The following is a 535,013-nucleotide window of genomic DNA, read 5'->3' on the forward strand; positions in this document are numbered from 1 at the left end:
GTTCCGACCCGAGGTTCTGCGGACCCCAGGATTTGGGCAGGCCAAAGATTCCAGGACCAGAGGGCGAATCTGCAGGGGGGAATCTGGGGGGAAGAGAGCTGCTCACAGGCTGTCGGGATGGGAGAGGGTAGAGTCCTGGCTGGGTCCATTTCACTTAACACCTCTCAAGTGTCCGCGCTTCTAAATCGGTCCCTTTAAAAGTCATCAGTACGATGTTGTGAGAGAGTGTTAGCGCCATTTAAAAATTGTTTCACTGCATGACAAGAGAAGTAACGCTGGTCCTACAAAGTGAAAAATCGCACAAGTATAAATCTGAGAGAAGTTCCCCATAACCCACCCTCACATCCCCAGTCATGTGAACTGTGTTCAGTTTTTTTTTTTTTTTCCTTTGTTATACACAAATATTACTTTGTTATATTTCCATTTTCCACTTAGGGGACACTCAGGCTGGGAGAAGAAAAAAAAAAGTGCTGTCAGATGTCCTACAGCAGTGTTTCTCAAATTTTAATGTGGGGGTGGATTCTGATCCAGATCCCGTAGGTCTGGGGCGGGGCCTGAGAATCTCCAAGTTAAAAGAGCTTCCAAAAAGAGGCTGATGCTTCCGGTGGCTGTACCTCCACCTGACTGGAAAGTGGCCATCCTTGAACCTGGACTTTTTTCCTTCTACTCAGGGTCAGTTTTTCAAGCAGTGTCGTGACACTTGTAGTTTTCAGCAATACTCCAGTGTGTTGAAGGAATACGTTGAGATTGCAAGTTAGATGATAAAATACATAGCATCATCCATGGATTTGGTGATTTTCTTTTTCTCCCAGGGTTATAGACATTGATGAGAAACATGCAGTCCGCACCAGTAAGAAAGAAACCAAGGGAAAGAATTCTCATTTGGACCCTGCTGGCAGTTTCTGAATAGTGAAGTGGAAAAGCTGGATCTCTGTGTTTAGTGTGGCTCTGAGGTCTAGAAAGTGGGATTACAACATCCATTTTGTCTAATTGCTTTTACTTCTCTCCTTTATCTGGCTGCTACAGCCCCATGACCTTCACTAGTTAACTGCTTCACCAGAGTGAAAGGATTCCCTTGATGTCCATAGGATTACTTGTTTTGAACTGACCTTTAAAAAGATGTCACTGACTAGGTTTTACAATGCATCATTGAGGTCACTGGACAGTGTTCTTTAATCACTCTTGGTGGCATTTGCTGTTTGTGGTAGAGGCTTTCTTTTCATTGCTGTAATCAATTAACGCATTTCTTTGATAGTACATGGGGTGGAATATAATTGGCCTTTGTTCAGAAAAGCATGTGCCAGGAATCCTCCATTAGTATATTTATTAAGCAGCTCACAGGTTCTCAGATAATGAGTAAGAAACACATTCTTTTCAACAAAGGTGTGTGGGCTTGTCAGTTTCACAGGGTGGGCTAGTGTCAACAGGGGGATAATCTTCAAACCAAACTGGTTTTGAGAAACCGGGGGAAGCTCATCATACACCATAAATGGGAAATCAGTGCTTGCTTTGGGTGTAAGCTTCTTTTAGGAGCCACCCACCACCACCTCCCCCTGCAGCCGACTGAGAGGCTGTTGATAAAATGCTACAGCTGAGGCCTACGAGAAGCTGTGGAGGAGTGTGGATCAGCTTCTTTGGGCAAAAGCAAAGTCTGGCAGAGCCACTCCTTATTGGTTAATTTTAGTATCAAAAATTTTGGAGGTCGGAATTAAAAACCACCTCCTAGAATGTCAGAGTTGGCGGACCATGCATATTATTTAGGGGCTAAATTTAACAGGGGGGCTGAGAACTACAAAAGTTTAAAACAAGTACAGTTTAAGGCAAGGTTTCTCAACCTTGGCTCTACTGACAGCCAAGCAATTCTTTGTTGTGGGGGCTTGTTCTGTCCATTCAACAACGTTTAGCAGCATCTCTGGTTACTGCCCACTAGATGCCAGTGACAACCCCATCCTCACACACACACACACACACACACACACCCGCCAGATTTTGCCCATGTGCCCTGGGGGCAAACTTGCCCTGGATTGAGAACTGCTGCTGGTTTAGGGCAACCTTTCATTAATTGCTGAAGTCAGGCAAGTACTAGCAGCCCACAACCCCTGCTAGCTGGAGAATGACCTAGGGAATGCAGCACAGTCAGAGAATGGTGTTAAATTGGAAAGCTGAGACAGCACACTCATAAACGTGAATACAAGCTTAGGAAGGTGAGTGTTGGGTCTGGCAGGCCGTCTGAGAAAACTAGCTAGTTTTTCTGACCTGGATGAGATACTAACTCAACAGTCGCAGAACCAGCTGACTGTTCATAAACATGATTCCTTGGGGACAGGTGGATTGGTCATTTTGCAAATGATCCTTTTTTTTTTTAAATATTTAGTTTGGGGAGAGCACAAATTGGGGAGGGGCAGAGAGAGAGGGGGACAGAGGATCCCGAAACAAACTCTGTGCTGACAGGCTGAGCCCCATGTGGGGCTCGAACTCACGAAATGTGAGATCATGACCTGAGCCCATTTCAGACTTGCAACCCCACTGAGCCACCCAGGTGCCCCTGCAAATGATCCTTATGGCCTCCACCATCTTTGCCATCCCCCTTTCCTCTTACAGTCAGGTTTGGCACTTACTCACCAAAAGTGATCCCAAGCCTAACTGCAATGCTACGTCCACTATCACCCTGATTTTGGCTTTTGTCCTCACGGTCTCTTCTATCGGATTGTGCCAGATGATAATGTGTGCCCTGTTGAGAGCTAGTACTCTGTGCGAAGCATTGTGCTCACTACTTGACCTTCATTTTTTCATTAACCCTCACAGCACATCACAAAGTACTTGTGTGTGTTGTTGGCTCCAGTTTACAAGTGAAGAAACTGAGGTTTACAGAGATTCTGTAAGTTATCAAAACAGCAGTCAAGAATATAGACAGAAGGATTCCACAACCCTCACACTTAACCTCTGTGACAACTATGTGGTTTCCTGCATAACTCTTAACTCAGGAGTTACTACCTTACAAATGATGTAGAAAATCACTCCATGCCTTCAACATGACTCACCTGCCTCTTCCCTCCGTCAACCCTCAGCTTCCCCAGGCTTTAGATAATTTGTGTGTTCGGTATTAGAGAAGGCAAAAAAGTCAAGATTTTTTGCTTTTTTTGGCAGCAGCTTCCCTAGGCTTAACTACTTACATTCTACTAGCTGAAATAGTTCCATACATACAATTTAATTAATAAACCTTTTTTTTAAACCAACCAGAAGTACTACCAGAGAGTAGTAAGCTGTATTAGTCACAGATGAACAGGTGTGACGCATCTCAAGCAGATTGCTCGCCTCCTAACATAGCCAATGTCAGCCCTTCTAGGGCCTGGGGCGTTTCATTTGGCCTTGGGCAGGAAGAAGAATAGGTAATTTTTTATCCTAGAGACTTGAAAATTTGGCTAAGTCAAGATGAGCTACCACAGTGGGGGGCATTGGCTAGAGAACAGGGGGAGTTGTGAAAAAGCTTCTTACAAATTTGTGCAAGACTCTGGTGCTGCACAGTGGTGAGCCCTCCTTTCCTGTCCCTTCAGATGGGACTAGCTTGTACAGCACCATGTATATTCCCATGTATAACATTCATCACACTTGGAATGCCTTAATTTCCCCAATAGTTAATTAATTCGTAGCTTCTGTACGCTAAGAAGGTGCTGTCATGGCACTGGGGTGACAGGGGTGAACCAGATGGGCAATGGTGCCCAGCTGAGTCCTCGTTCCACGGTGCAGAAAACCAAGTATCAATAAACAAATAAGTGACCGACACCATGATGGTATGTTGGAAGTTCTCTACAGCAGAGCTGATCAAAGTGTGGTCAGAGGCGTGGCATCACCTGGAGACCTGCTGAAACTACAGGAGCTCAGGCTTCCTCCTGGATGTACTGAGTTAGAATCTGCATTTTAACAGTGTCCCCAAGTGGTATGTATGCACCTAAAGTTTGAGAAGCCCTGCTATAAACACTATGCAACAAGCTGTTGTGCTAGAGAGAAATTAGAGTAGCCCATTCCAAATAGGGAAGTCTGATGAGAGGAGAAATGGGAGTTGTTTGAAGGGCGAGAATGAGCTGGCAATAGTCAGCGGAGAACATTCCAGGCAGAAGCAGCAGAAAGTGCAGAGATCCAGAGGGAGTCAAGCACTTGGTTTAAGTTAGAGCTTGCCTAGGACCTAAAACAGGGTGAGAAAGGGGAAGGATAGCATTGAGTAAGGGTAGAGAAGCGGGTAGAATCCAAACATCCAGGGCTGGCAGGCCACACAGCAGACTAAAGGGTTTCAAATGACCTGAGAGTGCCGGGTGGCATGGGTAGGTTTTGGTAGCAGAGGGGCACAGCTTGATCAATGTCCACCTCCCCACCCCCATTCTATTCTAGAGCAGGGCTACCGTATCCATCTTCTTTCCCACATATTTAACACTTAGTAGAGACTTAAAAATGCTGAACAAACTGCTCCCTCTTGCTACTCGATGTAAGTTTCTGCTTCTAAAATCCTAGGCACAGATTGGTGCTACCATACAAGGTATTTGTATCACATTATGAATTAAATAGACTTCTGTGGCCTGTCATCATTTAGAACATCATTCCCATAACAAAATCTATCCTGAATTTTGAACTCCCACAGAAAGAGCTGGATCATTATCTGGTTGTGAACTGAGTGGCTTTTTTTAACAGAAAAGGTCTGTGTGTCTGTGTGTATGTGTGTGTGACAAATGTGATTCAAAACACTTGTGACATTGTAGACATTTGGAGCTAGAAGGGAGCTTCTCTTTTATCCCACAAATACTGCTCCCTGTCATGTAGAGAGCATAGAAGACAAGACATATGAAAAAGGACACAGGATCTAGCTCTTACCTTAGTGAGTTCACAGGGCCCCAATGTTGCCAGCTGGATGAACTCACCATTTAGTTTTCATACTAAAACAAATGTATTAAGTATCATATCCAATGCAAACTACACGGTATCAAAAGGGGACATGAAAGCTCAAACAAATTAGATGGCTTTCTTTTAAAAACATTTTTTTATTAATGTTTCTTTATATTTGAGGGGGGAGGGGCAAGGGTGGGGGGGAGACAGAATCCAAAGCAGACTCCAGGCTCTGAGCCATCAGCACAGAGCCTGATGTGGGGCTCAAACTCAAGAGTCATGAGATCATGACCTGAGCCAAAGCCAGATGCTTAACTGACTGAGTCATCCAGGTACCCCTAGATGACTTTCTAAATACATACGATGAAACGTACAGTTGCAGATGCTTGGTTATCCTTACAACCTAGTACCACAGAGAAAGGATTGGATCAAATGTCAGGAGGTGAGTGTTAACTCTGGTTCATTGAGTGACCTAGGGTTAAAGTCTGTGATTTCATATAAATGTGTATGTGGATGTGTATGTATATGCAATTCAGTGAGGGTAAGCAAACTCCAAATTCTCTAAGATCTAACACTAAAGAATGTGTTTCTTACTCTTGTCCAGTATAGATATCCATGTGGTCATTGGGTACCCTCGTTCCTTCCACCTACTGGCTTTCCCCTACTTTAAGGCCTCTCCTCAGACCTGCCTCCATTCAGTGGATGGGGAGAAGAGAAGGGAAGGGAAGGTGTCCATGGAAGGTGTGTGTAGGCAGGACTGGGAATGCTTCCTTCCACCCACAGCCTCCCGGCTGTAATTCAGCCACAGGGCCACAATGACAGCAGGGGATTGTGGGGAGTGTGATCGACCTATGTTCTCAGGTAGGACAAGAATTAGGTTTTGTGTGCATCTAGCCTATCTATGCACGAATGTGTGTGTATGTATACACACACTTATGGGCATAAAAACACAGGTGTATATACACACATACATTTATAAGTGCAGGAGAAAAAAAGATTAAGTTTAGCTGAGGAAAACAGAATATCAAAATAACCATGAAGTCTGTAAGCAAAAAAATCTTTTTGTCCCTGAAGTAAAAAAGTCGTATTTATATCTAGTAGCACAAAGCTGATACCCTGGCTTCCAGGTCATCGAAGACTTAGGATTCTTTAATCTCCCTATTGTCAGTAGGGCCTGGCCTCCCTGCTCACTTTGTGGACCAAGATGTCCACTGCAGAGCCAATCGGTCCAAGAGGAAAAGTGAAGGAAAGAGGGAAAGACCAAAAATTACCCCCCTCCTAATTTAGCCTTCTTTAGGACCTTTCTCAGAATCCTGTCCAAGTACTTTCTCTTACGTTTCAGCAACAATCCCTACATGCAAAGAAGATTTGTGAAATAAAGTCTTTCATAAGGTGTATGAATACACTGCTTTCCGGTGTATATTGTGAGATATCATTTCCCATCCACTAGGATGGCTAATGTCAAAAAAAACGGACAATAACAAGTATAGATGAAGATATGGAGGAATTGGGACTCTCATACACTGCTTGTGGCTTTGTAAAATGGAACAGCCACTCTGGAAAATTTGGCAGTTATGCAGAATGTTACACACTGGGTGACCAGATGACCCAGCAGTTCCACTCCTAGCTATATAACCAAGAGAACTTAAAATATACACTTGCATGTGAATGTTTATGGCAGCATTATTCATGACAGTCATAAAGTTTAAGCATCCCAAGTATCCATCAACTGATGAATGTGTAAGAAAAACTAATATATAGTGGAATATCAGTCACCATAAAAAGGAACGAAGTACAGATTCATGCTATAATATGGGTTACATTGAAAACGTTATTCTGAGCGAAAGAAGCCAAACACAAAAGACTACATAATTGTGTGATTCTATTTATATAGAATCTATAGAGACACAAATCAGATTAGTGCTTGTCAGAAGCTGAGAGGAGGAGAAATGGGGTGGATATGGGATTTCTTTTTGAGGTGATGAAAATCTTCTAAAATTAATCATACAGATGGTTACATAACTTTGTGAATGTATTAAAAGCCACTGAATTGTATACTTTAAAAGGGTGAATTTTGGGGCCCCTGGTTAGTTCAGTCAGTTAAGTGTCTAGCTCTTGATTTTGGCTGAGGTCATGATTTCACAGTCCGTGAGTTTGAGGTCCACATCGGGCTTTGGGCTGATAGTGCAGAGCCTGCTTGGGATTCTCTCTCTCTCTCATTCTCTCTCTCTCTCTCTCTCTCTCTCTCTCCTTCTCTCTGTGCCCCCACTTTGTGCTTTCTCTCAAAATAAATAAATAAACTTAAAAAAACCAAAACGGTGAATTTCACGGGATGTGAAATGTATCTCATATACCGAGTATTCAATAAAGCTGTCATAAAAATACAAAAATATTAATAGCGTTCAGTTAATAAGGAATGGATATTAGATACACAGGGAGCACTCTGCATGTGTCTATATACATGCATAAGCTTTTTTTTTTTCAAAATTATATTTATGAAAAAATGTTTTTTAAGTTTATTTTTGAGAGAGAGACAGACAGACAGACAGAGCATGGGCAGAGGAGGGACAGAGAGAGAGGGAAACACAGAATCCAAAGCAGGCTCCAAGCTCTGAGCTGTCAGCACAGAGCCCAACACAGGCTGGAACTCATGAACCAGGCTGAACTCATGCGATCATGACCCAAGCTGAAGTTGAACGCTTAACCAGTTGAGACACCCAGGCTCCCCTCAAAATTACATTTATTAAGCTATTATCTATATCTATTAAACTTGTATCTATTAAACTATTTTCTCATCTATGCCAAAAACTGTGTTTTAAGAAAATTATTGATTCGAATTGCATTAGAACTTGTTTTACCATCAAGTTTCTGAAAGTCAATTCAAAGTGACTCAGGCATTTAAAAAAAAATAATAATAATAAGACAAGGCCACATCAATGAAAAGTCCAGGAGGTAGAAATGGCTTCAGGCATCTGAATCCAGGTGCTAACATGAATGTGTTAAGAATCTGCTCTACTATCCCCTGGACTGGCTTCCTTCTTAGGCAGGCGCTCCCCACGTGATTAGACAGAAAACCCTTGCAACCCAGATTTGCATAGCATGAGCTTATCAACCCCAGCAGAGAGAACATTCTCTTTCTAGTAGTTCCAATACATTTCCCAGGCATGACTCTTGGGCTGCCTTAGGTCATTTGTCCATTCCTGAACCAGAGAGTGGGGACAAACTCACCCAGACCACAAGAAATGAAGGCAGGGGAGGTAGCAGTTCCCCAAAGGATGCAGGAATGGGCAAAAATACATGCCCACTAGAGTCTTATTACAGAAGCCATCACTCATCTTAGGGTGGAGGGAGAAACACTGTCTGTAAAATATATGCATAACCATTGTCTAGGGATGAATTTCAAAACAGCCAATCAGCTCACCTAACCATTATCAGTTTTACCCTCCCCGACTTGAAGCAATCGCCTGTGAAGGGAAAACACATACACATAATTATGGCCATTCAATAAATTCAAAACGGCTCCATGCAACAATGGACCCTCCTCCTTCAGCTAAATCACATGAAGGTACAGTTTCTAAAGTCGAATTTAAGCTTTTAAAGTTTAAAAGACACCTGTCGTGTATATCAGTGCTGGATCCCCAAGACCTATGACAGTGTTTGGCTCACATTTGGACGCTCACAAAATACGTTGACTGTCTATGTAACTTACTCAAATATTTGTTGGTCCAGAAACATTTTGCAGGTTTCTAAATTCTCAGAGACTCTTGATTATTCCTAGCAGGAACGAAAAGAATGTGATCTGAAGAGCGAATCCTTTGATCACATGGAACCCCCATTAAAAATAAGATGACTCAGTCATCACAGGGGTATCGGAGGGTAAAAATAAATCATAAAAAGGAATATTCATAAATGAAAACCAGAATCCCAACCCTCGCTAATAAACATGACATTTTCAATTTGCAAAATCTGTTTTTCCAATATTTAAGTTTCACTTTACAGTGTCTTCTTTAAAATAAGCAAGCTCTTTAACCTCCTTGCAGGTCAGGCCTGTGATCTAGGAACTCATTAATTGTAATTTTTCTCCTGGCACCTTCTCCATCACTCTCATTTACTCTGTCTGTAAAATGATGATAATAATAATCTGTGCTCACCTAACATTCGGTAATAATTGCTAATTAACTAATTTTTATATGTAGAAACCTGTGAAGACTTTACACAGGTGCTAAGTTATTATTTTAGGCTTGGTGGGGAGGGGGGAGAAGATCCGACTTTCTGTTTGCAAGTGTGATGGCTCACACTCTAATGCTGTCCACTCCATGAGGATACAGTATTATAAACTGCTTTCATGTATCATCCACTGCTGATTGATTTGACAAACAAAACCCTGCAGTGTGATATCACTTTCTCTTGTCACCTTGGGTCTCAAATAGTCAGAGCTGTGCTCAGCGTGTCATCTATCGGGGCCTTTTTACAGCAAAACATAACCACTGCAACACTGGCGTCAACAGAGTCTGAGTTCAAATGATGTCGAGTTACAATTCTCGAACTAGTGATTTCCAGAGTGCCCCTTCCTCATCTAACATAGAACACACAGTTCGTTTTCATTTACATACTATTTGATTGTATTAAAATAAAAAAGAGAGTTGCCCATGCCCTCTTTAAAAAGGAGAGAGAGATAGATGCTCATTGTTTAGGGGTTTTTCCCTTGCTTTTCCTTTTTATCATTTTTACAACAAAAGAATAACTTCTTTTCATCTGGGAGGGCTTCAGGCAGAACATTTTTGAGATGTCAGCCAACCGAGAGAAACGTGACATTACCGTTCTTTGAAATCTTGTCTTGAAACTGTGGTTTTGGTACCCAGATCAACCCGGCATTTGGCAATGAAAAAGCTAAAACAAAACATTACTGAAAATAGTCCTACAATGGTATGGTGTTCCTAGGATAATCGTTTGTTATATTTTAACAAACGAAGGTCACTCAAACCTTTCGATCTATTTTCATTGCTGCACAGGAACAGACATGAAACATTTCACAAAGCTGGCCACGAGCTACTTGTTACAGGCGCAAAAAGCAATCATGGAAAAACCTTCAGCAATGGTAACATTTTTCTCTACAGGTAAAATGGAAAATGTGTCCAAACGCGGGCATACTCTCTGTAATTTTGGCAAATAGCACACTCAGTCTTGACAGTATACACAAAGCCTTAGAAGTTGAATCCAAAAAGATGAAAGAACTCGGAGGACAGTGAGTCAGTTTGTCATTGGTGGGAATCTCTGCAGTAACTTATAATTTATCCACGGGTTGTGTAAGCTTAAAGATGAAGATAAAGCCGCACTCAGAGAGCTCGCCGAGGGGTCTTTAAGTTCTGGGAAGTAAGTGAAATTGTGTTTCTGACTTCTGTAATACATGTTTTGATTTTGTTACTTCCAGAGGGCAGTAATTGACTAGCAAAGACAGGGACTACCCAGTTTGTAAACAGAATTGCCAGTGATAGTCCAAGAATTGCACACAACTCCAGGGACAGCAGCCCCCCTTATCTGAGGGGATACATTCCAAGACCCCCTCTCCCCCTGGGGGATGCCTGAAACCATGGGTAGCTCTAAACCATGGATAGACTGTGGGTTTTTTTTCCCTATACGTACATACCTATGACAAAATTAAATTTATAAATTAGGCACAGCCAGAGATTAACGATAACTAATAATAAAATAGAACAATTATAACAATATACTGTCATAAAAGTTATGGGAATGTGGTCTCTCTCTCCCTCAAAATATCTACTTGGACTCACCCTTCTTTTTTTTTTTTTTTCCTCATTAAAAAAAATGTTTATTTACTTTTGAGAGAGAGAGAGAGAGACAGAGACAGAGCATGAGCAGGGGAAGGGCAGAGAGAGAGGGAGACACAGTATTCAAAGCAGGCTCCAGGCTCTGAGCTGGCAGCACAGAGCCCGACTCAGGGCCCACGAACTACAAGATCACGACCCGAGCAGAAGTCGGACACATGACTGACTGAGCCACCCAGGCACCCCTAGCCTCACCCTTCTTGTGACCTGAGATGATCAAATGTCTGTGGATGCCGTAAAGTGAGGTGAACAACGTAGGCACGGTGATGTAGCGTCAGGCTACCGCTGACCTTCTGACCATGCACCACAAGGAGGCTCACCTGCTTCCATGACCTTGGGTAACAGAAACCACAGAAAGCGAAACTGCAGGTAAGGGCGGGGTGGTGGGGGTGACTATCATAACAAAAACTTAGGAACGCCTTTTGGGAAAAGTCAAAAGAAGTTCCACACTTCGCCCTTTATTTGGGAATGGTAGAGTTTCTTCTTCATGCCAAAACCCCCACACATGGACTTCTGACCTTTTTGTTTTGTGGCAGTCGATAAAAATGAATTGAATTAAATAACATATACATATACACTTAATAGTAACACTGACCCTAAGTCGGTGAATAACACCATTCTACTCATTAGAAGGAATTTCATCAAAGAAACAATACAAGTAATTGTGCTCCGTCTTGGGTCTTGGCAAATGTTCTCTGTAAAGAACCAGATAGTAAATATTGCCGGCACTGTGGGCCATGTCGTCTCTGTCACAAGTATTCAGCTGTAACGTTGTAGCACAAAAAAGCAGCTGTAGAAAATATGTAAATGAATGGCCGTGGCTGGATTCCAATAAAACTCTATTTTCCAAAGGGTTGGATTTCGCATGCAGGCCTTAGTTTGCCAACGCCTCTCACGTATGAATGCCCTGCCATTTGGGCAAGACAAAAATCAGCTCAACTCAAACCCATTAAGACCATCAGAGTGAGACAGAGAGATGTGGACTTTATACTAAATAGATGTTCAATTCATGTTGATACTTTGAACGAAGGGAACAGTGGAATATTATAAACTTGGGAATCAGAAAAACCTACATTCAATACCGCTTATTGGCTGTATGACCTTTGCAAGTTACTTACCTCAGTTTCTTCATCTGTGAAAGGGAGATGTTATTAGTGCCTGTTTCACAGGGTAGATGCAGATTTGAATGGCATACCGCTGAAATCAGGAAGCCTATGGAAAGTGCGTGGCACAACGCCAGGCGTTTCCTGCGCGAGACAACATTAGGACTGAATTAATGACCATAAGGGGGGGTCAGCATTCTAGTGGAATTGCATTGTCTATGTTTCCTGAAGTTATCATCTACAAACCAGGCCCAGATTCTCTGCCCTAGACACCTGCAATTCGAGGACCCAAATGCCTTTGTATGCAGACTCTGAATATGGAGTGATGGACTAATACCCAAAAGGAGTTTTGCTGACACATGTCACCAGAAAGGAATTAGAGGAAGAAAAGTCCGTATCAGAGCTACCTGTGAATCATCACTCTCTTGGAGTTATTTATTATTCTGCGAATTAACCAGTGAGTCCCCACAACAATTTAACCAACCCAAGACACAAATGAACATCACAAGAATGTGAGGTCTTGTCTCTATAAAAAAAAAAAAAAAAAAAAAAAAAAAAAAATGGTGGCAATGGTCATTAAGGCAATCCCTTGAAAGCAAACAGCTGGATGGCACTGTCTTTCAAGGATAAATGTGTCCACAGGGCTAAGTGTAAAAACCAAAGTATCTTTGCCACAGCCCTGTGGCGAGAATAACAGTGAAGATGCCTTCATTACCGGATGCGCATTTCAAACAAACCAGGGAGACACTTGTTCCTCCTTTGTTCACAGGGATGAGAGACAGAAACTAGAGAGATATTTTATTGAAGAAAGCATAAGGTCAAGTCTTATTCTCCCCTCTATATCCCCCAGATTGAGCACAGTCCTGGGTATACAATAGCCGGTCAATAAATGCCCAGGACACTCTGGACTGACAGAAGAGAAGGTGCAGTGGCTTTCTCAGGCTTCCAACGGCACGGACACACGGGGCTGGAGCAGTGTACTATTCAAAGCCCTTGTGCTGCACTGTGGGGCATATTGGAGACAGTAACCGATTGCATCATATTATATGCTTGGCATAATTATACTGCAGGCTTTTGTCTCCTTTGGTGCCAGTCAGTCTCAAAACACATGCCGCTTCCTCGCTTTGCTTATGTAAAGTGCTGGGGTTGCCCACTTGTTACAATTGGGATTTGTGAACTCTGTGTCCACGGTCTGAGTCACCGCAGCCTGGAGGCTCATGCTTGGGAGAACGGGGATGGCTTTTCCCCAGAGAAGATGGTCAACAATGGGCATTTCTGTCCGGGAAGAAAAAGAGGAAAGTGGCAGACACGGACTGCTTGGGGCCAGATCAGATGGAAACTGTTGATCAAGTTCACCTTTCATTTTTTAAAACATTAATAATCAAGCTGCTTTCCCCCCTCAGTTTTAAAAAGGGAACTCGATCTGAGGAGAGTTACAGGCTCTCCCCTCTAAATCTCCCTCCCATCCATTTACTTCAAGTCTTTGCCACCCTCCTCATCCAAGCCACCAACTCCCTTACCTGGACGATTGCAATAGTTTCCAAAGTTGTCCCTCTACATCCCAGCACACCCCTTTCCATTTCCACATCACTGCCAGAGTGATCTTTTTAAGATGGAAAAATGGTTCTGAACCACTGCTGCTTATAACCATTCAACAGTTTCCCGTTTCTTTTAAGAGAAAGAATTGTAACTCTATACCTCACTTCTCAGGCTGGGCATGATCTCACCCTGCCTCTCTTGCCAGCCTCGTTTTGTGCTTCTCTCTTAGTTCTGTGCTGCAGCAAATGCAGGCTTTCCCAATTGTCCCTTGGTATCCATTTTCCCTTGTGTTTACAGAGAAAGAGAAAAAAAAGCTGGGTTTCCCCAGGGCCCATGACTACCCAGCCAAGAGCTACTTTTCTAGTTTTTCTGAGTTCTGGAGAGTAGAACAGAAGGAGAAGTGATATTGTCCCTCAAAAGGAAATAAGCCTGCTCCCCGTATCCTTGCTTTCCCCTCCTACTGGTCAACAAGCAGGCTAAGCACATAGGACCAGGGGAGGGTCCAAAGGATATCCCATAGGCCATCTCCAGCCTATCATGATCATGTCAGTAAATTATGGTTGGAACATAGCCACATCCATGGACTTAGGCATTGTCCATGGCTGCTTTCACACCACAATGTCAGAGTTGAGAAGCAACAGAGACCATACGAGCTGCAAAGACAAAATATTGCCAGTCTGGTCCTCTACAGAGAAGTTTGCCAACCTGTGCCCGAGGGGTACAGAGCAACAAGACAGAAGGGGCCCGGGTTCATGGCCTTATGGAGCTGACATATCAGCTGACTCAGTCCATTTGGGCTGATAAATATAAAAAATAAATCTGTCCTGTTGCAACTTTGGTATCTGGGGCTTCTGTTGGAGAGGCCTTCAACCTGAGCATTACTGAGGTTTTGGGTAGGAGAATTCTTTGTTTTCGGAGGCTGTGTTGTGCGTCGTAGGATGTTAAACAGCAGTCCTGGAATGTACTCACTAGATGCCAGTAGCATCCATTGCCCAAGTTGTGACAACTATGAATATCTCCAGACATTGCCAAATCTCTCTTGGTGGATAGAAATTACTTCTAGCTGAGAAGCATCCTGTTAGAGCAACTTCACCAGCTATGCTAAGCATCTCTCTCTCCTCAAACCTTCCAGAACCCCTCCCCCACTGCCAGGAACTCCCCCCACTGCTCTCCCTAGCAGAAATGCTGTGATCCACTTCTCCTCTGGTTATCTCTCACGTAACTTTCACGTGTCAGCTTCAACATCACTTCCTCACAACCCTCCACTGATCCTCCCACTAAAGAATGCTCTGAAAGTCACCTGTAGTGTCCCTAGGCAACGATATTGTGATTATTGATATATTGTTTGTCATTCATAGACACACATAATAAATAAGTGGTTCTTAACTGGCTTACTCACGGGACATTGTAATTTTGTGGGAACAGCAGAGGACCAGTAACTGTAGAGGAGGCAAACCTGAGTCTTGCCATGGTTCTGCCTGGGGGCACTGGGTCCATATTGCTGGTTATAGAATAAGGAAGAAGCAGCCAGGGAGAAATGGGGTCTCTGTACTTCCCAGCTCTAGAATTCCCATAAACCAAGGGACCTGCCTTCCTTCCGTAGCAGCCAAAACATCTGCTAAAGTTAGTGCATTTCTGTATTTCAGAGCAACATATGGATTTCTACTTTGCCTTTGGTTGTGAAATCACTTGCATTTTAACCCTGTCCTTTTCGGCCTGTGAAGCTGTATGTGATATGATTTATTAACCCTGCACTATACTCTTTTAAGTTAAAGATAATCCCTACAATCACATCTTAAATTCACATGCAGATAAATATGTGCCCCCTACATTCTCCAGCCCCTCCATTTATCCTAATTGAGAGGCTAAACCTTCAGATAGATCTAGATGCTTCCTTAGCACAAGCCGTTAAGAGATGTGTGTGGCCTACCTAAGTCCTTTATATTTTTCTCTCTGTTCAGTTAGAGTTTGTCTTCTCTCTCAATCCCTCTCTTTAGACTTCTGCACTTTCAAACCCAGAATCTTTTTCTCAAGATCCTTAGCATTCTGTAAGTGAACTTATATACTGTTGAAAATAAGGGCACTCTCTTCATCCTCTCTTAGAAGAACATACACACTAGTCGTGTGCAAATGTGCATGTAATGGTTGCAAGAGATATTTGACCACCATACCAAAGGCATGTCTTTTGTAGCAGATCTGGCTTTAAGATTGAGTTCCACCAGTTATTAGGATGCCAGTACGTCTGTGAACAGTTGTATAAGCTCTGAACCTTGGTTTCCTCATCTTTTAAATGGGTCTAGTATTGCTTACCTGAAGGTATGCAGGATTAAGGAACACAGTGCCTTGCACATAGCAGGTGTTCAAAGAATATTCTTTCTTTCTTTCTTTCTTTCTTGAGAGTTGGGGAGGGGGTAGATGGAGAAAGAGAGAGAGAGAGAGAAGTAGGCTCCACACTCGGTGCAAAGCCTGACATAGAGTTGAATCCCACGACCTGGGGATTGTGACCTGAGGGGAAACCAAGAGCCGGACGCTCAACCAACTGAGCCACCCAGGTGCCCCAGAATATAAGCTATTTCTATGATCCATCCATTCCGTCTTTACCAGAATCCCTGAGACAGGTCACAGACCTTCAGATAACCAGCTGATTCATGGAACGGACAGTGACTATGCTCTGCTAACCAGACCATACGGGACTTCACCACTTTACCTTGATCCAAATATCTGAGGGACCCCCAGCATTGTAAGGGAGCCCCTGACAGACATTGTAAGACACTTCTAAGAGCACATGAGGTAAGCAATACCCTTGCATCTTGACACTTGCACATCTGTAACGTGTCACTGTATGCATGCATGAACAAGCACATGTATGCAAACTCATGCCTGTGCTAATATAGACACAAAAATACCACCTGCACACCCTCCACTGAACCTTTGTATCTTGCTCGAGAAATCTTCAGGCTTGCCTCTCTCTCTCCCCTCTCCTCTTCTCTGAAGGTTGTGTAGGGTCATGGATATATGGATGGAAGGTGTACATAATGGCTAAGAAAAAGCCACAGAATAAGGAGAGGGCAGGACAAATTGTGGATTACATCAGAGTGAGGATGAGCTGGGAAGATAGGAATATGAAAAAAGTGTCATATTTTTTAATATTTTGAGAGAGAGAGGGAGCAGGAGAGAGGGGCAGAGGGAGAGGACAGAATCCCAAACAAGCTCCACCCTCAGTGTGGAGCCTGACACAGGGCTCCATCCCACAACCTGGGGAAAACGACCTGAGGTGAAATCAAGAGTCAGATGCTGAACCAATTGAGCTACCCAGGTGCCCCAAACAAAGTGTCAGGGTATCTCAAGATGTAAATAATCAAACTAAGCAGAACTAAACATTCAGGAATTTTATACTTAGTTGCCATTTACTTGGCACTTACTCTATGACAAAAGTTTAGCAACGAATGTACAAATTATTCACAACAACCCTAACACGGTAGATGCTATTACCTCCGTTTGACAGATGAAGAACTTGAGGCCCAGATTTGCCCAAGACTTCCTGTGGACCTGTGAGTGACAGAGCGGAATTTCTAACTCCTGAGTACTTGATGCCAAACCCTAAATTCACCAGGGGTAGACCAAGGTCCCAAGGATTCCACCCAGTGAGAAGGCTGAAAATCCTTGAGGTAGCAGGCACTAGCACCCACCCCAAATCCATTCTCCCATCCATAACAATATGGCGGAGACATGGCTGCCCAGCCAGGGGCAACACTCGTAGCACCGCTTGCATTGAGATGGACCTTGTCACTCATATTCACTAATGGAGTAGATGCGGCCTGTGTCCCTTCAGAGCCAACATTTTTAAGAGGCAGGGGTGCCTCTTTCATGTTCTTTTTTCCCCTCCCTCTAGCTGGATTCCCGAGGCAACCAACAGTGAAGGATGACTGAACTTGGAGACGGAAGGAATCTGGGTCTCTCAATTACCATGTGGAAGCAAGGGAAGCTACAGGCCACCCTCCCTCAGGACACTTCTGTAAGCTAAGCTAAGCAAGAAAACCACTTGCATTGTGATTATGCCATTATCATTTTTAGGTCTTCCTTGTCACAGCCCTTGTACTGTCTTAACTCCTACAACTTCTTTCTTTGCCGTGAACAACAAAAATTGCCCCTTGTTGGTCTAAGAAGATAAAAAAAAAAAAAGCCCCCCAACAGCATAAGCAAATGTTAAATGAATCCCAGCTCCAGGAAATAAATATCTCCATAATTTGGAGACAAAACTCATTCAAACATCACTTATGAGACACAGCTATTATTTAGAACTATTTAGAACTGTTTATACTCTCTCCTCATCCCTTCCGATAAAGCAAACACAGTGAGATACAGAAAATGTGAATAGATAGCAGACGATGTTCATAATATTTCAAACTCTGAAAGGTGTTCTGACGATTAAAATATCTCAAATTAATAATGGGAGAGGAGAATGAAGTATTTACTTAAAAAAAAAAAATCGTTAACTTCTTTTTCCTCTGGCCTGAAATGGTTTCTCCTCATTTTCTTCAGTCACACTTTATTCAGTGGAGTGTCTGGCTTTCTGAGCCAGCTTGTCTTTTATGAATTTTCCAGGTGGTTTGAAATGCAGAGTAATTAAGTGACTCCTGCAAGGTTGCATACAAAGAGCTGCAGCCTTGAATCTGCAGCCTCCTGTCCTGGCCTCTGGGTTTTCCTCCTCCAGGCACCCCACCCTCCATGCACAAAACCAAGCAGAGATGAGGTCTTTTTTTTTTTTTTGCAGAAACAAGCGTAAAAACCTCCTTTTTAAGCTTCACATTGACGTACTTACTCACCATTGCTAAACTATTGCATGTTAAAAAGTTCGGAAATTCGTATTTGGTATGCCAAATCCCGAAAGCCTAGAGATGAAAAACTACCTTAGTGGGAGTTTGTGCCTGTTGAATATGTCCAGACACCTGGTAATAAACTCTCTGCTTTTCTCTCTGCTCCACACTTCATACTTCGTGCTCTAGCGGAGAAAGGGAAAGTGCATGGAATTAAAATGCAGACATGGCACCCGGTTACAGCCCCCCTGTGGTTCTGGCTTTATGCTTTTGTACAACAGACTCAAACAGAGACAATAGCTAGTACACGAGCCTAATTACTCTGTGTGTGCAAGCCGCAGTCTGGACCTGGGTTTGATTTAGTGCTTTTCAATAGAACTTAGAGAAGACGGTTAAGACTTATTGCCACAATTGCGGTTTCCAAGCTGTCACACCCACACAGAAATGCTGGGTTAGACTCCACTGTTTAAAGCTACAAATATTTCACCTAGGTCCACACCCTTTCCTGCTAAGCTTAGAAATGGGTTTATAAGTTTTGTCTTGTAAACTTCTCTTAAGGTCCTTACATTTAAAGGCTTCTTATTAGGGCCCAGGTCCCTAACCCTGGTAGAATTCTCAGCCATTGACCTTGTTCAGTGGTCAAGGGAAAGCTGTGAAGGTGAATTTGTACAACGTGATGTCACCCTGTTCCTTTAAGAATCCCGAGAGTGACCGTTTCCGTAAACAGCCACCCTCATATCTCTGACTTCTCCTACATCTACCCACTTACATCCTTCCTTTTGAGGGTAGGAATTTGACCTTTTAGTTTTGACCTTTTAATTTTGGGGTCATCCATCAATGGTCCACCCTCATCAGTACCCACAACTACCTTTGACACATATGGCCATCAACTAAAGGTAAGTCAACTTTTTAAAAAAAGTATGTATTTATTTTGCATGGGAGAGGGGCAGAAAGAGAAGGAGAGAATCCTAAACAGGCTCCAAACTCCTCAAGAGTTCATGATCAGAGCCGGTATCAAATGTTGGGCACTCATCTGACTGAGTCAACCATGCACCCCAAGTTAAGTCAACTTTTATGTTGATTGTCTGATGGGACGAATGGAAATATCAGATGTCTATATGAGTCAGTATATTTTAGAGACAGAAGTGATCTCTAAGTATGGCTGTTGCTCTCCCTGGTCCAGCACCAATATCCTCTTCTGAAAGTGGTTCTCTGATCTTTCCTCTGAGGTCTTGTACACCCCCTGTTTTTAGGCCAAGGTATAATGCACATCTCTTGGATTCAGGGATTAGTAGGGGACCCATCTTGGCCAATCAGCATATTCTGGGCATAATGTTGACACATGACCCCAGTGCCATAGACTGAGTGGTTGTGTACCCCCTAGGAAACCATATATGTAATAGTATTAGGAAATAGGGTGTTTGGGAGGCAATTAGGTCATAAGGGCAGAGCCCTCATGAATGGGATTAGTGCCATTATAAAAGAGGCCCCACAGAGCTCCTTTGCCCCTTCCATCATATGAAGTGATAGCAAAAGTGTGGTCATCCAGGAAGTGGGGCCTGCTCAGACACCAAATCTGCTGGGGCCATGATCTTGGACTTTCCAACTCCATAACTGTGAGAAACAATAATTTGTTGTTTATAGGTCACCCAGTGTGTATTATTTTATTGTAGCAGCCCAAATGGACTAAGATACTAAGGTAGTACAATCAGAAGAAATCCATGAAGTTTTCTAGGATTATTTCAATGGATAAGTTCTCTTTAACATAGGCTATGCTAACAGAAGGATGTAAGTCTGGCCCTGTTGGGCACCAAGGAGAGAGAGCTGGTCTAGAATGAAACCAACATGGAGGAAAAGAGATCCAAGAAATAAGGCATGACTGTGTTCTGGTGACACATATGACCTGGATCCATCTGTGCCTGAAAACATACTGATTATTGGCCTTAAGCATGTTTGAACCAATAACTCCTTTTTTTTTTTTTTTTTTTTTTTTTAATTAATACAATTTGACTAGCATTTCTGTCGGGGTGACCAGAAGAGTTGAAAACAAGTTAAAAGAAGGCCAGTGTGACTATATTCAATGATTTTCAACGTGTAAGCTATAGAGTTTTAAGTAATAAAACTAAGATTCACTGGGCTCCTTTCTTTAGTCTTCATCTATTGCCTCATTCGCTCATAAGACTTCAAATATCTTTTGTACTATGTTGTCCAGTTTTGCCTGGGTGCCTCATACTACCTTAGTTATTTCCTGATGCTCAGAGACATGTCAAATGTCACATTTCCAAAATCGAATTCTTGATTGCTCCTCCCAAACACCCTCTTTTCTTGATCACCCTCATGTCAGTAAAGGCCGCCATCTTGTGTTCAGTTTGTCCAAGCCAGAAACTGGAGACAGGACTGTGCTTTCTCCCTGCCCTTCGCCTTGCATGTTCAGGCCATCAGGATGTCCCATCTGTTGTACGTCTTCAATGGGCGTCAAATCAGCACCTTTCCTCCATCTTTGCAACCTCCAGTGTAGCTCGAGGATCATCACCTCTGTCCCGGGTCACCAGAGCGGCATCTATCATCTGATTAGTTCACAGTCACTTTCAAATCCGTGCTCTACGCGACAGCCATCAAAAGTCAATTTAATTGTATCATGCCCTACCTCTGCCCAAGATACTTTGCTTCGCGGTAGACACAGAATTAACACCTCACTGTGGTCTAAAGGGGCTCTGTGTGCTCTGACCTCATCTAGTGTCATTGTGTAGCCACTCAACTACCAATACCCATCCCCACAAAGTTTTTCTTGCTTTCTAGAACACAGACGGGCCACTTCAGGGTAAGCTTGCCGTGATGTTCCTTCTGCCAAGCGTGCTTGCTCTTCCTCGGTTCTTCACGTGCTTTTGAGCTTTCTGTCGTGCGGTTCCCAGCCTGAATATCAGGCCATTCTGTGCAGAGGTCATTCTCCTCTCAAGACTCCATCTGCTTCCTTCATATACTTCCACAATTTGAAAATACTTACTTATTGGTTTACTTACATACTACATGTCTTGCCACTTGACCGAACTCCATACAGGCACATGGTAAGCACCTGATAAATATAAGTGAATGAAAGAAGTCCTGTGAATCCATCTGCAGACAAGCCATTTTCCAGAATCAGAATAAATAACATGTTGCACACACATGGGCTCTTTGTCAAATGTTTGCAGATGCTATAGTGTGTACCAAAACTCAAGTACCTTTACGACGTTAGTGAGTTGATATTGGCTTTTTTCGTTTTTTGTTTTTTTTTTTTTTTTTTTTGGTCTTGAGGTATTTTCTAAATTCATCATTCCTTTACATGAGAATTTCCACCTCCAGACCACCATGCCCTGGTAATTTGTACAAGCTTATTCTCTAGCACTCTCCCATGCTTTTGAAAGTTAAAAATTGATCTTATTAGGGCCTTCATGGTGCAAAGTTCTAATCTGGGTGCTGCTGAAAATGAGGGGATGTGTTCTCAGGAAATAAAACAATGACAAATTTTGTGAGAAAGTATAATAGACCATAAACCTGAATGGAAGCTAAACACTGTTTCAGTGCTAATTCATTCACACCACTCCCCACTACCTTCATCAGGCTGTGTTACTTATTCAAAGATGATTAACAAGAAAAAGGTGTACATGGAGCTTATACATAAAAACTGGAAAAATAAATGGGTGCCTGGGCGGCTCAGTCACTTAAGCATCTGACTTCGGCTCAAGTCTTGGTCTCACTGGGTTGACAGTGCAGAACCTGCTTGGGATTCTCTCTCTCTCTCTCTCTCTCTCTCTCCCTCCCTCCCTCTCTGCCCCTCCTCTGCTCATGCTCTCTTGCTCTCAAAATAAATAAACTGAAAAAAAAAACCCTGAAAAAATAGTATAAACAAGAACTGTATTATATAGATACATATCTTTATGTAAAAAGAATAAGATGAAATATATAAAAGATGACAGAAATAATCTCCAAGGAATTATATATATACGATATAATCTCACTAAGAAAATATTTAAAATAAGAGATATGAAGATTTGAAGTAGAGGTGCTAAGACAACAAAGGGTGATAAGTGGGTTGGGAAAGAAATGAAAGAGAAAAAAAGGCAGAGTGAAATTCATCGTAGACGGAACAAAAAACCCAATCATAACTCCAAACTGATGACTGAAGGGCTGAAGAAATCCTGCTAAATACAATGAAATATAATAAAGATCTAAACATGGTTATAGAAAGGATGATAAGTACGGGAGGTACAACTTATACGGAACCAGAATTGCTGAAGATTAGTAATAAATGCGGTGAAAAAATACATGTAAAGACTCTTGAAATCCATTTCATTTGGAGACAGAAGGGCACACCACATCCTTGAGAAAAGGGATAGATTACCAGGAACAAAAGATACATACAAGGAACAGAAGAATATTAACTGGGAGCAGTTAATGTTATTTCAATTTTTTAAAAGCAAAAAAATTTTGAATGTTTTTCACAAAGAATATTCCTGTTTTTTAAACAAGAAAAATGAGGGGCACCTGGTTGACTCAGTTGATTAAGCATCGGACTTCAGCTCAGGGCACGATCTCATGGTTTGTGAGTTCGAGCCCTGCATTGCGCTCGCTACAAGGAGCTTGCTTCAGATCCTCTGTCTCCCTCTCTCTCTCTGCCCTTCCCCACTGCTGTGGGCTCTCTTTCTCTCTCTCCCCTTCCCCACTGCTGTGGGCTCTCTCTCTCTCTCTGTCTCAAAAACAGATAAACATTAAAAATAAATAAAGAAAATAATTCTATCTTAAAAAGAAAAATGAGGCATTTCAGAAGGGATGATCAAATAAAACCTAACGTGGAAGATGTTTCACAGGGAATGTTTTCTTGCTGTAGGGAACAGAAACTGACTCAAATTGGCTCACAACCTTGCTACTCCTGGTGTGGTCCCTTTGCAGCAACAGTGGCCTCCCCTGGAAGCTTGTAAGAAATGTGGAACCTCAGGCCTTACCCCAGATCTATTGAATCAGAACCTGCAGTTTTAACGAGATTCTCTACTGATTCAGATACACATTATGGTCTGAGAAACACTGGCTTCAATGATGGGAGATTTAGTTTTTGTTGGTGTTCTCAACCTTGGCTATACAGCCAAGCATAAACCCTAAGTAGCTTTAAGCAGTCCTGGCGTGGAGGCTGTACCCCTTACTAGTTAAATGAGAAATTCTGAGGCTTAGTCTACTACATTTTATTTCATTTTTTACCATTCCAGGAGATTCCGCTATGAAGCCATAGTTGAGAACTACTGCACTAGGGGTTGGAAGTAGATGGGACTTCAGGGTTGGTTGATTCCACAATTCGATAGAATGATGGATCCAAGATCTTCTCATCTCTCTGCTTGACCATCTTCAGGGTTGGCTTTTGATTCATAATGTTTCTTCTTTCCTCACAGTCTGCCTCCCTCCCTTCTTCCTTCCTTTCATTTCCTCCATTTTTCTTTAAAAAAAAAATTTTTTTTAATTTTTATTTATTTTTGACAGAAAGACAGAGCATGAGCGGGGGAGGGGCAGAGAGAGAGGGAGACAGAATCTGAAGCAGGCTCCAGACTCCGCACTGTAAGCACAGAGCCTGATGTGGGGCTTGAACCCACAGACCGTGAGATCATGACCTGAGCTGAAGTCAAACGCTCAACCGACTGAGTCACCCAGGTGCCCCATTATTTCCCCCATTTCCCCCTGCTTTTCTGCTTTCCTGTCTTCCTTTTCTTCTTGTACACATAGGGAAATATTGAATATAATTATCACCAAATGTTAAAATGGTTATTTTGGGGAATTTTGAGTGATTTGGGGGTATAATTTTTAAAGTGTGTCTATTAGTTTATGTACCTCAGAATTGGTTTTTTAAATGTGGGTTGGGTATCCATCATTAAAAGTCCTAAGAACCATTGGCTTACCCCAAACATCCTCCTGTCACACGTGAGGAAACTGAGGCCCTAGAGCACAGCACTGAGGGGAGAGGATTGACAACAAGTCCTGGTGCTACTTCGTGCCATCCAGAACCATGAGTAATGCCCACAGTGTGGCTCTATCTCTCACCTCTTGGGATTAAGTGGTTTCAGCACAAAGTGTTGAGAGCACTTTGAGTCTGCCAAGGTAAAGGAGTGGGAGGGATAGCGCAGCACCTAGGGAAGATTTAGCTAAATGACTGGTGCCTCAGAGAGGCATAACTGCTGGGAGATGTTGATGGCGCAACAGGGAATTACACTCAGGTCTCCCCTCCTCCACCCTCCTCACCCACAGCCACCTCTTTGATACTTGGCTCGGGGGTTATCACAGGGCTCCCATTGTTGAGGCTGGTTTGTCAAGAGTTGGCTGGCCACTGCTAATAAATGCATTTCCTCTCCCACTTAACAGCGGACGTGGAGCCAAAGTAAACCAACGGAGCTTCTCCAGAGGATGCTTCAAGGCTACGGCAAATGCTGGCTATTTCAGACAGAGGAACAGGCCAGTGGGAGATGTTTTTGTTTAAGTACCTAAGACAGCCACAAATTCTACCGCAAATATCACCATCGGCTCTGTTTGCACAGACAACCAAATCTCTGAAATCTACCTTTTTAAATGGAGGGTGGGTATCAGGATCTCTTTCCTGGAACACGTTTTCTCAGGTTTTTGCTTTTCTCCTCAGTATTCGTTCTTAGTTCTCAATTTATATGTCCCCTCACCAGCAGGCCTTCTCTGATCTAAAGAGGGTCACGTCCGAAGTTCCCTTTCTTACATCCTGTTTGTTTGCTTGTTTGTTTATTTGTTTAACATCTATTTCTTTTGAGAGAGAGAGAGAGGGAGAGAGAGTGCGCATACGCGTGTGCACACACCCAAGTGGGGAAGGGGCAGAGAGAGAGCAAAAGAGAGAAACCCCAGCAGGCTCCTCACTGTCTGCACAGAGCCGGATGTGGGGCTCGATCCCACAAACTGTGAGAATATGACCTGAGTTGAAATCAAGGGTTGGCTGCTTAATCCACTGAGTCACCCAGGTGTCCTGATCCTTGTTTAGTTTATTCAGAGTGATTATGGACAGTATCATTAGTCTTCCCCCCACCCCATTCATCCTCCTGCTAAAAGGTAAGTTCCATGAGAGCTCACTATGTACCTATAGCCTTTATCCCAGAACCTGAAATATATCAGGTGCTCAATAAATATTTGTAGTGTGGATAAATGATTCAAACGTCTTTCTTTACCCTTGCTCCCAAATAGAGACTATACTTTTTATCTGAGAAGACATCCTATTTACAACTTAATTTTAAATAATGGTCATAGCTCCATCAACAATAAGTTTGTGGCTGGTCACGTCAGTGCTACTACTAAAGATGGGAGAGCATCCAGCTCTGTTAAGTCCTATCAGTGAGACCTGGGGCAAGTTGTTTAGGTCTCTGAGCCTTGGTGTCCTTATCTGTATAATGGGGGTCACGTTCATTGGGAGGATAATATAGAACATACTCTAGAAGCGTTGGGAAAACTCTTTAGAGTTACGCCATGTAGGGGGATTGCTTTCAATATACTGTCTATTAGAAGGTAGAACTTTAAGACGCTGTTGCAACCCCATGGCTTAGGCTCCCTCAGAAGGGAGCCTTAGAGGAGCATTTGTGTGAAAGTGATTCATTAGGCAGTGCATCCAGGGAAAAAGAATGGAAGGGTAGAGTCAAACAAGGATACCATATTATGTACCGTCTTACTGAAGGTGACTCAGTCCCATGGGGGAGTTCTGGACACAGCAAGGCTCCTGCCTCAGTTGTCCCAAATGGGGAGGAAGCCCCATGCCCCTCTCTCAGTGGATAGGAGCTGCCCCCCCCCGGGAGCTGGGGTGCAGGAATTCCCAGGTACATCTACTTCAGGAAAGGAAAGCAGGCTCCAGCAGCCCGAGGGCAGGATAGTATTCCAAGATCTAGTCAGCACAGAAATGGTAAAAGGATTAAGGGGAGAGTAAACAGGGACAGCGCATTCACTAGGAAATTCCTGTCTCAATCACAGACTATTGTCCTTGGCAATAGGGTTCGTGTTATGAGATGAGATTTGGTTTGAGTACACTACCACCTTGTATTCAGGCAGCATTTCTCACTTCTCTTTGAAGTGCTTCTCCACATAACTCATGAGACAGGATAGCTGAGAGCGGGCTTGGTCGGATCACGTGCAAACCATAAAAAAGTACATTTTCAAGGGCAATAGGTTAAATAAAGGAATGAGGTTCACCGGTTTTACAACCATGAGTGGTTTCTATTTTTCAATAAGTCAAACCCTTTAGAAGACATGGCTGAATGGGCAAAAAGCCCTCTCGGGGAAATTTATGCTTTTACAGTTTGATTTTCTTTGGGGTAAGGGGGGAAAATGCAAGCTGTAGTTTAAAACTATTCATTTCAGCATGACCGTGAAAAAAAAAAAAACAAACAAAACTTGCAGTACTTTTGTGACAGAGGATATTTTGTAAAATATGCTGTGAAAGTGTTATTTTGGGATTTGAAGTGTTTTCCATAATCAACTCTATCTAACTGGAAACATACAAGCTTCTTTACAGGACTAATATGGTTTGTCTCCTTTTCCATCCACTAGAATGCTCCAAGTTTACTGTCAACGGCTGACTCGCAGGGATGCCACAGGCCAGGAGCAAGCTGTCACTGTATTAGCCTCTGGCTTGTCCTTGGCATGGAGAAGCCCTTCTCTTTTCCCTCTCTCTACATGGAAGCTTCATGGCTCAGTGGAAAGAGACCAGGTTTGGACACAGGCACAATTCAGCCTAGGTTGGTAAACTCGGGCCAATGTACAAATCCTATGTGTTGCCTTTTTTTGGATCACCCGTGAACTAAGAATAGATTTTGCATGTTTAATTTTTTTTTAAAAGTTTATTTATATTTGAGAGACAGCAAGAGACAGAGCACAAGCAGGCAGAGAAACAGGGAGACACGGAATCCGAAGCAGGCTCCAGGCTCTGGGATGTTAGCACAGAGCCCGATGCGGGGATGGAACTCACGAACCCCAAGATCATCACCTGAGCCGAAGTCAGACGCTTAACTGACTGAGCCACCCGGGGGCCCCTAGATTTTACATGTTTAAATGGTTGAGGGTTACCTGGGTGGCTCAGTCGGTTAAGCATCGGACTTCAGCTCAGGTCGTGATCTCACAGTTTGTGGGTTCGAGCCCCACGTCAGGCTCTGTGCTGACTGCTCGGAACCTGAAGCCTGCTTCAGATTGTGTGTCCCTCTCCCTCTGCCCCTCCCCGCTCACATTCTGTCTCTCTCTCTCAAAAACAAATAAACATTGAAAAATGTTTAAATGGTTGAAAAAAGTCAGAAGAATTGTAATCCAGTCCCATGAAAATTATATGAAATTCAGATTTCAGCATCTATACAGAAGGCTTTATTGAAACCCAGCCATGCCCAGTTGTTATGCTTTGACTGCTTCTGCATGACAAGAGCAGGACACTCAGTTGTGATAGAAATGGCCCACAAAGCCAAAAATATATATTTTCTGGTCCTTTACAGGAAATGCTGGCTAACTCCTGACCCAGGATAATTCACTTCTCTGAGTCTCACCTTCTTCATCTGTAAAACGAGTTAATAATGGGACCTATCTCCCAGGCAGGCGGTTGAGTGAGGCAATATAGTAAGTAGTCAAGAGCACAGACAAGTAGGATTCTAACCCTCGTTCTGCCTCTTACTTAGCAGGTAACTTTAGGCAAGTAACTTAATCTCTCAATGTCTCAGGTTTTGCTTCTGTGAAATGGGGATAATGAAAGCCTTTGCATCCTAGTTGTGAGTTTATTATAGCCACACCATTTGAAAAGGTACTTGGCACTTGGCATTAGGTGTTAGGTAACGTCGGCCGTTGCTACGGTCACAGGGTTGCTGTGAGGAGAAACATGCATGCTCTTAAAAATCAAGAAAGGTGGGGGCGCCTGGGTGGCTCAGTTGGTTAAGCGGCCGACTTCGGCTCAGGTCATGATCTCACGGTCCGTGAGTTCGAGCCCTGCGCCGGGCTCTGTGCTGACAGCTTGGAGCCTGGAGTCCGTTTCGGATTCTGTGTGTCCCTCTCTCTCTGCCCCTCCCCTGTTCATGCTCTGTCTCTCTCTGTCTCAAACATAAATAAACATTAAAAAAAATTAAAAAAAAATCAACAAAGGTGAAATTATGGCCTTTCTTTCAAAATGCTCTGGTAAATGGGTAAAAGGGCAAAGACTCTGGAGCCAGATTCTGTGATTATAAATCCAGGCTTCCTCCCCAACTAGCCCCATGGCCCTAAGTGTGTTGCTTAATCTCCCTGGACTTCAGTTTTATTACCTGGAAAATATGGGTGATAATAATAATGATCACCTCCTTGGATTTTGGTGAAGATTAAATGAATTCGAACATGTGTAAAGCACTTAGAATGGTGGCTGGCCCAAAGGAAGCAAGTATTGCTTTCTAATACCTATTTTAATATTTTTTATTAATTTTTTTAACCTTTATTTATTTTTGAGACAGAGAGACAGAGCATAAACAGGGGAGGGGCAGAGAGAGAGGGAGACACAGAATCTGAAACAGGCTCCAGGCTCTGAGCTGTCAGCACAGAGCCCGACATGGGGCTCGAACTCACGGACCGTGAGATCATGACCTGAGCTGAAGTCGGCCACTCAACCGACTGAGCCACCCAGGTGCCCCTCTAATACCTATTTTAGAATGCTATTAAAATAGATGCATAATCATGAAAAAAAGTTTATTCAACAATTACCTAAAAATCATCTCTCATGGACTAATGATACATACGCACCATGATTTGGGAAACACTGACCTGATGGGTGGTGGAAATTTGGGGAGGGCAGAGGGGAATAGGCAATAGCTCATCTCTGCCCTTTTCCCAGTCAGGATCAGCCTCTCAAAATATCTGCGAGCAGAAGCAGCCATGGGTACCCGTCTCCAGACCCTGACCTCACAGGAAATCCCCATTCACTGCTGCGTCCCACTGGCCCCTGATCACATCTTTCCTGATTATGTAGTCCAGATTGCGAGCCACTTCTCCCGTTCCTCAGCTACTGTCAATGCGGCTTCAACCTCCATCCTGAGGAAGCTTCTCTGGCTCAACTTTTACTATCTCTCAGACACAATCCTGGCCCCGGAGCCTGCCTGCTGGCCAGCAGGAATGGAATTCTGATATTCTGGCTGCATGATATCTGAATACTCTATTTGGGAGGAATCCCAAGATAGGAGCAAAGGCAGACCCACTTCTCACTGCAAAAGCCAAGAGGGTAGGGTGTGTATTCCTTTCCTGCTCCCTGGCAGCATGGTTCATTCAGGACTCTGGAACTGGGTGGAATGACACAAAGGCCCCGGATCAGGTAGCATTCAGACCCCAAGGCAAATGGAGGGAGCCATCAGTGGTGATGGCTCCAGGGTAGTGACAATGGCCCTGATGGGGCACAGTGACTGGATCATTCCTGTGGCTAGAGTTGGCCTTCTGGCTCTTGACTAAGTTGGCTCTCTGCCTTCTTTGATTCATGAGCTATCTGACATCCTTCCAATAAATTTCTTCTCTGAACAGGCTAACCAGAGATGTTTCCATTGTTTGTAACCAGAATTTTGATTTGCACACCAGGGTTGGACAGATGGACCATAATGTATGTTTATACTCAAGGCCTGCTGCACCCTCCATCGTTGAACTGGAATCTCTCCTGAGAGGCTCCCCAGGGAGCACAGTGACCTACATTTCTACTCCGCTTAGTTTTTCAGAATCGTTATTGCCACATTAGTAATTTTTTGCTATTTGCCATGCTTTTCTTGCATTCCACATTCCTTTCTGACCATACTGCATTCATCTGGTTTACAGCATTTTAAAGTGTTGGAAGCCAGAATTAAACCAGCAAGAGTCGGGGCGGGGGGAGGTTTTATTAAAAATATAAGTCAAACTTCTTCAGATGAAGCCAAGTGACAGTATTAGGAAAGAATTCTGTCCAATTTTCTTTATTGAATTTTCAGTGATTTGGTAGCATTGTGTCATCTATTCTAGGCATGGTTTTTAACTTTTAATTTTCACTGTCTTCTTGGATTTTTTAAATTGCATGTGGAAAGCACGTCTCTTTGAGCTCGTGGGGGTAATATTTGGAGACAAAATGAGGATGCGCTTTTGTCTCATGAAATATTGAAACAATATCAAGAATGTATAAAATATACACAGACCGACTTCCTTACACAAAGTAGTCTCTACTACCCATATAGTTCCAAAGAATAGAAGCCAGGGCATTCATTCCAATGTCATCCAATAACTTCGATTTCTTTCTTTCCAATGGTTTCTCCTTTGGGGTATATCGATAGCCCAATTTATGTCCCTTTCCAACAAAGATATTTGTTAAATAATGTTTTGTGAGCCCACCTTCTTCCAGGCACACAGAGACAGGAAGAGAATATGTCTTTTCTTTGTACCTTGGTTCTTCCATATCAAGACTCATTAAGAACAAATCTATAGTCCGTGTCTGATTTATCTTTGTATGACGAGAGCTTATCCCTGTGCCTGGTATACAAAAGGGGCTTAATAAAATTTGCTGAATGAATTAGTAATGCTACTTTCAGACAACTCATGACATAATAGCATAGGTAAATGGGTACAGGTATAAATGCTGCACAAGGAGATAGGAGTTATTAATGGAAATAGAAAATGAACTAGGTTTAGTATATAAGAGAGGAAGGGTATCAGTTTATCAGAGAGGTTGGGACCAATGTCTTACCTTTTTTTTTTTTTTCCATCCCCCATGTAATTCAATCTTCCATCCACTTTCAAGTCCCCCTTCTAAAGTAAATTTATGGAAAGGGGGGATTTCATTGGTGCTCACAGCAGCTGCTGGGTCAGTCCCCATTGACTTCTTTTTGTATTGTCTCATTGTCTCTGTATAGCCTCTCATCTTGTCTTTTCGGAGTGTCATTCTCTCTCACCACCTCTCTCCTAGACTGGATTATTTTTCCTTCCTTCCCCCAATGCACTTTAAACAAAACTGTTATGAAAAACAGTAGACTTTTAATGAGCTTTTGGGTAATCACAGACCATAGCCAGGTATGATTCCAGATTCAGTGTTTGACCTCCCTATAATCTTAACCTCCCTACAATCTTATTGACCACTCTTTACTCCAGGGAATTTTCTTACTGATTATAATAACTCCCTCCTCTACCCAGCAGACACTCAGCTGCTCAGATTCTGGTGGTAAATTTTCCATGAGAAGCAGGTAAGCTCTTCTCCTACTCTTCACTCTTCTCTAAACTTTCCTTTGCATTTCCAAAAGGTCTTGATTGTGCTCTGCTACACAAAGGACCATTGACATTGGGTGTCTAGCCTTAGACTACAAAGAACTGGAAGGAGCTTCACACTTAGAGATCACACATTTACGCAGGAATCCCTTCTCCACTGATCAGAACAAAGAGTACTCAGTGGGAGTGGAGAAACTGTTACACACCCCAGCCCAGTGATAGACATGAATAGGCAATCAAAGGTGTTTAATAGCAGGATAAATGGAATGGGAAGGAGACAGAAAAGGCTGGTGATTAGGGAGGCAAGTTCTTATAGGAGTTAAGCACAGATCAGTACAAGATTTCAAGTTAGTCTTGGCAAGGAAAAGGGAACCATCTTTCCTAGAAACAAGCGAGGGAAGATAGGGACAGCCAAGATCAAAATTAAATGAATCACAGTGTAAATGAATCACATGTTTCCCCTTGATTTCTTCTGTACCAAGATATGAACAGGATAGGGTTGGGAACATTTTCTACTTTGAGATTTGTCCCAGGCCTCCTCTGCTGGGAGTGACACATGTGGCACGTCTAGAGAGTGAACTGTGAACTTGGGGAAATGATCAATCCAGCGGAAACAAAGAGTTTGGAACCCTCCCTGGATATGTGGAAACATCTCTAAATGTGCCTCAGAGAACTATAGGTGGCCTTTCACTGAATTTATAGGCATTATTTCTCTTTCAAAAAATAACAAGTCAGCAAGCCTGGCTCTTATTTCTTCTCTTTGGTTTGTCTGGGACCCCCTTTCTCATCTCGGCCAGTTCCAAGGTTGGCCAGCACAAGGAACAAGATGTAACTGGACTGCAGCCATTGCTTTTATGGTCTGCTACCTCACCAGACTACAGAGATGCACAGAACTTTCCAGCTTTGCACTGAGCAAAGGAAAGGAAAGAGAAACAATAACAAACCATACTTCGCTTTTTTCCCAGGATGTTCTGACTTTGAAAAGGGATTATCTTAGGCTGAAGTAATAAGCAGCGTATCATGGGACGGATATATCAACATTCGCTCTCCCCAGTTTGAAACAAAGTCCAAACTTGTATTTTTATTCCCATCTACCAATGGGAACAATAATAAGCGATGAGTTACTTATCAATTCTCTAAACCTCATAGTTGACATAATTTCATGATTGGAAGTACCTTGGCAGATCACTTAGTTTTACCCCTTTACTGGAATTTGAATCCCTTTACAAAGCACCCACAAAACAGTCGTCTGGCTTACCTGTGCCAACCTCCCGTGTGGAGAACTCATCATCTTTAAAGACAATTTCATTCCTTCCTTTGCCAGATATGACTAATGGAAAGTCCTCATTTATATAGCATCTCAGTCCATCTACCACCAGCCCTATTTCTGTTCTATGAAGGCCAGAATCTTCACTCACCCAGTTGCTCTGGCCACACATCTGAGAGTCATTCTTCACTCTCGTCTGTTTCTTATACTTGCTCTCCAAAATATCAGCCAACACCATCAGATGTACCCTCAAGTTTATGCTGGAATTTATGACTTTTATGTCTTCTTTTGCCTCCCTAGTGTGAGCCCTCATCATTCCCTAGCAGAGGTGACTACAGTAATGTCCTAACTGGTTCCCGTGCTGTCATGTTTGCCTGCCTACATGGCACCCAAGGGGGATGCTCTTTATTTTACCATGTTTCTCTCCTCGTCAAAACTTGCTGACAGCTTCCCAATGGACACACACTGTAGTCACCCAAGGCTTGGCATGACCAGGTCTCTTCCTTTTTCCCTATTCTCCTTCTTTCTCCTTCAGTGACTGCTCTCTACCCACTCCTGGACATCCCTTAAAAACCCAAGTGTTTGTATCTTTTGCTCCCTCTGCCTGGGATGCTCTTTCTTCAACTACCTTGTGGTTGGCTCCTTTGCTTCATGTTGATCTCTGTTCAAGTGTTCACCCTTCAGAGAGGCCTTCTCTGAGCACTCAGTCTCAAATGTCACCACCACTCTTTATCCCCAACTTTGATTATCATCCTACTGTTTATCATCTCCTGACATACTGATCTCCAAAATGTGTTTATTGCCAATAATCCCTAACTAGATTGCAAGCCTCATCAGAGCATGGATTTTGTGTTTATTCACTTTTGTAACCTGACACATTTCAAAAAAACTGTGTCATACAAAGAGTGAATGAATGAAGAATGATAGTCATCTTTATTCTTTCTTCTGAACAACTATCCCCCAGTTATTTAAAGATATTTACTTTTCTTCAAGTCAATCTTTCTCCAGAATAAACAATCCCATTCCGTCAGTGGTCAACACATGGTTTCCAATCCCCTTTCCTCCTGGTTTCCCTTTTCTCTCCTCCATCTAGTCTGCCAACTCTCCTTTCACTGGGGCTGGTGCCCGATAAGTGCAGCAGTTAAGTGTGTATGTTTTGGAATCTGAAAGGTCTCAATGACTTGTTTACCTTACTACTAGTGACTTGTTTACACTGATGCAAGGCACTTGATGTTCTTTGGTAAGAAGTAATAGTAGCTGGTTAAATTAAACAATAAAAACATGAACTTATGAGAATTATATGAACTGGCTAAGATATCTGATAAAAAAAAAAAATCAGGCCCTGAAGAGTCAGAAATAGAAAGAGCTCGGGGACCAAAGCAGTAGGGCTACTTCCTCAGGGTACTAATGTTGGGTGTTCCCAGCCTCATTATTTTCTTGCCTTGTCGTACTCCATTCATGAATCAAGTGCCTGCAACAGATAATGCTGTGGGTTTGGTTTAAATCACATTTCCACCATTTGGCCTGGAATTGGACTGATGTTCAGTAGGACTGTACATAATGGTAGAGAGGAAAGAGAAAGAAAGAAAGAAAGAAAGAAAGAAAGAAAGAAAGATAGAAAAAAAGAAAGGAAGAAAGAAAGAAAGAAGAAAGAAAGAAAAAAAGGAAAGAAAGGAAGGAAGGGAAGGAAAGGAAGGAAGGGAAGAAGGGAAGGAAGGGAAGGAAGGAAGGAAGGAAGGAAGGAAGGAAGGAAGGAAGGAACAGACATTGGGCAGGAGCATGGGTGAATGCCCATTTCACCTTCTAACCTGTTTTCTAATTTGTGAAAGGGGTATAATAAATGATTCCTCATTGGTTATCTGAGGTTTAAATAGAATAATATATATAAAGGGTTTAGCATCGTGCCTGGCACAGAGTAGGTCTACAGCAAGTAGGTCTACCGATTTCATTGGACCCCCAATGAAATTCAATACGCTAGATGTGGTAGAGTAGGATGCCATTTTCCTCATTTCAGACCCTAGTAACAGAGGCAGGAATGGAACACACATTTTCTCCAGCCATGCTAATGACTGACTCTTAACTCCACTTCTTGTCAGCCAAGACCTCTGAGTTGTTTCCATCGGTGCTTCTGTCAGCTCTTAAATCTCCTTCCTCACACTGACACAGCTGACTGTTTGGTCTTTACATTTACTTCATGACACTTAATCCTGTTAGATAATGACCCATCACTGTGTCTCCTCCATAGCCTGGAATCTGGATTCTATCTTCTAACAAAAACTTTTAGCTTTGTGTCATTTGCACATTTGTTACCAGATTAACTGAGATTACAAGAGAAAATGCATATGAAATGCATATCTTTTGCAGATATGAAGCACAACACAAATTAAAGGTGTTATGTTAGTTACCCTTGGGGTCTTCCCAAGCAGTGATGGACACAAATTTCTTAGCACGGTGTCTGTTTTCCACGCATATGCCCAGTTCCTTGTTTTCCAGGTTCAGTTCCACCAGGTGAAATAATGCCCTGCACCTCCCAGAGCAAGCGAATCTAAGTATTTTACAAGCAAGAGTATGTGGGGCTTCCCATTAGCATCAATCTTCTGGATAACTTCAAGGAATTCAAGTTTTAAGCAGACAGCAATCTAGTTCTGAAGCCATATGGGCATATGTTCTCCATCTTTTAAATTTGACCTTGGCTGGCTTCAAAAGCAACAGCCAGTGCTATTTCAGGGCAAATGTAATTTACATTATCTGATTGTCAACAATGCAATATCTCTGCTCTACATGGTCATGGTCATGGAGATAGCTACAATAAAGACTTTATATGAAGAGCTCTACTTAGGGATTTAGAGTAATGCTATTTGCATAACTTCAGCTTCTTCTGTGGAAACCATGCAGAGCAGAAATAGTCTGTGAAGAATGTATTAATGATATATGCCTGCTGGGTACATGTCCTTCACCTTTTTACAAATTTACTTAGATGCCAAATACAACTCCTTAGTACTACTGTTCTTTTGACTGGAATTAAATTCATGCCACCATATTTAAACAAAATAAAGACGTTTTAGTGTACAAAGATGTTATGTACCTATGTGCTTTAAGCCATGGTCAGTACACCTAGGTGCCTAATGTGTAGTCTGAAACCGGCAATATTGTTTAATATTCCTATTTCCTATGCCACTCTAAGTGTTCATGCCTTTCCCATTAGTCGTTCATATTGACATTATGTTTATATCTTTGAGGAAAGTAAATGCTTTTCCTGTCTGGTTCAAAAACATTTTCAGCAGATACCAAGCTCAATGAATTACAGTTTTTTTGCCTTCCAAATCCAAGTATCTTTAAAACATGTTACTAGGCCTTTGAGAAGAGATTAAAGGTCTTTGTTCCCAAAACCAGTCCTGGGTCCTCAAAGGAAAGTGACGATAGCCATAACTGAGCTTTAATGGAATAAGGCAGGAGTGAAAGGCTGAATGCAAGAGGGAGCTTTTCTGGGGAATTCTGACTGGTAGCAGAGACTTTTCTTTCTGTCTTCAAGAATTCTCCACTCGATAGGTATGATCAAGCTACATTTCTGGTATTCTTGAACAATTCCTGAGCCACTGGAGGGTACTCTGGTTTCAATCCTTTTCGAGATAAGGAGTGTTCAGTTGTGACAGCAGACATTTTCAGGATGGAGCACGTATGTTACAGCGCGGCGCCTGGGAGCGAGAGAGGTTTGCTGAATTGTGGCATAGAGGATTCCAGACAAAGGCCTTGGAACGTGAGAGTGTCCCCTGCAGAGAGACGCGAGGAGTTCATCTCAGTCCCCAGCTCTGCTCCACAAACATGCAAGTCTTCTCACAGCTTTTATGCTCTGAATGCTAAGTGGAAAATGTAAACCCGATAATGCTTCTCTCCCATCTATTTATTATTTGTACTTGGATGCATTCTGGCCTCACAAGGCAAGCTCATGATCTTCAGTGTGAGATGCTTTATGTGGGCAATGTTTTTATTTTTCCTCTATACTACTTCTTAAACATCCTGGGGCCAGATTCCATTATTTCATCTTTCTCTTCTGCCTTCACAAAGCAGAGGATTATTCCCATCAACTGTCCTCCTTCCTCTTCTTTATCTCTCACTAGTAAGAACGGATAAAACCTGTATAAGTTTCCCTAGAAGATAAGACCCAAGGGAACCTACAAGGTGAATAGGGAGGTGAAATGATATAATGAATTAAAACAGAACGCAATTTCAATAATGTGGCATCAGGACCTGGCATTTGGGAAGTAGATATCAGCCGGAACTTAACAACAAAGTATGAATGAGAGGAAGGAAAATATACCCTGAGGGGTTACATGGTAAAACTTTGCAACCTCCTTTAGCGGCAGGATCTCAAAAATGTGTTTAAGCTCAGGATAACCTGTGGAATTTGGTGCTGATCATACAATCTTGTGAATGGCCCTTAGATCAGAGATGATTCTTATCTTGGGGCCTGTTCTGTGTCATCCTTTCCGGTTCAGTCCTCCGCGCTGCTGCTGATCATCAGAGCCTTAGGCTGCACTGTGGAATGTCACATATGTTATAACAAACGCCCTTCTATGTGTGGAGGCGCATGCAAAGGGTATATTGTAGCATTAAGGACCCTGCTGTGCAAATCTTGTTTCACATCATGTGTGGGAAAATGATCTGCTTTCGGTTTTGTTGTATGAGATTATTTCACTTTGTTTCCTGTGTATTTGGTTCAATTCCAGAGCCTGATGGCATTTAAAACACACTACACCATGCTACGTTCTAACACATTATGTAGCTAAGGTAGAAGAATGATTAGGGCACTCAGATGCCTCCAGATGAGGGGGAAGATTCCTCCAGAAAACAAATGGGTGAGGAAGAAAAATACCCGAAGCTGCAATTCTCAAATTACTGTGCAAAACATTCACCTTGGACTCACACGTGCACGTGCACACACACACACACACACACGCATGCATACACACATGCATGCACACACACACACACACACAAAATCCTATGCCCCATCCGTGGAGAATCTGATTCCTAAGGGTTGGGTGAGGCTTTCTATATTTTTTAACAAGTTCCTAGGTAATTTGGAGGCAGGTAGTTCATTGACCATACTTTCAGAAATACTTAACTTGGAAAGTACTCCATGGTAAAGGAAAGAACTCACACATGGGAACCCAGCTGGCCTGGGTTTGGCTGCAGTGTTGATTGGTCAAGTTTCTCACTTCTTAAAGCTTTATTTTGTTCCTCTATAGAATCAGTATAATGGTAGCCCCATGAATGGGTATTGGTGATACTACAACACCTAGTACATTATTGGGTATACAACAGAAGATCAATATACATCACAATTCTTTTTCTTCTTCTTCTTCTTTTTTTAAAAATCATGTTTAAGGAGGTGCTAAAGTGACCTAAACACTAGACAAACTCCTGCAAAGCAGGGTGTAGGGCACTAGGGTCAACCAAAGAAAAGGGCTTTAGATAGCGGTAGGTCAACAACTTGTGTGGGCCAGTCCATTCTATTTGCAGCTTCCTTGTTTTTATTCTCTGTGCCATTTTGCTCTTTTCTTAGTCAAAGGTAAACATCACAAAAGCTTGTTTTGTTATTATGAAGTCTATTCCCTTGTGTATCTCCTAGAAAAATATGAAGTGAGATATTTCCATTTTTCTTTGTTTTCCCATGCCAGTATAAGGTGTTACCACTGAGGCTGTTCTAGTATTCCAAAGAGGTACTTGAAGACAGTGACTAGAGTAAGGGAAAAATGCCAGGAAGGTGTGTTCTGAAACTCAAGTACTCTGTAGCGATGGGAGCTATACGCACACTCCGTTTTCCAAAGCAGGATTCAGCACTCCAATGTACAGGTTGCAAAAAAGATAGAACCTATCAGAGAGTTAGTATTGGCAGTGGGGGAGGCATTGCCAGTTGCACAGTTGCACAAGGTCCCATGCTTAGAAGGGTCCCACACTCTTTTAACAATACTCTCCTGGCACCCTCTTGAAATTTTTAATAATTCGGAAAAATGGCACTGCATTTTTCATTTTGCATTGGGCCCCATGTTTTGTAGCTGGTCATGGATGGATAGTAGGAGGGCCACTGTAGTTATCGTTAAGGACACCATCATGGGCATTGAAAACATTGATGTATTCTGATTTATACTCTGAAGTGATTTTTCTTCTCCCGCCGAGTAAGAATAGCTCAGAAAAAAGGGAAAGAAGAATGGAAGCAAAAACAGCAGTAAGAAAGAGGTCATTTTAGTATCTAGGTGAGAGATGATGGTGGATTGGGATAGATTGTGGAAATGGAACGTTCCAGGCCCCAGGAGGAATTTGAGTTGAGATACGTTTGTGGTGGCAGAGCCAATGAGACTGAAATTTAACCAAAAAAAAAATATGCTGATGTTACAAACTTCTGCCATCAACAAGACGGCTTCTTGTGAAATCAGAGGAACCGTGGTGGTGGCTCAGGAACCATGCTGGTGGGAGCAGTCTGTTCTACACAAGATTTTCAGCACTGACCCTGACAGCTTTCGGGTCTGGAGTCTAATGACCAAGCCAAATGAGAGCTCTGCAGAGCGGGTTTTGGGCTGACCCAGGTCTCCCAGCAGCGAATCTCGTGCGTGGGGCAGAGGAAGAGCCTAACTTGCAGCTGTGCCCCCAAGCTGCTGATGACAGCAATTATTGATGGCAGTCCTTTGTCCTCACTTGGTGGCAGTCAATGAATGAAGAGGCGAATGTTGGACTGGATACATCAGTATAAGCTTGTTAAGCAGAAACAGCAGAAGAAAACCACCCAAACACCAGTTAAATGGTTTTTTTGGAGCTCCAGTGTCGTCTAGACTTAGAGGGGGCAGGATTTAAATATTTATAGTGGTTCCTTGTTTACTACATTTTATTTTATTTGGCCTTTGGAAAATATTACAAAGATGAATGTCATGGTTGTTACTGATGATTAAATTCCATAATTAATTTTAAACTCAACATGACCTGCTGCTATTTCTTTAATCTAACTAATGAGACTCCTTGGAATTTACATAACCAATTAATCAACATGACTTTGGGGGAAGATATTAGGGCTGCAAGTCCTCATAGCCACAAAGTCAACAGTCCATTCAAATTTAGAAACCTCAGAGACCCAAGCTTGTTTCATCCCCACCTACATCGACTTTAATCATGTGTATGAAGTGCACTGAGTTACCATTATTTTTCTTTCATTTCTTTAAGTTATTCTGGTTGTGGACCTGAGGATGTCACATGGTCTTCAGATAATGAGCTTCTTTTGTGCTGGCTCCATGACAGGCTTTTGTGTTTCCTCCATTAAAATAGAAAAAGAAAGCTAGGTTGGCTCTTCTTAAATGAAAAACGCTTCTCCAAATCTGTGCCGACACTTTGGGTTAGCAAGTCTACCATACTCTATTGAAATGAAACCGGAACCCTAAAAATGCTCCCTGCCCACTTACTGATTGTTTCCCTTCAGAAATATGGGGCGCCAGGGTGGCTCAGTCGGTTGAGCGTCGACTTCAGCTCAGGTCACGATCTCGCGGTTCGTGAGTTCGAGCCCCGCGTCAGGCTCTGGGCTGATGGCTTGGAGCCTGGAGCCTGCTTCCGATTCTGTGTCTCCCTCTCTCTCTGCCCCTCCCCCGTTCATGCTCTGTCTCTCTCTGTCTCAAAAATAAATAAACATTAAAAAAAAGTTTTTTTTTTTTTTTAAAAGAAATAACTGAAACACAACTTAAAGATTTTCAAATCGCTTCTGCCTTGCACTGTGTTGTGTGGTCCTGGATTTTTGTTTTTGTTCTTGTTTTGCTAATGCAGTATCATCACCAGTTGGTGAAATGAATGTAAAAGAAAGGGTCGAGCAAAAATTCCTTCAAAAACAAGATAACGCAACCAAATGAACTAGTTTGTCATCAGAATGAACCCTTTCAGCCTGTTTTTCATGTGTAAAGCAAAACCAGGACCTCAGAAAGGCAGTGGCCAACAGGCAAATGTATGTGTTTGTTTTAATTTGTGTATTCAATCGTCTTAGAATCCACTTTAAAAATACATAAATATTTTCTTTGGAAATGCAGATACTTCCTGCATTTATGAAGGGAAAAATAAATGAAAGCTCTGTTTGTTTTGCATGACCAGATGTGGGCTGGATACAAGGTGGGGTGGAGCAAAAAAGACTGGGACTGGCTTGGGCCCCCATTCTAGCACCAGCTATGACCTTGGGCAAGTCCCATACTCCCTCCCCAGCCTCACTGTCAAGTGTAAAATATCAATAAAATACTGATGTGAATGCTAAGGCTTCTTCTAACTACACAATGTGTCAATACCAGGAGCCACTTCCTTTTTTCCTTCGTTTTTACATTTTAAATAATTTAATGGATTTGTTTGCACTAATTGGAAACTCAGATCAGTATATTTCCCATATCATTTCACTGTCTCCTCCATTAAAAAAAAAATAAAAAAGAATTCTTTACCCTCTGGTGAACCTCCAAGGCAAAGCAGGATGTCTTTCCAGAGGGATTTAATTAGGGGCTTATTGATTTTCCTCACATTGGTCCATTGTCTCTTCATTTTTTAGTTGTTTATAAACACATAAACTTGCATTTAAGTGTTTACAGGCACAGATCATGTAAACAATTATTGTAGAGTCAAGAAAACATATAATCACAGAATGCGTTGGTTGTTGATACATTTAAAAATATTTGACTTTACTCCTGGAAAAAAAAAAAAGGGGGAAAAAAATGTGAACAGCCCAGGGCGTACATATATTTTATATAAACTAAGATCCAATCTAATCTATGCAGCTATCCACCCATCTTTCTTCCTAGCAGAAAACACTGATGTACGTAGTATAATGGCAACATCTGCTTGTCTTGGGGATCATTTGAACCTCAGTAGTAAAACTGTTAGAGTTGCCATATAATTTCACTTTTTGACTAAGTGATGCTAGTCTCCTCTATCAAGCATTTGTGTTTTTTTGTTTTTTTAAAAAATACTTATTTATTTTTGGGAGACAGAGAGACAGAGTACAAGCAGGGGAGGGGCAGAGAGAGAGGGAGACACAGAATCTGAAGCAGGCTCTAGGCTCCGAGCTGTCAGCACAGAGCCCGACGTGGGGCTCGAACCCACGAAGCAGGAGATCATGACCTGGGCCGAAGTCGAACACCCAACCAACTGAGCCACCCAGGCGCCCCTCCTCTATTAAGCATTAAGGCACAACTATGAAAGGCCCAATGAGCTACATATTTTACAGAGTTAATAGTCTCTTGAATGATTTCTTCCAGTCCTTTACAGATTATCCTTTTTTATTGGTAGTTATATGAATTTCTTTATTTCTTTATTTTTTAATATAATTTATTGTCAAGTTGGCTAACATACAGTGTATACAGTGTGCTCTTGGTTTTGGGGGTAGATTCCCATGACCCATTGCTTACATACAACACCTGGTGCTCATCCCAACAATGCCCTCTTCAATGTCCATCACCCATTTTCCCCTCTCCCCCACCCCCCATCAACCCTCAGTTTGTTCTCTGTATTTCAGTCTTTATGGTTTGCCTGCCTCCCTCCCTCTCTGTTTGTAACTATTTTTTCCCCTTCCCTTTCCCCATGGTCTTCTGTTAAGTTTCTCAAGTTCCACATATGAGTGAAAACATATGATATCTCTTTCTCTGACTGACTTATTTCACTTAGCATAATACCCTCCAGTTCCATTCACGTTACTGCAAATGGCAGGATTTCATTTTTTTCTCATTGCCAAGTAGTATTCCATCCTTTACAGATTATTCTGATACCGCCTTCATATTTCCTTGCAGAGCTGCTGGCATTTTTCTGACTTTAAATGTACTTTTTCTTCAGGAAAAAGAAGTTTCATAGAAATTGACCACTGCAAAATGTTTACCAAAGTACATTTCCCTTGCTTTCTTCTGAATAGATCAAGTTTCACTGGGAATGGGATTTGGGGTCAGCTTTGAAATATATTACTGGAAGATACAACTAAAATATTCATGGACACAAAAAATACATACTGTATGATTCCACATATAGAAGTTTACCTACAGCAGAATTCATGGAAACAGAAAGTAGAATGATGGATGATTGCCAAAGGCTGGGGGCAAGAGAGGTGGGTGGGAATGAGGAGTTAGTATTTAAAGGATACAGAGTTTCAGTTTGGGAAGATGAAGAGCTTTGGAGATGCAAGGTGTGATGGTCACATCACAGTGTGAATGTCATTTAATGCCACAGAGCTATATATTTAAAAATGGTTAAAATGAAAATTTTGGATTATGTATATTTTGTCACAATTAAAAAAACTGAAAAATCTTTCAGAATGTTATGAATCTCTCATTTATTTTTTGGCTATAGCATGTATATATTATTATTCCAGAATGCTGATTTAATTGATCAGGTTGTAAAATACTTAATATTCTAGATGTTCAAGCTGATATTTGGTGAAATTCCTTAGCACACAAAAAAAGAAAAAAAAATTACAGTTTAGATTTTGAATATACTAATACTTTCTTAACAACTTAAAGTATAAGGTAGTAAAGGCAACAAGTGTTGGCATAAGATATATCTCCAGATTTACACTTTCCCACAGAAATACAACTGATGAATGGATAAAGAAGATGTGGTATATAAAGGACCTGAATGTGAGACAGGAAGCCATCAAAACCCTAGAGGAGAAAGCAGGAAAAAACCTCTCTGACCTCAGCCGCAGCAATTTCTTACTTGACACATCTCCAAAGGCAAGGGAATTAAAGGCAAAAATGAACTATTGGGACCTCAAGAACATAAAAATCTTCTGCACTACAAAGGAAACAATCAATAAAACGAAAAGGCAACCAACAGAATGGGAAAAGATATTTGCAAATGACATATCGGACAAAGGGCTAGTATCCAAAATCTATAAAGAACTCACCAAACTCCACACCTGAAAAACAAATAATCCAGTGAAGAAATGGGCAGAAGACATGAATAGACACTTCTCTAAAGAAGACATCCAGATGGCCAACAGGCACATGAAAAGATGTTCAACGTTGCTCCTCATCAGGGAAATGCAAATCAAAACCACACTGAGATACCCCCTCATGCCAGTCAGAGTGGCCAAAATGAACAAATCAGGAGACTATAGATGCTGGAGAGGATGTAGAGAAATGGGAACCCTCTTGCACTGTTGGTGGGAATGCAAACTGGTGCAGCTGCTCTGGAAAACTGTGTGGAGGTTCCTCAAAAAATTAAAAATAGATCTACCCTATGACCCAGCAACAGCACTGCTAGGAATTTACCCAAGGGATACAGGAGTGCTGAATGCATAGGGACGCTTGTACCCCAGTGTTTAGAGCAGCACTTTCAACAGTAGCCAAACTATGGAAAGAGCCTAAATGTCCATCAACTGATGAATGGACAAAGAAATTGTGGTTTATATACACAATGGAATACTACGTGGCAATAAGAAAGAATGAAATACAGCCTTTTGTAGCAACGTGGATGGAAGTGGAGAGTGTTATGCTAAGTGAAATAAGTCATACAGAGAAAGACAGATACCATATGTTTTCACTCTTATGTGGATCCTGAGAAACTTAACAGAAGACCGCGGGGGAGGGGAAAGAAGAAAAAAAGAGAGGGAGGGAGCCAAACCATAAGAGACTCTTAAAAAGTGAGAACAAACTGAGAGTTGATGGGGGGTGGGAGGGAGGGAAGGGTGGGTGAGGGGTATTGAGGAGGGCACCTGTTGGGATGAACACTGGGTGTTGTATGGAAACAAATTTGACAATATATTTCATATTAAAAAAATAAAAAAATAAAAGTATGAAAAGCTGCATACCAAAATAAATATGAAAAAATAGAAGATGTGGTATATATATTCAATGGAATAGTACTCAACGATCACAAAGAATAAAATCTTGCCATTTCCAACGACCTAGATGGAACTAGAGTATATTATGCTAAGCAAAATAAGTCAGCCACAGAAAGACAGATATCATATGATTTCATTCATACGTGGAATTTAAGAAACAGCAGATGAACATAGGGAAAGGGAAGGAAAAATAAGATAAAAACAGAGAGGGAGGCAAACCATAAAATCTCTTAAATACAGAGAACAAACTGAGGGTTGCTGGTGGGGTGTTGGGTGGGGGATGGGCTAAATGGGTGATCGGCATTAAGGAAGGCAGTTGTTGGCATGAGCACTGGGTGTTAGATTTGAATTCTACTCCTGAAACCAATACTACACTATATGTTAAGTAACTTGAATATAAATTAATTAATTAAAAAATAAAAAGAAATATACTGTTAGTCACATATGCAATTCTAAAGTTTCTGGTAGCCACACTTGAAAAAGTAAAAAAAAAAATTAGGTAAAGTTAATTTCAATAAGACATTTTATTTAATCATATGTATCTATATTATTGTCATATCCATGCATAATTAATATGAAAATTATTAATTAGATACATAATCTTTTTTCATTGTAAGTTTTTGAATTGGTGTATATATTAAAATTAAAGCACATCTCAATTAAGGTATTATATTTTTATTGGAAGTTTCTGACTTGTATGTAGATTTCATAAAATTTGCAGTTGAAAAAGTATGTTTTCCTACCTAAGTTGTTCCAGACATATCTATACATTTTTTAATAACTGACTTGAACATCAAAAAAATCATTTTCTTTAATATTTGCATCCACATTGACAAGACCAGTTCATTTCCTTTAGAACTGAGTTGACTTTGAAATAAAAGCATACCAATTTGAGATCTATGTGCATCTAAATTAAATAAATTTGCTGCTCTTTGTCAATTTAGGATTATTAGCATCAAATCCAAAATGGTATAACATAAATGGAAAAGCAACTCTCACTTTTTGTCAACAAAGTATTCCTCAATTTTTTCTTAGTTTTTATAGCCCATTTATATAAGGCTACCAATTACAATAATATTTTATGCAAGTTGATTCATGTTAGAAAATGGGTAAAATCATTACTATTGGTATATGTTATGAGAAATTTACATTTTAACATAAATTCTCATAATTGTTTAACTTTGTCACAAGCTTTTTTGTACATAAAGACTTTTTAAAAATTTTTTAAAATGTTTTCATTTATTCTTGAGAGACAGAGAGAGAGAGAGACAGAGCATGAGTGAGGGAGGGCAGAGAGAGAGGGAAACAGGACCCAAAGCAGGGTCCAGACTCTGAGCTGTCAGCATAGAGCCCAACGCAGGACTTGAACTCACCAACCGTGAGATCATGACCTGAGGTGAAGTCAGACACTTAACCAACTGAGCCACCCAGGCTCCCCTAAATACTTTCTAAAACTTGCTTTAGGTTTATAATCAAATTGAGAAGAAGTTACTGTGATTTCTCATATATCATCTGCCCCAACATATGCATATCAACACCATTCACCACTCACCAGAATGGTACATTTTTTTTTTTTAAACCAAGGATGAACCTATGTTGACACAATAATCATCCACAGCCCATAGTTTACCTGAGCATTCACTCTTGGTTTAGTTTATTCAGTGGGTTTGAACAATGTCCAAATGCAAATAAAAACCACAATGAGATACCATATCATGCCTGTTACAATGGCTATTATACATATAAAAAGAAATAACACGTACAGATGAGGATGTGGAGAAAAGGGAATTCTTGTATACAGTTGGTGAAAATGTAAATTGGTATAGCTACTGTTGAAAACAGTATGAAGTTTACTCAAAAAATAAAAATAGAACTACCATATGATCCAGCAATTTTATTTCTGGGTATTTATCTGAAGGAAACAAAAACAGTGACTTGAAAAGATATATGCACCCCCATGTTGTATCATGTACAACAGCCAATATGTAGAAACAACCTAAGTGTCCATCAGTGTATGAATAGATAAAGAATATGTACACACACACACACACACACACACACACGAATACTATTGAGCCATAAAAAAGAATAAAATCTTGCCATTTGTGACAATATGGATGGACCTTGGGCAGTATGCTAAGTGAAATAAATCAGACAGAGAAAGATAAGTACATATGAGCTCACTAATATATGGAATCTAAAAAACAAACAACAAAACAACAAAAACAAGGTCACAGATTCAGAGAACAGATTGGTGCCTGCTGGTGGGTTCGGGTGGCTGGCGGTAAAACAGGTGAAGAGGGTCAAACGGTACACAAAAACAAGTAAGTCATGGGGATATAATGCACAGCATGATGACTAAAGTTAAAAATACTGTATTGCAGGGGCGCCTGGGCGGCTCAGTCGGTTAAGTGTCCAACTTCGGCTCAGGTCATGATCTCACAGTCCGTGAGTTCGAGCCCCGCGTCGGGCTCTGTGCTGACAGCTCAGAGCCTGAAGCCTGCTTCGGATTCTGTGTCTCCCCGTCTCTGACCCTCCCCCATTCATGCTCTGTCTCTCTTGGTCTCAAAAATAAACAAACATTAAAAAAAAAATTAAAAAAATACTGTATTGCATATTTAGGAGTTGCTAACAGAGTAAATCTTAAAAGTCCTCATCATGAGAAAAACACATTTTTAACACTGTATGGCATTAATTGATCATGAGACTCATTATGGTGATTGTTTCACAAGGTATACGAATAATGAATCATTATGTTATATATCTGAAACAAATATAATGTTATGTCAATTTTATCTCAAAAAATACTACTGTCATCACTAATATAGTTTAATCATAAGTCTTGAAGTCAGATAGCATCAATCCTCCAACTTTGTTCTTTTTCAATATTGTTCTAACTATTCTGGGTCTTTTGCCTCTCCATAGAAACTTTACAATCTATTTGTTAATATTCATAAAATAACTAGTTGGGATTTTCATTGAAATTGAATCTACAGATGAAGCTGAGGATTGACATCCTGACAATATTGAGTTTTCCTATCCATGAACATGGAATATTAATTCATTTCATTAATTTTTGATTTTGTTCATTAGAGTTTTGTAGTTTTTCTCAATTAGCTCTTGTATATATGTTGTTACATTTATAGCTAAGTATTTAATTTTTGGGTACTACTGTAAATGGTATTGTGTTTTTGTTTTCAAATATCACTTGTTCATTGTTGGTATACAGGAAAGCAATTTACTTTTGATTTTTTTTTCCAACGTTTTTATTTATTTTTTTTGGGACAGAGAGAGACAGAGCATGAACGGGGGAGGGGCAGAGAGAGAGGGAGACACAGAATCGGAAACAGGCTCCAGGCTCTGAGCCATCAGCCCAGAGCCTGACGCGGGGCTTGAACTCACGGACTGCGAGATCGTGACCTGGCTGAAGTCGGACGCTTAACCGACTGCGCCACCCAGGCGCCCCAGCAATTTACTTTTGTATATCACCTTTGTATTCTGCAAACATGCTATAACCTCTTATTAGTTCCAGAAGTTTGTTGTTGTTAATTCTTTCAGATTAATTCTACATAGATGATTACACATCTGTAAACAAAGTTTCATGTATTCCTTCCAAATGTGTATACATCTTATTTCTTTTACTTGATTTACTGCATTAAAAAGGATTTCCAGAATAATGCTAAAAAAAAAGTGTTGACAGAGGACTTCCTTTCCTTGTTCCTGATGTTACTGGGAAAACTTCAACTTGCTCACCGTTAAGTATATTATTACCTGTAGGTTTCTAATAGTGTCTTTATCCAGTTGAGAACGTTCCTCTCTATCTCTAGTTTACTGAGAGCTATTATCATGAATGAGTGTTGGATTTTGTCAAATGTTTTTTTCTGCATCATCGATATAATTATGTGTCTTTTCTTCTTCAGTCTGTTGACATGATGGTTACATTAATTGATTTATAAATGTTGAACCAGACTTCATATCTGTGATAAATCCCACTTGATCATGATGCTTTTTATACTTTTTTTTTCGATTTTATTTGGTGATATTTTGCTGAGAATTTTTGCATCTATGTTTATGAGCTATGTTTGTCTGTAGTTTTCTTGTAATGTCTTTGTCTTGTTCTGATATTAATGTGGTGCAGGCCTCATAGAATAAATTTGGGTGTGTTCCCACTGCTTCTTTCTATCCTCTGAAAGAGATTGTAAAGAATTGCTGTAATTCATTCCTTAAATGTTTGACAGAATTCACCAGGGAACTCCTGTGGGTCTGGTCTAAGACGGTATTAGTTATTGATTCAATTTCTTTAATAGATACAGGCATATTTATATAAACTATTCTTGTGTAAGTTTTGGCAGATTATGTCTTTTAAGGGATTGGTTCATTTCATCTAGGTTACCAAACTTGTGGGCATTGAGTTGCTCATAGTACTCCATTATTATTCTTTTAATTTCCATGGGATCAGTGGTGATGCCTCTTATTTCACTTCTGATATTAGTAATTTGTGTCCTCTCTCTATTTTCCTTTGGTAGTCTGGCTAGGGATTTCATCAACTGTACTGATCTTTTCAAAGAGCTAGCTTTGGTTTTGTTGATTTTCTCATTTCTGGTTTTCAATCTGCTCTAGTTTTTATGATTTCTTTTCTTCTACTTACTTTAGATTTAATTTGCTTTTCTTTTTTTCTAGTTTCCTAATTTTTTTTAAATGTTTATTTGAGAGAGGGAGAGAGCGTGAGTGGGGGAGGGGCAGAGAGAGAGGGAGGCACAGAATCTGAAGCAGCCTCCAGGCATTGAGCTGTCAGCACAGACCCAATGTGGGGCTCAAACCCATGGGTCATGAGATCATGACCTGGGCTGAAGTCGGACACTCAACTGACTGAGCCACTTAGGTGTCCCTCTAGTTTTCTAAGGGAGAAACTTAGATTAATGATTTTAGATTTTTTTTCCTTTGTAATATAAGCATTCAGTTGCTATAAATTTTTTCTCTAAGCACTGCTTTTTTTTTGCTAAGTTGTTACTTTAATTTAGTTTAAAACATTTAAAAATTTCTCCTCAGATTTCTTCTTTGATCTATGTGTTATTTAGAAGTATGTTGTTTAATCTCCACATATTTTAGGATTTTCCAGTTATTTTTCTGTTACTGATTTCTAGTTTAAATCCATTGTGCTCTGACAGCAGATATACAATGATTTGTAATCTTTTAAATGTGGTAAGGTGTGATTTATGGCCCAGAATGTGATTTATCTCAGTGGAAGTTCCATGTGGACTTGGGAAAAAATGTGTCTTCTGCTATTGTTGGATAAAGTAATTTATAGATGTCAGTTATATCCAGTTGATACAAATAAGCTTTTAAAACTTCAAATTTAGTTTGTTCACATGTAGTGTGATAGTGGTAAAAAATATAAATCATTCTGGCATTTTTTTTGGTTTTGATCATTGAATATGTGGAAAGGATTCACTTTGTTTCAAGAAAATTTGGAACCATAATTAAATCTTTGTAAAAATTTTCCCTGTCTTAACCAATATGCATTGGCAAAGTACATGACATCATTAAAATCTGTCTTCTATTCTCATCAATAGTGCTATAAAACGGTGATGATTCCTGACATTTACACATATATTGAATAATTTTTAACAATTACACCCATGAAGTAGAACACGTGACTTTTTTTTTTTTTAAGTTTATGTATTTCTTTTAAGAGAGATTGAGAGAGCATGTGGGAGGGGCAGAGAGGGAGAGAGTCAGAGAGAATCCCAAGCAGGCTCGACACTGTCACTGCAGAGCCCGATGTGAGGCTTAAACTCACAAACTGTGAGATCATGACCAGGGCCAAAACTAAGAATCAGATGCTCAACAGACTAAACCACCCCAGCGCCCCAAGCATGTGACTCTTGATCTTTGTTGCGAGGTCTAGGTACTTGTTGGAGGTAGAGTTCATTTAAAAAACATAAACATACAGCTTAAAAAAAATTACACCATATTTTTCATAAAATCTATTGTAGAAACTGAACACACATAATTTCAATATGAATCCTAGAGTGGAGCAAGGCAATAAAGGAATCATCTGTTTTGTTTTGTTTTGTTTTAAAGTTCCATTAACTTTGAGTTTTTAACTGAATATACCTGGAGCATTGTCTGTCATGATAGAAACTAATTTTTCATGTCTAGCTGAAATTCTTCTTTGACAGATATAAAAAGTTGGAAAATATTTGTACATGTTTTATTTGTTTATTTATTTTGGGTTTGATTTTATATTTCTTAGTAAATTTGGAAGTTCTTTACGACAAAACGTACCCACAATACTAATGGGGCTGTGTATCTTATGTCACACAACTCATTTAAAGCGAAAGTAAAGTTCTTACAATGTTTTCAGAGTTTGAATCATTTGATCTTTCATATTGTTAGGAAAATCTGGGATGCTATGGTCAGTTGCTTTCTAGCTTCATTGAAGAAATTCCATTTTTTATATTTTTTTGTCTTTTCCTCATAATTTTCTAGCAAAAGTTTCATAATGGGATTAACTTATTTAACCATGTTGCTCTTTTAAAACTAGTTTTCTATTTTTTTTGTGTGTAAGAATCCAAAGTGTTTACAGCTAGCTAAAATTCTAACCCAGATCCTCTTAAAGAAACATTTAAAATTCACTTCATGGACATTTAATTTGGATTTCACATGACTAATTTCATTGATTCCTTTTTGACTTTTGAGAGGAAACTTCTTACCAATATCATTGAATAGCACTTTGTAATGGGTATTTGCATAATGTATATATAAGTATTAGACTCAATCATTCTCTTTTTTAATGTTTATTTATTTATTTTGAGAGTGAGAGAGAGTGGGAGAGGGCGGCACAGAGAGTAAAGGAGAGACAAAAACCCAAACAGGCTTCACACTGTCAGTGCAGAGCCCAAGGTGGGTCTCAGACCCACAAACTGTGAGAAATCAAGAGTCAGACACTTAACCAACTGAGCCACCCAGGCACCTCTTAGACTCAATCATTCGTAACTGAATGATTAGAGTCTCTGCTCAGAGCTTAATGTGAGAATTTAGAAGCAAATTCAGGCTTCATGGCAAATGTTCCCATCTGGGATTGAGAAGTCTGTTTACTGTTTGTGATCTTAGATAAAAATTACTTACATTTTCTGTGTCTAAAACTATGGAATATAACTGCTAAACAAGAAACTAAAACAGCTCTAAGACCTGGCAACAATCACCGTCTCTATCATCTTCCGTCTCTGCCATCTTCTATTTGCTGCAAATCCCGTTAGTTACTAAATGCCTTTTTCTGTTTTGTTTTTGGTTTTGTTCCCCCCCCCCACCCCCACCAATTCTGCTGCTTTATAACATGGCTTCCATTTGCTGTGGTACCAGTTCTACTCTGCGGCACCTTTGCAGCATTGTTCCAGTTCTTTCTACCAATTCTAACTGGCTCAAGCTTTCCATGTTTCCCAGGTGGAACTCCTAAGAGCAATGACATGACTTGCCAGCCTTTTCATGTTTAGCACATCACTGGCTAGCCTATTGGGCAGCTATCCATCCCTGAGCCAATCAGCTGTGGAAATGAGGTCACTTGGGAGAAGACAGGGCCATGAAGGCAGTAGTGGCTCTGCACAGGGTGGCTGCCTTTAGCGTGGGCAGGCAGGAAGAAATTATTTGACATAAAAAATACCCAAGATTGGCGTACAAGATCACTACAGCTCCTATTCTGACAAGATGTATGCCAAATCATTGGAAAGATACAGAAGAATTTTCTTAGGAAATAGAATGGATTTGTGAAGGAGAATTCTTTATCCCAATAGAAGAAGAAAATAAGGATGCCAGTATTATCAGTGCACCTCAAACTAATGATGTATAAATTCGATGTCCTTCTACCATTTTCCAACCATAGCACAGCTGAATGCCCCGCCCTTCACCTTGGTTCATTGATTCCTTCTCTGGTAGTAAGCTCCTGGCTGGCCTCCCTGCAGCCAACTCTCCGTGTTCTAAGTTAGTCCATGCATGAGAAGAGTATATTATATTTTGCTTAAATATGATGCTTGATTTCCACTTCCCAGAAGTAAGTTGTGACTTCTAATTAATTCCATTTAGAAGTAAATATGGAATACACACTGTGCAAGGTGCTTCAGGAATATAAAAGCACAAACAGGATATCTACTCTGCCCTCAGGGAATGTACAATCTAAAAGAAGTTTTATGAGTTATAACTTATTATCTGTAATGCAAAGGAGAATCTGGTATCTTAATAGAGGTACAGATTAAGAAACTTTTTTATAAGCATTCAAAACGGCTAAAAACAATGTTGTGCTGTGAATATTTAACACCTAACTCTGGGTGCTGTGCTTGGAGGAAACCCAGTTTGTAGTGTTTGCAGATTTCCATAATGCAAATATACCCATTATGGCCAATTTCAAGCTGCCAGTCTGAAATCACTGTTGGGAAGAGACATGTCATGGCCCATCATTACACAGTATTTCCATCATCCAGATAGGATACCTCAAGAACACAGATAGTAACAAACTGTAGTAAAATAATTAGGATGTTTTCAATATAATTTAACCCTAAATTTAAATAATTTGATTTTTAGTAACAGGTGTGTTTAACAACTCACCTAGAAAATTCCTGAAATTTAATGACTGCTAATGTCCTCCAGTACGCTGCTGGTTAAAGGGCTATGAGGAACTTGGATTCTAACTTGGGGAGGGACAGATGGCAAAGAAGCCTCTAAGGTGAGCCTCAAAGCATCTGTAGGGTTTAGCCGCTAGACACGGGAGTGGAGGGGAGAGGCATGTTCCTGAGAGAGGAAATGAGAAGAAGGAATCGAAGAACAAAAAGCTTGAGGCATAACTGGAAAAAAAAAAATGAGTAAACCACTTCTTTAATCCAACTCAGTCACTAACTATTGACCCAACTCAGGGCTAATTCTTGTCTCCAACTCCACCCACTTCAGACCGATGATAGTGATAAAAATAATAAAGGTAATGACAACTAATATCTGTTGGATGACTGCTCGGTGCCAGGTACTGTTCTAACTAAGGAACAAACCTTGTTTCCTTATTTACCATGTTGCTGAGCAGTCACTGTCTTCTCTGGGTGAGGCTACTCCATTCTGCTGCTCACCACGGAACCTGCTGTTCACCCTTGTCTTTCCCACACCACAGTGCAAGCTGTCATGTGTCAGCGAGCTTGTGTAAGGGCTGTATGCAGAGTGAAGAAATCCTCTGGATCCTTGACTCAGAAATGTGAAAACAAAGTAGAGATGACCATATCTTTCTAGAAAGATAGGAAAGAGTATATTTCTTTTAGATGTAAAGAACACTTCTACGGGTTTGATGTGGAAATATCTGTTCTGTTTCATCAATTTATATTCTCTTCACTCCCCACACCCCACCATTGGCATTTGAGTTTGAGGTCCTATTTCTGTGGGCAAGACGGCCCCATCAACAAGGAGTGAAATAAAAATTAGTTTTGTAGCCAAGGACTTGCTGTACTTAGGAAGTCTGCAAATTTACAGTGTATTCAAAACTTTTGAAAGTCAGGTGGAACTTGATATGTATCAAAATAGTTATGAGACAGGGGCTCTCTGTACATGAGTTCTGAGCAGTTAGGATTAAGGGAACAGAAAGAGACTTGGTTTTGTTCCTTTCTGCCAATTTCTCATACACCCTATCTCTTTGGAAGCAGTCCTATTTTTCACAATTTCAGGGTAAGAAATTATAGGAGCATCTCACTGTATTGCCACTTAGATTCCAGGAATGATGGGAAAAAGAAAAAAAAGTGAAACAAAACTAAGATGAATGATATTCCAAATATGGTGAGACCAATAATTCTGTTTTTATTTGGAAATCCATTTATTTTGGTAAAATCCACCTGTTCTCAACTTGGAGGAAATGTCTACTTAGGGAGAAGCAATTTCTATGGCTCAAGTTTAAAATTTGTTTTTAAGGATAGATGAAATGTACAATTGGAAGGGAAGTGAGAGTACACTTGAGGACGTTTATATGGATTACATATCAGACTTCTCACAGAATCATTATTAATTGAGAAATCCTATAGCTTGAGACACCAACCGGAAACAATGTAACTTGCTAATTACAATGGTAAAATGTGTGTGTGTGTGTGCATGCACTCTTATGTGCACGAGCACAAGGAAGGGGAATTAACCAAATGATGGTTTATTTTCTTATATTTGTTATTTGACTTGCTTCTACAAAATACTCAAAAGGCAAATAGTCTTTCTGTTCTCCAATAAGATATGCTGAATTACATCAACATTAACATTGTTTTCACATTAAAGATAAACCCACTCATTTGCTAAGGGTAACATGAGGTATATGGCTTTAGAATAACGACCTCCATCCTTGCCAATAAACAACTTTAGTGAACTCAATTTTCTCTAATTTATAGTCAGCCTGTTTAAATTACTGTTATTTGGCTGGGATTATTTCATAGGGATTTAATTGTGCCTGTAAATCGAATTTCTTTCAAATTCATCTCTTGATTCATTTTATTTCCCTCCCCCATGTCTCATTTTGCATATGCTCCAAAACATATCAATAATTTATGCCACAAAGCCTTGTTTTCTCCTTTGTAACTACACACATGTTCTGCATTGTGTAGTGATGTCAAAGGAAATGTGTACATTGTGAAAAGGTCTTGAATTTTTCATGAACATCGGTTAGGGCCAAATGGCACTTTATAGATCTTGGGGGGAAGAACCAATCTATTTTGTGAAAGGGTTTCAAAACTGAGTAAAAGCAATAATAGAATAAGCACTAACAAAGATAATACTTGCTGAGCATTTTTTTTTTTTTATAATGAACATATCTAAACATTTACACACACTATCTAATCCTTACAACTAAATTGTTAAAAAGGTCTCATGACCTCCATTTTACATATCAGGTAACTGAGGCTTAGACACAGGAAGTCACTGGGTAACATCACACAGGCAGGGAGTAACAGAAGAGGAACTTAAACTCAGGCCTTTCGGACCTCAAAACTCAAGTAGTCTTTTCATGAAATCACTTATGTAACTTTCTCATATGTGGGCCACAATAGTTGAGACAGATTGGTTCTGCTTCAGTTCTAAATCTAAAACTAGAACCTCCAACTCTTCTTCTTTTCTTAAAAAAATTTTTTTTTCATCCTGTCTATCCTACTCTATTCCTGCTGGCTCTCAACTGACCACAAAAATCAAATGAATAAAACCTGATGACATTTGCAGCACAGGGGGAAGGGAATGACGTCAACTACACAGACGTCTGTAGGGCCCAGGCAGTGTGATATCACCCTGAGCTGATCCGGAGTTGATGCAGAATATTCATTCATTATTCATTGAACGCCAAGTATATGCTAGATTAAGGGTCAGCAAACTGTGGCCCATGGGCCAAATATATCCTGGCTTCTGTGTTTGCAAGTAAAGTTTTATTGAAACACAGCCATGTGCATTCATTACATATGATCTATGGCTACTTTTGTGTTACAACAGGGACATTGTATAGCTGTGACAGACACCGTATAGCTTGCAATGATGAAAATACTTGCTTGCCCTATATAGAAACTGCTTGTTAACTCTGTGATAGATAATGATCAAAACAGACACAACCCCTACCTTTATGAAGCTTATTATTTTGTGAGACACATTAATAAAAAATATCATGATATTATTAGAAATTATGATACACACTATGAAAGTGGAGTACAGTAGGTAATAGAATTTACTGGGCTTACATTTGCCATTGGTTCTTGCAATTCAGCCATTTGGGCTTTATTCTTTTACTGTCAAAAGTACTTTTTGAGTGGGATGACAAACGTCTGCTTACTCACTCATTTATTCATTCCTTTAAATCCAGTGAATATATCCTGAGTACCTGCCATGTGCCCGACATTGTATTAGGCTCCAGCACAGAGGACTGAACAAAAGTTGGTTGCCCATTTGTTGAGTCTTTGGCCTTTTTTCTCAGTTGGTTCAGAACTCAGGAAGGGAAGAGTTCTATTTACTGAACCCTCTCAACCTCTCAACAGAGTCCATTGTGAGACCTGGCTCTTTTTGCTCTTGAATTCTCTGAAGTGGCCTACTGTTCTTACAGTCTATCCCCCCTTTGCGATGACAACTAGCTTGACTGGGTTTCAACCTTTCAAAACTTGGAATTTTGTGACTAAGTCAGCTAGATGAGCATTTGGCTTTACAGACTCTGTGGTGGGAGGAAGCAACGGAACGAGGTGCTAGAAATGGCTTTTATGTAGACAAGCATGTCTGTCCCAGTTCTGTTCTTGGCTTCCTATCTTCCTTCTCCATATGTTCTTCTTGTTGATCTGATCTTATCCTTGAAAACTTCAACTACCATTATTCTCCCCGTAGCTTTCAGGACATAGCGCTGTCTCAATTCCTTAGTTCCAGCCGCGGGATGCTCCAGTGGACTTGAATGGCTCATTAGTGCCTCAAACCCAACAGGACACCTCCACTTGTTCTTTACATACTCTCTACATATTCCTCATCTTGACTACACCCTTGGAGGAAAACATGGATCATAGAAACGGCTGAAACCACATGTCACACCCGAGTGAGGAAACAGCTGCAGGCCTAGGGTGGAGGCTACACTGGGAGGAACATCCAGGTGAATTCTGTCTCCCTAAGTCTGGTTCAGTTTTTGATCTTGAGGATGTGTCTTTCCCATCCCTCCTAACTGTGACCTTGGTCTCTCCTCAACTCAGACTTGGTTCTCTAAATCTAAGATCTGAGTTCCTGAACTTGATTTCGTACTTTCTGGTTCTATGTCACCCTCAGCTTAGGAACACTTATTGGATATTCGCTGTTTTATATACGTTACCTATGTTAGTCCTAATACAATCTTGTGAGGAAGGTAGCATTATTATTATCATCTATTCCCAGATGAGGGGGTGAGACACCAACAGGTTTAAGGGACTTGTCCAAGGTTACACAGATGGATGTGGTAGGAACTAGCATTCCAACCAGGTCTGATTGGCTCCAAAGTAATGCCCTAATTCCTTCTTCCTGCTACTGAGAATTGATTTCTGTTCCCTTCATACTTAATGTACTATTTGGGGGTTCTGATCTTGGAACTGACTTTAACATCTATACCAGGGATTAGTAAACATCTTCTGTAAAGGGCCAGACAATAAATATTCTTGGCTTTGCAGGACTTAAGGTCTTTATCACAGCTATTTTAGCTCTGCTGTTGTGGTATGGCCATAAACAATACTTAAATGATGGGGTGTGGCTCTGTTCCGATAAAGCCTTATTTTAGAGGGTGAAATTTGAATTTCATATAATTTTCACATGTCACTAATTACGATTATTCTTTTCAATTTTCAAAAAATATAAAATGATTGTTAGCTTGTGAAACATACAAAAGTAGGCAGTGAGCCACATTAGACCCACAGGCCAGAGCTTGCCAACACCTTTTTCCATATCATGTTATTTGACTTTGGGTTTATGATTTTTCCGAAATCCTTACCCATTAGCTACCACTTATGGGGAACATAGTAGACACCAATGTTCTGGACATTTTTACATGTATTAACTACTGTGTTCTTCACAGCGGGTCTGTGAGGGAGATGCTATTACCATCTCAATTTTACAGATGAAGAAAATGAGCCACAGAGACATGAACCAATTTGCACAAGGTTGTATGAAGCTAGGAAATGGGGGAGTCTAGATTGGAGCCCAGGCAGACCCACTCCATGGCTGACATCTTAAGCACGAAGCTATGCTTCCGTTCTGGTTCCAATGAGATCACGTACCTTAGAGCATTTTAAAAACTATAAAGGATTATATAAATATAAGTTAACAACTATCATAATTATTAGTGTTACATCTTTATCTAGGTTTCTGATGGGTTTGGATAGCAATCAAATTGATGTTAATCAAAACAAAAACACCCAGGCATGCCGTGGGATGATATCTATTTTTCTGTCCATCTTAGCATTACACATTTTTAAGCACTGCATTTCTGCCATGAATAAGTAAGCAATGGAGAAGACTTCTTTTTGTGGGTAGTTTGGTATTTGCTTCAATCTCTCCTGAACTCAGCATTACGTCTCAGTTCTGATTACAACTCAAATGAAGCCGCATGTATGAAAGAAGTTGCATATCAATAAGGGTTGTGATTAAGTGTTGTTTTCTTCCCCCACTCTTATTTCTTTAAGGTTCTTAAATTAGATAGGAGAGACATGACTTAATTATTGAGAATACTTTGGAGCCAAATGGAAAATTATACTACTACTTACTCAGATGCCAGGGTAATTAGAGCCCAATTATTTCTCTCATTTGGCGCTAATGAATGAAGATCAATTAAAAAAATAATGTAACTGTGAATTGCTTTTATTGAGCAGAGAACTCGAAGCAGCTGAAATTGTCTACTCTTTCACTAATTGAAAATACTAAATGAAGGCAACCCAGAATGTGATTGTCTCCATGTAATTTTAGAGCGGTTTGATTTTCAGAAATCATGCAGATGGCCAAATTCTTGTATTAGACTTATTTCCTGGGTACAGCCCGCTGGTCTTTCTTCCATAAGGAAAGTCAAAACATGGCTCACGAAATTCTTATTTCCCTAGTGATAACATCAGGTTTGTTGGCAGGACTTTATTGTTGCTTCTGGGTTGGTCGTGCTTGGGCTAAGATGGAATGTCTGATTTGCTTGGCTATTTTACTTTTCTCCTGATTAGTATATCCATTTCATCAAATGTGTTCTGAAAACAACATTTATTTGTACCAAAATCTGATTGAAAGAGACATCTCCGTGATTAAAAGTTTAGACTCAGCTTATGTGGATATGGACTTACCTGCTAAGAGATAACCTTGGACTTCAGTTTGCCCTTTAACATAATGTTTAAGCAGCATCCACTAAAAAAACAAACAAACAAACAAACAAACAAACAAAAAAAACAAAAAAACAAAACAAAACAAAACAAAAACAAGCTTCTGCTATTCTATTTTACTTATCTTTTTTAATATCTTTATATATTTTTAGCATATATATTTTTTGAGGGGGTGGTATAAGAATTTCAATTCTGCAGGTTTGTTTGTGGTCTGAATATACATTCCCACGAAGGAGTTAGAGGTCAGCCTGAGCCGCTGAGTTCTACAGAGGAAGTTATGGCACCATTTATAACAATGGCATTCTCCCTCCTCCCCACCCCCATGCACACTTCACGCACTCAAATAACCTGCGAGATTCGAGATTCACAAGTTACATTTGTTTACCTCTATTATCTCAAATGCTTTAAGAAACCAATAAGGCAGCTTTTATCCTTAATTTACAAACAAACAAACAAACAAACAAATGAAGCTTCAGAGAGCTTAAAGGGCATCAAAGCATCAAAACCCGGGCTGTTGAGTCCCACTGTGGTCTCCACGAATGGTGACCCTGGAGTTGTGTAGTGTGAAACCTGCCTAGCCAAAGACAGCACCCTGACTTTGACTCCTAATTCGAATGCCTGAAGGAAAATGCAAAAAGAAAACCAAAAGAAAATTCTGAAGTGCATGAGTCAGAATGGAGGCAAACCGTAAAACATTTGCTCTCTTAGCACTTCCCCAATTGAAAAAAAATTGGGTGTGACCAAAGTCTGAATCAGCTTTGGTCATCCGGGCTTTGCTACGTGGCTGAGCAAGTGGAAACTCAGAAGAATAAATCCCCTTTGTCCTGTGACGGAGTCAAAACGTTTACAACGTGTCCCATGTTCGGGTTGTGCAGTTACACTAACAGGGAAGGACTCGGGATGGGGATTCTAAACCCGTTGATCAAGGTTTGGCTTTTGCCTTTCTGGCTCTGAGTTGCTGCGGACTTCCTGGTTAAGTACTCCTCAGCACCGTCAGGAGGTGGGGAGCAGGTGTAAGAGAGAGGTTCAGCCTTCCGGCAACCAGGGGACTCAAATTATTACTGCCAACGGAGGCCATGCATAAGGTTCGGGATTCAAAGCAGACGCCATTTTTCTGTGTCATGTAACTGTCTCTCCCCAACTGTAGTTCACTGTTAACTAACACTTTATTTTTAATAATCCCATTTTCACCTTGTAAATAGTACTGCTATACCTCTCATTGTGGCTTTTGTGTATGTCATATATTAGAAAGATAATTTTGCTAAGTGAATACATTTGAGATATTCCATAATTTTTCCACCGTATTTTGGCACGTTTTCATTAAAAACAGAAGATAGCAAGAGCTTAAAACAGAGCAAATAACTTTTTCGATTTTTTTTCAACTCTGGGAAGCTTTGTTCAGGGTGCTGAGGAGAAAGGAGGGTGCATAAGAAGGGAGCAGACTAACTCTGGGGTCAGAGCACTTGGGATCAATTCCGACTCTTCCACATCCAAGCCTTGGGCAAGGTTCTTCTTTTCACGTTTTAGTTTCCTCATCACCAAAACAGGGACAATTATCACGAACTTCCTCATGGCACTGTTCTGAGAATGAATGGGATCTTATGGGTCAAGGGCTTGGCATAATACCTGCCACATAGTGAGGCTTCCTAAATGTGAGACTTCATTATTTCTCTCTTTAGCTAAGACTAACACATCTATCTGTGGGGAAATTCCAGGTGAGCGGTGCATTTTCCCAAAGGCATGGGGGAAAGTGGCAGAAAAGGGGGGGAGCGGGCTCTGTGGCTGTTGTGGCTGAAAATGGCATTTGGTGAACTCATTCAACAAATGTTTGCCAAGTTTTGCTATGAGGAGAGCTATACAAGGCATGGGAGATACAGGGGTGAACAAGTCTGCCCTCGTGGAGCTTATGAACTAGTGAGGGATACGGATAAACAGATTGTAAAAATAAACATGTAATATGTGTCATAAAGAATGGTGAATCCAGGTAGGGGATGGGGATGATGAGGTTTGTGCATAGCAGGTGTGAGTTGGGGGGGCGTGTTTTAAGAGTGTGGAGAAGGAACTCCTCTCCAATGAGGTAGCATCTGAGCAGAGCCCTGAAGAGAGGGAGGAAGTTACAGCAACAGGGGAGTTGATTTCCACAAAGAGAGGGACTAACAAAGTCCCTGATGCTAGAATCAACTTGGTCTGTTCCAGGGATAAGAGCTCTGAATGCCTAGAGCAGAGGATGTGTGTTGGATGAGGGCACTGGTAGCACATGTAGGTCGATGTAGACCAAGCTAATGACTCTGGGTTTTATCCTGAGTCTGCGGTGGGAAGCTAATGTGTTAGACACAAGAGAGAAAGCACCTGATTTGCATTTTTCCAAGTTTACTTTGCATTCTGAGCACAGGACTGATTCAAGAGGGCAAGAGCGAAAGCAGAGAAGATAGATGGTGGCTCTTGTGGCTGTCTGTAGGAAATGATGGTAGCTGCCATGAAGGGTTGGAGGAGTAGACTGACTGAAGGTACCATGGAAGCACTTGAGGATGTGGTTATGAGGGAGAGAAAACAGTAAAAGATTTATGACTTCAAGGAGCGCCTGGGTGGCTCAGTCGGCAGAATATCCGACTTCAGCTCAGGTCATGATCTCATAGTCTGGTTTGTGATTTTGAGCCCTGCATCAGGCTCATTGGTGTCAGCGCAAAGCCTGCTTTGGATCCTCTGTCCCTCTCTCTCTGCCCTTCCCCCGCTGGCACTCTGTCTCTGTCTCTCTCTCTTTCTCTAAAAAATAGATAATTCTTAAAAAAAAATAGAGATTTACAACTTCAAGATATCTGGCCTGAAGAAATAGATGAACAATTGTATTCTTTACCAGAGGGGGGCAGACTGGGAGACAAGAGGGTGTAGATGATGAAATCAAAACTTCTATTTGAGATGGCGATTCAAATCATGTCAAGTAGAAAGTTGGATATATGAGTGTGAAGTTTAGAGGAGATTTTTGACCTGCTGAAGTTAAGCTGGGAGTCATTAGCTTATAGGTGGTGTTCAAGATTCCATAATAGATCTTAATATTGATTAACTCAAGTGTGAAGGTTTATCATCAGCCTCTTCCCTTGTATACCCAATTGTTGAATCTTAAACTTTATTATGATTGTCCCTATTTCAAAATCATTTAGACAAGTTTATTAAAAATACGATTGCTCAAAGCTATATGTCTTAGACAATTATGCCTCTCTATGTGACTTTTATCCTTTGATTTTATTTTGTGTCATAAATGTACACATATGCCTACTTCTTTTCCTCGGCAGCTCTTCCAGAATTTGAGAAGAGTACTCACAATAATCACAGCTATCAATGTTGAGCACACTCCAAATGCCAGCCCTTAATCCTCACAACAATAAGGGAATGTGGGCAGTGGGGGTGCAGACAGGTGCAAGGTATCTGGTTATCAACCCCGGGAGAAGAAGAAAAGCAACGTTGGTGGCTTTGTATTGACGTGGCTAATTGGAAAGTGTTGTCTTTATCTGAGATATTTCAAAAACTCTACCAAACCCAGTGAATGTGATCCCCTTCTATGACACACGTGTGCACTGATGCTAATTTATTTGGAAATGGTGAGGAGGGTGCAGGAAGTCAGAATAGGGTAGAGATGGCAAGGAATTTCCATCTGTCTCTAGAAACTGACTTGAACGACTTGAACTTGACCTTGAGGCTTGGGCAGGCACAGGTCTATGTTGCTTGTAAGTGACAAAACCTGTACAAACTAGCTTAAGCAAAAAGGGTAAGTAGCAGGTTAAGTGGCTCATGTGGGAGAAGGTGAAGCAATTGACTTTAAACAAGGCTGAATCTAAGTGCTAAAATGAAGTTTCCTACTTTCTGAGACAGGGATTGAGAAGTGGGCCAGTGTCATTGGTGAACAAGAATCAACTTTCCCTTACTAGAAATAGGGTGATGAGCTGATGGAGGGAGGAGAGACAAAACCAACAAATGCCCATCACAGGCAAGATAAGGGAAAGGAAAATGGACATGACTTCAGTGGTTATTTGAAAGGTGAGATTTTGTATTTTTCAATTAGTACTTGAAACAAAACAAAAGAAAACAAAAGAAAACAAAACATAACAACAGGGGCGTGTGGATTCCTCAGTCGGTTAAGCGCCCAACTTAGGCTCAGGTCATGATCTCATGGTTCATGAGTTTGAGCCCCGCGTTGGGCTCTGTGCTGACAGCTTGGAGCCTGGAACCTGCTTCCAATTCTGGGTCTCCCTCTCCCTGTTCCCCTCCCCCGCTTGTACTCTGTGTCTCTTTGTCCCTCTCAAAATAGATAAACATTAAAAAAAGAAAAGAAAAGAAAAGAAAAGAAACGAAACCCAGAACAGTAAGCTCTCAGTAAAAAGGGGCAAATGTGACCAAGAGGCAGACTTAGAAGTTTCTCTATACAGTCAAGGGAAAGGTAAGAATGGTTGCTCAGGACGGCAAAGGGTCTGGCCAGACCACTCTGGCTCTTTAGTGCAATTCTACCGTGTACAACCTATTCAAGAGGCATAGAAACACTGAGGTTTTCCAAAATCCCTGACAAATGTTTAAGCTCCTATCATTTTTGCACTGGTGCTGTTGACAGCTTGGTGCAGGACAAAAAAGGAATGCATCTTGGTCAGCCTGACATGGCTTCAAGTCATAGTGCTGCCATTTGTTAGTCATGTGACACAGGAAAACTTTCTGTACCTCTCCAAGCCTCAGGTTTCTCGTCTGCAAAATGGGAGTGCTAATGGGGTATCCTCAGAGATTTGATAAGGACCCAAAGAAACCTGACATGCACGGTGCCTACGGCAGCGCGTTGCACGAAAGAACCTCTCAAAAAGGTGATGAATCCTCCTCTTCCTCCTCCTCTTTATTAATATTGCTCTTATTTTGGATAAACTGGATTCACAGTGAGTGCTAAAATGCACGTAAAGCTGACTCAGGACGTTTTGTCATCTGCTTATGCTCAAAAGGATTGTGTTTTGTCTAGAAATAACAGTTTTTTTCGAGTGACTAATAGCTTGGCTTTGGGTGCAGGGAGACTAAGCTGTTTTGTCTGGGATCAGGTAATCCTAGTAGTTAACCTCTCTGAGCCTCAGTTTCCCAATAGAATCATTCTCATAGGGTTGTGAAAATAGAGAAGAGCTTGAATCATTGCTCTATTGTGCATATCCTAGTGCCTAGACCTTATAAGATTTTAATAAATACCAGTAACAGTAATAGCACCTATCATTATCTGTAGCAATTTCTGCAAGGCGGCCTTCAGCCTTGTGAAAAGAAGGGTTCTGAGAGAAAGACAGAGTTGTCCCTGGAGGATGATGCAGTTGTCAAATGATGAAGCTTCACCATCCGGATCACCTTAGTCATCCTCGTTAGAGTTGGTTGGAATGTGACACCAGTGTCGATTTGCCTCTGGGTGTCTTTTGAGGATGGAAGTCTTGACTCCATTCTGCCCATGATTTATTTAGAAATGCCTGGGAGCGGAGAAACACAGAACGTCCTGAAAAGTCGACGTGCGCATCTTGTCCCAGGGTGGTTTCGTGATGGTTCATTTGCTGTGTACATGGCTTACCTTGAATTTATAGACTCTCAGAGCACCAGTGAATGCAACAAACTGGCTTTTTGCTACTCTGGATCGTCTAATATAGTTTATAGTGCAACCATAAATTTGGAACCATTTATGGAACCTTATGACTTGCAAACATCTCCCCCAGTTTTATTACTTAGTAAGAAATGGGTGGCGCTCACAATAGTTCTAAAAACTGTAAAAGCGTTTAGAAAATTCAAATGGCCATACAGCGCAGGGTGCAAGCGTTTATCTTTAGTATATTGAAAGCCTAATTTTTTACTAAAACGTCAGCTTGTTTTAAAATACACAAGATGATGGGATTGGAATCTTCACCAAAAGAACTTGTCTTTGCTCTTTCCACTTCAAAAAAGAAAAAAAAAAAAAAAGAAAAAGAAAAAAAAGTTGTGCTATGCCTAGGGAGGAATTTAGCAATTAGATGATTTCTATAAAATAGCAATTGACATATGCCCTATTTTTTTCTACCATCAAAGATGTTTAGTTGGAATAAAAGCTTTCTTCTCCGCAATCTGACATTCTCCCTGAATTTTATCTTACTCTGAAGTCATTATCTTACAATTAGGTCTGAACTTAGGGGTAAAACAACAAGAACATGAACCAGGAACTGCAGAGCAATGGCCTTCCTTGGGTTGGAGCTGTCTGATGCTATCTGGGTTGCACAGCTTTTTATCATCCTGGTGTTTAAAGCGAAAGGTCTCGTTCTGTTGCCTTCCCCCCACCCCATTATTCTTTAAAGTTGAACCTGCTGAGTAGGCTTAGGCCTCTGTGAATCAGGACGAGATATTGTTATCATAAAAATGAATGTGGAGGTCAGACATTTATCTTTGTCCCTGTCTCCCCTGCAGGATTCTGAGAAAGAAAAATTATGGATGAGGTGCTTTTATCTAAGCAAAGTTCAGATGGAGATAAATAGTGTGGGGTTGGGAGCAAACAGAAACAGAACAGAGTGAGGGTGAGTCTTGGGGGAGAAGATTCTGTTCTATTGAGTCCTATAATTGCCCCCAAAGAAGGGGCCCTACAAACACTGTAGTGTGACTCCATCAGGGCACAAAAGCAGTGCGGCATGAGAGATGCGAGAAGGGGCAGATCCCTTTCATGTTGCTCTTGCACTAGAAATTTAAGGGCCCAGGAAGGTACAGGTTAAGTGTGTGGGGGGTTTGAGGTCAGATGGTTTGGTATGAATCTTGCCTATGCCACTTTTCAGCTGTGTATAGGGAAGAAATAGAAATTCTCTAAGCGTCCCAGCTGTCAGATGCAGAAGAACAGTGTTCCATACAACATGCATTATTAAATGTATTACCTAAAGTAATAGAAAGCACAGAACACTGTGCCTGACAGAGGAAGACCCGTGCTTCCTCCCTCCCTTCCTTCCTTCTTTCCTCCTTCCTTCCTTAATCCTTCCCTCCTTCCCTCCCTCCTCCCTTCCCTCCTTCCTTCCTTCCTTCCTTCCTTCCTTCCTTCCTTCCTTCCTTCCGTCATTCATTCACTCAACAAGAAATTATTGAATATTTATAATGTATTAATACTGTTCTTGACACTGCAGATACAGTGATTCACACAACATAGCACTCTTGATCTCATGAATGTTGCTAAAATGTTGACTATTATGATGGTAATAATTAAGGACAACTGAGACTCTAAGAAGTCATGCTGCCAAATACTAAAAGGCCTTGAACTAGAGCAGGGTCTTTAGATTCCTACGCTTCTCTCCCACTGCCCAGACCCTCCACCCCCATCCCATACGATGCTGCTTCTGCTCAGTTTGTCACCTTCAATTTTCTTTGTTCTGATATTGATTTTTTAAGAACAAAATGCATTTTTAAACACAATTTTAGATTTATGAATTGCGAAGATAGTCCAGACAATTGCCATATACCTCACGCTGTCCCCTAAATCCTACAGTAGCATGGTATTTTTGATACAATTAATGACCCAATATTGATACTTAATTCTATTTTCCTTAGGTTTTCTTTTAACCTAATGTTCTTTTAATGTTCCAAGAAACCATCCAAGACACCACATTGCATTTAAGTCATCATATCTCCTTAGCTTCCACTGGGCTCCGTCTGTGTTGCTGACTTTCCTTATTTTTTTTTTAATTTTTTTTTTTAACGTTTATTTATTTTTGAGACAGAGAGAGACAGAGCATGAGCAGGGGAGGGGCAGAGAGAGAGGGAGACACAGAATCTGAAACAGGCTCCAGGCTCTAAGCTGTCAGCACAGAGCCCGATGTGGGGCTTGAACTCACAGACCGCGAGATCATGACCTGAGCCGAAGTCGGACGCTTAACCGACTGAGCCACCCAGGCGCCCCGACTTTCCTTATTTTTTGATGACCTTGACAGTTTTGAGGATTACTGGTTAGGTATTTTGTAGAATGTCCCTCGTTGGGATTTGTCTGATGTTTTCCTCAGGATCAGACTGCCGTTATATATTTTCGAGAGGAAGACTGTGGGGGTACGGTGCCATTTTCATCACATTATATCAAGACTACAAACCACAACATGGCAGTTCGCTGTTGATATTGACCTGGATCTCCTGGATGAGGGAGGTTTTTTCCTCTTTTGAATTCCTTTCCATAAATGCACTCTGGAAGGAAGATATTATGTGTAGCATACACTTAATGGAGTGGGGAGTTACACTCCATCTCCTTGAGAGGGGCATATCTGCAGGAAGTATTTGGAATTCTTTTGCACAGGCTATTTTTTTAATTGCCATTTTTAAAATATATCCAATCACTTACTTATATCAGCATGAATTCATGGATACTTATTTCATACTTTGAGTTGCAATCCAGCACTCCTTTTTCTCATCCATTCTTCCAGCTTTGCTCACTGAGAGCTCTTCCGATCAGCCCCTGTTGTATTTTTGATGTGCCTTCACCAATGTGCTGGTTTTTTGTTGCTGTTGTTTGTTTTTTAGTACTTCTTACTTTCTGGCACTCCAAGGTTCTCTAGGTTTATCTTGTATATTTTCTGTCCCAGTCCTTGAGTCAGCCATTCCTCCAAGAAGCTCGGGCTCCTTTATACTGGAGAATGGTGTTAGAAGCCAGTATCTGGGGGTGACTGCATGGCTCAGTCACTTAAGCCTCCAACTTCGGCTCAGGTCATGATCTTGCGATTTGTGGTTTCGAGCCCCGCGTCAGGCTCTGGGCTGACGGCTCAGAGCCTGGAGTCGGCTTCAGATTCTGTGTCTCCCTCTCTCTCTGCCCCTCCCCTTCTCACGCTCTCTCTCTCTCAAAAATAAAAATAAACATTAAAAAAATTTAAACTGCTAATCTTATTTAAGAGGAATGACATGAAAAAGAAACCGGTGTCTGGGCCCTTGGTGTGCTCATTGCTACTGTGATACTATTGTTTCTATGCATTCCCAGCTGACAGAGCAAGGAAATATATGAGTGTTTACTAATTTCTGTCTATATACATATCTATAATTGTTTCTATATGCAAATTTCTGTATGTAAAGTAAGCCAAACATGAGTTTACAGTAATGTCTCCAACTCTAATCCATTATCACACAGACCATTCTTGCCTCCTCTCTTCTCCTATCTGTAAATTTCCAGTTCAACACTAACAGAAAACTCCCACTATCCACCATCCATTTACTTGTTCAATTCCAGGGTACATGTATTATGGCATCAGAATTATTAACACACACTCCTGTGTAAATCAACTTCATCACTAGCAAAGAGCGATTACGGACATGTTCTCATCTTCTCTTTAAGATTAACTCAACAGATTCTGTACATTTCCAAAGTTAAGTCAGCACCTTTTCCTCCAAACCCCTTTAGAGAGATTGTCTCATACGTGTGTAATACTGTCAGAGGACTTTGTCACATTCCACATTCCATCCTGGGATCTCCAACCTCCCAAATGATTTCTAAAAAATTTTCATACATTATGTTTGGCTCTTTGTACTATAAAGTTTAATGGGTTTTGACAAATATAGTATCATGTATCCACCATTGCAGGATCATACAGAAAAGTTTCACTATCCCATAACTGCCTGAGGCTTCACCCTTTCAACCCTATCCATCCCACCAAGCCCCTGGCAACCACTGGTCTCCTCTCTGTTGCTCCAGTTTTGCCTTTTCCAGAGGATCATTTTGCTGAAGTCATAGAGTATGGACCTTTACAGACTGGTTTCTTTCACTGGGCAATATGCATTTATGATTCATTCTATCCTTCCTTCCTTCCTTCCTTCTTTCCTTCCTTCCTTCTTTCCTTCCTTCTTTCCTTCCTTCCTTCCTTCCTTCCTTCCTTCCTTCCTTCCTTCCTTCCTTCCTCCTCCCTCCATCTCTCTTTCTTTTTGTGGCTTAATAGCTCAAATAGATGCATTTTCCAAAATACATGCATAATTAAAATATATGCATTTAATGCTAATATTCTGTTATATGAGTGCACCACAGTTTATGACTGCATTACCTACTAAAGGACATCTTGGTTGCTTACAGTTTTTTGGCAACTATGAATAACGCTGCTGTAAACATTCACGAACACTTTTTTTTTTTGTGAGAACATAAGTTTTCAAATTGGTCAGCTAAATATCTAGGGGAATGATTACTGAAATTTATGCTAACACTATGTTAAGCTTTCTAAGAAAACACCAAAGTGTTTTCCAAAGTGGCTGTGTTATTTGGCATTTCTACCAGCAAAGAATGGGAGTTCTTGTTGTCCCACATTCTTGCCAGCATTTGGTGTTGTAAATTTAAAATTGTTTTTGCCATTCTAATGGGTGTATAGTGATATCTCATTGTTTTAATTTGTAATTCCCTAATGAATCTTTTCGTATGCTCATTTATCACATATATCTTATTTGCCATGTACATTTTCTTTTGAGAGGTGTCTGTTCAGGTTTTCTGATTTTTTTTTTTTTTATTGAGTTGTTTGGTTTCTTTTTGTTGAATTTTAAGAACACTTGTATATTTTGGATATAAGTTCTTTATCAGATATGCCTTTTGCAAATATTTTCTCCTAGGCTGTGGCTTGGCTTTTGATTTTCTTAATAGTGTCTTTCACAGAGCAGAAGTTTTTAATTTTTATGAAGTCCAACTTACCAATTTTTTTCATAGATCATGCTTTCAGGGTTGTAACTGAAAACTCATTGTCAAACCCAGATCATTACTGATTTTTTCCCTACATTTTGACCTAGAAATTTTATAGCTTTGCATTTACATTTGGCTATAAGATCCATTTTGAGTTAAGTTTTGTGAAAAGCATAAAATCAGCATCTAGATTCTTTTCTTTTTCTCTTTTCGTGTTTTGTTTTTGCACATGGATATCCAGTTGTCCCAGTGTTATTTGTTGAAAAGACTATCCTTTTTGTAATGGATTGCTTATGTGCCTTGGTCAAAGATCAATTGACTATGTTTGTATGAGAATATTTCTGGGCTCTCTATTCTGTTCCACTGATCCATATGCCTATTCTTTCCTTAATACCATGTTTTTTCGTCACTACAGTTTTAGAGTATGTCTTGAAATTTGGTAGCATGTCTTGAGTTTTCAATTTTTTTCTTCAGTATTTTTGTGGATATTCTAGGCCTTTCACCTTCACATATATAACTTAGTATTAGTTTGTTGATATCTAACAAGTTAGTGTGCTAGGCTCTTGATTGGGGTTTTGTTGAACCCCTAGACCAAGATGAGATGAATTGACATTTTAATATTGAGTTTTCTAATCTGTGAAGACAGAATATTTCTCCATTTGTTTATATCTTCTTTAATTTTTTAAAATCAGAATTCTATACTTTTCCACGTATAGGTCCTATACGTATTTTGTCAGGTTTATATCTAATTATTTTATTTTTTGATGCTACCATAAATGGTAATTTTTGAAAAACTTCAAATTCGTATTGTTCACTGCTGGCATATAGGAAAACAACTGACTTTTGTATAAGAAACTTGTATCCTGTAACACTCCTATACTCACTTACTTGCTTCAGGAGGTTTTTTTTAGTTTTGTTTTGTTTTGTCTTTTAATTCTTTGGGGTTTTCAGCATAGATACTTATGTCATCTGTGAACAAAGTCAGTTTTGTTTCTTCCTTCCCAAACTGTATACCTTTTATTTTCCTCATTTTCCTTTCTTATTGCATTAGCTAGGGTTTCTAGTATAATAAGTGAATAAGAGCTGTGAGAAGGGGTATCCTTGCCACCATTTTAATCTTAGAGACAAAGCAACCAATTCTCAACATTAAGGATAAGGTTACCACAGGGGGTTTTGGTAGATGTTCTTTATCCAGTTGAGGAAGTTCCCCTCCAGTCTTTGTTGAGTTTTTATCATGAATGAGTGTTGGATTTTCCAAATGCTCTTTCTGGATAAACTGATATGATCATATGATTCTTTAGTCTAGAGAAGTGGATTATATTGACTGATTTTAGAATGTTGAACCAACCTTGCATACCTGGAATAAATCCCTTTTGGTGATTTCGTTACGTATTTACTTACTTACTTATTTAAACTTATTGCAAGGGAGGGGCAGAGAGAGAATCCCAAGCAGGCTCTGTACTGTCAGTGCAGAGCCCGATGCGGGGCTCGTACCCACAAACTGTGAGATCACAAACTGTGAAATCAAGACCTGAGCTGAGATCAAGAGGCTTATCCAACTGAGCCACCCAGGTGCCTCCCCCCTCAGTAATTTTATATATTGCTGGACCTTATTTGCTATATTTTTAATTGAGGATATTGATCTACAATTTTCCATTGTTGTGATGTCTTGGTCTTTTTTTTTTTTTTTTTTGGTTTTAGAGAAATACTGACATCCTAAAATGAGTTGGTCGATAGTATTTCTGTTTCTATTTTCTGGAAGAGACTGTAGACTATTCGTATCATTTCTTCTTTACATGTTTTGGAGAGTTTATCAGTGAAACCAACTGGGCTTGGTGTTTTTAAAAATTACTTATTAATTCAATTACTATAATAAACATGGACCTATTAAGATTATCTGTTACTCCTCGTGTGAATTTTAGTAGTTTGTGTTTTCATAACCAATTGGTTTATTGCATGTAAATAATTAAATTTATGGGCATAGAGTTGTTCATATATTTCTTGATTATACGTTTAATGCCCATGGTATCAGTAATAATGGTTTTTCTTTCATTTGTGATATTAGTAATTTGTATCTTCTTTCTTTTTCTCTTGGTTTGCATAGTTAGAAGGTTGTCAATTTGATTGATCTTTTCAAAAAACCAGGTTTTGGTTTTGGGGATTCTATTATTTTCCTGTTTTCAATTTCAATGATTTCTCTCATTTTTGTTACTTCTGTTCTTTTTTTCTGCTTCATTTAGGCTTAAATTGTTCCTCTTTCTCTAGTTTCCTGACATGAAAACTTAAATGATTGATCTTAGATTATTCTACTTCTTAATATATGCATTGAATGCCACGAATTTCTCTCTAAGCACAGCCTTCAAAGAACTCCATAAATTTTAATTAGCTGTATTTTCATTTTTTATTTGGCTCAAAATATTTTAAACTTTCTTATGAAACAACTTCTTCTCCTCCTCCTCCTCCGCCCCTGTTCTCTTCCCCTTCCTCTCCCCTCTCCTCCTCTTCCTTCTTCTTCTCATTCTTCTGCACTGCTCCCCCCCCCCCCCTTATTCTTACTAGGTGTTATTTACAAGTGTGTTAGTCTTCAAGTATTTGGGGGTTTTGTTATTTGTTAATTTTGTCATGATCTGAGAACATAAATTTGTTAAGGTTTGGCTTTATGGCTCAGAATGTGGTTTTCCTTGGCAAATCTTTCACAAGATTGAAAAGAATGTGCATTCTGCTTTTGTTGGCTGGAGCATTCTGTAGGTGTCAAGCAGGCTGAGAGTGCTGGTCACATCCACTATATGCCACAAAGTTTCTGCCTGCTTGATCTTCCAATTACCAAAAGAAGGTATTAAAGTCTTTACTCATAATAATTGATTTATTTATCTTTGCAGTGTTATCTTTTTGCCCCTGTTTCACACTGCTGTTAGATGCATACATGTTTATAACTTTTTAGTCTTCTTAGAAAATTGACCTCTTTATCAGCAAAATGCCTCTATTTATCCCTGATAAACTTCTTTTTCCAAAATAAGTTTCAGATTTTTTATGTAGGAGGTGACCCCAAGATCAAGAGTGAGTGAATGAGGAGAGTAAAACAGGGAAGAAACAATACCCAACAGCAGTCATTGAGGCTGTCACTCTTGGAAATGGGACAATGATTGTACTGGAACAGCTGAGATACATGTGGAATGCTTCCCAGAATTATTTACTCCAAAGATGGGAAGCTAGAACATTTATCTATTAGCTCACAACCCTTCTTGGATGAGGGTGGTTCCCGAGGGTATTAACTTCCCCACACTTAGGGGCTGGGCTTGCTGTGGGTCCAGGAGAGTCGAGCCCTGACACAGGAGGTGCTAAGGTAGGGTATGAGGTGTGGCCATGCACTTGAGATGAGTGTCCCTTGACAGCACAAGGAGGGGGGAGCTGTCCACTGAAGCTGTGACTAGAATAGGAAGCAAGCAATGCTAACAGGATACAGAGCAAAACGAGGCATCTGCTGTGATGGGTTTCTACTGCAATCTTTAGCGTGGAAAATTACTGTAAAATACACCAGTGTACTCTCCTACCTGGATAGTGCCAAGGGATGCTATTTACGTCTCCTCACTATGCTGAAAGCCATCTTAAATAAGCATACCAAGTAAAACCAGTATGCTTACTATGGCCTGAAGCTTCACAACAGATTTTTTGGCTGTTCATTTCCACTCAGATGGCTGCTCCTTTGCAGACGGATGCAAATTCTGAAACTTGAACAGGCAGTACACATGCGGGATGAGATGGATTCGTTGCGTGAGCAGTGAGAAATTAGCAGGTCTGTGTCTGAACATCCATTTTTCTCAAATCCTATTCTATCCTTGTATGCCTTTATTTTGCATGCTTCCTCTGCAAATTAAGTGTGGTGAAAGGATATGCTTATCCGAAAGGATCAGTTAGGTGAAATGTGTTCAAATAACTCAGTTGCTGACTGAGGTGTGGGTTACTTGCAATTTCTTATGACGGTAGGCCAGAAGGCAGAAGAAAGAATCACTGTCATAGTCAGTGTAAGTGACTTTCATCACCATGAGAAGCTAGAGGTGCTACTGCATAATGGGGGCAGGGAGAAGTAAACCTGAAACCCAGGGCATTCACTAGGGGTGTCTCTTGCTGTTTCCATACCTCTTGATAATGGTATACAGGAAAGTGCAATAACCAGTCCCACAGTGACAAGGAAACTACAGTAGGTATTTGAGTCCTTACCAGGCAACCATGCCTGGTGAAGTGCTAGCCAAGGGTGAAGGATATACAGAATGGTTGGTGGAAAGAGATCTATTGAATATTAATTCTAGCCTCAGGACTGGCTGCAGCTGTCATTTAGGCGGGTTCACTAGCCCTCTTGGATTAAGTCTTGGCTGAAATTATGGTGTCTGCCACTTTAAAGAAGCTGCGTCATTATTTGAACCGAGAGAGTAAACGCATAGCAGAGTGGTTCAAAGGGTAGATCGGAGCACACGCGTTGTGTGTATCACCTCAGAACTTCTTATCTATTCTTATCACCTCTTATTTTAGCCCATCTGTGATAAGTGGTGGTTCCACTCATACGTCAGCCAGCTTTATTTCGGGGCTTTATTTGACAGTGCTTTATTTTGGGCTTCCAACGCATGTCTCCTGCTTTCTGTTCTAGAATTTCTCTCATGCTGTGGTGTGGGATGCCCTTGGCAATCCATTTGGCACTCATTCAGGCGCAGTGTATGGGGAAATAATTGATCCACAGAGAATAGGAGTCAAAGGTAAATGCTTCCTTCTTCAGTCCTCTGGGGTGGATGGACCTGGGATGCATTTCATTCATCTAGCTTCTTTGAAAGTCCCACAGGATTAAGCATCCAGTTTCGCCTAGTGGTTGTTAGTATTGTCAATAATGCATCCACGTATTTGGTCTCATTCATTTTTCTGTGTTTATTTCTCTATCCTACACTTCCAAATAAGCTGCTTGGACATAAGTTTTTTTTTTTTTTTTTTTTTTTTTAATTTTAAGGGCTGCTTGAGGGGAAATAGAAATAAATCAAAATTAAAAGCAGATTAAGAAGCATAATTTTTACATGGACAGTGAACTTTTTCAGTTTAATGTAACTCAAGAATCAAGCATCCTAGTAATCTTTGTCATTTTGTTTAAATGATCACATGTAATATTAAAATCATTAAGGGTTCTATGCAGATATAATACCAAGACAAGTCTTCTTACCAGACTGTAACACCTAGATAGAATTGTAGAGCCGACGATGAATTGGAAGTTCTGACATCTGAGGAACAAGCACAAATATGTTGCCATTTTTTTTTTAGCCACCGAGAGTGGGGCTGAAGTTGATGTAGTTGGAAGGGAGGGGTGGTTATCATTTCTTAAAGTGCGTTATAAGTTTCCTACTCTTTTGGTCTGTCTCATGTTCTTACCAATGATATTGCAGTTAGGCACTGAAGACGATTCTCACACTTTCTCAAACATCTTTTCATTGTGGATTGAACTTCATTAAAGATACTTCACTACTGATACTGCATTTAAAATGTGCAGTTTTTGGGGGAATATTCATGTTCAAATTTTTATTTATGGGTAACGAAGCACCGTAAACATGGAGGCTTAAAACAAAAACATCATTTGGCTCAGGAATCTGTGGGGTATCATGGGAACATCTTGTCTCCGCTCCACCTAGTATTAGCTGGGGTGGCCCAGAGGCTAGAGTCTGCAGAGGCTCCCACGTCTAGAGTTTAAGCGGGGTGTCAGCTGGGGCTGTGGTGAGAAAGGGAAGTTAGATTCCACATTTTGATGGGTTGTGGGTCAAAGAATTTACAACATGTTTTAAAACCCACAGAGTGTACCTTAAGAGTAACAGATCCCCCTGATTCTTACATAGCTACGACACAATTTTTCATGAGAATTACTTGCTTTACGATGCTTGATCTTATTTTCTAGAGCAATTCTGCAATAGGACTTTCTGTGATGACATAAATGGTCTATATCTGGCTCTGTTCAATATAATAATCACTAGCCAGATGTGGTGATTGAGTGCATGCCATATGGCTGATGAAACTGAGTTTTAAATTTCATTTAATTTTAATTAATTTACATTAAATAGGCGCCTGTGTATAGTGGCTACTATACTGGGCAGCTCAGGTCTAGAACAACAAGTATAAAGAAATAGAGTTCAAATTCCAGCAATGATGTAAGTACTGGGCAGGCTTTCTAGTACAACCCTACAACATTCCAATTACAAGCAAAAGGCTTCCAGGCCTGACTGCATTCAAAGTACAAACGGAGATGATTTGGCCTAGGATGTCCTAGAGAGGAGAAATTTCCCAGCGTGTGGGTGTGGAAAAGCAGAATAATCACTGGTGAGAAGAGTCAGGACAACTCCTCAGGTGGGCAAGATGCTGGAATGGTTTAGACATGCAGGTCCTTGCTCAACAATCCGTCTCTTCACACAGAGACGCTAGCCAACTTCTTTTGGCGTGAAGTGTGGGTGCTCCTTAAGCTTGGATCTCACAGGACGATGACTTCTGAAATTCCTGTGTGTGCCTGTCTTCTGTGCCTGCCTCCCCCAGCCTCTTTGCCCTCCTTACCCTTGTCTTTCATGTTCCTTCCTCTTGAAACTCTGTGATTCCGGAGTCACAATGTTGAAAATGTCATGGCCATCCCATCAAAATAATGAACAACTGTCATCCAAAAAGATTCCTTGATCATCTACTATGTGTAAGGCTCCATGCTGGGTGTGTCAGTAAGAATCAATTTCTGCTCTTGGAATGCTATCATCTGGTTGGTGAGATTTAAGAGAACAGCTACAATTTAAAGAGAGTTTACTACTTGCCAAATATCATGCTAATTTTTTTATAAATATGATCTCATTTATCCTTTAAAAATCCTATGACACAGAGACTTTTTATTCATGCATTATAGATGGAGACACTGACGTCAAGTGAGGTTAAACTAGCTCATTCAAAGTAAACCATCTATTCAGTGGCCTAGTGGATTTGAATCTAGGCTGCGTGAACAGCAAAGAGGACAGGTGGTAACATTTGCTCAACTGTCCCAAAGACATGACAATAGGTTGAAGAAGGAGTTGGTAAGAGGGGCTGTGCGAAAAGTATCTTTTCAGCATTACAACTTGGAAGAAAATATCTTTAGAACAACAACTAGGTAAGTGGGAAGGAATAAGTGGTAAATGAGAGAGGCTTTTTGAGAGTCACAGCCCTTCCATGAAAGGTTGGGTCCTGCCAACTTACTCTACCTGGGAAGGAATGTTATATTCGGTGTGCATGTTTCAACTTACTGAGCTCACTGGAAAGCCTTGAGGAACTGCATTCAAATGCCAGCATAAGCCTCCGTGAGACAATGAACAGATCCATATCACTATGAAATACAATTGGAAGGACTTCGATTAACTCTAGGGAGGGGAAAATATCTCTACAGAGGGCACAGAGAAAGATACAGAATTTGATGGGATGATCCTTTATCTAAAACTAAATATGAGCTAGAGATCAGTTGTTCAAGTCCTGGATTCAGAGACCTGGATTCGAATCCCACCTCTGTCATAGACTAGCTGAGGAACTCTGAACAAGATACTTAACTTCTTTTCATATTCCTTGTTAGAAAAGTAGAGACAATAACAAGGACGTGCTTGCAGGTTAGTTGTGAGGATGAGATGAAATAATTCATGTAAAATGCTCAGTGCCATGCCCGGCACATAATAATGCTCATTACGTGATAGCTGCTGCTGGTTTTAAAAGTCAGTGGAGAAGAGTGTGGCCTCTGGGCCACCAACTACTGGCTGTGAATCTCAGTTCTACATAATAAATATGGGACCCTGTGCAGGCTATATTACGTCTCTGTGCCTTGGTTTCCTTACTTACAAAATGGAGACAAAAATAATCCCTCACCCCTCATACTCATTAAGGTAGCTATTATTTAAAAAAAAAATGAAAAACAAAAAACAGAAAATAAGTACTGACAAGGATCTGGAAAAATTGGAATCCTGGGCTCTGTTTGTTGGGAATGTAAAATGGTGTGGTTACCATGGAAAACAGTACGGGGGTTCCTCAAAAAATAACACAGAGAATTACGATGCGGTTCAGCAATTCTACTTTTTTAAAAAAAATTTATTTTAATGCTTACTTATTTTTGAGAGAGGGAAAAAGACAGAGAATGAGATGGGGGAGGGGCAGAGAGAGAGGGAGACACAGAATCGCAAGCAGGCTCCGGGCTCTGAGCTGTCAGCACAGAGCAGGACGTGGGGCTCGAAGTCACAAACTGCGAGATCATGACCTGAACTGAAGTTGGAGGCTTAACTGACTGAGCCACCCAGGCAGCCCACTACTTTGTTTTTTAAATATTTATTTTTTGAGAGAAAGAGAAAGAAAGAACACGCGCAAGAGGAGGAGGGGCAGAGACAAAGGGGGACAGAGGATCCCAAGTAGGCTCGGTGCTGACAGCAGAGAGCCTGATGTGGGCTCGAACTCATGACCTGAGCCTAAGTCGGATGCTCAACCAACTGAGCCACCCTGAAACAGAGTTTCAGTTTGGGAAGATGAAAAACTTCTGGATATGGATGTTGGTAATGGTTGTACAATAATTTGAATGTACTCAGTGGCAATGAACTGTACATTTAAAAATGGTCCAGATGATTAATTTTGTTATACGTATTTTATCACAGTAAAAAAGAGATAAGGTGTCAACTGTTTATAATATTACCTGGGACTTCATCTAAGGCTCTGCTAGGATGATGATGATGATGATTATCAATATTAGTATTTATTTTATATCTTTGTGCACTAGCCCCAGATAAAGCTATGTAAATTAACATTCACTTTGTTTTCATATGACAAGGATAATGATCAGCCAAGAGTTAAAGAGAAGAAGAACACTCAAACTAACCTACCTGCCAGATTCTTCAGAACACTGATTATTTAATGTCTGAGAAAAATGAATATTAATGACTTTCAACTTCTTTCTTTTATCTTTATGACCAACCCTGTAGCGTCAAAATAAAGAGGATAAAAATACAGTATGATTCAACTGATGGCTTATTTTTTGCAATAAAACATTTTTAAAATTCAGGTGTCTTACTAGTGATGGAATCTTGGAGGAACTTTGGAAACAAACAAACAAAAATGTCATCTCATCATTCGTTAAAAGATTAAGAAAAATCCTGCCAACCACGAGGCTGGAAGAAATCGCTCACATGCTAAAACTAATAATGGTAATTTTCAAATGCCCAAAAGTTGAGCTGTCAACGTCTGGGAAACTGTGTTTTCCCACTGACAGGAATTTCTAACGCTGAGGAGAAAAAGGAAAATAAACGACAGCCTTGTTCAACTTTGCTAATTTTACAAGCTGAGGCTTATTTCTGGGATGTGCCCGAGAACCAGGGTCACTGTGGCTAATGCTCCCAAATGAGACACCACACTCCAGAACTGAACACTTTATACTTATGATTTGTGTTGACTTCTGTGTAACAGTTGAAGAAATGAAGTACAGGCATCACGTGTAAGGCCTCGGGAATAAGACTGGTCCAAATCCTAGGTTGGTCACTTACTAGCTGTGAGATCTTAAACAAATTACTCCTTGTGGCTCAGTTCCCTCACCTCAGAGTAAGGACAGTAACAGCTTCCGCCTCAGTGTTGTTGTGATACTAGATAATACACAGATATTTGATAATTAGATAATAATTAGGCAACAGTTTTGATTATTAAATAATAATTACATAGTAAATTAGGTAAGAATTGATAAGTAATTAGGTAATAAAAATAAGATGATACAGGTAAATGTTCAATAATCATTAATGGTGGTGCTGGTGATGATGATGGTGGTGGGAGTGGTAGTTAAGATAGAGGAACCCAGGAAACTCTCACTCCATTCCAGGGTTGCCACGGGGGGCGTGCTGGGCAGATGATGAACCTTACCTCACCAAGAATGCTTTTAGCAACCAGTGACAGAAAAGCCAATTGAAAGTGGCCTACAAACTATGCGGTGGTATTTGGAGAGAGCATTCTTACTCACACTGGCTGGCTCAGAGCCTCAGCAATCTAAAGGATAGCTTATCTGTGAATCCTTTGGCCCTCCTCTCATTCTGGTTGCCTTTTGGTGACAAGATGGTTACTGTCACCCCACATACCATCTGTAAGTGCAAGAAGGAACAAGGGACAATGGATGGCATCTTCTTCTTTCATTAGGCAAGCAAAAATATGCCCAGAAATTCAAGACTTGTTTTGCTTATAGCCTGGTGGCCCAGAACTCTACCCAAGGCCACTTGTTACTCGGAGGAAGCCTGAGAAAGAAGTATTTAGCCAGCAACATTGCCTCTGTGAACAAACTGAGGTTGTGACAGCAAGGGAGAAGGAGGAAGCAGATGTATTTATGTTGGGTGCACTTGCTTGCCCTCACATTTTCCAGGCAGAAGAGGGGGTGAGACGTTGGATGCTAATGTACAGGATTCTCTCTGAGGATGACGTCAGAAAGACAATAATGACAGCACAGAGCTCAGTTGCAGCAGGTAGCATGCTACAGTCAGTCTCCTGTTGTTCTTCTGTCAGTCTTTCATATGAGCAGTTTGCGATGTAGGTCACACGGCCCAAATCCAGCTGCTGCGCTGTTTTTGTCAGGCCGCTTGCAAAAGGAGTTAAGAATGGTCAAATTTATGTCTGTGAAGTTTTACAAAAACAGATAAACAGGAAGGAAGCCGATGCAACAAAGACCCTAAGTGGCGCACGAAGCCTAAAAATATTTGCTTTCCGGTGTTTATGGAAATGCTTTGCTGCCTCCCATTCTGGTATGTGGATTCCTTGAGAGTCGCATTAACATTCTATCTCTGTATCTCTGTGATGCTGTCCGGCACATAGTAGGTTCTCAGTGAAAGCATGATAAGGAATGACTATAGAAAGAGTGACATGGACAAACAAATACATTGCGTTCCAGTACTTTCTAAAGTGCATTGCGTTTCAGTACTTTCTCAAGTGCTTTTCATTAATAAAGAGTGTCTACACCATTTTACTTAATGCCTGTAATAGCCCTGCCAACGTCCAAGTTCCCTCAGCTAATGACTCCTGCCTAGAATGTAAGTCTGTGAATCCCGAGAACTCTCTCTCTCTCTCTGGCCCTGACAGTATGGAGATGATTACCTGCTTGTAATCATCTCAGTTTCTTATTTCCTTTCTTTACTCTCACACAGTGAGCTCTATGAGACAAGCGCTCCTGTCTGTTTTATCCACTAACTGCTGAGTCCCTGAGTCTGAAAAATTATCTGTCCAATTAATGAGTAGGTGAGTTTGAGCCCTCCCATGTTAGAATATAGGGGGTTAATGTGGCAGTGGTGTTCTTTACTCTCTTTCTGTCAGGGATTGGTTTGAACTGTTTATCTAGTTCCTAAGGAGAGAGTTATTGCTGGGCTGGCTCAACTCTGAATTCACATTTATGACTCAAGCAACTGGGAATTTTGTTCCCTTATTGATTGAAAAATACACATGTGGGCACCAGAGCTCTGTTTTCACTGCATATACAGAGGTATACAGTCCTTTCTTGACATCCTGCAAGACTCTTCTCATATAAATGCCTGCTAGTTAATTCATTAACTCACCCATTATCAAATGATGTTTGAATATCCATGTTGTCAGGCAATGTGCTGGGGTTCATTGGTGGTTCCCGCTCTAGAAGAGCACACGATCTAAGTGGGGAAAGAGATGAAAAAGAAATAAGTTCCAAGTAGTCATATCTATGTGGGCCATGAGGTGACATTTTGAGGTTGAATTTTGTGTGTTTCTTTTGAATGGTACCTTGTGGCATCCACAGAGAGTCAGCTCTCTACTGAAGATGTTAATCAAGTTAAAAGAATTTGGTGAAACAAACCAGCTATCATGTCTCAGAAGTGTCAACCACAGGACATTTTATTGCTTTGCTCATTGGCTTTGTTTTCCTGGTTAGAAACCTATTTAAGATGCTTGCTATCTAAACATAGGCTGTGGGGATGGGGAGAGTGAAATGCTAGGTCTCAGATGTCCTGTGAACCCTTGTCGGTCAGTACCTGCTACTAACAACACTATTAAACTCATGTGAGTTAACATGAGTGGCATCTTCAATTTGTAAAATGAACTTTTTGTTTTGGAATAATTTGGGGATTATAAAACAGTTGCCAGAAAGTGCAGAGAGTTCTTATATATCCTTTATCTAATTTCTACTAACACTAACGTCTTCCATAATTGTGGTACGTTTGTCAAAGCCAGGAAACGAACATTAGCATCACTATGAGTGAAACTCCAGACTGTGTTTATGAAGCTCAGATTTCCTCCTAGTGTCTCACTTCTGTTCCAGAAATGAAAATAGTATTTAGTGTTACTTATTTGGGGGATAAGGAATTATAAATTAGATAGATTTTTTTCCTTTAAAGTCTATTTGTATAAATCTGCATTAAAAACTACTAAAATAGAGTGACTAATTTAAAAATTGCTTAATGTTTATGAGAACTTAATATACGTCAAAATAATTCACAACATTTAACATAGAGACCAACAAAGACAGAAAAATTGTTTAGAAGAATTATAGGCTCAAACTTTGTTTTACAGTAATCATAAAAGAGGTTAAAGCACATGCTAATAAAATAATTCCAGTATAATAGCACATTTGCTTACTAAAACATGCATCTAAAGCACAAGAAACATCCTATGAACACTATTTTAAGTGATAAACATTTATTTAGAAATAAAAATTCTTTCAACTCTGCTGTATGCACCTCTCTTTTCCATAAATTCTCCAACCTTATGTATAATCAGGATTGCTTGTAAAACTGTTTTCCACCTAACGGTCTGAGACTTTTTCTGCTACTTTTAGCCAATAATTAATTTTTATGGGCAAATCAGGGAAACGCTGACAGGCCTGTGACTTCTGAATGGTGTCTCTCTACTGAGTTATATTTAAACTATGCTAATCCTTTGTGGCCATGTCACATCTGTACACGTCAGGTACTTCTGAAAACTGTTCCTTTATGGAAAGAAGTTGCCTTAACCTTACACACACTCCCGTGGTCTGGCTGCTTTCAAAACAGACTGAAAGAGGTTTCCATTCTGTATTTGGCCAGGGTATTAGAAATCGTATTAACATGGAATAGTTCAGACTATGAGAAGGGGTGCACTTGGTAAGGGGAAAGATGTAGGACATCCACTCATTAGGGTTTTTATCTGAGCCATAGGGTAGCCTGGTCTATTTAGTATTTCTCAAGACTAGACAGATAGAATGGAATATTGAGAACCGGGACATTGAAATTAGTAACATTGTAGATATGAACTCTACCGCTTACGAGCCATGTGACCGGAAACCAATTATTAACCTTGTGAACCTCGGTTTACCACTGTGTAAAATAAGAGGAATAGTAACAATGACCTCCTAAGGCTATTGGATAATTATATTGAGAGCATGTAGTACAGAGTCTGGGATGGAGTTACCATCTACAAATGTTAAGTGCCACTACTGCTAGCCTGCGCAATATTAATGCTCTTCCTGGAGAAAAGTATGGGAAGCAGGAGGTTTCAAGAATTTAGGAATGGTTCTTTGGTGCAGTATTTCACGTGGTGTAATATGCAGGAGTTCCCAAACCTATTTGATCAAGGCACCTATTTTCTCTAAGCTGCTTGTGTTAGTTTCCGAGTGCTTCTGTAACCAATTACCACAAACTTAGCAGCTCAAAACAACACAGAATTCTTTTCTTATGGCCCTGGAAGTCATAAATCTATAATGAATCTTGCTAACTTCTGATCAAGTTATATGCAGGGCTACATCCCTTCTGGAGGCTCCAGGGGAGAATCTGTTTCTTTGCATTGTCCACCTGCTTGCTACAGGCTGCTGTCTTCCTTGGCTCATGCTCCCTTTCTTCAACCTCAAAGCCAACAACACAGCAGCCCCAGGCTCTCTCTCCCACTCTCTCTGACCTCTGCTTTCTCTGCCACATCTCCTTGGATTGTGACCCTCTGGCTTTCCTTTTGTGAGCACCCCTGTGATTAGATTAGGCCCATGAAGATAGTCCAAATAATCCCTCCATGGCAAGATCATTAACTTAATCACATCAGCAATATGTATATTTGCCATAAAGGTAACATATTTCAGATTTCAGGGGTTAGGATGTGGACGTCTTTGTGAGACCAGTATCTTGTCTATCACACATGACCTAAGAATTCTAGGATTCTGAGAAAATAGTTAAGAAAAGCCCTGAACCTCATGGTCAACAAGTTGGGGGATGGGAGGCAGGAAGGCAAGGACAGGAGTGTAACTGGGAAATTTCATTTATATTGGTTATAAAATACGGGAGTATACCAGTCAGGGTCCCAAGAGAAAGTGGATGGCAAAACAGGATGGTAGGATAAGCAAAAGAAGCATTAATAAAGTAAAAGTAAAGAGGCTTCAAAGGTGTGTACACGGATAGGGAACCTGCCAGAATAGTTCTAATCTTTCAATCTTTTCTCCCTCCTGCTAGGGCTACGCATTGACATAACCCAGCCACAAAGCCAAAGAACAGGAGAGCTGGGGATGTAGAACAGTGGTTCTCAACCTTGAGCCTGTGTCAAAAACCAAAGGGGCTTCCTGAAACACAGACTTCTGGGGCTTATCCCCAGAATCTCTGATTCAGTAGGTTTTCAGGCGAGTCTGATGCCGCAGTCTGGAATTACACCTTGAGACCACTGACGTTGACCAAACAGGTTAGCCTCCAGGAGCCCAGAGCAGGTGGAGAAGGATGATGAATGGGTCTGAATGGACCAACTGAAGTTATATGCAATAGTAGGCAGTAAAACAACAAATTATGGACCAAATAGTGTTGATTTTAAGTACAATGGGAGTCCTAGCGTGTGGAAAGCTGATGGGCTGGAGGAGTTGAGGAAGGTTTCATGGAGGAGGTGGAATTTTGCTTAGTGAGAAGGTCAACTTTTAGAAACATTTGGAAAAACAGTTAATTGTCTAAGAAAGGGGCAGAGAAATAGGTAGCAGTATCTGGGACTGATGGGAGTGGGAAAAGGGAACCAGTGCAGGTTTTTGAGTAAGGGAATAATGTTATGAATGACCAGGATGAATGGAAGGGAAAGACGGCTCACTTGGTGACACAAGGTAAGAAAGTTGTTAAAATACTTGTATTGTAGAAAAAAAATCCCTACTAAGTTTGAGAACAAGAGACTAGGTTTCTGTTTTAGGCTCTGTTATGAACTAATTAACTAGCTGGATAAGGTTGGTTCAACCATTGAACCACACTAAAGGGAGTGGAATTATTTTATTACAAGAGTGTGTTAACTGCCTGGAGAGAAAAGAGCAAATAGAAGAAACATTTCGAATGCTACCAACATCTACATCTAGGAAACAGCAACATCTGCCAAACAGTGTGTAAACTTTGTCAACTTTTGGTAAGGAAAAACTTCAATTCTTGCTGGTGGTGACTTGTTGCCAACCATGCAAGGATTATTTTTGTGGGGGGAGTAGACGATATACATGATTAATGTGAAATAAAAAAGAAAAAATTTTACATCACTAAAATTAATTTACTTTGCTTAAAAATTTTTTTTTTTCAACGTTTATTCATTTTTGGGACAGAGAGAGACAGAGCATGAACGGGGGAGGGGCAGAGAGAGAGAGGGAGACACAGAATCGGAAACAGGCTCCAGGCTCTGAGCCATCAGCCCAGAGCCCGACGCGGGGCTCGAACTCACGGACCGCGAGATCGTGACCTGGCTGAAGTCGGACGCTTAACCGACTGCGCCACCCAGGCGCCCCTGCTTAAAAAATTTTTTATCCATCCATCCATCCATCCACCCATCATCCATCCACCCACCCACCCACCCATTTATAAATTAATTGCTGCTATAAATGAGAACACCAGACCTTGAAGATTTTGAGAATGTGCCTACTAGTGTATGGTAGCTCTTCTTGAAGAAATCTGCTCTCTGCAAAGTAATAAAGATGGAGCTGACATTCACCATCTGCCCTCACTGAGATAAGGTTTTATGTGTGTTCTAATCATGGTGTCTACACTGTTCAGAAGGGAAAAAAAGAGTATCATTTCCTGGAAACAATTTTAATTTCTGTTCACATACATTAGCTTCTGCTTTGTATTCTATACTTTGATTTGTTGTAATGTTTTGGATACAGAGAACTTAAGTTTATGACAACTTACTTTAAAAAGGTAATCAAGGTTCTGATATATTTCAGAATGACAGAAAGAGAAAGAAAGAAAGAAAGAAAGAAAGAAAGAAAGAAAGAAAGAGAAAGAAGAAAGAAAGAAAGAAAGAAAGAAAGAAAGAAAGAAAGAAAGACATAAAAATGGTACTCTTTCCCCCTAAAATTATTGGCAATGCCAAATTTGGAGAGTATGTGATACTTGCCTTCAATGATATGATCACTAATAGTAATAACTTAACCCTATCTAGTGTTTACCATGTACCAAGTAGATATTTCATAGCCATTCTGTCTTTTAATCATCACAACAATTATATGAAGTAGTTATTATTATTTTGAGAACACAGAAAAAAGAAGAAATAGAAGCTTAGATAGTTAAGTGTTTGCCTGACAATTGCACTGACCTAGGTGTTGATGCTGAGTTGCAAATTCATGTCTGATTTATTTCAATAGACCATGCTTTTTACCATTACATTCTTCTCTTTTAACATTCTCACCCAAACCCCTATTAACTCTCTTTTCTTTCTGTTTTTTATTAATTTTTTTTGATGTGTGGTTTATACTCAAAGCCTCTACCTTTCCTACTATATGTTATCTACTGCTGCATAACAAATTACCCTAAAGCTTAGGTTAAAATAACATTTATTATTTCAGTTTCTGTGGGGCAGGAATTTAGCAGTGCTCAGCTGGGTGCTTCTGTCCTACAGTATCTTATTGCAGCTGGGGCTATAGTCACCTAGAGTTTTGACTGATGCTAGAAGATCCACTTTCAAGATGGCCCACTCATTGACGATTGGTAGGAGGGCTCGGTTCTCCACTGACTCTTTGCGGGAGACCTCACTTCCTCACCACATGGACGTGTCCATAGGGCTTCTTGAGGGTTCTCGTATCACGGCAGCTGGCTACCTCCTAGAGAGAGTGACCTAAGAAAGAGCAAGATAGAAGCCAGAGCCCCTTTTATGACCTACCTTTGGAAGTGACACTCATTATTTCTGCAGTATCCTGTTGGTTACACAGGTCAACCCTATTCAGTGTGGGAAGCTGTGACTGCCAGAGGGAGAGAATACTTGTAGCCTGGCTACATACCTCCTATTTGGGAAGGTGACTACACATTTACCCCTCACTTCTTTCTTAACACTCTGTACTTTATTTTTAACCCCCTTCCCTGGGTTTTAAAATGCTTCTACCCAACAGATATTATAATTTCCTTTCCATTACATTTCAAAGTTTTGCAGGACTGAACCATCCCTTATCATCTCCTCATTTTCGTCTTGGTTTTTCATTCAGATCCAGTGCTTAGCATAGTGCTGGGCACATAGGAAGACGACTTGATAAACACTTTTTACATGAGTGAACACATCCAATGACTATATGCTCAATTTCCTTCTGCCTCTGTGCTTCTGTACTTCTTACTCTTCATTAGTGCTCAGTCACAAGCTGGGCATAATTGGGCCAACTGGGGTGTTTTATTTCTCTAAATTGCACAGAATTGTAAAAATTGAGGCAACATTTAAATTTTTTAAACGTTTTTTCTTTTCTTTCTTTTCTTTTCTTTTTGTTTTTTTTTTTTTTTTTACTTTTTGAGGGGCAGAGAGAGACAGAGCATCAGCAGGGGAGGGACAGAGACAGAGGGAGACACAGAATCAGAAGCAGACTCCAGGCTCTGAGCTGTCAGCACAGAACCCACGGACCGTGAGATCATGACCCGAGCCAAAGACAGACGCGTAACTGATTGAGCCACCCAGGTGCCCCTAGGCAACATTGAAAATTTCGGGGGTTTCTCACAAAAATATGAGTTCCTGCTTTTGGTGAAAACGTTGAGGATGTGGCATGGAAGTAGTTGCTGGAGCCAAACAAGGAGGTCCCCTCTAGAGACAGTAGGTTCTCTTCAGCTCATGATGATTCTCACCATTTCTGCTTCTCCTTCCGACACTGAGACTCCTCCAACTTGCCATTTATTACTGTGCTTATGATGTTATTTTTCTTAGAATGCAGAAATGTCCTTAAAATCCATGTCTCTATAAAAGTGGGAAAATGAAAGACAGCCCAGGTGCTCACATGACTTTTCTTAAACCTCCCTGGTTAAAATAGGCAAGAGTTTGTGACCTGTGTTCTCTGAGCCATGGTTGACGAAAATTATCCCATCAGGTACTCTCCCCAGCACGCCTCCTGGATCCTTATGTTTGATGTCTTTTCTTTCTTATCACCCAAGGCCTGAAATGGAGGGTGAGGTCATTGTTCAACTGCAGGAGAGACTAACTTTTCTATGACTAGGTGGTGAGCAGAAAGTACTACTGACTGCTTTGCCTTCCGGTAAGAACACATCTCTACATACTGGACTCATTTTGTTTTGTTCCAGAAACCCATTTGGCCAAGGCTTTGGTTCTGTTGTTGGAAACTGTTGTCTTATTTCTACTCATTTTCCTATTTAAAACATCCTGGTGTGCTGAAATCAGATTTCAAGCTTCTGTGTGTGGATGTATAAAGTGACCGAAGGATGGGAAGAAAAGAGTATGTTACTCAATAGGCACAGTTGTAGGTAATTGAGGGAAACTTATCTCCACAAAGGCAAATTGAAGTCTATACTGAAGAGAAGGACCAGTTTGTCACCACAGAGGCAGGTGATGGCAAGGGAGACAAACTAATTACAGCTGTATGAGTATCTGTTGTTGACATGAAAGTGAACAGAAATTCAGAAGATCTCCAAGTTTAGTTATTTGAGATATTAGTTAGGAAGTGCTTTTTGCTCTTAAAAACAGAGACCCAACTAAGGGACTCAAATCAATTTTAAAGATCTGTCATTTGCAAGGTCATTGATAATAGTAGTCTAGGGGTGTTATGGAAGCTTTATAGATATGTTGTAGATCCAGCTTTCCCCGTCGTTTTCCTTTGCCAGCTTTGAAGCTTAACTTCCATCTGTAAGTCACAAGTGGCTGTTGGATTTCCAACCATTGTGTCAGCTTACTGAGTAGGAGCCAAGAGAACAGCACAGCAAAAGGGTTCTTCCAGCTGTCCCTGTCCAGTACTTCTGCATATATCTCATTGGTTATTCCTATGTATAAGGGAGCGGAGGGGGGAATGTTTCTTCAGCTAGATTCATTGCTTAGGGTTCTGGTGGTAAGGACCAAAGAATGAATAAATGGAACAAGTTGTGTCAAATCTTTTTTAAGGGAAAGTAAGAAAAGTAATTATTATTTGACAGTTTACTACGTGCTGGGACTGCGCTACAAATGATCTCATTAAATAGTCACACAACCATACGAAATAAGAGGTAGTATGTCATTGCCGTGTTACAGGTGAGGAAACTGAGGCTCAGGGAGGTTAAGTAACTTGACTGAGGTTAAGCTGTAAGTAGTAAATAGTGAGTGGGCCAGCATTTCCAAAAACTGTTGCTTTGTCCTTGGAAATTTATAGGAGATGAGATATCCTTTCTTGAGAATACTGGAGTTTCTCATTTCTCTTAGGGTTATAGAATTCCTGTAGACCAATATGAACTCCTAACCTGAACTCTCCTGCTCTTTTTTATTGAGACTTTTAAGACAATAAAACAACAGTTAAAAGCCTTTGAAGACCACAGGCAAGTGATAAACTATCTAGATTTCCTCCATTCCTGGATGTTTAATTTGCATATTGAGGCTCTACAAATGGATGAGGTTTTTTTCCTTGAAGCTATATATGTACTTTGCTCATGTGAATCAAGATCTTCTTCAGAAGTGAATACTCCTTGATCTTGTTTATGCATTTTGCCACCTCAGGATGAGAAGTGAATTGTACTTATTCTAGTTGAGCCAAGTGTAAATTTTGTCCAACAGATCAGGACAAAATTGTGAACTGTGAATTGCCCAGTATAAAAAAATGACATGTTGTTGTCTTATTAGGCTAGTTCTTTGTTATTTGTAAAATGAAACTCAGCAAATTATGCGTGAGGTTTTCAAAGAAAGTGTATTACTCATAAAGTTCATGATGGGAAATTTGGAAGTCTGGCCAGACTAAGTATAGTGTCATGGGTTTTGTTTTTAGTGGAGAACAAAAGAACGGATTTCCTCAAACTCCGGAGCAAAATAAGTTGCGCCTAGAAGATTGAGCTGTGGATCAAATGTTCAAAGCTTGGATCACATAATATACATCATTGTCATTTCAACCACAATACTAGCAATGAGTTAAAAAAAGATGTATTATTGCTAATTCCTCCAGGGTCTTTTTCAACCTCTTCCAGAAAGAAAATTCAAAGCTTGCTGTGTTAGCATATCTTTTGAGAAGCCTGGATGCCAGTGGGCAAAATACACTAGGACGGAAACTTTCCAGAGGCCGTGAGCATGTTGTTTTTGTTCATTGTATGTCGGCTGCTCTGAGCACACAGTAGGCACTCAAATACTCAAAAAGTAGGTGAAAGAATATCAGATTTCCTAGTTCCTTTTAAAGCCTGAAGACCTACTTAGGATCCTACTTATGGCTTCCAGATCTAGAAACTACCTCTCTGGTCACCTCCCCACTTCTCCCTACCCTTTTGGCCTTTATATACTTTGGTAAAATGAGATGGTCTTCTTGGAAATCACCCTTTGCCTCTTACTCATCAACCCTTACGACTTTTTCTCAGTCCTTTTTCTACCTGGTCTGACACAGCACTCATCAAGTTTGGCTTGACCTTGAAGCTGTCTCCTCTCTTTGTTCCTACAATGCTATACAGTCTTGATTTCCGCCCCCCCCCCCTTTATGACCTCTTCTCTGTCATTCTCTGAATGTTTTTTTTTTTTAAATGTTTATTCATTTTTGAGAGAGTGAGAGACAGAGTGCAAGCAGGGGAGGGATAGAGAGAGAAGGAGACACAGAATCTGAAGCGGGCTCCAGGCTCTGAGCTGTCAGCACAGAGCCCGACACAGGACTCAAACTCATGAACTGTGAGACATGACCTGAGCTGAAGATGGATGCCAAACCAACTGAGCCACCCAGGCGCCCCACTCTTTCATTTTTATATGGAAAGTCTCTCATATTCAATTAGTCACTGAGGTCTCCTCATATCTTTATAAATGCTCTTGTTAGGGATCTTGTCTCTACATTTGTCTTCAAATACTCTTTTCAGTTTATTCCTATCCTGTTTTCTCTGCCCCATACCTTCTATGTTCTCACCTCATACCTCCGTTATTTTGCTGCCTGGAAGACACTGGCACACGTCTAGAGTGTAAGTGATCGCCTCCTCTCCCCTCCTCCAATACACACATGTGCACATGTTCACACACATATACACTCACTGCGATAGTTTTATGTGTCAACCTGACTGGAGCATGTGAGTCCCCAGCTATTTGGTTAAACATTAGTCTGGGGGTATCTATGCTGGTATTTCTGGGTGAGATTAACATGTGAATCAGTAGATGGGTGAAAGCAGTATGCCCTCTCCAAGTGCAGCTGGGTATCATTCAATCCATTGAGAACCTAAAGGGAATAAAAGGTTGAGTGAGAATAAATTCTTTCTCTCTACCAGATGGTCTTTGAGCTGGGATGTCAGTCATCTTCAGCCTTTGGATGTGGACTCAGACTGGAGCTTGCACTATCAGCTCTCTTGGTTCTTAAGCCTTCAGACTTGGACAGGGATTATACCAGGGGATCCTCTGCATTTAGACGTTTTAGTCTTATCAATTGAGCCAATTCTTTATAATCTCTTATCTCCCCCTTTATAATCTCTCCTCCCCCCTTTATAATCTCTCTCCAGAAATATATCCTATTGTATTCTGTTGGTTCTATTTCTCTGGAGAACCCTGACTAACACACTCACACACCCATGCCCCTGCCCACACACATTCACACCACTCACACTCACATATGGAGGTCCTCACTAATGGCTTTTCCAATTCTCAACCCAGTGCCTCACAGGAAAATCTTCAAGGTAGCTCTGACCCACCACCCTCTCCTTCCTTCTTCAAAACCAACCAATCAGAAAGTACTGTTGACAACTTTTTGTGATGCTTTTCAAAGTTGACTTCTTCCACTTACGTTTTAAAATTATTTTAAAAATAGTTTTAGTCTTATCTCAAAGTTGCAAAATAGTATCAAGGATTCCCCTACATCCATCACCCAGCTTCCCCTAATATTAATATCTTGTACAAGAATCATATACTTTTCAAAGGTAAGACATTAACATTAGTACAGTACCATTAACTAAACTACAGGCTTTATTCAAACTACAGTTTCTCCACTAATTGTGACAGTGGCAATGTCCATCGTTATTCTGTGGATAATATGTCTTTTGGGTTTCTCCACTGTAAATTTGCTACTTTTCTCTTTGAAATTAATAAATATCTTAGAGGAAATACTTTGAGACTGTACAAATACACCATGTCTTCTCAGTTTTTTCTTTGCCTACCAGTTTTAATGTTCATTGTTGGGTCTTACAGACTAATTACCGGTGTGGTGTTCTAATGGTGATTTTCTATTTCCCTTACTCTTTTGATCTTTATTCATTCCTTTAATTCCATTTGAAATGACAACTATTAAGAATAGTCACGTTTTTTTGGGGGGCATTTACTCTGCACCTGGTATTGGAATATGAATTTAATATTCACTGTGTCATTTAAAGCCCACAGTAACTCTTTGAATTAGGTGTGGTTATCACCACCTTACAGATTAGCAAAGGGCACCCATAGAGGTGAATAATTTGACCATGGAAAATTGGATGAGGCCAGCATCCCACCCATGTTTGGCTGATCCAATGTCTGTTCTCCCCACCCTTACATAATCCTGCTATTACTTTGGTTTATACGCTCATGTCATGAGACCGTCTGTAGGAGAGTGACCACCGCGACTACCAGGGCCCAGTTTGCTTCCCTATTCCATAATTCTATGAAGTTACCTGTACTCAAGACATTTCAATGGCTCCCATTAAAGATAAGATGAGGTCCGAAATTCCTAACCCACAATGAAGGCATCTGGCAACCCAAACCCAAACCAACCTTCCCTTCCTTCCTTATATCTGTTCTCTACTCCTGTAAATGTCCCCACCACAGTAGCCTGTCAGTTCATGGTGATTTCTATCTCTCTGTCTCTCTCTCTTAAAAAAAAAAGTTTATTGAGAGAGAGAGAGAGAGAGAATCCCAAGCAGGCTTTTCACTGCCAGTATCAAGCTGCATGTGGGGCTCAATCTCACAAACATGTGAGATCACTACCTGAGCCAAGATCAAGGCTCAGACACCCAACCCCTGAGCCACCCAGGTACTCCTTTCCTATCTCTTGTCTTTGCCTTACATTTCAATAGCTCTTTCTCTTTCTCTGTCAGTTAATCCTGCCCATCTCTTAAAGCACACATCCTCTGTGAAGGGGAAGTCCTACTGGCTCTATTTTCTAAACATATCTGGGAGCTGGTTCAATCTGGATGCTTCCACTACTAATCCCCAGGCCCAAGCCTCCATCATCTTATTCCATCATTACTTATTCATGAATGCATTAAGTCAAAGTGCACACAAAAACCAGAAAGTCCTGATGAGACCTGCTCCACCTCCCTGCTTCCCTACCATCACCTCTCCAACCTGGGCTGGCTCTTTCTGTTTTCATCTTTATTAGTTCCACTCCAACTACACTGACCTCTGTGCTGTCACTAGAATATCCCAGGCACACTGAGGGCTTTTGACTTGCCTCATCCCTCTACCAGGAATGCTCTTCCTCCAGTTATTTATACAACTAATTCTCTCAGGTCCTTCAAGTATTCACTCAAATGTCACCTCCTCAGTGACGTCCAACCTGACCTTGAAAAGTATCCAATCTCCCTAATCTTCACCTGCTTTTCCTGTTTCCCCTGTAGTCACAATTGTCTAATAAATGCTATGCTTCTGCTTATGTCTATAGTTCATTGTCTATCTGGAATATAAGCACCAGGCAGGCAGCGATATTTGTATTTTGCTTACTGATGTATCCCAAGCACCAAAGACTGAACCTAGTATACAGAAGATGCTGAGGAAATTTTTGATGAATTATATGAGTATCTCATTCACAATAACCTCTTCCTATGTCATTTCCCCACCCCCACCCCGTCACTCTGTGGTATACCTAATATTGGAACCATTCTTTTGGCATGTATATATGCCTCATTTTGTTTCTTGTTTCACATTACATTCATAGCCATAGATGTCAAGCAGAGTTCAGCAACCTGGTTACATTTCCTTACTGTCTTATTTATCTAGACAACTCTTTCATGCTCATTAAACTTTCATCTTTCCCCAGTGTCGGGGTAGAAGAGAACTCTCATTTCCTATTGGCTCCTAAACATGTGCTGCATCAGTACTCTAGTTCTCAGTGTGCCCTCTGGTTATATGTGGGCAAACCCACTACCTGAGTTCTTTCCTTTTCACCTCCTCAAGCACTTCTCTCCTGGAGGTGAATCTGCTCCTACCTACATAATCCATTTCTCCCTGTCTCTTGGATAGGCTCAGCAAGGGTGAACAATCTCCCGTCTTTAAAAACCCTCCTAAGTCAACAAACCCATTTTCTGCTACTTGCCCATGTCTCTGTTTCTTTTATAAAAAATGCTCATTGGACTCCCTGTCTTTCCTTCCTCAAATACCATTCATTCTTCCCTAATCCATTTCAGTCAGGTTTTTGTCCCTACCCCTTCACTGAAACTGTTCTTGTCCAGGACCTCCATTTTGCCAGATCCAATGGTCAATTCTCAGGATTTGTCTTACTTGATCACTTAGCAACATTGGGCACAGTAGATTATTCCTTCCTTCTTGAAACACTTGACTTAAGGCTCTTCCTTCCTTTCCCATCCTGAAAACGTTGATACTCCAGGATTCAGCCTATGATCCTCATTTCTTCCCTCTCTGCATGTAGGGAGGCTAATGTGGCTTTGGAACCTCTCCAGTGATGATTCCCAAATCTTTATTCCAACATGGACCTCTCCCCTAAGCTCTAGTCTCATATAGCCCTTCAACACCTCCCCTTGGATGTCTCATGGCTGCCCAAAACTTGCCCCAAATAGAACTTTCACTTTTCTCCAACTCAGCAAATGTCAGCCCCATTCACTTAAAAAAAATACAACTATGAGTCATCATTGATTTCTTCCTTTCTTTCACAAGTCAATCCACCAACAACTGCAGTTGTATCTACCTGTGAAATATATCTCAAATCTCATTCCTTTTTGTCTCATTTTTCACCAACATCCTAGTCTAAGTTATCACTGTGCACCCGGATTATTGCAGTATCCTCCCTCTGGCTTCCTTGATTACATTACATCTTCCAATATGGCCTTAAAAATAATATTAGAATATTGCCTCCTGAGCCAAAATCTTTTATTGTCATTTTAGCAAATTGAGAATAAAATCCAAACTTCCTACCATCACTTTTGAGGCTTTACGTGAGCCTTCCTGATACCTCTCTGATCTTGCCATCTGCTATTGTCCCTTTAACTCACTTCAGTCTTGTCACTCTGGACTTGCTCTATCTTGGAAATCTCAAACCTACTCCCGCCTAAGGGCCTTTGTACTTGCTGTTATCTCCACCTGAAATCTTCCTTTGCAAGATCTTCCCATGACTTGCTTATTTCATTCATTTTTCCATGAATGTCTCCTCCTCAGAGAGGCCTTCCCTGACACCCAGTCTAAAGTTACCTCCACCCCATCACCCTCCCTCCTTGTGCTCTGCTTTAATTTTCTTCATAGCACTTGGAACTGAAATCATTTTATAAATTTGTTATTTCCTTGACTGGCTTACTAGGATGGAAACTGTGAGCTTGTGAAACATCTTTGTCTTACTGTGGAATCCCTAGTGGTTAGAACAGCAGGTAACTGAATAACGACTAGTTGAATGAAGAGATATAGTTAATCATTTATTGGAGTGCATATTTGGGCCAGGTGTAGGGCAGAGTGCTATGAATACAGGGATGAATGAGAAAATTCTAGCCCTCAAGGAACTCACTGTCTTATATAGTAGTTCTTGATGTGTCTTCTTTAGACCAGCAGAATCGGCACCAACCACCTGGGAATTTATTAGAAAGGGAAACTCTCAAGCCCTAACTGGAACTAGTGGATCAGCAGCCCCTGGGGGGAGGCAGCAGTCTGTGTGTTAACAAGCCCTCCTTGGAACTCTGATGCCCTGTGGAGTTTGAGGACCACTGCTCTGATGGTGAAGTCAGACTCCAACAGGTGATCGTAATGTATGGGGGCCAGTGCCATTAACAAATGCTGGACATTTTAAAGACATTCTTTGTTAAAGGTAAGACTGCTGCACCAGTACAAATAAATGTCCCCAACATACTTGTCATCCTCCCTTTTCTTATCCTTTCCATTTTTCTTTTTTAATTCTTATTCTTTTTTTTTTTTTTTTTTTTTTTGAGAGAGAGAAACACACTGTGAAGGGGGGAGGAGCAGAGAGAGCGGGAGACCCAGAATCCGAAGCAGGCTCCAGGCTTTGAGCTGTCAGCACAGAACTCGACGCGGAGCTCAAACTCACAAACCGTGAGATCATGACCTGAGCCAAAGTCAGACGCTTAACCGAATGAGCCACCCAGGCACCCCTTCTTTCCATTTTTCTAAACAGAGTGAACTTATATTCCGAACAGAGGGGAAAGAAAAACAAAAAACAAAAATAACACACCAACAGCTGGTCTGAGACCAAGTGAGTTGTAGCCTAGTTTAACCAGTTTTCTAAATCCAGTTAAACGAGGCTATAACTCTGGGGCTGGCCCACGCTCTGTGTTGTTTAAATTACAGAATCTCCAAAGGAATTGGAACAACAGGCCCAGTGTTGCCCTCTGTGAGCCAGCAGAACACCACCTAGACAATAGAAGTCACTCACAAAACAAGGACTTAATACAGTGCTAAGAATGGCAACTTCAGAGGAAAGTGAGTCTTGATCCTAGAAAGCAGGCCAGCAGGCCCCGTTTGGGCCCCTCTCTGTCTACTGACCACCGTTTGAACGTCTCTGCTTGAAGTTTTTGCCTGTTCAGAAGGGCTGTTGCCAGGACAGTTTTTAATGAACACCGGTGGGCATTTCCCTACCACCCTGACAAATACCAATCCGCCTGCGAGGCTCCCTCTGATTGTAGCTACAGATAAGAGAAGATTTCCCGGACATTTCCACCTCATATTTATCCACTGAGCAAAACTTTGAGAGCCAGTTTAATTGGCTTGAATACCTCTCAGACTTGCTATCAGCCGATAAATCAGCAGGAGGCGCTTAGAAAATTAGGTTGGCTTTAATCTTATTTTAAAGCTTGGAGTTGTAGGAAAAAAAAAAAAAAGAAGAAATACAAAAGAGAAAGCATTTGACTAAGTTTTGGTGGAGTGAAATTATTGGCCATTTCAAATGTTCTAGGATGTCGACTGAAGCCCATATGAAAACAGTTAAATGCTATTCCAAGAGAATCCAATATGCTAGGAATATGATAGGGGACAGTGAATGGAAAATTCTGTAATTACTATGTTCGTATTTCATGGTAAAATATATTCAAGATTAACTGTATTCTAATGGAATGGTGCCTGCATCCAAAACATTTGGGGGCCGCTTGGTTGGGTGGGAAGGAGGAATAATTTAATTAGGCCACAGATAGAGTTTTCTTAGAATTCTTGGTCATACATAGCTAGTTTTGAATTTCTTCTTTTACAACTTGGAGCCACTGGTCATGAAACCAGCATTGTTGGGAAATAAACCTGGTCAGAAGCCTTATGCTTTGGGTTCTACACGTGTGGGCCTATCTTTGGTACAGCGGGAGCATGAAAAGACAGGACATTGCTCCCGTGCACAGAGCTTTTCTGTGGGTTTCACAGTCGTACACCGACTTTGGAAACCAGTCAGTTTTTCTGAAAATATACACAACGTTAAACCACAGGCCGGGTTTTCAATATGTTGTAAACATTCTCACAGAGAGAGCAAAAATAGCCCACTTTGATTCATTGCCTGCCAGTGCTTGCTCTCAAGAGTGGCCAAGAGGGGCAGAGAATCGAGAAAAGAAAAAAAAAAAAAAAAAAAAAGAGAGAGAGAGCGAGCCAAAGAGAGGGACAAGAGAGAGAAAGGAGGAGAGGACAAAGGAGAGGGAGGGAATGGGGGAGAGGGAGGGGAGGGAGAGAAAGGGAGAGAGAGTGAAAAGATTCTAAAATAAACCAGCAGCCTCAAGTACCTTAGAATGTTCAACTTCCTAAAAACATCAATTCAAGGGCAAACCTTACTTGCAGGATCCTGGGGTAATAACAAGTCACGGTGGGTGTGTAATGGTACCCGGCAATGGCAGAGTGAATGCCTGCCCGCCTAGCCCCACAACTTTAGAAATTCGCTTGGATTTTGGATTCATGCGGCTATGAGCATTAGAGAGGAAATACTCCTAACGCTCATGCAGAATTGCCAGCGGGGCTCATTGCTACTTATTACAGTGAAGCAATGAGGGGTTTTCCAGGGTTTCCCAATTCTCAATGTATCTTGCACTTAAGAGACAGAAATCACTGGAGTCCACTTACAGATTGTAGAGAGGGGGAAAATACAGGGAGAAATGGTGTTTATGATGTTTATGGTAGGCAGACTTAAAAAAATATTCAAAGGCGGGCACTAGGGTGGCTCAGTCGGTTAAGTGTCTGAGTCTTGATCTCCGCTCAGGTCACGATCTCAGGGTTTTGTGAGTTTGAGCCCCACATCGGACTCTGTGCTGATGGTGCAGAGCCTGCCTAGGATTCTCTCTCTTCTCTCTCTCTGTCCCTCCCTCACGTGAACTGTGTTTCCCCCCTCTCAAAATAAAGAAACAGGGGCGCCTGGGTGGCTCAATCGGTTAAGCGTCCGACTTCAGCTCAGGTCACCATCTCGCGGTCCGTGAGTTGGAGCCCCGCCTCGGGCTCTGGGCTGACAGCTCAGAGCCTGGAGCCTACTTCCGATTCTGTGTCTCCCTCTCTCTCTGCCCCTCCCCCGTTCATGCTCTGTCTCTGTCTCAAAAATAAATAAACGTTAAAAAAAAAAAACATTAAAAAAATTTAAAAAAAGAAAAAATATTCAAAGGAAATAACGCTGATTATGCTAATATTTTAATTTTAAATTTTTCCTTTGGCTTATTTAACAATAGTTTTGTCTTACTCTTCTTTATACTTTTCATTGAAAATTTATGGAGTTTAAGTTGTTTTTTTATAAGGGGATTTTTAACTGAGTTTAAAAAACCTTACTGTCTATTGAATCCCACTCCATATTCCTTTGAGTAGCTCATATCTTTCAAAGGACTTTGCTCCTGAATCTCACAGACTCAATTTTAGAACCAATGTTCACTATTTCAGCCCATCCTATTTGCTCTATTTAATGATATATATGATTCTAGGGTCTTTATTTTTTATTTTTTTAATGTTTATTTATTTTTGAGAGGGACAGAGACAGAGCATGAGTAAAGGAGGGGCAGAGAGAGAGAATCCAAGAGACACAGAGACACAGAATCCAAAGCAGCCTCCAGGCTCTGAGCTGTCAGCACAGAGCCCAACGTGGGGCTCGAACTCACGGACTGTGAGATCATGACCTGAGCTCAAGTCAGACACTTAACTGATGGAGCCACCCACATGCCCCATTTCTAGGGTCTTTATAGACCACCAAGAAAGCCATGCTTTTCTACTTCATCCAGATTCTTGGGTTCAAATCTCAGTGTCACAGTTTAATTGTGTAACTTTAGGCAAGTTATATATTTTCTCTGCAATAGTTTTCCTTACTTGTAAAATGGGGACATAATAACACCTACCAATAGGTTGGTGGTGGAGGTTAAATGAGTTGATATGAATTAAGCACTTATAATAATAGCTACCATGTGGTAAGTGCCAGAGAGATGCTAGTTTTATTCTGAACCAACCATTCATGCATATAACCAATTTTTACTGATCAACCATTCTTGGCCACCCTTTCTCTGACCACAGGGCCTTTGTAGGTATAGTTCTCATTGGAATTGTTTTCTCCTCTTTCCTTGAGTAAACTGTATATCTTTCAGATCTTAGCTCAAATGTCATTTTTTATTGACAGCTTCCCCTGATGCCCCCAGAACAGATCAGATTCTCAATGTCCGGATTTCCTTTCCTTTATAACGTTAATCAGAATTTATAACTATGCATCTGGCTTTTATTATTTAACTATCATGCGTCCCTCACTAGACCATGTACCCCACAAGAACAAGGACTATGCAGGATTTTGTTTACCATTATGTCATCAGTGACATCAGATGACTAATAAGTAACTGTGGTCTGAACCAATGGGTAAGTCTGTCATCACGGTGCTGAGGATTAATGGTGAAAAGATCAACAGTCCCTGCCCTGAAGGAGCTTGCTGTCATTTAGAGGTTGGAGTCCAGTTTGGAATCAACTTCAATTATCTGGGTGAATAAGGAAGAAGGCCAGACCTAACGCAGCGACAATGCACTGGCTCACCGGGCCCAGTGGCTTAATTACCTGCCTTGGGAGCCTCCAGGGCAACTGAGGGCATGGTCCCCAGGGCCAGTGAGCATCTCAGTAGTAAAGCAGAATAATGGGCTTCTTCAGAAAGTTGCACTTGGGAATCTTCAGTTCATCTTTAATCTCTGTCCTCATGTTAGCCTGAACGTCCAAGAAGTTTCTCTCCATTTTTTGTTCCCACATAATTTATCCAGGCTGTCACTGACAGTGCCTCTGCAAAACTTTCTCTCTTCCTGAAAACTAATTTTACATTTTAGTTGTGAATTCAGTGGTATTTGTGATCCTCGGAGGTCTATTCTTTTTGGAATGCGGCCCTACTGTTCTATGTATAACATTTGACTCTGCATCTTTACATCCTGCTTGGTATTCCACTTCAGGCCTACATAATCCATCCACAGTGTAGGGAGGTAATGGAGATTGGAGTCTCAAAACCTAAATCCAGCTCAACCTGTATCTTTATTTCTATTTCCTTTTTTAAACTCATAAGAACAATACGCTTATAGTGATGAACACCACCAACGTGTATTTATTAAGTATTCATGATCTTAGTGGGCTATAGAGTATTGGGCTTTAGGTTATAAGACTTTAGTATCTCTGCCATTAGCTGGCTATATGAACTGGGCTTACTAATTCCTTACTAATTCCTGTGGGAATAAATGCAAAACCTGTATCATTTAAGTGTGAAGTTTAAGTGTGATAATGCATGGGAAGCACTTAGACCCATGCATGTACAGAATCGGAGCACAGTGATGGTAGGAATACAACTGCTGATGCCGATGATAGGTTCCTCAGTTGTGAAGTCCATCATTATTCAACCCAGAAATTTCCTTTAAGGTTATCCAGGACTGATTATGTATCTAGGTATGTGGCCGAGGCAATTCAAATTATCTCCAGAGGATCACATCTTCAACTTAAGTCACATAGAATCCCTACAAACTCTTTTTAAGGACAATGAACAATATACAGTTTAAAATGGACAAGCACATAAAGAAACCAGACACCAAGAGTGAGAACCAGTAGAAACAACAAAAAGCAAAAGCCACACTATCAAGACTTCAGATATCGGACTTGTCAATAAAAGGTCATAAAACATCTATTTTCGAAATAAGTTTGTTCAAATAAATAAAAGGCAAGCTTCAGAATAGCTACAAGCTATTATCCAATGCCAGAAAAGGCAGAGATGAACTCTGAGTATCCTTGTAGCTGAATATTTTTCTTTAGCTCTTCTATCCACCTTGGTCTTCTAATCAACCTGGTCTGCCAATTTCCAATTTTAGGGTCAAAATCTGGCCTTGAACCCTAGTCCTCACACCTGGGGCACTCACTGGTATTTTCCTTCCTTTGAAGAGGTGGGTGATTCCACTTCCTGCACTTCCTGGGCAGAGCTGGAACTCTTCCCATGAAGGGACAGATGTTCTGGGACCTCAGCTTGTCTTAGGGCAGTAGCATATCTCATTCCCTGTCCTCTGTCCACTTTGATTCCTGTTATAGGAAAGAGGCCTCCACATGGTTAAAACAATAAGGAAATTTATTATTTCGCATAACAGAAAATCAAAAGGAAGGCTGGGCTTTAGAGTTGGTTAATTAGTGGTTCAGCAACAATCCCAGATTCTTTGTTTCTGCCTTGCTATCCACACCATGGGCTTCATTCTACAGCTGGTTCCACTCAACATCTCAAGATAGCTGTCAGAGGCAATTAGGACTATGTGTGTGTTTGCTGGAGCCCAGTGAGAGAAAAGCAGACTCTGCCACAAACCACTGGATGAAAGGATTTTCTATGGTCTGATTGGGCCAGCACAGGCCATGTGGCCATATAGTCTAAAAACATTCACTGATTGGCTTAAGTCTGAATTCCTGAACCAATCACTGGCAAGGAGGAATTTACTATGTAAATTGTAAATTATTCATGATTTCCCACAGGGCTGAAACTAGCCCTGTGAGGATATAGAAGGGGTTGTTATTTTCTTCACGATGATTTGGAAAAACAAGTGGATGAGAAGCTAAATGTCTTGCAAAGTATAAGGAGACTATAATACAGTATCATACAATAAGGAACTGTCCTCTTATCTGCGGGACATTTCAAAATATAATAATAGCCTTATGGAGATATAATTCATGTACCATAGAATTCACCTATTTAAAACACTCGATTTTTTTTAGATTATTCAAAGCTGTGCAACTACAATCACAATCAATTTTAGAACACTTTCATCACCCCTCCCCCCCGGCAAATAAATCCCCATAGCAATCACTCAGCCTCCCCCACTGTCCCAACACACACAACACCTTATCTACTTCTGTCTCCAAAGATTTGCCGATTCTGGGCATTTCATAAAAATAGAACAAAACAATACATGGATTTGGTGACTGGCTTCTTTTCACTCCACATAATGTTTTCAAGGTTCATCCGTGTTGTAGCATGCAGTGGTATTTCACTCCTTTAGCCTAAATAATATTCCATTGCATGGATATACCACATTTTGTTCATCTATTCATGAGTTGTTGGACATCTGAGTTATTTCCACTTTGGAGCTGCCATCAATGACTGGGCATTCATGCACTGGCATGGGTTTTTGCATAGACACATGTTTGCATTTCTCCTGGGTATACACCCAGGAATGGAATTGTTTGGTCATACTGGTAACTCTGTGTTTCAAAAAATTTTTTTGATGTTTATTTTTATTTTTGAGAGAGAGAGAGTGCAAGTGGACAAAGGGCTGAGAGAGAGGGGGACGGAGGATCCGAAGCGGGCTCTGCTCTGATAGCAGTGAGCCCAATGTGGGGCTTGAACTCATAAACAGTGAGATCATGACCTGAGTTGAAGCTGGACACTCAACCCACTGAACCACCCAGGTGCCCCTAATGTTTAAAATTTTGAAGAACTGCCAGATTGTTTTCCAAAGCATTTTATATTCTTACCTGATCTGCACATGGAAACATCTGTGTTTCTAATTATTTGAGTGCATTCGATGACCGTGATTTACATATAAACATAAAGCATTGTTTTGCAAAGTATTCCTACCCACTGGATTTTCCAAGAATGCTGGCACTGCATGAAGAGAGGAAATACCTTACTATGCCTTATTTGGAACTTTACTAGGAAATGGTCACCACTTCAGAAAATCACATCACTGACACCCATACTGTTGTATTTGAGTAACCAAGAAATCCCACAACTTATGTCCACCCTACGCCAGTGGTCCTCAACCAGATCTGATTGTGCCCACCACCCACTGGCAATGACTGGAGTCATTTTTGTTTGCTTGGAAAATGGAATGGAGGTGTCACTGGCATCATAGGTAAAGCCCAGGGCATTCCCCACAACAAGTAATTATCTAGCCCCAAAAGTCAATCGTGCCCTGGTGTATTCTCAAATTCATAGTGTACCTTCACTTAAGCACAATCTTTCAACTTTTTATTATGTACTTTTGTGGAGTCAGTCATGCCTGGGCATTTTCTGATCAAAATGCGTATAACTTTAGTATGTGAAACTTCTACCTATCTTTTACACGGCAGTTAGGGAATCATACTGATTTTATAAGATATATATCTCTGGATTTCATTTCATGGTAAATACAGGGGATCCTACAAATTACAGAAACCCACTAGGGAGTCAGTGCTTTGGATCTCTCAGGTTGAACAATGGGAGCTGGGCTGATCTTCCGAGGCCACCAGGCCCTGCAAGGAAAGGGTTGATGCAGAGAGGAACAGGGACTCTCTGAAGAAGGTCAGAAAAGGAGAATACTGGGCAGAGAGTCAACTGTGTCTACTACAGTTAACTGAAGTTTACCAAGATCCTGGTTTTCAATCCCTACCTTGAGTGCCTAAATTACCCTTGGCACCTTTAAATCCCTTTCCTTCCTCCCTTTCTTCCTTCCTTCCTTCCTTCCTTCTATCCTTCCTTGCATCTGTTATCTTTTTCTTCTTTCTTTCTTTCTTTCTTTCTTTCTTTCTTTCTTTCTTTCTTTCTTTCTTTTTCTTTCTTTCCTCCTCTTTCCTTCTCTTTCTTTTCTTTCTTAAACTCCTTTTAGTAGATTCCGTTATTTGCAACCAAAAAAACCAGAAGTAAAATAAAGGCAGGTAGGAAATAACTACAAGTGGGGAACAAATAGTACAGCTTCCTCATAAGCTTAAACAGGGACTGTTATTGATATGATTTAAACCTGTTTTTCCTATTGGGTCTTACCAGCAACAGATGTTGCTGTAGAATGTATCCATCTAAGAATACAACGATAGATGGAGGGTCTTAACTTTCCGACTGAGAATGGTGCAGAACTTGCATGTGGACAGCAGAGACCCCAGAACAAAAGAGCTGTCACGGGAAGAGTAAGAGCTGAAAATATTTCCTGCCCCTGGGAAGTCGGTGCTATGAAACTTTCTTCTACTCAGCAATCAAGAAACACATTTCTTCACTGGTCTGTGAAAAACAAGGTAGTTCTATAGTTGACTAGTTAACCTTTTCTTCGCAGTGTAAAACTTCACTGTGCATAAGGACCTCAGCATGTGTATGCATGTCCACATGCGCCTGTGTTGGTTAAAGTTCAGAGTCTTCCACTCGGCCCCGAGGGGTAACTATCATAGTAGGGCTGGCGTGTACATGGGAACCTATACTTGAAACAAGACGCTTCCCTTTTCCTTTCTCTGCTCCCTTTGATTCAAGCTTTGAGAATCGTCCTGTAGACATAATGATATTGGTCTTTTTTTTTTTTTTTTCTTTTTTCCTGACTGTGGCAAGAGCTGGGAAAGAAAAAGCTGCCAGGGTTTTTCCTGCTGCAGGGAGCTTACTCAGATCTGTCTGTCAGCTCGACTTTCTGGCTGCTTCCAGACGGCCTAAGAAGTTGGCTCTTCTGGAGCTGGCTGACATTCCCTCTGCAGTGGAATTTCCTTTGCTGCAGAACCTGTGGCCTGCATCCTGCTGCGCACAGATTTTCTTGCTGCTCAGTGAGATCTCCTTAAGCCAGCCTCAGCCGAGCAATGGTTGGAAATGGGGTGCACAGGCCTGGCGGGCACACAAAGTGCAGCTTGGGCATCAGGCACGGTTAGGCAATGCAGAGGAAAATGTCTGCTGTCGCCTCTCAAGAGTGTTGGGCCACTGACCATGTCAACTGCCTTGTGAAATGTGCTCTTACGCCCCCATAAAGGAGTATGCTTGATAAAGGCCAGGGTTAGAGAATTTGATGGATGTATTTATATGTGTATCTAACCCCTGATGGGCTGAGGTTTCTGCGATTCCAATGGACTTTGATGTGGAGGAGAAAATACATTTCAGCAAGAAATCTCTGCCGGAGAGAAGGCTTGGGTGCCCTCCCCCACCCTCCAAAGGCTTCTGAACCAGACAGAAAGCAGGTTCCTAGGATATGAAAAGTTGAAGTGCTGAAGAAAACAGTAATTTCAGCTGGGGTTGCTGGTGGGTGTGGAGAGATGACTCAGATTCATGAAAGAGAATCAAAGAAATGCTGGAAAGGAAAAATGTACTTGGTAGCATATGGCTGTTTTGCCTTTTTCTTGCTGCCAACAGGGGCAAAGTCTTTAAGAAAAGGGAACAGAGGCCATACAGGAGTGTTTGGGTAAACTGGAGAGGTAAGTGCTCCTGCCAAGGGCAGAAGTGTCCTTCGGAAGAAGTGTAAACCATCCTGGTAAGAGAAATTTGGTACCATAATGGTGCCCGCTCTTCATGGATAGCAAATATCAGACCTTCAGGTCACTTTCTGCCTAATGCTTGCCTGTGACAGACATTGCCAGTGGATCACAGCATACTTTTTCACTCCAGGCAACCATTAGCAACTGATCAAGGTTAGCATTCAAGATGAGATAGAAGAAGATACTCAAGTATTTGACCAGGGAAGATCTGAGAGAATATCTTAGACTAGATGACGTGCAGGAGCAAGACGCATGTCACAGAATGATTCCAAAGCCTCAGGAATGTGGGGGCATACTCTGTATTTCTTTATTTTCTTAATGTTTGTTTCTTTTCGAGAGAGAGACAGCATGAGCAGGGGAGGAGCAGAGAGTGAGGGGGCCAGAGGATCCAAAGTGGGCTCCGTGCTGACAGCAGAGAGCCCGATGTGGGACTTGATCTCACGAACTGTGAGATCATGCCCTCACCCGAAGTCGGACACTTAACCGACTGAGCCACCCAGGCGCCCCCTGATTTCTTTCTAAAGACTGAAGAACCTTGGACACTTTGTATCAATGATAATTAAAGCAACTATCATTTATCAGACATTTCAACATGCCCTGAGCTATTTTTCGTGTCATTTAATCCTCACTCTAGAGCCATGATGGGCTGAAATTCCCATTTTGTAGATGAGAGAATTGAGGCTTAGCAAAGTTAAGACACTTGCCTGAGGTCACACAGAAGTGTAACTGCAGAGTATCAATTTTAAGCTGCCACTCAAAATCTAGAGGCCGTGGGCCCAAGGACATCTCTCTCAGTCTGAGTGAGCCTGGGGAAATGCAAAGGCATGGCCCAAGAGAGAATTCTGGCCAGCTCCTGCAGATTTGTTTATCTCCTAAATTACCTGCGTAGAGATTTCTGCCTTCTCTCTGGCTATAGAGGGTGGGCTTTGTAGTAAGGAGAAGCATGTAGAAATTGTAAGCTGACACCTCACCCTGGCCATTTCCATGACTTATGAGCATACATCAGACACACAGTTGCTAAACACTCTTGCATGATACTCATTTTCCTCGGATCCCAGCTGCCTGGGAGTTCGGAAAGAAAGCCGGGGCCAGCTCTAGGGTCAGCCGAACGAACAGATGGGGATGAGCAGAGGTGACACACGATCGCTCCTTGGCATCTGCTGGGCCTGTCGCGGCTGCTTTGGCTGGCCGATGCCTTGACCCAGCTAATCCTGTTGGTCATCCTGTGCCGGCTGTGTTGTGTCACTCATCCCAGCCCCTGGGGTAACTTCTGCTCACAGAGGGTTTCTTTCCTTCAGAAAGTCATGCTGGTAGTGTTCTGACTGCTTACTTCAATTTGGGCCTTGGCCTGGCCTTCAGCCAACAAACGTTATGCATGAACTAAAGGAGTATCTAAGACGCCAGACTCTAGGTAGTTTATTGATAACATTAGTCTATTTCCAGGCCCTTCCTTTTCTGGAATTGGCCATCTCCCGCCAACAATGCTTATATACTTACTACGGTTAGCTAGATTTTTAAGAATGTCATGCTGGAAAAAAAAAAAAAAAGGAGAACGCAGGTTTAATTTGGGGAAGTTCTTTGGGTCCATGGCCACTGAGGTCATTCATCATGAATCTACCTCCCTATTAGTTACTGAGCACCTATTATATGCCAATCAACCTTATTAGGAGCACTACCACATCAGCTGTGAAAAAAAGAAACCCAACTTCATTAGTCTCACTGCAGAACTTCTTGTCTACTGAAAAAGTTTGGAAAATATGCTAGTTAGAAACAAATCAGTATAATTATAATGGAGCCAATCTATAAAGGAAAAAAACGTTTCAGGAACTGATATGTGAAGACCCGGAAGCAGGAAAGAGCTTGGTTTTTGCTTTAGGAACTGGAAGGTGGCCACTGGGGCTGAAATGTAGAAGGGCAATGGTGACGGGCAGGAGTTTGGGACAGGTTGGATCACGCAGCATCATGCTAGGGAGCTTAGATTTTGAGTTTCACTGGAACACACTGAAGGGTTTTCATCAGAGAAATGGCATAATCTGGGCAATGTTTTCAAGCAGCTTGTTTTCCTGCATTGTGGAGAATATTTTGGACAGAGTTAGAGAGGAAGAAATAAGACAAATGAAGAGGCTATCACAGTACCTCGGGAACACTAACATGGCTGTAATGGGAATGGAGAAAGGTCAGAGCGCTGTCAAAATTATTCTTTCTGGTCATTTGGGAACAAAATGACAATAGGTTAATGACCTGTGTGACTCATTTTCTCCGTTGTGAGTTTAAAATTTATTTAAAAAATCTATTTAGACATTGTGCTACTAATACTGTATTATCTGAGAGTCATCTAATAACTAAACCCAGGTTTTCTCTGAGAATATCCACTGCAATGCTGTTTTTATAATAGCACAAATTATACCCTCAGTGTCCCAAGTATCCTACTTAGGAACTTGTCTGATATAGACAGATATCCATAATGAAGGAACTGAGTAAATAAGACATATTTAAGATCAATATGGACAATGTGATGCCATATTTTGGATGACATCCGCCAAGAAAAATAAACCTCTCAGATGACATCCAGTCAGATATTGACAATGGTGAACACTGGGTGGGAGAAGTCAGGACAATCTCTTTTCTCTCTCATTTCTATTTTCTGTTTATTCTATTTTATACCAGAGTATCATTTTGTATAACTTTGCGAAGCAATGGATTGGTAGTAATTGTGTTTTTCTATGATTGCTAAACATATTGCTTTAGTCATTGAGCTTTGGCACATGACTAATATGTTCTTTTCCCTTTGATCTGGCTCATAATCTTCATTTGCTTCCTTCTGGAATATCCTCCCTACTCTCTTCCTTGTATCTAAATTTGGTCTTCCATAAACAGGGTGTGACCATATAATTTCTCATGCAAACTGGGATGCTTTCATATATGAAAGGAGCCGATAGTATGTCACAACCCAGCCAAATCAGTACATCTGGTCAACCTCTTATAATCCCTTGCTCATTTGGCATCTCCACCCTATGTGATACTCTCTCTCTGCCATTTTTATCCTTCGTCTTTTGGCAATTGGTAGAAACTTAATTTTTGTTTTATATTTTTTCCATATAGTTATTTATGTCTTTGACTGTTATTGACCATTTCACCTGCCTGTGTCTTCCTTCTTGACTAGACACCAAGCTCAGTGATAAAAGGCACAATATTGTCCACCACGCCTCCCTGACTTCAATACTTAATAAATGCTCAATAAATATTTTCTCTATTTAGTGGTGAAATTATTATATCTTTCCAGGCATATGAAAAAAACATTTACTCAGATCAGAAAGAGAGTTAAAGCAAGTCTTTGGGGAAGGTGCAGCTAGCAGAAACATAGCCAAATCAAGGCAGGTTTCCAGTCTTCCAAGAGTCAGGGAGCCCTATGGAAGTACTCTAACCCAAACTGTGGAAATTGGGAACAAATGCGTTTGGAAACTTCACATGTTTGGGGGCGGGGTCCCTTTACAGGCTTGTAGGCCACATGGCAGTTTCAAGTTTTGGTACATAAGGCTTGGGAGTGAAAGTCAGATGTGATTAAAAATACACATCTTACAGATGTCTGGATGGTGTTCAAATCCCCAAAAGTGTGATAGAAAACCCAGTTGCTTTCCAGATTTTTAGGGCAGGAAAAAAAGGCCATCGTGGCCCCTTTGTCTCTTTATTGAATGGGTATGTTCAAGTGACGTTTTAAATTTGTAGTGTTATCTCAGCTGCTTGTTTACCTTTTTAGCAGTCCTGCTCGCTGCCCCGAAACTGAAAGCAGGGTAATTGGGGGAACATGTGACACGTTCCAGGAGATGAAAAGTTCTCATTATTTTTAGCATATGCTAAGCAAGCCTAGGTAAGTGCAATGCACATATAATTTATGGAAATGAAAAAATATAAAATCCTGGATACTGCCTCCCTGATACCAAAATAGAACACAGTTATTTTCTTTCAGCATTTTCCTATGTTCTCATTTTTAAAAAGAGAATTTAAATTTTATTTATTTGACTTATTTTTTTATAAACACTCTCTAACCACATCCAGCCGTCTGGCTTTGTTTATAATAACCTGTTTACTCATCATCAACTTCAACATACAATCTGAACATCTGTCTCCTTCTACCCCAACATATTTGCTTTCAATCTTCATCTTAGCTTGAACTTGAAGGTCAACGTCTCTTTCTTTGGGGCTCAAAGGAGTTGCAGAGACCCCAGAGACAGTTCCTTGCAGTGGGCCTAAGAGGTATGTTTAATTTTAAATTTCACATCCCACCCCACCCCCCCCGAAAATAAAAAGGGGGAAAAATTGGTCTCTGTTACACAGGGAGAAAACAAAGTGGGAAAGAAAGGCACTTTGTTTTGCCAGACAAAGACAGGCTATCAATTTTCATAAATCTGCATTCCCAAGACAACTGCTCACGTCTGGTAAGAGGTCCATTTCTTTGAACTTACATACCAGAAAGTAGTTTTTTTTCCCCCTTGCCTCAAAAGAATACAGTTAATAATAGTATATGTATAACATAAGTAATTGAACGTAGATAATTTTATTAATTCCAACAATTCTATTTTATAAGGATGGGGTTCCTTGGGGTGGGAAAATGGTCCAGAGCCAAGTAGGCAAGTCCTAAACAAGAGCTTCCATAAATACACCTTCTGGTTTTCTACAAAACATTTTTGGCAATCGTAATACATGTGTGTGTGTGTGTGTGTACATTTATATATCAGTTGGTAATTGCAAGATGGACATTTAATTATCTGAGTGAAACAAGGAGAGTCTGGCACATCTCAAATAGGATCGGCAATCTGTAAAACAACTGTTTTGCATCAGAGACTCAAATAGTAGTAATATTTGCTGGTTTTGTCAATGTAGATGCTGTAAAGTCTTATAACTTTTCTGCTTATTCTTTTCCTTCTTCACCTCCAGTTTTAACTGCTGGACAGCTAACGTTTCTTGCACAAATAAAACCCTAGCCATACATACATATCAACATCAAGCATGCACATGTATAGTATCTGTCAGCCTTAATCCATTTCCAAGTGAAGTTTTATGGCTGGGTCTTTGACACAGACAGGGCTCATGTTACTAAGACTGCCTAATATACATATAGTTCATTAAATAATGAGATCTCATAAATCACTAAGCATAAATAGCATAGATCAGTTGATGCAACACATTGAAAGAGGCCAACACTTGGATTTTAAAAATTGATAACTGCTTCTGTATATGCATAGTATATTCATAGTCCGAGGGTTGTTTTTTAGAGTTGTCCAGACCAGGAATTCTGGCTGATGACCTGAGTCACTTTGTGTGCCCGAGAGACATTTAGCTTCCCCGGCCTCTCTCTTAGAGATATTAATTCAGCAGGATGGGGTAGATCCTGGGGCTGTGTAGTTTTCATGGAGGCTTCAGATAATCCTCATGCTGGGGCGATAGGGGGAATACTACTAGACCCGTGCCGCTCAGAATGTGGTCCCTGGATCAGCAGCATTGGTATTTCCCGGAAGCAGGTTAGAGACACAGAATCTCTGGCCCCACACTAGGCATACCAATTCAGAGTTTGTACTTCAGCAGCATCCCCATGTGATCTGTGTGCGCACTAATGTGCGGGAAGCAGTATAAGCAGCTCAAGACCAGTATAGTGACTACCACTGTCTTTGTTATAAATCCACAGCCCCAAACTCCACTTTATTTTATTATACTTTTTGGCAGTTAAATATATCCTATAATTTCATATTTTGAATCTCAGTTCAGGGAGTATGTTTTCATGATGCTGAACTTACTGGTTGAGTCAATTAGTCTGGTCAAGTGAGTGGTTAATCTTGTGAAGAGAAAAAAAAAATCCCCAAACCATCAGCCCAGACAATTATTCATTATAATGTCAACAAAAATACCTCCTGAGTGATTGAATCATTCCTGTTGCAAAGCCTTGTCCTGATGGGACACTATGTTGGCTTGCCATGACTTAGCAACAGGTTCCACCTTGTATGTCTTCATTGGAGTCATGGTGTGTGGGTTAAAATCCTGAATTTTGGAAAGGAAAAGAGTAGGTTTGAGTCCAGGTTTGTCCACTTATTAGCTGCATATTCTTGGGCATTTTTTTTTCCTCTGTTTGCTCATGTGTTATAAATAATAAGAGGTTGTGCTTCATAGTGCTGCCACATCCTTTCCAAGCTATGAAGTTTAGTTTTTATCATTGGAGGGGCTTTCATAGTTGCTTTTTGTTTTATTTTAAATTCAGATAGAATTCACCTACTGTAGAATTCACCCTTTAAAGTGTGTAGGGAATAGTTTGGGTTTGGGAATGGCTTTGGTAGATTTTGGGGTGGTGTTTTAAGATTTGGGGATGGTGTTTTAAGACCCAGGAAGCTTTATCATCAACAGCCTTATATGTAAATATAAGCAAATTAAGGAGAACTGACTTGATGTCCTTTAATTTATGAGTCTTGATGGCCCTGTTGAAAAAACCCAGGGCATTATCCAGGCATATGTGGTTTGCTTACAATGAATCCTCTGCTTGAACTCTAAAGCTAGTTCTCATATACCTGTGATTTCATTTAATATTTATTACTAAGCTTGCAAGAGCTGTAGGACTTTTGAATAGCATTGGTTTCCTGTGAAAATCAGTTACCGAATGACTGTGCCGAAGGGGGATTAGAATAGGTGGCAAATTATTGTGTAGGTGGCCTTGCTTCCAGCCCAACATTTGAGTTCAGTAATTTCAGATTAAAATGAACTTTCAGGGCAAGGGATAAAGAAGCCACCAGAACCAAAACACATAGCCTGGAGTTTGTTGTGGGGAGAAGGAGCAAAGATGGCTTCTTTGGCGATAGCTTATGTATGCGAAAGAGCTTCACCCCAACTGACTTCTTCACCCAGCCCTCCCAGAGGAGCCTTCCCACTGCTTGGTTTCCTCAATATTTGGTAAGATCCCAGGGCTATTAACTCTGCTAATTATATTCAAGCCAATTCACAAAAAGATATTTGGGGTTTCAAAATCATTTTTCATCCAATAATTTCTTGAAAGAGAAATAAAAAATACAATTGATAAGAGTAACATTTTAAAAACTTAATTAGTAAACTTGTTTTGCGTGTGTGTGTGTGTGTGTGTGTGTGTGTGTGTGTGAATGACTAGCTTCAATGTTGGTAAGGTGCTTTCGATCATTTATTCTTAATCACTGCTCATGGCTGGAGAAAATGATATGATATATTTTAAGCTTTGTCAAAAGTTTGTATTTTCTTGAACATTGTATTTGGACTGGCATTCCTCAGATTGACTATAAAGAAATTACTAACAAAAATTACCTGTACTTAATAGATTTTCTTGTTCCCAAAGAGTTATAGGTTAGTAATTTTGAAACTACTTTCTGTGTAAACTAGAATTAAGCAGACAATAGATTGCAGATAGCAGTAGCAATGTTTCAGATTATTGGAGGAAGGAGTTACAAATACAACGAAGGGTAAGAATTAGAATACATCCTATTCTGTTAAATTGGAACTGGAGGTCTTAACAATTGGAGGTCATAAACCACTCATGATTTTTGATGTGAAAGGTATGGATACAGTTATGGATACAAGTGAAGATGGGTGTGTGTATGTATATTCACATGCACACATGAGTGAATGTGTACAAAACTTTGGGTTTTCCAGCTCTGTGGGTTGAAAGGGACTAGAGGCAATAACACCTTCATAAACACATGCATGCCTATGTCAGTCTCAAAATACCATTTTTCCCCAGAAGGAACTAAGACCCCTTAGAGAAATAGCTGACCCTAGGGGAGAGGCAACAAACAAATAAGAACAAACAAAAACAACACAGACCTGGAACTTCATGTTATGTCTGAAAGTAGGAAGTGCTCAAAGAATTATGGGGACATGCCAAAAGCACACAGGTGCCAGCCAGCTGGAAGGAACCCCCACTAGCTAAATACCTAACACTTTGAGTATCAAAATAGAGATAACAACAGATGATGACCAATTAAATAAAATAGGAAACCATGAGTCCATATGGATATAAATAATTAGTTAGGGAAAAGGGAAGTTTCTCCTTATAGGAGACTGTACCTGATAAACGCAGAAGGAACGATGGAATTAGAAATCCACAGGTATCACAGTATCACAGTAACAATGAATTCAAGCTAACGTAGTCAACAGATACTAAAATAGTGAAAGTATGATGAATAATAGGGTCTTTCCACGGTTTTACAAAATATGAATTAATTACAAAGGGGAAAAAGGTATCTTTACAGTGGAGAAATGTGTCAGATACCACCTTAACCAGGTGATCAAAGTTAGCATCCTGAGTAGTGAGACAAGCCAACAGCAGGGGCCTTATGATACGATACAATGAGAAGAAAACAGTATCACATCTACAGTGTTCCTGCTGCAAATGAGTAACCTGAAACCACTCATGAGAAAATATCCAAGAAATCCAGAGTGAAGAACATGTTACAAAATAATGGGCCTTTATTCTTTAATGATGTCAATATCATGAACGACAAAGAATAGTTGAGGAATTGTTTTAGATTACAGAAAACCAGAGGCTTATGACAATTGAACACAATGTATGATCCAGGATTTTATTTGCTATAAAGATCACTATCAGAACAAATGGAGAAATCTATATAAATTCTACAGATTAGACTATATATCATCAATACAAATTTTATATCTGATTTTCATGTGTGCTCTCCTTAATTTTAGGAAAGATACACTGAAGGATTTAGGGGTGTAGATGTATTATGTCTTCAAGGTGCTCTCAAATGGGAGAGGGAAAGAGGTTGGGAGGGAAGGAGGGAAGGCAGAGGGGAAATGGAGAGAAAGGATTAGAGACAAGAAGGAGAGGGGGAGAGACAGAGGAGGCTGGGAGAGAGAATCAGAAAGCAAATGTGGAGAAATGTTCAAATGTGGAAAATGTAGGTAAAGGCGTATAAGGGATTTTTAAAAATATTTTCCTTCCATCTCATCTGTAAGTTGAAAACTAGGTTGAAATAACAAGTTAAAAAAGATGTATTTTTGGTTGGATAATTTCACTTCTAAGAACATAGGGGTATAAGAGTACAGATAATATTTATGTACAATGTGTTTATCCTAGCATTATTTACAATACAAAATTAGAAATAATGTACATGTAGAATAATAAGAGAATGTATAAATGATTAGACATAAGCATTTAAACATATTATGTAGTTAGTGGAATCAAGTTTTTCAAAGAGATATAATTAAGCGGAAAATGCTATAATAATAATTATAAACTCAATTATGCAAAAAATATATACACCAAAGAAGGGGTATATTAATACGTTGATGGAACCTTTCTTTAAACAGAATAACTAAAGATTACTTGAAATATGTGTTGATTTTCATATTTATTCCTAATTAACATATTTCTAACAAGAAAGAAAAGCATTTTTTCTTATTTTCATAGCTTCTAATTTGAGATTCCGTTTGATTTGAGAAAGGGTGAGGTTTTCAGGAAAAGGATATGCTAGTGAAAAAAAGAAAAAGAAAAAGTATTTCAACTACAAGATTACCTCAAATGTGGGGCACTTTAGAGACCTCAATGTATAAACAATTAGTGTGCTAATTACAAATTGCAACTTGTCAACACTTGGGTGATTTAATTTTTTAATGCACGTATTTCAAAGTAAGGTGATTACATTTACACTTCCTAAAATACACATTTCCTTGTTTCAGACAGACCTTCCCTCTACTGAACACATGCAAATCATGTATCCTTCAAAGATGTGATTTCCAAGGATGGGAGATGGCTTCTGGTAAAATGGCAGATGCTTTCTGTAGAGGATGGAAGAAATCATCACAGGGATGGTAGCTATGATTCTCCCTCATTTAAAGAGCTTGTAAAATGTTGGTAAGAAGGGAAGTTGATTGAAGATCACATAGGAATATTTAAAAAATTCGCTAGTCATAGGTAATTTGAAACCGTAGCAATGGTCGTGGTGAACAACATTGAGGCCATCTTTATCAGGCTGCAACCTTTCTTTGGTAGTAGACACACATACTATTTATTGAGAATTTCTTCTTCAGAGGTGGTGGGTTCAGGTATTTTTTGAAATAACAAAGATTGTGTAGAATGTTCCACATTACTGAAAGAAGATATCAGAAGAGAATTCACAGGAGGAACATTGATTAAGCAAAATTAAAAAGGCCTTGAAGTTGGGTTTTCTCAAAACCAAGGTGGTAAATGAAAGCCAATAATAACAACAATAAGGAACATGTATTGAGCACCTACCATTTGCTTACTCTTGTGCCTTCCTCACTTCCTGTATTGCTAGTATCTAAACTGGACAGCCTTGAAAAGCTCAAAATAAAAATTGTCCTGCAATGACTTGGTAACATCTTTTGTGCTTAGGATCCAAATAACTCATGAAAGATGGCTTGCTTGATTTTGTTTATGGGAGATAGGACTTGAGTTCAAGCAAGAAATCCCGGAAGCTGGGCTTCAGGTGAGCTGGAGGATTTGGCAAAGGCAGGCATGAGGCGATGTTTCCATTAGGGATGATTGGAAAAGAAAGAGGCTGGAAAGGAAATATCCATGTGCTGTTGGATTGCCAAGAAGAACATGACTCACCAATGAGAGATTTGTTATCTGAGACTCTGAGTCCCTTCTTGAAAAGTGATACTTCTCCCGAGGTGGATTGGACTCAGGAAGAATGAGATGTGGGAATCTGGATGGGTTCCATTTCGAGGGGGAGTGATACCAGACTGCACTCTGCTGCCAGTACCTTAGAGGCAAGGTATTGCATTTCCCCTGGACTTTGTTACAGATGTGCAAGCCTGATGGACAAGGAGAAGCACAGGAGACCCACCATTTGGAATGAGCAAATCTTCCAGGGAGCCTTTTCTCATGCCTGCAACTCGTCTTTTTTTTCTTCTCTTCCTCCTCCACATTTTTTCCCACATGTTGAAATCCTGCTTTAGTTTAAAGGTTAACCCACAAATACAGTCGCCACTGAAGAATCTTCCTGATCCACTGAAGAAATGAATTCCCTTCCTGGTGCTTTCATATCACTGTTTATTCTTTTTTGTCAAATCATGTCTTAGGCTGTCATGGCTTGCCTTCTACTCTGGCAATTGGTATAGATGTTGGTCCTCCTTGATATTGTGAAAGTTCTTTGAGGGCAGGGACTAAGACTTATCTTGCTGTCCCTAGACCATCACTCAAGGCCTTGCCCAAATGAAAGATCAGTAAGTATTTATTTGTGAAGTGTAATTAAGTGGTCCATCTGTGTGATATGCATTTACTTAGTGAAGTCTGTGAGAGGGATAAGAGGCACACCATGAGAATAGGGGGACAAGATGCAGTAGGTAACAGATCCAGGAACACCAGAAAGAAAAGTTAGCCAGCTATGTCATTTACCCTCTTTTCTGTGAAATGAATTTACGAGTTGATCTTAAGTCAGTAATGGCACTTAAGGCATTGAGAATTAAGGTTAGGGCAGCACTGTGCTGCTGGAAGAATGCTGGACTGAGACTCACTGTCTGCTCCTCTGACTTTAAGAGGGCATTTGACTTCTATGCACCTTATCCTCCTCACCTGAGAAATAGAGATGAACTACAGTCCCTCCCTTTCCACTGGTTTGTTGTCAAAATTCATGAGGCCACTACGAAAGTGATGTGTAAGCTCAGAGTACTCCTTACCGTTGTTGGATCAGCATCATTGGCATCACCTGGGAGCTGGTTAGCAATGCAGGACCTCAGGCCCCACTGTAGACCTCCTAAATCAGAAGCTACATTTTAACAAAGTCTTCAGGCAGTTTGCATGCCCATGAACTGTTTCAGAAGTACTGCTCTCAAGGGTTGTAGAATATAACATGTGGTTGTTAATAAGGTCTGGTCTGTATGTGTTGGGGAAAATGAACGTGAACTCAATCCTGATGACTGAGCATTGGAAGGGAAGCCAGCTGGTGAGTGGAAGGGTGCTAGCACCCATGGATCATACTGGTGAGCTAGGAAATGAAGGACCTCTTCTGTTGCTTATAAAATGGTGGGCATGCCGATCCCTCAGACATGTGCTCCCTTGATGCCACCTACGCTCAGTACTTCTCCCTGTCCTTTCCTCTCATCAAAACTCATCTGTCCTATGTTCTTCTTTCTCAACAATCCTGGCCACATGAGGGTTAGGTAGTACAAAGTAAGGGTTTAGTGTTAGGTGGTACCTCAGAAAGAGGCGTCATGCGAGAGAACTTCCCAAGATGCCATTTTCATTCCAGGGAGTTAGGGAGGTCATGGAGAATTTGGAGTGTGAAGGAAGACCCAAGGAGCTTATTAAACAACACCATGTTGATAATCATGGTTGTTAATGACCAGGACTCTGTGTATCTCGAAGTGATAGGGCTAGCATAGGACTACTGGATTTGCATACAGGAGGGAAATGAGATACTTAAGGAGAGGTTAGAGGAAGGTTGGAAATGACAATGAAAGCTACTATGCATTAAGCACCTATTCTGTGCTGGGCATTATGCTGGATATTTTGCCTTTACAAATATTATCCCACAACTAACTAAAATTTAAATAAAAAACCAAAAAGATAAAATATTATCCCCTTTCATCCAAACTGTAACTCTATAATCTCTATTTTACAAGCAAAGCAGTTGGGGTTATTAAACACGTACAAGGTCACACAGCTCATGGACAGTGGAGCTGAGATTGGACCTCAAATTGGATGAATGGCAGAGCTTTCTACTGAAAAGAATGGAAGAAACAGAACTCCCTAAAGAAGTATCTAAGGATATCTAATTTTTGATACCATCAAGATATATATAATAAAATTTAGAAGGACTGGTTAGGACAAAACAATTCCCCTCTTCACACTTTATTTCTGTATGAGACAATATTTCATAGTGCAAGTCAAGACTTTGGATAGTAACTAGAATACTCTTTAAACTTTGTCCTTGATGTTGTACTTGAAAAATAAAACCAAAAATGGTGACCACTTTCATTATGACTTTGTTTTGTCTTTTGCTGACTTACCAAGAGGTCTAGTACGAAGACGTGGGGAGGGTTAATTGAGTCTGACCTAAAAGAGAATTCCTACACATGTATATGAAGAAGTAAGAAGTTTTGTACTTGTAAAAATCTATCTTGAAGAACAAACCGTACATTCTTTCTGTGTATTTTTAAACAATGGATTGTGAAGCACCCATCGCTTTAAAGATAGTTTTGAACTTTACAGAGTTAAGAAAGGATAGAGCATTACTGTACACTTTCTAACACTTTTTTTTGGGAAAAATGACAATTTTGGGCTCTTGTCTAAGTGTATATACATTCTACCAGATACATGATATGACAATTTTAATTTCAGAAGACTAGGACTTTGGAATGATATAACATTAATAGATTCTATAATAATAGTCCTTGAATTTACTCTATTTGCTTTCTAATAGTTACAGTGTTAGGGGCTGAGACACACATGATGGTGTTTTTCCTAACCATTTGGGAACACAGATGTTTAACTGCTATCTAATAGGGGTCATTTCAAAAAATAGCTGGGCCAAAGCAACAGAAAACCTTTTTGCAAATATAATATGAGTGCATCTGTTCTAAGGAGGTCATATAATTCTCTCTAGCTTTATGCTAAAATGAAGGCAGGGAAGATTTACATTTGTAGGGGAAGCAGGAATGTTTCAAAGGCTCACGAGTGTGGATGTGATGTCAGCCACTGCTTCAAGGACAGCCTCCACCACTGTCTGTGGGAAGTTGCATAGGTTATTTAACCCCTAGTTGACAGTTATCCAATCAAAGAGTGACAGGAATGGTATCTCTACAATGTAGACAGGGTTACTGGGAGATCTAGATGGAATGATACATACTAAGCTTGAGCACGGGGACCTGCCATACTGCAGTTAAGAGAAAGCTACTGTTGCTGAAACTAACAAACATTACATCGGATTATTTATAAGGTAAGGAATTCTGACTTCAGTCATATATGGCAGCTTTGGATGGAAATTGGGATGAATTAGAATTAGAATTGTTGGAATATGCTTTCGAGCTTGGCCATCCCCAGCCCCTTCCTAGTCTCTGCTTAATTACCAAGAAGCGTGGTTTCATTCTGGCTCCTGTGAAGTCCTTAAGGCTCAAAAGGCAACAGTAAGGACTTCTTAAAATGGAGTTCTGGTAGATTTACTTATTTGTATTTGTGCCAAGCTCTTTAAGATGCCCTATAATTCTACCAAGAACTGGGTTTTTAAAGTTCTCCCAGCTTGGAGAATTTGAAAACCAATATGTAGAGGATGATGGGAAATTTGATAACTAGACCAATATGCAGTGGATAACGTTCCCCAAAGATCAGCAAAATCCTGGATCAGACTGTGGTCTATACTTCTGTTTTTCGTTGAAATGTTTCTGCTTTAAAGGCCAGCCACGATCTTCACTGAGATGTGACAGAATACTATGTGGGGAAATGATAAATCACACATGAACTTTTTCATCTTTAGATAATTATGGTTTAAATTTTATTGTTTAGGCATAACAACATGGATGAAATTGTGTCTTCTCTGCAGCTGGTTTGAGAATTTTTTAACTGAGGAAATGTGGCCTTTGCTGAAAAGTTACATTCAGCCAGCTGTGGGGTAAGAGCAAGTGTGGGGCCGGGACAAGTTTTCATGCAGAAGAAGGAAATGACTTTACATTTATAAGAATCAGAAGCTGGAGTCAAGGCAAGGGGCCAAGAGAGAATGAGAAGCTACATGGGGAAAAAAGAGGAGAGACAAAGGGAAACCCATCAGTTACCTAGAAAAGAGCCCTTAGTACAAGAGAGTATCTTGTAGGGACCTTTACGGAGGTAATCACTGTAGGCTCTAAGGTGAAAGCATCCTCTCTCTCACTTGAAAACTTCCACAGAATTTACGTCACTTACCAGTGCTCACGGCCTAAGCAGATTCTTTTTAGAGAACACAAAAAGGTCCTGAGCCTGCCTCCAACTAGGCATGAGGGAAAAATGGAGCCTGTGTGGGAGGAAACCAACATATGGTACACACAAGTGGCACATGCTAATTGTGGAGAAATGAGAAAATATGGGTGAGTAAAAGGAAAGCAAGGAATTGTCCAGATTTAAACCATCCTGAGACAGCTATTCTTAATGTGTTGATGGCTTCTGGTCCTTGTTCTAGATTATTGTGCACATTTGTGTTGTTCTATTATACTTTTCTTCAAATAAAGTGCGATCCAAGCAGTATATATTGCTGTACATACAGTATATAACCTTTTCGATTTGTCTAACAATATGCTGAGGACATCCCTCTAACTGCAGGGTGGCATTGGCAGAAGCTAGGTGGAATAATCACATGAGAAACATTGATTTCCAGGCTTTTGCTATCATAATTATTGGCCTGATAATATCCTGACAGCTAAATCTTGAACACTTATCTGGTTATTTCCTTCAGATGAATTTTCCCTTCTCCCCTTTCGTGCTTTCCCCCTTTCTTTCATCTGTCTATCAACAAATAGCTGCTGTCTTAGTCAGCTCGGGCTGCTGTGACAAAATACCACAGACTGGGGGACTTAAACCCCAGAGATTTATTCCACAGTGTGGGAGACAGGGAAGTCCAAAATCAAGTCGGTGGCAGATTCAGTTCCTGGTGAGAGTTCTCTTCCAGACTTGCAGACAGATAACCTCTTTCTGGGTCCTCACATGACAGAGAAGGCAAGAGTAAGGAAAAGAGCTCTTGTCTCTTCTTCCTCTTTGTAGAAGGACAGTACTTCTATCATGGTGGCTCTACCCTCATGACCTCATCAGGTCTTATTAATTTCTAAAGGACTCACCTCCAAATAATATCATAGTGAGGGGTAGGGTTTCAACATACGAATTCTGGAGTGGACACAAAGCATTTGGTTCCTAACAATTGCTGAGTGTCTCCTCGGTATTGGGTCCTGGTTGAGGTTCTGGGGATACAGATCTTTTGACCTTCATGTGGGAGATGTTGACGCTAATCAAATAGCCAGGCAGAAAGAATAACTTGTGAAAGTCATGGAAGATTTCACTGAAGAAGTGAACTTGAGCTGGGCTGTGAAGGATGAACAGGAAATAATTAGGGGAAGACAGAAAGGAAGAGGAGCTCAAGAAGAAGGAATAGCAGGTGCAGAGACTTGAAGGCAGGAAGGAATATGCCAGAACAAAGGAGTAAATGAGGATCAGTATTAAGAAAGTAGATGTAGTCAGGAGGTTTCCAGGAACTGTTGCTTCAAAAGGATATAGTATTTCCAGGACTTATTTTAAGTAAAACTGCTCTTAAGAAATGTGATATCACAGGTAATTGTATTATGTTTTAAATACTCTATTGAGTTAAATTATTCTCATGGGAAAATTTAAATAAAAAACTATTGGATTTATGGATATTGTATGGAGGAGGCTGAGTAAACCTGAGTGAATCTGCAAGAACATATAAGAAATCGTACTTGAAGAGTATTTGTGACTCCTTTAACAGCCCGTACCTAAAAGCTCTTCCGGGTTGGGCTAGGAAGAGATACACGTATCCCTAGTGAACAAATCAGCAGTGGAACCAAATGAGCTTAGTCACATTTGGTAGGTTCTACCAGAGGATCATTTCATCAGTCACTAATCCTGGGCGCAGTCTTTCCTCAGCCAGAAAGAATAGGGCATCTACAGAGCAAACCAATGTGTACCAAGAGCAAGAATGTTATCGCTCAGTTGACAGAATTCCATGATATTCTTGGACAAGGTCCAGAATTAAGACATAACTTCATGAACGTTTCTGTGGTTTTTTGACATGCTGACAATACTGGTGAGGCTTCGAAGTATTATTTATTACTCAAATGGAATATTTGGCAATCAATTTGCTTTGGCTTAGAGCTGCTGCTAGCCCACACAGAGCCTTTGTGTGAAAAGGAAAATGGCACCCATGGCAGATGCGTGACTTGGTGATCTTACACGGTGTCTGTGTGAATTGGGGAAAGACAAGCCTCCTCCTGCTCTCATCAGTGTAGCATCACACCAGGGTGTGCTGCTTGGTGAGGGGATCATAGGGGACACTTCAGCTACACTTGCCCCCTTTTCCAGGCACCTATGTGTCAGGTACGATTCACAAGGACAACCCAGTGATCTTGCTTTGCCTTGCTCTCATTTTGATGTAAATCATGGCTAAGAGGTTGCTTGCCTCATCTTTATTTTGCTGATTTTTCACAGAAAAAGTGAGAAAAAAATTTTTTAAAAGGAAGGTTTAAAAACCACCTTTTCTCTTATATTTGACTTCCCAACATTTGATCCGATATGTAACCTTATCGTCATACTGATGACAAGGGATCATATTGCATGAATAATTTCTGATTTCCACAGGGAAAGTCAGCAAATCTGACCCATTTTGACTTATGATTGAGGAGATAGTTAATTTTAAAGTCTGCTTTTTTCTTACAGTGCTGAGTTCCACTATGCTCAAAGCACAACTTCTGTTTGCAGATGCTATTCTGGCTTTATCTTTCTATTTATTAGTGGTCTAGAAGGACCCCACTTTATGACTCTTTGTTTACACTTCTAGAGAGGTCAAGTGGGGAGCTGTCTAAAGGGAACATACGTCGTTTTTGAAATTGTTTTTTAAAGGATTTTAATTGTCACGGAACTGACAGAGAAAAACCCTGGTTTCCTAGGCAAGCTCTCCTCTCAAACCACGATGCCCAGGGAAAATCATTAATGGCAACAGCAGAATATAGGGCGCTTCATTGAATCAATGTTCTTTTGTTCTGAATTGTCCTTCTCAAGCATACAGCCACTATGCCAAATATTGGCCCTATTTAGGCCAATCATTAAGTAGAGCCTGGCACCAAATTTACAACAACTATTCGAGAAAACAAGGCTAGCTGGTTCTGTTCAATCCCAATGCATGCATGTGAGCTCAAAAACTTCTAGGGGACCCCTGGTGGCTCAGTCCCTTAAGCATCCGACTTTGTCTCAGGTCATGATCTCATGGCTCAGCTCAAGGGTTCAAGCCATGTGTCGGGCTCTGTGCTGATAGCTTAGAGCCTGGAGCCTGCTTCAGATTCTGTCTGTCTCTCTCTGCCACTCCCCTGCTCATATTCTCTCTCTCTCTCTCTCTCAAGTATAAATAAACATGAAACAAACAAAAAAACCTTCTAGATGTACACAGTCTCATGGAAACTTGGTCTGCCCAAGGGTTTCTTTCATGCTCCTCCATGCTACTTGAATTATTCTGTAGCAATTTGAATTTATATTCCTCCTTTCATCACAACAGTGCCTTTTCCACTTAAAGGAGACATGATCTTTTTTCTCTCACATCCATTTTCAAGATAAACAAGAAGAGATTTCTCTCTTGCAACGTGCCAAGCTTGGTTGGCACTAAAAGCAAAGGGAGCAAGGAAGAAAAACAAATACAACGGAAATTATTTAAAGGAGGAGAGGCGACAGGGAGGAGGCAAACAGCAAGCAAACACTGGGCAGGCTCAGGGGTTTCACACAGGATAAGGGTTCATCAATAATTTCACCCCAGAAACACCAGCACTCCTATCTTATTCTGGAAATTGTGACCATGAGGCCACACCGGTAGGATATTCTAGGGCTGAGAGCTGCCTTATGTACATTTATTTATCTTCTAGTTAAGTGGCAAGTAAAGCAGGATGGGTGTAGGAAATTTGGGGTTTTGTCTCAGCTCTGCCATTACCTTGTGTTTTAGTCAGCTATTGCCTTAATTATGCTGCAAAACAAACCATCCAAAATCTCAGTGGCACGCAACAATAAGCATTCATTTCTTTCTCACTAGACTGTGGGCTGGCGGGCACAGCCCTGCTTCTGGCTGTGAGTCTGTGGGTCAGTTGGGGTGGCCCTGCTCCAGGCTGCCAATCAAAGTGAGACTTACTCCGGGGTCTCTCATGCTGGGGCCAAGCAGAAAGGGCAGCAGTTACTTGGGGGCATAGTCATCTCATGGAGGAGGTCAGAAACTCCTGAAGGGCCGATGAGAACACACTATTCCTCTGATGGTCTGTGCTTAGAATTGCCACACTCTGGCTTTCACTCTCATGGACCTTTCTTCCTCAACTGGCCAAATTAAGTCATCGAAGCAGAGGTAGGGGTGAGGGGAGAACACTTCTCCCCCTTGGAGGGGGGTGAGGAGTGAAAATTGGCTCAAAAACAGAATATGCCATAACTTGATACTTGATTTCAGGTAACAACTGTATTTCTCTTTCTCAAATTTGTGAAATAAGGCTTTGGACCACAAAGGCAGAGAGAAATACGTTCTGCCTAAGACCCCTAAGACCAAGTGAGGAAACAATGGTTATTAACTATCTTTAAAAAATTAAAAAAAAAATTTTTAATTTTTGAGAGAGAGAAAGAGACAGTGTGAGCAGGGGAGGGGCAGAGAGAGAGACACACACAGAATCTGAAGCAGGCTCGAGGCTCTGAGCTGTCAGCAAAGAGCCCAACGCAGGGCTCGAACTCACGAACCATGAGCTCATGACCTGAGCCAGAGTTGGATGCTTAACCAACTAACCGAGCCACCCAGATGTCCCTAACTACCTTTTTAAAAAGTCAAAATTACATATACTTAATGGTCTCCTAAAAAAAATCATAATTTAGGGTGAGCATATTATCACATGTCAGAAGGTCAATGAAAAAGCTGCCATTGGTTTTTAACTTCTTGAATTTTTCTATTGCAGTCCATTGGAGAAGCAACCTCATGGCGACCAGGTTGTAAAACTAGCCAGGTTACATATGGCAATCTCCCACATCCACCCTAAGGTTTCTGTTATTGAGCTCAGTCAGCAAATATGGCCTGTAGGCCAAATCTGTTTTCATACAGCCTTTCGTGTGCTAAGGATGGTTTTTAAATTTTTACGTGCTTTTTTTTTTTAAAGAAAATAATGTTTTGTAACATGTGAAAATAAATAAAATTCAAATTTCAATGGCCTTAAAAATCCTCCTTGAAACGTAGCCTTCCTCATCCACCTACGTATTGTCTCTGCTTTTGTGCTACAGCAGAACAGGTAAGCACTTATGACAGAGACCATAGGGCCAGAAAAGCTACTGTAATTGTGTTTCTGAGAAGGTATGAGGCCTAACAATTTTGTACCATGAGACAGAGAAATGAACACAGAATTTGATGCATTCCTCGGCCTCCCCTGAATCTACATCACTCCGGCAAAGCAGGGAGTTCAAAGGCGTGGTGCCTGGCACTCCCTTAATCCTCTCCACAGACTGCACCTCAGATCCACCAGATCCTGTGATGAAGAAATACCTCCTTTCTGTTGCCTAGGTAAAATTCCGTATTTCTCTCCCGTAGGTGTTTCTTAACACAGGCTGGAGTGAAACAGCCAGCTCTTCAAAAGTCCACTGAGCATGCCTCCATGCCAAACCCTGTATATGTTTTATATGGCACTTTGGGTAATGCCAAAAATGGCTCTTGAAGGCCCTTGATGGACATCGATTTACGTTTCCCGTTGGTTTACACTGACAATTTGTTTCCTGTCTATTGTTTTTCGCACACATTTTTTTCAACCTTCGTAAGCTTGGATTTTGATTTAATTTTTGTTTTATAAAAACAAATGTCATCCCACGAGGGGAGATAGCTTTTGTTATAAACACACATGTGTAGGACTGTAAAAGTTAATGAAATTCACAACCAAACCTTATAATAAAATGGCCTCGGGACAGAAACAATCTGATCAGCCTCCAGTGAGTCACAGATGATCGACTGGAATCGCACACAGGTGGCTGAGGGCACAAGGCCGCTGGCGTCTTGCCTCACAACACACAGGGGACGTGCATTTTATGACCCAACTCTGCGTGCCCTGTCGTGCTTTATTGTTTGCATATTTCTGTTTAAACCTGCCCTGGCAACGTAGCTGCAGAGAAATTACAGTCTGCAAAACCACACTCATTAGGAGAAGTTAGCAAATATTTCATTGCCCGAGAAAGGACCAATTTCTTTGCAAAGCACCGTCCAGATGAGGTAACTCAAGCTTTGGGGGCCCCGGCTGAGGTTTGCAGCTTTGAAAAGGAGCACAAAGGAATAACTCACCTTCATCCTAACTTGTCTTTAAATCTTTTTCTGTTAAGTCTGTGGGAGAAGAGAAACTATTTGCTATAGTTTGGCTGCATGCTTTATTGAGTTGGACAGAGTCATTGAGAGAGTGGACATGACTCTTAGCTTTGGGGAGTACCAGGATGGAGACAGCTTCCCAATCTTCCGTTCCAAAATTAAATCATGAGCTCTATTACAAATCTTGGGTGGTATTGCAAGGTCAGTGAAACTATCTGGGGGGGGGGGGTCCATTTAGAGTACTTGGTTGTGTACTGATGCCGAGCAAGCCACGGGTGGGGTAGAGGAGTACATTCTAAGAAAGGTAATACGGGCTTTATCATGGCACTGACTGATGCTACAAGGGGAAGTCTGTGGAATCGTCAGCTACATGAGGCTATTAGCGACAGAGAAACCTATCCAAATTGGAAAACAAATGCAGAAATAATACTGCATTGCTTTGAGAACAAATAAATCACCTGGGGTGTTTGAATCCTACCAATGGTAGCACCACCACCACCAGTAACCACTTCTAAGGGTATCTGCAACCGTTTTCTGATGGCATTTAGACGGCAGAATGGTCAAGAGCAGGCTCTTGAACCAGACACCAGGGATGGAGGGCCGGTCTGCCCAGTAAGAGCTCTGTAACTTGGGGCAGCTTACCTACGATCTGTGTACCTCTGTCTCCTCTGCAGAAAGACAGGGATAACAAGAGCACCTACCCAGAGGGTTACTATGCTGATGCGGTAAGTCAATCAATGAAAGGAGCTTCACGCAGTGCCTGGCACACAGTAAATGCTTCAGTGATATTAACTATTATCAATGTAATTATTTGGTGTATATGTTCCTACATCTACCCGGGACTCTACAATCATACAGTTATTTAAGCAAGAGAGATGAGAACTAACAGTTAGTGCATGCCATGAGCTAGGTCTTAGCTCACTACTCTCTGTTTATTGTCGGATTTACTTCTTCTGACGGTCTTACGGTGGTAAATACAGATAAGAAAACAAATTCTAGAAGGGCAATGAACTCAGAAAACACCCATCACCTACATGTCAGTAGAGCTGGTGTCAGCCACTTACTTACCAAGCTGTGCCCGGTTAAGAGCTGGAGCTTTGGGTTTAATTCTTGCCTCTGTCTCTTACTAACTGATCTCAGACAGTTTAACCCCTTTAAACTTCATTTTCTGCCTGCAAGAAGTGGACAATTATAGAAACTACGTCACAGGTGTGCCATAAATATTAACATTCATGAGTGTGTAACACAGTACCCAGTACTTAAAAGATAGTGATCGACAGCCACTAGCTATTGTAACATGAGATGTGCACATACGTTGACTCTGTATTTCCCCATCACAACATCTGTCGTGTGGTTAATACACCCATCATCACTATAGGAGTGTGACCTATATGATACTGGATACCCAAAGTATAGTAATCACTCTGTGTCCCCAATTCCTGGGACAAATATTCTAGCTCACATCAGGTATTCAATAAATAAATGGTTGTCAAATGGCTAAATAAATCAGTGTTTATATTTAACTCACTGCACTCTCAGTGCAGAGCCCAATGAGGGGCTCAAACTCACGAACCATGAGATCCATGACCTGAACAGAAGTTCTGGTGCTTAACCGACTGAGCCACCAGGTGCCCCTTAATTCATCCATTCTTGTTTTCTTTGCAGTTATGAACAAAAGGCATTATACTTACAGTAGAATATTACTTATCCTTAACAACGCAGGAAACCCTACCACCAAAAGGTGCAGGCACTAACCTGGAGAACCCCCTGCTAGGTGGAGAGAGTCCATCACAGAAGGATAAATATTGTAACACTTACATGCAGCATCTCAAATACAAATACTTATATAATGTGTTGAAAATTGCCAAACTCTTAGAAGCAGAGACTGGAATGGTGGTCTCCAGGGACTGTGGGGAGGACGAAATGGGGAATTACTTTTCAACGGGTAGAAAGTTTTAGTTATGCAAGAGCGCTAAGTTCTAGAGATGTGCTGTGCAACATTGTGCCTATAGTTAATAGTTGTATTACACACTTAAACTTGTTAAGAGGATAGATCTCATGTTAAGTATTCTTACCACAATAAAAAAAAAAAAAAAAAAGCACTAGAACTGAAGTTTTTGAAATAGTTCCCATTAAGTTCAAGGGAACTGTGCCCCCCAAATGTTTTCCAATTTCTTCCTTAATTTGGCTTGAAGAACTGACATTTACAGGTGACCCTCATAAGCCTTTTTGCTCTTTAAAGAAAGAAGGATGGTGATAGAAATGCGTTGTGTCCAGCCTGGCACTTTGGAGATCCTACTTAGTCACGCTGCACCATCACCATCATGGTGCTCGTACTGTTAACTCTTTCTCTATGCAGCAGACCATACCAAGACCTTTTCGATAATGTCTTTTAAAAAAATGTTTTACTTGTTTTTGACAGGGTGAGTGGGGGAGGCACGGAGTGAGGGAGACAGAGGATCTGAAGTGGGCTCTGTGCTGACAGTGTACTGTAAGCCAATGTGGGACTCAAACTCATGACCCATGAGATCATGATATAAGCCGAAGCTGGATGCTCAACCGATTGAGCCAACCACTGCACGCTGGGACCTTCTCAACAACATCTTCTTTAACCCTCCCATCAACTCTATGAATGAGAATTCTCACTTCTATTTTCTTAGTGGAAAATGAACAGACGTTCAGAGAGTTTAAGTGACTTTCCCAAGGTCACACAGCAGGAATGTGTCAGAGTGAGGGATGGGACACCACTCAGTCTGATTCCACAACCACACCCTTGTTGTCTCCCTTTATGCACCCATTTCTATGAATACATATCGAGTACCTACCATTATGTAAGTAGATATTTTTAAAGAGGCTAGAACAGTGTCAGGCACAAAACAAGTACTGTGTGTTTGATACATACGTAAACACGCAAGTCCTGGGCTGGATTGGAATGTATCAAGGAACAAAGCACTTCACTATCCCTGCTCTTGTGAAACTTACATATAATGGAGAGGACAGATGAGAAACAATGAGCATAATAAACATGTAACAGTGTTTGGTAGAAGGTCATAAGTGCTGTGGAAGAATTAAAACCAGGCATGGGAGATCCAGCAGGAATGTTCATAGGGGTGGTGGGTTTTAGTATTCCATGTGGTGGTCAGGGCAGGACTCACGCAGGGGGTTTATGAGGGAAGGTTCCCTAAGGTAAGGATACTCTTGAAAGAGAACAGCTAGAGCAGGTGACTGGGGGCGACTGAGGAACTGGAAGGAGGCCAGTGGGTTCGGGCTAGAGTGGCAGGATATGAAGTCAGAAGGAGGGGCGGGTGAGTGACGGCAGGCACTCTATCGGATATTCTGGTCCAAGCCGCTCTGATTAGGATCCCACAGCCCGACCCCTACTGTCTGGTCTATTCTTTGCAATTCTTGCCTGGGGGCATTTACAAGGTCTCAGTAGCCACTTCCAATGTTTGACATTTGGGGGTGGTGGGGCGGAGAGAGTTAAAATAGGACGCTCACTCGTCCACTGGTCAGCAGGGTCTGCTCAATCCATGAACATTAGATCCTGCAAAGGGCAAAGGTTATTTGGGTGGCTGCAAACCTATAACATCTGTCAGCCACGCACCGATAAAGGAGCCAAAAACGGTTTGAAAAAAATGAATGTGCAACAGAGGGAAGGGCTCTCTGGCAAGAACAAAAGGCTGAGCAACAAGAAATATAAATAGGTGTATATGTGTGCGTGCATGCGTGTGGACATGCATATTTAATTCAATTGGATCACTAGGTACTAATTGCCTGCTATGAGCGAGTCAAAATGGGCACACAAGACAATTTTGTGACATGGAACGAAGTTTCAAGCATCTTGAAAGCCTGGAAAGGGCACTGACATTTGGAGTCAAGAGCAAAGATTGGCAAATTGTTTCTGTGAAGGGCCAGAGTGTCAGACTTTGTGGGCCCCATGGCCTCCGTCTCAACTACTGAACTCAGCTGCGTAGAGGGAAAGCAGTCACCAAGGATTCACAAGTACGTGCGGCTGCATTCCAATAAAACTTTATTTATAAAAGCGGACAGCAGTCTGGACTTGGGCCATGGGCAGCTCTTCGCTGTGCCCCGAGCTAGGGACTTGTACTGCTATTAGTTCCTCGGAAGTGCCTCCTCACTGAGTATCCCTTCTTGCTGTCAGGATCCTCTTAGGTGTTTCTCCTACTAATCCTACCGTAATTCTTAGAGCACAGATATCGTAATCTCTTGGAGCGCCTGGGTGGCTCAGGCATTTGAGCATCAGTCTCTGTCCAGGTCAGGTCGTGATCTCACGGTTGTGAGACTGAGCCAGCCCTAAGTTGGATTCTGCACTGGGCACGGAGCCTGTGTAAGATTCTCTTTCTCCCTCTCCCTCTGCCCCGCCCCTACTCACGCTCTTTCTCTCTCTCTTTGAAAAAATATTATAATCTCTATTTCACAGACGAAGAAAGGGAGGCACTGCTCAGAGCGGACGAGTAAATTAACTAGGATCACACAGTGATTAAAGTCCCGAACTGAGAAGCAAACGCATCACGGAACGCCATTCCTCCTGGCGTGTTCTCTCAGTCGCAGCACATGGAACCTCACAAAAAAAGACATGCAGATCATAATCAGACGTTCAGCCCTTTGTACAAAGCATGAAAAACCAAACAGAATGAAACTATGATTTCAGTCACTGTGGATTCTAACATTTACAATGTCCATTTTACTTCTGGGAGGGGGGGGAAAAAAAAAGACATGTTTCTACTTTGCCTTCTTTGGCATGTGTGTGAACTTCCCTCCAGAGATTTCAAAGCTGCTTGGCTCTGAGGTTCTGCATTTCTCTTGGAAACAATCTGTGTCTTTATGAATGCCAGAGGGGGGCTTTGAGGCTGCAGAGGGATGAAGGAACTCTGCCCTTGTCCTGTGCCACGGGTTGGCAGCCTCGAGAATGCAGTGGGGGGAGCAGGAAGCAACATTACCCCTCGAGTCACTTGAAAACTTAGCACCTGCACAGAAGTAAGGCCACAGCCACGCCCTGCTCTCTCCATTCTCCCGTGCGCCCTTCTCCCCGTACTCTGAGAACATCGGCCTTCTTTCTGTCCACAAATTAAATGCCAAGCTCAGTCCTGACTCATGGCCTTTGCACGTGTCCCCTCCGCCCGGAAGCCTCTGTCCCAAGATCCTCACATGCCTGGCATCTCCTGTTACTTAGGTCTTGGCTTAGACCTCTCATCTTTAGAGGAACTTTCCAGAGCTCCTAGTGTCAATGTCCCAACCGCTAGAGGCCTTTCTCTATCACATTAGCCTCTACTTGTTCTTGTCCCTTCATTCATGTGCTTTTTTATCTTCTTTTTCCTCTGACGAGATCATACGCTCCGTGGAGACCAAGACCTCGCCTACTTTGTTCATCACTGCCCACGGCGCCTAGGAAAGTGTCTAACACAGAGAGGGCTTTTGGAGGATGTTTGTTGAATGGATATATGACCAATGACAGTAGTGAAGCGCATATATGGACTGCTAATTATGTAGCCAGCACCGTCCTGAGTCTGCATACGCACTTTCTCATTAATTTCTCAGCGACTCAAATTCCCCAAGGAATGCTGATATATCCCCATTTTATAGAAGACAGAGTGGAGACCTGGAAAACTGAGCCCAGCAGGTACACGGCTATACAACTGGTATGTGGCACAGCTATGATTTTCACTCAAGCCCACATCCAACTTTGAAGCCGCCGTTTGCATGATATGGGGAAACCGCAAGACTGAACTATACACATTTGTTACCCTGAAGGATAGTGAACACGTTCTAACTAAGGGGCAAGGAGCCCGGTCAAGAAAGGTAACAGAACTACGTCAGCCTCACTGTCTCGGAGAGCTTACACAAGGGTGAAGGAATTGTCATCTGTGTCCATTTCAAAGAAATGTTTGTGAAGGAACAGCAGGCAGACCGTCTGCACCTTTTCGTGGAAGTCCACGGAACAGCACAGGGCGTGGCTCCTTATGGCGTCCCAGGGGACACGGCGCTTTTGTCATGTGGCCTTGCCGCATTATCAAACCTTGAGTTTTTAAAGAAACAACTTTCAGGGGAGACTGGAAATCTCAACGGGGACCCCTACCTCCACCCAGTGTGGAGTGCCTAAATTCTCCTTTGGGCCTGCCGGTCTCGTCACCTCTGCCTGTTTGGGGGCTGTATTAAGAAGTGACACTTAATAAAGCCTTCTCCAATTCTGCCACTTCCATTTGGCCTTTTGGCACATTTGCTTTGAGTTTCCGGCTTTGATGTGGGGCCTCGTTCGGCCAACTCTGGGGTTGAGTGAGAGCTGCAGGGAGTGGGGAGGGAGGCTTTGTGTTTGAACTGGCACAGTGATTGATTAACCCTTTCTGCAACTCCTCTGGTGAAAAATAGAGGCTTGGCAAAGCAGACTCCATATGGCCACAGGATGTAGGCTACATTTCCTGAGATGCTGATTTCAGGGGTTGTATACCCTGTAACAGATTGAGTTTGACATGTGGCCACACTCACATGTGAACCCTGGGAAGACTGGTTTCCCCGGAGTGCCTTTTAGGAGTTTGGGAGTGGAGATTTCATTCTCTGAGCAAATTTCAATCTCAGGGTAGCCCTGGTCCCCTCATGGCAAACAAAGCAATCCAAAGAGAAGGGACAAAAATAAACTCCAAAATAAAGCATTTTCATAACCTATTTTGCTCTTGATCTTTTGTTTTGCATTTTGTAAACTCCACTGTCAACTCCCAAGTGCTGAATACAATTGGGTAAAAAGAAAGAAAAAAAGAAAGAAGGAAAGAAAGGAAGGAAGGAAGGAAGGAAGGAAGGAAGGAAGGAAAGAAGGAAGGAATCTACAATACTAACTTTAACTGATCTTCTAAAGAAGTTTGAAACACAACACTGTTGCCATAACATTTAGTGACTAAATCAGTATTTTCATCTCTGGAACATCATTTAATATTTTAAGGCGAGAGATACTTGCTCTTTTTACCCTATTTACTATGCAATTCCAAGCACGTTTATTCTGGGGTAAAGTCAAAGGAAGCCAGCTCTTTTTTCTTGCTTCAGTGAAAAAGGAAGCGAGTGTTTACAAACATGTTTTTAATCAGACTTCTTTTATTTTATTTATTGTTTTTGCCCTTTACCAAGTATGTTGCTAGTTCTTTCGAGGAAGAGAAAAGTACCATGTGAAATGCAATACCATTCTCTCCGCTGCTTTACCACAGGCCCAGCCTTTACAGTTACTAGTTCTGAGAGAGGGGAGACTTGGTTATCTGCCATCATGACACCAGTTTGGAATGCTGGGACCAATTTCAGCAACCAGGCCAAGCTCCTCATACAACCTTTGAAACCAAATCAAAAAAACGGAACGAGTATGCCTTGCTCCGTTTCTTAAGTGTGTTTGTAGTGGGAAGCTGGATGCAAATGTACAGAATGGTTCAATATGGATTTGGGCATATGTTAAAAACAAGCCAGTAAGACAAGGCATCAGTTGTTAACAGTAACTCAAGCTGTGCCATTGGATCACAGCACATGCAGCCTCAGCTATCAGATATGTGATCTTTAGCCAGCTCATCATTTCCTCTGATTAGTGCCAAAGAGAAATTGTTATGTCTATTAGGCCTGGGAAAATGCCGTTTGAATGGGGCTCGACAATATGTGGACCCATGTTCCCATTCTTCCATGTCTCACCCATGGCAGACATCACTAATCGATTATGGCACTCTTTACCACTGAGTCCATGAGGCCTCAGAACCGTGTCAAAGTGAGGTGCCAGGTAGTCGGTCCATCATTGTTGGAATTGTCACCACATGACAATCTGCCGGGGCTACCTCCAGGTGACACCAAAGTGTCCTGCATTTTTGATAGCTTTCTGCCATCAAGAAACATTCCTCCTATTTGTACCCATATGTAATTCCCTCCCCTGGAGTGTGGGCTAGACCTAACAATTCACTCTAGTGAGCAGAATAGGGCAAAAGTGATGAGGGAATGTCACATCTGAGACAGGGCTACAAAAGACTATGGCTTTCGTCTTGCTGACACTTGCTCTTGCCATCTCGCACTGAGGAAACCAGTTGCCATATTGTGAGTAGCTCCATAGAGAGACCCAAATGGCAAGGAACAAATGGAGGCCTCCAGTTACTGGCTCATGGGGAACAAAGATCCTCAGTCGAAAAGACAGTAAGTACTGAATTCTGCAAAAATACAAGTGAATAATCTTGGAAGTAGATGTTTCCCAGCTGTGCTTTGACATGTCTACAGCTTTGGCTGATACTTTTACTGTAGCCAGAGGACCCAGGTTTTCACTCACAGCAATTATGAGATAATAAATCCAGTTGTCTTAAGGTGGCTCAGTACTGGGTTGATTTGTTACACAGCAATAAATAGCTAATGCAGCAAGATTTTGGCAGACTCCATGAGAGGAAGGAGACCGGGATAGAGGGGACTTGTTCGAATATGGAATCTGAGACTCTGAAACAAAGTTCAAATTTTTCCGGGATGGAAAATACTTAAAGTCATGTCACAGCTCTATGTTGAGCTGTGGCTTTGGGATGAGTCTGTCACTCTTATCAAACATTTACTGCATATTTAGTTCAAGTATGGTTCCCCATGAGACCTTGAAGATACAAAGAAGCAAGCCTGATGTAGTGGACATCAACTCTTTTCATCTGCTCAGTAACCACTTTTGTTCCTTTAGCTTCAGCAGGCTGACTTTTCCTGAAAAAACCACCTCGATCGCTCCTAGACCATTTGCTGTGGGTAGAACTGACCCCATCTAAGGTTATATCTGACAGTGAGGTTGCTAACTTGGTAGAATGTAAACTTAGGGGTGTTGGTGGTCACCCTTATTCCTACTTGGGAAAACATCAGTCTGAATCATACCAAAGAGGAAAACAAAGCTGACAGAAGCAAAGAAGTGCATCCCTGACAAACTCTCTCCAGCACCTTTCTCCAACTGCACTTGAACTGTAACTTTCAATTCTATTAACCAATAAATCCCTGTCTTTTCTTTCTTAACCTTATGCCTGTTTGAATTGGATTTCTGTAGGTTGCAGCTGAAATAATTCAGAATAATGCAATATGAATGTTGTGAAAACATAGGTATTTTAAAGAGCTAGTCCTGAAAGGAGGCTTTGAGATGGGCCTGGCCCAGCAGGAAGACAGGGTCCTAGGTAGGTTTCTAGGTTGCTAAGTCCTTTGGAGACAACACAGATATTTTTTTAAAAAGGCATGTCTCGTAATATGAGTCCTATGCAAGACTCATGGTCTACCAAGACTCCCAGAGAAAATGAGCCAGGATATTAATAATGTTCATTCACTCAGCAAATATTTATTAAGTATTGACTATGTGCCAGGAACTATCGGGGGACTGGGGACACAGTGACAAAACAAAGTGTCAGTGCTTGTGGACTGTGTGAGAATCAAGTCAGTTTGGGAAGGTAAATGAAAAATAAGTCTACCAGTGTTTGGTGAGGCTGCTAATGACAAGTACCAGAAGAGACCAAGCAAATAAAGGCTAGATAGTGATGATAGGGGCTAAGGAATGTGGGTGCCATTGTAGATACGGTGACCAGATGAAGGCTTATTGTAGTGTGAACATGCAAGCAGACACGTGAAGGAAATGGGGGATGATCTGTGCAGACAGCTAGGGGAAATGTCTTCAGTTGGAATATACTATTTCGTATGTTCGGGGACAGCTACAGGGCCAGTGTGCCAGGGATAAGTGGGAAAGGAGGGGTAAATAAGACGAGTTTAGGAGAGGACAGATCACATAGGGCATGCAGGCCACTGTAAGGATGTGATCTTTTACACTGAGACCAATGGGCAACCAGAGGAGTGCCATGCTCTGACTTACTAGGCTCCCTCTGGCTGCCCTATTGAGAAAGGACTGTCAGGGGACAGGAGCGGAAAGAGAAGACCAATATTAAAACTCTTGTAACAGTCTTGGCAGGAACTGACGGTGGCTACTAGGTGGGTTTGGATTCCAGACATATGTTGAAGATAGAAGCTGAAAGATTTACTAATACATTGGGTACAACACATAAGAAAAACTATGTTGTGTTAGGAAGAACAAAAGGGTAGGACAGAGAAGACTGGGAGATTCTGGGTTGGACCTGCTCAGTGTATGGTGCCTCTTAGAGGCTCAAGTGGTGGGTGGATGTGGAAGACCAGAGTACAAGGGAAGGTCTGGGGTGGAGATATGTATTTGGGAGACACAGTGGACAGCGGTAGTTAAAAGTAGGACTGGTTGAAATCACCTAGGGAGTAAATACAGACGGAGGAAAGAAGAGTTTCAACGGGTTCCTAAGATACTCCATCATTTGGAGATCGGGAAGAAGAGGAAGTTGCTGAAAAAGAAAAGTGAGAGAAAGTTCAAGCCACGGGTCTGTGTTACCCACTACAAAACAAAAGCATTAATCTTTGTGCTTCTGTTTTACCTAATATTATATCCCTTTCACTTAGTACAGTACTTTCTCATTAAATGGTAGAAAAGTCAGACTATAAGCACACAGAATCACTACAGCAGTTTTCTTAGTCAGAGATAAATTTTAATCAAGGCAAAGAGCACTGGCCTTAAAAAAGATACAGAGTTTCTATTGCAATGAATTGTGAACGCAGGTTGAAGGGCAGGTTCTGGGGAAATAGGCAAGTTTCAAGGAATCATGTGATGAGTCAAAACCGCAAAGGCAGGCAAACCTGAAATCACGGGACACCCAGAACTAGGTTGGGGAAACAATGGGCCAGAAGTATACTAGGTGAGGGTCTTGAATTTCTAAGACTCTGAAATAGAAGGTGGGAAGCCCAAATCCAGGTACTCGATAAATATCCAGAACATGAACAGGGACATCAGTTGAACAGATGTGATAACCGAGTAATATCAATTAGTTCATTGAATTACCTGTAGTATTTATGGGGTTTTATCTTCCTTTTTTCAGAAGATTTTCTTATCTTTCATTTGGAGAGAGAAACTAATTACTAAAACAGAACAAGTCTGTGGGTTTGTAGGTGGAGGTACTTGGAAGTCCTTGGATAGAGGGAAAACTGACGGGAGAGAAAAGTTTCCATCAACACTGACATTTGGTCAACCAAGCAGGATATTGCTGTTGTCATTCTCAGCTCTCTGCTCCATATAGGACTGATACCCAGATTCCTAAAAGCACCTTTAAGGCAGCATCTGTGTCTTAATCTTTTCTGTACCTTCCTTGGTGCTTAGCAGTATGTTGATGTGCAAAGACCATGGACTTTGAGCCAGCTGATTTAAAAATTTGTTATGGTCTTGGACACCTTTTATTCTGCATTTTGGGGCCTCCTGTTCCTCCATGGAAATGGCAAATTCAAAGCTTGGCCTTATCACTCATTCACCTAGAATGCCGATTTCCTTACCTATGAACAGGGGCAAAGCCCACTGTAAAGAAGAACACCACCAACAAGAAGAACTAACATGGCAGAGTGTCTTCAATGTGTCAGGTGCTGCACTGATGTCTAGTTTTATACCCTTTGTCTCTTTGTTTTTACAGATGGAGAAATGGAGACTTAACAGAGTTAAGTGATGTGTCAAAGTTCACACAGCTAGTGAATAAGAAACCATCAATTCAAACCTAGGGCTTTTTGATGGCATCCTGACAGTGTCAGAGGCATGTGGGATGGGGTGTAGGTAAGGGCTAGGTGAAGTGGGACTAAATGAACATGGGTTTGAATGATCGGCTACTTGGCCATGGGGACCAAAGTAGGTATTGAGCCAAACTGATGGCAGTGCTGATGGGAACACATCTCATGAATGTGTAACAAGTCTTCCACCTTGGTGTAGATTATCTGCCTATCAAAAGAAATGTCCTGATGACTCAGATGGGTCGGGGGAATTAGGCTATGGTGTTCTTTCTGTGATCAACAGCCTCAGTCCCCTAGGGAAGGAAGGTGGGAAACACCCACCTAGTGAGCATATGTTAAGCTAAGTGGCCACTGAGTGAGGTACTTCCCATGGGTGATTTTCGGTATCTTACTAGAACAATCCACTAGGGTAGGTATTTAGTCCCCCTATGTTACAGATGAAGAAACTTAGACTCAGGTGAGTGGCCAGTCTTGTCCAGTATGAAAAGGGACGATGCCTGTTTGTTTGTTCCAGATTCTGCTTGATTCTGAAGCTCATGCTCTCTTCATATTCCTGGGGAAAAGGTCTTCTTTAAACCAGTACAAAACCAGATGTGTGTTTTCTTGCCACTTTAATCTCTTCTGTAATAGCTTCCCTTTTCCTCTCCAATTGTCCCAAACAGTTCTGGGGAACACGCGAGTAGTGCAGGCCAATATTTCTTTCCTTACCTTCTGTTTCCTCTCCTCTCTGAGTCTCTTAAGCACATTTGAAACTTGTCCTCATTCCCGTCCCCCAAAGTGAAAGTTGCTGTCTTTTGGTTAACTCAGAACTGCAGGGATAAATTCTTGGGAAAGTCATGTGCTTTTTATTATTATGTTGTTTATTCATGTACTTGAAACACATTTATATTGTTATGCTATTCATGGAATAAAGCATTCAGATGAAAAAACAAACCAGTGAGTTTGGAAGTCATCTTGAAGAAACAAAGAGAAATCTCCTAAGGAGGAGCACATTTAACTCTTCTGGTCTCCTTTCCTAATTCAGCAACCCTGTTGACCATTGCTTTCAGTTGAAAGGATTCCCATTGTCTCCCTGTGAAAGTCATCATGGAGGAAACTGCGAGTTTGCTGTCAGCATTATGAAGGAAACTAGGTCCTCAGAACTTACTGGAATCACATGCAAAGCAAACAAAGTCAGTGTCAATAGCGCCTCCAACTTTCCATTTCAAAGTTCTCATTGGGAGTGTATATTTTTATGGAGGGTGGTAGGGGGGAATTAGTACCCACTAAGTACTGTGATCAAGCACTCTGCAGTCTAGCTTCACAAAGTGTGGTTCTGGCACTGGTCGCACTGGTGTAGTTGGGAGCTGGTTAGGAATGTATAATTTCAGATCCTGCCATAACTCTACTCAATCACAATCCACATTTTCACAAGATTCCTGGGCAACGTTCCATGCACATTAAAGTTTGAAAGACAATGCCCTCCTAGGCACTTATTTATACATTTCTCACCTTTAGGGAAGAGGTATTCATGTCAGGGTTGCTTAAATGAGAAAACACAAGTTCAAGGTGGATAAGTAACTTGGCCAAATCCTCAGCTAGTTTGTGTCAGGGCCATATGTGAACGCTGTTTTGTCTGACTTCAATGCTTGTCTCTTTTCTACTCTCTCATATTACCTTCATTTTTTCCTAAAGCTTAGGTTGCAGTGTGCTGGTTTCGTCCTAACGAGAGGAAACATGAGACCTGAATTTCCACGAGGGGAGACTCAGTGAAGCTAGAATGCAGGCCCCAAAAATGGTGGACCAGGGGAACCAACAAGCAAGTCAAACGAAGACAGGCTGTCACAGGTGAGGATGAGAAGGTCATGACCTTGATGATCTGGACTGTTCCCTGTGTATACTCAGACCACAGTACTGTGCCCTGGAAATCTATTTGTGCCTCATGGAAACTCATAGCCATGTCTAGCCTTTCCCTTCCTCCCCAGCCTTTGAATAAGTGCTAGAAAAGTCAGAATTCTTTTTCCCCTTCGAAGTTTTCTAAATTAAAGTTTATAAAGAGTGACCTTGAGGGCTTAATTCAACCCACAGATGGGCGTTATTAGGCCTACATGATGTTGGCCCAGATAATGTTTTAAAATTCTTCTAAAAACTCAACTACCTGCCAACACATTTAAAAACGTTTCATTAAAGTATAATATATACAGAAAAGTACACATTTAAGTGCCTAGCTAGATGAATGTTCATAAAGAACACGCCTATGTAATTAGCAGCAACATCAAGAAATAGAACATTACCAGCACCCCAATGTTCAACTTGTACTTTTTGCATAAGGGTAACCAATATAATGACTTACAGTTGCATTGGTTAGTTTACTTGACGATATTCAAAACTTAGAAATCTCTGGCTTCTCCTGAAAAACTGAATCATCTAGCAACATTGGGCTCATGGTCTCACAGGGTAACAATCAGCTGGAGATGAGCAGGGACCACTCTCTTTATTTTTGTTTATTTATTTTAATGTTTATTTATTTGAGAGAGAGAGAGAGAGAGAGAGAGAGAGAGAGAGAGAGAGAATATCTTCGTGATAAAAGCACAGAGCCTGATGCAGGGCTCAAACCCACAAACTGTGAGATTATGACCTGAGCCGGAATCAACAGTTGGACACTTAACCAGCTGAGTGGCCAAGGTACCTGGGACCACTCTGTTTAATCATGCATGCCGTCTTTAGTTTTCCACAGTCCCCACCACTCCCTACTATTCAACACTTAGAGCTAGTGGCAATGGCCTTTAATCAACACACTTATAGTCAACAGTAGAATTAAGAATTAAAACAGAATTATGTAAAATTATGTCTTATATTCTCTTGCTTCCCTCCTTTACATTATATGCCAGACTCCTATGGGCATTTGAATTTGAGATCACTGCTCTAAGCGTGAATATTGCCCATGTCAAGCTCAGAGAATATCTCAAATATTTCTTTTTTTATGTTTATATATTTATTTTGAGAGAGAGAGCATGAGCATGACTGGGGGAGGGGCAGAGAGAGAAGGGGAGAAAGAGAATACTAAGCAGCCTCTGTGCTGTCAGCACAGAGCCTGATGCCAGGCTTGAACTCACAAACTGTGAGATCATGACTTGAGCCGATATTAAGAATCAGACACTTAACTGACTGAGCCACCCAGGCGCCCTCACATATTTCTTAAGAATGTTATGACAATCCTTTGTTACCCTCACAATTGACTTTGGGGGTGCTAACTAAATGGTCAAGTATCCTTGTTAAATTTAGTGCAAAGGGAAGGAGACTCAGTTTCTTAACAGATTTTCTTTCTTTTCCTCTGTTTGGCATAGGTAGGTGTTTTTGTAGGGGTTTGGGGCCTAGTACAACCAAACACAGCCCGGGCAGGTTGGCAGGAATGACCACATCCACACCTAAGTTCTGAGGGTAGCTCTTCTGCTCTCAACTAGTCATTGCCTCCTGCATAACTTCCTTCCAGTTTCTAAGCTGGAGAAAAGATTTTCTCACAGAATAGGTGTTGCCCTGGAAAAGAGGAAGAGAAAGAAAAGTAAACAAGGAACTGGGTAGGAGCCTTCCATATAAGGAAAGAATAAAAATAACGTAACAGTTGTATCATTTCCAAATTCAAAGTGTGGGCTGTGAGGACACCAAAGCCAACGCCAGGGTGAACATGTAACCCTTTTCCCGAGGCCTTAAGTCTATCCTCTGTTGAGGGGAGCCCCATCATAACCGAAGAAGACCACTCTAATTTCAATGAAAGAAAGTGCTGTATTCCCTGCCACATAACACAGGTATGAAATGATCCCCTGAGGTGGTAACAATTTGAAAATAAGTTTAAAGAAATTTTTGATGAATGATTCTAGGCTAATAAGGGGAAGTTCAGGCCAAAGTTTTCAGCCTTGAAGTTGTTGTCAATGAGGAGAGACTTTCCCTCCCTTAAAGTTTCCACGTACTAAGCTTACATTTGGACCTGGATATCTTCTTCCAATGGCAGTGGAAAAACTGGATATCCATTTGCAAAATAAGAAAAATTGGATCCTTATCTCACACAACAAACAAAAGCCAACTCAAAAAGGCTTACAGATTTAAACATGGGACTTGAAACTGTAAAACGACTAGAAGAAAACATACGGGAAAAGCTTCATGAAACTGATCTTGGCAATGGTGTTTTGGCCATGACACCAAAAACACAGGCCACACAAGCAAAAATAGACAAGTGAGAGTAGATCAAACAAAAGGTCTTGATGGAAACAAAGTGAAAAAGCAACCTGTAGAAGGGAGAAAATATTGGCAAACCATAGATCCGACAAGGAGTTAATATCCAAAATATATAAAGATCTCAACTCATTACGGAGAAAACAAATATGCTGATTAAAAAATGAGCAAAATAAGTGAAGAGACACTTCTCCAAAGAAGACCTACAAATGGCCAACAAGCAAAAGGAAAGGTGTTCAACATTACCAAGCATTAGGAAAATGCAAAGCCAAGCCACAGTGAGACATCACCTCATTCCTGCTGGGAAGGCTATTATTTTAAATATGTATATTATAAACACACACACACACATACACACACACACACACACACACACAGAGAGAGAGAGAGAGAGAGAGAGAGAGAGAGAGAAATACTATACAGCCTTAAAAAAGGATATCCTTTCATATGCAACAGCGTGGCTGAACTTTGAGGACATTGTGCTAAGTGAAGTAAGCACATCACAGGACCAATATTGCATGATACTATTTATCCAAGGAATACAAAGTAGTGAAATGCAGAGAGTGGAATTGTTCTTTCCAAGGGCCAGGGGAGTGGAAAAGGAGAGCTGCTCTTCAACTGTTTTAAACTTTCACTTATGCAAGATGATTAAGTTCTAGAGACCTGCATTGTGTTAACTGATAATACTGTACACTTTAAAATCCGTGACGAAGGTAGATCTCATGTTAAGTGTTCTTTGCACAATTAAAAAAAAAAATGGGGGCTGGATATGCCATTTGTTCTTAAGAAAACTGAAAATCAATTCCCTGATGACAGCAGGGAATTAGGCTCTGAAATATGCTAATCAGTCTGTGTATGACTCCATAATGACAGAAACCATAGCTCACATAATTTCAAAATGGACACTGTGAGGTCAACAGTATGAGATTTTAGATGTTATGGATGAGGAAATTGAGGCAGAGAGAAGTAAGGGGTCAAAGTTGCCAAACTGGTCCTCTCCAGCATATTGGCTAATCCCAACATCCTCTGCTTTTAAAAACCACGAGGATTGCTTCATCACCATGAATACATGGTTTTAGAGCTGATCTCTCACGCCAGCTCCCCTCCCCCAACGTTCAACCTGGGATGATAAAGAGACAGAGATTGAGTGTCAACTGGGTAAGCGCTTATCCTGGCTTGGGTTCTTCTTTGTCAAACGCCATCACGTGAAAAGTATGAGGTGTTGTCACAGGAATAATTGGCCACCCAGGAAGGAGAAGAAAAGCTGTCGTTTTGCTTCTAGGAGTGCAGGATAGGCTCTTCTGGATTCTCCTGGAAACTCCTTAGCAGGAAGTGTCTTTGGCACATTTTCTATTCCAGAAAGATTGCTGCTAAAATTATCTGCGTTAGGAATGTGACAGAGTTCTGGCCCCCGAGAATTTGGTATGGAAATAAACAGCAGAGTTGATTATCTCTGTTCAAACTTAAATAAAACCGTATGAAGGGTTCAGCCAACCCTCCCCCACCAGCCCCACCTCATCTCTGTGTTTTTTGGAACATCTATTACAACAGGGCTTTTTCTTTTTCCTTTTCTGTCTCTTCCTCCCCCCACATCACAGCCCGTTACTCCCAGCTGTGTGCTGCAAATCAGCATACACTTCCAAGTCTTTCCCAAGTGTCTAGAGGCTAGAAGAACCCCAAACATATTGCCACCAAACCTCCTTCTTCTGAAATTTTCAGTGTGTATAAATTCAGAAATGTAATCAGCACGATTAGGACTCAGCTGCGCGTTGCTCATTCAAGTTCTATGCTGCAAGAGCCATTTGATGTCAAGTAGAATTTTTTAGTCTTCTCCCCTCTTCCACCCCAAGTCTTTTATCCTAAAACCAGGAAGTCACATTTGGCCAGCCGACTATGAACTGTAACCACAAAAAGTTGGACATCGGTTCAAAGCTCAGGACTCATGAGAGGCCTGAATATGTTTTAACCTTGGTGGAAGGCATTCCGCAGTCATTCGGGCTCAATGCACCTCCACAACGGCTGATGTGGGCAGCGGTGTTATTGGTTACATGGTTGGTAGGATGTTCTCACAGGCTGAGGAATGTGTGAGGGAAGCAGCCTTGTTCTGGGAGGGGCTGTAAAGGACTGGAAGAGGAGTTAGTTTCATTTTCCACTCGGATGCAGTGGTGGAAAGAATCAGTCAGGAACCTCTCCTTTCTTGGCTGTCTCTCCCTGAGCTCAGATGTAAAAACAAGGGTCGCTGTTCATCCTCTTACACTGGGGGAAGGAAACCTAAGCCATGCGAAGTGTTCACTAAAAACACTCACTTAGTGGTGGATTTTCCCTCCTTAGCCCTGTCTCCTTCTACTTCACCCTCCTTGGCCCTCAGTCTTTATCCTTCTACAATACAGTGTACCTTGAATTCCCTGGGCACACTTGTGGCTTTTTTGTCTTCCTTGGTGCTTTTGTACACGATATGCCTCTTCAAGGACTTTTCCTCCTCCCTTTGAGTCTTCCTGAAAGCACCTTGATACCCCTCAGACTACTCTTGGAGTATTATCTCTTGTGTAAAGGCTTACATTAAAAGAATCTCTATCTCTACCTCTACCTCTATCTCAATCCCTGTCTCTGTCTCTATCTCTCTATCATTCCATCTTCTTGACACCACTGGAAAGACCTCATCAGTTCCATGTTTCACCTTCCTGTTTTGCATATTGATACGGATAGTCCTTTTTAAAATGATTATTAACTTCTATGAGTCTGGTTAGCCTTCCAGACCACTGTGGTCCAATAGAACTTTCTGAAGTGATGGACATGTTCTACACCTGCATTATACGGTATGGTAACTACTAGTCACATATGGCTGTCAAGCACTTGAAATGTGGCTGGTGCCCTCGAGGAGCTGAATTTTTAATTTTACTTAATTTTACTTAATTTAAATGTAAATAGTTGCACATGGTTAGTGGATACTATATTGGACAGCACACTGTAGACTGTGATCTTCTTGAGGATAAAACTAATATATTACTAATTCCTTGTTGTAAGGGCTCAGTAAACATTTACTGAATTCAGTTATTGTAGATACTTATGACAATAGTTCTGTTAGGCAGGTATTACTAGCTCTAGTAATTTCATCTTCACACACAAAAGCAAAACAAAACAGAACAGCAAAATGTGGTTCAGTGAAGTTAAGTGATCCAGCCAGGATCAGAACCACAATCTATTTAAAATACTGCCCCCCCCCATTTTTTCTGCTTCCATTGGCAGGGCTTTGGTAGTTGATGAGTAAAGTTGTATGTAAGTGGGTGCATATACAAGATAGGAGGAAGCAACATTTTATAGAACAGTTAATTGTCTCCATACAATTAGACATGCAAAGACTTGCCTGGAAATCTTTGGAAAGAAAATCAATGGAAGGAAAGAAAAAAGGAAAATGAAAGCAAGCTAGCACACTGCTCATGCATCTTTAGTTCCATGCACACATTTAAAGGATATATTGGCTAAATATATCTCTTTTAAAGGAGGAGTGTATCATAAAAGAAAGTTTACAACAGCCAACAAATTGGGCAGCTGGTCTGCAATCTGTGATTGTTAACTTTCAAACGCTGATAACCTCGGAGTTGGCAGTTGAAGATCAAAATGGTGGAGGTAATGCTGCCATCTACTGGTAACCATGCAAAGTTGGCTGGTATTTCAAGATGTGAACAAATATTCCAGATGCAGTAATCATAGTTACCTATTCTTTGAATTTATGACTTAGCCTTATACATTAAAAACAACTTCAAAACTATTTTAAATTTGGAGAAAAAAATTACCATCCTTCAAATTTTCTTCCTGCCTTCCATCCTTCCTTCTTCCCTTCTTCCCTTCCTTCCTTCCTTCCTTCCTTCCTTCCTTCCTTCCTTCCTTCCTTCCCCTCTTTCTCCTCTCCTCTCCTCTCCTTTCTCCTTTCTCCTTTCGCAAATATATATAGCGACCTGGAGTTTTCAGGTCCTCCTCCCCTCCTCATTTAGCCGAATTGCCAGTTGAAACAATCTGATAATAGTTTCAGTTGGCTTTTCTTTGATTCATGTTCTAGCTCCAGACAAATGATTGTATCAGGCTGCATTCTGATGGGACTACACATAATCATGGACCCACCCAGGTCTTACAGAATTTCTTTTTCTCAGCATCAAATCTGTTTCTAGATCAGTGATGAAGGCTGTACCTGAAGATATGCTGTTAGGACAAACTTTGGGATTTGGTGATAGCATTGAGGGTACTCCCAACTGAAAAAATATTGAAGTTCCAGTTTTAACCAAATGGGATAGACTAACCAATACTCTTTGCCAGAAATCAGAACTCATGCTGCCATTTTGATTAGCCATAAAATCCCAAGAGGAAATATGGGACATGGGATTTTGATATTCTATCAGTTGGATTCTTAGCAGAGGGATCTAGACTTTATCTGACGATTTTATAGTAAGAGTCACCCTGTCCCTACATGTTTAAGCAGTTGGAAGTAAGGGAAGCAATATGAGCCTGGGGAAATAGATGAAGAAGGGAAAAGAAGCACTTATACTGTTAGATTGTATGCATGCATATGAGTTTCAATGGACTTGTGGTGACTGATGATAAGTAGACCATCATCTTATCTCTCCCATCTAGGACATGGCTGCCTCGGTGGGTCATTGCTCAACCTTTGAGCACCTAATTAGTCTTTGTTTTAAGCAGCATCTTGGATGTACTCTGAGAGATGAATGACATTGACACATATTCATGAATTCATTGATTTGGTTATCCATTCAACAAATATTGAACACATACTAATTGATATATTTATAGGGACACAAAACAGAATGAGAAGTGGTCCTTATCTTCAAAAGATACATTGCTTTCTCTTATGTATATTGCATATACTGTGTGCTAGGTACTATGTTAAATGTTTTATAACTATTAAATTAGTTACTCATTTGTTCAACAAAGTTTACTCAGGACCTACTCTGTGTTAGGCATTGTGCTGAGTGCAAAGACGAAATGATACACAAGTTGGATATGGTTCCTGGCCTTAGAGATATTGGTGCCTTTTGGGTAAGGAAGAAAATTAAACAAAGAAACACAGTGTGTTTAACTTGTGCAATTCATTTTGGCCGCTCAGCATTTGATTTTCTTTCTACATGAAGAAATGCCTTATCAGTGTAGATGGAGCAAAGACCTCTAACTATAAAAGCTAAAAATGCTGGGTATTTTTTCCCAGCACCACTTGCAGCTACGTTACAGGCATGTCACCCAAGTTTTGCCAAGCAGACAACACCTTGCTAGAATTTGAATAGGTTCTGCCTCAAGGAAGAGACAGGGCACTTTATTTCTCTGATGGTGGTTGTGATGGTGTTAACATTGTCCGCATCAAAATCTCTCAGGAACATAATTTTAGCTAGTTTTATTTATTTATTTGTTTCTTTCCACTTCCTTTATGCCAAATTCACCAGCCTTCCAGTGATGCCTGAGCTTCTTATTAGTCTTGTAACAATTCCTTTTCTTTTTGGTCAGTGTGAATCACCACCTGTTGTGTGGAATCAGGTACTCTGACAATATCCACTGTGACATGGGAAGGACAGACATCATCGATGGTATCATCAATGTACAGAGATTACTGCCCTACTAAAGCAATGGACAACAACACTTGCATCTTAAAGACAAGTAGGAATTATCTGGGGTAAAGGTATCAGAGGAAGGAGCCAGAAAATGGGTAACAGGCAGAGGAAAGAGCACATTTGAAAGCCCAAGGCACTGCTCTGAGGTAGGAATTCTTAGGCCTATTTTTACATTTGAGAAAACTGAGGCTAGCAAGCAGTAAATCCAGGGCTGACTGTAAAGTTCAACCACTGTGGCTCTCTTCCAGTTGAAGCCTGGAAATATATTTACACCAGTGGATTCCAGTACTAATTTTTAAAGAACTTTTTATTTTGGAGTGTCTGTGTACAGGAAAGTGGCCAACCCCTAAAGGTACAGCTTAGTAAGTAATCACAGGGCATTCATTTAACTATGATCAAGGATTTAGAACACTGGACAGCCCAGAAAATTTCCATCTGGCCCTTTCTAATCAATACCCTTCTTTCCTCTTTAGAGGTAATTGCCATGCTGACTTCTAACACCATGGTCATCATACCTGGTTTTCGACTTTGAATAAATGAAGAAAATATCATATTATTTCATGTGTCCTCCCTAACTCAATATGAGGATCCTAAATTTCATGTATGTCTTTGTAGCTTATTCATTTACATTGCTGTATAGTATCAATTGCATAGATTCATTTATCCTTTAGAGTTGATGGGCATTTGATGATTTTCAGATTATGTTATGGCCATTACAAATCATGTTGCTAAAGACATTCTCATTCATGTTTCTTCCTGGGTAAATGAATTTGTTGAAAATATACCTAAAAGTAAAACTGCAGACCACAGAGTGTGTTGTATTTTGAGCTTTAGTGGATAATACCAAACAGTTTTCTGAAATTGTTAAGGCAATGTAACTTTCCATGTGCACTTTCCATTTGAAAGTTCCAGTTCCTCCATGCTCTGCAATGTGTGGTATGGTTAATCTTTTTTAACTTTAGCCATTCTGGTGGGTGTAGTGCTATACCACGGTGATTTTAATTTGCATTTCCCTGAAGACTTATGATGTTGAGTAATTTTTCATACGTTTATTGGCCAGAACCTCAGTGCTATTTATCAGACAGCCACTTCCTGGCATGTATTTTAGGGTAAAGTGCCTTATGGATGAATCCATATGATTTCCAAAGATAGTGCAGTCTTTTTTTTTTCTATTCCCCAAGGTCATGGTTTTAATTATTTCTCTTAAGATAGATACCTTCTAGATTTGTGGGGCTCTGTTCTTTCTCAGCAAGTGACTCTCTTGGGGCTTTCTATATGTAGAGTTGGTTCAGTAACTGTTGAAATTCAAGGACAGACTGAGGAAAAAGCCACTGAGGCCCTTGACTGGGTCACTAATGGTCTCTTGAATGTTGTTTGGCAAACACTGGCCTCAACAATATTTGTATTTTCCCACACGTTCACTGGGCAAAAGTCTCAATGGACATGTTACTGTGAATTTACGATTCTCCTTGAGGGCTTTGGGTTAGTTCTGTAATAAAAATTCCGGCATATGGAGACATACGTCTGGTTCCCACACATTTAAGGCTAGAGAGAGCATAGCTACATTTTCTTAAGGTCAGCTTACTGATGTCTTCAAAGATAAAAGGCACCTTCTGATTGAAGGCTTGCTCTGAAAATATTTTTGGCAAAGGATTTCCAAGTTCCATTCTCCTGGGATGATCAAATTGAGTTCTGTTTTGTCTGTTGTTTTGAAAAACTCACTTTGGCAGGGAAAAGGGTTTATTGCAGGCCCCTCTGCTTTGATTTTAAGATTTTATAATTAGAGGCAAGAAGAAGACAATTGTAATCAATGAAAACAATTCACTCAGAAGACGGAGTCGGGTACACACATATAAAAGAAGCCAATAACAGAAATTACAGCTTTGCTCTTGGGTTTTGCCAAAGGTTTCTTACACTTAGAGGTTTTTAGTCAGGTTAAGTCCATAACCTCTACTATTTTTAGCTTTAAACCATAAGATACTGATATGATTCTAGCCTCTTGCGCCAATGTCATGATGTCCCCAATCTCTCAAAGATATGGACAATAACTATTCACAAGATTTTGAACAAAGCTCCTTTCTATCAGTCAGGATTTTGTTTGTAAGCAACAAGCCCTAACTATAGTTATCCTAACAATGGGGGAATTCATCTAAGGAATATCAGAGGCTTACAGACTTAGCAGGAAGCTGTGAACTAGACTTGGAACATGGACTAGATTCTAGAAAGCTGCAGAAAGTTGAGTATCAAAGATCATAGCAATGGTCACATGGTAGAAAGGTCAGTTTGTCATGATGCTGGGCCCACTGAAGTCTCTCTCCTGGAAAATACATTTCAAATAGCAACACACAAAGGATGGGTGTTAGAGTTGATTCATCTCATTGCGGGAATTGTGTGAATAAATTCTCTTTGATTTCTACTCTCCAAAAGCTGGAACTGTCCTGATTCCTGTCTTTCCCTGTGCATCATTGTCCATCTCTTCCATGTACATGGTGAATTACCAAATATTCTTCCAGTCAGTGATTTCAATGGCTGTTGGCGAGAGTTTTCTCTTACTTGAAACCAAAATCTCTAACAGACACTAATGATGGTAGATGTGGCCCAGGTTTGTGTTCTGCTTTGCGAAAGATGAGAAAGAAGATGCCTCCCTACTTTTAGTGAAACCAGAAGGCTCATGCGGTCTAAGGACAGGTCCTGCAAGTGGTCTCCTTTATATCTTCATATGAATCACTCCTTGTAGTCACACACGAAGGCCCTGCAGAACAGGGTGATTTGGGCAAGGTGGGCCCTCTAAAGATAGTTTAGGCCATCAATTATCAGTTTTGCAACTGGGGTCTCAGCGTTCTAGGGATTCTCAGTAAGTGTTTAAATGGCTAGTGGGACAATGAGAAAGGGGTTTCCTCTACCACTACATTTATTCAGAGTCCTTATACTATTATCATTTTATATATTGGGATTCTAAGATTTGTCCTTTAATAAACCCTTTGCATTTCAAAAGCACTGCAGTGAACTGTCATTATCCATTAACACTTCATTTTAATTCATTTATTAGTTTATTGTAAGAAGAGGAAATGATACTTACTGGGTTCTGACTGAATTGCAAGCATTGGACCAATTCTTCACCTATGTAATCCCATTTCATTCCTTACTATAATGAAAGTCAGCTCACCTGTTGGCCAATCATTCATTAATCACATTTATCACGAAATTCTTCTCTTACAAATTTGGCCCTAAGTTTGTCTGTTTTATTAGCTTCTTAAGGGGCTGGAGTTAGACTGGGTTGATCCTCATTAGTATTTGTTTATTAAAAAACTTTGCTTAAGTTTTGCTCTTATGTTTATTGTTTCCTTCCACCTGCTTGATTTTCTCTGTTATTCTTTTTCAGGTTTTTGAGGTGAACATGTAGCTCTTTGGTTTTTAATTTTTCTCTTCCTTCATATATGTTTTTAAGGTAATACATTTTCCTTCAAGGAGAGCTTTTACTCTGTTACACATCTGGGGTTTTGGGTCAGTTCTTTCTGTTTTTCTTTTTTTGTTTATTTTTGAGCGAGAAAGAGAGACAGAGTGTGAGTGGGAGAGAAGAAAGAGAGGGAGACACAGAATCCAAAGCAGGCTCCAGGCTCTGAGCTGTCAGCACAGAGCCTAATGCGGGGCTCGAACCCATGAGCTATGAGATCATGACATGAGCCGAAGTTGGAGGCTCAACCGACTGAGCCACCTGGGCACCCCTTGGGTCAGTTATTTTTAAAAAAATTCGTTTGCTTTCTTTTTTACTAAATGCTAACAGAAGAATGTTTTACAATTTCTGAATGTATTTGGGGCCATGGCTATCCTATTTTCTTGAGTTCTAATTTTATTATACGCTTGTCAGAGAACACAGTCCATATGACATAGATATTTTATATTTGCTCCTTTGTTATCTGTAGGACTTAGATTCTGTAATATTTGTTGCTTCCTATAAGTTGAATGTTTGAAAATCTATGTTGCACATACATTTGAAGAGAAACAAAAGTAATATTGTAGGTTGGAGTTCTAAATAGGAATTACATCAAACTTGTTAATTATGTTCATAGCATCTATATCCTTAGTTGGGGCGTAAGTATTTACAATTGTTAGATCTTCCTGAGTGATAGAGCCTTTAATTATGATATGATGCTCTTCTTGATGTCTTATCACAGCCTTTGTTTTAAAATCTAGTTTGTCTGATATAAGTATGGCTACTCCAGCTTTCTTTTGACCTCCATTAGTATGACAGATCGTTCTGCAGCCCCTCACATTTAATCTGCAGGTGACTTTAGGTCTCAAATGAGTCTCTTATAGGCAACATATAAATGAATCTTTTTTTTTTAACCATTCTGATAATCTCTGTCTTTTGATTGGAACATTTAGTCCATTTACATTCAGTGATTATTGAAAGAAATGAATTTAGTGCTATTGTGTTACCTGTAGAGTTGGTGTTTCCTTATTAATTTTCAGCTCTTCAGAGAGTGCTTTCTAAGCCAGATGTGTTACATCTCCCTTAGTGATTGTAGACGGGTCTTTTTTTTTTTTAGTTCTATTAACCTTTGACTTATATTCTGGAATTCTGTTAGCCATGTATAGGCTCAGAATAGTTCCATCTTCCTTTTACCATTACATAACATCCTTGTCTCTTACTGATTCTTTCATCCTTGTCTATATCATGTGATATTCATATTTTCTACAAGAGCTGGTTTTGATTAATGTTGGCTTTCTATTTATATATTCCTTTAGTTTCAAATTTTCTACGCCATTATGTTTTACACACATCATTTGTAAGCTATGAAATTTGTTTTATTTTTACCTACATCTGAGAACCTGTGCAGGGAAACTGGCAAATTGTATTCATCTTTTTAAATGTGATTACTAATAAATTGGGATTTATTGTTACTACCTTTCTTTGAGCTTTTTCTTTGCCATGATTTTTTTTTTCTTTCCTTGCTTCTATAAAACTGGTTGAGAGTATATAGGTTCATAGCAGAGATGGGATTTATTCTTTAAAACATTTTTTTTAATGTTTCTTTACTTGTGAGAGAGAGACAGACAGGCAGACAGTGTGAGCAGGGAAGGGGCAGAGAGACAGGGAGACACCGAATCTGAAGCTGGCTCCAGGCTCTGAGCTATCAGCACAGAGCCCGATGCGGGGCTGGAACTCACGAACCGCGAGATCATGACCTGAGCCGAAGTCAGACGCTTAACTGACTGAACCACCCAGGCGCCCTGGGATTTATTCTTTATAGTGCTGGGAGTAGAGGTCCCCTAACTGGAGTGAGTGCCAGGCCATATGGTAGGGACAGTCACAAGTGGCTCCTTTCCAGTGGCTCTTGTACTCTGCCACACAAACTTTTCAAGCTTCCACAGGATTATTTTCTTTAGTTGTATCTTCATTCATTCATTCATTCAACTAATATTGACAGAGGGCCTGATAAGCACTAGGTTTTGTATGAGGTGCTTAAGGACACGTGTTGAATACATGTGGTTTCTACAGTCTAGGAGGGGAGCCATTCAATGCATTTACAGATATAAAAGTACAAATTTTATTGTGAGCTGTAAAGGAATAATTTGTGTGCAGTGAGAGAAAACAATAGAATGGGGTTTACTCCAACCTAGTAGCTAGGTTATTTGAAAGGATGAAATTAAAGAAGAGGTAGAGTGGGAGATGTGGCAGGGTCTGAAAATTACTCCCAGGATGTATTCCTTCATTCTTCCTTAGCAATATAATCCGAGTTTAGGTAGACAGACCACTCAGAGCAAACCTATCTGAGAGTCTTCCTTGAAGTTGGGTGTGACCATGTGAGAAACATTCTGGTCAAAGGGGAGCAAATGGAAGTGGTATGCCTGACTTCTGGCAAGTGTCCTTAAGGGGAAGGTCATGACCTTTTCCTTTCTCTCCTTCCAGGTGCGTGGAATGAAGTGATGACAGCTGGAACCAGAGGAGAGCTCCTGAATCATGATGTGAACTTGAGAACAGAGGCCCAGAAAGGTGACGTCACAAGAAAGACAGTAGGAGTAGGAGTTCTGGAACAGTAGAATCCTGTTCCAGCCCCATTTTATCCACGAAGATTTTTGCATGAAAAAGAAATACATTTCTACATTTTAAACCTTTGCTATTTTGGTTTCTGGTAAACTCTCTGCTGAAAGCATAGAGGATTTCAGGCCCAAGGGAACAGAATTCTTTAGAGTAGTGACTCTCAGACTTTAGCACTTAAAAAAAAAAAAAAAGAAATCACATGGAGAGCTTGTTAGAACACAAACTTCTGGGTCCTATCCCCAGAAATTCTGATGTTGTATATCAGCCATAGAATCTGAGAATATGCATTTCATATAACCTCCCAAATGATACAGAAGACCCTTGGACCACACACTGTTCTAGGGCTCTGAGTCAGAAAAGAGTTTAGCACATTTAAGGAACTGAATCAAGGCTAGCTTTAGAGAACAGTGGGAGGCATGGACGAAGGTTGGAAAGGTAGGTAGATGGCCACATTATGCAAAGCTTTGTAGTCCAGAAAGGGAATAATTTTCTTCTAAGTTAAGTGGGTATCTATTGAAGAATATTGAGCAAGGAAGTGACCATATTTAAGGTTATAAGGTCATTCTCTACTCTATGGAAAATGGACTGCAAAGGGGTCTAAGATGTTATATCAGTAGACAAGTAGACAAGGCCAGATACTCTGGCCAGGGTTGTAGCAGTAGAGACAGAATCAAGATATATTTTGGAAGAATAACAAATACTTTGCTAATAGATTCAATGTGTGGAATAAAGGAAGAGGAGGAATTGGGAAGGAGGATGACTCCCAGGTTTTTGTTTTGAGTAAATGGGTGGAACCTTCATACGATACGCTGAGCAGATTCCTATGCCACTGACACACAAGCCAGAATTTCCAGGGATGGTAGTCTACCACTCCCATTTGTGGCACTTTTAGGAGATGCCAACTTTCAGATTATCCCTCCAGTCCAAGCTATTCACTGCAATTGCCCAATAAGCCTCTGGGTGGGTTGGCCCCACCCACATGACATCTCTTCATAAGCACTTGTGCCTTAGATGTGGTTTGGAATTATTTTGTCTGTTTTCCAGAGATGATCTCCAGGGTTTTGTTTGTGTGTGTGTGTTTGTATATGTTTATGTTCCCTTTGGCAGGATACAGTGTGATTCTTCAATCACAGGGCACAAAGAGTTCTCAGAGTTCTATAGTTCTGGAGGTGTCTGATGTCTTGGCCAATGTGTACAAATGGTCTGTTTTCCAGCACATTTCAATTCTAATTCACCTCATTATGGAATGACTATCACAAGAAGAGTCATTAAATTTTCTCTGGTCTTACTTCCCATAACTGTTGCTGCTCATAGAATAATTGTTCTTAATCCTTAACAAGGCCCTGTATGATCCGGTTCCTCCCTACTCCTCCAGGCTCATCATCTACTTTTCCCCCAATTTCTTTCCACTGTAGCTACTCTGAACTTCTCTCAGTTTATACATTCAACTTTTCTTCTGCCTTGGCAATCCTGTAGAAGCTAATCACTATTTATAGAAAACATTTCCCCGTTGGTAACCTAGCCAGTCCCCAATCATTCAGCTCAAATTTGAATAAACGACACTATGTCAGCCTTTTTCTGTGGCTCCCCAATACCCTTTCCCATCCCCTGAGATTGGATAGTCCTCCTTCTTAAATGCTCCGGAGGCTACCTGAACAGTTATTTTGCTAACTTACCATAAGTTAGTTAATTATCTATAGTACTAGTTTCATTATTACTTACTACTTATCATCTCTGGTTAACTATAAATGCTATGAGGACAGAGACTGCATCTGCCTGCCTTGGCTATGTACATCCTCAGTGCCTGGCATGCAACATTTTATCACTAAATATTTGTTGGTTCACATATTGATTTCAACAAATGAGATATATTTATACTTTAACTTTAGAAAGAACCATCATATACTTTTAGCAGCTCAGATTATTTTTAACTCTGAGATTATGCATGGATTAAAAATCTGTATTGCAGTGCATCTGGTGGGCAATGTAATAGAGCTTCCCACATTTCCATATTGCTGCTTCTTCTTTTATTTCCAACAATTTCAAACTGAGGTTTATCTTCAAAAAATTATTTTCAGGAAAATTATTTCTCTGTTTTGTTCCTCACCAGTTTTAAAATAGGGTTCTTTTCTATTTAAAGATTCCTTCCCTCATTCCTGTTTCTTTTTCCCTTAATCAGGAGTACTTTCTCTGGACTTTATTTTGAATATTCTTCTACAGTCAAATATTGTCAATTCTTAAACACTGTCCCCCCACTTCAAAAGAACAAATAGGAGCATTCTCTACAAACTACCCACCCATTCTGTGTTTTTTGTCAGTTCCCTAGATGAAAGTTAACTGCCTCTATCTTCAGATTGTAAAATTTCTCTAGCTGGGAGGTTTTTTGCTCTGTGTACTTTTATGACATTTGTAAGCATTAATGATATGCTACAGCATTTTGTAGAGTACTATAACAGAGAACTACATATTAGGGAAAAATTAAGGCCATCAAGTCTGTCATCAGGCCTTAGGAGAACTGCTGATATCTCAAATGTGTTTGGGATTTCCATAAAATTTGGTTTGGCATTTATACTGAGTTCCAAATAGTTTTTATCTCTCTCATCTTATGATTACCCCAATTATTGTACTCTGGTTTTCCATTTTGCAGAAGAAATCAGCAAAAAGAAATTTCTACATCAGGTCGGAAGTGGTAAAACCAAAATTAGTCTTTTTGCTTTTTCAGTTTAAAAAGTGAATAGAAATACCTTTAGCTGCTCAATCTTCCCAAATGGTTGAGATGATTAAAATGGAAATGTCAACTAATACCTCAAAAGAGAAAAAGCTAAAAGATGTTGATTTTCTAAAAGGCTAGAAAGTGATAAGTCCTGTGGCTCTTTTGGTATAATGCTCCCATGCTCACAACATTCCTGGAGAAGAGAAATTATCTCTAAGCAGAAGGTAAGAAGACAGGTGCGGTAAAGTAGGTAAATTGCTTCAGGTCTTCTGGTTGGAGAACTATAGGTATGAGAGATAAATCTATATCTGAATGTTTCATCATTTGTGCTGTTACTAAGACATGGATAATTCAGACCAGGTATCTGCCCTCATGGAGCTTAGATTCTGGTAGAGGATGGGGCTGTAAACCAATACATTAACAAGATGACTTGAGAGATCTAGGGGCTGGAAAAGTATCCAATGGGACAAAGCAAAGAAGAGCAAGCTGATGTAGGTAGTAGGGCTGAGGGGGTACTACCTCATGATCGTTTAAAAATTATTTTTAGATTTTTTTGTTATGGAAAAATTCAAATATAAAAGTAGAGAGAACAGGAAAATGAACTCTCATGTGACTATAGCCTCCTTCAGCAATGTCAACTTATGGTCAATCTTGTCTCCTCTCTGTCTCCACCAATTCTGCCTGATTATTTCATTTATAAATACTTCATCATGTATTTCCAAAAGACAACCATTTTTTTTTCTTTTTATACAAACACCACCACCATTATCACATCTGGACAGAACTTAATAATTTATGATTTGATTTTAGAATTTACATTTGAGGGAAGGTCTATTGGAGGAGGTACAACTTGATGAGATCCAAGCGAAAAAAGGAGTGGGCCTTGACAAGATATGGGGATGGTACCAAACTTGTATTTTTTGGTGTTTGTTTTTTATACAAATTCAAAATTTTATAGATAGAGGGAAAAATAATTGATTCCTCAAAATCAGTTGTTGTTATTCTTTGTCAAACATGACGGTCACAGAACATTTTTGACAAAGGAACAAAAGATCTATATATGTTTTTGGTGCAAGGTTTGTTGGCTTTTTGTCTTTTTTTCCCTGTCTTCAGGTGACAGATAGACATAGCTGAATCAATGAAGGACAATACTTGCCTAAAATGTGCAACATAAATATAGAAATCCTATGAACAGAAGATTCAAAACCAGTACTGGAACAAAACGAGCTCTGAGCTCTGGTGAATCTTCTGTGTAGAAGGCCACATCTGAACGACCAACAAAGTCTTTCAGCTGCTTCCTTGTTCCATAGCTGGCCAGATTACAGATCTTGCTGGCTGGCTTTTTCATTATTCCTCCTTTGAAGATCTCTTTAACCACACCTTTCTGGAACCAAGGGACAAGAAATACTCTTTAAAAACCGTTGGATTACCACGTTGAGAAGCATCTTTGTGCTTTCTTCTTTTTCTGGATGAAGATCAGCCAAACACAGAAGCAGCATTAATGTTCCTTTGCTGGCAGTTCCATCCAACCTCCCAGGGGAAGGCATTTTGCCAAGTTCTTCTCTGCCCATTTGAAATTCAAATCCCTGAATAAGCCTCAGTGCCACCTTTGTCCAGAAACCTCAAAAGCCCCAGTCCATGTCAATCTGCCTTGAAATTATAAAGGGACATATTACTGTGTAGGAAGATAAGCTGTGTTGAAATAACATCCAGGGTGGTTGTTAAATAAATTCAGGAAAACCAAGACATTCATTGTTAAGCCGAGACTCTGTCCTCAACTCACCTCCCAGGCAAGAAGTGGGCAGAGAAGCCACATGCTGGAGGTAGACACTCTTGAACTAATGACTTCAGTGGCTATTTGACTTAAAAATAATGTAACTTGCCAACTTCTAGAAGCTTATGAGCTGTTGTTTCAGACATCTCCACAGATGTGATTAAAGCTTCAGCTTAAGAAAATTTTAGTTAAGATGGGAGAAACTTGGGTCCATTTTCTAGCTCAGAGATTCTGTTGCTGTGTGGCCTCGGCATGTTCATTCAGGACCATCCCGAACTTTATTTTCCCTATTCACAAAATGGGACCATTCAGATTGGATTATACAGTTGTTTTTAGGATAAAATAAGCATGGGAAGATAGTTTCAGAAGTAAAAGGTCCAACGTAATGTAAGGGTTAAAGATCAGATATACACTAAGAAGCCATGCGGCTACACTTTCTGACTGCTAAGGGATTTGTTTGAAGCCTGTGGCCCATTTGATTTTGAAGGCATTTACCAGGCACCTACTCTGTATTAGCATGTTTTCCCTGGTGCCATAAAAACGTGTCGGTGTGGGGGTGTGGGGGTGGGGAGACAAGAAAAACACAAACAAAATGATGAAACAGCAATACATTGCACCATGAATCCTTGAGCAAGGTTAACCTCTCCAAGCCTGAGTTTCCTTATTAATTAAATTTCTCTGACAGAGAAACCCCCATAATTTTATCTACTTTAAAAAAGACTTTAAATTTTTTCTTCCTCAATAAAGGCAGTAAAATTCTGATTTTTTCCCCATCAGATTTAAGAAGAGTGGATTTTTTTTTCTGCTGATAATAAGAACCATGAAGGTTGGTGAAAAGGAATTGCTGTGTAAGATTAACAGGGTAGCAGTTTTAGGAAGGAATGGAAGGAGGAAGGGCAGTAGATAGGAGGCCTCAGACACTATTTTGATGATTCCCAAGACAGAGGCATGGAATTGTGATTGAAAAGGATGATGAATGATGGAGTCAGGTCTCAGAGGACAGAAGGGCAAAGACCAAGAATGTAGGACTTGGTGGCATACATGTACTACCCTTTCTGTAGACGAGGGTGGTAGGCACCATCCGATCATGGAGGTCTTTCCCACTGAGCAAGTGCAGCAGACGTCATGGCCTCTGACTCACACTTAGTACATGTCATGTACTCTTTTTAGAGATGGAGAAGTTAGTCTCAGAAGGGAGGAGCATGACTTTTCTGGAAGCAGGTGCTAACAAAGAGACAGAGGTTGAATGAGTGTTCTCAAGATGAAAACAGCTGGATAATCTCAACTGCCTGTTCCATATTGGAATCTGGCTTAGGAGCTGAGCTCACAGGACAAAAATGATGAGGGGACAGGAGGGAGTGAGGAACAGAGAGAAGGTTTGGATCAGTCTGCAGTATATCAATGACAAAGATATTTCGAGCAATTATTATAACTAGGCACTGCATTGGGTGTTTTGCATGTCTTTTCTCATTTAATCCTTCCAATGACTTGGTGATATTAGTCATGTTATTATCTCCATTGTCTAGATGAGGAAACTGAAGTTAAGTAGCCAAAATTGTTTAGCTAGTAAGTGGCAAAACTAAGATTTGAGCCACATTGTATGATCCTGGAGCCCAAGTATGGAGCTCAAGTGAGGATTTTGAATATGTTAAGGAAACAAGAAGTGGATAAAACCCAATGAAGGAGAAAAAGCAAATGCAATGGATGTTGCATTTGTACCCAGGGCTTCATATTTATTTAGTCTCAAAAATATGTTTTTATGGTAAATAAAACTGGAAAAGTGAAACCACTTCTTTGATACAAACTATGGACACAGTTTTGACAGTTGGCTGTGTTTGATAAGGAAGAATACTTCTCTGTGTATCTAAAGGAGAGCTGATTATAAGTATTGCAATGGAAAGTTGTCTCTTCAGAGAATGAGAGACAGAGAGAGAAAGAGCACATGAGCAGGGGAGGGGCAGAGAGAGAGAGAGAGAATCCCAACTCTCTCTCTCTCTCTCTCAAGCAGGGCTTGAACTCTCAAACCATGAGATCATGACCTAAGCAGAGAAAAACAGACGCCTAACTCAATGAGCCACCCCGGCACCCCCAAAAGTTGTCTTCTCAACAATGTCCTCCTTAAAGTTATCTGTTGATTGTGGACAAACGGTGATATAGAGTGCTATACAGTCCATCTGTGTGTGCATCTGTGGAAACCTACCTGTGTTACATTGTCTAGTCATTCTGCTAAAAACAGCTGGACATGACATGAAGAATTATCTAACCACAAAGCAGCTAAGCGATTACCTAGAGTGGTTTGGTTGTCATATCATATTCCTTTGATTCCTTCCTATTTTTGGCTTTCAACTTTCATTCCAATGAACCATTTAGTGGGGCTCGTAGTGGAGCTTATTTATTCCTCATAAAATAGTAGGACTTTATCACCAGATGTGATATTGTAATGTTATAAATGTGTCAGATGTGCAAAAGAAACACACCACTGGTGCAATATCACTCTGCACCCACATGTCTGTTAAATAAGACCATCTTCTGTTGGATGGTGGCTTTCAAAAACATTCCCTTTCTCATTCAACATTGCAGAGCATCCATGCAGTCAGATGTTTATTTATTACACAATTCATGCCTCTGAGGAGTCACTCTTTGTTTCATGTTTCTTATCAGTGTCAATTGTAATCAATTACTTGTATAAAACTATAGAACACCTAATTTATGACATGATGACACACAGTAGATACAGCGTTTCTATCTAGAATTGAACTGAACCCCTGCATGACTTTTCTGCCAGAGCCAGGAAAGGGCTCTGGGGACAGAACCAAGATGAATAAAGCATATTTTCTTTTTCTTAGCCCCCTTTCCTAACAAGTTCAACTTTTAGAAATAACATTGGCTAGCCAATGAAAACACTCCTTTGATAAAGGCTAAGAATTTAAGATAAAAAACAGCTGGGCAGGTTTTTTTTTTATATGAAAGGAAACAACTTTGAACTACATAGACAATGTCATTTAAACCCAAACAGATGTGGTTTAATCTTGTTTTTGATCCTCTTGTAGATTTTTCTCAAAATGCCTGCATATGCATAGAAATGATGACTTTCAGATGTTTGAACATAATTTGTCTCTGTTAGAATATCACCTTGGTACATAGATCATGTACACCAAATACTCCCAGTCTTTGAACACGGACAGCAGGGTACCAGGGAGAATTTATGTGGGTCTTTTGGTTTTGCCCACCAATTTGGTAAGAAACTAAAAGGGGAGGAAAAAAAAAGCAATGGTATCCACATACTGTCATTTTCAAAACAAGAGTCACATGTGTTCTCCATGACTTCAGTAAATCATGGCGATAGTTTTAGATCCTAACACTCAGAAAGGCTTTCAAGATGAATCCCATCACGTGAATGCTCTAAAAATAACACACTGTTGATTTGTGGACCATTTTGTGTCCTCATTGATTATTACCCACGTATCATATGATATCCTCATGTATTAAGGTTTTCCCATCCCATTGCTGGAAAAAGAAACCACTGGAGCAAAAACTATGTTAAAATATACAATGTCATCAGTCAGACTGTCAAGGAACCCACTAAAATATACTCAAACCCACTTTCAACTTCAAAGGCTATTAAAGTTGTTACCGCAGGCATTAGCCCAAAGATTGAAGGAAGGGTTGTGCAGAGAGAAATTTTATACATTTTCCTCCCTTTTCTTCTTCCTCCCTTTCTCCATTTGAATGAATATAATGGTGAAGCGGTGGGGATAGTCTGTGAAACACGTGGAGAGACTAAATATCATGAGAAGGAATCAGAAACAAAGAGAACTCTGGGGACAGAAGGCACTGGGTAATTAACACCCAGCTCTAGCAAATGACCTTGGGCAAGAACAGGGACACCACTGCTCCTATTTAAAAGCCTTGCCTTCAAGGTGTCTCCTCCTTGCTGTCTACAATTGTCACCACAGTCACAGCCCTTGAAGGTATTTAAAAAACCACATCTGGACCAACAGAAAATGAGATGCCCATATTTATTTGAAAAATTCTGAAAGGATCATTGAGTGTGTGTGTGTGTGCATACATGTGTATGGCACGTGGGGGGGGGAGTGAACAAAGGGGTAGATGGAGATGAGGTGCACTAATGGCACTGATGGGCTTATGCTTGATCATTGGGAAACCAGCCCCATAACTCCAATCAAAACACAAAAGAAGGGTCCAACTTTTAAGCAGTCAAACAGTTTCTAGAACGCTGTTGGTTCTTTGGCAGCAAAGTGTTGTTCTGTGTAATGTCTCTCCCCATCAAAACCCACCTCAGGGCATAAGTGCAATGTGAGGTCATTTGGAGCCACAAGCTAATCTACAAGAATCATCTGGCATCATATGCGAATGCTTATTATTTTAAAAATGCAGTTCTGTTTATACTGTTGGAGTCTCTAAGTCCTCTTCATTATCCATTCATGCTGTCTGTCTGGATGTGTTTTCTGATATTTGTGTGAGGACGTTGCCTCTGCTCAATGTGACTCAGGGAGAAAATATTAAGCTTCGATGCCCTATGTTGTCATGATTCCCATGCCAGGGGCTTCAGGAATGATGTTTCCCACCAAGAATTACAGTAGCTGCCAAGGGATGGAGGAGGCAGGCACTGGCCCAATTACAGAGCAGCTAGTGAGAGTTCCAGAGGCTTTGTGGAAATCCAACTGACTCCTGGGGCAGTGGGGAAAGGGCGAGGAACTAGAAGAGGCATGGGGAAGAAGCATGCCTCCTGCATCAAAGATGCTTGGATCCTGAGCCAGGAGAGGAGGGAAGTCAAGGAGGCTGCATCCACTCTGGTGAATAGTTTTAGGAGTGAAACACAGAAAAGGAAGAATGGAAGGGATACATATGACACATTAGGGGGCAGACAACTAGATGGAGAAAAGTCACTGGACAAGGGGGGCCACAGAACTGGGTTCTAGCACTACAATTCATTCAGTGTGTGATTTTAGACCAATTATGTCCACTTTTATTATGTATCTTGTGTAAAAGAAGACCTCCAACTAGCAAATGTTCTGAGACTCATAGTCTTTTGTCACTACTTGTGATTTGAAAAATGCACACCTCTAACTCATACTATTTCAGCTCTATGCACAGCAGAAAAGAAAAAGGGGAGGGGGGGAAGGAGAGAGGGAGACAAGTGCCTGCTTCTCACTCTGGAAGGGCATGTGTGGCGTGGCTTCAAGGAAACGGGTGTCTTTATCTACATTTGGTCTCAGACCCCAGAAGCCTCCCATTCCATGAGAATCTCACCCTGCTGAGTAACATCCTGATGTTTAAAGAGACTTGTGTTAAATCTGAGAGTGGTTTAAATGATTATTTTTTGTACAACATAGGTTCTAATAAGACAAATACTCCATTTGATACTCAACCAAACACTTGTTACTCTGGTGCGATGCTGGAGGAAAAGAGACCCACCAAGAAGGGAAGGAGGGGGTGAAATTATGAGGTCAGTCTTCATCTTAGAGCCTCTGTTTGTGAGGTGAGGACAGTCAAACAAATAGCTAATTTGTACTGAGGTCGTTCTGTGTGCCAGGTACCATGTGGGACATTTTATGCATACTCTTTTCTTTTTTACAACAATCTCATGATTCATTCCACAACTACCTCATTTTACTGCCCACCTACTAAATGCCAAAAACTCTCCTGGACTTCAGGGGAAGAGCAGCAAACAGAAGAAAACAATGATTCTGCTCTTTTGAGGTTGAATTCTGGTTAGGGGGGAGAGATGAGAAACGAATAAGTACATGTGATGTTAGGTGGTGAGAAGCACTATGAGAAGGTAATAAAGAATGCCAAAAGAACAGGTGGGTGGTCAGAGAGGCGTTTCTGGTGAAGTCACAGAAGGAAGGGAGCGAGCCTGGTGCTGGAGCAGAGAAAGCAATCATATTCCCTACTCTACAGATGGGGAAACTGAGCTTCCCACGGTCTCTCATTTAATAAGCTGTGATGATGCCACTAGATCCCAGCACAGCATCTGCTTCCCATCTTAAAAGGACAGCAAGTCAGATGAGGGCTGTGAGTACAAGCAAGTCTGGCACTAAAAACTGCATGAGTCTATTAACAACACGCCATTGCTTTGTCTGTGTAATGCCCGAGCTGGCTGGGTTCTTCTACTATACTGAGCTAAGAGAATTGGCAGATTGCACTGGTAATACATAGAAAAGGCACACACTTTCTTGGAGGTCTTTCCCCTTATTTCTTCCACTATTGAGCCTCTGGTTACAAACAAAGGGACAGGGAGGCATGGTTTTCACCTAGTATTCACCAAGTGACAAGGGCTCCTCAAAGAGGCTTCAAGGACTTTTTGAAGAGATGACAGGGAGGGTCAATTGGTAGGGCTCATGGTCACCGATGTCTTCTTCACTCAGGGCAGTAGTGGTTTTATCTCTATAATGTACTGGGGCTCTGAAATGAAATTTCTGGGACTAGGATGAAAGTTGAAAAATACATGAAAGCGTTGGTTTCTAGTGTTTTTGAACCATCTTAAAAATTTGGTTTTAAATGCAAAGTTTCTTAAAAAGTTCCCAGTGGAATGATAACCCCAGGGGATAGCTTTCAAGTTGTGAGCAATGAACGGTGTATGCAAGTCTTCTATTGGATGAGAAAGCCAGGTGATCCAAATAACTGGTAAGCAACTCTGATCAAAGATTTGGAGAACCCATGGAAAGAGATCGCTGTTACTATACTTTTCTCTGTCCTCTTCCCTAATGAATGTGGTATACACCACACACACACACACACACACACACACACACATGCCTGTGTGTACACAGGTACACACAAAGCATGGGACTGTAACGAAGTTTTTAAAAAAATACAGAAGCGTCAGGTGAAGAGGGACTTCTTCCACTCCAAACATTTAATAAAATGTATAATTTCCATATGGGCAAAATTAGAAGCCTCACCCATCAGGCGAATCAATATTAAGAATTGGAAAGAAGTTGTGAAAGCCAAAATTTGGTGTCTAATCCACAGTTTATAGAAAGACCATTTCCTATTATTTCCACTGTTGTGGCTATTTGTTAAAAAAAAATAAGGACTATTCAGAGCTAACAGATAGATGCCTCTGGCTGTGGCATGTGTGCTTGTATATGTGTGAGTGTGGTCTCTGAGAAGAAAGATCTTTCTGCCTCCCACTGTCTTTCTGAAAGGCTTTTGGGAGCAGGGAGTAGGTTCTCACCCAGGGAGTGAGATCAGCGGTAGTGGGTTTGCCTTCGGAGACACCTTCTTAAAGGCAGGTTGTTGCCTCTGCACTTTCTCTTTCCCCTGTCCCATTAGCTGGACCTTGGATGTGTAATGTGAGCCACCTTTAATCAGGTGGATGAGAAATCGCACTAGAGGACGACAGAGTCATCTTTCCCTCAAGGGAAAAGAAAACTACATATTTGGATGATTTCTTACAAAGAAGCTACCTACAACCTGGACCCTGTGAGTACCTCTGGAATATTTCAAGAAAGAGAAATAAACCTGTTTTATTTGAGCTACTGTATTTTTGTGTTTTTTCCTGCTTTCTCTGTTTTAGCAATTTATCTTATACTCCAGCCAATAACCTATTGGATATAAAATAAAATTAAATGTTGATTTGGCTCCAGATTGCTAAATTTTTTAATTCTCTCTTCAACTGGCCAACACCACCCTCTTAGATCCACAGGGGGAATTAGATAGGTAGATGAGGATTTGACCTCAAACTTTAGTCCTCTACTGAGCTTGGGTTGAATCATACAGAGCAGGTGTTACAAACTCAGTCTGCAAGAGGGGTTGGGAAGATAAGTGCAAAGAAACAAAGCTGACTGGATAGGGTTGCACTCAGTGGAGAATGTGTGACCCATCTAAAGAACTGTTATTCAGAAACATGGGCTTAGTATTTCTTGATATTTTTATCTTTTTAAAAGAAAATGGAAATCTAGATTTATTTATAAAGTCAAATTCATACATTTTAATTAATAGGCTACTTAAAAATTTTTAAGAAAACATACTGTGTGCACCAAAGAACTAATCAGATAACTATTGGCAAGATAAGCTTATTCCAGACCAAGTGTGTATAGCCAGCAAAAGACTCCATCCCAAAAGTAAGAGAGGTTAGCTTCATGTCCTGAGTGGACACGGTATGGGCCATTTGATCAAACAGTTTTGGCCTAAGCTAATAGTTCTGGAGTCTGTTTTAGAATCAGTGTTCTAGGTTCCAAACAAAGGAATCATTAGTACCAGAGAAAATCAATAACTTATTGAAATGTCACAATTAAGTAACTGGGAGGTTAGGAAGAACAGGAATCCATGTAACTCCTATAGTCTTGGTTTTTCCAATGAGTAGACACAACATCAACTATCTTTTGATTCTGTCTTTGACATCTTAGCAGAGCTCCACGCTCAAAATAACAACTGCTAAATGGCTCTGAATAAGGGACCGGTTAACTATATATAGTTAATGAGCAGGCTGCAGCCATTGGAAAGAATGTGGTACATCTCCTTGCTACCAGGGGAAATGGGGCACCATGGATGATAGCCACAGAGTAAAGACGGAGAAGATCCACAAGTGAAAAAGAGGGTGCTACTCTTCTAAGAATGGGAAAAATATTCCCGGTTATGCCAAAACAGTAGATAGCCATTGTAATAACACTTCCCATATGGAGATTCCTTCCTGCCATTTTGTGAAACAATTTTTTTTTCCTGAATCTCACATTTTGAAAAAAAATGAAGTTTAGAAGTCTAGAAAAAGAAAACAGTATTATAATTCTCCTGTGATAATAAAAGATTGACATTACTTAGAGACATTACTCTTCAAAGAAATCCAATGATGTCAATAAGAAGAAAGCAAGAGCAGGAAAAGGTGACGCAAAGTTGAAGGTCAAGGTCAATGTTTCTGGTCACTAGGATGGGGTGAGAAGGAGAGAAGCAATCACAATCTCACTGGTTTTGCTTGTAGCTGGGCCCTGTCCACTCCTAGCGGTGCATTCTTTTGATAAAGTGAATGCTAAGGTTATTCACTTGGTATCTTCTGTAGTAAACCTGTAAGTGGTGTTCAAAGAAACAACAAGATTTGGAATAAAAATAAGTCTTTAAATTGTCAGTTCTATTTAGAGCTGTTAACCTTACCAGATGAGTAGCATGTTAACATTACTTATAGTTACCCAGTAACGTTCCTACACGTTTTCCAGTATTTGGGTATTCAAGCTAGACTATAGTTCATTGTGAATATTACTAAATGTATGTATCTTTCTTATTAAGGATTTTTGATATTTCTAATAATGAGTTAGGTTGCATGAGGAATGTTGGATTTATGACTTGGTGTATTCCAAAGAATTATAATTTTTCCCCCAATTCTCTAACACTAAATCTGTCGGAAGTTTGGAAACTGCACTTGCCACAGGGAAGAAGGATTGTCCAAAGAGAAAGCAAAGGAGGGAAACAAAGAGAAGGAATGCTGGCCAAGTCTCCTCAAGAGGGAGAGCTGAGGCAGGTCTATACTAGCCTAGCCCTAAGAAGTCTAAGAGAGACTCTTACAAGGGAAGACCACCGGAGGGGTAGATCACATCAGGCTCCTCCTTTAGGGAGAACTAAGAGAGGAAGAGGATCTGAGTGCATATGTGTGAATTGGGAGAGGGGAGAAGGGAAGGAAGAGAGCAGAAATGAGATTTCTCAAGGGGCCTAAAGAATCCACTAGAATTCCAACTTTTTTTTTTTTTTTTTAGATTGGAGAATTGTCCAAATGTGGATTTGGATGTTCCATCTGGGCTGATCAGACAAGGACCAGCTGGATTTGATTGTCCCCATTCTCCCACTAGAAGTGGGTGCACCTGCACATGATTTCTCATGGGGGAGTGGATCTCTTCTGTCCGGGAGAGGCTGCAGCTGCTCATTGGCCCCAAGGTCTCTAGGAGCTACACAGTTGGTTTCCCAGACAACTGCTATAAAAAGTGAGAGTATGCTGTGGAATTTATCCACCCAAATTCAGGGGAGATCAGAAAGAAAATGCCCACCTGGAGAGAAAAAGAGCAGCTGAATGAGCCCTTAGGAAGAGGTCTGTTTTATCACTGACTTGGATGACCATTCCGAAGATATACGAAATGAATCTGTGAGTGGCATGAGGCTGAGGTGTACAGTGAATATGTGGCTGTACAACTAGAATGTAGATGGAATTTCACAGGCTGAAACAATAAATGGAATCTACTAATGTTGAACCTCTTATGGATAGTGTGTCAAGTGCTGGCCTTGGGTCCAAACACTGTCCAAGTACGAGCAGCAAAGAGACTTCAGAACTTAAATAGACAGAAAATAGTTTGAATGAAGAGTGGATGGGGCAGTCAAAAACTTAATATCATATGTGATGAGTTAACAAGAGTAGCTCTTGTGAATATTGAATAAGATACCAGTTGCAGTGCCTGGATATACTAAGTGTTCAATAAATGTTAGTTACTATTGCTGCTGTGGCCACTGTTGGCTCTTGTTGACAACAGGGTGAAGACAAGAGGAGAGAGTGCTGAACCACTTTAAGATTTCTGGATTTTCTCTCAGCCTTCTGTTACCTCTCGTCTTTTCTTTCATGTTCCTCTTACATGTTCCTCAGTGCTGTTGGGATGGATCAAAGTAGTGTTAGGAACTGGGTAGGGAGAGGGGCTGTAATCAGGAACCAACCTTAAATCCTTCTCACTGTCTAGGGCCATGTCAGAGGCTTTATATGGATTATGTGATTGAATCATCTCAACACTCCAAAGTTAGCAGTGGTAATTTCCCTATTTACAAACTAAGTCTGTACTTCTCCACAACAAACTAAGGCTCAGAAAGTGGCTTCACTGATATTTTAGAGTTAGGAGGGGACAGAGCCTGGACTTAAACTTAGCTTTATATTCTTATACATGGCTTTCACTTTGTGATTTTGTCCCCACTGTGGCAGCCAGCTTATTCTGGGTCTGCAGCAGGGGTGGTGGGGATTGGGGTGGAAACGGGGGGTTATGGATGGGTTTTGGGTGGTTTAGGGAGGGGAGAAAAGAAGAAAGGGATTAAACAAACCATTTAGATGGCTACATCATTCCCAACAATTAAAAAACGTTCTTTCCCCGCAGAGAGGCTCAACAATAGTATGTTTGCCTTTAGTTCCAGAAAAGGGGTTGTATTTTGGACTTCTCAACTCGTCCCCAGTCTCTGATGGGTCCGATGAAATACTTCCAATTTTAAGTGACCCTTCAAAGAAAACTGACCAGTGAGATCAATTGCTAAGTTTTTATTTTCCTTTCTCTTCAACCCAGACAAAGCTATCATGTCCTCAAGTTTTTCTAAAAAGAAAAAGTTTACAGGAAGAAAAATGTTCTTCCTTTGGAGATAAAAATAGCATCTGCTCTTTTGAGAGCCAGTCAGCAGCTGGAGGAAATTATTTATCTCTTATCTCAGACCCTTTTCTAAGTCTGCTGGTCACCTTTCTGTTTAATTACTTTTGCCATTATGATTTAAAACCACCACAATTTTAGCATCCATTACTTCAATAGCACTTCCATGTTCAGATTTTTTGCTCAGCTTTAAAATTTAGCCAAGTTATACCACATAGCAATTTTAGGAGCTCTCTTCACCCTGTTCTAAACACTTTACTCTAAAAACAATAGCTATCACTTCAGAACAAAAAGTCCCTAAAGGGTCAATGACTTAACTGATATTGCAAAATTTCAACAAATTCTCTGGGTTTGAATTAAGTCACCCTTTCCCAAAATTATGTAGGAAGAACAATCAAGTCTAGGAGGCTATCTTTGTTTTCTCTTCAAATATTATATTTTAAAAATAATTATATTTTGGGGGGATATGGGGAAGAACACATTTACAATGTGATCTTTATTTCATTTACAGAAGAGTTTTCTGGTACCCATTGGACTCAGGGTAGGCAGAAACCTTATTATTAACTAAAATTTGAGAACTCTGTAGCATGGTAACTTTGAAGTGGCTCTTTGTTGTGGTTTGAATTCTAGGATGGGAGAAAAAGCTGCCGGCAACCTTGGGGAATTACTTAACTTTTCCTGTATTTGTTCCTCACCAATATAAGAAATTGCTCTCTTCAGCATTGGGAGTAGTGAACCATAGTTTAAAAATAAGAGCTGGGGAGTTTTTCTTTTCCCTTGAATTCTCTTATCCTTGGAAAAAAGGAACGAGCTTCTAAACAAAATTTTTTGTCTCTCTCCTTGGTGATTGAAAAGTATTGATACAAGAGAGAAAACAGGGAAGGGGAGGATGATGAACAACAGAGAGAGAAATTGGGAGAAGTCTACTTCCCACTGTCAACACTCAGATCAGGAGACTGACAGTTGCTAATGAGGTGGCTAAATGGTGGATTATTAACCAGAGGGTGATTATGCTAGGGACAGTGTTCTATTAGGGCTACGCTAAGGTAGCAAGGACTTGCTTCTTACACTACAGTAACAGCATTTAATAGCACTCTACTAAAGTATTTTTTTAAAGTTTATTTATTTTGAGGTGGGGAGGGGCAGAGAGAGAGAGAGACAGACAGACAGATAGAAAGAGAATCCCAAGCAGGCTCCATGCAGCCCAACCTGGGGTTCAAACCCATGAACTGTGAGGCCATGACCTGAGCCAAAACCAAAGGTGAGACACTCAACCAATGGAGACACTCAGGTGCCCCTTTACAAAAGTATTTTGGTCACTGTGTTTGTCATTTAGATTTGAGAAGAAAAAGAGTATTATCATCATGCAATGACAACTGCCACTGGAAGCCTGGAGGAAGCTAGAGAGGTAGAGCTGACCATAACAGCACGTATGTAGGGCAGAAAGTGTGGGAGTGTACTTAGCAGGCCCAGCTGCCCTGTGAGAATTTGGTTGCTAGGGACAAATCAGAACAGAGCAGTTTCTCATATTTTTGGGCTGTTTAAGTTCAAACTGCCTTTGGGGGAGTTGGAAGCTAGTCTCATGGATTCAAGATTGGAATCATTCAGACAGAATGAGTCTCACAAAGTCAACTTTGTCAGTCTCCTGCCTTTGGGAAGGATGTACATAAAGGACACAGGAAAATGAATGTTCTGTGGCAGATACTTTTCCCTTGATAGGGCATTAAATGTAATGAAATAACAGTCTGGGGCTAAGCCTCCATTTAAATTCACAAATGTAATTTTCAGTTTCTCACTGAAATTGAATGTCTCATTGCCTAATTTTTGAGTTAATATTAAACAAAAAGAGTTCTGGAATTCCAAAGTTTCAGTTCATAAAGTAAAAACTAAAGATCATAAAATCTTGAATTGTATTTTACCTTTCAGATATAAAGTTCAATGACACAGTTCTGTTATACACATTTTAGAACTTTTCTTCTCAAATGACCATCCAAGAGCCAAAATTATCTTTGCAAAACTAAATGCTGTCCACATTTGGCATGCACAGTAAGTTCTTTCACCTTTGTAGTTTTAATTTTCAAAATACTTGATCACCAGAATCAATACTCTTGCTTTCAATTTTGTACCCACTTAAAAATAAAAGGTTAGAGGTGCCTGGGTGCCTCAGTTGGTTAAGTGTCCAACTCTTGGTTTTGGCTCATGGCATGACCTCAAGGTTCATGGGTTCGAGTCCCGTGTTGGACTCTGCGATGGCAGTGTGGAGCCTGCTTGGGATTCTCTCTCTCTCTCTCTCTCTCTCTCCCTTTCCCAATAAACAAATAATTTTAATAAACTCAAATAAACTTAAAAAAACAAAAATAAAAGCTTAATATCTAAGTTCAATAATGCATTTAAAGTATGCTATAAGCTCTACTTAAAAAAATTTTTTTTAAATGTTTACTTATTTTTGAGAGAGAGAGAGGGAGAGACAGAGAGAGAGAGAGAGAGAGAAACAGAATGCAAGCAGGGGAGGGGCAGAGAGAGAGGGAGACACAGAAACAGAAGCAGGGTCCAGGCTCTAAACTGTTAGCACAGAGCCCTATGTGGGGCTCGAACTCACAAGCCTTTGAACTGTGAGATTGTGACCTGAGCTGAAGTTAGCCACTCAACTGACTGAGCTACCCAGGCGCCCAGTAAGCTCTACTTTTTAGGCAAAGTTTGTGATACTGTCGTTCATTGGGCCAAAAGTCAGAGCGAGCACAATATTTTGAAATGTTTGTTCAGTCAACATACCAACGTGTATTTTTGGCTCTTGAGGGCATTAAGGTTATCAAGTTGTGAATGCATGGGCTGTACAATGTTTGGGGACCATTTGCGTGCCAGAGCACCCTATATTTACAAAACCACTTTGCTTTTTTGAAACATTTCAGATTGACTCTTACAAAAGTACTCTATTTCTCTGAGAAAACACTTTTGAAGGAAAATGCATATAGCAAAGGACAAAATCAGATGCGTGAGCTGGCTTTTCTAACTGCAGTGATGGTGCCATCAGAAGTTGGAGGTTGAGTTTCTGTTTTCAGTGTGGAGACCATTAATTTTCGTTCCAGTGCAATGCTTTTCCAATTCAGGCAATGGAGTCTTAATTTCCAACTTTCAATTTTTTTCCCCTTATAAAGTACTTAGTAATCTGGTGACCACTCTCGGATTTAAAAGTACTTGGAAGATACTTTCCTTTCTTAAATTTCACATACATCAATCAAATAGATTAAACACAATATAAAAACCATTGGACTCTGATGAATGTGCTGTATGATGGTTATGAATGGGGACTCTGAAGTTGGGGAGGCCTGAGATGGCACCCTAAACGCCATCTGTGAGACAATGGACAAGAAAAACAAACATTGTGTGCCTCAGCTTCTTCATCTGTAAAATGGGAGATCACAGGGCTTACTCATAGCTGTTTGGAGAATTAAATGATAGCATGCATGTAAACCTTTCAGAACAGGACCTGACTCAGAATATATGCTAATATTTTGTTGAATCCATACCTACCAGTGGACAATCACTCTGGCTTCTCGCTCATCAATCATTCTTCTACTTATCCACCATGAATATTTATTTTGTATATACTCCACTACTTTAAGAGTAATTTCTGTCAGTTTAAAACAAAATAACTGATATAATATGATGAACCCATTAATAAGAAAGATAAAACCTGAGAGACAGATGGACACATTCTAATGAAAATTCCTGGTTTAAGGAAGACATAGCAATGAACACGAAACTTAGCTCTAAGATTCCTGCAAGCTAGAGAAGAGAGGAAATATAGCACAGTGAACTATAGATTATACTGCTGACTAGAAGAACAAATTCTGGTTTGTTTCCGTTACCAATAGCTGCCAAACAAGCTGACCTAACATCTGTGGCTAAAATCATGATGAGTCACCAGTTTTCAGAATTCTGTGGGTGGCCGAAGGACTCTTCTGTTAATCTTGCTTGGGTAGCACATGTGGGTCACACACTGAGAGACTGACATTGGCTGGGGTTGTTCATTGGGAATCTTGGTTTATGTCCCCATGGCCAACTTGAGCTTCCTCATAACATGGCAGTCTTTTTTTTTTTTTTTTTTTTTTTTTAGTGTTTATTTTTGAGAGAGACAGAGTGTGAGCAGGGGAGGGCAGAGAGAGGGAGGGATACACAGAATCTGAAGCAGCTTCCAGGCTCTGAGCTGTCTGCACAGAGCCTGATGCAGGGCTCAAACTCATGGACCACCAGATCATGACCTTAGCCAAAGTCAGACGCTTAACCGACTGAGCCACCCAGGTGCCCTTAAAGTAGCATTCCAATAGGACAAGCCCCTGAATGCAAGGCTCTACTCATTCATCCGTGCTAATGTCCGACTGATGAAATCAAGTCATAAAAGTAACAAGCCTAGAGTAATATCAGTTGGAATTCCAGGAGGTATGGTTCACAGAGTCCATAATCTATCAGTTTCTTAGGACATGCCAAGTTAGACATCTGGGACTCATTAGCACCCATAACTGTTTTTTTTTCTTTTAATAGCTATCTTCATGCTTCATATCCTTTTTACTATTAAACCTTGTTTCCATGTGTTACATCTTTTTTCTCTCTAGTGACACCACCAGTGCAAGCCTTATAAACTCCTATCTGCCAGCACCATAATGATTTTGTTAGCTTTCTGCCTCTGGAGGCCTTAGAATAATTTTCTCTGCCTTTTTGTTGATGACTCTCTAGACCTTGCTTGCTAAAACAGAAGTTTAGCAATAGTCCTGCACATGTTGTCCATGGATTCAAATGCTTCAGCAGATCTCCTGTAAGCTATGATGAATTACTCACAAAATTATTGCAGTGTTCAGGTGTGAATCATATCAGCTGGGGGAATATCCAAAATGCAGACCTCTGGGCCTATCAAAACTTAATCTACAGAAAAATAAGAGCATATGAGGCCTTTCAGGAACATGAAGAAAGACTTCCCTCTAAACTATACTCTCCTGCCCTTCTTCTTCCTTCTGACACTTATTTTTCTTTCAGTATTTTACTTACCCTTGGCCTGTTTTGCCTTCAAATATGAGAAGGGGTAAGAAAATGGAAACTGTAAGCAAACAATTTTGGGTTTAATTCTCTCCATCTTTTGCCAACTGGTCGACTTTGACTAAATCACTACGCCTGCCTGGGCCCCTCTTTCTTCATGGGCTAAGGGGAGATAATTTCCTACCTCATATCATTATGGTAAAGACTAAATGTCTGAAACACAGTGAGAATTCCACTACTTATTCTTCTTCTTTCTTCTCATTCTCCTTCTTCTTCTTATGGTGCTTTAGGTTGTGTTTAAGAATAGACCCAATGTGGGGTGCCTGGGTTGCTCATTTGCTTTAGCATCCACCTTCAGCTCAGATCATGATCTCACAGCTCAGAGCCTGGAGCCTGCTTCAGATTCTGTGTCCCCTCTCTCTCTGCCCCTCAGCCACATGCACTCTCTTGAAAATAAATAAACATTAAAAAAAAAAAAAAGAGAATAGAGCCAATGTACAGGCAAACAGAGTTGACAGATGGGAGAGTGACTCAATCTCTGAGTACTTTGCTTGAGTACTTGGATCCAGCTGCGCCTGAAGCCATCCCCCTTGTTGGACTTTTTAGTTACTAGAGTTGACACGTTTCCTTTGTGTTTTAAGCCAGCTGAAACTAGAGGTCTGTTGCTTGCAAGAGAGGTCTTGACTTATGTAGAATCCAAACATGCTCTGTATCAGTTTCATCTGATGAATGTCGTTAAAATATAGTTTCTGTCTTTGGCCGCTGAAGATTCTGATTTTGTTGGCTTGGGATAGGACCTGGGAAGGTGTATTTTTAGAGCACCCTAAATGAGTTACACATCACTAGCCTGTACATCACCTTTAGGAAACTGCTTCCTTCAATTCTGAGTTCCTTATTTGGCAGTCCCTACAGGACTTTGTAAGCTATCTTGCACACAGAAGGCCCACTGGTCCATTAAATATTTGTTGAATTGAATACACATTCCAAGAACATGAGTAAGGAGAAAGGACAGATTGTCTTGATAGGCTGATTATATAAAGTTGGGAGGACAGTTAAAAAGAAACAGATTACTTCCAGAAACTTCTAGCATCTCAGGGTAACTACCTTGCTTGAATGAATTTCATACAAATTAAAAATTCTATTCAGTTTTCTCCTTCAAGCTTTGATGATTTGCCTGTGACCAATTTATCACATGGCCTTGGACCTCTTTCCTGACAATTTAATGCTTCATTTTTTTTATTTGTTTCAAATTAAGACCTCTTTGCTCCATATAAAGATTTCATGTTAGGGTTGCCCTTTATGATAAATTTTATTTCATCTGAATGACTGCCTAAATAGAAGTTTCAGTTGCATTTCAACCACATCAAGGGGTTCCCAGAGAAAAATAGTTTCATACATTCAGGATCCTGACAAATGGGGTGGGAATCCTCCTTTACTAAAGGCAGGCAGTAAAAGGTGCTACTGATGGAAGCATTACCAGCACAGGCTATCAAAGTGGGAGAGACATCAGAGCCCACCTGCGATAGAACATTGTTCCATTTATTGAATGCACACTTCGGCAGTTTCTTGCTCCTGGCCCCACAAATATTACAATGGCTCTTTTGGAAAAAAAAATGCATCTGAAGCCCTGCCTGGATGGATTTTTAAGAGTTATAGACTAGAGTTGACAGCGTGACCACAGGAAAAGATTTATTCCAAAGACGTTCAATGGGAACCACCCATCATCAGCACTGAAAGGGAGTCTGAAAGATTATTTTTAAAAGCAGCATTGCATTGATGGTTTGGATTCCAAAGCTAAAGGACGCCAAAGATAACTCATTTCAAACCATTGGAATTAAATTAGAACCTGAACATTCACAAGCCAGAAAAATTAATGCACGCAATCACATCTTAGAGGTCCCTCTGATCAGATACGTCATAACATATCAGTGAGAGAAATCATCCCATTTTAAAGATCACAACAAGATCTGTACTCCCCTGGAGATGTCCTTCTGTGTGATCACGGTCAACCACAATATCAAAGCCGGGGTTTCCCTTAGTGGAAGAAGAGATGCTGAGGATCTCCAAGAGAGAGAAAAATATCCCATCCTTCCTGCTAAAGTGACACATCTTTTTAGATCAAAGAAAATTTTGGCAACACATAGCCCAGAGATGCTTCACCTTGGTTTTATGGATCTGCTGTGTGGAGAAGAGGGTCAGTGGTGAAAGCTTACAGCATCACTGGAAAATGAAACACGTAACATTTTGCATCTGCATGTATATGAGATTTTCGGTAGACAGAACCACTGAGAAAGAGGAAGAGTTATCAATTTTCTCTCTCTTAAGCCATTTTATGGATGGGATGTTAAGGACTACATGGACAAGCCCAACGTCACCCAGCAAGTAACCTGAAGAACTGCCTGGGGGTTATGATAACAGATGGGAGCCCATTTGTGAACATGAGGCTAAGGGGACGGGACACCCTACAGTGAACGTAGCCCACAGCCCTGCTTATTTGACCTGCAGTGCTTTCTCCATTATGAAAAGTCATGAACATCCCTCTGCTGCTCAAAAATTGCAAGATGTGGTAAGAGAGAGCCCACATTTCATTGGCATGTGTCCACCAGCTTGAGTCAGCTCTTCCCACTTTCTACCGTTTTGTGCCCAGCTACTTCCCTGATTTTCCCTGCCCTCCCTGGTCGCTGTAACACTGGAATTCATGGTTTTGGATGCCAAGAATCCTGGCACCTGTTGAGTCCCTTGGAAGGTTTATAAAACTCCTTTGGATCTGGTTCTGTGTCAGGATGGTTGTGTGTGTGTGTGTGTGTGTGTGTGTGTGTGTGTGTGTGTGTGTGTGTTTATTTTAAAAATAGCCAAATCACAACAGCTTAGATTAACAAATGTTTAGGGGTGCCTGGGTGGCTCAGTCAGTTAGGTGTCTGACTTCTGCTCAGATCATGATCTCACGGTTTGTGGGGTCCAGCCCCATGTGGGGCTCTGTGCTGACAGCTCAGAGCCTGGAGCCTGCTTCAGATTGTGTCTCCCTCTCTCTCTACTCCTCCCCAGCTCATGCTCTGTCTCTCCCTCTCTCTCAAAAATAAATATTAAAAAAAATTAGGAAAAAAAAAGCATAACAAATGTTTAATGTTTGCTAATGCTACATGTCCCTCAGTGTTGGGACAGGAGCTCTGCTGTTATAGTCATTTAGGCATAGTCTGACAAACAGCTACTGTCCCAAATATGACCAGCAAGAGTTCAAGGTGGTCTCACGCTGACAAATGCTTTGGCCAGAAAGTGACGCATGCAATGTCTGCTCAGGGCTCATTGGTCAGCATTAGTCACATGGCCCCAACCTACCTCAAGGGGCTTGGAGGGGTAATCCTATAGCGTGTGCAGAAGGCAGAGGCTGAGGAATATTTAGTGAGCACCATTCGTTCCTTCTGTTACCTTAGTTGTGGAAACCTGCCCAGGTCTTGAGCACTGGTGTGTAGTTTCTGGAAGAGCTAGATTGCTTTGGGATGCCTTGGGATACCTTTTCTACAGTGACATAGTACTCTGTGCATGAGGAACACGGAAGCATGTGAGGTTCTGGTGTCCTATTGATACAGGTGTCAAAATTTTGTGCTGGCTTCAGTTCCCAGGTTTTTACTGTGCACCACTGGTTAAGTGTGCTGTGTATCTGAGCCTCAGTTTCCTCAGCTTGAAGAATAGCACCCTACAGATTTGTGGAGATAATTACATTAAATGAACTTTGTCAAGTCCAATGTCTCCATCAATGGTAGCTGCGGTTGGTGGAGGTGGTACATCTTAGTAGTTGTAAGAATGGGTTTACAAGTAGCTGTGTGACTTTGGTAAAGTCACCAAACTTCTCTGAGACTTAATTTCCTCATCTTCAAAATGGGAACTCACTATGCTATGTACGAAAAGCCCCTTGTACAAATTAAGCACTCAAGAAAAAATCACATTTCAGTATTTAAAATATATTCTTGGGGCACCTGGGTGGCTCAGTCAGTTAGGTGTCCGATTTTGGTTCAGGGCAACATCTCACAGTTCATGAGTTCAAGCCCCTTATCAGGCTCTTTGGTGCAAGCATGAGCCTGCTTTGGAGGCTCTATCCCTCTCTCTCAAAAATAAACATTTAAAAACAAAAACAAAAAGGGGTGCCTGGGAGGCTCAGTACGTTAAGCGTTCAACTTCGGCTCAGGTCATGATCTTGGGGCTCCTGAGTTTGAACCCCACCTCCGGCTCTGTGCTGACAGCTCAGAGCCTGGAGCCTGCTTCAGATTATGTCTCTCTCTCTCTCTCTCTGTCTTTCTCTCACTCTGCCCTTCCCCCACTCACACTCTGTCAAAAATGAACGTTAAAATTTAAAAACAAAAACATATTCTCATATGGGTTAGTATGTGGATGCCCCACTTCTTTCATTTCTTTAAAAACAAAACTCTAACACTGATTTGCCCTGCTGACCACTATCACTGTCACTTGATTTAAGCTTCTTTTTGGCATAACGTGTTCTTACATTACGACCTTCTTGGATATAAACCACTTTCTGGCTGGGGCTTCAGGCCTCCTTGGTGTCGCCTGATGAGGCTGAACTCTATTCCAAGCACTTGGCAACCATGCTGATCCTTGATCCGCATGGTACATTTGTGAAGCGGTCTGGGGAGCTGCCATCAGTTTCGATCAGTGTTGAGCAGTCTGAGAGAAATTATGGGAACTCTTACCCTTATCTACCTAAAGCCTCCTCGAAGAACCAGTGAACAAATGGACTTCAGGAAATCAAGCAGGTTACTCTCCGCCCCCCCCCGCCAATAGGTCTTCTTGTGACTATTCTGGACAAGTATACAAGACATCTAAAACCGAAACCTGGTTCCCTAGATGTCTGTCTCCAAGAAAAACACCGAAGGATGAAAAAACCTGTCTTTTGGGAGACTGTTAAATGCTTTATTATTTTTTGTAATTCTCCAGACACTGCTCTGTGAGGTGGTTCTATGTGTTTCCATTTTCAGATGAGGAAACTGAGGCTCAGAGAAGTTAAGCAACTGTCCAAGGTCACACAGGACTCAGCGGAGATCTCAAATTTAAACAATGCCCGACTAGCTCTACTCTAGCATGCAATTTCTCCTGCCGGGGAAAAGTTAGCTGCAAAACCGTTAGTTTTAGAGTCAACTTCGTAATGTGGCCATAGAGAAGTTAAGCAGTTTCTTGGAGAGATAAAACAATTTGACCATTTCACAGCTGCTTGATGGAGGGAATTGTCTCCAAATCTCGTGTTCTTTCCCTGATTCTATCCAGCCTCCCAAAGCAGGCTGATTCTTGGTTCTAACGTTGACTCCCTGAGCTTCTTCAGGTTTCCCCAGTTACCAGGAATCTGAGGGACCAGCTCAGGAATCTCCCCAACTTGCTCTGTCACTTAAACACCTACTTCATATAAACACTTCTCCGTGGGGACCACATAACATGGCTCCCCCGCTGCCAAGTGGATCCACATATTGAACCCCTCTGCCAGCCAATAATCACTGTACTTTTTCATCTGCCTTATATACAGGCAATGTTCCACTCCTGAGCTCTGACTGACACAAAGTATGACACCAGTCCTGCCCAGGCAAGCTGCTTCAAGCCAACTGGAAGTGAGTAACCCTGGATTCTGGGCCAGGGGGAGAGAGATGAGGTCAGCACGGCAAATTTCAGCACCCAGATTTCTTTACAGAGGAAGGAAGAAGGAACTTTTAAAAAGGACACTCTCAAGCGTGCCCCAAAGATCCTGGCTCTCCCCCAGCTATGGGCACATCAGAGTCCTTCTGGATCAAGCTGGATGAGGCTCTGGGGCTTTTTATGGAGGGACAGGACTATTTCCCTACATGATAGGGAATTTGGTTTTGAAGGTGTCACAAGATCCAAAGCAGGCCTGACATGTTACACTTAGCCGTTTTCAGCTCAAGTTTTTGTGGATGGGGGTGAGGTAGAGACACAAAACTGGTGGTTCTTGGTGTAAATACACAGCTGGTAGAATACAAGATTCCACAGCACCCTAGATATGTCTTGGGTAGAGCTTCCTTAGGTTTTGGGGGTCTCCAAAGCTTTAATTTTTAACTCCAGAGCTTTAACTTTGTAGACTGAACTTTTAAATTAACAAGCGTAAACAGCCCAATTCCATCATTAAGGAAAGTAATGGCGGAGGTGAGGAGAGGAGAGTGTGGGGAGGTGCAATGATTCTTCTGGACTCTTGATAGTTCCTTCCTGTGCAGGGCATGTATTTGGCAGAAAAAAAAGTTCTGGTCCCTCTGCCACTCGACTGGCTCTATTCCAGGGAGGTGGAGGGACCTACCTGATTGGGAAGAAAAAAACCAGACCTTCTTCTTTGTGTTTTTAGGTATGAACCGATCAGGAGAGATGGGAGTTCTTCTCAGCTCATCCACACTGTAAATCTTACCTGGCAACACTGCCTTTGCTGTTTGTGTTAATCTACCCAGCAGAGGCTGGCAGGGAAGGAGTTCCTAATTCCACTGCACCCACTTACGTGCAAACATCTCCCATCCTAGACTTTGGCTGCCATACAAGTTATAGCTGGATTTTCCAACCTGCAACTCTTTTGTCCTATGTCTTTGTTCAGAATCCAGGTGGAGAAGGGGGTCATATTTATTAGGTTTTGATGATGGTTAATTTTAATGTGTCAACTTGGCTAGGCCACTTTACTCAGGTATTTTTGTTTTTTGTTTTTTCCCAAACAACAGTCTAGATGTTGCTGTAAAAATATTTTTTAGATGCCCCTAGATTTAGGGGCATCTGGGTGGCTCACTTGGTTAAACATCTGACTTCAGTTCGGGTCATGATCTCATGGTTCATGAGCATAGGGCCCTGTGCTGACAGTTCGGGGCCTGGACCTTCTTCAGATTCTATGTCTCCTTCTCTCTCTGCTGCCCCCTGCTTGCACTCTCTCTCTCAAAAAAAATAAATACACATTAAAAATTAAAAAAAAAAAAGATGTGATTAACTTTTAAGTCAGTTGACTTTAAGTAAGGCAGAGTAGCCTCCATAATGTGGGTGGGCCTCATCTAATCAGTTGCAGTCCATAAGAACAAAGGCTAAATTTCCCAGAAGAAGCAATTTTGCCTCAAGACTGCAACATGAAAACCTGAGTTTCCAGCCTTAAGCCTCAAGACTGCATCAAATCTTAATCTCCAGCCTGCTAGCTTGCCCTAGATTTAACGCTTATTAGCACCCACAAATGTGTGAGTAAATTCCTAAAATAATTACCTGTATGCTTAGTAAATTCCTAAAATAATTACTTCCCTCTCTCTGTCTCTATGAGAGAGAGAGACAGAAACACAGACAGAGAAAGAGAGAGAAAGAGAGAGAGAGAGAGAGAGAGAGAGAGAGAGAGAAATAATCACAGTGGCTGACATCACTAAGCCCTCAATCTCACAAATACTTACAAGGTAGACAACTGCATTTTTCCCATTTTATAAATGAGGAAACTAACACTTAAGAAAATTAAGTAATTTCCTCAAGCCCATGCAACTAGAAAGTGGAAGCATTTGAACTCAAATTTTCCTGCAAGAGTAAGTGATATTCTTGATCATTGTACCACATCAGAAGACAAAGACATAGTCAAAGCTATGATAAAATGTATATAATTAAAATTAAGTTGGGTATTTTCATTTGATCATGGCCAAGCGAGGCAAATCCTTGTCTGGCAATCATCTTGTAGTGAGTGCTTCTATTCTGAGGTTGTATGAACTGATCACATGTTAAAGCGGATACTAACAGCCCAGGGGCTGATCCCTTGGCCAGCCCTCTCAGTGTCTGCAGGGTCTGGCTGGGTTCTGATTGCTCCGGCTGTATTAGGTACTCTGATATTCACCGTAATGAATAACTCTCAAGGCTTGCTACGTAGACTACACATACCCTTTTTTAAAAATTTATAACTAGAATTTGCCATTATAAAAACTTACAATATTAGCAAGAACAACAGCATGAAGAAATAAGGTAGCTTCACAGATAAATTTCAACTTTGAGGATTTAGTTTTATGTTCAACTACGCATGCACTTATACAAAAGTCATCTAAGAAAGATAGTGAGAATTTATTCTGTGCATGTCTTTTATTTCATTCACTTATTTATTCAAAATTAATTATGGAATTCTTAACGCACGCTCTCTTATTTGAGGGTCACTCTCCCAAGCTTCTCCCTTTGTTTTCCTACACAAACTAGTGTCTTTACAATCTGCCCACAGTGATATTCAAGGACCTCCCTTCTACCCAGACTTTTTCATATCCACTGCTTGAAAATGTATCTAACTTATTTCTACCCCCCTTACAGTCTTGCTCTCTACTTTCCATGATGATACTTAGTTTGATAAACTAATACAGAGAACCAGGCTAATGGATAATGAAGAGCCTAACAGTTATCCAGTGCAGGTAACATGAATTTTAGAAGAAAGATCTTTTGGAAGCACACCTGCTCCATGCAGAAAGAGTAGCTTTTATGGCAGACATTTCAGATCTTATATTATGGGGGGGGGGGGTTTGGTCAGATGAGCTTTCTCAGTGTCCTATCAAATGCATGACCTGTGTTGAGGACAAAACCACCACCTTATGAGAAGCTAGCAATATGACCTCTTGGGTGACATCATTCTACTTTCTGTTGGGATGATTTTTATCACAAAAGCAAAAGAGAACCAAGTATTTGCATTAAGAAAATCATGCGTGAAATATTTATATAAGATCTAAGATCATGGTTAAAAGAGGACAACGGTTTTCTTCCAAGGATCTCCTCTCCACTTTCAAGAAAATCTTACTTGACAGGTGGAAGCTACCTAATCAAGATCTACTCTCTTTGTGTTTTTCAATGGCTGAACCACCATTTTGTTAGGGTGACGAAAACACCTTATTTCTTAGCCTCCATGCATCCAGTCAGCAGTGTGTGTCAACAGATGACCAGTAACCAGTAGCATGTATCCCCCAGGAAATTTCTTCAAGGACACAAGACTCAACTAGGAGGGGCTTGTCTACTGCTTTTCCCTCTTCCTCCTTCTTGGAAAGCAATCATAACATTGAGACATGAAGCCACATAATAGCCTCGCAGACCATACACACAGGACAAGCTTGGTGAGTAGGGATTTATCCTGTCAATACTAGACTATCTACTTCTAGAATTCTTTTGTGTAATATATAAATTTCCACCTCATTGCAACCACTGTACGTGTATATGTGTGTGTTCTATATAGATGTCATTATAACTAAAACATCGCTCATTTAATATTAAAATCTATTACATGTATCATTCCAATAATGTTTTATTAATGGGACCAACTGCGATCTTGAGTTTATTCACAACTGACTGTTCGAATCGCTTGGAAAGTGAGCGATTCATGAACTTTTGGGTCCTGGGTGCTGTGTTTTGTTTTAAACATAGATCTTCAATTTCTGTTGTCGCCTGACCAATGCTATTCATGGATTTTCCAACGAATTTATCAAGAAGTCATTGTCCACAGAATGTAACTTTCACTTGAGGTGGAAAAGCCGCTTCTTCCCCGCCTTCCTCCTTCTTTGTTTTCCCTCTGAGTTTGAGTAAAATTGTGCCTGGTGTAATTTATTGAAACCTACCCTCCATTTTCTAAACCCTATCTGTCTTGGAGAATTTAACACCTGTAAGACGTTTGTTACTCTCACTTGTCCTAATCAGGAACTCAATAAAAAGACATTTTGACATCTTGGAAAGAATGAGGTTTCTGAACTTAAGCTGATCTGTTAAACCAGTTAGTTGAGCAAGGCCGGATGAACCCTCAGGAAAAATCATGAAAACTAAATTAAACTGAACACAAAAAGCAATTTACCAGCAATGAACCTAATTCACAATTTGCCTCCTCCGGAGAAGAGTATTCTGCCTTGGCTGCGTGCCAACCAGAGCTCCATGCGATAATCTATAGGATTGCACAATTCCTGTTAGGACAGTTATGAAAGGAAAAATAACATTCGTTCTGCCAAAGTATGTGGACTTGCTGACATTTGCTGAAATACAGATATCATCTAGGTGAAAAGTGAACAGGATGTTACCCTTAAGGTGCTTCAGAGAGCAAGTATGTTACCAATCTTTTCCACACATACATAAGGCAGCTTGAATTTCTGGTAATTGTGAGGGCTTGACTCTTGCAACTATTTCCAACAGACCCCTGGTGACTTTTGGGCTTTGTGAAGATCATTCCTGTGATGTACTCAACCTGGTGAGAAATTGTTCCTCATGATTTTCAGTAACATCTGTCTATTTCTCCTCCTGTTGGAATGGTGATTGAAGAGGGGGATGGAATGTGGAATTGTGGGTGGGGAGAGGAGTCCGCACAGTTTAAATCAAGTGTACCTGTCATATGAATTGCCGGATTCTACAGCGAACAGGAGAAACATGCTGGGAAGGGATGGGGAGAGACATACTATGTATTTTATAACTCTGAGGAGAACACTGGGGAGATTTTTAAATAACGGAGATTATCACCAGTTCATATGGGGTGTGATCATGGAAGGAAGCTCCAGGCACAGATATGTGGAGGGGAAAACACAGGAGATTTGACGGCCAGTGGCAAATCTGGATAGTCCTGCTTAGATGCCGTGCTGTATTTTAGTTATTCGCAGGCATTTCACTGTTAAAAAATTCAAATCCAGAGTATGCTTGGAGGTATGAAAGGGAATTGGTTTCAAGCTAAGAGTACAGTAGAAATGGAGCATAATCAAAGTTAAGCATAGATTAGAAGTACTACCAGTGGGTAAAAGCATTTCAAGATGAGATATGGTCGATAGCTCAGATACAGAAAATATTAACAGTAACAGACAAATTGTTCAGTAACAGAATCAAAAAGAACTTGGCCAACAGTCATCAAAATATTAGAGGATCAGAAAACCATCCACAGGAATTATGAGATGTGTTTCAATATTATTTATCTATCTAAAAACTTGTTAAGAATACAACTGCAGAAGACTTCATGTTGATATAGATAGAACGTTACAGTTTAAGAATCACTTTTAAGATTATTTTGTACACTAGTAAATTAAAACTCGGTGCATAGACTGCTGGTTTGCAGTGTTGCAAGGAAAACAGCAGCCCTCTTTAATACAGCCACTAGGGTTTGCAGATAATTTTTAGCCTTGAGTAGAGTCAGGTGGAAGCTAAGAAACTAAGACATTAGTAAGTGAAAATGCCATGTTAGAAAGGGCCTTTGATGTCACACCGATGTAAAATTTTAGAGTTCAACAGAAATGTTGCACAATTTGGCTAGATGGAGTGGTTAATGAAAGATACAGCTGGCATTGAATCAAATCCAATATAATTCACATCAATAAATACAGAGATGGTGCTCACTGTATGCCAGGTACGGTGCTGATTGCTATTAAGCCAAAGATAAGTAAGTTAGAGCATTGGTGGCTAAAAACTTATAGTTCAATAAACAGGAAAATAATATGGTGGAATGCATGAAATGAGACATATACAGTTCCAGGACACGTACAAGAAACAGAAAGAATATTACAAGGGACCAAGTAGCATTGTTCAGTGGGCATGACTGGGTGGTAAAAGGTGAGAAAGACGCCAAGTTTTAGGGAGGCATTTCCATCTCAGCTTTGTAAAGAAGAAGAGGGGCCAATCAGAGACATGTAAAGATGTACAACAAGAAAACCATTTGGAATCACTGATGTAAACATGTGCTATTTTGAAAAAAAGGGAGCAAGAGCCAGAGTATGAGTGCCTGGAGCCATTAGTGTCTCTCCCAGACCCAGTATTCAAATTTTCAATTTTATCACTCTGATAAAGTTTGGGGTTTGCATAATTATCTCATTAATTTTTGTAATCTTTTTTTTTATAGAACAGAACTGACAAAGTCATCTCATTCTCAAAGTCTGAAAGAGCTTGTGAGATCATTTTTAATTTCCCTGTATCATTAATTTATTCAACAAACACATACTGAGAAACTACTATGTGCCAGCCTGTCAGGCACTATTTTAAGTACTCATAATACGTCAAAAATTAAAGGAGGCTAGTATCCTTGTCCTCATGAAGCTTAGGTTCTCAGAGGAAGAAAAAGACAATAACTCATAGATATAATAAATGTGTCAATATCAAATGTCTATCCAAAGACTATCAATGTTAAGGAAGAAAATCAGAGCACGTTCGGTGTGGGTAGTTATAGGTCTCTGCCCAAGGCAGGCTCACTTTATTCCTACTGTCCCAGCATAATTATCCTCAGCACGCCCCGCTTAACCCTAAAAGAAGTCCCAGCTTGGGGCAGACACTACAAAAATTAGTACCATAGTTAGAAGCATTTGGAATGTGTGCCTATGTACCTTGCTGTGTGTGTAGTGGGCAGTGTTACAATATTTAACATGGTAATCCAGGTAAGCTTCTTGTAGGAGGGGACTTCTGAGCAAAGACCAGAAGAAAGTGAGAGAGAGAGCCACCAGATATCTCAGTGAGGACTGTTCCAGGCAGAGAAAAATCTAGGCCAAGGCCCTAAGATTTCAAGGAATGTAAGCAGGGCAGTGCAGCTGAAGTGGAATGAACAGGGGAGAGACAAACAGGAGATGGGGCCAGAGTTGAAAAAGAGCAGAGGCCAGACTGGGGAGAGCCCAGAGTCATTGTTTTGTTTTTTTTTTTAATTAAAAAAATTTTGTTTTTTAATGTTTATGTTTGAGAGGGAGAGAGAGACAGTGCGCGAACAGGGGAGGGGCAGATAAAGAGGGAGGCACAGAATCCAAAGCAGGCTCCAGCCTCTGAGCTGTCAGCACAGAGCCTGATGTGGGGCTTGAACCCATGAACCGTGAGATCACGACCTGAGCTGAAGTTGGATGTTTAACCTACTGAGCCACCCAGGCGCCCAAGCCCAAAGCCATTGTAAAGGGAATTGAATTTTCCTCTGAGTCCAGTGGGAAGCCATAGGGGTTCCTATAAAGAAAGGACATAATCTGACTTATGTTTTAAAATCTTCACTTTGCCAGGTCTTCGTGGAATCTATACTTTGTGAAAAACACTCTAGGAAGCACAAGTAAAGGGAGTCTATCTAGGTAGGAGGCTCCTACTCTAAAATGAATAAGAAATGGTCACGGCTTAGGACAGGATACTACCAGAATACATGGTGAGAAGTGTTCAGCTTCTGAATATGTTATAAAGCAGCAGGATTTCCTGATGGATAGGAAATGAAGGGACGGGTTTCTATATTGCAGCAGTAACAAACATTTCCTTGCAAAACTAGCTCAACAACTTTTGAGTTTTGGTTGTAACTGACCTCTTAAGAATCACTTCTCCTGAGTTGCTTCGAAGCCTTGCCTTCCCTTTCAAAGCATTTGCAAAATGGTAAGTCCCATTGATGAGCAGCTGCAAACACAGCATCTTCTGTCTGGTAAATATTAAAGATTGTTGCAATATGTCGTTCTGATTGACTGCAACGTAGGGTATGCGCCACACCTGAAGAATTCTGTCAAAAATGGAACCTTCTAAACAGTAGCAAATAGGTAATCAATACGTTGAATGGAAAGCTTACATTTTGAAATGGTGAATAAATAGTGTGGATGGTAGGGCATCCAAGGGGTGATGTATTATTGTGAGTGATGTAGCAGAGAGAGTTGGGAGCTCTGCCCATGCTATTATCTATCACTGTCACCACATCTCTTAACCCCTCTGAGATGAATGCCCTTGGTTGTAAAAGAAGCATTTTACTGTGATGATAGCTCTGTTCTGGTGTTCAATGTATTTTTGGCTCTGGCATTCTATGACCCTGTATATACTTGGAAATCAGGTGAGGAGAAGAAGCCTAGATAGACAACCAGGATTCTGAGCTTGCCTGGCACTCATTATTATTATTATTATTATTATCATCATCATCATCATCCTTTGTCCTCTTTTTTGTGTATATGTAAACTGGAGGTCAAGGACTGATCTCTTCTCTAACAATGTTTATTTCCATAGGCCATAAATCAGAGAGGTCATTATCACAATGATTAAGAACAGAGGTATGGTTTTAAAGCAGATTAAGCGTTAAATGTATTTTAGGAAAGTTGTGCTGTTATATAAAAATAAGATATACTGATAAAAACAATTTATTGCAATCACTGTTGATTGAAAGTTTAGTACTATGAGTAAAGTACTGTTAAATGTTTTACAAGAAATCTTTTGCTTCTACAGGTGCCTGGGTGGCTCAGTGGGTTAAGCGTCAACTCCTGATTTCAGCTCAGGTCATGATCTCAAAGTTCATGAGGCTGAGTCTTGCACAGGGCTCTGCCTGCTTGGGATTCTCTCTCTCCCTCTCTCTCTCCCCCTCATCCTGTCATGCTTTCTCCCAAAATAAATAAATAAACTTAAAAAAAATAAATCTTTTAATTCGAAACAAAAACAAGTGTAGGTCCTCTTCCAGGACATCCTACTTTCATACCCATTTCAGAGAGGGAAGGGGAGCCACAGGAAACTGGATCACTCGCCCCAAATTACATGAACGCAGGCAGTTGACCTCCGGAACCTATACCATCTGAATCACCATACTCCACTCTCTCCTCAAGGCACAGAGAGGGTGAGCACAGTGTCTGGCAATAATGTAAAGTTAATAAATGCAAGCTATTATGATGACGGTTATTATAGCAGTGGGAATTCAGTCCGTGCTGGGTAAGTGAATGAGTCCATGAGTCATCTACACTGAGGCATTGAGGTGATAATTGAAATCAGGAAGAAATGAGCTCATACAGGGGGAGAGGACAGAGAAGGGCTGAGGACTGAAATTTGGAAGCTGGATAACCGCATGCCCTAATACACACTTGGGTGGTGTTCAATCTGGAAGTGACTATGCTCATAACCTGCAGGAGAAACAAATATATCCTCTCGAACTGGTCTAGCGAGTCTTAGATTGGAGTTGTAACTCCTTAAAACTGTTTCTCTGACCTTGCTTCAAAATCTTGTCTTCCCTTTCAAAAACATTTGTAAAATGGCAAATCCTACCTCTAAAGGGTCCATGAAAATTTAGTTGTAAACACAACTGCTTCTGTTTGGTCAAGATTAATGTGTTCACGATAAGGATCTTTCTGGTTAATTGCTGTTGGAACTCCTGAGCTCAGTGTCAAAGTTGGGAAATGAACTCTTACAATGACTCAAAAGACAAGAGGCCATGTGCCCTTGAACATAATCCAGTCAAAGAGAGTGCAAAGGAAAACACGAAGACAGTTTTAAATTCATGGTGACATGAAATATCCCCATTGATTTTGTGAAGAAACCACCAGGTCATCATTTTCCAAGAGACTGTCCTTTGATATGGACCTGCCTGAAATGTCCTTTCTAAAACACAGCTCTTGACTTCACTGGTTAAACATTTATCAGTCCTCCAAAAATTATACTTTGCAAGTCTTGATGTCCAAAGTAATATTAAAAGAACCAAAGGAAAAGAAAATGTAGTCAATGAAATACAAACACTCAATTGGCTATGATGTACATTGGTAGATATGGTGATTAATATTTGGTAACATCCATCAGTGAGGTGTCATCCTATTGAGGCTGGGAGTTAGATATTATTAAAGTTGTTTCAAATGAATGACAGGGTCCTAACCCTGCCATATGACTATTATTGGGTAATTGTATCACACTTGGGCTAAATCAAATCAGGTGTCCATAAAGTCTGAATGGGATTAAGGTGAATAGTGTTATAAGCATGTTACTTTTAAAAATCTACCAATGCTCTTTGTTCTCTCATAACTACCTACGACACAGTTTAAAGTTACCAGAGATTTCAGTACCAGGAGTAGACTAGGTTTTTTTTTTCTTCCCATTAGGCTAGTGAGGAAGATTCAGTTTGAAATACTACCCAAAGATTTCTTCTGTCACTTCACGCTGTTCTCCAATGTCAGGTAAAATGGGGTTCATCCTGCACTAGAATCACCAGGGAACCTCGTGAAAAATGTAAATTTCTGGGCACCACTCCAGAAATACTAGAAATCCAGAAGGTAGTTTGAAGAATCTGCACTGTTGACAAAAATCCCCTACTTTCTATCAAGTTTGAAAATCAATGGGCAGGGCACAAAGACAGGTGGTCAAGTCTGACATCTGCTTCCTAATAGCTGTGTGACCCTGGGTGAGTAACTTAATGTTTCAGAGTCTACTCTTACTAGTGTATACAAAGAGGATAACACCAGCCCTGCTTATAACAAGGTGGCATGCAAGTTGAAATGAAGTAGCTATGTGAAACTGCTTTGTAAAGTACATATGCATAAGACACTATTACTGTTGCCTAGTCATTTCCCTCCTCCTTATCCATTCAGCTGGATTAGGATGCCATGGGTAGCAATTACTGTCAAACACGGGCAAAGAATTAAAGAGGTGTTTGATGTCTTCATTCTAATTCTCACGCAGCCCGTTTTAACCTCATAATTGTAAATTATGAAAAGGGATGTGTCTGTCTTCAATCTTTTCAATAAGCATTGGCTTGTAAAATTTTTCTCTATGATGTCGTCCGTGTTTTGAATCTGCTCTATTTATCCATCTATTATGTGGAAAATTGCAACTTTCAGATGAGAACTTCTCCGCTCTCACCCAGCCATGATGAATTACCATCAGTAGCAACAGCTCTTGTGAAAATAGGGAAATATGTCTGCTTCAGTACACATGGCTAAGAACTGATAAATAGAATGGACATTTCTTGATTCTAAAATAATATTGATTGATAGACACCTTTGGTTCAGTAACATCACTTAGGATAAATTACATATGCAGAAAAAGGTATGTATTTATATAGATGTATCTTTTTTTAATCAAAAAAATTTTTAATGTTTTATTTATTTTTGAGACAGAGAGAGACAGAGCATGAGCAGGGGAGGGGCAGAGAGAGAGGGAGACACAGAATCTGAAGCAGGCTCCAGGCTCTGAGCTGTCAGCACAGAGCCCAACACGGGGCTCGAACTCACGGACTGTGAGATCATGACCTGAGCCGAAGTTGGACGCTTAACTGACTGAGCCACCCAGGCGCCCCTTTATATAGATGTATCTTAATTTTACTTACAAGAAGGAAATGAAATATACAAAAGGGGACAGAGTTGTGTCAAATTCATGTCAGTCTTAGATAAAAAACAATTTAATCTGAAAAACCCATATGAAGTGACATAATCTCCCAATAATGATTAGAAGATGTTAAAACAAAAATGTAATGGCTAGGAAATAAGATGTATGTGCTAGATTGTAGTACTTGTTTAAGTATTTACTGCTCCGCCTTCTAGACCCATTTCTTTGATAGCACTTCCAATGGCCTGTCCCTCCTAGAGGACACTCAGGACCCAAGGTGGCTATCAACCTTGGCCATGAGACTTGATTTTGCCAGAGAAATGTAAGTAGAAGTGACATGTGCTTCTGGAACAGAAGCTTTGAGTTACTGGCTAATTCGGCAATCACTCTCCCAGTAATGCTCCAAGAAAGCAACTGCCTCAGATAAGGGTGCTCCTTCAGCTGTCATCACAGATAAAGACAACCTGGAGGAGACCTGATGTGGACTGCCATTGTCATGTCACTAGAGTGAGAAATGAAACTTCATTTTTCTGAACCGTTAAGATTTGAGGGGCTATTTGTTATTGTAGCATAACCCAGTGGGACCTAATTCATGTAGCATGTTCATTCTATTCCACCCTCTCCTTTTTTATTTGTAATCAATACTTACAAATAAATACTGACAGGGAAGTTTGGTTATGCTCCATATGCGAGTCTTGATCTCTGGCTATAAAACGTATAGGTTAGTTGCTGGCTAAGAGGAACGCTTTTTCACATTGAGCATACAAAATGTTCACCTACTAGGCTGGAATGAACGCAGCCCATCAGATGGATGGGAGATTAGGGGCTGTGATGACATGCTTGGACAGAACAGAATAATATATATATTTTCTAACATTCATTTTTGAGAGACAGAGACAGAGCATGAGTGGGGGAGGGGCAGAGAGTGGGGGAGACACACAATCAGAAGTAGGCTCCAGGCTCTGAGCTGTCAGCACAGAGCCCGACGTGGGGCTTGAACTCACGGACTGTGAAATCATGACCATGAAATCGTGGACTGTGAAATCATGCTGAAGTCAGACACCTAACCGACTGGGCCACCCAGGTGCCCCAGAACAGAATAATATTTTATGTTAGCTATGGTGGGCTTTGTTGTCCATTTGTGGTTTGATTCTGCTATTTTATGTTAGCTTTGTTTTTTGAAAAACTGAAATGATTGTATTTTTCTCTTTATCAGTTTTCAATTATGCATTATTTTAGAATTTTTTAAGTGGCTTTGAGTATGCATCCTTGTTTTGAAACAGTTTGCCTTAAATTAGTACTTGTATCACTTCCCAAATGATGCAAGAAATCTAAGAGTATTTAATCCTTGGATTCTTCTCCTGCCCTTTGTGCTGTGGATGCTATGGTCTTCTACATGGCATGATTTCTGTTGAAAATTCAGTTCTTAGACTTGCCACTTCTTTGAAAATAGTGAGTTTTTTTTCCCTGGATGATTTCATGACTTTTACTTTTGTTTGAGTTTTCAAGAGTTTGACATTGAACTCTATGTGCCAGTGTAATTTTCTTTCTTTATCCTGCGTGGGAATCACTGAGCTTACAGAATCTGTAAATCGATTTCTTTAGTATAAGATCAGTATGAACACTTTGTAATTAACTCTGAGACTAATGCTCCCATAAAAACCAAAGATTTTGATAATTACAAAAGAAAAAAGATAAAGTGAGATTTAATCAAAAGTTGAAAACTTCTACTCTTCAAAGGACATCTTGAAAACATGAAAACATGAAACTACAGACCGGGATAAAATATTCCCAATAAATATACCTGACAAAAGATTCATAGCTAGGATGACTAAGGAATTCCTCCTTGGGGAAAAAGAGAATTCCTCCCAATAATAATGAAACAAAAAGCCCAACTTAAAAAAAATATGCAGAGGCTTTGAATATACAAATGACCAATAAGTACTTTTCAAAGTACTCTACATCATTATTCATCATTGGAAATCCAACTTACAACCTGATGAGATACTACAGCATGTTCATTGGAAAACTAACATTAAAAGTTTGACATCATCAAGTGTTGCCTATGATATGGAGTCACTTGGACTTTCATATGTAGTTGATGTACAATACTAGTCGCACCTTGGAAAAAGGTTTGGTAGTTTCCTATAGATGTAAATTTAGGACTCAAGGAGGTTATGTGATTAATCACAAAAGTGCATCAAAAGTCAAATGTATTTCTTTTAATGATGATGTCTCTTACTTATTTATTCACCTGTACATGGATGTCTGCTGCTTCCATTTTGGGGTCATTATGTATAAAGCTGCTATGAATATGCATCTACAAGATTTGAATTAACATCTGAAGAGGATGTTGAGAAATTGAAACCTCAAAAATTGAAGGTGGGAAATAATTGTATAACTACACTGATGAGCAATATTTCTAAAAATTGAACAAGTGAAGAATTGTAGAGGTACCTAAAAAACTACTAATATTCTGTTCTTTAAAATCTGAGGTTTGAGATAGCCTTGGAGAAAAACCCAGAATGCAGCTTTCCCCTGCTCTTTGGAAATACCAACTTCTAAGAAATAATCAAGATATTTAACAACTATGTGGCTTGGGTACTAGCCAGTAAGGATGGGTGCCTGGCCTGGAGGCTCTCTACTGTACCTGGGGTTGACTCTGAGATTAATGGATTAGAAAGTGGTTCAAGCACTCCAAGAGATCGTGAGAAAGGGGCCAATGGCAGTAGCTCAACTAACCAGTGTGAAGGTAAATTTTGGATTTTAACAGGTAATATAGTAAAATAATATCACTTGTACTTAACAAGTGGTACCAGCACTTTCTACCTTGATATCACACCTGGACACATCCTTCTAGTATACTTGGGGGCACCAGAAAAAGCATTCATCTTAAGTCTATCCTGAGGTTTCCTTTCAGTTCTTCCTGGGCCTCTGTTTTTCATTCTCATTGGGTACTACTGATTCAAGACTGTATTTACATCAAATATGACCTTCCATCATTTATAACTAGCAAATCACCAAAAAATTGACCATTAGATATTTCTTTTATGGGGATTCAACAACCATCATGGTCTCCATTGCATGCCCACACGTGGTACCTTGTTGCCCACCATCATCTTTACCCATTACCTGGGCACCATGCCCTAAAGTTTCTTCTGTTTGTATTAAATCCCCAATTCTTGCTTTTTTTGAATACCCAAATCTCTTCTTTTCATCATTCCAGCTTCCCATCCATGCCTGTCAATCATCAATACATTTATTCCCTCAAGACATAGTTGGGTCTCTTCTATAAACATGGCACTGTGGAAAAATAAACAAAACTGTACTAGGTCCCTACCCTGATGAAGCTTATAGTCTTACTAGGGAAACCTATGTTTAAGAAACAATTACACTAGAAATGCCAAATTGAAAGGGTGCAAAGTAAAGGGGAAAGAGAGGAAAGAGAGCACACAACAGGGGTATGGGAACTGTTGGGTGTGGGGAGGGGCACTGTGGCTTCCTGAAGGAAGTGATCATCATGCTGAGATCTGAAGAACGAGTGGGAGGCAGTCTTGACTGTGGCACTCCCTTAGTAGACACGCCAGGCTGCAGGTGGAACAAGTTGAAATCTCTCTTTAGACACATAGATAAGGTACTTTAATTCATGAAACCAGTATCTAACACCAGCTGGCCTTATTTTGGACTCTACACTGTAGTGAGGCTCTCATGGATTGATGATTATTGCTATCTCTGGCTTCATTGTTCCCCTTTTGGAGTTAAAGACTTATCGATGAGACAAAGACACTCATAAATGAGCAAAACAATTTAGCTCTATAGCCTGGGACATTATTGTCAAAAGGCACTTAAAATAAAAGCTTAAGAGCAATTTCTTTCCATGTCTTCTGTATGAAACTAGAGGGTGCTCTAGTTTCCCTACTCCCCAACTCTCCCTATCATTCAACACTTGGAAACAACTTAATTCCTTACAGCTTAAGTTTTTTTTTAATGGAGCTATTGTTTAAGGAAAAGGAGTTGAAAATCTTTTAGTAGGAGAAAATAAATCTATTAAAATATAAAGATCCATTTTCACATTAATTTTTAAAAGGCAGTGTGTAACTAAGATATCACCTCACGCCAGTCAGAGTGGCTAAAATGAACAAATCAGGAGACTATAGATGCTGGCGAGGATGTGGAAAAACAGGAACCCTCTTGCATTGTTGGTGGGAATGCAAACTGGTGCAGTCACTCTGGAAAACTGTGTGGAGGCTCCTCATAAAATTAAAAATAGATCTACCCTATGACCCAGCAATAGCACTGCTAGGAATTTACCCAAGCGATACAGGAGTGCTGATGCATTGGGGCACTTGTACCCCAATGTTTATAGCAGCACTTTCAACAATCGCCAAATTATGGAAAGAGCCTAAATGTCCATCAACTGATGAATGGATAAAGAAATTGTGGTTTATATACATAATGGAATACTACATGGCAATGAGAAAGAATGAAATACGGTCTTTTGTAGCAACGTGGATGAAATTGGAGAGTGTTATGCTAACTGAGATAAGTCATACAGAGAAAGACAGATACCATATGTTTTCACTCCTATGTGGATCCTGAGAAACTTAACAGAAGACCATGGGGGAGGGGGAGGGGAAGGAAAAAAAAGTTAGAGAGGGAGAGAACCAAACCATAGGAGACTCTTAAAAAGTGAGAATAAACTGAGGGTTGATGGGGGGGGGGGAGGGAGGGGAAAGTCGGTGATGGGCATTGAGGAGGGTACCTGTTGGGATGAGCGCTGGGTGTTGTATGGAAACCAATTTGACAATAAATTTCATATTAAAAAAATAAATAAAAACTAAAAAAATAAAAGATAAATAAATATCATGTGGAACTCCAAAAAGTAAATCAATAAATAAATAAAAGGCAGTGTGTATACAGGTAAGAGGAAAATAATCCAAAAAATGTTGCTTAAAATTTGGAAATTCCTAACACATTTGGGGTTTCTGGATAATATGAAAACAGAGGAAATGAGTTGACCATTTCCGATGAGGTCAGTGGGCCACTGGTTCATCTAACTATGTAATTAATTGTAAGGTGATACTTCTAATTACCTTACAGATCACCCAGGTCATCCTCTTAGAGCTGACCTAGACTGATGGGGCAGAGGAAGCCCTCATTCACTGTTAGAAATTCTTCAAGTTTTAATTGCTTCCAGTCAGGAAGCCTTGAATTAGTTTTCACTATGTTGTGTTTTACTTTGTGTGCTTTTGAAATGCCAAAGATTAAGCCTCTGTGGCACCCCACAGCAAGACTGGCCATTATGCATCTTACCATACAGCAATAGCAATAGCCTAACATGTAACCAGATTTCATTAAGATAAAACTGAAAAAAGGTTTTGCACTTAAATATTGTGGAAATAAATAAAGGCCACCCAAATGAGAACACAGGCTATTTCTTCAGAGCTTGATATAGCAAAGGAGTCAGTGGCCATCACTGTGTTTTGGCGAACTCTAAGAGAGGCAGAGGTGTGGGAAAGCCTCATCACAGAAAGAGGGGAAAGCTTTAAGTGCACCCTGCTTGGAGGCTGCTTACCCAAGTTAACTAGAAGTGGGACATCCCATGTTACCGGTTAGGGGTACATGTTTGGCTTTCTCTGATTGATCTTAACTTGTAAGGAGGGGTAAAAGGCCAGGAATCACAATTTTAACAATAAATAAATTGCAAGGAATAACAAAGAATAACAATAATTAAGACCTGACCCCTGTGGGCCAATGTTAAAGGGGTGTTTGCTTGGTTTTCGGGGTTGTTCTTGGGAGACAGCAGTCTGATTACTGCAAGTTTGACTTAGAGATAACCAGCTAATTAATTTCTTCGGATGGTTGCTGTGGTTGGTTTCCAGAGCTGGTTGCTGAAGATTGTAGGTTAAAATTTATTATTATTATTATTATTATTATTATTATTATTATTATTTTTATTATGCCTAGCCATTTTATGTTTTTATGTTCAGTCTTTCAATATATTTATGAGGTATACATCTTAGAAAGTGTAAGTGTCTATGTGTCTTGTTATGCTGGGTTTTGTTTTACTTCTGGCTTTTGCAAGTTTCTCAAGTACCTTGTTATCACATGATTTAGGGGAGGTTAAGAGATAGGACAACAAAGTTTGCAGTACAAAACTCTCTTTAATCCTATCTGGGCAGAGGCAGGCAGAGCTAATTAAACTCTAGAAGGATACAATACAAATGGGAAAGACTGAAACCCTGAAACTCAGTTGGGCAACGGATAGGCCAGGCACTGCCAGGGATGAGAAGGAAGAGAAAGAAGGTTCAAGAATCCAACTCTGATAGAGATTTGGGATCAAGTGCAGCCTTAGAGGCACAGAAAAAAAAATCAGTCGTTACATTTATTTACTATCATTAAATATGCTTTCAGTTCATGCTAAGGGCTATGTTGAACATCTTTCCTTCACTATTTTGTATGTTCCTTATTAAAATCCTCTGAAGTCAGTTTTTAGACCATCGCTTTCTACAGATGGGAAGATTAAGGCTCAGAAAAATTAAGTGTTTTGCCCAAATCTCTCAGTAGTGAAGAATTCAGCTGGTATTGCAGACCAACAGGCTGACTCTGGAGTCACATTTGTGTTTGGCCCCTCTTCACTGCCTCCCAAGCTCCTACTCCAAGTGGCCTACTATACGCCCTCAAGCTGCACAAGTCTCTTGGCACCAGACAGCCCTCTTAGGGAATTTAAGAGAAAAGTGACTCAAATGGTGAGGATTAAAGGATAATGCCATCTTTCCCCAAATGTCTCCTCCTTTGAGCAGAAAGAACAAAGAAATTTTCGGTCCATTGCCTAAGCAAGTAACCAACCAGAGTAAGAAATTCCAGTGTCTCCCCCATTCTTTACATTTTTTTATATGAGAGAATGTTGAAAAGTCTTCTTTCTGACCTGCTTGGGGCGGGGGGGGGGGAAGGGAAGAAGTTCCTAGGGAGAAGAACACTAGAGGGGATTGGGCTGGTGGAGAAAGTCTTTGGCATCTGAACTGGAGTTTCTCCACACCCCTTTTCTGTTGGGAGGTTGTTAAATTATTATTTGCTAAGTGCAACACATGGTGCCAGATGGTGAGCCATGGTTCCACAACAGAGCACAAGAGCAATTCAAACAGATATATTTATTCTCCCAATGAAAAGGAAATACACAGTACTTCTGGAGGGGATATACAGCATGCCTTGAAGTGCCAAATGGGAGGTCAAGGCAGAGCAGGTAGGGTATAAAGGGAGATGGGGTGGGGAAGGGGAAGAGAGAGAGATAAGGAAGGGGTAAAAAGAGGGTAAGGATCCATGGGTAGAAAGCTTTGGGGTTCTCAGGCTAGGGCTGGATTGGTCAACTGAAACAACAAGAATTTTGGTAACCCACATGGGTATACATAATGGGTGCATAAGGCATTCAGGTGCCGGCAAGTAGGCAAGACTATTGATCACAAGGGTGATTCTATCAGGCAGTTACATTTGTTTGTCCCTCTGTAGGTTGCTATCTAGGACATGTACTTGCATGAGGCATCTAGTCAAAGTTAAAGGTCTCTATAGGCCACTTGGCCAAACAAAATGGATGACAAGACAATGATACCATCAAGTAGTTTAGCTCAACTTGACACTTCTCTTTAGTAATCAGTTTACATGAACAGGGAAGAGTATATAGAGATGACTGATGGTGGTAGGGATTCTTCACCTGGGGTACAAGTTCTGGAAAGCCTGGGGTACAAGTTCTTGGCACCGTTTGTTGATAGTTCTCTTTAGATTGTGGACTACTTACCGCCCATTTAAACTGATGAATTTCAATAGAAAGGTATCATGAAGTTGAGCAGATAGAAGGTATTCAGAGGTGGGCAGAGAGGAATAGCATCCTCTTTAATTTGGAAGCTTCGGTAATGATGTAATACCTGGACCAAGTCTTATGAAATGTACTTCAGCAGCAAAAGAAGCTTGGAGAAAAGTATGTGCAGTGCAAAGAAAGGGAGGACTACATGAGCAGAGGGGACTGTCCAAGTGGGAGGACTATAAGCAGACTGGTGTGCATAGAGTCAAAAACACAAGGTGGGTGGCAATACTGAACCAGAGATCCTTAACCTCTCTGTAAATTCAGGATTATTTGTAACAAAGAGGGATGTTGACGATGCAAAGAAAGTCAAATGAACCCAAGCATTGTCAAAGGAAGCTACAGAGAGGTTAGCACCAAAACTGTAAGCTTCTCAGTGACCATGAGTTCTCCACCTAGCAACCATTTTGAGGGGCCAGAAGACCAGAAGGGTAAATAGTTTATAACTATCTCTGAGACTACCCCTCTCCCTTCAAAACCACAAGTCCCTCTCAAAAATTGAGAATTATAAAAGAAGGCAAATCCTTAAATAAAAACTCATTTTTAGGTTCTTTGTCAAAATCACTGGTCATGATCTTCTTTGATGTTTAAGAGACTCACAAATAGATTCCATACAGACTTTTTTTTTTGTCTTGGAAAGTCAGATTCTTTTTTTCTCTGATATGACTGTAAGTGAAGACAATAACCATGCCTGGTCTGTTCACCAATGCATACTGAACCAGTACCAAGGACAATGCGTGGAGTACTGGCAATTGTGAAACATTTAGTGACTTTATATCCAAAAGAAAAATTCTTGATAATCTTGATAATGCCATTTAATAAAATTATTTTTTAAATATAATACATAGATGTTTTTTAAGTTTATTTATTTTGAGAGAGAGAGAGAGAGAGAGAGAAAGAAAGAGAATTGGGGAGGGACAGAGAGGGTAAAAGAGAGAATCCCAAGCAGGCTCCGCACTGTCAGCTTAGAGCCCAGCATGGGGCTGCAAACCACAGACCACGAGATCATGATCTGAGCCAAAACCAGTAATCAAACACCTAACTGATTGAGCCATCCAGGCGTCCCAATACATAGTTCCCGTTAAAAGTGTATAGCCCATTTATTTATTCACCTGTTGACTGCACTTGAATTATTCAGAGTTTGAGGCTGTTAGGAACAAAGTTTCTATGAACATTCGTGTATAAGTTTTATGTGGATGTATGTTTTCATTTCTCTTGGGTAAATACCTAGGAGTGTAATTGCTCAGTGGTAGGATAGTCTTATGTTTACTTTTGAAAGAAACTTCCAGGGCACCTGGGTGGCTCCGTCAGTTCAGCATCTGACTTCTGCTCAGGTCATGATCTCAGAGTTCATGGGTTTGAGACCTACATCAGGCTCTGCATTGACAGCTCAGAACCTGGAGCCTGCTTAAGATTCTATGTCTCCCTTCCTCTCTGCCCCTTCCCTCACTTGTGCTCTCTCCCTTAAAAAACAAACAAACTAACTAACAAAAACCACATCCATCACCAGAAAACAACCTACAAACCATTTCCCATTCCATTTTCAGGTTACCTTCCCACCAAATATGTTTGAATTCAAGTGGTTTCATATTATCACTGAATTTTATGGTGTGAGTCTTTTAATTTAGCCATTCTGGTGGGCATGCAATGGTAACTCAATGTAGCTTTTACTTGCATTTCTATGATGAATAATGATGATGAACACTTTTTTCTGTGCTTATTAGTCATTCAAATATCTGTTCAAAACCTTTCCTCATTAAAAAGATTGGGCTTGTCTTCTTAGATTGAATATAACACCTGAATGTGAATTGTTTTTCAGATATACTTATTTGGTCTATTTTATCATAATGTGTTGCATCTTTTCATTTTTTCCGAAGAGTCTTTTGAGGAGAAGTTTTAAAATTTCAATTATAGCCCAATTTATCAATGTTTTTCTTTTATAATTTTTAATTTCTGAGATTGACTAGTCTCAGAAATAGTTGCAAGGTATTTTCTGTAACCTCTGGCCCCTCAAATTTAGACTTTCAGCTCCAGTCATGGTGTAGCAATCCAAAGCAGGCCAACATGCCCACTCCAGGAAACAGAAAAGCCAGTTACCAAAGACCTATATTTGAAGATATTGGGGAGCTACAGAACTAATAAGAACTAGATTATCTGGGACTCGGGGGGGGGGGTTGGAGGGACTTCTGATGTGAGCTGAGAATCACTAGTCATTTTTTCTCCTGAGATATTTGCTGATACAGGCTAAAGACTGGCTAAGGCTTAATCCAGACAGAGAAATTCTACTTGAGCAAAGAGTAAACTTGAAAATTTTTTTGCGGGCACTTGATCCTGGCTGATGGATTGGAAATTTTAAGAGGCCCCAATGCCATTGGCTTTCCTCACAAGACATTTACTAAGTTCTGGACTGTACATGGGATGCTAGGAGAATAGACATAAGGACCCTAAAGCATGAGCGAAATTTCCAGTAATCTTCATGTGCTTCCAAGACAAAGTAGAGAAAAGTCTTCTTGACACATAAGCACTTTGTCTTTTCTAACTCTTGCCAAATTTTGAATCTTTGGCAATGGAATGTTCAAGAACTAAGCTCAAATCCCTTGAGACAGCCTTGAGTCTCTTGCTGTTTTCTAGGTATAGAAATTCAGGGTTACAAACTAACATCACGTGGGCCATACCCCAGAAACAAGGATGAAGCAGAGAAGGATCAGATTTTATTCACAGTTTAGTCTAGTCCTGAACTAGCTCATGCTCTGCTTGGATTGAGAAAACAGGCTTTCCCCTACCTTCCAAACAGAGCAGAGGGTAACTCTCTTTCTGGGACAAGTGTCACTTGTAACTTCAAGGGTTATTTTAAATACAATGTCTGGCAGAATTCAAAAAGTACTAGACAGGCAATGCAGAATAAAAATGTGTCCAGTAATTAAAGAAACAAACAACAGAGGCAGGCCCACAGATGGCCCAGATAAGAGAAATACCAAATAACGATTTTATAATGGCCTTGATGAGTAAGGGAAGATGGATAAAATGGAAGAAAAGAGTTATAATTTCAGCATAAATTATAAAAATCATCAAATATTGTAGAAATTAAAATAATTGAATTACACATAAACTGAACAGGCTTAACAGCAAATTAGAAATAGCAAAGATAAGAACAGTGAACTTGAAAATGACTCAATAAAAATTGTTCAAACTGAAGCCTAGAGAGAAAAGATAATTAAAAAAAAGAGTTTAAGAGATGTGAGGGACACAGCTAAAAGTCTAAACATACATTTGGAGACTTAGAAAGTATTAGAGGGACAGACAAGAATGGGTCAGAAATAACAGCTGAAGAAATAATGATGAGTCATTTTTCAAAAATGGTGAAAAATCTCATCTCAGTTTCTATAAGCTCAACGACTCCCAAACAAGCTAAAGAATATTCCACGACCTATTATTGTCAAATTGTTAAAAGCCAAAGGAAAAGAAAAAAATCTTGAAATCGTCCAGGAACACACACACACACACACACACACACACACACACACACACAGTACTTTTAGAAGACAAACTGTAAGACTAAGAGCTAACTTTTTTTTTTTTTTTACAATTTTTTAAAAGTTTTTATTTATTTACTTTGAGAGAGAGAAAGAGAACATGTGGAGGAGGGGCAGAGAGAGAAGGGGAACGGGATCAGAAGCAGTCTTTGTGCCGACAGCAGAGAGTCTTATGTGGGGCTCAAACTCACCAACTGTGAGATCATGACCTGAGCCGAAGTCAGATGCTTAACTGACTGAGCCACCCAGATGCCTCAGAGCTGACTTTTTAATAGACACTACTAATCTTTAAGAAATGAGGAAAATGATAAAAAAAAAATAAAATAGAAACAAATGAGGAAAATGAGAACAACACTGATTAGCAACATTTCCAATTTGGCAAAATTTCTCAAATTCAAGGTGCTCAGGCCTTTCCACTGAGCAATTCCATTTCTCCCTTTGATCACACATGTCTATGAGAGCAAGAAATGGAAAACAAACTATCATCAATAGGAGAATGAATAGTTTTATAAACCATGATATAAACACTCAACATTGGTAAATCTCAATAAGTTGCATCAACAAACGTACAATTACCCTGTACGTATATATTTATATATATAACTTGTATATAAAATATTATGTCTTATATATAATACATTACTATATTTTATATGTTAATGTTATATTAACATATATCTACATAATTTATAGAGTACGTACTTTGTATAATTTATATGAAATATAAATATTTGAAAATATATGTTAATGTAAAATTATAGACATATGAAATATGCATCATATAAATATATTTATAAAATCTATGTTTATATATAATGTAAAATGTCAGAATAGTTTGTAATGTTTATCAATATAAAATCTTCAAACTGTAAAAAACATACGTAGATCAGAGAGTAATTCAAAAGGAAAGCTCAATTCTATATATATATATTTTTAAGTTTATTTTTTTTTGAGAGACAGAGTGAGAGAGAGAGGGAGGGGGCAGAGAGAGAGAGAGAGAGAGAGAGAGAATATCTCAAGTAGGCTCTGTACTGTCAGTGCAGAGATCACTACCTGAGCCAAAATCAAGAGTTAGATGCTTAACAGACTGAACCACCCAGGTCCCCCTCTATCTTGTCTAATTCTTTAAAATAATGAAGAAATGAAATAACTCGACAATGCTGACTGGTGGAACACAGGCCTTCTTTTTCTTTTTCTTTATTCTTACCTGTATGTTTGAATGATCTCACTCTAACATCATTTAAACATAATTACGAAGCCTTAGAACACAGAGGAAATTAAACACCATGTGTTTCCAGAGTTGTTTAAAATTTTTTTGATGTTGGAAGGGAATAGTATGACTTAGGGCATTTCTAGTTCTTTGTGATGCCATCATAAACTCAGACCACTACCTGTATAGTGGAGCCATCCATACAAGTGAACTTGGCTGCAAAAATCATAAATAGTATTTCTGTTTCTACTTGATCTAAAAAGAAAGCACAAGTGTGAAATACTCAGATGAGAAAAAAAAAATCTACCCAAATAAACCCCTTGAAAACTTATGGGTTGTTTATTTGTTTATGTATTTATTTATGTATTTGTGCATGTGTGTGTGTGTGTAACGTTACAGAATCTAGTTACTTTTTCCTTTGGGGTCTTTGTTATGAAAGGAAATTTCTTAGTATTTACTGCGTGACATTTCTGCACAGCTTATCAGCCAATGCCCTCTTTGCTCAGAAGTGTTTAGGTATTACAAGAAAAGGCCGCTTACTGGGTGTCATAAAACCCATTTTCAGATGTGCTCTTTCCAGATGCCTTAGCTTAACCTGACTGCATGGGATTGTTTCGCATGATGGATGGTACCCTGTAACATCTGCAGGCTGCAATGATTATCTGAAGTTACGGTCAAAGCCAAGCCCCATACCAAAAAATGAGTAACTTGTATTCATGAAAGTGGTTTTACTTCTTGCACAAATGGCCAACAAGCTGTTATGCTAAAGGGTTTTGTGTATAAATTCATCAAGGGGAAAAGGTCACTTAAAAGAAAAAAAACTCACCCTGTGAACTTGGAAATCTAAGTATGAGGGAGGGGTAAGAACTAAAATATACTATAAATCAAGCAGCTTTTGAATTTACCTTCCATGCTAATGACTTCTACAGTGCTCCTTATATCAATAGGGTTTCCAAAATTTAAATTATTGCCTCTCAAAGTTTTACGTAAAAGGTAGCTAGCTTACCTGTTTTAAATGAGCAGAGAGAAATTTTATCATTCATTTGTGATCTCTCAGGGACTGAGATTACATAAAGATTTTAATGATTTAAACAAGGAAATCAGATCAGATTATGCTGCATTTATCACACCTCTCAGCAAAAACAGACTAGAGGCACTTTACTTTTTCTTTCCTCCTCTTTTTTTCTCTGCCTAGGAAGAAAATTTTACTGTGAAAATTTATGGGTGAAGACATAAAGCTGCAACCTAAGCAGATGGCATGGTAGTTTGACCTTAACTTTCATTTTAAATCAAGCTCAGATCACTTGCATTCCAAAAAATAGTAAATTGCAATTTTTTTCCTGCTTTTAACAGTGAGTCACACATACATCTCTGAACAGTATCATTTCCTTGGGGCACAAGGACAAGTACGTATGGACTGCTATTTCCTTCTTGACTTTGAGAGCAAAATGGATGGCATCCTTATTATGGAAAGATCAACACCAAATGTCACCAGAAATCCATCAGAGAGGTACTTTCTACCTCATTGGGCCAGCCAGGCACTTCTTCCCATTAACAAATAACCAGTTAGACAATAAACACAGGGAAAGGAACCAGTGGACTTTATCAAAGCGAAGGTAGAGTGTATCAAAAACAACAATGGGCTCTTTGATACCTTCAGTTGATGGTACCATATGAGGCAGAGATGAAGGAAAATGAATCGCTGCTGAAAGATACAAAATTATAAATAAGAAATTTGCTATAGGAACTTGAAAGATGCCTAGAACTTGAAAAGTCCTAGAATTTAATCTTCACATCTACTTCTCAAAAGCCTTGCATGGGGCTCCTGGGTGGCGCAGTCGGTTAAGCGTCCGACTTCAGCCAGGTCACGATCTCGCGGCCGTGAGTTCGAGCCCCGCGTCAGGCTCTGGGCTGATGGCTCAGAGCCTGGAGCCTGTTTCCGATTCTGTGTCTCCCTCTCTCTCTGCCCCTCCCCCGTTCATGCTCTGTCTCTCTCTGTCCCAAAAATAAATAAACGTTGAAAAAAAAATTAAAAAAAAAAAAAAGCCTTGCAACGTGAATACACTTTGATCCAGCCACCTAATTCCTGATGGTCTTAGCAAGAACTGTTTTAATACATGTGCAAAGCTATGCATCCAAAGATTGCTTTCACAGCACTGGTTATGATACTGGAAGATGTGGACCAATCTGAATATCTACCAATAGAAGACAGATGAAATACATTATGGCACAGCCATCCAACAGAGTATCATAGTTATAAAAATAATGCAAATCTTTATTTCTAAGAAGCACATTATGAAGTAAGTTCATAAAAACTAGGCTACCTAATAAAAAGTACAAAAATAAATAAAATGCAAACCCATCTTTGTAAATATTTTCCCTCAGTACAAAATCATGGTGAGAATGGATTTTGACTTAAATAAGTCACAGGAGAAAGAGTCTAAGTACTTAGAACAAAATCTGTTTAGAATAATAGAAGGAATCTTGGCCAGCACTTCACACCAAACACAAAAATCAATTCTAGATTGATAGTTGATCTAAATGTAAAAGATAAAACAATTAAGGTTTTAGAAAAATAAAACAGAGTATCTCCTGTCCTGGGGTAGTTCAAGATTTCTTGGGCAGAACACAAGAAGTACTTTTATAAAAGAAAAAAGGTAATTTGCATTACATTTAAGGAACTTTATCAAAAGAATTTATCAAAAAATACCATTTAGAGGGTGAAAATGTAACCCACAAAATGGGGGAAGATATTCACAGAACATAAATAAGAGCAAAGACTAGCAACCTGAACCTACAAAGGTACTTGCTAGATCAATAATGGAAAAAGCAGATTACCTAATAGAAAATGAGACAAAACACATGAATAGGCAAATGGCAAAGAGAGAGAGAGAGAGAGAGATCAAAACATAAGAAAAGGTACTCAGCTTCAACAGTTATCAAAGACATTTAATCCCTAATGAGGTATTATTTCGTACCATCAGAATGGCTAAACTAAAAAGAAAGATAATACTAAATATTAGTAAAGGTAGGGAATAATTGGAACTTTGATAGACTGCCAGAAAGTACAATTACTTTCAAAACTATCTCTATTTACTAAAGCTAAATATATGCCTATCCTATGACCCAGTGATTTACTTTTAGGTGTGCAACCAAAAGAAATGCATAAATTTGTGTATCCAAAGACTTGTGGTCAATATTCACAGTAGCACTAATCATAATCCCAAACCAGAAGCCATCCAAATGCCCACTCATAGTACAAGGGATAAATACTGCCATAGCTATACAACAGAATCCAAGAAAGCAATGACAATAAATAAATGTAATGACATGGGAAAGTCTCAACATGATGTTGAACAAAAGAAGCCAGGCACAAAAGAACATAAATTGTAGGAGTTTGTTGAGGAAGTCTTCAGAAACAGGTGGAGAAAATCTCTGTTGCTAAAAATCAGTGGTTACCTGTTGGACAGTATCTCCTTGGATAAGCTTGGGCAGGTATTCTCGTGCTGATAACATTTTATTTCTTGATCTGAATCATGCTTGTAATGTACATTATATGAGTACATCCACTCAGAGAAAACAAAACTGCACCCTGTACTTAGATTGTGTGCACTTTTCTGCTATGTATTTTGTACTCCTATGAAACGTTTTTTTTTTAAGTGGGTATAAAACATTAAAATGTTGCACTGAAATACTGCTTCCCACAAACTTAAGTATTGTGAGTCCTAAAATAGCAGATTATATAGCTTACATGTTAGCATACACTAATTCAAAGAAAGCAAATGCAGCCCTTAGAAAAAAACAGAGACATGTTTGTTACTATTCTAAAGTCTTCATATTGAGGAGCATGTCTACAGTGAGATCTAATGTATGTTCTCATTCTTGCCTTTTGTCAATTGGAAGCTCATCTGAGTATTTTTCAGCTTTCCACTTTATTTTTTCCCCCATAGATCCTCTTTCTTCAAGGAAACATTTGACATTTAAGATGATTTCATAAGTTGGGAAATACCAGATGACAGAGCATTACCAAAGAAATATAAAGCGATTAATGTCTCTCACCACATCCTGGCTTTCTTACATTTCTAGGTTTCTTTGCAGTTTTTAAGGGTGATGTCCTATATCCCAGAGGCAGCGCCTGAAATCTAATACTCTGCTCAGTGATTAGCTACATTAATTACTGGCCTGTGTCAGTATTCCAATGGGCATCAGAGGAGGCTTTATGGTTCATCACATCAGGGGTCCAAGTACTGAGGAGTCTGAGAATGCAATTATGCAACAGATAATTCCAGCCAGCTAGAGGGCCAACAACCTCGATTATGACATATAAGAACAAAACTGCAGACAGGGATCTGTGGTTTGCCAAAATGGATAAATAATATTATATTTCCAAAAATGGCCAGTCAAATTTAGCCCTATAGAGAAAATGATGGTGCTGATGTAGAGATATTTTAAGTCGTCTTTTCCTCCTTCTGCAACATTTTCAGCTGTGAGCAATCAGAAAAGAAGGTGGTCACTCAAGCCAATATGTTTTGGTGTAGCTGATTAGAATTATCTAGTAAGCTTAATGGTCTGTGAGAAGCAAATTTGTATTTCAGGGTCTGCTCGTCTGGCAAACATTTCAAGCACAGACTTTCTTTTTGACAGGAATTATTATATGAGAGAAAAAAACAACTTTCAAGTAAACACAGACTCAGGCTGAAGTTGTTATGTTCGGAGTCAGCAAGTCATTTCTTCACTTAGCCAGTATCTCATGTTCCTCTGATCCACAGGATCGTAACGTACACAGGGATAACTTCAGAGTCTAGATATATGGCTATGCCGTGAAGTTAAATACAATGGCTATTTTTAAAATCACCTACTAAAGGTCCAGATTCTTTGTGTACAGATTTCATTTAATTCTCAAACAAGTCTAAACTCACAATACTGGCAGGAGCAGCTTTAAAATGATTGCTCTCCATTACTGAGCGCTTACGCTATTCCACGTACTGTGTGAAGACATCATTTAATACACTCCAAAGGTGTGATATCTATTTTCCAGAGGACACTGTATTGGAATCCCATCATTAATGTGTTTAACTGCCATGAATTAAACTACAGCCCCTTGGCAAAACCAGAGAGGAAGAGCAAGAAGCCAGGAGAAGAGGCGGGAGTAGATGACTCTCCAAATGTGGGCGACTTTGCATTGCGTTTACAGAAGGATCTCTTGTCCAGGAATTGGCGTCAAGAGGAAGATGCAGACTTGCCATTTCTTCCCCTCGTCTGTTTCTTTGCTCTTCTCAGTGAGGGAGAACCATCCTGGGGAGAAGTCAAGTGTTCAAAGATTCGTTTATCCCGCCCCGCCCCCCCACAAGACCACTGAAAGCAGAACGTCTTACTTTACAACTGAAGAAGCAGACATCTTCCAGTGCCTGGCAAGTGAAACAATTTTCATTTCAGGAGTAATTTTAGGGGTGCCTGGGTGGCTCGGTTGGTCAAGCATCCAACTCTTGGTTTCAACTCAGGTCGCGATCTCACAGTTTCTTGAGTTCGAGCCCCAAGTGGGAGTCTGTGCTCACAGGACAGTCAGAGCCTGCTTGGGATTCTCTCTCTCTGCCCCTTCCTGACTCGCACCCCCCTCTCTCAAAAACAAATGAACTTTTTAAAAAAAGAATAATTTTGAATACCATTGAATTTGGCTTTATATTCTTACTCCAGAACTTCCCTATTAATCACTACTCCACCTCCAGCCCACCCCTACTCTCCTAGCAGGAAGATGCTAACCTACTCACTGTATAGTTTTGATGCCCAGGTGTAGAAAGTTACCCAGTGGTGGCACTGAGACTCTAACCGATGATCGCCTTCAAACCCCGCAGGTACCACACCCTGCATCTCTAATATGAGGTCCTCCTCTAGCGGCACCATAGCTGAGGGCAACATGAGGGCAGTGGTTCTCCCAGTTAGCACATATCCTCAGCCCTTGCTAGAGAGGGGTATGTCTCATCAGTTGTGGGCCAGGAACGGGGGTAGTAGTTCTTAATGAGCGCTCAGGAGAAGCTGGTGTGTGGGATAAAATGACGGCAAGGTGAGGAACATGGAATTGATGATGCCATAATAAAGGTTATGAAACTAAAAAAAGATCTCATCATCTAAGGAACACAAACGTTACTTTGGATGTGCCCTTTCCAACCATCAAGGCACCACCTCCGACAGAGATTCTGATTTTCCCTTCTACCTCCAGGGGGCGATGTCTGAGCAGACTCTGCTTTTCCTAATACAGCTAAAACGAATTTTCTATTAATCTAGTGATACCATAATTTCAGGACACTGTCATTAAGGCAATGCTGCTAAGGAAAAAATCCTTGTGAGTGAAATCTTTCTTCACCACCAAAGTGTAAACTCAGGCAGTGAACAGAGGAGGCATGTCTGTTTTTCACCTGCCATGTGTTGTAATACATTGAGAGGTATTTCAAGGTGGACAGATTGCAGCTTGGAGTCAGGGGGTGTGAGATACAATTTAATACACTCCGAAGAGAGTGTTGGCACTGCTCTCTAGTACTGGGGTGGCACGGGGACGTTACTGAACAGCTCTCTGCCACTTTGGGCCCCATCATCCCAGCCTCTGCCTCCCTATTAAATGCCTCTCTGTGTATCTAAGTAAGGACATTTGCCACTGGAGTCAGAGCCTGCTGGGGTAGCCTAGAATGATCTCATCTTGAGATCTTACTATAATTATATCTGCAAATATATATATATATATATATATACATATATATATATATATATATATATATTTCCAGTAAGGTCATATTCACAGGTTCTGAACACATTAGGACGTGAACACATATTTTAGGGGGCGAGCTTTCAACTCACTGCACAGCATATGTTTGTAACAGAGCCTTGAAAAAAAGTTCATATGTTATCTCATTGAAAATTTTAATCATGAGGAATATGAGTAAACACCAGCAATCCAGTGAAGACTGAAACAGTTATAAGGAAGGTGGAGAGGAGGAAGGGAGGGAGAGTTTGCATCATCTGTGGAGACAATGAGCAAAGCTTCATGGAACAAGTAAAAACATAAACAGAGTTTGAAGGAAAGGTAGAATTTTGAACCTTAGACATCTTCTCTACCCTAACACCGATAGTAAGTCCCATTATAGGCTTGCTCCGAGGATTAAGAGACGGAATCCATGTAAAGCAATTAACACATTGCGTGTTATATAGTCAGCATTTAATATTCATTTATAATAATTACGGTGAAATGTTGTTGCTCTTTCAAGACCAAATAAATCATCCCAATTGCTAATAACATTCCTTATGCTGTGCTGAATGTTGTGCCCACTATACTTTTAAATGTTTCCTCTATTTTTCTTTCACACATAAACTGATTTTGATTATTCCTTCTGAAAGGTGTCAATCCACAAGAGAAACACGGAAGGTAACATTTATGCTAGAATATTCTGCCACCTGCAGGTAATCACGGGTTGCTGCAATTTTCACAAACTAGCTGCATCTGCTAATATTAATTCATTGGCTTTTGAGGCAGGGGCCCTTGCTCAGAAGCCAGGAGGGCTCAGTAAGTATTTGTCTTCTTGTTAGTATATTATTGTCAGTGGACGCTAGTCAGCAACAATCCTTTAAATAAGACATTAAAAATATTTATGCTTTCCTCCCCTGCTCCTAACTGTTGAATTTCAGAAAAGTCACTAACTCAGCTCTTAATAGACTGACCACCTAAATCAGTGGTTTTCAAAGCACTATTCTTGGATCAGCAGCAGTACCTGGGGTCTTGTTAGAAATGCACCACCCCAGCCTTGTGAATCGCAAATTCTGGGGATGGGGTTCAGGAATCCGTTTTGACAGCCTTGCCAGCTGGTTCTGATGCATGCAGTTCTAGAACCAGGCGTCTGGATGTGTGGATGTGGGGTTTCTACAGAATGGGTAGAATGGGGGACAAAGGGAAGCCGGGAGCCCATGGAAGGGAAGGTGAGGAGGAAAAAGCAGCAGAGAGAAAAGTCTGACCCAACTGCATGGTTTTATAAATGGGCAAACGCAAAGTATGTACTTCTGATAAAAACAGATCTTATGTATTAGCAACAGTAGGACCTGAATACTTTTTTTTTCTAGCTAGAGTTTTATTTTTTCTGTCAAAAGTTTAAAGGAAATGTGGGCTTTGATTGTTTTTCATTTTTTTCTGATGTTAAAATCATTTAGGAGATTAAACTAAATCTCTTAAATAAATAAAATTTTCTTCATGTGCATAGTTAAGCCCAAACTGCAAATCCTTTCCAGTTAAAAAGACCTGTTATTCCACCTTGCTTCATTTAAAGTCATTTAAAAAAATAAATATACACGGGTCACTATTGTCAAATACATGAAGGTACACAGGAGCAGGAGAATATTCTTATTTGTAAATGTGGATTTGAAATCAAGTCATTTCCTCCTTTATGTCAGGATCTTAAAATTTTTTCATGCTAAAAAAGTATGTTGGGGCTTTTAATTCTCTTTAGCTACAAAGCATCACAGAGGGGGTAAAAATTTTGGGAGCGCATATACAGACAGCTGGTCAAAGTATGTGGTGGTGAGAGGGAAAGAAAATGGAACATCACAAGAATGACTCTCTTACCTGGCCACAGCTCCTGTGGGGTAAGCACTCAGTTCAGTAACACTTGGTGCCTCCTGAAGAAGTCAGGGAAGGATTGCAGACAAACAGGTGAGGGCTCCCAAGTCAGACCGCTTAGGCTGGAATCCCACTATCACCATGAACTAGCTGGCCGAGGGGCTGGAGCACATGCTTAAGCTCCCCTAAGCTCCGCTTCTCCTCTGTAAAATATGGCTAACAACAAACGTATCTCAGGAGGAGGTAGGGGAGCATCTCCAACTGGTGATGGAACCAACACCGGTTCTCAAACTTGGCTGAGCATTGGAATCACCTGAGGATCTTTAAAGACTCTTCCAGTAAGGGAGGTCACGCGGAAAGAGCTTAGCATCATGCTTGCCCTAATAAAGGAGGGTGACCCCATTGGTGATTACTATTGCTTCACATAAAAGGTATTCCTCTCATCAGGGGCTGCAAGCCTGGCTGCACATTAAAATCACCTGGAAAACATTGACACCGGGGCCCCGCATGAAGCATTCTAATGTGCTCGATCTGGAGCAGGACCTGAACATTTTCTCAAGCTCTGTAATGTGGAGCCAAGGTGGAGACCAGAACAGCTGGGCTATTTATTGGAAGATGATTAAATCTGGAACCTTCTTCACAGTCTCATAAGGGAAACACACAAAACTAAAACGGACTATGATCACAGTAGCCTAAGACTTAAACATTTAACTTTGCGCTAAGTATCATATCTCTTTATGGTATCTTTTTTTTTAATGGGCATTTCATGAAAATACTGAAGTTGAGGTCTACCTTCTGCCTTATATTGCTATTTTACCTAATTAATAATCCAGATGAATATATTATATATCATATTTTAGGTGTCACGTCTCTATGACATTATAGTCGAGATATCACATTTCTTTTTGAGAACACCATAAGGTGGGTACTATCACTGATACAAAAAAAAAAGTTTCTGTATTACTTTTTAAGAAGCCAAAGAATCCCTTGTCTCATAGAAATGGGAGGTAAGTCTAGAACAGATTGGATGGATGCCAGAATCACAGAGAGAGAGAGCTTCTCTGCATAACCGAGGCTGAGGCATATAAGATGTGGGTAGAGAGGAAGAGAGAAGAAACTGGAAATGGACAGTTGAAGAGTGGGGTGAGGGGGTGAGAGGAGCAGCAGGAGGAGGGGGAAGCAGCTTCAGCAAGGGGGTGGGGGGAGACAAGTTTGAAGAAGACACACACATGAATTCAATAGAAGTATAAACTTTTATCGTTCAATAAAAAGTATCAACTTCTAAAATGCACGGTGTCATCCTAGTTCTTGTAGAAACCAGGTGGTGACCTACTTGATGTGGGGCTTGAACAGTCCACTTCCATGGACAAGGAGGCACTGGTGCGTGGGTGACAGACTCTTTGGAGAGATGTGGCAGCTGAGCTTTGAGCAGGTTAAACCCACTGCCCAGTGCTAAGTGCTAGCACATGGGGGAACTGACTCTCTGGCCTGAATTCTTAGCCACTTCACTTCATTGGGTAGATGGTGGTGGCCCTGTGTTCAAAGGCTGGGGATAAACATCTGCTCTGGGAGGAATCACGGAAAAATGAAAAAAAAAAAGAAAGTGAGAGAGGAGGATGACTGGCTTGGGACAAGACAGGGTAGGGGAGAACATTCTTTTTTTTTTTTTTTCAATATATGAAGTTTATTGTCAAATTGGTTTCCATACAACACCCAGTGCTCATCCCAAAAGGTGCCCTCCTCAATACCCATCACCCACCCTCCCCTCCCTCCCACCCCGCATCAACCCTCAGTTTGTTCTCAGTTTTTAAGAGTCTCTTATGCTTTGGCTCTCTTCCACTCTAACCTCTTTTTTTCTTTTTTCCTTCCCCTCCTCCATGGGTTTCTGTTAAGTTTCTCAGGATCCACATAAGAGTGAAACCATATGGTATCTGTCTTTCTCTGTATGGCTTATTTCATTTAGCTTAACACTCTCCGGTTCCATCCATGTTGCTATAAAGGGCCATATTTCATTCTTTCTCATTGCCACGTAGTACTCCATTGTGTATATAAACCACAATTTCTTTATCCATTCATCAGTTGATGGACATTTAGGCTCTTTCCACAATTTGGCTATTGTTGAGAGTGCTGCTATAAACATTGGGGTACAAATGTCCCTATGCATCAGTACTCCTGTATCCCTTGGGTAAATTCCTAGCAGTGCTATTGCTGGGTCATAGGGTAGGTCTATTTTTAATTTTCTGAGGAACTCCACACTGCTTTCCAGAGTGGCTGCACCAATTTGCATTCCCACCAACAGTGCAAGAGGGTTCCCGTTTCTCCACATCCTCGCCAGCATCGATAGTCTCCTGATTTGTTCATTTTGGCCCCTCTCACTGGCGTGAGGTGATATCTGAGTGTGGTTTTGATTTGTATTTTAGGGGAGAACATTCTGGTTGCCGATAGTAATTGGACAAAGATGCAGGCCTGGCAAGTACAAGGCATTAGGCAATATGAAGCAATTTAATGGGGCTGAAATCTAGAACTTCCATCAAAGGATGCCGAGAAATCAGGGGGAAAGGGGTGGTTTGAGTCAAATTTTAGAGTTCTGCATTTTTCTGTAGCTTGGGCTTCGTTTGCCGAGCAGTGGGGAGCCATCGGGTCTCTAAGTAGGGAAACGACTGCATGTTAAGAATATGTCAAGCAGCAGTGAGTTTTCTTACGAAAAATGCAACCAAAGACTTTTTAAACTGAAAGAGACTTTAGAATTTATTTGTCCCTTGGTTTCAAGCTAGTGGTCCGGGAGCCAGACAGAGCCCAAAGGGGTATTTGGTTTGGTTTGGTCCCCGTGGTGTGCCTTGTCTTTGCTTTTCTTTTAGCTTTGAGCTGGAACACGCCATCTCTGGTGTCTAGGTTCTTCTCCTGGTGTGTCAATGAAACTCTGTGAAATGGCCAGGTGGTGTTCAGAGACAAGGAGAAGCTTTGCTAAATAAACTTAAAGCAAAGTTCTGACCAAAGAAGAAGTGTTCCAGGGTGTGTTTTATCCTATACCAGGTTCTATTTCAAAGGGCGGGTTTTTTTTTTGGTTGTTGTTGTTTTAACAGCCACGAATCTTGTGTAACTTTGGTAGGTGAGAACTCCTACTCTAATTAACATGCCTGCCAAGTGAGAACCATCTTAAAAACCAGAGACTATGTATCTTGGAAATTGGTACTGTGTCTGTCATCTGCCATTTATAACCCTCCATCCTTTGTCCACGATGCACATTTAGCAGTAAATGCAGAGCTTCCCCCATGCCACTTTGTGATTATGCCAATTGATTAATACTGGCAAGTTCGCATTTCCCCAAGAGACAGCTGGCTTTCCCACAAGAGTCTCCTATGTTTTCAGAGATGTAAAGCAGAGAAGTGGCATGAATATGATGAAATACAGTTTCTTGGCTGTCTTCTTTCCCGAGTCTTGGCCACACCTTGTCTTCTTCCTGTTCATAAGTAAGCCACAGACTAATTGGCCAAAATTTGCATGTAACCCTTCATTTCAGAACACAAAGCACTTTGAAGGGGGGAAAAATAATCATCCACATTTTTAAAATTGAAAGCACTCTCTTAATGATTTTTCCATGGTCACGGATTGAAAACCCACAACTTAATTATTCATGTGGATCAAAGTAAAAAAAAAAAAAATACACGCACACACACACACACACACACACACACATTACATTTTTCAACCTAGGTGCTGTTGTCATTTGGGGCCAGATAATTCCATTATTGGGACTGTCCTGTGCCTGGTAAGACATGTAGCAATGTAATACTCTTTTTACTCATTGGATGCCAGCCGGTAACAGCAACGCCCCCAGTTGTGACAACCAGAAATATCTCCAGTCACTGTCAAATGTGCCCTGGGCAGCAAAATCTCCCCTGGTTGAGAACCACTGTTCGATATCAATCTTAATTTTACTTTTCTGTTTGTCACCCCACGCTCTCTAGGAAGCACAGTTGACAGAAATATAAAATTTGGCAATAGGTGAATTAATTAAATGAAACATATTTTAATCTTTCAAAATTAAAAGTGTAAGAGCACTCAAATGAGCTTTCCAAAAGTTGAAAATTGATGAGAAAATATATTTAACTTCTGTTCAATCCTGCACATTAAGCTGAAAGGGGAGAGTAAGGGTAAAGAAAATATTTTGAAACTTGGAAATTAGGGCGCTAAAGGAATTAATGGTTATTTTTAATGTGACTGTGATATTAATATAGCATGGGGCATGTGAGGAACAGGACATCCTTTTGTCCTGCCTAGAGTAATTACATGGAACGTCCAAACATTAAATCTGGAAAAGGTTTCTAAGCATGATATAGGAAATAATAACTAATAAGATGCAAAAAGAGAACATAAAAGTGACAAAGACTATGTATATTTTTTCTCTTACAATGATTGTTTTGGGGGAATAAGCAGAACGAAATTCATCTCTAAGTTCTCTCATGGCTGTTAAAAAGAAAACAGAGAAATAAGTACTTTAGGTTCTTATGTGCTGTGTTTCACCATGTTTTACTATGTAGTGGTTGTATTTTGGACATAATTTTTATGTAGTAGCTATCTACACATGTGGAATGGTGTAAAAGTCAATGGTTTTGGAATCATGACACTGTCACATTGACACAAACATAGACAACACTTTGTCCAGCAGTTCTTAACCCTGGTTGTGGATTTCACCTACTTCAAGAGTTTTTAAAAATACATAAGTGTTCAGACCCTATGGACACTTACTCTGATTTAATTGGTATGGGAGGAAGCTTCACTATAATTTGTAAACACTCCCTAGACAATGCTAATGTTAGGAACCACTGGTCTAATCCATGGGTTGCAAACAAAAATCATTGCAGGGATGAGGAAATTAAAGCAAATTAATTAGTGGTCCCTGGGTAAGAACACAGGGCCTGGTGGGGACTTTGGTAAACCGGAGACTGGATACGCTGCCTACAAACATTCTGTTGTGCTGTTGTAACCATCTGGAAATGCTGTCCTGATTTTCATCAGAAACCAGACATGCAGGTATTTTAGAGAAATTTCTCTAACTTTTTTGAATACCGTAAAGGGGCCAAATGAAATATATTTGTGGGCTGCCAGTGTGCAACCCTACACCCAGTCCACTTGATCCACTTCACTGAGGAACAAGCTGGGAACCAGAAACTACACAACTGCCCAAAATGATACAGTCAGTGGCAGAGACTGGTACCAGTCGCAGTGTTTGGTTTTTCCAATGATTCCAGATTGCTATGCTACAACCATGATAACGAGAACATTTATGAAGTGCCTAGAGTAGGCCAAGTACTGTGTTAAGTGAAAGCCTTATACATCTTTTTTTGTTTGTTTGTTTATTTATTTGAGAGAGCCACAGAGAAAACAAGCAGGAAAGGGAGAGAGAGAATCTCAAGCAGGCTCTACACTGTCAGTGCACAGCTGGTCGCAGGGCTCGATCTCACAACTGGGAGATCATGCCCTGAGCCAAAATCAAGAGTTGTCACTTAACTGGCTGAGCCACCTAGGTGCCCCATCTTTTTAAAAACTCTTAGGGAATCTATGGAATGGGGATTAATAGTATCCCCATTTTACAGATGAGGGAAGTGAGGCTGAGAGACATTGACCATAGAGGTCCAGTAGAGCCAGGCATTGAATTCAAGTTCACCTGATCGCAAAGCTTCCTCTGTTAACTCCTTGCACCATGTTTTCCTGGATGTTTCTTTCCATGTTGTGTAAGGAGCCTCTCTCTTGATTGTATTTGGAAGATATGCACATAGCTCTAGTCCTTGGGGCATAAACCAAGGGCCAGCTCGGTGGTGCTCTTCCTGTGCTGTGCCCATATTTCATGTTTATTATTAAAGTTGACCCTGCTTGAGGTAGGAGGTCACCTCTTCACCAGGTCTGCTGGAAGCCTAGGAAAAATGACAGCCCTAATGAAATGTGCTCGAAGTGAGACCGTGTCCAGCTTGCTGTAGTTATGCACAATTTGCCTGTTTTAGAAGAGAGAGAATAAATTGAACATTGGCCTCCCTGTCCTTCCCTGGACTGTCAGTCAGACTGTGTACAAAGACAAAGGCTTCCAGTGAAAAGCACCATAAGGACAGACCTGCTTTGCAATGGAAAAAAATGTGTTTAAGAAGAATGTAGAAGAAAAATGAAGATGGTTTACCATTAAAAGCCAGTCAGAATCAATTGGCATATATGCATAACTGACTCAGCATTTACTTCCCTCTTCTTTCTGACCTCACTCCAACATTATTCCAAAGGCTGACAGTCCCAAAGTATACAAGTATCCTTCAGATTTTCTCCAGATTTTAAATGAGGACTAAAATATTCATCGTCCTCACTTCTAAGTCTAAGAGTTCAAATTACAAACAGAAACAGGGAGTTCATTCATTTAGTATCTTATCTCTGATCTGCAGAGCCCTGTTCTGAGTACTAAGGAGCTGACACTTTAGGGCATGATATGATCTGACCTCAAGGAACACTGGGTGAATTGGCAGTGTATATATATTATACATACACACACACACACACACACACACACACACACACACACACCAAGTGGTAAAGCAATAGTAGTCATAGTTACTGCTGTGGGTTGAGAATTGCTATCCTAAGTTTTAAGTTGTTTTTATTTCATCAGAAATACAGTTTAGGTATAGGAGGGGGGAAAAAAACAAGAATAGAGATAGAAAGCTCAGAAATTCTCTAGTATTCCTCCATTCTGGAGACCCACCACTATCAACCTGGTATTTCTCCTACATATTTTTTCATATATATATATATATATATGTATGTATATATATATGTATGTACATATATGTATATATATGAAATGAAGGTTTCCTTTTTAATGCCACTAGGGTCATATAATGAACAGGGTTTCATAACGTGCCTTGTTCTCCATTAGGATGGGATAGAGAACAGCAAAAAGGGTAGCAGGAGAGCAAGTTTCTTCCTGGCATGTGGCTCATTCATGAGGAAGAAGACGAAGTAGTAGCCATTTTGTTTGGGGTGGAGCTCAGTGTACTCAAACCACACATGTGCATGAAACCACGTTAGAGCCATAATTGCAGGGCACGTGGGTTCTGGAGACAACACAGAAGATCGAGGAGGAGCTATCATGTCATCTCCTTCTTCCTTCAGTGGAGATACAGGAAGTTAAGACTAAATTTATCATTGTATTTTGGATGATTAATTACAGTTAGATCAATAATTGGCATCTAAATGGACAGACAGCAGCCACTGTGGTGGTTGTTATTTACCTTTACTTTGATTATCTTAAACTCTTCTTGGGTAAACGAATAGGCAGTGTCTTCACTCACTGCTTTCATCATTTAAAAAAAATTTTTATTTATTATGGGGGGCGGAGAGAGGGGCAGAGGGAGATAGACAGAGAATCCCAGTCATGCTTCACACTGATGGAGCCTGGTGTGGGGCTTGATATCGTGACCATGAGATCATTACCTGAGCCGAAACAAAGACTTGGATGCTTAATTGACTGAGTCACCCAGAAGCCCCTGCTTTCATCATTTATAGACCCATTAACCAATGGGTCCATCCATTTGTCCACATACCTCCACATTCCATGGACACTTACTGAGTACTGACAGTAAACCAGGCACTGGTGAGATTACAGAAAACAAGAGATCGTCTTTGGCTTTAAGAAGCCTATATAGTTTAGTATAGGAGAAAGTTAAGGCAGCAGTTACCATAGACAGTGATTGGAGTTATTCTAACAGGAGAAACTGGATACTGTGGGAAAACAAAGGAGGAAAGCTAACACAGGCCCCCAGGAGGGACATTATTTTAGTTTGGCTATATATAAGATACTGTGAAAGAGACACCAGTGTAGGGCCTAAAAGCAAGGACTTGTAGTCAGATGTGAATTCGGATCACATGTCTAAATGGTTGAAACCTCACACTGCTCCTGGATCATGTCTCTAAGTTCATTTTGCAATTTGTAACAGGACCACTTATCCTTCTGCTCCACCTTCCTGAGGTATATGTTCCATGTACAGTTAGTTTCCCTTTGGTTCCTTTGTCCTGTCATTTTCCCATCATATTCAATTTTATTTCCACACTCCAGTCCCAGGATGCCAACTGTGCTTCCAGACATCACTTCCTGCCTTGTTTCTCTTGAATAAAAGCATTCCAATAACAGTCTCAGTGAACTTACAGCAATTCTTTTCTAATACTATAGTGTCTGAGATGCTACAGTTACTAAATAAATATTTATTGACTACATGGACAGATAGTTGAAAAGTCAGGGCATCTTATGTGAGTCTCTTGAACTGAAGAGTTTTATAGACACATTTCCCCCTCAAAAATGATTTCTTGAAATTCTAGCTTTACCATTCATTATTGCTTCATCACTCATGAAATGGCATCCCCCCAAAGGCAGAATCTTGATATTTTTCTTGCCTGTTCCTGGAGAAATTAAATAATGTAAACTTGTACTAGTGAAAAGCCTCTGAATATCTTAACAGACCATGGCAATATTTTCTTCTTAACGTATGTCCAATTTTGTAATTTTCAGCCATGGAAGAGGTTTCTTGACTCTTTCTTGACTACTTTGTGGATGTGTCCCCCCGGATCAACCATTTCTAATTGAAACATGAGTGTGAAGGTTAGAACAAAAAGAAAAAGAGGAGGACAAAAGAAGAGAGACCTAGTAATGTCACTTTGTCTTACAGGGAAAAGCTAAAGATGCAAAAATATAGACTTTTTTGTTTTTTGAAAGCTGGTTTAAAATTCAAACTGGCATCTATGAGAGACCTTCTGGGAGCAAACAGGAGAGAAACTTGGCCTTCTACAATGGTGGATCCCATTGGAATGGTCTCAAAGTTCTATGCTTCTGAAGGAATTCTAGCATATTTAATACTCTGACTCCTTGACAAGGAATTAGAGGAAGTAAATGGGAATTTTACATGCAGTCATTCTGACTCCAGAGTTGGTGTTCTTAATATGAGCTGATTGAGTGGGTTGATGTGCTAAGTATTATAAAAACTTTTTAAATTTATTATTGGTGTAGTAGTAGTGTTTTAAGATTTATAGATGATAAAGTTAAAGCTTAAAGGGATTAATTACTCAAGGACATAAGGCTAGGAAGAGAAAAAACTAGGATTCAAATGTAAATCTGAATGTATATCTTAGTTCATTTTTCATGTGAGATATTTCAGATATGGTTTGTAGAAATAAAATATTGCCTTGCTATTTAAAGAGTTTGTGTTTTAACTTTAATTAATAATAATACTATCCCCACCACTGCACAATTTTTTATTTCCCATTTTAAAGTTAAGGGAACTGGGGCGCCTGGGTGGCTCTGTTGGTTGAGCATCTGACTTCGGCTCAGGTCATGATCTCACAGTTCGTGAGTTCGAGCCCTGTGTCGGGCTCTGTGCTGACAGCTCAGAGCCTGGAGCCTGCTTCCGATTCTGTGTCTCCGTCTCTCTCTGCCCCTACCCAACTTGCGCTCTGTCTCTCTGTCTCTCAAAAATGAATAAATGTTTAAAAAAATTATAAAAAAGAATAAAGTTAAGGGAACTACCTGATGATTGGGGACACTGAGATGCCCAAGTTCTCATAGACAGCAAATACAGACCCAGAAAGGTCTGACCTTGGTATCCAGATCTGCCCAAGCTCTTAATCTGCACCTTTTTGCTGCGTTTCTTCTTTTGTGTTCTGCCTGCTTCTCCACTGAGCTTGGGGCTTATACTCTAATTCCTAAGTATCAGGGAGACAGCTGTTGCACTAAGAAAGTTAATAAAAGGTAAAATTCAGCTGCCACTGCTTACAAGCATCTCTAGAATATAAATGAGGAGAGAATCTTTCAAAAACTTCAACAGATCTGGTTCTTTTTCTTTTAAGCTTTTCATCTGGGTACTCCTTTGATAAATGCAACTATGGGTGGGGATGTTTGCCAAGAGCCTTAGTTGGGAATAAAAGAGGTTAAGGTTGTTGAAAGGGGAATATTGAAGCCTGGAAACAGAATTTTTCTGAGTTGTATACAACAGTTACCCCCAGAGAAGCTGAAATATGCCAAATCCACATCAACTGAAATAATGCCATCTTTACTGTTAATACCTCTTAGATCTTCAGGATGAACTATGGGTTAAGCAAAGCTATATGCATATTAGATCCACTGCTATAAGGGAAATGCCACCTTGGCAGACTCTAGTAATGTTTCAGGATGGGGAAGGGAAGCATTGGGAAGGGTCAGTATAAGAGGTCCAGGCTGGATGCTTTTAAGGTGGGTCTTGCAAGGTGGGGAATGGTTGGGATTGAGCATATTCTATGACATATTCTCTATAATCAGTAGACACCAAGAGGAGGTTTTAAATTAAATCTTAATGACTTAAATCTTGATAAATAATGTTTTTTATGTGGTAGGCAGTCCTATCTTCCATGAGAAAGTATTTCCTTCCAGCAGCAGGTAGGTATTTACTTTGCTTTTTCTCAGTATTGTTTAATATATACTTGGCAAAATATGCCTGATCCCAGAATTGTTTCACCATGAACAGGAAATTACGCTGGTTCACTTCTCAGAAAAAAAAAAAATACATCAGCCATGTTCAAAAGGAGGCCAAGGCTATATTAACCTGTATTTGCCACAGTCCTCCTTACAGGGACAACATCAGTAAGAGTCTTTCATTTACTAATTACCTGAGGAGGGGTACCTGGGTAGCTCAGTTGGTTAAGTGGCCGACTCTTCATTTTGGCCCACATCATGATTTCATGGTTGGTAAATTTGAGCCCTGAGTTGGGCTCTGCACTGATAGTGCAGAGCATGCTTGGGATCCTCTCCCTCCTCCTCTCTCTGCCTATGCCCTGTGCTCTCTCTCTCTCTCTCTCTCCATCTCTCTCTCAAAAATAAATAAAAATTAAAACCTTAAAAAATAATTACCTGATGATTAAGCAGGTCCCAATTTGCCTTTTCTTTTCCCAAGAGCTCTGATCAGATATGATGTTCCTCTAGATGTTCAATAGTCCTTTTCCTCCCCTTATAATGTAAGCACTTCTAAGCTAAAAGAGATAGCAAGGCTGAAAGTGATCCTCTCCCCCTTTAATAGACATTTATTGTCAAACTTTTGTCTGTATAAAAAATCCATCAGGGAACATCTTTCACATGAAAATCCAGGACCCCACCAGGATATAATTGTGGAGCATGGACCAAGACTCCAAATTTTATTTATTATTTATTTTTTTAAAGCTTATTTATTTGTGTGTGTGTGTGAGAGAGAGAGAGAGACAGAGAGAGGGAGAGAGAGAATACCAAGCAGGCTCCATGCTGTCAGCACAGAGACCAGCTTGGGGCTGAAACTTACAAACTGTGAGATCATGACCTGAGCCAAAATCAAGAGTTGGACATTTAACTGAATGAGCCACCCAGGTGCCCCCCGAAGACTCCAGCTTTTGAATGGACATCTCCTCCCCTGCCCCCAAACACCACCACCACTATCACCAAATGATGCCTGCATAGAAGTCCCAGGACCACTCTTTGGCAAACAATGCAAAGTTGAGTTTTTCTGGGTAGTGTAGCATCTGGAATTGCCACCTGCAATTGGTAGGTGATCTCTGTTGAATGTGGACTTTCCTGTTGGTGCATTGCCATCTCTCGGCATTTCAACATGGCCACGTGGTAAGGAATGAATTGGGTTTACCTTAGTTCTCTGGTAGATTATATAACAAAATCAGTGTCCCAGAACTGACAGGATTTGTTCAGAAAGGTAATTCGTTCTGTTAATTCTACTAATTATCGTATCCCTTGTCAACTCACTTCTGATGTTTCAGTGGAAGATTATCATACTGAGGGCGATGTTTAATGGGATATTTTTTTCATTTGAATATATGGGGGAATACAATTCCTTTCTTTGTCTAAATAAATTTATCTATAGATGATTTTTTAAAACTGATACTACAGAGAAGAATAAAAAAGCATGTAAAAAATCACTTAAAATTCTACCTTTTAGGTATCCTAACATTTGTGGCTAAGACTTTGAAAGTTTTTTTCTCTGCAAACACAAAATTTTTATGAGACTTGGATTATACTATAATATTTTTTTTGCTTCTTTAAAAACTTACTTTATCATGAACATTGTTTATATTAATAAATTTAGTTGAATACTTAGGAAGTTTTTATTATGAGGAATATTCTCCAGGGAATATATTCTTATACACATTCTTGTACACTTATTTTGGCACAGTTGTTTTGTGTGCTAATAATTGCTAATGTTAAATTACTACAGGTAGAATTAGTGGGCCACACTTAACGTTTAAACACATGCTATCCAATTGTCTTCAGGGAAAGCTTATAATTGTCTGTTTTATACACTCTCAAGTAGTGCCTACTCAGAGAAGCCTTCCATGATGACGTCATCATAACTGAAAGTGTATCACCTTCACCCCAATGCTCTTGATACCATTATCATTGCTCACTGCATTTTTTACTATTTGACATGTTGTATCTTTCTTAGTTTGTTTACATTCTCCCCACAAGTGGTAAGACTTTTGTTTCTTTTGTTTGTTCATTCTTGTATGTCCAGCTCTTAGAACAGTGTCTGGAAGATAGCAGGTACTCAATAAATATATGTTGACTGAAATAATAATCTGTTTCTAACAGGAGACATTATCTTTTGTACTTTCCTTTGTCAAGAGCCATATTCCAGTTGAACAGGAATGTAAAATACAGTCACATGAAGGCAGCTTAGCCAATTAGTGTGTTCCACTATACCTGCTCCCCATCTGTTCAGCCAGCTCTTCTTTCAAAAATCCCAGATTTGCTTAATTCAACTATGAAAACATTACTACTGTCAAAGTGACAACATTTTTATCCTGCCCATGGAGTGGACCTACCTATAGATCAGGGTTGACAAACTCCTGGAAGAAGCAGATAATCATATTTTAAGCTTTGCCAGACATGTGATCTTTGTCCTAAGACTCAACCCTGTGGTTGTATCATGACAACAGCCAGAGACAATAGGTAAATAAATGCTCTTATAAAACTCGATTTACAAAAACATGTATGACCAGGTTGGGCTCACAGTCCCCTGTTTTACATGCAGATCTTTTTATTTTATTTATTTATTTATTTATTTTTTTTTTTTTTTTTTGAGAGAGAGAGAGAGCGAGAGAGAGCATGCATGCATGCATGAGCAGGGAAGGGGCAGAGGGAGAGGGAGAGAGAATCCCAAGAAGGCTCTATGCCCAGTGTAGAGCCCAATGCAGGGCTCGATCTCACGACTGTGAGATCATGACCTGAGCCAAACTCAGGAGTGGAACACCCAACAAAATGAGCCACCCAGATGCCCCTAGAATCAAACTCAATCAGTTCTCACTGAGTCACTGTCATATGGAATCCAGAAAAGCTCTGTCCAATGAAAGTGTAATGTGAGCCAAACATGTAATTTAAAATTTTCCATCAGCCACACTAAAAAAAAGTAAAAAGAAACAGGTGAAATTAGTTTTAATAATACATTTAAGGAGCCAAATATAGTGTATTGAAAATATTGTTATACAAAAATTATTAATGAGAGAATTCACATTTTTATCTGAAGGTTCAGGAAACAGGTGTGTATTTTACACTTAGAGCACATCTCAATTGATTCTGGACGCATTTCAAGAGCTCAATAGCCGTATGTGGCTGGTGGCCACTGTGTTAGACAATACAGGTCTGGAGCAGATTTTCTTGACCTTGGCACCACTGACACTTTGAACAGGAACATACTTGGCCGTGGGGGCTGCAACAATTCATGATACGATCTTCAGCAGATATCCTTGGCCTCTATCCACTAGATTCCAGTACTGCCTTCTCAACTGTGACAATAAAAACTGTCTCCAGACCTCACTAAATACGTCCTCCAGGGCAAAACTGCCCCAGTTGAAAACCGCTGATCTAGAATATGTATTCTAAATCCAGATCCATTAATTCCCTGGAACTGAACATGATAGTTAGTACCTATGTACTCACATTTGGGGGAAAGCTGTGAAAGGGGGCAGAAGGAGATCTCTTTCTTTATATAGCTTCCCAAAGGTGTCCCTGACCCAAAGGAGATTAAAAATGAGTGATATGGTAGGAAGAGATGTTGAATTATGGAATTAGGTGCATACTACCAATGAATTCACGCTATAAATCCAAACTTTTGCCTGTGCCCTTTTTAAAATGAAATCAATTCCCAGGACAAGCCTAAACACTGCAGTCTTCTTAAACTGTACTGTTGTTTTGCCATTTGGATCCTTTGGTCTTGGGATACTGATTTTGAACAATTAATTTCTAGCATTACTTAGCAAGAAAATCCATGAAGGAGCAAGTTCTGATCAAAATATTACAGCAATGGAGAGGGATTATCTGCACCATTTTAGCAAAAAGAGAATCATTATTATTGAAACTCCAAGTCAGCAAAATGGACAGGTCATGAGATGGAGAGTTAAATGTACATGCTCGAAACAGCTTTGTGTGTGACCTTTGACTGAGGGGGACTGGCCTGCATGCTTTCTGACACTGCACGGGAATAAAAGGAGGAGGTATTAACATTATTGTATCCTTAAAACAGTAGTTCTGATATACTCAAAACTCTGCTTTATCAAAACTCTGCTTGATCAGTTGTATCTATCTGCAAACATCGACGGGGGTTGGGAGGGGGGTTCCACTATGATGACAAAGGCTAGGAAGGTAAAGTCTAATTAACTTCTCCTATTTCCTCTAGATACTATAAAATATTGGAAAGAGTTGATACAATTATTAGAATATGAACTATTCTAGTAGCAGACGTGGGCATCCAAACAGGAGATACTCCACTATCAGCTTCCATTCTCGGTAATGTACATCTCCTCCCCAAGTCTGTGGGGCAGAGGGAGGGGGACTCCACTATTTTTCATGCAGCTAAAATTCATATGCTTTGAATCTGAATCATCTGAGGATTTTGTGGGTGGCGTTACTAAGAGACTGTCTAATTCCCTCCCCTAATTGGAATACTTTCCTCAATTCTGACTTGTTTTCATGTCTGAACTCACTTCTGTGTTTATTTGCATAGCACTAGTCACCCTCTCAGAGAAGGCTGAGCCGTCATTTGGTTCACATGTCACATGCAGGGCTGAGACATTTGATGTTATATAATTTCAGACTTTTGATACTATCATTTTATCCTTCAGTGAATTTATACTTATTGTTGGAGATATGTATTGACAAGACTTGCAGAAGATGGTGTTCTTCATGCACCTTTTTTTTTTTTAAAGCTTATTTATGTTGAGAGAGAGAATCCCAAGCAGGCTGTGCACTGTCAGTATGGAGTCCAACACGGGGCTCGAACTCAGGAACCATGAGATCATGACCTGAGCTGTAATCAAGAGTCAGATTCTTAGCATCTGAGCCACCCAGGCACCCCTCTTCATGCACTTTTAAATTTATGAGTATGTACGAGATCACATTTTCATAGTTCACCTGGAGACAAGATATTTCAAGAATTACCTGTGATTATCTTACAAATAATACAATTATATTGCATATGTGTTAAAATTATTTATGGGAAAACATATTCCAATTTTTGAAACATTAACATATGCCACAATTCTGCTAACTCTACCTAGGTGTTGCCTTATGTTTTAATATACCAAGATACTCAAGAGTATAGGTGCCCCAGGCCCCTCTTGATGTCTGAGAGGCCTTTCCACTTGCTCAGATCCAGCGGGAAGTGGAAGACACCTGCCAAAAGGAAGAAGCAAGACTCTGGAGGAGGGTGGAGGAAGGCCTACAGGAGAACAGAAAGAAAACAGACAGGACCCAGAGACATCCTGAGGAGGTTGCGGCAAGAAAGGAAAGCGGCAAGACAGAAAGGAAATCAATGACCCAGAGCTTGGCTAGGAAACCCAAAGCCAGACGTTTGTCCAGTATACGGGTGGCTATCAGCTTCCTCTTGAAACACCTCTGCAGGCAGGGTTGTGGACGCCTCTAGCAAGAAGCAAAGTTTGTATCCCCATGTGAGGACCTGCTCATTCCCGGAAGGGTAACTCCTTCAAGCAAAAGGGGGTGTTGTACAGGAATGTGAGAAAGGGGGGACATTCAGCCTGAGGATTCTAAAATGCCTCCCTGATATCTTCCTGCTAAGTCAATTGAAATTGAAATGGAGCACCTGTGGCTCTCAGCCTTTTGCGAGCATGTGAGGACAACATCATATTAAAGGCAAACAAGGAATCTCCTTCGCCGGCATCTCAGGGCTGTGTACCATAAAGTCCGATCCAAAACCTTGTTGGTTTGATTTGTAACTGGGAGACTCTCGAAAAGGTTTGGGCTCATTTGTTCAAAATGCTGGAGACTTGCAGTAGAAGTCGCTTTGAATTTTTAACTAAAAACACCCTCAAGTTTTGCCACTGGAGGGCACTAGTCGACAATATTACTCTCCCACCTTTTCCCTGGTCTTTTTTTCCTCCCTAACTTGACCAAGAACTCTAAATAAAGTCCTGTTTCACAGATTAAATTGGAGCTGCTTATCCTTCCATAATTCAGAATTTCAAAGACCGATTTTTTAGAATAATTGGAAACCACGACATTTCATACTCATTTCTGGAATCAATATTTTTAGCCCAGTTTACATTAACCTAGGAATGTTGCTCTGAGAAGACATGACAGGGAAATATTCACTCATAATCAGTTGGCAATCCTTGTTTATTCACTGACTAGATCTGCATGATCTAACCACTGAAAGGGCACAGTTTATTAACATTTAAAGAAAGACTAAATCCAAAATAGATATTTAATTTCACCTTAAAAATGTTATTTTCAGGGTGCCTGAGTGGCTCAGTCAGTTAAGCATCTGACTTTGACTCAGGTCATGATCTCATGGTTCCTGAGTTCGAGCCCTGTGTCGGGCTGTGTGCTGACAGCTCAGAGCCTGGAGCCTACTTCAGGTTCTTTGTCTCTCTATCTCTCTGCCCCTTTCCTGCTTGCACTCTGTCTCTGTCTTTCTCTCAAAAACAAATCAACATTAAAAAATGTTATTTTCAACTTGTTTCAGAAATACTTTGAGAGATCTTGAAGTATATATCTGAATAGACATTTCCCCCCTCGGTTTCGGCACCCTAGGTAGAGCATTCATTACAGTAATGTTCTTACAGGAACAATCAATTATCAATAAATACTCTCCCTCTACAGTAGATCCCATGATTCTCTCTTACCACCCGGTGCTACCGAGGCTGATGTGTCTGAACCAAGGGAAAATAACTTTTTGGGGAAAGCTGTCTTTCAGAACCCTGCTTTGAACCAGAATAATCTGTTCTCCTGAGACTGTTGAAGAGAAAGTAGGCTGAACAACCCACTTTGGAAGGCAAGTTACACAGATTTGTTTTTTTCTTATTTTATTCTGCACCTCACCCCATTTTCTCAGATGTCTTTTTCTTTGTTCTGCGTATTATTTCTGCTTACCAGTCTTCTTAGCTATTGCTAGTTTCCTCTACTCACCCCACTCTAAACTCCTAGAAGACTTGGCCAGACTAAAATTACACACTGGGATCATTTTATTCTCATGAGTTTCCCAACGTTTGGGTATTAACTGGCAAAGGTGGCTGAATACAGGGATTTGGGTATTACAGGCAGAGGCTTTTTGCAAAGCTTTTGTTGGTAACATTGGCTCTTATGTAACTCAATTTCCTACTATGTGAGAAATTTCTCTGGGTCTACACTCTAGAACTTTGTCTTCAAAGGAAAAAAAAATTCTATCATCTCTCAAATACCTCACAGGGATGTTTCAACATTGAATTATGTTAAATAATCAATGCCAGCAGAGTGCCAGGCACAGAGAGGCTCAATCAATATGAGTCTTCTCTACCTTCCTACTTCTGTTTCCTTTTTCTTTTAGAGCCTAGAGCCAGATTTTATATCAATCAGAGCAACTGGGTTGACCAATTTCATAACTTATTTGCTTTCCTCTTTTCTCAAGCTTGCTATTTTACTCTATATTTATTTTCAAGTGTATTTAAAAGAAAAAAGGTGAGCCTAAATTAAAAAAAAATCATCTAAAAGATTTGAGACAGAAGTAAGTATCTGAAGAATGAGCAGAGGTAGTTAGTTCCTCCTGGGAAGTGATATTCCTGAATAACCCCCAACATTAGATATATTTAATGACGAGACTGGGTTACCCCTTATTAATATTCTTTTAGGTGGATCTGTTGATAAGTTAGGGTAGGGATAGTATGTTGTGTTTGAAAACATATAAGCTCACGGTAGCACAAAACAGAGTTCAAATACTTGCTCTGGCATTTACAAGTTAAGTAAACTTGGGTAGGAGAGAACTAAGAATATTCTCTCACCTATAAAATGGGGATTAATAATCCTTAGCCAGTGGTATTGATATGAAGATTAAATAAAATTATGAAAATAAATGGGTTCAATATCATATTGTTGCTGTTGTTACTCATCTAGATGGTTTCCTAAGGACCTTCTGATTCTGCAGCTTTTATAAATTCGATCGCACGAGGTAAGAGGTTTCTGCTCGTGATACCTTATACAACTGTGTAAAGCTCTGCTTCATCCAACTGCTCATCTCGCTGTCTACACACTCTACACTCTCTCACACTAGTACTTCAGTTCACGCCATTCCTGTGCATTGGAATCTACTCCACCATTTACCCATTTCTTACCTATCCTGCAAGGTCCAAATCATATCATGCTTCTATGAAGTATCCTTGGAACAGAGCAAGAGGACCTGATCTCTCCCTCCTCCATATATTTATTGTTCTTAACTATTTCCTTCTCACTGGGTACAGCTTCCCTGGTTCCCTAGAAGCCAGATTAGTTATTTCACTGGTTGCTGTATATGACTACAGTGAAGCACGTATCACAAGATTGAACTCCTTAAGAGTAGATAGTCTCTGTGCATCAAATGCGTAACTCCATGCTTAGGAGAGAGTAGCCACTCAAGAAATACTGCAGGAGTGAGTTAGGAGACCACTTATTTGGTATTGGCAGTATATTTTTGTACATTTTACGCTCTGGTAAGAGACTTAAAAGTTCTTTGAAGTCAAGGACCTACACAGAGCATTGATGTTAAAAAGCAAGTCTGGGGAGAAAATAAAAAGCAGAAATGACATGCTTGCACATGGAAGAATACACTAACACCCCTGAAGTAGACTTTTAAGAGAATTGATCCTGAATCCGACCAAGCCTTTAGATTCAACCACAATTTATGGGAAATTCAAAGAATAGAGGAACACGTTAATGACACCACAAGGTTGCAATCAGCAAAATCCATATTGTGAGCTGTTCCACCATAGTAATCAGCAAACTACAACCTGTTCCTTGCTGTTTTTGTATGCCCTCAAACTTAGGATTGTTGTACATTTTTAAAGCTTGAAAAAAAAAGTAGACAAAGAAGAAAATGTGACACAGATGCCTCCTCAAGAGGACTACTGACCCAGTTTTTTTCCAGAAATAAGTTGCAAAAGGAAAACCGAGAGAAATTAACAGAGACTGAAGTCATAGATGAACTGTTTACAATGACTTGATTTCTGATTTAAACAAACTATAAAATAGCAAAAGGAACATTCATAGCAATTATGATGCAATTGACATTTCATAATATTTAGATATTTCATTGACAATATTTTAAGATGTGACAATGGTTATGTTTTTTATGAACAGTTCTTATCTTTTGGTATACATCCTGAAAGATTTATGGATGATGCTGTGTGGGATTTGCCATGTAGTAATAAGTGGAGGAGGAAGAGAATTGGGTCATGGATGTAACAAGACTGTCCATAAACTGGTAATTGCTGTAAGTGGATGACTGATTCATGATTCATGGTTATTATACTCTTGTACTTTTAAATATATTTGAAGTTTTACACAGTAAAAAAGTTAAATAATAAAGAAATAAACCAACAAAGTTTGGAGTCCCATCTGGGGCTGACTGCCGTCAAAAGACCTCTCTCAAAGTACTTAGCTTTTTTATTTTTCTGATTTCAGTTTCCTTATCTCTAAAATTGAAATTAAAATGATGTCTACTCCATAGGTTATTGTAATGGCTATGTGAGCTACTGCATACACAGAGCTTAATTAATGCCTTATGCATAATGAAGCATTCAATTATTGCTTCATAGTGTTGCTGTTACTGCTGTTGTTATTTTCTCATTATGTGTTGATATTGGTGGGCATTTGTTGATGAGATGGCAGAGGACAGAATGACAAGAGATGAATGTGTTGGTATAAGGATGGATGGGTGCAGAGAAGATCAGCAGGAAAAGAAGATGGGGGGCGGATGAGGAGTCCCCAGTAACCTGTATGTTGCAATGGCTACTCTGGACTGCGTTGTGTTAGACCTTAAATTTGGTGTGATGTGGGACAGACTGGCCAGGCTGAGCTTTACACTCTGGAATACTATTTTAGAATTTGAAGGTCAGAGAGTCAGCAATACAATCCAACACTTATACCAAACCTTAAAGCCATTTCTGAAGCTCTGCTTGACAATAATTTTCTGTCGCTGATGAGAGGTGCTTTACCAGAATAAACACTGCCTAATACAGGCTTAAGAGGAAAACAACTTTTAAAATATTGATTTATTAAATCCTCATTGAATATCACTATGTCATGGAGGCAATATACCACAGTGATTTATGGCAACCCTATCCATAGTGCTGATCTTTGAAGAGATAAAGCACTTGCCCCAGAATGAAAATCCACACATTGCTGCTTTCATTGAAAAAGTTTTGCTATTGAAAAAACAAAAAGGCAAAGCAAACAGTATGCTTATTGACAGAGTTAATTTGCATTCTGGCACAAGTTTCTCATGTTTGCAGTTTGGTAACCAGTGCATGCTTCACATTTCTGAGTCAACTAGTTTAGGGTAGTTGTGCTTAATGGGGGGAAATTTTGCAAACCCCTCCCACCCCGACATCATTTGGCACTATCTGGAGACATTTATGGTTGTCATACCTGAATGGGAAGGGTGCCGCTGGCATTTAGTGGGTAGAAACCAGGGATTCTACTAAATATCCTACAGTGTATAGAACAGACCCCACAACAAAGAATTATCTGGACCAAAGTGACAAGAGTGCCAAGACTGAGAGACTCTTTGAAGAGCATGGCTTTATTTATTTTTTTTTTTCAACGTTTATTTATTTTTGGGACAGAGAGAGACAGAGCATGAACGGGGCAGGGGCAGAGAGAGAGGGAGACACAGAATCGGAAACAGGCTCCAGGCTCTGAGCCATCAGCCCAGAGCCTGACGCCGGGCTCGAACTCCCGGACCGTGAGATCGTGACCTGGCTGAAGTCGGATGCTTAACCGACTGTGCCACCCAGGCGCCCCGCGAAGAGCATGGCTTTAGAATCAGACAAAGGTGGGACCCAAACTCTTGCTTTGCCAATGACTACACGTGTGGCCTTGAGCACAATGTTTTGTCCCTGTAAGCACCAGTTTCTTCTAAAAAACATTGAGCTGGCAGTGCTGCTGTGCAAAACAAGTGGACAAATGCAGATAGACTCTTTGACATGACCCAGAGGAAAGTAAATGCTCCAGGAGAGCAGATATTATTATACTTTTTAAATACAGCTGTTATCCTGGTGACCCACGAATTGTCCAAGCACTCACTAGAGTAAGAGCTAAGGTATTATTTTTTTTTGGTTTTGTTTTTTCCTTCTCCCTCTCTCCCTCCCCCCACTCCTCCTTTCCTTCTTTCCTTTCTTTTTTGGATAAAAAATTGGACTAACTTCTTCAGACACTGTTAGGTTGAGGGCCTAAAAGGTAAATTTGTTTCATTGCTTGTTGAAGATGAATGCAAAAATAAATAAATAAATAAATAAAATAAAACAAAACCCTGAGTTTGATTCCATAAAAGATAAACCTTATTGTCAGAAAGAGCTACTCCATAGACAGAGCTGGGAAATTCACTTGAAATTCCTCTTTTGTCCCTTAGGATGAAGTATGATGCATGCCCGGGAGCTTAATGGTTTACAAGTTGGGACTCCCACTGTGTCTTTTTTTGCTGGTGATTTTATGATTCTCCTACACACTACATGATGGATTCTTGAGTATCCAGAGCTTTGAATCTGTACTTTTTTTTTTTCCAGCTTGAATGAAATCCTTCAAGGCAGAGCTGTGAAGATGTGGTTCTTAAATAAAATATTTTTCTACTGTGCTAATAATTCACACATTCTCCACATTTCTCTTCTATACTCAGGGTCAGTGGGATACATCCATTTTTCTTAATTCTATCTGGCCTGTTTTTCTCTGGCTTCCAACAGGTTTTTATGAAAGCACAGCATGGGTTATCCAGGTGCTGGTATTCGGGGAGGGTGCAGAATTATGAAGCGGGAGGGGACACTTTCTTATTCTTTTCCCATTACTCCATTAACAATGGCCTTATAATGATTTGAAAACTCCTTGTAAGTGACCTGATATGAAATATTGCATTACAAATCCACATAGGAGATACAATTCAAACAATAGAAGCAATAACACACTTTCATCCTGGTTCTAAGTTATAATGAAATGTATTTACTGAGAGCCAGGATATTTTCTTTTCCCCCCTAGAGAAGCCATTTGCTTACTGGATTGCTAAATCTCTATAGAGTTGACATTCTTCTTTTGAAAAAAAAAAAAAACAACTGGATATTTGGATTTCTGGGTCAGATGGAAAGGCTGCGGTGTCAGAAGTGAAAATAGTACAAATTTCAAACGTGAGTATGTGATTTCATTTATGTACATATGTCACCATGGTCTACTGCTACCAGCCAAGCGGTCAAGTCAGCAACAAAAATGATGCCTATTTAAACCTTCGGCTTTCCATAAGATTTTTGGACAATAGGATGTGACCCACCTAATATGCTTTAGAGCACAAAAATTGTATTTGAGTAAATGGATAACTAAATAAATAGTTATAGTTGTTATAAATAAATAACAAAATTGGCATATTTAAAAATAAATTACTTTGGAGACTCCAGTCATACAAGACTCTCCAAACATGATCTAATGCCTATTTTTCTTAACACATATGCTGTTTCTTACAGATCTGACGTTAAAACCACAAGAAGTTGGAAGAATTGGGTGCTCTTCCTTCTGAATTCTCATCTACTATGGCTAAGTGATTTCATTTAGTTTTTATGGCCTATGCTTCTAGTCTTTTGTAGGAATATCCTTCTCCTTTTTTTCCTGTGTTTCTTTCTGGTCTTTTTAAGCAGGAAATAATTCTTTCTCTTTCTTGTTCCTTTCTTGTTCTGTTGATGAGTATGGATGAAGGTCACTGCTTCCATATCTTGCCTGGAGTCTCCATGTCTCCATGGAGTCTCCATGTCTTGCCTGGAGTTTGATTCATTTTTTTTAAGTTTATTTATTGAGAGAGAGAGAGAGGGAATGAGAATCCTAAGCAGGCTCCATGTTGTCAGTGCAGAGCCCAATGCAGGGCTCCAACTCAGGAACCATGCAATCATGACCTGAGCCAAAACCAAGAGTTGGACACTTAACCACCTCAGCCACCCAAGTGCCCCTGATTGATTCTGTCTCAAGACTGTCCCAAGTGTGGTGTGCTCTCCTCTCCGCTCAGGCCACTGTGTTGGAGCCTCACCAGGCAAGGGCTCACCCCCACCTCTAGCTGCCATGTCTGTGACTAGTTGGGCACAATCTATTCCAGAGGCCTATTGTAGCAATGCCCATTTTGGCCTTGGATACAAATCACCTTTTCCAGAAAGTCCAGCTTTATCACTCATAAAAATAATCACATGAGCTCTATTTCTGGATCATTTCCCAACTGAGTTAATATTTGGGAGGGAGTAGTGATAAGTGGTTAGATTTCCTAAAATCAGAATATATTCTTAAAGATCTTAGTACAGTTTATTTCTTGGGCCAGAGATTGCCAAGTTTTGTAATTGGGTAAAAATTAATACTTGTCATTCATCACCATTTATTATTATTATTATCTATAAGGATTTACTAAGGCCCAGGCAATGTGTTAAATTACCTAGGTTAACATATTTAGGTCATGGATCAAGTCATCAAAAAACTTCAATCTCCTAAGGGATTTAAAATACATATGTTGATAAAAAGCATGCAAAATTTTTTAAAAGTAAATTAAGACAAGCATATATAAAATGTCATGGGGACATCAGAAAATGGGCCCTAACTTCTATCTGGGAAGGGCAAGAAGTCTTTTAGAGAGAGATGGGATTTATTTATGTTGGACTCTGAATGATGGGTAAGATTTAGAGATGCACATAAAGGAACAATAATTTAAAAGAAAAAAAATGGAGTGCTTGGGAGGCTCAGTTGGTTAAGCATCCAACTCTTGATTTTGTCTCAGGTCATGATCCCATGGTTCGTGAGTTCAAGCCCCATGGTGGGCTCTGCACTGACATGTAGAACCTGCTTGGGATTCTCTCTCTCATTCTCTCTCTGGCCCTCCTCTGCTCATTCTCTCTCTCTCTCAAAATAAGTGAATAAGCTTTTTTTTTTTTTTTTTAAAAAAAGGCTTTATTGGTAGTTGGAACAGTTAGCATGCATGTGGGAAGGAGGAAAACATGGCTTATTAGGGGAATATTCATCTAGTGTAACTTGAGGAGATGTGGTAGGAAAGGTCAACAAAGCATGGAACAGGAGGTGTAAACTGATAAGCAGCTCTATTCCAGGATGCAGAGTAGGGGGTTGAATAGTTCTGGAAGCTAGAGAACAGAAATGAGATTCCTCCAGTGTTTGGTTTTTGACAAGTTCCAGTTATGGTATTAATGCCCTTTGTCACTAAAGAGAAAACTCCAGGAATTTTGCAAATTTGTTCATTAAAAAAAAAAGTTTGCAGTACCTCATTAAAAAAACAAAGCAAAAACAAAGACTTCAGGGTGGGAAGGAAGTTTAGATAGTTTTCTGGGCACAAAGAATTTCTCCTTAACTCTGGTTATCGATCCCTAACAGTCAGAATAGGGTGTATTATGCTGCAATAAAACCAATTCCCAAATGTCAGTGGCTTAGGAAAAGAAAAGTTTACTTCTTACTCACACCAGATGTCCAGTGAAGGTGAACAGAGAGGTTCTACATAGCAGGAGAATTTCAGAGAAGTGAGTACTGACAACTAAGTTTTTCCATGTAGAAATAAAAAGTCATCTTGACTCACATTTCATTGGCCAAAGCAAACTTCTTGAATGTGCTTAACTTGAAAAGGGCAGGAAAATGCAATCCTTTCTTGTGCTGAAACAATGGAGAATGGTTCCAATGTCTGCTCTTTGTGTGGTTATCACAAGAGTACACCCTCATTTTAGTACTATTATCCATAACCCTCTAAAATATTCCCAATGATTATTTCACTCATTGAGTGTTTAATCTGTGCCAGGTACTGTGCTGGCTCTTTCACATGAACTTTTTCTACAAAACTTCTCTGATGTTGGTTTTAGTTATTTTACTGGTTGTGCAATTCCTGGCATTTGTGTTCTTCCTCCTGGGGTGCATAAAGCTACCTCTGAATGGTTGGTCATTAGATGCAGTTTTTCAGGAGATTCTGAAAGATTACTGGATGAGCCAGGGAAGAGACACACTGGACCTCCAGCTGCTGTTGCTGCTACCACCATGGTCACCGTCTGCAGACTCATGAATCCTCATGTTTACTGAACACTCTCTACATGCCAGACATGGTGTTCTAAACCTGTGAGGCAGGTGCTATTATTTTGCCTATTTTACAAATGAGAAACTGAGGTTCAGAGAAATTGTATTACGGCCCAAGATCATACAGCTAGCAAGTGGTAGAGATGGGGATTCAAAGAAGTCTAGCTTACACCAGAACTGATAGTCTTTTTTTTTCAATGTTTATTTATTTTTTGGGGGGACAGAGAGAGACAGAGCATGAACGGGGGAGGGGCAGAGAGAGAGGGAGACACAGAATCGGAAACAGGCTCCAGGCTCGGAGCCATCAGCCCAGAGCCCGACACGGGGCTCGAACTCACGGACCGCGAGATCGTGACCTGGCTGAAGTCGGATGCTCAACCGACTGCGCCACCCAGGCGCCCCCAGAACTGATAGTCTTAACAACCATGCTATACTACTAAAGGAACTAGACAGGAAAGAAAAAGAGATGAGACCTTGGGTTATAATCATGAGATTTAGGATGAATGGAAATAAATGTGAAAAACACTAGAGAAATGAATGCCAATCTAGAATATGAGAATTGAGACTGGGGAAAAAAGAGATTTAAAATGTTTTATAGGCATGAAATTCAAAACACTAGGAAATTAATAGAGTATAAGAGAAAGAGAGGAAATGAACATGAGTATTGATGTGACACATACAGGGAAAAAATAAAAGGAAGATACAACTTATGGGTACAGGAGGAGAAATACATTCAGTGTTGGATTTATCGAACTTTCTACACAACTGGGATATTTGTGTAAAATAGCTATTTATTCAGCATGTAAAAGCACAGATCTATGGGATGTACTATAGATATATAATAAATAAATAAGTCCAGTTTCATATATGTTTAGAAATGCATGGATCTAAAAGATACAGACTTGGGCTTCATTCATTTATTCATTAAAGCATGTATTTAAGACCTTCCAAAGCATGTGATAGGTAAAGCAGATAGGGTAGAAGAATTGAGAAAAATAAACACGATCATCAAGAGAATCATATTAGAGAAGGTAAAAGGCCAGATTTGAGAGCATGCCTATGTTAAAGGATATGGAAGGGAGAAAGAGAAATTTGAAATGGGGTAGTTGTCGAGGAAGAAAGAGAGCAAAACAACACAAAGTCCCAAAATTACATGTATGAGAAAGATTTTAGGAAGAAAATCATGAGTGCTCAATAGGGCCAAATGCCACAGAGATGTCAAAAATGTGTTTACAGATGTGTTTGGAAGGAAGAAGAGACAGGTTAATGTAGAGAAAGCACATATGTTTATTCTTTTACAAAGTGTGGCAGGAAAGACAAAGCAGGAAGGTGGTCCCCGAGTGGTAATAGGAACACAGGAGGATTTTTTAAGGGTAAGTTTACAAAAGAGGCTAGCGAAGAGAGAGAGAATCTAGAAGTAAGGGGTAGGATTGGGGGAGGTTGGTATTTGACTGAGGTGAGATGGGGTGTCAGGTGGGAAAAAAATGGGTTGAAGGCCAAGGACAGTGCCTTTGTGTGACTTTTTCCAGCAAACTTTCAACTGAAGGGAACCAGCAGCAAATAATGGAAGGGACTCAGAATTGGAGGTGAGTATCATGACCATTATTAGGGGAACAAGGTGGTGAGGAACTCAGAGATAGTGCATTTGTTCCTAAGGCTGCCTTAACAAAGTGCCACGAACAAGTGTGGTTAAACAATATAAATGTATTCTCTCTCAGTGCTGGGGACTGAAGTATGAAGTCAAGGTGTTAGCAGGGCCACGCTCGCTCTGAAGACTCAAGGCGAGGATCCTTTCTTGCCTCCATCTTCTGGAGATTGCCAGCCATCCTTAACATCCCTTGGTTTGTAGCAACATAACTCAAATCTCCACCTCTGTGTTCACCTGGCCTTCCCTGTATGTCTGTTAGCATTTCTGTATTTCTCTCTTCTTATAAGGACATCAGCCATTGGATTCATGGCCCACCCTAATTCAATATGGCCTCGTTTTAACTTGATTATATCTGCAAAGACCCTATTTCTTTTTTTTTTTTAATTTTTTTTTCAATGTTTATTTATTTTTGGGACAGAGAGAGACAGAGCATGAACGGGGGAGGGGCAGAGAGAGAGGGAGACACAGAATCGGAAACAGGCTCCAGGCTCTGAGCCATCAGCCCAGAGCCCGACGCGGGGCTCGAACTCACAGACTGAGAGATCGTGACCTGGCTGAAGTCGGACGCTTAACCGACTGCGCCACCCAGGCGCCCCGCAAAGACCCTATTTCTAAGTAAGGTCATGATCTGAGACTTCATGTGGACATGAATTTTAGAGGGACATTAAGCAACCTAATACAGGTAGTAAGAGTGTCCTTGAAATGACAATTGTAGAATACAGACTGAGGAGTCAAGAAGTGAAAAAGGTGGTGATGAATGATAATACCCCAGAGGAGTTAAAGGACCAATGAGGAGTCTGAGGTTAAGAGTGAGAGAAGCAGGGATATGAGGGTTTTACTTATTGAAGGAAATTTCAGGATTGGATACTCTGGAGGTTAGGCATTTAGGCAAAGGTACAGAGTAGAAGGACTTAGGTTCTTCATGAATTTCTTATAGTTTCCCTATCCTGCTCAAGAGAAAGATAACATGCAAAGACCAAAGCTTCATGAAGAAGAAACAGAGCAAGTCAGAATGTTCACTAATGTGCTAACCGCTACACCCATATAGCACATACCCATTAATTCATTCAACAAACACTTATGGAGTGCTTAACATTCAACATAAATTATTCCAGGTTCTGGGGTTATAACAGTGAAACAAACAAGCAAACAAAGAAACCCAAATACCATCATCCCTGCCCTTATAAAAATTTTATTCTGTAGGGGAAAAGATAATAAGCAAATGTATAAATATATAAATAGAGAATATGTCTCATGTTCTCTCATAGAGGAAACACACCTCAGCCCTAAGGCTGAGCAACTTCCTTAATCTTGTATATATGAATAAGCTCTTGTCTTTGTAGAGCAGTAGATTTTGAGAAATCTTTGTGCAATTCTTTTCTGTGTCCAGAGAGAGTTAAAATATTGCTGGTACCACAATGAAGAAACTGATCAAGAAATCCTTCAGAAATATGCATACATAGAGAGGTGCAGGAGTAAGAGAAAGCAAGACAAAAATGTTAGTAATTTTCTTAGTAACGTATGGCATAGTATACTTTAATTTTCTGCCTCTTAGGTCCACTTTCTTTGCATGGAATCAAAGCATTAAAATAGCAACAGGTGTATGTGAATATAATGAAAGGTTGTTTTTCTTTTCAGACAATTGACATTGGCCAATTGACCCTTCTTGTGTTTGTTGCGAAACGTGCCTTCTATGAATACTGAGGCACAGCAGCTGTGGGCTCACAGTACTGGGCACCTCCTTGCAGAGACTGAACTGGCATGTGACAGAGTCAGAAGGAACCATGCATGGTTTGATGGTTGTTTCAGGATCAGACTCTGAGAGCAGAAGTTGCAATGATACAAATACCCTGTTATAGTTAGTGGTGGTACCAGTTCTTCCTCTGATCCATCTCCAGTGTGCACATGAGTGTTGCCCTGGTGGCTTGATCTCAGTCTAGTTCCTTCATGCTCCCAATAATTTTCTACTTTCCTGTCTGTTAACCTTTTAGAATAAATTCTTTTTCTGCTTTGATTCTGTTCACTATCAGCTTCGGTGGCCTATAGCTAAGAAAATTGACATATTAAGTTTCTAGGAACATTTTTCAGTTCTTTTATGTTTAGTCTTTCATTTGTTCAGATACTTATTGAGAACTTACTATATGCTAGGCACTTTGATGAAAATTGGGGATGTCATGGTAAATAAGGCATATCTTGGCCCAGCTCTTGGAAAATTCATAGTGTGGGACAGAAGGCAGACAAGGAAGTGAGCAATTGCAATAAGATGAACTACATGACATGATAGGGCAAGAGAATACAAAAGGTAGTCTGCTGGTTCTCATCCTAATTCTTACTTGGTGGTTAAGAAGCAAAGGAGCTCAATTAGGCCTGGAGTTAGAGAAAGCAGGGTCCATACTTTGAAGAAAAGAAATTTTGAGAACTAGGTGGTGAGGGACTGCCTTAACCTAGCAAAGAATTGAAGTGGACTATGAGCCATACTGGAGATCCAAGCAAACAAGTACCTCACATGGAGTCCAGACCCATAGACATCAGAACGTCAACTAATTACAGATCCCTTTTCTAGCAGGGCAGAAGCTTCTAATATCGTGTCAGAGGGGTTCTTGTTAATGCTGGGGCTGAGTCTTCTGGTAGTCTGTTTTCACCCTAACATTTATGTTTATCAGATACTACTATTACTATTAGTAAGTGGGTTACAAGTACTAAACATTAACCACCATGTGCAGGGACAAATATGTGTGATTTTAATTGATCACCTGAGGATTTTGAGATAGGCTCTATTAGACTTCTAACTTCTCACCTTAATCTGTCTTTTATATTCCTGAGCCCATGCAAGATGACATTTCCCAGCCTCCCTTGTGGCTACGTGTGGTCATGTGACAAAGTTCAGTCTTAAGGAATATGAGAGGAAGTAACATGTGCTGTCAGGCCTGAAGCTCTAAGACCATGAACAATCTTCCTTGATGTTTTGTATCCCTTTCAACAAGCCATAACCCATGGAAACCCAGCCTATGCTCTACAGATAAAAACAAAGTTCTAGGGGATATGGAGAGCAGAGCAGCATGAATGAAGACCCCTGAGTGATTGTATTTAATGGGGCCACCCACCAATCTGAAATGTTTCCTTCAGACTCTGATATATAGAAGATACAAACTTCTATAGTGGTTAAGTAAACCACTGGGTTAATGACAGGTCTTTGTGATAGGAGCCTCAGCTCAGGTTCAATTGACATCCTGCCTGCATTCTGCTTCTGACAGGTGTCATGACTGCTCTCTTGTAAATGAGGATGCTGGCCTCAAAGAGAGATGGACTCAACCTCCTCGGTTCACACAAATAACAAACACGATTCAGATCTGCTTGACTGCAGACTTCATGCTCTCGAACACTTTGCTGTCATTGCCTTAGGACCGGCCAGATTACCCAGACTAGGTGTTGTAGTGTTTGCTACTGTGCGAAATTCCAAGGAGTCTAGAGACAAACGTCCTCTACACAATTGCTCACCTGGAGAATACATACAAAGTTAGGCTCTAGTCAACAGGCTAAGTAAAAGGAAGAGATGTTTGAAAGTGTTCCTGTGAGAAATGGAAGAGGCCTCATTAATAAGAACATGTGCCATTTGTTGAGCAGAACAAACAAACAGATTTTTGGCAACGAGATTTACTTCAGAGAAGAAAGGAAGTGCCTGAGGCGGTGAGGTGGGGGGCAGACTGCTGACACACAGATGTGAGAACAAGATGCTTACACCAGCTGTGCACTAAAGAAAGTTATCGCAACTATCAATTTTCTATTTTTGTTTTAGTAATTTATCAGTTAGAATTATCGCACTGTGAGAGCCTTGTAGTGGAGACTGCAGTTTTGAAAATGCGAGAACCAGTTTTAGCAAATGTTCTGAATACACACACAGGCTCACACTCAATATGTGAGGAGAAACCATACAAAGGACAAAAGTCAGTTCTGTGTGTTTTGTGCATCCGTGGGCCCCCATTACTTTGGCTTCGAATTATGCCTGTTCATGAAGAACAGGTGTTTGAAATAAAATCAAGGGGAAAACCACTATGAATTCAGCCCCTCTAAAGACATTGCAAGAATTTCTAAAATTACTCTTCTTAGACAAATTGTTCCCACAAGCCCAGACTATTTTTTATCTTGAGGGTGCACAGGGGATACTAAATCTTCCTGCCCACATAAACTCGTTTTCAGATGGGCCAGAGATTCCATTTATCATACATGCAGGGCTGGGGCTGCTCACGCCACATTAAAGGTTAAAGCTGAGAAAGTCAGGGAGACACTGCCCTGGCCTAGTGTGGGGAGGCTGTGTCCACAGACACTGGGGGTGCTTTTATATGTAGCAATGGACAAAGATGAGCAGGCTTGTCACTGGCTTACATTAAAATGCCTAGATTTCAAGTGAAAACGTTTAAACTCATTTGTGTAAATGGAGACTTTCAAGATGAAGAGATTAAAGGATTTAAGGGCTAGTGAGTTCCAAGGGAGTGTGTGTGTGTGTGTGTGTGTGTGTGTGTGTGTGTTTAAATACATTTATATATATATATACACACATATTTTTACATATATAAAGGTTTTTTGTTAGATATGTACAAGTGATTTAAATGACTTAAAATTGTAGAAACATTTTTTTCAGTGGCTTCTGATCCACAATATAATTTAATAAATATATTTCTCAGTGCCAGATGCCAGCGGCTGGCAACTGCTTACGCTGATATCAAGTTTACTTTGCAGAATGGAGTTTTCTTTGGAGCTGAGGGAATTCTATGTGCAAGAAAACCTTTCCCAATTCTTCATAAATATGCCAAGAGAGTTTTCGTCTGGACCAAGGAAATCAGAATGAGGCAGACCTCAAGGAAGAAAGCCAAGTTCATTCATTAGCAACTTCATAAACACTTTAAATGGCAAATTTATAGCTGGCATTTTGTCACAAAAGATTTTGGAAGTGTGTTCTTTGCCTACAATTAGAGCTGGTGTCATTGGTCTTTGCCTTCAGCTGATCAGATGGGAGAATGTAATCAACTCCTCAAACCTGGCTTTAGTCAAATCTAGACAACATAAATTATGGGATAAAGACATCATCTTAGATTACCTTTCAAAAATTGACAATCAAGACAGGGAAGATTAGAATTTTATCTACCAAATTAGTTGCATTCATCTCTTGAACTGAGGCTGCCAATGTGTCAGAAATCAAACTGATCACAGCCAAGATATATTGAAAGAAGTAAAACCCGAGGGGGAATGAAAATGCATTCAGCCAAAGGAAGCAAATACAAATAATAATGGAAACAGACATCTTTTAGTTAATTTCTAGTAGGGAATTGCTTCTTTGCCAGGGTACTAGGTATATGCACATTTGTGTCAAGTTTGAACATCTTAAAGATTCTGAATTTAGGGATACTAAATCCTCAGAGCTTTTGGTGAGGACAAAATGGATTTTTAGTGCAGGGTCAGAATCTTTCAGCGATGGTGCATCTCTTATTTCCACTCAAGGAAAGCACTGGTGATGGTTGCAATTTTTATCCTTATACCAAGAAGTACCCAGAAAAGAAATTGAGAACTCAAGAAAATGGATGACAGGATGGTTTACCACCTGATTTTTACAATCAAGCCAGCCAAATCCAGGAGAATGCAAACTACCCTTCAATTTTTAACTTTAGTTCTTATACATGAAGCTAATTTTGGTTCTTATACATGAAAGAGCCACTATACCACTCTAAGTTATTAACTGCATCATGATAAGAGTATGGTAAAATATTTGCTTATTTCTAGTCACAATGACCAACGAGTTGCATTCACTTTATTGTCCTTCTTGCCCAAACTAGAGCCACTTCACTGGCTAGAGATAGGGAAAGCCTGGCCACGAAATGTAATGATTATGGCAAATTCTATTGGCCACACTTCTGAGTGCACTAGAGCAGGGCTTTGGTTACTCTTGCCTGTTTCCTAGGGGACACCTATACGTAGGAAATAAACCAATTTTAGTGACTTCTTGTATTAGTGTTCTAGGGCTTCTGTCACAAACTACCATAGACAGGGTGGCTTAGACAATAGAAGTTTATTGTCTGATGGTTCTGGAGTCTAGAAGTCCAAGGTCAAGGTGTTGTTGGGACTTGTTCCTTCTAAGGTCCCTGAGGGAAGATCTGTTCCATGTCTTTCTCATGGCTTGTAGATGGCCGTACTCTCCTTTTATCTTCACATTGTCTCCCCTCTATGTGAATCTCTGTGTCCAAAAATTCCCATTTTTATGAGAATATTGGTCATATTGGATTAGTACTCCTTCTCCCAATGACCCCATGTTAAATTGATTACTTTTATAAAAATTCCGTCTCCAAATTATGGAAAGAGTGCAAAAGTCCATCAATTGATGAATGGATAAAGAAGATGTGGTGTACATATATAATGGAACACTACATGGCAATGAGAAAGAATGAAATCCTGCCATTTGCAAAAATATGGATGGAACTGGAGGGTATTACACTAAGTAAAACAAGTCAGGGGTGCCTGAGTGGCTCAGTTGGTTAGGAGACCAACTTCAGATCAGGTCATGATCCCACAGTTTGTGAGTTCGAGCCCTGCCATTGGGCTCTGTGCTGACAGCTCAGAGCCTAGAGCCTACTTCAGATTCTCTGTCTCCCCCTCTCTCTACACCTCCTCTGCTCACGCTCTGTGTCTCTCTGTCTCTCAATAATAAATAACTGTTAAAAAAATTTTTAAACAAGTCAGTCAGAGAAAAGCATATCATATGTTTTCACTCATATGTGGAACTTGAGAAACTTAACAGAAGTCCATTGGGGAAGGGAAGGAGAAATAATAGTTTGAAACAGAGAGGGAGGGAAACCATAAGAGATTCTTAAATATAGAGAACAAACTGAGGGTTGATGGTGGGGGAGAGGGAAAAATAGGTGATGGGCATTGAGGAGGACACTTCCTGGGATGAGCACTGGGTGTTGCATGTAAGCAATGAATCATGGGAATCTACTCCAAAGCCAAGAGCACACTGTATATACTGTATGTTAGCTAACTTGACAATAAAGTATATTAAAAAAAATTGTCTCCAAATAAGCTCACCGACTGAGGCACTGGGGTTACGACTTCCACATATGAATTATGAGGGGATGTAATTCAACACATAAACTTATTACATACATATCTAGTTGTCTGGGTGTCCACCTCCCCTACCCCCCATGCCCTCACCCCTATCAATATAATCTCAAGTCCTCAGAACAGTTCTGCAAAGCTGGTGTCATCGCTTCATTTTGTCTACATTTAAGTCTCAGAGGGAAAAAAAGGAAATTCCTCCAAGTCACCAGGCTAATAAATGAAGTAGGAAGAATTTGAAGCCAAGTCTTAGTGATTAGAAGACCATGATCTTTCCACTCAATGATATTGTTCAAGCAGTGTTCAGTGAGCACCAATGAGTGTCAAATGCTGTACTAGGCACCAAGGAATTCAGAGATCATGAAAATTGCTCTTATATTTAAGGACTACATATTCACACTGGGAAACATTTTATTCCACGAAAGCTCAAGGGGTAATCCAATTCTTCCATAAAGTCTGTAATCATAGAGCACACATGTAAATAATACAGGCCCTTTTTGGTGGGCCTACATGTTTGATGTTTTTGATATCTTCTCCATTGCTAGAGTACAACCCCACTGGAATGCATACAAATCGCAGTGCAGATTACACAACTGGCAAAATGACAAGGATATGTTTATGAGACGCCTAAAACAGGAATACCAGGGAAAAGATAAACATGTAGTTTTGATGAGCTTATCCAAAATTTTATGATAAGAAAATCTAGAATTAATCTATTTTTAATTTCAGTAGATAGGATTGTTTTGTGTTTATGGTGTAGTATTTTTTAATGTATTGCTTTAGTGTTTATGGCCTCAAACACTCAGTCAAAAGCTCTGGGGAACTCTTTCTCTCCTTCCATTTTTATTTCCAACTGCCAAAGCTGTGGAGGCTGAGTGAGGATTGTTTTTATGAATAGATGCAATGAATTAGAAACAATGAATTGAGAACAATGACTTATATATAGTGACTTTTTCATCCTTTTCCTTTCATGACATAAACCACTGTGTATAGTATCACACTTATTCTTTCATGTTATTAAATTTCTTGTCAAAATCTTCCTTAAACCACAGAGACAAAGATGAATTCGCCCTCTGTGAGTTGGAGCAGTTAAATTTACTTCTCCGACACACTGCACGTTGATTTAGAGCTAATCTGTCTGTTTTTTATTGGCTCCATGTAAAACATTGCTTTTCTTGTTTTTTTTCTTTCACTCTTCATTGTCTTGTAGAAATATGTAATTTCAATTTATACCCTAAGAAATTAGTCTCTCTGAGAAAAATCCAGGAAGACTTTTATAAGAAAAGAGAAACATGCACTACTTACATGCTTTGGGATGTCCACCATGTAACAGCAGGATGGAAGGAAGACAATCTGAAGGAGGAAGAGGGTAATAATCAATACATGATAGTAACTCCAATAAAAAGGAAAAGCCACGATCTGGACACAATTAGCAAGGGGACGACCTGCTCCATTTACTATTCATCTGTGTTAAAGTCCAGCCTTCCATTCCATCAAAGGTATGAATATTCAGTTTAGACTCATGATATCACATTTGATTCCTCTATTGGTTTTACTAATGAACAGATATGTTGTAGACGTTTAGGAATAAAATAAAAGAAAAGCATCAGTAATCTTGGAAAACCGATTTGGGTTTATTAAGATACCAGTCCCAGAAATGAATTTCATTTTCTGATAGTTGCTAAGTATGTGACATGGGCAAATAATAGCCTGTTTCAGTGAAAGATCAGTCTTAGGCTTCCAGGATCTCCCTTTGAAGACATTCAAATCTGGTTATGGTACAGTGAGGTGAGTTGTCACTACTTTGGAAAATGATATTTAAAGTTGATTTTTTAATTTATGTTAATTTGTAAGAATTCTGTGGTGCAATCACAGAATCTGAAAGTAGTGTTTTTAATTCAACATTTTAATTCAATAAGTATTTATTGACAACCTACCATGGGGCAGGCACTTGGGCTAGGCACTGGTGATGTCATCGGTATCAAGACATAGTCTTGAACTTACAGTTTAGTGGGGGAAATCCAAGGAAAAAGAGAGCACTAACCATAGGAAGTGATAATTCTATTCCCTGCTCTGCTCTGCTACATGGTACCTACTATATGACAGGATTAAGGTTCTGTATGGTGCTATATGGGCACTGAAGAGAGACAGAGTGTCTGTGTAATAGAAGCTTAGGGAAGATATTATAGAGAAAAATGGCATCTTGAATGAGAGATAAAAGATAACTAAAACGGAACCAGATACAATGCAAGGGTGAGTGTGACAGAACATCCTCAAAGAAAGATGTTCCAGGGAGAAGAACAAGCATATACAAAATTCCTGAGTCACATCAATGACTTGGATAAAAACGGAAGAGGCCAGTATAGTGGAAGCTGGTGTTGCCTTTCTAATATTCATGGTAAACTGATTCCACTGCAAAAGACTGAGGGTTTTGTGCAATGACCACATTTCTAGGAGTTGGACCTGATTAGTTATATCAGTCCTAGACATCTCATATTATTTGCCAATGATTGGTTGGGACATCCTTCAGTTCATGGCATTTCTCTAATTGAGGGTTTGAGAGGAGGTGAGCCAGTGGGGGTACAATGGGGCTTTTTCTGGGGACTTCCAAGAAATTATAATTGGAACAGAAGGTGTATCCTGTCTTATATGTGACTGTGGGAGCATTTAGCCTCAAGTGATCTGGCAAGCATCTCATGACTTATAAGGAGGAACAGTCTTAGAGGAAGCTGATGTGATTGCTGAGGAAAGAGTGCAGAGCCCGAGTCCTTCAGAACATAACACAAACATTCAACTCCAAAGCACGCTCTACCTCTGCAGTTGTTATTATGAGCCAATAGCTTCCTTTGTGCCTTAAACAAGTTTGACTTGACTTGTGTTTCTTGCAGCTAAAATATCTTTAAAAGTGTTTGATAATCATACTGACAGATAAATGAAAATTAGGAAAGACAGGAAATAATTGAGGTCAAAATGATAGGATTCAAAGGGGTTTTAAAGGGGGAGGTGATAGGCTTGAACAAATGAGAGATTCAATAGGGATAAATATAAAGCTTTTTGATTACGTGTGTGTGTGCGTGTGTGTGTGTGTGTGTGTGTAATATTATAAAAAATGGTATAGAGGAAGCTCAGATGTTATCTGCAGTTTGTATGAATAATACTCAGGGTTAGTGTCAGTATATGTAATACAAATTTGTCCTACAAATTAACTGTATGACAGGGATACCAAAATATACAACCAAGGTTGAATATTGCACAGATCAAAACACCTAAAGTAGTTTGAAACAAATTAGACTTTAAAAAGAAACTATTGAAAACATGTAATTCAAAAGTGATAGTGATGTATTGTGGGCTTTCAGGGTCTTCATGATCAATGATATTAAAACTATAAATAATGATGTACTTCTACACTTTTACAAATAATTTCTAAAGACATGTTGGAGTTCCAAATTTTTATTCAAAGTCAAGCTTCATTCATTAAGGACTTATTTACATGAGTCTTATATAAAGGACATTTACATTGACCAACCAATTTTATTCTCTATTCATGTTATGAATGAATCTATAAATGGTTTGGTCTACTTGTGTTTCCTGTACAATCTCGAATCCTCCCCAATAATGTTCAGAGGCACTTCTCTCAACCCTGGCTGCACTTTGGAATCACTAAATTTTAAGTATAGATGTTTAAGCCTTACCCCTAGAAGTTCTGATTTAATGGACTATTAATATTGTTGAAAAGCCCCCTAAGGGATTCTAATGTATAGCCCAGGAGAAGATAGTGGTCCATGGGATCAAGGTTAACCCCATTAGCATGGTATTTCTTGGTTTTCAAAATAGGTTCAAATCTATCAAGTTTTAGAGTCCACTTCCCTTATCCTGTATATCTTATATTCAGTTATTATCATTTAAAAAAGTTTTTTAATGTCTCTTTATTTCTGAGAGAGAGAGAGAGAGAGAGAGAGAGAGAGAGAGAGTGGGGGAGGGGCAGAGAGAGAGGGAGACACAGAATCTGAAGCAGGCTCAAGGCACAGAGCCCAATGTGGGGCTCAAACTCACAAACTGTGAGATCCTGACCTGAGCTGAAGTCAGCCACCCCACCAACTGAGCCACCCAGGAGCCCCTCAGTTATTATTTTTTAAAAATACTGTTGTCATAATAGTATCTTGAGTAACCTCTCAGGTTTCCTTTCCAATCTTGAAGTAGGAACAAACTGGAAATATGCAGATCCATTACTACAAAATCACTCACAGTCCTATTCATCTTTGCTGTTAGTATATAGACAAGCACACCAAATTATTCAGTTTCCTGACTCTCATGGGGTTTTGAGTTGGCCAAGTTATATTGTTTTGCTAATGAAGTCAGAGTTCCTGGGAAGATATTCTTTCCAGAAATAAAGGCAAAATCTCATCGAGACATAAAAATAACTTGTCTCTTTGCACTCCCCCATGCCTGAAATACACACATGAAGCCTAGTAATGCAGCAGCGAGCTTGTGATCATGAGGTAAACAATGTCAAGATGAAAGCCTACGGATTAAAGTTGGAAAGATAGAAAAGCCTGTATACCTGTTGATGTCAATGAAACTGCTATGTTGTTGCTGAACCACAAACTGATTGCCATACCAAAAAATATTTTTAAGACATTATTGTAGGTTTTTCTGTGATTTGCAGCAAAATGTATTCCTAAATAAAATTACTATGATTATATTTTGAACTCTTTGATTCATGAGATTATTGAAAATAAACCCAATCACTTTTAAATAGGGACTATCCAAGACAATTTTGGTTTTATAATTGAATAAAAACAATACACTATATACAATGATTATTTTATAATGAGCAGAAATTATACTTATCAGCTGGGTAGGAACAACACTGGAATCACAATTTGGGGATGTCCAGCAAAATTTTGTTTGTCTTGTTTTTTAAAGTGGCTTTAGAAAAATGCTTTTCTTTAGCGTCCATATTTTTTACATCTTTGCCACAGGTCTGTCAATCTTTTCACCCCTTCATTCATTTATGGAACCAATGTGGCTCCTCAGGTCTATAAAATGGTGGTATCTAAATAATTCATTCAGGATTAATAAGCCTTTTAAATGAACATGATTTTGGTTATTCATGGGTTGCATAAATTCATAGATGGGCACAGGTCTTTCTTGCAAAGGATGCACAATGTATTTGTCATTCAGGAATATTCCTCTGGTGGATTCAATTAAAATGTACTCAGTGTTCAGGGCTTGTTGAATAATGAGAAAACTGATGCCTGAAAATTTAGATATTTGGAGTGGAAAAGTGTATATTTAAAATGTTTTTATTATGCGGGTCCACTTTAAAATCCAATGGCTAAATTCTATAATCTCATGGATTTTGAAGCCCAAGTATGCCTTTCTTTTTTAGTAATGAGGATGGGTCTATAAAGCATTTATGACAAAGTTCAAAATCTAAGGTTAATACAAAAGGGTTTGAAAGCAATCACCAGGTGAGTAGAAATTTAGCGTAGGAAATGAAAGGCAAAGATGGGAAAATAAAATGAAGAGGAGCAGTGGGCAGAAAGGGATTTGAAAGGAACATTAATACTTCGCATAATGAAAAAGAATATATAGGTAGATGATAGCGAAAATGGTAATGGTGAATAATAACTGATGGAGTTACTTCAGTCTACACTGGAGAAAATTGATAATAAATAAAAGTCAGTTGGCAGATCTGTGGGTGTTCTGGACTTTTAAAAGACCAATAAATCAAGTGCTTGTAATGTAAATTTCAGGAGGAGAAAGGCACGTGGGGCCTGCATCTAATTTCCCAGTCTTCAGGAAAATGCATGTCATGTCTATTGCAAAACAAAAACAAATCCAGGAGAGCTATTTCACATACACCAGTGAAAATAAAGATCAACAGAAATTGCCTTCTAAAAATATTTTTAGAGGAATTTAAAAGCGACGAGGCTCTCATTATTTCCATTTCTCTACAGATTGCCAATGTGCATCTATTATTTTATGCTCTTTTCCTTTCAGTAAATGCTAATGAGGGAACTATATGCATATGCATAATCTGGGCAGAGCTACATATGAGAGATGATGCTCTATGCATTAATTTGCCAGCTTCATTTCTGTCAGCCTCACATATTTGAAGAGCTGGAAGAGAGTTCTGGAGGAGGAGATTTTACCCAATCACCATGAGAACTAAAGAAGTCAGGTCATTTTTTAGGATAATTACTACCACAAGATGATGGAACTGGCCAGAACTCTGAAAACCTGTTCATTGTCCCTTTGGTAACCATGCCACTCTCAAAAACCAACACTGTTTTTGGTCGGGTCTTCCTACGACAGCTGGATCACACGTTCTCCTCTCATTATCTCTAAGAATTTTGCCCATTTCTTGCACACAAATAAACATTCTGAGTAATAATTCCCAAATTATCAAGGTGACAAAATCCATGCCAGAGAGAAGAAACAAGTACCTGAGACAACCCTGAACAGGCAGTTTTGGCAAATAAATTTGGCCATAATTCTATGGAATACAACATCGAATATAATTGAGTTCCATTTTTGAAGAGCTATCCGGTAGTGATAGCATTCAATATCAACTAATTTTTCAAATTCCCTGCATGTGTCATTTTCCCAAGTAGTTACATTTCTTGGACAACCTGGGTTCCAATCCCAGTTTCCCCATGTACTAGATATCTGACCTCAGGCAAATGAATTGACCAAGAGTTTTGTCTTCTGCAAAATGAAGGTAATAAGGTAGTGTGGCTACAGGATTTGAATGATGTAATGAGTCTATGGCACCTGCACTCTGACATTTTCTGAGTACCCCAAATCATGTGTGACCAAATCATGTGTTAGGTCACGTGATACAGATGAGTTGCGAGTAATGAAAGATATAGCCTGTACCTGTAAATGATGGGACAGAGTATACTGGGTTGTTATTGGTTATTTTCCTTATAATATTCAGCTACATGGACTGGTATAAGATTGGAATCAGGTCTGGGTGGAGTTATCCCTGATCACATATGTCTGGTAGTGACCACTTCATGAGGAGAGAATCTATGAGATCCTGAAGGGGAAAAGCACGGGACTGTATGAGATAAGGGTAGGGCCTGAGACTATCGCACCCAAGAGTATTTGATTTTTTTAGGTAATTTCAATTTTAATGGCTGACTCATTTTAACTACTCTTCCAGTATATTGAGAATGATAAAGACAGTAAAGTTTTAGAGCTTGTGGCAAGGCTTTGCTTAATTCACAACAACTGTACCAATAAATGTGTTTTTCTATCACGGTAAGTTGGAATGTCCCAGATGAGGACATAATTGGCATGGGAACTTCAATGACTTCAGCTCTAACAGGGCACTGAGGAAATTTTGGGAAAGTTTTAGAAAAATCAATCTGGAATCTTATAGGTTCTGCTCTAGTTATTTTTGCCAAAGTGTGAAGAAGTGTGTTTTGCCTATGGAGTTTCTGGAAACCCAGCTAATACCACAAGGGTTTTTTGAATCATATACAATGTAGGTATATTACTACCCACAATAGCATAGCATACCCACAATAGCATACTACCCACATTCATAGTGTGTAGAATTTTCTGCAACTTCTAAAAATAATCCTTCTGTAGTATGTTCTACCTGGCAGTTCCATTTGCTAAGTAGATTAATACCTATTACATTTGCAGAAGCTGAGTCACAGAAGAGAAAGAAGTGTTTTTCTAATAAGAGTCCCAAAGTAACAATTTTAAGTTGGGACAGTAAAAGGACTTAGGAATATTAGAAATTCCCAGGATTTAAGTGGCGGGAGTGCTCTGAGGGATTTGATCTGCTATGGCAGGGGGATTGAAGGTGTGTGGAGAGGTGTTGTATCAATAAGAAAATTGTGTTGTTGTTCATTTGTACTGGTAGACAACTCACCAGAGAGTTTACAGAAAGGACAGGAAATACTGGGTTCTTATATTTCCCTTGAAGCAGCATTATTAAATAGATTTGGACAGCTGTCTTTTTGTTTTCCACTAAGTGATGTTGGCTCTTCCAAGGACTCTTTTGTTTGCAATATCTACAAGTGTCCTTATTTACAGTTTCTTGGCTGTTGGAGAATAGAGAAACCTTTGTTTTATTGGGGGGCCAGTTTTATCTGCAGAGCCAGATGTTTGTGTTGATTTCCAATGTGTTTACTTTATAGGACTTTTTGAAAATATTTAGCCACAAGTGGGAGATCTTCTAAATTGGTAATTTACCACTCCAGTTATTTTTCTGACTATGGTCCCTCTTCAGGCCTTCATTTTGAGCCCATTACCAAAGAGAGAACAAGGCTCCTTTGACTTCCACTGTTGAATCTACCCCAGAATAATGGTTGAAAGTTACCAAACATCTATTTTTAAAGTTCCTTATTTACTTATCTTTATTTTTATTTATAATTTTGGATCTTTGACTAACGGCTCTTAAGGGAAAGGCTTTTCGACTTTATATAGTGCATTCTCTATAGAGTCTTTCCTCTCTTTTCAACCATTTTCTCTGTCTTGGGAGTTTGCAATTTAGTGAACTAGTTTATTCAGATATAGTAGCCCAGACAAGCACATATCTTACAAAATTTGGAATTATATACCAATATTTTTGGTGTAATTTCTTAAGGTATAGTAACTATACCCCGTAACTCAGCTCTGAACTGGGGTTTACATTCTACCTGTAGAGATACTCCTTCTTGTGTAGCAATTTTAAGGGAATATTGGCAATGTGATTGTTTTTAAAGTCCAGAATCTTTCTTCTATCATGGGCTATTTAAATGGTATTTCTTCTAGAGTTCGCAGTAGACTTTAGTCAACAGGCTTGCCATGGTGTCTAGGATGTGAGGAACAGTGATGTTTTCCCCAAAGTATAGTCTTATTTCTTCCATCTGTCACAAGTTTCCTAACTCTTGATGAATTTGAATTACCTCAAATTGTGTCAGTTTAGGGAAGATAAAAATGACCAATGAAATGAATTAGCTTTTCTAATTTAACAATTTTGTACCCAATCACCATCCCTTATTCAAGAGGCATTCTCTGTTTCTGCTCCTATAGTATAACAGTCTAAGAGGTTGAGGGCAAATCAATTTTCTCCCTGTTTATCTCAATGGATAATCTCTTTTCTGAAGAGATTTCCAGCCTAATATTGAGGACTGGCAATGGGAGTGGGGAAAAAATTCCTTTAAAAAATCTATAAACTGTAAATCTTTCTGAAAATCAATAAAATTAATCTAAAGTATATGTCAAGGTTCTAAATAATTGTTAAAATATACAATCATAAATGTGGTCAAATCTGCTGGTCACTCTCTCCTCCAGACCTCTTGATACCTTCTACTGAGAGGCAGAAAGGAAAACAGTTGACTTGAGCTAAATTACAAGTTTGAAAGCACTTGACTTATGACTGTAGGGCTCTAATTCTCTGTAAGAGTTTTTAGGAAAATGGGCTTTAGCCATAGGCTCCTTCTAGGGATTGCTGACTCCTGAAATGTGTATTAATGCTCCATACCTTTTCAGCTTCCCTTCCTCAGATGACAGAGCCATTTAGAGTTTGCAATTTTCCACCTATTACTTCAAATGTGCTTTTTCCCTGTTTGGGAACACTTCCATTCCCTTCCCCCCTTTCTTTTGCCCCACTGTCCAGTTAACACAATTCAAGGGTCAGATCTCATCTTAAATAGACTTTCCTTTGTTATTAAGACTCTAAGACTCTTGTTCTCTGAGTTTGTTCTCTACTACCTCTGCATTGATACCCCAATATCTTGGGTGTAATGAATGCTCAAAAAGTGTGTGTTGAATAGTAACATACTATAAGTAATGAGTGCTAAGATAAAAAAACAGAAGTTGAGAGTTTATCTATGGGTACTGCCACATTAAGGTTTTTGTCAACGGCAAACTATCACTCAAATGGCTTTAAAAGGAAAAATGTCACCAATATTATCATTCAGATTTAATAGTATATTCCAAAATAGATTATAAAGTGGAATATGTGTATTCAAAGTAATGAGTTGGTGGTATACAGGTTAGGGGATGTCTATAGGAACTTTTAAGGAATTTATGCATATTTAAACCAGGAGGGGGATAATTTTTAAATTTACTGCAATTATTTATGGAGCACAATTTATTTATATGATACCATAGAATGAACTAGAATAATTAAACAGATATTTTACAATATTTGCATGCATAATATATGCCAGACATTATGTAATAATTGGAGGCAGAATGATAAATGGATGAATGTAATGGGTAATCCAGCAACTGGTTAATATGAAAACATTTTAAACTCTACCTCCCTCGACCATCAACCAATTACTTTGCACAGCAAGTACAAGTCATAGACCACAAAGTAAGTAAATGTAAGAACTGGGAATGTTTTCAGCTTTTAGAACTTTAGTATTTTAGGACTTAATGTCTATGAAAGATGCTATTTTTTAAGAGGAAAAAAGTAATTTCAATAAATTCAGGAATCCCTTATTCCCTTCCTTTCTCTCTGGGTTTGTGTCTGAGTTCCAGCGGGTTTCTGCCATGACAAGGCATATTCTTTATGGTGGGGGTGAGCACAAGTTTGTTTGGGTCAATAGTCTATCAACATTGGCATTTGCTGATAAATTCTCATTCCTATCTGGACTTTGGTCATCAGGTCATGTGGCTAGTGAGTCTCCCTTTTTTTTTTTTTTTAATTTTTTTTAACGTTTTACTTTATTTTTGAGACAGAGAGAGACAAAGCATGAACGGGGCAGGGTCAGAGAGAGAGGGAGACACAGAATCTGAAACAGGCTCCAGGCTCTGAGCAGTCAGCTCAGAGCCCGACGCGGGGCTCGAACTCACAGACAGTGAGATCGTGACCTGAGCCGAAGTCGGACGCTTAACCAACTGAGCCACCCAGGCGCCCCTGAGTCTCCCTTTTTCAACTGCTGGGCGTTTTCAAACCCTTCTGCTCGCTGTCAGCGGCACATGGTAAACCATCTACCATTCCTGCACTATTATTGACTGGTGGGAATCTCTACTCCCATGCTCCCCAGACCTCCCAAATTCAGCTGTAGCCATGGAAGCTATCTGAAGAGGTCTCAGTTTCATTTGCCTAGATATATCTTGCAGAAATTTTGTCTATACCCACGCCATTGTTGAGTGCGGAAGACCGATATCTGGCCAGGGTTGGGGCTTTACGTACTACATTAGGACAGAATTGAGCTCTTTTCTCAGACATCAACATAATGTCACATGAACAAGACAGAAGTTAATTTCTCCTTCATGCAAAAATAGGGAAGGTGGTTCTGTGCTAGTGTCATGGTTGAAGGCTGATAAGGTGCATTCAATGTATCATTATCTAGGCTTCTTTTACTTTCTTGCTCTGTTATACTCAACCTGGGACTTCTATCTTGTGGTCAAGTTTTTGCCTTTTTTTTTTTTTCTTCAGCCAAGGAGAAGAAAGGGAAAAGCCACATTTACTCACCCATTGTGGCCATTAATACTTGCCATTTCTGTTACTAAAAAAAGAGGAAACAGATATGGTGTGTGTGTGTAGGGGGTAACCAGGAGAATCTGCTATACAAGGCATGGGGGCCTTATCATCCTCTTGTAGGTTTTCTAGGTCCCCGCCTTGGGATCCAGTCTCAGGGTCCAGGGCTCCTTCTTAAAGCTCATGCCCGTCCAAGTTCTTTATTACTACCCAGTTCTCCTCCCATTTCAGCAGCCCATGATATTGTTATTGTGACAGGAGATAGGGAGAGAGAGGGACCGATCAGGAAGCCTTCTGTCATGGAGTAGTCATCTTTTGTCATAACAATCATTATGTGTCTTCAAAGCCAAAAGTTAAAAATCAATTGTCTTAGGTTATTCTGAGTCATCCCTTTCTGAGGTCTCCAGAATAAAATTCTTAGGCTAGAGCCTTAACAGGAGATGCCCAAGAAGTAACAAGAAACACTAGAAACTAAAAACATATTGGACAAGACAACAAAACAAACAAAAACATGATCTGATTGCAAATAAATAACCTGAATTCTCATTTTTAATAACCTCAATTCTAAATTCTGGTCCTGGTGCTCTCAATTAACTTTGACAACTTTCTGTGTTTTCAGTCTTTTCTTAGATAATTGTTTGTATAAACAGAGGACACAGGGGCTATTAAAAAAAAAAGTGACTAAGTCTGCTGTATGAGAGCAAAACAGACAACTACCAGAAAAGAGCTGTTTAATTGCAAAGTGTTTCCCTGGGAGAGAGATTTTTTTCCCCCATGGACTGACAGTCTTTCCTTCAAAGTCTAGGCAATGCTTGGGCCACCTGGGCAGCTCAGTCAATTAAACATTCGACTTCAGATCAGGTCATGATCTCACGGTTCCCAAGTTCAAGCCCTGTGTCGGGCTCTGTGCTGACAGCTCAGAGCCTGCTTCAGATTCTGTGTCTCCCTCTCTCTGTGCCCCTCCCCAGTTCATATGCTCTCTCTCTGTTTCTCTCTGTCTCTCTCAAAAATAAATAAGCATTCAAAAAATAAAGCCTAGGCAATGCTCAAATCTGGATTAAAATGTAAACTTTCATAATAGGAATATAATTTGAAACACTTCAATTAGTTTATATATTAGTATGTCCCAGAGATATTTCTTGTTACACACTTTTTAGCAAATATCTAATTAGAGTAGCTGAATGTGTGTAACAAAAGTTTGTCTTCATTATGTCAGGATGGGCCTGGTACGGTAAAGTTCCCAGGGCTTGTTGAGAATAATCAGAAATCATACTTTATTACTATATTCCTCTTGTATTTATTGTAATGGAATTTCAAATGTGCCTAATAAGTGCTTCAAATATATAAAACTGCTGTAAATATTTTTCTAACATGTCCTCAAATTAAATCCTTGGCCATAAATGGCAGCTGTTTTTTTAATCAGAAATGATGACAAGGGCTAATCTCAGAGACAACAGGCTTTTGACTCAAGGGTAATTTAATAAAGGTTATTTCTCTGTTTGCTGATTGTGCGGTGCATTGTGCTTGAGATGTTAGTCCTATCTTTTTACTTAAGAACTGCTGTCAAGGGACAACTCATAAAAATAGAATTTCGTTAGCATTAATCGCAACAATTCACTCAGCGAGCTCATATGCCCAATTCTGTCTGACTATCCTCTGTGTCACAAAAATGGCTTCCCAGCTCTGATTTTTATAATGAAGGCTTAGCCAAATCATCTCCCAGTTAGATCATTCTGCATACAGAGTGGGATTTAATGCATTTGGAGTGAGAATAATACTACTGGAAGGGGCATTAGTGATCAAAAAGTCCCACCTGCTGGTTTTACAGATGACCAAACAGAATTTAGATGACTGGTTGAAGGTTATGCAGCTATGCTATGTGTGTTTCAAATTCAATTATAATGAAAGTGAGAAGGTATGTGTCAATAAGTACAACCGTTCAAAGCTTAGATTTAAAATCATATCCTAAATGTGATGGAGTTGCATCTCCTTTGGGTGTTATAATATAAAAATATTAAGATGAAAATCATATAGAGTCAATTACCATTATCTTGCACCTGACTTCTGAACATTGCCCTCAATGGAGTGCTTGGTGCCACAGCTTCGTAATTTCTGTTCTATATATTCTTGGTAGCATGCTGCAAGATTTGCTGTAGCCACATTTATGCACCGCACTGGAAACTGATAAGGAAATTCTCAACGTGTCTAACACAGCCAGTTTTCTTCCAACACTGAAATAGACTTTGATTTCTTCAGCTGAGCACCAGATGGTGGAGCTGACTCACGTTGAGGGGCCACAGTGTACGAATGATGCATATAATGAGTCCACCAGTTCACACTCAGTACGGTGCAATTACTACACTATGAGTATGAGTTTCCATAGGGACTAAAACATACTTAGGGCACAGCAGTCTCACATCTCCCTCTCTCATGCTCACTCAGTGTAAGCCATGGGCTTCTTGAAGGAAATTGTCTGCATTATTTAAATGATTTCTCTTTTGCATCATATAAACTATTTCTCTCTTTTGCTTTGTTTTTCTCCGACAGGACAAATAAAAATGTTTAAGTTGATAGAGTTAAATGAGATGTCACAATTCCATCATATATCTGTATAATTCCAGTATTATTTGGCCATGTTGCATTCAGTTCAATACACATTTATTACAGGCCTCCTGTATGGTTGAGGCATGCATCATTTATGTAAAATCTCAAGACTACACAGGGAAAGCATGTAAAGTAGTGCATCAGGTATAAGCCCTCATCTTTTTTTTTAAAAACATTTATTTAGTTTTGAGAGAGAGAGCACACGTGGGGGAGGGGCAGAGAGAGAAGGAGACACAGAATCCGAAGCAGGCTCCAGGCTCCGAGCTGTCAGCACAGAACCCGATGTTGGGCTCGAACTCACAAACCGCGAGGTCATGACCTGAGCCGAAGTCAGACTCTTAACTGACTGAGCCACCCAGACGCCGCTAAACCCTCACCTTTCTGCCTCTGATTCTTGTATCTAATTCTTCTATCCTTTAGGGTACATAAAAGGAGTGATGTATTATTTGAGGGAGAGTGATGGTGACTGTGAAGGCAGAAAAGTAGAGGTCCTCTTGGTGAAGATATAGAAGACCAAAGGGATTTACAGTCTGTCTTGTATCTTTTATACCTGGTTATATTCAGTCATTTGTATTCTTTCATTGTGCTTTAGACACTTCTCCTGATCATTTTCTAACATTTTGAGTGAGACAGTGCTGGGACTCCAGCCCCACAAGCACCAAGAGATGTGTTACCTCCCTTTTAACATATTCAAGGAAATATGAAGCTTGATTATTGCTGTCTAGAGTGCAGTGGGGACTCCATGATGTTATAGAGGAGTGGGAGACCTTTTGGAATGAGAGATGACCAAGTATCTTTGAGACTTCACACCAAAGGGTCAGATCAACTGGGATCTGGCCATGGCTAAATAGTAGGAAAAGTATAAAGAGGCACATGAAAAATAATTTGCTGTTGAGGTAGAAGGAGATAGGATTAGTGAATTCACCTTTCCCAAAACAATCCAATATGGATGTGAAATCTTGGTGCTTGGTCAGAGAGATTATTTCCTAACCCTGTCATTGTACAGAAAAGGCTATGTCAATGATTCTAAAAGTTATGTCATTGGGAGTAATAACAATTGACAATGAGTCTCCTTTACTGAGTATAATTTCACCTACGTCTGACATCAAGAGGCGATGAAGCAGTAACAGTAGCAATAGCATTCAGTTTCAGAGATTGTAAGCATTGACAGTGATTGTCTTTAGGCCTCAAGGGGTCATATCTTAGCAATATAATAATAGTAGGGGACTTGGATACCCTACTTTCAACAATGGATATATCATCCTGACAGAAAATCAGTAAGGAAACAGTGGACTTAAATAACACCAGAGACCAATGGATCTTACAGACTAATACAAAACATTCCATCCAACAGCAGCAGAATATACATTCTTTACAAGCACATACAAAACATTCTCCAGGACAGATAAGTTAGGGCACAAAACACATCTTAACAAATTTAAGAAACCAAAAAATACCAAGTATCTTTTTGGACCACAATGGTACGAAATGAGAAGTTGATAACAGGAAGAATATTGGAAAATTCACAGGTATACGGGAATTATACTGAATAGTCAATGGTTCAAAGAAAAAGTCAAAAGGAAAATAAAAAAATATCTTGAGACAATGAAAATAGAAACACAATATGCCAAAATTTAAGGGATACAACAAAATCATTCCTTTGAGGGAAGTTTATAGCGATAAATACCCACATTAAGAACCAAGAAATGTCTCAGATAAACAATCTAATGATATACCTCCCAGGACTAGAAAAAGAACAAACCAAGCTCAAAGTTGGCAGAAAGAAGGAAATAACAAATAGCAGAGCAGAAGTAAATGAAATAGAAAGTAGAAAAACAGCAGAAATGACTAAAAAAACTAAGAGTTGGTTTGTTGAAAAGATAAAACTGAGAAACCTTTAGCCAGACAAAGAGAAGAAGAGCAGACTCAAAATTATCAACGAAATAAGAAACACTGTAGCTGATAACCTAGAAACATAAGGATCACAAGAAACTACTATAAATAATTATATACTGACAAACTGGATCACCTAAATAAATGGATGAATTCTGATAAACATACAATACAACCTACCACACCTGAATCATAAAGAAACAGAAAATTTGAATAGACAAAATACTGGTAAAAAGATTGATTCAATAATAAAAATCTCCCAAGAAAGAAAAGCTCAGGACCTGATGGCTTCACTGATTAATTCCACCAAACATTCAAAGATGAATTAATACCAGTCTATTTCAAATTCACGTCCAAGTAAGGATGGCTTATCATTGAAAACTAATTAATATAATACAATGTATTAATAGAAGGACAAAAAACATAATCATCATTATACACAGAAAACGTAACAGACACAATTCATCACCTCATAGTGATTGAAAACTCTCAATAAACTTTGAATAAAAGTGAACTTGCACAACTTGATAAAAGGCATCTATGAAAAACATACATTTGACATCATACATTAAAAAGAGATAGTATGGTTTCAGCACAAAAATAGACATACAGGCCAATGAAACAGAATAGAGAACACAGAATTGAATCCAGGCATTTATAGTCAGTTGATCATCTACAAAGTTACCAAGAACAAACAACGGGGTAAGAGGAGTCTCTTCAGTGAATGGTGCTATGAAAACTGGATATTCACATGCTGAGGATGAAATTGGACCCTTATCTCACACCATATACAAGTATCAACTCCAAATGTACTGAAGACATACACATAAGGCTTAAAACTGTAAATCTACTAGAAGAAAACAGACAAAAGTCTTCTTGATGTTGGTCAGGGCAGTGATTTTTTTGGCTATAACCCTCAAAACACAGGCAACAACAAAAAAAGTAGATAAATGGAATCGCATCAAGCTAAAAACTTCTGCAAAAGAAAGCAGAAGAAAACATCAACAATTCGAAGAGACAACCTATGGAATGAGATAAAATATTTAGAAACCATAATCTGATAAGGGGTTAATATCTAAAATAATAAGGAGCTCAAACAACTCAATAGTAAGGAAACTAGTAATTTGATTAAAAGTGGGCAACGGATTTGAATAGACATTTTCCCTAAAGATGACAAGCAAATGGTCAACGGGTATATGAAATTATGCTCAACATGACTAATCATCAGGGAAATTCAAAACCAAAGCCACAATGAGATATCACCTTATACTTTTTAGAATGACTATTATCAAAAAGACCAAAGAGAACAAATGTGGACAAGAATGTCGAGAAAAAAAGGATCCTTGTATACTGGTGGTGGGGAATGTAAATTGGTATAGGTATTGTGGGAAAAAATATGGAGTTTCCTCAAGTAATTAAAAATAAAACTACAATATGATCCCACAATCTCAATTCTGAGTTTATAGCCAAGGAAATGTAATTGGTATCTGGAAGTGATAGCCGCACTCCCAGGTCCGTTGTGTTATTATTCACAATAGATACGGAAACAACCCAGTTCCTGTTGGATGAACACATAAAGAAAATGTGGAAAATATGTGTAATGGAATTCAGCCTTGAAAAAGAAGCAAACCTTGTCATTTATGACCCTATGGATGAATGTGGAGTACTAAGTAAAATAATCAAGGTGGAGAAAGACAAACATTGCATGATTTCACTTATGTGTGGAATCTACAAAAGTTAAGCTCTTAGAAGCAAAGAGTAGAATGATGATTATCAGGAGCTGGGGGAGATGGGGAGATGTTAGTCAAAGGGTACAAAGTTCCAGTTACGCAGCATGAATAAGTCCTGAAAATCTAATGTTCAACGTGGTGATTATAATTAAGTATACTGTATTTTATTCTGGAAATTTGCTAAGAGAATAAATCTTAAATGTTATTACCACACACAAAAAATAGGTAACCATATGAAGTGATAGATATATTAATTAGTTTTATTGTGATAATCATTTTACAGTGTATATCAAAACATCACGGTGTTTTGCCTGGGTGGCTCAGTCGGTTAAGCATCTGACTCCTGACTTTGGCTCAGATCATGATCTGACAGTGTGGAGCCTGCTTGGGATTCTCATTCTCTCTTTCTGTCCCTTTCTCTCTCTCTCTCTCTCTCTCTCTCTCTCTCTCTTCCTATCTCTCTGCCCCTCCCCTCCTCTCTCTCTTTCTCAAAATAAATAAATAAAACTTAAAACAAAACAAAAACCCCCATAGCACCGTATGCCTTAGATACATACAATTTTTATTTGAAATCTGTACCTCAATAAAGCTAGAAAAAAGTGACCCCAAAGAGGTTGTATCTCAATTTCTGATATACTCAGAGAAAGCACATAGCAGCTAAGACTGATCTTTGAAGAAGACCGAGCCATACTTCCATTTTTTTGGACAGATCCCTGAGAAAGAAAGTAACTGAAAAAGAATGAATTCCTGCTTATCCGATAATGTGGAGGATGTCAATGTGGGATATCCCAAGCCACTAGAATGGAATATGTTGGCTATGTTTTTTATTGAGAAGATATTTATGGTGCTTGTCCATCTCCTTAGACTAAAAGCGACATGAGGGCAGGGCTGTGTCCTTCTAACTTCCCAGCACTCATTCTATTTCCTGGTAGACAGTACATAGCTATTCAATAATCTTTTGAGAAATGCATAAATGACAGCATGGCTGTATACTGTAAACGATTAGACTGCCAAGTCTTAAATTCAGAGACTAATGGCTGATGCTTCTCTACTGATATGTTATTGTGATATGTTATTTCTCTTGACCCTTGGCACAAGGGTGGGCACAGGGTAAACACTCAATGAAGGCACCATGGATGCATTAGAGCAGTTAGCATACCTCCCCTTTGGAGCTTCTCCCACAGTAGAAGAATATAAATATTATATGTAACATAAATATGTATTTTTCCTGAGCTGACCTCCAAGTACTTCTGGCCTTATCCCTTGCCTTATCCTCTCCTAGTTGCTCTCAGAAAACACTGGATCTTCTAGTACCATTAGCAACCTAATGACCCAGACCCCTTTTTACTCTATCCCCACAGTTCAAGTAGTGGAATCATGTCTCTTGTGTGAAAAGAGAAGCAAGTTATACAAAGCAGTGTTCAAATGTAATGTTTTTCTATTGTTAAAGCTTCCTATTACAACTCTAGCTTCACAATTCCCTAGCAACAACATAAGGTCTGAAAAAAGGTGATAATTTTATAGCAAAAGGGATAGTTCATCTCTGTAGAGAATAAAACTGTCATTGATCTTCATGACAAATTGAATCTCAGGGTCTGAAAATATAGACCTTGTTTTCCTTCTTTTATTTTTTTTTCATTATAAGGATGACATTACCTCTATTGTAAATCAAAAGTAACTAGTGCTTTGTGGCTTTTATAAAGTTACAAGGGACAAAAAAGGGCCTATGGCACCAGTCCATTACTATGCACCTTATCTGGGGAGGCTTCATAGATATGTTCTTTAGTTTCTGTGTGTTGACATTTGCCCTTCAGCCTCCTGGTTAAAGACAGAGAACATACAAACTAAATTTCTCTATTGTGAGGGAACAATTTTTTTTCAGGAAAATTTCACAGCTGTAAAAGACAAAAACAAAAAGCAGTAGTAATAGTTCAAACAAATATCAATTTTTCTCTTATTTTAATGTAATAAGGATTTCCAAAGAAAAAGTAAAAATACCAGATTAAATTTCCATTTGCTAATTTAAACAAGTAAGGTGAACAACATATTCAAAATTTGTTTCTGATATTTAACTATATTTTCATTTTTAAGGATAGAGATTAAAGGTAGAATAGATAAGCATTCAGGTTTACTCAAGAGGTATTTATTATGCAATGTGCCTTTAAGAAGCTTACACAACAAATCCACCTGTAGAACAAATTATGGATGTGGTAAGCAAAACAGTACTATTACACTATGGTAGGGAGTTTAATGTTAATTTTTGAAAATCACAGAAAATCTAATATAGGTGATGGCATCCAAAAGATGAAGGTTTTTGAACATGCATAAAAGTGGGAATGGTATTAAAAGCGAGGGAGTAGCATAAACAAAACATAGGAATAATAAAATACGGGAAATGCTCACAGATCATGGACTGTACCCCTCTATATTGCAGGAGTATTGTAGGAGATAAAGTTGGGAAGATAGCATCAAATCTTACTGTGAAAAGTATTGGATGATAGATTAAGAAGCTTGATATCGATTCTGCAGGCAAGAAAGCATGGCAGATACAGGTGTGGGGCTCTGAAATCTGGCAAAGTCGAGTTTAATATCTGGTGCCCACATTTAGTAGCTGTGTGGCCTTAAGTAGTTTACTAGGTTCTGTGAGAGTCATTGGTAATGTGGATCTGATAATAGTTCTTACCTCACTGAATGCTGAGAAGGACAAATGACCTAATGCTTGTAAATATTTAGCACTACACCAGTACTAAATCAGTGTGGGAAAAGTGTTAGCAATTCCTATTATGGACAATGGAGAACTACGAATAGTCTTCAAATTGGAGGGTATTGTCGTATGTTGAGAAGAGAGTTGAAGGCAACGCGAAGTTTGGGTTTGGTGTATGTTAACATTCAGGACAGGAAGGTCATTTTTAGAGATGATTGCAAGATACTATGACAATCTAGAGCAATAGAGAGCAAGATTAGTTGCTGGAGGCAATGTCTGGAGGAGGATTATGAGTTTGGAAAGACTTGAGACAAATTAGAAAGCTTTCAGCTTTTCACAGAATATGCAAAAAGCCATCAACCAAGAATACACAAAATCATATGCTAATGACCCAAACAATATTTACCCATTTAAAAACCAGTATCGTACCTTGAGAGTGCACTATTCTAGAGATGAAATTAATGATCATATTCTAGAATGTTGCAATTGACATGGTGTTTAGTTACACTAGACTGATTTTGTACCATGCCCAAGAAAATGCCAGCAAAGTTTCACAGATGATGTTCAAATACTTAACCTTCTAAATATTTTGTAACAAAAGGATAGCAAACTACATATATATTTGTAGTACAACTAGTAAGATTTGACCACTCTGAGGGTTCCCATTAATTCAAGTGAGTCTGCATCTAACAAGCAAGTAAAAGCAACATTTTGAGATAACCTTACTTCTGATCAACCTGCCTACGCCAAGGCGGACTTTTCAAATCAGTGGGCTATACTGAAAATCTTTAGGCAAATCACAAAATTCAGTGTATGCTTGAAGCAAATGGGATCTTCTATGTGGATACTGAATGGTCTGTGGCATCAGAGTTGATGTGAACTAAAAGAGAATCAGCTGACCCTGCGTGAGACCCTCTGTGGGTTGTAAAATGTTTGCCTGTTGAAACAAGTTTACATTTAACTATATAGTCCTATTTTGTCATTAGGCAGTTTAAGACATTTTATAAAATTCAAGGTTTCTTTAAGTGAAAAACTCCAGCTACTTTAACAACAGTCTCCATGCTACTTTCTGTATTGAAAATATTGCTTTATGCACTTGAGATCATCAGTACGAATACTTTGGATTCCGGAAGAAACAAACCCATAGATATAATTAATAAATAACTTGGGTGTGATGTAACGTAAAGGTGGAAAAAAACTAAAATAAAATCAGTGGGTTAGGAGAGCATATGGATCAGGACCGAGGGTCACAAGTGAGTGTGAAGCAACCTTCTTTTCATTGTATCCACTGAGCCTAGTTTGTCAAGCTGCCATTACAATAATCAGTCTGACATTCAGCAAAGTTTGGATTGGTATCCATGACTTTATGAGAATTGGTTGCTCTTGGATAGCTGACTTTGCTAAGTGAAAGAGAGAGATGGGAGAGGGAGAGAAAGAGAAAGAGAGATAGAGAAGGGAGTGGAGAGAAAGAGAGGAGGTAAGAAAGAGGGCAGAGGGAGAGGGAGAAAGAGAGAAGGAAGAGCGGGAGAAAGAGAAAGAGAGACAAGGAAGGAGAGAGAGGGTGAGAAACAGGGAGAAAAAGAGGGAGAGAGGGAGGGAGAGACTTCAAAAGCTAGGTCTAAAATCAATCACTAACTCAAAAACACCTTGTTTGTCTGAAAAGCTCTTCCTATTAAGGTGACTAAAGGAAAAAGGAAAATTGTCTCACAACCAAAGGAAGGGAAAGAGAAGTGACATGACGCACAGTATTTGTTTATGAAAAATAACCCTTCTGCAAGAAAACAACTTTACTGAACGTTACTATGTACTGAATGCTAGGTCTACTTCCTGCTGAGAGCTATGTTTCTCAAGTATACTATCTCCCTATTTTTTTGTGCTCCCCAGGAGAGGAAATTCTGATGCTGCTGTGGAAAAGAAACCAGTAAGAAGAGAGGGAAGCAAGTGAACCAAGTCCACAAAGACAATAGGCAGTGGAGAAGAGATTTGAAACACCTGTCAGCTGGACTCCAAGGTCAATGCTCTTAACCTCTACTCTACATGTCCTTCTTCCTTAAACACCTCTGCAGCATTTAACCAACTTCCACTGGTGGAAACTGCTCCCCAATTTATGAAAAAAAAACACGATGCATTTTGATTTTGAGAAAGTTTCTTAAGGGGTTTAAATTTCTTGAAAACACTGCTTTCTCTTCTATTATATAAAGTGGGTCTATATGAAATCTTGGGTTTTCTTTAAATGACACTTTTTTTTTTTTGCGTGAATTTCCTAAGTAAAAGGAGAAACTGAAAGCTGAGGGATTCAACAAGAGTAAATTATGATAATTATAATTTCTAAACCCTTGAGTGGCTTCTTTTCTCTCCAGGGGAAAATAACAAATAATAGGTTGTTAAGGAGGCTAATTATGGAAGGCTTCTTAGGGGAAAAATAAAAAAAAATTAAGAAAAACAAAAGATAATTTAAAAAATTAAGTTCTGTTTCAATAGAAGTGAGTCAGACTTCCATACAGCAGGAAGAACTATATCTTCAGGTACAACTTTTGTCAATTAGATGGTATTTCCACTGAAAAGCATCCATCTCTGCAACTGATAGGAAGTCTCACTTAAAAAGGAAGACACCGAGGAGTTCCTGGGTGGCTCAGTCCATTGAGCGTCTGACTTCGGCTCAGGTCATGATCTCACAGCTTATGAGTTCAAGCCCTGCATCGGGCTCTGTGCCAACAGCTCAGAGCCTGGAGCCTGCTTCGGATTCTGTGTCTCCCTCTCTCTCTGCCCCTAACCCACTCGCATTCTGTCTCTGTCTCTCTCAAAAATAAATAAACATTTAAAAAAATTAAAAAAAAAAAAAAAGGAAGACACTGAAATGTGGAGATGAAGAGTAAATATTATAGGACCAAACAGAATTGCACGTGAGACTTAGGCCCACCAGTTACCAACTATAAGATCTTGTTACATAAAACTGAAATAAATTAGTACCTACCACAAAGGGTAATTGTGAGTATTTGATGGGATAATGGGTGTGAAGGGCTTACCAGGGTTTCTGACATCTCTTTATATTCAATAGATAATAGCAAGGTGGTGGTGGTGGTGACGATATTGGTGGAAAACAATGGACATATATTTTAGAGTAGGCCTTCACAAATTTTATGTGTTTACAAATCACCTGGAGTCTTATTTTTTAAATGTTTATTTATTTATTTTTGAGAAAGAGAGGGAGAGAGAGAATCCCAAGCAAGCTCTGTGCTGTCAGCACAGAGCCTGACATGGGGTTCCATCTCCCGAACCACGAGATCATGACCAGAGCCAAAGTTGGATGCTTAACCCAATGAGCCACCCAGGAGCCCCCACCTGGAGTCTTACTAAGATACAGATTCTAATTCAGTAGAGCTGGGATGGGGCTCAAGATTTTTCATCTCTAACAAACTGAGGTGATGCTAACTTAGGCTGTTGGTCTGAGCATCACGCTTGGAGCAAAGCTTTAGACTGAGGACACTGTGGAAAATACATGCAAAAGATAGTGGGGATTAAGATCATTCCTCAAATGAATTACAGAGACTTTTGCCGTAACTGTATTCCTTAGACATGACACTTGCTTTCCATTCCTGCGCTTTAACCATTTGGCTATTAAATTTAGTTAGGTAAGTTCTGCAGAGGAGTGACTCCCTGATCTCCACAGTGGGGTACAGATATGCAGATGTGGTCCTCCTTGTGGGGAGTTTCTAATTTATCTACAATGACAAGACCCACATGAATAAAACATTAAATGGCAACACCAGGATGAACAAAATCAAATGCACAGATGTAGAGTGAGAAACCAATGTTTCCACAGGATGAAAAAGGGAGAGAAGCTATTGTATTTCAGTTGCAAACAGTAATTATTGCTGAGGCCTTATTTCTTCTCACAGGCAGGCTGCTATACAGACAACAACCCATCTCAAGAAGCCAGGAAAAGCAACTATTCCTAACCTAAGACATGCAAAGTTTGACTTCTATAAGGAAAAAATCATTAGAGATCCCTAGTAAAGAGGACAAATTGAAGATGGAGGGAGATACTGCCTTCGTTGGTAGTCTAGGTGCCCCAAACTCAGCATCTCTCATTAGACGGGAAAGTTGCTATCACTTCAAGATGTGAACTGGGTTCTACGGTATTTCAAAGTTCAGAACCGCAGGTCTAGTCAAGCACGAAGTGATAATCTATTCTTAACAGTCTGAGGATGGAGTGATGATAAGACAGATCACACTTTATAAATCCTTAAGACTTCAAGAAAAATAAGAACTGAAAACAGTGCTAAAGATACCTTAAATCAGAAGATGAAAATCATCTATGGTGCAAGTATGTATATCATGTGCAACATATATTTTCTTTACTTTTCTTTTCAAGACTGCTGTCGGGCAAAGTCAGTGGCAAAGTAGCACTTATAGATGAACACACAACTGTGTAGATACACATGCAAACTCACACACAAATGTGACAGAGGCCCAAAGGCAAAAACACTTCATCATTTCATAAAAATTAATTAAAGAAAGTGAAGAATGGAATCAATTAGAGGTAAAGTGCTGTGCAAATATACTTTCTAGTCATTTCAGCTAATTAAAAGGAGGAGCAAATCATGACTTTTAAAGGGTCCTAATTATTATAGAAAAAATTAATTAGCAGAAATCCTCAGCTGGACATTCAGGGATGTCTTTGGACAAAAGGAATATCCAACTAAGGAGGCTTGGCAGGCCAAAAAAAGATTAATGGAATTTCTGAGAATAGAAGCTCTTGAGAACTCTGGGTAATACAAACTTGTTTGTTGATAAGTAGTATGTTTACTGTCCATACTAGGAACCCAGAAGATACACTAAAATCTGTGACTTGGTGTAGTAGGCTATGGGGACTTGTGATAATTCAGCCAGCCCTGCTTTTATCCTGGGTATGAGAAATGGACTATTTTCAAAGAATTAGCTTCATGAATCAATCTATATTCAACCATCTAAAGGCACTTCAAGATTGTCCAGTGGCCCCAGGGTTATATATGTGAATTATTTCTTCCAATGATGGAGTAAAACCTGTTGGTCGATATTGTTCTGGTTAATAACCTGATGGATAGCAGCTTTGTCTCTATTTATTCAACCTTCTTTTTTTTTTTTTTCTTTTTTTTTTTTTTTTTCAACGTCCATTCATCCTTGGGACAGAGAGAGACAGAGCATGAACGGGGGAGGGGCAGAGAGAGAGGGAGACACAGAATCGGAAACAGGCTCCAGGCTCTGAGCCATCAGCTCAGAGCCCGACGCGGGGCTCGAACTCACGGACCGCGAGATCGTGACCTGGCTGAAGTCGGACGCTTAACCGACTGCGCCACCCAGGCGCCCCACAACCTTCTTAATCTCATATTGTTTTAGGATGATTTCTTTTTTCTTAGAGTATTTATTTTCCTTTCTAATTATATAAATAACATGTACTCCTTGAAGACATTGTAGAAAACTGAGTAAATGCTAAAAAGGAACACAAGAAAATCATGTTGTTTTATTTTTTTTATTTTTTTCATGTTGTTTTATTTTAAATCAACTATGGCAAGAAGCCTAGTGTTAGTGCTACAAAATTTCAGAATATCATAATTGTTTCCTGTGCCCAATGAGATTGTGTTCATCAACTTTGACATTGCTTTTTACCATTTCTGTTGGACTACTTAAAAATAAAATATTAAAAAAAAAGTGAATGTAGAAAGCATCAAGTGAAACTAAACCTTTGCAGATCGCACCACCTCTTTTCTTAAAAAACAGGAGAAAACCACCTGAGTGAAGAACTTGACTGTGTCAAAGAGACAAAATTACATGTGATACACGTCTTTAAAAATAATGCAAGGTGGTGGTGGTGCGGAAGGTGGGTGGGTATGGCCTGCCTGGGGATGTGGCACTAATCAATTAGTTATTTTATACTAGAAATCCAGGATATTTTCAGACTGAGGCATCAGGGGTAGAACTGAGGATGGGAAATAAGGTAACTACTAAACTAAATGAGTATCAGAGAGCATTGTAATAGCCTTTTTAAAAAAGAAAAAAAAGGGGGTAGGACTTCTAATGTAAAGGTAAGCTTATCTTCCTCTTTATTTATCTATTCATTTTTTAAAAGTTGGGAAAAGAAGATAAGTGGCATATACAAGGGTAAGACATTTTAAGGTTGCTTGCATGCAGACAAGGGTGAAATTGGAACAAATTTGCCAGTTTCAAGCCAACCTCACCCTCCCAATTTTTTTCATTTCATTGCAACTGCAACTGAGGCAGATATGGGTTGGAAATAGAAGAAATAAAAGTCATTATCGCTGCCTGTGAGGACTAGATGTATTAATGCGTTTAAATTGTTCCAAAACTAAATTTCACTTTCAAAAATATTTTGTAGCAATTTAAGCATATTCATGAGCATCACACAGCCATATCCAATTAATGTGTACATGGCCAAATCGAAATTGTATATAGGAGTTGGATTAGGCTTTGCTCTCATGTCTTCAATTTTGGCAAACGAATCGTGTAATAAGCAGAATCAGTTTATCGAATAGTGGACTAGACAGGGCACCAGCATATAATGGTCGAATATTTGCCAATAACTGTCTTCAACCCTGCACTCTCAAATATTCTCTATTTTTTAAGGACATCTTGAGCAGAATCCACAAGTTCTGCCTGACAATGACCTCCAGCCAAGAATCATCAGAGCAGACCTGTGGTTACAAGTTGAGATCAGGACTCACGGCAGTGAGGGAGAACACGTATCATGGGGAAGCATGGAACATTGTGTGGAGGGTGTTAGAACAGTCTGGCTACAGGATTTGGGCTTGTGTTAGGTGATCTGGGGAAGGGTTGAAGCTTCTGGAATGGGCTTCAGGAGGTGGGGCTTTGTTCTAAATTTGGTGCTATCAGGAAGTAGAGGTTAACAATATGATTGGGTATCTCACTGAATCTCTGTAGAGCCAGGCTAAGGTTGTAATTGGTTTAAAGTACCAGTCACTCATGTTACCTAGGAGAGGCTTTATTTGAAACTTGTGGTTTGCACAGTGGCCTTGTTTTGGTCTTTGCTTAGAAAAAATTATGAAGTGGTCTTGTTTTGTTTCACTTCATGTTTATAGAGCAGACTTCTCTGATGTTGAGGGTCTATGAAACTATTTATGTGCTCTCCTTGTGAGGGACAGGGTAGCTTGTAACAATACGAAGGCCTGGCTGGTAATATTAGGGCAGCTAGTGGCTGTCTGTGACTGTTTCTCTTTCTCACTCATCACCTTTAGTTATTATCAAGTCTAGTCTGTATGTTTGGTCTAACTCCTTCTACTTTTAGCTCATTCAAGGACCCACAGAAGACAGGGACGTGTCCACAGCCAGCTCTCCCCTGGAGTACCATTATGACATAGCTGGGGACTCTGAAAGCATGCTTCAGTTTTTACTCCCTGACACAGAACATGAAATTCTTGCTGTGACTGTTTCACCATCCCCTTTTTTCTCCCTACAGTGGCTTACCTCATTCACTAGGATCCTTTTTCTCTACCTCATCATTTCCCTTAGATTTTCTTCTTCTCCGTCTACTTCTGCTCTGTCTACCTGCCCAGGGCAGGTCAGCAAATCCTTTGCCTAAGCACAAGCCCAGGAAGGCTTTCTCCTTTTCCTGTAGTGCTCTCAATTTCTATGCAAGGTTCCCTTGAAAGGCAAAGAGCAGTCGCTCTAATCTCCCACAGAGAGAAAGGCAAAAGTTTCTTCATTCCTTGTCAAGTCAAATGCTTATATGGACTATTGGAGGTGGTGGTAGCTAAATTGCTGGGGGGCTGTGAGAGCCTATTCGGCTGCTGTCTTAGAAGTTATGGAATATAACATCTACTCCCCCTTGTGGCTGCTAGCTTCAGAATTCGTGCTTTTTCGTGGTCCACACTTTGGGTCCTGTTCTACAATTCTAGACCAGTGAAAGAATGCGTGCTCAGAATCTCATTCTATAGGACTGCAAGGAAGAGTTCTAACTTTCTTTAGAGTGAATCTAGATTGACTCAGAGTTGCAATCTTTATGTTAATTATAAATGTTTCCCCACAATCGTAAAGGCATGTCCACTTGACCTAGAATGGAATCTAATCTTTGGAAATAACCTGCCTCACGTACAGTTTTAAGAAAGATTTAAAGGTAATGCTTGAGACAGATTGCCATGATTGATAAACAGTGTCTGTCATGGTTATGGCAGAGAAAAGTAGATGTATATTTGATAAGCATGTGCTGATCCTACAGTAGGAGATACTTATTCACACTAGCAGGAATATTATGTTGTTGAATGCAAAAAAAAAATACTGGGGAACATCTTTATAATTTTGACATTTTTATTAATTCAGTTTGAATTTCTTTGCCACTATAAGTGAACTCGGAGAAATTTTTTTAAGTGTCAAACTCTACTTGACCTCCTAAAAAGGTTTATTCAGGTTAATTTTTAAAATTGTCTTTTAAAAAATCTTTAAAGTATATCTTTCTTATAGTGACTAAAAAAGTAAGTTTAACTAAGCAATGAATTTACTGAGTGAGCAAAGATACCAAACTGACACTCATGAAGAAATTAGATGGGGGAATCTGGGAATTTAAATGGCACATACAACAATGAAAACTGCTAGAAAAATATGATAAACAAAAATTATTTTCCTGTTAGTAGGAGAAATTATTAATACAATAGGTACCAAGAGAAAATTATTCTGAGAGTGAAATCTGGTCAATGTAGAAACGGAAGAGAAAGGTATTAACATCAGCACTTTCACCCACGTTATTTAACATCATAAATCCGCCTGTCTTAATGGTCAATGGGGAATAATCAGCATGTTCAAGAAACTGTCACCTTTTATCCACATAGATTTTTGTCAGAACCACAAGGATCATTGGCATGTATAGTGTGTTAGCTGACAAAAACAAATCAAAAAGGGTATTCAAAAAGGGTATTCCTATTGGTAATTAGAATTAATCTATTAGACATGTTGGGTCAGTAAACTGGTTGGAAATGGTGGGCAAGTAAGGAGAGTATTGTCAGAGGATGAGCCTATAAATACACATGTAACACCATCCATTTAAGAATAAAACTGATATGAAATGAAATTTCATGGTACTTTGGTTATTGTCACAGAAATTATTTAAATTTAAATTATAGCAAACAGACCTCCCTACACCCCCCAAACCCATTTAAGATCATTGCACAATACCAGAATACTTTACGTTAGACCTTTGGACTTAGTCACAAGGAGCCGTGTACCAAGGGAGGTAGAGGAATCAAGCACTCATCTTCAGTTAAGACCTAGAATTGAGGTTGAGACCACATTCTTCAATTTTGGGTTCTGCTCTTCTTGTTCAAGTACCCAAAGCCATAGCTTCAAGTCACTCCAAAATATGCAATGAGCCGTTGAGAAGAAAAGTGCATGTAATTCGGAGGCAAGTGGCCAAAATGTTTGTGTCCATGCAACATCTGTTTGAAAGGCCTAGAGCAATTTCATAAAGTCTATGTACATCAGATTCCTTATAATCATACTAACTCAAAATAGAATTTTATGCGAGATCATTGGGATCATATACAAAACATTAAGCATAGTTTGTGGTAAATAGTTAATGCCTGAAAAATATTAGCTGTTCCATTAAAACATTACAGTCTTTCTTTCTTTCTTTCTTTCTTTCTTTCTTTCTTTCTTTCTTTCTTTCTCTCTTTTTTTTTCAGGCTTACCTGGTTAATAAAGCAATAGAATATAACATGTACACAATCCACTCAAATTTTTTTTTACACTGTTAGTATTACCAGTCTAGTGAATAGTAGATCTACAACAGTACTTGTTTTGAATAATAGCAAAATTGCATTAGCCATCAAGAATACAAATCAGGGGCACCTGGGTGGCTCAGTCAGTTAAATGTCTGACCTCAGCTCAGGACATGATATCACAGTTTGTGGTTTTGAGCCCAGTGTCGGACTCTGTGCTGAAAGCTCAGAACCTGAAGCCTGCTTTGGATTCTGTGTCTCCCTCTCTCTCTGCCCCTCCCCTGCTTGTGCTCTGTCTCTCTCTCTCTGTCAAAATAATAAACATTAAAAAAGAGAAAATACAAATCAAAATCATAAAATGCAACTCAATGCCAAAAAACCCCCAAACAATTCAGTAAAATATATAAGCAGAATAAACTTTGTTCCCTTTTATCCCAAAGAAGACATACTAATGGCCAGCAGACATGTGAAAATATTCTCAGTATCTTTAATCATCAAGGACATGCAAATCAAAACCACAATGAGATATCACCTTACACCTGTCAGAATGGCAAAGATCAAAAAGACAAGAACTAGCAAGTGTTGGCGAAGATGTGGAGGAAAAGGAACCCCTGTGCACTGTTGATGGGATTGCAGACTGGTGCAGCCACTGTGGGACACGGTATAGAGGTTTATTAAAATATTAAAAGTAGAATTACCATATGATCCAGTAATTCTACTGCTGGTTGGTTATTTACCCAAGGAAAATGAGAACATTAATTCAAAAATATATATGCACGCTTATGTTTACTGAAGTATTTACAAGAGCCCAAATATGGAAGCAACCCAAGTGTTCATCCATAGATGAGTGGATAAAGAACACGTGGTACATATATAACAGGATATAACTCAGCCATAAAAAGGAATGAAATCTTGCCATTTACAACAACATGGCTAGACCTAAATGATATAATGCTAAGTACAATAAGTTAGAGAAAGACAAGTACCATATGATTTCACTCATATGTGGAACTAAAGAAAAGAAATAAATGAACAACAACAAGAAGAGACAAACCCAAACACAGACTCTTAAATACAGAGAACAGATTGGTAGTTGCCAGAGGGAAAGTGGATGAGGGATGAGTGAAAAGGGGATTAAGAGTACACTTATGATTAGCACTGAGTAACATATAGAAATGTTGATTATGTTGCACACTTGAAACTAATATAACGCTGTATGTTAATTATAGTTCAATAAAAAATGAAAAATCACTCATATCTACTAAGATGGCTTTAATCAAAAAGACAGATAATGTGGAGAAATTGGACAACCCAAATTTACATCATCTGATGAATGGATAAATAATGTGTTATAGAATAAGATATTATTCAGCAACAAAAATGGACTATGCAGTGATCCAATGTAAATGAATGTCAAAAATGTTACACTAAGTGAAATGGAGCCATAGTGAAAGAAGCAAGTCACAAAAAAAACACATACTGTATGATTCCATTTATATGAAATATCTAGAATAAGCCAATCTATAAAGACAGAAAGTATATGGTGGCCTAGAGCTGTGGGATGAGGAGGGGGATGTTTAGGAATGTCTGCTAATGGGGATATGGTTTCTAACGGGGATGAAAATGTTGCCAAATTGATTGTGATGAGAATTGCACAACTCTGCAGCTATGATTTAATTGTACACTGAAGAAATAATAGCAAAGTTAACAGTATCAGAAATTTTGACACGGACGCGGACATGGGTATGTGGTTAATAGGCCTGATCATATCTTCACCATCAACTGTTGCCAACACCCAGAATTAGAGGATGCTTAATTTCCATGCCAGGATTCAATATCCTCAAAATGCAAATGGCCCTACAGTGGGTAACACTTAAGTGTCACTAAGTAGTAATCCTATCATGTGAGGTAGTTATCTCTTTGGAAGCTGACATACTTAATATAAGCATATTTTGTTGAGAGAAAGATGAGGAAAAATGAAATACCTTTTGATTACCAAAAAGCTGATAAGTTAGTGCATTTATTATTCCTAAAGAACATTCCTTCTAGTTTCAGTCTCCTCTCACATATTGTGAGAGTTCATTGATTCATCAGTCTGCAGATATCATCAGAATGAGACCCTAAATCAAAGTCAGGATGGTTCCTGATTGAAATAATATATAATTCCTTAACTGATCATTGTACTAAACCAGTTATTTTAAATAGCCAACCCCTTTTGTATGAGTCAAAAGGCTTGGTCAAGTAAACAGTCATCCTTGTCTCCTGTATCAAAGCCAGAGAGATCGAGGCCACTAAATAGGCCACCTACAGGACAAATAGGGTTCTCAAAGAAATGGTTTGCTTGGTTTGCACAGTGGTTTTTGAATGGTTTTGGCCAATATCTTAGGTGAAACATATGCTCTGAACTTTACTACCATTCTATCACATCCTAACAGCTTAAGCTCATGCCTAGCTCACTTTTTATTTCCTTTGCTGGTCTCTATAACCATTTGAAATTGTAACTGCTGGTCAAACATTTTAGATACAAGTAAAGACACATGTAAAAGTTCAGGTTTCTTGTAGATATCTTAAAACATTTTAGAAAATCTGGCACATGCAGATCTTTACCTTTTGGGCCCTATCCAGCTACTGTCTAAAAACCACTGCAGAGTAGACTCCTTGGAGTCTAGACAATTGATTCTCAAATTTGATTGTGCATTAGCAGCACCTGGAGAGCTTGTTAAAACACAGTTTTAGGCTCTGCTCCCAAAGTTTCTGATTCATGGGGTCTTGGGTGGGGCCCAAAAATTTGCATTTCTAAAGAGCTCCTGGATGATGCTGATTGCTGCTGGTCTGGGGATCACACCTTGAGAACCATTGACCTAGACACATATAAAAGCAGCTATCAGTTTTTTTTTTTTTGTTATTCATTCTGGAGCCTAAAAGGAAAATGAAATGAAATGAAATGAAATGAAATGAAATGAAATGAAATGAAATGAAATAAAATGAAATGAAATGAAATATAAAATAAAATAAAATAAAATAAAAATAAAATAAAATAAAATAAAATAAAATAAAGTAAAATAAGAAACTACATTTACCAGATGAGTGCTTGAACCCAAGGCAAGGCAGGTCAGATTGCTTTTGGCCAAGTAAATTAGGATATTTGGAAGACTTGCTAGGCTTACGGGCAAATCAACAGATGAAGCCAGTTGTCAAGCACTATGATTTGGGAAAATGGAACTAATAATGGGGCAGCATGAGGCCAAACCCTTAAATCAAGAAAGGGCTGGGCTGTATTCCTTCACTATCTATGTATTACAGTTAGCTGGGGACTTAAAAATACAGATGGGGAGGAGCACCTGGGTGGCTCAGTCCATTGAGTGCTGGACTTTGGTTTCAGCTCAGGTCATGGTCTCATAGTTTTTTGAGTTGAGCCCCACATTTGGCTCTGCACTGACAGCACAGATCCTGCCCCTCCCCTGCTCACACTGTCTCTGTGCCTCTCAAAATAAATAAATAAACTTCAAACATTTAAACATACAGATAGGGATGCATGTATAGAAATTCTAATGTCCTCGAGCACCTCTGGGCTCGGGGAAATCCTGTTGGGTAGAATTACATGGCTCCACGCAGTCCATCACACTGACCACTCCAGTCCTTACTAGACTCACATGGGCGAAGGGCATGAAAACCCAGGAGTTCTCATGGAGGAAAATAATTTGAATTGTGAGACATATGAGGTCATTCTTCAAGGACTCTATCATTGCCGAAGGGCTTGGGAAAATGGATACAGTATAGAGAAAGCCCAATCTCTGGTGGTTCAGAGAAGGTCCCCTGTGGGGACCAAGTATAGGGTACAACACTCTCCTATTGAGCCCCAGTAAAACGTCCAGGCCAGAGAATGGACCAGTCTCCTACCCCTGCCTCTTCTACTGAGTTAAAAAGAAGAGATATTCCACAGTGTTCTAACTGTGGCATCCTCTCTGCTCACCATATAGGATTATTCTCTTCCTTTGGTTGTGCCATTTAGTGCTTCTGTATTAATTCATTTTCAACAACACGACACAGCTATAAAACTTCCTCCAGGGGTTTAATTACATGTTGCAACTCTCCATGGCATTAAAGGAGAAGGATAGAGAGGCCATTTGCCCTGGTCTTACGAGACAGCTTTCTTGTACCTTCTTTCATTCTTGTTCAAATATGTGTTTCTAAGATTAGCTTCCCCAAACCGTAACTGTGCTTAAGTTGAATGAACAGGTGCACCTGATCTTCCGTGGGCACACATGAAGTAAGCTTTTTATTATAGATCTAGGAATATTTTGGCTAAATTTATAAAAATATTTAATCATTTCTCTCTAGTACATTATTTATATGCACATCTACCCTGTTTTCAGGCCTATCATTCTTGTCCCTTATGCTTGACAAAATGACTGATTAGAAAGGTTTCCATTTCTATACCTTTCATTTATCTTCAGTGTCTCTCATAAATGTTGAATTAAGCAGATTTTATGAAACTTATCATAAATTGTAGTTTTCATCAAAAATGACCATGACAGAGTAGATTTCTATACTCTCAACTTCAATAACAGTAACTCAGAGCTTCTAGGCTTTAAACTGGAAGGTTTCACACTAGGAAAATTGTGCATCAGTCCTAGGGAGAGCTCTTTTGGGGGTGTCTTTTCATTGATGACTCTCAAATTCAATAAAACTTAGCAAACTCGAGGTAGCAGTAAGGAAACAATTTTTTGTGTATCAGAACTAGTAATAATGACTGTTTTCCTACTATAGAAATGAAGACACTGTTATGTTTCGAAAGGTATTTTTGAAAATTAACCCTTATCAGGAACTTACTATGTGCAAGTTACTTCACATGTATCCTTTAATTCTTAAGATAGCCCTAAGAAGCAGGTACTATCTTTGTTCTCATTTTATAGGTAGAGAACTGAGGCAACATTAAGGTTAAGTACATTTTCTAATATCAAGTAAATGGAAGATATGTTATTTCAAACTAAGATACCCTGATTAAAATTAGATATATTCATATTCATATGAACGCATATATATATACATATACCTATCTATACACACATATATGAACACAAATACATTCATACAGAATTGTATTTGATTGTGGGAAACCATAAACTAGAATTAGTACTTCTCCACTATTGTGTCACTGCCACGACTGCAATGCAGTCCTCTATTATCATTAATGCTTTCATTATATGCCGCACACGTGACATAGACGAACCATTTTGGTGTGTTCAAATCCTCTGACTGAGGCACTACCATTGACTTCATTTTATAGGGAAGGAGGCCAACTCTAAAGAACTTGGTCACACAGTAGGTAAGTTGGAGCAGGTCTGACTGAGGAGCCTGAACTCTTAATCACCATACCATACCACCGTGCAGAGCCGGGCATGAGTGAGAACTTTATCCAGAAGGCAATGAGGGGCCAGAGAAGATTTCAAAGTAGGGGCTTACCAAGTTCCAAGGATGCTGAGTGGGCTCTGGTAAGCACATTCTGGAAATCATTAACTGAATTGTTGAAACTGTTCTGTTCCCTGTTTTAATATTTCTTATGGGTGACAGCTGGTGTCCCCGTTACAGGATCAATATATCACTGAGCCTGGCAAAGTGTTGGGCCCTTTTGGATGGGAGCCAGTTGAAACTTTGCCATTACATGTATGGAAAGCAGTTAGCTTTTAAGTATCTACTTTTCTAATCAATAGTGAATGATCAGAAATAGGGGCCTTCCTTATCTGTGTTTGCATGCCAGGCCTCACTACTGCCAAGGAGAGTTATGTGCTCTGTAAATTTGTGGAAATTAAAAAAAAAATGTAAAATCCATTCTTAGGGAGCAAGAGGAGGGAAAGAACACTTCAAGAGCATCTGTTGGTAATTCGGTCACATGTACACATCTTCTGAATAGCAGCATTACCTACCTGCCATATTGGCAGATTTTTCATTTCTTCTACAATCTTGGGAAATAGAAGTCACCTCTCTTTTTCAGCATCACTATAGAAATAATGCAATTCTCTGATGAAAAGGGTGGAGATTTTTTCTTAGAGAAATGTAAGAGGACCTGATTTATGTCAGGCCACCTCTTATAGATGCATCAACGTCACTGCCTTCCTAAATAACCAAATTAAATAGCTGGTAAAGGACAATCAAGGTGGCTGTCACATTCCAGTGAGTGGAAATCAGTGCAACATCTGTTTTGCCTGCTGTTTCAAAAGTCAATGGAACATTCTATAATCTGGGAATTCAATTTCTACTTTTTTCCCTCCTTACTGGTGGAGATTGCATGTGAGAATTGTAGTTACTTTTTGAGGATATGCTTTCCTAAGTTGTCTTAAGAGGAAGACAGTGACTGGTACATAGTAAGCCTTCAAAAAAATGCTACTGCTGTCACTGTTATGAGTGGAACGTATATCCATATTTCTACATGGGCAAAATAAAGTCACAAAACTCAAAAGCAAAGATCATACAGCTTGCATTAAAAAACAATTTTTTTAATGTGTATTTATTTTTTGAGAGACATAGAGACACAGAGCCCAAGTTGAGGAGGGGAGAAAGAGAAGAAGACACAGAATCCAAAGCAGGCTCTGGGCTGGGAGTTGTCAGCACAGAGCCCGATGTGGGGCTCGAACCCCCAAACCATGAGATCATGATCCGAGCCTAAGTCAGATGCTCAACCGACTGAGCCACCCGGGCGCCCCAATACAGCTTGCATTTTTTAAAAAATTTTGCCTCTTTCTCCTCCTTATCTTTTTACCATTTCATTTCCCTCTGTTTTCTTGAACAATAGGTAACTTTGAAAAACTATTCTTTATTTTTATTTGCTAGGATACAAAAGGAAATACCTGATTCCATCAGCGATCATTGAATATCTCTTTTATGTCACATTCTATGGTGGCCATTAGACATACAACAATGAAACGAGTTCACAGTCAAATGGAGAAGGGAAACATGGAAACAGAAAGTACCCAGAGAAAATTTTAGTGCTAGAAAACTGATTCTGTTTCCTTGTTTTTTGTTAAGCAATGGGAGAAAACATTCTGGGTCATTGGGAAAGCATTCCCAATTGAGGTTAAAAAATATGCTAGACTTCAGTGGTGGGTGGTGTTGGAGTACACGATATGGGCATTCCAGGCAAAGAGAACTGTCAAACAAGGGTATGTGTCTGATTGTGTGTGCTCAGGGAGGGAAACACTTGTGAGAGGCTATGCACTAGTTCCCTATGTTCTGGAGACTTCAAGCATTAATCAGCACTCCAGGGGAGAAGAGTTGCCACAGGTAAGTAACTTAGGGAAATGCCAGGCAAAAGTAATCAGATAAGCTTCTAACCTGGAGGACCTAGGCTATATACTAATAGGTTCCCAAACAAGAGAGTTCACAGGATGGAAGGTTCACAAACATCTTTCTTGTACAAAAGAGGATAACATTAATTTTTACCTTATTGGGTTGTGAGGATGAAGTCAATTAACGCTGTTAAACTGCCTGCTTAGTACAGTCCATGGAACACTATTCAATAAATATTTTCTATTGTGTTTCACTCCCCAACAAAATTATCTTGAAAATAATATAATGATAAAATAAAGTAGATTTATATACTTGGGTGAGATGAATCATTCAGGTCACGGAAGATCAGTGGGCTTTGATATTCTATGTCAAAGTTGGCTCCATAACTCATCCTTTCTTCTTTGGAGAAAAGCAAGAAATACTAGCTATGAATCAGATAGGGTAGACCAGTGTAAACTTTGGTGTAGAAATCATCACTTACCCCAAATGTTTGACTTTTCTTTTTAGAGAAATTTTTAAAAAATTAGAAAAATAAGAAAGCTCACTCGATCACAATCATGACAGCAAATAATGGAAGTTGAAAAAAAGAATGTGAAACCCAGTCTATACGAAGGCATTAATGACAATCCAAGGCAGCACAGAGAAAAACTCAAGGCCTGAAATTGTTGGGTTCAGCTTGGGGTAGACTCCAGCATCACCTCTTTGGGTGAATGGTTGTAAGGCTCAAAGAATTATGGCAATAATTTGCTCTGCAATGAGACCTTTCACATCCTGGAATGTGGGTTGCACTGTAAATCATTAATCTTTGTGATACCTCTGAGGTAGGTAGGGATGATAATTTACAGTTCCCTGTGTATACGTCAGGGTGGGAAAGGTCAGTGTCTGATCCTGGAAGGGGGTTGTAAGCTGTCTCGTGTGATGACCAGACTGAAGCTTGCAGTCACTCACCTAAAGCAAGACTATGACAAGGCCTCTGTTCTTTGGGGATATTCTTAATTTTTTTCCCCTTCTTCAGTTCTTTATGCCACTTCTCACTTTCAATAAAACCAATTTACAAAATTCAATCTGCAGAAGTCAAGGCTGATTCTCATTAATTGGCAGGAGGCACTCCTCTGAAAATTGCCAATTTAACACCGTAGGAAGCAACAGGAAAGGGAAAAAAAAATCTTTCCACCAGGTCTATGGGACATGAAATGAGGGCCAGCTGACAGATTCCTGCTTCATTAAAAAATGGTCTTATTAAATGATAGAAATTGATTATTCAAAGAGTTGTATGTTTGACAAGATACTAGAATTCAGACTCTGATTTCCACTGCTCCTGCCCCATCAATTGTTTGAATTGCTCTAATAGGAGGCACATTGTGAATACAAAACCACTGCCATTGTGTTCTAGAAAAAGAGAGAAACCAGCACAGCATGCTCACTTCTTTTTAACTGACCTGAATAACCGCTAGGCTACATTTTTACAGCCTGCCATAGCATCATTTTGACAAGGTTGTAAAGGCAACCCTTGATGTGCTAGTCTCTGCCTTTTCTCCCTATCACCACCCTGGTGACTGCTGTGCTGTGAAAACACTTCTCTGAGTTTGAGAGAATATGCTGATTTAAACAGACCCCAGTGAATGGCCAGTCAATCTGGGCAGTTTACCAACGTGACAATACCAAAGAAATGATTAACTATCACTGTAAAAGTAAAGGCATGGGAAAAATCTATATTCACTGGAACTTCTCTCAGGGGAAGTTGTGAATGTCAGGCTTGCAGACTTAAATACCTGCAGGAGCAGTGAGGTCCTGAAGAGAGAAGCAGGTGGGTAGTTGGTTAGCACCCTCAGGCCTGGTTAAGGGTCTCCAGGAGATACTGTTACTCAAACTGGGTGCCACTTTGTTGTTGCTATGCACACAGAGGGGCTCAGGGCTGCGACATCTTTTGGTTTTCAAAATAAGAAAGAAATTCAGAGTGCTATGTTAAAATCTCATGAGTTTTAAAGCTGAAATGCATTCAAATTTCCTCATGGACTAGTGAGCCTCCAAGGCACCCTGTGCAGAGGTCACAAATTTTAAACCTCTGCTGAATGTGACTGGCAATGCAAATTTGATCAGCTAGTCATTGGGTGAGCATGTATAGATTTTGGGGGAGGTGGTAACAATGGGCAAATATAGCCAAGGGGTGTGGTTAAGTCACAACAATTAAAAATAACTAGCTTTAATAAACCATCTTCTAAGCAGGATTGGTCCTTTTGTTAGGCTAAGAGGAGAATGCAAATTTGGAGCCAGAATCGAACTACATGGCATTACATTTAAAGAGTCAGTACTTGGGGCATCTCGGTGGCTCAGTCCCTTGCGCGTCTGACTGTGGCTCAGGTCATGATCTTGCAGTTCATGAGTTTGAGCCCTGCATCAGGCTCTGGGCTGACAGCTCAGAACCTGGAGCCTGCTTTGGATTCTGTGTCTCCTGCTCTCTCTGCCCCTCCTCTGCTGATGTTCTCTCTCTCTCTCTCTCTCTCTTTCTCTCTCTCTCTCAAAAATAAATAAACATAAAAAATTTTTTTTAATAGAGAGTCAGTAGTCAGAGAGAAGCAACCAGATTTTTCAATTCTTCCCTGCTACAGTGTTTTAGACTTTCCTTTAAATAAACGTTGAACAAATATTTGGAAGCTACTGACTTATATAAATGCCAAAATATGAACAAATCTTCAGTGTCCATATATTTTTGGTGATGTCTTAGATTTATATCTGGGTCAGAAAGGAAGAAAATTACCACAGCGATAGCTTCAGATAGTTCATTACAGAGGCAGAATTCCATATTTAAGTGGCAGTTTCCAACTGGAATATCTCTCTCCTCACCCCATTGCCTTTGTTTCTCTATTTCATTTTTACATATTACCTCTATTTTCACCAATGAGAAATTAATTTGTATCTGTCAAGTCTTTGTAAAAAATGCCGAAGGATGTGAGACTATAAACGGTCATTCATACACTAGTATAAACTAACCTAATCAGCTTACTCCAACTTAAGGCTAAGGTCAAGTCAGTTAAATGAGAGACTGGGACATCTGGACATGGACAGATGCCACATAACATGTAGTACCTTTGGGAAGGCCACGGGGTGTGTGGTCCAGGAGAAATCTCAGAGTAATAGGGGTCTATTTTGACCTTGGTGCGTACTGTTGGACTACAAAAGGACCACATCAAAAAAAAAATTTCTACTTCAAAACTTTAAGGAGAGCATAGGTAGGGCCATGCCAAAAGCAAATGAGGTCTCTCTCATCCCTCTTTTTCCTACCACCTTCTTCCTATTCAGGGCTCCTACTGGTACTACAGTTTGGCAGAGTATGGGCAAAATGGATTTGTAGGTGGTTGTAGGACCTCAACCATTGTTAATAGCTCTCTTTGGGGAAGACAGAAATAGTCTTGGAGCAAAATAGTTCACTACAACTTACTCTCAGATGTTTTTAGAAAATAACAATTACAATAGTAACATGTATCTGTGAATTTGTGTGGGGATGTGTGTAGATAAGGAGAGATAATATGTGATGTAGCAAATGTTAAAGTGCATAAACGGGAGTAAAGGGTATACAATAGATCCATACTACATATAGATCCATACTATCTATAGATCCATACTACAAAGACAGAGTTAAATATGAAAGGCATACATTTTCAAATCCTTAGGTTGAAGGACAAGTGTGCTATGTTTGGATGTTTGTTGTCAAATATTACCCAGAAAAATGGGGACAGTCACACACCTGGTGTCGGGTTAAGTCGAGAGACAACAGGAACTGACTCTGGTAAATTTTATTTCCTGGAATGATACTGTCAAAGCCACAACAGAGACTGTTCTTAATGTCCAGGTCAAATCTATTTTTTGACTAAACATAACAGATTGCCTTCTATTCCTGCTCCCAGTATGTGTAAAATTTATACCAGGAATTTAAGAAGATAATCCACTTTCTGTATCTACCTTCACAAAAGTCCACCCTGAGCTATTTTCTCTTCTTATAAAGATTATTTTCATGTCTTGTACAACCCTATCCATTCCAAGCATATGTGGTTGGAGGAAAATATCCACTCTTGTTCAACTTAGGACAACAGTAGGGAAGATTGATAGACATAGTGATGTTAGAATAATTGAGTAATGAGTAAGAATGTAGATGTTTAGGGGCTCCTGGGTGCCTCAGTTGGTTAAGTGTCTGACTTTGGCTCAGGTCATGATCTCCTGGTTTCTGAGTTTGAGCCCTGTATTGGGCTCTCTGCTTTCATCACGGAGGCTGCTTTGTATCCTCTGTCCTCCTCTCTCTCTGTCCCTCCCCCACTCATTCTCTTTCTCTCTCAAATAAATAAACATTAAAAACAAAAGACTTAGATGTTTAACTTGGCTTCTCATCTAGTCCCCAGCCCCTTCATAATAAGGCATGGGCCAAAGCTTTTAAAAGGTTTATTAAATTACTGTACATCTCTCACTTTTTGTTCTTTCTTCCTGCTGATCAAAGTGCTGTTCTGGGCATCACTGGAGATTCTTAGATTTCCCAGTAATAGCATCTGTATTACCTATTATCATATCTACAAGAGCAAGTTTGGCCTGGTACATATAGGATCGATGTTAGTCTGCTTTGGTGACTGTAGCCATGTGGGATGTGGAAATTTGGGCCCAGCGTTTCCAAGTCCAGAGAAGTTGGAAATCCAATTTATAAGTCTGAAAGATCCTGATTTTTAAGTATCTAAAATTAATTTATACAGTTTAAAATCACTGTGTAAGCCAACATCATGAAGACAGGTAAATCTCATTGGGGGCTGGTTCTGTGAGCCACCTGTTAATCCTATCTGCCCTGTGGTCTTCTTATGGACCTAACTATGTCTTCCCAAATTCACATGTTGAGATTCTAAACCCCAATGTGCCTGTATTTGGAGGAAGGATCTTTAAAAGAAGGCGTTTATGGTTAAATGAAGTCTCAGGGGTGGGCCCTAATCCGACAGCACCAATGTCTATACAAGAAGAGGCAGGGAGAACAGAAAAGCATGCAGACAGGAAAGGCCGTTTGAGGACACGGGAGAAGACAGCCATCTGCAAGCCAAAGAAAGGCCCCACCAGAAACCAATCTTGCCAGTACTTTTCCTGGGACTTTCAGCCTCCAGAAATGTGAGAAGTAAGTTTCTGTCACTTAAGCCATCCACTCTGTGGTATTCTGTTAGGACAGCCCAAAGAGACCAATATTGGCCCTTTGCCTTGTTTTCTTTCTTAAAGTAACTATTTTAGCAGAGGGATATTAGGTCATAATTTACCTCTATATGAACCACTGATTATGAGAGTCTTTTTCATGGCGTTACTGCTGTCTATCTTAACAAAGTTTCTTAGCCTGAGGTCCACACCTCTTCAAGTTCATGTTGAAAATTCGGCATCTGTGAACTGCCATATTTTCACCAATTTTAACTGAAATGCAGGATTTCTTGGTTGGCAACAAACCACATTAGGATAAGCAGTATCTGTGAGGTTGTCTCTAACAGAAATCAAAATACTTTCCCAATTGTATTAGAATTGTTGCAGATATCTCAAATAATTGTTTATGCTCAACACTATTTTGAAATACAGTAATCATCAGATTCACAGCTAGTTCTCATTATCTTACTCATTAACAAGAATCACATATTACATTACAAATGTGTTTTTAATATTTGGATAACTATTTCAATACAATTAGGTACCTTTGCAATTCTGTGCATCTTATTCATTGCAAGACATTACTCTAAGGGGGATTCATAGACCTGGTCATGCAGCAAAACAACTGTGGCACAGAAAATTTTAAGAAATTTCTGGTCTGAACCAACACCCAGAAGTGACTAAATGGCCTGGCTTTTCTGAATGCTGTCCTCTAAGCACAAGGTCTTCTAATGAATAAATTGGGCATTAATTTGAGCTACATAAGCAAGTTTATTTGATAATCCTGTGTTGCCAAGACCAGTTTATTGCATAGGGCTCTTGACAAACCTAACTCCAGTCAGGAGGATCACCAAGCTAGAGTGTTTTCCATTCAAATAGCCCACTATGCTCTCAAGCCACCCCCTCTCTGACATGTGCAAGAGTCTCCAAACTAAACCAACCTCCATTTTTAGTCATCATTGCTCATTCAATTTTTCCCTGCTTGATCCTCAGTTAGTTCTAAGGATGAAGGCAGAAGTAAGGCTTCCATGTTTGAGTGGAACCCACAGTGCACAGCAGAGGCCCTAGAACGCAGCCTAGGAAACGTGAATGGAAATGTGCGTGAGAGTCCAGAAAACCACAGCCCAGGAGAGCCTCCCACCCAGCAGAGGATGGTGCTTGTCTGAACCCTATTTATCAGCACTTATGTCCTCATCCCTGTTTCCTCATGCAGCACCATGACAACCTGCCCTTCTCTGCCTCTCCTGTGTGATTACTTTATATTTGGTCCTAGGTCATATCCTGCCTTTTCCCCGAGTAACATTATATTTTTATTTTACCAAAAATGAGTTGCTCATCACGAATCAAGCATTATGCCAAAGTCTTGCCTATAATACTGCATTGAAACTTCCAAATAAACCCATGAAGTATTATGATTACCAGAGGGGAAAACTAAGACATAAAAGACTATCTAATTTTCTCAAAATAATACATTTAGCAAACTGCAGGAAGAGAAAGCTAACTGAGCTGTCGGCAATGCCAGAGCCTATGCCCTCCACTCCCCATTGGGCAAAGATCCAACTTTGAATCTTAAATTCATCACCTAGTAGTTGATGAACACAAGATGATTTATTAGGCAATATTCAACAGTGTACAGCTTTATAATGGCCAGTTGGTTACACTTTGTATATGTGCTTCTATATGTAAGCATTTTTAAAGATGTACTTAATACTTAACAACCTGATGAGTTTGATAGTAGATGGAGAAATGGGTTCAGAAAGATCGAGTGAGTTGCCCAAGGTTATATAATTTACAAGCGAAAGGCTTCAAATCCTAATCCAGCTGGAACTTTAATCTACCATACTTGGGTTCCTTTAAGTTTCCATCGGTCTCCCCAGGCCAGCCCAGGCAAGGAATTGATGCAAATGAGCAAATGAACCAAGAGAGACTTCACTCTGCCCCAATTTCCTGCTTCACTTTTGCTGTTGATAACTGGCGTCATAGGACTTGGGTCTGTAACTTCAGGAGAATGGCATGGTTTCGTCATCACGTTGGAGTCCTCCAGATCTGTCCTGGGCTCTGTACACATTCTCCCAGAGAATGACACATGTACACAATCCTATAACTGACTCGATGTGCTATCTCAACTCTCCCATGAATGCATGCCTCCTAAGTCTGCCCCAGGACTTGCTCTTTGGCTCCCCATCCCCCAACCTGGGCTAGTCCCCACCTTGAAGAAACTGACCACCACCAGGGTGTGCCAAGGACCACCACTGATGCCATCTCTGAGCCTCCTTTGAGGAGGTCTAGAGTTTACGAACCATGGAGAGACGACAGCATCTCTGGCTTTAATAAGCCAGAATAATTATCATTTTTTGAAGTTATCTAATGCAGTGGGATTTTATCCATTAGAACTTAACTGGCATCAGAATAGACATTAAATAATCACAATTGTTATTTTTGGAGGAAAGAGTTGGGTATGAAAAGGCTTCATTTTCCTGAGGTTGGCAGGCCTTTGAGGAAGCATTTCTCTTTCCTCTGTCACTTCTATTAAAAAAAATCTATAAAAATCTTGTCAGGGAGAGCATTTCACATCCTTCTTGGCAAAACTCATGGTTTGAAGTGGTGGGTAGGGATTTAGACGTGAAATTCCCCCAGATTTTAAGGCAAGTTGTTTCAGCTACATTGTGAGAATTGCTTGCAAAAACTGGTGTTGGCTACCTTTGAAAGAAGTAGACATTGTATTTCAGTGTCATCCCCTCTTGTCACTTTAATTAAAACAAATAACAGACATGTTACAAAAAAGAAAAGAAAAGCACTTGACAGCTTCCCCCATTTTATACACTTCCCAATTTCTCAAAGGCTTTACTGAAAGAAAAGAAACATTAAAGTGACATTCTGTGACTTAGGTACCACTCTGGATTTCTCCCACACTCTCAGGAGATTCCTAGAGCACAGAAAAACAACTCCCCCATCTCTCCTCTATTTCTCAGAGTTTGGCCTGGAGTGACGTGGAAGGAACGAAGCAGGAAGTTGGGACCAGAAAATGGCCTGAGTCCTCAGGTAGATAATCAGGCTCTTATGGGGGGGGGGGGGGGGTGTCTGTTTACATTTAATAGTGGCATGAGGAAGGTCTTCCTCCCTGAATTGAATCGAATTGAATTGAATTGAATTGAATTGAATTGAATTGAATTGAAAAGGGGCCCTGCATGCAGTGGGCAGCCCTACTCTCACCACCCAAGGCTGAGTGCATGAATAGAAGGTCCACAGTCGCCTTAGCAGTGTAGACTACTGATTAAGAACTGGCACTGAGACCAAGCAGATCTGACTTCCAAATTCTGCTCTGTCACTAAGAAGCTCCTGCTCTTGGGCAAAGCCTGGATGTCTCTAATTCTCAGCGAGTGTCCTCTGTTTCCCTGAGATAATGATAGCCCCTCCCTAGAAGCATTGTGCAGAGTGCTAGCTCCATCTGTTTAAAGAAGATGTCTGCAGGGGCGCCTGGGTGGCGCAGTCGGTTAAGCATCCGACTTCAGCCAGGTCACGATCTCACGGTCCGTGCGTTCGAGCCCCGCGTCAGGCTCTGGGCTGATGGCTCGGAGCCTGGAGCCTGTTTCCGATTCTGTGTCTCCCTCTCTCTCTGCCCCTCCCCCGTTCATGCTCTGTCTCTCTCTGTCCCAAAAATAAGTAAAAAACGTTGAAAAAAAATTAAAAAAAAAAAAAAAAGAAGATGTCTGTTATGTTCACTGATCTATCCTGGTGCCTAACACAGGGTGTGGTACATGACCCTCGATCCATACACATTTTGAATAATGATGGAATAATTAATTTTGGGTCAACTATATTTAACTAATACAATATTTAATATAATATAACCAAACATGAAAATTTTATTAATATTTAATTAATATTTGTATTTAATCATGAACAATTACAATTTGTTATTTATTTAGAATGAATAAATTATTCATTATGTAGAATAAATGAGAAATGATGAAGTTCTCAGTGTAGCCTCCAGTCTAATAAGGCACAATACATGATAGTTGCTATTATTATGATTATTATCCTTTCTTCATAGGTTTGAAATTGACTTCATACAGACTAACTGGGCCCCACCATTGACCCCTTTCCTTCTTTTACCTGTAGCTCTTTTCTCTTAAATATTTTTAAGTCTTTGTGAGTGAAATTTCAGGGACAAATTTTAAATACTTGAGTATGATATGCTCAATGTCACCAGTTATGTAATTCATGTAAAGAATATATTTGCATGTTATAGGGGAAAAAGAGATGCTGACACTTTTTACGTCTCAAAGCTTAATGATCCAAATCATTTCCTTAGTTGGGTTTTAATGGCTAGAATGATGGGGAGCTTTACGAATCTCTTGAATAAATTCCTTACTCCGATCTAGGCCAGCCGTTCAAATATTGTTTCTTTTAGCTTCTGCTTAATTTACTTCTATAAGTTTTTAAAACTTTGTTGAAATGTAAAAGGAGTTTTACCCCCTGTTTTAAAAAAAAAATTTAAATGTTTATTTTTGAAAGAGAGAAGACACAGTGCGAGTGACGGAGGGTCAGAGAGAGAGGAAGACACAGAATCACAAGCAGGCCCCACAATCAGCATGGAGCCCAACGCTGAGCTGGATCAGGGAGATCACTACCAGAGCTGAAATCAAGAGCCAGACAGATGGCCAATGACTAAGCCACCTAGGCGTTCCCGGGGCACTGTTTCTTAAAATGCACTAAGAAGAGTCTTCACATCGAGTACCTATTAAAACTACTGACTGCTGGGCCACAAAACAGAAGTTGTGGGATAGAGGACAAAAATCTGTACTTTGAAAATAATTCTTCACATGCACACTCTCAGTATCAAAACACACAAACTCAGGACAAGCTAGATGAGCAATTAGAGCTGGGGTTACAGCCATCAGGCCCCAGGTTCCTTTTTGTAAGTCACATTTTGTAACAATCCCTTGGACATCTTAGATCGTTTATAGAAAATGTAACCTACCTGTGCACACAGTGCCAAAAAAATCCATATACTTCTCTAAATGAAATAAAAATGAGTAATAAAACAACAGTAATTTATAACAACTATGCATTTTGATATGTAGGTGTCCATACCTAACTTCACCCGAAACAGTATGTGCTTCCACTTAGACATGATATCACCAGGGATATAATAGCTACAACAAATGTTGGCTCAAGTGTTTTGTTTTGGCAATCCCAAATCCATGGCTCCAGTGCCTCAGTGACATAATTTCCAAAATAGTTAACAGCAAAAAAAATTTTGAACAAAAGACCATCTTCCCTTAAATTTCACTCTGGCTGCATTCTTGGCAAATCAATTATGTATAAAAACAGTGCTAAGAATACTTTGCCTTTATAGATCGTAAGGAGTTAGTTTCTTAGCTCAAATAATTACAATCAGGATTTTCAGTTACAGGAATGTCCGGTGACATGTTCAAACCTCATTCCAAATGCCAGATAGAGAACAATTCATTGTGTGGTTTCTTTGTCCTGGGGAGGAAATCCAACACCCTGGATGGACTCCCATCTACTAAATGCAGGTAGGATCCCCTTCATACACCAACTGCGGTAACAACAGAAAAGTGATCTTTCCTTCAATTTCTACTATGCCACCATTTAAAGCCACTGAACTAGAGAGTGAGAAGCAGTGAGAGACATCCAAGGGCGGAGCCTAAAGAAGATCTGTCCTTAGGTCATGGAACCATGTTTAAACAACCTGCTCATTTTCTATGTACCACCAGTGATTTAGTGTGCTCACTTCTTTACATGCAGTTAAGTAATTTCAGTATCATAAAAACCCTCTGAAGTAGGTTTAAAGCCTTCACTCTATAGATAAAGAAATGGATGTGTGATGTTAAGTGGCCTCTCCAAGGCCCTTGATATATGAAGTTAAGTGTGTCTGATGTGTGAGACGCCATCTTCCCTCTGCCCCCTGCCCCCTTGCAGAACAAGACCGTGCTGACCATCAGCAGTGCCAGAAAGAGCCCAGAGGAAAAATAAAAGCTCAAGGTTTGAGTGTAACTCGTAGTGACAAATTTAATAGTGTTTAAGGCTGGAAATGAACATACTTGCTTTCTTTTTTTTTAAATAGACTTCAATTTGTGTGGTTGAATCAAGTTAGGCAGGAGCAAAACTGAGTTAGGTTTTGTTTTGCTCTGGTTGCCCTTAAACACCAGGGGACCTGGACGCCTCTAGCACTGCTTTGCATCTAGGGTGGGTGTTGATTTTTCCAAGGGTCTTCCCTCCACCGTCAGCTTGCTTACAGGGGCTCTCTACACCTGCACCATAGAGGGCTCCTTCTCCACGTTCTTGTTCTCACTCCACTGAAGACTATTTCTTGTCACTCAACACTTGGCAGCCTGACGGGCTGGTGGGGCAAAGGAAGGGCATACATATGCCCCGGAGTTCATCCTCAGACTAAGTTTCCTTTGTTTACCTTGATTTTCCTGTCAGGTTCCAAGTTTTCTTTGGATGTCTTGAGTTTCTGGTCTATTTCAATTTAAGAATGATGCAATACATCAGCGAACAGGAAGCTTTGTGTTCATATGCAAGCTTGCTGACTGGAAGACTTTTCCAGAGACTGAGCAGATGAGGAGCCAGACTTTTACGGGGAATTCCTCATCACAGAATGCAGAGGTATTGACTCTGGGATACCAGCACCCATGTTAATGGATCTAGTTCTCTTCAGATCTTTTTCAGAGTGATTCTCATTCTCCCTAAAGGAAATAAGTTCCTGGCTCACAGGATTTTCTCCTGCAGGGCTGGAAGTAGTTTGACTCAACCAATCTTTAGCCTCTCATCTCACTTCCATAGCCTTGCAACCACCATTTCTGAGTTTTCCAGCAATCTGCAGTTTAACTGTCTCAACTCACAGTTCCTGTCCCTTCTCAGGTCTCTCCATTTCCTCCACTTTGCATTCCTCATTATGGCTCTCCAGAAAAATGCCCAAGTGCCTTGTGCATTTGTGAGTCTTTCTATGTTGTCACCATTGCAGGGAGCTTATACACTTTTCATTTCATTACCGCAATGTTAGTGGAGTCTTGGGCAAGAATACACATCAACACATGAAACCAGTTTGCCATTCTGAATCACATGCTACGGAACTATTTCATGAGGTGGTCTGGTCTGCATCCCAGGGGCAGGAAGGATTTCAGGAAGTTCTGTGTTGGGAAATAAAGGCAATTTTGACGTGCTGTCAATGAGACAAAGATACATGTGATAAGCCTGATAGGATATAAAGAAATTATAAATCCTAACTTCAGTTTCTGAATTGGTCACACAAGAAGAGGTGCAAGGGACCATCTGCTGACAGATTCTTGAAGGAGACAGAGAGGTGCATGTACCATGCTGTCTAGATACATAAGAGCTAATGGAAATAAGGCAAATCCCAGAAATAGGGAGAATGAAGTTCACAATCAGACCTAACCAGCCATCAAAACTGATGAAGTAAATCTTGGTAGCAGAGAGGTAATATTGTGCACAATTTTTTCTTTCTGCTGAATCGAATGACACATTTATAAGCTCTTCTCACTTCAATCACACCCCAGTGCCTTAGCTCATCTAATGCCATTAATGATCACTGGATACAAACTGATCCCTTAAGAGAAGCAGGTGAGTGAAACAAACTTACCAGTGAAAGGAACATGGAAGGAATGGAGCACTATGGGCCCATTCTTTCCTTTGATATTCAAAGACGTTTACTGAACAACTACTTTGTACTCTATCACATCCTACCAGGATAGTTGCAAGCAAGTTTAACTGAGAATTGAGTATCTAATTGCTTTTCTATTAAATGAGCATTAAAAATAGTATCTGCTTCATAGAATTGATGCATGAGTTAAGTAAATTAATGTACATGAAGTGCTCAGTCAAGTGTTTGAAATGACTAAATGCTTAACTAATCTTATTATTAAGATTAACCAAAGTATCTTTCCTTGAGGACCTCAAGTAGGAGAGAAATAGATGTGTCAACTAATAAAGACATTAAAATATAAAATAGGTGTTAGAAGCATATGACAGGAGTTAAATAGAAAACAATAACAAGATAGTAAATAGAAGTCCAAATATGCTGATAGTTATATTAAACATAACAACTAAAAGACAAAGATTATCCAACTGGATTAAATAGAAACCCAAAAATACAACACCTATGAGATAAAACCTTAAAAATAACCTTAAATAAGAGGACACAGGAAGGTTGAAAATAAGAGGATACAGAAAGGTATACCACAAAAACACTAACAAAAAGAAAGCTTGTGGACCAAGAAGTTTCTCTTCTTTGCATATAGCTACACAAAGGAGAGTGCTAAGGAGCTGGTAGAATGACTGCTCTCATCAGCACCTGTTCCAAACCGGATTTTCCAGGTGTGACCATTTCCCACCCATGGGAAAGGAGAAGGAAGAGTGTGAGACGTGCACACCCAACATTTTTAGATGCAAGACTCAGAATTACTCTCATTACTTCTGCTCAAATGCCACTGGCCACATCTTCATCTAATGACTGCAGCTAATTGCTAGGAAGGCCACGAAATACAGTCACTCTATCAGCAGCTGTGGGCCCGGATGAACTTTTGATGAGGAACAATTCTCTTAGTAAATGAAGACTTTTTTTTTAATACAGGAAGAAGGAGAATGGATATTTCCATGTCCCATTTCACAGGAGAAGAAATTGGGTTTCAGAGAAGTAAGTTGAAGTTACTCACTACCGTAAAACTAGTAACTGGAAGGCCTCGAGTCCTTAGCTGTCAGATTCCAGCACCCTTGCTCTTCTTTAGTTGGTCTATAGCCCCTGCACCTCCTCTCCAAAACCATTCATTTATTCATCTATCTATCTCTCACTGGGTTTGAGAGCCAACTTGAACAGCCAAGAGAATAGCAGAACAGCAGAAGTTCCCAGCAGTCTAAGAAAGAACCCACCCTACATTACTGGCCAAAAAGTACACTGTGGGAGGTTGCACTAAGCAAGGCCAGTGGCATCCCACCAGGAACCCAAATTGGGCAACACTTCTCTCTGGGGAATGCAAATCCAATGCAGAAAGCAATGTGTACACCACTCTTTCCATTTTTGGTAATGGGGGTTGCGTGTGCAAATTGTGGAGAAATGCAGCAAGGAGTTGAATAGGAAATTTTGCTTTCTTATTTCACTATTAACACACTGAATTCTATAAAGTTTTCATAGGCATCACTATCATTTTGAAATCATGAGTAAAAGGAATCCGTTCAACCAGCAATGGTATGTAGAATTAATACAATGTAGAGCTAGTCCTCAAGTTCTGAAAAGTCCAGAAATCACAAGGCACCAAAGTAGTGAGCAAAAGTGAACGAAAGAGGCAAGGGAAGAGAAAGAAAGAAGAGAAGACATGGAGACTGTTTCATAAGAATACTCGTGATTTTAAACTGTCTTGATTTGGGATGACTTTTTAGTTTCCTTCCAGAGTTTTGTCGTAGTGATGCTTTTATTTCAACTCTTCAAAAATGTCTCTAAGCCTGAAAAGACCTCAAGGGTTAATTTTGGTTGCCAGGGAAACCGCCTGGATTTGCATAGACTCTCACTGATTCCTGGAGGCAATCCCTGACAACAGGGAAGGCCCACAATAGTACTGGTCTCCAAAGGTCACAGCCCTGCACCATTCACCTTCATTCTATTTCATTTCGTTCTATTTCCAGATCCAGCCAACTTGGCTGTTTTGAGGGGGATAGGAGGCAGGGAGACACTCCTGAGGGACACACCTTGAATCCTGCTTTATGGCACATTAATTTTAGTAATACATAGGCCTTAACTGCTCAGTCAGGAATCCTGTGTTACCTTGTTTTAGTTTTGGTTGCATTTATTTTGTACTTTTTATAGCACGTCAATATGATTTCATACCAGACATAATCTGACAGAATAAAACTAAGGTCATGATTGGAGAGGTAACTATGGTTTTCTAACTCTGTGTCCTTTAGAAATGACAAATCTGTATCCACTATTTTTTTACTATTCATTTTAATAGTTTTCAAGTCTGTTCTTAAAATCAGCAATAGAATATAAGGTATTAATTAGAGGGAAGTGATGAAATGGTAAAGTGATAAGACACAGATGGAAATAGTTACTGATCTGTAGATTTAGTTGGCTAAAAACAAAGCCAAGATCCATGAAGGTCCTCTTGGGGGGTGATGGGGATGAAAACTCTAATGGTACATACTCATGTTTAAACTCTACTTAAGTTCTCCAGATGTCGGTTTTGAAGGAGCAATGGAGAGAGGAAAGAATATTCTATTCCTCTCTTTGAGCCTTTTCTATAAATTCCAAGATGGAGAGTATTAAAATTACTTTGGATTAAATTATGTGAAGGCAATATGGCCCCAAGTATTTTATCACTTAACCTCCTAAGGGCATCAATTTCATTATCAGTGAAAGATGGGAGAAGCACTGACTTTCTAAATCTTTTTCACTCTGAAATATCTTATCTGAAAAACTATGATTTTGTGAATTCCTGAGTCTTTTTTACTCTGAAATGTTATGATTTTATTATGATTTAACTGCCAATTATCAGGGAAAATGACTCTCTGGAAGCAGCCATTAGACTTAAACATGGTTGCTACTTTTTGTTCTGAAATATGGTAGAGGAAACATATGTTGTTTTTGCTGCCCATCATCTACTTGTCCTTCTTTTAGCTCTACCTTTTTTCATTGAGGAAGGTCATCCTTCTAAAACTTTCATTGAAGGTGCTTCTGGTGGATTTGCCTGAACCCCCACTTGGGTCTGGAGTGAAGTGTGTGGTTCAGTACCACCAGTCAGAACATCACCTGTTTGTCTCCACAGCCATTGGTTCAGGGACAGTCATATGAGCTAATAGGGGCCAACAACAAGCACAGAAACTTTCATAGGTGGTGGTTTAAGGAGCCATGCTGTAGCATCCTTTCTGTTGTAAAAGAGGAATCCAGAGTTGCCATCGGCCTCCACATAGAAAATGAGAATGCAATGGGTTTGACAGTAAGGTGACACATCTTTGTTTGACTCCTGAATCCAACTACACAGAGTAAATTCTACCCTAGGAATTTTTGATTACATGAACCAATAAAGTATCTTTGAGCTTAAGTCAATTTGGGTCAGATTTTCCACTGTTTCCATCAGCAAGAACCTTAAATGATGCACATAGAATACGTCAAGTTTAAGCACTGGAGGGGTAAGATAGAATACTGAAATGAACACCAGGTCAACAATGTATTTGGTATTCTGGAGTCCAATAGAAATTTATTCACTACAAGTATAACAAGAGAATGCTTAATTTGAAGCTGACCACAAATGAATGCAAAAATCTCTCCTAGATATTTTTCCCTTAGTCACTGCCCTGAGCAAATATAATTATGGACTTGGCTAACTCTTCAGCCCAAACTTGTCCAGTTTCTGTGATGAATCAAGCTTCAGTGTTGGGAAGAATAAAGTCCCTCACTGATGAAACTAGTCAGATTTCATACCCCGGTGACAGTAACAAGGATGTCACTTATCAATGTCACAATAGGAAAGAATCCAAAGGATAACCAAACCTTACATTTCAGACCAACATTTAAAGAATCTGACCTAGAAACAGTAAGAGACTTGCTCAGGAACACAGAACTAGGAAAGACTAAGATTTGGGCTAGAATTTAGTTCTCCAGCTGCCTGATCAGTGAAACACATCCAGTTAAGCAAGTCTGTAGAACGTCAGGATTACTATATCTAGAAATCACTTTTGCCACTTAAGGGAGAAGATGTGTACTTTACTATACTCATAAAGGAATCTTGCTGAGCTCAATGGGCAAGAGAAATTCAAAATGTCAAGACAACTTTTATGCAATTTCAAGTCAACAGCCTACTATGAATGCTGATCTGAACTCCTTCATCCCTAAATGGCAAATCACAAGAGCAATATACTTCTTAAAGCTTTAGTTTCTTCAGATTTGTTAAGGTTTTATTTCTTTATTTGTGAAATGAGAATAATAGCAACTTTCCCGTAAGACTGTTGTGATGACAGTATGAGATAATACAAGTCAGCTTCTGCACAGATGTTAAACAACATCAATGCTCTCCTATCAGGATCACCACTATCGTTACTATTTCTAGTGATGTTTTTACTCTATGACTAAACCCCGGAAAACACCCTTAAATAAAGAGTGATGCCTAACTGCATATTATCTTCTCAACAATAACTAAAACATTTTTTTTTGCTTTCAGTTGCTTTAATTAATTAAACTCTTATCAGAAGAATGTTCTTGTATAAATGTAAGTATGCTCAGAAATTCCTTGGTGAATTTTGTCTTTCCATTGGACAGAGGATTGATTAAATCACCCCTGTGAATTAGCTCACTAAGCCAATAGAACAAGCTTTTCTTAGAATTGTAGTGATAAAAGATAAGGATTTGCACAGCTTTTCTGTATCTGTATGATATACTAAATTTATTCTGTTGACTAGTTTTTTTAAAAAAAAATGTTTTCTTGTATACTTTCTAGTCACTAAGCAGAGAGAAAATAAAATGAAAATGGAATAGTTTCCTAATATGATTGAAAGGAAAGTGTGTCTAAAAAGCCTTAGAGCCCCAGAAGCATGAATGCAAACCATGTCTGGTGATAAACACACTCAGTTACTTTTGAATAACAAGAGGATTGTGCAATTTAATTCAAATAAATCGAAAGCATTCTGTACACAGATTAAATGCTGTATGTTTGACTGTTGGACACTATAAACCATCAAAATGGTCCCTCTTGACCTAGGTAGAAAGAATGAGGTAGAAAATAGCACATTCTTTTTGGTGTAAAAACAAAAGTTAATGTCTTTTTTGTGTCCTTGAGAGAATATGCCAACACATAACACAGTGCTCATCTACCATTGGTTTAGCTAACCCTTACAACGAAGCCTTCGCAGGAAGAGTCTAAGTTCTTAACCCATGAAAATATATTCTCTGAAAACCATTTGTAAAACACTTTTCTCTATATTTTCAATGGGATATAGAGAAAGAAAGAAAGGAAAATTATTTTCTGAAAGGAAACAGAACAGAGACCTGTAGAAATGCAGAGCCCCATGGACATATCCAAGATGGTTCTGGTAATGAGAATTCAATGGTTTGGTCCTTCAATTCTTAAGCTTCTTAATCATGTAGGCTTCTCTCCCCTTGATTAGAAAAATAATATAGAAAACTTGAAAGGTTTAAGCAAGCACCAAACACCCAAGATAACCAGTGGGATCATTTGGATTATATTCTTTAATAAACATTTTCCCTGTCTACAAAATCATGACAAATAGTCATAACTTCACTCTCTCTTTTTCTTTCCTTGCTTTTAAGTAATTACTATGCTACCATGACAATAATCTTCCTACACACAGTTTTTAAGGGTTTCTCACTACTGCCACTGATACTACATGGTTTCAAAGCCACCACTGTCTCTCACCTGGATTACTGCAAATCTAACTGGTCTCCCTACTTCCCCCCGCCCTCGCTGGCTTCGGTGGATTCTCAACCAGCCAGAGAAATAGCACTTAAACCCATGTCAGATAGTCTCTTCTTTGCTCAGAACCTTCCAATTACACTCAGTAAAAGACAAAATTAAATATGCCTCCTCAAACATCCTCAACTTTCCTTTTTGACTTCCTATCTTATTAGCTTCATCCTTATTCGTTCTGTACCGACTGCAATGGCCTCTGTCCACGGAACGTAGCAGGCATGCTCCTATCTCAGTATGTGTTATTCCTTCTGCTTGGATGTTTTTCTCCCAGACGCCACAGGCCTGCCTCTCTCACACTATGTCTTTCATTGGTCATCTTACCGAAAACTGCGGTGCCTCCCCTCCATACATTGTTTCTTTCTTCTTTTTCTGGTTCAAATCGTGTATTTGAAGGTAATTCCACAAAGTGCTAACAGTGATTGCGGAAGTAGGACCAGGAAGAGAGGAAGCCAATAAAGAATATGCTAATGAGAGGGACACTACTGCAGGCAACTGAGCCTGAGGCCCCTGGGGAACACCCTGAGAGACTTCCTGGAACATGCCTCAGAATTGTTTTCCTGAGGTGCAAGGAAGCTGAGGTATTTACCCTTTCATGCTCTCTCCTGAGCCAGAGCATGCCCTCAACAGACAAAGGAAGCCATTCAGCAGGTATGGGGGCTGTTTGCAGAGATCTCTGGGTATGGCGGAGGGGCTTGACAGAAGCACCACAGAATGGACACTTAACTGGTTGTCCTGCATCCACTCTTGCTCCTTCCCATCCATCCCAATTACTGCTCCCAAAGTGATCCTTCTAAAATACCAAATAGATCAAGTTATTCACCTGCTTAAAATCTGTCCACAGCTCCCCACTGTTTTCAGAATAAAATCTAAATAGACTGGCCTGACATTTCATTCTCAGCCACTCTTCAGGCTTTATATCCCACTTTTCCAGCATCCAAATCAGGCTCCAGGCACCATTCTAACTGTAGATTCTCTCTTGAACCACACTTGTGAGGTCCCCATAGGCACACAGACACAGCCATCCTGTCGGAAGGCCACCCATAAATATTTAACACACATATATTTGACTAGCTATTATATGCTAGGCTCTATGCTAGACACTGCAGATACACTGAGGAATAGGTCACTGTTGCTGTCTTCAAAGAGCTAACTGTCTAAAATCTACACAATGCTTTTACCTTCTTTAATGTCTTGTTTTTTTCCTAAGCACTTAACTATCCTACATACTATATGCATTTTACTTTTTTGTCTTGTCCTTTGGCTGTCTGTCTTTCTAGAATATAAGCTTTGCAAAGACAGAGATTTTTATTTGTTCTCTTGAATCTCAGTTGTCCAGAATGGTACCTGGCACATAATCAGAGAGGAACCGAAAAAATGTGTGTTGAATGAGTTATTTATTAAAATTACTTGAACATTTTCATAATATTCTCTTGTTTTCCTGCCTTCTCATCCACCTACATTGGACTATTTAAGTTTACTTCCATTTATATATTTTTAATAAATGACACTAGTGAAACTCCATAAATATACTTATCTGCCCATATTCACAGTTATTTCCTTATGTTCAATTCCCAGAAGCGAAATTATTGGATTTACGATTCAATATCAATATATGTAAGGCAATATTTGCTTCCCGACCCTCTGTCTGACACTGGATATAATAATTTTTTCTAGCCAATTTGACAGGTTAAAAAAGTGGTATTTCACTGCAGTTTTAATTTGCACATTTTTGCAAGTCACATCATTTTTTAAAAAATATTTTCTGGTGGCTGTCCTATTTTATGTGGTTTCCTTAGGTGGGCATGGAGAAATAATTACTAAAGAATCACACTGGAGTCCACCTGATGTTCTCTTGGTCTCTACCAACTTTGTATCAAAATACGACTAAAAAACTTCATCCTTGGAGATGATGTGATACTTGGGTGATAGATGATGTCATATTTGGAAGACACCACACCATTTTGGTCACATACCCAACGGCAGAGAAAAATCTTTGAGCAGGATACCCTAAGGTGAACAGTTTCCAAAACAACTTCCACTAAGGACCTTGGTGAGAAACTCCCATTATGCTGGACAGTGGACTATCTGCTTCTGAATTCAGAACACTGCTTAGAACTCCTGTGACCCGTAATACCCTTCACCTTTCAATACTAAGGAGAAAATTGAGAGCCCAGCAATCCAAGGGATTATATACTTTTCTTTCTTTTTTAAAAAATAATCTTACTCTATTTTTGGTCCCAGAATAATTACAGGCAGGCAGAGTGAGACATGTTACATCAACTTGAAAGATGCCTCTACCCACTTTCTTAACTTTGAGGCAAAATTAGCTGTACGTGGGGACTTAAGAGTTCAGCACAGTGTTGGGAAATTCAGGCTCACCACACAGACCAATCCCATTATGTGAGGATCAACACTTCCAGGCATCATGGCTGGTGAGTAGATCGCTGGGCATGCTATTCGTGGTTAACAGAGCCCTCATTGGCTCTAGTGCATGGTTTCAAAGAATCACATCAGGATTCTGGCTGCAGAAACCCAGAAATGATGCTCATTTTAAAAAGCCAATTTCTCTTTCCACTTTAAACATTTATTAGCAAAAGATCATCATTAAAGGACGTATTCCTGTGATATCAACTAGCTGAAGGAATCTGCAAGAGGGGGGCTTTTCTTTAATGTTTTCTCAGAATTCCTCCCATTTATCAATTAGTTTGAAAAGGTAGGTTATATTCAAAAGTCTCTTAAGGAAAATATATTTTCCTTTTCTTCTAAGTTTTTTTTTTAATAAAATAAACTCTTAATTTTCAGATCTTTATTGAAGCTCAATTTCTTCCTTGGATCAAAGGAGAAATAATCTCTCTTCCATTTCTAGGTTAGCTAAGTTTTGAGACTGGGTCTTGTCAAAGTGATCTGTATGAAAACAGAGAAGCTGTCCCTGCTCTTGGTGCCCAACCCATCATGCTTAACCTCCAGGGATGCTAATGAGAATAACAGCTGAAAGGTCCCAGAGGAACACCACACAGACACTGAATTGTGTTCCTTCTGCATTTGGAATGACATTTAAATGAAACCTGCAGCTGTTTAGAATGTGGTTAAGAAGATTTCCCACGGAATTGTTTTCCAGACCTCTGGGACAGTTATAATGAGAGGTTCAGTCTAAGTTTCAGGGGAAAGAGATCAAACCACATGAACCTCAACCTCTATATGGAAAAGTTCCAGAAAATGTTCAGAAGATAAACTGCAGAAGGGACCTTAGATTGGTAACAGCTCACAACTCTAAGCACTTAGCCTCATTCATTGATTCCTGCATCCAATGAATGCTAGTTTTAAGTATATACAAAATATTCCACATAATAAATTAGATGCCTTAGAGAGTGTGACTAATATGTTACTGAGGGAGATACCCAAAAGGAAAATAAATAGCATTTAGTGGAAGGTGTACAGAAGGAAATGAGGAAGGTGCTGTGGTAGAGAATAGCTGAGACAGATGTGCTTTAATTAGGGTGGTCAGGGAGGGCTTTCAGGAAGAGGAGATATTTGGGTAGAAGTGTTAAAAATGAGAGGGTACTGGTTATTATTATTATTTTTTTTAACATTCTTTTTTTTTTTCAACGTTTATTTATTTTTGGGACAGAGAGAGACAGAGCATGAATGGGGGAGGGGCAGTGAGAGAGGGAGACACAGAATCAGAAACAGGCTCCAGGCTCTGAGCCATCAGCCCAGAGCCTGACTCGGGGCTCGAACTCACGGACCGCGAGATCGTGACCTGGCTGAAGTCGGACGCTTAACCGACTGCGCCACCCAGGCGCCCCATGAGAGGGTACTGGTTATTCAAACAGCATTTTATTCACAGTATTATAGGAACTCACAATCTTTGGGATCTGACTGGAGAGCAACAGTATTTTCTTCTTGTCTGAAAGGACACCCACCTGTTCAATCTCCCTGGTAACTTCAGAGGACCAGATATTCCCTGCTGTCTGTTATTCTAAGGGCTTAGAAGACAATTATGGACTAAGGGTTAATAGAATCTTTTTCCCTTCTGCATAAGAACTCCCCTTTTGGTTAGCTCTCTTGATCTGTTCCCCCTGGTAACCTGATAAGGTCAATGTCACCTGTTGCTAGGCAACCTTGTTAATGATAAAATGACTCCACATTGGAAGATTACATTTAGACCAGGAGAAGACTATCTACTTGATAGGAAGCCGTAGCTATGCGCTTTTCTGAGTAGGGTTAGTATTCTTATAACCGGGCACAGCCCTAGCACGGACCCTGGAAACTCTGCCAAAACTGTTATTACAAGAGACATTGTCTCCTGAGGGGACAGGGCTGTTCACACACCTGTTCTAGGTGGTCTCTTTGCACTCCAGCTATTGCCTTAGGAGACTTGCCCTAATAACCATAATAACTGTCATGTGGACACTGAAGGATTTTTACAAAATAAGAACACCTGCTTCTGTTCTCCTGGGAACTTTGGATTCTGGTTTGCAACCTTCTTCATAGAGTAAAGCCTCTTGTGGGCTGGTGTGGGTTCTGAATCTGAATGTTTCTTTGAACCCAAGAAAACCATGAGTAGGCTCTACAGAACAATACCTAGTGGAAATGGGAGTGTTAGAGCAATGAGTGGGGAAGAAAAGCCAAAATCACAGTGACAGTCCTGAGTTGGGAGGAAATGAACAAAATTAATCTCCACCTGAAATCTATTCCTCTTCCAGCTGTCTACATAGCATTCTCTTCTCATTGACTCTATTACCAGCCATTTGGTGAGACTGATGTAGAAGATATCGAAACATTGAACATCTGTTCTGGTCTGTGATTCTGAGTCTCCTGGATTTCATGGCACAATGAACATTAAAAAATATTGAAGAAGTGGGTGACTCAGTTAAGCATCTGACTTTCGTTCAGGTCATGATCGTACGGCTCGTGAGTTAGAGTCGGGCGTCGGGCTCTGTGCTGACAGCTCAGAGCCTGGAGCCTGCTTTAGATTCTGTGTCTCCCTCTCTCTCTGCCCCTCCCCCGCTCGCACGCTGTCTCTCTCTCAAAAATGAGTAAACATTAAAAAATATTGAAGAGGCAGACATCAGGTTGTCAAATTTTATTCTGCCAAGTACAGGTACAAACAACTGCAGCATTGGCATATACTCTCAACTGTTAATGTCATTTCCAAAGGGAAAACTCAGCACAAATTTATGAAAGAGCTATTTCTTAGGTTGAATAAATTCAGCTTTATAAAACCTACCATATACTAGAAGACATGGTCCATGGAGGGAAGATATAGGAAAAGCCCTTTCTTAAAACCCTGAGCCATACTTAAGTTTTTCTTCTTTTCCTTGGTAATTAGGGGAAAATTCATCACAGACCGACACTGGCCAAAGGCCTAGTGTGTGGAAACTCTTGAACCAGATGTCTTTCAGAGCTTTCCAGCTCTGGAATTTTTTAATTCAAACCCTACCCATTCTATGAAGACTAGTTCCATCATAGAGCTTTCTGCAATGGTGTCAGCTTAATTATTTGTATAATAAATATTTTTATTTGTATAATAAATTATTTGTATAATAAATAATGAATTACTTGAATTATTATTTGTATAATAAATTATTTGTATAATAAATAATGAATTACTTATTATGAATTGATGCTGCACAAATTTGACATTTATTAAATTCTACCCAATACCAAGCTAATAAGACGACACGCTCTGGGTGCCTGGTTGGCTCAGTGAGTTGAGTATCCAACTCATGATTTTGGTTTAGGTCATGATCCCAGGGTCATGGCATTGAGTCCCCCTCTGGCTCTGAGCTGGGTGTGGAGCTTGCTTGGGATTCTCTCTCCCTGTCATTCTCTGCCCCTCCCCCACTCACATGTGTGCATGTGCATGGTTTCTCTTTCTCTCTCTTTCAAAATAAACTTAAAAAAATATGGCATAAAACAAATATGAGTAATTTCAGTAATTCCCAGAGCCTGATGCAACATATAGTCTCAAAAAAATAATAAAACAAAAAAACCAAAAGGACAGAAAAAGTGTCTAGGAACAGAGGACTAGAATTTCACGGGGTAACTGAAATAAATGCATTGCTTTCACTTAGAATATCAACTGCTGAGACATAGCTGACAGAGAGATATTTATATCATCTCAGGTAATTCTAAGGGAAATTAAGCAAAGCAGTAGCCCTTTCCCCTCTATTTCAGCATAGTACTTAGCAAAGCTCTAACTAAAGGTTGGCAAGCTTTTTCTGGAAAAAAAACCAGATAGTAAATATTTTAAGAGTAATCAGCCATGTGGTCCCTGCTGCAATGACTCAACTCTGCTGATGTTATGCAAAAGTAGCCATTGCCAATTCACAAACAAGGTGATATGGCTATTTTCCAATAAAACTATACACAAAAGTCACAGGCAGGCTGGATATATATGGCCTTTGAGCCATAGTTTGCCAACCCCTGTTCTCGGCAGAAGGACAGGCACTCTTTGCCTACTTGCAAATAAACTAAGGATTCCAGTTAAACAATTGACATCCTACTGTTGCTGCTTAGTACAGCACTAGTTTACGAGCCATTCACTTCGGTATGGGAAAGTCGTTTTCCCAGTGAAGTTCCAGATGTTGGAAAGAGGGAGAGAGAGAACACCCACCTAGTAAGCAGATTATCCGACAAAATTAACTTTGGGTTAAGATGTCACGAACAACTTCCCCTCATATTATTTTTCAGCTTACACGGAAGAGAGTTTTCATAGATTGTGAGGATTATAGAGTGGAACTCAGCTGTTGGTGGCATTGATGATGGAGGAAGAGGAAGAGCAGAAAACAGAGGTAGGAAGGGAATTAGAAAATGATAAAGATGAAGCAAAGGAGGATTTCTTATTATGAGCAATCATTTCCGGCCTTATTGTTTTGCTCACTTTTCTGTAATCTGTAATAAATCATTGACTATAATGAGAGAATTTTGCATGTGACAAGGTCTTATAATTTCCTTCTCTGAAATTAGACTGATTATCAGAATAGAGATTCATGTTAATAACGGGGTTGGTTTTGGGATTTGGTCTGAACAGAGTTTATTCTGTCTTATAAAGCACTGCAGACAGCTTTCCCCTAGAAACACTATATAAATTCTGGCGATTGACTGATGGATGGATTGATTGGGGGACTGCCCTACTGTTTTTAAAACATTTTAAATTGCCATGAGTGGTTCTGACCCACTGTGCGGAAATTAGATGGCAGCTACCTACTTCTATTCTTAAATGGCAGCCTGATGCAGGCCTATTGTTTTAAGGTACTTTGTCCCCACGGGTATTGGACTAGAGCTGATGGCCAGACAACTAGTACACGTCAACTCTGTTTACCCATGTGGGAGTACAAGAGAGCATACTTTCACAGCCCCTGCTCACAGTTCATGTTCAAAGAAATGGCATGCAATCTGCCTGTCACTACATACATTTAAAATAATGTGTTCCACAGCAAGGCGTCTATTAATAGAACAGCAAAAGGTAGTGTTTTGCTCCTACTGTTTGACACAATACCAGTACAAGTTGCTATTCCCTAACCATCACGTCCTCATGCTAAAGGCAGTAGGGCTACAATTTGAAGACTATTTACTTTTAAGGCAACTACTCAGACTGTCTTCACAATTCCCAGCGAACAGTCTCCAGTTGGGAATAAATTCTCTCTCCTAAATAAAGTCTGTGTGACAAACGTATGAATAAAGTTACATTCGTCACTGCATACTCTAAAATAAACCAGATGAAGTAAGATCAGAAAATGGGTCACGTGGACATTTATATTTTGGGGCTGACCAACTGTCATGCCTCTTTCAGAGAGTTACAATCCCCTCCCACGTGCACTCATTGCTTTTTTTGGTGGGACTGAGTCTCTGCCCTCCATTTTGCTAGGCCCCAGTCCAAAGAGGATTTCTCTCCAGAATTTGAATCTTTAAGAAGTAGAACCAAGACAGGATAGGTCTTTCATTGTAGTGTCTGTGCCTTGAAATGCTACCAGTTGGTTGCTGAGACCTACATCCTTGGGGCCACTCTGGCTCCTGTTTCCACTCAAAGTTTCTAGCCTTCCTTGGATTCTGTGAATGGCCTTTCATACTTCTAATACATCCCTTTTCTGCCCAAGAAAGCCACACAATCCATTTTGGCCCTTTTGTGACCAAAGGACCCTAACTGAGACAACAAGGGAGTACAAATTTTAAGGAAAACGACATATAGAGTTTATAGTTCTTGGTTTACTTTTGCTACCGGAAAGGTCTGCCGGAATCCAGCTCCAGCAGGTCCAGAGATTCCTGAAGGATGAACAGCATCGAAAAAAAAGTGAAAATAAAACAAAACTAAAATAAAAAAAAAAATAAAAATGGGCTCAGACAACAGCAGTGCGTTGAACTGGCCGATTTGTTGTAGCAAACGTGGCATTATATTTGCTAGTGATTTCCTTGTGGCATATGTCATCTATGTTTTTCTAACATTACCTAATTTTAAAAATGTTCCTATGTGTAACAACCTTTAAGAAATAACATGGCGATTTTCTCGTAATGTTCCCACATACCCTTTGATTATTCATTAATTTCTTACATTATTCCATTATGCGTTTGTTTATCTATAATCTTATAATTATCTATAATCTATAAAGCATTTGCTTTGCTGTTCACATGAAAGGCCCCCCATTTCTCAACACCTCAAGTGGAACAGTTACAGGGACATGACCTCCTAACCACACGAGGCCAGAAGAACAATGTGTTTGCCTCGGTCTGAGGTGCCAGGAAGGGTCCGAAAGGACCTTAGAAACCCATGCCTCACACATTCTCGGAGAGACAATGCACCTAGGAATCAATGAACCATACTGTACCTTAACCAACTAAGTTCAGTCATCATCTGGAATGCCTTCCAGGGGGCCAGGTGGGCCTACGGGTTGAACTCACCTGTACCCAGAGATACACTCCTTAGTTGACAGAGTGAGGCTTTCAAATCCCTATGTCTCTCCTTTACAGGCCCTCTTTGCTGGCAACTGCATGAGGCTATCCTTCCTGCAAGTAGAGGAGTCTCCAGAGGGGATGGCAAGGGCTAAACGTAAGGCCGCACAATTTCTTGCGGAAACTTATTTTCTTTCCTAGTGGTTCTTCTCCCAGAGGGCCTGTCGAGGGCAATTCCCCAGCAGACAATACCCCAAGTAGTTTTAAGGCCAAATTACGTAAAAGTGGGAGTACAAGAAGCTTCACTGTCTGTGGGCTGCCCTGCAGTCACCAATCCGTCCACAGCTCGGGCCTTGCTACTCAGGCTGGGATGGCTTGGCTTCCAGCAAAGGTCTATACATAGAACATTACAACAACCTTTTGAAGTGTGAAAAGATATTAATAAATTAATAGCCACCAAAAAATGTTCAGGACTCAGTAGGTTTTTAAAATCAATGGGTGTTTCATAAATAATATAATAAATATTGAAGTGTGCATTTTTTCCATACGCTGCTTATGGTCATGTGTTTGGCGAACATAGAGCAATGCACATTTGCTTTAAAATAGAATGTAATGGGGTGCCGGGGTGGCTCAGTCGGTTGAGCGACCGACTTCAGCTCAGGTCATGATCTCACAGCTCATGAGTTCAAGCCCCGGGTTGGGCTCTGGGCTGACAGCTCAGATCCCGGAGCCTGCTTCTGATCCTGTCTCCCTTTCTCTCTGCTCCTAACCCACTCACATTCTGTCTCTGTCTCTCTCAAAAATAAACATTAAAAAATTTTTTTAAAATAGAATGTAATTATTGTAAAAGCCACAAAGATCAGCATCAGTATGGTTCTTTGGTTCTATTTTCTAGGAGAGTTAGGAAGCAAGTTGACGGACTGGCCCTCAGAAGAAATCTTCAATGGAAGTGAAGGGAAAAAAAGTCAGATTTCATAGCTGCCTCTTCAGGGATCTTTCTTAAAATACTCTACTGAGATCAAGTGAATTCGTGAGCAATTTATTACAAATTTTGTGTCCTATTTCTTTAACTGTAACCTTTACCTCAAGTTCCTCTTATTTCTGTCCTCCTTCAAACTATTATTTCAACTATCTGAAGCGTGTACCTTTTTCTTTAGTTCCTTTTTTTCCCCCTTTTTGCTCATTATGATTTGATGTGGATTCAATTTTCCAAAAATATATCTCTGGTTCAATAGTTTCTATGTTGAATATGGTAATGTGACTCTTAATGAAAGCATTTCTCTCTCTCTCTCTTTCTGGTGAATCCTTATCTCTGCTTAAAAATGATTAAATAACTGAATCATGATGCCTTCTCTTTAGGTGAAAATGAGCTTGGCATTCGTAATTTAAATATATGGGCCAGGAAATGTACTTCTCTGTTTGCTGTATACTGCATTCTACGAAGAGTAATTATATGCTTTCACTGTTGAACAGCAATGAACTTGTAATGCAATAATACTCTAATCAATGCCTTATGTTTATATGCAGCCAGACTATCACTCCCTTTAATTTGCAGTGCACTGACTTCTCAGAGGTGCAGAAAAGAACGAGAGCCTGTTTTCTTTCTTAACTATAATTGTGTATTTACCTTTAACCCTAGGATTTGATCATAACAAAGGCTGAGTTGCTCATTGTCCTTCAATGGGGCTATGTGTTCATGGGTAAGATGCCTAATTGAAGGTATATTTCGCCACCTGAACTCACAAAGATTAAGCAATTTAGAACTAAAAGGAGCCACAGTGGTACTTTATAGGGGCAATTATCCGTGTAGCAGTTTTGATTTTCTGAACCAGAAACCCAATTACAACACAATCTTCATCTAATACATGTTCAAAGATAGCCAAGGAAGAGAAGAGGTAGTCTTGTATACTCAAATAAACACTTCACAAAACATTAAGAGAAGTGAATTCTAGTTCTGCCACTAACTAGTCTGTGATCTTGAGCAAATTCCTTAACAACTTTCAGACCCAAATTTATCTGTAAAATAAGTATAATAAAATATGTGTTATATATCCTAAAGAATTATGAATGGACTCACATATAATAGTATACATAATTATATAATCTTTGAGAAGTTTAAAGCACTGAAAAATATAAAATATTCTTGTTAAGAACTAGGCTACCATGGCACCAGGAATTAGCTTCATGTACTACTGGATTCTGACATGGGCTCCATCTCCTACTCCATTCACCCTGGAATGGATGTTCTGTCTTCACCCAGCGAGCATCAGCCATGCCATTCCTAAGCCACAGTGATTGGTTCAGGTGTGGACATGTCATTTCAATGATCCAATGAGAAAGAAGCTCAGGACTTCCTCTGTAAAAACTCAGGGAAAAGAATTCCACTCTCTCTCTGGGGGGCGTGTTGACCAGATGTGAGGTGGAAGGACTATAGTTCCTATTTTGTTAACAAAAGAGAAATCAATCAGAGAAAGGCAGAAGTTAGAGAACTACAAGGAAATCGCTTCAAGTGTAAACTCTGCCCTACCTCAGGACTATTTGACTCTTAGGAGCCAGAAAGCTTTTGGTCAAGCCGGTTTGCACTGGGCTTTTTGATATTTCAGCTAAAGGCACCTAATATGTAACAGCCACAGGGGCATAAGACAGAGTAAGGTATGGAGTGAGAAGCAGCTATCAAAGAAATGCCAGTAATTACAAGAAAGAAAAAAACACAACAGCTTTAGGAGAAAGGATATAGATGGATATTTTGTCCTTATCTTCGTTCTTCTTTTTCTTTCCTCAAGAATGATGGTTGGGTTTCTTTTTTGTTATTGTTTTTAATTTTTTTTTACATATATTTATTTTTGAGAGACAGAGAGAGACAGCATAAACAGGGGAGGGGCAGAGAGAGGGAGACACAGAATCTGAAGTAGGCTCCAGGCTCCGAGCTGCCAGCAAAGAGCCCGATGCGGGGCTCAAACCCACGAACCATGAGATCATGACCTGAGCTGAAGTCGGACGCTTAACCGACTGAGCCACCCAGGTGCCCCTAATGGTTGGGTTTCTTGAGAGGAAGCGTATAAAGATGGTTGAAGAGACAATTACACTTTGGATAAATTAAGGTAACTCTTCAAATATCAGTGGCCTAAGACAACATTAGTTTAGAATCCAGTTTTCTATGGTGAGGAAGAGAATGGGGGAGTCAGTTCCTGGAGTCATGTAGGAACCAGGTAGTTTTCCAAGTGTAGCTTGCAAGATTACTCAGATTGTTGATATCCAGCCATTAAACATGGAAAAATAAAGAAAAAATGGTCATACTTTCCTCCATTAGATACAACTCAGTGACATGCCCAAACCCAACTGTGGAATAAACTAGGAAATGTAGTTCAGCTGTGTGCCCAGAAGAGGGTAAAATGGTTTCTGAACAGTTATCTGTATCTGCTTCCTACTTATAAGGTTATGATTTTGGCTTGGGAATTGTGGCCAGCAATAGTTGACGCTACAAATTTAAAATATGTACCAGAGCCAGGAAGATAATATACAGCAGTGAAACCAGCCAAGCAAAATGTAATAAAGAATGGCAGAGATTTGGTCAAAACAGAAATTAAGTCATTTGGACTAAAGAAGAGAGCCATTGATCACTCAGCCAATGGTCATCACACAGGAATCTGAATTCAGTGTTTCTAGGTTTTATTTCTCAAGATCAACTGGAAATATAAATTTCATGTACAGTTTTTTGATTCTTAAATGTTGGAAAATAATTTATTATTGAAACACCAAGAAAAACCAAAGGAGACCCGGTTCTGATACCCAGCTCTATTTGCTGACCACCAACTTACGATCCACACTGTAGACCTCTTGCTCTATTTGTAATTTTTTTTTTTTGAGCATAGGGCCCTAATACAAATGGGTGTATGTTTATGAAACTTATATAAATATGCTATCCACCTATACTTCAAATATCATGAGACATTAATATCTCATCATTTAGATGTCAAACTAAAATGAACTTTTTAACATTTCTCCCCACACTCTGGGGGGTTATGACACATACATCATAGTTTGGAGGCAACAGTTCTGTGAGTCCACTGTTTTTATTTTGACATCTAAATTTTTCTTAGAAATTTTTGTTTTCTAAAACCTTTATGTTGTATATTCATCCATATAAGATTGGCTATGAGACTCATTAGTTTGCAAGTGATTAGACTCTCCTGTGATGCCTATCAATTATTTTCTTCTTTGTGATTTCAGGCAAACTATGACACTGGCAGTTACAACATTGTCTGAGGCCAATTTCTGTTCTGTGTGAAATGGCTGAGATTCAACTCCCAAGTTCTGATGACAAATATTTCCAGTTTCTTTTTTTTTCTCTTTTACCTCAAATATGCAAAAGTGCTTATTTTTACTATTCATAGAAAACCACTCCTGACTGTGATAATTATTACAGAATTCCAGTGATATGTTTTATGAATTGAAGAACTATATGGACTAAGAAGAATCTTTATAAAATATCCATAGTAGATGAACAGCATATAATGCTCATTTAAAACATAACATTCAGACTTGTAAATATATTTGTTTATAGATTTATATGTACCCTAAAAGATTTAATGAAGTGTAATTTTTTTTTTACATTTACTTCATGTGTCTAGAAATTTTCATTGGGTATATTTTTTCCTCAGTATCCTGAATTCACTGCAAGCTGGAATTATTTAAGAGAACTAATTTCCCAGCAGCAGACAGAGGCTGTAATTAAGTACCATCCCTTGGGCCTGTCATGGACTTGACTGTAAAAAGCAAAGTAATAGGAAAGGTCTAAGAAAATACTTTCATGCCAACTAGTCTTTGAATTACAGAGCTGAGAGAAATGCGTGGATGTGTCCAACTCAGAAACAGATATGGGAATGCTCAGGTCATTGAGATCAATGTGAACATTCAGTGCTACCAAACTGCTACTAATACTTGTTTAAAGAATTAAAGGGCATCTTTGTTTTTATTTATTTTTGTTTCTTTCATTTCAATTTCACCTGGCCTTAGCCAAAGAGATGTCCTTAAACCTTAAGGTTTTGCCTGTTTGATTTTTTTAAAAAATAATAAGCTTTATAGGTGCATAAGTCATGTACCATACTATTGGCCCATGGATGTGTATAATTCAATGGTTTTTAGTATATTCAGAGTTACGCAGTGCAGCCATTACCACAATTTTAGAATGTTTTCATCACTCCGAAAAGAAAGCCCATGCCCATTAGCAGTCACTCCCATTTCTTCTTAACTTCCCACCCCCACCCTAGGCGGCCACAAATTCTCTCTCTACCTCTATAGATTTGCTTATTCTGGGAATTTCATACATATGACCTCATACACATCTGGTATTTTAGGACCCTCTTCTTTAGTTTTCAAGCCTCATCAATACTGTAGCATGTAACAATACCCCATTCCTTTTTTATTGCTAACTAATATCTCATTGTATAGATAGACCACATTTCATTCATCCATTTATCAGGTGATGGACATCTGGAGTATATCCACTTGGGGATATAATGAACAATGATGCTATGAACATTTGTGGACAAGTTTTTGTGTGAATAGATTTTTTAAGTTTTCTTGGGTATATACTTAGTGGTGTAATTGTTGGTGATATGATAAGTCTATGTGTAATCTTTGAGGAACCATTAGACTGATTTCTAGCTGCCTGTATTATTTCCTACCATTCTTACCAGTTTTTTGTTTTGTTTTTTACATCCACCCTATTGTGAGAAAAATAGTATCGCACTGTGGTTTTGATTTGCATTTCCCAGATGGCTAATGAACTTGTTTCCTAAGACTTTACACATAATCAGCTAAGAAAAGAAAAACTGGGGCACCTGGGTGGCTCAGTTGGTTAAGCGTCTGACTCTTGATTTCAGCTCAGGTTATGATCTCACATTTTGTGAGTTCCAGCCCCACGTCGGGCTCTGCACTGACACTGTGGGGCCTGCTTGTGCTTCCTCTCTCTCTCTGCCTGTGCTCACTCTCTCTCTCCAAAATAAATAAAGGAAATAATAAAAAAAGAAAAGAAAAATTAAATACTTTCACAATTAAAAAAAAAACAATAAGGTAGATTTAGGTTAGGAGTATAAAGGAGAAAGAAGAGATGAACCAAAGGAAAAAAATTATTCCTATTCATTGAACCTATATAGCAAATCTCTTCATAGAATGGCATGTCTATGCAGCATGCTTTCCACATGCAGAAGAAACTGGCAGTAGTCCTATTTTAACTGTAATTTTGATGAGACTAGAAGGACCCTCTTCAAATGTATACCTCTAAGAAGAGAGAAGAAAAAGAAGACCAATTAAGAGGCTGTTTTACAAGTGTGGGTAGAAAAGATGGTGACTTGGGTTCTGTGGTAGCAGGTGGGAGGGAGGGGATGAGAAAAGGCTGGGGGCAGAAAAGGCTTCAGATTCAGGAAAGGCTTCATAAATGACAGACCATGAAAATATTAATGAAGGGAAGGGACTTGAAGAATGTGCAGAAGGTCAACAGGCAGAATGTGAGACAAAGGAAAAACCAGGGTAGAGAATTTTACCTTGAAGAATAAGGGGAAAGAGCAGGCAGCTGAGTTATACCAGAGCAGGGGTTTTCAAAGGGCAGTTCCCTCCTCAGGAGCCTCACTACCATCTGGGTTAGAACTAACTGGAAAAGCAGGCAGGGGGCCTCACTCAGACCTACTAAATCAGGAAGTCTGGGGATGGGACCCAGAAACCGTGTTTTAACAAGCCTTGCTGATGATGCTGATATACACCCTAGTCTGAGAATCACCTTTAGAATATAGGATGGCATGGTAAGTGGGTAAACGGGAGTGAGGATCTCTAGTGAGTATGGTAGCTCAAAGAGAGGTTATGAATGTTTAATGAGCAGAGAAGTAATTAATTAGAGTGATAGCTCCGGAGTATTAAATTGATGGCAATGTAAGGTGAAATTGCCTAAATCGAATTGGCACAATTACAGTATAAACATCTAACTAGATTTTTGGTTGGAGCACAAAACCTGGGAAAAAGCATAAAAGTTCTGTTTCCTCCAATTTTAACTGAAACAAAATGAAAAAATAAGCATCTTTAGCATTGGAAAGTCATTCCACTGACTGAGGTGAGAAATAGAAATACACTGATATTGTATTTAAAATGCCTCTAATCTAACGTGGGGGATAAATGAGAGGTTGCATATGGAAAGAAAATCATCATCAAAGACCTCTTTGTTATTTGGATAGATCGTTGTCTTGTGCGGTTCCAGAGAGCACTGTTCCAATCAGAGTTTATGGGAACCACGCCCCCTAGAGCGGTGTAGCACATAGCTGTCACTGTTTGTATGCATCACCCCTGCATTCCTGGCTGTCAAAGTGCTGTAACTGATACATTTTCACATACATTTGAATCTCTTAAAATCCAAGGGACATGATGCTACGTGAAATAAACCACTGAACAAGCTACATACTGTATGACTTCAAATACATGACTTTCTGGAAAAAGCAAAACTACAGAGACAGTAGAGAGATCGGTGGTTGCTAGGAGTTCAGGAGGAGGAGGGAGGGATGATAGGTACAGCACAGTGCATTTTAGAGCAGTGAAACTATTCTGTATGATACTGCAATGATGGATACAGGACATGAAACGCTTGTCAAAACCCAGAGAACGACCACACAAACAATGAACTCTGATGTAAACTAGAGAATTTAGTTTCGAATAATATATTGGCTCATCAGCTGTAGCAAATGTACCACACTAATGCAAGATGTTAATAACATACAAAAGTAGGAGGTGAAACAGGGCATAGGCACTTCCTGTGCAATTTTTCTATAAACCTAAAAATTAATCTCTTAAATTAAAAAAAAAATCCAGGGAGAGAAAAGGATGACTTCCATGAAGCAGATAAGACTGACCTCAGCTGGGTCAAGGACAATAGGTTAGAAACCTCAAACTGTAACATCAAAGGTTAAAAGGTAGACTTAAGTAAGAACATTTAAAGAACGACTTAATGAACTAGGTACCCCAAACTTAATTGCAGTTCTGTGAAAATTCAGTATTCTGTCATGCTTCTGAGCCTTGGCACATGCTGTTTCTTTTCCCGGAATACCTTTTCCCTCCTCTCAAATGGGAACTTTCTTAGTCATCTCCTTTATGAATGCTTTCCTGCCTCCCTACAACAACAGTTTTTATCACTTTGTGTTTACCTCTACTGTTAGCGCTTGCAAGCTGTCTTGTGCAAAGACGATGCCGGATTCTGACTTCTTAGGTGATGTTTACCTTTTCGTTAAGAAATATATATATCATGGTAACATTGCCCCTTCTGCCTCTTGGCTACTGTGAAGGACACTGCTCTGAACTCGGCATGTATGCGCATGGATTTACAAATACCTCTTCAAGATCCTGCTTCCAATTCCTTTGGATACATACCCAGAAGCGTGATTTGCTGGAACATATGGTAATTCTATCTTTGATTTTTTGAAGAAATGCCATACTATTTTCCATAGTGGCTGAGTTGTTTTACATTTCCACCAGCAACTCACAAGAGTTCCAATATCTCCACATCCTTACCAATACTTGTTATTTTTTTTTAATTTTAATCTTTATTTATTCTTGAGAGAGGGCGAGAGAGACAGAGTGCAAGTAGGGGAGGGGTAGAGAGAAAGAGGGAGACACAGAATCTGAAGCAGGCTCCAGGCTCTGAGCTGTCAGCACAGAGCCTGACGCGGGGCTCAAACTCACAGACTGTTAGACCACGATCGGAGCTGAAATCAGATGCTTAATCAACTGAGCCACCCAGGCACCCCCTTGTTATTTTTTGTTATGTTTTTATAGTTATCATCCCAAGTATTTATCAATAAATGAAGATATGGTATATGTGTGTACACACATATATGTCATATATGTATACACATACATACATGTATACACACATATATACACACATACATATATACATACACATACATATGCACATATATACACACATGTGTACATATATACACATACATACATATGTACATATATACACATACATACATATACACATATATACATATACATATATATGCATACATATGTACATACATTCATACACACACATGCACAATGGGATATCATTCAGTCTTCATTCAGCCTCAAAAAGAAAGGAAATTCCATCACAGTCTACAAAATGGGTGAAACTTGAGGACCTTATGATAAGGGAAATATGCCAGTCACAAAACAATAGATACTATTATGATTCCACTTATATGAGATACCAAAAGCAATAAAGTATATAGAACAGAAAGTAAAAGGTAGTTTCCTAAGGCTGAGAAGGGGAAATGGGGAGCTGTTTAATGGGGATAGAGTTTCAGTTTTGCAAGATAAAAAAGTTGTGGAGATCTGATTCACAGCAATGTAAATATATGTTTAACATGATTAACTTATGAATAGTTTAGAAAATAAAATGTGTAACATGTGTTTTACCATAATTGCAAATAATAAAAAATAGAAACTGTTAGCCTGTTATTATTTTTAGTAGATAAACCAAGTTCATAGGTACTATGATAGCCACAGTCAACTACACTGTTGCTAAAAAGTTAAAAAATAAATGTAACAACAGGGTGCCAGGGTGGCTTAGCTGGTTAAGTGTCCCGCTCTTGGTTTCGGCTCAGGTCATGATCTCACGGTTTCGTGAGTTCGAGCCCACGTCTGGCTTCGCATTGACAATGTGGAGTCTGCTTGGGATTCTCCGTCTCCCTCTCTTTCTGCCCCTCCCCCACTCACAATGCCTCTGTCTTTCTCAAAATAAACAAACTTAAAAAGAAATACTTTACTCCATCTACAAGCTGCTTTATAAGGTTGGTTGCAACTGTCAGCCCATAGATCTTTCTGTAAGAGTAAAAAGAATCTTCTCTTTTCATCTGGCACCATTTCTCTGCAAACAGAACTTTTGAAACTCAAATCATACAGTCTTTATCCTGAAGTTAACCTGTTTCTTTTTTCTAGCAACTCTTATGCATCTTCATAAATAACACATAGAGTGTATGGTTAGTCATAGCTGTTTATTAATCATTTTATTTCTTCCTTTTTTATTCTATTAATTTCTCTACTTCGAAATGTCTTTCTTATTAAGATATAAGAGCTCTTTGTATGCGAGAGTCATTAATCTTTTGTTATACGTGTTTTCAATGTTTTCTTGACTTGTTGCTTGCCTTTTACATTTATTGATGGTGCTTTGAGGAAACTACAGTAGCTGCAATATTTATTAAGTTCAATCTATTAATGTTTTCTCTTACAGGGAAGTTCTTCCGAGAAGTGTACCTTGATTTTGATTCAGATTTCTGTCGGTGTTGGGAAAAGGTGCAGTATAATACAGAAGCTGTGCCTCAAGGCCTACAAATCAGACAGGTCTACACAGACTGACATTTTACATGTTTTTAGATATTACCTAACTTTTCTTACCCAAGTTGTGGTATCTATAACATGGACTTGTGAGTCTCAAGCCAAATAACCTATTTTTATATTTTTAACGTTTATTTGTTTTTGAGATAGAGAGCAAGGGCACGAGTGTGTGTGTGCTTGTGAGCACAAGCAGGGAGCAGGGGCAGAGAGAGAATCCCAAGCAGACTTGGTACTGTTGGCACAGAGCCCCACGTGGGACTTGAACTCATGAACCGAGAGATCATGACCAGAGCCAAAATCGAGTCGGACACTTAACCAACTGAGTCACCCATGTGCCCCTCAAGTGACATAACCTGTCTTTAGCTCTTAGCTCAGGGGTTGATTTATAGTAAACATTTACCAGCTCTAAGGATGGGGATCATGATGCTGCTGGTGGTGATTAAAACTTCCAGTTCACAGGGGCACCTGGGTGGCTCAGTTAGTCAAGTGTCCAACTTTGGCTGAGGTCATGATCTTGTGGTTTGGGAGTTCAAGCCCCAATTCAGGCTCTGTGCTGACAGCTCAGAGCCTGGAGCCTGCTTCAGATTCTGTGTCTCCCTCTCTCTGCCCTTCCCTCGCTCATACTCTGTCTCTGTCTCTCTAAAAAATTAAAAATTATAAAAACAAACAAACAAACCCTTCCAGTCCTTAGCTTCCCTTTATCAGCCTGGGTGGCTGTGTGTATCTTTATATCTCAGGGACTTTTGCCTTGCTTCTTCACTCAAACTCTTTTTAAAGCTACAAACATCTATTCTGGGTCACTTCACACCCCAATTTCCAGAAATTGCTGATGAACATAGTGTATATAACTTTTCACTAATGACAAGTGTTTTTGGTTTAAAGTTTTTGCTATAAATTTCTAAGGAAAAAGAAAGGGACGCCAACAATGGCAGCAAACATGGGGATACTGCAAAATATAACCAGCATATGAACTTCTCTGCATTGTGGTTCCTGGTGAAAAGCCACAGCTCCCTCCTGACTAAATGTAAAACTGAGTGCCTTACGACCCTTCCCCGAAATTTGTTTTCCCCTTGGTTCTTAAGACTTCCCTTCTCCTCCTCAAAGGTTCCTCTACCCAGGATATGAGACTGAGCAGGCATTTAAGGCAAAATAGTGCTCTTGGTTTCAGAGACCCTCTCACCCAGTTACTCCCACCTCTGTGAGACTTCAGTCCTCCTAAGGGACATTTGCCTTTTGAGCACAATCATTCAATTGCAGCTTATTGTGTACCTCCTTGAAGCAAAACTGTTTACATTGTGTTAAGTGGATCCAGTGCCCTGAAGACATGGTCCCCACCCCTAAATTTCTCCCTACTAGGAGTCCCTCATATCTGTTGTTCTCATATTCTCAGAGAGCTTCCACATAAGATAAATGATTTCATCTTCATGGAAAACCCAGCAAATTCACTTCTTAAATGATAAAACAGTTCAGACGCTTAAGTAACTTGGCTGAGATACTTTTCGATGATGGAATTAACTCCAGAATTCATGATCCTTGTGTAATCCCTTCTGCCCCCTCAGGATGATAGTAAAACAACCAGGGTACCTCTTGCCAGGCTTCTCTGGTACCTTCCTCTTTGTACTGTGTTGTAGCAAAAGAGTGCTCTCATCAGGCAGACGTGTTCAAATCCAGACATTCACCTTTACTCATTGGGTAATTCTGAGAAAAGTATCCTACTTCTTCATCTGAGGTGGGAAACTGGAGGACTCCATAAAAACGTACTCTTTGCTCCTTTTCCTGCTTCTATTCTTGCCATGACCTGTACCCACCCCCCCACCCTTTACACATGCCTTGTAATGCAAATAGCATATGTTCTCCTTGTGAGGAACAAAGAGCTAAAGATCCCTCTAGAATAGATAAAATTTAAGGAAATACCAACTGAGAAAGACCAGACAAAGCCATAACATGCATATTCCAGACCACAGTGCTAAACATGTCAACGCCAAGGCCCCCTTGCCTCAAGGACTTATATCTGGGCCCCCAGGTATTTGTTCCTGGATGTCTGAAGGGACACACACACACACCAGACCTCTATCCTCAGTAAAACCCCCCAGACTCTGCACAAAGATGAGACTCCTGCTCTTTTCCTTTCTGCATCCCCTGTAGGCTCTGTATCTGCTCTGTCTGGATCTTCGATAAACTCTGCTCTCAGTTCCTGCTGGCTCGCATTTGATTTCCATCCTACCCAAGCCAAAGATCCTCTTGCCTGGTCCTGCCGTATCCTCTCTGGGTCCCCAGACCTGGCCTGCTGGCACCACAATCTTTAGCTATGTCACCTCTAAAATGTGATGATTACTATAAATAAACCTACTTCATAGGGTTGTGTGGATTAAGTGAAATAGGGGACAGGAAGCACTCAATAGCTATTATTATAACTGAAGCCATAGGCATCTCACTGGCTATTACATGGATTATTCAGCAGTTGTCAGGGAGTCCAAAGCAATATCTAAAGTATATAACCTACAGTGCCCCTGTGATGGTAAAATTCCTGCATCATGAGATGACTGTGTCTCATTTCAAGACATTTTTTCCCTGAATTCTACAAAGGAATGCTAGACTCCCAAGAAAGACGGCCAAGGCAGGGGTTTTTGACTCCCGGTTCGTCATTCATAAGCTAAGCAATTTGGAAGGTCCTCTCCAGCTGTATATATAGTTCCCTGCAAACACACCTGGAAGCATTTTAATCAGTATTAGCTTCATGAGCTTTCCAGCGCTATACCTGAATTTCCACAGGAACCCAATCTGTAACAGCCGACAACCTCAAGACACAGTCTGATGATCATTCCTTGCCAATCCTCTTCTGGTGATGTTCTTCCGATAAGGCTCATTTTAGTACTGTCGGTAGCTTTACCAAGACACCCTGGGGAGGAAGCCTCTGCGGTTACACTTTCAGTGTCATGAATGAATTATTCATATATGTCACAGCTATTCATAAAAAAAGGGAAAGCATTAACTCAGAACATTCTCACAAGGGTCGTTTTAACATGTAAGGGACAAGTCGTACTTCTGTGCACCCCAATGCTTTCCAGCCTCTGATGACTTGAAATTAAGTGACATATTTTGAGCAGCTGAAGTGGCTTAGAGACGAGTGAGAGCTCTGTGTTATGTAAGCCTGCACGTCATCCCGAGGATGTTTTGGCAAGCTCTCTGCTAACTATGTAGACTGCTCACAAGTCCATAGGAAACTTTTCTAAAGTCCACCTGTGTGCCAATGTGACCACTGTGAATGTGGTCTCATTCTCAACAGGCTTGGATATGTATCTAAGAAAAATACTTTTGCAGAGAATCAAAAGATCTCAGTTGAAATTTCATGCAATTCTTCAAAGGGCTTATGTCTCAGTAACATCTCAACTGCACAGCTAACAAGGCAAATCAAGCATAGTCAAAAAGAAGAGGTAACCAAATAGAAAGTTAATGGCCCTTCTTGCCATTACTTGACTACAAATTTAGTTCCCAACAGACTCCTTGGTTCTGGAACATCTACCACACTTAGCAAGAAAGTAAAATTCCTAATGTGCCCTTGGTTACACAAAGTTGAGGAACTGATCTGAAGAAAGACATGGAAATTATTGTTGAAGGTAGAATTTCCCCCCAAGAAACATCAACAAGCAATCATAATCCCAAAATGACAACGTTCTATTGGCAAATAAGTACCATGGAACCTGAAATCCAGCTCGGCCTTTCCCCAAGCCAAGATGTCACCCGTTATGACCAGTTCCTTTTCCAGGTGACAACTGAGAATATCGGAGTTTATCTTTTCTTCTGTTGTATCCCGCAGTTTGAAAGAATTTGCCTGCTAAGCAAAATGCCATTACTAAACAGCAATAATATGAATGATCTTTTGCTTAATTGACCAATATTATTATGTATGGGGTACCTTATAAGCCTTTTACATATTACCTAAGTTAATCCTCAAATAATCTTATGTGAATAAGATGTTTTATATCACCATTTTACAGATGAAGAAACTGAGGCTTCAAGAAGTAATATATAGTAAGAGCAACAGCCATAATTCAAACCCACTTACCTAGTCAGTCCTCTTAACCATGCAGTGAATCATCCCCAATATCTAATGATTTTCAGTGTTTAACAAGGAAATATATAGTTGCAAATATGCTATTTTGGATAGCATTATATCAGCATGTGAGCTTTATCTGATTAACTTTATTTTATTTTCTTTAATGCTTATTTATTTGAGAGAGAGAGTGGGGGGGGGCAGGGGCAGAGAGAGAGGGAGAGAGAGAATTCCAAGCAGGCTCCATGTTGTCGGCACAGAGCCTGATGTGGGTTTCAATCTCACAAACTGAGAGATCATGACCTGAACCGAAACTGAGTCTGACGCTTAACTAACTGAGCCACCTGGGCACCCCTAGCTGATTAACTTTAAATTAAAGTTCACTTTAACTTTCAAGCTGGTAGAATTCTAGGTAAAATTCCCTTCCCAGTTGAGAGGCCTTCAAACATGGATAGCCACATGACTCCACACACACTCAAGACCCAGTCACCATAGCAGCTGCCCCTTGGCTGCCCCTGAGATCTATAAAATTTGTGCCTGCCTATAGCTGCGTCCACAGGACAGGAAAAGCACACTGGAGATTTCTGAACATGGCGAGGGCGAGTTTGCCAATTCTGGGGATTGGAGTACTAACTCCTGGTGGCACGTTCCTGTAGCCCACAGGGTGCTCATCTTGTGGCAAAAGGTGTGGCTGGAGGATGGCAGAGCAGGGTCTTTTGAAGCACAGGGTCCAGGGCTAGAATACCTAGAGGACAAAGGGGAGGTGGGGGCTGTGATGTAATGAAAAAACAGGTCCATTACTTTCATAGTCTGAAATATCATGTACTCCTTTGTTACTTGTACATTTTCAAAACATACTCATTAGAATATGAATTACATACAAGCAGATCTCTTGGCTATCCTTTCTTCTGCATCTCCAACATGTATGACAAAGCCTGGCACAGATAATTCACTAAATTAAAATCTGTTTAATGAATAAATGAGTAAAGCATAATAGCTTACAAATAAGCAAACACAAAACAAAACAACAACAGCAACAAAAAAAATGTTCCAGGAGCCTTTCTAGGTGCTTTGCACATAAGACCCCTTTCATTCCTAACAACTATAGGAGGCAGGTACTAGGAAAATCACTTTACAAATGGCACAGGAAGGTTAAACAGTCTGCCTAATATCATAGAGCTATTAATAGGCTCAAAAGGCTGCATTCTTTTTCATTATGAGACACTGAGTATATAAATAAATGATTGTGCAAGGGAGGGAAGGAAAGAAGGAAGGAAGGAAGGGAGGAAGGAAGGAAGGGAGGAAGGGGAGAAGGAAGGAAGGAAGGGAGGGAAGAAGGGAGATCAGGGCAGCATAGCAGATTGAAAAATTAAATCTCTTCTTCATTCAGATTTTTAAAAAATGGTAAAATTTACAATTCACACACAATTCAAAAGTGTACCATGTGAAAACGTTTGTGGGAAAGAACTGACAACCATACAGCTCTTTCCTCAGCAGAATGAGCTTTTTAAAAAATACTCAAGAAAGCTTGGGAATTGGCACAAGACGGTAGCCATCTCGAAGAGGGGGCAGCATTTTTGCTGTAACATATGGTAAGGCATAAATAAGGGCCATTTAAAAGTGGGTCCAAACAAGCCCCCTTCTAGATGCATAAAGAAGAGTGCCTTTGGAGACTGTCAGGAGTTTAGAAACTTGATTGGAAAAAGGATTTGGGCACAGAGTAGAAAATTAGTTAACAGCATGCCTTCTGACCTCCCCAGTCTATGTAATACCAAGAGCTGAGTTCCAACATATCAGTATGCTGACTGGTGACTTCTAATTAAAAATAAAATCTAACACCTGTGCATCAGACAGCATGAACTGCTGGAGTTCCCACACACATCCAGCTATAGAGTTTGGCCATAAAGATGGTTTCATTTCTCAGATGAAATGTAGATGCTAGATTTATTAGAGGGACAGCAGATAGTATGATTAATACACATTCTGTCACCTTTTCATCCTTCCATTTATGCTAGCTGGATGTTGCTCCTGGTCTCTTCAAGTGAACTTCCAGCTTAAAAGAAAGAAGAAGTGAAGAGAGGAGAGAGCAAAGGGAAAAGGAAGGAATGGGATGGGCAAAGGAGGGGAGAGCAGGAGGAGAGGATGGAAACAAGGGAAGGAAGGACAGGGGAGATCACAGAAAAGAGAGCTTGTTACCTCTGGCTAGAAACAAGCAAGCTCCAGAAACACAAGTCCTAGTGCCCAGTGATAACTTCTTCACTCCTGACTTGCCTAAGTCTAGCAAGAATCTTAGCTGGGTTGCCCCCTGTGACCTCATCAGAACATCCTGATTCACATGCCTCCAAATGGAGAGCAGCAGGGAGGAGTCTCACACAGCCCCCAGCCCTACCCCCTTCCCCTAAACAAACAAACAAACAAACAAACAAACAAACACACAAAGTTTAAAAATTCCAAAAAGGAAACTTATATGCACACACACACAGGATTAGTTTGGTTAGCTTCCTTAATTGCTGTTGTTGTTTGTACATACCATAACTTTATACAGTCATTTGAGATAATTGAGATAATGCGACCAATTAACTGGAATTGCCCTACACACTGAGAAGTATTGTTCCCTGCGGCAAAATACAGTGAAGGTGGTCAATGTTGAACGTTCTTGTTTGCAGTCTGTTAGCATTCTAGTCTCCAGAATTATCATTTCATTATGACTACTCCTACTATCATCATCATCATCATCATCATTACTGGGATGATGAGAATGATTGTCCTGATTTCTTCTCCCTGTTCTCCTTCCCCATTTATTTTCATGGTTGCCTTTTTCCACCACATTAGTTTTTGTTCTTCAGAGTATTTGCTTAACAGTTTTTCCATTTCAATGGTTCAGATTTTCTGTTATTGCATTATGTGATGGAGTACTGATGGATTTTTCCATGATTTAGACAATGAAGAAAAATTACGTAAAAACTTATATACACCTAACATATGAAGAGGCATAGAATGTAAGAAATAACTTTATTCTTAGCCTACTCTATTTCCTTTCAGATCATCTCAATTCCACTCTCCAAAGGTGTAGAAACCCTGAAATATTGCATGTCTCCTTCAAATTATTTTATATGTGCATACAAACCCATCTTTGTATTTCTTCATACATTTAACATAAATGGGCTCATGTTATGCATACTATTCTGTAACTTTCTTCCTCCATTACATACTATGATGGAGTGTTTCCATTAAACACTACATATCAGGAATAGTTACTCTCTTCTTTTTACTAACATTATGGTATTCCATTGTGTAAATATACTATTAAAAAAACTCTACTGTACTTATGAACATTTAGTTTTTCTACCTAGCAACAGTTTAAAACAAATTACAGTGAATTTGGACACACACACACACACAGACACACATACACTTGTACAAACACTTTATTTTTTTTTTTGGTTTTTTTAAATGTTTATTTATTTCTGAGACAGAGAGAGACAGACCATGAGTGGGGAGGGGCAGAGAGAGAGAGGGAGACACAGAATCCGCAGGAGGCTCCAGGCTCTGAGCTGTCAGCACAGAGCCCCACATGGGGCTCGAACTCACAAACCGTGAGTTCATGACCTGAACCCAAGTCGGATGCTCAACTGACTGAGCCACCCAGGCACCCCTACAAACACTTTCTTAATGGGTTAAAGTCTTATAAGAAAAATTATAATAGTAAAAGGCATTCTTAAATTTTAATAGATTTTGCCAAATTTCCTGAAATAAAATAGTATCCATGTATAACTTAAAAAAAATTTTTAATGTGTATTCATTTCTGAGAGACAAAGTGAGAGCAGGGGGCAGCAGAAAGAGAGAGAGAGAGAGAGAGAGAGAGAGATACTCAGAATCCAAAGCAGCTCCAGGCTCTGAGCTGTCAGCACAGAGCCCAAAGCAGGGCTTGAACCCACAAACAGTGAGATGAGCTGCTGTCAGATGCTTAACCAACTGAGCCACTCAGGTGCCCCAACAATTTATAATTTTTAAACTGACTTTATCCTTTTACATTTTGAAATTAAAAATTAATGTTTGTTCATTTTAACAAGTAAAAATTATGTGGAGATATATATAACACCTCTCTCCCACCATTCCCCACATACATCCCCTTTGAAATACCCAATTTTACCTATTTGTTGATGGACTAACAAGGAACGGGAATGGCCATTTTTCTATAACCTCACCAGCAAGAAGATTATCAATCTTGATTTTTCTAACTGGATGAGCAAAAAATGTTATTTGCTTTTTTTCAGCCATCTATTTATTAGCCATTTATATTTCATATCCCATACATTTCTTTTGCGTTGTTTTTATCTGTTCAATAGCACATTTTTTTCCTTGTCAATACAGGGAGCATTTTTAACATGAGAAATATTAATCCTTTTTTTTGCATTATTTTACTCAAAGTTCATTGTCTTTTAAGCTATTTAGGGTATTCTGCCACTTTGAAATTTTATAGTTTCTACAGAATACTCAGCAAGAAAAATATAAGTGGAATTTTAGTTTGAATGTTCTGCACATAAAGTAAAAATGTCAGCACCAAGTGTGTTTTCCCTTAACTTCACCTCAACGTATTCTGTTTCTTTTCAGATTCTCAGGAAGTGATACTCCCTATTTTCAAAAGCACATGCCTTGTCTTGAAATTTAAATCTAATATCCCTACCCCACACCCCTTTGAATCTATGGGCACTTGAAATACAGGCTTTTTTTTCTTTTAAAAGTTCATGTTGTAGAAGTATTTTTCTGATTTTATAATAAAGTCTACCTATATTTCATTATAATCAGAGACTATTCTTGAATAAAGAATATTGTTACATATTGTAAAGTAGTAGGATTTTGTAATATTGTAAGACCATTTTCATTGCTGTTCTAATGGAAACTTTTATTTATTTTTTAAAATATTTTTTAAGTTTATTTATTTTGTTTGAAAGAGAGAGAGAGAGAGAGAGAGAGAGAGAGCTAGGAAGGGGCAAAGAGAGGAAGAGAGAGAGAGAGTCCCAAGCAGGCTCCACACTGCCAGTTTGGTGCAGGGCTCAAAGTCACTAACTGTCACAAAGTCTAGAGTTGGAGGCTTAACCAACTGAGTCACCCAGGCACCCCACCAATGGAAACTTTATAAGCAGGTATCCTCCACTTCCTATATAATGTATATCTCTATTTCTATATATGAGTATCAGCATATATACGCAGACACATATAGAATTTATTTCTGGAACTTTTATATCTTTCTCGACTTGGTTCATTATAGGCTTAGATAATTGAATAAAGTTATCTTACTACGTTTACTTCTTGTTTCTCCTATTTTTTTTTTTTTTTTTTTTGCTTGATAAAAGTTGAATCCATGATATGGCACATAGATCTTTTTAAATATTAGACTCTTATTATGAACTTTACCTCCTTATTTTGTATTAATCTTATTTCTTCAAGTATCAGTTTATCTATATTTTGTGGTGTGTATGAGTACTGACATTAATTTTGTTTAATTATATGAATATGACTAAGACAAAAACAAATGAGAGATTATGGTTATACTACTGGGGTGTGTGCGTGTGACCATTTTCCTACTATTCACTTTTGCATTTTAATTGCACTACATGATTATTTGGCTTCACAAAATTTCTCACTAAAATTAAAATCATGCAGGGGCACCTGGGTGGCTCAGTTGATTAAGTGTCTGACTTCGGCTCAGGTCATGATCTCACGGTTCCTGAGTTCTAGCCCCGCAATGGGCGCTGTGCTGACAGCTCGGAGCTTGGAGCCTGGTTCGGATTGTGTCTCCGTCTCTCTCTGCCTTACCCCCACTTGCGCTCTCTCTCAAAAAATGAATAAATGTTAAAAAAATGAAACGAAATAAAATCATACATACCTTTTTCCTTCTAAAGAATTCTAAATATTTAATACTATATTAAAATATTCGTACAAATGTAATTTTAACATAATGGCAATAAGTTAACAGTAACAACAAGCTTATTAAAAAGTAATGATTTATGCACAAATCATTTCAATGATGTCTTATAAACTCATCTGAGGACAAGACTGACCTTCTTGGTGGGTGACTTTGCTGATGTCTGCATGTATTCGACTGCATAAAGGAATTTTCTCTTCTAGAAAACAACCTTCCATAATCTTAGTATTCCTTCATTCTATCGTAGACAGAATCTATGAAGTAGCATAAAATCTGACATATTACATAAGTAAATATAGTCAGTTTTAAATAAACTAAACAAAATCTAAAAAGCTGCAACCTCTTTGGGGTATCTGGGTGGCTCAGTTGGTTAAGTATCCAACTCCTGATTTTGGCTCAGGTCATGATATCACAGTTTGTGGGTTTGAGCCCTGCATGGAGCTCCACACTAACAGTGCAGAGCCTGCTTGAGATTCTCGCTGTCCTTCTCTCTTTGCCCAGCCTCCCCTCAAAATAAACAAACTTAAAAAAAAAAGAAGTGCTATCTTCATATTTCATCACATTGAATTCAGTCTTGTCAGGTTATATTTCCTCTTTGGTTTGGTTTTGATGTGCTCTCCCATCCCAAATCTAGGACAAATGTTTTCTGACCCATCAAAGTGCTTGGAATACATCTTATCATCTAAACTTTGAACTGGAATTAAAATATAGTTTCCTTTTTTTTTTAATTAAACGTTGCCCATTTATTTTAACTTGTTAACAGAAAAAGTTAACTTGCACATTACAACCGTGATTTCAGAGCTATGGAATGGCATAAAATTACCTTTTTTTTAATGTTATTTTTTAATTTTTTTAATTTACATCTAAATTAGTTAGCATATAGTGCAACAGTGATTTCAGGAGTAGATTCCTTTGTGCCCCTTACCCATTTAGCCCATCCGCCATTCCACAACCCCTCCAGCAACCCTCTGTTTGTTCTCCCTAATTAAGAGTCTCTTATGTGTTGTCCCCCTTCCTGTTTTTATATTATTTTTGCTTCTCTTCCCTTATGTTCATCTGTTTTAGATCTTAAAGTCCTCATATGAGTGAAGTCCTATGATATTTGTCTCTCTCTGACTAATTTCGCTTAGCATAATACCATCCAGTTCCATGCAAGTAGTTGTAAGTGGCAAGATTTCATTCTTTTTGATTGCCGAATAATATTCCATTGTATATATACACCACATCTTCTTTATCCATTCACCTGCCGATGGACACTTGGGCTCTTTCCATACTTTGGCTATTGTTGATAGGGCTGCTATAAACATTGGGGTGCGTGTGTCCCTTCGAAACAGCACAGCTGTATCCCTTGATAAAAACCTAGTAGTGCAATTGCTGGGCCATAGGGTAGTTCTATTTTTAGTTTTTTGAGGAACCTCCATACTGTTTTCCAGAGTGGCTGCACCATCTTGCATTCCCAAAATACAGTTTTTCTTTGATGACCATTCCTATTTCCACCAACATTTTTTCTGGATTTTATTTGGCTTCTATGATCCTAATTTTGGTTCTTCTTTAGGCTTGTGTGGTCAGATTTTGTGACAGTTTGGTTATAGAATTTACCTTATTATAGTAACTTATCTCTGTTCTTATTCTCAAAAGAGTATGGAATTCTTTAGAATCGAGTTTTGAGGATTTTTTCACATTCTTCCTCGTGTTTTATTTTCATAGTAAATATTATAGTAAAATCTCTGTAAAATGTGAACAGTGAAATCCTTGTGTCTGCATCTCACTAATTTTGAGACATATAAATATTCCTTTAAGAGAGAAGTCTTGATGGGCAATTATCTACCAAAAGCTTGGGAGAAAGATAAACAGACTACTAGGTGAATTTTATCTTTGTCTCTTTTATTGACCTTGGCAATACCATTAAATGCTATATCTAAAAGCCTTGTTAATTAACTGACTCAGCAGGTAGGAACCTCAGAGACTGATTGCTAAGGAAAAGTAAGAAGGTGACTAATAATTAAGATCACTTTCCAAAGTCAGGTCATCAGACTGGTCATTATTTTCTTACACTGATCTAGCCCTGGAAGGAATATAAATACTTGTGACCTGGAATGATAGATGTTCTTCAATCCGCCTTTGAAAATGTTGTCTACTTGCTTAGGATGTTCCTCTTCAAAAGAGAAGACACCTATTTGGCTACAGACTTTTCCCTTTGATATGGCACCTTCTTAACTTGGGGTCTCAGAAAGCCTTCTCAATAGTTTCCTAGAAATTTTCTAGGAAAAATGGAATGGAACATAACAGAATGGAACACATCTTACCCCTGTTTGTTATGCTTACAAACTACAGATTTTGGAGATACTTTAAAACAGGCAAGATAAAACCTAAGAGCATACAAAGGGAGAGGCATAATTATCCCTATTTTATATTTGGAACAACTGGGACCCAGAGAGGTCACTTCACTTGATAAATAATGGAGAGCTGATGAGATAACCTGGTTCTTCTCTTTTAATTCTTACTGGATATTTGACACGCACATAAAAATGAAGCATTACTTACACCACAGAAATAACATTCTTAAATTAATAAGTTAATATTGTTTGCAATCTTTCAGCAATGTACATGTGACTCGATGACATAGTTCTCAGTCAAGTTTTAATTCCAGTTGGCAGGCTTTCTTATCATTTATTGTTTCCATGTTAGAAGATTCCAGATCACACTTATTTTGTTTGTTTGTTTGTTTTAGAGAAGAGAGAGAGACAGCAGGCGAAAGGGGAGAAGGGCTGAGGGGGAGAGAGAGAATCTTAGGCAGGCTCCATGCTCAATGTGGAGCCTGACATGGGCCCATGACCCTGGGATCATGACTTGAGCTGAAATCAAGAGTCAGAGGCTCAACTGACTGAGCTACCCAGCTGCCTCCCAGATTACAATCACTGCTGTTACAAATAGCAGTAAGTATTTTGTGCCTCTGGATGATTTTCCCAGATAAACATATCAAATATGAACACAGAGTAAGTAAAGTTCTTGCTCATGTCTGCTTTGGAAATGCCATCAGACTCAAAGCTTATAAGCCAATTTCTTTCAAAAAGCTGAATGGCTGATTACGTTATCTTGAGACATAGTACAAGATGGATTTCTAACTCACTGCTTAATTTTATTTGAGTATGGGAAGAATTTAGTTGTTTTACATTTGAATGTAATTTTAAAATACATCTTAACATATACTGTCAATTTCTTTTTCTGGTCAATGAAGAAAATAACCCAATGTGGGAAGAATTAAACTCATAGTGATGAAAGGTCTGCACTACAATTTTGTTTTCTTATTATCTTAGTTTCAACATTAAAAAAGAAAGACATTCTGGCCCTGAAATAAGATGTTCAGTCTATTCTTGATATTGAATATATTGCTGAGATATGCCACTTGAACAAACAATGTGAAATCATAGAAATGACAGTATCACCAAAGAATGTTTTTATATTATCTATCATTTCAAAATTACTCTCTGAACAACTTTTTCTCGAAAGCCAGCAGACCTCAGCAGGGTAGAAAAGCAGAATCTTATATTCATTCTCTCAATCTAGGTCATCTTTGGTGCTGCTTTTGTTTTTTAATGTGAATCCGAGTCAGAAGGGGTGACCACCAAATTTTCATAGCAAATAAAACGTCTTCCGGATGGGCATTAAGGTGTAGATCTTTTTGTTTGCAGAACAAAGCCCATCCTTGCTACATATGGGTTGTTGGACTCCAATAAGATTGAGCCCAGAGCACATTTTCTAGTCTGCCTCATAGATAACAAAAAAGAATTGTAAACCAAAAGACCCATCTCTTCTCTTACAGTCTGGATAAACAGAATGAAACTTGTCAAGCATTTCTCTTTCACCTGTGTAGTGCACTTACGCCAAGAGCAGCTAATTCATACTCTCTCCATCAGTAACGTCACCCAAGTCTAAAGTGAAATATCTACCAGCAGATGCACAAGAGTGTAATTGCTCTTCCACAATGTATGCCATTGATATTTTGCAACATCCATCAGTGTTATATGATAAAGGAATTTTGCCAATAGTTCATTCTGCTTTCCCTGTGATCATACTATTTGTCATTAACATGGCAGCTGCTTTTATTAGCTTTGTGGCACTACCGTGACTTGTACTTGTGTTTTGGCAAGATGAATGCAACCTGGAGAGATGCTTCTGTAATTCTAGACTTTTTTCTACTACTGACCACAAAAGTCATCAATTTGGCACTGAAAAACATTACTTTGAGCTTGTTCAGGAAAACAGAGAGGTCACTCTTTTTGTTAAGATAGTGTGAACTTTTTTTTTTAAAGATAGTGTGAACAGTCCTATGGCTTTATTTTAATACTGGATAAAGTTATAATGAAGGTTTATATGACTTGCTGGTATAACTACATGCAATCTTTAAGATATTCATGAAATTATCGCTAAAGATTAATTTTGCTTAGAACAATATCCACTCATTATAGATGTGCAGTACAGTCCCAGTCACTGTTTATATTTCTGAAGCTTCTGAGTTGCATTATTTATGTTCCAATTTAATAAATACTTCCATGCAGCAATGAACTCCTTTTTGTGACTTGAACTTATTTTTTGTATAAGAATATAACATAACTCATTAAGAATACAAATGCAAATTTAACAGTTCGCTATAGGTTGGTTAAGATAAACTGACCATCAGTCTTGGTTTGAACATACAAATCCCTAATGGGAATTCTGCGACTAACACAGTAAGGCTTTTATGCGTTTGTGAAATGCATGGGAAATGGGTGTTTATTGGCCTCACCCCCAAATTCCTGAACCATCTGCCATAGTAGTTGCCAGACACCACTAAGACAGGGACCAGCAGGACAAGAGGACCCCACCCTGAGAAACGCTACCGCGGGGCAATGATCGGCTCATTCTGCACACCTGTTTCTACTATAAGGCCGGCCATCTTTGAGAGACAATACCCCCAATACACAAGAGAAAGGACACAGAAAATACCACAAGGTGATCACAGGCTCTGTTCTTTTGCTCTCCCTGAACCAGTCTTTTCATCTTAACCTGTGCTCCACCATTCTGACAAAAATTCTCTTGAGTACCATTTATTGCATGTTTACTGAATGCCTGGCTCTGAATTTATATAAAAATGGAAGCTTTTCAAAGTGACTCCTTAAGTTCCTATGAAGCCCACTTTAGAGGTAAGGAAACCGAACCAGAGAAGTTTGTTAACTTGTCCCTGAATCGGTTACTAGCAAGCGACAGAGTTGGGCCCAAACCCAGGCCTTTGGGGCTCTAAAGCCCGTGCCATGAGTTTGCACGTTCACTGTCTAGTTAAAACGCACATAAAGCTTTATTTTACTTTCCTGCTCTAAAATCTTCAGTGATTGCCATTGCCTACAGAACAAGCACAACCCCCTTGGCAAGAGTTCAGATCCACGGACAGTCTGACCTTCCCCTTCCCCTCCGGCCCTGTCTCCCACATACGCTGACACAGTCCCCGAGAGCATCACCTTCTTCCACCCTCATGCTTAGGTTTAGAATCTTCCCTCTCACTGCCCAGCCCTGCATACCTCTGGCCCGGGTCACACCGCATACTATGATCACTTAGCCTTCCACAGGAGGCCCTGGGAAGGCATGACAATGACACCTGAGAAGTCATATTCACACCATAATTGTCTGGTCCGGTGATTGTCACTCTGTGGTCAACCAACCACTGATAAAAGAAGCATCTAGAAGTGTTTGTAAAAATATGGATTTCAAGGCTTCTTTCTAGGTGTAATGCTCAGGTGGCATAGTATATCTGAGTTTTCAAAAACGTAAATTAGTCTTATGTATCTTAAAATTTGAGAATCTTCTGTATGTAGGCAGAGAAGAAGTGCTTGTGTGAACACCGACACGTGGCTTCCTGAAGGTTTGAGGATCATGTAAGACTACATGTTCAAAGACCCTAGCAAGTCCCTAAAATTTGAGACTGTTCAGTGCTAAGGTACTGAGAGTTTGGAAGGTGAGGTTCTCCCTGCTTCAAAACCCTGAGTCTCTGTTTTCTTCTCTCTCTTCTATGATCTCCCCACAGTCTTTCCTGAATCTACTAACATGCTCTTGAGAACAGTTATTTTCTCATTACAAATTAGTATATATTTGCAAAGAAAAATTAAAACAGAAAAGTTTATATTAAAACTGAGGACTAATTAGTCAACATTTTATAATATTTCTTTCCATTTTTTTCCCCTATACATGCATACTCTTAAAAGAACAAAAAAGTATGGAATTAGATAATAGCTATATAGGGAATTTGTTTTCTCTTTTTTATTTTCTTAACATTATGAATGTTAACTTCTCTTGTACCTTTAATTATTTTTTGATGTCAAGATTTTTTAATAGCATCACAAAAGCCCATCCTCTGATTGTTTTGCTTACCAGCATTTACGTAGTGTTGGGCATATCGTAGGCACTTAGGAAAGTGTTCTAAATAAAGGAATAACAGTTCATGGAAGTTTAGACTTGTTTCCATTTTTTTTTGTCTATGATAAATAACACTGCAACTTGTATGTCTGATGATTTCCTTCAATCGAATTCCTAAAATTAGCATGCTCCATATAGGCATATATATTTTTTAAGTTCTGATATATATATATATATATATATATATATATATATATATATATATATTTTGTGCATGTGTGTCTGTGTATGTGTATACACACACACACACACACACACACACACACACACATATATATATTTGTTCCAGTTTTATCAAGAAATAACTGAAATACATCACTGTACATCCTTAAGGTATACAGCATGGTGGCTTGACTTACACATATTGTGAAATGGATTATGGCAGGTTTAGCTAACATCCATCTTATATAAATACAACAAAAAAGAAAAGAAAAAAGGCGAAAATGTCCTCGTGATAAGAACTCTTAGGACTAACTCTCTTAACTTTTCTACATACTATGCAACCATGTTAGCTATATAGTTTTCCTGCTCTACATGATATCCCTAGTACTTATTTGTCTTGAAACTGGAAGTTTCTGCCTTTTGACCATCTTCTTCCAATGTCCCTTCCTTCCACTTTTGGTAGCCACAAGTCTGATCTCTACTTTTATGAGAATTTTTGTTTTTTAGACTTCCCATATAAGGGAGAGCATACAGTATTTCTTTTATTTCACTTAGCATAATGCCTTCAAGGTACATCTGTGCTTCCACAAATGGTAGAATTTCACCATTTTTTATGCCTGAATAATTGTGTGTATATCTATCTACTTACCTATATCCATCAATCTGTATCTATATATCTTTATCTCTCTCTATGTATCTATGTATCTACCTAACTACCTGGATGTCTCATAACTTCTTTCTCCATTTATTCATTGATGAACACACAGGTTGTTTGCATGTCTTAGAAATAATGTTGCTATGACACGATGACATGGGGGGTGCAGGTACCTTTTCAAATTACCTTATTTCTTTTGGGTATATTCCCACAACTGAATTGCTGGATCATTTAAGTCTATTTTTAATTTCTTGAGGATCTTCCATAGTGTTTTCCATAGTGGCTGCACAAATTTATAATTCCACCAAAAGTGCGCAAGTATTCCCTTTTCTATCTACATTAGATGTTATTATCTCTTGTCTTTTTGATGATGCTAATTTTAATAGCTACAAGGTAATATCTCACTGTGGTTTTAATTTGCATTTCCCTAATAACTAGTGAGGTTAAGCATTTTCCCCCCATAACCTGTCAGTGTCTTGTGGACAAATATCTTCTTTGGACAAATATCTATTCAGGCCCTTTGCCCATTTTTAAATTGGGTTATTTTGCTTTTGAGTTGTAGGAGACTTTATATATTTTGAATATTAACCTTTTAACAAACATATGGTTTGAAAATATTTTTTTCCCCATTCCATGTTGTCTTTTCACTTTGTGGATGGTCTCTTTTGATATACAGAAGCTTTTTAATTTGATGTAGTCCCAATTATTTATTTTTTGCTTTGTTACTTGTTCTTCAAGTGTCATATCCAAAAATTCATTACCAAAACATTTCAAGGAGGTATATTTCCATGTTTTCTTCTAGGAGTTTCATGATTTCAGGTCTCACATTTAAGTCTTTAATCCATTTAGTCTTTGTGAGTGGTAAAACATATGTGTCCAGTTTCATTCTTTTACATGTGAATATTCAATTATCCCAGCATCATTTATTGAAGAGACTGTCTTTTCTCCAGTGAGTGCTGTTGGCTCCTTTATCAAATAGTTGACCATATGTGCTTAGGTTTATTTCTGGCCTTGATTCTGTTTTATTTGTCTATATTTATGCCAGTCCCATACTGTTTTTTTGGTGACTATAGGTTTATAGTATAGCTTGAAATCAGGAAGTGTGATGCTTCCTTCTTCATTCTTTGTCAGGATATCTTTAGGATCATACAAATATTAGGAATGTTTTGACTACTTTTGTAAAAAAAAATGACATTGGGATCTCAATAGGGATTGCATCAAATCTATAGAGGCTTTTGGTAGTATTGACATTTTAGCAATATTAATTTTTCCACTCCACAGACTTGGGATCCTTTCCCGTTTATTTGTATCTTCTTCAATTTTTTTCATACATGTCTTGTAGTTTTCCGAATAGCTATCTTTCACCTCCTTCTATTTATTCCTAAATATTTTTGTGTTTTGATGCAATTACAAATGGGATCAATTTATTGCTTTCGGATATTTGTTGTCAGTATATAAAACACTACCAATTTTTGTATTTTGTAACCTGCCACTTCACTAATTTTATTAATTAAAATCTAAGTTTTTTGTTTGGGTCTTTAGAGTTTTATATATATAACATCATGTTATCTTCAAATAGAGACCATTTTACTTCTTCCTTTCCAATTCTGATACCTTGTATTTCTTTTTCTTGCCTGACTGTTCTAACTGGGACTTCTGGTACTATGTTGAAAAGGAATGGTGAGAGTAGGCACCGTTTTATTCTTCCTGATCTTAGAGAAAAAGCTTTTCCCCTTTCACCATTGAGTATAATGTTAGCTGTGGGTTTGTCATATATGGCCTTTATTGCATTGAGATGTGTTCTTCTATGCCGAATTTGTTAATAGTTTTTTATCATGAATGGATGTTGAATTTTGTCAAATGCCTTTTCTGTGCCCATTGAGATGATCTGATGATTCTTTTCTTTCTCTATTAATGTGATGTGTCATTGTATTGCATATGTTGAAACATCTTTGCATCCCAAGGATAAATCCCACTTGATCGTGGTGAATGATCCTCTTAATGTGCTACTGAGGTTAGCTGGCTAGTATTTTACTGAACATTTTTGCATTTGTAATAATTAGGGATATTGGCCTGTAATTTTCTGTTCTAGTAGTGTCTTTTTCTCATTTCATATCAGGATAATGCTGGCTTCATAAAATGACTGTGAGGTGTTCCTTCCTTTCCAATTTTTGAAAGAGTTTGAGAACAACTGATATTAATTCTTCTTTAAATGTTTGATAAAACTAACCAGTGAAGCCATCTGGCCTTTTCTCCATTGCCAGAGTTTTGATTACTATTCAATCTCTTTACTAGTATTGATCAATCCCGACTTCCTATTTTCAAGACGATCCGTTTCACATCAGCCAGATAGTGTTACGGGGTGGAGGGTTCCCTTGTATGAACTTTTTTTCTTCTTGCTCTTAAAATTCTTTATCTGTGACTTTTGATAATGTAGCTATATTATTTTAGGGTAGCCCTGTTTGGGTCCAGCTTATTTGGGACCTTTCAGGCTTCATTTTCCTAGATGTCCATCTCTGTCTTTGTGTTTAAGAAACATTTAACTATTATTATTTTAAGTATACTTTCTGTCTCTTTTTCTTCATATGGAATTCTTATAAGGCAAATAAGGTTTCTATTCATTGTGGCTTATAATTTTAGTAGGCTTTCTTTCCTCTTTTTCGTTCATCTTTTTTTTTTTTTTCCTTTTTATTCCTCTGACTGTTTTCCGATGTCCTATCCTCTGAGTCACTGATTCTTCGGTGGGGTTGAGTCCACTGTGGAAATTCTCTACTGAATTCTTTAGTTAAGTTACTGTATTTTTCCACTCTAAGATTCCTATTTGGTTTCACTAATTGCCATTTCCTTGGTGAAACTCTCATTTTGTTTATGCATTGTTTTCCTAATTTCATTTAGTGTTCTATATTTTCCTGTAGCTTTTAATAAACTTCCTTGAGAAGATTATTTTGAATTCTGTCTAACTGTTCATAGATCTCCATTTCCGTAGGGTCAGTTACTGGAGCTGTATTAGTTTCCTCTGGTAGTGTTATATTTACCTGATTTTTTTTTATACTTGATGCCTTACATGAGCATTTGTCCATGTGAGTAATTGGGCTTTCCTTCCAAACTTTACAGGTTGGCTTTGGCTGATATAGTTCTTCACCAGTCAGCAAAATTTGGTAATATCTTTGGGTAGGTGGAGCCTGCTCTTATGTCTATTTTTGGTAAGGCAACTGAGATCTGAGAATAGGGATAGGGAGATTTGCTATCGGCTGGGAACAAGTGGATAGGACTGCTGGTTTGCCTCCCTTCCCAAGTGAAGCTATAGGATGAGCTCTGTGGTTGCCTAGATCTGTGGTAAGGCTTACTAGATGGTTGGGACCAGGTATTATATTTAATAGTAAGTAAGCTATGGATAAGCTTCCCTGCCCTGTCAGGGAAGCAGGACAGAACCCAGGGTCTATACCACTTATTTTGGGGAGAACCTGAATCAGGCTACAGTGCACACTGAATTCCCGTGACAGATGAGGCCACCAGTTTTGTTCTGCAAATGAAGGATACAACTGGCAGTGGTCTATGCTTGAGTACCACTGTAAACAGGCCGTTGGATGGGCTTGTCATGTGCTCTAGTTAGGTTCCCTGGTCAGAGAACCTAAGGGCCATATTCAGCTATGAACAAGGCTACACATTAGATTCTTTGTCCAACACATCGGGAGATGCGGCTCTAAAGCCTGTGAACCTCCTTGTTTGTTATTTTAACTCAAGCTGACCCATTCCCCAAGTTCCCTTATTGAATAGGGCCAGTAACTTTGCTCTGAAAATTTCTGGCTCTGCCCTCCTGCCTCTAGCTCAAGTGCCCCTCAGCCAAACAGCTTCCAGGAGTTGTCACCATCTTTTTTGGTCAGATGGGGCCAAAAGACATGCGCTGTGGATGAGGCTGTGATTCTGTGTTTTTCCTGTGTGTGGTTCAAACCAGGATCTAGAGCTACCAAAACCCTTCCTTTGGGGATCCAAATCAGGCTGACCAGCAGCTCTCAAGTTCCCTGGTTAGAAAGCACTCCAGACTTCATTCTGCAAATGAGCAAAACCACTAGTTGGGACTACTACTTAGGCACTATAGATATGAACTCAGTTGGCCAAGATCTCTGTGCTGGTTGTTACAAGCCCTTCCACTCTTCTGCATCATAAATTCCTTGTGGTTGAGCCCCACAGATTCCCCTACAGTACCTGTGATGCAAGATCAGAATAGGGGGTCCAACAAAGCAACTCACAGTGCTAGGTATTCTGGTTGCCCCCCTTGGGCTTTCTTGTCCCACTGGAGGAAATGGAGGCTCAGGTGAGACCTCTCCACATGGTGCTGCGCTGGTTTAGGAAAGGTGCAATATGGTTAAGGTACAGCCATTTATTACTCTTCTAATGCATTCTGACTTGTTCTGTGTGGTGCGGGGTTACTTCAGCCTCACTCACATGTCCTAGGATTCTCTCAATGGTGAATAGCTGTTAGTTTCTCTTGTGAGGGGAAATGAAATTAGGAACAGCCTGTGTTACCATAATGACATCAAATCCCCACATACCAAATTTTATTCCACAAAAGTTATTCTAGTTGTTCATTGGTGGATTCACATTCATTTTTCTGTTCCAGCTTTGAAAAGTGTTTTTTAAATCCTTGCGTTAAATACATAAAAGAAATATACTTTTTGTACTCCCCCACTGTGATGTTTGGTTTCCAATCTGTATCTTTTTATAACTCTTTTCATAACTTTTTATAACTTCAAGATATTACTTAAAAAGTAGAAAAAGATTAATTTTTAACCTCTTAATAAATAAATATATATTGAGTTGTAAGCATTTGTGTTAAGAATTTGATTACTATGTTATGACTGAAATATAATTTGTATCCTTAAATAACACTTTGTCTACTAGGAAAAACAAGACTCCTAGATAAAATATAATATCATAAATATGAGGGAATACCATTTTATAGAAAATCAGAGGAAGGAGTGATTATGTCCAGCTGGGACATCTATAAAGTTTGGGTGGAGAAGCTGGACTTTGAACTGGTTGAGGAACGAGAAGAATTCTGTAAAGGGCAGAGAAAATAAACAAGAAGTTGACAAGTAGCCAGGGGAATATGGCAATGTATGTGGGGAAAATTTTGCCACAAGTGGGAAGTAGGAAATAAGATTTGGAAGGGGGCAATTAGATAAGAATAAGGTCTTTAATGCCAGGCTTAAAGTTTTGAATCACGTTAATGAAAATTAAAGAGCTAAATAATAACGACAAAAGTAGATAATCATAATATGGCACCAATGACAAGCACTTATTAAGCTCTTATTATGTATCAGGCACCATAGAAGTTATCATGTTGATATTTTTCTTTTTAATGCTTACCTCAACTCTATGAGGTATGTATGTTATTCTTACTTTTTAGATAGAGAAAGGGTACATGTATTAGTCCATAACAGTAAGACACAAAGTTGGGAATTTGAACTAGGGTATGTTTGGCACCATAGCTTATACTAAAAAACAGAAGAGAAGGAAGAGGGGAAGGGAGAGAGGGAGAGGGAAAGATTACTTGGAAGAGAAAGGATGTAGAAATTCAATAGGTGACCACTCCAGTGGTCTGGCTGAGGGAATATTTCCTGTATCAGTGGCTTTTAAAGCTTAATGTGCAGAATCATTTGGGCAGTTTATTTAAAATGCAGGTCTCTATTTAAAAAAAAATTAATGTTTATTTATTTTTGAGAGAGAGAGAGCGAGAAACAGAATGCGAGTGGGGAAGGGGCAGATAGAGAGGGAGATACAGAACCTGAAGCAGGCTCGAGGCTCTGAGCTGTCAGCACAGAGCCTGATGCAGGCTCGAACTCACAAACCACAAGATCATGACCTGAGCTGAACTCGGATGCTTAAGCAACCGAGCCATTAAGATGCCCCTTAAAATGAAGATCCTCAAACTGTCCCTAGGGATGAGTTTTTTTTTTTCAATATATGAAATTTATTGTCAAATTGGTTTCCATACAACACCCAGTGCTCATCCCTAAAGGTGCCCTTCTCAATACCCATCACCCACCCTCCCCTCCCTCCCACTCCCCATCAACCCGCAGTTTGTTCTCAGTTTTTAAGAGTCTCTTATGCTTTGGTTCTCTCCCACTCTAACCTCTTTTTTTTTTTTTCCTTCCCCTCCCCCATGGGTTTCTGTTAAGTTTCTCAGGATCCACATCAGAGTGAAAACATATGGTATCTGTCTTTCTCTGTATGGCTTATTTCACTTAGCATCACACTCTCCAGTTCCATCCACGTTGCTACAAAGGGCCATATTTCGTTCTTTCTCATTGCCATGTAGTACTCCATTGTGTATATAAACCACAATTTCTTTATCCATTCATCAGTTGATGGACATTTAGGCTCTTTCCATAATTTGGCTATTGTTGAGAGTGCTGCTATACACATTGGGGTGCAAGTGCCCCTATGCATCAGTACTCCTGTATCCTAGGGATGAGTTTTAAGCAGGAGATGACCCGATTCGATGTACTTTTTTTTTTTTCCTAAAGATCACTCTGGAAGCAGCTAGTAGACAGCTGTACATAGGAAGTATGTGACCCTGGTTTGGATTAAGGGGGTGGCAGGTCCTATGGCAACAAGTGGGAAGATTCAGTAGTTATTCTGATAAAAACATAAGGGAAATGGAGAAAAAGCAAGTTGAGGGAGAGGATGAGTTGAGCTTTGAGTGCCTATAAAATCATTATATAAACAGATCCCTCGGGAAGTTTAAAAGAAAAGTTTGGAACTTTGCCTAAAGAGACTGGAACTGATTCTCAGAAAATCAAGTACATTTGTAGAGAAAGGGTTAAACTATTAATGTGGATGAGACTTTTCAAAGCAAAATATTAAAATGAAAGAAGAAAAATCTTCAGTAGCAGATAGTGGTGAAAATCTTAAGTTATATTATTGTTGTCATCCTGCTTGTAAGTAACATTTATGGCACACTTAGTATGTTCAGAACACAACGCCAAGCACTTTTTAATATTAGAAAATATTGTGTACATCAGAAACTACAGAAGATATCATTACTTCAATGTGGATTTAACATGATATTCACATGTCATTCTTGTTTCAGATGATTGTAAAGAGTAACACTGAGGCCAAGCATTTTATATGTACTATCTCATATCCTCAAGACTACTTGATGTGGTAGGTACATATATTATTTCCTGCCTTCAATTTGTCCCTTCAGAGAAGAGGCATTCTCCATGCTACTCTGTATTCCAAAAGACCCACCTCTAGGGACTATACTACGTGTCTTGTTGTCTGGCTTCCAGCTGAGTTCCACCAAGCAGAACCACCAGTAGGAGAATGGAGGGAGTGGGGAGAGCAATTCAGAAGCTTGTTCCCTCACTCTGAAGTCATCTTAGGTTGATGGTGCCTCTGCATGGCCAGAAGGCCACAGTTTCTCCCCCAAATAGCTTGAACTCTCTCTCTTGGCAGGTTCCAGTTATCTCTCCCTACCCTGTCCCTTGGGGTCTAGAGATGGAAACACTCCTTCTGTTACTTAGCTCAAGTTCATGCTTCTCCTACACCCTACCCACACCTTTGTAATTAGCCCCTGTGCACATAGTCTTCCTCAAATTAACCTAATTTGAGAAAGTCTTCGGTTTCCTATTGGAACTCTGACTAATGCAATCCCATTTTGCAGATGAAGATACTGAGGCTCACAAAAGAGGATGTAGCAAAACCCACACTCAATCCCAATCCATCAGACTCCAGAACACGAGCTCTTACAGCAATGCCTCCCTGTGTTAGGTGAAGAAGATAAAATCGAGAAGCAGAGAGAGTGAGGCCAGCCATCACAGAGGAACTTTCCAGTTTGTGAGCAAGCCAAGCTTGCACTCACATCCAGGTCTTGTTTTTACTCTTTAATTTGCATGTAATTCTCTTCTGAATCCACTCTTTCTCACCATTTGCCTCTGAACAGAATGTATATACCCAGAGCTGCTTCTTGAAGTTCCTAAATTATGACACTAACCCACTGCCAACCAGTCATTCTATCATATCAGTCTGTTTTATTTTCTTTTTAGCTCTTACAGTGTCTGAATTTAGCCTCTTCACTTACTTGTTTCCATGTTTACTGGTGTCTTTCCTACCTCCTACCTTCCAGAAGAAACAAAGTCTAAGAGGCCAGGGACCACGGGTATGGTCTTTATTCTTACATTCCCATTAACATTCCATTAACTAGGACATTGCCTGATACATACAAATGGGCATGCAATAGTAATCAATGTATGCATAAATGAACAAAAAACAGAGCGAACAAATGAATGCCATGATATAATGTTAAGGTAAGCTCAGATACCAAATAGCTCAGGAGTTAAGCAGTGGCCAGCGTTGAAAGAAAGCAAATACAGATTTTTCGTTCTTGATATTGGACACTGAAGGGAGAGGAGTGGCACAAGAGCATGGATCCCACATACCCCAGCTGAATATATGGTTGAAGGAGAAACCAAAAATCCATGCTTCTGAAATTCTATTATTTTAAAGAACCATTTCACTGTGATTACATAGTATTTTAACACTTCTAATTACTGAACCAAAATAAATAACTTATACTAAGAATCAAGAGACACTGGATTTTTATCTCTACTGGTTTCCAAATCATATTGGTATGTTTCCCACTTGGGAAGGTATATCCTCTCTTTTTTGTTAGTGTGAAATGGCAGTATGTTGCATTTGCTTTTGCTGCTGCAAGAGAACACAGGGGCACAAATTAAATGGTTTATTTTGCAAGGAGTGTCCTTGTAAATCTTTGTCCTTTGAAATTCAAAGGTCAATGATACTTTCTATATGCAAATGTAGTTGTGAAATGCATTGCACATTACTAGTCCTGGCAGATGGGGAAAACTACAAATTTATCATGGTGATGGCTTCAGGAATATGGTGGATCATTATGCACACAGTATGACAACTAATGACAGTCTTTTTAATTCTCTCCTTTCAGTGGTCTCTTCCACAGACACATGCAGCGAAAATTCACTTTGCCGATGTGTCAAAACCAAATTCAATATCTTTTTAGACATTGTAATGGATTGCAATCCTTTATTCTACGGAAGATTAAGCTGAACTTCTGGCCTTTAATAAAAACTTTAATAAAAACTCTCCTGGCAAATTTCATGTGGTCAAGTCTTATTTTTAGTTTTGATTTGGATGCTTTATATTGAAACTATACAATTTGAAATGACAGGAACCACTCTTATTGTAATATCTTGAGTTTGATATGATTCTGTTCTTTAAGGAGCTTAAAATGCTTTTGCATACAGTCTTTTATTTTTCAAAATGTCAGTGAAATAGGTAGATGTTGGCTCCTATATTACATTCTGTCATGCTCAAAAAATGTTTAAACTGATCACACTGAAGTATTAATTTGTCAAAAAAGGAGAGGAGGAGAGAGACAGAGACTGAGAGAGTAATGGTGGCATCAGGGACTCCTGGAGTTTGGGCATAAAACCTAGATAACCATTATTCTGGGTTGCATGGCAGGAAGGTTATGAAAACCTGTTTCAAGCCAATGAGATTTGGGGCTTCTGTTACTGCAGCAAAGCCTCACCTATCCTGATATATAGTTACCTATATAAAAACTATAACTTCCATAGATGATATAAATAAAATTTAATAAAAATTCGAGTCCCTGATTCTATTTCTAGGACCTACCCCTGATGTAGCTAAAGTATAGAACTTGTCTCAATCTCCACTTTCAAGCCTATATAATGAAATTAATAATGCATATCTCACATGGTTGTAAGAGTTAATAGAAAACTCTGCCCAGTGCCTGACATCTATTAAGAATGTATTAAATGAAAGCTTTAGGGGCACCTGGGTGACTAAGTCGGTTAAGCGTCTGACTTCCATTCAGGTCATGGTCTTGCAGTTCATGGGTTTGAGCCCTGCATCGGGCTCTGTGCTGACAGCTCAGAGCCTGGAACCTGCTTGGGATTCTGTGTCTTCCTTGCTCTCTACCCCTCCCTCACGCATGTTCCATCTGTCTCAAAAAATGAATTAACATGAAAAAATTTTTTAAAATGTATTATAAAAAAAGAAGGCTGTAAACAAAGCATCCACACCTGGTGCAAAAAGCTACTGCCCATCACTAAAGTAGTTCAGATTGGCAAGTCCTATTTCCTGCTATTTTCCTCAATTTTGTTGCTTTCTTCTGAAACTCCAAGCTTTTAATTGTGGTGGCTTCTACTAAGCTGTTGTTGCTTTGGTCATATTGATTCTCATGATTCGTTAACTATAGGCAGTGGTAAACAGGAACTCTGCTATTCTTTTGTGTTGATGGAGGCTTCCCCAATCTTAAGTTTTTGCTTCTGTTTATGGAGACGGGAGGCAAAGCTCCCTCCTATCATATCCCAAGGTGCTTACCTAACTTCAAGATCTTGAAGCTCTCATTCTTCCACTGATTGTTCAGTCCTCCTCATCCCCTTAGGAAAGATATATCTACTCATCTCTCTGTAGTCTTGTGTGTTTTCTTCCAACTTTCCTTTCACTATTGATCTGTCATCTTCCACGATGGACTACTAAGAAGTCAAGGGTAGCTTTGTGTTCTAAGAATCTCTAAAATGGATTTTGCTCTACTTTTTTAGTAGCTGCCTAAAATAAAAAAAAATAATGTGCCTTTCTTCTGTGTTTAAACATAATATGCTGTTTCAGAATCAATATGTTGTACACCTGAACCTAATATAACATCACATATTAATTATACTTCAATTAAAATAAATAAATTAGAAAAACCATATGGTGTTTCAGTGGTGAAAGACTGAAAGTTCTCCCTTTAAGGTCAGAAAGTAGACAAGGAATCCACTTCACCACTGCTGCTCAGCTCCCTAGTAGAAGTTGAGAGCAATCAGGCAATAAAAAACACAGAAGGCATCCAAATTAGAAAGAAAGAAGTAAAACTATCTTACTCACAGATTACATGATTTTAAATAGAGAAAATCCTTAAGTATTGCCCATCCGCACACAAAAATTATTAGAGACAATAAACAAATTCAGCAAAGTTGTAGAGTATGAGATCATTATGTAAAAATAAGTTGTATTTCTATACACTGGCAATTAACAACCTGAAAAGGAAATTAAGAAAACTATTTCATTACAATAGCATCACAAGAGTAAAATCCTTAGGAATAAATTTAGCCAAGGAAGTACAGGACTTATTCACTAAACACTACAAAAGATTGCTGAAGGAAATTAAACAAGACACAAATAAATGAAAACTTCCATGAAATTTCACCCTTCACACAGTTTTACTGCTATCGATTCAATATATATTATTCTGGACTTTTTTTTCTATTCATTATCAATTATGGTTCTCGGTTAGAAGCAAGAGAAACTGTCTTCCTGGGAGTCATTTGGCAAGTTACTACCTCTCTGAGTTTCACTTTACTCATTGGATAGATGGAGATAATATTAGGATCTACTGCACTGGTTATTTTAAGATCTAAAGGCATATAAAGTATGTAACAGCACCTCTTACAGGAAAAGGAGGTAAAACATACATGTGCTATTATTTTTATAATTTAATTATTGTTATGATTGGTTTTCAAAATCAATTGTAGCCTATCATTCAAAACTCTTTATTATACCTTGACTTATATTACATCCTAACTTACCACTCTCAAGAGGTTATTTTCCTCTCTTAGGAGAATACTTTCTTTATTTTTTATTTAACCTGACTTATTAATTTTCATCTGTGCTTTACCTCACAAAGAACTTTTTTCTTGAACACCATTTCCTTCTATCAGCAAATCCAACCCAGAAATTTGTAATAAAACCTACTCCAGTCCCACATCTTTTACCGCAGATCTTCTGATTACTATGGCTCATGGTATACATTTAGTGAGGATAATATGTATTACACTGCATTATTCTTGAAAATATTTGCCTCTCAGTATGAAGGGATGCTTTTCCATCCAAGGACATATGACTTGCTTGAACCAATGGAATGTAAATGGAAGCAGTATGTACTACTGATTCTGGTGATGGTTGCAGTTTTGTGAATATACTGAAAACTTTGAATTATGCACATTAGGTGAGTGGATTTTATAGTATGTGAATTGCATCTCAATCTGTTACAAAAATACAACAAATGTAAAATACTAAAATACAATTTAAAGTACATAAAAAGCAATTGAGAGGAGATGATTAATATTTGAGAGTGTAAAAACAGTGAAATATTTCAATGAGAAGAAGACTTATCAAGTGTGAATTTTATGAGATGCTCATTCTAACTTCCATAAGCTATATAATTACTTTTACATTGATTAGCAACATAATAGTATTGGTTTGGATGAACTTCATCTACAAGTAACAGAAATTCCCAAATGTTGATGGCATAAACATTATTGAAATATAGTATATACCTATTTGGTAGGTAGTCCAGGACAGGTAAGTTGGCAAAAAGAGCATCAAGATTCCAGGGGCCTTTTTTTTTTTAATAGCCTTCATGCCCAGTGCTGAGTCCAACACAGAGTCTAATGCAGGGCTTGAACTCACTATTCTGAGATCAAGACCTGAGCTGAGATCAGGAGTCAGAGGCTTCACCAATTGAGCCACCCAGGTACTCCAGGTGACTTTTATTTGTTGTCCCATCAGTGTCAACTCCTGCCTTCTACCTTATGCTACAAGATGGCTGCTCTGATGCCAGCCATTATGCCCACATTCTAGCCCCGATGAAGCAAGAATGGGCAGGACAGAGGCATACCTCCTTTTATGATGATGTTACCCAAAAGCTACACAAAACTATTCGGCTTATTCACGTCACCATGCCAAACTGAAAGGGACACTTGGGGTCTTTATTTGACTTTGCAATGAGCCCAGCTCACTTTTTTTTTAATTCTAGAGAAACAAGAGAGAATCCATGTTTAATGAAAACCAAAAGGCAGAATGCCTTTTTACTACGTCCCAAGGAAAAGAACATGTAGGATTTCTACTCTCTCTCTATGAGATTCTATTCTAAATACTTCATGAATGCTAGTACATTTCATTTATGAAGACTGACCAGCCTAAGGCAAGGTCACAAATACAACAGGTAACAGGTAGAAAAACGAAGAGTGAATGTGCTTGGTGACACTCGGGTTTGTCCAGGGAAGGAAAGTGGAATGGTGGGGATTGTGGCAAAATGACCTTCATTTGCCCTGCTTATCGGCTGGTTCTCAGCCTGCAGCTAGTGCAACATTGGAATTTTAAGTTCAAACTTACAAGACATTTCCAATATTTAAAACAAGCCAGACATCAATATCTTATTGAAATGTGAATTGTACTGGAAATCTCTTCTTTCTCAATTTGGGTTTCCATGTTTAAAAACTATTTGCACCTTGCCTGTGGACCGCCCATTTGGGACATCTGCTTGAAAACAGTAAGATAATCTATCAGCTCTAAATAATGGATGGCCCATCAGACTCTGAAAGTAACGATTGTATTGAAAATTATTAGAAAGGGCAGTGAAAATGACGCAAGACTTGTAGCTACAGATTGATCAAGTATCAGAATGCTACCTTTATTGAGCGTCTTCCCATTGGCAGCTCTGTACTCAGCCCTTTTTACACTCGTGATCTCATGTGAAGCTCAACAAGTTTTGGGTTCTTCTCTTTTGTTTTACACGGTGGTAGATGAAAATTGTGGGCCAGAAAGCTTAGTAACATGCCCAAAGACCACACAGCTTGTAAGGGATGAAGCTATGACTTAAATCTGGCCCTGTTAGGTGTCCAAACCCATTATCTTAATCCTCATTTAACACTGTGTGCAATTTCTATGGATTTTCTGGAACAATACAGGGTACCTTTGTCACAATAGGAAAATAGAGATATGATAAGCAGGTATGCAGAATCTCAACATTTCACTTTAAGCACAGTGTCACTTCTGTCAGAGAAACAGCATGGGGGATACAAGTAGAAGGAGTAACCAAAGTCTGAAAAGCCTCCAGAGGACCTCAGTGCTCAAAATACCATACATTATCTTTAAACAACATCTGGAGGGCCCTCACGCCATTTATCCCATTAAATAAAAAGGAGATTTTGACGGTTACCATTTTGTGCTTTTAAACCCACACTGGAGCTGTGGAACTTATTTAGCACAGGTGTTTAATTGTGATAAATTGGAGACAGTCCCTGTATTCAATGGTCCTCAAACTAACACTACCATCTGGGTAGAGAAGGGTAGGGGCTTCCTGTCAACAAACCTGCTTATAAAGTTTCAAGGGCGGTGGCCTATTAGGAAATCCACAGGTGTAGATCAGGAGGTTGGGCATGCGTGAAGGGAGCAGAGTATCGAAACTTTCCCCAGGATGGCAAAATACTGCGGGAGATGAACATGAAGGTATTGTGCTTATTATCTTTTTGATAATCTATTTCTTTTTTCAAAGCAATATTAAAAATCAAAAACACTTGGGTATCTTGGCGAGCGAGAGATTTCTTTGCCATTTTGTGTGTTAAGGGGAAATTATATTGGTTGCTTTTGGCAAATCTTCTTGCTTACTGAGAGCGCACAAATGTTATTGTGGTCTGCAACTAGAAATCAGTGTGTTTTAGTTAACCAAGAATGAATTAAGAGACGGAATTCTGTTTCCAGCTTATGGGAAGTAATGAGGACTGGATTTATTTTCTCACCTGAAACAATGGAAAAACCAGACAAAATATATGAGTCGATGTTTTTCAAGATATTAAACATCAGGCAGTGAAGGAAAGTGCTTGCAGAAACAGAGGGGGAAAAAAAAATAATAAGATGAGTTCTACCAGCTGGTAAAACAGCTGATTGACTTGAGAAAGTTTTCAGGCCACAACACAAGGCAGGTAAACTGGGGCAGAATCTGGTGGACTCCTAGGTGAAGAAACAGAGCAGAGAGCCTAGGAACATCAAAGCTGCTAGAATTAGCTAGAATTAGAATTAGCCCTAAGGAGTAAAGGGCTACACAGAGACTGTTTTCAAGAACTGGAGAAGATCTCAAATACTGAGTAGAGGACTGATCTATGGAGTATGTTACCAGAAACCTGGTAAAAACCACACAAAAGAACTAGAAAAAATAGTGCGCAGAGCACCAAGTCAGGGTTATGAATAGGGTCTGTTCTCTCTAGCCATATTGGAAAAACTCATAATTCATAGTGCATTGGGTGGAGTCCTCAGAAGGGTCTTGGCTTAGTAATGTGTAATAATCAGACTTCACTAAACACCGCTTTTGTCCTATCTCACAAATCTTAAAAAGGAAACTGAAAGAAAAAAAAAACTGTTTCCAAATAACTAAACTTCATCACAAAACATATTTCAATAATATTTATATAAATAGAATATATCCAATACCCAATAAGATAATGGCAACAGTGCCTGGTGTCTTCTCAAAAATTATCAGGAATCCAAAGATGCAGGAAAAAAAAAAGACAATTATGAGGAGAAAAATCAAATGATCAAAATTGAACCGGAACTGACAGAAGTGTTGAAATTAGCACAGACATTCCACAGTTAGTTCAACTCTATTTTTGGCATTTGAAAGTTAGATAGGACATGGAAGGTCTGGAGTTGTTTTTTTTTTTTTTAAGACTCAAATTTAACTTCTAGAAACGCAAACTGTAATGTCTGAGATGAAAAATAAACTGAATGGTATTAGTGGATGGTTCAACATTGCAGGACAAAAGTGAACTTGAAGACATAGCAATGGAAAGTACCAAGATGAAATACACAGAGAAAAATAATTTTTTAAAAAATGAACAGAGCATTATTCAGCTGTGGGGCAATTTTCAGCAGCCCAATATATGTGTTATTGGAGTTCTTGTAAAAGCAAAAGGTAGAAGAGGGAAAAAATTGAATATATAATGTCTAAATATTTCCAAATGTGATGAAAATGGTAAAACCATAGATCCAAGAAATTCTATGAACCTCCAACATGAGAAACATGGAGAGAATTATACCAAGGCACACCATAATCCTGTTGCTTAAAAGTAGCAAATAAAACAAAAAGTCTTAAAAGCAGCCAGAGGAAAAAAGATGTATTATATACAGAGAAATAAAATGAGAAAACAGCATATTTCTCTTTGAAAGTATTACACGTGAAAAAACAGAGCAACATTTGCAAAGTACTGAAAGAAAAGAAGGGAAAAAACACAACTGTCAACCTAGACTATAGAACTATATCCAGTAAAATTATCTTTTAAAAATGAAAGTCCAATAGAGATGTTGAAGACATACAAAAACTGAAACAATAAATACACTATCCGCAGAACTGCACTACAAGAAATGTTAAAGGAAGTCCACTAGGCAGAAGGAAAATGAGAGCAGATGGAAATATGAATGGGTACAAAGGAATAAAGGGTACAGGATATGCCCGCTACATGGGTAAATATGCGAGTTATTTTTCTTACTCTTTAAACCTCTTAAAATTTTTTTTTAACTTTTATTTATTTTTGAGAGATACAGAGACAGAATGCAAGTGGATTAGGGGCAGAGAGAGAGGGAGACACAGAAGCAGAAGCAGGCTCCAGGCTCTGGGCTATCAGTACAGAGCCTGATGCGGGCTCAAACTCACTAACCTTGAAATCATGACCTGAGCTGAAGTCGGAGGCTCAACAGACTGAGCCACCCAGGTGCCCCTCTTTAAATCTATTTAAATGATAATTAACTGGTTCAACAAAATAATCAAAATGGGGTGTTGGGTTTATACCATTTATAAAAGTAAAATGTGTGACAACAGTAACACAAAGGCTAAAAGGAGAGAAAATGAAGTATATAATTATAAGGTTTTTAACATGTGAAATGGAGCATAATCACTTGAAGTTAAACAGCAGTGAATTAAATATGTAGTAGAAATCCTAAAGCAACCAATAAAATATCCTCTCCCTCAAATTTTCAGCTAATAAACTGATAAAAGAGACAAAGCATGTTTTAAAAGAGTAAGCAATTGATCAAAAAGAAGGAAGAAAATATAGGAAAGAAAGCACAAAGCAGGTATTTCAAATGGAAAATAATGAGCAAGATGAAACATCTCAATGTAATCACATGAATGTAGAAATGCCTCTAATCTCCAATTATAATGCAGAGATTGTCAAATTGGTGAAAGGAATCAGAGCCAACCATGAGCTGCTGGCAGGGAATGCACTTTAAATATATAGAGATACATAAGTTAACATTAAAAGGATGGTCAAAGATATACCATGCTAACATTAATCAAAGGAAAGCTGAAGTGTATATACTAAAATGAGACAATTAGGTTTCAGAGCAAAAAATATTCCAAGGATAAAGAAGGTCGTTTCATAATGATAAAGGGGTCAACTCATCAAGCAGCCACAAAATAATCCAAAACATTTATGTACCTAATAATAGAGCTTCAAAGCAAATGAAGCAAAAATTATAGAATTGCAAAGAGAAATAGACAAATCCATAACTATAATGGGAGATTTAATACGACTGCCTGATAATTGAAAATTGCAATCAAAATGCCAGCAGGCTTTTTTGGAAATTGGCAAAATTATTCTAAAATGTGTATGGAAATGTAAAGAACCTAGAATAGCCAAAACAACTTTGAAAAAGAACAAAGTTAAGGTGGCTAACAACACCTGATTTAAACACATTAAAAAGCTACAGCGATTAAGACATTGTTGTATTAGCATTAAGTGAGAGAAATGGGTCAACGGTAAAAGAGTAGAGATTTCAGAAATACATCCATGCATATAAAGACAATTGATTTTTGTCAAAGGTACAGTGCGTTCACTGACGGAAGAATGGTTTTTTCATCAAATCATGCAGGAATACTTGGATATCTATGACAATGTCTTATGTTGAACCATAGGCAAATATTAACTCAAAGAACTAAATGCTAAACCTAAAACAATAAAATCTCTCAATGAATACATGATAGAAAATCTTTATGTCTTTGGGTTAGACAGACATTTCTTAGATATAACACCAAAAGCATGATTGGAAAATAAAAAAATTGATCATTTTAAATTTAAATATGTTTTCAAAAGAAGTGTTAAGGGGATGAAAAGACAAGTCACAGTCTGGGAAAACATATTTGCAAACGGCATATCTCATTAAGGATTTGTATGCAAAATACATAAATGATTCTCAACAATGAGAAAACAACCTGATTTGAAATATCAATAAAAAATATAAACAAACTTCAGCAAATAAAATATACAAATTGCAAGCAGGCACATGACATGATATGCAACATCATCAGTCATTAGAAAAATGCAAATTAAAGCCACAGTGATGTACAATACACACCATTTAGAATGGCTGCAATTAAAAAGTCTTTCCATCATAAGTGAAAGTGAAGCAAGTGGAATTCTCACCCACTGCTGGTGAGAATGTAAAATTAACCAACCTTCTTGGAAAATAGTTTGGCAAGATCTTAAATTTTTTTTTAATTAAAAAAAATTTTTTTTTAAATTTTTTTTTGCGTGAAAAATTTAAACATACCCCTTCCAGCTAATCCAGCCATTTCACTCAGGGTATTTACTTAAGAGATATCCTAGCATATGTTAATACATCTACATTCATAACAGCTTTCTTTGCAATAGTCCAAAACTGTAAATAATCTAAATGCCCATCCATGGATGAACTAATAAATTGTTATATATTCATACAGTGGAATACAACTCAGCAATAACAAGAAATGAACTATTGATAAATGCAGTAACATGGATGAATCTCAAATAATTAATGCTGAGTCAAAGACAAATAAAAAGCATTTACATTCTTTACTACAAATGATGTTTGGAAAACAATATGTATGTGCAAAAGAATGAAATCAAACTGTTATCTTACACCACATGCAAAAAGTAACTCAAATGCATCAAAGACCTAAACATGAGAGCAAAAACTATAAAACTCATAGAAGAAAACATAGGGGAAAAGTTCCAATGATATTGCATTTGGCAGTGATTTCCTGGATCTGACACCAAAAGCACAGGCAAAAGAAAGAAATAGATATATTGGATGTTATAAAAAATAAAAACCTTTTTGCATCCAAAGACACTATCAACATAGTGAAAAAATGACCCATGAGTGAGAGAAAGTACTGGCAGATCATATATCTGATAAGGGATTAATATCTTAAATATATACAGTAAAACCTTGTGAGCAATAATTTCATCCAGAAACATTCTTATAATCCATTGGCTAGGTTGTGATCATGTGACATTCAGCATCACATACTACATGTATTGGAAGACATAGCTCATTTACCAAGTAAGTTAAAATTTATTAGAAATGTTTTCTCATCTTGCAGAACACTTGCAGAACAAATTACTCACAATCCAAGGTTTTACTGTGTATATGTATGTATGTATAGATATATATAGATTTTTTTTTTATTTGAGACAGTACACAAGCAAGGGAGAGGGGCAGAAGAAGAGAGAGAAAGAATCTTAAGCAGGCTCCACACTCATCATGGAGCCCGATGTGGGGCCTGATGTTACCACCCTGATATCATGACCTGAGGCAAAATCAAGAATCAGATGCCCAACAGACTGAGCCACCCAGGGGCCCCAATATCCTGGATATATAATGAACTTCTACAACTCTACAATAAAAAACAAATAACCTGATTTAAAACTGAGCAATGGACATGAACATTTATGTGAACATGCAAAGAACATTTAAAAATGGCCAAAAAGCTCATGAAAAGATGTTTGATATCCCTAATCATTAAGTAAATGCATACTGAAACCACAATAAGATACCATTTCATACCCATTGGGTTGGCTATTATAAAACCAAATACAAATAGAAAATAAAATATGTTGGAGAGTATGTGGAAAAAGTGGAACCCTTGTGTACTGTTGATGTGAATATAAAATAGTGCAGATGCTATGGAAAATAGTATGAAGATTCCTCAAAAAATTAAGCACAATTATCATAAGATCCAGCAACTGAACTTCTGGATATATACCAAAAAAACCCTGAAAGCAGAGACTCGAACAAGTATCTGTCCACTTAGGTTCATAGCAGCATTATTCATAATACCCAAAAGATGGAAGAACCCAAGTATCCATCGGCAGATGAACAGATCAACAGAATGTGATATATCCATTGAATCCAACAACGAAATATTGTTCAGTCTTAGAATGAAATTCTGAAACATGTTACAACATGGATAAACCCAGAACACATTCTGATCAATTAAATAAGCCAGTCACAAAAGGCCAAATATTGTGTGGGCCACTTATATGAGTTATCTAGAAATAGTCCAATGCATAGAAACAAAAAATAGAATGATGGTTAAGGAGTGAGGAGAAAGAGCAGAGTTTCTGTTAGTGAAGAGGAAGAAAGCTCTGGAGATGGATGGTAGTGATGGTTGCACATCCATGTGAAGGCATTTAATGCACAAAAACTACACTTAAAATGGTATAAGTAATTTTGTTATCTTTTACAATTTTTTTTAAAGAAGTACATACTCTATGACTCAAACCAATCTACACATTGGTAGAAAGCAGATCATTGGTAGGCTAGGAATGTGGGATGGGGAATTATGGAAGAGAGGGACTATAAAAGGGGCTCCTCTGTGGATGATGAGTATGTTTCTTTACTTGGTATGGTGACACTTTCATGGATGTATACATATCCAAACTTATACAACTGCAAACCTTACACGTATGAAGCATATTATGTATCAACCACACTCCAATAGACCAGTTAAATTGATTAAGAATAAGTTGACTTTAAAAAATAAAAATAAAAAAAAAAAATAAATAAATAAAAATAAAAAAAATAAAAAAAAAGAATAAGTTGACTTTGAATCACAGATATAAATGTAAGGGCTAAAAGTATAAAACTCCTAGAATTCATAGAGATAATTTTTTATGACTTTGGCCTTGGCAAAGGATTCTTAGATATGACACCAAAATGATCAATGAATTAAAAAAAAGAGGTCATTAAACATCATCAAAACTCAAAACTTTTCACTTCAAAGGAGACCATCAAGTAAAAAGACAGCCCAGTGAATGAGAGAATATATTTGCAGATTATACAATCAGTAAGAGACTCATGTCCACAATATAAAGAGTCCTCATAACCCAATAATAAAAAGATAACTAAGCCAATTAAAAACTGGGCAAATGACCTGAGTTGACATTTCTCTGAAACATCCAAGTGGCTTACAAACAAATGAAAAGGTATTGGACATCATCAGTCATCAGGGAGATGCACATCCAAACCAGAGTAAGACACCACTTACACAGATTAGGGTGGCTGAAATCAACAAGTCAGATAACAATAAATACTGTTAAGGATGTAAAGCGTATGCAAAATAGTGGTGGGAATGTAAAATGGTGCAGCCACTTTGGAAAACGCTCCAGCAATTCCTCCAATAATGAAACAGAGAGTTATCTTTTGACCCAGCAATTCTACTCCTAGAAATGAAAACATGTCCACACAAAAATTCATATGTGAATGTTTATATAAGCTTTGTTCATAATAGCCAAAAGGCAGAAACAACACAAATATCCGTGAATGAATGAATGGATAAATAAAATGTAATATTACGTAATATTATGCAGCCACAAAAAGTAAGGTAGCATTGATCTATGTTACAACAGATGAATCTTGGAAACTTCATACTAAATGAAAAAAGCCATTCACAAAAAACTACATACTATGAGTCTATCTGTGTCAAATGTCCTGAACATGGAAATGTATAGAGAAAGTAGATTCGTGGCTACTTAGGGCAACCTAAGTGTCATGGGGATTGGGTAGTGATAGCTAAGGGGTACAGCCTTTCTTTGTGAGGTGATAAATTGTTCTAAAATTCACTATAGTGATGGTTACACATACCGTGAAAAAAACTAAAAACAAATGAATTATACACCTTACAGGGGTGAATTGTATGGTATGTGCCTTACATCTTAATAAAGCAATTTTCCAAAAGAATAAGCAGACTTGTATGTTAACATATTCATGATAAAATGTGGTTCTGCCTCTTTCTGTCTCTCTAAGAGGAGATGATCCTAAATATAGTTTCACCAGTCAGGACGTGGTAGTTGATGCTGTGATAACAAACAAACCTCAAATCTCATAAACTTAAAATGGTAAAGATCTGTTTTCACTCACATGTCCATCACTACTTGGCTGGAAGCTCAGTTTTCACCCTCATTCCAGGATCCAGGTTTCTGGAATTGCCACAGAATGGACCGTTGTCTGGAAGAAGGAAGAAGAGAACTCTGGAGGGTCTCAATCTAATAGCTAGAGGCTCTGCCTTAAAGTTCTGTCACTTCTGCTCACAACTCATTGGCTGAAAGTAGTCACATGTCCTCTTCTCGCCAAGTGGAACCACAAAACTCAACTCCCCTTTTTCCCATAGTGTTGACAGTGTTGATCTCTGCCATAGAGATAATATTCATGAAGGATTTACTATGTATCACAAGCTGCTCTAAAGCCTTCTGTATATCATCTCACAACTCACCACTGCCACCCCCCAAATCTTTTTAAATGGACACTATTATTATCCTCTACCCCAGTATTTTACAGAAGAAAAAAATTAAGGCATAGGAGATATTCCTGAAGTTAGTAAATTAACTAGTAATTGGTATTTGAATCCAGACACGGGCACCAGACCTACATTCTTACTTCAACACAATGTTGCCAGCAGCTATTCTCCTATTTTCCTTCCTCCTACTGAGACACAAATCTATCACAAAGTCCAAAACGGCGTAAGAAAACTGCACTAGCAGCATAGATTATTAAATGACAACCGATTAGAATTCAGATCCCCCAGTTTCTGTCCAGTGTCTTTTGAGTAGATGGATGGTTTTCCCACCGTCCTCAGTAAAGCCCGGAGTTCAGAGAAGCTTCAAACAGAGCATCTCTGCTTTATCCTTTATGCTTCCTCCACCTGTTTGCATTTATTTCTTGGCTGACAAAAATAAAGTTGGGAAAACTACACTTCTCCACTCGTGTCTCCATTCCTGATAATCCAAGAGACAAACCCTCTGCAAGAACAGCTTCACACCAATGTATACACCAGTCTCCTTTTCTATTTTGGTAGTTAAAATGCTTACTTTTAGGGGGCACCTGGATGGCTCAAGCATCCGACTCTTGATTTCAGCTCAGGTCAGGATCTCATGGTTGTGAGATCGAGCCCTGTGTCAGGCTCTGCACTGACAGAGCAGAGACTGTCTGTCTTTCTGCCAGTCTCCTGTTTGTGCACTCTCTCTCTCAAAATAAATAAATAAACATTTAAAAACATGCTTACTTGTACATCACGGTGAGGGCAACTGTTTTGATAAACGCTATTATCATGTGCAGCATTGATGAAAGCAGATACTAACTTGGGAAAATTTTTAAATATACAAATCATACAAGGGCATCATTAAGTATAGGAGATAGGACTTAGCAGGGAGTTATATCCACAAGAACCTGGCTCAAGAAAACCAGGGCTTAGGAATGGCACCTTTGATCTTTCTGTACAGCATGTTTCCCAGTCTTCAAAGCATTAGTGCTGTCTGCAAGGCCTGTAACAGTGCCAGCCATGTAGATGATGTCTTATATTACTTGCTGCTGAATGACTTAGCACTTGGGGATTATTCAAAGGAAGGCTTTTAGGGTCACCAGGAAAAGAAATCAATGGGATGGATAAAGACACAATTCCAGCGCACCACTAAAGAAACTACATTATCCTTACGTTCTTAGTGTTTCTAGCAATATGGATCCTGTTAATTATTCCAAGTCAGAGCAGACATTTGAACAGGTTGATCTCAACTGAGAAATTTGGACTGCACTCCTGGCATAAATTGGTACAGTGAGGGCCCACCAGGAGAAAAAAAAATGGCACCCTTCCCAAAAAGCATGCAAAAGAGAAATGTCTTTTTTAAGTTGGGTTTCCTAAGCACCTCTCCTCCTTAGCAATAGGAACAAGTCTAATGTGATAATAACCTCTCTCTGGGGTGGCATCTTGAAAGGAAACAAGCTTCCCAGTTCTATGACCTGTTGGAAGAGAGATCCCAGCAGGGATCGGGAGTCTTGGGGAGTGCCCTCCAGCACTGTGAAATCTTTGAAGAGACCCAACTTTGAAGAGTGCCTTTCTCCCAGATACTGTGAGCATGCATACACAATTAGGGAGAAAACCACCTAACTCTGATTTCCAAAACCCATCTCAACTTTACTCTAGATCTCTCCTTTGATAAAAGCTGCCCAAACCCCTTCGGAGAGTTTTGTGAGGCAGTGAGGGAGACCAGAGAAAGCACATTTTCATCAGGCCGTTATTACGGGAATGCTGCCAATGGGAAAAATAATGGGCAAAGAAGGAAAAATTCTGATTATCTGACCAAGAGGCGTGAAGCATCTGTGGCTTGGGGCCAAGACATGGAAGGGAAATTAAAGGATAAAATAAATCAAAGATGTTGTCACTTTACCATGTGTTTGAAGGAGAGAATGCTGCCTGCTTGTGCTGTCCCAAGGTTTTCTGCAAGTAACATATTTTGAGTTCATTTTTAGCTCATTAACACAATTTTCTTTCAAGTGTTTTAACATTCACATTTCAATTCAACTTGAACTTCTCTCCCTCCTTTTTTTTTTTTTATTATTATTTATTTATTTATTTGGCCAGTGGTAATTTGAGCATTCTCTATGGGACCTTTCAGTTATCTTGGAGGCTTTTCCCTTGACAAAGATAAAACAGAAAGACTTCAAAAGACTTTAGAATCAAGGGGATGTCACCTTTCATATGGGGAAGGAGAAGAAGTTCAAAGCTGGGCTCGTATAGGGCTGTCCTTCAGAATTACAAATAACAGTCACCAATGCTGAGCATGTGGGATAATTATAATAATTTTATTAATAGTACAAACATTTCTCAAATATCACTCTATTCCAGGAACTTTGCAGTCCAACTCATATTCATGATCTCACTTAATTTGGATGAGCAACATGGTGGTCTGCTTTCTAAAGGATTCCACTCAATTTAAATGGCTTTCCGAACAAGAAGTAATTTGGAAATTATTTTATGGTTTACAGATGTTAGTTACCAATGTGATATGCATGTCGTGGGGTCATATTTTAATATATCAACCAATGTGTTTTTCATTCCCATAATTCCATTTTATCCTTTGGCCATCCTCCATGCAAGCAAGATTACAATGTGCTCAAGGCCTTGAAGCACAGTTAGTACAACAGTCAAGGAAAGCATTGGATTTTTGAGCTTTGAAGGCCCTGCAGAGCTGACAACATAAACAATAGATGTGGGAGAATAATTAAGAGGCACCTCTTCCACCTCCAGGCCGGAAGCCAGACAGCTTTCATCTCTGTGATCTCGAGAAGCAACCCTGGATTTAACTCCTGGGTAGGGTACGGGGGAAACCTCAGGTTAACCTGGAGACGGCTGAGAACTTATAAGACCTGTGCTTCTTTCCCTGGTCCACCCTGGGGAAATGACCCATCATGTACAGCATCTTCACCCTCAGCACGGTTTGGGAGCTTTAATGTAGAGATGGTTACAGGGCATATCCAGGCAGGTGAGCCTGAGGCGTCATCAGAAATTTCCTCTAGGTTTCATATGGCTTCCAGGAGAAGCCAAATGTTTCTCTCATCTCTGGGCGGTCATGCAAATAGCAGAGAGGAAGCCAACCCAGAAGGCCTCAGGGTGAGGATGGAAAAAGATGAGCAGAAAAGACTTAACAGAAAGGCAGACACTTTAGGGCATACCGGGGTGGGCAGGAGATACCATCTTAACTCCATACCTTAGTACTGTGTCCTCTTCCTCTCTCTGGCATACAGGCTCAACTCAGAGCGATATATTGATTGAAATGACCCTTGAATGATTGGAATTCATTCTCTGCTTCCTGCAAGAGTGAGCACTTGAAAGAAGTACCAAGCTGAGTTGTACCAAAATAAGGAAAGCTGTGTTTCTGCACACTGGGTATTCACACCTGCACACATCCCTGTTTCCTGCTGGCTCGGGGCTCAAGGGTGATGTGTGCGAGAGGAATTAGCCATCTTGTCCATTAACCCCTGAGGGAAGTAGGGTAAATTGTAGTACCTTTCTGAGTTTCGGTTCCCTCATCTGCTGAGCAAGAGAACTGGGCTGATAGAAAATGTCTTGTGGAAGGGCCTCAGGGGTTTCCTCGAATAGTAAAGGAAGGTCACTTTGTGGGACCACCTTCAAGATTCCCCTGCAGCAATCATAGAAGATTATTAAATACAGAGAATAAACTGAGTGTTGCTGGAGAGGAGGTGGGTGGTAAATGGGTGATGGGTACAAAGGAGGGCCCTTGGTAGGATGAGCACTGGGTGTTCTAGGTGATGAATCACTAACTTTTACTCTTGAAACATTTTTACAGTATAGGTTAACTTGGATTTAAATAAAATGTAACATAAATAAATAAATTAAATAAATAAATAAATAAATAAATAAATAAATAAATCAGCAACAACAATAGATTCCCCTGCACCAGCCTGTAACTGGGGAAGGTAGGTTTTAATCTGATTTGGTTTTTTTCTTTATGTACCAGAATGAAAATACTGAGAGCAGAGTTCATGGTTCTCATTTCATGGCATGTTTTCATCATAGGGTCATTCCTGATGTTTTTCTATTTCACCTTTTCCCTTTCTCCCTGCTCTGCACTCCTATTCTGCACAGTAATACTGACAGACTCATATACTTTCAGAAGCTCCATCTTTTAGTCTGTTTACATTGAGAATTTACATAACATTAAAATTTTTTTTAATGTTTATTTTTGAGAGAGAGAGAGAGAGAGAGAGAGAGAGAGAGAGAGAGAGAGAGAATGAGAGGGGGGAAGGCAGAGAGAGATAGGGAGACACAGAATCTGAAGCAGGCTCCAGGCTCTGAGCAGTCAGCACAGAGCCAGACACAGGGCTCGAACTCAGGAACGGTGAGATCATTACCTAGGCCAAAGTTGGACCCTTAACCAACTGAGCCACCCAGGAGCTCCAGATTTGTGTTTTTTTTTTCTTCAAGGATTGATTCCAGCTCTATATAAAGAAGCTTAAAAATCACTACATGAGTTAATGATTTCTAAGGTCCTCTTCACCTTCTACAAGCTATGAAGATGTTCTGGAGTGGATTGTGACCCTCCCTCCAAGAGATCTATGAAAACTCTGACCCCTGGTACCTGGAATGCAACCCTGATTGGAATTAGGGTCATGGCAGATGTGATTAGTCAAGATGAAGTCATGCTGGAGTGGGGTGCTCCCAATAACACTGTTGGCTTTGTAGGAAGATAGCCATGTGAACACAAGAACACATAGGAGAATGCCTTGTGATGACAAGAGCAGAAATTAAACGGATGCAGAGGTATGTCAAGGGATGCAAAACACTGTCAGCAAACTCCCAGAAGCTGAGCAGAGCAAGAAAGGATTCCTCTGCAGGTGTCAGAGGGAGCATGGTCCTGCCAACACCTTGATACGTGGATGTTAGACTTTCAGCCTCCAGAACCACGAAACAGTAGATTTCTGTTGTTTTAAGCCATCCAGTTTGTAGTCCATTGGTATAGCACATAGGTTCCTAGGAACCTAACACAGAAGGGAAAGAGGAAATAGTAATTTTCAGATATGGTAATTCTGCTTCCCTGTACCCAGCTAAAAAGGAAGTGCTTTAACATGCCCCTCGCTCTTTCTTCCTTTTGCTACATTTAGTTTATTGCTCTTCTCTCTTCCTATTTTTTTCCCAACCCACACTACAAGATGGATTGCCAGAAGATAGAAGAAGCCATTTCCATTTTTTTTAATGCTTCTCCTCAGCACAAGACAATCTGACTAGAGAACTAGATCTATAAATGTGCACACTCCCACACACGACAAAAGGTTGTCTCATTCTCAAGACATGTTTTGCAGTCAGCCCCTGAAGCAGGATTCCAGAATTTGATCAGCTCCTGCTATCTCACCAACTGTTTCTTGACAGTGTCTGCTTTGGTGACATCACATGTTTGATTGCCACCCTGTAGAGATACAACAAGTATAAATTCTGTGCTGGAAGGCTCCAGTTTGGAAAGCCTTAGTCCTGTGTGGAAAAAAATGGCAATGGAACAAAAGTGCCATGTTGCTGGGATGTTGCCATGGCCCATTCTCTTGTGGTGATTATTTATGTAGTGGGGCAGATGGAGGCCCTGTTTATGGAACGTGCGTACCTTCATGCCGGTTTGCTCAGTCTAGTCCCAGCATTTAAGGGGGCTTGGTATCTTATTCAGATGATTCACTTATGCATGTATATATCCATATATACAATAAAAAATATTTATTGAGTAACTGGTACTGTAATACCTTATGTGCCAGAGATATTACAGTAAATAAAACAAAAAATCCTGCTCTCATGGATTATGTATTGATGGAGGCAGTGAGACAATATGCAAAATGAAACGAAAATATCTATGTTTTTATAAAGTGACAGCTATGAGAAACAATTATGCAAGGAAAAGAAATGACAAGTGCCTGAAGGAAGTGGTAGGGGAGAGGGGTTGCCGTTTTAAGCAAGGGGGTTGGGGAAGACCTCAATGAGCAGGTCACATTGGGAGCCAGTAAGCCTCGCTGTTTCCTGTGGATCAGTGGAAAGAGTAATGAACTTGGGATGAGAAAACCCGGATTCAGCTCTTGCTATGAACAGAATTATGTCCCTGCCAAAACTCTTATGTTTAAGTCCTAATCCCCTAGTACCTCACAATGCGATTGTATTTGGAGATAGGATCCTTAGAGAAGTAGTTAAGTTAATATGAGGTCATTAGAGTGGAGTCTAATCCAATCTAACAGGTGTTGTTAGGCTAGGAAGAGACACTAGGGACACAGGTGCACAGTGGAAAGCCCACGTGAGGACAGAGCATAAAGGTGGTTTCTTCATGCAAAGGAGAGGCTTCAGGTGAAAACACAGAAGTGGACACTTTGATTTTGAACTTCCAGCCTCTCGAACTGTGAAAAATAAATTTCTGTCGTTTAAGCTACCCAGTCTGTAGCATTTTGATCTGGCAGTTCCAGCTAACGGGTCTAACAAACGCGGGCACTTGCCACACCTCAACACTTGGATATTGGATGTCATAAACTGAACATGTGCAAATATGAACACTTTACCTCCACCCTCAGCAATTCTTCTCTACCCAGGGTCTTTCCCATTTCCATTGGTTTCAGCTCCAACCTTCTTGTTTCTCAGAACAAAAATGTTACAGCCATCCGTGGCTCTACGTTTTCTATCAAAGCCTAGATCCAGTGCACCAGGAAATTCTGTTGGCTCCACCTTCAAAGCATATCCAGATGCAGTTAGAACTCACCACCTGTGCTGCTACCATCCTGTTCAAGTCACCAGCATCTCTAAATTTCTGCAAGAGCCTCCTGACAACTGTCCTGGCATCCATTCACAGCAGCTAGGCCATCCTTGTAGCCCACCTACCGCTCCTCCATTCCAACAGCTTCCAACTAGGGCAGACCTGAAGCTTCCCCCCCACCACTGCCTGTCTTTGAGTCTCTGTCAAACACAAGAGAATGGGGGGCTGACTCTCTTTCTACAACAAACTCTGATTAAATAAAGAGGATTTGCTTGTCCTTGTTGGGGTGGCCTTCATTTATTTCCACAAAAGTCGAGTTTAAAACACTTGATAATGATGCAGGCTAGATTTATGAACCACAGTGAGAATTTTTTAACTTTATCTTTGCTTCATAAAATGCTTATTTTGAAGATTGCTTCTGGATCGAAATACAAAGAACATTAAGTATAAGATAACTAAGCAATTATTGGACTAGCTGGAATCATCTGAGTTTTTCTTGTGTAGTTCCCTGCCACAGCATCATACTTAATGTTAAACATTTCAATGTCCAACTCTTCTCTTTCTTTTCTCTTCATAATAATTTCTCCTTTGTTGCAGTTCAAACTTAAATGCACTGGTTCGCTTCTCAGTAGACAAAAATCAGCATATTTTATGCTATAAGCCTTTTGGACACTTGAAACATTTTGTTAAATTGGTCTTTGCTTTTATTTTCTCAATTGGAAAGGATTTGTTTTCTTCATTTATTTCTGTGTAATTGTTGTTTCCTCATACACCTTTCCCCATGAAACCTGTTTTGGGATCATGGTTGTGTGTGATTTTATCTACCTACCCAAAGTATCCTATGGTTAAATAAGTACAATTGCAAGCTTGCTCAGAGCCTGATATGGCAATATGCAGAGAAAATGCTAATAAGCATGGTCAATTATTAAAAAGTGGAGATATTTACACTATAATGAAGAACACATTTTCCTGTGGAACACATGTATGTTAGTGTTTCATGTGTCCTAATCCTTACATATTATCATGACACTGGTAACCTTGTCCAGGCTCTTCCCATTCAACAAGCCTTATCCCAGGACTGTGTTTGGCTCACTTCATTGGCTTAGTTCAACTAAGGGTAGTTGAAACCAGAAATCAGCCCATCCTGTTATAAATAGTGACACATTACAAGTAATCATGTGGTGAACAGGGCATTTTTGTGCTCTTATAAACATATCAATTACTTTTGTCTTTCAGACCTTTAAAAATACTACATGTTGGATGGATGTGGAGTGGAGACATAGCAGTGCTTGTAACCACTGGCATAACTTCTGTATTTCATTTTCCAACTAGACAAGACTTGCTATTTTAACATTTTAATTAATGCTGAGCCCAAGACATCAGTGTACACAGACATGTTTTATATTATGGAACTCTTTAATACAATGTTGATCCGATCACTTTTAGCTACTACAATTCTTGATTGGTTCTTGCATATTTGAAACGCATGTTAGTTTCACCAACTGCCTCTCTGCGTCTCATTGTATTTCATGTGGAATCTCCTCCTCCATTCTCTATCTTTCTTCCTGAGTAACTACAACTTGAAGTAAGATGTTCATGCCAAATAAATAGGTGCATTTTTGTGTTTATTTTCAATTCAGCAGGGTAAGAATTAAGATGGGTCAGTTACTATTAGGTAAATGCCCAATCTAGTTCTTGGAAAATAATAACCTCTTATTTTTGGATAGTACTTCCTAATTTTCCAAGCACATTCAGAGTTATTACCTCACTGGCATGCAATAATTGAGGTTAGAACCTTGGGCTCAGGGTCAAGGTGGACCTGGTGTTTGAATCCAGGATCAGCAGTCAGTAGGAGTCTGATTGTTGCTAAGTTACTTAGCTTTTCTTCATTTCAGCTTCCTCGTCTATAAAATGGAGCTATTAATACACTACCTCAAATAGTTGTGAGGGTTAAGTGACACAATACTGAAAGCTTTTGCTCAGTATTTAGCACATACTATACTAAGTGTGCAGGTATTTTAGGTAGTGGTAGGGGTAATTGCTTCACTTGATCTAAGAAGCACAAATATTACCTCTAACTATGGGCATTGATGCCCAGATGGTTTAAGTGCGTTATTCAAGACCTTAGAGATAATTAATGAAAGAGTCATACCTATAACTTGACTTAATTAAACCTAGTTTAATGTTCCTAAAACTTCAACAAAGATAGCAGAATATTTGTTAATATTTTTTTGACATCTCACATAATTTCCTCTTCTCTTATCCTGATTAATTCCTGTTGCAAGAACTTTGACCAACAGCCGGAACAATTAGTTGCTTGTATGATATAAATATTTCAAAGACATTTCTTCATCAAAATATTGTAGGGTCACTGTAGTTGTTATCTCTGTGTACTCAATTTCCATGGCCTCTTCTCAAAGTAGCAGCTTGACTTCTATTTGGAAATCTAGAGCTGCCCTGCAGGTTATCAATACAGTGTCCCACCTTCCAGTGATACAGGAATTGAAGAGAGTCTTTGTGATTGGGTTTGGTCAAACTCTGTCTCTCTGAATCTTGAAAACAATCCGAATAATGGAATCAATTGCCCTGTATTCATCCCCATTTTAGAGACTCACAAATAGTTTAGTTCAGACTATCTAGATAGCTGAGGCTACTTTATCTCTATTCTTTCAGAAGCCTGATTCTTTATTTTTACCCTTGTTTTGAGGGTCCACATCTTATCCTTCTCTCTTAAAAAAAAAAAAAAAAAAAAAGGCTTATCCAGAGTCAGTTTCTTGTACTAGGGACTCCAACTCATCGTAGTAAGCTAGTGCCACAAAAAATGTTGCAAAACAACCCCAAAATTCAGTGGCATACAATAAAAAGTATTTATCATTCATGTATCTGCAGGTCAGCTGGGATTGGACAGATCCAAGCTGGACATAGCCTCAAGCTGCAGGCTGAGTCCAGGTTCGCTCTTATGTGTCTCTTGCCCTCCTTGGACCAGAGCTCCAGAGGGCAAGCTCACTCATCCAAGGACATTTCAAGCTTCTGCCCCATCCTGTCTGCTAATATTCCATTGGCTAGAACAAGTCAAAGGGACAAGCTCAAAGTCAAAGGAAGTAAAGATCACTCTACCCACAAAGATGGTGGAGTCATCAGTGAAAAGTTGCTGAGTAGTGATTTAACCTACTTGAGATAGACTGATTTACATTAGGAAGTCATCCATTTCTGCTAAGGAATTTCCGTCTAAAATGCAAACACTATTAGAGAAGAAAAACATAAGGCCTTTCCATTAACAACTTATCTTACCTTTGTTTGTCCAGTTGGCTAGAATGAAGTGTCCACATATAGCTAAGAAGAATCATCTCCAGAACTATACAGATGGATGCAGGTTACCAAGGGGGTTTGGGGTTAGGACAAAGGGAAGCCTAAATTCATATCACAGTATGGAGGGCCATATGACAATCCATGTAAGCAAGATTCTTAGGGACTAAGAAGAGGGTAAATTTCACTGGACACATGGATGCCCTCCTATATACTAAGTGAGAAGGGGAAAAAGGAGTTTATAGATTCCTTAGGTTTGTAAGAATGGATCCTCAAATTAGGGCTTAACATTACCTGACTCCATATTATTTTTATTTCCTTATGCTCTCCTATGGCTACACTGTCAGCTTGGAGTGGTCATACAAAAGTTACCATGAATTCTGATATATGGGAAAGCTGAATAGTTTTTGTTTTTTTACTCTCAATCCAGGAGACCATATTCGTTTAGGTAATTTCTGGCTTTTAATTTCTCAGCTGTATTTTGGATGAGGTCATCAGAGTTGCCAGGCTGCTCATGTCATGAAATACACAGAACTGTAAGACTCTGAGGTCAAAGGAAGCTTCCTAGGAGTGTTAATTATTCTATCAGGTGGGGTTCAAAGGAGTAAGTAGAGACCATGCCCATTTCTGAAGTTTCAAATTGTCTACAAGCATTCAAGTGTGAACATGTGTGACAGTTTGTGAGCATATGTGGAAGGCAGAGGACTGGTTCCTATAAATCGTGTTTGGATGTTTGTAAGGATATAATTCAAATATTAGAAAGCCAAATTTGGACAGGGCATAGTTCTACTCCCAAATGTATCAACATCCTTTAACTATACTCTCAGGCAGATCAGGTCAAAATATGGCTTAACAACCAACTTCTCTCAGAATAAAGTGTATTTTCCCCAGGACTGTTTTAAACAAAGTGAATGGCATACACTCTCATCAAGAGAGACGATTGACATTACATACTTGATGAAATTTCCCTTTTCAAAATCATGACATTTTATAACATAAAGAGATAGTAATTATATACTCTCCAACCTTAAAAAAAAAAGAAAGCACTAGTGGGAAAACAGAAATATGTTCTACAAAGAATGCAATTAGGCAGAGCTAGATTAGAGAATCCACAGAGGATAAGCCACAGGACTGATTATCTTGAATTTAATTTGCTGCTTTTGATATTTCCCCCTGCATTTTAGTTATTCCATAGAGATCTGCTTGTTACAGCTTCATTTTCCAATTGGTACACTTATTTATTATTATTTTTTGCATCAGGCATGGTAAAAGATCACCACTCACACCAATTATTAATCTTCTAACTGCCTTGTCATTTCCAAAGGGAAACAAACAATATGGTACCTGACATCTAAATCCTCTCCCCTGGGAAGGATGCAGACCAATTTTCTTTCTTTAATAGGGGCGCTTGATGTTAAGTTGTTTAAGTACTGGGATTTGTTGAGAAGGGTCTCAAACCTGTGGTTGCAATGAAACACCTCTGCGTGACTTCTCTTTCTCTTGAAATACCACAGTTTCAACTAAGGTACCAACAAGCTATAAATAGTCAAGTGAGATCATATATTTTTTTAACAGAACTGCCAGGAGGAATTATGATAAGGGGTGAGATTTGTAAGTTTATGACTACTTTATTTTCTATAAATTTGATGAAGCTCATTGTCCCCTCATCTTATGTGTACTCTGTCTGCTCCATACCCAAAGGCATGCAGATTTTAACTTCATTTCTATTTTTCTCAAGAAATTTCATCACATTCAAGATGTCATGAATGTTTTGTTGCCTTTACCACAAATGTGGCAGGGAAGAGGGTGGGATTCTCCCTACAGATAGACCCTAGAACTCCTCCATGCAGCTTCCAACGTTCTCATGTTTTAATTTCTCAAGAGTTCAAATGCTTTTTCTCATCCCTTATTTTCCTGTATTATTCAGCCTTGTTTTTCTTTCTTTAAACTGAGCTCTGAGCCTTACAAAATGCAGCATACAGTAAAACAAAAGTGTACTATATTCGAGTTTGGCAACTGACTCTTCTTACTTGAGGATGTCCTTTTTGATTTGTCCATCCTACCACCTCCAATATCCTAAGTTTATTTTTCATTAATCACACATAGTTATACCCTGAGAAGTAATTTGATAATAAGGTATCAACTGATTTTTATATAGCACTTTTTCCCTCTGAATTTTGGCTTGGGAAAGAGATTGCAACAATGACAGAACTGGGGCTTCAAGGTTCAAGAGCAGAATTCTATAGACTATAGATGCTAATTAATAGCCAGCATATTTTCTGTTCCTTTGGTTATCAAAAACTGTAGAACTTTTAGGAAACAGAAGGTACAAGGACAAGAAAATCTGGTTCTGATAGTCCTGCTGGTGTTATTTTTCTTACAATATTGTATCCTGTGTGAAAAGTGACTTAAGACTTCCTCTCCAGAATCACAAGACTAATTCCACATTGCCAATTCTTCAATCTGAAGAAAATAAGTTAACTATTTTTTGCTATGGTCATTTTTTTTAGGCTAAAGATAAACAATAAAGGTAATGTAGAAACCTGTCACAGCTAGTTACCAGATATAAGGCAATCCTCAGCATAAAGTCAACTTGCTTTTTCCAACAGGTGTTTTTTTTTTTTTTTTAAGTTCTGAGCTATCTTTCTATTTATAATTTTTAAATGAACACTTTATTCATATTTAAATCAATTCTAGAATATCATATATTAACTCTAAATCATTGCTTTTATAACCTCACATTTTATAAAATGAGTTTATTCAATCTCTTCCTAGTGACCTTCAACACACGTATCTCTGTCATCACTAGAGCTACTTTTTGAGTCATCTAAGGTAGTTTTCTGACAATGCTGTTTCTCTCTAAGTTGTTCAAGACTTCAAATCTATGTATGAGACTGTCTCTGCAGATTTTATCCCAAGCCACAGGTTTTCATTTACATAACCTGAGAAGAATTGGTTTCTTGTTCATACTCTAGATATAAAGTCATGCTCTCCAATTATTGGGTGGCCTTTTAAGCAATCTAAAAAAGCTTGTTTACAACAAGCATCCAACACTTGTAATTATGAGGTCACACCTGCCAGAACAATTATTAAACCTGTGTTAATTGTCTATGTCTTCTCTCCCTTGTTAACAAGTCTATTTTGTGACCTTTGTGTGCTTTTTCCAACTGGCATCATTTAAGGTCGTTTGGGGCTAATGTGTACCTTGAAACAGTTCTTTGATCCAAAAAACATAACTGAGAGAGGTTGTAAATAGAATAATGTCTCCTTTCCCAAAGATATCCATGTCCTAATGCCCAGAACTTGTGAATATGTTAATTTATTTGGCCAAAGAGAATTAAGGTTGCAGATAGAATTAAGATTGCTAATCACCTGACATTAAAGTAGAGAGATGATCCTAGATTACACCAGCAGGTCCAAATAATCACACTGCTCCTTGAGAGTGAAAGAGTAAGGCTGACAGATTAGTCTTCTTTGACTGAGTTGATGGAAAAAGAAGCTGGAGAGATTTGAAACATGACAGGCACTCTGCACTGCCCTTGTGGACTTTGAAGACAGAGGAAGGTGGCTGTCACTTGAGGCATGAGAGTAGCTTCTAGAAGCCGGCAGCAGTTCTCAGTTGACAGCTAGCAACCAAACAGGGACCTCAGTCTTGTAACCCCAAGGAACTGACTCTTCCAACAACCTCAAAGAACTGAAGAATGGATTCTTCACTGGAACAAGGGAGATATATTCATTTTTCTGGGGTCTCATTGTTCTACTACTCAAGGATTTGGGCCAAGGTGTTGAATTTTAACGTTTTTACCAAAATGCTGCCTTTAGATGAGACTAACAAAATATCATACTTTCCTATCACTTTAAAACAGGCAAAATCATTTCTTTTTTATGTTTTTAAATGATTTAAAATATGTGAAGTAAAGAAAAGGCTAGGCATGCTGAGGAGAAGCCCATGACTTGCATGGTTCCAGTGTGAAAGGCAGAGTGTGTGAGCAGTGTGGGAGGGAGTTGGGGCAGGTAGTGGGGTCTGGGTCATGGTAAATCCTGGAAGCCACTTTTTGGGGATTGAAATTTTTCCCGAAGGGATCCATTCAAGGACTCTCTCCAAAGGAAGGATATGATCATATCTGAGTTGAGAAGAATCATGCTAGAGCATGTAATGAGGTTAAAACTATTACTATAGTCTAGCCTCTAAACTCCCCAGGAAGACCAAAACACTGGTTGGTAAGGGAGGAGCCATAGCAACAACATTCATAAATGTGTATGTAATATTTTATCATAATCCTCATAATGATATCTGATTTAATTAGCTGAGCAAAGTGAAACTATGACAAGTAATGGGACTCGCCCCCCCCAACCCCCAAATCATGAAGTCAAGGGTCAGAGTGCTAGCACCAGCCCTTGTGAAACAAATTCATTTTCTTTCTATATTCATGGGATAGGCATTTGTGCTTCCATCATCAGCCTATCTATAAAAGAGTCAATGATTATGTCTTAATCCCAAAGATTCTAAGAGATAAAAACTGTGTACAAGCTCAGAGCTCCATGTATTAATATCAGTAAGGTACTTTAGAACCCAGAGTAGCAAAATTAGTCTTCCTGCTCCTGACAAGGGCTCTGATCATGTTAACTAAAATTCATAAATATGAAAATAAAGGATTGGATTTTTTAAGTAGCAGGGAAAAAGTAACGAAGTCTGATTTCTTGGGAATAATATAATGAGTTTCTATTTACTGAACACTTAGGTTGTGGCAGGTTAAACACTACTCTTAACCTTGGGAGAATGAAAGGACATTGCTGTCCCATTTTACTGGAGGAGAACAGAGGCCCAGACAGGTTAAGTTGTGCCCAAGATTACTCAGGAAGTAAGGACAGGGTCAGGGTTTAATTTCAGGAATTTGTATTTTAAAAGTTTCTAACCTCCATGTCACATTGCCTAATTTGTAGGAAGGAACAGGTAAAAGGGACATGAAAGAAGGTAAATGTCAAAGTCGTTTTTGGGTGATTTACATGAGGACTTAAAACATAGAAGGAGGTCTTAAACATTCAGCATAAACTCAAATTTGTTCATCTCTTTGAAAAACCTGAGCAAGTACATGAATCTAGACAACTGTCTAACTTTCCAGAGAAATGTTTCCTAACTTGTGTCCAATTCTGAAAAAAGGGTTACCCTGGACATTTAAGAGCCATCACAATAAAAGGAGTCATCCCTGAGCCTTGTTCCCCTCCTGGACTTGGGGGCTTGGTGCTGGGAATGTTGTGTCAACTTGGGTAATAAAAATTGCTTCCAGCAATCCCTGAACTGAGGAATTCTTTGGTAAAATACGAAAAGAAAATTGAGCAATCTTTTAGCCAAGAAACAAACTAAATTTACGCTAAAAAATACACTCAATATTTGTAAAGTACATTACCATTCTATGTAGCTGTTTCACTACCAAATACCTGACAGACAGAAGCTTCTGGTTGGCAGACTCATGTAAACACCATGAAGCAGGAAGGGATGAGGGGAGGAACAGAGATAAAGGACCCCCATGGGGCCAAATGCAATGGATGGTCAAGGGACTGAAAGGTGACCTGAGTGGAGGTATAACGTTATTTGCCCCACATTCTATATTGTATTTGTGAGTACCATGGAGGTAACACAGCTTTCTTTCTGGCATGAACTACACCTTAGAATACTGAAGAGTAACAACTATCTAAGATTCCAGGAAAGGATGAGTTTATTCTTAAGAACTGCTTTGTTGATTCAATGGCACACTAAGTTCAAAACCATGGAAAGTTTCTCTCTACCGTTAGAAACTCTGGTTAAAGACAATTTTAGACCTTGTTAAGGTCAAACAGAGGATTTTGTTTTTTCCCCTTGTTCTGATTACTTTGAAAGGCCACCAACATTACAGACAGCCCTTAAACTTGATTAACTTTCCCTGGGAGCATCACGGCCCCGTAAACTGTGCCTCAGACATCCTGCTTTCCTCTCGGAGTACTGTGTGACTGGTCAAAAGGGACCCTTGGGACTGGAGATTCATACTGAGAAGAAAGCAATACAGGCTGCCAAAAGGACACTTTTGAAAAGACAACAAGGAAAATATCAAGTGCTGAGTTGTAATTGTGTTATCAATCATTTCAAAAACAGATTCTATTATTCCTGTTCACTCACCTACTTTTTCTTTAATGGTTGCCATTTTTTTAAACATATATGCAGTTATTCCCCACTCTGTGGGGAGGCATTTTAATTATTTAACCTTACCCCACCCCCAATTCACCAAAGATGGGTTCAAGAAGTGACAGATAAAATTATAGTTGTTTCGGGGAGCCTGGGTGGCTCAGTCGGTTGAGCATCAGACTTCGGCTCAGGTCATGATCTCACAGCTTGTGAGTTTAAGCCCCGTGGGGGGCTCTGTGCTGACAGCTTGGAGCCTGGAGCCTCTTCAGATTCTGTGTCTTTCTCTCTCTCTCTGCCCCTCCCCCGCTCATGCTCTGTCTCTCTATATCTCCCAAAAATAAATAAACATTAAAAAATTTTTTTAAAAATTATAGTTGTTTCATGCTATTAACATCAGTGCTAGGAGGCCTATGTCAGGAAAGGTTACAAAGAATGAAAGCTCCTGCAATACATTTGCAAAATCTCCTTTGCTTATGTGGTCTGGAGATCTGTTCACCAGTTGCTTATTGCCTTTTCCTGAGTCTTACTTAGATCATTAGTTTTAAAACTAAAAGGAGTCTGAGAGATCAGACAATACGTCCAACGTGTTTCATCTCCAGTGCTAACTCTTGTTAATTGGGCCTTATCATCTGAAATATTGTGTTAGGTAGGATTCTGAAGCTCAGTCTGTATTCAGCAGCAGAATAGCTTTGATTAAGGCCTACTATCTCTGCCATGGGTACTGAAATGAGGTAGAACTATACTGATGGAGACAGTGGTCATCCAGGACTTAATAACAGAACCAGAGATAGACCTGAGTTCTTCACATCCACCATAATGGCATAAAGACAGGATGAACCTGTGAGTATTCTTTTAAATTAATTCTAGTTTCCCATCGTTGCAGATTTCAACTTCTCCACCATTACATGCTTCTTCTTTTGGTATATAACTCTTGTTAAAATATTCTGAGAAGGAGACCCTTTGACACCTTCTTTATACCCTTATGTGACGTAATTTGCTATGACAACATAAAAGAGATTGAGAGCAAAGGGCTCTCTGTCTGAGGGCAGACAGAGTGGGGCTATGATATTATTTGCAGTCTTAGTCCACCTTGAACACTCCCAGAATGCTTCAGCCTCCTGGCTTCATACTTCTTAGTCTGCCTGTAGAACTTTTCTACTATTTCCACGGCTCACTCCCTTACTTCTTTTATATCTCCATGTTTAAGTGTCACCTTATCAGACTGATCCTCTGTCATCCTATTTAATAAGAGCACATCCCATCCTGTCCCTCTGTCCTTTTACTCTAACATGGTTTATTCACAGCAAGCATCCTCTTACCATTACAACTTGTTCATGGTTGTATTTCTACAACACCACCTGACACAGAATTTCACCTTTGTGATCAATGACACACTTGGTTTCTCTCCCACTGCTAGATGCTAAGTTCCATCATGAGCACAGTCTCTTTTGTTCCTGGCATATTTCTCAGCCCAAAGAATAGTCTCGGTCACACAGTAGTCCTACAAATAAAACTGTGTTGACTCAATTGGAAGGGATATTCACATTTCAGTCAATCTAGCTTTTAACTTCTGACACTGTTGTCCAACTACAGCTAATGGGCCACATCCAGCCCAACGACTGTGCAAATAAAAATTTTTTGGAACACACTCATTTCTTATTTATTTACATATTGTCTGTAGCTGTTTTCACATTACAAGGTCAGAGCTCAGTAGGTGTAACAGAGACTTCATGGCCTGTTTAGCCTAAAATATTTCCTGATCCCTGGCTAAAAGGGCATGAGCAGGGATGAAAGTAGTCAATGGCGACCATAGCTATCTTTCTGTAACTGACCAAGAGGATCTGCCAGAGTTGAACGGACAGTGGATGGCTCAGAGTCAATTCTCAACCCCTTTAGCAGCCCTCAAGTGCAAACTTCCGAGCAAATGCTGGATTCGCTCCACAAATTTTTCTTGCGTAGCTACAATGTGCCAACCTCTTCCAAGGCTCTGTAGTACATCACTGAAGAAACACAAGCACTCCTTGAAAATGGGCGTTCTAGCAGCCGAGACAGACAGTAACCAGTGAAAACACTAAGTAAGTGAAAGACCTCGTACATGAGAAGAAAGGGCTATTGATGGAGCCGGGCGTGGGGGGGTGGTGGTGGCAGGAGAAGGTATATAAATATATATAACACGTAGGACACACTGAGAAGACAACATTTAAGCCAACACTTGAAAAGGGTAATTACCCAGCTATAGCAATAACTTCTGGAACAATATTAAAGGCAAATAGAACAGCCAGTGCAAAAAGCCCAGGGCAGAAGTAAGCCTGCTGGTTTTGAGAGACAGCCAGGAAGCCCCTGAGAATGAAAAGAAGGAAAGGAATAGATTGGGTGTCCACAGTGAGAACATTGTTTTAATCAAAAACTCTAATTGGGAGGGAAATACAATTTACCCGACCATGGACAAACTCTCTTGGGGCATTTAATTTTGTCAAACAAGACACTGTAGAATAATTATAAAATTAGTATATTTTATTGGCTCAAATTAATTAGCTTTCCCCACATTTCCAAATGCCAGACTTTGCCCCATTTATTTGGAGTCTCCAAGCTGACTATCCCTTGACCTTTTGATTTCCTATGCCTCTGATCCTTGAATTCTCTCTCGAGAGTTCCTGCCCAAGAAGCAAACATCCACCCTGAGGAGGAGACAGGTCCCTGCAGTCAGACCTGCTGGATGATGACTCCATGGAGCTCCTCCAAGTCACAGAGCCTTTCTCCCTGAACCTCTGTTTTCCCATGGGCACTGAACAGAGTAACAGTGCCCAGCTCACAGGGTGAACACTGAACAACTTAATGTGAGTTAGCACTCAGCCAAACCCTGTAGGCATTTATATACATGTTAGCAGTTATTTTTTATCATTTTTTAAATGCTTATTTACTTTTGAGAGTAAGAGACAGAGCATGAGTGGGAGAGGGGCAAAGAGAGAGGGAGACACGGAATCAGAAGCCGGCTCCAGGCTGACCTGTCACAGCACAGAGCTCAGTGTGGGGCTTGAACTGACGAACCCAGCCATGAGATCATGACCTACCTGAAGTCGGATGCTAGACCCACTGAGCCACCCAGACACCCCTACATGTTAGCACTTACTATGACTCACCCTACCTGTTCTCGGCTCCAACCCCTGCAGTGCTGATGAGATTTCATTCTCTCCTGAGGGGGCTTTGGCTTCTTGGGGTGGGTTTGCCTGTTAAGTTATTCAGCTCAAATCCACCTGCCTGCAATTTGCAGCACTAGCCCTGGTTCTATCCCTTAAGGTCAAATAGATCCCATCCATCTCCCACCTGAAAGTCCTTCAGTGATTAAAGGTAATCACAACATCCCTCTCAAGTCTGTCGGATCCTTCAGCCAAGCCTCATTTCACTCAGTGGTTTTCCTTCTCCTCACCACACTAGCCTGTGCATTTGACCTTGCTCCATTTGCCTTAAATCTGTCTTCAATTACATTTACACTTCTTCCCAACCACTCTTCCTTGCCTGCCTTTTGATTTAATTAATTCCATTGTTATTGTGGTGGCATGTCCAGGTTTATAACACATGCCGCGCTCTCCTCTAACCCTAACACCTACCACGGGTTAGCTTTTAATTCCTTTCTTTACCATAAACACCTGAGCTCTGGTTTTGACCAGTATGAAGGGCGGGGATGGGAATTGGGCTTCCTCTGTCCTGATCTTAAACCACATTAATAGCCCAGTTTTTGCTGTCCTCCTAATTCATCTCAAACTGAAGGTCAACCACCACATCTCCTGCAACTCACTTCACACATACTGCTTCTGGGTCTGCCTTGACATTTGTAGCGTAAGCCGGACTCTTGACCCCAAAATAAGACCTTATTATTGCTTTCCCTGCTAAAACCAACTACATTAGCTTTCATTTGTCTTTCTCCAGCTTATCGTGATCTTTTGGTATAGCTGCTATCTATGAACATTGCAATGGCATGGTTTCTAAATCCTCGTTGAAGTTATCGATTAAAATATTGGGCATCGCAGGACTAAAGACAGAGCCTGGTGATGTACCCCTAGATAGCTCCCATAGGGTAAGATAATTCTGATTGTAACTCACACAGATTATATGATATAGTCTTGACTGCCCTCTGACCATGAGGGTATTGTGAGTAATTTTTCAAATTCCTTGGTCTAATCTAGATACAAAATATCTATAGCAGTTTATGATTTATTAATCACATGTTCACCTGATATAAATGGAAAATGACAAAATGCTGATTAGGCTTGTTTACCAAACACCCATTAAAAAAAAAAAACAACAACAGATGATGTCTGTCTTTTGTTTGAAACCATTCAGCGCACTCTCTGGCAGACACGGTAATAACTATCGAATATTCTACGTGTTCCCTTACACTTTGGAGATCTCTTGTCATTAGGCAGGGCCTGGTAACTTGTTCTGGCAAGAAAATATGAAAGGAAGTGACATGTGTCACTTTCTGGCTGAATAGTGACAATTCCACAGATACGATTCCATAGTTTCTTTTTTCCCCTGCCTCCGTGATTGCTAAGGATGATAGTGTTCCAGATGGTGTAGTTGCAAGATGGCAGAACCCCCACTGCCAGGGTCCTTGAATAACTGCGTAGAGCAGATCCCCTGTTTGCACATGTGGATCACGCATATAGTGTGGGTACATGTTCCCATGTTGAATCACAAAGATTCGGAGAGTCGTTTGTTATTAGAGCGTAGCCTAGGCCATTCTGACCATTCCTTTCTCCTGCTCTGAGAGTAAAGCTCAAACTCCTACCATGCACTAGTGGGACCTGTGTGTTTAGACTTCTGTTTGGCCTTCGGTGTCACTTCCATGTTGCTTCTCTAGATGCACTGACCCGATCACTGGTCATGGAGTGTGCCACACTCTTCACAGACTTGAGGCCTTCAGGTATATTTGGCCTTGAGGATCCAAGTTTCCTCCACCTCAAATGCTCTTCCCTCCCCTCTGGACTTACTTTGACCACTTTCCCTTCAGATCCTCACTTAGGTACCACTTCCTCAGGAAACATTCCTGGACTTTCACAAACTCTGTTAGAACCCCCATTATACGGTTTCATAGCATCCTGTCTCTTTTCCACAGCACTTTGCATTCTTGCAGTTATTCAAGGTGCAACATTTTAATCGAATATCCATTTTCTTCCCTGGACTATAAGCTGCTTGAAGCAGGGGCTTTATTTAATTCCCCAGGGTCACCTCAGCACCTCCTACAGTACATGGGACAAAACCCTCCAATTTTTGACCACTAGTGGATCTTCCCCATCAAGCTGAAAAAAAGACAAACCTGAAAGATTTTATTCATGTTCTTAAATTCCTTCCAGTTCAGTTGCCTGATTTCTTTTGATCTCAGAAAGCCAAGCCGCTTAATATTATGCTTGAAATAGAATTAACTTCTTTAAATTTATTTATCGGGCCAAGAGATGATGTGTCCAACAAAGGCAGAAATGGGTGAAGAGAGCAGAAATGAAGAAACTTAGTACTCAGTTGCACACTACAGTCATAAGAAAAGTGAACATTTAAGTAACAGGTGAACTGTGGAGCTCCGTGGCCCCCGGATGGGCGGTTCCCTCGGAGCCCAGGTGCCGCCAGAAGGGGTGGATATTTAAAGCCCGTTGTGGGTGCCAGGGGTAACCACCCTCCGTCCTGGGGCTGGACACAGAGTTCCTATCACAGATTTGCCTTTTATCAGCAGCTGTGAGCGGACCGCTCTCAGTTCAAGTATATCACCTACGAAAACTAACAGCCGCTCCCATAGTGCCCAGCTTGGTGATGGGGCGTAAAGTCTTGTAACAAACCAGAACTAAATTATTGATTGTGCTCTATAGAATCAGTAAAACCAGGTTTTGTTTTTTATTTAAAAAATTGTTTTTTATTTATAACTTCTAAAAATTATTTATTTATTTATTTTTGAGAGAGCGCAAGAGAGCTTGAGCAGGGGAGGGGCAGAGAGAGAGGGACACACAGAATCCAAAGCAGGCTCCAGGCTCTGAGCTGTCAGCACAGAGCCGTACGCGGGGCTCCATCCCACGACACGTGAGGTCATGACCTGAGTGGAAAAGAAGAACTGGATGCTCAACCAACTGAGCCACCCAGGTGCCCCTAAAACCAAGAACCACTTTTTTAATCATTTGGTGCCACTGTCACCATGATTTGAAATCTCTCACTCACATCCAACTTAAGCATCTCACATCAACTCTAACTTAAGCAGGAAAGTTTCAAGGCCCAAAGTGACCTTTGTATATTAAACTCAGCCAGCGTCTGAACATGTACGTCTGCCTCTGTCAGGAATGGGGGGTCATATTTGCTTCGGTTCCTGTGCCACACACTGGAAAGCACATGATATTAGGTGTAAAGTGCTTTTACATACATTTCCATCACCTGGGGACCACAATATATACATTGTGCCTTACACATGTGTGTGTGCGTATATATACAAATACATGTGTATATATGACATAAATACATTAAAAATTTTTTATTTTATATTTAATTTCTAAATTTTACAAGTATATTGATTTTAATGTTTATATATATTCACATACATTTTAACATCCTTCCAAGCATCTTTTAATTTCAACAGCTGGGAAAAATTCTAAGCACTAACACTTCTAAAATGAAAACAAAAAAGAACCACCTAATTTGTATCTATGTTTCACTATAACCAAAGTGTTCTACAATCAAAGAGTATTCGTTGCTGCTCTTGTGTTACCACCTAACCTGTGGAGCCACTGTAGTCAAACCCATGAATGTTTCCAAGACTTGGAGAAAGAGGCCAGCAGCCGAGGACTCTTGGGGAAAATGAAATGGGAAGTCAAACCTGGGAAGCAGGTGTTCCCGTCTTTTCTCCAACCACAGTCCCCTCACCTAATTTAGTTGGGAACAAGGGCTTTTATTGTTACACATCTCCCTTATTTATTGCTCAGCATTTATCAAGTGCCTACTATGTACCTAACATTTTCTGGTGCAAAAGAAAGATACGGTAGGTAAGATTCTAACAATAACCCACAGAGATCCTCATCACTGTGGAACTCCCATCCCACCATCACTGAATGGGGCACTGTGAATATGATGAGGTGACACTCCAGGAACCAGATACTGCCCTGACTTGAATCAGCTTTGAGGGGGATTCTCCCCAGGGCTTCCAGATAAAAGCATGAACTAGAAAACACCTTGATTTTGGTCTTATGACACCCTAAGTAGAGATCTCAGTCTAGCTCACCTGCGCTTTTCACCTACACAGCTGTGAGATTATAAATGGGAGGTATTTTAAGCAGCTAAATTGTGGTCATTTGTTATGCACTGCTGGCAAACTGATACAGAAGTAAATTAAAATGAGAGAATTCAGGGGCGCCTGGGTGGCTCAGTTGGTTAAGAGTCTGCTGATTTTGGCTCATGTCATGATCTCATGGTTCATGGGTCTGAGCCCCACATTGGACTCTGTGCTGACAGTGCAGGGCCTGCTTGGGATTCTATCACTCTCTTTGCCCCTCCCCTGCTTGCTCTCTCTCTAAAAGTAAATAAGTAAACATTTTTAAAAATAAATAAAATGAAAAGTTTCTTTTAAAAACAGAAACTTGAGGGGTGCCTAGGTGGCTCAGTCGGTTGAGCGCCTGACTTTGGCTCAGGTCATGGTCTCACAGTTTGTGGGTTCGAGCCCCACAAAGCTCAGCTCCTTTGTGTCCCTCTCTCTTTGCCCCTCTCCCTCTCCTCTCAAAAATAAATAAACATTTCTTTTTAATTAGAAACTTGAGGGGCGCCTGGGTGGCGCAGTCGGTTAAGCGTCCGACTTCAGCCAGGTCACGATCTCGCGGTCCGTGAGTTCGAGCCCCGCGTCAGGCTCTGGGCTGATGGCTCAGAGCCTGGATCCTGTTTCCGATTCTGTGTCTCCCTCTCTCTCTGCCCCTCCCCCGTTCATGCTCTGTCTCTCTCTGTCCCAAAAATAAATAAACATTGGAAAAAAAAATTAAAAAAAAAAAAAAAGAAACTTGATCCAAATATCAGAAGCTTACTCTCCACTTGGGAAAATAGGGTTTGCATTCCCTCCATGTCAACTCCCCTCCATGCTAAAAAATATGCCAAGTGCAGTTTTATTTTTTGAAGGGTCAAGTCAATGTCAACATTGCATCCACTCTACTCTGGTTTTAACAAGTTCCTACCATGTACTCTACACTATGCTGGGCCCTCAGGTCAACAAAGAGACTCAGTGTCTGTCCTCAGGAGGGCTCTCAAATGAGAACATGAATAGGACCACAGGACAGGTGCAGAGCCCAGTGCCATGAGAAACCACAGAGAACTCTGGGACACAGAGAACTGGCTTTTACCCAGCATGGGCACGAACAGCTCCCTGAGGGGAGTGACAACAAAAAATAATCTGGAATTTCAAAAGTCATATGAGGTCAACACGTCTTACAATATTTTTCAGACAATTTCACCCAATGATTGCACTTTAAATTTTGTATTGTTCACTGGACATTGTGATGCATTTAACTGCCTTCTTAAAAACTGTGAGGACAATTATGCAAAAAAAAAAAAAAAAAAGTCCATATACTGCTTCCATTAGGTAGTACCCACCACTGCCCCTGAAGTCATTTTAGCCAATTCCTTAGAAAGTCAAATGTAAGCAGTCGAGGAATCTCGCAAGTACTTGTTGCTGATGAAAATTATAATGTATTTTCCTCCTTTCCTCTTAAATACATTTGGAGTGGATTTGAAAAAAATAGACTCTTAAAGAGAGAGGAAGTGATTACATTTCCAAGTGTAAATGTGTCGTGAGGTGATGAGGATAACAGAGAAACTCCGCATTACGACCTTTCACAATAATTTTTAAGGGGGTCAGGAGAAACGATGGAGTTTCCCTGTCTGTATAAATAGAGGTACAACTCAAATTCTCATTTGAAACCTTTGATCTTTAGAAGAAAGTGATACAGTTATATTTGCTCTCTAATTTTCTCTATTTGAAATTCAATTCCATATTTCTCTTTCTTGTGAATTGCAAATTGCCCTTCAATGTTATGAGACTTTTAGAATTGTCGCACCAGTTCAAGAACATGAAAAGGAATTATCGTACAGAGACCATGTATGTGCAAAATCTATGTGTACACACACATGCATGTACATGCCTCCTTCTTTGTGGTGACTGATTTATGTCCGTGTTAATTTAGAAGTGAACAATCTGCAATCTGGAATTTTGACAGATGATGTTTTTCCAGGTTTCTCATGTTTAAGAACCAAGAATAATGACTATTGATCTTTGGTCTACATCATAAAAAGAAATGCACTTTATCCACTGGCTCATGATTAACGGTCCTCACATAATAATAGCCAGTATAACTCAAAGTGCAAATTGATATTAAAAGGGCAGGAACAAAAGACCATAAAATATAATTACAATAGAAATGAATGAAAGCATATCAACTGAGTGAGAGGCAAAGAGAAAGAAGGGAGAAGGGAAGTGTGTATTACATGTGAGGCTTTATGATAAATGCCAGCAAGGAAAGCTTTATTGAAGACCTGGAAGAGATTTAATTACTTAAAAAAAAAAAAAAAAGGATAAATCCAAAGGGTCATGCTACTTGTATGCTACTGTAGGCTACTCAGCTACCCTTTACAAGCCAATTCAGCTTGGTTGGGGACCACAGACAGAGCAGTCAAATGACTCAGCGCGTGCGCGCGCGCGCGCGCGCGCGCGCGCACACACACACACACACACACACACACACACTAATTATCTCAATCTGCATCTCTATCTGAAATTCTCACCATTAGCATTGCTCTTCCAGTAGTTGTTTTGATGTCATTTACTTTAAAACTGGTTAAAGATTAAGGCATTCAGTTTCTTGAGGAACACACAGGTTAACTAGGGAATACATTAGCAAAGGGGAGTTCTTTTAATTTGCTTTTAGCACTTTGAGACAACTAGCAGACAACATAGCGCCAGGGAAATGACACATGAAATAAGTTCATTTTGTTGGGAGCCAAAAAGCAGAATGGGTGAGACCAGCTGTATGATACCTAGCAGTAGGAGAGCCAGCGCATGGCAGTTCTGAGCCCTGAGATCCTGACAGCCAGAGAACTGGGCAGGGATGAGGAAAGGCAGCAGTAGTAAGAACACTATTTGCTGGGCATTCTTTTGAGTACTTCAGATGTGTCAACTCATTTAGTCCCCCAAACTTATGCAGTGTGAACACTTAATCCCTGTTTTACCTATGAACATACCCACAATCACCTCAAGAAGTGGTGCTATTGGGGCCAAGGAGAGCCTCTGGTGTCCCTGGGATCGACCTCAAGAGTCAGACTCATGCTCTTTGTTCACTACCTCTCTGGGAGGGAGTGGTGTAGAGAGTCACTGGGAACACCTTGACACTCCTGAGGGTTCAAATCTCATATGTGCTGCCAATGAACTATATGGCTTTCATCACTTATTGACCTAGCTTACCTTCAATTTTTTTTTTACCAGTAAATTAGGAATAACACCAGTATCTACACCTCATGGTGTAATTATGAAATTTAAGTGGGATGTTACATGTAGGTGCTCTGTGGCACAGGGACCCTAGATATGCACAATAAATCCCTAATAACATCGACGAAACAAAAGGCAAAGAGGCTGTGTACTGTGCCGGTTTGGTCAGAAAAGCACAGCTTTTAGGGGTGCTATGCAACAAGGGATTTATTATAGCACTAGCCCTTGCATGCTGTGGGAGCTAATGGGGAAGTCTATGCAGGCTGTGCTCTTTGTGTCTAGTGTTGAGTCCAGCATCACTGGAGGTGATACGACTGGCAGTCAGGAAGGAGAATGGGACACAAATGAGTGAAAGAATGACATGGACCCCATGCGGGCAAGTAGAACCCATGTTCATCCCAATGCCCCCACCCTCACCCCACGTTGATATGGCAGTTAATCTGCAAAAGGAGCTGGTGCCCTCCGCAATTGCCCCTGGGCTCAGAGAAGCTGGTAGAGGAGCTGTGGTCCAGGTGTTGCCTCAGCTCAAATACATACACAAGCAACAAAGTATGCAAGCTCCACAGCATGTGGTAGCGTACCTAACCCTCAGAGTATAAAGCTATGTCTGCCGCATCACATTTGCCTTCCGAATAGTATGCAAAATTTCTCTTGTGGCTAAACTTCACAACATGGCGGAGGGAATTCTGGGAAACGGAGTTCCGGATTAGCCAAACTGACACAGTACAAAGCCAAGGGACCAGGATCGCATACCTTATTTTCTCCGTATTGGCTAATTCCTTTATATTTTAAAATAATGGCTGTAGCTCTAAAACAACATTCTGACTCTCATTTGGAGCCGCTTCATGATGGTCACCAGTAAATTTAGACCTATACATTTCCTTATCTGTACCTCTGGAGTCAAAGACCGTGCTTCTTACTAGCTTTGCTACAATAACTGCTGCTGTGGTGCCATGTTCTTCAGTGCTAGGCATTTACACTTCTAACACATCAGGTTTACTGACCACTCCTCTGTCCACTCCGTGGATTCCCATTATAAGATGACTGATTCCAAACTCCCTATGTTGTCCTTCCCATCTACTCCTAACTTGTTCGTGCAGATTTAGATTTCACTAGCTTTGCGTCTCCCCATCATTCTGCTCTACTTTTAATGTTGCTCCGCCAGATCATACCGTAGTTACCAGTAGGTATGTCACCCATTAGACTATTGTCTAATGCTACTTATGGGTAGGGACTGGTTCGGTAAGTGGTGGGATGTACAAATAAATAAAGAACAAAAATTGTATATGTCTCTTTTTCCATTCACTTTCATATATTTACACAGTTATCTTACAAATTTGTATTGATAGGCTTCTATAGGCCAAGTACTCTCTCCACCATATATACAAGGAACAAAACAGCCATGATCCCAGCTGCTGTGGAGCTAACATTCTAGTCGGGAGTCAGATATTAAATAAAAAGACACGTGAATCTATGCACAATCGATCATTGTGATTAGGGGCTGGGAGTAAAAATAAGATAATTGCTACTGTTATTAAGTTAATATGTTTTAAAAATGACTGATTGGATCAAGAAACTTAATTTGTGCACATAAGAAAGCAACATGAATTACCCCAATGGAGAATAGACAAATTAATGTGGCCTTGTCAGCACAAGGCTTGAAATAATTGAAGGAACCAATTCAATTCATCATTTATCAGTTGCACAGCATCCTTCCAGGCACTGAGTGAGTGCCCTTGCTTCCCAATTGCCAGTAAGCTTCAAGAAAACACAAGCTAGGCTCTCTGGCTGTGTAGTCTGCCTGGAGAATGTTGCCCTTAGAGAGTGTTTATCTTTGGAGAGAAAATCAACTCCCACAGATCAGGACCAAGTTGTAGGACTTTAGGGCAGTTCTTATGAGACTGAAGGCTCTCAGTAAGCACATAAGATATCAAACTCTTCAGACAACAATTTGATAAAAACAACAGTTGAGTTTAGGGCATTGAATTTTAATAATCGGATGTTAATCATTTATTTTGTATCCAGCACATAAAATTCCCAGATGTCAACTCCAGTGCCAAAAATGGACATGTGGAGAACAGCAGGTATGAAAGGATAAATCTTGTGATTTATAGGCCTTGCTTGCTGAAAGTCTCTAATGATTCATTTCATCACTGTGGAGCAATTTCCCCAACAAAACATGTCTTTCCCATCCCTTAATCCGAGCGACTCATTTGCTATTCACTTTGTTTGTCTTTCTGTATGGTCTTTGTCAAAGCTTCCCTCTGAAGAATTTCCTCCTTATAAACACTGCACCTTTGATCACTGCCAAAACATGTGAAAGATTATGAGAGGTAAGAACAAAGAGGAACTATTTAAGACCTTCCCAACCATCTGATCTCTTTGTTGATTACACCTGTTTGGGAATTTTTTCATGTCATATTTTTATTCCAGGCTGTCATAGGTTAGACAAGATATTAAAAATGCATGTGAACATTGTCCAAACAGAAGTTTTTATATATTATGCCATGTTTAGTAACATAAATGAATTTCAATTAATATAATGGAAAATACAGTTGGTATTCAATGCCATCTATGTTTATTCAGCTATTCAGTTATTCTTTCATCGAAACATCTATTCCATCAAGAGATATTCAGTACATTTTAGGTACCAGATATTAGGCATTTAGTGGTGGGCAAGAAAGGTGTGGTTCCTGCTATCAGAGTAATATGGTTATGAAGGAACTGACACACTTAATACAATACACTATGTGCCTCTGTACTTGTGTGTGCTCGCATGCCTGCATACACATGTGCACACATGCATGTGTGTGATGGGGACACAGTAACATCACAAAAAATGTCTAATGTCATGCCTCTGAGGGTATGACATTAGAAGTATGATTTAAGTCATGAGAAGAAGCCAGCCCTGCAAAGATCCAAGGAGAAATTATTGTAGGTTAGAGGAAGAACAAGTACAAAGTTCTTGGGCAAGAGTGAGTTTGGCATGCCTGAAGACCCAAAAGAAATCCAAAATGGGGGAAGTAGAGACAAAGTTGCTAAATTTGGTACAAGATGAAGGTGGAAACTGAGCAGGAGAGAAATCAAAGAGGATTTATTTGTATCAGAGTTTCTTCATTTCCAGTACTACAAATCTCTGGATTCTGAAGATCCACAAGGCCCTTATTAATTGCACTAAAATTTTCTTCATTTATGCATCTGTGCATTTTCAAAGTAGTCTGAGACTCAAGGAAGTCTAAGAATTAAGACCTGGTCTATGGAATATTGATAAAGTTTAAAAACTGGTCTAATGCAGTTTTAATAAAAATATTGGGTAGCTACATCATATATTAATGATTAGGTTCTTTTAGACCCCCATGATACCTTGTGTCACTGATTTAAAAACCTTGGTAATTACACATTCCAATCCTAAATGGTTCATCCAGCTGCTGTTTGAGGTTCTGTTCTTTTCAGGTAAGAAAATGGAAGTGTTTCATTAAATCATGCCAAGGTTCATAGAGTTAAACTTTTTTTGAGAATAAGGACAAAACTGGATTAGGACTTGTTTTATTCTTCTTGAACTCTACATTAAGTGAACACTGCCTGGGATGGATATGATAGATAATTTTTAGCCCTTGATAATAACTAAAAAATGTAAACCTTTTCCATCATCATTTTTCACCCGTGTTTGATAACTATTGTGTGAGAACAATGGAGGCAGATATATGATACTGTATTCAATATCCCAAAAAGATGATGAATGATAACACTTACAGTTTAAAAGAAAAATGGCCCAATTTCAAGTGTCCTTTCTGGAAGTTCTATGACTGTTTTGGGAAAACTTGCTAAAAATACTAAGGCAGTAGAGACAAGAATGAAAAGAGTAAAATATAGTCTCCATCCTTTTTTTTATGTTAAGGATACTGTTTAACATACATCATTTTGACAAAGCTGACTTATTTATCAAATAAAACTTAGGATCATTAAATAGCTTTCCAGATGCTGTGTCCATGAATAGTGGATTCTGAGAAAGTTCATTACATGAATGAAAACATTGAAAAATATCACTTTAAATGTGATAAATGTCTTTGTCTGCCTTGCCTCATAACTTTGACTGAAATGACCTGACACATGAATAAATATTTATATCAGCTTTTATACTAAAAAAGAAAAGCCTGCTGGAAAATGTTGTGTTGCAATTACTCATGGGTATTTGCCTGATGATTATTTGTCTCTAGTACAGAGCATATTCTAAAATAAACAGAATCTGGCATAGAACTGTTATAGAATATATTTATACATTAGCCAATTCACAACCAGTTTAAAGGGATGAGTTCAGACAAGCCTCTGTTTGTCTGCATTGCTCTGAATAGTTGGTTTGATATTCCCACTCAATGACCAGTTTTAGTTTTGCAAAGTTGCAATTATTGTGGTTGCAAGGAGACAGTGAAAGGTATCTTTCTCTATGGTGGCTGTTGGGAAATTATCCTAAATACTTTCTCTAGTGTGTAGTAGAGGGGAGCAGAATTTGTCATTCCTAAATACGTCTATTTGGCATAAAGATTATTTTAGGCTGAATATTTTTAAGAAACTAGAGATTCAGGAAAAGCTCTTTACCTCCCTCTCAATTGCCTAAATTTGCATTGGAAAGAGGGTCTCTACCAAGAAGAGAGCTCTTACCAGAAATACCTGTTTACCTAAGAAACTTACCTGTGTAACAGAGCAACCTATGTTTTCCAATCATCTCTTCCCAACTTCCTATGAAAGGCCTCTCTTCCCTTTGTATCCAGAAACTTTTCCCCTTTCCTTACCTCAGGAAGTTATAGAAGCCTCAACTATCTGGTTGCCCTTTGGGTCTCATAATTATATAGAGCTCCCACACACACAAATTTATTTTTTCTCCTGTTAATCTGTCATATCAATTTAATTATTAGACCAGCCAAAGAACCTAGAAGAGAAGAAGGAACCCTCCCCCCCCCCTCCTTTTCGGTAGAATCAGACACAAGTCTGGAGTATTTAGGGAGTTGGGGAAGGGCTACCTAGAAAGAAGATAAAAGATGGTAAAAATTGTCATGTTAAGTGGGGACATAGCTCAAAAGACCCTAAATATCAGAGGATGGTGTACAGCTTTACGTGTGTACAATGAAGAGGCCACAAGAATTCTTACCTGGAGGAATAACTTAGTGAAATTGACTTTCCTGAATGATTTGTCTGACCAGAGTCTGCAAGATAGGCTTATAAAAGAAAGTGCATTTCTTTTTGCAGTGTAAATATGACCTCCAGAAACTACTTCCAGCAAGAGATGGAAATTCTTTCCTCTCCACTTGACTCTGGGTTGGCTATGTGACTTGCTTTGACCAACAGGACAGTGCAGAAGTGCTGCCACATGAGAGGCCTGGAAGTTGCTCTATGCTCTTACAGAGCCCAGCTGCCATATGGCAAGGAAGCAAGTGCTATCCTCCAGCACAGGAAGAGGCTCTGGAGAAAGGTGCCATCTGATGAGCAGATGAAGGCATGGAGAGGAAATGAAGTGTCCCAGACAACAGGAAATACTAAGGCCCAAGACATGTGAGAGAAGCTTTCATAGCACCCCCACCATCACCCCCAGTCCCAGCCCACCGGCCAAATGAATGCAGCCACACAAGAGGTCTACAAGACCAGCATATGCATCACTCAGTCTACCAAGAGAATCTCAAGAATTGGCAAATCGTTGCTGTTTCAAGCCACTAAGTTTAGAGGGGGGTTATTGCATAACAAGAGAAAAATAGAATAACATCTCACTAAGTATCTTTCTCATAATCAAACTCAGGAAAGATTCATTGAGTCAGAAGCATGGAAACCAGTTACAATGGTATTTCAGAAAAGTTAGCATGGGGTAATGAGAAGGTGGCCTAGGTGAAAAGACTGGGGTTTAATTAATGCTCACATTCCCTTCTCTCATCAGGAAAGGACCGGACCATAAAACATGCAGATTAAAATGTTGAGTTTAGAAGTGACATAAAACTGGGCTCCTCCCCTGGTTCCAACATTTAAACATTTCTTTCCCCAAGACTAGGTCTTCTCACCTAAAACACAGAGCTAATAAGAGCCTGCAAAAAAGGAACTCATTATGAAAATCAGCTGGGGGAAGATATGAAGTTACTCAGCACAGTGATTTGCAGACACTGAGTTCAGGGTCGAGAGCTAAGGTACTATTTGGAAACAGGAACAGACATTCCTTCATTTCCAATACTTCCTCTTTATCGTCCTGAGTTCTGTCTTCTGTATCTCCAGGAGGGATGTCAAAGAATAAATACACGGAAAATAGAAAATAATAATTCTTGATTGTTGGGTTTCAAAAGCTTAGAGAATTTGTGTTTCAAAAAGCTCTGCCTTGAGGCCAGTCTCTGGAAGTTGAGAGAAAGGGTCAGCAGCCTTTTACTTGCTTCCTCCCACCCCAGGATCCAGATTCTGATGTAAAACCCCTAAGATGGAATCTGTCCTCTGTCTTTAGCAGGATCCCCCTCCCTAGGCCATCATCAGGCAATCCACATTTCAAAATAGGGGTGACTATGAAAAACCTTGGGTGATTCTAAGATGTCTTAGCTTAGTTAAGAGAAAGCAGTAATACTTCAAGGGTCCTCTGTGTCCAGAAGCTGAGCTTCCATAAGGAAAAGTTGAAGAATATTTTGAATGGGTAAAAAAAAGACTTCTATGTATCCTGTCTAGCATATCTTCCTGGGCTATCTCTCCCTTATATTGTCTTTGAGCTATGTTACAGCTGTGTAAGTTACAGAATACTGACAGTAATGCAAATAATTCCTTTTCATAGAAATGCAAACTGTATCCAGTTGAAGAAGTTGGCTATTGCCCCATGAATATTGACCAATTTGGTATATATCTGTAAATTAATTTCAGCCTTCCTGATAACCCATAAGTGTGTCTGTTCTTTTGGATTTTCCATGAAACTGGTTATGTGTTTCTTTCAGATTTCGATGAGAGTCATAGTGACACCTCTGTATTACTTTGCCAGGTCTGCCATAATAAAGCATCACAGACTGTATGTACACCAGAGAAACGTGTTTTCTCATGATCTGGAAGTTTGAAGTCCAAGATCAAGGTGTTGGCAGGCTGCTTTCTTCCAAAGCCTTTCCTTTGCCTTGGCAGATGGCCTCCTCCTCTTATTCTTCACATGGCCTTCCCCTTGTGCTTGTCTGTGTCCTAATCTCTTATAATGACACCAGCTGTACTGGTACTGGGTTAGGGCCCAGTCATGTAATATCATTTTATCTTAATTATCTCTTCAAAAGCCACATCTCCAAAACAGTCACATTCTGAGGCACAGAGGGTAGGACTTCAAGGTATGAATTGGTTGTAAGGGGGTACACAATTCTGTCCCTAACAATGTATTTTTAAAAATTAAAGTATTCTTTAATACTTCTTGGGTGATAATATTCCCAAACAGACCCATAAAGGCATATTTAAAATATCAAAAGTGGGCCAACATTATGACTAAAGATTATGGTCTCTCTTTTAACCACATGTACGAGTATTCATATTCTATCATTCCTGAGGACTTTGCAATAAATGTTTTCTCTTTATTATAGGCATATTCTACAGCTCTATCTTCACATTCCATCAGATAATTAAGGAAACATCAAAGGTATGGCTCTCTTCACTAGTCCTCACCCCTGAGCTCCTATGTGTGTATGCATTTTCAAGAATGTGCAGAATGAAGCATATTGTGCTGAACAAAATTTTCAAGATAAGGGAAGCTGAGGATTTCAAAGAGTGCAATGAAAGTAATAAAAGTCTAGATTTTTAGAAACCCAACATGTAACTCTACCTGGAGAAAAAGTCACATTGAGTTTCACCATATAGTTTTCCCAGCATTGCCCTATGGATGAAAAGAAGTCACAAGCAACCCTAAAGGATAAGAAAAGTGAAAACCCAAAGCACCAACAAATTCTTCTAAGTTTTCATTGGTAAATTCTTTTGGCATATTCCAATGAGTCTGATTTTAGAGTATGAGAAATTTCTGGCAGCATGACAAACAGATTTGGGAAATCTGGTGTGAAATGACAGCTCTGATCCACATGGCTGAGTGAACACATACGGCTTTCATTCATCGTTTTGCTTTTCTTATTTACTGCCTGACACCTTACCTGCTCCTAAGAATGCGAGATCTTAGGAGACAGAGACCTGGTTTCTTGCTCTTGGCTATATCCCTGGAACAAGGAAAAAAGGCGGGAGCATGGTAGGTGTTCAATACATATTGCTGAGGGGAGGAGCCAAGATAGTAGAACAGCATGGAAGTTTTTTATGTGTCTTGTGCCCATAAAATACAGCCAGACCAACACTAAAACATCCTGCCTACCTAGAAAACTGATCTGAGGATTAACACAACAATCTGCACAACACGAACCACAGAATCAAGCAGGTACGTGGTGTTGAGAGGTGAACTGGGGGAGAGAGAAGCCCCAGAGGGCAGGGAGCCACTTTTGCTTATAGAAAGAGGATAGAGGTGAGTTCGGCAGTGGCGGGGGGAGGAGGGAGGAAGAATACAGGAAAAGAACTCCCCCCCTAAAGCAGCTGGATAGAAAGTGGAAAAGTGGAAACTGCCACAGGGACTGAACTACAAAGGGAGAAAGGAGAAAGGAGAGAGTTTAAATTCCATTAAGACTATAAACAGGGGGAGCACAGAGTCTAGAACTCCACAGCTTGATACCTAGTGGTGCTCTGGTGGGAAGGGCTAATCCCCAGGAACAGAGTGGAGTCCGGGGTTCTTCAGGCCACATGGGGAGAGGCAGTTCCCCTGCTGGGAGGACACCAGGTAGAGGCTGTGTGGGTACCCCAAAGGCAGAGCCCCAGTGGACCTGAGAGAAGAACCACATTTGCTAGTGCTGGAACAAATCGTTAAGGGTGAAGCCTGGTGCCAGATGTGTGTTGAGATTTTCCATAGTCCCTGAAATGTTGCTTCTATGCTATCTCACAAACTTTTTCTGGGGCGGGCTGGCACCGGGCCACAGTCTCTGGGCCTCGGCAGCAGCACGATCCCACAAATGTACCTGAATGGAGCAAGCACCCAGCCATTTTTCAGTGAGACCCTCCTGCAGAGGGGCAGAAGGGGTCAAAGCCACAGTCCCTCAGGAGTAAAGGGTTGGGAAAAACAGCCACATCTGTGACAAAACTCAGGAGGGCAGTGCTGCCTGGAGCTTGGTCACAGACTGTGTAAAGCAGGGAGTGGACGGAAGCTGAAAACAAAGGACAGGTGTGCAATTGCTAATCAGGGAGAAGAGTTCCAATACTAGAGACTGGGTAGCTGGGTGACGCCATTTTCACCTCTCCTACACATGCACATATGCACCTATGAGTGATGCGATAATCCACCCCAATAAGCTAAGCAGTGCCATCTAGTGGAGAATGGAGCCATTACACTAAGCCCCGCCCAACTGGGCCAACCTTGCTCTTCAGGAACACGAGTCTCTGCCTGTTTAGTTTATGAACTATAAAGGGCTTCATAGTTTGACTTTTAGGGGAAAACAAAGTAATTTCAGCCATATTTCATTCCATTTGCCAGTCTGTCTATTCAATTTTCGTTCTTTTCTTTTTTTTCCTCTTTTTTGTTTCTTTTCTTTTTCTTGAATACAGAAAGAGAAAAAATCATTTTTATTTTCAATTTTTATTAAAAATATTTTTCTTTAATTTTTTTCTACTATATTTTTTACATTTGTGTAAATTTTTTCAAATTCTATCTTACTTATATCATTTCATTTTAGTCTACTTCAGTGTATTAATCTTTTTCAAATTTTCAAATGATTTTCTTTTATTTTTCTTTCCCGTTTTTTCTCTAATCTTTTGAAACTCTTTCAACACCGAGACTAAAACACACCTACAATCTAGCATCATTTATTTGATTTTTTCTGTGTGTGTTTTTAATTTTTTAATTTCAATATTTTTTTAATTTTAATATTTTTTTAATTTTAAGTTTTTAACTCATTAATTCCTTTTCTCCCTTCAAAATGATGAAATGAAGGAATTCACCCCAAAAGGAAGAGCAGGAAGAAACGACAGCCAGGGACTTAACCAACACAGATACAAGCAAGATGTCTGAACCAAAATTTAGAACCATGATAATAAGAATACTAGCTGGAGTCTAAAATAGATTACAATCCTTTTCTGTGGATATAAAAGAAGTAAAAGCTAGTCAGGATGAAATAAAAAATGCTATAACTGAGCTGCAATCTCAAATGGATGCCGCGGTGGCAAGGATGGATGAGGCAGAACAGAGAATCAGCGATATAGAGGACAAATTTATGGAGAATAATGAAGCACAAAAAAAGAGGGGGATTAAGGCAAAAGAGCATGATTTGAGAATTAGGGAAATCAGTGACTCATTAAAAAGGAACAATATCAGAATCATAGGGGTCGCAGAAGAGGAAGAGACAGAAACAGGGGTAGAAGGGTTATGTGAGCAAGTCACAGCAGAAAACTTTCCTAACCTGGGGAAAGACAAAAACATCAAAATCTAGGAAGCACAGAGGACTCCCATTAGATTCAACAAAAACCGACCATCAACAAGGCATATCATAGTCAAATTCACAAAATACTCAGGCAAGGAGAGAATCATGAAAGCAGCAAGGGAAAAAAAAATCCTTAACCTACAAGGGAAGACAGAACAGGTTTGCAGCAGACCTATCCACAGAAACTTGGCAGGCCAGAAAGGAGTGGCAGGATATATTCAGTGTGCTGAATCAGAAATATATGCAGCCAAGAATTCTTTATCCAGCAAGGCTGTCATTCAAAATAGAAGGAGAGATAAAAAGTTTCCCAGACAAACAAAAATTAAAGGAGTTTGTGACCACTAAACCAGCCCTACAAGAAATTTTAAGGGGGACTTCTGAGGGCAGAAAAGATAAAAAATAAATACATGTAAATGAATGAATGAATGAATGAATGAATGAATGAATACCAAGCAATGAAGACTAGAAAGGACCAGAGAACACCACCAGAAACTCCAACTCTACAAGCAATATAATGGCAATAAATTCATATCTTTCAGTAGTCACTCTAAATGTCAATGGACTCAATGCTCCAATTAAAAGACCTAAGGTAACAGAATGGATAAGAAAACAAGATCCATCTATATGCTGTTTTCAAGAGACCCACTTTAGACCTAAAGACACCTTCATATTGAAAATAAGGGGACGGAGAACCATCTATCATGCTAATGGTCAACAAAAGAAAGCTGGAGTAGCCATACTTATATCAGACAATCTAGAATTTAAAATAAAGACTGTATCAAGAGATGCAGAAGGGCATTATATCATAATTAAGAGGTCTATCCACCAAGAAGACATAACAATTGTAAACATTTATGCACCAAATATGATAGCACCCAAATATATAAATCAATTAATCACAAACATAAAATCATTGATAGTAATACCATAATAGTAGGGGACTTCAATACCCCACTCACAGCAATAGGCAGATCATCTAATTTAAAAATCAACAAGGAAACAATGGCTTTGAATGACACACTGGACCAGATGGACTTAACAGATATATTCAGAACATTTCATCTTAAAGCAGAGCAATATATATTCTTCTCCACTGCACAGGGAACGTTCTCCAGAACAGACCACATACTGGGACACAAATCAGCCCTCAACAAGTACAAAAAGTTTGAGATCATACCGTGCATATTTTCAGACCACAACACTATTAAACTCGAAATCAACCACAAGAAAAAAATGTGGAAAGGTAACAAATACTTGGAGACTAAAAAACATCCTACTAAAGAATGAATGGGCTAACCAGGAAGTTAAAGAGGAAATTTAAAAGTTCATGGAAGCCAATGAAAATGATAACACCACAACCCAAAACCTCTGGGGTGCAGGAAAGGCAGTCATAAGAGGAAAGTATATAGCAATCCAGGCCTTCCTAAAAAAGGAAGAAAGATCTCAGATACACAACCTAACCTTACACCTTAAAGAGCTGGAAAAAGAACAGCAAATAAAACCCCAAACCAGAAGAAGACAGGAAGATTAGAGCAGAAATTAATGCTATCGAAACCAAACAACAAAAAACAAAAACCAAAATATGGTAGAACAGATCAATGAAACCAGAAGCTGGTTCTTTGTGGTTTTTTTTAAATTTTTTTAATGTGTATTTATTTTTGAGACAGAGAGAGACAAAGCATGAATGGGGGAGGGTCAGAGAGAGAGGGAGACACAGAATCTGAAGCAGGCTCCAGGCTCTGAGCTGTCAGCACAGAGCCTGATGCGGGGCTTGAACTCACGGACTGTGAGATCATGACCTGAGCTGAAGTCGGACGCTTAACCGACTGAGCCACCCAGGCACCCCTGGAAGCTGGTTCTTAGAAAGAATTAACAAAAGTGATAAACTACTAGCCAGTTTGATCAAAAAGAAAAACGAAAGGATCCAAATAAATAAAATCAAGAATGAAATAGGAGAGATCACAACCAACACAGGAGAAATACAAACAATAATAGGAGAACATTATCAGGAATTATACACCAGTAAAATGGGCAATCTGGAAGAAATGGACAAATTCCTGGAAACATGTATACTACCAAAACTGAAACAGGAAGAAATAGAAAATTTGAACAGACCCATAACCAGTAAAGAAATCGAATTAGTAAACCAAGAAAACAAGAGTCCAGGGCCAGATGGCTTTCCAGGGGAATTCCACCAAACATTTAAAGAAGAGTTAACACCTATTCTTTTGAAGCTGTTCCAAAAAATAGAAATGGAAGAAAAACTTCCAAACTCTATGAAGCTAGCATTACCTTGATTGCAAAACCAAACAGAGACCCCACTAAAAAGGAGAACTAAAGACCAATTTCCCTGATGAACATGGATGTGAAAATCCTCAACAAGATATTAGCCAACCGGATCCAACAATACATTAAAAAAATTATTCACCACGACCAAGTGTGATTTATACCTGGGATGTAGGTCTGGTTCAATATCCACAAAACAATCAATGTGATTCATCACACCAATAAAAGAAAGGACAAGAACCATATGATCCTCTCAATAGATGCAGAGAAAGCATTTGACAAAATACAGCTTCCTTTCTTGATAAAAATCCTCAAGAAAGTAGGGATAGAAAGAGGATACCTCAAGGTCATAAAGGCCATATATGAAAGACCCAACACTAATCCCATCCTCAATGGGGAAAAACTGAGAGCTTTCTTCCTAAGGTCAGGAACAAGACAGGGATGTCCACTCTCGCCACTGTTATTCAAAATAGTATTAGAAGTCTTAGCTCTGCAATCAGACAACACAAATATGTAAAAAGGCACCCAAATCGGCCAGGAGGAGTTCAAACTTTCACTCTTTGCAGATGACATGATAGTCTATATGGAAAACACAAAAGATTCCACCAAAAACTGCTAGAACCGATTCATGAATTCCACAAAGCTGCAGGATATAAAATCAATGCACAGCAATCGGTTGCACTCCTACACACCAACAATAAAGCGACAGAAAGAGAAATCAAGGAATCGATCCCATTTACAGTTGCACAAAAAAACCCATAAAATACCTAGGAATAAATCTAACCAAAGAGGTGAAAAATCGATACACTGAAAACTATAGAAAGCTTATGAAAGAAATTGAAGAACACACACACACACACACACACACACACAATGGAAAAAGATTCCATGCTCCTGGACAGGACGAACAAATATTGTCAAAATGTCTATACTGCCCAAAGCAATCTACATATTCAAAGCAGTCCCTATCAAAATAACACCAGCATTCTTCACAGAGCTAGAACAAAGAATCCTAAAATTTGTACGGAACCAGAAAGACCCCAAATAGCCAAAGCAATCTTGAAAAGAAAACCAAAGCAGGAGGCATCACAACCCCGACTTCAAGCTATAGTACAAAGCTGTAATCGTCAGGACAGGATGGTACTGGCACAAGAATAGACACCCAGATCAATAGAACAGAATAGAGAATGCAGAAATGGACCCACAAATGTATGGCCAGCTAATGTTTCACAAAGCAGGAAAGAATATCCAATGGAATAAAGACAGTCTCTTCAGCAAGTGGTGCTGGGAAAACTGGACAGCGACATGCAGAAGAAAGAACCTGGACCACTTTCTTACACCATACACAAAAATGAACTCAAAATGGATGAGAGACCTAAATGTAAGACAGGAAGCCATCAAAATCCTCGAGGAGAAAACAGGCAAAAACCTCTTTGATCTTGGCCACAGCAACTTCTTACTCAACACGTCTCTGGAGGCAAGGGAAACAAAAGCAAAAATGAACTATTGGGACCTCATCAAAATAAAAAGCTTCTGCACAGGGAAGGAAACAATCAGTAAAACTAGAAGGCAACTAACAGATGGGACATATTTGCAACATATTTGCAAACAACATATCAGATAAAGGGTTAGTATCCAAACTCTATAAAGAACTTATAAACTCAACACTCAAAAAACAAATAATCCAGTGAAGAAATGGGCAAAAGGCATGAATAGACACTTCTACAAAGAAGACATCCAGATGGCCAACTGACACATGAAAAAATGCTGAACACCACACGTCATCAGGGAAATGCAAATTAAAACCACAATGAGATACCCCTTACACCTGTCAGAATGGCTAACATTAACAACTCAGGCAACAACAGATGTTCATGTGGATGCAGAGAAAGAGGATCTCTTTTGTATTGCTGGTGGGAATACAAGCTGGTGCAGCCACTCTGGAAAACAGTATGGAGGCTCCTCAAAAAATTAAAACGAGGACTACCCTATGATCCAGCAAATGCACTACTAGGTATTTATCCAAGGGATATAGGTATGCTGTTTCAAAGAGGCACATGCACCCCAATGTTCATAGCAGCACTATCAACAATAGTCAAAGTATGGAAGGAGCCCAAGTGTCCATCAATGAATGGATAAAGAAGATGTGTGTGTATATATATGTATATATATATATATATATATATATATATATATATATATATACATATATATATATACCCACACACACACAATGGAGTATTACTCGGTAATCATAAAGAATGAAATCTTTCCATTTGCAACTACGTAGATGGAACTAGAAGGGATTATGCTAAGTGAAATTAATCAGACAAAGAAAAATATGATATGACTTCACTCATATGAGGACTTTAAGACACAGAACAGATGAGCATAAGGAAAGGGAAGCAAAAATAACATAAAAACAGGGATGGGGACAAAACGGAAGAGACTCAAATATGGAGAACAAACTGAGGGTTACTGGAGGGATTGTGGGAGGGGGGATGGGCTAAATGGGTAAGGGGCACTAAGGAATCTACTCCTGAAATCATTGTTGCACTCTATGCTAACTAATTTGGATGTAAATTTAAAAAATAAAATTAAAAAAATTGTTGAATGAAATGAATGAAAATCACTGAAATTCTTTGGATCTCACTTTCCTTGTAATTTAAACCTGGAGTGGGTAATAAAATTCACTGCACATCATTCTTGTAAGGAATAAATATGCATGAAGTTCCTAGATATACCAGGCCCTTAGCAGAAATTTTGTGCCAGAATACTCCCCAGCTTCTCTACAACCTGACTTCAGACTGACCGCTAGTCTGTGAAACATGCGCATAGGTGTGGTTCCCAGGTTAAGCTCTAGCTCAGGCCCCACTACAGCTCCATGTAATGTACAATTAGTCCATACTCCCCTTCCCATTGAGGATCCAGACAAAATTACCTAAAAGTGCCCCTTATTCAAAGATATTTTCCCCTAGTACTTTTCATGGTATTTACCTTTAATTACCACTCAATAAATGTGTCTTGAATGACTTTTACTCACAACACCTATACACCCTACTCTCTTCCTTCATCCTCAACATTTCAGAAACTTTTAATTTTGCGGATTTATGCCATGGCCAAAGATATTAATTCCTTTTTTAACATGGCTAAGGTATAATTCTAAATTTGGGGGGAAAAAAAGCTTAATAGCCAAATGGAACATTTAGATGTGCATCAATTCACCAAAAAACCTAACAGCTCTAAGAAAATTCTCCTAAGTCAGACCGCAGGGTGACCTCTAGAAAGTGACAGGATTTACCCTGATAGCTGCTGGCAGACCCACGTTAGCGTCAGCATCTGGAGGGATGGCCAAAGACTTCCTTCTCACTTACCTGGAGTGTTCAGACAGCTTTCACTTGACAATTTTAGCTGCAGGAGAATTCTGAGGAGAGGCACAACAATGACCAGAAACTGGAAAGTCTCCCAGAGCAGTAAATAACCTTTTGGGGGTACAAACCTCTTTCTTTCTCATATTAGTGTCTTCATGTAGAAGAACTCAAGAGTCCAGCAGCACTGGCGCCAAGTAGCAATCAAGACTCTGGATTTGGGTCATTTTTGTGATTCTTATTCCTGCTTCTTTCCCTCCTTCTCTGACATACATGCCGAATAGGGAACTGGGATATATGCAGAATAGCACTCAAACTGGAAATCTAGAGGAAAAAAAAAAAAAAAGACAGAGACAGAGACAGAGAACGTCTGAAAATCTCCACCCACTCCCCCAACCCGAAACACCTTCACAAAATTCAAGGTCCTTTTTGTTTTAATTAACTATTTCTTCTGCTTCAGAATCACCCTCAGGAGGAATTTAAAAACCTCAAACTTCAGAATGTGCAGATTCCCCTCAAACCCCTTATGTCATTTTTCATTTGGTACCAAACATGATCATACTCTAAAATGTTCAGCAGGAATTTTTTACAGTAAAAAAAAAAAAAAAAAAAAAAACCTGAGAAGAGCAGATACGGCACACACATACCCAGCTTTTGTCTCTTTAAAAGCATAAGAAATCAAACCAAATGACAACAGGGACTACTAGTACCTTAACTACTCCCTGGGAACAGGTCGAGGGTCTTTGGAAATTGCATTAACTCTTTCAGGTGAGGCTTGGACACTGATTTTCATGCTGCTGTATTAACTTGATCGGATCTCCAGACTTGTGGGTAGCGCTGAGATCTCAAAAGGTCACAAGGATATTTAAGATTTCTGTTTGTGTTTGTCTCAGTGACATTTGAGATGCAGCCCATTATTTTTCTTCTAAAATTATTTTTTTACGATAAGAGAAACTCTCTTTCTTCAAGGAGCTGAAAGGAAAGGTTTTTGCCTTGGGATTGGAGGTCAGTTTTAGATAATGAAGTGAGAACACAGGAAGAATATTTTGAAGTTATATGAGGTATATAGCCAGGTCCTATCTTATGACAAGGTCAAGTTGTCAAGTCAGCAGAAGTCCAGTCAAAACTACTCTTAGAGAATACTTGGGAAGATGCCACACTGGAGATATATATATATATATGTGTGTGTGTGTGTGTGTGTGTGTGTGTGTAGAGAGAGAGAGAGAGAGAGAGAGACAGAAATGACTGCCATGAATGAAGTAATTTACTCAGTTTCCTAGAAATTATAAGCACAGCAAACCATGCAGGACCACATAGGATGGCACCAGGGTCATTCACAAGGTAAAGTGACAAGGGGAAAATGTGGTCAAGAGGGTTTATGGTGGTTTATTTTAGAAGGAATGGGTGAGGCAGGGTAAGCAGGCTTAGTATTGGTTAGTTTGAATAATTTCAGTGGGCTCTGGGGCTTAAGGGTTGTCCCTAGTTGTCTATACCTGGTCCTGGGGGTGATTAAGACAGGTAGACAAAATGGGCCAGAGTGAGAGCCCAATAAAGAAGGTGGTTGGGAGTATGGGCTCTGGATTTGTTGATTTTTATATCAAAGGTGTGCTCCTTTGCTATCTCTAGAAATTAGCTAACCCTGGGAGGTTCTGTGCCTCCAGGGTCAGCAAGTCCCCAAGATGTCATAGCATGAAAAATGCAAAATAAAAGAACATTATATGTACACACACACACATGCACGTGTGCATACACATATGTACTCTTGTGCTGTTTTGATGCCCATCAAACAACTTTCAAATTTTCCTTTCAGTGCATTTGTTATTTTGGTCTTCCCATAATGTAACACCCACCTCTAATGCAAGCTGTATTTGAAGGTTCATCAAAGTTCTCTGACCTTCCCTGACAAGGGGTGAGCTTTTGACCCAAGCTATAGCCAACTTTCTCTGTCAGAAAGTTGAACTTTGGATGGAGTGAGTAAAGACAAGAAAACCACTGGTACACATTCAAGAAAACTGTACCCCAACACACCAACACGTTAGCAGGCAAGTAATTTCCAGAGCTACTTTAGTTTTTGTCCTCTCTGAAACCCCGTTCTTCATTATTTCATTAAACAGAGCTTCCCTATATGTTTTCATTAAATTCACTTTTAATATAAGCTGGTCAGAGTGGATTTCTGTTGCTTACAGACAAAGAAACTGCAATGAAGCTGTCCACCTGTAAGTAGAGAAAGTGCTGGTGATTTGGACTCTTTAGTACTTCTTATCAATTTATAGTGATTCAACAAAGCTTTCCTCCAACAATGATTGTGCTTTTCATATCATAGGAAGCATGAAATAATCATGCAGGGGGTTCAGTTTTCTGTGACAGTTATATTTTCTACTATGTGCTAATGAATCGGCATCCTGTTTTCCACCTCAGCCTTCTGCATCACAGTTAGCATGATGTCTGATGTTTCTCACGATAGGTGGTCACTGACAAGGGCTAGACCCTGAAACCTCAAAATGGAAGGCCAGTGCCAGTCACCTACTTTTAGACATCATTGCTCACTGAACACCAATGCCGGCTACAAGCTCTTATCATCCTCTACTGATTTTTAGAGGTCTCAATGACACTTCAGGGACTGAGGTGGAAAGGTTAACACAAAATTACTTTCTGGAGTTTGTGGTCATAGCAACGGGAAGAGAGCTGCATCAGTGGCTTCTCTGGCAGCTGCCAGGACAATCTGCTTACTGTCTCTTGACATTAGAGCAGTTTAAGCCTCCTTAACTAGCCTCATCTTGCCTGCCAGCCTATGTGGATTTTTTCTCATTGGTGACTAGGTATCTTCACTCTCTGTTCACACAAGGGCCACATTGTCTGGTCAGACAATGGCTGGATTGGGTCTTGGGGCAGAGGGGTTTTGACAGCTTGAATACACCCCAAAATAACGTCAAAGCAACTAAGGGCATTGAATGATACACTCAGTTGTGTTGTCCTCTGCTCTTTTATTACTCCTTGAAAAAGGGAATATCTTCTCATGCAAAAGGTCATTCAAGATAGGGGGATCATGCCTCTTGGAAAAGTAACAGGTGATTGTAAATTCAAGCTTAAGGATGGTCTTTCCCAAAACACAGTACTGTTGAAAAATGAGTGCAAATATAGTGGAAATGGGTATCATCAGAAGGCCTCTGGTCGTGGGAAAAGGGGAAATAATATGGTATATTGTGCCCTTAATCCCCAAAATAGTACATACCATTCCTCCCCCCAAAAAACTATTATCAAACAACATATCAAAGAAATGAGAACATGAATCCTGAAATCCCATATTTCAGGAAAGGTAAGCAAGGGCTCTCAGGCTATGGCAATATACCAGTAGCATTAGTTGATGCTGACTGTGTGGCACTGGCTTGTTGCCTGGAAAACAGAGTTTGGGGTATTTTTTATGGCAATCAAGACGGTTTCATTAAAAGATAATTAGTAAGAGACAACACTGGGAAAGCCTTTCATCTGATTCATCAAGCTCATAAACAAGATAGTCCCAGCATGCCACAGTTCCATGAAATGAAAAGACATTTGTTATCCTGAATTACGATCAGTGCCTGTTCAACATAAGCCTCTGTGGCCTGGAGAGTCCAGAATGCTTGGTTGTTCTTTGCCAATGTCCATTTGGTTTAACATTTTGTTCTCTTTCCTTCACTTAGGAAAGGCAAGGACGTCCCCTGGCTAAACTTGAGCAGCCAAAACTTTTAATCTACTAGTTACAAAGGGCTCAATATATTTCAGGGACTGCTGAGCACTTTGCATGATTTACTTCATTTAACCTTCCACCACTCCCAATAGCATCCCATTTTCCAGGTGAGGAAACTGTGACCTTGCAATCTCCCTGCTGAAAACACCAATGGCCACCCCGTATGTTTAAAACGAAAACTTCAACTTATGGTAGCTGGCAAGGTCCTGCATAATCTGGCCCCTGCCTACCCTTTTGACATTATTTCAGGATAGGCTTTTGCTCATGCATTCCTTTTATTCTATTTCTTGAACTGAGTATATATCCCTGCTCCGTAGCCTTTTCTCTGGCTGTTTCTTTTGCCTGCAATGCTCTTTGGCCAGATCTTCATAACTGGCAGCTTCCTATTATTCACATCTCAGGACTAATGTCACTCATATGGAGAGTCCTTTCCTGACCACCTTTCTAAATGACTTCTCCCCATCTATTCTTTTCTTTTATCTTTTTTCTCAATAGCATGTATCACCGTATGAAATAATCTGTTCAATAATTTATTTTTATATCACATTTGCCCAATTTTAACATATTCTCCAAGTCAGATACCTCAGTGTTGTTTATCACCCTCTACTCACTCACTTGGGGTATTTAGTTTAGGCGTATGATAAATATTACTGATTAAATACAGGTGTGAATGAATGAGTAAACTTCAGGGTTTATAGGTGACTTACCAAAGGTCATATAACTCTTAAGTGACACAGGACTTCCTAATTCCAGAACTCAAATCCAGGTCCTCCTAATTCCAGAACTCAAATTCTTTTTTTTTTTTTTTTTTTTATTATATGAAATTTATTGTCAAATTGGTTTCCATACAACACCCAGTGCTCATCCCAACAGGTGCCCTCCTCAATACCCATCACCCACCCTCTCCTCCCTCCCACCCCCCATCAACCCTCAGTTTGTTCTCAGTTTTTAACAGTCTCTTAAGCTTTGGCTCTCTCCCACTCTAACCTCTTTTTTTTCTTTTTTCCTCCCCCTCCCCCATGGGTTCCTGCCAAGTTTCTCAGGATCCACATAAGAGTGAAACCATATGGTATCTGTCTTTCTCTGTACGGCTTATTTCACTTAGCATCACACTCTCCAGTTCCATCCACGTTGCTACAAAAGGCCATATTTCATTTTTTCTCATTGCCACATAGTATTCCATTGTGTATATAAACCACAATTTCTTTATCCATTCATCAGTTGATGGACATTTAGGCTCTTTCCATAATTTGGCTATTGTTGAGAGTGCTGCTATGAACATTGGGGTACAAGTGCCCCTATGCATCAGTACTCCTGTATCCCTTGGATAAATTCCTAGCAGTGCTATTGCTGGGTCATAGGGTAGGTCTATTTTTAATTTTCTGAGGAACCTCCACACTGCTTTCCAGAGCGGCTGCACCAATTTGCATTCCCACCAACAGTGCAAGAGGGTTCCCGTTTCTCCACATCCTCTCCAGCATCTATAGTCTCCTGATTTGTTCATTTTGGCCACTCTGACTGGCGTGAGGTGATACCTGAGTGTGGTTTTGATTTGTATTTCCCTGATAAGGAGCGAAGCTGAACATCTTTTCATGTGCCTGTTGGCCATCCGGATGTCTTCTTTAGAGAAGTGTCTATTCATGTTTTCTGCCCATTTCTTCACTGGGTTGTTTGTTTTTCGGGTGTGGAGTTTGGTGAGCTCTTTATAGATTCTGGATACTAGCCCTTTGTCCGATATGTCATTTGCAAATATCTTTTCCCATTCCGTTGGTTGCCTTTTAGTTTTGTTGGTTGTTTCCTTTGCTGTGCAGAAGCTTTTTATCTTCATAAGGTCCCAGTAATTCACTTTTGCTTTTAATTCCCTTGCCTTTGGGGATGTGTCGAGTAAGAGATTGCTACGGCTGAGGTCAGAGAGGTCTTTTCCTGCTTTCTCCTCTAAGGTTTTGATGGTTTCCTGTCTCACATTCAGGTCCTTTATCCATTTCGAGTTTATTTTTGTGAATGGTGTGAGGAAGTGGTCTAGTTTCAACCTTCTGCATGTTGCTGTCCAGTTCTCCCAGCACCATTTGTTAAAGAGGCTGTCTTTTTTCCATTGGATGTTCTTTCCTGCTTTGTCAAAGATGAGTTGGCCATACGTTTGTGGGTCTAGTTCTGGGGTTTCTATTCTATTCCATTGGTCTATGTGTCTGTTTTTGTGCCAATACCATGCTGTCTTGATGATGACAGCTTTGTAGTAGAGGCTAAAGTCTGGGATTGTGATGCCTCCTGCTTTGGTCTTCTTTTTCAAAATTCCTTTGGCTATTCGGGGCCTTTTGTGGTTCCATATGAATTTTAGGATTGCTTGTTCTAGTTTCGAGAAGAATGCTGGTGCAATTTTGATTGGGATTGCATTGAATGTGTAGATCGCTTTGGGTAGTTTTGACATTTTGACAATATTTATTTTTCCAATCCATGAGCAGGGAATGTCTTTCCATTTCTTTAAATCTTCTTCCATTTCCTTCATAAGCTTTCTATAGTTTTCAGCATACAGATCCTTTACATCTTTGGTTAGATTTATTCCTAGGTATTTTATGCTTCTTGGTGCAATTGTGAATGGGATCAGTTTCTTTAGTTGTCTTTCTGTTGCTTCATTGTTAGTGTATAAGAATGCAACTGATTTCTGTACATTGATTTTGTATCCTGCGACTTTGCTGAATTCATGTATCAATTCTAGCAGACTTTTGGTTGAGTCTATCGGATTTTCCATGTATAATATCATGTCATCTGCAAAAAGCGAAAGCTTGACTTCATCTTTGCCAATTTTGATGCCTTTGATTTCCTTTTGTTGTCTGATTGCTGATGCTAGAACTTCCAGCACTATGTTAAACAACAGCGGTGAGAGTGGGCATCCCCAGAACTCAAATTCTTAATCACTGTCCTTCCTTGTTTCTCTGTGGAGCTTTAAACTGACAACTTTCATTCCTCATTTGAATATGTGCTCAGAGAAATTGGGCTCCAATGAATTAGGGGATGGAGATCATAACTAAATATGTGAAAGAATGCAGGGCTGATATTCAACTGGTACACCATAGCATTACCATATTGGTGTTAAAAGTATTAAAATGCTTTCCATAGTGATTGGTTGGTGGCCATTGCTACAATATCCCCAAGTGACCCTGTCAGTCTCTCCCTTGAGACCTCCTCAAGATTCGGAACACCCTCCTGCAGGATCTGTACTTGATACAGTACCTAAAAGATTTATACCTGACATGGCAGCAGACTTCCAGGAACACTTTCATCCATTCTGATTAATCATACCCACTGATCACCACTGTTGGAAAAACACTGAAGACAGTCATTGTAAAAGCCAAGTTCTTAACTTGGTCTACCTTTTGTCGAGATAATAAGCCTAAACCACATTAGCTCAGCTGCAGAAGAATAAGCAAGAATGTTCTTTTCCCTTTTATCTCATCAAATTCACATTATAAATTTAATAATTTTAAATAAATTACATTGAAACTTAATAAAAAAAAAAGAAAAGGGTAGGCAATAGTGAAGGGTATCGTGAACGAGTAATTGAACTGGCAAACCTAAAGTGTCCTGAATAAGATTTAGGGTCCTATAAGGGACCATGATAATCATTTTCCCTGCAACTTTAGCTTTTAATTCTCTTTTTTGTCCCAGGCCTCCCATTTATATTGAATGCTGAAGAGTAACCGGATGGATAAGCTAATGCGAAACTATCTGCTGGATACAGTAATGGCCAATATTTACTGGATATTTACCATGTCGGGAATTGGGAATAATGCTCAATCTTTTATGTCTGTCTCATTCATTTATTCAAATTCCAAGCTACCAGATGTAATCCTCACAATACAATTCTATAAGGTAAACAGTAACATCTTTCTGTTACAGACAAGAAAACTGAGCCTTGCAGACATTTGTAACTTACGTTGTCTTAAGTTAGCTAATTGTCTTAAGTTGTCTAATTACTACTAAGTGTTAGAGTCCAAATTTCAACCACGGTCTCAGTGATTGCAGAGCCTCTCTGCAGAACTCTCTTTATAAAAGACAAACTTGACGGGTTTTCCAAGTTTCTAGTTAACATCTCTGCCAAGAGAACAAAGTGAAAGTAGTTTGTCTGGAAGCTCCTGTTAACACGAAATGATTAACTCTTACATTTAAGCAAAGAATGAAGCAATGGTTACCTGTTTTTGCTTTAACTTTTCCATATGTTTCTGTTCCACTAGCATATGGTAATGTTGAGTTTCAGACAGTTCCCACTGAAATATAATTAAGCCTCAGGACGAAACTAAATCCTAACACAGGCCTGCAAGTCCATTTCACTACGATGCTGTTCCTGGTGCATTTTTCAGTCTAACAGATAAAAGACTGTATTAATGGCTTCTGGGGCTCTGAGATAATCCCTTTGCCTTCTCTGACTTACGACTACCATTAAGAGACTTAATGCAGCAGCGGTGTGGGCAGAGAAATCCCGCCCAATAAAGAACACAAAATGAAGTCATAGGAGGGGCTGTAGTGAGAAAAAAAAAAGCTTGTAAAGTATTGATTAACTAATTAGTCAATGTTTATAAAGAGCCTTAACAATTAGTCTCACTATATATATCTTAAGGATTTTTTTATTGATAGCTGGGCAGTATAGAAAGGTTCTTTTTTTGGTAGTGGAGGAGAGCGTAAAGAGAATGGAAATAGGTACTGAATGGCAAAAGCCTAATGATAAAAGCACAGTTTTACCTCATTATCCCTCCATCTTTCTATATTTAAAACACCTAATATATTCAATCTGTCAAGTAAAACAATCAAACTACATGAGTTCACAATTATGTGGACACTAATCATTGGGGCTGAAGATAACCCAGGTCTTCAATCATCTCTCATAGATTGAATTGGGTTTTATGCTTTTCACACACATTGGCAATTTATGAGAATATATGTAGGTTAGTGGGAATGAAATACGACTCCACATTGTTGCTTTCAATCCAGTCCTTTTGCCTTTCCACTTTTTTTCTTTATGTCCTAGTTTCTTGACTTGGTATCATTTTAGAAGTCTGTGTGGATGCCAAATAAATCATGGCTGTTGCCTTAACCATAACTTCATATACACACATAATAATTATAAGGTAAACCAAACTGGTAAGTCAGTAAGTGCTGTAAGAGAGGCACTCACACACACACAAAGGCAACTGTAGGAAAAATGATGGAAATGGCATGGAAAAGCAGGAAAGTACTGATTACTGAGCACCTAGTACATTCTAGACCCTGTGTTAGGCCTTTAATCTATGCAATTTTATTTAACCTTTGCCATAACTACATGAGATACACAATCCTTTATACTATTTTATAGCTACTCTGAGTCTTTGAGTGGTTAACTGGCTTGCTGAAAAGCCCATATCTTGTGAGGGACAATGTTAATGGACACTGGTAGGTTAAGAACTCACGTCTTTGGCCCTAAAGTGTATCTTTCCATTCCATAAGAAGCCACTCAGAAACAGCTCTGTCAGTCTCATGGTTCTGAGAAGACCTCAGGAAGAAGACAAAAAGTGTGCAAGTCCTTGAAAGGCGGATTGAACTTCTATAGGCAGGGGGAGTGCTTGTTTCAAGATAAAGAATTTGTACAGAGGACAAGAGTATCGGGGCACGTGGTAAAGGCCGAAAGGCAAGGACCTGTGTCACATCTTGAAAGACCTCAAATGATCATTTCTGAAACAGAGTGACATGTTGTAAGTGACCTCAAAGAAAATAAACCTTATGCACTAGTGGCAGTGTTGAAAAGGATCTGTCAGGGGCGCCTGGGTGGCGCAGTCGGTTAAACGTCCGACTTCAGCCAGGTCACGATCTCGCGGTCCGTGAGTTCGAGCCCCGTGTCGGGCTCTGGGCTGATGGCTCAGAGCCTGGAGCCTGTTTCCGATTCTGTGTCTCCCTCTCTCTCTGCCCCTCCCCCGTTCATGCTCTGTCTCTCTCTGTCCCAAAAATAAATAAACGTTGAAAAAAAAAAAAAAAAAAAAAAAAAGAAAAGGATCTGTCAGAGGGAGAAGTCTGTTACCGAGGGATTTAACACGAGAGCCATTATGGGTGAAACTGCATCCCTTTAAAATTCCTTTGTTTAAGTCTTAACTTTAGAATGTGATCTTATTTGGAGATAGGGCCTTTACAGAGGTAATTAAGTCAAAATCTGGTATTATGTGTGCACCCTAACCCCATATAACTGATGTCCCTATGAGAAGGGGAAATAGACCACACACATGTACAAAGCAAAGATTCCATGAAAACACAGGGAGAAGAGGACCATCTTGAAGCCAAGGAGAGAGCCCTAGAAAAAATCCTCCCTCATAGCCTTCAGAAAGAATCAGTCCTGCTGACACCTTCATCTTGGACTTCTAGCCCTCAGACCTGTGAGAAAATAAATTTCTGTGGTTTAAAAGACCTCAGTCTGAAAGACTTTATTATGGAGGCCCTGGCAAACTTACACAAGGAGTAATGCCTAATTCTTCATAGGTCTCGATGTAAGCAAGTCAGTACCTTTCCACTTTAGCCCACATAACATCAGTGCCTTTCTGCTCTGTCCTCGCTACCTGGTCTCACCGTTCACTCTTGGTACTTTAAAACTCTCTCCTACAACCCTCATATCAAAACCTCATTATATCAAGAGTGGAATGAATTTAGGCACCTTACTGGGTCTCTTCAGTCTTGGATGTACAATTAATCACTTCCCTTTTTGCACTTCCTTTCTTCCTTATTTCCTCCTTCTTCTCATTTCAACCTCAACACCCCTGCTTTAACTCGCTTATCCCCAAATTAAGAAGATAAATCTAGGACAGTCAACTCCATGAAATACACAAAGATGACTCACACATTGCACAGGGGCTCATGAGTTGAATAGTTAAAACATATTTTTGGCAAATCCTGAATCACAGAGATTCCTTTTTGTCCTCAATATTCCAGATGACAGTGTTCCTATTACAATGTAACTATACACCTGCGGGACTGTGCAATTAAAATATATGAACCATAACTTTGTGTCTTTTCAAAGGTACTGAGCTCAGTGAAGATCTCAGCACTACAAACTGGGATCAGCTTCACATATTTCAACAATGAAGCGAATTTTTCAGTAATTCATGTCAAAGAAATTAAATTCACCTTGTTTTATTTTTATATTGCTGTATTTAAAATGAACTGTTTGTGGGGTGCCTGGGTGACTCAGTCATTTGAGCATATCACCCTTGATTTCGGTTCAGGTCATAATCCCAGGGTCGTGGGATTGAGCCCTGTGTCAGTCTCTGTGCTAACAGCACGGGATTCTCTCTCCCCCTTTCTTTCTCTGTCCCTCCCCACTTGTGCTCTCTTTCTCAAAATAAGTAAATAAACATTAAAAAATAATAAGATTAATGAAATGTTTCTTTCCTCTCTTCCTCTACTGTACTGGAAGTTGCAAAAGTGTAGGTATATTGTCAGTGTTCACTGTGGTATTCCCAAAAACTAAAGCAGTTCTCTGAGGATAGTAATCATTCCATAACGTATCTGTTCAATGAATACAAAGACTCCTTATGACTTCAAATAATGGGAAGCTGATGACACTGCTTCATCTAAATAGATTAATTGGCTGGAGTTTGGCTAACAGTTAGGGATATATCTGTAAGTGCTCATAATTCGTGGAGACTGGAACCATGTTAATCTTTGGAGGTGCGGAGAAAAGCTAGTGCTTTGAAAAGTGAAAATATGTAGAAATGTTAGGATGGAGTCTCAAGTAGGATCAACTTTTACTCGGTAAAAGATCAATCAACTTTACTGCTTTCTATTTTGTTAAAAAACAAGACAACAGGTCCAAAATGAAGTCATTTATGTTAACCCCATATCACCAAACCAAAACTTAATTATAATTTTGGCTTTCCCAGACATGGCACCTTAAACCAGTGAGTCAGGAATCTCCTGATCATTGGTTGTTAGGTAATATGCCTAATAGACACCTGCCATCCCCTACAGGCAAGTCATGTCGCGATAACCAACCTGTTTTTATTTTCCTTATTTCCCCTCCTTTCTGCCTTTAAAAACCTTTCATTTTATACAGCCCCTCAGAACTCTTTCCTGTCTCCTAGATTGAATGCAGCCTGATTCAGGAATCACTGAATAAAGCCAATAAGATTGTTAACATTTACTTAGTCAAATTTCGTTTTTTGACTTTCTGATTAAAAAAGCAATAGACTCTCCTCCTAGAAATCCAGGGTGGGTGAAGATAGTGGGTACTCACACATTAATGCTTTTGTTCCCATTATATTGGGACTTAATTTTACAGAATCACTAAGTTGATAGGCATTTAACACGTTTCTTACAAAAGCAATGGGAATAGTCAAAACACATCAATGTCTTGGGAACATTCACGAGGTAGGAAATTCTGAAATGTACCTACAGAGACGGGCAGGTGGTGTAACGAAGCTGTCAAAGACAGGGCCAGCCCAATACTAGCTTAAGGCGCACTGACAACCAACTGGCCCCAGCTGGTAGAATAGCCATATATTGAATTATAACCACAAACTTGCCAGAGTTGATTGGGGCAAAGGTGAGAACAGAGCCAAAGGCAGCCTCCTTTTAGGTTTGCTTGTGACAAGGCATGAGGGGGACATGAACCAATGTGTTTCCCTCTTCCAAGTGCCTAATCTCAAAAATACCAAGAGAATGAGGCAGATCACAGAGAGATCAAGGCTAACAGATCTTGGCTGAGAAATCATAAAGGTCTGAGCTGAAAGTATCTAGGATCAGATGTGATCAGAATACAAAAACTGTGAGACGGAGAAAAGATATTTGTAGTCTAATAAGTCAAAACTGGCCTTTCTTGAGCCTTTGTGCTACCATGTCTATGTATTTTTACTCTCTAAGGCTCTGGTACTTATTCCCACCCCTAGTGAGTATAAAATGGATTGCTAGCAGAGAATACTGAGCTCTCTGCGTTCCTATTACCTTTCAACTCCAGGTCGTAAGTCTAGCCGCACAATTAACCTCATCATCCCTAGAGAAACGTGAATGAGTCTTTCCCAGAAATCAAAAAGTATTAGGAAGAACAGAGTGTGAGGTCCAAGTGGTTTCTTTCCCTAACAGACATAGAAGTACATCTGAACAGTCACTATAAGATAACAAGATCTATTGTTGAATCATTTGCTTTTCTTTATTCCTACTTTGGATAAGGACCTCCTTTATGTCCTCTTACGTGCTACAACTGTACTTTTTTCATATTCATGACATAATTTTTACTCATGCTTTTGGCCTGGTAGGTTGTTTATTTCTTTCCTGTCTTAGGCAGACAGGACACACACCCCAGACACAAAAAGCCCTGACCGAACATAAGGATTTATAGCCAGATGAAGGAATGCTACAGGGATGCCAAAATAAATAATACTAGGAGAACTCATTTGACTATTTTGGAAATTTCAATGTTGTATTTGTTCTCAGTAGTTTCTTTGTTTGGGTAAATAAGGTATTTTCTATCTTTTTCCCAGTCTTCTCAGTAAACGGCACTATGAATGCAATGTGTGGGTCAGGGATGGAATAAATAGATGAGAGAAAGAGTAAAAATCGCCTTTGCTCTTATATCTGCTCCTATTTTGTCTATGATTGTTGAATTGCTTGTGAATTGTTCTATGGATGTTTTTCTCAAGGCAAAAGTAAAGAAAATAGAACGGGTCCTTCTTAAAGGGGAGGGACTAATAATCTCTTCTTTTTAATTCAGATACAGCAATAATAGTTGCATTCTAATATAAAAGACAGGAAGTGAGGAGGGAGTGTTACTATTTCATGGAAAATATTATTGATCCTGTTGCTTACTGAGGCTTTACTATTGTTTATAAAGTTGGGGATTTAAAATAAAATAAAAAAAAACCTTTTACTTGTGCAATTCCTAGGGAAAGAAAACCAAACAACTTAAATTAGACTCCTATTTGAGAGCGGAAATCTAAACGAGTATCTGGACACTCTCTACAGTTAGATCATTGATTTTGTGTGCTCAGAGGCAAAGCTAAATTATAGCATCTTAAAATTATTATCCCATCTGTGAAAAACTTAAAAGATGAGGCTTCATAGACAATGCCACAGTCACATTAGTCACACAGGTAGTCCTGTGCCAGTCTGATTCTACACATGCGGGAACTGTGCATTTAATTGATGCCGGCACCCAAGTAATTGACCCTGTTGCCAAGTACTGGGTATTTCCATGGGTTGCAATGTCATCTTCATTGATTTTGTTATGTATTTTGGAGTAAGCAGGAGAAAAAAATATTTTCGAGTTTTATCTTGTTTGGATTTTGTTTTTGTTTCTAAGGGCAGAAGCTTCTGGAGAAAACAGAAATAGTGATAAGAACAATACTGTAAACTAGTTGGCTCTGGTCCCTTTTACCCTTCCTAATGGATGTATTTTCAGTCCTCGTGGATTATGGTCAGAAGCTCCAAAAGGCAGTTTCTCAAAGTACTTGTGTGATTCTAGGTACCAGAGGGGTTACTTCCGGATCCAACTCAAGGTCAGCAGAGAGTAGGAAGAAGGGCATTCACCTATTTTCTTGCTATTTCCTGAGAGCAACCCCCGGGAGCACTATGGAAAAGAAGAGTAGCCTCCGTGCCCACTGTTCCCATCAGAGTGACCACGAAGCAGTGTGTTCACCGCACCAATACCAGTGGCCCCTCAAATACCTGGGGCCAGCCAGCTTGCACGGGGTGGAAGAGCATTAATGGATTTCCTGCATAAGATAGTCCAAATAAGGTCTGAATAAGGTCTTTGGGAAGACGGAAGCCTTCCAGTCAAACGAGGAGGGTCTGAAATCTGGTGACTTTCAGGATGGAAACCGATGTGAGCATAATTAATTGTACTTAATACTTGTTAATGACTATAGGCTACTTAAGTTTCTGTGAAATCCTTGACTTGGAAACAACAACCACACAAAAACTTCAACTGGCCTTAGGGAAAACTGTGTGTTAGAGAAGACTGTTTGCAGATCATCCCCCACCCGTTTCCACTTTGGGGTCCTTTTCTCTTCTTTCAGTAGTTCACAACTCTTGAGTTCCCAGTCATCTTAGTGAGTAAATACCCAGACTCCTTACTCTGCCAATCCGCCTAGTTTGCTGCATGTTTTTCTCGAACTTTCTAACTCCTTATTCCTCTCTCCCTCAAATCTTGCAGTCCCAGGTAAATGGAACAGCAGCCAGAGTCCAGACCCAAATACATATGGTAAATTGGTATTAGTATTTGATAAAACAGGTGCAGCATGTCGGTGAGGAAAAAGGGAAATCTTTCTTGGAAATAATAGTGGTATTTCTCATTTATTTCCTATAACAAAATAAAACCCAAGAAGATAAAGAATTAGACATAAAAACATAAACATGTTTGAGAATAAAACATGGAGGAATGTTTAATACAAAAAGATTGGTTGTATTCAACTTCAAGTAATAATATTCTATGTGGGAAAGTTACGAATGAAGTCAAAGGCAGTATTTAATAAGCAAAGTTTGCAATAGAAATTATGAAACAATGGTTCAGTTTTTCTTCATATCAAAAAGAAATAGGGTAACAACCCAATGAAACTCTGCAAGAGACATGTAGAGATAAGTCACAAACAAGGTAAAAGTAGTATTTTAAATATTAAAAAGCTCAGCTTCACTCACAAGAAACATGAATTGAAATTATTGTCACCTTCACCTATTAAATTGGCAAAGATATGCTAGCTAAGTAACATTCTCTGTTGTGAGTTTTGTGGACCAAGAGAGGGACGGTCTACTGAGCTTTGGTGGCAGCATAAATGGGCACAACCTGTACTGAGGACAATTTAGGGATATCTTTTAAGATCACAAATGTTTATATCCTTTGACCAAACAATTTCACTCCAAAGAATTTTCTTTTCTAGGTAGTCTCAGACGTGTTAAAACATGACTATAAAAGTAAATTCTTAGCTGAAGTCTTAATAGCAAAAGATTAGAAATAACCTATCAATCTGTCAATATGGATCTCATTAAATAAATTATGGTGCAGGCATATAAAAGATTATAACAACAGCATTAGAAGATCCACTTATGCATATATGATGTGGAGAAATGTCCAATATATATTATGAGTTTAAAAGAAAGCAAGCTACAGAATAGCACACACAGTGAGCCGTCATTTGTGAAAATTCCTATGTACACATATGCCTACACCCTCTCCTGAAGAATGCACAGAAACAGGTAACAGTGATTGGTTTTACAGGAGAGAGGAGACAAGTGGGTTGCTGTGGAAAAGAAGAAAGAGATTTTCCTTTCACTGTTGATTTGTGGTACCTTATGAATGTTGCATCTTGTACCTTTATGAGTTATTCAAAGAGAGTAAATTACTTAAAGCACTATCTTACTAGTTCTATTTCTATACTCAGAAAGCCCTGTGTCTTTTTTTTTTTTTAATATTTATTTATTTTGAGAGAGAGAGAGAGAGAGAGAGAGAGAGAGAGAGAGAGAGCATGAGCCGGAAAGGGGCAGAGAGAGAGGGAAAGAGAGGGAATCCCAAGCAGGCCCGGTGCTGTCAGTGTAGAGCCCAAAGTGGGGCTCAGTCTCACAACGACAAGATCAGGACCTGAGCTGATATGAAGAGTCAGACACTTAACTGACTGAACCACCCAGGGGCTCCAGCCCTTTGTCTTTTATAAAGGGAAGTGACTTCACCACATCCCATTCAGCACTTAGTAGGCCATTACTATTTGCTGAATGGATGAATAAGTAGTTAGCCTTTTGCCAACAGATATTTGAATGACTGGTTCACCCAAAGGAGGCAGGCAACCTGAGGCTTGTACAATGCATGGGGCTTCACTTACCTCTTTGAGTCCAGGCACTGCCAGGCATGTCACCTTCCATGAGCATACTAACTTCCATCATGGCCCTTTGCTCTATAACCACCTATTAACAGGCTTATTTGTTTATTGTAAGCTTCCCCTATGAGACTCTTCTGTTTTTGTTGAATCTGTCCCTCCAGTATTCAAAAATTATCTACCATTTTCCAGGCAAATGGAAATGGATATCAAGTACTAGTTTTAGGAAGAATGACTGAATAGAAATGTATATAAATTGGGGTACCTGGGTGGCTCAGTCTGTTAAGCATCAACTTTGGCTCAAGTCATGATCTCACGGTTCATGGGTTCAAGCCCCGAGTTGAGCTCTGTGCTGACAGCTCAGAGCCTGGAGCCTGCTTCGGATTCTGTGTCTCCCTCTCTACCCATCTATCACTTGCGCACTGTCTCTCTGTCTCTCAAAAATAAACATTAAAAAAAAAAAAAAAGAAAGAAACGTGTAAAGTGAATTACCAACTTTTCCTCTTAATATGGTGAATTTTAGATAGACCCAACTCAGTTTTTCCAATAAATTATTTCCTCTCTATAATGCTCCGGATCTCCTAAGACCAGCAGTGAAATGATGCACAATGAGAGGAGCTTTCAACCATAATGGCACATAGACTCACTCATACAAACCAGGATTTTGATGCTCAAGCCCCACGTTGGATCTAATGAAAAAAAGCCCTAGACATTGTATCCCCATAGTTTTCTAAAGCATCTGGATGACCTGGATGGATTGTGAGAATTGAGAACTATCGATCTATGAATAGACAATCACACTGTACATCCTTATGCTGCATCATTCAAGATGGAAATAAGGTGCCCACAAAACCAAAAGCTAATAAGAGAAAGGCAAATTGTTGGGAAGTAAATAAGGTATTTAATTCTGAACTGCTTCAAAAGTTTTCCCTTAATGGTGGTAATATCTGCATGCAGCCTAGAGTCATTTGGAAAGAAGACTGTGGAAAGCAGATGCTTCACCCACAGATCTTTTCATTCTAGTAACAGTGAGACCTATTAAACCAGCTTAAACAATGAAGGGAATGTACTGACTCAAAATTGAAAGATAGTCCTGATTTCAGGTAGGCCTGGATCCAGTTACTCAGATTACATTAGTAATGTTAAAAAGAAGGTACTAACGTCACTTTTTCTACCTCCTTTCCTTTCTCCGTGGTGGCATTTCAATCCTCAGGCTTCATACAGTGAATGTCACTACAGAAACCTTTAGGCTTCCACTTGAGACACTAAATGACCACTATCCAGACATTATATCCACACTCCTACATTACCCAATGGAAGACAGATACTTTCTTTTGGTTGCTTTTGGAGAATACAGACAACCTTATATTCCACGAGCTGCACTAAATATAAACCTCTTCCTGAATGTCTTCACTTTCATTGGGTCACATTCCTATGTCTCGAACCAATAAAAATCTTCAACGATTTTGAATACATTGCTTGGTGTCAGTACAGTAAGAGATGACCAACCCTGGAGCAGGGGTAGATTCAGTGGTGATCTAGAGCTGGCTTGTACTGGCTTACAATGGCCAAATGTTAAATTAACAGAAATTTTGCAAGCTGGTTGTTTGACAGACACTATTAAATACTAAAATATATAAACTTACCATGAAATCAATATTTAAAACTAAGGAAATAAATAAATCACTTGTTAGTCTTTTTACTACATTTTACTACTATTTATGCCAGAGGTCAGTACATTACAGGCCTTGGGCCAAATGGAATCTGCTGCCTATTTTTGTAAATAAAGTGTTAATTGGAACATAGCCATGTTCATTCTTTTACGTACTGTCTGCGGCTGCTTTTACACTAGATTCCCAGAGGTGAATAGTTGTGACTGAGACATTCTGGCTCACAAACCTAAGGTCTTTGCTATCTTGCTTTTTACAAAAATTAAGTTGTTTACTCTCAATAGATACTCTTGAGATTGTTTACGTCTAACGTGTCTGTATGGTGGAAAAGTTACAAAATGGTGTCCTACTGCACATGTCTTCCCAACCCTACATTCAGTGACCTCTAGCTTGAAATTGGCCAGGGGAGTATTGACACCACGGATATTAGCAAACATTATAAATCAGGGCTTTTGTTCTTTTTCTACACCCAAAAGCATTTTGTTAAACACTTCCCAGTACATGACTACATACAATTAACTTCATCCAAAACATATGGCTGTGAAAGATGGCTTCCTAGAGAGGAAATGAATGTTGGGTGATACAAGGTAAGTAAATGTGCTCTGTAGTTAGCATCTCTGGTCTTTTAGTTGAGTGTATTTAACCAAATGATTCTATAAGGTACAGAAAGAAGATACCTAGGATTTCTCAGCTGAAGAAAGTTCAAAGAGCATGGCTAGAGAAGATAGAAGTTGTAAGAGGAAGCAAGAAAGGTGAACTCTAATAATGGGCTCTGCAAAAAGATGACAGAATCTAGAAGAGCCTAAGATGAGAAGAGGGAGAAGGAATACAAAAAAGACACACAACAGAGGAAATAAAGGGATATGCTGTATGCAGCAAATAGCCTCAGAACAGAATCTATTTAGAAGGTGAACATGAGAAAAAATTGAAAGAGCTTAAGACAAGATTCTGACAAGAAACAGAGGCGAGGAGAGCATCTTAAATGAAGAAGCTCAAATGTGTCCATGGTCAGCTTGTGGGTGTCAGCCAATCCGCTGTTAGGTGGGATTCCCACTACCACAGGTCGGAAATAACACTTTTTGGGGATTGCTTCATTTCCTGGTTCATTAAAATTCGACTGGGTTTCCTCCTTTCAAAGTTCAGAAGTGGAGGAGTACCTGGGAAAAAGATTTCTGATTAAGCACATAAAACACACAAAGCTCTCTCTTTTTTTAAAAATGTTTGTTTATTTTGAGAAGTGGGGAGGGGCAGAGAGAGAGGGAGAGTGAGAATCCCAGGCAGGCTGGATGCTGTCAGTGTAGACCCTGACGTGGGGCTCAATCCCACAAACCGTGAGATTATTACCTGAGCCAAAATCAAGAGTCAGCCGCTTAACCAACTGAGTCACCCAAGCGCCCCAACAAAGCTCTTCTTAAGGTCATTGCTTGAGGGCCTATTTACCCCGGGGGGGACGTCAAGCCAGCTACAAGTCCCAGGCAGCTGGTGTGCTTCCTAATGTGCACAGAGAGAGCACATGAAGGCAGTGTCTGTTCACACCCAGTCATCTCAATAAAAAATGAACAAAATATATATTCTATGGATGCTCACATGGGGCCAACAAGCAGCTCTTATCAAAAATCACAGGAGGCTTTGTGCTGGGCATCAAAAGGGGGAGAAAAAAATGAAACCTGTTGGCAACAGAGTTAGCCACAATGGAGCGTCTAGGGGATACAGATAGCAATGCATCAAAGGGTTGGTCTTAATGATACCTTCAAAAAGAACAGAGCTGTGCTTAATGGCTTCCTGAGGTACTTATGTTCTTTAGAGCAAAGACGTGGAAATAATGTTCTCAAAAAGTGAACTGGGATGTAATTTAGTGGAGTGAAATGAAAGAAATAACTCCAATGTACATATGGGAGGATTTATATTATCTCTATAAGCTACAAAATATTGATAGCACTGAAAAACAATGGAAAATAAAAGAAGTATTACCTTTTTGAAGGTTTCTTTTGTATAACAGAGTTTGTTATAAGGTAAAATCAGCAATTATCATGAGTTAGGGTTACTAGTACCCCTTTTGGCAAAGGTTCTTTACTTGCCCAAACTTTGGTCAGTTTCCTGAACCTTCTAGGCCCATCTGTACATGTCCTTGCGAAATTCAGTTTTATTAAGAACCGTGCTGACTCAAGGACACCTGGGTGGCTCAGTTGGTTAAGCATTTGACTCTTTGTTTCGGCTCCGGTCAAGATCTCACAGTTCTTGGTTTCAAGCCCAGTGTCAGGCTCTGTGCTTGGGATTCTCTGTCTCCCTCTCTCTCTGCCCCTCCCCTGCGCTCTCTCTCTCTCAAAAATAAACAAACATTTAAAAACAAAAACAAAACAAAAAACCCTGCTGCCTGAATTTAACCAGAACCACCCACTCAGTAGCTGATTATCCTCAGTATCTCATCAGATTCCCTGTCCTCTACCCACCCACAGATGATATCCAATCATCTGACCAGTCCTCAACAAGCATTTTGTTAGGTTGGTTTAGTCAGAATCCCACTTACTCCTGATTTTATCTGTTCGTAACTTTTCATCCACTAACCCCCACTGTGCCCCTTGGCTATAAATCTCACTTGCCTGCCCTGTATTCGTAACTGAGCCCTGGTCTACACTAAGGTCTCTTTTCCTCTGGTGCAATAGTCCTGAATAAAATCTTTTTTTCTAATACTTTGACTCCTACCTAGCTCTGGTTTTCTTTGACAACTTTCGCAGTCTGCTGTATCCCCTGACAACTGAATAGCCACAGATTTGAAAATAGGTATTATTTTTTGCATACATCTGTCTTGGTTTTAGGGAGTCTACTCTGGTTTTCAGCAACATGTTTCATAATTAGTCCTCTGATTCTGCTATCATGTGCAAACTCAGAAAACCCCAGACTGAATTTGTTTCATCCTGCAGCTACTTAGTCAATTTGTCAAAGAATGGGTCAATTCATGGAAGAAGAAGGAGAGGAAGAGGAGGAAGCAGGAGGAGGAGGAGGAGGAGGAAGAGAAGGAGAAGGAGAAGGAGAAGAAGAAGAAGAAAGAGAGGAAGAAAGATAAGAACAAGAACAATAATAAAAACCAGTCTGGAATTCCACCAAATGAATTCAATAAATCCACAAGTATTTTCTGAGCTTTCACTTTGTGACTTGCTTAGTCTGAAGACAGAATTGAGAACTTACTGTCTGGTGTAGCAGAAAGGCAAGAAAAAACTTTTTAAGGAAAAATTGTAGCTTGTGATAGTTATTATAAAATAAACAGGGTGCTAGAGAACAAGAGAAAGATAATTTGTAAATTCACTGGGTTGTAAATGACTGGCAAGGGGAGTAGTAATGGTTCCCACTGATGTTTGCTTTTCACTTGGGCTAAGTGCCTTAATGTAAAGAAATGGTATTTTTATAGTTCAGTGGTTCCTAAAATTGTTCATGTGTAGAACCACCTGGAAGTTGTAGTTTCCCCTCAGAACATAATGGAATATCATTATATGTAATAATAATATCATGAATGCAGTTAGCACAAGCTTACATAATTTGCTTAAGTTCATGGAACTTAGGGATGCTCAATTTAATTAAATATTCACACTACAAAATGAAATCTTTAAAAAATCACAATGATAAATAAATATGTCCCTAAAAATGAAACTACCACTGTATATTAAGTCCACCAATTTCAAATTCTTCTCCAATGCTTGTTTTGCTGCAATGAAATCACAGCAGATGCAAATAATTAAAAAAAAAAAAAAACTTTGGGGGAGGGGGAAAACACCTTAAAATTGAAAAAATTCTATTCATTTGTCTTAATTTTCCTGATCTGTTCTTCTCTGACACAATGAGAATATCTGCTGCCCAACACTCATTTTTAAAATATGGACTCTGAAGGTAGAATCCAAGTGATCAAATATGGTTTCTTATATTCCTGAAATAATGCCAACAGCTAAGTCATAACAATAAGTGAATTCTGCTGGTGCCCACAGTCCTGTAGTATTGCTTTACTTAGGTGTACACATCTTCCATGTGGGGTGTAAAGGAAGGACAATTGTCAGAATTTATTTCAGATACGTTTTAGGAAAGATGGCAATTTTTGAGTCTGAACTCAAAATATCAAAAACATTTGGACATGTATTTCAGAACCTCAGAGGTTGATTTATAGAGTATCATGCAAAAAGGAGCTGGTTTCCTTGAACCTAACGTGCTTATTTTCTTCTTTTTACATATACTGAAATGCGTCTAATGAGCTGCTTCTTTTAATGAATACCCTTGGACAGCTTGGAAATGCTGCTTAAATGTAGCAGTAGCTTTTAGCCATAGTTGGAGGCCAACCTCTATTGAACTGTTATCATTATAAATACATATGGGTAATTTGCATTAGTTCTTTCTTTTGTGCATATGTTATTGCAAAGAAAGCTTTCCAAAGACCTTTTCAACTTTTCTGGAGTGCTAGGTATCAAGAATTTTAATGAAAAAAAAAATCAATTATTGTGAGGCTCCCCAGAAAGCTTTTAGTTTGTAAATGATCATCTCCCTCTTAACATCTTAACAGTAAAAGACATGAGCTGATAATGAAATTCTCATAGGTCAGAACTACTTGGAAAGAGAAGCGCATCTTCTTGCTCATTCTGCCAATTTTCCTCATGTAACTGCCCTGGAATCTGATGGTTTTTGCACTCTCTGCTTGCGTGGTGATTAGCTCCAGAAAACAGGAAGTCCTGCACATGAAATTTCTGAAGCAGCTCAATTTTATGTTAGTATTCAGTACATCAACTCTTCATAGGACCACACGTAAGTATCTTGGCTACAGTGTCTTTGTCATCCTTAAAGAACCAACTTCATTTTGATTGGAAATATTTGTGATGTCTGAGGACTGCTGAGGGATCTTTCCACATGAAAACACGATATCTGGTCATTATAAATCATAGTGCTATATAAGCAGACTTATCAAATCCATTTACAAACATCTAAACTACAGGCCAATTAGTAAGTTTGACTGTTTATATTTGTTCTTCTATGTGCAACTTTTCACATATATGCAGATATCCTTCAAGTTTATGAAATTTCAATGAGTAAAACATTCTAATCTGGAAAAGAGTATAGGTTCATTAGAATCATAGAGCTATGTACATAAATTAGACTCTAATACAGTATTACAAGTTTCAAGATTAGACATAACCACTGATGTGAATGTATAGTCATAAAAATAATGTTAAAAATGTGTGTGTATATGTGTGTGTGTGTATATATATATATATATATATATATATATATATATAAAATCAAGACCCATGTTAAAAGGTGTGCAGGTATGCGTGTGTATAGTTCATAAGGTATATAACATTGTTTGCCTGCTTTCATGTTTGTGATTAATTTTTCCTCATTTTATAGAAAGAAAATCTTTTGGAGCATTTTATTTTTTAAATGATCATAAATATGTATTAAGATGCAAAGTGTTGGGGCACCTGGGTGGGTCAGTCAGTTGAGCATCCGATTTTGGCTTAGGTCATGATCTCACAGTTCATGAGTTCAAGCCCCGCATTGGGCTCTGTGCTGATGGCTGGGAGCCTGGAGCCTGCTTTGGATTCTGTCTCCCTCTCTCTCTCTGCCCCTCCCCCACTCACACTCTGTCTCTCTCTGTCTCAAAAATAAAACAACTATTAAAAAAAATTAAAAAGATGCAAAGTGTTTTGGGGCCTCTGGGTGGCTCAGTAGGTTAAGTGTCGACTTTGGCTCAGGTCATGATCCTATGGTTTGTGAGTTCCAGCCCTGCTTCGGGCTCTGTGTTGACAGCTCAGAGCCTGGAGCCTGCTTTGGATTCTGTGTCGCTCTCTCTCTGCCCCTCTCTTACTCATGCTCTGTCTCTCTCTCTTTCTCTCAAAAATAAACACTAAAAAAATTTTTTTAATTCAAAAAAAAAAAAAAAAGCAAAGTCTTTTAGTTTCCAAACCTAAAGCATTAGCCTCATTTCAAATGTAAACATGTGCTATGCTCAAGTTTTAAAACTTGAATATTAATTCATTAATTTATTCAGGAAAACTTTTTTGACAATATAAATTAAGCCAAGTAATTTCCCAGGTGACAATTTCTGTAACAATGGTAAACAGACAAACATATAAAACCAAACATAAGATAATGAAAATAATGAAGGACATTGTGTGTCTACCCTTATTTTATTTTATTTTATTATTTTATTTTAAGTTTATTCATTTTTGAGAGAGAGAGATAGAGCATGAGCAGAGGAGGACCAGAGAGAGAGAGGGAGACACAGAATCTGAAGCAGGTTCCAGGCTCTAAGCTGTCAGCACAGAGCCCGACGCAGGACTCGAACTCACAAACTGTGAGATCATGACCTGAGTCCAAGTCGGAGGCTAAATCGACCGAGCCACCCAGGCGCCTGTGTCTACACTTTTTTTTAAACCAACAAAGTAATGAAAACAAATTATGAAAACAAAAATGAACAATGCCATTAGATTTAACAAATGGTAATTTGTCTTGACAGCAAATTCAAGTAACACTTCTTGAGAACCAGCTAAGCAATGTGGTCTGAGCTAATTATTAGCACAATACCCTCGAAGAGTCTGCATTAACCCCATTTGCAGAATGGAGATGTAGAAAGATCGTTTTTTAAAGTCACAAAAGTGCCCTTTGAAAGACTTATGATATTTGTACCTCTAGTGCCTCATTCCACTTCTTTTTTTTTTTTTTTTTTTAAATTTTTTTTTTTTCAACGTTTATTTATTTTTGGGACAGAGAGAGACAGAGCATGAATGGGGGAGGTGCAGAGAGAGAGGGAGACACAGAATCGGAAACAGGCTCCAGGCTCCGAGCCATCAGCCCAGAGCCCGACGCGGGGCTCGAACTCACGGACCGCGAGATCGTGACCTGGCTGAAGTCGGACGCTTAACCGACTGCGCCACCCAGGCGCCCCGCCTCATTCCACTTCTTAACTACTTAAATTGTAAAATGTGTCATGCGTAGGGAGATTACAGAACATTTGTGTAGTTTGGAGAACAATAAAGGAGACACCACCAGAAGATGAAGAACATTACCAGTACCTCTGAAGTGCCCATATGCTGCTGCTGCTTCAATATAAGGTAAGCACTACCCAAGCTGGGGCATCAAATAGTTTTACCACTTGTATATGCCTCACTGAACATTATTTGTTTCATTTTGTTAAGCTGAGAAGCAAACTCCTATGCACGTAGGAATATTCTGGCTTTCAGGGGATGCCACTATTAGGTAAAGGCTGCCTGGAGAAAGTAAGGGGACAGAGACTTGAGGTAAGAGTCCGCTTTCGACATTCGTCAGTTTAGAAGCGCTCAGTATGGGACCATCAGTGGGTAAAGTCAGGGATACTTCCAGGGACTATAACACTCACCAAGGGTGAGCCGTCCAGCAGACTGGCCAAAACCTGGATGTCTGGAAGAAATAAAACTCAAGAGTAGTTGTCTCTATATTTGTTTTTTTGTGTTCAGAACATTTCTTTTTCAAATTATCCTGTTTTTGTTTCGTGGATGCAATATCTCCCTTAATCTTGAATTTTTAAATTTAATGTTCTTTTTTGAGTGGTCTGTTTCCTTCAAGCTGCTTTATTTCTGTGTGTGTGTGTGTGTGTGTGTGTGTGTGTGTGTGTATTTCTGGTTTCTATTATCAATTTTAGAAGTTTTCCTCAAATATCTGAAATCCAGGGCATCTATTTTAGGTGAGATTTAGATTTTAGAAACCTAATCAAAGGCTTTGAGCAATATGAGTGGGGCATTTCAACTTTGAGCTTCATTGTCTGGTGAAATAGGTGGGCCATTTTAGAATAACACCCAATATAAGTATCCTTAGATATTTCTTCTTGGGCAATTCAGATTCACCCGTCCACAACCTGCAGGGTTATGGCCACGAATTTTCCTAGAACTCAGTGAGGGAATAGTTTGGTATTTTCTTTCTTTCTTTCTTTCTTTCTTTCTTTCTTTCTTTCTTTCTTTCTTTCTTTCTTTCTTTCTTTCTTTTTTAAATGTGTATTTATTTTTGAGAGAGAAAGTGTGAGTGGGGGAGAGGGGCAGAGAATGGGGTGGGGGGAGGGACAGGGATTCTGATGCGGGATCTGTGCTGTCAGCACAAAGCCTGATGCCTAACTCAAACTCATGAACCGTGAGATCATGACCTGAGCCGAAGTTGGACACTTAACCGACTGAGCCACCCAAGTGCTCCCAGCTTGGGATTTTCTACAGTCAGCGTTTTAGCTGCAGATGTCAGCCACAGAACTACTTAATCCTTCTGTTTTGGGAACCCCCACCACTCCTGGTTGTACCTCTCATCCTCTTTTTCAGCATCTCAGGGAAACAAATGTGCGGGGCTCTACTGGAGTGGGAGAGCTGCTAGGGCATAGAGCAGGGAGAGAATCTAGGTGTTTACATATTCTCAGACAGACTTCACCAATTCTTCCCCATTTTCTCCGTCCCACCCTTCCCCACATCCTTTTATCCATAGCTTCAGAGACACACTTGTTCTCTGCCCTTTCAGGAGTACGGGGTATGAGCTGCGGTGGTTCTCAACACTTCCCGCCAACCTGGCATACAGTTTCCACTTAGTTGCTGTATTAGTCACTATTTGTCCGACTGTTTTTCATCTTCTAAAATTTTGTGGGTTTTTTCGCTTCAATATCCTTCAATATGCAAAATTCTGCTTTTCCATGTTTGTGCATTTATTTTTCATGGAAACCATTTACTAAAGTTTTAGGAGATTGTCTGGAGGATGTAAAACAATTACATGGTTTCAGAGTCACTTTCTTAACCTGGTGGGTAAGAACAGCTCCTTTTTTATGTGTCTACTACATACAAAGAACTCTGCCAGGTGTAGCAATCAGTGCTAAAATATGTAAGGCACTGACTTAATCTGCTCAGGTCGTCATAACAAAATATCATAGACTTGGTGGCTTTAAACAGCAGAAATTTATTTCTCACTGTTATGGAAGCTGAGAAGTCCAAACCAAGGGGTTAGCCAATTCAGTTTCTGGTGAGGGCTCTCTCCCTGCAGATGGCCGCCTTCTTATTATGTTCTCATGTGGTGGTGAAGAGAGAGCGGCTGTGTCTCCTCTTTTTATAAAGGTCACCAGCTCCATTGTATTAGGGCTCATCCTTATCACCTCACTAAAACTTCCTCACAGGCCTTATCTCCAAATACAGTCATTTTGGGAGTGAGGGCTTCAGCGTGTATGTTTTGGAGACACATAATTCAGTCCGTGGCACTGGCACAGTCTCATTTCTCCAGGGATTTATCACAAGTTTAAGGAACAAAGGCTTTCATACACACACAATGAATCAATAGCACAGTATTTTGGTAAGGTACTCTGTAAGCGATATGCTAAAGCATTACATGTTTAATTTGATAGTGTGAGATAAGGAGAGTCAAGGAAGTATTGCACATGTTGATAGAGAGCAAATAAATGTAGACCAACCTTTGGTCCAATAGGCTTTGCAAATCTTAGCTCTGTCAAAGTGACTTGGACAGGTTACCTAAACTCCAAGCCCCTCCCGTGATCTAAAAATGGAGTGATCTAACATCCATTGGACTTGTTATGGGTCAGTAATGAAGAAAATGTTTTTAAAGTGCCTGGGTATGGCACTTGGCTCAACAAGTATTAGCTACCAAGGAAAGAGGGAAGGAAGAGAAAAAAAGCAAAGTGGGAAGAAGAGAATGAAAAGAAGGGAAAAAGTTTGTATCAGTCTACATACGCTTTTCTTTACTGGAACTTCATTTTCATAGCCAGCTCTTAACTATTCTCAGAGAGGAGCAAAGGACGTACAATGCATTTTCATGGCCCATTACTGAAAAAAAGGAAATCAAGCCTTGGGTATGATCTTCTTTGGCACAGATCCTGGGCGTGCAAAGAGACAGAAGTAAACATTTATGAGCGGGGATAAAATTGGAAATATTGTGACCCTTGGAGCAAAGTGGTCATATGCTTGTACTAATTAATCCTTGTTTACCCTTGAGGAGCAGCAAGGGTTCACATGCAAAGGAGGAAAGAGATTAAAAAAAAATACCACTTTCTTTTATTTGAACTTTAGCACTTTATCCATTAACCTGGCTTCTTATAATGTTATTTTGAAAAGTAATTCTCTCAGAAAGAACTCTTTGTACGAACGAGAGATTAATACCAGTAAATCCAAATCATGGACATTCTAGCACTGAAATGCTTTTTCACAAGAAATGGCTTTGTAGGTAATTTTTTTTTCATAGTCATTATTATTTTAGGGAGCAGCGGTATGGATGTTTTCCCTGTGGATCGTGAGTAAGATTGCTTCTAAATAATTCTTAGTGCCTGAAATAGTTGATTGTTCTCTTTTGGGCAGAAGAGAGCTGGGAAGGAATGTAGGTTGGATGAGGGTTGGACCTAAACAGTCGTTTTAACATCACACACACAAAATGACAGCCTAGCTCTTCCTTGAAGGGGTAGTTTTGCCCAAGCAAAGGTGAGATGAATTGGTCCAAAAAGCTCTATTAACTGGCTGAAGGAAATTAATAAACTACTCTTCTACATGGCTGTGAGTCTCAAATGAGTGTGTGAATTTCTTATTCAGGCTCCTTGCTTTGTACGATACAATTCTTCCTGAATAAATAAGAAGTACCTTGGCTTAGTCAACAGATTTGTTTGACATTCTGTGACTTGGAACATAGCACAGGAGCTGACATCACTGTTTTTCCCTTTCTGTTTTCCATACGATATGTGCCTTTCCTTTTTACGTGTCATATTTCTTTACACATGAAAGAAGACTCCCTTTTCCCATTATGAGGTTTCCTTGATTTCCCAATGATGACAGGTGAAAGAATCAAGCTGTACAGCCCCCAAAACACAGCCACGAGCAGTAGAGGCACCAGGCCACAGGAACCACAGATCTAAATGATGGCTTTGGGAAAGCACAGAGGGAAAGGAATCTAATCACCTAGGCGGGAGAATATTTCATTTCTCTGGATATATCAGCGTAGAACAAAGGAAGGGGATAAGGTTAGAGACTGTAGAAATTATTATGGGTTCCTGAAAGCTCTAACAGGATTCTTAGAAACCCGGAGATTTTTCTCCGAAGAGGACAGGAAGACCAAGCAATATGATCTGCAAACATTTTCTTCCATTCTGCGGGTTGTTTTCCACTTTCTCAGTGGTAATTTTGAAACAAAAATTTATAATGTTGTTGAGTCCAATTTACCTTCTTTTGGTAGCTCATGATTTTGGGTACTGTCCCTATGAAAGCTTTGCCTCACCTGAGGTCATGGAGATTTCATCCCTATTTTCTTCTAAGATTTTTACAGTTCTAGCTTTTTTTTTTTCTAATTTTCTTTAAAAAAAATTTTTTTTAACATTTATTCATTTTTTTGAGAGACAGAGCATGAGTGGGGAAGGGGCAGAAAGAGAGAGACACAGAATCTGAAACAGGCTCCAGGCTCTAAGCTGTCAGCACAGAGCCCAACACGGGGCTCGAACTCACAAACCGCGATATCCTGACCTGAGCCGATGTCAGAGGTTCAACCGACTGAGCCACCCAGGCGCCCCTACAGTTCTAGCCTTTACATTTAGGTCTATGATCCATTTTCAGTGAATTCTTGTTTAAAGTATGAGGAAGGGTTCTAACTTCATGCATGTGGATATCCCAGCACCATTTGCTATGAGACCATTCTTTCCCCCTTTGCAGTGTCTTGGCACCTTATGGAAGTCGTTTGACAATATTGATTCCTGTGCTCTCAGTTCTGTCCCACCGATCTCCATGTGACCACAGAGTGCTATACTGTTTGGATGAATGTTACTGTTTTCATTTTAATTACCAAGATTTAGAAGATTTTCCTAATTGTTTCTTCACTTGTTATAGTCCTTGAGAATAATTTAAAGAAATTTTAAATGTTTTTTTAAATATAAATGTTAATAGTTTTCATGTGTTAGGGTTGTTCCTCTAAAGTAAGAATCTATGGATCTCTTTACTCCACCCTCCCAAAGGTCTTTCCCTCATTTTCTGCAACAAAGAACAAAGCAGGAAAAGAAATCAAAATAGACTCTGAAGGAAATGGAAGAAAAAAGGAAACACATGGTTAACTCAATTAATATTAACTCAATTCTGAGAGCCCATGACAGATAAAACACACTAAATTTAGGATAGGTTTCAGAAGATTTGAGTCATATTACTAAAATTGTAATAATAATAAATCATTTTTATAATAATAAACATCTACTTACTATGTTAATGTGAACTGAGATACATTTAATGTATCTATTTAAATCCTTTAAATATATCATACATCTTTACTTACTGCTTACATCATATGACCACCAAAAAAATCTCAAATTCTAGAAGGTAAAAAGTAAAGATCTTATTTTTGGAAAACTGATCCAATAAAAGTAGGTATATGTAAGAAAATAGTAGATAAAAAGTACACCCTAAAATAATGCCCTTGGATTTCAAAATAATTCTGTCTTAAACAACTGTTAAGCTAACAAAGAATCCAAAATTGAAGATACAAAGTCTCTTAAAAAATTGTAATAAAAATACATCCAACTTTGCACATATAGTTAAAGTTGTATTTGGAAGAAAATTTGTAGCAACAACATGTAAATAGTTGAGGAAATATGAAAATAAGTGAGTTAAGCCTTTAACTCTGGTGGGAGTGGTGGAGAAAGGACACAAAAACTATAAAAAATAGCAGAAAATAGAGATAAAGTGAAAAATATCAAATTTAAAAAGCAAAAAATAAATTGATTTAAAACATCAGGGGCTTGTCATTTCCATTTACCAATAGTCAAATCAATCTGTAATTACACTAACCAAGAATAAAATGGGACCAGTCAAAAAGAAAAGGTGGAAATGACCACAGATAAAGATGAAAGTAAAAGAATTATGGGAGTAATCCTTCAAAACTCTATGAGTACACTTGAAAACCTGACTAAAATGAATTTATTTTATTTTTATTTTTATTGTTGGTAAATTTGGGGAGACAAAATGGGTCCTGATGGCATAGAAAAGAGAAAAATCAATAGGAAGACACCAAGGCTTCATTTCAGAGTTTCAGACAATATCCCAGTACATTTTTTAAAATGTTCACAAAACTTAAATCTGATACTTTTTTAAAACTGTTGCAGAGAGTGTTAAAAGAAGGACAACTTCCAAATTCTCTTCACAACATCCTATTTGTTTCAAAACAAAGATCGCTTCCTATAAGTTTTCTATTACTGCCATATCAAATTACCACAAATTTAGTGGCTTAAAACAACATAAATGTATTACTTCACGGTTCTATAGCTCAGACGTCTGACATGGCTCTCCTCAGGCCAGAATTACTTTGTTGGCAGGGCCTCTCTCCTTTCTGGAGCCTTTAGGAAGAGATCCATTTCCTAGCTCTTGTGGGTTGTTGGCACAACTCAGTTCCTTGCAGTTGTAGTACTGAGGCCCCCATTTCCTTGCTGGCTGTCAACTGAGGGCTGTTCTCGGCTTCTAGAAGCTGCCTGCATGCCTTGGCTGGCGTTTGATTAGACTGAACCCACACAGATAATCTTGGATAAATTCCCTATCGAGGCAAATAACCTGAAATACATGTACAAAATGCCTTCTGCTATGGAAAGTAACATATTCGCAGGTTCTAGAAATGTGGGCATCTTTGTGGTGACTCATTATTTACCCCCTACCCAAAAATAAACATGGAAAAAAAGTTACAGATGAATCCCATTTTTGAATATTGACACAATATAAAGAACTGAAGGTAAGCAGCAAATAAATTTTGCAGCATGTTAAAAGTCGAAGAATGACACCCTTAGCTGAGTGTGATTCATTTCACAAATTCAAGTGTGATTTAAAAGTACAACTTATACGAATACATCACACCATGCAATTAAAGACAAATAAATCAACACCTTTTTTTTCAATGTTCAAAAATCAAATTCATTTGGAACGCAATGAAAATATTAAGGAAAAGAAAGTGGGATGGAAGAGCTAATTGTCTAAAATCTGTAAACTTCATCTTTGGACTTTTTCTTGTCAATGGCTCATAATGTCAAATAACAGAGCACTTCATAATCGACCCACCACCTAACAATTCTATAAAATCAGGAGTTATACTGCACCATTTTGCAGAAGAAACCAAGCTTCATATGTGAAATAACTTCCTCCAGAACATCCGCTGGTGTCTTTCCCTCCATCATCTCTTATCCCTACTCCATCAGCAGGGCCCCAGCAGCCACGGCAGCCACCATCACAGCGGGGGCTGCAAAAGGGCACTCTACTTCTAGAAGCATTTCAGAAACTTGCCAGGGATGGAAAATAAACATATAGTTTGATTTCCTGGGGGTGTAAAAGAACCTTTTATATTTTCTCCTCCAAACCTGTGTTTTCACAAATTAGAAAAAGATTGAAGTTCAAGAAAAGACTTACCTAAGATCTTGCATTTATTTTGAAACAGCATCTAGATCAGAATCCAGGTTTCCAGGATCCTTCTTCCATTATTTTACGGTCCTGGGGAAGGGAAAAGAAGAAACACAGAAAATTGCTTACATCTATCCTAAGCACAGTTGATGACATTCTGACATCCTTTTTGGTTGCTTTGGAATTTTTGGAACTTAAGTTGTTTGAATGTGCCTTTTTCCTTTCCTTCATGGACTGGTGAACCCAGTCCTGCTTGCCTCACCTCTACCGCCTGTTCTGCTCCTTGTCCTCTGGCCATTGTGCTATGTATAAGACCATCATTAGAACCTGGGAAAGAAAGTAACACTAAATTCATGTCTCTGGCAATTGTTTTGGTCACCAAGTTCAATCTCTAGGAAAGAACCATTTTCTTCTTATGTCTTCACCTAGTCTTTGAACCTGGCATGTGCTTCAAGGCTCACTCTGTAAATTCAAGCTCTGTATCTTGACTTTCTGGCACAGAATAAGATATTTCTCCTCTAAATCCTGTAAGTTGCTGAACACCTAGTATATGCCAGATATTGAATCGAAGGCTTCCAAATATTCTCCTTTATTTAATCTCAGAACAGCTCGTTGAAGAGGGATTATTGGTTCCAAGATGAGGAGATTGTAAAACTCAAAAGAATCATAATATTAAGAAGGCCACAATCATAGTCATTACCATTTACTGAGAATATGCTATGGGCCAAAGGCTGTCTTAAAGGCTTTTTAGTATTAATTTGTGACAGACAATCCCATAAGGTACCACCACTATTATCCGTATTTCACAAACAAGAACACTGAGGCATACAGAGCTCAAGAATCATGCCCAAGGACCCATACTTCATAAGTGTAGCATCAGATTTAGAAACCAGGCAGTTGAATACAGAGCCTAGCTCTTAATCAATAAGTTATTTGTCCAGGATCACATAGCAGGTAAAAATAGCATTAGAGAGGGGCATCTCAGTGGCTCAGTGGGTTAAGCGTCTGACTCTTGGTTTCAGCTCAGGTCATGATCTCACAGTTGTGAGATCAAGGCCCAAATCAGGCTCCGCACTGAACATGAAGCCTGCTTGGGATTCTCTTTCTCTGTCTCTCTATGTCCCTCCCCTGCTTGCGTGCTCTCTTTCTCAAAATAAACAAATAAATATTGAAAAAACAGTATTAGAGAAATAAATGAACTGCCCGTCAACTGAGAATTTGAGGATGGATAAACAAAATGTGGTATACCTGTACAATAGACTAATATTTGGCAGTAAAAAAGAATGAATGAAATACTGAAACACGCTACAACATGTAAATTATAGAAGCAGTTACAAAAGAATGCATATAATGTGAATCCAGTTATAGGAAATGACCAGAATAGGCATATCTATACAGAAAATAAAACAGCAGTTACCTTAGGCTGAGAAGGGAAGGCATGAATGGAGAGGAATGGGGAGAGACCACTAATGAGTATGGCCTTTTTTTCGGGGAGTGATAAAAATATTGTAACATTATGGTGTAGTTGCACAACTGTGTGAATATCCAAAAACCCAGTGAACCATATATTTTAAATGGGCAAACTGTAAGGTATGTGAATTATATTTCATTAATTGTGTTTAAAATAATGGGGCTAGAACATCAACCCCAGACTTTCAGATTTCAAGCCTGTGTTTCTTCTGCTCTATTTTCTTGGCCACCCCATCATTATTTAGCATCCCCTCATATCACTAGTTAGCTTTTCCTTGTTGGTTCCTCAACTCTTCATAATTAGTCTAATCAACTACTATAGGACAAGAACTGTATCATCATTTTCTTTGTTCCATCAAATTCCAAAAGGCCTAGTATTTCCAATGTCAGCTCAACATATTTTCTATTGAATGATAAAAAAACATTTCCAACTGAGGTGATTTCAAGCTTACAAAATAGGTCTGTTCCTAAAAAGTTGAGACTTCAATTTTATATTGAATATTTAAATATTTAATGTGCTTAATATCTGTCACCATGTCACCAACTCTGTTTTAGAGTGAATGGCCATCTGCCTCTTTTTTATTTTGGGAAATCTGATTATTTTTTATTTTTTTATCTTGTGGCCTATACTCATTGAGATATCCTTACAGAAAGTTACATTTTAAATCTTCTTGCCTATTACAAATTAATTTGGCTCATTGTTACAATGCTAGAGACTCTATGCAGGAAAATTTAAACTTGTTAAAACTGTTTTTGACATTCAGTGTTATAATACTGTAAGTAGGTTTCAATTCAACATTTCCATTAGCTGGTGGTAATAACTTGTACTAAAAATAACATACGATTGCAATATTAAAAGGGCAAATAAACAACTATGTAGATGTGTGTGTGTAATTCAGCAGTTTTCACGGACTTGTACTATCAAAGAATCACATATATTAGAATGTAGTTAAACAGTATTTTTTTAAGTATTACTGTGTTCTTACCTTCCTTCTCCACTAACTACCAAATCTCTCAATTATATGATAAGGACTCCCCTGCCTTCTTTCTTTCTCCTCCCTACCCATTCCACCCACCTCAGGAATTTTACCCTACCACCCAGGGAATGATGGAAATGGATTCTGGTGTATACTTGGAGACAATAGATAAAAGATGGCTATGGAAGAGGGAAAGGAGAGAGGAAGGGATCCTTCTGAGAAAAGAGGGATGCAAAAACTCCCCTTGAGAGCCCAAGGATGTTTCCAAACCTCTCTCCTATTATTGACCAGACAAGACCACTTATCAGCTCATTGCATATAGAGTTTGACAAAATGGGTCAAATCTGCATCCCCATGGATTTTGCTCTGTGCATCCTTCCTCTGCCTGTCCCAGGGCAGGTGGACCTGCAGAAAATGGTAATAAATAGCAAAACGATTTCTTTGTAGGCAGCAATTTTTTTTTTCAGAGAATGAACCACTCTCACACAGACTCACATTATATGGAGAATTTCACTTGGACAAATTTGAGCACAAACATTCATTTGTAAGGAGACAGAGAGAAAGCAACAAAGGGAGTCAATGAGTGAAGTGTTTGAAAGATGGAACATGTGAACCTCATCTTCTTTCTAAAATTCCCTATTCCCTTGCTCTTTTGGTGCAAACATTATGGCACATTAAATTACATATTTTGGTACAAAATGTCCCCCAAAGGCAATTCAGCTTCATCCGGTACTCAATCAAAAAAAGAAAGACAGTTCCAAAGCTGCTGGGAAAATCTGGCTGGGTTGAACTTACCAGGAGACGATATATATGACTTTCTAAAGGTTTGTTCAAGCACAATATTTATTAAGGTGATGGTTGCATTCCCCACTGACTATTGAAGAAATTCTTTCATCATATTCTATAACACTCTATTGAGTTGACAAAATATGCTTTCTGCACTTGCTTTTTTTGGTGGATTTGAGATATTTATATTAATTCTATAACTAAAATATTCTGTTAAAACTTTTACAAATCACATAGTTGATAAAGAACTTGTGTGCAGTATATAAATAATACTTATAACTCATTAATGATAAAACAAAGGAAAATATTAAAGGGAGCAAAACTTCATCTCTGTGATATTCTTTCCAAAAACTCATAACCTTCATCTAATGATGGTAAAAAAAAAAAAAAAATCAGACAAACACAGTTTGGGAGATATTTGACAGAATACCTGGCCAGTACTACATAAGAATGTCAAGGTTACAAAAAACAATGAAAGACAGAGAAAGTGTCACAGACCAGAGGAGACTAAGGAGATAGGGCAACTAAATGTGGTATGGTGCTCCAGAATAAATCCTGAATAGGAAGGAGACATTAGTGCGAAAATTTGCAAATGTAAATAAAATTTGGAGTGTGGTTAATAGTGATGCATCTATTTATAACAAAGGTACCATGTTAATGCAAGGTATTAGTAATGAATGGACCCGAGTAAAGGTTATAGAGGAACTCTGTATGCTACCCTTGAAACTTTTTTATAAATCAAAAAACTTGCAAAATGAAATTTTTATAAATTTTTTTAATGTTTATTTTTGAGAGAGAGAGAGGCAGAACATGAGCAGAGAAGGGACAGAGAGAAAGGGAGACACAGAATCTGAAGCAGGCTCCAAACTCTGAGCTGTTGGCACTGAGTCTGATGTGGGGCTCAAACCCACGAACCACATGATCATGACCTGAACCAAAGTCAGACGCTTAACCAACTGAGCCAACCAGGAACCAGGAATTCTTATTTTTTCAAACGGGCCAAATATTTGACTAACATTCACCACAGGAGATATATAATGGCCTAAAACAGACCAAAAAGAGAGAGAGAGTGAGAGAGATTCAATAGTATTAGTGAAATGCAAATTAAAACCACAGTTAGATACCACTGCACAAATATCAGAAGAAAAAAAATTAAAAATAGTGATAACACCTATTTCTAGCAAGTGTGTGGGGAAATTTGATGACTCATCCCTTGGTGGTGGGAATATAAAATGAGGAAGCCACTGCCAAAAACACTTTAATGGTTTCTTACAATATTAAACATAAATGTACAGTATGACTTATCAATTTTACTCCTAGCTACCTACTCAAAGGAATGAAAACATGTGTTCATGACAGTATTATTCACACCAGCCAAAAAATGGACACAACCTAAATGTCCATCAACTGCTGAAATGTTACCCAAAATATAGGATATTGACACAAATGGAATATCATTCAGCCACAAAAAGAAAGAGGTACTGATATATGCTGCAACGTGGGTAAACTTTTGAATGAAGACAGGCACAAGAACCACATATTATGTGATTTCATTCATCTGAACTGCCCAGAAAAGGCAAATAGAACATAAATAATTGATTCCCATGAGTTAGGGAGTAACCATAAATATGCACAAGGTTTCTTTTGGGAGTGATGAAATGTTCTAAATTAGACTGTAGGCATGATGATACAACTTTGTAAATGTTAATATCTTAAACCACCCAATTGTCTTCTTACATGAATTTTGTTTATATAATTTATACATCAACAAAACTGTAAAATATGTGAAACACATGGGTTTTTTGGTATAAAATTTAGATTATGAAAGAAAGTAGAAAGTACTCATTACTGATAATTTCATCACTTAAAAATACATTTTGGTAGATATTCTTACAGCATACGGTTTCCTATTGATTTTCATTTTAAAATCAGGGCAAGTTGTAAGGAAATTTATTTTCTCAGCTGACGCTTATTAACTTAGAGAGTTAAATAGTTAGGGTTTATACCTTGGAGACTGTCTTTAAGAACGTGATCATACTTTTATGTCACATGGTTTAGTCCTCAATGATGCGACTGCCAGATAGTGTTGATTACAGTCAAACCGGCCTGGAAAATCCCAGCGTATCCTTGTTCTCCAGCAAAGCAGAAGCCATAACTGCACTTCTAACCCAATTAGAAACACAAAAGCTCTGTCTCCAAAAAACAACTCAGGAGATCAGGAAGGTCATATACTTGCATTTTGGCTTTTCAGACCAGAACGTGGAGGGCACTTTTCTTGTCATCTGAACAGACAAGAGTGGCAGACACTGTCTGTGACCTTTGGCGGCCGTGCTGTGCAGAGAACTACCTGCATGGCTTAAGAAAGAGTGCTCAAAATAAAACACATAAGATTGTGTTTGGGTTTTTTTCCCTTTCTTTTATTTTCTTGTTATTGTTTTACTGTGTCAAGGAGAAAGGAAAAGCTTCCGTGTATTGCTCAGATATTGCTAAATGAATAAAACCTCCCCACCCCAAAATAATTAACCCTCCAGAACTTTTTCAGCTATTCTTGAAAAACCTTCTTTACCATACCTCATGCATGCAACCTGCTTTATCATGTGTAGACAATATATGCAATGACAAATTTACTGAGCAAAGGAAACTTGAAGAACACACACACACACACACACATACACGAACAAATGTGGCTTAAATTATTTCATTTAAACAACCTGCTCTTCTATACTGAATTTCTTCCGGGCATGTCAAAAGTATAGATAAATCTTGCCTGTCATAATGGAGAAAATGAAGAAAAGTAGAATATCCCAATAAATGTGTGTGTGTGTGTGTATATATATATATATATATATATATATATATATATGTAAATTTTTTTGGCTATTTATCAGCCACATAAAAAGCACTCAAAAAATTTCTAATGCTGCCCGAGTCCTGACTTTTTCTCTGCCTGCTGTGAAACTATGGGGAGGGATCCTTCCCTAAATAATTAATTTAATTCCAAATGCCCTAATTAGAAGGTGCAAGACATTGGCAGAAACATGCCCACAAGCACTAGAGGGCAATGCTGGACAAATATTACTGAGATACAAGTAAACACTAGTGAGTATGACTGGATACTCAATTGTTTTCAAATGAGCAAAATTTCAGATGCGGCTTTGAATATTCGAACTCTGTAAGCAGGATGAAGTTTCCAGCTATTATTGCCTTCCAAACTGATTACAGGAATGGAGAAATAGGGCAGGGTTTTCTTGGTAGCAATCAACTCTGCTTCCTGGCTTCATCAGGGCATTTTGCCGAGATTGAGGCTGGGCCAGTTAAAGAGTAGGTCGACACAGAGAGAGGAGATAATGGCTAATATTAAAGTCAAGGAAGTTTCTAGAATCAGAAATCAGAATCAAAGTCTGGATTCTACAGTGGAAAAGAAAAGGCTGCTCACTCAATTATGTATCATGATCTCATAATGTATTGGGAACCAAGGAGTTATATGAGGGTGAGAATTATTTATGCAAGTTTAAAAAATTAATTTAATTAGAAATTAAATTAAATGTGGATTAAAACCACAAAATTGGGGCGCCTGGGTGGCTTGGTTGGTTATGCGTCCGACTTCAGCCCAGGTCATGATCTCACAGTCCGTGAGTTCAAGCCCCGTGTTGGGCTCTGTGCTGACAGCTCAGAGCCTGGAGCCTGTTTCAGATTCTGTGTCTCCCTCTCTCTCTGCCCCTCCCCTGTTCATGCTCTGTCTCTCTCTGTCTCAAAACATAAATAAACGTTAAAAAAAAATTAAAAAAAAAAACACAAAATTATAAAAGGACCATTGTTGATGAGCATGATGGTGATGGTGGATGCAGGGTGCAATAACAATAAAAGATTAAACTCTGGGTCTTATTTTTTATTTCTCCCTCATAAGTGCAGTAGAATCATAGTCCTGCAGAAAATGAGGATAAAATCCCCTAGTAGAGATTCAGTAAAGCAGGGGGTTCCAATGTGTGGCCCCAGGACAAACAGCATCAGTATCATCCAAGAACTTGCTAGAAAATAAAGTTCTTAACAAAAAGAAAGAAAAAGAAAATTCTTAGACTTCACTCCAGAGCTCCTGAGTCAGACTCTCGGGCAGTAAAGCCCAGAAATCTGTGTTTTTATAGGATACATGAAATTTCGAGCAACACTGAACTAGAGGAAGAGTAGAAGAGGTTATATGTGGAAAACAACAATTATATAACATCATATATGTTACAATCATGGAGTATATAATCTACCACCTCTGTTATACTTGCTTTATTTCATACACACAAAATCTTCACGTTGTAAAAAAAACTATTTTCCAGAATTCATAATTTATTTTTATGCAACTTAAGATGTATTTTATATAGAGTGATTTAAATGCTGATGGCTAGATTCTAAAACTAGCACAGAATCCTCATTAAATTTCTAATAATAGTACTGACAATGATAGTAAAGCATACAAATGTATAATACTTTAGCCTACAAAACATCTGTCAAATAGAAAAAGTGAGTCAAATAACTTGCCAAAGATCATATAATTAGTGTTGAGTAGGAAGCTAGAACTTGAATCCAGAACTTGCAACACCATAACCAGGGCACTTCCCATGACATCACAGCTACTTATACCATAAATGAAACACTATCAACAGTCAACAACAACAAAACAGTTCCCGGTAATCGTGATTAAGCAAAATTATATTTTCATAAAATTGACTGGCATTTGATGAAAACCTGGTTTAATTAAATAAAGAAAAAAAGCAGATGGAGTTTCCTAGAAAGTGGAAGGAAACTTTGGGTATTTTGCAAGAGTTAAAAAGGGAATCCAATTATGGAAAAGATACTGTGTGGAGGAAACAACCCAGCTTCCCAACAGTGACAACTCGCGGTGAATGCCCAGTCCGCCACCAGGGGAGAAAGGAAAGAGGAAGGTATTTGGGGCTGGGTAGCTAGTTGCCATTAGAGCTGAAGAGTTAAGTACATCTGAGATTGGGCAAGACACGGGAAAGTGTGACTTGCTTGTGATCAAGCGATCAACACTTACTAGGGAGCTACTTTGTGCCAAGCACTCTGAGGTCCGGGAGGAGGGTGAAGCAAGCGGGGCACTTGCCCCAGGTGCAAAATCTAAAGGGGACACAAAAAACACTCAGCAATCAGGACCTTTCAATGCAATATTTTTTTAAATCATAATAAATGTCATAAATTCATGATGAAGAAAATAGCAAAACGTGAAGTAAAGATGCCATCTGTTTTATTATTGTTTTCCCTTGGTTTCAGGCTCCAGTATGTGTTAGGGTGCTGTTAGTGATCTTGTCTTTATTCCCCGTTCCGATAATTTGCTCACCTTGAGATGTTTTGTATTAATTTTGATTTGGAGAAATATTGCATAAAAATACTGACTTACCTTAATTATTGAGTTTGAGTCCTTCAGTTTTGTACCAGGTGCCTCATTCACTGTACCCTAGCCCTGGCCCTGCATCGTGCTAAAAGCTCTACGTCATTTATCTCAAGGAAGCATCACAACCCATAAAGTACATGATTTGTTAGGTGTGAAAATTTAGTATTTGAAAAAAATTTTTTATGTTTAGTTTATTTTTGAGACAGAAACAGAGCGTGAGTGGGGGGGAGGGACAGAGAGAGAGGGAGACACAGAATCTGAAGCAGGCTCCAGACTCTGGGCTGTCCACACAGAGCCTGACGCGGGGCTCAAACTCAAGAACCAACTGTGAGATCATGACCTGAGCCGAAGTCAGATACCTAACTAACTGAGCCACCCAGGTGCCCCCCAAATTTAGTATTTTTAATGCAGGAAAAAACATTGCATTTGAAAATATATCTAAGCCTACAAAGATACACAGAGACGTGCAAATATCCTATCATATTTGAGGGAATAGTGGGTATCAACTCAATCTCACATGCCAGTTTCTGTTTGTAATAGCCAACAGTGCCCGAAGGCACAATTCCACGTGTTTGACTCACTTATTACATTTCTTTCCATCACTTTCCTAATTTGGTACATGAAACATGCTCAGATTTTATAAGTCCTGTTAATAGTAGGAATCATTGAACCCCCACTGAAAGAAACGCATCTTAAAATCTATACCTCAAAAATCTGGCCAATAATTGATTCTGGTTGTTTCCTGGCATGGAGAGACCCTAAGAGTGAAGGGACAGGTGGAATGGGACCAGAAAAATGAACATGAGAAAAAAGCAGTGGCAGAAACACTAGAAAGAAGCACATGTCCCCGCTAAGGTAGAAGTCCCGGACTTGCCTCCCTTTGTCTCAGAATCACGTGAAGCCTGGGATCTTTCTCAGACCTTCACATTCTGCTTGTCTGGGGCGAAGATTGGGCATCCCAGAGGATGCTGATGTGCAGCCAAGCTTGAGAGCCAGGGGACCCACGGACTCAGTCTGGGTTGAACCAGTGTAAACAGGACTCTCCTTGGTCTTGCTCCAGCAATGAGAGATATACAGTGTTGGGGCTCTCCTATGCTTTTGTTGGGCTGTGAATGGGTTGGTAAACAGGGAAATCTGAACTCTATCCAGAATCTCTATCCAGAGAATAGAGGGAATGTTTAAAGGGGTGCGTGTTTGGCCTGGGTGGCTCAGTTGGTTGAGCGTCCGACTTTGACTCAGGTCATGACCTCACAGTTCATGGATTCGAGCCCTGAGTAGAGCTCTGCGCTGGGACTGTGGAACCTGGGATTCTCTCTTTCTTCTTCTCTCTCTGCCCCTCCCCAGCTTGCACTCTTTCTCAAAATAAATAGCTTTTTAAAAAAAGTCAAGAGCTGTGTGGTTGTAGGGTGGGAAGGAAAGACGAGATCACTGAGAAATGAGTTTTTATTATGTTTAAGCTGTATAGTGTGGTACTTTAGTGCTTTTATTCCCATGTGACCTTCAGAAAAATATTTCTTATTGCTGGCCTTTGGCAAAGACTATCTTTCGGGGCTGATGTCAAATTGCTGAGGACTTTTCGGGTGGAGAGGCATAAGAGCACAGACTGCCCTTCAGTTATGTGGTCTAATAAGGAAAGGGTATACGGAAGGGGCCCTGGCAAACAGCAGCCAGAGGATCCCAGCTTCCAAAAAGAGAGAGTACCAGGTGCTGCCACCACACTGCCTGAATGAACTGGAGATCTCACAGGAAGGATGTCTGGCAGGCATTTCATTTTTCTGGAATCACAGCCTGCAGGGGACCGATACTCAAGTGTTCTGGAGTACTGACTATTACCACTTATCACATCCCTTTTATAACCTCTTGCTGAGTTGCTTTGCCAGTGTTAAAGTGATGGTGTGGCAGTGTGGTGTATTTTTCAAATTGAGCTGGAAGGTATGAGTTACCACAACCCTTGTACAGTTCACAACACAGTTTCTGTGAGGGTCACACACATCCACTTTGATCATTTTCTCTCATAAGCACAGTTAAAAGGAATGCATTATAAAAGAATTTTGTGAAATACCAGCATGATGAGCATGTTAAGGGCAAAAGCAGTAATTACTATTTTAAGATGGTGTGGCCCAGACATGTGGAAGGAAGCAGAGCTGACACCCTCTAGCTGCATCAGTTTCACTTCTGACCTTGGATAAGAGACCTAGATATCTGCACTTACAGCTATTTTCCTAGGGGCGCCTGGGTGGCTCAGTCAGTTATGTGTCTGACTCTTGGTTTCAGCACAGGTCATGACTTCACAGTTTGTGAGTTCGAGCCCTGCATCAGGTTCTGTGCTGACAGCACAGAGCCTGTTTGGGATTCTCTCTCTCTGCCCCTCCCCCACTCTTTTTCTCTCTCAAAATAAACTTAAAAAAAAAAAAAAGCTATCTTCAATTTTCCACATTAAATACAAAGATCCCGTGGTAGTATTTTTTTCAAACGGCCACAGCAATATTTCTGTTCTGTATGTTTTGTCTGTTTCCTTTGTCTGTTTCCTCTCCCTTGAACCTGAGCATGCCTGGGACTGTGTGGTGCATAGAGTCCAGCAGAGCCGACATTGTGAGACTTCCCAGAAGGTCACAACTTCTCCCTGGCTAATGGGTAGGATATTCAGTTACCCTGTAGCCCCATGTTGGAGAGATCATGTGGAGGGACCCCATAAAGACACAGAGACATGCCTAAGCAGCCCCAGCTATTCTAGAGTCTTCCCAGATCAAGCGCCAGGTACATGAGTGAGTGAACTTTGGATGATGCCAGCCCTAACCTTTAAGCTGTCCCACCTGACATGAAGGGGAGCAGAGAGGAGGTGTCCCTGCGGGATGCTGCACAAATTCCAAATTCATGAGCAAAATCGATACAATCATCATTTTAAGACATCAAGAGTCAGCGTGGTTGGTTATATGGCATTAGATAAGCAGACGAGATGCAGAAAATCTATTACTGACAATAAATTGCACCAGTGGAAGGAATACGTTCTGACCATCTGATATAAAATAGCAACCCTCTGTTGCCACTCTCTCTACTCTTTACATATTTTTCCATAGTAATTACCACTCCCTAGTATTATCTATTGACATTAATCTATCTATTGATTGTTTATTTCTGTTTCTCTACACTAAGAGAGTAAGTTCTGCTAGGCACAAAGAGACTTTGGTTGTTCGCTGCTGAGTCTAGAATGTACAGACACATAGTTCTGTAGCGAGAATGAATGAGAGACTCTTTACTCACTGCCGTTCCTAAAAGAATAGCCAGAAACTAAGTTCTTGATATTTTTTTTATATGATCTGGGTCAAATATTTAACTTGAGTAAAGAACAAAATTGTTGAGCAGCCTAATTTTTATTTTACCAGAAATGGCTGGATTAAGTTTTGGTTTTATTTCCCTGCGACTTCAATTTTATGAGAAACCAAATCAACATTTTGGAAATGTGCTTCTCTTCATATGTAATGAACCTTGATGAGTCATGAAATGAAAGTATGTCCAACCTCCTCAGGAACCTAATGAATGACATCTCCATGAACATGGTAAGGAACTTAAACTTCAGGCCAGATTCCATAAAATCCTTGTAAGCGTTCTCTAACGGTGCAGTCGATACTTCCACAAGACTAATCACAACAAATGATTCAGGGCATTATTTAAGTGTGAAACTCATGGCTGTGGAAAGAATAAAAGAAGCGTTGCAATAGCACACATCTTGTTAAAGGCTGACATGAAGCCAATTCTGTTCACATTTTTGTTCTAATTTCAGATTTCTCAATGTTCAGCTCCTTAACAGTTTCCTCCCAGCAAGTACTTGAAAGATGTGGGGTTTAAAATTGAGAAATGTGAAATTAGGTGGCTTGGAACTCAGATACCAACCTACCAAGGAAAGGGAGAAAGGGTGGAGGCCTCCTAGGGAAGACTAAGTGATTTTTAGGGAAGATGAATGGGCCTTCAGAAGAGTGATGGGAGGCATGGTAGTTTGTGACTGTCTGTGTATGGTATTTATTTCCAGTCTCCTCTGCAGTGGTTAAGACCCTATCTTCCCTGTTTGCTGGCATTCCCAGGGAGGCTTTCTAGGCCAACTGAATTCCTTTCAGAAAATCTGTCTTGAACCAGGTAAGGGCAGTTCAGAGAAAGATTCTTCCTGTATCCGCTTTCCTTCAAGTGCCTACAGGTCAAAACAATCAACATATCAAAGCAGCCTATTTTAGGGTGGCAACAGTGCTTGCAACCATCACCAATATCCAACTCCAGAACTTGTTCACTATCCCCCACATAAGCTCTGTATCCATTAAATAGTAGCTCACCATTCGTGCCTCCTGTGAACCCTTGGAAACCTCTCTTCCACTTTCTGTCTCTATGACTTTGTTTACCCTAGGTACCTCCTGTAAGTGGAATCATAGATTACTTGGGGATTTTTTGTTTGTTTCTGCAACTGTCTTATTTCACTGGCATAATGTTTTTTGAGGTCCATCCATGTTGCAGCCCGAATCAGAATTTCAGTTTTTTTAAGGCTGAATAGTAACCCATGGTATGCATAAATGAATATATCACCTTTTGTTTATCTATAGGCCAAAGCACATGGGAAAAAGTCTAAATATATCTCATGAGAAGGGAAGAGAAATGTTGCTTCTCAAAAGGAAGGGGGAAACAAAGCAAAGCAAATAATCTCAGGAGCAGGGAAAGTAAGTAAGGCGGAATGAGGTTGGGACCATTGTGTGGTGGGCCAATGGACCTTGAAAGAATGTAAGTTTCCAATGTTTGCTTATCAGGTGTTTGACTACCTGTGATGAACTCCCTCTCCCAACTCATTTCCACATCTTTAGTAAAACCAGTCACTACACTCACAAGTACATAGTAGGAGTAATGCTCTTCATTTATTTACATATTTTTCAGCATCAACTGAGAATGGAATGAATTTTACATCTGGTTCAGAAGAAGGACTCCCAGTTGATTGTGAAATGGTAAACCCCCAGGAATCCCCTGAAATACCAGAGAGGGGTTTGTACTTTTACGGAGCAGGCATGAGGATCAGGTCAGTCATGTCAAAATTTCAAGGGGCCTAGAGATCTCATGAGATAACTGGTCTAATTTACTTCACTACCTTTTGTAGAAGGAGAATTTTGAAAAGTCACTTCACCAACCAGACTGAATGACCACCACCGATCAGTTTTTGCCCTCAGGTTTGCTGTCATTGAAAGAGCATGAGGGCTACTTTGGAAAATCCTTTTGGAAGCCCATTCAAATACATCAAGACCGCAAAATTCAAAGAATTGTTCAACTCTGCGAGAATTTCAGAGAAAATCTCCTGGCATCTGTTAAAAATAGTGTTTTTGAGAGATGCTCTAGGTTGTGTAATTTGAGAACACAATTCTGGAACAGAGCTGTGGTGTACTTCCCCACAAAAATAGCCCAGCGTGTGGACATAAATGCACTGTGCAGAGGAATCTAAGAAGGAGGCAAGTATTGGCTTTAGAAATTACTAATATCCCATTAAAAGATTCCTGCTTGGTCACCTGTATTTGCTTTAACTATTTTATTTTTTTTTTATTTTTTTTTCAACGTTTATTTATTTTTGGGACAGAGAGAGACAGAGCATGAACGGGGGAGGGGCAGAGAGAGAGGGAGACACAGAATCGGAAACAGGCTCCAGGCTCTGAGCCATCAGCCCAGAGCCCGACATGGGGCTCTAACTCACGGACCGCGAGATCGTGACCTGGCTGAAGTCGGATGCTTAACCGACTGCGCCACCCAGGCGCCCCTGCTTTAACTATTTTAAAAGAGCTTTCACCTTAACTATCAGAAAATTTTCTCCAGGTTGGTGATTATAATCTTTCCACTGACACATTAGGCTTTTTACTCAATTTCTCTTTGTGTTTTTCAATCCCCACCCCACCCCAAACACACATACATAAATACATATACACACACACATATACCCATACACACATATGGACACACACATACACCCATACATACACACACATACACATGCATACACTCAATATACCCATATATATACACACACTCAGAGGCTTCATTGTCATTCTCTACATGCTTAGCTGCTTCTTGCAAAGTTATCTCTTCCTTCTCATAACATTCCTCTCTTTTGAACAGGAAAAAAAATCCTGTTACAATATTGATTTGGACATCATTAACAAGCAGTGGTGGCCTTGGTGACTGATATGTTTGCTCTAGTATGTGAATCCTTATCAGCAATCAGCCTGATGAAGGAAAAAGTCACCAGGACAAATAAATGAAGGGCCTCATGACACCATTAGGAAATGAGTTTTCAAGTTCTAGTCCCAGCAGGTTTTATTATGGGGCCGTGTCCCATATTATGTTCATCATTTGCTACTCTGGAATCACTGACTTGGGTTGATGTCAGTCCTGCCCTCTCAGGCATATCTCTGAGTTACGGGAAAGGTAAACGGATCAGATAGAGTAATCAAACTCTTTGCCTAGTGTAATTACTTGAACTCATTTTACAGGTATCCTTGTCATATGACCTTGTTTAATTCCCAGTATACAATTTGATGTTCATCCTTTTAATAACATGCACACCGAAAAGTTTTAGCACAGGGAGCAGAGAATCTTATATTCTGCCTGACACCGCACCTTCTTGCTTTCTGCAGTACTTTCTGAACCCATGTGGACAAAACCCAGAGACAAAAGGAAGCCAGTTTGGGGAGGCTCAAATTTAGATGGTATACACATAAATCCAATTTCTAAAAGTGAAATTAATAAACAATTTTCAATGCGGTAGTTTATTTATCACTTCCCTTGCTCAACCAACAAATTAACCATTGAAGGAAATATCCAACACATTCCCTGCCTTGCAGTATACTTTCCAAGGGAAAGATTGACATTTCAATGGATACTACAAAACAATATGCTTCCATCACGGCTATGACCAAAAGCCTGTACTTAAAATTCTTCCACAGCTAGGAGTGGAGGCTGGGCCAATAGAAAAAATCCTCCAGCAGATTGGTTCATCCTTGGTACCTTTGCACATGTCATTCCTATTCTACCTTTTTCCTTTGTACTTCTTTAGACTCACTGTATTCTTAACTATCGATATAATACTAAACAAGAAAGACATGGACGTTCACTTAATGGGATTTGTAATCCAAAGATTACAATACTTTGTCTAAGTGGCACTTTGCATTTATTAATCATTTAATCAAAGCCATAGCAACACTAAATAATAATGATGGCTAATATTTCTTAGGCAGCTGGTATGGGTCCTGGCACTGTTCCAAGTGTCATAATGTATTTAATTCTCACAGCAATTCTGATGTGAGTATTCTTATTATCTTTTTTATACTTGAGCAAATTGGGGAGCAAGAACATTAAATAATGTGTCCAAGGTCACATAACTAGTAAGTAGGAGAGTCACTCTGTAAAGCTAAGTTATCTCACACCACTGTTATGCTACCTCTTTTTTTTTAAAGTATATTTACTTATTTTGAGAGAGAGAGAGAGAGAGAGAGAAGAGGGAGAATACCAAGAAGGCTCAGTCCTGTTAGCACAAGCCCAATGCAGGGCTTAAACAAATGAACGATGAGATCATGACCTGAGCCACAATCAAGAGTTGGACACTCAACCAACTGAGCTACCCAAGCACCCCTAAAATTGACGTAAACCATAGCTTCCACTTCTGGGATTGTAGATTGGTTTCCTTTTATATGCCAACTTTGATGCACATTTAGAAGCTTTGTGGAGAACAGGTTGAAAAATATGACAAAAGTTGTACAAAGATCAATTAGTGATGTCTGCCATAGTTTGGAGATTGTATATACACACAGACATAAATATATATTCGCTAACTCTATTCTGGATTGCTATTTTTAAAGAGGTGTACAGCCAGATGATGTTTCTTTACAGAAATGGGAAACATTGCATGCTTTTTTCCTTTGTCTGGGTCATACATGTAAGGAAATATGAAGATAATCATCTCTCAAGATTTGTGAGAGCCTGGAAAACTCCAAAATGCTTTGTCTGTGCCCTTTCTTACCACAGGGGCCAAGGAAGCATCTAGTTCTTGGGTTACTTAGCTGCACGTGGCCCCATGGGAGAGAGATTTAGCCTTTAAAAGTGGCAGCCTGATTGACAACTGAATCTAAAATTGATTCTTTTGTTTCCAGAGTTTTCAAAGTAAATGCACATAACAAGTTATTTCAGCTCCCTGAGAAGCCATAAAAAACACAAAGTATTAAGATAACTAACATTTTCATAAGGTAGGCCATAGTACAAATCCCCTAAAAAGTCAAAGAGCCATACTTGGCAGAACTAAAAAACCAGGAGGAAATAGATCTGGATCCTATTTTGACTTGTTGGAGCATTAATAAAAAGAAATAAAGACCAATTCGACAGTGTGATTTAAACTGTTTCCATTTTATATCACATTTTTTTTAAAACATATCAAATACCCTCCTTTTCTTCAGGGCCCCAAAGGCTTAAAATACATTGACTTAATGCCTATGGGAAGAGCGACTGTGGGTGTAATTGTGACAGTTCTCCAGATCTTTGCCATTTCGTCCATTTATAAATCATTACCATGGCTACTGTGATAACATTTAAAATAATTCCAATGTAAATCTGACAGCACTTCATTAGATTTTCTTAGAATCGTGTAATTAGGTAAGAAAAGACCGCTGATTGAGAAGGTTAGAATTGCCTCAGACACGATTGCGTTTCACAATTCACAATCACAACATTCCTTCTCAAAAGCCCTCCCTAATTTAACAGATGCTCCTTTAAACTGGGAATCAGGAGACAGTGGTTGTAAAATTTAAGGGTTCAGTGGAGGGGGAAAGAATAACACTGAGCTACCTTTTCCTGTCTTAGAGGCAGGGTAACTGGATAGATGTCCCTCTTCCCTTCTGCGTTGCCAAAGGACTAGGAGCCCCTTTGATACTGGCTTCAGAAAAGCTTAGAACCCTGAGAAGATTAAGCCTCTGGATCTTTAATATTGTAATTTACCGTCTTTATTTTTCTTAACAAAGTGAATATAATTAAGGAAGATAAAAGTGCCGTTAAATCAAGGTTCTCTCAGGACGAAAAGCCTCCTACCAACAGAAATGGCACAAATCTGATTCATTTTCTTAATAATCTTCAAATATATGGCTTATTCCTGGGCCCAGAGGTGAAGTTGAAGTTAAGCATAATTTTTAAACAAACGCATTCTGTATTCCAAAGAAGCGAGCAGCAGCATGAAAGCTATTTAAGCAGCAACCATAGCCGCCTTGTTTGCAAAAAGGCATCATAAATGCTCAGTTTGACACTCTTTGGGGTTTTAACTGGGGGAGAATGTTTACACTCTTGAAATCTTCTATAATGAGGAAGAATTTAGACTAATTGGCAAATCTAATAGGAGAGCTGATTAGTTCGTACAAATAGCTCAAATCCATTATTTGACACAGACCACACAACTGTGGCCTTTCTTAAGAGAGCTCTATTCAATTTTATAACAGAGCGGGGAAAAAAAAATGCAGACAAAATCAATTTGTTATTGTTCTCAAAAGGGTTGCTGTCCACCATGGAATTGACTTATAAAATTTGTGCTTAGAATCAAATTATCCAATCTGAGAGAGGAATCTACGTAGACGCACCTACCATACCAAGCAAGCAGAGAGAGACAGTGGTCCCGAAGCAAACAGCAGCATACCTGCTCAGTATCTGTTGTGAACTGGTGTTTTGTATAAAACTGATTGTTACAATGGAATGGATTTCTCACTGATAATACTGCATGACTCCCTCTGCTTTTCCTCCAAATACCAGGGTCCCAATGAGCAATCAATCAGATTTGAAAAAGTGAAAGGCTGACAACCTCACTTGTTTACCACGCCACCTGACTTTCAACCAGTGATCACGGGGGGGGGGGGGGGGGGGGGGGAAGGTGCGGGTGCGGGTGATGGGACACATTTGAATTTTGGAAGGCATATGTGGCCGTTGCAACCAGAGGTGGGGGTGGGTTATGCTGCTGGCATCTCATGGGTAGAGCCCAGGGATGCTGTCACACATCCTACAAAGCACAACACAGCCCAGAACATCAACACTCCAAAACATCAATAGCACCAAAGTTGGAAACAAACAAACAAACAAACAAACAAACAAACAATCTCTTTAACTAGATGCACTGATTATTTTCTTACCCTTGTAAATAAACTTTTTTAAAAAAATCGTCCATTGCCCAGCCTTCCAAATTTTTTCATTCAGACTCTTAATAAAAGCAGAGATTGTGATGGAGCCACAATTTGTAAAGAGCCCTAAATCTTAAGGGACTGTTAACTCCTCCTGTTCAGAAACAGAGAAGTCATCATGTGAAAGCTAATCGTATTTTCTGAAATCACAGGGGAGGATCTCTTTCCTTTGCTATTTAGGACACATGTCTAAAGGAAGCCTTCTAATCCGGACTCCTGGGAAGCGTCTGCTTACAGGCAAGGAAGCCCCAGAGAAAAGGCAGTTTATACCAGTGGTGAGCTTTACTGACACCCTGAAAGAGGGCATGAGCAAAGCCAGCTCCAGGCTCAAAGCCAGATCAGGTAAAAATAGTGACCAGAGATGGGCCCTTAGGTGACTTCTAAAATACCACCAGTGATGAGTGAAATCAGCCAAGCAAAGCAGGAAAGGTCCTTGTCTTTACATGGAATGAAAACACTGCCCAAAAAGTAGATCAGAGCTAGTTGCACATCATTCCTTCTCCAAGACAGAGATGCATCTCCTTTAAACCAAAACACTGAGGGGAATTGATAGCATACATTTTGTGGCAAACATTAACTCAGAACAAATTTATCCTTTACATAGCAACTTCTGTGCTGGTGATTAAATATGTCTGCTGCCACAGGTCACGCCGTTCGAATTAACACAAATATGCAAGTATTAAATTATTTCAACAGCAAGGCAAAAGCTTTCCTGGAAGCAGGCTCTCGGATCGTATATCTACCTATCTCACCTAACTCTGTGACAAAATGGTTTGGAGTCCGCAGGAATTATTGCCCCATAGAGAGAAAGCTTATGAAGTAGATATTTTAAATTCAAGACTGCAATTAACTTACCTCAAGTTAATGTTTCAGGATTTATACCAACACAGAAATCTGGAAAAAGCCAAGATCAGACTGTAGACCACATTTATGACTCTACTATAGGGGGCCCGTTATCCTAAAAAGACAAAGCATTCCTCTCCTAGCCCTAATCAAAAGGGAACCAATGGCATAAATCTACTTGAATTTTGGAAAGGTGATTTGATGACACTTCGCAAAATTGTAAATTCTGTCAAAGATCAAGTGACTTTTAAACTAAAAACCAAGCAGGCAGTTTCTGCGAACTATCACAAAATAATTGGAAAGCCGCAGCTCAGCGACCGGCAAAAGTTTCAAAGCTAGGCTTTCTGCAAGAAGCACTCTACTGGCTCCTCAACTTCTCCCCTCTACTTGGCTCTTATGCTACAACTCCTCCCAGATCTGACCTTTCTCTCTGGCAAAGAATGATTTGAATCATATGAGAAAGCTTTTGTTTGGTTAAAAGAACCAGCTTCTTTAAGATGCACACAGTCTTGCGTTTCTATGTATTCCAGTCCACCATTCTTTGTAACACAGGCTGATTATCACCTGAATTTTCTTTCCCATTTTCTGACAATTTCTGAGGCAATAAGGCAGGTGCCAGTCTGTACATGTAGATGACAAAGGAGAGGGGGTGGAAGGAAGCTTTCAAAAGGAGGGAAAATAAAGCTTAAGAAGTTCAGAGGGATGATGACCCTCTGACCGTCACCAAATAAAAGGACTGAACTCTTTCTCCATACACACCAACAATATAGGGGAGGCCTGGTAGCCAAATGCACACCAGACAGCTTATATTTGTGCTGTAGGGTGGTCGTTATTCTTTTAAAATTGACTTCATCACTATAGGAGAAAAAGGTGAAATACTTACTGACTAAAAGCATCACTGCTTACCCCCTTCCTCAACAGAAAACTAGGCACTGCCCAGGGTTGTCTGACTCTATGGGGTCTTTGTATCCGCATTGTCTTTGAGCTATTTTACAACTCTGAAAGCTGTAGAATACTGATAACAACACAAATGATTCTTATCCATAGAAATGCAAATTGTCCCAGCTGTAATAGAGTTGATTATTATTGCCCTATGGATATTGACCAAATTTGCATGAAGTAAGCAAATTCATTTCAGCAATCCTGTTTGTCTACATATTTGTTGTCTCTTTAGATTCTCCTTTGAACATGTTATAACATCTTACTGCTTTTCCTCGTTAATGAATTCAGTAAAACATTTTATATGTATTCATTTTGTATTTGTATGAGACTTATGATGATACTCCATAAACAATGTTTTCAAATTGGAAGATGATAGCCCTAAATCAAATTCAATGTTCTATCTTGAAGAAACAAGAAGTTTCAGCTATCCCAGGTTGGCAGGTCTAAATGGGATCACTTAGTTCTAGAAGGTGCATGGTGGGCGCTGAGTTGAAGGGCAGGTGTACTCACCAGTGTTCCATAGTCCTCACTAAGCATTAAAGTTTGCAAACCCTACTTTTCACACATTGTCAGGATGCCCCCTTTTAAAATTTTTATTTATTTTTCACTGAAAATCTCTGGCCTTAAGGCACTGAGAATTGAGTTAGTGACATTTGTCAACATGTGACACAACATTCACCATTACTCTGTCTTCTCTTTTGTTTTTTTTTTAATGGATGGATGTGTCTCCACTCCCAATTCCCTCCCCTTACCATTGGCATTCCCTCCAGTGTATTTAAAAAATGTCTTTCCAATCCATATTTTATAGATTTATTTAGATATATGGCTCCTTAGAAACATTTATTTAGATCTATAGATTCTTTAAAATGCAGTGCTGGTCTGCATGTTGTTTTCATTGCAGGAAGGGTAGTACAACACATATCTCATTCTGTTTCTTCTTTTGTTCCACAATATTATTTTTTGAGATCCACGCAGCCATGCGTAAGTAAAGTTCATTACTTATGATGGTTGCAGAGCATCCTATTATATGTACACAACACATTTCTGCATCCTTTCTCCTAATAATGGAACCGAAGTCACCTCCAACTGTCTGCCGCCCCACCAGTGCAAAAATGACCTTCCTAGCATCTATCGCCTGTCAGTCTAGGAGACAGACATGAATTTCTGGATCTAATGGTATCCATATGCTTGCTGAGACGCAGCACTGCTGAGGGGATCTCCATCAAATGGCAACTCCTCACCCACCAGCACGGCACAAGGCTTCCAGATCCCTCAGTGCTTCCACTATTAGCATAATTCTTCTTGTGCTGATACCTTTTATTGTTTTTGCTTTTCAATAACATTAATATTTGCCATGCAGTCTTGCCTGAAGTTTTAAATTAACTGTTCAGGGTTAACAAGAACCGGATTTTTCTATTGAATTTATAAAACATGAAGCATGGTTAAGAAATAATTTTTCATCTTTTTCTTCATTATTTATTATTACACAGCATTCAAGGATAGTACACCTGTCTTAAGATTTCAAATCTGAGAAATACATCTCTGCCAGGAGTTGCACCTGCTGCTTGTTGGGGTTGTTGGGTGTCTATCTCAGGTATTGTTATGACCTGTCTGATTGGTCCCACAACACTGAGGGTCTGGCTGCCCAGGAGTGCAACAATATGAACATAACTTCTAAATTTTTGCCAAACTTACAGATTGTACAATGGCATCTTTTTTCTGCTGTTTTAAACTGCATTTTCCTTTATGGTTTATTTTCTTCTTGAAGGTGCCCTTGACATTGCAGAGTAGCAGCGACAGAAAAAGAGAGCTAATAAATGAAGAGATATGAAAGGATTATATTCAATAAATTCCTTTTTTTCAAGTCCACAAGGAAAGAAATAAACAATCGTTGACTCAATCTTTTCCAGATCAGATCCTAAGAGATGTGGGCTATTTGATTCACACATGGAAAAACAAACAGAAAAACATATGCATAATCTAAAAAGACAGACAAAGTCTTAAGAAGTCTTAAAGAAACAAAGTCTTAAAAGAAATATTTAACTAAATTTTCTGCAACTTGCAACTAAGACATAGATGTGGTTCCAGGTACCTGGGTGGCTCATTTGGTTAGTGTCAAACTCTCGATTTTGGCACAGAAGTCTTAAAGAAACAAAGTCTTAAAGAAATATTTAACTAAATTTTCTACAACTAGCAACTAAGATATAGATGTGGTTCCAGGTGCCTGGGTGGCTCAGTTGGTTAGTGTCAAACTCTTGATTTTGGCACAGATCATACTGTAATAATTGTGGATCAAGCCCTGCATCGGGCTGTGCACTGGTGGTCGGGAGCCTGCTTGGGATTCTTTCTCTTCCTCTCTCTCTTCCCTTACCCTGCTTGTCTTCTCTCTCTCTCTCTCTCTCAAAATAAATAAATAAATAAACTTAAAAAAAATAGATGTGGTTCCATTTTCACATGCTACATGTACCTACATAGGATACAGTTTATTTATCCCCAGTCACAGTAGACACAGTACTGAGGGACCAAATACTGAGGAGCCACAAAAACATGTTAATTTCTTTTAAAATAAAAAAAAGAACTTTTAGGTCAAATCACATGTTTTAATACAAAATTCTTAATTTTTTTGGAGGAAGGGGCCCACAAAGGCAAATACACTTAGAGCCCAAGAAAAGCATAATGTGGCCTTGATTTTATAGGGCTACATAATTTTATTAATTTGAGTGGCTATAGAGAAACACAGTTTTATGTATTTACTTTCTGGGCAAAATTTTATCATCAAAAAGCAATTTATAGCTATATATTTATTTTTATGAAAAATCAGATCTAGTCTATAACCATGAATCATAAACTAGACAACATTTTCCAGGGATGTTTTATGATGAAGCATGGCATCTGATTGCCTTGAAGGAATTGTTGATTTTGGAAGCAACCATACCAGAAGGCTGGGCAACTGATTCTTTGATAGAAAGATGATTTTTTTTTTTACTTTAATGTTTCATCATCAATTTACATGTGCTACATGACTGACCATGTAGATGCTGTCTTGAGCATGATGGGGGAAAAAAAAAGCTGGTTAGCACTTTGCAACCTTGAAGACAGAGCACAGATAACCCTGTCTTATTTTCCCTTCTTGGGCTATTACTACAAAAATACATAAAACATAGGAGCCCTGTCTTACCCAACATAAGACAAAGGTCTATAAAAACTGGACAAGCATTCACCATGATTAAACCTAATGGCCTCTTGGAATAATAGTAAATCCATTCTAAGTGTCATGTGGGATACAGGTGAAATGGGGGAGAATGTTTCAGCACTCACCCTTTTACTTCTTTCTTCTTCCCTTTTCCACGCAGTCTATGCAATGCTCAAACCTGTTCCATGGCAAATGGCAACCTCATCAAGTTACTGCTCTTTCCTGTGCCTTCCTCCTTAAACCTCTTAAAACACTCAATGTCTCCATTTCCTCATTGGGTCTTCTCCCTTCTTATGCCACTTCTATCTGAATTTCCCCCCTTACTCCACTGATATTATGCAAAGTACAATAAGTAGTTTAAGAATTTCTGTATTTGTAGACATTTAGATTATTTCCCACCTTTGGCCATTAAAAAAAAAAAAAAAAACACTGCTGCTATGAAGATGCTTGTAGATTCTCTCTGTACACACTGGAGAGATATTTTTCCAAGATGAATCCCTAGAAATGTAATTGGTGGGTCAAAAGAAAAAGTTTTAACAGATACTGCCAAAGTGTATTCCAAAAGGGCTGAACTTTAATGGATCTTTAATGGATCTCTCTGTAGCAAATGGTACCAGACTATTCTTTTCTTGTGGGAAAACTTTATCCCACAAATCCTAAAATCTAGTGTAGATCAACATAACTTAGGGAGCTGGTTAAAATATAGATTCTTGGACCCTACTCTGGACTGTAACTTTTAACAAGCTTCTGGGGGTGCTTCTCCATGCACTAATGTTTAGAGAAATTATTCTTGCCCCCCTTGGCCTTCCTCCTATGTATCTGTCCTTCCCATGGGGTTCTTCCTATGCTCAGCCTTTAGAGAATTCTTTTTTTTTTTAATGTTTATTTATTTTTGAGAGAGAGAGAGCATGAGCAGAGACAGAGGGGGACAGAGGATCTGACCTGGGCCCTGTGCTGACAGCAGAGAGACGGATGCGGGACTTGAACTTAACAAGCCATGAGATCAAGACTTGAGCCGAAGTTGGACACTCAACCGACTGAGCCATCCAGGTGCCCTTATGCTCAGCCTTTAACAGAGGTGATTTCAGGGCACCTGGGTGGCTCAGTTGGTTGAGCATTCGAATTCGGCTCAGGTCATGATCTCACAGTTTGTGGATTCGAGTCCCTTGTTGGGCTCTGTGCTTACAGCTCAGAGCCTGGAGCCTGCTTCAGATTCTGTGTCTCCCTCTCTCTCTGTCCCTTCCCTGCTCACGCTCTGTCTCTCTCTGTCTCTCAAAAATACAAATAAAATAAAATGTTAAAAAAATTAAAATACACAGTGGTGATCTCAGGGCTTATCTCTTTTCACTCCACATAGTATCATTGAGTGACATTATCCACTCACAGGTTTCAATTACCACTGAGATGTTAGTGAATCCCAAAGATTCACCTTACCCAAGAAAATCACACCACATATCCAATTGTCTATGGGCTATACATCCACATGGATGCTCCATAAACGTAAAGCGACCAAAGCTTGACATATACACCATACACCCACTCTTTATGTATTCTCTCAGTTGGTGGTAAGCACCTTAACAAAGTCTGCATCAGCCACTTGCCATTTACTTCCCATTTCCCATCTATTACCTGCTGCTGATTATACCACCTCTCCAGTTCTTTTGCTACCCTCTCCACCTAAAATCACTGCCCTCGTTCTTGTCATCATATCTCTCACCTACTCTTACAATAGCTTGGGAACAGATCTCCAGATCTCCTTCTGATCTATTCCTGTCTGAGCCAGAATGAGCTATCACAAAAACTAGGTGCCCAAGTTACTCTCTGCTCTAAAACCTCCCTGAGGCTCTGCTGTACAGCAAGGCACCCACAGGCTTCTCTGCCCTCCACTCTCACCAGCTTTCTCCTCCCAGCTCTTCTCATCATGCACTTTACTCCATCATAACACCAAACCGCTACTTTTTCTCTGACACAACATGCTATTTCATGAGTCCAGGCTTATTCCATTTCCTTTGTCTAGACAACCTGTCTCCTCCTTATTTTGCTCAGTGAATTTTTATTCACAGTAGAAGACTAGGTTTAACCCCTTCTAGTACTCAGTGTTTGAATTGAGCTGAGATAAAATGTGATTTTTTTGTGTTCCATGATCACACATGTCTGTCCTTCTTTCCTTCAAGAAATGCTCACAGAGTGATTTCTACGCATGGGCATCCTAACAGGCATTGAAAATACAGTGGAGGAAAAAAATGGAATAGCCCTTACCACCAGGGACACATCACAGGACTTAGATTATTACAATAAAATATAAACAAAATAGGCTGAAACCACCTTAGAGTTAATGACATTATCTTACTAGGCAGCTTTGTATATACCTTCTTTGGAATAGTCCCTCAGTTAATATTTTGGCCCAAGATGGACAGCATCCATTTGACGATTGGGACTTGCAGATTATCTGACTTCTACTTGATATTTGAGATGACTCTTGAGGTCAGCTTTTTAGAAATTTATTTTAATCTTACCTGGAAAAAGTGATTTTCTATAAGATTATCTAATGCATAATGAATTCTAATCAATTCTAGGTATTCCAGAAATATCCAAATCTGAATGTCTTTAGGGTCTTAGAAGAACTTCTACAACTACGAAAAACTACCTTTCAAAGGGATGTTTCAACCTTTTTCTCAACCATATAGTTCAAGAGACACTTAGACTTAAAAAATTTTTTCCTTGTAGAAAAGAAAGCATTTCATTAAAATTTAAATGAGGGGATTTGTAATCTCTATCTGCTTTACTACTTTATAAAATATGGTAGTTTATAAGAGATGCCCACAAACATTTTGCATGGAACAGAAAGGCCAAAAAAATGAGCTAGATTTGAGCATCAGCAACTCCCCACAATAATGGAAAGTTGAGATACTTTTGCATGGTTCATTTAGAGGCTTGAGATAGGTTTGTAAAGTCAGCACACAGGTTTATCAGACATACCAGATGCTTCCTCACTATGAAAGTGTTCAGCATGTGTGAAAGAATATTTTGCAGAATTAGACTTCTATAAGATGAGATTTCAAGCATATGACTTTGGGCTCAGTGAAGCAGTATTTGGTCCTCTTCAGGTTCAATTTTTTTTTAATGCATAGGTGTTCCCTAAAGCATAAGGTCCAATACAACATTTTAAAGGTGTCTACATGCCATTTCATAGACATGGCAGCACATATATCATGTCCACGTATCAGAACACTGTCTCACACGTTTTTCAGCATGGGAGCTTACAAGAGTTCTCCAGATAGTAAGAGTGATGTAGCAGATGTTAGCACAAAGGAAAGAGCAAATGAGATGTGAATTACAGGGTGACGAGGCTCGTATGAATCTCATTTGTTTAACCATCTGAATGGTGCTCCAGGTATTAAATGAGCTAGATACTATTGAACGCAATTTTCTGAAGAGCCAGGAAGGTGGTTTAATGGACTATGCCCACTTGAATGTCCTCACATCATCTTGCCTTTTCAACCAGCCATAGCTTACTTAGCTTTTCTCCCCAAGTCTTTTAAAGTAATGCTCTGGATGATTATGACCTTGTCATTCTATTTTCTAGGTAATATAACATCAGGAATTATTACATGATTAGTAATTTAATTAGCAGGCGCATTAGCAGAGACTCTTTTGCAAATTAAGAACTTCCTCTTAATAACCGTGCAACATCTAAGGACCTGGCAGTTTGAGGGTTGCAAATTTAATTGCTTTACTTTCTCATACCCACCCTGGCCACAAGAAGCTGTGATATTCCTGACTTTCTAAAATGCTACTTTTCTGAAAACAACTCTGAGGTTTCCACAGTTCTTTCAATAGTTTAACGACTTGATCGTATTAGTGATGCAAAGGTATTGACCCAGGAGAGCTTCTCTTTTTAAGCCTTCCTGTCACTTCTGAAACCAGGTGAAACCACTTATTCTAGAGTAGGCAGTAGAGACTATAATTTAGCTTGCCAAAAATAATGGATAGTTCTGTCGTTCATTTCTCATTCGCTGGATGTGTTTCCCTGTTCACAGATAAGAATTTCAGTGGGCTGGTAAGATAAGTTCATTTTCAAGCTCACCACAGATCTGCTATCTTTCACCTACTTTTGAGAAATAATCGGGTAGAAAATAGCACTTAAAACATGGAATACTTTTGTGGTTACAAAGTCAACAGTTCCAGGAAACTTTTCTGACGTGCGGACAGTGTGGGTTTTTTTTTTTTAATGGTGCAGTTAAAGGTAATTTCTTTATACCATAATGCCAGTGTATTAAAAATAATTTTGTTTTTCCATTTTTTCATTTTGCCTAAGAGAAGTGGTATGAGGAATAAAAAAAAGGTTTTTTTTAAGATTAACACTAAAACATGGATGAATCCATGTAGTTAAGTATGATATCCCAGGACTTAAAAACATCTTCTGTAACTATCTAATGTTCCTGGTAACTGGGAATCAAGGAAAGGCCAGAGAGACAAGGTAACTCTTTAAAAGGAAGTTCAAGCTCAAGGATCAAATGGTGAAATGTGACTGTGATGATCCAGCATCCAAGTTAAAACAGATATCCACTCAAAGAAACTAATAAAATAGGATATTTCCTGGATATATTCATGCTAATGTCACTCACCAGTGTTGTGCCAAGCCTCCTTTAGCCAGAGACTCCAGCAAGGGGGAGATTATGCCTATCTTTTCCCAAGTCTATGTTCAGTGACATCCTGTTGGTACCTGAAATTGGCCAAGGAGAAAGTATTTATACCATGGAAATAAGCAAAGGCTATGGATTTATTTTTTTTGTTTTAATTTTTCCAGTCACACCACCCCATACTAAACAACGGCAGTTGAGACTCCTAAGGGATGGGACCTGGAACAGAGTCAGGAGTCAATTCGGATTATTTTCCGTAACTCTGGGGTTTCAAAGGCTTTCCTGATTACTCTTGCTGCTTCTGTTCTCCTTCTGCTCAACTTTGTATGGCTATGCATGGCTTCCAAGTTCAAATAGTCCACAGAGTAAAACCAGAGTCTCTTGTGTTATCAGAACACCTAAGATCACCAAAGAGATAGTGACTGGTTATATAATAGTGAGTCTTTCCTAGTGCTATCACTTCCACCTTTGCCCCCATATGGTCTAATCTATATACCAGCCAGATGACCCTGTCTATGTGATAGTCTGTATCATTCTCTCTTCAAACATTCTAATACATTCCATCACATTTGAAGCGTAAAGAAAGTACCTCCATAATTTAAAGGGCCCATGACCAGACTCTTTCCTCTCCTTGGATCTCAGTGTCTACCACTCTTCCCACCTCCCCTTCTTCTGGCCATAACTCCTCTTTCTTTTTCTCAGGCAGCCTACTACTTCAGGGCCTTTGTTAAGTTTTACTCCAACCATGACAAATGTGCACAAGGAAGATAAAACTGTATTGACTACAGGGAATGATTTCACCGGAATAGGTATCAACCAAGGTTAGGAGTGTTACAATATATACACCCCAAACAAGAGGCACAAGCAATGTCTGGAGAGTAAATGAGATTCAGAAAGAAATGGAATCAAAGAAAACTGAGAGAAAATGGAGAAATACTAAGGAGCAATAAAACAATGCCTTGGGTATTGTGCTACAGCAAGACTTTCAAATAGCTGCAGGGCAAGTATAGGCAAATTGGTCACTATTAACGAGCCTCCCTTTCTTTCAACAAGGCCTGATACTTCCCAGAGAGTCAAGCAATTGTGGGATAAATCAAGCATAAAATTAAGATACTTAGGGTTGACAAGTGTTGACGAATTTGAGTCAATGGAAGGATATTCCGCAATTTTCCCCTGATAAATAAGGAATCACACTTTTTCATAGATTACTGTAGATATTTAGGTAAATCAAAAAAAAATATTTTTCAAAAGATATGAGGTGGGGATTATTATTGCTAAGATATTTTATTAATACTTATAGTAAGCAACAAATAACCATTAGCTAGGTATCAATTATTAAAACACTAATTTATAGATAAATAAATCTCTATCTCTATATGTTTAATATATCATTAACAACTCAATAAAAGTACTAAGTTGAGTACTACAACTCAATAAAGGTACTAAGAGTCCTATATTATTGATAAAGAAACCAAGGTAGACAGGGGTTAAATAACTGGCTGTGGTTTAATTAACTAGTAACTAGAGTTGCTAGGACTTGAGCATAGGCAGTTCACAGCCAAAGCCCATTCTCTTAACCACTCTACGCACTGATTTGTAAAAAATTGTTTCTTATACATTTTGTTTTTTAGCTTTTAAGGCCAAAAACTCCCTTTGATGAGAAATTCAAAGTTGGCTCCGTTTGTTGTTTTTCCGTAAATCTATACCCAAACATAAGCTTTCCTGCTTCCTGCATGTCTGCATTACTTCCCCCCTGTATGACACACAGTCTCCTGGCTCCAGTGCTTTTCCATGTCAATCCACTGTGCCAGAATAAAGGGGCTCACACGGTCTCTTCCTTCTCAGATGGTACAGACTCTCCCTCATTCTTGTGTGGTCTGTGTACCAGGGCCATCTCCAAATGGTTGGTAATTGGCCCTTGACAAGGTAAGTACAGACATGGAGAGAAAGGAATTTTAGTAGCCTTCATAACTATTTGACACAGTTTTTTACATCTATTCAATTAAATGATGAAGCTTTCAGCCTGTATTTTGGATATTCTTTTTCCTCTCATTTTTCTACTAATTCATGTTTGTTTGTTTTTTTACATTTTCTACAAGTATAGCTAAGTGATGGGTTATAAAATAAAAAGTGGTTTTCACCAGTTATAACTTTAGCAACAGTTCTCTACTGTAAGGTGGCCAACCATTCTGTTCTCCTGAGACCAGGAGGGTTCCCAGGACATGGTGCTTTCACTGTTAAAACTGGGAGTGCCATTGGCAAAGCAGAACATATTGGTCCTAGTCTACAGTTCCTTGTCCAAATTCCAAATTCTTCTGCTGGTCTTTTACAGTTCCCTTTTTTTTTTAAGTTTATTTATTTATTTTGAGAAAAAGAGAGAGAGAGCAGGGGAGAGGCTGAGAGAGAGGGAGAGAGAATCTTAGGCAGGCTCTGTGCTATCAGCACAGAGAACTACGCCGGGCTGGATCCCATGAACTGTGAGATCATGACCTGAGCCAAAAATCAAGAGGACACTTAACTGACTGAGTCATCCAGGTTCCCCAGTCTCTCCCTCTCTCTCTCTTTTTAAATCTGATCTCACTCTGCAAACAATCTTACTTTTTCCTTTTCCCTAACACATATCATTTTATTTTTGAAACTGAGAATTATCCATGAAAAGGCTCATGAATGGAGGATATGATTCATCCTGAAAGCCAACTCTGATCACATTTTGTTATTATCCAATGCACTGTGCTGAGTTCTTGTCTGAGAAGGCCAGTCACCACAATGCAGTGGGAAGGAACACAGGGCACATTCTACCACTCCTCTGGGTCGGACCAATGAAACTGACTCTCCCCTTTAATCCTGTTTACTCACTGTAATGGTTAATTTTATGTGTCAGTGTGCCTGGGCTGCGAGTGGCCCAGATAACTAGTGAAGCATTGTTCTGGATACATGTGTGAGGGTGGTTTCTGAGTAAGATTAGTATTTGAATCAGCAGAGTTAGTAAAGCAGATTGCTCTCCCTATTGTGAGTGGGCCTCCTCTAATCCAATGGAGGCCTGAATAGAACAAAAAGAGGACACAAGTACCTCTCTCTGTTAAATTGCTATTGAGCTGCAACAGCGACTGATCTTCTTCTGCTTCTCTACTGGCTTTCCTGGGTCTCCAACTTGCAGGTGGCAGAGTGTGTGACTTCTCATCCTCCATAATTGTGTAAGTTCCTTATAAAAAATAGATAGATGGTTCTAGACAGAGACACAGATGGGGATATATCCTATTGGTTCTGCTTCTCTGGAGAACCCTAATGCAGTCATCTGCAAAGTGGTATGGGTATGAAAAGACTATAGGGCAGATTATAGGGGACAATAGCATGTAAAGCAAGTTAGCAAAGTACATGGACAACATGGGCATGTTATTCAGCACAATTAAGCCATCAACAGTATTTCAATAGAGAGCAATGATCTTGGCCATGGGTCCAAGGGCTTGTGGAGGTACGCAAGAAGGGATCACATAGGTGGCATCTAGTTGTCCTTCTTGATTTAATTTGGCAACAATATATGTTGACCATTGTTTGAAAATACTCCAGTTTACTATTTGGAATGAGATCCATGTTAATTCTGAGGGTCAAAAGTAAAAATTGTGGAACATAGTAGATGACGTGTGATGCTGTCTCTCCCTTACTGCATGTATTGTATTATATTGCATTGCACTGAATGGCAACACCGATAAACATCTTCCACATAAATAAACAAATGAGGCATCTCCTTCCCTTGTTGTTCTAAAACAATTTTGCTTACTTTTTGCACACCAGATGTTACATTATCTTTTCATGATTTTGTATTTAATTGGCTTAGGAGATCTTGAGTTGAAGTTTGTCATTAAATCTAATATACTCTCATTTACAATAGAGTATTTGCCAACAGCATGTAAATATTTGGGGAACTGGAAAAATTGCTTTGATCCAACTGTGAAACTTTGCACCCTATATAACTCTCACTCTCAAAATCAAACTTTCATGTAAGGCTTTATGTCATGATTTTCATCTTCTTGTTTTGTCCCCGCATTTCTTGTAGGTCGTTAGGACAGTAGCTGCCATTGTCACCAGGCTAGTCAAGTGTGAATCTTACATGTGGCACTTTCTACTGTTGGATGTAAAAATCCTGTAAAAAGCTGAAAGTCAGTTTTGCTGTCTGTTCATTTTTAAGTGTAGGAAAAGACAAGCATTCCTTTATAAACAATGCTAGTGTTCTTTGGAAATTAAATATTGATAGGCTGGCAATGTACTAGCTTAGATTAGATGTATCTGAGCTCTAACAGTTTCAGTGCTTAATATTATCAATTATATTCATTTTTAAATAATGAAGCTTGTGTAAAATTGTGGCCAGTTTGCTTAAACTATGTACTTTGGTCCAAGTCAACACTGAACTGGGTCATTTTCAGTGAATTCTGCCAGGTCTCAGCAGCGCAAGTAAGATTTTTGGTGGCAGGCAGACCTGGATTTCAATCTTGTGCCACTATGTGATTGTGGGTTTAGTATGTACTTTCCAGGTTTCATTTTCAACATCTGTAGAATGGGAAGCTATTATCTCCTGCAAAGAGATTTTGTGAGGCTTGTATAAGAGAATTATTCCTTCATTTACTCAATAAGTACTTAAGTGTCCAAGAATTCAAGGCATTCTTCTATATGCTGAGGGTACAGCAGTGAGGAACAACTCAACTCAAGTATAAAATATACTATATAGTGCTTAGAACACAGTACATCATCAGTGTTGGATTCCTTCCCTTTAAAGTGCAAATTATTGCATGTTACATGGTCTTAGGTACATATAACACCTTATATTATTAGCTTTCCTTTGTAAGTATTTATGTCACACATAGCCAGCTAGGCTGTTTGAGGGCAGGGAGTGTGTTTCTATTTTGTATTCTACCTGGCAGTATGATGCATGCAGGAAATAATGAGGAGGTTGCATTGAAGCAATCACCAGTGACCGACTCACATTTTGTCTGGAGCAGATAGAGGGGAGAGGAGGTTTGGAAAGCAATAACATAGTCTAGCTCTTGATTTCAAAGGTATGTTCTTTGAGGACTTGATTCAGTTCTCATGTTCCACTGGATACCTCAAAGTGTGTTTGCTGAAGGAGTATTGTTATTTTGAGGCATGACTGGTAAAGCAATATCCTCTGTGTCAATGGCATTTCTTTGCATAGTCTAGCATCTTAATTAATCAAATTAATGTTTGATTCCATAAAAAATTAAAAGCCTTTAGCAACACAACTATTTTAAAATGTCAGTCTCCTGCTTCTCAACATACTTAATCACCCCAGGATAATTTTTTCTAAGCATTTAATTATAAAATTAATATCCCTTGGATAGGAACTGGAATAAGCCTATTTTACAATCTTCCTCCCACCCTTTCATATTTACATATGCATGCACACACATATACACACATACCCACACCTACATACGCAACTATTTTTCCTGGAGTCTATAATTGAACACTTAAATTTACTTTATTTTATTTTAGTCACAGAAAAATATAAATGATATTAGCTTAATATTGTATAAGATTTTGTTTTTAAATTTTTTGAATAGGTCATAAATGTTTTCAATATCTTAAGACTGATTAACATTTTGGTAGATATATAAGAATGTCCTCAAAAATGTATATAACTGTTCTCATAATTGCAAAATAATTAATCCTTTATTTCTAAATGTCCTAAAACTAAGTTCAGGACAGAATAAATATTGTTCAAAGGAGAGAATACATAGGGTCTTCAAAAGATGTGCTTATACTAGGGCGCCTGGGTGATTCAGTTGGTTAAGTGTCCAGATCTTGGTTTTGGCTCAGGCCATGATGTCACAGTTTGTGGGTTTGAGCCCCACATCAGGCTCTGCGCTGATATGGCTGAGCCTGCTTGGAATTCTCTCTCCCTTTCTCTCTGCCCCTCCCCCAGGTGTACACACACACACTCTCTCTCGAATAAATAAACTTAAAACAATGTACTTTTGGGACGCCTGGGTGGCTTAGTCAGTTGTGCGTCCGACTTCGGCTCAGGTCATGATATCGCAGTCCATGTGTTTGAGCCCCGCGCTGGGCTCGGTGCTGACAGCTCAGAGCCTGGAGCCTGTTTCAGATTCTGTGTCTCCCTCTCTCTCTGAACCTCCCCCCGTTCATGTTCTCTCTCTCTGTCTCAAAAATCAATAAAGGTTAAAAAATTTAAAAAAAAAACAAAAAACAATGTACTTTTACTCAAAAAGGGACATTCATTTCATTTAAACTCTATCCATTGTGGCTATAGAAATCTAACTCCCCATAATGAAAATAGTATTGGACATAGGTGTTTCTATAGGTTGACATGGATACTTTTTTTTTTTTTTTAATAATTAAAGTTTTAGAGGAGCACCTGAGTATCTCAATCAGTTATGGGTGTAACTCTTGATTTCAGCTCAGGTCATGATCTCACAGTTAATGGGATCTAACCCTGCACTGAGCTCCACACTGACAGTACAGAACCTGCTAGGGATTCTTTCTCCCTCTCTCTCTGCCTCTCCTCGACTGGCTCATTCTCTCTCTCTCTCTCTCTCTCTCTCTTCTCTCTCTCTCTCAAAATAAAGAAACATTTAAAAAATAATTAAAGTTTTAGAGAGAAGAAAACATAGTTAAGTTATAGGACCAGAATATAGAATTACAAAATAAACATAATCATACCCAAAATTATTCTCTTTGAACTAACAGATTTTTGCATTTTTCTTTGCTACATCACCACAAGAAACTATTTTTATTTTATATAGTTGCAAATTGGGTCTTGTAAAGCCATGTTTCTTCCTGGATGATATCCTCTAGAAGTGATGGACACTTCAAGCTGCCACCAAGATGTTGACACTTGGAACTTGATTTATCGTCAAACCCCTTGCCATCTCACGCCATCAGGTTTTTCTTCAAGTCACTCTTACTGCATAAACTGCAGAAGTTATTTGTGAATCTTTACTTTCTTTCCCTATCACATCCCATTGCCCAATCCTACTGATCTTTCTTCATGGAATTCAGGGTCTTTTCTTTGCCATCATCTGATCCACAACCATGTTACCTGATGCCTGTGTAACAGCAAAATCTTGTTGTTGGTTTCACTGATTTATACCATTTTGTTTTAACGCATTCACTAGGACAGATCTCTGTTTATACTTTTACTGGTTTATACGTTTTATTCCAATTCATTCTACACAATGTCACAAAGACCAAGTTTCCTAAATAACACTGTGAACATGCCTTCATCTTTCTAATCTTTCCTTGACCCCATAAAGATATAGAGTTGCTCTATAATTGCTCCAACATTCTATTAAGACCTTATTCTAATACCTTACTGCCTTCGATATACTGAAAGCAATGAAGTACTACTTATATCAGCACTGTTACAAGCATTAGCTCCTTTCATCAAAAAAAATCATTTACTGACATTTGATATACATACAGAGAAGGGTGCATAATTATATAGCTTGATGAATTTTCATAGAGCAAACACATCTGGATAACCTGTACCCACATTCCATCAGCTCTTTTAACCATCACAACTATTCTATGTGGTATTGGAATCGATCTAAGGGAAGTCAGTTACAAATGGATGAGCTTGAATTTAAACTAATCCATCAAAATCCAGAGTTCTTGGTGACATTCATAAGCATTATTTACAGTTGACCCAGACAAATTCATATAATTGTTGCCCACCAACATGCTATGCTTTTTTGTTGCTTCCATTTTTGTACCTCCAAAATGTTGGCTTTTCTTCCTTTTCCCTCCTTAATTCTCTCCCCTATCTCCTATTTCTTTTTAATAATTGGATTAAATCCTACTTCCCACTGCCAAGCATATTTTGGCAGCATAGGGTAATGAAAAGAACCCAGGCTTGAGAGCCAAATATTTCTGTGTTCAAATTTCACCTGGGCCATTTACTAGTATTTATTAAAAGTTTGCACATTGTCTTCATGTGAAATGTAGTTTTAAAATTAACCATATCTTAGGGTTTTCCTAAATTGGAAACATCAAACATGAAATGTCTAGCACAATGCCTGGCAGGTGAGAGACAGTCATTAAGAGGTAATTCTTACCCCTAATAAGCCTACAGCATCCTTCTCTCCTTCCAATGACTCTGTTAGCCTCCACCCTTTATCTGATTCTTATTTATGCACAGCATGGTGGATTTCCTTTATCTTTATCTTAGATTATTACTGACTTCTTTTCTTCTAATTCCACTTCATTTGTATGTATTTCCATATAGGTAGTAAGTTCTTGAAAGTAGGGACAGCATTTCATGTTTGTGTATTTTTCATAAAGACATGTACTGTAGCAACCCTATATGCATAAACATCCCTGTTCCTGGCAAATCAATGGATGAGGAGGTCCTACCTGACAGATAAAAATGATATCTAAAAGCAACCTGCACTAAATTTAATATGTTTCAGTACAATTATTTCCCTAGTTACCCTGATATATTTGTAAGGAGGTAAACAGCTGACATAAATTGTGCTTCTTAGTTTAATTTAATTACCTATGTCATCACAGTTCTGGGGGAAAAAAAGTATAATATGATTCTAGCTCACTAATTCCATTAAGAAGAGAAGAATTCAACTTGCTGTGAAATAAAACTTCTCTTTGAAAAATCCACAGAACTCAGAGCTGTTGTCTTAAGATTAATGATCTAACCCCTTGGCTATAAGAAGTAGTTATTGTGCAGGTGTAAAAAGAAACAAAGGCAGCCATGTAGAGAAGTAACTGCATTCTTGGAATAGAAAGTAATTAGCCTGGAAATGCAAGAAATGGAGTGGGAAATGAATGAGAATCTTAACAAAGCATCAATATCCCAATTCTTGCCAATGGTCCTGCCTTGTCGGGCAGGAAGTTAATGTTATAATTTGAGAGGAGATTTGAGATTTTTAAAGGAGTACTTTGAAATTTGTTAGTGTCATCAAGTTGGGGTTTCTAGAAGCTGCCCCAGGACTTATTGTTGGTATCTTACATGGCAATTATAGGGGAAAAAAGACATTAAATTACATATATTGGAAATATCACTCACTACTTCCAAGAAAGGAATTATTCTTATCTACTTGGTCAGGTCCTGAGGGCTCCTGAATGGACAAAGTCCACATAAGGGGAAATGAAAACAAGTAGTGAGTTAACAACCATAAGTAGGTCTACATAATAAAGATCTTATTCTAGACAGAATTCTTATTCTAGAGCTTCTCTAGAGAGAAAAGAGAAAAGGCAACAAGGAAGACTAAGAGGGAAATTTGGGGGGAATTTGTAACAATAAAAGGGGGATATTTTAAAGCAGTTTATTGGAGTTTGAGAGATTATAAAAACAAGAGAGATGAGGAACATTAATTGCTAAAAGATGCGAATACATTCCTCCCTTTGCCAGCTTTATACTTGGTAAATATACCAGGGCAATGGTCAGTGCCAGTTTCACTAGCTGCAAGCCACATTGTGCTTCAGAAAAATTAAGGAACAGAAGAATCCACTCCTTCTCTCAATATCCCCACCAAACGCTTAAGAGCTGCACCTTAGGTATCTCTTTTGGGGTAACTTAATATAATAACAGCAGCAGCCAGAGTAGCTGTTAAAATATACTGAGTACTTATTATGTGTCAGTAGGAAATGAATGAGAATTAGTCTCTGGATTATTTTATTTTATCCTCACACAAATATTTTATGGTAAGTGTTATTATCCTCAAATGACAAATCAGGAAAGTGACAATAGTAGCAACTAAGTAATTTTCCAAATGCACATATACTAATTTAGTGGTAGGACCACCCTAGACTCCAAATCCAGAGTGTTAACTACTACAATATCCTATAAAGCAAAACAAAGCCAAAAAACTTTGGGATACATTTATTGAATGATTTTTCAGTGCACCAGAAAGTATATTTGAAACTTTATGTGTTTTATCTCTTCTAATTTTTTTCAGAAAAAAAATTAATGTTCCATAAAGTATTCCCAATCATTAATCCGATTCGATATATAATTTCTGGGGTTTTTACTAAAATCTAAACTCTTTACTGACATGAATGCTACTAATATAAAGTAAGTAGAGCACTAAGTAAAATAAAAACAGAGCAGAGGACTCCCACTTCTGAGAAGATTGAGTAGATGTGCTTTCATCACCAAGTACAACTCAAAGCCCTGGAAATCAATATATAAAGCAAGCATAAGAAGAATGGAAATTGGTTAGGCAACTAGAACACAAAGAAGAAAAGGGTGATGGGTTCCTGGGTTTTCTGTTTATACCAGATAGGGTGCTGCAATGCCAAAGGGTGCAGGCAATAAGTCCCAACAAAAACGTGATCTATATAGACAAAGGGCCAGGAAAGAGCAGCCAAACAAAACAGAAAACATTTAGACAATAACACTCTGCTCCAGTAAACCATCACAGAAAAAACTGTGGCACCAACCTGTACCAATGCCAGCAATGGTTAAGTGGGAGCTTGAACTTTCATCCTTTCTGGACCATAATGGCGTACTCCAAACCTCCCTCCTACCTGGTGTCAGGGAAGGTGGAGTAGTGAATTAGGACCCAATGGGACAATAGGAAACCCACTCTCCCCCTAGCTGTAATGTCAATGAAGACCACATGGAAAATTTGTAATTTCAGCTATACCTACCAATAATGATGCTATATACTTAATCTCCATTAGAATGATGTCAGAAGAAGCCTGCTGGAAAGTGAAGAATTTTACCAACACCTAGTGGTAGTAACAAGGCCCCTACCCCAATTCATAATGTCAGTAAAAGACACATGGGAGCAGTAATGGTGAACTATTATCCCTTCCAGCAAGGGACCTATCATATCAGTGGAGGCTATTTGAGATCTAGTATTCCCACCCTTATTTAGCAATGAGGAGTCTACCCACTACTTTGGGTCTTAATGGACACTGAGTGGAGAACAAAGAATTCTACCTCCACCTGGCAATAACAAAACAGTAAGTATCTTTCCCTGACTTAGCAGTGTGAAAGGATGCTATACAAAGCATAAAATAAGATCCAGTCTGGCATAGTACCCAAAAAGTGCAAGCTTTAATCTAAAACCATGCATTATACAAAGAACCAGAAAGGTCCCAAAATGAATGGAAAAAAAGACAATCAATAGCTGCTAGTCCTGCAGTGACAGAAATGTATAATTATCTGACAAATGTTTCAAAGCAGCCATCATAAAAATGTCTCAATCATAAGAAATAAGCAATCAAGTTACACTTTTGAAACAAGTGAAAAAAGTAGAAAGTCAGGAAATAGAATGTTTCTGCAAAGAAATAGGAGCTATAAAGAAAGCCACATGGAAATTTTAAAACTAAAAAAATACAACCATGGAAAAAAAGTTAAACTCAATGGATGACCTCATCACAAAATGGAGGAGATAATACAGAACAAAAATTCAGAAAACTTGAAGATAGAACAAGAGAAATTAACGAACCTGGACAACACAGAGAAAATAAACAAATGACAAAAGTGGACAAACCCTCTAGAGCTTGTCGACTATAATATAAGATCTAATAAAATTGCCATGGGAGTTCCTAAATGGGAGAAGAAAGTGGCACTACAAAAGTAGTGAAGGAAGTAATGACTGAAAACTTTTTAAATTTGTCAAAAAACACAAACTTAAATATTCTAGAATAAACTCCAAAAAGGAAAATCCAAAGAGGTTCACACAAACATACATTATAATTATACTTCTAAAAAATAAAGACAAAGAAAAACACCATGAAAGCTGATGGAAAGAAAGAAATCTACTGCCTGAAGAGAAAACACTAATTCAATTGACAGCAGATATCTCATATGAAACCATAGGGTTCAGAAGGAAATGCTAAGAGAAAGAGCGATTAACCCAGATTTCTATATACCTTCAGAAATGAAGGGGAAATCAAGATAATCTCAGAGGAAAAAAAAGAACTTAGAGGATTTGTCACCGATAGACCTAGCCTAAAAGAGTGGCTAAGTTAAGTTCTCTAAGCAGAAACCAAAAAGGAATATTCAAGACAATCATGTTACAAATACACAAGATTAAAGGGACAGAAAGGAAAATCAAATGTCTTCAGTATAATCTAAATAGAAAATTGATGACATGAGTAGATTATGATGCTATGTACATGTGATGTACTACCTACAATAACCACTAAAAACTATGCAAATATATATCCTGAAAACACTAGAAATAAATGAAAAGGCGATTAAAAATATTCAAGTGACCCAAAGGAAGACAGGAAAAAGAAAACCGAATATATAAAAAGTTGGCAGTTTTAAGTTCCAATATGTCAATAATTACATTAAGTGTAAATGGTTTGAATTCACCAATTAAAAGACAGAGACTGGCAGAATGGATTTACAAACATGACCCAACTGTATCCTGTCTATATGAAATTCACTTCAAAAATACAGTAAAATCTTGGCTTGGGAGTAACTTGTTCTGCGTGTGTTTCACAGACAAGTGAACATTTCTAATAAATTTTAACTTGATACACAAGCGATGTCTTGCAATATGAGTAGTATGTGACACTAAATGTAATATGATTACCACTGAGCCAATGGTTCTTGAAATTTGCTTTGATATACAAGTGCTTTGGATTACAAGCATGTTTCTGGAATGAATTTTGCTCATAAACCAAGGTTTTACTGTAGTTGAAAGTAAGAAAATACATGATTAATCAAAAGAATACAGGAGTGTAATATTAAAGAAGATAAAGTACACATAGTAGCAGTGTATATCACCAGAGTCAGAGTAGAATATTATATAATATTAAAAGGATACCAAAAAAATATCAATTGTAAATATGTATGTACCAAACAACAGAGATGCAAAATATGTAAAATAAACACTAGTAAAACTGAAAAAAAAATAGAAAATCTATAATTACAATTGGAGACCTCAATGACCCTCTCTCAACAAATGGTAAAATATCAAATCACAATATCAGCAAGGACACAGAACTCGACATCATTTTCCAGTGGGACTCAATTGATATTTACAGAATGCTCTGCAGAACAACAGCAGCATACACGTGCTTTTCAAGTGATTATGAACATATCAGGATAGACCATATTCTAGGCCATAAAACAAATCTCAACATATTTAAAAGAAATGAAACCATGCAGAGTATGTTGCTTGACTATGATGCAATCAAAATGTGAAATAAAGATATATAAGAGAAAAAAAATCTCCAAATACATGGAAATGAAACAACACATTACTAATAGCCCATCAGTCAAAGAAAAAGTCCCAAAGGAAATTAAAACATACATCAAAGTAAATGAAATTGAAAATATAATACAGCAACATTTATGAGAAACAGCTAAACAAGTGCTGAGAAGGACATTTATAGCACTAAATGCATATATTAAAGAAGAGAAAAATATCTCAAATTAATAATGTAAGGTCTGGGATGCCTGGGTGGCTCAGTTGGTTAAGCATCTGACTTTTGATTTTGGCTCAGGTCATGATCTGATGGTTGTGAGACTGAACCCCACATAGGGCTCTGTGTTGAGCATGGAGCCTGCTTAAGATTATCTCTCTCCCTCTCTCTCTGCTCCTCCCTTTCTCTGTCTCCCTCTCTCTAAAATGAATGAATGAGTTAATTAGTTAACAAATTAATTAATTAAGATTCTACCACAACAACCTATAAAGAGAATAGTAAAACAAATCCAAAGCAAGAAGGAGAGAAAGAAAAAGACAAAGCACGAATCAATGAAAATGAAAACACAAAAATTATGGAGAAAGAGAACACCAATGAAACAACGAACTTATTTTTTTATTTTTTAAAATGTTTGTTTGTTTTGAGAGAGAGAGAGTGAGCATAATGGGAGACGGGCAAAGAAAGAAGGAGAGAGAGAATCTAGAGCTGACAGCACAGAACCTGACACAGGGCTTGATCCCATGAGTCCATGATATGATCTGACTTGAAACCAAGAGTTAGATGCCTAACCAACTGAGCCACCCAGATGCCCCAGAACTGATTTTTTTTTAAGGTTAATAAAATTGGCAAACCTAACAAGTCCGACAATGAAAAAAGGAGACATAGATTTCTAACACTACCAAAAACAAACAAAAACAAAAAAGCTACCACTACAGACATGTCAGATATCAGAAGAATAAAAGGTAAACTGTACAAAGAACTCTGTATTCATATTTTTGATAACATAAATGAGATTGACCAATTTTTCAAAAAACATTAAGGTACCACATCACACCCAATGTGAAATAGAACATTTGAATAACTCTACAACCATTTAAGTAAATAAAATTCAATGTCAAAATCTCCCAAAGAAATCTCCATAGATGGTTTAACTGGAGAATCCTACAAAATATTTAAAGAAGAATTAACACCAATTGTAAACAATCTCTTCCAGAAAATACAAGGAAAGGAAATACATCCTAGTTTATTTCATGAAGCTAATATTACTCGGATATCAAAATCTGGCAAGGATAGCACAAAAAAAGGAAAATGGCATATCAACATTCCTTATGAATATAGACAAAAATAGCTCTTTAAAAACTTAACAAATAGGATCCAGCATTATATAAAGAGGATTATACACCACGACCAAATGGCATTTATAGCCAGAACGCAAGGCTGTTTCAAAATTAGACAATCAGTATAATCCACCATATTAATAAACTAAATAAGAAAAATTATAGAATCTTATGAATCTTTACAGAAAAATTATTTGATGTAATTCAATACCATTTGTGATACCAACCCTCAGGAAAATAGGGATAGAAGGGAATTACCTCAGCTTAATAGAGAACATCTGCAAATACATGAGCTAACATATTTAATGGTAAAAGACTAAGCTCTTTTTTCCACAGAATGGAAACAAGACAAGAATGCATGCTCTCACCTCCCCTACGTAACACAGTGGTAAAAGTTTTAGTCAATGCAATAGTACAAGGAAAGGAAACAAAAGCATACAAATTAGAAAGCAAAAACAAAACTGTTGCTTTACATTTATTTAGAGGTGATATAACTGACTATGTACAAAATCCAAAAGAATATTTTAAAATAGTAGAGCCAACAGGAAAATTGATCAAGATCACAAGATATGGTATAAACATATAAAAAGCAATTATATTTCATGTATTAACAAAGAACACCTGGACGACAAGATTTTTAAAATGTAATACCATTTGCAACTGCTCAAAGAAAAGAAATACTCAGGTAAAAATCTAACAAAACTTGTATGTTGAAAACTACAACACTGGTAAAGAAATCAAAGATGTATATAGATTGAGAGATATCTAATTTCCTGGATTGAAAGACCCAATGTAGCCATTCTCCCCAAATTTATATACATGAATGCAATCCCTATCAAAAAGGCAGCACGGTTTTTTTTTTGTTTGTTTGTTTGTTTGTTTTTTTGTAGATATAAACTAGATCACTCTAAAATATACTTGGAAATACAAAGGAATTAAAATAGCTAAAACAAAATGAAAAAAAGAACAAAGTGGAAGGAAATATTCTTTCTAATTTCACAAATTTTTGTATATGTGCAGTAAACAAGACCAAGTAGTATTGGTGGCAGGATAAACACAAATCAATGGTATGAAATAGAGGACTGAGAAAGAGACCCACTCAAATATACAAATTTATTTTTGACAAAGATGCAAAAGTAAGTCAATGAATAAAAATAGCCTTTTCAACAAATGATGCTTGAAAAATTGGATATCCATAGGGAGATGGAAAAAGAACCTCAATCCAAGTCTCACACATTATAGAAATATTAACTCTAAATGGTTCACAGACATAAATGTAAAACAATAATTTTGTTTTAGAAAATCTGTATCTTCGGTTTATCAAAGAATTCATAGACTTGATACCAAAGGCTTGATCCATAAAAGGAAAATATAAACTGGACTGTGTCAAAATTAAAACTTTTACTTTGCAAACATGTCTCTTAAGAGGATGAAATATAATACTTCCACTAGGGGTAAACATCAACAGAATTCTAAAGATCATTGTTGCAATGTGCTATTTTGAAAATTTCTCAATTAAAAAAAAATATTCCATCTAAGGCTCTCAGTTACCTCAAACCTAGAAGTTAGTATCTTTGCTTTGAAAGAAAAATTAGCTTCATGCAGCTTAATTTCTAAACTTAGAATTTCTAAACTTATCACAGTATGGTAGAGAAGGAGAGTATTTTAGGGGCCTAAACCTTCCTTACCAATAAAGAAACAGGTCAAGAGAAGCCAAACAACTTCTATTTATTGACTGAATGAGGACTAGAATCATGTTCTTCAATTTATAATCTGGGGCTAATTTCACTGTAGCACACTGACGTGATTAGTATATTTATAGTATTTATTATGCTTTTAGTATTTCATTTTAGCCCTGTAGGAGACTCTCAAATTGCCACCAGACTTTCCAATCTACTAATCACAGAAAGATTACTACAACTAACTGCAGAGATTTAAAAAGGTGCCTCAGAAAGGCATCTGATTAACAGAATGGAGAAAAAAAATATTTTCAAACCACGTATCTGGTCAGGGACTAGGTTCCAGAATATACAAAGAACCCTCAAAACTCAAAAGTAAATGAACACAAAATCCACCTCAAGAGTGGGCAAAAGATATGAAGAGACATTTCACCAGAGAGGATATAGAGATGCAACATGAAACGATGTTCAGTATCATTACCCATTGAGGGAATTCAAGTTAAAACCACGATGAGACATAAGTGCGTACCTATCACAAAGACTAAAATAGGGGTGCCTGGGTGACTCAGTCAATCATCTGATTCTCATGTTTTGTGGGTTCAAGCCCCACGTAGGGCTCATGGAGCCTGCTTGGAATGCTCTCTCTATCCCTCTCCCTCTCTGCCATTCCCCTGCTCCCTCTCTCTCTTTCAAAAATAAATAAAATAAAATTAAAAATTTTAAATTAAAAAAAAGAAAGGCTAAAATAGAACTACAAAGGATGGTGAGGATGAGGACGAACTCAATTACTAATGAGCTACTGGTGGTCATGTAAAATAGTACAGTCACTATGGAAAGAAGTTTGGCAGTTTCTTAGAAAACTAAACAGGCAACAACCATATGATTCAGCAATTGCACTCTTGAGCGTCCAAGGGAAACTAAAACTTATGTTCACACAAATTCTGTACGTGAATGTATACATAAGCTTCATTTCTAAGAGCTCAAAACTGGAAGCAATCTGATGTCCTTCAATGAATGGTTAAAAACTGGTACATCTATACCTTGAAATTCTACTCAGTAGTAAAAAGAAACAGAATATTGACACATGTAGAATCTGGGTGAATTCCAGAGCATGATACTGAAAGAAAAAAGCCAATCCGAAAGGATTATATGTTGTATAATTCCAGTGAACATTCTTGAAATGAAAAAAAAAAAAATCCTAGAAATGGATAAGAGATTAGTGGCCACCAGGGATTGAGAAGGGGGTGTGGATAAAAGGGAAGTGGTATCATTGTAAAAGGCTATGTGAGAAATTCTGTTTTACTCCCCTCCCTTACACCCCACTAGTGAGGAACAGATTCCTACCCTACAGTTATAGAGATGGCCAAATACCTGACACCCCGCATGGGGCAAATGAGATTGACTGCAGTTTATTAGTCACATATACCTACAACCCAGGGATGGAGAAACACTGCATCATGCAGGATCACAGTGAGGGTTGTACTAGGGAGCACAGTGAACACTCAGAGGTTGTTTGAGGGAGGCTTTGCAGTTTCAAGAGGATTGCAATGAAAGGATGCGACTGGCTAATTTGAATATGTCCACAGTCAGCCAGGAAACTGGAGTTATTAACTCCAGGGATAAGCAGGAACTGTGCTGGTCCCCATGATAGAGAAGGTTGTTTGCCTAGGGGACCTTATCTGCAGAAGCAGAATGGGAAAGGGAATTTACGATTACGCTACTCAAGTGCCTTTTATTTTCCCAGATAAGAAAGCAACACAATATTGGACCTTAATTTTAGGACCTATATCATAAATTTGTATGACAAAGGAAATGTTCTATATCTTGACTGAATTAATACTAATAACCTTCTTGTGATACTACACTATAGTTTTGCCAGGTGTTATCATGGGAGGAAACATTGCAGTCAGCAGAATGGAAGCTTAGAAGAGGAGGAAGTATTTGCCATAAGCTGACTCATTCAAGAGTTTGGTCAGAAAAGATTGCTGGGAATTGAGTAGACAGCATCCATAACAATGCATGACTGTAAATCTCAAACGACTATTATAGAATTTAACAATTATTCCTTTTATGTAATTTGTATACCATCTATTGGCCACAGCTTTTTCCACACAATTTAGGATGTGCAAAAAAGGCAGAAGACAACTTCTTTACTGCTGAGGGTGGTCGATTTTTGTGGTTTCTAAACATGAATGAATTAGAGAAAAATACAAGGTAATACAATCCACCGTGGTTCTGGTCGGTACAATACAAAAGTGTTCACTGAATGCCAGAGAGCTTAGGTTTGAGTGTATTTACACAGTAGAGAATGGAAAAAGCACAAAGTCATAATAGTGGAATATGAAGATACAGAGAGAAAAGGGAAAAGAAAAAGCCCTGAGGTATAAATAGATACAACTGAAGGTGCACACGTATATATGTATATAGTGTGTTCAGTGACAATTGATCAGCCCAAGTAAAACAGGAGTTTCTTTGCAGAGTATAGCTCAATGGCTAAGACATCATATTCTGTTATTGAACTGCCCAGATGTGAATAGTGATTTTGCCCCTCACCAGCCATTTAACTTTGGGCAAATTATCTAACTTCTCCAAGCCTTATTTCTTCTTCCATAAAAAGGCACAAAAACGGCACTTTCTTATGGTATAGTTGTGCTGTCTAAATGTGAAAATGGGTACAAAGCATTTGTCACACTGTCCAGCATATAATATGTATGTGATAATTGTGAATGATAATTTAATAGTTGCCTAAGTATGAGTGAACCAGACAGTAAGGGGGTTTAACATTTTAGGATCAGAAATCTCACCTTGATAGGTCCTGGAAGCAAAGAAGAACCATGGAAAATTTTTCAAGAGGGTTTACAATCCATTAAATGAAATATATTGATTGACGTATTTATTGATATGCTAGAATTCGTCAATTTGCTGCTCTTCACACCACTCTCTGGCATTGGAATTATTAGCCTTGATTCACAAATAAAGAAACTGTGGCTTAATGAGAGTGAGTTATTCAAGTTCAGACAAAAAAAAAAAAAAAAAAAAAAAAAAAAAGGTCAGGCCAGGCTTTCTCACTTCTGGTCCAAAGCTCTTTCTGTCAGTAGGTGGTTTCCATGAAGGATATAACCACAGAGTGTGGCTGGCAGATGGTCACTCCAGAAAAAGGGGTGGCAAGTTTCACATGAGCAGAAAGAATGAGGGGTGCACATTTGAAGAATTCAGTAGAGTATGTAAGAGCTTATAATTATTTATAATGAAAATTATCATTCAGGAAAATTAATCTAACAGAATAAAAGCTGGATGGGGAGAGGCTGAGTTGGGTGACCAGGATATCACAGTAACCCAAGACTATAAGGAAATCCTCTCTCTTGATGTTGGTTGTTGGAATAGCCAGAAAGAACAGCTGGACCATCTGGAGGAAGGGTCTATAATCAATGTACATTGAGGCAGATATTTTAAATCTGAGAATTGCGACCTCTTTCCTTTGATGTTTTTACACTGATTAATTATCCTGTCTTCTTCCAAAATGTCCTCCCAAATTAGAATAAATAAACCTTCATAATTATAAGAGCAAAAGATCATAATGTCTTCTTAAAATTATAATGATTATTCTGAAATGTGCCTATTATTTCATCTTTGGACAAAGGACTTGGACACATAGAATTTTTGAGAGGTTCTTTGTCTAATTTTCTTTCTCCCTAACCCCAAATTTGCCAGGAGAATGGTAATTATATGGTAAAACATTTGGCTTTGCCATTATTGCTAACAGTGTTACAATTTTCTACAATAAACCCGAAATTTTCCATGAAATATAAACATAATCAGCTGTCAAAGCCCTTTTTAAATCACAAAGAATTAGAAAAAAGTACTCTTGGATTTGTCTTAAGAAGAAAAAATGGCATTGTGATAGCTTTGTTCCTCATTTCAGTCTTTAATGAATATTGTCTGTAATTCCCAACTCTGAATATTACTGAGACATCAATTTTTCTTGTATTTTAACATGCAAGTGAATTCTTTTGTTTGACAATTAGAAACATAATTAACTCTATGTTCAAAGCCTAGCTTTGATTTCTAAGAGAAGGAGTAACACTAACATTTAGAATAGCATATGGATAGTGAAGCGAAAGTGAAAACAATGATAAAATGTAGAGCAAACTAGAGAACAGTTTAAGTTGAAGGAGTTCATTTAATTGTCTAAGAGTCAAAGAACTATTTTATTATTGTGACACAATTTATTTTACTTGTAGATTTCACTGACATATATGCAAAAAAAAAATTCCGTTGGCACCTTTGAAATTAGAGGCCTAGTCACAGTGATACTAAGATTTCTGTATCTGTAACAGGACACAAATGAATTGCAGAATGTTCATATTCTTTATACCTTCCCTTGATCCTCCACAGAAGGTCTCATGTTTGGCACAACAGTCTCCTCCATCCTTTCCTCTTCCTAAATAGCAGATAATCACATTCTGCTGTAAAGAAGCTACGTTAAGCTATAGAATAAAAGAATGGATTGAGAAAGAGCATAGGAGAGACCTAGAAAGGAATGGATGTTATAGAAAAGGGAGAAGTTATGAAAAATTTGTGGAAAGAGAAATTGTGCTGTACATGTGATGGAAGTGGGTAGAAGACAAAGGGGCATGTCCCTAGATCCCCTTTTTGTAAGGTTGCTTCCCCCAAAATAGAATGTTGTGAGATGACAGAAAATATATATGTCAGTATCTGCCCACAGTTCTTGGCATAAAACCCCTGAATCCCTTGTAAATTCCTCAGTTATAATAGCAACTAGGAGCATCTTTTTTTCTAATGAGGTGAGTCTGGGTGGGCTCCTGATGGAGGCTGGTCACCAGAAAGATCAACTCATGATAAAGAAGCTTAGAAATTTCAACTCCATTTCCCCATCCTTCATAGAGATCACAGGTGCCTATGTAAGCAAATGTCTATAAAATCCCCAAAGTATGAGGAGGTTTCCAGAGCTTCCAGGTGGGTGAACACAGCCACAGACTTGGAGGGTGACACACCCTAACTGCACAGGCACAGAGGGTCCTACACTAGGGACACTCCCAGACCTCATCCAACATATATTGCCATCTGGCTGTTTGTCTGCCTCCTTTATCACCTCCTTTATTTATTTATTTATTAGTTATTTATTTTGAGAGGCAGGGAGGGGCAGAAAGAGAGAGAATCCCAAGCAGGCTCCACACTGTCAGCGCAGAGCCCAACGCAAGGCTCCAACTCAGGAACCGTGAGATCATGACCTTAGCTGAAACCAAGAGTCAGACGTTCAACTGATGGAGCCCAGATGCCCTCACATCCTTTAATAAACTAGTAAACCTAAGCATTTCCCTGATTTCTCTGAGCCACTCTAGCACATTAATCAAAATCGAGGAGGTGGTCATGGAAACCTCAGATTGGTCAGATGTACAGGGCACAGTCCAGACTTGAAATTGGTATCAGAAGTTTGGTAGGAGCAGTCTTGGGGGACATTAATCTGTGATGTGATGCTATCTCCAGTAGATAGTGTCACAGTTGAGTTAAGTTGTAGGACACCCACTGGGTGTCTTGAGAATTGCTTGGAGGAAGTTCCCACACATTTGGTAACCACAAGGGTCAGCAATGTTATGTATAAATGTTAAGGAGACACTGGGGCACCTGGGTGGCTCAGTCGGTTGAGCATGCAACTTCAGCTCAAGTCATAATCTCGAAGTTTGTGAGTTGGAGCCCTGCATCGTGCTCTGTGCTGACAGCTCAGAGCCTGGAGCCTGCTTCAGATTCTGTGTCTCCCCCTCTCTCTACCCCTCCCCTGCTCACGCTCTGTGTCTTTCTGTCACTCAATAATATATAAATGTTAAAGAAAAAAAAATTTTTTAAGTTAAGGAGACATAAAGAGGGAAAAACTGGTTTTCCCCTAATACTGATGTCCACTTAAATTTGAATTTCAGATAAACAGATAATATTTTAGTGTGAGTGCACCCCAAATGCTGGGTCATCTGGTACTCTTTCTTTCCTTTCTTCCCTTCCCTCCTTCTTTTATTTTTTCTTTCTTTTCTAAATCTGGCAGCCCTGCTTTACATTATCTTTTAAGGGATGGATTCCTTAAAAATTACTTTGGCTGTTGGATTACATGTCTTTGATATGACATTATTCTGGAACAGGACTAGGTGGATCCAGTCTTTAACGGGTCACATTTCCAAAGATAGGCATCAGGATGTCTTGGGAACTTCCTGGAAGTTAGGTATAACCTGAATCTTAAATACCCTGAAAGTGCAGCAATAGATCCTTGGTATTCAAAGATACATGTGTTTAAGCATGGAGGAAAAAATAGTGACTTAACAAAGCCTCAGAAGTTCATAAAATATAATAATGTAATCTGTTCCAGTAAAGATTATTCTTTGTTTCCTAGGGATTTCACCCCATAATTAAGGCAATCATGGAAAGAACCAGATGTATACAGTAAAGTTGGCTTTACTATAATTATTCACTCTCATATTTGGCTGGAATTAAAAACAAAGTTCATTCCCACAGTAGAAACGGAGAATTGTGCTATTGCAATTTCACTTACTTATTTTAAAATTTAAATTTGGGAAAGAAATTATATACACAAAGCTGTTATTTGGCTGTCTTTTTGAGTCTGCAGAAGAGAGATAGAACTCTTCTTGCAATATGGGGCATGATGCATTCAAATAGGCACTATAATTAGTCACAATAACTTTACCACACAGGGCTGGAATATACAGAATATCCATACTATAAGCTCTCAGTCTCAGCTGTCTGTATTTTATTATTCTAGTGAATAGGTATGTGATTAATAACAATATCTGTAGAGCTTTCTCTTTCTCTTTTTAAGATTTGCTGATGTGTTATTCCCCTACCCCTCACCCTTAAAGCTTCTGCTATTCCACTCTTTTGCATAGAAGCCTTCAATAGCCCTTCCCTGAACTCTGGAGAAAGTATCACATGCTTTTAATGTTTGACAATGCTTCTTGTACGTGGCCACAGGCATCCTCTCCAGCCCCTAAGTCCATGATCTTGACATGATGGGCAAATTCTCTGGATTGGTCCCCTGTTCCCTCTCAGTCAAGGAAATTTGCACTTGATGGTACTTCTGGGTACAAAACACTTTTCTCCACATTCTCACTTCTACCTAACTCCTACTCAATTTCCTGGTCTCAGCTTAGACTCCACTTTTATCTGAGAAGACCTAAATCAAGATTGATTAGGTGACATTGTCATTAGGTTCCATACATCCCGAACTTATATTGACATAGCAATTATTACACTCAATTATAATTGTTTACTTATTTATATGTCGTACTAGAAACTTCCTTTAGAATTGAGTCTTATTTACAGCTTAATCCTAGTACCTAGTACAGTCTTCTCAAAGAATGTATCTCAATAATTGTTGTTGAAAGAATAAACAAATAAACGTTTGTGCTGCTAGAAGTTTAATTCGCTATAGCAGATTTTCCAATGCAAAATGGTTGCATCAGCAATGCAAACGATGGCCATTCCAACAAGAAACCACTGAAAATTGCTGCAATTAGCAAAAACAGGTGGAAACTGGGCATCTTCTTTTAGTACAATCCATTTCCTTTGAAAACTACAGAAAAACAGTTCAGTTTAGATGCAGGCAACTGTGCTTGAATCCTGTGTCACACACCACATCTTTGAAATTGTGTTAGTTTCTAGCATTAGTGAATATAAGTGATATCATTCTCTCCTAAATCCTTCCGTTTTGAAAGCCATGTGACAGCTCAGACCTCTATGCAACCCATCAATCAGTGAATGATTCAGTCCATTTTTTAATTTCAAGTCATACTCTATAACAAAGGCCATAGCTACATCGTCAATATTTGACCACTTGAAGCTTAAATTGTTTTCCAGGCTGACAAGTGCTCAATCGGTCAATTGCCCAAAAGATAATCCCATTGACTGTCTTTATAACTGAAATAATTGAAGCTATAGTCTAGAATTTTTTTTTAAGTGTTTTGAAGCCTGAATCAAATAAATCAATTAAAATCTTCTCATTTGCTCGGCAATCACCCTGGCAACATCTGCCTGAAGTTACCATACAAATTTGAACAATGGTGGTGAGCTAAGATGAAACATTTGGTGATTTATGTTTGTCTCCAAATGGGAAAACAGTAGAACAGAAATGAGAAAATCTCAATGTTTGAATCTGATTCTGATATGAACAAAATAGGAAAACTGAAAATAAAGAGTATGATTTCTCCTCCCCCCATTTTTAATACCTTAGCATACTGGGATAAGCTCAAGTACTATACACACTGATTAGAAATACTTCAGGAGTAAGGACTTATTCTATACTGCTCCAGTTTAATGATAGGGGCTACCAGCAGAACCACTAATCATACCCAGTTTAGACAATATTGAGCCATTTCAACACTTTTTATAATTTACTATTATTTAGAGGGCAAGATACCATAGCTTAGTGATTACCTTCTATTATTGCTTCTTGAGTGATCTGGGATATAATGCCAGAGTGAGTTTAAATACCAGCTAGCTACCTTTAAAGTACCTAGGGAGTTGAAGGAGCTCTATTTCTGAGTATTTGTACCAAAGAGGATCAACCTACTAGATTTGATATAAGCTTTCCAATTTATCCATTTTGTTCTGAGTGCTACCTATTTGAAAGCTCTGCAGTGTTATTTGAAAGCCGGTTATGAGAAATTTATTAGACACTGATGGAATATGTTGGGCCAGATATAAGAGGGGAAAAAAAATACCAAGGCTTCACCTTGGCTCTTTTCTTGGGCTTTATAAAAGAAATATCGAATAATTAATGTTGCCTTGGTATTTAGTATCTCAGCCTGGAGAACCCTGGACAGAGTCAACCCTTATGTCTTCATTTGGTTTATATTGCCTGCTTACAGGTGGATGGGTCTGTTTGGAACATACCAAATACTAATAAAAATATCAATTAATTCATAAATATGGTCTATGAGCCTTCACATTTTCAGACTTTTTCTTCTATGAAACAAAACGCTTTCAACCTGCACTGAGTCACAGTGTCATTTTTTTAAACACTTAAACTGTCTCAGAGTCTTGACAGATGTATAACACAAAGCATTTAAAAGGGAAATGTTTTACTTAAGTAAGTTACAATGCTACAAAACTGTCTAAACACTACAAAACACTTCACTTCAAATCACGGACTCTTTAAAGAAAACCCTAGAAAACACAACTTTCTAAAACAACAACTAATCTTTATTTTGGGTTTCTTAGTAATTGACTAGGATGTGGTAATCTTTGGGAGTGATAAAATCCAAAAGAAAATGACCAAAATCTGGCTGGAGATGGTCCATTTAGTACTCACTTTTACTGCTAGTACAGCACGGGCGTGAGGAATTTGGAATGGGAATTTCTCTTCAATATGTCAGCTGGAGGACAATACTAGATCCTTAAGGACTCCAGTTTGAAAATCCTACTTCTTAACCCTACTTACTTCTACGATCTTGATTTGAAATAAATGCAAATAAACTTTTCCAAATGGTTCAGGGAACCTCCTTACTTAACTCTGAATATCACTTGTGTTCGTAAACTGCAATAATTACAATTTATAGGCCTTAGGGTTAGAGACCTGCAATCTGTATTTTCTTCCAAAATGTAGAAATAGGGACACCTGGGTGGCTCAGTTAGTTAATTCTCCAACTTCAGCCCAGTTCATCATCCCACAGTTTGCGGGTTAAGCCCCGCATCGGGCTCTGTGCTGACAGGTCAGAGCCTGGAGCCTGCTTGGGATTCTGTGTCTCCTTCTCTCTCTGCCCCTCCTCCACTTGCGCTCTCTCTCGCGCGCTCTCTCTCTCTCTCTCTCTCTCTCTCTCAAAAATAATCAACATTAAAACAAATGTTTTGAAATGTAGAAATAACCTAAATTAAGCCTAAGCACTTTACTTAAAAACGTAATCCTTTGGGGGCGCCTGGGTGGCTCAGTCGGTTCAGGTCATGATCTCACCATCAGTGAGTTAGAGCCTCACAATAGGCTCTGTGCTGACAGCTCCGAGCCTGGAGCCTGCTTCAAAGTCTGTGTCTCCCTCTCTCACTGCCCCTCCCCACTCATCTTGTCTGTCTCAAAAATACAATAAAAACATTAAAACAATTTTTTTAATGTAATCCTCCCATCACAGCCCATCTCTCACTAGAGTTAATTTCCTCCATAGCGTGAAAGACCATCTGCACTATTAAAAATTTCCCTTACTTAGCTGTCTCCTCAAACTAGAATGTAAGCTCTAACAGGGAAGGGATTTTGTTTGTTTTTTTTTTCATTGCTTTAGCTCCAGGAATGCACACAGTAGACAGAATGAAAAGTTGTTGAATGTAAGTGAATGAAAATATAAACATACTACAAACATACTACAGTAAGCTACTAATAGTAAAAGTTGTCAAGTGGAAAACAAATCTGGACTTAGAGGAGGAGAGATAGAATTCAAAAATACTATTGTGGGGCTCCTGGGTGGCTCAGTTGGTTAAGTGTCTGATTCTTGATTTCAGCTCAGGTCATGATCTCACAGTTCTCGAGATCAAGCCCCACATCAGGCTCTGACCCTCACCCCTCTTTCAAAATAAGCAGACTTAAAAAATTACTACTCAATGTAGACAAGGAGAGCATTGCAGTTAAGAAATTCAGGACTATTGCAAAACAGAGAACACCCTAATTGGAAGTGTCTCAAAGGACAGGTAGAAAGTCCTCTCTTTTTTGAGGGGGTGGGGAGGATAAACAAGGTTAGGAGGAACTGGCTGTGAGTGAGTGGGATAAGTAGGTGATAACCTTGATAGTTCCTCAGGAACTTTTTTCCCAGAGGTTAGCCATTTCTCCATAGGGACCATTAAGGTGGTGCTACTGACTTTCCAATGATAGCTCAAGGGTGGGTAAATGTCTTGGAGTGTAGGGGAAGGAAGAAGTTTGACTCAAGTTTAGTCAAACCGGTGAAGGAAACAGGTCAGCTAATCATTCATGCAGCAAAGAATAGGAATTTGGAAGTTCTCTGTGTCTGGCCTATAAACAAGAGTGTGGGGGCATCCACAAATCTTATCCAAGTCTTATGGAGATGTGTAGCTCTTGGCAGTGAGCCATTCCTCTTAACCAACAAAAAGGGGATTAGATTTGTTGACAACAGCTATTTTCTAGGGGCAATGGGCTCAGGTAATGTGAGAAGTAAGGGAGATGATTCATTCATAGACATACCAAATAAAAGCTGTGCTATCTAGTTAACAGGTTTACAACCTAATGGAAATATGTACAACCTCCTCCCCCAATAATGGAGTCCCAAACCCTTAGACACTCACTTCTTGGTTCTTCTTCCCCTCTCCATTTTGTGGGCTTATTTTCACGGGCTTTGCAATGACTATGGGCCAAAGAACAAAGGGAAGGGGGACTGAAAGTCTCTGCATCACCTCACAGAATGTACATTTGTTCTAATGAGACTACTTTTTGCCTTACGTGCACATAGGTGATGTCTGGATAAGGCTGTAACCTCTATAGTACTCAGCCAATGAGGAATCAGTAAGGAAGGGAGGGGCTTGCATGCTAGGAAACAAATTGTCTGCTGTAACTGTCCCATGTGTGCCTCCCCATCAGACGCCTGCTCTTGCAAGAGCATTGATTAAAACCTCCCTTCACTGTACTCCAAGTCTTTGTGCCCCTCCTTTGTGTCAGGGGGGTTATTTCTCACAGGTAAAGGTCAATGTTGTTAAAGGATTTATTTATAAGCATCGCCAAAAGGAAAAAAAAAGTTTGCAAGAATAAAAAGTAATCAAAGAAGAAATGATGAACATGAAACTGTATTGTGCATTCTGTACAAGTCTGTCTTGTATTTTTCCACAGTTCCAGGCCTGTCATTCTAGAAGAGGTTGCTACGTTCACACAGGTATCGTCCATACTAACCACAAAGATAACAAAGGTAGAAATATTCTGTGCTATTCTGCCTGCCATTCTTCTCCATGAACATATGCCTTAAATGAGTCAGAGAAGGGAAATGGGACTAACAAATTCTTTGTTTCATGGTACTAATTGCGATTCTGCCATTTAGGGATTCATATTTTTATATACAAGGAACCTCATGAACAAACCAACTACGTTTATGTGGTTTCTCCATCTTAGTAAAAGGCAGATTCACACATTCATATGCCCCAAATCTTCAGCCATCTTTACTCCTGTCTTTCACACTGCATATTCAATCTGCCCACAAATCTCATCAAAATGCAGGCATAACCTGCCCACTTCCCATCTCGACTATCATCAGCAGCATTTTTATAATCCTATCCATTATGTCAGGTGCGCTGCTACAGGGCTACTACCTCCCTGCTCCCTCTGCCCAGAATGCCCTTCCCCCCAGCATGGATTTCCCTCATATCTTTGGTTCTTGGCTCAAATGTCACCGTATCTGAGATGTCATTCATGTCCAGCTCAGATCAAATAGCAAACTCTTCTCTCTTAGCACCCTGTTTACTCCGCTTTACTTTTCTCTGGAGCACTAACTATGGTGTCTCCTGATTGGATTGGATGGGAAGGCCACAGAATGTGGAGGTGTCCCAGTTGGATGGGGGCCAGGGGCATGGACAGTGAAAGAACTCATCCAGGGCAGAAAATAAAGAAATAAAAGTTTATTGAATACACTACAAGGAAGCAGCAGGCAGGACAGTGAGACTGTGTATAGTGAGGCAGTGTGTGTGTGTGTTGGGGGGGGGGGGCTCTGTCACAGGATGGAGTGAGGGAGTCTGGGAATGTATGAAATGTCCCCTTTGGAGCCTTGTTGTCATTGGTCAGTTAGGGCTCAAGTCTATTTCGAGTGGTCGCTTAATGAGCCTGTTTGCATTCAGCTCAGTAGTCGCTGTGGGCCATTTTCCCTTGATCAAGTTTCCATTGCTCAAGACTGCTGCCTAAAAGTGCCTTCTACACAAACCTCATTCATTCATTCATTCATTCATTCATTCATTCATTCATTCGTTTTTCTATCACCCTACCATGAGATCTTTTTGTTCAGTGCCATACCCACAGCACCTAGAACAGCATTTATCATAGTTTAGGCATTCAATAAATATGTTGGATGAATAAATGATTTACAGTTTCATGAAATTTAAAGTTCTTTGTACACCTATGTTGCTCTGAGACACGGGAAGAAAAAAGGGAAAACACATTGTCAGCAATACTAAAGAATTTTCCATAGATAGTCCAAATTCTCTCCCCTTAGAAAAAGAAAAAGTTGTACTTAACTACATTCAGGTGAAATAGTGGACTTATTTTTTGGTATAAACTCTACCAGAAGTCTAAGTTAAGTGCTGTAAATACAACTTGTATTTTAGGAGCATATCATTTTGATCTCACCCATCTCTATATACTCAGCACCTGCCACGGAAATCCAGGTTGGCATAACTTGACCAGAAACTATTTAGATTTTTCTGAATTTGTATTTTCAATCCATTGGGCCAATACTTATCAGATGTCTACTCCCCAGAGTGGGTTAAGGGAGATAAGCCAATAAGAGATCTGTCCCCAGTTCTCATCCAAACTCCCTGTGAATGGTGGACCAATCAGTACCCAGCCATTCTCTGATGCACAAGAAGGTGAAAACGGAAGACTACAGGAGATCTTGGGCTGGGATGCAGGCCAAAACTGCTAGAACTGGCATAAAATCTGTCCTGTTGCAAGGTATTCTATGACTGAGCCTACTCCCACTCTCCTTGAACAGGAACCTGGGCCAGACACAGTAGTGTGGCAAGCCATCAACAGGACTTCATTTTCAGCCGCATCCATTGTTGACAGAAGGAAGCCAGAACCATAAAAAGATCTTGCCTGGGTACTAGGAGGGTAAAAATAAGCATAAGAGCCTAGAAGTGAGTTTCTTTGATTGATAAAATCCAATAGATAACCTTTCTTCTTATAGGAGGCCTAGGGAGATTTTTTTTTTTTTTTAACTGCAAATTGTGCAGCTGGTCCAAACTCATTTGACAAGGCACTTGAAAAGAGTTTAATTTTAATAATATATTATAGATTATTAAAATTCCAGGAAACTACTGTTTGTATTTATTGAAATATAAATGTGAACTCAGGGCCAAAGAAGACTTATAAAAGTGGGTGGTCACAGGCTGCTACAAGTACAAATACATACAAAGTTTGTAAAGGGAAAATTGCTAATATGCACCCAAAGCATTACAACGTCCATGTACTTTTTACCCAGCCATTTTACTTCAAGGATTTTATCTGGTTTCCTCCCACTACAGAGGAGAGATGGTCAAAAACTATTTTATGTGCAAAATATTCTTCCAGACTTCAACCGCAAGATTTGGAAGCAATCTAAACGTTTAATTAAATAAATATTTTTTAAAATTACAGAATATATATGAACTCAAAGGTAAGGTATTTTTTAAAAAACTATAAACGGGGTCACTAGGGTGACCCAGTTACTGGTCAATCAAAACAAACAAAGAAATAACTGTCCATGCCTGGGCTGAGAAGTGCCAGTTTAAAAATCACTTAAACTCAACCATAAACAGAGGCTTCCCTGTTTTTTTTTTTTTTTCCGTTGTCTTCATTCAGCCTAGAACTACACAACTATCCCCTTTCTTCACAACTATTCTTTTTCTTTTGTTTCTTTTAAATATTTCAGTATTTTGAATTCATTTCTACCTCCGGAACATTTGTGAAGTTTGATGTAGAAACGAAGATTTCCAGTGTTTCTTCTAGATCAGAAGATTTAACACTATAAGAAGAAGATGGGCTGGGCCCCGGTAGATAATCAGAATGTTTAACAACCAGTGGGCTCCAGGCAGAATGGACTCCAGCTTCAGTTCTTTGGTCTTCATCTTCATAAGTGCTGGATCACTGAGTCATCCTCGGGGACCTGGGAGAAGATCCAAGATCCCTCTGGAGCTCATTTACTGACACGTATAATATTTTTTTTTAAAAGAATTCTTTCTAAATAAAAAGAGCAGGTATGTCCACTTCTTCATTCAAGTCAGAGGAAAGAAGGCCTCAGTGTGAACAAGGCATTTGAATGCTAATACAATTTCAAAGGATGAACTACAGACTGGAAGCCAAAAAGAGACAGAGAGACAGAGGGTTGTGAGTTCAAGTCCCATTTTGGCTATAAGGTTTACAAGAAAGAAAGAAAAGAAAGAAAGAGAGGAAGAGAGAGAGGGAGGGAGGGAGGGAGGGAGGGAGGAAGGAAGGAAGGAAGGAAGGAAGGAAGGAAGGAAGGAAGGAAGGAAGGAAGGAAGGAAGGAAGGAAGGGAAAGAAAAAGAAAAAAAGAGAAAGGAAAAGAAAAGAAAAACCCGTTGTAATCTGGGTGTCTGATAAATGAGGAGCCCTGGAGAACCAACAAACCGTAGTACTGAAAACTGAGGGATGGGTGTCTCTGTTTCTGCCCCAAAGCTTCTAGAGATGAGGGGAGGGAACTACATGATTTTTTTTTAATGGATGTGTTTTGTACTTAGAAAAGCTAACATCCTTTTGCAGATTAGCATTCAAGGAAATTCTGCGTCTTTCTTTTCCTGGTCTACTGACCTTAACAAGTTTTCATTTATTTTGTGCTCTCATGCTTTCATCTTTAAACACCCCTTGCTCTCTCCACAATAAAGTATAACAATGATAGAAACTAAGTTTCAAGAAAGCATCTAAGCACATTTAAATGGTTACAATTTCACCTCTAAAAGTAACATATCCTCCTCCTCTATTAACTGCAATAACATTCAATTATTGTACAAAGTGCCAACACTTTATTCAAAAGGCAGCCATCTGGGAAAGGGAGCCATGCTTAGAAGCCTTTCCAGAATCACTCTTCACCGAGACACCTTTAATCTATAATTCAGTGTAATTCTGGCCCTCTGACTACACTGACTGGTTCAGAAATGGATGCAATGGATACAGAAGCTTCATTGCTTACCTGCACTTGGCTAGGGAACTTTTACTAGGACTGGACAGGAAAAGAAGCTTTCCCCAGGACATTTCTGAGATTTCTTTCTCTTATAATGCATAAGAACGTCTGATAGACTCACCGACACTTTATATCATCGATCTTTATCTTTTGAGCCAAGAAAGAGTGGCAGAGACCTGATATATTTTGATCTGAATGCGGCCATGTCTGAAGCTGTTTTACTCCCATTAACCTTGCTTTTGGACTATAGCCAGCTTCAGGGTAAGGGTTTGGGTTTCGGTTTGGGTTTTTTGGGTTTTTAATCTTGTGGGTTTTGTTTTTGTTTGTTTGTTTTTGTTTTTGCATTTGACTGATACAATCGATCTCATGAAGATATGTATTGTTATTCTCAACCACTTAGTATGGATAGTGACAGAGAGCTCATCTGCATGAAGGTACAAAGTGTTGAAAAGAATGAATTGAAATAGCCAAAAAAGTGGAGGGAGGAGAATTTTTTGGTTAGCTATATAAGAAAGGGCAACTATCCAAAACACTCAAAAAAATGATCTTATTATATTCTCCTATTTTTCTTTTACTCAATACTTGCTATCCTTACCTTTCTCTACTAGCCACTTTAATTTCCTATGCTGATACTTAGTATGAGTAATTCACGATTGTGAATGTACAGAGGTGATGTACAGAGGTCACTAAATTGTTCATTTTCTTCTATGAGTCTTAACAGACGTTCATTTCTTTCTTCTTTTTTCCTTTCATTCTTTGTGTCACAAAGGAGAGGAATTATTTTCTGAGTGCTCATGAAGGGTCATACCACGTACATATACCAAGTTGCTTTACACTCACAAAAAGCCTTAAAAGGTGGATTGATCCACGTTTTAAATCATGGGTAAATGGAGATTTTGTTAAGTTTAAGCGATGCGCCCAAGGTCACAGCTCGTAAATCACAGAATGGGGATTGAACCCAAGTTTCCTGGGGTGGTAACTCACATTCATTCACTAATAAGACACAAAATAATAATAATAAATAATAACAGAAAGATCAAAGATAGAAACATTTAAGTTTACTACGTTTTAAGTGTGAGGTATATACTCTATCCACATCTACAGGAGGAAGATACTCTATCTCTATTTTAAGGATGAGGTAACTGAAGCAGAGAGGTTAAGATGCTTGCTCAAAATCACACAGTAAGTGAAGAAGTTAGGAAACCATCCAGGTGAGGTGTCAGGAATCCCTTGTTTTTAAATACCGTGCCACACTGCATCAATTCAATGATTTTCTCATGCTTTAGGCCAGGGCAGTGTTTCTCAAGCACGCTTTCATGGTCACCTCCCTAAGTTGCTCTTGGGACTAAAATCCTGCCAGTGGGCTCTCTGTCTTTCAAAAATGAATAAACATTTTTAAATTTTTTTTTTTTTAAAAAGGTGGGGGGCGCGCCTGGGTGGCTCAGTCGGTTGAGCGTCCAAATTGGGCTAGGTCATGATCTCGCAGTTGGTGGGTTCGAGCCCCGAGCTGCACGTCGAGCTCTGTGCTGACGGCTCAGAGCCTGGAGCTTGCTTCGGATTCTGTGCCCCCTCTCTCTCTGCCCCACCCCTGCTTGTGCTCTGTCTCCCTCTGTCTTTCAAAAATGAATAAACATTAAAAAAAAAAAAATTTTTAATCCCTCCCCTGGGAATACAAAGACTAGGGTGTATGTTCCTTAGGGGCAGAGGCTTGATCATTTCTGCTAACCTAATTTAACCCTTTATCTTTATGATTTTGATTTTTGTCCCATGGAACTGTATACACGGCACTTGGATACATGAATTGACTACAATGAGCGGTATTTACCCCAAAGCAGAATAAATTCCACAGCCTTTGACCAACAACAGTACCTTTTTAGCAGAACTGGTGGGACCCTCCCCCACCTTTTCAGCCATCTCCTTCACATTCCTAAAGATGTGAGAATTTAGAGGTACAATCTACAGAAAGATTCTCCAATGGAGAGCTCTAAACATTTCCTTTCGGGGACCCTTCCTTCAATGGCATTTTCCACCAAAAAATTTTTTTATTTGTAATGTTGGAACACTATCTAAAACCTAAAGATCTTCTTTAGAGGGGCGCCTGGGTGGCTCATTCTGTTAAGTGTCCGACTCTTGGTTTTGGCTCAGGTCGTGATCTCACCGTTCCTGAGGTTGAGCCCTGCATCTGGCTCTGCACTGACAGTGTGGGGCTTGCTTAGGGTTCTCTCTCCCTCTCTCTCTGCCCCTCCCCATTCATGCTTTCTCTTTCTTTCAAAATAAATTAATTTTCCCTGCCCCCTGCCCCCCCACCCCCACCCCCGCCTTTGGACTCTAGCAAATTGCTTTTCATTTAAATAAAAGCAAACTGTTTAGGGGAAGAAGAAGGTTTTTCTATTCAAATTTTTCTCTCCTGTTAAGTTACTCAGTACCCTGTAAGAAAACAGCTGTGGTTGTCTTATTTCCACCTCCGTGTCTGTTTTTAAATGAATTTACAGCTGATGCAGGCTTTGTTTTATTTTATGACTACCACTAAGAGATGAATTATGAATTAATAGGGAATTGTTAATTTCACCTCAATCAATAACATCTTTAATAAGTGAGGACTGCCCATTAAAAGCCAATAAATCATTATGGTAACTGTTAATAACTTACACTAAACTCTATATGACAATATATATATAAATATATTGGGAATTTATTACAAATAGCTAGGAATAAACTTATGCTCACCTTAGATTTGAGTTATATCTGTTGACTCCAGTCGATATGATAATGAGAGCTATTTTCAAGGCCTTCGAAACAGGTTTTTATGCCAGAGACTAGAGAGTAAATTTAATTGACACTTCTCTGATACTCAGACCTGCCTTGTCTGTATAGCTTTCACATGAATTTTCAATTCAATTTCAACCTCAAACGGGAGCTCCCACAAATCCAAACACCTTGTTGAAACAGCAGAAAATGAATTATGTGGATAACAATATTTCATCAAGCTTGAAACTCAGCTGTGTTATGTCCAAAGCAGTAAAACTGTGTAAATAAATTGCTAAGTCACACTAGAATTGATTACTTGTGTCTCATGTGTTAAAACCAGGATGACTAGTTAAAAAGAGAGAGGGAGAAGAAAAATCATCTCTTTCACTTGGCACATTTTATTGTTATTTTCAAGTTCAAATGAATGTTAGAGCAAAGAGCTTTCCTATCAGATTTCAATAACTTCAAATTACCGATAAATTCTGTGACTGTCTATGAGGGTGCATTCGCACCTGCGGCTTGTTTTTAAACTAAGGTTTTCCTACTCAAACATTTTAAGAAAACATTGTGGGATTGCGATTTCATTGTATTATAATGAGTACATGATTTTCAGTGGTAGGGGAGGAAAAAAGTTTTCTTTGACCTTCTTAAGGTCCCTGGTTGTATCTGAAAATTAAACTGAGAAACACAGATGAACAGGAGAAGAGCATGGAATTTTTACACGTACATGAGAGCCTTCATAAGAGAAAGACCTAATCACTTGATCAGAGCTGGAAGCTTTAATACTTTTTGGACACTTCCTCAAAAAAAATAAAAAAAAAACCTGTAAAATAATTGACAAGACAAAGGGGTTTGAACTAGGGTAATAAATGGTGAAGAACCAGGAAGATAAAGGTTAGTTTAACAAAGTTTGTACAGATTTCTCAGCCCCAAATTCCCACTCCGTAGTGGTGAAAATATCTTCTTTCTTCCTGGTACACGGAGGGTACCTTTCACATGAGACTTTTATGACTTGTTTCAGGGGTAAAAAGGGCTTGGAGACAGGGGATAAGAGGGTAAGTTTCCTGTTTCTGCCATTTTCTCAAATCCCTTCAGCTTAAGATATTCAGTATGCCGATCTGAGGGATTCACTATCCCGTATTTTGTGGTAGCATGTCTGGAATTGCATTAGAGCCAATAAACCATTTTAAATTTCCATAGCTAGAATATCAATTTTGGTATACAGGGTAACCCAGGCAAGTTAAGCTGTCTACCACCTGTCATACATTTTAATCATCCCCTGATCCAACCAAACCTGAATACCATTGTGAAAATTTCAAAAAGGGTCAAACCCAGAGATCTACCAACAGCTGCTGATAAAAGCAAAAAAAATAAATAATAATAATAATAACATGTAATAGGAGATAACAGCAGTATCACCTTCTTCTTAAGAGTCTGTATAAACTATTCCTGAACCCCAGTCTGAGTTAGAAACACCAATGGGGAAGGCCATTGCTAGAAATGATCTTCCATGTAGAAAAAAACACCATTCCTTAGGTAGATGGGAGCAGAAAAGAAAGAAAGTGAAAAGTTTTGAAATCAAAGCAGAAGTAGAGACAAACATGTTACTTGCCTATCTATCCAGAATTCTCATGAGTCAAAAGCTCGAGTGTTTGCGTCTCTATAGTATCTTCTGGATCCAGAAACTAGGGTGGATGCTATTACATATTAGAAGTCTTGGTGCACGTGGGTAGCTTAGTGGGTTAAGCGTCCTGCTCTTGATTTTGACTCGGGGAATTATCTCACAGTTTGTGATATTGAGCCCCATGTCAGACTCTGTGCTGACAGCATGGAGCCTGCTTGGGATTCTCTCTCCTTCTCTCTCTGCTGCTCCCCCAGTTGTGTGTGCATGCATGTGCTCTCTCTTTCTCTCTCTCTCTCTCTCTTTCAAAAAATAAATAATAATAACAATCCATTTAAAGTCCTCCTTCAGGCAGCTAACACACTGCCTTTTCTAAGCTTCCTTCACCAGGCTCAAACATTTCCAGAAGAGATTATTTATCAAATACTGTCCCTTCAGGACTATAAGCAGAGGTGGCTGGAGCAGGGAAGAGTCTTCAGAAGGGGTGCTGAGATCTGAAAGGTGAGGAAGAGTAACTTGTGGTGAAGAGAAGAGAAAAAAAAGAGGTGTAGTGAGAAACAGCACAGGAAATATTTACCATTTACGCAAATGAAGAAAGATAGCAACCGTGGCAAGCTCCTTCTCTGAACCCAAGGGAGGCGGTGTCCATGTTGTTTTAGCAAACCCCCTGAAAGCCCCATGGCTGTTGTTGCTATGATGCTGGTCTTCATCACCCACCACGCAGGCTGACCCTCACTGCTCCTGAGTACTGGAGAAGGAGTTCCACACTGGGTGGGGCCCAGTGCCTGGTCCTGGCAAATCTTCTACGGACCACATCTACGCTAGCTCGTACCCCTCTTTCATAGAGAGTGTTCCTGCAGTACGATGCTTGTGTATTCTTCTATCTAGACGTACTTTCCTTGGAATGGATCAGCCCTCTCTTTGATGCTTTAACTTTTAGATATTCTGTTGCATTTGGGGAACGGGCCAAACCCTTTTGCTTACTTTCTTTTGCTCTTTCTCTATTCCTTTAATCATTTCTTTGAGAACTGCAGACAGTGCAGAGAAAGCAGGCAGGAAAGAGAGATCATGCGCATTTTACCTCCTTTATCCAGAAAATGCAGCTTTTTTTGAATATTGAAATTGATTCTGTTCTATTACATATTTTATTCCTCTTTTAAATTTCAGAAAGAAACTGGAAGGCAAGTTAGTGTTTGCTGGCATTGTGAGCTGATTCGAATTCATTTTTGGATATAATTCTAATAGGTAATATTTACTGAGTGTTTATTATGTGAGGCATTGTTCTAAGCTCTACAAATGTATTCATGTGACTTTATAACAACCCTGAAAGGTAGGTACTATTATTACCCCAAGTGTATGGCCAGGACACCCACTCAAGGAATTTGGTCCCTGAGTCCATGCTTTTATCAGTAAAACATGCTGCCCTCCTAGTATACTGAGGGAAGCTCTGACCAGATCCTTTATGCTTAAAAACAAACGTATCCACAATTTTTTGTTGTCTCCATTCTGTCCATTTTAATTTTTTTAATGTTTATTTATTTCTGAGACAGAGAGAGACAGAGCATGAGTCGGGGAGGGGCAGAGAGAGAGGGAGACACAGAATCCGAAGCAGGCTCCAGGCTCCAAGCTGTCAGCACAGAACCCGATGTGGGGCTCAAACTCACAAACCGTGAGATCATGACCTGAGCCGAAGTCAGTCGCTTAACCAACTGAGCCACCCAGGCACCCCTTTTCTGTCCATTTTAATAATAAGTTAAAATAAAAACAATCCAAAAAATCCTCTCTATGCACCTTGCATGCTATGCGGGTTAAAGAGATTTCATGTTTTACGAATCATGCCTACTGAGTGTCTTTTCCTTGCACATCACAAGAACTAAACTCACGATTTTGATATAGTGCATTCTTGTTATGCTTAGTGCAGGGAAAGCAAGACCCAGGACCTCTATTACAGAGTACATAAAATTCCTCCTCTAAAAATCAAATTGCTTATTGGGAATGATTCCCTTTGCTTAACCTCTCACTGGTTTAGACCTCAATAGTTTTCTTCCTTCAGAAAAACAAAATAGCATCCCCATGGAGGGAAACTGTCAGTCCCATGTCAAAGTTCTTTTAATATTTAAGAATTACGTACATACTTATTGTATATTTTAATCATACGTTTCTCCACACGCATATGCCTGGATTCTTTTTCCTTCTGCATGATGCTGGTCAAAGTATTCCGTTCAAAGGAAAGAGGGTAGTCTTCCCTGAGTAGCTCAGTCAGTATTCAGATAATAGAGACAAATCCTTCAACATCCTTTTGTTATTCCAGATCAGTTCAATGGAAAGCATCTTTCTATAGATTTATTTTCCCTTGTCTGTCGAATGCCTGCAGAATGTTATCACCCTCACAGTTATAACCATGCTAAGGCATGGTGGCAACCTCTTGTGCTGCAAGGTTTAATGCTGTATTGTTTCCCCACCAATTGCTCGTGATCAAAAGTCTCCATCCTTTGATGCTTTACTGATATTTTGCAGGATATTTTGTGTTGCTGTCATAAATCCCTTATTTTAAGAACCAAACAGATGATAATAGGGCTGATAATCACATATTGCAAAAGTCACTCTTTTTTTTGGCACGATACCTTTTAAAGTCCTTGCACAGTTTAAAACTCACATAATCGAAGCCATGCTCTGACAAATGCCAGCCGGTGTCCCACGTGGCAACAAGCTGGACACAGTCAACAGGTCACCCAACATGAGATTCTGCAACTCTCAGGAATTTTTAAAATTTTAGGCCTGCATTGCTTTATTGTTTAGAACACGGTCAGACTGTATGAGTATTTTCATGTTGTAGGCCTTCAAATCCTACAATCCAAGTTAGAACAAATAAAACCATACGGTATTTTCTTCTGTCGTCTATATTTATGGAGACAACTCAATTTAAATAAAACTGAAATTAGATATATATTTTTTTGCATGTACCACTACCGAGAATGCATGTAAAGGGAAGAAGTTACCTGTGCCTAGCACAGTGTCAGGCATAGAGCTGGGGCTGAACGCAAATTGAAAAAAAAAATGAATGAATAAGTGAAGCCTTCCTGTCTTACTAAACCCTTTACTTAAAATGTCATCTCTCTGGTCATAGAATAAATTTTTAGATTTCAATCCTTTTAAACTTCTTTAGGCTTTACCATTCATTTTCTTGGCATCTGTAGTGACTGCTTCAGTGAGAACATGTTACTTATATCCTTTGTATTATTGATTGATTCTAAATGAAATGAGCATGAGTTGACTGATGGAGGTGCCAACAAAAGCCCCTTCTATCTAAGCCTGCGGAAGCAAAACGGAAGTTTCCAGAACAAAGTGGGACAGCTGCTCTAGTTTTGCACTGCCTGGGCTGCACCTGGTGGGCGGGGCTCCACGGCGACCCCTCCCACCTGCAGAGCATGAACCACAGGATAAGTGTTAAGTCCACGGAACACATCTTCTGCTTTATTCCCCCAACCACCTGCATGGAATGCCTTTCATTAATATGATCCATTTTGCATATGAAGATACAGAGATTTAGAGTTTATCCCAGGTTTGCTGCTAGTCTCTGACAGAGCTCAGACTGAAACTCTGGCTGCATCTTTAACCCCCTTGCTCCAGTACCTCATGAGACAAGAGTTGCTTAAAGAAATGACTGGGAAGGGAGAGAAATCAAAATCATTTTTTGAGTAATGAATATCATTCTGGGAAATTAGTCTGGATGATTAAAAACACGGAAAGACAAGATAACTATTTTCAACTCTCTGAAAAGCTATCATGCAGTAAAAATTCATTGAAATTTTTCTATAGAACCCCCAGTATTAGATGTTACAATGGAGAATGGGAGTTTTAGGGTGAGCAATTCAATCTCAATATATGAGGAACACTAGTAATATCTACGCCAAATAGATTACAAGCTCCTTTGGCGGGAAATAAAAGCTTTAACAGGAGGCATAATGAACACTTGCTAAGATGATAAAGAATGGATTGTAGATGAATAGCTGCACCAAATGGCCTTAATGTCCTTTTCAAACTAAAGATTTCATGATTCTGTGATTCAGCGAAGCTAATAAAAGGAGGAAGGATAAGAAAGGAGGAAGAAACATTAACTTACCACCTAGTTAAGAACACTATTTACGCAACTTCTCACTTAATACTACTCATCATGAGGTCACAGCTCATGGAAATCATCATTTCCATCTTACACACAAGAAGAAATAGGCCCTTCTCACAGACATGAAAACTGAGTCTTAGAGTATATCAATACTATATCCAACACCATACAGCCGTATAATAGCAAAGCCTGAATTGAACTTCTATTGTTTTTGTCTCTGAGCAAAGGTCCTGAATGGAATAAAAACTGTATATGAAACTACTAGTAGAGAGAGAGGAAACGTGCTAAAGAAAAAGAAGTCAGTGACACTGGTGATAGATGGTAAGGACCATCATGGCAGGTATAGGGGCCACTGCAGTGGGATTTTTACAGTGGAGCAGACAGAGTGGACTCAGTGTTAAGTAAGCACAGGCAGTTGGGAATTTATAGCCAGGGTGTAAGTGCGGAGGTCAGTGGGTGGAAGATTTCTAGGAGGAAACACTAAGAGGTAAGGGGATTCTGGCTAACCTGGCATAAAAGGATTTTTGCTACAGACAAGCCAGACAGTGTTGTCCGAGGATGGATGCTGGAGGGTGAGGAACCCGATCTGATATTAAGGGTTGGGGGTTCTGATTAAAATGACTCTGCATGGTTCTCGCCAATGCTGGATTTTACAAGGAAGTGCACAGATGAACCTGGAAAGCAGCCATTGGGAGTTACAGGGCGGGAGGGAGACATGAACGTATGAACACAGCATACGCCACTGCTGGGACAGCCTCACATGTGCTGCAAGAACGATGGTACTGCTTTGGGTGCACCCAGATTTAGGCTGAGAATATAGATGTCTCAAAAGAGATGAGAGCTGGGATGGGGGGTCATGGGGCAATAATTCACATATTTTTAATTTTTTAAATTTACCGTCCCCTGGCTGGAAGCATTATGATGAACAATGTCCAAATGATTTGGTTGTGACTAACTTCTTATGGGCAACTTGGAAGTCTTCAAGGGCATTTGTATACATTCATTTCTTCAATAAGTATGTTCTAGCTGCTTTATCTCCATCATTAGAAAAAAAGGCATAAATCCCTATCCTCATGGAGTGTACATCTGAGAGTGGAGGAGGATGCTAATTATAAATAAATTTTGCAGCTTACTGAGAGAAGTGCTTCAAAAGAAAAAAAAAAGGAGCATGACAAACGCTGGGAAGTGGCAAAGGAGCATTCAACTTTCAGTCTAGGTGCTGAGAAAGTGATCTGAGCAAAGGCTGGCACTTGAGGGGGGAATGAGCTGAATAGGCATTTGAGGACAGATCACTCTAGAGAGAGGAATAACCAAGGCAAAGACCACAAGGGAGGAAACATGGCCACGTGTTCTAAGAACAATGAGGTATAGAAAGGAGGAAAAAGAGATGAGGTCAGAGTGGAGCAGGAGGTTAGATCATGTAGGACCCTGTAGATTATTGTAAAGCCATTAGCTCCTACTCTGCTTGCAGTGGAAAGCTACCAGACAGTTTTGAGTGTGGGCAAGGAATTCTCTAACTCACATTTTAAAAGTATAAAGTAGATACCAAAGTACTCCAGCAGGTTCCTGAGAAATGGAGAGTCTACTAGAGGTACCATAAGGAGATATGGGAGACGATTCCTATCGCATACCACACTGAAGAAATAACTTAAAATTCCCTTCAGTATCTGATCTCCAATTGCCCCAAAACATTAGTATTTGTGCTAGTAACACCATCTCTCTGCCTTCTTCCACACACAGCTGCCAAAACTCTTTCCTGCTACTCTCAGCTCTCGTTTTCAATTTCTATACCTCACTTGGCAAAACAACACAGTCTAATTAACTGCAGAACAAACTTCTATTTTTTCTCAAGCATGCCCTTGAAAGGCTCCACTCTACCCGCACATATGAAAATGTTCACCCAAGAAAACCAGGTCCTCCCCTCAAGATAATTTTACTGCTCAGAAAATACAATTTTTACCATATTGTGTTTTTTTATGCTAACTATTCTTGTAATACACTAGACTAGACCTGAAATTGGGTTTTTTGAGACTTACAAGTTGGGGTCTTCCTTGAAGTAAGTACTTTAGCACATGGTCTATGATGTGTTAGCAGTGACACCTTATTTCAGAAGAGGATGCGACGGTGGGACGTGGCGAACTATCAGTAGAACACTGAACTGAAGGTGAAGAAAAGGAGATTTCATTTCCATTTCCAAACTGAGGACCATACGTGCCTGAATTATCCACTAACAGGCCTGCCAGCCACTCGTTCATTAGGAGGTTTGTGCTATGGTGTAACTGGAGGGAGTAAGATCTTGAAACCTATTTATTCAAAACTGTACTTGTCGTTAGTTAAAACAAAAGCTCCAGAAGTCCAGAGACCAATGCAGGGAGGAGGGTGGCTGGGCCAGCTGACAAGTAGGAGAGAGGAGGTTCTGAGTGACAGGGTGGAGAGAGGAAAGTCAGGCTTTGCCATTTTGCCCAAAGCTTCCCTGTGTGAGTAGAGTCAGAGCCTGTGAAAACCAGCAGACTCAGTAGCACCTAAGTTCTTTCCCCTACTCTTGCAAAGGTGAGACCATCAGAAGGAACAAGACATTTCAACAGGTCTTCATTACAACAAAATGTCCCCCATACATCACACTGGATTACCAACAACACCGATGTTACAACAGATCACCAGCTTCAATTCAAGATAAGTGGTGAGTCTAGAAAATTTCATTATTCACAATTACTTCAAAAAATACAATCAGTGCCTTAAAGCCCTGCCAGTCAAAGTGTGGAACTCACACCGGTAACACCAGCATCATCTGAAAAGTTTGAAGTGCAGAATCTTGGAATGCATCCCAGGCCTACGGAATCAGAATATAATTTTAACAGCAGCCCCTAGTGATTTATATGAGCAGTAAAATTATAGAATAGTGTTTTATGGCAATTATCCTCAAACCTTGTACATAAAAATTACCTGGAGAGATTTTCAAATATCCCTAGTGCAGGTGGTTTAAAATTGTATACATTCATTACCAGTCCTTAAAGGATTCCAAAATGCAGACAAGTTTGAGGATCAGTGCCTTAAAAATAGTGATATTGATATTCAAATGGAAACATGCTCTAAACTTACTGATTACCAGTCAGGTTTTCCTGGTAAGGTAGATATTAAGAAAGCAATAAATCCTATCATAGGAAATTCCAAATTAAATTTCCAAACTTTAATGATATAAAATTTCTAAAATTCTAATGACATTCACATTCATTTTGATTGCAATCGATCCATAACTGACAAATGGTCAGAGAAATCCAGAAAGACTGCCACGTTTCTCTACTCAGAAATGTTAAGGATTCTTTGTTTTTAAATACGTTGTTTGTAGTTCAAGGGTGGGGTTTTTTTTCAATGGATTGATTTCCTCTTTCTTATTTCTCAAATCATTCCTCAGTAAAGGAGATAAAAAAATCTTACCTATTTTCAGTATTTCCAGGCATGATTATCACAAATGTTTTGCAAGTTAGTTTGAGGAACTGAAAGGATTTCTCAATGGCAGGTGATACTTTTGTTGAATCAACAAGATTGACTGGTCTCATGGTTGTGTTTAGTGAGTCAATCATTTTCATTACACAATGGATAACGTTGAAAGGAAATTTTCTTTTATTCATTGGAAGGCTATTTTGTGATATTGAGAACAAAGAAAATCAACTCTCTATAGAACGAGAGTCAATCTTCCAAAATGTAATACATCCATTAGGAGAAAAAAAGAGAGTCAGATAAAAAACAAATTGGCTAAATGGGTTGAAACAACGCTTTAAAATTAAGTTTACATATTAAAGGGAATATAAAAGGAGTAAGCGTTTCATTTTCTAAGGCACAAATACCTTCTGATTTTCAGCTATTTCACATCTCAATTTTTTTCTCTCAGTACATTTTTAGCACTCCTGGTTATGAACAGCAGAAGATGAAATCAAATTGACTTGAAAAGAAGATGTACTTATTGGTGCATATAATTAAAATATTAAGGGGTGTCTAGCTTCAGGCGTTGCTGGATCCAGATGCTCAGATGATGCCAGAGCTGGTCTCTTTCTCTAAGCGAAGATTTTTCTCTGTGCTGCCTTTTTAGTTTTTATGGAACAATGGACCATTATATCCAATAAACTCACAGTATATCTCTCTTTGTTGATTTTAGTTGCCCATCACTGAATCTGATTGCTAGGTGAAGGAGAGGCTTCTTGGCAGTATCTGTGTTCTGTGCTCAACCTATGGAGCTGGAGATAGGGCTAGCCCTGTTTAATTTTTTTTTAACGTTTATTTATTTTTGAGACAGAGAGAGACAGAGCATGAACAGGGGAGGGTCACAGAGAGGGAGACACAGAATCTGAAACAGGCTCCAGGCTCTGAGCTGTCAGCACAGAGCCCGACGCGGGGCTCGAACCCACGGACTGCGAGATCATGACCTCAGCTGAAGTTGGACGCTTAACCGACTGAGCCACCCAGGCGCCCCCCCCCCCCCCCCCCCGCTTATTTAAAAAAAAAATTTTTTTTTAACGTTTATTTATTTAGGCTAGGCCTGTTTAAGCTACACGAACCGAGAGGAGAGGGTGGAGGCTCCCTAAATGATAATCAAAGTATTGATGTCAGAAAAGGGAGTAAGGGGGGCGCCTGGGTGGCGCAGTCGGTTAAGCGTCCGACTTCAGCCAGGTCATGATCTCGCGGTCCGTGTCCGTGAGTTCGAGCCCTGCGTCGGGCTCTGGGCTGATGGCTCAGAGCCTGGAGCCTGTTTCCGATTCTGTGTCTCCCTCTCTCTCTGCCCCTCCCCCGTTCATGCTCTGTCTCTCTCTGTCCCAAAAATAAATAAACGTTGAAAAAAAAATTTTTTTTTTAATAAATAAATAAATAAATAAATAAATAAATAAATAAATAAAAAAGAGAAGGGAGTAAGGATGCTGGAGAGGCAAACGTAACACTGTGCAAAGGCCCCTACATTATTTGCCATTTAAACAATTGCATGAGATAACAATTGTTTTTAAGAATTCCAAAAGACATAGGCTTAGAGAATTTATTCACCTTTGTTTACACACTCTGGCATGGGCTTTCAATACACATGCATCAACTCCAATTTAGGAAAGAAAAAGTGTCTGATGTTTCTAACCATGAAATCCCCAAGTACGACAGCCAGTACAGCCCAGAAGGAGGAAACGAGGACACAGGGGAGGATGAGACCACCAGCCACACTATGGTAAGCCATACTCAGCGAGTGTTTTCTTGATTTTGTTGACTGTGTTGCCGCATTGTGAAGTCTATCCCTTTTGAAGATGGCCAAGTGCAAATATGTGACATGCACTACTCTCTCTCCTTTATCCACCTACTGTTGTTACAGTCAGGGCTTTTAAGGAACCTAAACAAAGAAAACCCTATCTCTGCAGAAAAAGCGTCTATCTTCCAAAATGAAATACATTCAGGAAGAGGCAGACCAGAACTTCAAGTTAGGTTCCTAAGACTCAAAATATACCTTCTTTTTAGTAATGTAATTACCAGCTCCCAGAAATTCATGACAGAAATTGAAACTGTATCTAATTCTCAGGCTTATACTGCAAGTTTTTTTAAAGATAAGCAAAAAAGGGAAAAGGCTTCGAAGACTGAATTATATAAATAGGATTGATGAAAGAAATAGTTCAGAAACACTCAAATACATTTATGTGGCAACTATTTCTTCCAATGATTTATGGATGTACAGAGAAATATATTAGATGTGTAAATGTTTCGTCCTTCTTCTACGCACCCCACACCAAGAATTAGTATATCAGCCCTTACTCAGACTTGTCAACTTGTCTACTTAGGAAATTCACAGTGTAGTATATATTTTTTAAGTTTATTTGTTTATGTTAGAGAGAGAGAAAGAGGGCAGGGGAGGGGCAGAGAGAGGGAGAGCAGAATCCCAAGCAGGCTCTGTGCCATCAGTGAGTAGCCCGACATGGGGCTTAAACTCACAAATCTTAAGATCATGACCTGAGCTGAAATCGAGTCAGATACTTAGCTCACTGAGCCACCCAGGCACCCCTAGTATCTTTTTTTAAAAAATGAATCACAGATGCTTTAAAATCGGGTCTCAAAACCTCAGCACTATTAACATTTTGAGCCGGACAATTCACTGTTTTGAAGGACTAATACATTGTAGGATATTTGGGAGCATCCCTAGTTTCTACCCATTAGATTTGCCAGTAATAGCCCCACATTTTTGTGACAACCAAAAATGGCTCAGACATTGTCAAATGTCCCCTAAGGTACAAAATGATTCCCGGTTGAGAACCACCGCTTTACATAAAAAATGAAAATAAGGAAATTCATAGAATACTCTCTATCAAAATAATGTTAAAGCTGTAATCCAGAATATAAACATTTCGTCTCTTTTTGACCCTTACATTCTGGAATTGTTACAATTATTTCTTTGGAATTAACAACAAATCTATTTTTTAAGAGTCATGAGAATAAAATCCCAACTGCAAAATAGAATACTCCTTGCTACATAAACCTTCACAAGTCAAGGAAAGAGGGCTGTGACTTAAAGCGGTGCTGGATGAACCTGCTGATTTAAATGAAGATTCCTCTTTTCCACTTCCCTTTGGATTTCTGTTGGTCACTATAGTAACAAGAACGGGAGAGATTCAGAACAAGGACACATGCACTCCAGCATGACAAGTTCACCTGAAATCTAGACCAGCAATGTAACAACAAAAACAAAACAAAACAACAACAACAACAAAACCCCAACCTCTGTGAAACCTAATGATTACATACATACCATCAACACACTTTGCTATGACATTGCAAGAGTTAACACTCAGCTCAACAACACTCCTCATCAGGGAAATGCAAATCAAAACCATAATAAGATATCACTTCACACTTGTCAGCTTGACCATTATCAAAAAAAATAAAGAGAGAGAGAGAGACAGACAGAGAGAGACAGAGAGACAGAGAGAGCAAGCGCTGGTGAGAATGTAAAGAAAAAAAAGGAACTCGCATGCATGGTCAGTGGGGACATAAACTGGTTGCAGCCACTGTGGAAAACAGTATGGAGTTTCACCAAAAAATTAAAAATACCATACCATCCAGCAATGCCACTTCTAAAACACTAACTCAGAAAAATATCTGCACCCTTATGTTCATTGCAGCATTGTTTAAAATAGCCAAGTTAGGGAAGCAGCATAAGTATCCATTAATGGATGCTAGATAACAAAGATGTGAGATCTATATATCTACAGACACACACACACACACACACACACATACCACATACACATACACATGGAATATTACTCAGCCATTAAAAAGGAATGAAATCTTATCATTTTGCAGCAGCGTGGATGGACCTTCATTATGCTAAATGAAATAAATCGGACAGATAAAGACAAATACCCTATTATCTCAATTATATGTGGAATCTGAAAAAAACAAACACACACAGAACAAAACCTGCTAGGTACAGTGAACAGATTGATGATTGCCCAAGGTGAGCAAGGTTGGGGATGGGTGAAATGGATGAAAGGGATCAAGAGGTACAAATGTCCAGGTATAAAATAAGTAAGTCGCAAGGATGTAATGTACAGTATGGAAAATACAGACAGACAATAATATTGTATTAACTTTCTATGGTGACAGATGGTAACCAGACATTACAGTGATCACTTTGTAATGTATATAAATGGAAAATCACTATGTTGTACACCTCCAACTAACATAATTGTATATATCAGTTATACTAAAAAAGAGAAAACATTTGGATTTTTAAAATTATTTTAGAGAGAAAGTGAGAGTGAGGGTGAGCTGGGGAGAGGGGCAGAAGGATAGAGAGATAAAATTTTAAGCAGCCTCCAGCTTCAGCACAGAGCCCTCTGAGATCATGGGCTGGGATCATGACCTGAGCTGAAATCAAGAGCCAGACACTCAACCAACTGAACCAACCCAGGCGCTCCAAACCTTTGGATTCTTAAGAATGGGAAAAACTCAAACACTTTCATTAAGGTGTGACTTTGTCAAATTTCTCCTGGGAGGTTTGGATCCCTTGAAACCTTAAAATAATGTCTTTCCTTACCCTTTGGAGGATTTTTTTCCTTATAAGATAGAGTGATGAATGTCTCCAATGATAATGAGCGCACAGAATTTTCAATATTTAAATATAGGCTAAAATACTCATATGTTCCATGTAAGAAACAAGCATAAGATCATTAATTCTCTAATGGGATATTTCTTTTTCTGTCATACTAAAGTTTTAAAAGTATAGTTAGAATTATATTTAGAGCCAGAGATACATTTCAAAATTGAAATCACAAAGTGCAAAAGAGAAACGAGTTATTTCCTAGCGGGATTAAAAGTCATTGCATAGGATATATTATTTCCTGATTTTTATCACTGCAAACCATTAAAGAAAATGATGCTTATGGCTTTTTTTTCTTAGACCTTGATATAGCTAGACCTCAGTTTAAAGAGCTTGGGGACTGAATTTCTTACTTTTATAAACTTGAAGATCTAAAGACGACTTCAATAGATCTAACTATGGATTAATTTTTGTGTAGAATCCAATTTGAATTATTTTGAGCAAGTGACTCTATAATTTTAGAAAATCTTCTAGAAAAAATAAGGCAAAGTTTATAAATATTTGTTTATTTAACTATATCCCTTTCTAAATCATGAAATACTCATGGACAAATCTACACTGTGGCAGAGAAGACTAATTTTCTCTTTTACTTCCTTGTCATGATTAAACCATCTCCCCCTTGCATTTTAAGAAGCTAGAGAGTATATTTCTAAGCCTTCCTACAAGTCAAGTGCAACTAGCTTCTTACCAAGGGACTGTGAGGATAACTGATACTTGCAACATCTCTCACATCTTTTAAAGAAAATCGTCCACCCTCCATTTATTTCCTCATTCCCCCTTCAAAGGGGCTAGAGCATGGATGTATTGGGAACCCAGCATCAAACATGTGGGAGAGAACAATATTTTACAGCAGGGGCTGGCAAACCCTGGACCATGAGTCAAATCCAGTCTGCTACCTGTTTGTGTAAATAAAGTTTTATTAGAGCACAGCCACACCCATTTATTTACTCTTTGTTTACAGATGCATTTGTACTACAATGACAGAGTTGCATAGTTTTATCCCAGACCATACAGCCCTCTATGTCCAAAATATATACTCTCTTGTATTTTGTGGAACAAGGTTTCTTGGCAGTTACCTGAAATGATGGTAGAGAAACAAGAACCCAGGAAGTACAGTACCAAGACCCATGATGGGTGGTTATTAAATGCAAAGTGGAGACAATCAGGGATGAGTTCAAATCTAACCTCATCACATGTAAATCAGGATCATCATTATCAACCTTTCTGGATTACTGTGGGGATAAATGAGATCACATATAGTACCTAACAAAGAGCAGGTGCTTCTTCAGGAATCAGTGGAAACAATTCTGTGTCTGGTTTAAAGTTTGGCTACTCTATCCAAAGCAAAATATTAGAACAGAGGTAATTTAGGGTCGCAGTCATCGCTCTCCAGTGTTGAGGATCCAAGAGGCTTTGATCTTTGTATGCTGTCAGCCACAAGAAATGGCTTCTGTTTTGTGGTCTGTCATAGCTACCCAGACCTACCAATGTCCATTTTTCCAGCAACTAAAGAAGTGTCCATGCTACTGTGCTTTAAGGCCATGACCCTGAAGTTGCTCACGTCACCCTCTGTCTTAGTCTGTTGAAGTTGCTTTAACAAACTCACAAAGAGTGGGCAGTTTATAAACAGTAGAACCTTATTTCTCACAGTACTGAAGTCTGGGAAGTCCGAGATGAAGCTGCCAGGCTGGTCAAGGTCTAGCAAGGGCTTGCTTCCTGCTTCACAGACATTATCTTCTCCCTATGTCCTCACATAGTAGGAGAGCAAGGGTCTCTTTTATAAGAGCACTAATCCCATTCATAAAGGTTCCACTCTTATGACCTAGCACCTCCTAAAAGTCCCCATCGCCAAAGACCCTCATCCTTACATGTTACAATTTCAAGAGATGGATTTTAGGGGGACACAAACATTCAGACCATAGCACTTTCCTTCACATGCCATTGCCAGCATTTCCTTGCATGGCTTCATCTGTTTGCAAGAGCAGCTGACAAGTATGATCTATGGCTGGGTGGCCAAGCGCCCAACACCAAATGGGCAGCTCTATTACTAGAGAAGGACAGAATGGATCCGTGAAATAACCAGCATTTTCCACCATGAACATTAACCTAGGTGAAAATGTGAATTTTACATCAATTGACTATTCGGTATTTCTCCATTATCTTTCTTTCTAGATCACTGAGCCATAAAATTACATGCATATGCTGAGAAGTGTATCACACATCAGATAGTTAAGATGTAAAATCCCCATGAGGACAGCCAAAGGTGGATGTACTCACCTTCCAGGGTATATGGCAAGGTTGTGATATTAAAAAATTAACCCTTGTATGGCTCCAACAAAATTTGGCGAACATGCAACAACTAAGGAGACAATTGTTGATTCCAAGAGTATGGGAAGAGCGAAAAACCCGGAGGATTAGGAGCGAAAAACCCGGGGAATGCATATACTCAAAATTAAGCCACGGTGGGGAGCTCCAAAGAAGAAGATAAGGTAGGTCCAGAAAGAATCCTTTGAGCTGTAGGAACAGTGTGGCTCTGGAAAACAGAAAATTTGGAAAAAAAAAAAAAAACAAAAAAACAGGAACTTGGAAAGACATCTTGCAAGATGCAAAGAAAAATATGGTTTTTGCTTTTTAAAAAAATTAGTCACATTGGTGGTCACAGAGCCAACATGGGGGAAAGAATTAAACATCAAGGTTGGGAGCATAATTAAGTACGAAAATCAGCAGGATTTATATTAGATTTTTAAAGTGTCCCTCACTGATAGACTTGTAAAGAGTCCGAGAGAGCACCAATCAAATACACACTAATCCCTGGGTTGTAATGCATGGGTTGTAATGCTGCTATTTTAAAAATCCATAACATCCTCCAAAATACGGATTGTGGGCTTCTGTCACCAAAGTTCTTATTCTTACCTTTCAACAAAAACCAATTGCCGAAACATCTGCTGACTACAGAGTAATGTGGTCTGCTCTGTAGGGTGAGCAAAGTATAGATGTGGCATTGAAGATGCTCATGAAGTAGGGCGGGAGGAGAAAGTAGGCTTCTACACAGGTGACCATTAGGCCACACAATATCATTATGCTCACATGGAGGTGAAGCAATATGCAAATCGCACAGCACTGAGTTCATTCCAGTTGAGAGCAGATTTTATGGGAAAAGTAGAATTTTTACAAATCTCTTGAAGGAAGCAAAGATTTTAAGAATCGTTACTGGTGGAACAGAAAGACAAGACCATGCAATGGCAACTCTGCATTTGAAAGAAAAGAGGGAAAGAAATTTAGAGTACTTCGCAAAGGGCACACGTAGCGAGCTCTATACAAAGGTCTGTCATACCTTTATTCCACTAACAAATTCTGTCAATTATGCCTCCAAACTTTTGTCTCTTTTCTGCCTCTTCTTCCATCTAAGGGGACAGCACCTCATGTTAAGCATCCAAGACTTTGTCATCTCTTATCCACCAGCCATCATGGTCTCCTGTAGGATCCCGATCTGACCGTGCAATCCATTCTCCGCATGACAATAGACTTCTTTCAAAATGCAAACTCGGTCCAATTTCTTTCCAGCTTAAAACCTTTCAAGAGCTTCCTAACACGAATAGAAGAAACATCTTAGGTTTTTCACTCAAACTGGAAGACCCCCAAGACTTGGCCCTGTCCATACTCCAGTCAAACCCAGCCCCATCTCACCTCTGCTCTGCATGCTCTTACAACACTGTGCCCTTGGCCTTTCCTACTTCAGAACCCCTGAGCATTCTGTTCGTGCTTCTAGAAACTAGTTTATTGGACAAATCTTCACTAGTCCTTTAGGTCACCTCTTAGATGTCACTTCCTCAGAAAACTGTCCCCACCAATCTCAGTGGGGTTCCTTTGTTAAAATCCCTCACTATTCCTTATCCTTTTGTAGGATGCATCCCAACTGGTAACATGTGTGATCACTGTCTAATGTTTGTCTCCATCATGGCTGCTAAACACTCTGAGAGTAGAGACCATGCTGATCTTGTGAAATCCCTTGTCCTTAGTGACTGACACTTGAAAGGTATTCACTGAATAAATGTATTAATGCAGGCATGACTGAGCAAATAATCAAGGACTTTCATCAAAAATGCAACAAACATTATTTTTAAAGCCTCCTGATGTTTTATCTGCACAATGTGTTAGGATACATTGAAACAACCACATTTGTGTTGCAGGACTCCTGAGGGCAAAAGTAAATAAAATTCAGACAGGTAAGTGAAAATACAGATTTTCAGGATTACACTGCTGGTAAAAAGGATAATAATTATAGATAATAAAGTACGTACTTCAAGCACTAAATAAATTATACATTATCTATTTTATGCCACATATGATGGTGACTCTTACTATCCCCATTTGGCAGCTAGGGAAACTGAGGCACAAAGCCTTGACATGATTTCCTCTAGAATGTCCAACTGTCAGGATGGGGTACGCAACTGTCAGGAGTGGCTCTTGTCCACACTGCCTCTCAGTTTGTCCATTAATGTAATATATCGAATTGTAAGTATATTAATTTGATAGCAGTTTCTCTGAAATTTTAGATTTTTACTGCTTTATGTTTCCTTTATCATAGTTAAAATATGATTTAATTAATAGTAAGGAAAAAAACTATAGGCTTTGAATGAAATAAGGGCCACAAAGAATAGTTTACCTGTAAAAATGTAAATCTATCTATCATGTTAATTCTTTGAGACCACTGAGCATTCAATTGCTTTGTTGTGTTGTTTTAAAGCCTTTAGTAAATTACTAGTTTTTCAAAGTATTAGTGTTTCTTGTAAAATTATATCATTTCTTACCCTGCATAGCAGAATTTGGGACCCAAAATTATGGCATCACTTTAGAGAAAAAAAATGTCTGTTGGTAGATTAGTAATTAACTCAGATGGATCTTGGTATAAAATAGAACTACTTGAAATAGTAAAGACTATTATGGTAAGACACAATGTTATTTTAATGCAGTACCTTGGAATAACTTCTACTCTCTAAACCATGGTATTTTTTCCCAAAATACATGAACCTAAATTTTATAGGCAGAATTATTCTCTACTACATTTTATTCTTACATTTATTTGGGGCAACACTTCCCATGTTATTAAACAATGAAGGCAAACATGTTTTTAGATTCAGTTTGTATTACAATAATCCTAATCAATATCTCCTAGGTTTCTAAAGAAGAGTTAATTTTCAATAAACGCATTAACTTGTCTCTTCTGAATGGCATAATTTATACACCACTTTAAATGACCTAAATGCCAATAAAATTACAATTTTAAACCTTTCTCTGTTAATTATTTGTGCTTCTTCATAGATGCTAAGAAAACTATTCTTCAGTTTGGTGTGTATATATACACACACACATACACACAAACACACACACCAGTCCATGTATGTATATTTCAATTAATGCAGTATCTATTTCAGTGAATACATATAACCTAACAGTTAAGATCATCAGCTTAAAATAAAGATTATCTGAATTCTAGTCCTGGCTCCACCGTCTATTAACTTTGTGATTCTGTGCCTGAGTAAATTCATTTATAACATGGGGATAATAAAATCATATATCTTACAGAGTTTTTGTAAGGATTAAATGTGATAAGACAAATTCACTTTTAACAGAGGGCTTAGCCCAGCTACATGCTCAATAAATGTTACCCATTACAATATAATAGTAAGATATTTGGGCCTGTTATCACAGAACTTAGCAATAATTTGGATTAAAGGTAAAATATTTTCAAACCTATTATTCTATAGTAACTGAAAAAAAACTTTGATGGATTCATGAAGAGATTTTCCGATTTGTCCTGAGAGATCCATTTAAAGTAGTACCATTTCCCATGCTCTACTGTGTCTCTCATTTTGATTCATTTTTATCTTGTGATATAGAAGGAAAACAGTGGTAAATAACATTTCAACACTCAGTGAATCACGTGTAACTATCTAATCTCAATCCATCACTTACAACTCTTAGTTAGAAATCAAAAGCATTCTAACAAAACAATACTTACAATGAAGAGTGATACTTTAAACTCTCAAGTAGGAAAGATTTAAGCAAGCAAAAATACAAATCAGCATGCAGTGCAGGGTCTGAGGTTGGGATTTACCAATTGGCACTCTTGAGCTGAGATTTTGGCACATAGAATTTTCATTTGAGCAACAAAATGCATCTAATTGTGTAATTTGCATTCCTTAACTAATGCATATGAAAAGCAAGAGTAAACAGAGAACATTTTAATTTTTGAAGTGACAAATGTGACTGGCTCTTGTAAGGTACTTATCTTCCAAGAATCTTCTTGGCTTAATTCATAAATACAGAGAACAGACTGGTGGTTTCCAGAGGGGAGGAGAGGTGGGTGCTTGGGCACATTGGGTGAAGGGGGTCAAGAGGTAAAACTTGCAGTTATAAAATAAGTAAGTCATGGGATGTAATGTACAGTGTGGTGACCACAGCTGATACTACTATATTGCAGAAATGAAAGTTGCTAAGAGTAAATCATAAAAGGTGTCATCACACACAAAAAAAGAATTTTGTAACTTTGTAAGGTGATGGATGATAACTAGATTTACAGTGGTGGTCGTTTCAGTGCATACAAATTTCAAACCATTATGTTGCACACCTGAAACTAATTTAATGTTAATCTCAATTACATCGCAATAAAATAACAACAACAATAACAAGAGAATCTTCTTGGCCTTAGAGTATATTAATAAAATTGTTGGGTAAAATAAGCAATTGGAGTAAGTTGGCAATAGATCATATAAGACACGAACTCTGAGATATTTAGGCCTTCAATAAATATTTATATATGTGTTTTATACAATAAGGATTTTCAATTCCTAAATCTACCTCCCCTAAACTATCTTTTACTATCAAGTTTGTTTAATAATGAATGAACTAATAATGGTTTCATAGAGCCACGCTGTAAGGTTTACTAATTTTTACCATTCACCTAAATCAGGCAAAAAAAAAATATTCACATTTGAAGAATGTAAAGAGTGGAAGAATCCTGTTACTTTTACTATTGCTCTTAAGGCAATGGAAAATGGAAAGTATGTCTCAAAGCAACTTTCTGATATTTTGATTTCAAACATTTCAAACCTACATATATATTCAGTCACTCATTTCATTGCATAAATATTTATTGGAATATTTATTGTATGCCAGGCATTTGCACAATATTTAAAATATTGATACTTCCTCCCTTATTTTTTATGATGCACAATAACGTAGAATAGATTGTTAACTTCACCATCATCATTTTATCCTTCTTCCTTGACTTAACCAATGTGCCTATCTTAAAAACTGCACTTCCTTGGAACCATTGCACATAAGGGTGACCATGAAAATAAGTTCCAGCCTATGAAATATCAGCGGAAGTAAATAAATGAAGTTTCCAGGAAACTCTTTGTAAAGAAAGAAGAAATTCAGGGGTGCCTGGGTGGCTCAGTCAGTTAAGCCTCCGACTTTGGCTCAGGTCATAATCCCACTGTTTGTGGGTTTGAGTCCCGCGTTGGGTTCTGTGCTGACAGCTCAAAGCCTGGAGCCTGCTTCGGGTTCTGTGTCTCTCTCTCTGCCCTTCCCTTGCTCGTGCTCTGTCTCTCTCTCCCAAAAAGAAATAAATAAAATTTAAAAAAGATTTTTTTAAGTAAGAAATTCAGTAGGCAAGAGCCTTTGTCCTTGGCCCAGTTTTCTATCTACCTTCCATATGCATAATGAAGACAGTTCTATCCCAAAGATACAGAGCAGCAAGTACCCTAATATTTTTGTGGAATTACTTTAATTTTTTTAAAGTTTCTTTATTTTTGAGAGAGAGACAGAGTGTGAGCAGGGAAAGGGAAGAGAGAGACAGACAGACAGAATCCGAAGCAGGCACCAGGCTCTGAGCTGTCAGCAAAGAGTCCAATGTGGGGCTCTATCTCACCAACCTTGAGATCATGACCTGAGCTGAAATTGGCCACTTAACTAACTGAGCCACCCAGAGACCCCTTGTGGAATTACTTTATCAGACTTTAGCTTGTGAACTTACTACATGAGAAAAAAATCAACCCAAATCTTCTTTAAGCCATTCTTATTTGGGTTTTCTGATATAAACATCTTAAAGACATTCTGGAAATAACATTTAGGAATGTGCATTTCCACGTTCATGTTAATAATGAATTGTACAAATTATGTAGCTTCTACAAATCCAGTAGGGACTATAAGACCTGAAAAACTTATTGCACCTGTGAGAAAACCCACAGATAATACCATACTCAGTGGTGAAACACTAAAACCTTTTTTCCTAAAGTCAGAAACAAAGGAAGAATGTTCACTTTCCCCTCTTCTATTAGGAGAGTACTGAAAGTTTTAGAGCATTTAGGCAAGAGAAAGTAATAAAAGAAATCCATATTGAAAAGCAATAAATAAAATTATCTCTCTTCACAGATGACATAATTTGTCCATAGAAACCCTAAAGATCACACATGTACATGCATACACACACACAGGGTAAGAGCTCATAAACTAATTCCACAAAGTGACAGGTTAGAAAATCAACTCAAAAGTCAGTTGCATTTTTATACACTACCAATGACCAATGAAAAAAGGAAATTGAGAAAATTGCTCTTACATTAGCATCAAAAAGAATAAAATAAATAAGGATAAATTTACAGAGGCAAAAAGCTTGAATATTATAAACTACAGAATGTTGCTGAAATTAAAGACCTAAGTTAAAGAGAAGATATTAGTACTCATTAAAGATGACAACATAACACAGAACAATATATAGATTCAAAGCAGTCTCTATCAAAATTCCAAAGATATTTTTTGCAGAAATAGGAAAACCCATCCATTATTTCACCTGAAATCTCAAGGGACTCCAAATGACAAAAACACCTTGAAAAATAACAGATTTGGAGGACTCATACTTCCTAATTTCAAAACTTAATTCAAGTTACAGTAACCAAAACAGCATGGTACCAGTATGAGCACATACAAACCAAGAGAATAAAAAAGATCTCAGAAATAAATATTCACCTGTATGTGTTGAACTGATTTTCGACTGTGGTGCCAAGACCAATCGATGGGGAAACATTCTTTTTAACAAAAAGTTCAATCAGTTTCTCTGACAATGGTCGTCATCTGCCACAGTTTCAAGCATATAAAGTTTAAAATGAAAGTCTTAGTTAAGACTACATACTGATTATGATGTCTAGCGTTAGAATTGTGATCTATCCTAAAATTTATTTTGAAAATAAAGTAGGATAACTCATATTGGTTTTTTTCTTAATTGAAAAGATTTTTTTAATGTTTAAATTTTTTTTCTTTATGAGTTTTACCTTAAAAGAGAGAAAAAAACGGGGCGCCTGGGTGGCGCAGTCGGTTAAGCGTCCGACTTCAGCCAGGTCACGATCTCGCGGTCCGGGAGTTCGAGCCCCACGTGAGGCTCTGGGCTGATGGCTCAGAGCCTGGAGCCTGTTTCCGATTCTGTGTCTCCCCTCTCTCTGCCCCTCCCCCGTTCATGCTCTGTCTCTCTCTGTCCCAAAAATAAATAAAATAAACGTTGAAAAAAAAAATTAAAAAAAAATAAAAAAAATTAAAAAAAAAAAGAGAGAAAAAAAGCAAGCTGGCTAGTGCTTAAAACAGAAGCTTTAGCCATATTATAAGAAATTCTAGGAAGCATTCTATTTAATTCACTTTTTTCTAATACATCTAAGAAGAAAATAAATTGTAGCATTTCCAGAATAAAAGAACTGAATATGTAGCATGTGACCAATTCTGTAATGTGCATTCAAAATAATTCTTTTAAGACCAGGAATGTGGTCAGCTGTGTTCTGGTGACTTTGAATGCTAAGCTTCTTTTCTTAGATGGAAATCTTGTAGTTTATCTCTGAATATCAAAGCACACCTTGCCTTGGGAGAAAATGGATGCAAAATGTTTTCACAGGGAGATAGGATGGGACAGATATTCAATCACAAAATGCAGAGAAAATAAAAATAAGAATATCCCTCAAATATTATTTCCCCAATAGTCTAAATCCTCTTTATGATCAATATCATTTCTGCCAATCCTAACACCAAGTTTCCAAATATTGCAAACCAAGTTCCTAGAAGGTTACACAGTCTCCTTTCCCAGACCCCCTCCTTCTACCTCCACTGTTCACAGCCTGCTGTTCCCAACAGCATCACTTTGGTCTTTCAAAAGACAAGTTAAAAGTGAAAGTGAAACTTTTTACCATTTTGCGAACATGGAAACGTCAGCTTTCTGGATTAGAGAAAAATAGAAATCATGTATTTTTTGAAGAGTGTTGGACCACTGGCTTTGGGTACAATCAATATTTATCAGGGATTGTTCAGAATGCTCTGATAAAAATACTTCATTCATTGTAGCTCTTATTTTCAGAGACAAGGCAATTACAAAAAGAAAAGATTGGCAAAGAAATACTGCAACATTTTGGCCCGGCTTAAATTCTTTCATTGGATGGATAGTCTTGGAATGCAGAGTAACCAATTTTAAACTTCTAACCTACAATTGTATCAAGTGCATGCATTAAAAAGTCGAAAATGAATTCCCAGCAATAAGCCAACTGGGTTAGTTCCATATATTTGCTCATAGATATGACAGGTTAGACCAAATTTACCAGCAAAGAAATTTCTTAGGTGATAACTAAAAAAGTGTCTGATATTGAAAACTTGTCCAATTGGCTCATTCATAAACACTACCTTTAGAATCATATCTCTTATATTTGAGTTGAACCATAGCCTTATGGTTATAGAGTTTTATGCTATTAGACACAATAGAGCTCCCTGCTTGGCAACAAATGTTTCAATATTTTGGCCTGAAATGATTAGCTCATTTATATGAAAAACTGTTACCAACTGGAGATCCTGGTCTGACAGTTCACTCATTTACCATTTCAAAATCCTCTGAGGGTTCCACTTGGGAACACTGGATGACTAATTACCTAGAGTTAATGAAGCCCTAATTGTTATGGCATAAGCTGGTCCACTTAACTTTCCAAATTCAGGACAATTAGGCATCATCAGTATTATCCACTGACTGAGCTCTAAAATAAGGTTTAGCATTTCATTCTCAACAACCTTTAGGTATCCATGAAGAAAATATGTCATGACTTATGACAACAAGGTCTTCTAGAAAAATTAAATTAGTGAATAAGTCAAATGGCTTTACAACCAAATAAAGCAATGTACTAAATATAAATTCTAAATAAACTGATATTAACATTTATTATTCAAGAATCAATTTACAAATGAATACTTAATTTCTGTCAAAATTAAGACTTTTTTATTAAAATTAAGTACCAGAATTAATAAGTTAAACTATAGATTAGTGACTTCCACTCAAAAGTGAGGTGGAATCATGGGCAGGATCCCAGAGCTCCAACCCCCAACAAGTAGAATCAGTAGTGTCATAAAAGATCCGAACAACACTTTTAACCTAATTTGACATCCATAGACCTAACTGATATTCACAGAATGCTGCACTCAGCAGTGAAAGAATATATACCCTTTGTGAGTCCACAGAGAACATTTGCCAAAATAAAGTATACAACAAATAATCAAATAACACTAAAGAAATTGCATGGAATTTAATTCATTCGAATTATGGTTTTGGAACATGTGGCAATTAATTAATTAGCCCAGTAAAATAATAACTAGAATATCCATCAGCTTCTTTGAAATTAAGCAATACATTTTCAAATACACTGCAGGTCATGAAATCAATCACAAAAAAGAATCAGGAAACCTTTGGAACCAAATGATAATAAATACAAAATCTTCTAAGATATATTGTGATACAGTATTTAGAGGCTTATCTATAGCTTTAAAATTCATATATTTGAAAGTAACAAACACTAAGAACCAATGAACTAAGTACCTATCTTAAACTAAAAAGAAGGATACCTGGGTGGCTCAGTTGGTGAAGCATCTGACTCTGGCTCAGTTCATAATTTTGCAGTTTGGGGGTTTGAGCCCTGTGTGGGATTCTGTGCTGGTGGTATGGAGCCTGCTTGGGATTCTCTCTCTCTCCCTCTCTCTCTCTCCCCCTCCCCGGCTTGTGCACTCTCTCTCAAAATAAATAAATAAACTTAAAAAAAAGAAACTAGAATGAGCAGTGCAAATGACTCCCAAGAAAGTAAAGGAAGGAAACAATAAAGAACAAAGGACAAATTTGACAATCTAGATGAAAAATACATACTTTTTTTAAAGCTGTGATTACCGAACCCAATACAAGAAACTCTAAGTTCAGATGGTTTCAGTGGTGAGTGTTTTCAAACATTTAAGTATTTAAGGAAGAGAATGTGAATTTCAAAAAAAAACAAAAAAAAAACTTTGACAGAAATCCTGATAAGGCCATTAGAAGAAAGAAAAATTACAGGCAAATGTTTTCCATCAAAAGAGATATAAAATCCTCATAAAGTACTGTATGAAATCTGGGGCGCCTGGGTGGCTCAGTCGGTTGAGCGTCTGACTTCAGCTCAGGTCACGATCTCGCGGTCCGTGAGTTCGAGCCCTGCGTCGGGCTCTGGGCTGATGGCTGGAGCCTGGAGCCTGCTTCCAATTCTGTGTCTCCCTCTCTCTCTGCCCCTCCCCCATTCATGCTCTGTCTCTCTCTGTCTCAAAAATAAATAAACGTAAAAAAAAACAAATATTTTTTAAATAAAAAAAAAGAAATCTAAAACTATCCAGAAAAGATTGTATACCACAATTAAGTGAGGTCTATTCTGTGAAGGCAAGGTTAGTTAACATTGGGCGGGGGGGGGGGGGGGGTGGAATGTAAGTGGACATATTAACGACAAAAAGAGGCAAATCATATGGGTGAAGATAAAGTTTGTGATAGATTACATACTTCTTATTAAAAACAAAACAAAGCAAAATAAAACCACTCCAAAAAATCACAAAAAGCCAAAGTGGAATAGGTAATAATATTTTTAATATGATACTATCTCTTTGAAAGAGATCGATGATCATACATGATGATCAAATATTAAGTAGTTTCTGCTTGAGTGAATAAGACAAAGATGACTGCTATCACCATTTCTATTCAACACACTGTGGGAACTCGTAGCCAGTGCAATGAGGGAAGCAGGGGAATAGACAAGAGTTGGAAGGAAGAATCCATCTTTATTCACAGGTAACACGAGAGTACCTGTAGAAAACCAGAGAGAATCAGCAGGCGAAGTTCAAAAGTAAGCAAAAGAAGTGTGATGACAAGAAGTCAGGGTAATAATTATTTCCGTGTGGTGATGGGAAGTAGTTTCTGGAAGGAACAGTAATAACAGGTTCTTGATCTCAGGGCCATCCACCCTGAAGTGTTCACTTTTTGAAAATTTACTGCCCTACCATGTTAGGTTTTGGGCACTTTTCTTTATGTATGTTACTACAAAAAAATACACTATATGCTATAGGTGACATATATTGAGTCACTGAGATAATCGGGTGCCAAGAATTATGCCATTTAATGTTAAAAAAAAAACAGTTCAGGAGGCAAATCCTTTTTTTAGCCTCATTTTACGAGTGAAGAAATAAGTTCTTGAAAGTGATTAACCTCCTCAAGCGTGTACAACATAAAGAATCCCAAGGTTTATACACATATCCTTCTGATGCTAAACTCAACTTTGTCACTAAATTAACATTTTCAATGCTTCTTAACTCAACGTTTTTTCAAACTCTCTTCACAGTTCTTTCTATTTAAGATTTTGGGCAACAAGCATAGGTTAAATTCTAATTCGAAATGAATGATTGTGACTTCAGCAAAGCCATGACCTCAAATGATTACATGGCTGAAAAACCCATGCTTAAGGAGATATTTGAGGGTACACTGCATTTTACTTACTTTCAAGCAAGATCGACTCAGTCAAATGTTTAAAAATCAAGCCAGACTTAAAGCCCAAACATGTATTAAATCATGCGCACAAATGATTCATAACAAAAGCCAATCCACCCCCTGCCATGGTGGCAGCCATGAAGAAATCACAGCCATGGCTAAATCTGAAGACCTAGTCTTCTCTCACATTGTTAATGGTGAGATTACAAAGGCAGCAAAGCACAGGAGATGAATGGGTGTCCATAAAATATAAGACGTATGCTCCAGTAAGACCCAACATAATTGAAAGAAATTAGATCATGGTGGCACTTCTTTCCCCTCCATCTAGGTTTTTTGTTTTTTTTTTTTTTCCTTTCCAATCTCCCAGCAGAAGTTGATGTAAGAAGAGAAAATATTTGCCGGTCGATACAACAGGCAGTGAAATCTTCCCACTTTTGTGCAGATGGAAGCTAACTTAATCTGGTTCATATGTTCTAAGAACATCTTAAAATAAAAACTGGAGGCTGATTTGCACCCAGAAGAACTGTGTATAAAGCTGAAGGAGGCAAGCAATTTAAATTTCCAATATGTCACTGCAATTTTGTTTTCATTCCAAAGGGGTAATAATGCCACCATTTTTCACTTCGTCCTTTGATCCCTTTTGAAACTCACACTTAGATTTCGAATATTACATCTGACCTAATTATTTCAAGAACACTGAAGTTGCTTTAAAAAAATCAATTACAATACCCAGTATGTTTTGTTTCTACTTACAAATTCATTATTGAAACTTGCTGTCAGAATTCATAGCAGCAGAGTTTCCAGTTATAATACATGTATGACATCTGTTATTTTCTCTTGTAAGTGGAGTCCTTGGAGCACTCTGGAAAACTTGGTTATGAAAATACACAGTAACCATTTTAGCATCATCCTACATAACAGGACAATGCTTATCTAATTATTGCCTTTATACCTTTATGGAGTTTTAAATTCATATTCTACCCCTATTTATATAATTATTTTTTTTCCAGGGGAAAACAGAAAAGCCAAGCACTAAATTTTACTGAAACGTTCTGTTAAGGTGTCAGGTCCTCTATTTACTGCTCTGTAACTGGTTGGCATGTTTACCATGATAGCAAAGAAAAAACAAGTGGGGGGGGGTGGATGGGTGGAAAGGACATGCTAAAAATAAATTTGTTTTGTATTATTTCAGCTCAGTAATCAAAGCTCCACAAAGGTCAGTGCCATGTAGGTCTTATTCACAAATTTACTCCCAGATTTTAGCCCAAAGACTATTGCCTAGTAGGTGCCCAGTAAATCTCCATTGAAAGGAAGAGGGGCACCTGGGTGGCTCAGTCGGTTAAGCCACTGACTTCAGCTCAGGTTATGATCTCGTGGTCAGGTCAGATCTAGCCCGGTGTCAGACTCTGTGCTGATAGCTCAGAGCCCAGTGCTTGCTTTGCATTCTGTGTCTCCCTCCCTCTCTACCCTTCCCCCACTCATGCTCTGTCTGTCTCTCTCAAAAATAAATAAACATTTAAAAAATTTAAAAAAGAAAGGATGAAACTGTCACTTTTGGAAGCTAAGAACAAAGAAATAGAAGATTATACTTCGGTTAAAGGCCCCCAAGACCACACACAGTTTTGATGAGTCCCAGGACTCAGCATACAGTGGTTCTCATAGCCATGATTTATGACAGCAAAAGGATCCAGAGCACGGTCATAAAAGGCAAAGGCTCACAGGGTGAAGCCCTTAGGAAAGTGGGCACAAGCTTCCAAGAGCCCTCTCCCAGTGGAGTCACACGGGACTTGCTTGAATTCCCAGCGGCGAGTTGTAACAACATATGGAAAACATTGTCTATCAGGGAAGTTCATCAGACCCACAGCCCAGGGTTTTTACCAGGCGTTGGTCACAAAGGCATATGCTGCCAGGTAGGTACCAGAATTCCAAACTCACTGAAGAAAAGTCAGTGTGCAGCAGAAATCATACTGTTTGCATAAACAGTTTAGGCACAGTAAGAGAGGCTTATCAGTTCTAGGCATGGTGGAAAATCTTTTAATATCTCGCTTCTCAGAGGCCAGTCAAGGGCCAACATTGTAAGCAGTCTTTTCTAAGGATAGTGGTCTCAGGTCTGCTGCTGTTTTCTATACAGAGCTCATTTCAACTCACTGTGCAAATTTCAATGCTTGCCCGCCTTTCTATTTGGCTCCTATCTTCCAGTTTAACAGAGCCCTGTGGCAAATCCCATATAAATCCAATATCATTGATTATTAGCAAACATTTTAACACTAAGTTACATATCTAATGGTACACATTGCTCTTTGGTCCAAGTTGTGATGAGAACCATATTAAATAGAACAAAACAAATTTTTGGGGCGCCTGGGTGGCGCAGTCGGTTAAGCGTCCGACTTCAGCCAGGTCACGATCTCGCCGTCCGTGGGTTCGAGCCCCGCGTCGGGCTCTGGGCTGATGGCTCAGAGCCTGGAGCCTGTTTCCGATTCTGTGTCTCCCTCTCTCTCTGCCCCTCCCCCATTCATGCTCTGTCTCTCTCTGTCCCAAAAATAAATAAACGTTGAAAAAAAAAATAAAAAAAATAAAAAAAAGAACAAAACAAATTTTAAAAGTCCTTTTCCCTGTTGGATTTCTGTACTGGTATGAATTATGTCGGTGGTGGTTCTGGGACGGGTCATTTTTCCAATTCAGATTCATCTAAAAATGCAGAGTCATTATCTTATTAACATTTTGTCCTTAAAAAGCATTTGGGCTTTCTATACATTATTAGTGCCACAAATATTTGTTGAAAGAATAAATTTCTGAATACATATTTACATATGCTCTTTGAAAGATAAATTTTGCTATTGGCTGAAATTTTAACACCAAAAATTCCCTGAAAAATGCTGCTTTGCTGCTTCCTAGGTAACTTTTTCTGGTTAAAGACATATCTTTTTTCCTTAATATTAATAAAAAAAAGAGTTTGCTTCAAATGGAAAATGTTTGTGTTTAAGAAAAGAGCTTGAATTTCCCAATTATGGCAAACTGCCTTAGGCAATTTACCAATAGGTAAATAATAGGCAATAATCAATACTTTACCTTCTGGATTTCCAGAAATTTCAAGCACTAAATTTTAAATAATCTTTTTTAGGTTTATTTATTTATTTTGAGAAAGAGACAGTGTGAGTGGGGGAGGAGCAGAGAGAGAGAGAGAGCAAGACAGAGACTCCCAAGCAGGCTCTGCACTGTCAGCACCGAGCCTGATGCAGGGCTCCAACTTGGGGAGATCATGACCAGAGCCAAAACCAAGAGTCGTACGCTTAACTGACTGAGCCACCCAGGCGCTGCCCCCTCCGCCCCCTACCCCCCCCCAAAGGTCCAAGCACTAAATTTTAGTAGGACCTGCCTTTGCCATGTAATCATGCAGGTCTTTCCAGGAAAAGGATGAGTGTATTGCTTGATCCTTTGAACCTGGATTTAATCATATGGCTTGCTTTGGCAAACAAGATGTCATCAGTCATGATGCAAACAGAGCTTGCAAATTATTTGCAAGATTGAGTTTATGCTTTTGTGCTTCTGTCATTGCCAAGAAGAGGATGTTCCCGGGCTGGCCCACTGCTCCCAAGAGAAGGAAGAGAGGCAAGTGGAAGAGATCTGAGTAACCCCATCCAAGCCCAGCTGACCCCCTGCCAGCTCCCACATGTGTACGAGAGCCAAACCAACATTACTGGGCCCACCAGCTGAGCCTGGCCTGGATCAGCTGAAATGCACTGACACATGAGACATAAATGTTGATTTGTGTATGCCACCTGACAGCTAAGAAAAGTCATGCAAAAGTTCACAGAGGCAAATTATAGGACACATTTTACCAAACCACAACGGGGAAAGTTTTTAACAATACTAGAGGAAGCAGACTTAAAGCTGACTAGAGGAAGACCTCAAACATTTCCTAGAAATGGTATTTACATTTTTTAAAAGACTTCTTCTGGATCAGTTAAAAGTAAGACATTAATAGTTTGCAAGGGCTATTTGAAGATAAGGTTTGAGTCATTCCAAATAAGCCATTAAAAGTGAATTTGATGTCATTTTATATTCACAGTCTAGAGAAATCTGAACTCTTAGATCACTCTATTTTATTTCAAATTTTCACTAAATCTTGAACCAGTTTCAGTGTGCCACACACCAGCATGGCAGAATGAACAGAAACAGAAAAGGTGGTAGACAGTTTCATTATGTGTGGTGAAGAATTCTCAAACTGGCCTGGAGTTTCACCAAAGGAGGGTGAGTAGTAGGAACAGAAATAAAAGTGAAACACATGAATCTGTAGATTCCTTTCACGTCTCTCTAATCAAGGGGAAATTAAAGGCAAAAAAGAGGAAAAAGGAAGTAATGGCTGTCTTATTATGGCCATAAATTCTCAGAACACTAAAGGGCTTGCCCTGCTCAGACACACCTATCAGCTCACAATAATAAGGCAACCTGCTGTCATATGTGTATTCATATAGGCTCTAAAGTGACTTAGGGCAAAGTGCTATCTGATTATATTAGTTAGGAGGAGCACTGTCTACTATAACAAATGAATCCCTAAATTTCAATGGCTCAAAACTGTAAATGTCTGTTTACATAATAGTCCAATGTGGGAAGCTTTGTCTGTATCATTCTTCAAGGATCCAGGCTCTGTCCATCTTGTGACTGCTCCCTTCTGGCTTGGGAGTCTCCTGCAACCAGCCAAGACACAGGAAAGAAACAGTGAAGGAAGTACACTTGCTTCTTTAAAGGACTAGATGACAAGTCACACTTCCTCTGATATTCCATTGACAAGAGTTAGTCACGTGGACACAAAGAGGCACAAAGGAGGGTACGAGGTATAGTTTCAGGCTGTACAGCAGGCTGCTACCAACAACTTCACACAAGGGAGGTTATGTGGTTAACTAGCCATTCTTGCCATACTGACACAATTGTGCTCTGCCCAGGGAGACCAGCCCGGGCCTTCAATACAGCAAGAGCTCAGACCACATGGGTGGCTCAGTCAGTGAGGTATCTGACTTTGGCTGTCCGTGAGTTGGAGCCCCATGGCGGGCCCTGTGCTGACAGCTCAAAGCCTGGAGCCTGTTCAGATTCTGTGCCTCCCTCTTTCTCTGCCCCTCCCACATTCACACTCTGTCTCTCAAAAATAAATACTAAAAAAAATATTAAGAAGTATAGCAAGAGCTTAGAGCATAGTCACAGAATAACTGAATTAATGAACTGTCTGGACTCATGTAGTCATTTTTGCCCTATAGTGTCCTTCTAGCTATTATTACTGTGTTTATTAGCTCTCATTGAGTAATCGCTTCATGCCAATGGCTACGCTTATTAAGTGGCTCTGTGAGATAGGTATTACCACTGTACTTGTTTTAGCAGATGAGGAAACTAAGGTTCAGGAGAAGTCAAGTAACTTGTCTAAGGTCATTAGGTGTTGGGATCAACATTCAAGCTTAAGTCTGTCTAACTCCAACTAAAATGTTTAAAGGCACTGAGTGGCTCCTTCTCACTTTGAGCTCAATCATTTGCTGATTTACAATGTAACATTATCCATGTGTGGACATGTCTTTTCCAGTCACCTCAAGTACTAGGAGGAAATA

At 39.3% G+C, this 535,013-nt stretch overlaps 3 long non-coding RNA genes across 3 annotated transcripts; 2 read left to right on the forward strand and 1 right to left on the reverse strand.

Moving 5' to 3' along the window:
- The first annotated feature begins 73,457 nt into the window (after positions 1-73,457).
- Positions 73,458-159,101, forward strand: LOC123605894. Its single transcript, XR_006715982.1, has 5 exons — positions 73,458-73,773; positions 140,450-140,602; positions 148,493-148,742; positions 154,511-154,594; positions 158,469-159,101. It is a non-coding gene; the product is annotated as an uncharacterized LOC123605894 (long non-coding RNA).
- On the reverse strand, positions 81,557-362,683 carry LOC123605895. The gene is made up of 3 exons (XR_006715983.1): positions 362,595-362,683; positions 249,325-249,372; positions 81,557-81,643 (listed from the first exon to the last, which is right to left on the reverse strand). It is a non-coding gene; the product is annotated as an uncharacterized LOC123605895 (long non-coding RNA).
- A 34,575-nt stretch (positions 362,684-397,258) lies between these two features.
- Positions 397,259-413,361, forward strand: LOC123607597. The gene is made up of 2 exons (XR_006716794.1): positions 397,259-397,321; positions 413,226-413,361. It is a non-coding gene; the product is annotated as an uncharacterized LOC123607597 (long non-coding RNA).
- Positions 413,362-535,013: the final 121,652 nt, after the last annotated feature.

The sequence above is a fragment of the Leopardus geoffroyi genome, chromosome A2, assembly GCF_018350155.1.
Source record: "Leopardus geoffroyi isolate Oge1 chromosome A2, O.geoffroyi_Oge1_pat1.0, whole genome shotgun sequence".
Taxonomy (NCBI): domain Eukaryota; kingdom Metazoa; phylum Chordata; class Mammalia; order Carnivora; family Felidae; genus Leopardus; species Leopardus geoffroyi.